This window comes from Aythya ferina (genome assembly GCF_964211825.1).
Source record: "Aythya ferina genome assembly, chromosome: 8".
Lineage (NCBI taxonomy): Eukaryota > Metazoa > Chordata > Aves > Anseriformes > Anatidae > Aythya > Aythya ferina.
The window spans coordinates 8,225,666-8,784,216 of record NC_140304.1 but is presented as its reverse complement, the minus strand read 5'-3'; the positions used below and the strand labels follow the sequence as shown (position 1 = coordinate 8,784,216).

Sequence of the window (558,551 nt, the reverse complement as noted above, 5' to 3'; positions counted from 1 at the left end):
TTAAGTGATACGTAATGTTATGAATTGGAGTTCTCTACCACTGGGAGAGACGAACAGTTGTTGACAATGAAAAGATAATCTCACTATTAAGATAGTAAGATAGGACTCCTTTCTGAAGATTTTTGAGCAAAACTGACTGTTTCTAGAATGCTACAAGCTGTATTGGTATTGTTAGAATCAGGTGTGACAGCAAGCATGCTGTCAGAACATGCTGTAATTATACCAGTCAGAGGTGCTATTCCAGCAGAGACTAGCTGAACTGCTATTACTAGGCATCACAAATTCCTTGCTGGAAGACAGTGGCTTTATCAGCGACTTTCATTGTGCTTCCATAGACCTTGTATAATAGGTCCATATTTTTCTTGTACTGGGGACCCCAGAACTGGATACAGTATTCCAGGTGGGCTCTCATGAGAGCAGAGGGGGAGAATCACCTCCCTCAACCTACTACCGTGCTGCTTTTTATGTAGTCCAGGATACAACTGGCTTTCTGGGCTGCAAGCCTATGTTGCTAGCTCATATCCATTTTTACATCAACCAACAAGCCCAAATTCTCCACTGCAGGGCTGCTCTCAATCAATTCATCACCCAGTCTGTAGTGATGTTGAGGATTGCTCTGACCCAGGTGCAGGATTTTTCACCTGGCCTTGCTGAACTTCACAAGGTTCACCTGGGCCCACTTTTCAAGCCCATCAAGGTCCCTCTGGATGTCATCCCTTCCCTGCAGCATTATCAAGAGCACCAACCAGCTTGGTGTGGTCTGCAAATTTGCTGAGGGTGCACTCAATCCCACTATCCATATTATTAAAAAAGATATTAAACAGTACTAGTTCCAGTAGGGACCCCTGAGGGACATCATTTGTTACTGGTTCCCATTTGGACACTGAGCCATTGACTGTAACTCTCTGGATGTGGCCATCCAGCCAATTCCTTATCTATCTAACATGCCATTCATCAAGTCCATATGTCTCCTATTTAGAGGCAAGAATGTTCTGGGGGACTATATTAGAGGCCTTACAGGAAGTCCAGATAGATGCCATCAGTTGCTCTTCCCTCTCTGCTGATGCAGTAACTCAATCAGAGAAGGCTACTGGATTAGCCAGGCACTATTTGCCTTTGGGGAAGCTATGCTGGCTCAGAATCACCTCTATGTCTTCCATATACTTCAGCATAGTGTCCAGAAGAATCTCTTCCATGACCCTACTGGACAGTGAGGTGAGGCTGACTGGTGAGTAGCTCCTTCCTGCTGTAAGGAAACTTGCTTTTGGACTCAACAGCTCACTCGTACAGAAACATGTAAATGCATGCAGTGAGATTGATGCAGAGAAGACAAACGATGCTATCCTGGTGCAGATAAGAGCACTGTTGTATGCAGAAGCACATTGTTCTGTACCACAGAATGAAAAGAATTAAAGATTTTTACAGTGCTGTTCTGTGAGAAGGTGTTTTTTAGAACTCAGCTTAGACAGGTGAAAAAAATAAAATAAAATAATCTTTATCGATCAGGTATGCACCAGTACCTGCAAAATGGATGCAGGCCAATCATCACAAGGTCATGGAGCAGGGTGAGAGATCATTTTCCACTTATGAACCACTTGGCAATAGAAAGAGGGAGGGAAAGGAAGAGGTGTTTTACTGTCTGGCAGATTTCTTGTAGGTGAAACAACTGAATGCTAGTTTTCAGCAAGGCTATTCCTTTAAATGGATAACTGGAAACACAGTCTAGGTGTAAATAAATAAAAGACAAAAAAAAAAAAAAAAAAAAACCTCCAGCTGTATTTTGAGAAGGAAAAAAAAAATTCACTGCTTTGGAATTCAGGCTTGATTTGGAATCTCTCTTCTAAACACTCTCTTAACCTATACCAGTAGGCTACCTAAGCCAGTTATCATGAGGATATGTTATGTGTCTTTTTGGAAGCACATATCTATGTATTCTCCATGCTAGTCAGACACCACCACATACCAGTGTGTGGTTGTGGTGGTTTTACTCAAAGGGAAAGAGGAGAGAAAATACAATGAAAAGGTCTCAAGGGTAGAGATAAGAACAGGGAGATCACTCAACAATTATTGTCAAGGATAAAAGACAACACAGGGAGATTAATGTAATTTATTACCTATTACTAACAAGCTAGAGCAGTGAGAAACTCAAACTATAAACACCTTCCCCCCATTACCCTCTTCTACGTCCTCCCCCAAGCGGCTAAGGGGAACAGGGAATGGGGGCTGCAGTCAGTCTGTAACACTTCATCTCTGCCACTCCCTCATGGTCACTCTCTGCCCCTGCTCTAGTATGGCGTCCCTCCCACAGGATGCCATCCTTCCTAAACTGATTCTGCATGTGCTTCCCACAGGCAGCAGCTCTAAAAGAGCTGCTCCAACTGTGGGTCTGTACTATGGGGTCCATCCTCCAAGAGCAAACTGCTCCAGCATGGGTCCCCCATGGGTAGCAGCTCCCCCCAGGGCCCCTGATCCTTTGTGGGCTCCTCTCCATGGGCTGCAGCTCTGGCCCGGGGCCTACTCCTGCGGGGGTCTCCATGGGCTGCAGCTTCGTCCAGGCCACATCCACCTGCTCCACTGGGGGCTCCTCCATGGGCTGCAGCATGGAGATCTGCTCCATGTGGGACCCCCAGGCTGCAGGGGGACAGCCTGCTCCACTAGGGACCTCATTGCAAGAGAAATTCTGCTCTGTGCCAGGAGCACCTCCTGCGCTGACCCTGGGGGCTGCAGGGCTGCTTCTCACCCATCTCTCTCCCAGCTGCTGTTGTACAGTAGTTTCTTTCCCTTTCTTAAATCTGCTCTCACAGAGGTGCAAGCAACTTCTTTTATTGTCGGCTCTGGCCAGCGGTGGGGCCCTTTGGAGCTGGCTGCAACTGGCCCTTATCTAACATGAGGCAGCTTCTGGACTCTTCTCACAGAAGCCACCCCTGAAGCCCCCGGCTACCAAAACCTTGCCACATAAACCCAATACAGAGGTCAGCACCTGTCTTTTCATCTGTCTCCTGAGAATGCTTTGTAAACTTAGATTTTTTTTTTTTTCCAAATTCTCAATGTCAAGTAACTCCCCTTCTATGTGGAGTGCACTTCTTCTAAAGCCAAGACATTTAGGGAAAGTATTAATAAGACTGTTGCTAACATGAATCCACAAAGAGTTCCTCCATTAGTTCAGTTTACCATGTGGTTCATCTTTTTGTGCGATCCATATCATTTTTCTTTGGACAGTTCGTTATCCATGTTATAGTTATTACACTAATTCACATCTTCTCCATCTTGGAATTTCTCATGTGATACTGAAACAAATTCTTCAGCATCACCAAGGGTTATGTGATGAAATATATTACCTCTGATCTAAGTAGTGGGCTATCTTATGCAAGAACTAAGGGTTAGTAAATCACTTTGTATTTTTGTCTGCTTTGTATTTCAGTTATTTTCAACATAGGTCTTAAATGTATGTAGCAAAGATGTTCATTTTTACACACATTTAATATTCATTATTGTTTTTTAAACATATAAGAACATAAAAAAAATAATATGTACTTTTTTATTTTTTTTGGGGGGGAGGGGGCGGAGGTATGATGTAAAAACAAGCACACCGCAGGGAGGGACAGTGTCATCCAAAATTGACAGGCATTTATTTATTTATTTATTTAGCAACATTTGGAGAGGAAAAAAAATAAACCCTTGTGTGTTGCAAGAGGGTTAGGGGAAGTGACTGCTGAAATCACTCACAGTATAAATGGTTTGCAAGGTCAGTCCCTGAAGTCACTCAGTGAGTGAAATAGGAGTGCATAAAGTAATCAAAAAAAGTTGGCTACAGTACTAAATGCCTTTTCTGAGTCACTAGAATGTCATTCCTGGGCTATACAGCTCTCCTCCTATGTTGGGTGTATTGTACTGCAGAAAGAGGTAAGCTTTAATATGAAAAAAAAAATGCTTAAAGTGTGTAGGAAGATTGTTGCTAAAACAATTTGTAAATAAAATGTTCAAATTGAAGCCTATTTTAATGAAGTTCTGTCAACAGTAATTGAGATTTCTTCTGGTAATATTTAACACAGGATTCAGTATCTTGTCACGAGTATTATTTCACCTGTTTATTGGATAACTACTGCTGTTACTAAACTGTTGCACATTTTTTTAAATGGTTATCATCTCTATAAACTACAAACGGACAAATCATTTGTTATTTGTTATATTTTTAATTATTCTAACATCTAAAACTTGTAAATAGTTGGTAGATTAAAATAGAGAATATTCAATTAATGTGTATTTTTTTTCTATGAGATAATCTGAGAAAAATAAATGTTTAGTGACTGACTTAGCATACAAAATAGCTGTTGAATGACAACTTGTTCTGTGGTATATTCATCAATTAAATGAGATAAATATATACAGATATGCTTTTGTATATATTTAAAGAGGTAGCTAGTATTCTGGGTGTTTTTCCAGAAGGCTCTACTGATGTTTTCTGCTTCACTGTTAAATTTATTTTCCTTGATATTGTGTTTATGTTGTTTAGTGCCCGTTTAATTATTTAATTGCTTTGCTTTCTGTATGGGTTTTTAGTTTTTGTTTTGTTTTGGGGGAGGGGGTTTGTTTGTTTTCTTAAACTGTTGGAGAAAGGGCACTGCCTGTTTTGGAGCTAATGTGTCTGTGCTCAGTTCAGGTTGTTTTAATTTTAGGTGAAGATTATGAATACCTTATTAATCAAAGCGATCTGATAGATTTTACTTTTTTTTTTTTTTTTTTTTTTTTTAAAAAAAGTGAAAAATATTGATATTAATGAATGGTATCATCTTTTTTTTATATGTACTTACAGTAAATGCTGCTTCAATGCAACTACTAATCATTAATTTGTTTTCAAAGTAGTCTAGAAAGGTCCTGGAATTTGAAAAGAGAGTTTGCCTGAATTTGTGTTTTCTTTTCACAATGCTTTCTTTAGATTAAAGAGATAACAAAGGAATGCAAATGTAGCAATATTTGATCCATCTGGGACAACTACTACCATGGGCCATGCTGGATTCTTAGTTCAAGCTTCATATTGGAAGTCTGTGTGAGTTGTTTGAGAGCTAGGTTGTTGCACAAGTGCTGAAATATACTTCTACTTAAATTCATAGTTTGTGCTTAGCTTTCAGGAAATTGCTATTGGCATTATGGTGAGAAAGCAGTTTGAGCTATTTCTAACCAAGTCGCATATATGTACTAAATCATTAATTCCAGCTGTCCACAAAGGGATTTGAAGCATTTAAGCCGTTCTTTATAATATAAAAATGCAAAAAATCTCAATTTTACTAGGTACCCAGATCAAAGTACATAATACAATTAATACAATTTTGAAGTACATTCTGTAAGCAGAGTTATTTTTCTCAAACTACTAAGAAACTGCATTAAAAAAAAAAAAAAAAAAAAGAGAGAGAGAATAATTAACTGTAGTCTGAAATACATACACATACTGTGGCGCTTCAGAGTAACACTTGCCATGGCATAGTCTGACATCAGGGCAGTAGTGGTGAAGAACAATCAGAGAGCTGAAATTAAATCCAGAAGCAAATATGTCTTAGTAATGGTGAAGAGACTTAAGAGTCCCTAGCCTGCACAAGGGTCAATAAAAGTGTAACAACTCAGATGTAAGAGAAGCTATCCCTCTACTGAATAGCCTGTGGCTTTCCAGCCATCACCCAAGTGCACTGTTGCAGATTTCCATCATTGCAGAAGCCAATTCAGTCTGGACATCCAACATTGCTCTGTATTACCGTCGACTTAAGCTTTACTTACTTGCTGCCATATGAAAATTTTTTAGCAGTTTGGAGAAATCATAGCATACTCAATGTCAATCTCATTGAAATTTAATAGACCAAGGCACACTATGTCATGATAAACATGTGGGTTTTTTTGTTTGTTTTGTTTGTTTGTTTTTTGAGGTGGGGGATTCTTTAAGCAATTTACTCATATGTACAATAGGAATATTTTGTATTAAAATGTGAATGTGTCTTAATGAATTTTGTTAATAAAAGTAAGTCTCTCTCTTTTGATAGTAGGGTAATAATACCCTCTGGTGGACAGAGCAATCTTATATACTCAAGATAGAACGATTGGTTAGAAGGAACATGCTTGTTATTAGAATAGCTAAAAGAGTTGGAAAAAATGTGAACTTTTGAGCAAACTGAAACTCTTCTTTTATCACTTCAGCAGTATCCTCAAGTCTTGTCTACCTTTCCTGGGTATTTAAGCCAGTCAAAAGAAAGTTTAGATCTCACAATGAGCATTATTTTCTTCATACTTTCAAAATATCATAGCTACAGAATACTTAAAAATATACTTAATTATACTTTTTTTTTTTTTTTTTTTTTCCCCAAAGCTTTAAAGAATTTTCCAAAAATTTGCCTGATTTGGTTGGCATTTCACAAACTGAAATAGAAACAGTGAATGTTCAGGGGTATGTCTTACCTAAAGTAAAATTCACTTTGCACACTTTGATAAGGAAGAGTAAGGATTTATTTTGCTCACTTTGGATTAGAAATCCAGTTTAGTTCAGCAAGCTATAACCCTACATCCCTTGCATGAGGAAAGATCCTAAATATTTTTGCTGTAGATCCACTTTCACAGCACTTAGACATGTAGGAAAGTACCAGTGATAGTACTGATGGTTTTTCAGACCTGTGGCCTGACAACTAAACTGGTGAGAGGATTTTGGTGCCAGCTCTGTACTGAGTAATGAATCTTACTCACCAAGAAATATCTTTGCCTAGTGAACATTTATTCTCCCATTTCTTTTCTACATGGAGGTTTCATTTCTTTTCTAAGGCTTAATTTCTCAGAGATTGCTTTATTTTTTCTTGATGAATTCTCACCTTTGACATTCAGATATAAAACAGACTACTTGTATCTAATCAGCTAGACTGTCTAGACTCTTCTATGGGTAAAGTTTCAGCCTTTAAAATAAACACATTTCAGTCACTCAGGCATAGAGAATTAGTCACTGAAATCAGGTCAATGATTATAAACAAATAAAACATTTGTTAACCTTCTTAACATTAGATTGTTGTCTTTCTTAACATCTTCCCAGCATTTGTTTCTTTCCCCTTCAGTCTGACTATTCTCATTCTCAAACTGTTGAGAATCTTCTATTAAGAAGTTCAGAAATTTCTATTAAGACATTGAGAAACGATTAAGAAACTGCTATTACCCTAATTCAGGTTCATTTTTTTAAATTTACGTTGGCTGTAAATTTCTTCAACACTGAAGAAGGCCCAGTAAGGAACTTTTGGGGAAGACTGTATGATATTGAGCTAATGAGAAATATCAGACAGCCATCACCCCCCAAACTGAGTTGAAATGCTTTGAAGCTTACAAAGGTCAAAGTGAATACCCAGAATTGATTACATCATGTAACATGTCATAAGAAGTAATCTCATGGACAGGGGGAAATGTTTTGGAATATCGGATAACTTTAGCCTGACAGAAATTTTAGGGAATGTAAAGGCAAAGGGAGATTTGACTGAACTTGATCAAGTGGCACATGAGTTAATGTCAGTAAGGATGGCGGTGGCATCTGGAGAAAATAACTGGAAAGGAAATCTACAGAGTGCACTAAGTTGTTCTCTGTGGCAATGAAAGGACTGCTCCCCCATCAGCTCCCTCTGATGGAAGGGTAAGAGATGTTTGTGTTTTGAGCTGGGGCACTAATATCTGGTCCCAGTCTTTGCAACTAAAATATATTAATGAACTGTGACTGTACAGTATGTAGTTTTTGTCCCTACAACATATGGGTTCTTGGCAGTGACTCTTTATACTGATTAAGTAGAAAAGATATGCTCATTTAATTACAAATATTACCAGGATTTCTTGCTACATTTTCTATTGTAAAAATATTTTGGAGTTTGTAGCATGTTCCTCAGTCACCAATATTTTTATTTATAATTTTTAGCTTGTGAACAATCTCCTCCTAGGAGAGTTAAAGAAGTGCCTACTGAAGCATGGAACAACCCCCCCTATCAACATGGTACTCAAGTAACATACAGGTGTCGGCCTGGATATATAAAATATGGACGAATTTTGTTTGAGTGTGATGATGGAGAATGGAAGCAACGCCACCCACTGACAGAATGCAGAAGTAAGTATTTATGCAAAATACATACAAACATTTGACCTGGCGTGTCACATACCTTACCAACAAAGTTAATGTGAAATTTCAATTGCACCTTTACCTGTACATTATTTATTTCAGCATCCTTTGAAATATCATCTTAAAAGGCATTTAGGCAAAAGGAAACATTTGGGGAATTTCCTTTTCTCCAGGTCAAAGGATTTTTATTTTTTTTGCTTTACAGAAGATTTATGCTAGGCCAGCCTTACCAACCCAATCTGTGTATCTGCTATCAGAATAGAAATTGCTTTTAAGAATATCCAAGACACTTTTAATTCTAGCACCATTCTATGTATGTCTGTGCAGCTGTGTTTCTGGTTTTGGTTAAGTGATACAATTATAGTATATCTGGGACACAAGCTAAGGTACCGCAACAAAGAGGTCCATTAAACAGTTGATATAGACCTTTCTGCATTTAAATTAAATAAAAATAACAAGTCACTGTACATTGCCTATAAATGGCAGGCTATGGAAGAATTGTATTTTAGCATGTTAAAAATAAAAAAAAAAGTTCTGTTATTTTTTTCTGGCATCTTGCAGTCAGAATTTTATCTTTCCTGTGCTAAATTATGTTAATTACTTCTTATTTTTACATGTGTTTATATAAGTACTTAGTGCACACAAATCTTTTCAATTATACAAAAATTGCTGTAGCTTTTTAGTTACATATTTTAGGAAATACTGCCACCAAGTGAACAGATGCTGATATTGGCAAGGTGTGGGTGGAAGGTAAAAAGTGGTGGTTTGGCACAGATTAAGTGATAACATCCCCTTTCTATGAGAGGCCACACTAAACAGTGAAATTGGTCATGGGGTTGTCCATTTCCTCTGTGTCACACTGGAGAAAGTCTAGGGCCTACTCAAGCACCTCTTCCTTGGAAAAAACAAGGATGTTGATATGATCCAAGAAATGAAAATGCCTAGTTTGACAGGGATCATGAAGGATTTCTTCTGAGGCCTAATAAAGTTTAGCCATGTAGTTTATTTTACAGTCCTTTGAGCAGAAAGGGCTGAGGACCACAGGACTCCTGTGGCCTCATCTAATCTCTCTTTACTCAACACAATCCCCATCAGGTTGAGGAAATTTCATTTCCAGTCATGGATTGCTTCTGTGGTGGAAGATTTGAACCAGTTTATGTCAGAAAGTATATGAAAAACTGAAATTACATCCTGCCATTAAACGTATCATAAAACTTAAGATGAGATCTGCTGTTTTTTTAAAGGAATGAAAGCTCCTAATTTGTTGTTTACTTTAAAAATAAATAAATAAAACCAATTCTCACTCTAATATGTTCTCATTGAAAACAGTGATTCATTAAAGGAGGTTAATTAAGCTAAAGCTGAGTATTTTTGAACATATACTCTGCATGAAATACACTCTACTAATTAATACAAAATTGCTGTCTTTCAAATTTTGACTCTATGTATGGTGTAAGTACTTTTTTTTCTTTCTCTCTTTCTTACCAGATAAGCCCTGTGGACATCCCGGAGATACTGAGTTTGGTTCCTTTCAACTTACCAGTGGAAATGAGTTTGTCTTTGGTGCTAGAGTGGAGTACAGATGTAATGATGGGTAATATTATTTAATTCAGTATATGGGACTTAATTTAAGGCTTTAATGATAAGAGAAGTGTCAGTAATAGATTTGTTATCTGTAAAGCAGCTGCAATTTACTAATATTTAAGAACATTTAGTTAATGTTTAATTTAAAATAATGAGATTACAGTAATACTAAACATAACTATTTCTCATGTCTGGTGGTATTGAATTAACTGTACTTCACATACATGAAGCTGTCATCCAGACTGTCTGAAACAAATAAGGTTGTAGCTCATTTGAAATCATGGTTGTCCAAGTAGAAAGCAAAACTAATGGTCTGCATGTAAAGCTGCCTCATGACTTGACCAGATAGCTGATGAAAACACAACTGCTCATGCTGGAATCTTTGCTCTCAGCAGGCAGTCACTATGCAGTTATCTGGAGAAGTCATTAGGCAGTACAATGGAATCACCTATTCAGAACCACAACCGTTAAGTCCTGCTTAAATCGTTTCTGTGAGTTATGAAACAAAATGCTTTGTAAAAAATGTTTGAAGGAAGAAATTTTTGTTGGACTGGATAACATCTCTTCACTTACTGCTTGAAAGAAATTCTCTCTTCTCCCTCTATTCATCTTCTCCAATGAAAACTGTAGCAAGGCAAATATATAGTATTGTACTTAAGTAAACATGCTAATAACAACATTCTGTCCTCATGAAATGCAAATCAGCCATAAACACAATACAGTGGTTTAGCCATGCTTTTGCACACTTTGAGGTGCTGAAATGTATTATTGAATCTAGTCTAGTACAAATATGAGTTGCAAAATCAATATTCCTCTTAATTCCTTAAATGCTTGTCATTTCAGACTAACTGTAATCCCTCTCGGAGCTCATTCCAGACTAAGCAGAAGCAATGTTGTTGTGGCTATGATGCCCTCAAACCTAAGAGAATTCTAACTCAGCAAAGCATGGAATACGTATGGCTGTCCCATGGCTTTCACTCATACTGAAGCATAGACAGCATGAGATTTACTCTGCTAGCTAATGATTGTGTGTATCACCCTTAGGTCATTTATTTTCTAGGCAAAGCTTGGTGTATCTATAATGAAGAATATACCTTACTAATTACTTCCTACTTTATGATTTTTTTTCTTTTTGGTTTTATATTTTTGCCATATGCATGTAAAAGAAACAAAATAGGGGAGACAAGCAGAAAAATACTGTTTTCTTTTGTTATATTTTGGTTAGTCTGTAATTGAATATCTGAAACCTACTTCCTGTGCTTCAAAAACAGAAGCACTGCTGTTTCTGTCATGAGACTGTAATTTATTGTTTACTTTTTTTCTTGTAAGATACCAGATGCTTAGCCAAAAAAATTACCGTGAGTGCCTGGCAGATGGATGGAGCAATGATATCCCGCACTGTGAAGGTAAGTGGAGTTTGACGTTTAATTCTTTATCAAAGTTATTTTTTTTTATCTGTCTGATACTATCTAGAACTTGCTTATGATCTTGCTACTCTCTGTGGGGCTACTTTTGTCTATTGTGACTATATTATGACTTCTCATGGTGTTAATAACAACTCAACTATATTCACTGATTAAACCTCTAGTATTAATTCACATAGATATATAAATGTCTAAACTCAAGTTATACAATAATGAAACTCTTACAATGCCTGCTCAGACATTTTAATCCAGTAAACACTCAAGCTTTTATCAAAAAGCACTCTCAAAACTAAGTCTTGTCACCCGCAGACAGGCTTAAAGCTTTGCCTTACATAAAGACCCCAAATGTGTAGGTATCTGTGAAACACAGTTATAAAAGACAGTTGGGATAAGACATTTCACAGGTACGTGAAAGTCTGTTGTTTGTAGCTTGTTTCCTTTTCTGCCATTGTGAATATCTTAGCTATTAAGGTTTTGTTTACAGTTCTTCTCCCTATTAGCATACAGTGGAACAATCTTAGTAGGAGAGAATGAGAACAAAAGACAGCCAGTCCCCAGAACCAAATAAACTGGATAGTTTAGATACTTCCCTGAATTTGGAAACCTTTTTATCAGTTTCAAACCTGTGTGATTATAAAAATTTCCTTTATTAAAAAGTTTCCTTTCTTCCCAGAGATGATTACTTTTAAAAGTTAAAAATTTGTAATGTTAGATTTATTTTTTTTTTATTTATTAAGATTTCCTAATAGCTGTTCTCGGGTATTCCACGTTCAATTGACTGAATTTTGAGTGTCCTCAATTTTAGGCATACAGCTTGTTCCCTGCACAATGCAGAGCAATGTTTTCCAACTTTTTTTTTTTTTTTTTTTTTTTTTGTGTCACATCAATAAGATACTGCAGTTTCAAAGTCCTTATGTAATTTTCCTTTCATGCCTGAGGAGTTTTCATTAGGTTGAAATGTCTGTTATAAATGGCATCAGAATACCTAGCAAGTTTATATATATTTTAAAATGTTTAAGGTAATTTCAGTGGTTTATCTGTATTGTAACTTTTGTGCATCAATATATTTCAGAGAATAGCCATCAAAATAGCTATCTTTTTGCTTTTGTTTTGTTTTGCTTTACTTTATTTTGTTTTCCAGTGGCAAAATGCTTACCTGTAAAAGCACCAGAAAATGGAAGAATAGTTATGACTGGTGCATTTGAGCTAAACCAAGAATATTCCTTTGGCCAGGTTGTAGAGTTTGAATGTAATAAAAAATACAGGCTTGTTGGATCTAAAGAAATACATTGCTCTTCTGATGGAAGATGGGATAGCGATGTACCTCAGTGCCAAGGTAAACGGAACACTATTATCTGCAATAAGCTTTATTCTCACATACTTCTAGGGACTGGTTACCACCTAGGAAACTACAAAGCTTTCACTTTATTGCACAGCAATTAAGCATAGCTTGTCTGTGAACAATGTCTATTACATATTTGCAAAAGTAGGATTAGAAAGAGAAATCAGAGAATATTGTATGATAACATAGTCAAAATGGACCACCTGTTTGTTCTGCATTTTAACTACAAGCTAAATGGTTTGCCAGGCTGCACTCAATTCTTTGAAACTAGATTCAGTACCTACATAAGATTCAATCACTTCAGTGTTTATTTAACCAGAGTAATGATATATTATTTTGAATCTATATGAACCTAGTTTAAAAAATAAGTATGATTCTAATTCATTCATGTTTGTAAGCTACATAAAATGCAAAGAAATCATGATGGATTTTTCTTTCTTCAAACTACTTACTGTGTTTTGACAAGTTAGAAGGTTAAATCATGTTCAGTTTCTACAGAATCACAGAATAGGTGAGGTCCCTCAAAATGGAGTCAGCTAGGGCAAATTTCCCAGGATCATGTCCAGTAGGCTTTTGAACATCCACAAGGATGAAGACTTCACAGCGTCTCTGGGCAACCCAGTCCATTGTTTGACCACCCTCAAGTAAAAATTATTTTCCTATTTTAAGTGGTATTTTCTGTACCTCTGTGTGCCTGTGGCTTCTCATCTTGTCACTTCCTGCCAGTGAGAAGGCATGGTTCCATCATCTTTTCTTCCACGTCACCAATTACAGTCAGAAATTTATATAGAATAGAGTAGAATAGTTTAGTTGGAAGGGACCTACAAGGATCATCACGTCTAACTGCCTGTCCACTTCAGGGCTAAACAAAAGTTTAAGCATATTTTTAAGGGCATCATCCAAATGCACCTTTCCCATCAATGTCCAAGAGGCATCAACCACTCACTAGGAAGTCTGTTCTGGTGTTTGACTGCTCTCACAGTAAAGAAGTTTTTCGTAATGTCCAGTCTGAACCTCCCCAGCACAGCTTTGTGCATTCCCATGCAATTAATAAGATCCCCAAAAAACCTTCTCTTCTGTAGACTCCCTAAACCTCTCTTTATCTGTCAGTTCCCTTAATTATCTTTGTGACTTTCACTAGACCTGCTCCAAAATGTCCATCTCTTTCTTGTTTTCGGGAGCTCAGACCTGGACGTAGTGCTCCAGATGTGGTCTTACCAGTGCTGAGTAGAGAGCAAAGACCACGTCTTTGGACCTGCTGAGAATGCTTGTCTAAATCCAGCCCAGGATGCTGGCTCCTGTTCAACTTGTTGTCCTCTAGGACTGTGAAGTCTTTTTCTATGAAGCTGCTTTTCAGTCAGTTGACCCCCAGCCTGTCATGGTGAATGGTGTTATTCCTCCCATTTTCCAAATTTGAATTGTATGCGATTGGCTTGTCAGTACATAATGAACCACAGGAAGTAACAATCTCTGTCAAATATTTGGTCCAACAAGTTTCTTAGATTATTTATATGTTATCTCATATGAAAGTATATGTTCGTAAGACCAGGTGTGTTTGCTAGGATGTCAGATACATGTACGGTCTGTTCACAATGTCAGAGTTAAATTTTGCCACTTTGAAACACCCATTTATTTCAATTTGAACAACATAAATGGTATTAAACGCAAGTCCTTGCACCATTCGTAGAATATAGTGAATTTTATTAAACAAAGACATCTATGATGAAATATATTTCAGGGTAAGTATAAAATACATCCAGCAGACGAATCCAGGATAACCTTTTGGTGTCCTTATCTATAGCCTAGGAAACAAAGCCATAAATATTATCTCACTTCAGGAATTCAGATTTTGGAAACTGCAAGATCTCAGTAGTTTTACTGGTTTGTCAAGGAGCTGGAGATGCTGGGGTTCTTTTATAGATAGCTAGGTATTCTAATGTCAATTTGCCAGATTGTTTATTGCTTTTTTTTTCTGTTGATGCTATAATTTTACTAATCATCTACTGAACATGAGAGAGCTTCAAGCTTTCCTTACAAGAAAATGAAATTATCTGAAAAATGAAAAAATCATAAATTTCAGCTAGCCTAGTTGCTTATTTTAGAATGTCCCATACTGTATCTGCTCAAGGGTAGGAAGGCTCTGAAGGAGGATCTGGATAGGCTGGACCAATGGGCTGAGGTCAACTGTATGAAGTTCAACAAGGCCAAGTGCTGGGTCCTGTACCTGGGGCACAATAACCCCAAGCAGAGATGCAGGCTGGGAGATGAGTGGTTGGAGAGCTGCCAGGCAGACAAGGACCTGGGAGTATTGGTTAATAGTCAGCTGAATATGAGCCAGCAGCGTGCGCAGGTGGCCAAGAAGGCCAACAGCATCCTGGCTTGTATAAGAAGCAGTGTGGCCAGCAGGTCTAGGGAAGTGATTGTCCCCCTATACTCAGCTCTGGTGAGGCCGCACCTCGAGTACTGTGTTCAGTTTTGGGCCCCTTGCTACGAGAAGGACATCGAGGTGCTCGAGCGAGTCCAGAGAAGGGCGACGAAGCTGGTAAGGGGTCTGGAGAACAAGTCTTATGAGGAGCAGCTGAAGGAGCTGGGCTTGTTCAGCCTGGAGAAGAGGAGGCTCAGGGGCGACCTTATCGCTCTTTATACGTACATTAAAGGAGGCTGTAGTGAGGTAGGAGTTGGTCTATTCTCCCACATGCATGGTGACAGGACGAGGGGGAACAGGCTAAAGTTGCGCCAGGGGTGTTTTAGGTTGAATATTAGGAAGCCCTCTTTACTGAAAGGGTTGTTAGGCATTGGAACAGGCTGTCCAGGGAAGTGGTGGAGTCACCATCCCTGGAGGTCTTTAAAAGACATTTAGATGTTGAACTTAGTGATATGGTTTAGTGGAGGACTTGTTAGTGTTAGGTCAGAGGTTGGACTCGATGATCTTGAGGTCTCTTCCAACCTAGACAATTCTGCGATTCTGTATATACTGATTCTGAAAGCCATTAAAAACAAAGCATAGCCCTGAAAGCTGTCTTTTGACTCAGTTTCCTACTGTAGCTGTACTACACTGTACTTTCTACTTGGCACCTACAATTGGGTCATTGAAGAGATCTCAAATAAGTTCCAAATGGTTTCCAAATGAAAGCATTTATGAGGACAAAATTTCTGTGAAGTTACGTGGAAAATATACGTGTATATATATATTCCAATAAAGATTTATTTTTGGCAAATAAAAGTTGATAAACATATATGCGTTTTGTCTTTCTCAACTTCAGATATTATCTGTAATGTACCAGCAATTCCTCATGGATTTGTGCGTAACTCAAAGTCATCTTACAAGGAGTCTGAACAACTACACTTTGGTTGTGAAGAAGGATACACATTTGGTGAAAGAGCAGATGCACTATGTACTGAATCTGGATGGCATCCTACCCCCTACTGCACTGGTCTGCCTTTTCCTAAAGTTATTTTGGGCACTGGTTGTATTTGGAAGTAATTTCAGTATTATCATAATCATTATCATTAGTTTATTGATTTTTAAAAAAAATAATCATCCACATCTTGCCAATACACCATGAAAATCGTGACAAAACAACTGAATATGAGTTTTCCATGAGAGGCCATAGCAAAAAATGGTTAGTTCAGCCTTTCTTGAGTATATACTCAAGCATATACTTGAGTATAGTTGGATGGGCCTATGAAGATAGAATTGCTCACATATACTGCCTAAATGAGATGGATGATGAAATACTTTAGCATTAGAAGCTGCTTAATTTTATCCTGTGCCTTTTTTATTCTGTGACTCTGAATTAGTGGGGATAACATAGCAAAAATACTCTTGGTTTATAAATAATTCTTAATTTGCATAGGAAGGATAAAGTTGAATCTCTTTATCTTCTACAAAATACAGTGAAAATGCTTTAGTGAAGGGATGGAAAAAAAAATCAGACATTAAAAAGATTATTGAAGCAAGCAGAAAAACCACTAATACTGGAGAAATTATAACTATAGAAAGAATCTGAAATTTTTAATGGCACAGAAAAATTAACATTTGAAACCAACTTAGAGAAGCGATATGATTTCTGAAGTCCTGTTGTCTTCAAATCAAGACATGATACTTTTTAAAGTGAAATTCAAGTATACTGTTTTTAACTTGAATATTACTGGTGAAAGTCAGTGGCTGTTCTGAAAATAAAAAGAGGGGGTTAAATACCGGATACCATATGAATTGCAGCAGTATGGATAAAACTGGCTCTCAGCTTGATGACCTACTTGCTTATGAATCACAAACAGTTCTTTGAGGTGGAGCTACAAATGTATGCATCTTCAAGTCTTCCACGTTCAGTAGCTGAGATGCTGTGGCACTGTAGCCACCACTCTGCTACTTGTAATTTTAAGAGAGTAAAATGCCACTCAGCATCTCACCCTGTACGACCCTGTGAAACAACAGAAGGCTTGAAGACAATAGAATAGTAGGTTTTCCTGACCTACTGAACTCATTTCTGCATTTTTCTTGAGTGTTCCTGAGTCTTACCATAGTTTGAGTAGACTGAGCACCTGTTTGCTCATTGTTACATTAGCTTTTGAAATTTCTGAGCTACTAGTTCTGAGAAACTAGTTCCAATGAAAGAGGAACAATTCAAAAATGATCTCTGTTTCACTGATAGACCTTCAGTAAGAAATTGTTAGTGTTCTGTGCACCTTTTTAAAAAAATGAGTGGAAATTACAAAAAGTACCTTTCAAATTTAAATCCTCACTTAAGGTTGAGAAATAGTAAGACAGGGTTGTAGGGAGAACAGTCTGAAGTGGTTATGGCCGTTTCCATAGGAATAAGAGCAAATTTGAAGTAGTCCAGTCTCGGAAGGGTAAGTTGTCCATTGATGGCCACGAGTGTCTAGGCTGAAAAATACAGTGGAATTGTAGTGTTGCAATATACACAAAGCTAGCTGAAATGTGCTCTCTACACAGACATTATGCCAAGAATTAGGTACAATATGTCTGACATTCACTAACCTAAAGAACCAATCTGGCCCTGAAGTGATGTATAATCAGAGACTAAAGTAACATGGTTTGCGTGAATCCTGCCGCTGTCCATGACTCTTAGCCTACGATGAAGACAGCAGTTTGTTTACTATTACCGGAACTGTAATTGTGCAACCACATTATTCATGATGTTCAGAGTTCCCATCAGAAATTGTCTAAGGATCTCTACAAATTCATACATTTACAGTGATGAAACTCCCTTATGCTTTCTAACTCCCAAACGCCGTCTGTGCAGTTCAGATGACAAATCCATGATTTCTGACATCAGTCCTGTTGGACATCTGCAATCTGGGTCACAGATTTTGATTTAGTTTCACTCAGCTACAGTACTTAAAGACTTCAGTTAGAACTCCAAATCCCACAAGCAGACATATGTGCATGATGTCCTAGCTGAAATAATTTGATATACATTTTGGAGAAATCTTTATACTGTATCAAATCATGTTCAAGAAATTGCCAAAGAACACTTGAAACTGGAAAAAAAAAATGTTTGCAAAAGGGCAGTGTTACAGGATGTTATGTGCCACCCACCTTCCTGGGACCTCTTCCAGAAAGACTCCTTTAGAAACAAAGAGTAGTCAGTCCTAGTGCCCACTCAGTCCTTGAACTTTCTGCTTCAAGATTAGTAATGATACTAATGAATATGCATTGCCTATGGTTTAGCAGCATACTGCTTTTGAGAAGTGACAAACAAAGCCTTCTTCCAGACATGGATATACTGGGCTCTGATACTTGGGCTGTATGCAATTATAAATCCTCTCCAAGGTCATTCTATAGTAGGAAAATATAAAATAATTTCTGTCCTCCTTCATTCCTGTAGCTTTATGCTACCATGAAGTTGTTCTAGATCTTATTTGACTTACCAGGAGCCTAGATGACTAAGCAGCACATGTATGCAGCTGATTCATCCACCTTCACTCCACAGGAGGACCAACTTGTGGTGACTGTATAATCATCCCCTCCCAGCCCGGAGTGTGTTGGTGTGATTTTCTGAATTGCAAGTGGAAAAAAAAAAAAAAAAAAAAAAAAGCTCCAGTTTATAAAGAATGTGTTTGCCTCACTCCCTAAGACATCTCTATTTGAAAGTTATTTTATGCAATTTTGGTCAATAGACTGTGAAGATAAAAACTTCTGCAATTAATATAAAGGCATTCTTCAAATTAGCACTGCATTTTTCTCTTTCCATTTAGAAATTCTATGCTCTCCTCCAAGAGTTCCCAATGGGATCTTTAGACCTCAAGAAAACAGCTACAGAGAAGGGGCTATGATCACAATAGACTGTAATCCTGGATATCATTTGAGAACACTGTCTGGCAAAAACACAGCTCAATGCACCAGCAGAGGCTGGGTGCCTGCTCCAGATTGTGTTGGTAAGTAGCTCTTGTGAGTGAAGGCACAATATACACGATTGTTATTTTGGAAATATCTCAAGAGGAAAACCTCAGCACCATAGGAAATAAAAAATGCTTATTCATTGTGTTTCCTGGTGTTATAAAACTTAATGTGAATGGCTTAGAAAACAAACAGCTAAGAAGCAAAGGTATAATGTAAATGTACATTATGTTTATAAACATGGGCATTATCTGTTACTATATTTGTGAAATTATATAGTAAAGTCTGCAATAGTCAGCTCCCTGACAGGAAGGTTTGTAGTCCAACTGAGGAGTAGCATGCCAGTCAAGATAAGAGGACACAGTGAGTGTTGAAATATCCAAACCAATGCGTAGGTGATGGTTGGAAGGTGTGTTTCATCATGTTAACCAGAACTTTAGATTTTTGCTTGCAGTTTTGTGTTGATATGTTATGAACAATTGCAGCTTTATTATACTCTGTCAAATGGCAAAACAAAATACTCTTGATTGATTGGTAATGAGTTCTTTTTTGGCTTAAACTTCCATTAATTACAATTATAGTTTTTCCCATTATATGCAGTAGAAAAACAAAAGTCAGCAATTTCATTATTTATTGGTCTTTGATCTTTGATTACTGAAAATGAAAGAAAAACATACAAAACAGAAGGAGGTGAAAGAAACCCTGACAAAATCAGTCTTGTAAATGAACCTTTGGGTAAAATTATGTGATCTATCCAAGAAAAGTACATTGTTAACAAGTGGATTAAGCATTTATCTATTTGTAGATTCTGAAATTGAGGAATCTTTTGGAGACCACCTCTCTCATTATTAAATGGTCCGTTCAGTGGCTGATCCCTCCTCCCCATCCTCCTCACCCCCAGCATGTGGGCTTTGGTTCAGGGCACGTCAGGAGGAACCTAGCTGCCTTGGCCAAGCAGGACACCCTGGGTAATCTTTGAGTGACAGCTGCTGCTAAGCCTGACTTGTTCCTGAAAAGCGCTTTTGAGGAACTGAGAAAACAAAAGAAATATCACATTTTAAAATGAAAAAGAGTAAAGCTAGAAAGAGCTTTTGGTGTAAGATCTCGGAAGTGACAAATAAAAATGGTGACAGCTGTTACAACAATTGCTAGACTCTGCACTTTAGTGTCTAGATCTGAGCTAGCTGCCTGGGTTCCCATCAGTGTCAGTATAGTACACTTAGCTGAGACCCTGTGAAGAAACTGTGTTATCTCGCCATAGAATTAATACTTACATTTGGTTGCATGAATCAGCCTCTAGTGTCCACCAAGAAGATGGACTGGATTTCTGTTGATTGCAATGAAAACAGGCAACCAGCATAGCTGTAGACATCGATTGAACACAGCCTAGTTGATCCTGCACTCCTTGAGATCTGCCAAAGTGTGCAGTTCTGATTCTGTCAGTTCCAGGAAACACTCAAATAATGAAGTGGTATCTGAATTAATATTTAGGACTTTGTGTGCTGAGCTTTTTGCCATGCATGTGTTGATACTGTTGCTGTTAAATTCTATTTCAAGAGAAACCCTGTGACTACCCAGTGATAGAAAATGGCAAGATAAATGAAAGAATGCCACACTCTTACTTTCCAATGAGGATTGGACAGTATGTTGATTACCACTGTCGTAATGGCTACTTAGCCCCAAATGGAGAAAGAGTCGTTCGAATATACTGTTCAAAAGGGGGCTGGAATCCAGAGCCAAAATGCCTCAGTAAGTGCACTTCTACTATATGCTCAATTTTGTTATGATTATTGATGATCTGTGCAGCAGAACTCGTGCTGGTGGAATGCAAGTAGCAGCAACGTACAGTTTGTTAAAGTATAACTGGTTGAGTTGAACCCTGGAACTTCACCCAGACTGTTATCCTGTCTGCAGAGCTCAGTCACTTGATAAGTGACACTCTGAAGTGAGCAAGGCTGAAATGATAAATCTGGGTTTGGGACGTTCTTTGTTCCTTTACCTATCCCCGAGATTAAAAAAAAAAATAAAAAATAAGAGAAATAAGATTTAGGAAATGTTTTTCATCTCTGGCTTCTAGGTCCCATGCATGTATCTGCTTTCACCTGCACACGCAGCAAGACATTCCAAGAACATCTTCTCTGTGTAAATGTATTATTCCTGCAGTGGCTTGGGCACTTTGTCTAGAGGTTGCTGTCTGGGATTCACTGCCCAGTCTTTTTGGATAACGTTTGGGACTGGCCAGGTGGCACACTCTCACAATAAGCTGAGAGTGAGTATTGCTGCAGCAAGAGATCCAGATACACTGGCTTAATCTTTCAGCGATAGAAAATATTTAAACCAGTGAGCCGAGGCCTTCTCTCATATCCCCCATCTTCAGTCAGATTACAGTTCCTACCTATCGATAGGACCTGAAAGATCAACAAAAGGTCGGTCTTTCTCCAGTTGCCCTGAGCGTAGTGGAGGTCAGTGCAGGGGAGAAGTGGAGTCCCACCCAGAGGAAAGGAGCAGTTACTCCAATAATGGAGCCACAGCATTCCTTCATCCATCCGTAGGGCCAGCATGCTTAGCAGTTGGTAAAATCTCTACAGCTGATTTGAGACGCATTTGCATAGAGATGGTAAAATCTCCTGAGGGGAAATGCCAAAAATTGTCTCAGCACAGGCATCAACATATGAGAGACTCAGCAGACCGTACCAGAGCTAGTGCTCATGACACTAGATGCAATGCAGTTAGCCAGCCTTGCTTATGAACTATGGTAAGGACTAATGTTTACCAGATCACTTCTTACTGCATTATGGGGTCATTTGAACTCCCGCTCCTGTGATACGTTAACCTCAGGGCAGTGAAGGAAAGCATACTTTAATTCAGATTTGAGCATGGACGTCTTTGGGGAATAGAATGATAAAGAAAGGTGCTAGGAGGCCCCTTTTTTGGTAACGGTCTTCCTAAGCATTATTGTACCTGAGTTTTAGCTGTTCAGATTACTGTGGTTAAATGTACTTACCTTTCTTCTTTAGAAACATGCTCTGTAACACGCCTGGAAAATGGTTATTTCAGATATAATCGTTATATTTACACGGAAGGTGAAAGAAGTCAATATGTCTGCAACCAAGACTATCATACTGAAAGTGAAGGTGGTGAAGTTACATGCACAAAGAATGGCTGGTCACCTTTCCCAAGATGTATCCGTAAGAGTGAGTGTGCTTACATTTTGTCACAATTTCTAGCTAAAAAACAATAAATCCATCGTCACATCACCCGCATTAATCCATCACTGCTGCTTGGGGTAACTCTAAGTATAGGTGCTTTACATGTGAAACACAGTGCCATGATTCCCTCAGCTGTCTCATGCAGCTCTTGAGTCCCTGCGTGCTACTGAGGTCAGTAGCTATAAAAACATGCAGAATGATGCCCTGTAAAATGGCCACACCAGGCTCATTCAGTTCTCCTGGACTGTAAGCTCTGGGGTGGGAGTCAGACCCTCTTGGTCTTTGGTAGTGAAATTTTCTATAACCCAGCAGTACAGTAATGTAATAAATAGTAATCACTCCCTTTGAACAGCCTGTAATTTCTTCTCTCCTTAGAGCCTCCATGAAGGAGCAAGGAACAGGAAGGTTCTCTCTCCTAATGCCCTTTCCAGCTTTTGAACCTGACTTGCAGCAAGCCTAAAATTGCTATGATGTCACACCTAAACTTTAGATAACTTTATATAATGACTAGATACTTTATATAACAATTTTATATGGAAAAAAGTAATTCAAACTAACCTCCTTATTTTAGACTGTCAAAACATTTTTTAATGAAACAATTCCAGCATGAAAGTGACACCTACCATAGAATGTTTTGGACAGCCACTTGCTGATATTTTCACATAGCTATGAGCAAGCAAAACAAAATTTGATAATTCTTAGTATTAGCCAATAGTGAGCATCATGACTGTAAATACAAAAAAATATATATATATAAATACCAGTTAGTAACACTGAGTTTCGACTTTTCACATTCTGGTTGTACCTGAGGAAGGGAGCTTAACACAGAAGCAGAAAATAATGTGCTCTTAAAATTGTTCTCAATCCTTTTGCTGTTTTCATTTGTCCTCCATCTTCTGGGTATCATAAGTATGTAGTTTAGCGGCATTTTACTGGAAAGGAATTTTGTCTTTCAGAAACATGCAAGAATATTGTGCTGGACAATGCTTCTTTCCTCTCGGCAAGGGGTACGTTTGGCTTACAGGCAAAAGTCACCTATACGTGTCATGATGGCTTTGTAACTCCAGAAGGAAAAGACAGAGGAGAGACATGGTGTCAAGAGAATGGCTGGACTCCAACTCCAAAGTGCATCAGTGAGTAGTACAACTTCAGAGCTCCCTGTTGCAACCACTAGTACAAACAAGATGCCCTATGTACTCTGATTTTCTTCATCTATATTGGTAGAGGTTTCTTACAGAGCAGAGGGAGAGTCAAACAGAGGACTGAGCCTTCAGAGATGAACTTTTCTGGGGCTCCAAGAATGAAAGACAGAAAGCAAAATTGAAGTGAGTATGCAGGGAAAATATCTTCTGTCTTCTAGGTGAGCTATTTTTTTTCGAACCTCAGTGTTATGAAGTAGATGATCACTGCCCTCTCCAGTGATTTTAGGTGATACAATGTGCATATACCCAATCTTACTCCCAGTTTCTCCAATATTTTTGATAAGAGGGTGAGAACCTTTCACACTTGTGAAGGACAATTTATGAAGAAATGCCTGTGAGCCAAAGAATTATGTCAATAACTTTCTTTAAAAGTGACCAAATAAGAAACGTGATTCATTATTTGGAAAGATGTTATGACTGTGCATAGAAGATTAGGCTGTGCTTTCTGCCCTGGGGCTAGAAAGCACATTTTTGAAAAAGACCAGAGTGTTCTTTTCTGAGAAATACTTCCATACTGTTGTTGCCTTTCTCCTGTTAGAAGTCCTTTCCTCTCCTGTACGGGGGTATAGGACACTAAAAGAGGAAATTTGATCTTCCGGTGTTATAAGGCCAAGGTCTGTAATACTGACCAACATTAGCTAGCACTTTCTCCTGTCCTTTTGGTTCAGACTGAATTTACACAGATGTTTTTTTCTGATCAGCTCACAAAAGGCCACGGGGAACAGGAGTACAAACGGTGTGATATGACACTTATAATAAAAATAAATAGTGGAAGGAAAGGAACTGAATCCAAGGAATTTGTGCCAGATTCTACTCCTCCTTCTTTCTAGAATGCAGAATGCAATAGATACTACGTGAATGTATTACATATAATATTCTAAATTCATATGCTGGCAATGCAGAATTTTTAATGTTTTAAATATCCTGAATTGTCCACTAACCTAGCACACACTAAAGTACCTACAGCAATGATGCTTCCAACAGGCAATGTTTCTGGATTGCAAAATGCTCTAATATTATTTTATTCTACAGGATCATGTAGAAAACCTGATGTTCACATTTTGGATGACCATGTAGATAAAAGCGTGTTCCTTCCTGGAGATACAATTGCATATTCATGTTCAGAGGGATTTCAAACTGCAGATAATATGGCAACTGGTACTACAAGTTGTGAAATAAATGGTGAATGGAAACCAGCACCCAGGTGTCTTGGTAAATATTTTTCTGCTTGCTGACCAGTGTAACTGTATGAACTTTGTGAAGTTTTATTCTTTCATTTGGTTTTGTTATAATCAGTGCTAAATGATGATAAGAGCATGACTGCCTCCTCTACCTGCTCTGGCCCAGAATCGCTCCTGCCTGGCTGCTGGAATCCAGGCCAGTGCCACAGGGATCTGGGACCTCTGCTAAGGCCAAGGGATGCAGCTGCCACTTTCCCCTTTGCAGGTTCAACCAGTAACAAAGCTGAGCACATATCCAAGACTCACAGACACAGGACACTGACACAGCCACATGAATTGCCACAGGCAAGGCTTGCGCTCAACAACACGTGCATACAGCACTCAGATAAAACATAAATATGGACAGCTACGTCCCCTTCCTCCTCTTCAGCTGGTAAAGATAGAGTTTCACTAGTCCAGGTGCACACACAGCACTTTCTAGGTTCACAGGCACATGCATTCATGGAGCCCTCAAGGCCTTTGCTTGCCTCACTCACACCAGTGTCCACCCCGTAGCTGTTTTTTGGGACATACTGTTCCCACTCCAGTGGCTGGAAGGTAAAGACCCCCACAGGCTCCAGTAGCTGCACTGGAACCCCACCTACTTAACTGGCACCATTTTTTTTTTACTCACACACATACAGTAGTTCTCACCAGTAGCTAGCACCTAAACCTTGCTACATACAGGGGGATAGAGAGTGACATTACACAGTGAGAGAGTTAAGAACAGATTTAATAAAATGCAGATGATAGGACAGACTGCAGTGATCAGGTGCAGGGCTCAGCCAGGCAAACATACTGACTGGCACAATGTTACATGACTGGTCCCTTTTATCTCTTTTCTGCCTATCCCGATCTTTGTTCTCCTTGCGCTCACTTGCCCCTCCATGTCCCCTCATGGGTTTGTATGGTTGTGTCAATTCCCACACTGTTTCCCTTCCAGGTTCTCCCTGGTTTAGTCTTAGTTGCAAAGACTAGATTGATTATCTTGAAAGTGGTGCCTGTAGTTTTTTGATAGCTAACCAATTAGTGTGACTGGGAAGTTTGTTTCTTGTCATTGCCTCCATGTTGTTTTTTTTCAGGGCTGTGCGTCTGTGTATTTTGTTTTTTGGTTTCCCCTGTTTCCATTAGTAGTATCTCATGTACTTTTTGTAGGTCTTACAGTATATGTTAAAATATTTTGTCTTTGTAGAAATAGAATGTGAAATACCAATAGTGCCCAATGGATATATTTCTCCCAGGGAGGATAAATATAGCAATGGAGATGTTGTGAATTTTTTCTGTAAAAAAAAATACAAAAGAGTGGGACCTGCCTCTGCTCAGTGCTATTACTTTGGATGGTCTCCATCACCACCAACATGTAAAGGTAAATCTTTTGTTGACTTTATTGTGGGAGGAAATGTATGAAAATGCCTGGGTCCTGAAGACTTTTGTGGTCACCTTGTCTCTAAAAGGGCAGGTACTGGTCTACATGTGGTATTATTCTGCTATTTCTCGTGAAAGAGTCTGAGCAGTTGGATTTTCAATGATGTTCACTTTTCTGTGCGTAAAAACATTGAACATGTCTAGAACATTTTTCTGGTCATCAGCCCAAATATTTTTCTTGTTGCCTTATTCTTTTATCTTCAGTTATGCCAACTGGAGTTCTGCAATAACTGAAAGTGAGCTGGTAAATGACTTGCAAAAAATTTCACTGCAATGTATGAAAAAAATATTATTTATTTGAAAAGACATAAATAGGCTGCAATATGGCAGCCAGGAATTATTTATTTGAGCAATGCCCTCTCTTACTCTATCCTGTTTTTATATTTAAAAAAAAATGTTTTTGGAGATGATACATAGCTGAAATCAAGGCAAAAAAAAAAAAAAAATTCAGTGAAGGCTTTTTACTATGAAATTCCTCAGTTGCATCCTGTAGGATTAACAACGTCATGCAGAAGGGAAGACATATTCCCCTATTCTTCTTCTGAAGGAAGCTCAAGATGGCAAGAGCATCTCATATTTCTCACATTTCTTTCCTGCTTGATCAGTTATGTTGTTGTCTTTCTTTTTGCTCACTCTCTTTTGCATTTGAAAACAAGTATATTTTATGTTGTTAGCTCTTCAGCTCAAAAGCATGTTAAGCTCCCTTGGCAAGAGTTCATTCCTTTAGAGGTACATATTACTTTCTGGGTGATTTGCATAACATGCCATTGTTTCTTGTAGGTTTTTTTTTTTTGTTTTTTTTTTTTTGTGAAATGCATGTCCATGTAACACTTTTCTTCTCTTAAAAATGGTTTTGTTTCATCAACTGTTTCTTTTATCATGGCAGGAAATTGACAGCACATGGAAGTAAGAGAGTAGACTGAGCCAGGGTCATTCATCTCAGACTATGGGCTGCAGCCCAACATGAATCCAAATAGTCAAAGCCTGTTTAACCTGTTCTGTGGATTTTTCTGAACTTTAAGCAAGAATCTCAGTTTATTTTGTGCTGCACTTAATATGTAAGTGTGCTGATAGTACTGAGTAAAGAGCATAAAATTAATCTTTTGATTTCAGAGAATCCCAGAGGCTGTGGACCTCCACCTGAGATTACCAATGGAAGTATTGCTGCTGGCTCTCTGCAACAGTATCAGCATGGGAGTAGAACAGAATATGAATGTGACACCATATTTAAATTGGTTGGATCAAAGGAAATAGAATGTGTTGATGGACAGTGGTCACCTCCTCCTTCTTGCATTGGTATCCTACATAATTCTATATATAAAAAGCTGTGGTGTTGCCATACAAAGATAACCAGAAGTAAAGTAAAGGAGCTAATGCCAACTGATCACTAGGAAAAAAAAAAATGCTGTTACAGTAAAAGCAAGTAAAACTAAGTCTCCAGGTAGGTCAGGACATGTTCTGACAAAGTAAGCCGGATATGCCTCCATCCTGAGGCTTTATAAACTCAGTACAAATGCCACGGCCTGTTTCCAGCAATGACAATACTGTATGTTGCAGGGGCTCAGGGCTGCAAATGTGATGACTGTATATGCATTGTGTTGCTGTCTTCCCTAGGCTAGAGTTAGATGCACCACATTTTTTTTATAGTGCTGACATTGAAATGGTGAATGGTTCTACAGTCAGGTGTTCAGCCTCGACACAAGCACCCACTCTCTGTGCATGTCATTAGATGGTGTACCTCAGACCACAGAGTATGGATGTCAATTGCAGGAGTGCAAAAGTACCATTCACTTGTTAAGACAGTGTCTCAGAATTGAAGCGAGAATATGCAGATATAGAAAATAATTAGGAGTGTCCTTAAGGAAGAGAACCAATAAACATTGTGTTTTCATGGACTAGTTTACTTTGTCCTACAAATCATCTTCTGTATCAACTGCAGTGCTCATCTAAGTGCCATACAAATTCCTTTATTCTCCCCATAATATGTCTTAATATGCAGAAATACCCACTCACTCAAGATACTTCTCTCCTCAAGCTCTGATCCTTGTGTAGTTTGTGTACAGAGAGATCAAATGGAAATATCTTCAACAGGTGGCTCTTCTGCTACAGCTGCCCCTCATTTTCACAGGGCTCTTGAGAACTTTCTTTTGCAAATATCTATCATCTTCCATGTTTTATTCAACTGTTCAGAAGATTCTAAAACTACTTTTTTTTTTTTTTTTTTTTTTTTTGCACGCGCGCGGGGGGGAGGGGTTCTGGGAACAGGCAGAAAGGGATATGCAATCATGTGGGTCTCCTTCCTTAGAAACCAGGCTAAAATCCATTAGCAACAAAATCTTCTGCACTGACAGAGGTCCAAAAGACTTGTGATTCCCTTGGAAAGTCTGGTGGTCTGTTTGAATTCTGACACATCTTCCAAGAGCAACACTGATGTTTTAAAAATGTATAGCATGGAGAAGAATGATTGCTCACATCTTTTTGATATTTGTTCCACAGAGAACAGTTTCTGTGCACAAGTTGGAAAAAAAGAGTGGTTCAAGATTGAGCGCAAAGTTGTTCAAATCCAGTTTCTGAGATTAACATGGGTCTTTCCTCTTCCCTGTTCAAAATCGGCTGTATGCCCCTACCCTGATACATCCCTTTTTCCTCCCTCAAAATAAATACCCTCATACTGCACTCAACTGTGCAAACCATTAACCTTTACTTTCACTACCACAGCAACAGTGGCAGCCCACAGCAGGAACCACAGTTAGCACATAGAGATGACAGCCCTGCAGCTCTCTAAGTGATGTTACAGTGGGTTTCAGCTCTTGTAGTAACACTAATTGAGAGTGCACATTACAAATGTGTAGGTGGGTTACTGAATATAATTTTGATTGATCAGAATCAGGATCCAGATGAGCTGGATTAATTGAAGGTTTTCTTACACTTTAGGATTCATGTATCTTTGAAAAACAGAATTTTGGGAATTAACCTTAGCTGAAACTACTTGGGGAGTATGCTGTGGAGTTATTGCAGTGATGGAAAAAGAAGGAAAAGGTCTGGAAAGGGATTTAGTAAACTGACTAAATTACATACATACCTCAGCTCTATAGAAGGTATTGTTAGTTAATAGGAGTAGGTTTGACTTACCAAGTGCAAATGTAATTCTTTTCATTTAATCCTTTCAGATACTCAAATGTGATTCCTGTAAAATTGTGGAATATTTCTGCTCTTTTCCACAGAAGACAAAACACCATGTGGATCACCTTCCTCTATCCCGAATATTGTTCTTCACCAGCAAGACCAGCTCGAGTTTTCTCATGGTGATGAAATATTATATGGATGTGAAAACGGCGATGCTGGAAGTATGAGGACAAAATGTCTTAATGGGGAATGGAAGCCTTTACCTCTTTGTGATGGTAATCTGTTTCCATAATATTTCAGATATGAGTTTAACATTGTATTCAATATTTCAAGATCTTCAGGAATCAATAAGTAGCCAGAGATACTATAGTTTTATGCATCTTAACTAAGTGCTTTTTTATTTACTCCTTTTAAGCGTGAACATGTCCTTCATCCTGGAAAGACTCCAAAGGTACAAATTAGTAAATACTCTGAGTCAGTCTGGGGAAAGAAATGGACAGTTTCACAGTGGGTAACATCAAATATGATGACACATCAATTATGGCACTGCACACCTTTGGTGTGCAATGACCTTATGACATGAGTATTTTTTACCTGTTTTCCAGTGTTCCTCACCAACAAAGACCCTTCAGAAGCCTTGGGACATACAAGCAATAAAGTCACATGCCTATTGTATTACTTACATGGAGATTTGTGTCTCTACATACTACTTTGATTTTTTAAAATCCTAATAGAAATTAGAAATAGTAGTAATAGCCATGATGTGCTGGTCTTATCTTATCCTTGCCATTTTTATGTAGATTATTCCTTTTCATTTCTGATCAGTAGTTTTCTTTTTCTTTTTTTCTTTTTTTTTCTAACCTTCCCATTTAGTTTCACAGTGCATAAACTGTTGAAAGTAGTCATTTTAAAAGATGTGAAATAAACCCTTTGCCTAAGTCACAAAAAAAAACAATGTATTGGACTCAGTAGGTTTAACAAAAAAAAAAAAAAAAAAGTGACAAGTATTGTATGAGAAGGTGTTTTGGCTGGAATAAATTTGACTGGAGTATATAGGCTTTTATTTATCTTTAGTGAAATACAGTTTATTATATTCAGTTCTTAGTTTCCCTTTCTACAGAAGTGATTTTGTATTTCTCAGGGATTTGGATACGCTGTACCTGTATTTGCAGTTGAGGACTGAATCTGGAACAAAATACAATCCGCTTAGCTTTCGCATTAGCTTGTCTTCTCACACTCAGAATCACCAGTCAAGGACACAAAATGTGGTTATGACTTACATACACTTTCCCTGGAGACTGGTACCTGGTATATATTTAGTGTGGAATACTACTACCTCCATGCTCCTGTTTCTGCAAGCAAAAGAAGGGTTCTATTCTTGTTTGTCGGTTTTGAGGAAGAAATGAATGCTTAGTTTTTCAGTTAATGGACTCAGCAGAAGGGATCCTGTTAAAATAAAATAATTTTGTGAGCAATACCAGTCTGTGCTTTAGATAGCAAGAACAAAATTTTGTTTCTGTAATCTAGGAATCTTAGGAGTTACTTCAAACTACTGTAAATGAAAAAACATCTTCACATGGACATGCATTAGGAAACCAATGACCTCTTCATCAGTGAATGCACATGTACATCTTATCTGAATCAAATCTGCTCTTTAGCTGTTTGTGTTGATTTTATTCAGCTCCATCTCATCCCTGCGTGACTCCAGTGGATGTTGACGTTGTACAACTTAGCTATTTTTCCGAGCCAAAAAAGGAGACTGAGCCACATGGAGTTATACGGTATAAATGTACATCAGCTGACAACAATATTAAAGAGGCAACTTGTGTGTCTGGAAAATGGTCACCGGAGATTAATTGTACAGGTGTGGTTTTACTATGCATACAATTTCTTCTTTTTATATTGGAATGATAAATGCTCATTATTAAAGCTTATTAGTATCTCTGTGCCACTAGTCTGAAACAGAAATGCTAACACGCTTATATATGTGTGTGTAATCAACTATATGCTAAGGGATAGTCATGGGAACTAATGATGGGAATGATTTGAACAGTGAACAAGGTTCAGAGACACTATTTTAGTGAAGCAGACCTAATAATACCTACTATGACAATTGGAACAGTTGTGACAGTTGGCCCTGTCACTTCTGCTGTGAGAAAAGATGCAAAGATAAATTTAAGCTTTTTTTCTTCCAAAAGGGCTGTACCCTGGTAGAAATGGGAGTAGCACATAGCTCAAGTTCCAGCCAAAGTTACTTTATTTTCTTTAAAGTTCAAAGCTCTTCTTTTGCTATTTTTTATTCTTTTTTTTTTTTTTTCCCAGTCATTTCTTATCAAAACAACAGGAAAAAAGCTGAATTGGCCAGACTGCCCCAATCTAATGCACACCAAAGGTCAGATGCCTGCAGGATTGCCTTCAAGAGTCATAGGTAGAGCAGGATATTGCCTGTAAAAGAGTAAAAACAATCATGGCCTCATTGCCTGCTTTGATTGTGCGATATTGATGGGAAAGGATGTGTGGAAGTGGAAGAAGTGCATAGGGTGGCATTCTCTTTCAAAAACAGTTCCTACCTTCCCAGTGTTCTGAGACCATGAGAAGCAACAAACCAAACTTCTGAGGTTTTCTCCTGCTCAGATCTACCTCTTTCCCTCCTTTTTCCTTTCCTATGACAGGAGCTGACCCTTATTCCTTGAGCGGCAAAATTCGTATTTATTTTTTTGTTTCCTTTCATGGTTCTCATTTAACTCCACTATTAGCTATGCCTGGGAAAAACAATAACAACAACAAAGCAAACAATCAGAAAAGCTGGCAAAACCAACCACACAAACTGTAAACAACCGAGAGAATTGGTCCACAAGCTGGACCAGTTTTCCTGAAATACCTCACCATACAGAGAGAGTCAGGGAAAGTACACAAGCTTGTGCAGCTGTGTAAGGGAAAGAGGGGACTACCAGCTTACATTACTGAAGACAATTTTGATGTAGAAAAATATATTGATGGTGTATTTTTCTGACCATGTGTTCTGTGAATACATGTTGAAAACATGAGCATCTAAAGGCAGCTCTGGTGTTTCTGAGGCAGAACAAAATTATTATGATACTAGTTGAAGCTTCAGGTAGCTACTGAAGACTTATCTAATGCCAGTGTTTTCTTGGTTGTTAGTATTGTAATCTGTGGTGAACTGTTACGCTTTATCTTATGTTCTGTTATGATGTGCATATGTGTCTTCAGGTGAAAGCACTTGCCCACCTCCGCCTCAGCTGCACGGTGCTAAACAGATACCAGCTGAAAGAAATTACAAGAATGGGAGTAAAATAATTTTTTCGTGTCTTGAGAGTTTCCAGCTCATTGGTGGGAATGAAATAACATGTATAAATGGGAGATGGCAGTCACCACCACGCTGTGTCGGTCAGTAGTGGATTTTTTTTTTCTATTTGTTTTATTATGAACTTCTGTGTTATGTACTTGCACTCATAATTAGCAGAAGGATGATGTTATTCTTGTTAAGACTGCCCCAAACAGGTAATTGTGCAGAAAAGCAATAGAATGTAAGTTGCTAAAGAAGGTGCAGTTCACCAATTGTCATGTAATAAGTTTGTGGGGTGTTTTGGTTGGTTGTTTTTTTTTTTTTTTTTATTTAGACAAACTCATCTGAGATGGAGCATAAAACCTTCAGGCAGCTCCTCAGGAGCCGTGTGTTTATTTATGTTGCTTGGATGTAGTTTTAGCAGTCTTTGTTTGTTTGTTTGTTTGTTTTTGTTTTGTTTTGTTTGTTTGTTTGTTTTCTGTCTTTATTCTTACTTGATTTTTCTCCTTTCCTTTGTGTGACTTCTTCCTGTAATACAAATGTGAACGATATGGCATAACTTTGGCCATCTGTTCTAAGGAATCATAGAACCACAGAATGGTTTGGATTGGAATGCACCTTAAAGATCACCCAGTTCCAACCCCCTGCCATGGGAGGGACACCTCCCACCAGACCAAGTTGCCGAAAAGCCTCATCTAGCCTGGCCATAGGCACTGCCAGGAATGGAGCATCCACAGCTTCTCTGGGATGTTCCTGTGCCTCACCACCCTTTGAGTGAGGAATTTCTTCCTAGTATCTAATCTAAATCTACCCTGCTTTAGTTTAAATCCATTACCCCCTGTCCTATCTCTACACTCCCTGACAAAGAGTCCCTCCCCAGCTTTCCTGTAGGTCCCCTTTAGGTACTGGAAGGCCACTGTAAAGTCTTCCCAGAGCCTTCTCTTCTCCAGGCTGAACCACCCTAACCCCAACAGCTTGACTCCATAGGAGAGGTGCTCCAGCCCTCTGGTCATCCCCATGGCATTCCTCTGGACTCATTTGAATATGTCCATGCTCTTCTTGTACTGGGTGCCCCAGGTGGGGTCTCACAAGAGCAGAGTAGAGGGGGAGAATCACCTCCCTCGACCTGCTGGCCATGCTTCTTTAGTTGCAGCCCAGCATACAGTTGGTTTTCTCAGCTGCAAGAACACACTGCTGGCTCATACTGAGTTCTTCATCAACCAACACTTCCAAGTTCTTCTCCTGAAGGTTCTTCTCAATACATTCTATGCTCAGCCTGTATTTGTGCTTGGAATGCTGAGGAATGCACAAGCTGACTGTTCAAACATTGCTGATGCAGATGATATCTTGTAAGCAGAAGTTCATTAAGAAGTAGAAGAAAGTGTTTTCAGAAATGGGTAGGAGATAGATGAGCGCAGGACAAACGGGGTGCGAGCTGGTGACTGATATGCACAACATGCCAAGCAAGCCTGTATTTTTAAGCTACAAAATTCTAATGCCCTGTGGTTTCTTTCTTCTTTTGTTGCTTGGGAGACTCTGTTTCCACTGATATGGCAGAGATAGAGAAGAATAATGGAAAAAGTGCTTGAGCTGTTCATAAAATAAGCTATACTGCAATAAAATTCTCAGTCACAGTTACTAAACAAGAAGTTTGATTGTAATTAGATCTTTTGTCTTGTGGAATTCAGAAGAAACATATGCTTTCAACTTGTGTCAGTTGATGAATCCTAATTCACTAGTAACCAAAAATGTACATGAAACATAAATTATATGTTCACCCCCTCTACAGTCATGTAAGAGAATAGCATAGTGGGACAACCCCAACTCAAGAGGAGTTTGTAGAGGTTTAATCCACTCTATGTCTGGGGAGGTAGGTTATAGTTCTTAAGCTCTGCTGCACTCTGGTATTGTCCTTATGTCATCAGGAAACCCCCCATGACATTGGTATAATTTTATTAGTGGTGGACAAGCTTAATTTAGTTACAATTCTAGAAACTCACTTTCACCAGGACAAAATAATGTCTCTTCTGATTCTCTGTCTATGATTTTTATAATTTTCTTTTTATTAAGTTGTAACTATATCTCCTTGTCAAGATGTGGGAAATGGCTCTAATTTGGTTCAAAGTGAAATGAAACAAATCCTTTGGGGATTTTCTTTGAGGGAGAGAGGAAAGGAGTTTTGTTTTGTGAATCTCACATACTTCATCTTACTTTCAAGCCACATAACTTTTGTTTGGATTTTTTTTTTCTTTTCCTTTTCTGTTTTAGACTGCATATGTCTTTGGAATATTAATTGTCTTGTAATACTATTTGTCTCTGTGCTTCATATTTTAAAGAAAATCCTTGTTTGCCACCGCAACCTGTAGAATATGTAGATGATCTTAGGCTGGAAAATCAAAACTTAAAAATGGAAAAAGAAGGGAAAACAATTTATCTGGCTGGTGCTACACTGGATGTGGTTTGTCGTCCTGGATATATGTTAGATGGACCATCAAAGATAACTTGTTCTATGGGAAACTGGACTTCAGCTCCTACATGCTCTGGTAATGTTAAACAAGACTTTTCCTGAGGTGTACTTAGCAATGAATCTGAAATTTTTTAAACTGGAGCTTGAACTGTAGCAACAGACAGTAATTCCATATTTTGCTATAGAATGTTATTTTTCCTCATGAATGTCTTCAAAGCAATCCTGGTGGGGGGCAAGGCTGATACAGTAGAACACAGTTTATTTTTTTATATATTCCCGTGGTATATTTGCAATCTATGTTCAGAGTCAGTCTCTGCCAGATGAGTCATGGGCACATCCTTACCATCCAAGGATCTGTTTTCTACAGAGTCCACTAGTGAGTAGAAATTGCTTTGGTACTTCAATGATAGACATCACTTCTGTATAGTAAAGGACAGAAGCCTTTACCAAAGTTTTCTGGCAGGGCTAGAAACATAATCTAAATCTTTGCATTGCCTGAAGTTCATGTCTATTTAGAGTACTAACATTTAAGTTTCTGAATGCTACCTTTTATATAAAATCCACAGGCAGTGATTGACTATGCTGATGGAATAAAAGGCATCTTTGGTAGGAGCAATACAGTCATTCTACGTGTATCACATTACCAAAAGTTTCAAGTTTGCATATCTTTTCAGAAAGACCATGTGAAAGTATTCCAACAGTGGCCAATGCTGCTTTTGAAGGCAGGAGCAAGAAGAAGTATGAGCCTGGTGAAACAGTTCGCTACCAGTGTCATGAAGGATTTCAGGTCACTGGTCCCCCTGAAATTTTTTGCAGAAGGGGAAATTGGTCAACACCACCAATCTGTGAAGGTATAGGTTGTACTTCTAAGTAGTCTATGATCCTTCTTAGTCTTCCAGGAACAGTAGTTAATGTAACGCCAACCGATATGTGCAAGTGAGTCAGACCAGTAGAGCTGATCATTGAGTTGCTTTTAATAGATTGCTACAACACCTGTTTTTCTGGTCCCTGAGAAGCACCAAGCAGAACTGATCAGCAAAGAAATCTTTTCCCCTTCTGGACTGAAGCCAGTAGCCACAGCTTCGCTCACTGCTTAGATCAAGCAGTCAGCGGGTTATGGAGGAAAGTGTGCTGGCTGCAAAGAGTGACATAGCTGGTAGCCTTACATATTTTAATTGCTTATCACTAGAAATTTCACTCTATGAAAGTTACCTTTGAATAGTAAACAAACCACTTTGTTCTCCATGGCTTTGGCACACAATTCTGGATGGCATCAGTCTGCACATTCAGCTGGTCTCTGCAGCTCCTTTCCTCTTTTTAAGTCACTATAGGCAAAAAAAAAAAAAAATATATATATATATATATAAAATAATTGCCTGGTGAAGCATTGCAGAATGAAAACCATAGTATCTTCCTTTCCTATTTGTAGAAAATGACCTACCATATGCAAACCATCTCTCCTCATCAGGAATAATGGTTCTTCTGAATGCGCTATTCTGTGATAGCCATATTCCTGTCCTACGATTCTTAAACGCACATCTCTTTTCAGATGTTCGCTGTGGACCCCCACCTGAAATTTTCAGTGCTCATATTACCAGCCCTCAGCAGCAGAAGTATCTGCCTGGTGCCAAAGTGCATTATGAATGTGAAAGTAATTCACAAATTATGGGTGTAAATTATGTCACTTGTTCAGATGGACACTGGACAAAAGTGCCAAGCTGCAGAGGTAGGAATTTGTGCTTTCATTATGCCTGTTTGCTTCGTGGGGACTGTTTGGATTACCTTAATACTAGAAAGACATTACCTTTTTTAGTTTTGTCTTCTTTGTGTACTGCAGCTTTGTACCTACTACTGCTTTCTTGCACAGAACTTTAATTTAGCTTAATGCTTCTAGAAATACTATGGGTATTTTCATCAAGAGCAAAAATATCTTGAAGAAAAAACACCTAGAGTATGCTGACTTGCTATTCTTCTCTGCAATACAAGTAATTTCCAGACTACACCATTTTACTGAGCTTCACTAGAAAGATGTGTAAGGGCTCCTCTGTTGTGTTCAACGCTGTCAGAGAGTATCGGAATGGCAGAAGCACTAGAGGAGAGAAACAGGTGCTCTTCTCTGAGGCTCCACTATGACAGAGATCCCAGCAGAGCCTCAGGAACTAAAACATGCAGATCGGCTGGGTTCTGCAATGGCAAGAAGGTTCCTCTGAAGAGGAGCTGTGCCGTCCTCCTAGTCCCTGCCCAAATCTGTGGCTTGAGGCTGAACAAGTGCAACGTGGCAGTCATACACCTCCATGGAGTCAACTTTACTTACCTGTCCCATGAGTAGTACAGGCTGATAATGTCTTCCAGAGCTCTGCAGTTCAGCAGAGAGCCAGCTTGGCTGCTACATCTGTGATTTTGGGAAGCGCTGGGGATCTCAGCAGAGGGCCATGGCCTTGCAAGGAGGCTTTTTGTGGCATGTGGTGTAGCTACAGAAACGTTGCCTTTTTCTAGAAGCTCTCACTGTCCCGGTCATCTCCTGAGAATCTGGAAGGTGTTCTGCTGCCATTGTCATGTTAATTTACATTCCTGGGGCTCACAGTGCCCCAGAAAGCCAAGGAAAAAAGAGCGGGAAAATCAAGTCATATTAGTAAGGCAGTATTGTCTCTTGCGCTTAAGAACATCATCTGGGAAGTAACACAATGATTCTCTTAACTGTAGTTTGTGTAGGGGAACACGTGAGTGCCTACAAATTGAGTGGAGAAATGTCTCTTTTCAGATGTGACGTGTGAACCTCCTCCAGAAATTGCTGGTGGAAAAGTTCAAGGTGTTAAAAAGCCAAGGTATTTGCCTGGGGAGACAGCTCACTATCAGTGCTGGCAAGGTTTTCAGATGATGGGGGCTTCCACCGTAACATGTCAGAATGGGACCTGGACAGAGCCACCCCAGTGCAAAGGTGAGTTCTCTCTCTCTCCATGCAGTAGACTGTCAGTGAAGACTGCCCTCAAGCTAGCTCAGTGGCATTTAGGTCTCCAAATTTCAGTCTCAGGCTTGTGAGCAAGTGCAGCAATATCTGTCAGACTCAGGAAAAAGGGATTTTCCGTGGTATCCCTCCATTTGTAGTGGCAGGATGTGTTTAATGGAAGTCTACCAGATGGCTTCACTCAAGGGGTGCCACATTTGGAAAAGTACCCTGAGGCTGAGAGGAACTGCTGGCCAGGTCTGATTTTGAGACTGCAACTTTTCACTTCTGCAAATCTACTTTCTGAGAATGCCTAATGTGAGGAGAGTGAGAAATTGTGCTGTCTGTGCTGGAGAACAGAGCTCACAGTTCTCCTGCTCGCTGACATCCAGAAAATTCAAGTGGTGCATTGCCTTCGTGAATGCCGTGCAATTGAGTCAACTATTAAATTACCTGTGGGCCGTAGCTGATGGGTGAGCTAACAGCTGGTACCACGTTGGTGCCCAGCATTTCACGAACACGTTGAATAATCTCATTTGATTTCATGAGGCATGTGCTAGGTTTCAGCACATGAACAAATGCAGCATTTGGTGTCAAAGCGAGTTTTCTCTCTGCTTTCCTCCAAGTCTCTCAAAGTGCTGCCTACATGGTCTTCTGAAGAATTTGTGGCTAGGCCTCTCTTGCAACTAGAGTGGTTTTCTTTCTAATCTTCTTTCAGGGAAGGGTAGAAAATGTGGCCCACCTCCAGATATTGAAAACGGAGACATCCTTTCCTTCCCATTACCAGAATATGACCAGGGTCAGACTGTGAAATACAAATGCCCAAGTTTCTACATCCTGAAAGGACCTGAGCAAATCACCTGCATTGACGGGCAGTGGACAAATCCCCCAGTTTGCTTGGGTAGGTGGAAGCTGGTGCTGTGTGGCCCAGAGCTGTGTGAGCTGCTCGTTGTCTTTTTCTCAGGCCCTGCAGGCCCTGCACTTGTGAAGCTGTGCTTGTGCTGGGGCTGCGATGCTGACAGGGCAGAAGAGCAGCTGGTGTTTCTCCTGTGCAGAAGGAATTTCCTCTGGAGGTCAGCTCCTGTAGCTGCCTCTGCTGCCTGCTGTCCCTCCCTGCCCCCAGTCACCAGCAGATCCAGGAGGGTGGGTTGGTCTGAGTGCAAGGAAATCCAGGGCCACGAGGGAATGAATTTGAGAAGTTCTGGGACGAGGGCAAGGAGAGAGCCCAAAAAAGACACAGGGAGGTTCATAGCTGAGTGCCCCCAGCCCAGGCTGTGCTTCCCCCTTGCCCTGTGAGACTGTCAGAGGGCAAAGGCCTCTCCACAGCGGTGTGTGGCGATTCAGCCATCATTGTTTTTCCATTTTGCCTTCTTAAGAATGTCTTCCCTGTTGGAAAACTCATAGGGTGAGAGCTCATTGCTGGAAGAGTTTTGTGAAGTACACCTGTAGGCTCGGAGAGGGGAAGAAAATGTATGTATGGTACATTTGTATGAATTTATTACATCCTTCTCTTGCCTTTTCCAAGCGGCTTGTACGGCCTCTGAAGAAGATATGGACAGAAACAATATTGAGCTGAGATGGAGAGGAGAAAGAAAGCTGTACTCGACATCAGGCGATTTTATTGAATTTGATTGTAAAATAGGACATGTGCAGGACCCGGCATCTTCCCCATTCAGAGTGCAGTGCATGGACGGGACATTAGAATACCCATGGTGCAAGCCAGGAAGTAAGTCACCTCCACTCTGTCACTGCTTGGCCGCTGCCTTGGTGTATTTTTAGTGCAGAAGCTGAGGGGAAAGCCCCTAGCAAGTGTGCCTGGGGAAGAAATAGCGGGGCACCAAGGTGGGAGAGCACCCTGCAAAGCTGCAGGCCATGAGGGGAGGCTCCCCCAGGAAGCCACCGACTGGAGAAGCTGAGCTGGAAAGGCTCCTGGGGAACAGGCTCGCTGGGGCTCATCAGGGTTACTGGTGCTGGGCCTGCCCGGCTGGTTCCAGGCAGGATGGAAGGGCTGGTAAGTTCCCTGCAAGTGGCTTCCCTGAAATTGGAAGGTGCCATTTCCCTGACTGTGGCAAGGCTGAAGGGAGGGAGACCATTTCCTTGCAGGCTCTTCGAAGCCTGCCTGTTCAGGCAGGGCTTTGTCCCAGCAAGCTTCTCTCCTGCTTCTCTCTTGCAGCCACAGCTGTGCCCCCTTTGCACCCATGGCCTTCCCGGCTCCTCTCTGGTTGTGCCCTGCTCTGGTGTGTGTGGAGGCAGGGGTCAATGCCCATTGCACGCCTTCACAGGCTTCTCCAGCAGGAAACCTGTGCTTGCCTCCTCCTACAGTTTCCCCAAGCCGCAATTACTGTGACATTGCTGAAGGGTATGAAATGGGCTTTTGCCTTTCATCATCGGCAATTTGCATTGATACAGGTGGGGTCAGATGCAGCAGGGATGCAGCACAGGAGAATAAGTAGTGTCAGTCACTCAGCTGGTACCAACAGCTTCACACTGTTGACAACAAGGTCTACAGGCAACTGATGAAAGTACTTTCTCTTGTGGTGGTGGCTGTTCTTTAATTTTTCTAGTTTTTCTCTAACTTATTTTTTCTTCCCAAGGGAACTGTAGTTTGAGTGAGATGGCTATGAAGAGGAACAATATAAAACTAGGAGATTCGAGGAGAAGACCTAACATATATCGCTCCAAGGAGACTATTTTGTTTGAATGCAAATTTTGGTTCCGGGAAGTCTCAAACCCAGAGGATTTTGAGGCACAGTGCCACGATGGAGTGATTAACTACCCGCGATGTGAATGTAAGTGCTCTGTGTGGAGGGCACAATGCTCTGTAGAATTGTGGAGAAGAAGGGAGAGTCAGCTTTAGGGGCCTTCACTTAACCCTCTACCAGTTTGTGACTGTCGTGGGGCTGCTCCTGTTCCAAGGGGCCTGGGGAATCAAACTGAAGCAATGGGAATGCTAGGCAACTTTGCTGTCCACTGCTCTCAAGAAACATGGCTATGTGCCAGCCTTGGTGTTCATTCCTTTTCTATTTTCTCTCTTTACATTGCAGCGTATTTTGGATAAATGGAAAAGGCATGAAGGAACCCAGCTGGAGAAATGAAAGATCCTTTGACCAACCCAGTGATTTGAGCTCAATTTTCCCTGGAGTTTGCTGTTTCATTGTGCTGTGTTTGCAGCTTAGCCAATGTTCTGTGTTGGAATTTGCCTTTCTTTTTTCCCTTTGAATTGTTGGATGATTGTTTTGATATGTTACCATTTTTGTAAAAGTATTTACATTTTATCCATTCAAATGACTGTACTTCCTTCTTACTCTTGTTCTGTATTGATCTCACTGTTATTTTATTAACATTTGCTTCCTGAAGTAGGCTGGCTTTGGTGGCATACTGAGACATCAATTAAAGTGTGCAGCTAATTTGCAGATCAGCAAGTAGTGTGTGTGTAGTCTTGTGTGCTCCTAGCTTCTTCTCCGTGTACTTTCCTGGGAGTTTAGCCTGGGGTCATGGCAGAGATGAGTGTCCTCACAGCCTCATCATGATGTGAAGGCGAGTGCTCTCCTTTAAACAACTCAGGAAAGTCTGTGGATCATAGACCCCAATTCTTATGCACAACTTGAACCTCTGCACTATTTCATGAAAGGGCAAGATTTTGGATTGAAAGCAACTTTGATTCCTTGGGAGGAAGGCTTGACTTCTTGGCCTTGTGCCAGATTCAACGAGGCCAGATGGGATCCACGTAGGGGTAATGTGGGAGCTGTTGGAAATGCTCACCAAGCAGCTTTCTATCATTTATCAGCAGTCCTGGCTATCGGGGGAAGTCCCAGGTGACTAGCAGCTAGCAAATGTGATTTCCATCTCAAAAAATGCTGGAAGGAGGACCCAGGGAACTACAAGCTTATCAGTCTGACTTTGGTGCCAGAGAAGGTTTGGAGCAGATCATCTTGAGTGCCATCCCTTGGCAGATACAGGACAACCACATATTCCAGCCCAGTCAGCTTGGGTTTATGGAAGGCTGGACCTACTCAGCTAATCTGATCTCCTCTTAATAACAAGGTGACATGCTTACTGGATGAGGTAAAGGCTGTGGATTTTGTCTATTTAGACTTTACTAAATATTTTAGCACCATTTCCCACAGCATTCTTCTGGAGTAACTGGCTTCTCGTGGCTTGGACGGGCATACACTTCACTAGGTAAAAAGCTTGCTGGTGGCCAGGCCAAAAGAGTCGTGGGAAATGGAGTTAAATCCAGCTGAAGGCCAGTCACAAGTGGAGTCCCACAAGGCTCAGTGCTGGGGCCAGTTCTCTTCAGTATCTTTATCAATGATCTGGAGGAGGGGATCGAGTGCACTCTCAGTAAGATTGCAGATGACACCAAGTTAGGTGCAAGTGTTGATCTGCTCAAGGGCTCTGGATAGGCTTGACTGATGTGCCAAGGCCAACTGTATGAGGTTCAACAAGGTTAAGTGCCAGGTTAAGCACTTGGGACACAACAACCCCATGCAATGATACAGGCTGTCCACCCTCAGCAAGTATGCTAAAGATACAAAGCTGGGGGGAGTGGCCGACATGCCAGAAGGTTGTGCTGCCATTCAGCGAGACCTGGACAGGCTGGAGATATGGGCAGGAAGAAATCAAATGAAGTTTAACAAGAGCAAGTGTAGAGTCCTGCACCTGGGAAGGAACAACCCGAAGTATCAGTACAGGCTGGGGGACGACCTGCTGGAGAGGAGCTCTGAGGAGAAGGACCTGGGGGTCCTGGTGGACGACAGGTTGACCATGAGCCAGCACTGTGCCCTCGTGGCCAAGAAGGCCAATGGGATCCTGGCGTGCATTAAAAGGAGCGTGGCCATCAGGTCAAGGGAGGTGATCTTCTCCCTCTACTCTGCCCTGGTCAGGCCTCACCTGGAGTACTGTGTCCAGCTCTGGGCTCCCCAGTACAAAAAAGACAGGGATCAGCTGGAAAGAGTCCAGAGGAGGGCCACAAAGATGATATGGGGCCTGAAGCATCTTTCCTGTGAAGAAAGGCCGTTCAGCCTGGAGAAAAGGAGACTGAGAGGGTATCTTATTAAAGTTTAAAAATATCTGAAGTGTAGGAGACAGAGGGATTTAGCCAACCTCTTTTCAGTGGTTTGTGGGGACAAGACAAGTGGCCAAAAAATAGATTACAAGAAGTTCCGCACCAACATGCAAAAGAGCTTCTTCATGGTAAGGGTGACGGAACACTGGAGCAGACTGCCCAGGGAGGTTGGGGGGGGGGGTCTCCTTCTCTGGAGAAATTCAAGGGCCATCTGGAGGCCTCCATGGGCAACATGCTCTACGGAACCTGCTTTGGCGGGGGGCTGGGTCCGATAATCTCCTGAGGTCCCTTCTAACCCCTTCAATTCTGTGATTCTGTGAAGAGTGTCTGGAAAGCTGCCCAGTGGAAAGGGACCTGGGAGTATTGGTCAACACCTGGCTGAATATGAGCCAAAAGTGTGCTCTGGTGGCCAAGGCCAAGAGCATCCTGACTTGTATCAGAAATAGCATGGTCAGCAAGATTAGAGAAGTGATTGTCTCAGTTCTGGTACTGGGCTCTGGTGAGGCTACACCTCAAGTAATGTGTTCAGTTTTGGGCCCCTCTCTACAAGAAGGACATTGAGGTGCTAGAGCATGCCCAAAGAAGGACAACAAAACTGGTGAAGGATCTAGAGACCAAACCTTATGAGGAACAGTTGAGGCAGCTGGGCTTATTTAGCCTAGCAAAAAGAATGCCCAGGGGAGACCTCATCACTCTTTACAGCTACAGCAAATAAGGTTGTAGCAGGGTGCAGCAACAGGACAAGAGGAAATGGCCTCAAGCTGTGCCAGGAAAGTTTTAGGTTGGTTTTCATTGCAAGGACTGTGAAGCATTGGACCAGGCTGCCCAGGGATGTAGTTGAGTCACCATCCCTGAAGGTATTCAAAAGATGCATAGACATGTTGCTTAGGGACCTGGATAAGTGATACATGTGACAGCTCTAGGTTAACAGTTGGACTTGATGATCTTAGAGGTCTTTTCCAACCTAAATGATTCTATGATTCTGTGTTTGTGTGCCACTGATGTATTGCTGAGTGTGTGTGTGTGGGGGGGGGGGGGTATAGAGGTGTCTTACTGCCATTATCCACAGGTATCAGATGGTTACTGTCTTTTATGAGATCTGCCTCTTCCCCCTCCTGTTCTTGTGATGGCCCTGTTTTGCAGTAGCCTGCCTCATCCACTTCTTCCTCCTTCCCCTTCCTAGTAGAAGTTTATTCTTTTCCTAAACAAACTGGCTTCCTCTTCCATTGTTTCTTCTTAAATATAAGAGCAATTGATACAAGAACAGGTCGGTTCTCTAGTTCAGCTACAGTGTCTGTTGTGAGAGTTGCAGTAGACGTAGTGCTTTGGATCGGATCCAGAGGCATTCTCTTCTTTAAGGTGTTGATTTTTGTTTGATAGGTAGAGTCCAGGCCCCAGCACAATGCAGAGAGCTATAAACCTCTGGCTAGGGACATACTTTTCTAAAAAAAAAAAAAAAAAAACTATCCTTTTTTAGGATTCTGCATTTGTTCAGGGATGAAGTCCAAAACCATTGGAAAGTGACAATTGTGATAGATACTCGCCTATATCCTCCCATACACCCTGCCACCTGTAACCATCCTGCCTCAGGGCAGATCTCTGGGTGATAATGTTAAATAGTCATTTAACCTTAGCCAAAGCCAGAAACACATGCAGGAGATATAGCAATAGGATTGTACTAGTTGGAACATCCCAAGAATATATAAGATTTTCAGGAACCATTGTAATTAGCCTGAAGGAGAAAAGGTAAAGACTGTACATGATAATAGTTCCCATAAGAAGGTTCCTGAGGTGCAAGAATGATGGCAATACTGAGTACAAATACCAGATTACATTAACAGTCAGTGAAACACGAGCACATGCTCTATACAAACTGATAAAAATGTTAACTTTGGCGAGCCTCACACAACCTTGACAACAAATAAATTGACATTATAAACAAATATATCAACATTGTGACTGGCAATTATTACACAGTTATAATGCTTATTAAAAAAAATTGTTCTAAAATGCTCTGGTCAGATCTGTCATTTTCTCAAGCCTTCATGCCCTGCTTTGGGTGTCAAAAGGACTGTTGTGGTTAAACCTGACATGCAGGCAGCTAAACATCATGCAGCTGTAAACTCACCATTCTCTCTCCTGCTGGCAGGATGGGAAGAAAACTGAAAAGTGCAAGAACTCATGGGTTGAGATAAGGACAGTTTCATAAGAAATAAAATGAAAATGAAAGAAAATAACCCCCCTTCCCAAATCCAACAATAAAAAGAATAAATAAAGCAGGTGAGGCACAGTAGAATTGCTCATCATCAGCTGGCCAGTGCTCAGCCAGTCCCTAACCAAGGGCTGCCCCCTGCCCCTCTGCCCCAGTTTTATTGTTCAGTATCAATTTAAATGGTATGGAATGGTCCCACATATATGGTCCCTTTGGCCAGTTGGGGTCAGCTGTCCTGGTTCTGTCCCCAGCTCCTGCTGCACCCCCAGCCTTCCAGCTGGCAGGGCACCACAAGAAGCTGAAAAGTCCTTGGCCCCGTGTAAGCACTGCTCAGCACAACTAAAACATCGGTGTGTTATGAGCATTATTCTCACCCTCTATCCAAAGTACGACACCATACCAGCTACTAGAACTACTATCCCAATCAAAACCAGGCACATATTGGTCTAGCAAACAGTCTCTCTGCTTTTAATGGGAGTTCTAGGTAGATGGCAGTTCACAGACTTGAAGTGGTTTTGTCCCATCATTATTCTCAGAAATTTCATTTGCTTTCTACTGGATCTTAAAGTAAGAACTACAGTCTTCTCATTTCTGATCTTAGAGGCACATGAAAGTATTCCAACCTTAAACCAAAAGGAGAAAAAAGGAATATTTGGAATTCCAATTTGGACCAGAAAAGAATGAATGAAACACTCCTTTTTCCAATGTGACTGGCGTGCAGCTAAATCCATCTAAATGCACAAAGTCTGCAACCAAGTGAGAGCAACAATAGTATCTGAAGTGCGACATAGCATCCATCTGTATACATCAATGAAGTGATTCCAGTGATAATGAAATATTATTTCAAACATACCTGAAATATGCTGATATACATGTAATTTACCTGCTCTGGTCCTGAATAAAAATCCAGGTCAAGGTGATCACACAGTAAAGAGCTCCTTGCTGGCATCAGTACTCCTGTCAGATGGCCAGTGTAAGTAACAATCAAGAAAAGAAAGTCAAATCTGCTATCAAATAATCAGATGGAAATATTACCTCTAAAAAAAGAAAATTATTTTCCTTATTTATCCTGACTGTTAAAAATGACAGCCACTATTCAACAAGAATGATGCAGACTTTCTTGAAAATAGATGTCTTTCCATCATCTGTTCCCCAAAACAAAACATTGGTATCATGATTTACATGAATATTGCCTAATTCAAGGAATTTTCAGTATAATCTGTAATTCTGATGACTGGTACTTATTCCCCATTTCAATGCTTCATTGCAGGGCTGACAGGAACAGGAGACCTTCACCTTCTTCTGGTAAGGGGAATAAATGTCACTATCTTCTTGAAAGAATATACACAAGCTTCAACAATGAAATATGGATATATATATTTATAAAATTAAGGAAAAATAATCTTGCCGGATAAAATTCTGGCAGATGGAGACATGTGCTAGTTTGTTAAGTTGTTGTTAAGTTGTGTATTCTATAAAATAAGACACAAAGAGAAGTACAAATACAGTAGAACTCGAAAGACACAGAGTTCATGATACATTTTTTAACAAAAAGTACCTTTCTATGGTAGTTATCCAACACCAACAAACCATCAAGGAAAGAGTTATACCATTTTATACAAAGAGCAGTTCTGTGTCAAGCTCTGATCAATATTTTAAGTGAGCAAGCATGTGAAGAAAAAGATACTTGTTTGATACTTCCCAGCTAAATAAAAAATACAAAAATCATTACTGACAACGAAGGATATTAAATCCATGCTTCCTATCAAGCCATTAATATTTCATTCCATTATCAAAACTCACACTATCTTCACATATTAAAAGATATAATCAAAAGTGATCTGCAGTGAAAAAGTATACTAAACAAGGAAATAATTCTATTACATACTGAGGTAAAAACATTGAGACACATTAATCATGAATTGCTTAGTTCCAATACAATAAATGAAGGAATAAGAGCCTATATTTTTCTCCATTGATTTGAAATGCATCCTCAAAAGATACAGAGAGAAACAACAAGAAAAAAATTCAAAGAATGAAAATCCTTTCTTTGAAATGTGGCCCCATGATGTGGGCCACAAGGGGCCTTTCAGTTAAGAGTGTCACATCCCCAGTAGTACATAATCAAAGGTACTGCCACAGCAAAATATCAGCAGGAGGTCTCAATGAGTGACCACATCACTAGAGAGTTCTTTGTTGCCATGACCCCTGACGAAATTCCAGGCAAGCACATGGAGAAGAAGCTAGAGCAAACACGACCACGCACACATACACACTACTTGCTGATGAGCAAATTAGCTGCACAATTTAATTCATGTCTCAGTATGCCACCAAAGCCAGCCTACTTCAGGAAGCAAATGTTAATAAAATAACAGTGAGATGAATACAGAACAGAAGTAAGAAGGAAGTACAGTCAAATTTACATTTGAATTGATAAAATGTAAATACTTTTACAAAAATGGTAACATATCAAAACAATCATCCAACAATTCAAAGGGAAAAAAAAAAAAAACGCAAATTCCAACACAGAACATTGGCTAAGCTGCAAACACAGCACAATGAAACAGCAAACTCCAGGGAAAATTATGCTCAAATCACTGGGCTGGTCAAAGGATCTTTCATTTCTCCAGCTGGGTTCCTTCATGCCCTTTCCATTTCTCCAAAATACGCTGCAATGTAAAGAGAGAAAATAGAAAAGGAATGAACACCAAGGCTGGCACATAGCCATGTTTCTTGAGAGCAGTGGACAGCAAAGTTGCCTAGCATTCCCATTGCTTCAGTTTGATTCCCCAGGCCCCTTGGAACAGGAGCAGCCCCACGACAGTCACAAACTGGTAGAGGGTTAAGTGAAGGCCCCTAAAGCTGACCCTCCCTTCTTCTCCACAGTTCTACAGAGCACTGCGCCCTCCACACAGAGCACTTACATTCACATCGCGGGTAGTTAATCACTCCATCGTGGCACTGTGCCTCAAAATCCTCTGGGTTTGAGACTTCCCAGAACCAAAATTTGCATTCAAACAAAATAGTCTCCTTAGAGCGATATATGTTAGATCTTTTCCTTGACCATCTTAGTTTAATATTGTTCCTCTCCATAGCCATCTCACTCAATCTACAGTTCCCTTTGGAAGAAAAAAAAAATAAAAATAAAAAAAGAGAGAGAAATAATGAGACGAGGAGAGGAGAGGAGAGGAGAGGAGAGGAGAGGAGAGGAGAGGAGAGGAGAGGAGAGGAGAGGAGAGGAGAGGAGAGGAGAGGAGAGGAGAGGAGAGGAGAGGAGAGGAGAGGAGAGGAGAGGAGAGGAGAGGAGAGGAGAGGAGAGGAGAGGAGAGGAGAGGAGAGGAGAGGAGAGGAGAGGAGAGGAGAGGAGAGGAGACTTGCTATGGGCTTTCCTCTCAGCTTCTGCACTAAAAATGCACCAAGTCAGTGGTCAAGCAGTGACAGAGTGGAGGTGACTTACTTCCTGGCTTGCACCGTGGGTATTCTAATGTCCCGTCCATGCACTGCACTCTGAATGGGGAAGATGCTGGGTCCTGCACATATCCAATTTTACAATCAAATTCAATAAAATTTCTTGATGTTATGGACAGATTTCTTTGTACAACCCATTTCAGCTCGATGTTGTTTCTGTTCATATCTTCTTTTGATGTCATACAAAATGCTTGGCAAAGGCAAGGGAAGAATGTCATTAGTTCATACAGAGGCAACAGATAATTTTTCCCCCCAAAGCCTATACATGTACTTCACATCACAAACCTCTTTTAGCAATGTGCTCTCTCCCTCTGAGTTTTCCAACAGGACAGACATTCTCAACAAAGCTACATGGAAAAAAGATGATGGTCTTACACATAGAGACCTGAATGCCACTGAGCTAGCTTGAGGGCAGTCTTCACTGACAGTCTACTACATGGAGAGAGAGAGAGAACTCACCTTTGCACTGGGGCCGCCCTGTCCAGGTCCCATTCTGACATGTTACGGTGGAAGCCCCCATCATCTGAAAACCTTGCCAGCACTGATAGTGAGCTGTCTCCCCAGGCAAATACCTTGGCTTTTTAACACCTTGAACTTTTCCACCAGCAATTTCTGGAGGAGGTTCACACGTCACATCTGAAAAGAGACATTTCTCCACTCAATTTGTAGGCACTCACGTGTTCCCCTACACAAACTACAGTTAAGAGAATCATTGTGTTACTTCCCAGATGATGTTCTTAAGCGCAAGAGACAATATTGCCTTACCAATGTGACTTGATTCCTTTCCCCATCTCTTTTCCTTGACCATGGGTGTTTCTAAACACTGTGAACCCCAGGAATATCGCTTAATGGCAGCAGAACACCTTCCAGATTCTCAGGAGATGACTGGAATGGTGAGAGCTTCTAGAAAAAGCCAGCATTTCTGTAGCTACACCACATGCCACAAAAAGCCTCCTTGCAAGGCCATGGCCCTCTGCTGAGAACCCGAGCGCTTCTCAGAATCACAGATGTAGCAGCCAAGCTGGCTCTCTGCTGAACTGTAGAGCTCTGGAAGAAGTTATCAGCCTGCACTGCTGCGTTGTTATCTGTTGCGAAGCACAGCCGAAAGCACGACAGACACCAGTTGAGTCAGATCATGCTGCTCCATTTTATTGCCCGAATAGCCTAACTTTCATAGTGAACTTAACAGGGGCGGACAGTGTTTCACACAAGATTATTGGTCAAGAGCACTCAGATGAACAACTATAAGAAAACAACCCCACCTGCAAGAAAAGAACCCCCCTTTTGATTAGCAGTCAGAAAACAACCCCCTTTGTGATTAGCGGTCACGTAGACCTAGTCCTTGAGGCCAGCTGCTGGTAACAATATTTTCTGAGTTCCTTAATTGGGCGATGTGGGAGTCATTGCCGTGGGAGCTTCTCACAGTTACTCTGGCAGCTTGGTTTGCTCAGCTACAGCAGGCCCTGAGATTTCTAAGGCCTACCCCTGGTTGCTTAAAGCAAGCTCAAATGGAACAATTGTTCCACGAGTACATGTCCACGTCCTGTATGCTAATTCCCAACAATTCCCCCGTTTTCTTTTTGTACAAGCAGTACTTGGTTTTACATCAGATGTCGAATACACAACATAACACAACTATACAACTTAAGCCTAATAACACTATAATTACTGTAAGCACTTAATGGTAACACAATTTAATAGTAAGTAACACAACTTAATAGTAACACACTTAAGCCTAATCACTTGATGGTGATCGAAGGCTGTTCTTGACAGTCCTTGAGGTGTCACAGCCCACGTCATTGTCAGAATGATTATCAGGAACCTCTTCATGGTCGTCTTTGGCGTGTGCAGATTCTAAAACTGCTTCAGTCCATTTTGCAGTGATCCACTGGGTACCTGTTCCTGGCACCACTTCAAAATCCCTATAACATTTTTGCTAGTAACCCTTTAACCACATTTATCACAATACTACGTGTAATGATGATTGACACCACAATGAACAGAATCCTTAATCCCCCTTTGACTAATCCTAGTAACCATCTATGCATTGTTTCAAACAAATCAGTGAACCATTGACTGAAAGGATTGATACCATATTGACTCTTTCTCACGTGCTCTTTCAGGAAAGTAATTAATTTGTGAGTTAACTCATTATGATCAAAAAGGTCTAAACAGTACATTCCCTTAAATTTCTCCAAGTGGCTACTTCAAACAATGACTCCGTACTTGTGAAACTTGATTTTGCTCGACCGATTGCAACTAGCCCTGCTAGTTGCTTACAATCGACTGCCCGTTTTTCTAAAAAGCGCTGTAATAAATCCATTTTCCTATGATTTTTGCCGGCACCAATTTCCTATGCTTTTAGCCTGCACTATGGTTATATCCCGGGATCCTGCACTGTGGCAACAATAACCTATACTATGGCTATATTCCGGAATCCTGCACTATGGCAACGATAACCTGTACTATGGCTAAAATGCGCTCTCACTCACACAGTACACAGTACAATCACACATACAGAGCACACCCAGAGGCCTCTGGCACATCTCACCCTCAATCATACCACAACCTCAATCATACCACAAGAATATAATTCAGAATGATAAGCAAACAAACAAGTATTGTCTCTCATTGTGTTCCTCGTGAAGTGACTTGCAACACTTTGTTTTAAAACCTTACCCTTACACAAATACTTTCAACACAAAATACCTGGACATTTACACATACAATTATTAACACTCCAGTTAGTATCCCTCCAGCAGCTGAAAACATACTGTTTGTCTGCAGCTACAGGAGATCTTTGTCTGCTCCTGCGGCAAGCAGTTGAGAGTGGAGTCCCCTCCAAACAAAATGCTCAGGGTGCACCTAGGGGCGTCCACACTGCAGCTGATCCCTGCAGCCGAGCAGTTGTTACGTGCGGCCACAGATGCCACTCCAAGCACTAAAATTGCCAATGCTGCTCTAGCTGCAACCCCGCACAATTCAACATTATCATTGCAATCCGGTGCAAGCAATGCCCATTTATGTTTGGTGATTTCATGCAACTGCAACAGGCTAGAAGCAAATACAATGAGTTTATCTAAGTAACATGGACTTCTGATAGCGTTTGCAGCAATACCTTGCCAGGCCCTATCCCCACAAATCAGAAAAACATCAGGAGGTAAGGCCAAAGCTGTACAATTGTTCCAAACACTGTAGTTGTTACCCCTTGTCTCCGTGCCATAAACCCCTAAACCCTGCTTAGCAGTGTCATTGTAATCACAGGTGTTATTTGTATTTCTATACCCATATGGCCCTTTCCAGGTTCCTGTAGCAGGATTCATTTGATAGCCACAGCTACATTCACATTTGTAGCCACCTTTCAGGTTGATACAGATTTGACTACAGATACCAGGGTTTTGGCATTCATCGATATCTCCACAGTTTCTCTTGTCTACAAACTCAAACCCAGCTGGACAGTCACATTCATTTATGATGCATTCCTTCAGGGGCTCATCACCCCAGTCCTTGCAGTCTCTCTGCTGGTTACACACTTTATTGATATCTATGCATTCTCCACTTCTGCACTTGAATTTACCAGGTCCAGAGCACTGAATAACATTGTTAGAGTTTGCTTCATCAGTGCCATACAGACAGTCTCTCACACCACTGCACTGCCTACTCCTATGGACACAGTTCCCATCTTCACACCTGAACTGGTCTGGCCTGCAGGTCCAAGAAGGGCAGTTAATTTCATCACTTCCATCCTTGTAATCAGGATCTCTGTCACATCGCCACTTCTTGTGGATACATTCACCTGAGCCGCACTGCACCTTACTCGCAGAACACTTCACCGGAGGTGCAGGCTGGCGGCCACACTGCTCCAAAGATTCATCCGAGTGATCGGAGCAGTCACCTTGACCATTGCAGACAAAGCTTTTGGAAATACATTGCCCACTACTGCATGTAAATTCTGCTGCACTACAAGTCACAATGCCACAATTCTCTTCATCTTCTGCACTGTCACAGTCCTTTTCACCATCACATCTCCAGGACACTGGCGCCCGCCGCCGCCCCGCACCTGTGTCACTTATACTACTGCTATTACCCATGCCGTCAGTGTCAGTGGCATCCTCCTGGTACCGTTTCTGTCTTTGCCGCCCCTTACTCTCCCCCTTTTCTTTTTGCCACTGGCCATTCACCACAAATGGATGAGATACATGATTACTAGTTAGGAAAGAGAGTGTAACGTCTGCTATACGGCTGCAGGCGATCTGCTGGTTTTGGTAATACTCTAGCTGCCTCTCCACCAGGTCCACGCACTGCAGCAGGTTCTCAATGAAGCGCTGGAGCCTGGCTTTTCCCCACAATTCTTTTTCTGCCGCTTCTTCGAGGAAGTGGTTGAAAGTAACAACTTCTTCCTCTTTCCTGTGCAGCTCCCCCTCGGACTCGCTGAGGCGCTGTTTCAATGCCGCGATCATCTCCACTGCCACGTCCACCTGCCTGCTGAGCGCCCGCTCCCTCCGCTGCACCTCCTGCTTCTTCTGCGGGAGCTGCACGAAGGCCGCCCGCACCTCCAGCAGCTCCGCCGTCTTCTGGGCCAGCTCCCCGGTCAGCCTGTCGAGCCGCTTCTCCATCGTCTTGTCCACGGCCTCCACCATCTTGCTGAACTTCGCCCTGACATGCGCCTCCAACGAGGCTTTGGGGTCGGCGGCGGGCAGGTAGCCGACGAGGCGGGGACCCAGCCCGGCCGCCTCTGGCTCCGGCTCCGGCCGCCCCTCTCCGGAGGCGTCGCAGAAGGCGGCGAGGGGCGCCCCGCGGCTGGAGGCGCTGCCCCGGCCGCAGGGCTCCGGCGGCGAGCCCGGCGCCGCGTCCCGCAGCGGGAGGAGCGGGCGGCCCCCGGCCGGCGCCCGTCGCTCGCCGCGGCCGTGGCCGTGCTGCAGGTGCGCCCGCAGGGCCGCCAGGCTGTCGAACCGGCCGCGCTCCCCGCAGCGCGGGCAGCGGAACGGCAGCGCCGGGCCGGCCACGGGCAGCGGCTCCGGCCACGGGAAGCCGCCCTGCTCCGCGCCGTCCTGCTGCATCCTCCGCCTTGGCGGGGCGGGCTTGGGAAACTTCGGGCACAGGGACCGGGACCGGCCCCAGCCGAGAGGTGGCCGCCCGCGGCCGCGCTGCCCCGGCCGGTGCCGGCGCCGGAGCCGAGAGCGGAGCGGCTGCGGGAGGCGTTTGCGACTCTTCCTGCTGTTCTGGCCGTTTCCCGGCACGTTGCGTCGACACGCCGCTTCATTGTGATTGTTCGACTGACAATTTGAGCACCATACTGCCCCAGCTTTGCAGTATCGTCTCACGTGTCCAAAAGCACCACAACGATAACATCGGCAGCGGTGTGGTAATTGGCTACTAGGGGGTGGTACTTGACCACCAGAGCGTGAACCGGCGGTTTGCAAAGGAGCAAGAGCTGCAAGGACCTGGCTCTGTGTAGACTGAACATGCTCTGTCACAGCCTGTGCCTGTTCTCGCATGCTGTCACCTAATTGCTTTACTGCCTCTACTAACATAGCCTGTGGGCCTACTGGTACCTGAGCCATTCTTTCCAACCCTTCCTCGATTGTCCATGTCCCAGGTAAGGAAGCTAATATAGTGCGGGTAGAGGGGTTGCTATTCTGAATTGTGCACTGTTTTAATATCATGCCCTTGAGGTAATCGGGCACCCCTGCCGCCTGTATGGCATTTGCTACGCGATCAATAAAAAGCCCAAATGGTTCCTCTCTACCCTGTTTGATTCCCATGTAGGAAGGTATTCCCCCTGGCCCCTTTATCCGATCCAATGCTCTTCTGGCCATTCTCATTGATTCCTTGGCTTTATCAGGTCTCAGCAGTGCCTGTGCTTCTGTCCTAAAATACGGTCCTATCCCCATCAACTCTTCCAGCGTGACCCCATGTAAAGGGTCCCCCGGTGCTCTTATCACTGCGACTGCTTCTTGACAAGCAGCGTGCCAATGGGCATTAAATAAGAGCTGCTGGTGTTGGGTCAAAATTAACTTCATTATGCTGCGTATGTCTCCTGGAAGCAAAATATTTGTTCCCCAAATGTAGTCCAGCATCTGTCTCGTAGGTTCACCTTTCAGACCTGAGTCATTTACTGTGGACCGCAGCTGAGTTAACAATTTCCAGTCCAAATTCAGTAGATTAACCGTAACATTACCCTGGGCCTCCGGTGGTGATTATATTACCGGGAAGGCCTCTGGAACCAATTATGCAGCTATCTCGTGTTCACCCTCACGTAGGGCCTCATTTGCTATTTGGTTCCACACCCTCTGCCTCTGTTGAACACCGTCTATAAACGGGCTTGTGTTTTTTCTGTCTGGTTTTTGCTCTCTTATTTCCTCGTCCATCTCCCCACTTTCGGGAGTAGGAGTCGGTAGTGCTGCTGATGATGGCGGGAGCACCAGTGACAACTCTGAGGATGGCAGCGTTATCGTTCTCACTGAAGGCGGCAATGGGCAATCCCCAGCTCCCTCCATCTCTCCCTGTTGAGGGTTAACACTAGCAGTTCTTCCTGGCAATCCCAGTCGCTCTGTAGCGGCAGCAGCAATTCTCTGCTCAGCCTGATGTATAGCTAAGGCGTTAGTGACTGCTTTCCAAGGCTTCGATAATTTTTTAGCAGTCTTATTGTCATTAATAACTTCATCAAACAATTTGTCCCCAAATTTGCGCCACTCTGCTTGTTCAAAAACTGTATCCGGATTGATAAAACAACCCTGTGCTACTCCATATGCTAATAATCCTGGTAAATCCTTTTTGCAGTCTATACCCTGCGTGCTCCGCTTTTCTAAAAAGCATTTGAGCAAATCATACGCCGCTTGTCTCTCCATGCCTTTATTTATGCTGTTGCAGCCTTTATTTATGCTGTTGCAGCCTTTGCGGGACACGTGACTGGCAGGGACCCTCTATAGGTGCTCCCGGGTGCGGGGATTCCGCGTTTATGTCCCGTTATGTCCCGTTCACCTGTCAGACTGCGGGTACGGGGATTATCGTCCCTTTCACCTCCACCGCGATTACTTCAATTTCCTGCATGGTTCCGTTTCCCACGTCTCTCACCGTGAGTCCCCACGTCCCTGCGTCCCACCGTTTCCCGCGTCTCTCACTGTGAGTGCCACGTCACACCGTGAGTCCTGTGTAGAGTGCTCCCGGGTCGGTGTCTGGCGTCCGGCAGGTCTGTCCGTGTCTCTCGTAAGTGGCAGCCCTGCAGCGACGGTCAGTACGTGTACCTCGGGTCTTCCAGCGCCGGTCCGATGTCTACTCTGATGTCCCGGCTGTCCCGGCTCCCGGCAGCGCTCCGATGTCCCGGCGGCGCTACGATGCCTCAGTCTCGGCGCTGTGATGTCGCGGCGCCGCTGGTCCCCGGCGCCACTGGTCCCGGCGCCACGCCGATGTCCCGGTGCCGCTGGTCCCAACGCCGCTGGTCTCCTGGTGTCCCTGCGTTCCGATGTGCCGGCGCCACTGGTGTCCCTCTGCGATGTCTGTTCCTGTGCCGCTGCGATGTCCTTTTCAGGTTCTGTTCAGGTCTCAGCCTGTTCGTGCGCCATTTGTTGCGAAGCACAGCCGAAAGCACGACAGACACCAGTTGAGTCAGATCATGCTGCTCCATTTTATTGCCCGAATAGCCTAACTTTCATAGTGAACTTAACAGGGGCGGACAGTGTTTCACACAAGATTATTGGTCAAGAGCACTCAGACGAACAACTATAAGAAAACAACCCCACCTGCAAGAAAAGAACCCCCCTTTTGATTAGCAGTCAGAAAACAACCCCCTTTGTGATTAGCGGTCACGTAGACCTAGTCCTTGAGGCCAGCTGCTGGTAACAATATTTTCTGAGTTCCTTAATTGGGCGATGTGGGAGTCATTGCCGTGGGAGCTTCTCACAGTTACTCTGGCAGCTTGGTTTGCTCAGCTACAGCAAGCCCTGAGATTTCTAAGGCCTACCCCTGGTTGCTTAAAGCAAGCCCAAATGGAACAATTGTTCCACGAGTACATGTCCACGTCCTGTATGCTAATTCCCAACAGTTATCCACAGTTCTACAGAGCACTGCGCCCTCCACACAGAGCACTTACATTCACATCGCGGGTAGTTAATCACTCCATCGTGGCACTGTGCCTCAAAATCCTCTGGGTTTGAAACTTCCTGGTAGGGAGAATTGCATTCAAACAAAATAGTCTCCTTAGAGCGATATATGTTAGATCTTTTCCTTGACCATCTTAGTTTAATATTGTTCCTCTCCATAGCCATCTCACTCAATCTACAGTTCCCTTTGGAAGAAAAAAAAAATAAAAATAAAAAAAGAGAGAGAAATAATGAGACGAGGAGAGGAGAGGAGAGGAGAGGAGAGGAGAGGAGAGGAGAGGAGAGGAGAGGAGAGGAGAGGAGAGGAGAGGAGAGGAGAGGAGAGGAGAGGAGAGGAGAGGAGAGGAGAGGAGAGGAGAGGAGAGGAGAGGAGAGGAGAGGAGAGGAGAGGAGAGGAGAGGAGAGGAGACTTGCTATGGGCTTTCCTCTCAGCTTCTGCACTAAAAATGCACCAAGTCAGTGGTCAAGCAGTGACAGAGTGGAGGTGACTTACTTCCTGGCTTGCACCGTGGGTATTCTAATGTCCCGTCCATGCACTGCACTCTGAATGGGGAAGATGCTGGGTCCTGCACATATCCAATTTTACAATCAAATTCAATAAAATTTCTTGATGTTATGGACAGATTTCTTTGTACAACCCATTTCAGCTCGATGTTGTTTCTGTTCATATCTTCTTTTGATGTCATACAAAATGCTTGGCAAAGGCAAGGGAAGAATGTCATTAGTTCATACAGAGGCAACAGATACATTTTTCCCCCCAAAGCCTATAGATGTACTTCACATCACAAACCTCTTTTAGCAATGTGCTCTCTCCCTCTGAGTTTTCCAACAGGACAGACATTCTCAACAAAGCTACATGGAAAAAAGATGATGGTCTTACACATAGAGACCTGAATGCCACTGAGCTAGCTTGAGGGCAGTCTTCACTGACAGTCTACTACATGGAGAGAGAGAGAGAACTCACCTTTGCACTGGGGCCGCTCTGTCCAGGTCCCATTCTGACATGTTACAGTGGAAGCCCCCATCATCTGAAAACCTTGCCAGCACTGATAGTGAGCTGTCTCCCCAGGCAAATACCTTGGCTTTTTAACACCTTGAACTTTTCCACCAGCAATTTCTGGAGGAGGTTCACACGTCACATCTGAAAAGAGACATTTCTCCGCTCAATTTGTAGGCACTCACATGTTCCCCTACACAAAATACAGTTAAGAGAATCATTGTGTTACTTCCCAGATGATGTTCTTAAGCGCAAGAGACAATATTGCCTTACCAATGTGACTTGATTCCTTTCCCCATCTCTTTTCCTTGACCATGGGTGTTTCTAAACACTGTGAACCCCAGGAATATCGCTTAATGGCAGCAGAACACCTTCCAGATTCTCAGGAGATGACTGGAATGGTGAGAGCTTCTAGAAAAAGCCAACGTTTCTGTAGCTACACCACATGCCACAAAAAGCCTCCTTGCAAGGCCATGGCCCTCTGCTGAGAACCGAAGCGCTTCTCAGAATCACAGATGTAGCAGCCAAGTTGGCTCTCTGCTGAACTGTAGAGCTCTGGAAGAAGTTATCAGCCTGCACTGCTGGGTTGTTATCCACAGTTTTACAGAGCACTGCGCCCTCCACACAGAGCACTTACATTCACATCGGGGGTAGTTAATTACTCCGTCCTGACACTGGGTATTAAAATCCTCTGGGTTTGAAACTTCATGGTAGGAATCCTTGCATGTAAACAAAATATACTCCTCAGAACGATACATGTAAGATCTTCTCCTTGGCTGTCTTAGTTTAATATTGTTGCTCTCCATAGCTGTCTCAAGCACTGTACAGTCCTCTGGGGAAGATAAAAAAAAAAAAAAAAAAAAAAAAAAAAAAAAAGTAAAATATTGCATCCAGTTCAGGTCCCCAGTTCAAGAAGGACAGGGAACTGCTTGACAGAGTCCAGCACAGAGCCACGAGGATGATTAAGGGAGGGGAGCTTCTTCCTTACAAGGACAGGCTGAGGGAGTTGGGTCTCTTTACCTTGAAAAGAAGAGAATGAGTTGTGACCTTATTAATTACTATAAATTTATAAAGGGCAAGCGTCAGGAGGATGGAGCGAGACTCTTCTAAGTGACACCCAACGACAGATAAAGAGGAAAAGGGTGCAAGCCAGAACATTGAAGATTACGCTTAAATGTGAGAAAAAAAACTCTTTTTTACAGTGAGGATGAAAGAATAATGCAACAGGCTGCCCAGGGGAGTTGTGGAGTGTCCATCAGTGGAGACTTTCAAAACCCACCTGGACGCGTTCCTCTGCTACCCGATTTATGTGTTCCAGCTCAGGAAGGGGATTGGGCTAGATGATTCTTCAAGATCCTTTTCTATCCCTAAGGCTGTGACAAAGCCCTGCCTGAACAGGCAGGCTTGGGAGAGCCTGCAAGGAAATGATCTCCCTCTCTTCAGACCTGCCACAGTCCATGGCACCCTCCAATTTCAGGGAAGCCACTTGCAAGGAACTTACCAGCCCTTCCGTCCTGCCTGGAACCAGCCGGGCAGTACCAGCACCAGTAACCCTGATGAGCCCCAGCGAGCCTGTTCCCCAGGAGCCTTTCCAGCTCTGATACACCAGTCAGCGGCTTCTTGGGGGAACCTCCCCTCATGGCCTGCAGCTTTGCAGGGTGCTCTCCCACCTTGGTGCCCCGCTATTTCTTCCCCAGGCACATTTGCTAGGGGTTTTCCTCTCAGCTTCTGCACTAAAAACGCACCAAGGCAGCGGCCAAGCAGTGACAGAGTGGAGGTGACTTACTTCCTGGCTTGCACCGTGGGTATTCTAATGTCCCGTCCATGCACTGCACTCTGAAGGGGGAAGATGCTGGGTCCTGCACATATCCAATTTTACAATCAAATTCAACAAAATCGCCAGATTTTAAATACAGCTTTCTTTCTCCACTCCATTTCAGCTCAATGTTGTTTCTGTCCATATCTTCTTCAGATGTCGTACAAGCCACTTGGAAAAGGCAAGAGAAGAACGTCATTAGTTCATGCAGACACATCATGCATCCAACAAAGCAAAATGGAAAAACAATGATGGCTGAGTCGCCACACACCGCTGTGGAGAGGCCTTTGCCCTCTGACAGTCTCACAGGGCAAGGGGGAAGCACAGCCTGGGGTGGGGGCACTCAGCAATGAACCTCCCTGTGTCTTTTTTGGGCTCTCTCCTTGCCCTTGTCCCATCACTTCTCAAATTCATTCCCTTGTGGCCCTGGATTTCCTTGCACTCAGACCAACCCACCTTCCTGGATCTGCTGGTGACTGGGGACAGGGAGGGACAGCAGGCAGCAGAGGCAGCTACACGAGCTGACCTCCAGAGGAAATTCCTTCTGCACAGGAGAAGCATCAGCTGCTCTTCTGCCCTGTCAGCATCGCAGCCCCAGCACAAGTTCTGCTACAAAAATGCAGCGCACACAGGGCCTGAGAAAAAGACAACGAGCAGCTCACACAGCTCTGGGCCACACAGCACCAGCTTCCACCTACCCAAGCAAACTGGGGGATTTGTCCACTGCCCGTCAATGCAGGTGATTTGCTCAGGTCCTTTCAGGATGTAGAAACTTGCACATTTGTATTTCAGCGTTGCACCTTGGGGGTATTGTTTCAACTGGAAGGAAAGGATGTCCCCGTTTTCAATATCTGGAGGTGGGCCGCATTTTCCACCTTCCCCTGGAAGACCAACAACTGTTAGAAAGCTAGCCATCAGAGTTTAGTAGAAACAGAGGCCTAGTCACAAATTCTTCAGAAGACCTTGTAGGCAGCACTTCCAGAGACTTGGAGGAAAGCAGAGAGAAAACTGTCACCTTGACACCAAATGCCTGGTAAATGGAAAAGCTTCTCATTCATCTGCTGCCAGGACTCATAACTACCAGTTCATCCATTTTTCCTTGCTGGAATATTTATATCTTTCTGCAGGACTTGCACTGGTCCTACGTAATGGGGTAGTGTTTTTGGCACAGCTCTTGCTGCAGAAGAGCCTGACTCTCCCCCGCTCCCTGTGCTGCCTGACCAGGGACAAGAACGGATCAGTTTGCAAACCAGAACAAATGTCGATGGGCTGTACCATTTTGGTTCCTAATGAGATGATAGCTTTTTGCCTCTGTGGAGCACTTACAGCCACTGAGGAGACTACGCAAGCCAGCATGAATGCATCATGCCTGATTTCTTACTGACTTTTAAAAGTCGTGCCCTGCAGCTTCTTGGATTTTTATACCTGTTGAAGCACCACCCTGCTCTGAAGCCTGGCATTCTAATGGGCGTTGCTTTGAGAAGATCCTGCACTGGGTCACTGGCACCAGTAATGCTGCTCTTTGCACTTGGCATTGTGCTCAGCAACCACAATAGGGAGCCTGGTCTTAATTCATCTGGTATGTCTGCACCCCATTCACCTGACAGTTGGGCAGTGTCCGAGTCAAATGACACTGTATTTGTTCATGTGCTGAAACCTAGCACATGCCTCATGAAATCAAATGAGATTATTCAATGTGCTTGTGAAATCCTAGGCACCAACATGGTACCAGGTGTTAGCTCACCCATCAGCTATGTCCCACAGGTAATTTAACAGTTGACTCAATTACACGGCATTCACAAAAGCAATGCACCACTTGAATTTCCTGGATGTCAGTAAGCAGGAGAGCTGTGAGCTCTGTTCCCCAGCACAGACAGCACAATTTCTCACTCTCTTCACATTAGGCATTCTCAGAAAGTAGATTTGCAGAAGTGAAAGGTTGCAGTCTCAAAATCAGACCTGGCCAGCAGTTGCTCTCAGCCTCGGTGTGCTTTTCCAGATGTGGCTCCCCTTGAGTTAAACCATCTGGTAGACTTCCATTAAACACATCCTGCCCACACAAATGGAGGGATACCACGGAAAATCCCTTTTTCCTGAGTTTGTGTCGTGGTTCCGCTCGCGTGGGCACGCCGAGCTCCACCACAGCCGCTCTCTCACTCCCCCTCCTCAAAGAGGAATGGGGAGAAAATATGTGAAAAGGACTCAAGGATTGAGATAAGGACGAGAAAATCATGCAATAATTATTGTAACGGGCAAAACAGACTCGGCATAAGGAGATAGTAAGATTTATTGCCTACAACTAACAAGCGAGAGAAGTGAGAAAACAAAGGAAAAAAAAAAAAACCAAAAGCACCTTCCCCCCCCATCCACCCTCTTCCACCTCCTCCCCCCGAGCGGCGCAGGGGAACGGCGAATGGGGGTTATGGTCAGTCTACAGCACTTCTTCTCTGCCGCTCCTTCTCGGTCACTCTCGTCCCCTGTGCTGTGGGGTCCCACCCACGGGATGCAGTCCTTGATGAACTGATCCAGTGTGGGCTTCCCACAGGCAGCAGCTCTTTCAGAACTGCTCCAGATATGGGTCCGTACCACGGGGTCCATCCCTCAGGAGAAAACTGCTCCAACCTGGCTCCCCTACGGGCAGCAGCTCCTGCCAGGTCACCTGCTCCTGCGTGGGCTCCTCTCCACGGGCTACAGGTCCGGCCCGGAATCTGCTCCGGCAGGGGTCTTCCACAGGCGGCAGCCTCCGTCGGTGCAGGGCCACCTGCTCCACCGTGGTCTCTTCCACGGGCTGCAGCGTGGAACCCTGCTCCACCGTGGTACTCCATGGGCTGCAGGGGGACATCCTGCTTCACCATGGTCCTCACCACAGGCTGCAGGGGACTTCTGCTCCGGCGCCTGGAGCACCTCTCCCCCTCCCTCTACACTGACCTTGGTGCAAGGTTGTTCTCTCACTCCCTTGACTCTCCCGGCTGCTGTGTGGCGCAGCGTTTTTTCCCTGTCTTAAATATGCTCTCACAGAGGCGCAAAACAACATCGCTTATTGGCTCGGATCTGGAAAACAATGGGGCCCTTCCCAAACATGGGGCAGCTTCTAGATCTTTCTCACAGAAACCACCCCTATGGCTCCCTGCTACCAAAACCTTGCCACATAAACCCACTACAGTTTGACAGATATTGTTGCACTTGCCCACAGTCCTGAGACTTAAATTTGGAGATCTAAATGTCACACAATTTGTACACCCTCACGTATTCCCCTATACAAAGTACAGTTAAGAGAATCATTGTGTTATTCCCCAGATGATGTTATTAAGTGCAAGAGATAATATTGCCTTACCAACATCACTTGATTTTTCCCCCATTTTTTCCTTGGATTTCAGGGGCACTGTGAGCCCCAGGAATGTAAATTAACATGACAATGGCAGCAGAACACCTTCCAGATTCTCAGGAGATGACCGGGACAGTGAGAGCTTCTAGAAAAAGCCAACATTTCTGTAGCTACACCACATGTCACAAAAAGCCTCCTTGCAAGGCCATGGCCCTCTGCTGAGATCCCCAGCGCTTCTCAAAATCACAGATGTTGCAGCCAAGCTGGCTCTCTGCTGAACTGCAGAGCTCTGGAAGACATTATCAGCCTGTACTACTCATGGGACAGGTAAGTAAAGTTGACTCCATGGAAGTGTATGACTGCCACGTTGCACTTGTTCAGCCCCAAGCCACAGATTTGGGCAGGGACTAGGAGGATGGCACAGCTCCTCTTCAGATGAACCTTCTTGCCATTGCAGAACCCAGCCGATCTGCATGTTTTAGTTCCTGAGGCTCTGCTGGGATCTCTGTCATAGTGGAGCCTCAGAGAAGAGCTCCTGTTTCTCTCCTCTAGTGCTTCTGCCATTCTGATACTCTCTGACAGCGTTGAACACAACATAGGAGCCCTTACACATCTTTCTAGTGAAGCTCAGTAAAATGGTGTAATCTGGAAATTACTTGTATCACAGAGAAGAATAGCAAGTCAGCATACTCTAGGTGTTTTTTCTTCAAGATATTTTTGCTCTTGATGAAAATACCCATAGTATTTCTAGAAGCATTAAGCTAAATTAAAGTTCTGTGCAAGAAAGCAGTAGTAGGTACAAAGCTGCAGTACACAAAGAAAACAAAACTAAAAAAGGTAATGTCTTTCTAGTATTAAGGTAATCCAAACAGTCCCCACGAAGCAAACAGCCATAATGAAAGCACAAATTCCTACCTCTGCAACTTGGCACTTTTGTCCAGTGTCCATCTGAACAAATGACATAATTTACACCCATAATTTGTGAATTACTTTCACATTCATAATGCACTTTGGCACCAGGAAGATACCTCTGCTGCTGAGGGCTGGTAATATGAGCATTGGGAATTTCAGGTGGGGGTCCACAGCTAACATCTGAAAAGAGATGTGCGTTTAAGAATTGTAGGACAGGAATATGGCTATCACAGAATAGCACATTCAGAAGCACCATTATTCCTGATGAGGACAGATGGTTTGCATATGGTAGGTTATTTTCTACAAGTTGGAAAGGAAGATACTATGGGTTTCATTCTGCAATGCTGCATCAGGCAATTATTATTTATTATTTTATTTTTGTTTAAAGTGACTTAAAAAGAGGAAAGGAGCTGCAGAGACTAGCTGCATGTGCAGGCTGATGCCATACAGCATTGTGTGCCAAAGCGCTGGAGAACAAAATGGTTTATTTACTATTCGAAGGTAACTTTCATAGACTGAAATTTAAAATATGTAAGGCTACCAGCTATGTCACTCTTTGCAGCCAGCACCCTTTCCTCCATGATCATCTAACTGCTAATCTAAGCAGTGAGCAAAGCTGTGGCTACTGGCTTCAGTCCAGAAAGGGAAAAGATTTCTTTGCTGATCAGTTCTGCTTGGTGCTTTTCAGGGACCAGAAAAACAGGTGTTGTAGCAATCTATTAAAAGCAACTCAATGATCAGCTCTACTGGTCTGACTCACTTGCACATATCGGTTGGCGTTACATTAACTACTGTTCCTGGAAGACTAAGAAGGATCATAGACTACTTAGAAGTACAACCTATACCTTCACAGATTGGTGGTGTTGACCAATTTCCCCTTCTGCAAAAAATTTCAGGGGCACCAGTGACCTGAAATCCTTCATGACACTGGTAGCGAACTGTTTCACCAGGCTCATACTTCTCCTTGCTCCTGCCTTCAAATGCAGCATTGGCCACTGCTGGAATACTTCCACATGGTCTTTCTGAAAAGATATGCAAACTTGAAACTTTGGGTAATGCGATGCACATAGAATGACTGTATTGTTCCCACCAAAAAAGATGCCTTTTATAGCATCAGGACATACCACTGTCTAGGGGAATTTAACTAACCACGCAGCCACTAGATAACATACACAGATCAAGTGAGATGAAACCTTTATTATTGTTGACGTGCAGTAGACTACTGCAGGGTCCAAAAAAGTCAGACTCCAAGAAGAAGCATCTTGAAACAGATGGGTGAAAACAGGAGCACCTGCAGGACTCTTCCTGCTGTCTGTTTACCACAGACATTCAATGCAACTCAAAACAGGGTCACGGACAGCTGCAGGACACGGGAGTTACCACGGTACATGGTAATGGTACATGGTGCAAGAGAATGAGAAATGTCCACCGTTGCCAAGTCAAACAGCAAAAAAAATTACCCTTACCCAAACACTGAGGTGGTCCAGGCATCCAGACTTTTCCATGGCATGTTACCCATTCTGATCCTGATAAAGCATATCCAGGGTCGCATGTGTATTGCACTCTGTCATTTTCCTCATATTCGGATTTAACGCCACTAACAATTTTGCCAAACTCAATGAGAGGTTGGTCTTCACATGCTGCTCCTGCAGAAGCTGTGCACAGGTTTCTGTTATTTGGCTGCATGCTGCTGTTTATATCCTGATTTATTCCTACCACCAATTTCTTCAAAATGAATGACAAGTCGGTGTTTGCATGCTGTTCCACCAGAAAATATAAAAAAAATCTTCTCATCTGATAGATACTGCAGAGTAATCAGATCTCCAAAGAATGGTGCTACACGGGAGTTGAATAATATTCAGATAACCTGCATCCCTGCATTTGGGAATAGACTGTACTAATAAATCTCCTTGCTCTAAGAAAATGTGTACTTCTGTACTATTTTGACAGTCTTCACATAAGATGGAGTTACTAAAGTAAAAATACTTGAACTGAACAGATGAATAAACTTCTGAATTTCTCAGATTACGGCTCTTGTTTTCCAGGGTTATACTAAACTAGTGATTTACACTTACAGCCATGATGCTCAATTGTCTTTAGTTCCTTCATCAAATCAGTTTGTCTCAAATTACAGAAATTAGTTCCATCACTTTGAAATGAAAGGATCGTTCTTTCAAAGTATAAGGTATGTGCATGGAAAGCACTTCTAAGATGTGCCTGTGTGGAGGGAGAAGAGTTTTGATATGCTGAAGACTATGAAATGGATCAATAATAGAGTTTAAAACCAGTCATTTTAGTAAAGGTACATATTCAGTGAAGAGCTTCTTCAGGCTGCATTCGTCACAGAACTTACTGAAATGACAAAATACCCTAAGAGTTGTGCAATATTTTAAAATCAAATCAGAATTCTGCATTTAAATAGCATGTTTTCAGAATAACAGCAGTTCAAATGAAATACAAAGGAATTTATATGCATGTATGTTGAGGGGGTTATGTCTAGTTATAAGTCAGATTTGCCATGTGAGCCGTTAAGTTCAGGCACAAAGCAAAGAAGAGAACACAAACCAAAAAAAAAAAAAAAAAAAAAAAAAAAAAAGGCATGTATTCTCAAATATGACATTCTAAAACATAATTCTCATTTAGAACTTCTGAAACAGGTTCCATTAAAAGTGACAAATAATTTATTTTTCAGTTCCTTATTCTTGATTGTCACCGGTCGCTACACATCACTTAAAGCGTGAATTTCCATTTAAAGACTTACCTTTATGTGTAGCAAAACACATCCACAGCAGAAACCCTGTCGTGAGGCACAGCAGTGTCATTTCCACACTTTAGAAATTAAAGATGTCCCCTGCAAAAGAGTTGCTGTTTCCCCTACTCCAAATTGCATATACTTGTATTCCACTCCCACCATTCCGAGGGTTGCCCTTGCAAACTCCTCCCCTAATTATCTTGCAACACAGTAGACATTCCGCACAGACGATAAACAAGCAGTTGTTGCAAGAATTCTTCAGTAATTTTTCACAAAACATTTCAGACTGAACTTGACACAGCACACTTATGAAACCCATCACCAAATAGTCAGTGTCTTTATAAAACACAATATAGAACACATCTCTTTTTTGCAGTGACTGTTTTGTTCCCAAAAAAACACTAAAGCTTACTACGTTAATACTAGTTTAATACTTGAATTACTAGCCCAAGACGACCCTAAGCACTGTTGCTTATGGAGTCCTGGAGTTTTGTCATACCACAGAATGCTTTGGGTTGGAAGCGACCTTAAAGATCATCCAGTTACAACCCCCTGCCATGGGCAGGGACACCTCCCAGCAGACCAGGATGCTCAAAGCCCCATCCCAGCTGCCCTTCTCAAAGGCCATATGAAGCAAAGAACCCCACAAACAGCATATGACAAAGCTTTTCAGATACCACCGTGGGCCATCTCTGTCTCACTTCCTCACCTTCTTATCCTCCTGGGCTTCACAAAGATCAGGCTCTCCACTCAGGAGCTTTTGTGTTTAGTATTGCACCAAGAGGCCCTGCTCCTACGGTCCGCTTTCAACTGGCACCATGGTCACCCAGGAGAACAGGCCACTCCTGTCTGTGCTCTATTATCTGCCACCATTCCTGCCAGTGAATAGATCATTAACTTCAGCTGTCATTTGTAACTCGGTTCCTGGAACACACTGAATTACCTTCCTAAAACAGCAACTGTTGATCCAGCAGCCATTTCCAGTCAGCTCTAATAAGCTTGCATCATTTTCATTATAAGGCATGTAGATAGGATTTTTTTTTACAAAACAAGAAAAGCACAAGCGTTCTGCCTATGCAGGATCATGCTTTCTTCTTTTTGGTTGAGAAAATATAGGCAGATTTTAAAAGATCTGATCTCCACACCCACTGTTCCTAGCAGAAGATGTGTTTGATCCCTTTACTTTGACTCGCTACAGGAGGATGCTTGGCAAGATCAGCCTGCTGCACTGATGACATGGGCTGAAGACTGCCTGAAGGTATGGCTCAGGAAAGAGAGAACATGGCTGTATTTACCCAGCTGTGAAAAGATGAACCTGCTACGAGCAGGGTAGCAAGGCTGCAGTGGACAAATTTGCTCTTTGACATTTGCCAGCTTATGCTGACAGCCTACAGTGGAAACAATAGGACAGAGGAAGAGGAACTCCATGTACAGATGTCCAACACTGCGGAGGAGCCTGAGCCCACTACGTGCAGGAGCAGCCAGAATCCAGCACCTGACAATGGGCTGGAGTGGCTGTTCTCATGGGGCCAAGGTGTCGCTTTGACACAGGATCGGTGGAATGGGGTCGTAGATCTGCATGTGCTCTAGAACAGAAAGGTCAGAGTAGAAAATACTATCCTCCTGTTCTGTCCAAGCCATGGAAATTACTGTCCTGTAATCATCCAAGGCCCACGAGAACTGACTGACTTCTAAAATCCATCAATTCTGTATCATGACTTCAGAAACCAAATCACCATCTCTTCAAACGTGGGAAATCGCTTCAAATGTTACTCTCAAGAAATATTCCAGAGACAGACTTGAATCCTTTTCCCTCCTTTTCCAGTAGGTCTGCTCTTTAAGGAGAAGAGTCTTCTGATATTTCCCAAATATTCACTTGATTCATTCAGAGTTCCTCAAAGGAGGAGGCAAGAACTTAACTGGAATACAGAAATGACAGTGTATAAATATATCCAAATGGCTTTTTGCTGAAGTTGGCAGAAATCTTGCATAAACACAAGGTCGTTATGCAAGCAGAAAAGTTAACCAATACAAGACCAATCTTGAAAACATTTGCATGTGCCAAACTCAGTGAAGAAACATCATCGTTTCATCTGCCTGCTCCCAAACTAGCACCTTTGCCATGAAATAACAGAACTGAGATACATGGCGATTCTGATGCTATTAGAAGGCTCTGCTATGTGAGGAAAGGCACTAACAGAAACACAAAATAGTTATTCTTATCGTGCCTTTCACAAACAAACCAACCCCCCCTTTCTTTGCTGAATGTTTAAGATGACAAAGCTGGGAGGAGACCTTCCTTCTGGTTTTGGCTTCCTGTTGGGAGAGTACAGAGAAAGAGAAACAGACTCTTCTCAGACACAGAGTGACAGGAGATCACTGTGCATTTTTATGTTTATTTTACAAAATTGACGTGAGGCAAGCATGTTCTGTATTCCTGAATTTTCATTGGATCTGCAGCCGTGCAACATTCTCACAGGCCAGAGTCCCAGGAGTACAAACGTGCAAATGTCAAAGCAATCCTACAAAGTAGTTACAGCAGATCATTTGAATAGCTGGAATGTTCTCAAATAGCAAATACAACTGTTTGCTTTACTTTTATTTTAAGATTAATAATTAACTACTGAGTGGAACTCACATATTTCTGTATTTTAAATATTTTCATCCTTTACAGACATTCTCTTAAAATGCTCTCTCCTTTTCTTGTCCCTTGCTCAAGTTCTCCAGATTGTTATGCATTCTCAAGTTTAGCATTATAAGCCTCAAAGAACTACTACTTCCTAAAATTTCCATACATAGTGTGTCAACATTGCATTGTTGTGGTGCTTTCCCAGTCCTCGTGCCACATACCACTTCCCCACTTCCCTCCCATAGTTGGCTCACAGCCAACTATGCCACTGAACAGCCATTTCTGAAAGTCAACTACAGTCATCTTGAAATATGAAGCAGAAATATGCACCTTTTAATACCAGATAAACAATATACTTTTCTGATGAAATTTCCTGAAGTTCACACTTATTTTCCTGGAACAAATGTTTCCAAATAGGCTCGACACTGATGAATTCAAAAGGACAAGCAACAAAATATTGCTTTACCTTTAACGACACATTTTGGGTATTTCAGTCTCCCATGGTTACACTGCGTCCTCCCAGGAGATGGAAGGGTAGTCTGGGGAAAATCATATCCCTCTTTACATTCAAACTCTATGAGGTCACCATGTAGGAACATTAATTCTTCCTGTCTCCATTTTAACTCTAGGTTGTTATTGTTTAGAGCAGTTGCATTAAGAACGCAAGGATCTAGGAAATAAAAGCATAGTTCAATAAAAGCAATCAACTTTGGACAATGCTCTCAGATACATGATCTGATTTTTCTGGGTGATCCTTTAGTGACCCAGGCGTTGGACTTGATGATCCTTGTGGGTCCCTTCCAACTCAGATGTTCTGTGTTTGTATGAAATGATTTTTTAATTGCCTTTTGCAAGAGTTGAAAAAAAGAAATTTAAATCAGTAGTTATAAATAGTTTTGGAATCTTGCAAGAAATAGCACTAAAAGCACATTTAGAAAGAAAGCAGAAAGAAATAGGCTGAAGTAACAAATAGAACATGCAAAAATAAATATCTCAAAAAGCTCAATTCAGATACAATCGGGACTCTACAAATATTTGCAAACATACAGCAGTCAGGGTACACCACTGAGTAAGAACAGAACTTGTTGAATGTAACTTGAAAAGTCTTTGAAGTACTTATGGAATATTAATCCATCCAAACCAACCTGTCACGCTTCGAAAGCCCTTCTGGAACAGTAGGAGCTCATACATAAGAAATTTAAGCTATTAACCTATCAAGGTGTTTTGACAATTCGTTTGCTTCCCCCACACACACAATGTTTTGTCACTGTATAAAATATTTACACATCTTCCTCTTTATTTTATTTTTTTTCCCCTGAAGTGTGTGGTTTTCTTTAGGCTTTTTCAGATTCTTCAAGGTCAGTATTATTTCGGTTGCTTTCTGACAGACTTCTTAGTGCCAGGATCAAATTGGGTAAGCTAGCTTTCTGTCCGACAATTAACCTCTAACTTTTGAATCCACTGCTCCACTTAATAATGCCTGACAAAGGGGCAGTTGAAAAAACAAATTTCTGCAAGTCTCAATAGAATCAGTGCTTGACAGAGGCCCTTATTAACGATTTTCTGAAGGAAAGGCAAGGAGAGATTACCTATTGAACATTCTAACAACAGCACTGTAACAAAATATTGGCATGGATATTTCCCCAAACTACCTACAGTACAGGCTATTTCACAGCTGATTGGGTGGGGACAAATCTCAGAAGACATGAATAGGATAATGCAGTTAACGGGATGCTTAGAACATACACAGTATTCATACCTGAGGAGTTTTCATTATTTCAAAGAATTTGTTAAATCTCATTATTGAGATCCAAGAATGCAGACCTGGGCCTTTCAATCCTGAGTTGGTACGTTTTATTCACTTAGAAATAAATAATTTAAACTGAATCAGTTATTTATTTGCATTTTCACAGTAGATTAAAAACTTAAAGTGAATACATTCAGCAATGGATGCAGGCTGAGGGGAGGCGTGGTGTAGAAATCATTTCATTAGAGGAAGGAAAGAAGGATTGTGGTGGTTTTACTGTACTGGGCAGCTAAACCCCACAACCGTGGCATCCCTCCCCAGATATCCTGGTGGTTCATGGGCCCATCAAGCTACAAACAGCTCACCCTTACGTTCCCAGTCTAGGTCCACCTGAGCCACTTCAATTTTCAAAGCTCGATCCACTTCTTTGTTGTTCTGATGTTCTTCAGTAGTGCAACTCTTGGGCATGTGGGCATCTACATGACGTACTTTAACATCCAGGTTTTCTACCCGGGCAGCAATATCTTGCCAAAGGGTAGCAGCCCAGATAGGTTTACCTCTGCGCTGCCAGTTGCTCTCTTTCCATTGCTGCAGCCACCCCCACAGAGCATTTGCCACCATCCATGAGTCAGTATAAAGATACAATACTGGCCAATTTTCTCTTTCGGCGATATCTAGGGCTAGTTGTATGGCTGTTACTTCTGCATACTGACTCGACTCACCTTCCCCTTCCATGGCTTCCACAACTCATCGTATGGGATTCCACACAGCAGCTTTCCATTTCCGATGGCTCCCTATCACACGGCAGGATCCGTCAGTAAACAACGCTTACTGCTTTCTGTCTTCTGGCAACTCATTGTATGGTGGTGCCTCTTCAGCATGGGTTACCTCTTCTGTTGGCACTCCGAAATCTCTGCCTTCTGGCCAATCCATAATCTCTTCCAGAATTCCTGGGCGATTGGGTTTTCCCATTCGAGCCCGCTGTGTAATTAACGCTATCCACTTACTCCATGTAGCATCAGTTGCATGGTGTGTAGTGGGAATTTTCTCTTTGAACATCCAATGTAACACAGGTAGCCGCGGTGCCAAGAGGAGCTGTGCCTCCGTACCCACAACTTCTGAAGCAGCTCGAACACCCTCATATGCTGTGAGTATTTCTTTTTCAGTTGGTGTGTAATTGGCTTCTGATCGTCGATAGCCCCGACTCCAGAAGCCCAGAGGTCGACCTCGAGTTTCTTCTGGGGTTTTCTGCCAAAGGCTCCAGGTGAGGCCATGCTCCCCAGCTGCAGTGTACAGTATATTTTGCACAGCTGGTCCAGTACGGACAGGCCCAAGGGCTACTGCACGAGCTATTTCTTGTTTGATTTGTTCAAATGCCTGTTGTTGCTCAGGGCCCCACTCAAAATAGTTTCTCTTTCGAGTCACTCGATACAGAGGACTCACAAGCTGACTATAGCCTGGCACATGCATTCTCCAGAATCCCACGAGGCCTAGGAAAGCTTGCGTTTCCTTTTTGCTAGTTGGCGGAGACATTGCTGTTATTTTATTGATCACATTCATTGGAATATAGCGACGTCCATCCTGCCATTTTACCCCCAAGAACTGGATTTCCTGTGTAGGCCCCTTGACCTTGCTCTTTTTAATGGCAAAACCAGCTTTCAGGAGAATTTGGATTATTTTCTTCCCTTTCTCAAAAACTTCTTCTGCTGTGTTGCCCCATATGAGGATGTCGTCAATGTACTGAAGGTGCTCAGGAGCTCCCCCTTGCTCCAGTGCAGACTGGATCAGTCCATGGCAAATGGTAGGGCTGTGTTTCCACCCCTGGGGCAGCCGATTCCAGGTGTATTGGATGCCCCTCCAAGTGAAAGCAAACTGTGGCCTGCATGCTGCTGCCAAAGGGATAGAGAAAAATGCATTAGCAGTATCAATTGTGGCATACCACTTGGCTGCCTTTGACTCTAGTTCGTACTGAAGTTCTAGCATGTCCAGCACTGCAGCACTCAGTGGTGGCGTGACTTCATTCAGGCCTCGATAGTCCACTGTTAGCCTCCACTCACCATTAGACTTTTGTACTGGCCATATAGGACTATTAAAGGGTGAGCGAGTCTTGCTGATTACTCCCTGACTCTCCAGTCGGTGAACCAACTCATGGATGGGAATCAGGGAGTCTTGGTTGGTGCGATATTGATGTCAGTGCACCATTGTAGTAGCAATTGGTACCTGTTGTTCTTCAACCTTCAGCAATCCTACAACAGAAGGGTCTTCTGAAAGGTCAGGCAGGGTAGACAGCTGCCTAATCTTCTCTGTGCTCAAAGCAGCTATGCCAAAAGCCCACCGGTATCTTTTTGGATCCATGAAGTACCCTCTCTTGAGACAGTCTATGCCAAGGATACACGGAGCCTCTGGGCCAGTCACAATGGGATGCTTTTGCCACTCATTCCCAGTTAGACTCACTTCAGCTTCCAGTACAGATAGTTGTTGGGATCCCCCTGTCACTCCAGAGATACAGGTGAGTTCTGTCCCTTGGTAGCCTGATGGCATTAAGGTACATTGTGCACCAGTGTCCACTAAAGCTTTGTATTCTTGTGGTTCTGATGTGCCAGGCCATTGGATCCACACAGTCCGATAAATCCGGTTATCCCTCTCCTCTACCTGGCCAGAGGCAGGGCCCCTCTAGTCCTGGCTGGAGCGTCTGCCACTTAATTCTTGCAAATGAGAGGTAGAGGTCCCTTCATCAGGGTCAAGAATAACATCAGCTCTTCTACTGCCTCTGGGGTACTGCCCAATAGAAACTGGAGCAGCATTTCTCTTAGGAGCCCCTCTTCTTGCTGCTGTATTTCCTTTCAGTTCACATACCCAAGCAGCTAGGGTTGAAGTAGGTACACCATCCCATTTCCTCATATCTTCCCCATGGTCACGCAGATAAAACCACAAGGTGCCACGTGGTGTATGTCTTGGGTACTCTCTCTCTTGAGCAGGCGAATGCGGATTCTTGGTGGCTGAAGTATCACTCTGTCTAAATGAGGGGGAATATACTTGTTCCACGAGCTTGTCAAGTCCTTTAGACAGTTTCTCCACAGCTGAGACACAGGACTGTAGCGGAGCAGAGAGATTGTCTTCATATTGTTGAAGCTGGCAGGACACATCATACATTGTTGGTCCCATCCCCTCATCCCAGCGAATTGCTGCCAGGGTACTGGCATGTGCTGATGGTGCACTCCGCACAAATTTACGCCACATGGATGTTGTGCACTGGACTTCATCGGGGTCTTGAGGTGTCTGGGCATTGTCCAAATCACTATAAATCATCTCCCGCACAGCTAATTCCCACAGATGCTGGAGACCTTTATCCACAGTGGTCCACTTGCCTATGTGATATACAATATCTTCCTTATGGGGATATCTTTCTTTGATAGCTGCCAGGAGTCGTCTCCAGAGGCTGAGGGCCTGTGCTCCTCTCCCGATTACTTTGTTGATTACCCTTTCTCTAGAGAGGGATCCCAGCTGCTTGGCTTCATTGCCTTCTAATTGTAGGCTATTGGCCCCAGCATCCCAGCATGAAGCAGCCAGGTGAGGATGTGTTCACCTGGGCGTCGACCATAATCCTTTCATACTTCTCGCAACTCACTCAGGGATAAGGATCGAGTGATTTCTGATTCCTTTATGATTTCTGACTCTTCTTCCTGCTGCTTTTGTGATAGCTCTGCTTTAGAGGTGCCTGCCATTTCCCCTTCTCCTTCTTAGGAGAGCTTTCTTCCCTTACTAAACGAGCTGACCTCCGTTTCCATTGTTTTGACTTGACTATGGGGGCGACTGATACCATAGTTGGTTGGTCCTCTGGGTCAGCCACAGCATGTGTTACTTAGTCATCAGATTCAGAGACTTCCTCCCTCTCTTCAAGATGCTGGATGATGTTAAACAGTGTTTAATAGGAATAAGCCAGGACCCAGCACAATGCTGCAAGCTGTCGTTCTCCGGCATTATCAGGGTCAGGACATACAACTCTCAAAAATTCTACCAAGTTTTTAGGATTTAGCACTTGCTTAGGGGTGAAGTTCAAAACTATTGGAGGAGACACTCGTGACAGGTATCTGCCAACATCATCCCACACACCTTGCCACTCACCACAAGACTGTTTCGGGACAGATTCCCAAGTAAGTTTTTTAAACAATCGACTAATCTTAGAGAGAAAATGAAACCTGTTATTCAGAACTAGAAATAGCAATACATGGGTTACAGATGGATCTTCAAAATACTCCCAAACTGTTGTAATTAGCCCACTGTGAAAGAAGGGAAAGGTACCATTCCTAATATTATTAATAAACTGGTGTCCAGATGAGAAAAGGAAGGCAGCGTAATTCTGAATATTCTCTGAAAGATAGTTTCCACGGGACACAAATGATAACAGCACAGAGCCTGAATTCCAGATTAAAACCAAGGTCAGTGCTTGGCAGCACAGCGAATTAAAAAAAGTGAACACAGATTGTAGCACTTTGTCAGATCGGATATATAGGAGAAAGGAGAATATGACACGGATTGCATGACATATGAACAAAGCTATTTTTATTAACAGGGCAATGGACATGGTTACTAGCAAGTGTGTTAGTCGTATGTGTTTAATCAATTCTATTGTTACCTCAACCCTTCGAGCCGCACGTTGGGCGCCAAAAAGGACTGTGGTGGTTTTACTGTGCTGGGCAGCTAAACCCCACAACCGCTCTCTCACTCCCCCTCCTTTAGATGAGGAGGGGGAGAAGTAAAGCAAAGAACAACTCACGGGTTGAGATAAGGATAATTTAATTAAAGGGAAATAATTATAATAATTAAATAAAGACTACCATGAACTAAACAATTTAACTAAGGGGAAATAAAAAGGGAAAGGGGAAAAGGGAGGGGAAAAGGAAAAATAAAAAGAAGGGAGGAAAACAAACAAATAAAATAAATGAAGGCTATATGGAAGTGCAGAGGAAAGAAATTACTCTCTACTTCCCACAAATGAGCCATGATTGACCACGTCCTTGAAGCAAGGCCTCAACGCACGCAGCCGGTGTTCGAGAGGAGGACCGACGTTTTCACAACGAGAGCCCACCCCTCCCCTCTTCTTCCTGTTCCCACCTTTTATTGCTGAGTGTGACATCACATGGTATGGAATATCCCTTTGATTGGTTTAGGTCAGCTGCCCTAGTGATGTTTCTCTCCTCACTTTTTGCCCACCCCCTAGGAGGGTTAAAGAAAGGCCCAATGCTGTGCCACTGCTGCTCAGCAGTAGACACAACACTGGTGTGATAACACTGCTGTTCCAGCTACAAGTACAGAGTATGGCACTGTACGGGCTGCTGCCGGGAAAGTTAACATTCCAGCCAGACACAGTACAAGGATAAACGAAGAACTCTTGTAAGTCATCAGAAGTAGTATTCCTGCCTACATTTGTATACTCCTAGTGGGAGTTCTATAGGGTGTTTCGAGCACAATACATGGGAGCAACATGGAACAATTAGGAAGTCCGGAATTAAGAGGTGGATAGAAGGACCTAAAAAAAAAAAATCCTAAAAAAAAAAAACAAAAAACTATTTAGGCAAGGACTGCAGTCATTTCTTCTAAACATCTTTCGATAGACAGGAAGAAATCCACTGAATGGAGGATGTGGAAGATAAAGAAATTAGAAAACGTTCCAAAATAATGAGGCCAGCTGAGTTCTAGAACTCTTTACTCAGGAAAACAGAGGAACTAAGAACAGGCCAGAAGACACTTAGCAGCAGTGGGCTAGGTATAGTCGATAATGGTTCAGCCTCGTGTTTCTGAAATCTGTTAGCTCAAATGAAAGAGAAGTGGGAGTCATTACAAGATTATGTAGAGGTCCTTTCCAGATTTTCCTTTCTACATTACATGTCACTATTTTTTTTTATTCTTTCACAAACCTTACCTAAGCAAGTAGTTTGTTCTGTCCAGTTTTCTTCTTTGCAGTAAACAGTGCTATGTCCATCCAAAAAATGGTAAAACTGGCAACCATATTCTAAGAAGAACACCGTTTTTAATCACCGGTGCAGAGGTACAGCTCTGCTGTATTTCTAATACAAGGAAGGGAGAGATGCAATTAGATCTTTAAAATAATATTAACACTGCTGAAAGCATCAGCATACCAAATGACTTTGGTCCAAAATTTTCATACCAAAAATGTGTACATAAGTGAACTTCTTTTAGAAGTTTCAGTTTCAGATGCTCTAGATTTATTTTACTGATGTTCAGACTATTTCTGTTCCTTCTACACTCCTCACTTATGTCCACACTTGACTCCTGCTGGGTTACAGTCAATACGGATTGGTTGCTTTTCTGTGCTGAGATTGTCTTTTATTTGTTGCTTGAAATGTTAAACCCATATGGAGTTCAGAATAAACCTCAGTGAGTTACTAAACAAAGGATCTAAATACTCTTGAATCTGCATGTTCAGAGATTATCAGCAGAAGAGGTACAAAATGACTAAAGGTAAACGCTAACACATGAAATAAAATTACATGTATGGGACAGACTTATAAGTGTTGTTTAAAGTCACAGAAAACAAAGATCATTCACTCAGCTGCTGCTATATGAAGCATATGCAATAGACTTTGGTCAAAAAAAATACAAAAAAAAAAAAAAGTGTATATAAGTTTACATATTTCTAATCCCTCTACACTCCTCACCTATGTCCACACTTGATAACTCCCCCCTCCAAATATCACAGAGGCTCAAGTCATGCATAAGAATTGGGGTCTATGATCCGCAGACTTCCCTGAGTTGTTTAAAGGAGAGCACTCGCCTTTACATCATGATGAGGCTGTGAGGACACTCATCTCTGCCATGACCCCAGGCTAAATTCCCAGGCAAGTACATGAACCACACAAGACCACACACACACTACTTGCTGATCAGCAAATTAGCTGCACACTTTAATTGATGTCTCAGTATACTACCAAAGCCAGCCTGCTTCAGGATGCAAATGTTAATAAAATAACAGTGAGATCAATACAGAACAAAAGTAAGAAGTACAGTCATTGGAATGGGTAAAATGTAAATACTTTTACAAAAATGGTTACATATCAAAACAATCATCCAACAATTCAAAGGGAAAAAAGAAAGGCAAATTCCAACACAGAACATTGGCTAAGCTGCAAACACAGCACAATGAAACAGCAAACTCCAGGAAAAATTGTGCTCAAATCTCTGGGCTGGTCAAAGGATCTTTCATTTCTCCAGCTGGGTTCCTTCATGCCTTTTCCATTTATGCAAAATACGCTGCAGTGTAAAGAGAGGAAGTAGAAAAGGAATGAACACCAAGGCTGGCACATAGCCATGTTTCTCGAGAGCAGTGGACAGCAAAGTTGCCTAGCATTCCCATTGCTTCAGTTTGATTCCCCAGGCCCTTTGGAACAGGAGCAACCCCACGACAGACACAAACTGGTAGAGGGTTAAGTGAAGGCCCCTAAAGCTGACTCTCCCTTCTTCTCCACAATTCTACAGAGCATTGTGCCCTCCACACAGAGCACTTACATTCACATCGCGGGTAGTTAATCACTCCATCGTGGCACTGTGCCTCAAAATCCTCTGGGTTTGAGACTTCCCGGAACCAAAATTTGCATTCAAACAAAATAGTCTCCTTAGAGCGATATATGTTAGGTCTTCTCCTCGAATGTCCTAGTTTTATATTGTTCCTCTTCATAGCCATCTCACTCAAACTACAGTTCCCTAGGGAAGAAAAAAAAAAATTAGAGAAAAACAATAGAAAAAGAAAAGAACAGCCACCACCACAAGAGAAAGTACTTTCATCAGTTGCCTGTAGACCTCGTTGTCAACAGTGTGAAGCTGTTGGTACCAGCTGAGTGACTGACACTACTTATTCTCCTGTGCTGCATCCCTGCTGCATCTGACCCCACCTATATCAACACACATTGCCGATGATGAAAGGCAAAAGCCCATTTCATACCCTTCAGCAATGTCACAGTAATTGTGGCTTGGGGAAACTGTAGGAGGAGGCAAGCACAGGTTTCCTGCTGGAGAAGCCTGTGAAGGCGTGCAATGGGCATTGACCCCTGCCTCCACACACACCAGAGCAGGGCACAACCAGAGAGGAGCCGGGAAGGCCATGGGTGCAAAGGGGGCACAGCTGTGGCTGCAAGAGAGAAGCAGGAGAGAAGCTTGCTGGGACAAAGCTCTACCTGAACAGGCAGGCTTCGAAGAGCCTGCAACGAAATGGTCTCCCTCCCTTCAGCCTTGCCACAGTCAGGGAAATGGCACCTTCCACTTTCAGGGTAGCCACTTGCAGGGAACTTACCAGTCCTTCCATCCTGCCTGGAAGCGGATGGGCAGGCCCAGCACCAGTAACCCTGATGAGCCCCAGCGAGCCTGTTCCCCAGGAGCCTTTCCAGCTCAGCTTCTCCAGTCGGTGGCTTCCTGGGGGAGCCTCCCCTCATGGCCTGCAGCTTTGCAGGGTGCTCTCCCATCTTGGTGCCCCACTATTTCTTCCCCAGGCACACTTGCTAGGGGCTTTCCTCTCAGCTTCTGCACTAAAAATGCACCAAGGCAGCGGCCAAGCAGTGACAGAGTGGAGGTGACTTACTTCCTGGCTTGCACCGCGGGTATTCTAATGTCCCGTCCATGCACTGCACTCTGAAGGGGGAAGATGCTGGGTCCTGCACGTATCCTATTTTACAATCAAATTCAATAAAATCGCCTGATGTCGAGTACAGCTTTCTTTCCCCTCTCCATCTCTGCTCAATATGGTTTCTGTCCATATCTTCTTCAGAGGCCGTACAAGCCGCTTGGAAGAGGCAAGAGAAGGATGTGATAAGTTCATACAGATGCATCACACATACATTTTCTTCCCCCCTCCGAGCCTAGAGTTGTACTTTACATCACAAAACTCTTCCAGCAATGAGCCCGTACCCTCTGAGTTTTCCAACAGGAAAGACATTCTTAAGAAGGCAAAAGGGAAAAACAATGATGGCTGAGTCACCACACACCGCTGTGGAGAGGCTTTTTCCCCCGGACAGTCTCACAGGGCAAGGGGGAAGCACAGCCTGGAGCAGGGGCACCCAGAAGGCAGCAATGAACTTCCCTGTGTCTTTTTTGAGGCTTTCTCCTTCCCTTCATTTCAGCACTTCTCAAATTCATTCCCTCATGGCCCTGGATTTCCTTGCACTCAGACCAACCCAGTTTCCTGGATCTGCTGGTGACTGGGGACAGGGAGGGACAGCAGGCAGCAGAGGCAGCTACAGGAGCTGACCTCCAGAGGAAATTCCTTCTGCACAGGAGAAGCACCAGCTGCTCTTCTGCCCTGTCAGCATTGCAGCCCCAGCACAAGCGCTGCTTCACAAGTACAGGGCCTGCAGGGCCTGAGAAAAAGACAACGAGCAGCTCACACAGCTCTGGGCCACACAGCACCAGCTTCCACCTACCCAAGCAAACTGGGGGATTTGTCCACTGCCCTTCAGTACAGGTGATCTGCTCAGGTCCTTTCAGGATGTAGAAACTTGGGCATCTGTATTTCACAGTCTGACCCTGGTCATATTCTGGTAATGGGAAGGAAAGGATGTCCCCATTTTCAATATCTGGAGGTGGGCCACATTTACTACGCTTCCCTGAAAGAAGATTAAAAAGAAAACCATCCAAGTTTAGTTGCAACAGAGGCCTAGTCACAAATTCTTCAAAAGCACTTTGAGAGACTTGGAGGAAAGCAGAGAGAAAACTGTCACTTTGACACCAAATGCTGCATTTGTTCATTTGCTGAAACCTAGCACATGCCTCACGAAATCAAATGAGATTATTCAATGTGCTTGTGAAATCCTAGGCACCAACGTGGTACCAGGTGATAGCTCACCCATCAGCTACGGCCCGCAGGTAATTTAACAGTTGACTCAATTACACGGCATTCACAAAGGCAATGCACCACTTGAATTTCCTGGATGTCAGTGAGCTCTGTGAGCTCTGTTCTCCAGCACAGACAGCACAATTTCTCGCTCTCTTCACATTAGGCATTCTCAGAAAGTAGATTTGCAGAAGTGAAAGGCTGGAGTCTGAAAATCAGAGCTGGCCAGCAGTTGCTCTAAACCTCAGGGTACTTTTCCAAATGTGGCACCCCTTGAGTGAAGCCATCCGATAGACTTCCATTAAACACATCCTGCCACCACAAATGAAGGGATACCATGGAAAATCCCTTTTTCCTGAGTATGACAGATATTGCTGCACTTGCTCACAAGCCTGAGACTGAAATTTGGAGACCTAAATGCCACTGAGCTAGCTTGAGGGCAGTCTTCACTGACAGTCTACTGCATGGAGAGAGAGAGAGAACTCACCTTTGCACTGGGGCCGCCCTGTCCAGGTCCCATTCTGACATGTTACGGTGGAAGCCCCCATCATCTGAAAACCGTGCCAGCACTGATAGTGAGCTGTCTCCCCAGGCAAATACCTTGGCTTTTTAACACCTTGAACTTTTCCACCAGCAATTTCTGGAGGAGGTTCACACGTCACATCTGAAAAGAGACATTTCTCCACTCAATTTGTAAGCATTCATATGTTGTTACACAAACTGCAGTTAAGAAAACTATCTTGTAACTCCCCAGATGATGTTCTTAAGTGCAAGAGACAATATTGCCTTACCAACCTGATTTGATTTGCCCCCCATTTTTTCCTTGGCTTTCTGGGGCACTGTGAGCCCCAGGAATGTAAATTAACATGACAATGGCAGCAGAACACCTTCCAGATTCTCAGGGGATGACAGGGACAGTGAGAGCTTCTAGAAAAAGCCAACATTTCTGTAGCTACACTGCCACAATATTTCCCCACTCAATTTGTAAGAACTCACATGTTCCCCTACACAAACTACAGTTAGGAGAATCATTGTGTTACTCCCCAGATGATGTGCTTAAGTGCAAGAGACAATATTGCCTTACCAATATCACTTGATTCTTTCCCCCCTTTTTTTTCCTTGACCATGAATGTTTCTAAACACTGTGAACCCCAGGAATGTCACTTAATGGCAGCAGAACACCTTCCAGATTCTCAGGAGATGACCGGGACAGTGAGAGCTTCTAGAAAAGGCAACATTGCTGTAGCTGCAACACATGCCACAAAAAGCCTCATTGCAAGGCCATGGCCCTCTGCTGAGAACCCAAGCGCTTCCCAAAATCACAGATGTAGCAGCCAAGCTGGCTCTCTGCTGAACTGCAGAGCTCTGGAAGACATTATCAGCCTGTACTACTCATGGGACAGGTAAGTAAAGTTGACTCCATGGAGGTGTATGACTGCCACGTTGCACTTGTTCAGCCCCAAGCCACAGATTTGGGCAGGAACTAGGAGGACGGCACAGCTCCTCTTCAGAGGAACCTTCTTGCCATTGCAGAACCCAGCCGATCTGCATGTTTTAGTTCCTGAGGCTCTGCTGGGATCTCTGTCATAGTGGAGCCTCAGAGAAGAGCACCTGTTTCTCTCCTCTAGTGCTTCTGCCATTCTGATACTCTCTGACAGCGTTGAACACAACATAGGAGCCCTTACATATCTTTCTAGTGAAGCTCAGTAAAATGGTGTACTCTGGAAATTACTTGTATTGCAGAGAAGAATAGCAAGTCAGCATACTCTAGGCCTTTTTTCTTCAAGATATTTTTGCTCTTGATGAAAATACCCATAGTATTTCTAGAAGCATTAAGCTAAATTAAAGTTCTGTGCAAGAAAGCAGTAGTAGGTACAAAGCTGCAGTACACAAAGAAGACAAAACTAAAAATGGTAATGTCTTTCTAGTTTTAAGGTAATCCAAACAGTCCCCACAAAGCAAACAGCCATTATGAAAGCACAAATTCCTACCTCTGCAGCTTGGCACTTTTGTCCAGTGTCCATCTGAACAAGTGACATAATTTACACCCATAATTTGTGAATTACTTTCACATTCATAATGCACTTTGGCACCAGGCAGATACCTCTGCTGCTGAGTGCTAATAATATGAGCATTGAGAATTTCAGGAGGGGCTCCACAGCGAACATCTGAAAAGAGAGGTGCGTTTCAGGATCGTAGGACAGGAAAATGGCTATCATAGAACAGCGCATTCAGAAGCACTATTATTGATGAGGACAGGTGGTTTGCATAAGGCAGGTTATTTTCTACAAGTCGGAAAGGAATATACTGTGGTTTTCATTCTGCAATGCTTCACCAGGCAATTATTATTTATTTATTTATTTTTGCCTAAAGAGACTTAAAAAGTGGAAAGGAGCTTAAGAGACCAGCTGAATGTGCACGCTGATGCCATACAGCATTCTGTGCCAAAGTGCTGGATAACAAAATGGTTTATTTACTATTCAAAGGTAACTTTCATAGACTGAAATTTAAAATACGTAAGGCTACCATCTATGTCACTCTTCGCAGCCAGCACCCTTTCTCCATAATCCACTGACTGCTAGTCTAAGCAGTGCACATGTCCTATTTTACAATCAAATTCAATAAAATCGCCTGATGTCAAGTACAGCTTTCTTTCTCCTCTCCATCTTAGCTCAATATTGTTTCTGTCCATGTCTTCTTCAGAGGTCGTACAAGCCACTTGGAAGAGGCAAGAAAAGGATATGATCAGGTTATACAGATGCAAAAAAAAAAACATTTCAAAACACACACCCCCATATCCTCCTTGGGCCCACAGATGTTCTTCACATCACAAAACTCTCAACAAAAGAAAAGGGAAAAAAGATGATGGCTAGGATGCTGGCCGCACACCACTGTGGAGAGGCCTTTGCCCTCTGACAGGGCAAGAAGGAAGCACAGCCTGGGGTGCGGGCACTCATCCAATAGACTTCCATTAAACACATCCTGCCACCACAAATGGAGAGACACCATGGAAAATCCCTTTTTCCTGAGTCTGACAGATATTGCTGCACTTGCTCACAGTCCTGAGACTGAAAGTTGGAGACCTAGATGCCACTGAGCTAGCTTGAGGGCAGTCTTCACTGACAGTCTACTGCATGGAGAGAGAGAGAGAACTCACCTTTGCACTGGGGCCGCCCTGTCCAGGTCCCATTCTGACATGTTACGGTGGAAGCCCCCATCATCTGAAAACCTTGCCAGCACTGATAGTGAGCTGTCTCCCCAGGCAAATACCTTGGCTTTTTAACACCTTGAACTTTTCCACCAGCAATTTCTGGAGGAGGTTCACACGTCACATCTGAAAAGAGACATTTCTCCACTCAATTTGTAGGCACTCACATGTTCCCCTACACAAAATACAGTTAAGAGAATCATCATGTTACTCCCCAGATGTTGTTCTTAAGCGCAAGAGGCTATACTGCCTTACCAACATGACTTGATTTTTTTCCCCCTCTTTTTTCCTTGACCATGAGTGTTTCTAAACACTGTGAACCCCAGGAATGTCACTTAATGGCAGCAGAACACCTTCCAAATTCTCAGGAGTTGACAGGGACAGTGAGAGCTTCTAGAAAAAGCCAACGTTTCTGCAGCTACACCACATGCCACAAAAAGCCTCCTTGCAAGGCCATGGCCCTCTGCTGAGAACCGAAGCGCTTCTCAGAATCACAGATGTAGCAGCCAAGTTGGCTCTCTGCTGAACTGTAGAGCTCTGGAACAAGTTATCAGCCTGCACTGCTGGGTTGTTATCCACAGTTCTACTGAGCAGTGTATCTTCCACACAGAGCACTTACTTTCACATCGGGGGTAGTTTATCACTCCATCCTGACACTGGGCGTTAAAATCCTCTGGGTTCGAAACTTCATGGTAGGAATCCTTGCATGTAAACAAAATATACTCCTCAGAACGATACGTGTAAGATCTTCTCCTCGGCTGTCTTAGTTTAATATTGTTGCTCTCCATAGCTGTCTCAAGCACTGTACAGTCCTCTGGGGAAGATAAAAAAAAAAAAAAAAAAAGTAAAATATTGCATCCAGTTCAGGTCCCCAGTTCAAGAAGGACAGGGAACTGCTTGACAGAGTCCAGCGCAGAGCCACGAGGATGATTAAGGGAGGGGAGCTTCTTCCTTACAAGGACAGGCTGAGGGAGTTGGGTCTCTTTACCTTGAGGAAGAGGAGACTGAGTTGTGACTTTATTAATTTCTATAAATTTATAAAGGGCAAGTGTCAGGAGGATGGAGCGAGACTCTTCTAAGTGACACCCAACGACAGATAAAGAGGAAAAGGGTGCAAGCCAGAACATTGAAGATTACGCTTAAATGTGAGAAAATAACTATTTTTTACAGTGAGGATGAAAGAATACTGCAACAGGCTGCCCAGGGGAGTTGTGGAGTGTACATCTGTGGAGACTTTCATAACCCACCTGGACACATTCCTGTGCGACCCGATTTAGGTGCTCCTGCTCAAGAAGAGGATTGGGCTAGATGATTCTTCAAGATCCCTTTCAATCCCTAAGGCTGTGACAAAGCCCTGCCTGAACAGGCAGGCTTGGGAGAGCCTGCAACGAAATGGTCTCCCTCTCTTCAGCCCTGCCACAGTCCATGGCACCCTCCAATTTCAGGGAAGCCACTTGCAGGGAACTTAGCAGCCCTTCCGTCCTGCCTGGAACCAGCCGGGCAGGCCCAGCACCAGTAACCCTGATGAGCCCCAGTGAGCCCATTTCCCACGAGCCTTTCCAGCTCTGGTACGCCAGTCAGTGGCTTCTTGGGGGAACCTCCCCTCATGGCCTGCAGCTTTGCAGGGTGCTCTGCCATCTTGGTGCCCCACTATTTCTTCCCCAGGCACACTTGCTAGGGGCTTTCCTCTCAGCTTCTGCGCTAAAAATGCACCACGGTAGTGGCCAAGCAGTGACAGAGTGGAGGTGACTTACTTCCTGGCTTGCACCGTGGGTATTCTAATGTCCCGTCCATGCACTGCACTCTGAAGGGGGAAGATGCTGGGTCCTGCACATATCCAATTTTACAGTCAAATTCAACAAAATCGCCAGATTTTAAATACAGCTTTCTTTCTCCACTCCATTTCAACTCAATGTTGTTTCTGTCCAGATCTTCTTCAGATGTCGTACAAGCCGCTTGGAAAAGGCAAGAGAAGAACGTCATTAGTTCATGCAGACACATCATGCATCCAACAAAGCAAAATGGAAAAACAATGATGGCTGAGTCGCCACACACCGCTGTGGAGAGGCCTTTGCCCTCTGACAGTCTCACAGGGCAAGGGGGAAGCACAGCCTGGGCTGGGGGCACTCAGCAATGAACCTCCCTGTGTCTTTTATGGGCTCTCTCCTTGCACTCGTCCCAGCACTTCTCAAATTCATTCCCTCGTGGCCCTGGATTTCCTTGCACTCAGACCAACCCACCTTCCTGGATCTGCTGGTGACTGGGGACAGGGAGGGACAGCAGGCAGCAGAGGCAGCTACACGAGCTGACCTCCAGAGGAAATTCCTTCTGCACAGGAGAAGCATCAGCTGCTCTTCTGCCCTGTCAGCATCGCAGCCCCAGCACAAGTGCTGCTACAAAAATGCAGCGCACACAGGGCCTGACAGAAAGACAAAGAGCAGCTCACACAGCTCTGGGCCACGCAGCACCAGCTTCCACCTACCCAAGCAAACTGGGGGATTTGTCCACCGCCCGTCAATGCAGGTGATTTGCTCAGGTCCTTTCAGGATGTAGAAACTTGCACATTTGTATTTCAGCGTTGCACCTTGGGGGTATTGTTTCAACTGGAAGGAAAGGATGTCCCCGTTTTCAATATCTGGAGGTGGGCCGCATTTTCCACCTTCCCCTGGAAGACCAACAACTGTTAGAAAGCAAGCCATCTGAGTTTAGTAGAAACAGAGGCCTAGTCACAAATTCTTCAGAAGACCTTGTAGGCAGCACTTCCAGAGACTTGGAGGAAAGCAGAGAGGAAACTGTCACCTTGAAACCAAATGCCTGGAAAATGGAAAAGCTTCTCATTCTTCTACTGCCAGTTCATCCATTTTTCCTTGCATGAATATTTACATCTTTCTGCAGGACTTGCACTTGTCCTGCAAAATGGGGTAGTGTTTTTGGCACAGCTCTTGCTGCAGAAGATCCTGACTCTCCCCCGCTCCCTGTGCTGCCTGACCAGGGACAAGAGCGGATCAGTTTGCAAACCAGAATAAATGTCACTGGGCTGTACCATTTTGGTTCCTAATGTGATGATAGCTTTTTGCCTCTGTGGAGCACTTACAGCCACTGAGGAGGCTATGCAAGCCAGCATGAATGCATCATGACTGATTTCTTACTCACTTTTAAAAGTCGTGCCCTGCAGCTTCTTGGATTTTTATACCTGTTGAAGCACCACCCTGCTCTGAAGCCTGGCATTCTAACGGGCGTCGTTTTGAGAAGATCCTGCACTGGGTCACTGGCACCAGTAATGCTGCTCTTTGCACTTGGCATTGTGCTCAGCAACCACAATAAGGAGCCCGGTCTTAATTCATCTGGTATGTCTGCACCCCATTCACCTGCCAGTTGGGCAGTGTCCGAGTCAACGGCAGTCTGAGACACTGCATTTGTTCATGTGCTGAAACCTAGCACATGCCTCATGAAATCAAATGAGATTATTCAATGTGCTTGTGAAATCCTAGGCACCAACGTGGTACCAGGTGATAGCTCACCCATCAGCTACGGCCCGCAGGTAATTTAACAGTTGACTCAATTACACGGCATTCACAAAGGCAATGCACCACTTGAATTTCCTGGATGTCAGTAAGCAGGAGAGCTGTGAGCTCTGTTCTCCAGCACAGACAGCACAATTTCTCACTCTCCTCACATTAGGCATTCTCAGAAAGTAGATTTGCAGAAGTGAAAGGTTGGAGTCTGAAAATCAGAGCTGGCCAGCAGTTGCTCTCAGCCTCAGGGTACTTTTCCAGATGTGGCACCCCTTGAGTGAAGCCATCCGATAGACTTCCATTAAACACATCCTGCCACCACAAATGAAGGGATACCATGGAAAATCCCTTTTTCCTGAGTATGACAGATATTGCTGCACTTGCTCACAAGCCTGAGACTGAAATTTGGAGACCTAAATGCCACTGAGCTAGCTTGAGGGCAGTCTTCACTGACAGTCTACTGCATGGAGAGAGAAAGCACATTTGCACTGGGGCCGCTCTATCCAGATCCCATTCTGACATGTTACGGTGGAAGCCCCCATCATCTGAAAACCGTGCCAGCACTGATAGTGAGCTGTCTCCCCAGGCAAATACCTTGGCTTTTTAAAACCTTGAACTTTTCCACCAGCAAATTCTGGAGGAGGTTCACACGTCACATCTGAAAAGAGACATTTCTCCACTCAATTTGTAAGCATTCATATGTTGTTACACAAACTGCAGTTAAGAAAACTATCTTGTAACTTCCCAGATGATGTTCTTAAGTGCAAGAGACAATATTGCCTTACCAACCTGATTTGATTTGCCCCCCATTTTTTCCTTGGCTTTCTGGGGCACTGTGAGCCCCAGGAATGTAAATTAACATGACAATGGCAGCAGAACACCTTCCAGATTCTCAGGGGATGACAGGGACAGGGAGAGCTTCTAGAAAAAGCCAACATTTCTGTAGCTACACTGCCACAATATTTCCCCACTCAATTTGTAAGAACTCACATGTTCCCCTACACAAACTACAGTTAGGAGAATCATTGTGTTACTCCCCAGATGATGTGCTTAAGTGCAAGAGACAATATTGCCTTACCAATATCACTTGATTCTTTCCCCCCTTTTTTTCCTTGACCATGAATGTTTCTAAACACTGTGAACCCCAGGAATGTCACTTAATGGCAGCAGAACACCTTCCAGATTCTCAGGAGATGACCGGGACAGTGAGAGCTTCTAGAAAAAGCCAACGTTTCTGTAGCTGCAACACATGCCACAAAAAGCCTCATTGCAAGGCCATGGCCCTCTGCTGAGATCCCCAGCGCTTCTCAAAATCACAGATTTAGCAGCCAAGCTGGCTCTCTTATGAACTGCAGAGCTCTGGAAGACATTATCAGCCTGTACTACTCATGGGACAGGTAAGTAAAGTTGACTCCATGGAGGTGTATGACTGCCACGTTGCACTTGTTCAGCCCCAAGCCACAGATTTGGGCAGGGACTAGGAGGATGGCACAGCTCCTCTTCAGAGGAAACTTCTTGCCATTGCAGAACCCAGCCGATCTGCATGTTTTAGTTCCTGAGGCTCTGCTGGGATCTCTGTCATAGTGGAGCCTCCGAGAAGAGCTCCTGTTTCTCTCCTCTAGTGCTTCTGCCATTCCGATACTCTCTGACAGCGCTGAACACAACATAGGAGCCCTTACATATCTTTCTAGTGAAGCTCAGTAAAATGGTGTACTCTGGAAATTACTTGTATTGCAGAGAAGAATAGCAAGTCAGCATACTCTAGGTGTTTTTTCTTCAAGATATTTTTGCTCTTGATGAAAATACCCATAGTATTTCTAGAAGCATTAAGCTAAATTAAAGTTCTGTGCAAGAAAGCAGTAGTAGGTACAAAGCTGCAGTACACAAAGAAAACAAAACTAAAAAAGGTAATGTCTTTCTAGTATTAAGGTAATCCAAACAGTCCCCATGAAGTGAACAGCCATAATGAAAGCACAAATTCCTACCTCTGCAGCTTGGCACTTTTGTCCAGTGTCCATCTGAACAAATGACATAATTTACACCCATAATTTGTGAATTGCTTACACATTCATAATGCACTTTGGCACCAGGCAGATACCTCTGCTGCTGAGGGCTGGTAATATGAGCATTGAGAATTTCAGGAGGGGGTCCACAGCTAACATCTGAAAAGAGAGGTGCGTTTAAGGATCGTACGACAGGAATATGGCTATCATAGAATAGTGAATTCAGAAGCACCATTATTCCTGATGAGGACAGATGATTTGCATATGGTACGTCATGTTCTACAAGTAGGAAATGAAGATACTATATTTTCGTTCTGCAAAGCTTCACTAGGCAATTTTTTTATTATTATTTATTTATTTATTGCCTAAAGTTACTTGTCACTATGTCACTCTTTGCAGCCAACAAACTTTCCTCCATAACCGCTGACTGCTTGATCTATGCAGTGAGCGAAGCTATGGCTACTGGCTTCAGTCCAGAAGGGGAAAAGATTTCTTTGCTGATCAGTTCTGCTTGGTGCTTCTCAGGGACCAGAAAAACAGGTGTTGTAGCAATCTATTAAAAGCAACTCAATGATCAGCTCTGCTGGTCTGACTCACTTGCACATATCGGTTGGCGTTACATTAATTACTGTTCCTGGAAGACTAAGAAGGATCATAGACTACTTAGAAGTACAACCTATACCTTCACAGGTTGGTGGTGTTGACCAATTTCCCCTTCTGCAAAAAATTTCAGGGGGACCAGTGACCTGAAATCCTTCATGACACTGGTAGCGAACTGTTTCACCAGGCTCATACTTCTCCTTGCTCCTGCCTTCAAAAGCAGCATTGGCCACTGCTGGAATACTTCCACATGGTCTTTCTGAAAAGATATGCAAACTTGAAACTTTGGGTAATGCGATGCACATAGAATGACTGTATTGTTCCCACCAAAAAAAGATGCCTTTTATAGCATCAGCACATGCCACTGCCTAGGGGAATTTAACTAACCACGCAGCCACTAGATAACATACACAGATCAAGTGAGATGAAACCTTTATTATTGTTGACGTGCAGTAGACTACTGCAGGGTCCAAAAAAGTCAGACTCCAAGAAGAAGCATCTTGAAACAGATGGGTGAAAACAGGAGCACCTGCAGGACTCTTCCTGCTGTCTGTTTACCACAGACGTTCAATGCAACTGAAATAAGGCTCACGGACTGCTGCAGGACAAGGGAGCTACCATTCAGGAGGAGTTAGGAAATCCAGAGCCTGCGTTCCAACCTTCTTCCCTTTCTAGGCAAAGGATCCCTCAGCCAGAGGTGCAGGAGATGAAGAACAAAAAGCTGTCAGCCTTCCTTTCCACATGCATAGGACATGTCCTCCCAAGGGGTTGTGCTTGTGCAGATTTGGCTCAAAAAGGTTTTCACCACAGGACTGTGCAAGACCATGGCAGTTACAGACTTCGATTTTTGCTCTAACCTTCCAACTTATCCACTGTTCTCAACGGATATGGAAAAGGACTTTCCCTGTAGGGTGCCTATGTTATACATAAACTCTTTACTGTCATCACCCTTGTGATTTCTGCTTGCATGGGTCACAGCTACTACAGTTCTGCATAGAGAAAGCAATGAGGCGTGAACATGAATGGCAACAGAACAGTCTTTGGGGTAGCACATTTTGGCTCCCAGTTGCTGTTTCGTAATGGTACATGGTGCAAGAGAATGAGAAATGTCCACCGTTGCCAAGTCAAACAGCAAAAAAAATTACCCTTACCCAAACACTGAGGTGGTCCAGGCATCCAGACTTTTCCATGGCATGTTACCCATTCTGATCCTGATAAAGCATATCCAGGGTCGCATGTGTATTGCACTCTGTCATTTTCCTCATATTCGGATTTAACGCCACTAACAATTTTGCCAAACTCAATGAGAGGTGGGTCTTCACATGCTGCTCCTGCAGAAGCTGTGCACAGGTTTCTGTTATTTGGCTGCACGTTGCTGTTTATATCCTGATTTATTCCTACCACCAATTTCTTCAAAATGAATGACAAGTCGGTGTTTGCATGCTGTTCACCAGAAAATATAAAAAAAAATTCTTCTCATCTGATAGATACTGCAGAGTAATCAGATCTCCAAAGAATGGTGCTACACAGGAGTTGAATAATATTCAGATAACCTGCATCCCTGCATTTGGGAATAGACTGTGCTAATAAATCTCCTAAAGCACTTCTAAGATGTGCCTGTGTAGAGGGAGAAGAGTTTTGATATTCTGAAGACTATATAATGGATCAATTATAGAGTTTAAAACTGGTCATTTTAGTAAAGAAGTCTTCAGTGAAGACTTTCTTCAGGCTACATTCGTCATAGAACTTACTGGAATAACAAAATACCCTAAGATTTGTGCAATATTTTAAAATCCAATCAGAATTCTGCATTGAACTGAATAACAGCAATAACAGCAGCTCAACTGAAATACCAAGGATTTTATATGTATGTATATTGAGGGGGTTATGTCTAGTTATAAGTCAGGTTCGCTATGTGAGCCATTAAGTTCAGGCACAAAGCAAAGAAGAGAACTCAGACAAAATAATATTCTCAAATATGACATTCTAAAATATAATTCTCATTTAGAACTTCTGAAACAGGTTCCATTAAAAGTGACAAATAATTTATTTTTCAGTTCCTTATTCTTGATTGTCACTGGTCACTACACATCACTTAAAGCAAGAATTTCCATTTAAAGACTTACCTTTATGTGTAGCACAACACATCCACAGCAGAAACCCTGTCGTGAGGCGCAGCAGTGTCATTTCCACACTTTAGAAATTAAAGATGTCCTCTGCAAAAGAGTTGCTGTTTCCTCTACTCCAAATTGCATATACTTGTATTCAACTCCCACCTTTCCGAGGGTTGCCCTTGAAAACTCCTCCCCTAATTTTCTTGCGACACAGTAGTCATTTCACACAGATATTAAACAAGCGATTGTTGCAAAAATTCTTCAGTAATTTCTCACAAAACCTTTCAGACTGAACTTGACACAGCACACATGAAACCCATCAGCAAAGACTCAGTGTGTTTATAAAGCACAATATAGCACACATCTCATTTTTCCAGTGTCATCACGTAAAATTTTCTTATGGGCAGAAACTACCATCTATGTGGAGCCAAGAATTTATCAACAGCCTTATTGAAACCTTAACAGCCTAACGAATACACTAACACGTACTACGTTAATACTAGTCTAATACTTGAATTACTAGCCCAAGACGACCCTAAGCATTGCTGTTTATGGAGTCCTGGAGTTTTGCCATACCACAGAATGCTTTGGGTTGGAAGCGACCTTAAAGATCATCCAGTTACAACCCCCTGCCATGGGCAGGGACACCTCCCAGCAGACCAGGATGCTCAAAGCCCCATCCCAGCTGCCCTTCTCAAAGGCCATATGAAGCAAAGAACCCCACAAACAGCATACAACAAAGCTTTTCAGATACCACTGTGGGCCATCTCTGTCTCACTTCCTCACTTTCTTATCCTCCCAGGCTTCACAAAGATCAGGCTCTCCACTCAGGAGCTTTTGTGTTTAGTATTGCACCAAGAGGCCCTGCTCCTGCGGTCCGCTTTCAACTGGCACCATGGTCACCCAGGAGAACAGGCCACTCCTGTCTGTGCTCTATTATCTGCCACCATTCCTGCCAGTGAATAGATCATTAACTTCAGCTGTCATTTGTAACTCGGTTCCTGGAACACACTGAATTACCTTCCTAAAACAGCAACTGTTGATCCAGCAGCCATTTCCAGTCAGCTCTAATAAGCTTGCATCATTTTCATTATAAGGCATGTAGATAGGTTTATTTTTGTACAAAGCAAGAAAAGCACAAGCGTTCTGCCTATGCAGGATCATGCTTTCTTACTATTGCCTGAGAAAATATAGGCAGATTTTAACAGATCTGATCTCCACACCCAAGCAGAAGACGACTGTTCCTAGCAGAGGATGTGTTTGATCCCTTTACTTTGACTCGCTACAGGAGGATGCTCAGCAAGATCAGCCTGCTGCACTGATGACATGGGCTGAAGACTGCCTGAAGGTATGGCTCAGGAAAGAGAGAACATGGCTGTATTTACCCAGCTCTGAAAAGATGAACCTGCTACGAGCAGGGTAGCAAGGCTGCAGTGGACAAATTTGCTCTTTGACTTTTGCCAGCAACCCATGTCACAATTTCTGTAGTACACTGGGGTGGGGAGACCAGAGGGTTGTAGAGATTCTGGTGACAATCTTTAACTGGACACACATACAGATAAAACCAATGATTAGAGTCTACATGATTAGAAAGGTCTCTAGCAGCTTATGCTGACAGCCTACAGTGGAAACAATAGGACAGAGGAAGAGGAACTCCATGTACAGATGTCCAACACCACAGAGGAGCCTGAGCCCACTACGTGCAGGAGCAGCCAGAATCCAGCACCTGACAATGGGTTGGAGTGGCTGTTCTCATGGGGCCAAGGTGTCGCTTTGACGCAGGAGCGGTGGAGCGAGGTCTTAGTTCTCATGGGCCTTGGATGATTACTGGACAGTAATTTCCATGGCTTGGACAGAACAGGAGGATAGTATTTTCTACTGTGACCTTTCTGTTCCACAGCACATGCAGAAGTGACCGACTTCTAAAATCCAGCAATTCTGTATCATGACTTCAGAAAGCAAATCACCATCTCTTCAAACGTGGGAAATCGCTTCAAATGTTACTCTCAAGAAATATTCCAGAGACAGACTTGAATCTTTTTCACTCCTTTCCTACTAGGTCTGCTCTTTAAGGAGAAAGGTCTTCTGATATTTCCCAAATATTCACTTGCTTCATTCAGAGTTCCTCAAAGGAGGAGGCAAGAACTTAACTGGAATACAGAAATGACAGTGTATAAATACATCCGAATGGCTTTTTGCTGAAGTTGGCAGAAATCTTGCATAAACACAAGGTCGTTATGCAAGCAGAAAAGTTAACAAATACAAGACCAATCTTGAAAACATTTGCATGTGCCAAACTCACTGAAGAAACATCATCGTGTCATCTGCCTGCTCCCGAACTAGCACCTTTGCCATGAAACAACAGAACTGAGATACATGGCGATTCTGATGCTATTAGAAGGCTCTGCTAAGTGAGGAAAGGCACTAACAGAAACACAAAATAGTTATTCTTATCGTGCCTTTCACAAAAAAAACAACCCCCCTGTTTCTTTGCTGAATGATTAAGATAACAAAGCTGGGAGGAGACCTTCCTTCTGGTTTTGGCTTCCTGTTGGGAGAGTACAGAGAAAGAGAAACAGACTCTTCTCAGACACAGAGTGACAGGAGATCACTGTGCATTTTTGTGTTTATTTTACAAAATTGACGTGAGGCAAGCATGTTCTGTATTCCTGAATTTTCATTGGATCTTCAGCCATGCTACATTCTCACAGGCCAGAGTCCCAGGAGTACAAACGTGCACGTGTCAAAGCAATCCTACAAAGTAGTTACAGCAGATCATTTGAATAGCTGGAATGTTCTCAAATAGCAAATACAACTGTTTGCTTCACTTTTCATTTAAGATTAATAATTAACTACTGAGTGGAACTCACATATTTCTATATTTTAAATATTTTCATCCTTTACAGACATTCTCTTAAAATGCTTTCTCCTTTTCTTGTCCCTCACTCAGGTTCTCCAGATTGTTATGCATTCTCAAGTTTAGCATTATAAGCCTCAAAGAACTACTACTTCCTAAAATTTCCACACATAGTGTGTCAACATTGCATTGTTCTGGTGCTTTCCCAGTCCTCGTGCCACATACCACTTCCCCGCTTCCCTCCCATAGTTGGCTCACAGCCAACTATGCCACTGAACACCCATTTCTGAAAGTTGACTGCAGTCATCTTGAAATATGAAGCAGTATTCATGCAACTTTTAATACCAGATAAACAACATACATTTCCTATGAAATTTCCTGAAGTTCACACTTTTTTTCCTCTTTCGACACATCTTGGATACGCTAGCTGGCCTCTCTTACACTGCACTTGAAATAAAGTTGTACCAGATTCTTCTCCAAAATGGTTCCGTTTGCAGTAAAATCCAACATAGTCCCCATGGTAGAAGTAAACTCGGTTCTCATAAAACCCTTCCAGCAGAACATTATTTTTCTCCATTTCGTTTTTTGACAAAGTGCATGGCTCTAAAGAATAGAGACATATTCAGTGTCAATAAATTATTTTTGAAATCATGTCATTGTGACTGCAATGGACACGGAGAATGCAGGCTATTATTCCCCATTCTCTTAATATACTATATGTGACATCACTGTACTTTTGGACTCTGCAGGCACGTCAGACTTATGTAATAGAAAAGCCAAAAACTCTTCCTCTTGCATCTGTTAAAGCTGTCATCTCAAAATGAAAAAGAGATGAGGTTAAGATCTTAATGTTCCAGCTGACAACACCCAAGTTACAAATGCAAAGCATCTGAGTAGGAGAAATAAAAGCTTATGTATCTTCTCATGCCTACCTATACAAACTGGTGGTGAGGTCCACTGGCCTGCAGAACAGTAGATTCTCTCAGATCCTTGCAAGAAATGATAGTCATAGCAACTATACTGAACTGAAGAACCACTCTCATACTGGGCCAGGGGTGGGAGTTTAAGAGCTCCATTTGCAATAGGAGGTGGAGAGTCACATTTTTCCATCGGAGCTGCAATAACGTCAAAAATCTTTGTGAAACGTTCAACATGAGAAACTAAAAAAGCACCAGCTTTAAACTGACAACACTAGGTAACTATCAGCTCTCAGTGTCTGCTCATTACTACTGCATTATGTCTCAAACCCGAACGCAACCTCCCATCTACTTCTAAACACAAGAAAACCCTTGCGTGCATTTCATTGTTTACAGGTGTCTTTCTACAGAGCTTTGAGTTCCCCATGCTTGGAGAACAGCTCCTTGCTCCCTTCTACAGCCTTCCCATCCAAGGAAGTTGTATTGTTTTTGCTATGCTCACATATATTTATCACTGTACCTGTATTGCTTAGGGATATGTGTGTGCACCTGTATCGTCCGACACTAAACATTTATTTTTATTGACAATAAATTCCAGGCCTCCACCGCTGGAGCAAATGTTTCCAAATAGGCTCGACACTGATGAATTCAAAAGGACAAGCAACAAAATATTGCTTTACCTTTAACGACACATTTTGGGTATTTCAGTCTCCCATGGTTACACTGCGTCCTCCCAGGAGATGGAAGGGTAGTCTGGGGAAAATCATATCCCTCTTTACATTCAAACTCTATGAGGTCACCATGTAGGAACATTAATTCTTCCTGTCTCCATTTTAACTCTAGGTTGTTATTGTTTAGAGCAGTTGCATTAAGAACGCATGGATCTAGGAAATAAAAGCATAGTTCAATAAAAGCAATCAACTTTGGACAATGCTCCCAGATAGATGATCTGATTTTTCTGGGTGATCCTTTAGCAACCCAGGTGTTGGACTTGATGATCCTTGTGGGTCCTTTCCAACCTGGATATTCTATGATTCTATGAAGTGATTTTTTAACTGCCTTTTGCAGGAGTTGAGTTTCTACAAATATTTGCAAACATACAGCAGCCAGGGTAAACCACTGAGTTATAAGAGAACATATTTCATAAACTTTTCAAGTTACGGTAAACAATTATGGAATATTATTCCATCCAAAGCAAACTGTCATGCTTGGTAAGCCTTTCTGGGACAGTAGGAGCTCGTACATAAGAAATTTAAGCTATTAACCTAAGTGTTTTGACAATTCGTTTGCTTTTTTTTTCCCCCCATCTTCCTTCTTTTTTTTTTTTTTTTTTTCTTCCTGAAGTTTGTGGTTTTCTTTAGGCTTTTTCAGGTTCTTCAAGGTCAGTATCATTTTGGTTGCTTTCTGACAGACTTCTTAGTGCTAGGATCAAATTGGTTAACCTAGCTTTCTGTCCAACAATTAACCTCTAACTTTTGAATCCACTGCTCCACTTCAATAAAGCCTGACAAAGGGGCAGTTGAAAAAACAAATTCCTGCAAGTCTCAAGAAAATCAGTGCTTGACAGAGGCCCTGATTAATGATTTTCTGAAGGAAAGGCAAGGAGAGATTACCTATTGCACATTCTAACAACAGCACTTTAACAAAATATTGGCATGGATATTTCCCCAAACTGCCTACAGTGCAGGCTATTTCACAGGTGATTGGGTGGGGACAAATCTCAGAAGACATGAATAGGATAATGCAGTTAACGGGATGCTTAGAACATACACAGTATTCATACCTGAGGAGTTTTCATTATTTCACAGAATTTGATAATCTCATTATTAAGATGCAAGAACGCAGACCGGGGCCTTTCAATCCTGAGTAGGTATGTTTTACTCACTTAGAAGTAAATAATTTAAACTGAATCAGTTATTTATTTGCATTTTCACAGGAGATTAAAAACTTAAAGTGAATACATTCCGCAACGGATGCTGGCCGAGTCGAAGCGTGGTGTAGAAATCATTTCATTAGAGGAAGGAAAGAAGGAAGGATAAACTAAGAACTCTTGTAAGTCATCAGAAGTATTATTCCTGCCTACATTTGTTAACTCCTAGTGGGAGTTCTATAGGTTGTTTTGAGCAGCATACATGGGAGCAACATGGAACAATTAGGAAGTCCGGAATTAAGAGGTGGATACAAGGACACAACAAACACAAAGGCTGAAAGTTTAAAAATGAGAGTCAGAGTCACGTTCCTTGCTAATCCAAAAAAAAAAAAAAAAAAAAAAAAATATTTAGGCATTGCCTAAATGACTGCAGTCATTTCTTCTAAACATCTTTCGATAGACAGGAAGAAATCCACTGAATGGAGGACGTGGAAGATAAAGAAATTAGAAAACGTTCCAAAATAATGAGGCCAGCTGAGTTCTAGAACTCTCCACTAAGGAAAACAGAGGAACTAAGAACAGGCCAGAAGACACTTAGCAGCAGTGGGCTAGGTATAGTTGATAATGGTTCAGCCTCGTGTTTCTGAAATCTGTTAGCTCTAATGAAAGAGAAGTGGCAGTCAATAAAAGATTATGTAGAGGTCCTTTCCAGATTTTCCTTTCTACATTACATGTCACTTTGTTTTGTTTTGTTTTTTTTTCGCTCACAAACCTCACCTAAGCAAGTCGGTTGTTCTGTCCAGTTTCCTTCTTTGCAGTAAACAGTGCTAGGTCCAATCAAAAAATGGTAAAGCTGGCAACCATATTCTACTGAAGAACCATTTTTATAGCTAAGCAATAGGGGGCTAAGAAGAACACCGTTTTTAATCAACGGTGCAGAGGTACAGCTCTGCTGCATTTCTAATACAAGGGAGGGAGAGATGCAATTAGATCTTTAAAATAATATTAATACTATTGAAAGCATCAGCATTCCAACTGACTTTGGTCCAAAATTTTCATACCAAAAATGTGTACATAAGTGAACTTCTTTTTAGAAGTTTCAGTTTCAGATGCTCTAGATTTATTTTACTGATGTTCAGACTATTTCTGTTCCTTCTACACTCCTCACTTATGTCCACACTTGACTCCTGCTGGGTTACAGATTGGTTGCTTTTCTGTGCTGAGATTGTCTTTATTTGTTCCTTGAAATGTTAAACCCATATGGAGTTCAGAATAAACCTCAGTGAGTTACTAAACAAAGGATCTAAATACTCTTGAATCTGCATGTTCAGAGATTATCAACAGAAGAGGTACAAAATGACTGAAGGTAAACACTAACACATGAAATAAAATTACATATACGGGACAGACTTATAAGTGTTGTTTACAATCACAGAAAACAAAGATCATTCACTCAGCTGCTGCTATATGAAGCATATGCAATAGACTTTGGTCAAAAAAAATACAAAAAAAAAAAAGTGTATATAAGTTTATATATTTCTAATCCCTCTACACTCCTCACCTATGTCCACACTTGATAACTCCCCCCTCCAAATATCACAGAGGCTCAAGTCATGCATAAGAATTGGGGTCTATGATCCGCAGACTTCCCTGAGTTGTTTAAAGGAGAGCACTCACCTTCACATCATGATGAGGCTGTGAGGACACTCATCTCTGCCATGACCCCAGGCTAAACTCCCAGGCAAGCACATGGAGAAGAAGCTAGGAGCACACAAGACCCCACACACACTACTTGCTGATCAGCAAACTAACTGCACACTTTAATTGATGTCTCAGTATACCACCAAAGCCAGCCTACTTCAGGATGCAAATGTTAGTAATATAACAGTGAGATCAATACAGAACAAAAGTAAGAAGGAAGTACAGTCATTTGAATGGATAAATGTAAATACCTTTACAAAAATGGTTACATATCAAAACAATCATCCGACAATTTAAAGGGAAAAAAAAAAAAAAAGGCATATTCCAACACAGAACATTGGCTAAGCTGCAAACACAGCACAATGAAACAGCAAACTCCAGGGAAAATTGACCTCAAATCACTGGTTTGATCAAAGGATCTTCCATTTCTCCAGCTGGGTTCCTTCATGCCCTTTCCATTTATCCAAAAGTCCCTGCATTGTAAAGAGGAAAAAGTAGAAAAGGAATGAACACCAAGGCTGGCACATAGCCATGTTTCTTGAGAGCAGTGGACAGCAAAGTTGCCTAGAATTCCCATTGCTTCAGTTTGATTCCCCCGGCCCCTTGGAACAGGAGCAGCCCCACAACAGACACAAACTGGTAGAGGGTTAAGTGAAGGCCCCTAAAGCTCACCCTCCCTTCTTGTTATTGGAGTAACTCTGGGCGGGACTCCACTTGTCCCCTGCACTGACCGCCACTCCACTCAGGGCAACTGGATAAAGACCAACCTTTTGTTGATCTTTCAGGTCCTATTGATAGGTAGGCTTGTACTCTGACTGAAGATGGGGGTTATGAGAGAAGACCTCGGCTCGCTGGTTTAAATATTTTCTATCGCTGAAAGATTAAGCCAGTGTATCTGGATCTCTTGCTGTAGCAATACTGAAGCTTAGTTTATTTTATGAACAGCTCAAGCACTTTTTTCATTATTCTTCTCTATCTCTGCCATATCAGTGGAAACAGAGTCTCCCAAGCAACAAAAGAGGAAAGAAACCACAGGGCATTAGAATTTTGTAGCTTAAAAATACAGGCTTGCTTGGCATGTTGTGCATATCAGTCACCAGCTTGCACCTCGTTTGTCCTGCGCTCATCTATCTCCTACCCATTTCTGAAAACACTTTCTTCTACTTCTTAATGAACTTCTGCTTACAAGATATCATCTGCATCAGCAATGTTTGAACAGTCAGCTTGTGGATTCCTCAGCATTCCAAGCACAAATACAGGCTGAGCATAGAATGTATTGAGAAGAACCTTCAGGAGAAGAACTTGGAAGTGTTGGTTGATGAAGAACTCAGTATGAGCCAGCAGTGTGTTCTTGCAGCTGAGAAAACCAACTGTATGCTGGGCTGCATCTAAAGAAGCATGGCCAGCAGGTCGAGGGAGGTGATTCTCCCCCTCTACTCTGCTCTTGTGAGACTCCACCTGGGGCACCCAGTACAAGAAGAGCATGGACATATTCAAATGAGTCCAGAGGAATGCCATGGGGATGACCAGAGGGCTGGAGCACCTCTCCTATGGAGTCAAGCTGTTGGGGTTAGGGTGGTTCAGCCTGGAGAAGAGAAGGCTCTGGGAAGACTTTACAGTGGCCTTCCAGTACCTAAAGGGGACCTACAGGAAAGCTGGGGAGGGACTCTTTGTCAGGGAGTGTAGAGATAGGACAGGGGGTAATGGATTTAAACTAAAGCAGGGTAGATTTAGATTAGATACTAGGAAGAAATTCCTCACTCAAAGGGTGGTGAGGCACAGGAACATCCCAGAGAAGCTGTGGATGCTCCATTCCTGGCAGTGCCTATGGCCAGGCTAGATGAGGCTTTTCGGCAACTTGGTCTGGTGGGAGGTGTCCCTCCCATGGCAGGGGGTTGGAACTGGGTGATCTTTAAGGTGCATTCCAATCCAAACCATTCTGTGGTTCTATGATTCCTTAGAACAGATGGCCAAAGTTATGCCATATCATTCACATTTGTATTACAGGAAGAAGTCACAAAAAGGAAAGGAGGAAAATCAAGTAAGAATAAAGACAGAAAACAAACAAACAAACAAACAAAACAAAAACAAACAAACAAAGACTGCTAAAACTACATCCAAGCAACATAAATAAACATACGGCTCCTGAGGAGCTGCCTGAAGGTTTTATGCTCCATCTCAGATGAGTTTGTCTAAATAAAAAAAAACAACCAACCAACCAAAACACCCCACAAACTTATTACATGACAATTGGTGAACTGCACCTTCTTTAGCAACTTACATTCTATTGCTTTTCTGCACAATTACCTGTTTGGGGCAGTCTTAACAAGAATAACATCATCCTTCTGCTAATTATGAGTGCAAGTACATAACACAGAAGTTCATAATAAAACAAATAGAAAAAAAAAATCCACTACTGACCGACACAGCGTGGTGGTGACTGCCATCTCCCATTTATACATGTTATTTCATTCCCACCAATGAGCTGGAAACTCTCAAGACACAAAAAAATTATTTTACTCCCATTCTTGTAATTTCTTTCAGCTGGTATCTGTTTAGCACCGTGCAGCTGAGGCGGAGGTGGGCAAGTGCTTTCACCTAAGGACACATATGCACATCATAACAGAACATAAGATAAAGCGTAACAGTTCACCACAGATTACAATACTAACAACCAAGAAAACACTGGCATTAGATAAGTCTTCAGTAGCTACCTGAAGCTTCAACTAGTATCATAATAATGAAACACCAGAGCTGCCTTTAGATGCTCATGTTTTCAACATGTATTCACAGAACACATGGTCAGAAAAAAACACCATCAATATATTTTTCTACATCAAAATTGTCTTCAGTAATGTAAGCTGGTAGTCCCCTCTTTCCCTTACACAGCTGCACAAGCTTGTGTACTTTCCCTGACTCTCTCTGTATGGTGAGGTATTTCAGGAAAACTGGTCCAGCTTTTGGACCAATTCTCTCGGTTGTTTACAGTTTGTGTGGTTGGTTTTGCCAGCTTTTCTGATTGTTTGCTTTGTTGTTGTTATTGTTTTTCCCAGGCATAGCTAATAGTAGAGTTAAATGAGAACCATGAAAGGAAACAAAAAAATAAATACGAATTTTGCTGCTCAAGGAATAAGGGTCAGCTCCTGTCATAGGAAAGGAAAAAGGAGGGAAAGAGGTAGATCTGAGCAGGAGAAAACCTCAGAAGCTTGGTTTGTTGCTTCTCATGGTCTCAGAACACTGGGAAGGTAGGAACTGTTTTTGAAAGAGAATGCCACCCTATGCACTTCTTCCACTTCCACACATCCTTTCCCATCAATATCGCACAATCAAAGCAGGCAATGAGACCATGATTGTTTTTACTCTTTTACAGGCAATATCCTGCTCTACCTATGACTCTTGAAGGCAATCCTGCAGGCATCTGACCTTTGGTGTGCATTAGGTTGGGGCAGTCTGGCCAATTCAGCTTTTTTCCTGTTGTTTTGATAAGAAATGACTGGGAAAAAAAAAATAGAATAAAAAATAGCAAAAGAAGAGCTTTGAACTTTAAAGAAAATAAAGTAACTTTGGCTGGAACTTGAGCTATGTGCTACTCCCATTTCTACCAGGGTACAGCCCTTTTGGAAGAAAAAAAGCTTAAATTTATCTTTGCATCTTTTCTCACAGCAGAAGTGACAGGGCCAACTGTTCCAATTGTCATAGTAGGTATTATTAGGTCTGCTTCACTAAAATAGTGTCTCTGAACCTAGTTCACTGTTCAAATCATTCCCATCATTAGTTCCCATGACTATCCCTTAGCATATAGTTGATTACACACACATATATAAGCGTGTTAGCATTTCTGTTTCAGACTAGTGGCACAGATACTAATAAGCTTTAATAATGAGCATTTATCATTCCAATATAAAAAGAAGAAATTGTATGCATAGTAAAACCACACCTGTACAATTAATCTCCGGTGACCATTTTCCAGACACACAAGTTGCCTCTTTAATATTGTTGTCAGCTGATGTACATTTATACCGTATAACTCCATGTGGCTCAGTCTCCTTTTTTGGCTTGGAAAAATAGCTAGGTTGTACAACCTCAACATCCACTGGAGTCACGCAGCGATGAGATGGAGCTGAATAAAATCAACACAAACAGCTAAAGAACAGATTTGATTCAGATAAGATGTACATGTGCATTCACTGATGAAGAGGTCATTGGTTTCCTAATGCATGTCCATGTGAAGATGTTTTTTCATTTACAGTAGTTTGAAGTAACTCCTAAGATTCCTAGATTACAGAAACAAAATTTTGTTCTTGCTGTCTAAAGCACAGACTGGTATTGCTAACAAAATTATTTTATTTTAACAGGATCCCTTCTGCTGAGTCCATTAACTGAAAAACTAAGCATTCATTTCTTCCTCAAAACCGACAAACAAGAATAGAACCCTTCTTTTGCTTGCAGAAACAGGAGCATGGAGGTAGTAGTATTCCACACTAAATATATACCAGGTATCAGTCTCCAGGGAAAGTGTATGTAAGTCATAACCACATTTTGTGTCCTTGACTGGTGATTCTGAGTGTGAGAAGACAAGCTAATGCGAAAGCTAAGCGGATTGTATTTTGTTCCAGATTCAGTCCTCAACTGCAAATACAGGTACAGCGTATCCAAATCCCTGAGAAATACAAAATCACTTCTGTAGAAAGGGAAACTAAGAATTGAATATAATAAACTGTATTTCACTAAAGATAAATAAAAGCCTATATACTCCAGTCAAATTTATTCCAGCCAAAACACCTTCTCATACAATACTTGTAACTTTTTTTTTTTTTTTTGTTAAACCTACTGAGTCCAATACATTGTTTTTTTGTGACTTAGGCAAAGGGTTTATTTCACATCTTTTAAAATGACCACTTTCAACAGTTTATGCACTGTGAAACTAAATGGGAAGGATAGAAAAAAGAAAAAAGAAAACTACTGATCAGAAATGAAAAGGAATAATCTACATAAAAATGGCAAGGATAAGATAAGACCAGCACATCATGGCTATTACTACTATTTCTAATTTCTATTAGGATTTTAAAAAATCAAAGTAGTATGTAGAGACACAAATCTCCATGTAAGTAATACAATAGGCATGTGACTTTATTGCTTGTATGTCCCAAGGCTTCTGAAGGGTCTTTGTTGGTGAGGAACACTGGAAAACAGGTAAAAAATACTCATGTCATAAGGTCATTGCACACCAAAGGTGTGCAGTGCCATAATTGATGTGTCATCATATTTGATGTTACCCACTGTGAAACTGTCCATTTCTTTCCCCAGACTGACTCAGAGTATTTACTAATTTGTACCTTCAGAGTCATTCCAGGATGAACGACATGTTCACACTTAAGAGGAGTAAATAAAAAAGCACTTAGTTAAGATGCATAAAACTATAGTATCTCTGGCTACTTATTGATTCCTGAAGATCTTGAAATATTGAATACAATGTTAAACTCATATCTGAAATATTATGGAAACAGATTACCATCACAAAGAGGTAAAGGCTTCCATTCCCCATTAAGACATTTTGTCCTCATACTTCCAGCATCGCCGTTTTCACATCCATATAATATTTCATCACCATGAGAAAACTCGAGCTGGTCTTGCTGGTGAAGAACAATATTCGGGATAGAGGAAGGTGATCCACATGGTGTTTTGTCTTCTGTGGAAAAGAGCAGAAATATACCACAATTTTACAGGAATCACATTTGAGTATCTGAAAGGATTAAATGAAAAGAATTACATTTGCACTTGGTAAGTCAAACCTACTCCTATTAACTAACAATACCTTCTATAGAGCTGAGGTTTGTATGTAATTTAGTCAGTTTACTAAATCCCTTTCCAGACCTTTTCCTTCTTTTTCCATCACTGCAATAACTCCACAGCATACTCCCCAAGTAGTTTCAGCTAAGGTTAATTCCCCAAATTCTGTTTTTCAAAGATACATGAATCCTAAAGTGTAAGAAAACCTTCAATTAATCCAGTTCATCTGGATCCTGATTCTGATCAATCAAAATTATATTCAGTAACCCACCTACACATTTGTAATGTGCACCCTCAATTAGTGTTACTACAAGAGCTGAAACCCACTGTAACATCACTTAGAGAGCTGCAGGGCTGTCATCTCTATGTGCTAACTGTGGTTTCTGCTGTGGGCTGCCACTGTTGCTGTGGTAGTGAAAGTAAAGGTTAATGGTTTGCACAGTTGAGTGCAGTACGAGGGTATTTATTTTGAGGGAGGAAAAAGGGATGTATCAGAGTAGGGGCATACAGCCGGTTTTGAACAGGGAAGAGGAAAGACCCATGTTAATCTCAGAAATTGGATTTGAACAACTTTGCGCTCAATCTTGAACCACTCTTTTTTTCCAACTTGTGCACAGAAACTGTTCTCTGTGGAACAAATATCAAAAAGATGTGAGCAATCATTCTTCTCCATGCTATACATTTTTAAAACATCAGTGTTGCTTTTGGAAGATGTGTAAGAATTCAAACAGACCACCAGACTTTCCAAGGGAATCACAAGTCTTTTGGGACCTCTGTCAGTGCAGAAGATTTTGTTGCTAATGGATTTTAGCCTGGTTTCTAAAGAAGGAGACCCACATGATTGCATATCCCTTTCTGCCTGTTCCTAGAGCCCTTCCCACCCGCGCGTGCGCGCAAAAAAAAAAAAAAAAAAAAAAAAAAAAAAAGTAGTTTTAGAATCTTCTGAACAGTTGAATAAAACATGGAAGATGATAGATATTTGCAAAAGAAAGTTCTCAAGAGCCCTGTGAAAATGAGGGGCAGCTGTAGCAGAAGAGCCACCTGTTGAAGATATTTCCATTTGATCTCTCTGTACACAAACTACACAAGGATCAGAGCTTGAAGAGAGAAGTATCTTGAGTGGGTGGATTTTTCTGCATATTAAGACATATTATGGGGAGAATAAGGGAATTTGTATGGCACTTAGATGAGCACTGCAGTTGATACAGAAGATGATTTGTAGGACAAAGTAAACTAGTCCATGAAAACACAATGTTTATTGGTTCTCTTCCTTAAGGACACTCCTAATTATTTTCTATATCTGCATATTCTCGCTTCAATTCTGAGACACTGTCTTAACAAGTGAATGGTAGTTTTGCACTCCTGCAATTGACATCCATACTCTGTGGTCTGAGGTACACCATCTAATGACATGCACAGAGAGTGGGTGCTTGTGTCGAGGCTGAACATCTGACTGTAGAACCATTCACCATTTCAATGTCAGCACTATAAAAAAATGTGGTGCATCTAACTCTAGCCTAGGGAAGACAGCAACACAATGCATATACAGTCATCACATTTGCAGCCCTGAGCCCCTGCAACATACAGTATTGTCATTGCTGGAAACAGGCCATGGCATTTGTACTGAGTTTACAAAGCCTCAGGATGGAGGCATATCCGGCTTACTTTGTCAGAACATGTCCTGACCTACCTGAAGACTTAGTTTTACTTGCTTTTACTGTAACAGCATTTTTTTTTTCCTAGTGATCAGTTGGCATTAGCTCTTTTACTTTACTTCTGGTTATCTTTGTATGGCAACACCACAGCTTTTTATATATAGAATTATGTAGGATACCAATGCAAGAAGGAGGAGGTGACCACTGTCCATCAACACATTCTATTTCCTTTGATCCAACCAATTTAAATATGGTGTCACATTCATATTCTGTTCTACTCCCATGCTGATACTGTTGCAGAGAGCCAGCGGCAATACTTCCATTGGTAATCTCAGGTGGAGGTCCACAGCCTCTGGGATTCTCTGAAATCAAGAGATTAATTTTATGCTCTTTACTCAGTACTATCAGCACACTTACATATTAAGTGCAGCACAAAATAAACTGAGATTCTTGTTTAAAGTTAAGAAAAATCCACAGAACAGGTTAAACAGGCTTTGACTATTTGGATTCATGTTGGGCTGCAGCCCATAGTCTGAGATGAATGACCCTGGCTCAGTCTACTCTCTTACTTCCATGTGCTGTCAATTTCCTGCCATGATAAAAGAAACAGTTGATGAAACAAAACCATTTTTAAGAGAAGAAAAGTGTTACATGGACATGCATTTCACAAAAAAAAAAAAAAAAAACCTACAAGAAACAATGGCATGTTATGCAAATCACCCAGAAAGTAATATGTACCTCTAAAGGAATGAACTCCTGCCAAGGGAGCTTAACATGCTTTTGAGCTGAAGAGCTAACAACATAAAATATACTTGTTTTCAAATGCAAAAGAGAGTGAGCAAAAAGAAAGACAACAACATAACTGATCAAGCAGGAAAGAAATGTGAGAAATATGAGATGCTCTTGCCATCTTGAGCTTCCTTCAGAAGAAGAATAGGGGAATATGTCTTCCCTTCTGCATGACATTGTTAATCCTACAGGATGCAACTGAGGAATTTCATAGTAAAAAGCCTTCACTGAGTTTTTTTTTTTTTTTTGCCTGGAGTTCAGCTATGTATCATCTCCAAAAACATTTTTTTTTTTAAATATAAAAACAGGATAGAGTAAGAGAGGGCATTGCTCAAATAAATAATTCCTGGCTGCCATATTGCAGCCTATTTATGTCTTTTCGAATAAATAATATTTTTTTCATACATTGCAGTGAAATTTTTTGCAAGCCATTTACCAGCTCACTTTCAGTTATTGCAGAACTCCAGTTGGCATAACTGAAGATAAAAGAATAAGGCAACAAGAAAAATATTTGGGCTGATGACCAGAAAAATGTTCTAGACATGTTCAATGTTTTTACGCACAGAAAAGTGAACATCATTGAAAATCCAACTGCTCAGACTCTTTCACGAGAAATAGCAGAATAATACCACATGTAGACCAGTACCTGCCCTTTTAGAGACAAGGTGACCACAAAAGTCTTCAGGACCCAGGCATTTTCATACATTTCCTCCCACAATAAAGTCAACAAAAGATTTACCTTTACATGTTGGTGGTGATGGAGACCATCCAAAGTAATAGCACTGAGCAGAGGCAGGTCCCACTCTTTTGTATTTTTTTTTACAGAAAAAATTCACAACATCTCCATTGCTATATTTATCCGCCCTGGGAGAAATATATCCATTGGGCACTATTGGTATTTCACATTCTATTTCTACAAAGACAAAATATTTTAACATATACTGTAAGACCTACAAAAAATACATGAGATACTACTAATGGAAACAGGGGAAACCAAAAACTAAATACACAGACACACAGCCCTGAAAAAACAACATGGAGGCAATGACAAGAAACAAACTTCCCAGTCACACTAATTGGTTAGCTATCAAAAAACTACAGGCACCACTTTCAAGATAATCAATCTAGTCTTTGCAACTAAGACTAAACCAGGGAGAACCTGGAAGGGAAACAGTGTGGGAATTGACACAACCATACAAACCCATGAGGGGACATGGAGGGGCAAGTGAGCGCAAGGAGAACAAAGATCGGGATAGGCAGAAAAGAGATAAAAGGGACCAGTCATGTAACATTGTGCCAGTCAGTATGTTTGCCTGGCTGAGCCCTGCACCTGATCACTGCAGTCTGTCCTATCATCTGCATTTTATTAAATCTGTTCTTAACTCTCTCACTGTGTAATGTCACTCTCTATCCCCCTATGTGTAGCAAGGTTTAGGTGCTAGCTACTGGTGAGAACTACTGTATGTGTGTGAGTAAAAAAAAAAATGGTGCCAGTTAAGTAGGTGGGGTTAAGTAGGTGGGCTGGTCCAGTGCAGCTACTGGAGCCTGTGGGGGCCTTTACCTTCCAGCCACTGGAGTGGGAACAGTATGTCCCAAAAAACAGCTACGGGGTGGACACTGGTGTGAGTGAGGCAAGCAAAGGCCTTGAGGGCTCCATGAATGCATGTGCCTGTGAACCTAGAAAGTGCTGTGTGTGCACCTGGACTAGTGAAACTCTATCTTTACCAGCTGAAGAGGAGGAAGGGGACGTAGCTGTCCATATTTATGTTTTATCTGAGTGCTGTATGCACGTGTTGTTGAGCGCAAGCCTTGCCTGTGGCAATTCATGTGGCTGTGTCAGTGTCCTGTGTCTGTGAGTCTTGGATATGTGCTCAGCTTTGTTACTGGTTGAACCTGCAAAGGAGAAAGTGGCAGCTGCATCCCTTGGCCTTAGCAGAGGTCCCAGATCCCTGTGGCACCGGCCTGGATTCCAGCAGCCAGGCAGGAGCGATTCTGGGCCAGAGCAGGTAGAGGAGGCAGTCATGCTCTTATCATCACTTAGCACTGATTAGAACAAAACCAAATGAAAGAATAAAGCTTCACAAAGTTCATACAGTTACACTGGTCAGCAAGCAGAAAAATATTTACCAAGACACCTGGGTGCTGGTTTCCATTCACCATTTATTTCACAACTTGTAGTACCAGTTGCCATATTATCTGCAGTTTGAAATCCCTCTGAGCATGAATATGCAATTGTATCTCCAGGAAGGAACACGCTTTTATCTACATGGTCATCCAAAATGTGAACATCAGGTTTTCTACATGATCCTGTAGAATAAAATAATGTTAGAGCATTTTGCAATCCAGAAACATTGCCTGTTGGAAGCATCATTGCTGTAGGTACTTTAGTGTGTGCTAGGTTAGTGGACAATTCAGGATATTTAAAACATTAAAAATTCTGCATTGCCAGCATATGAATTTAGAATATTATATGTAATACATTCACGTAGTATCTATTGCATTCTGCATTCTAGAAAGAAGGAGGAGTAGAATCTGGCACAAATTCATTGGATTCAATTCCTTTCCTTCCACTATTTATTTTTATTATAAGTGTCATATCACACCGTTTGTACTCCTGTTCCCCGTGGCCTTTTGTGAGCTGATCAGAAAAAAACATCTGTGTAAATTCAGTCTGAACCAAAAGGACAGGAGAAAGTGCTAGCTAATGTTGGTCAGTATTACAGACCTTGGCCTTACAACACTGGAAGATCTAAGTTCCTCTTTTAGTGTCCTATACCCCTGTACAGGAGAGGAAAGGACTTCTAACAGGAGAAAGGCAACAACAGTATGGAAGTATTTCTCAGAAAAGAACACTCTGGTCTTTTTCAAAAATGTGCTTTCTAGCCCCAGGGTAGAAAGCACAGCCTAATCTTTTATGCACAGTCATAACATCTGTCCAAATAATGAATCACTTTTCTTATTTGGTCACTTTTAAAGAAAGTTATTGACATAATTCTTTGGCTCACAGGCATTTCTTCATAAATTGTCCTTCACAAGTGTGAAAGGTTCTCACCCTCTTATCAAAAATATTGGAGAAACTGGGAGTAAGATTGGGTATATGCACCTATATATATATATATCACCTAAAATCACTGGAGAGGGCAGTGATCATCTACTTCATAACACTGAGGTTCGAAAAAAAATAGCTCACCTAGAAGACAGAAGATATTTTCCCTGCATACTCGCTTCAATTTTGCTTTCTGTCTTTCATTCTTGGAGCCCCAGAAAAGTTCATCTCTGGAGGCTCAGTCCTCTGTTTGACTCTCCCTCTGCTCTGTAAGAAACCTCTACCAATATAGATGAAGAAAATCAGAGTACATAGGGCATCTTGTTTGTACTAGTGGTTGCAACAGGGAGCTCTGAAGTTGTACTACTCACTGATGCACTTTGGAGTTGGAGTCCAGCCATTCTCTTGACACCATGTCTCTCCTCTGTCTTTTCCTTCTGGAGTTACAAAGCCATCATGACACGTATAGGTGACTTTTGCCTGTAAGCCAAACGTACCCCTTGCCGAGAGGAAAGAAGCATTGTCCAGCACAGTATTCTTGCATGTTTCTGAAAGACAAAATTCCTTTCCAGTAAAATGCCGCTAAACTACATACTTATGATACCCAGAAGATGGAGGACAAATGAAAACAGCAAAAGGATTGAGAACAATTTTAAGAGCACATTATTTTCTGCTTCTGTGTTAAGCTCCCTTCCTCAGGTACAACCAGAATGTGAAAAGTCAAAACTCAGTGTTACTAACTGGTATTTATATATATATTTTTTTGGTATTTACAGTCATGATGCTCACTATTGGCTAACACTAAGAATTATCAAATTTTGTTTTGCTTGCTCATAGCTATGTGAAAATATCAGCAAGTGGCTGTCCAAAACATTCTATGGTAGGTGTCTCTTTCATGCTGGAATTGTTTCATTACTTCTTTTGTCCATATAAAATCGTTATATAAAGTATCTAGTCATTATATAAAGTTATCTAAAGTTTAGGTGTGACATCATAGCAATTTTAGGCTTGCTGCAAGTCAGGTTCAAAAGCTGGAAAGGGTATTAGGAGAGAGAACCTTCCTGTTCCTCCCTCCTTCCAGTATGATGCCAGCTGGAAGGCAAGCAAAAGTGGCATAGATGGAGGCTCTAAGGAGAGAAGAAATTACAGGCTGTTCAAAGGGAGTGATTACTATTTATTACATTACTGTACTGCTGGGTTATAGAAAATTTCACTACCAAAGACCAAGAGGGTCTGACTCCCACCCTAGAGCTTACAGTCCAGGAGAACTGAATGAGCCTGGTGTGGCCATTTTACAGGGCATCATTCTGCATGTTTTTATAGCTACTGACCTCAGTAGCACACAGGGACTCAAGAGCTGCATGAGACAGCTGAGGGAATCACGGCACTGTGTTTCACATGTAAAGCACCTAGACTTAGAGTTACCCCAAGCAGCAGTGATGGATTAATGCGGGTGATGTGACGATGGATTTATTGTTTTTTAGCTAGAAATTGTGACAAAATGTAAGCACACTCACTCTTACGGATACATCTTGGGAAAGGTGACCAGCCATTCTTTGTGCATGTAACTTCACCACCTTCACTTTCAGTACGATAGTCTTCGTTGCAGACATATTGACTTCTTTCACCTTCCGTGTAAATATAACGATTATATCTGAAATAACCATTTTCCAGGTGTGTTACAGAGCATGTTTCTAAAGAAGAAAGGTAAGTACATTTAACCACAGTAATCTGAACAGCTAAAACTCAGGTACAATAATGCTTAGGAAGACCGTTACCAAAAAAGGGGCCTCCTAGCACCTTTCTTTATCATTCTATTCCCCAAAGACGTCCATGCTCAAATCTGAATTAAAGTATGCTTTCCTTCACTGCCCTGAGGTTAACGTATCACAGGAACGGGAGTTCAAACGACCCCGTAATGCAGTAAGAAGTGATCTGGTAAACATTAGTCCTTACCATAGTTCATAAGCAAGGCTGGCTAACTGCATTGCATCTAGTGTCATGAGCACTAGCTCTGGTACGGTCTGCTGAGTCTCTCATATGTTGATGCCTGTGCTGAGACAATTTTTGGCATTTCCCCTCAGGAGATTTTACCATCTCTATGCAAATGCGTCTCAAACCAGCTGTAGAGATTTTACCAACTGCTAAGCATGCTGGCCCTACGGATGGATGAAGGAATGCTGTGGCTCCGTTATTGGAGTAACTGCTCCTTTCCTCTAGGCGGGACTCCACTTCTCCCCTGTACTGACTTCCACTCTGCTCAGGGCAACTGGAGAAAGACCAACCTTTTGTTGATCTTTCAGGTCCTATCGATAGGTAGGAACTGTAATCTGACTGAAGATGGGGGATATGAGAGAAGGCCTCAGCTTACTGGTTTAAATATTTTCTATCGCTGAAAGATTAAGCCAGTGTATCTGGATCTCTTGCTGCAGCAATACTCACTCTCAGCTTATTGTGAGAGCGTGCCACCTGGCCAGTCCCAAACGTTATCCAAAAAGACTGGGCAGTGAATCCCAGACAGCAACCTCTAGACAAAGTGCCCAAGCCGCTGCAGGAATAATACATTTACACAGAGAAGATGTTCTTGGAATGTCTTGCTGCGTGTGCAGGTGAAAGCAGATACATGCATAGGACCCAGAAGCCAGAGATGAAAAACATTTCCTAAATCTTATTTCTCTTATTTATTTTTTTTTAATCTCGGGGATAGGTGCAGGAGTAAAGAACATCCCAAATCCAGATTTATCATTTCAGCCTTGCTCACTTCAGAGTATCACTTATCAAGTGGCTGAGCTCTGCAGACAGGATAACAGTCTGGGTGAAGTTCCAGGGTTCAACTCAACCAGTTATACTTTAACAAACTGTACGTTGCTGCTACTTGCATTCCACCAGCACGAGTTCTGCTGCACAGATCATCAATAATCATAATAAAATTGAGCATATAGTAGAAGTGCACTTACTGAGGCATTTTGGCTCTGGATTCCAGCCCCCTTTCGAACAGTATATTCGAACGACTCTTTCTCCATTTGGGGCTAAGTAGCCATTACGACAGTGGTAATCAACATACTGTCCAATCCTCATTGGAAAGTAAGAGTGTGGCATTCTTTCATTTATCTTGCCATTTTCTATCACTGGGTAGTCACAGGGTTTCTCTTGAAATAGAATTTAACAGCAACAGTATCAACACATGCATGGCAAAAAGCTCAGCACACAAAGTCCTAAATATTAATTCAGATACCACTTCATTATTTGAGTGTTTCCTGGAACTGACAGAATCAGAACTGCACACTTTGGCAGATCTCAAGGAGTGCAGGATCAACTAGGCTGTGTTCAATCGATGTCTACAGCTATGCTGGTTGCCTGTTTTCATTGCAATCAACAGAAATCCAGTCCATCTTCTTGGTGGACACTAGAGGCTGATTCATGCAACCAAATGTAAGTATTAATTCTATGGCGAGATAACACAGTTTCTTCACAGGGTCTCAGCTAAGTGTACTATACTGACACTGATGGGAACCCAGGCAGCTAGCTCAGATCTAGACACTAAAGTGCAGAGTCTAGCAATTGTTGTAACAGCTGTCACCATTTTTATTTGTCACTTCCGAGATCTTACACCAAAAGCTCTTTCTAGCTTTACTCTTTTTCATTTTAAAATGTGATATTTCTTTTGTTTTCTCAGTTCCTCAAAAGCGCTTTTCAGGAACAAGTCAGGCTTAGCAGCAGCTGTCACTCAAAGATTACCCAGGGTGTCCTGCTTGGCCAAGGCAGCTAGGTTCCTCCTGACGTGCCCTGAACCAAAGCCCACATGCTGGGGGTGAGGAGGATGGGGAGGAGGGATCAGCCACTGAACGGACCATTTAATAATGAGAGAGGTGGTCTCCAAAAGATTCCTCAATTTCAGAATCTACAAATAGATAAATGCTTAATCCACTTGTTAACAATGTACTTTTCTTGGATAGATCACATAATTTTACCCAAAGGTTCATTTACAAGACTGATTTTGTCAGGGTTTCTTTCACCTCCTTCTGTTTTGTATGTTTTTCTTTCATTTTCAGTAATCAAAGATCAAAGACCAATAAATAATGAAATTGCTGACTTTTGTTTTTCTACTGCATATAATGGGAAAAACTATAATTGTAATTAATGGAAGTTTAAGCCAAAAAAGAACTCATTACCAATCAATCAAGAGTATTTTGTTTTGCCATTTGACAGAGTATAATAAAGCTGCAATTGTTCATAACATATCAACACAAAACTGCAAGCAAAAATCTAAAGTTCTGGTTAACATGATGAAACACACCTTCCAACCATCACCTACGCATTGGTTTGGATATTTCAACACTCACTGTGTCCTCTTATCTTGACTGGCATGCTACTCCTCAGTTGGACCACAAACCTTCCTGTCAGGGAGCTGACTATTGCAGACTTCACTATATAATTTCACAAATATAGTAACAGATAATGCCCATGTTTATAAACATAATGTACATTTACATTATACCCTTGCTTCTTAGCTGTTTGTTTTTTTGTTTTTTTTTTTTTTTTTTTTTTCCAAGCCATTCACATTAAGTTTTATAACACCAGGAAACACAATGAATAAGCATTTTTTATTTCCTATGGTGCTGAGGTTTTCCTCTTGAGATATTTCCAAAATAACAATTGTGTATATTGTGCCTTCACTCACAAGAGCTACTTACCAACACAATCTGGAGCAGGCACCCAGCCTCTGCTGGTGCATTGAGCTGTGTTTTTGCCAGACAGTGTTCTCAAATGATATCCAGGATTACAGTCTATTGTGATCATAGCCCCTTCTCTGTAGCTGTCTTCTTGAGGTCTAAAGTTCCCATTGGGAACTCTTGGAGGAGAGCATAGAATTTCTAAATGGAAAGAGAAAAATGCAGTGCTAATTTGAAGAATGCCTTTATATTAGTTGCAGAAGTTTTTATCTTCACAGTCTATTGACCAAAATTGCATAAAATAACTTTCAAATAGAGATGTCTTAGGGAGTGAGGCAAACACGTTCTTTATAAACTGGAGCCTTTTTTTTTTTTTTTTTTTTTTTTTTTTACTTGCAATTCAGAAAATCACACCAGCACACTCCGGGCTGGGAGGGGATGATTATACAGTCACCACAAGTTGGTCCTCCTGTGGAGTGAAGGTGGATGAATCAGCTGCATACATGTGCTGCTTAGTCATCTAGGCTCCTGGTAAGTCAAATAAGATCTAGAACAACTTCATGGTAGCATAAAGCTACAGGAATGAAGGAGGACAGAAATTATTTTATATTTTCCTACTATAGAATGACCTTGGAGAGGATTTATAATTGCATACAGCCCAAGTATCAGAGCCCAGTATATCCATGTCTGGAAGAAGGCTTTGTTTGTCACTTCTCAAAAGCAGTATGCTGCTAAACCATAGGCAATGCATATTAATTAGTATCATTACTAATCTTGAAGCAGAAAGTTCAAGGACTGAGTGGGCACTAGGGCTGACTACTCTTTATTTCTAAAGGAGTCTTTCTGGAAGAGGTCCCAGGAAGGTGGGTGGCACATAACATCCTGTAACACTGCCCTTTTGCAAACATTTTTTTTTTCCAGTTTCAAGTGTTCTTTGGCAATTTCTTGAAGATGATTTGATACAGTATAAAGATTTCTCCAAAATGTATATCAAATTATTTCAGCTAGACATCATGCACATATGTCTGCTTGTGGGATTTGGAGTTCTAACTGAAGTCTTTAAGTACTGTAGCTGAGTGAAACTAAATCAAAATCAGTGACCCAGAGTGCAGATGTCCAACAGGACTGATGTCAGAAATCATGGATTTGTCATCTGAACTGCACAGACGGCGTTTGGGAGTTAGAAAGCATAAGGGAGTTTCATCACTGTAAATGTATGAATTTGTAGAGATCCTTAGACAATTTCTGATGGGAACTCTGAACATCATGAATAATGTGGTTGCACAATTACAGTTCCGGTAATATTAAATAAACTGCTGTCTTCATCGTAGGCTAAGAGTCATGGACAGCGGCAGGATTCACGCAAACCATGTTACTTTAGTCTCTGATTATACATCACTTCAGGGCCAGATTGGTTCTTTAGGTTAGTGAATGTCAGACATACTGTACCTAATTCTTGACATAATGTCTGTGTAGAGAGCACGTTTCAGCTAGCTTTGTGTATATTGCAACACTACAATTCCACTGTATTTTTCAGCCTAGACACTCGTGGCCATCAATGGACAACTTACCCTTCCGAGACTGGACTACTTCAAATTTGCTCTTATTCCTATGGAAACAGCCATAACCACTTCAGACTGTTCTCCCTACAACCCTGTCTTACTATTTCTTGACCTTAAGTGAGGATTTAAATTTGAAAGGTATTTTGAAAGGTACTTTTTGTAATTTCCACTCATTTTTTTTAAAAAGGTGCACAGAACACTAACAATTTCTTACTGAAGGTCTATCAGTGAAACAGAGATCATTTTTGAATTGTTCCTCTTTCATTGGAACTAGTTTCTCAGAACTAGTAGCTCAGAAATTTCAAAAGCTAATGTAACAATGAGCAAACAGGTGCTCAGTCTTCTCAAACTATGGTAAGACTCAGGAACACTCAAGAAAAATGCAGAAATGAGTTCAGTAGGTCAGGAAAACCTACTATTCTATTGTCTTCAAGCCTTCTGTTGTTTCACAGGGTCATACAGGGTGAGATGCTGAGTGGCATTTTACTCTCTTAAAATTACAAGTAGCAGAGTGGTGGCTACGGTGCCACAGCATCTCAGCTACTGAACGTGGAAGATTTGAAGATGCATAAATTTGTAGCTCCACCTCAAAGAACTGCTTGTGATTCATAAGCAAGTAGGTCATCAAGCTGAGAGCCAGTTTTATCCATACTGCTGCAATTCATATGGTATCCAGTATTTAACCCCCTCTTTTTATTTTCAGAACATCCACTGACTTTCACCAGTAATATTCAAATTAAAAACAGTATACTTGAATTTCACTTAAAAAAGTATCATGTCTTGATTTGAAGACAACAGGACTTCAGAAATCATATCACTTCTCTAAGTTGGTTTCAAATGTTAATTTTTCTGTGCCATTAAAAATTTCAGATTCTTTCTATAGTTTTAATTTCTCCAGTATTAGTGGTTTTTCTGCTTGCTTCAATAATCTTTTTAATGTCTGATTTTTTTTTCCATCCCTTCACTAAAGCATTTTCACTGTATTTTGTAGAAGATAAAGAGATTCAACTTTATCCTTCCTATGCAAATTAAGAATTATTTATAAACCAAGAGTATTTTTGCTATGTTATCCCCACTAATTCAGAATCACAGAATAAAAAAGGCACAGGATAAAATTAAGCAGCTTCTAATGCTAAAGTATTTCATCATCCATCTCATTTAGGCAGTATATGTGAGCAATTCTATCTTCATAGGCCCATCCAACTATACTCAAGTATATGCTTGAGTATATACTCAAGAAAGGCTGAACTAACCATTTTTTGCTATGGCCTCTCATGGAAAACTCATATTCAGTTGGTTTGTCCCTCAATTCCCTAGTCCTTCCAGATTTTCATGGTGTATCTGCAAGATGTGGATGATTTTTTTATTTTTTTTTAATCAACAAACTAATGATAATGATTATGATAATACTGAAATTACTTCCAAATACAACCAGTGTCCAAAATAACTTTAGGAAAAGGCAGCCCAGTGCAGTAGGGGGTTGGATGCCATCCAGATTCAGTACATAATGCATTTGCTCTTTCACCAAATGTGTATCCTTTTTCACAACCAAAGTGTAGTTGTTCAGACTGCTTGTAAGATGACTTTGAGTTACGCACAAATCCAAGTTTTAGTTCAGATACTACTTCATCATTTGAGTGTTTCCTAGAACTGACAGAATCACAACTGCACACCTTGGCAGATCTCAAGTTTAGAGATCTCATGTGCTGGCCACGCAGTATATGCTTCCACCTACACAAGCGAACTGGGGGATTTGTCCACTGCCCATCAGTACAAGTGATTTGCTCAGATCCTTGAGAATGTAGGAACTTGGGCATTTCAATTTCACAGTTGCACCTTGGGGGTATTGTTTCAACTGGAAGGAAAGGATGTCTCCGTTTTCAGTATCTCGAGGTGGGCCACATTTTCCACCTAACCCTGGAAGACCAATAACCATTACAAAGAAGGCCATCAGAGTTTAGATGCAAAAGAGGCCTAGGCACAAATTCTTCAGAAGACCATGTAGGCAGCACTTTGAAAGACTTGCAGGAAAGCAGAGAGAAAACTGTCACCTTGACACCAAATACCTAGCAAAGGGAAAATTGCAAGTTTCTCATTCCTCTGCTGTCAGGACTCACAAGTACCTTTGTGAGAGCATATTTAAGGCAAAAAAAAAAAAAAAAAAAAATTTCCTCACAGTCTCGAGACTGAAATTTGGAGACAAAAATGCCGCTAAGCTAGCTTGAGGGCAGTCTTCACTGACAGTCTATTGCATGAAGAGAGAGGGAACTCACATTTGCCATTTGCACTGGGGTGGCTCTGTCCAGGTCCCATTCTGACACGTTACAGTGGAAGCCCCGATCATCTGAAAACCTTGCCAGCACTGATAGTGAGCTGTCTCCCCAGGCAAATACCTTGGCTTTTTAATACTTTGAACTTTTCCACCAACAATTTCTGGAGGAGGTTCACACGTCACATCAGAAAAGAGACATTTCTCCACTCAGTTTGTAGGCACTCACATGTTCCCCTACACAAACTACCGTTAAGAGAATCATCATGTTACTCCCCAGATGATGTTCTTAAGTGCAAGAGACAATATTGCCTTACCAATGCGACTTGATGTCTTTCCCCCTTTTTTTGCCTTGACCATGAATGTTTCTAAACACTGTGAACCCCAGGAATGTCACTTAATGGCAGCAGAACACCTTCCAAATTCTCAGGAGATGACCGGGACAGTGAGAGCTTCTAGAAAAAGGCAACGTTTCTGTAGCTACACCACATGCCACCAAAAACCTCCCTGCAAGGCCATGGCCCTCTGCTGAGAACCGAAGCGCTTCTCAGAATCACAGATGTAGCAGCCAAGTTGGCTCTCTGCTGAACTGTAGAGCTCTGAAGTAGTTATCAGCCTGCACTGCTGGGTTGTTATCCACAGTTCTACAGAGAAGTGTATCTTCCACACAGAGCACTTACTTTCACATTGGGGGTAGTTTATCACTCCATCCTGACACTGGGCGTTAAAATCCTCTGGGTTTGAAACTTCATGGTAGGAATCCTTGCATGTAAACAAAATATACTCCTCAGAACGATACGTGTAAGATCTTCTCCTTGGCTGTCTTAGTTTAATATTGTTGCTCTCCATAGCTGTCTCAAGCACTGTACAGTCCTCTGGGGAAGATAAAAAATTAAAAAATAATAAATAAATAAATTAAAAGTAAAATATTGCATCCAGTTCAGGTCCCCAGTTCAAGAAGGACAGGGAACTACTTGACAGAGTCCAGCACAGAGCCACGAGAAAGATTAAGGGAGTGGAGCTTCTTCCTTACAAGGACAGGCTAAGGGAGTTGGGTCTCTTTACCTTGAGGAAGAGGAGACTGAGTTGTGACTTTATTAATTTCTATAAATTTATAAAGGGCAAGTGTCAGGAGGATGGAGCGAGACTCTTCTCAGTGACACCCAACGACAGATAAAAAGGAAAAGGGTGCAAGCCAGAACATTGAAGATTACGCTTAAATGTGAGAAAATAACTATTTTTTACAGTGAGGGTGACAGAATAATGCAACAGGCTGCCCAGAGGAGGTGTGGAGTGTCCATCAGTGGAGACTTTCAAAACCCACCTGGACGCATTCCTGTGTGACCACATTTAGGTGCTCCTGCTCAAGAAGGGGATTGGGCTAGATGATTCTTCAAGATCCCTTTCAATCGCTAATGTTGGGACAAATCCCTGCCTACACAGGCAGGCTTGGGAGAGCCTGCAAGGAAATGGTCTCCCTCTCTTCAGCCCTGCCACAGTCCATGGCACCCTCCAATTTCAGAGAAGCCACTTGCAGGGAACTTACCAGCCCTTCCGTCCTGCCTGGAACCGGCCGGGCAGGCCCAGCACCAGTAACCCTGATGAGCCCCAGCGAGCCTGTTCCCCAGGAGCCTTTCCAGCTCAGCTTCGCCAGTCGGTGGCTTCTTGGGGCACCTCCCCTCATGGCCTGCAGCTTTGCAGGGTGCTCTCCCACCTTGGTGCCCCTCTATTTCTTCCCCAGGCACACTTGCTAGGGGCTTTCCTCTCAGCTTCTGCGCTAAAAATGCACCAAGGCAGCGGCCAAGCAGTGACAGAGTGGAGGTGACTTACTTCCTGGCTTGCACCGTGGGTATTCTAATGTCCCGTCCATGCACTGCACTCTGAAGGGGGAAGATGCTGGGTCCTGCACATATCCAATTTTACAGTCAAATTCAACAAAATCACCAGATTTTAAATACAGCTTTCTTTCTCCACTCCGTTTCAGCTCAATGTTGTTTCTGTCCATATCTTCTTCAGATGTCGTACAAGCCGCTTGGAAAAGGCAAGAGAAGAACGTCATAAGTTCATGCAGACACATCATGCATCCAACAAAGCAAAATGGAAAAACAATGATGGCTGAGTCACCACACACCGCCTTGGAGAGGCTTTTGCCCTCTAACAGTCTCACAGGGCAAGGGGGAAGCACAGCCTGGGGTGGGGGCACTCAGCAATGAACCTCCCTGTGTCTTTTTTGGGCTCTCTCCTTGCCCTCGTCCCATCACTTCTCAAATTCATTCCCTCGTGGCCCTGGATTTCCTTGCACTCAGACCAACCCAGTTTCCTGGATCTGCTGGTGACTGGGGGCAGGGAGGGACAGCAGGCAGCAGAGGCAGCTACACGAGCTGACCTCCAGAGGAAATTCCTTCTGCACAGGAGAAGCATCAGCTGCTCTTCTGCCCTGTCAGCATCGCAGCCCGAGCACAGGTGCTGCTTCAAAAATGCAGCGCACAGAGGGCCTGAGAAAAAGACAACGAGAAGCTCACACAGCTCTGGGCCACACAGCACCAGCTTTCACCTACCCAAGCAAACTGGGGGATTTGTCCACTGCCCGTCAATGCAGGTGATTTGCTCAGGTCCTTTCAGGATGTAGAAACTTGCACATTTGTATTTCAGCGTTGCACCTTGGGGGTATTGTTTCAACTGGAAGGAAAGGATGTCTCCGTTTTCAATATCTGGAGGTGGGCCACATTTTCCACCTTCCCCTGGAAGACCAACAACTGTTAGAAAGCAAGCCATCAGAGTTTAGCAGAAACAGAAGCCTAGTTATAAATTCTTCAGAAGACCAGCTAGGCAGCACTTCGAGAGACTTGGAGGAAAGCAGAGAGGAAACTGTCACCTTGACACCAAATGCCTGGTAAATGGAAAAGCTTCTCATTCATCTGCTGCCAGGACTCATAACTACCAGTTCATCCATTTTTCCTTGCATGAATATTTACATCTTTCTGCAGGACTTGCACTGGTCCTGCACAATGGGGTAGTGTTTTTGGCACAGCTCTTGCTGCAGAAGATCCTGACTCTCCCCCACTCCCTGTGCTGCCTGAACAGGGACAAGAGTGGATCAGTTTGCAAACCAGAACAAATGTCACTGGGCTGTACCATTTTGGTTCCTAATGAGATGATAGCTTTTTGCCTCTGTGGAGCACTTACAGCCACTGAAGAGACTACGCAAGCCAGCATGAATGCATCATGCCTGATTTCTTACTGACTTTTAAAAGTCGGGCCCTGCAGCTTCTTGGATTTTTATACCTGTTGAAGCACCACCCTGCTCTGAAGCCTGGCATTCTAACGGGCGTCGTTTTGAGAAGATCCTGCACTGGGTCACTGGCACCAGTAATGCTGCTCTTTGCACTTGGCATTGTGCTCAGCAACCACAATAGGGAGCCTGGTCTTAATTCATCTGGTATGTCTGCACCCCATTTAACTGCCAGCTGGGCAGTGTCCGAGTCAAATGACACTGTATTTGTTCATGTGCTGAAACCTAGCACATGCCTCATGAAATCAAATGAGATTATTCAATGTGCTTGTGAAATCCTGGGCACCAACGTGGTACCAGGAGTTAGCTCACCCATCAGCTACGGCCCGCAGGTAATTTAACAGTTGACTCAATTACACGGCATTCACAAAGGCAATGCACCACTTGAATTTTCAGGATGTCAGAGAGCAGGAGAGCTGTGAGCTCTGTTCTCCAGCACACACAGCACATTTCTCACTCTCTTCACATTAGGCATTCTCAGAAAGTAGATTTGCAGAAGTGAAAGGTTGGAGTCTGAAAATCAGAGCTGGCCAGCAGTTGCTCTCAGCCTCACGGTACTTTTCCAGTTGTGGCACCACTTGTGTGAAGCCATCTGGTAGACTTCCATTAAACACATCCTGCCACCACGAATGGAGAGATACCATGGAAAATCCCTTTTTCCTGAGTCTGACAGATATTGTTACACTTGCTCACAGTCCTGAGACTGAAATTTGGAGACCTAAATGTCACACAATTTGTACACCCTCACGTATTCCCCTATACAAAGTACAGTTAAGAGAATCATTGTGTTATTCCCCAGATGATGTTATTAAGTGCAAGAGACAATATTGCCTTACCAATGCGACTTGATTTTTCCCCCCTTTTTTCCTTGGATTTCAGGGGCACTGTGAGCCCCAGGAATGTAAATTAACATGACAATGGCAGCAGAACACCTTCCAGATTCTCAGGAGATGACCGGGACAGTGAGAGCTTCTAGAAAAAGGCAATGTTTCTGTAGATACACCACATACCACAAAAAGCCTCCTTGCAAGGCCATGGCCCTCTGCTGAGAACCGAAGCGCTTCTCAGAATCACAGATGTAGCAGCCAAGCTGGCTCTCTGCTGAACTGCAGAGCTCTGGAAGACATTATCAGCCTGTACTACTCATGGGACAGGTAAGTAAAGTTGACTCCATGGAGGTGTATGACTGCCACGTTGCACTTGTTCAGCCCCCAGCCACAGATTTGGGCAGGGACTAGGAGGACAGCACAGCTCCTCTTCAGAGGAACCTTCTTGCCATTGCAGAACCCAGCCGATCTGCATGTTTTAGTTCCTGAGGCTCTGCTGGGATTTCTGTCATAGTGGAGCCTCAGAGAAGAGCACCTGTTTCTCTCCTCTAGTGCTTCTGCCATTCCGATACTCTCTGACAGCGTTGAACACAACAGAGGAGCCCTTACACATCTTTCTAGTGAAGCTCAGTAAAATGGTGTAGTCTGGAAATTACTTGTATTGCAGAGAAGAATAGCAAGTCAGCATACTCTAGGCCTTTTTTCTTCAAGATATTTTTGCTCTTGATGAAAATACCCATAGTATTTCTAGAAGCATTAAGCTAAATTAATCACAGAATCACAGAATTTCTAGGTTGGAAGAGACCTCAAGATCATCGAGTCCAACCTCTGACCTAACGCTAACAGTCCCCACTAAACCATATCCCTAAGCTCTACATCTAAACGTCTTTTAAAGACTTCCAGGGATGGTGACTCCACCACTTCCCTGGGCAGCCTTTTCCAATGTCTAACAACCCTTTCGGTAAAGAAGTTCTTCCTAACATCCAACCTAAAACTCCCCTGGCGCAACTTAAGCCCATTCCCCCTCATCCTGTCACCAGGCACGTGGGAGAACAAACCAACCCCCACCTCGCTACAGCCTCCTTTGAGGTACCTATAGAGAGCGATAAGGTCGCCCCTGAGCCTCCTCTTCTCCAGGCTGAACAAGCCCAGCTCCCTCAGCCGCTCCTCGTAGGACTTGTTCTCCAGGCCCCTCACCAGCTTCGTCGCCCTTCTCTGGACTCGCTCAAGCACCTCGGTGTCCTTCTTGTAGCGAGGGGCCCAAAACTGAACACAGTACTCGAGGTGCGGCCTCACCAGAGCCGAGTACAGGGGGACGATCACCTCCCTAGCCCTGCTGGCCACGCTGTTTCTTATGCAAGCCAGGATGCTGTTGGCCTTCTTGGCCACCTGAGCACACTGCTGGCTCATATTCAGCCGACTATCCACCATCACTGCCAGGTCCTTCTCTGCCTGGCAGCTCTCCAACCACTCATCTCCCAGGCTGTAGCTCTGCTTGGGGTTATTGCACCCCAGGTGCAGGACCCTGCACTTGGCCTTGTTGAACTTCATGGAGTTGACCTCAGCCCATCGGTGCAGCCTATCCAGATCCTCCTGCAGAGCCGTCCTACCCTCGAGCAGATCGACACACGCACCTAGCTTGGTGTCATCTGCAAACTTACTGAGGGTGCACTCAATGCCCTCATCCAGATCATCGATGAAGATATTAGAGAGGACCGGCTGCAGCACCGAGCCTTGGGGAACACGACTAGTGACTGGCCTCCAACTGGACTTGGCTCCATTCACCACAACTCTTTGGGCCCGGCTATCCAAGCCAGTTTCTAACCCAACGAAGTGTGCGCCAGTCCAAGCCTAGGGCAGCCAGTTTCTTGAGGAGAATGCTGTGGGAGACGGTGTCAAAAGCCTTGCTGAAGTCAAGGTAGACCACATCCACAGCCTTTCCCTCATCCACCCAACGCGTCACTTCGTCATAGAAGGAGATCAGGTTCGTCAAGCAGGATCTGCCTTTCATAAACCCATGCTGACTGGGCCTGATCGTCTGCTGGCCCTGCAAGTGCTGCGTGATGACTCTCAAAATAATCTGCTCCATGAGCTTCCCTGGCACTGAGGTCAAACTGACAGGCCTGTAGTTTCCCAGGTCTGCCCTCCGGCCCTTCTTGTAGATGGGCGTCACATTTGCTAGCCGCCAGTCAACTGGGACCACCCCCGATAGCCAGGACTGCTGATAAATGATGGATAGTGGCTTGGCCAGCTCCTCTGCCAGTTCTCTCAGTACCCTTGGGTGGATCCCATCTGGCCCCATCGACTTGTGCACATCCAAGTGCCGTACCAGGTCACCAACCATTTTTTCATGGATAATGAGGGCCACATCCTGCTCCCCATCCCCTTCCACCAGCTCAGGGTACTGGGTATCCAGAGAACAACTGGTATTGCCACTAAAGACTGAGGTGAAGAAGGCATTGAGCACCTCCGCCTTTTCCTCATCTCTTGTAACTAAGTTTCCCCCCGCATCCAGTAAAGGATGGAGATTCTCCTTAGTCCTCCTTTTTGTGTTGATGTATTTACAAAAACATTTTTTGTTATCTTTAACGGCAGTAGCCAGATTGAGCTCCAGATGAGCCTTTGGCCTTTCTAATTTTGTCCCTGCACAGCCTCACAACATCCTTATAGTCCTCCCTAGTGGCCTGTCCACTTTTCCAAAGCTTATAAACCCTCTTTTTCCTCCTAAGCTCAAGCCACAATTCTCTGTTCAGCCAGGCTGGTCTTCTTCCCCGCCAGCTCGTCTTTGGGCACATGGGGACAGACTATTCCTGCGCCATCAAGATTTCCCTCTTGAAGAGCGCTGAGCCTTCCTGGATTCCTCTGCCCATCAGAACCGCCTCCCAAGGGACTCTACCAACCAGTATCCTCAGCAGCATAAAGTCAGCCCTCCAGAAGTCCAATACAGCGGTTTTACTGGTCCCAAAGTTCTGTGGAAGAAAGAAGTAGTAGGTACAAAGCTGCAGTACACAAAGAAAACAAAACTAAAAAAGGTAATGTCTTTCTAGTATTAAGGTAATCCAAACAGTCCCCACGAAGCAAACACCCATAATGAAAGCACAAATTCCTACCTCTGCAGCTTGGCACTTTTGTCCAGTGTCCATCTGAACAAATGACATAATTTACACCCATAATTTGTGAATTGCTTTCACATTCATAATGCACTTTGGCACCAGGCAGATACCTCTGCTGCTGAGGGCTGGTAATATGAGCATTGGGAATTTCAGGAGGGGGTCCACAGCTAACATCTGAAAAGAGGGGTGCGTTTAAGAATTGTAGGACAGGAATATGGCTATCACAGAATAGCACATTCAGAAGCACCATTATTCCTGATGAGGACAGATGGTTTGCATATGGTAGGTTATTTTCTACAAGTCGGAAAGGAAGATACTGTGGGTTTCATTCTGCAATGCTTCATCAGGCAATTATTATTTATTATTTTATTTTTGCTTAAAGTGACTTAAAAAGAGGAAAGGAGCTGCAGAGACTAGCTGCATGTGCCGGCTGATGCCATACAGCATTGTGTGCCAAAGCACTGGAGAAGAAAATGGTTTATTTACTATTCGAAGGTAACTTTCATAGACTGAAATTTAAAATATGTAAGGCTACCAGCTATGTCACTCTTTGCAGCCAACACACTTTCCTCCATGATCATCTAACTGCTAATCTAAGCAGTGAGCAAAGCTGTGGCTACTGGCTTCAGTCCAGAAAGGGAAAAGATTTCTTTGCTGATCAGTTCTGCTTGGTGCTTTTCAGGGACCAGAAAAACAGGTGTTGTAGCAATCTATTAAAAGCAACTCAATGATCAGCTCTACTGGTCTGACTCACTTGCACATATCGGTTGGCGTTACATTAATTACTGTTCCTGGAAGACTAAGAAGGATCATAGACTACTTAGAAGTACAACCTATACCTTCACAGATTGGTGGTGTTGACCAATTTCCCCTTCTGCAAAAAATTTCAGGGGGACCAGTGACCTGAAATCCTTCATGACACTGGTAGCGAACTGTTTCACCAGGCTCATACTTCTCCTTGCTCCTGCCTTCAAATGCAGCATTGGCCACTGCTGGAATACTTCCACATGGTCTTTCTGAAAAGATATGCAAACTTGAAACTTTGGGTAATGCGATGCACATAGAATGACTGTATTGTTCCCACCAAAAAAAGATGCCTTTTATAGCATCAGCACATGCCACTGCCTAGGGGAATTTAACTAACCACGCAGCCACTAGATAACATACATAGATCAAGTGAGATGAAACCTCTCTTTTGGACTACTGCAGGGTCCAAAAAAGTAAGACTCCGAGAAGAAGTATCCTGAAAAAGATGAGTGAAAACGGGAGCACCTGCAGGACTCTTCCTGCTGTCTGTTTACCACAGACGTTCAATGCAACTCAAAACAGGGTCACGGACAGCTGCAGGACACAGGAGTTACCACAGTACATGGTAATGGTACATGGTGCAAGAGAATGAGAAATGTCCACCGTTGCCAAGTCAAACAGCAAAATCAATTACCCTTACCCAAACACTGAGGTGGTCCAGGCATCCAGACTTTTCCATGGCACGTTACCCATTCTGATCCTGATAAAGCATATCCAGGGTCGCATGTGTATTGCACTCTGTCATTTTCCTCATATTCGGATTTAACGCCACTAACAATTTTGCCAAACTCAATGAGAGGTGGGTCTTCACATGCTGCTCCTGCAGAAGCTGTGCACAGGTTTCTGTTATTTGGCTGCATGCTGCTGTTTATATCCTGATTTATTCCAACATCCAATTTCTTCAAAATGAATGACAAGTGGGTGTTTGCATGTTGTTCCACCAGAAAATATATAAAATTTCTTCTCATCTGATAGATACTGCAGAGTAATCAGATCGCCAAAGAATGGTGCTACATGGGAATTGAATAATATTCAGATAACCTATATCCCTGCATTTGGGAATAGACTGTACTAATAAATCTCTTTGCTCTACGAAAATGTGTACTTCTATACTATTTTTACAGTCTTCCCATAAGATGGAGTTACTAAAGTAAAAACACTTGAACTGAACAGATGAATAAACTTCTGAATTTCTCAGATTACGGCTCTTGTTTTCCAGTGTTATACTAAACTAGTGATTTACACTTACAGCCATGATGCTCAATTGTCTTTAATTCCTTGATCAAATCAGTTTGTCTCAAATTACCAAAATTAGTTCCATCACTTTCAAGTGAAAGAACTTGGATCGTTCTTTCAAAGTATAAGGTATGTGCATGGAAAGCACTTCTAAGATGTGCCTGTGTGGAGGGAGAAGAGTTTTGATATGCTGAAGACTATGAAATGGATCAATAATAGAGTTTAAAACCAGTCATTTTAGTAAAGGTACATGTTCAGTGAAGAGCTTCTTCAGGCTTCATTTGTCACAGAACTTACTGAAATGACAAAATACCCTAAGAGTTGTGCAATATTTTAAAATCAAGTCAGAATTCTGCATTTAAATAGCATGTTTTCAGAATAACAGCAGTTCAACTGAAATACAAAGAAATTTATATGCATGTATGTTGAGGGGGTTATGTCTAGTTATAAGTCAGGTTTGCCATGTGAGCCGTTAAGTTCAGGCACAAAGCAAAGAAGAGAACTCAGACAAAAAAAAAAAAAAAAAAAAAAAGGCAAGTATTCTCAAGCATCACATTCTAAAATGTAATTCTCATTCAGAACTTCTGAAACAGGTTCCATTAAAAATGACAAATAATTTATTTTTCAGTTCCTTATTCTTGATTGTCACCAGTCACTAAACATCACTTAAAGCGTGAATTTCCATTTAAAGACTTACCTTTATGTGTAGCACAACACATCCACAGCAGAAACCCTGCCGTGAGGTGCAGCAGTGTCATTTCCACGTTTTAGAAATTAAAGATGTCCTCTGCAAAAGAGTTGCTGTTTTCTCTATTCCAAATTGCATATACTTGTATTCAACTCCCACCTTTCCGAGAGTTGCCCTTGCAAACTCCTCCCCTAATTTTCTTGCGACACAGTAGTCATTCCGCACAGATATTAAACAAGCGATTGTTGCAAAAATTCTTCAGTAATTTCTCACAAAACCTTTCAGACTGAACTTGACACAGCACACTTATGAAACCCATCACCAAATACTCACAGTGTCTTTATAAAACACAATATAGAACACATCTCTTTTTTGCAGTGACTGTATTGTTCCCAAAAAAACACTAAAGGTTACTACGTTAATACTAGTTTAATACTTGAATTACTAGCCCAACATGACCCTAAGCACTGTTGCTTATGGAGTCCTGGAGTTTTGCCATACCACAGTATGCTTTGGGTTGGAAGCGACCTTAAAGATCATCCAGTTACAACCCCCTGCCATGGGCAGGGACACCTCCCAGCAGACCAGGATGCTCAAAGCCCCATCCCAGCTGCCCTTCTCAAAGGCCATATGAAGCAAAGAACCCCACAAACAGCATATGACAAAGCTTTTCAGATACCACTGTGGGCCATCTCTGTCTCACTTCCTCACTTTCTAATCCCCCCATGCTTCACAAAGATCGGGCTCTCCACTCAGGAGCTTTTGTGTTTAGTATTGCACCAAGAGGCCCTGCTCCTGCGGTCCGCTTTCAACTGGCACCATGGTCACCCAGGAGAACAGGCCACTCCTGTCTGTGCTCTGTTATCTGCCACCATTCCTGACAGTGAATAGATCATTAACTTCAGCTGTCATTTGTAACTCGGTTCCTGGAACACACTGAATTATCTTCCTAAAACAGCAACTGTTGATCCAGCAGCCATTTCCAGTCAGCTCTAATATGCTTGCATCATTTTCATTATAAGGCATGTAGATAGGTTTATTTTTGTACAAAGCAAGAAAAGCACAAGCATTCTGCCTATGCAGGATCATGCTTTCTTATTCTTGCCTGAGAAAATATAGGCAGATTTTAAAAGATCTGATCTCCACACCCAAGTAGAAGAGGACTGTTCCTAGCAGAGGATGTGTTTGATCCCTTTCGTTTTGACTCGCTACAGGAGGGTGCTCAGCAAGATGAGCCTGCTGCACTGATGCCACGGGCTGAAGACTGCCTGAAGGTATGGCTCAGGAAAGAGAGAACATGGCTGTATTTACCCAGCTGTGAAAAGATGAACCTGCTACGAGCAGGGTAGCAAGGATGCTCTTTGATATTTGTCAGCCACCACTGTCAAAATTTCTGTAAAACACTGGGGTGGGGAGACCAGAGGGTTGTAGAGATTCTGGTGACAATCTTTAACTGGACACACATACAGATAAAACCAAGTGGTTAGAGTCTACGTGATTAGAAAGGTCTCTAGCAGCTTATGCTGACAGCCTACAGTGGAAACAATAGGACAGAGGAAGAGGAACTCCATGTACAGATGTCCAACACCACGGACGAGCCTTAACCCACTACGTGCAAGAGCAGCCAGAATCCAGCACCTGACAATGGGCTGGAGTGGCTGTTCTCATGGGGCCAAGGTGTCGCTTTGATGCAGGATTGGTGGAGCGGGGTCTTAGTTCTGCATGTACTATGGAACAGAAAGGTCAGAGTAGAAAATACTATCCTCCTGTTCTGTCCAAGCCATGGAAATTACTATCCTGTAATCATCCAAGGCCCACGAGAACTGATTTACTTCTAAAATCCAGCAATTCTGTATCATGACTTCAGAAAGCAAATCACCATCTCTTCAAACGTGGGAAATTGCTTCAAATGTTACTCTCAAGAAATATTCCAGAGACAGACTTGAATCCTTTTCCATCCTTTTCCAGTTGGTTTGCTCTTTAGGAGAAGGGTCTTCTGATATTTCCCAAATATTCACTTGCTTCATTCAGAGTTCCTCAAAGGAGGAGGCAAGAACTTAACTGGAATACAGAAATGACAGTGTATAAATACATCCAAATGGCTTTTTGCTGAAGTTGGCAGAAATCTTGCATAAACACGAGGTTGTTATGCAAGCAGAAAAGTTAACAAATACAAGACCAATCTTGAAAACATTTGCATGTGCCAAACTCACTGAAGAAACATCATCGTGTCATCTGCCTGCTCCCGAACTAGCACCTTTGCCATGAAACAACAGAACTGAGATACATGGCAATTCTGATGCTATTAGAAGGCTCTGCTATGTGAGGAAAGGCACTAACAGAAACACAAAATAGTTATTCTTATCGTGCCTTTCACAAACAAACCAACCTCCCCTTTCTTTGCTGAATATTTAAGATGACAAAGCTGGGAGGAGACCTTCCTTCTGGTTTTGGCTTCCTGTTGGGAGAGTACAGAGAAAGGGAAAGAGACTCTTCTCAGACACAGAGTGACAGGAGATCACTGTGCATTTTTGTGTTTATTTTACAAAATAGACGTGAGGCAAGCATGTTCTGTCTTCCTGAATTTTCATTGGATCTTCAGCCGTTCTACATTCTCACAGGCCAGAGTCCCAGGAGTACAAATGTGCAAGTGTCAAAGCAATCCTACAAAGTAGTTACAGCAGATCATTTGAATAGCTGGAATGTTCTCAAATAGCAAATACAACTGTTTGCTTTACTTTTATTTTAAGATTAATAATTAACTACTGAGTGGAACTCACATATTTCTATATTTTAAATATTTTCATCCTTTACAGACATTCTCTTAAAATGCTTTCTCCTTTTCTTGTCCCTCACTCAGGTTCTCCAGATTGTTATGCATTCTCAAGTTTAGCATTATAAGCCTCAAAGAACTACTACTTCCTAAAATTTCCACACATGGTGTGTCAACATTTCATTGTTCTGGTGCTTTCCCAGTCCTCGTGCCACATACCACTTCCCCACTTCCATCCCACTTTGGCTCAGAGACAACTGTGCCACTGAACACCCATTTCTGAAAGTTGACTGCAGTCATCTTGAAATATGAAGCAGTATTCATGCACCTTTTAATACCAGATAAACAATATACTTTTCTGATGAAATTTTCTGAAGTCCACAGTTATTTTCCTGGAACAAACATTTCCAAATAGGTCTGACACTGATGAATTCAAAAGGACAAGCGACAAAATATTGCTTTACCTTTAACGACACATTTTGGGTATTTCAGTCTCCCATGGTTACACTGCATCCTCCCAGGAGATGGAAGGGTAGTCTGGGGAAAATCATATCCCTCTTTACATTCAAACTCTATGAGGTCACCATGTAGGAACATTAGTTCTTCCTGACTCCATTTTAACTCTAGGTTGTTATTGTTTAGAGCAGTTGCATTAAGAACGCAAGGATCTAGGAAATAAAAGCATAGTTCAATAAAAGCAATCAACTTTGGACAATGCTCCCAGATACATGATCTGATTTTTCTGGGTGATCCTTTAGCGACCCAGGCGTTGGACTTGATGATCCTTGTGGGTCCCTTCCAACTCAGATATTCTGCATTTCTATGAAGTGATTTTTTAACTGCCTTTTGCAGGAGTTGAACAGGAGAAATCTAAATCAGTACTTATAAATTGTTTTGGAATCTTGCAAGAAATAGAACTAAAAGCACATTTAGAAAGAAAGCAGAAGCAAAGAAATAGTCTGAAGTAACAAAAAGAATATGCAAAAATAATAAGCTCAGAAATCACACTTCAGATACAATCGGGACTCTACAAATATTTGCAAACATACAGCAGCCAGGATATATAAAGTATTTAGACATCATCTTTTTTTTCTTTTTGGCCTGAAGTTTGTGGTTTTCTTTAGTCTTTTTCAGGTACTTCAAGGTCAGTATTATTTCGGTTGCTTTCTGACAGACTTCTTAGTGCCAGGATCAAATTGGGTAACCTAGCTTTCTGTCCAACAATTAACCTCTAACTTTTGAATCCACTGCTCCACTTCAATAAAGCCTGACAAAGGGGCAGTTGAAAAAACAAATTCCTGCAAGTCTCAAGAGTGCTTGACAGCGGCCCTTATTAATGATTTTCTGAAGGAAAGGCAAGGAGAGATTACCTATTGCACATTCTAACAACAGCACTTTAACAAAATATTGGCATGGATATTTCCCCAAACTACCTACAGTACAGGCTATTTCCCAACTGATTGGGTGGGGACAAATCTCAGAAGACATGAATAGGATAATGCAGTTAACGGGATGCTTGGAACATACACAATATTCATACCTGAGGAGATTTCATTATTTCACAGAAATTTGTTAAAATTGTTGTATGTTTTATTCACTTAGAAATAAATCATTTAAACTGAATCGGTTATTTATTTGCATTTTCACAGTAGATTAAAAACTTAAAGTGAATATATTCAGCAATGGATGCAGGCTGAGGGGAGGCGTGGTGTAGAAATCATTTCATTAGAGGAAGGAAGGAAGGAAGGATAAACTAAGAACTCTTGTAAGTCATCAGAAGTAGTATTCCTGCCTACATTTGTATACTCCTAGTGGGAGATCTATAGGGTGTTTCGAGCAGAATTCATGGGAGCAACATGGAACAATTAGAAGTCCAGAATTAAGTGGTGGATACAAGGACACAACAAACACAAAGGCTGAAAGTTTAAAAATGAAAGTCCGAGTCACAATACTTGCTAACCCTAACCAAAAAAAAAACTATTTAGGCAAGGACTGCAGTCATTTCTTCTAAACATCTTTCAAACGACGGGAAGAAATCCACTGAATGGAGGTCATGGAAGGTAAAGAAATTAGAAAACATTCCAAAATAATGAGGCTAGCTAAGTTCTAGACCTCTTCACTAAGGAAAACAGAGGAACTAAGAACAGGCCAGAAGACACTTAGCAGCAGTGGGCTAGGTATAGTTGATAATGGTTCAGCCTCGTGTTTCTGAAATCTGTTAGCTCTAATGAAAGAGAAGAGGGAGTCATTAAAAGATTATGTAGAGGTCCTTTCCAGATTTTCCTTTCTACATTACATGTCATTTTTTTTTTTTTATTCCCTCACAAACCTCACCTAAGCAAGTCGGTTGTTCTGTCCAGTTTCCTTCTTTGCAGTAAACAGTCCATCCAAAAAATGTTAAAGCTGGCAACCATATTCTACTGAAGAACCATTTTTGAAGCTAAGCAATAGAGGGCTAAGAAGAACATCGTTTTTAATCACCGGTGGAGAGGTACAGCTCTGCTGCATTTCTAATACATGGAAGGGAGAGATGCAATTAGATCTTTAAAATAATATTAATACTATTGAAAGCATCAGAATACCAACTGACTTTGGTCCAAAATTTTCATACCAAAAACGTGTATGTAAGTGAACTTCTTTTTAGAAGTTTCAGTTTCAGATACTCTACATTTATTTTACTGATGTTCAGACTATTTCTGTTCCTTCTACACTCCTCACTTATGTCCACACTTGACTCCTGCTGGGTTACAGTCAATACGGATTGGTTGCTGTACTGTGCTGAGATTGTCTTTATTTGTTGCTTGAAATGTTAAACCCATATGGAGTTCAGAATAAACCTCAGTGAGTTACTAAACAAAGGATCCAAATACTCCTGAATCTGCATGTTCAGAGATTATCAACAGAAGAGGTACAAAATGACTAAAGGTAAACGCTAACACATGAAATAAAATTACATATACAGGACAGACTTATAAGTGTTGTTTACAGTCACAGAAGACAAAGATCATTCACTCAGCTATTGCTATATGAAGCATATGCAATAGACTTTGGTCAAAAAAATACAAAAAAAAAAAAGTGTATATAAGTTTATATATTTCTAATCCCTTTACACTCCTCACCTATGTCCACACTTGAAAACTCCTCCCTCCAAATATCACAGAGGCTCAAGTCATGCATAAGAATTGGGGTCTATGATCCACAGACTTCCCTGAGTTGTTTAAAGGAGAGCACTCGCCTTCACATCATGATGAGGCTGTGAGGACACTCATCTCTGCCATGACCCCAGGCTAAATTCCCAGGCAAGTACATGGACCACACAAGACCACACACACACTACTTGCTGATCTGCAAATTAGCTGCACACTTTAATTGATGTCTCAGTATACTACCAAAGCCAGCCTGCTTCAGGATGCAAATGTTAATAAAATAACAGTGAGATCAATACAGAACAAAAGTAAGAAGGAAGTACAGTCATTTCAATGGATAAAATGTAAATACTTTTACAAAAATGGTTAAGTGTAAAAACAGCTGCAAACACAGCACAATGAAATAGCAAACTCCAGGGAAAATTGTGCTCAAATCACTGGGTTGATCAAAGGATCTTCCATTTCTCCAGCTGGGCTCCTTCATGCCCTTTCCATTTATCCAAAAGCCCCTGCAGTGTAAAGAGAGGAAGTGGAAAAGGAATGAACACCAAGGCTGGCACATAGCCATGGTTCTTGAGAGCAGTGGACAGCAAAGTTGCCTAGCATTCCCATTGCTTCAGTTTGATTCCCCAGGCCCCTTGGAACAGGAGCAGCCCCACGACAGACACAAACTGGTAGAGGGTTAAGTGAAGGCCCCTAAAGCTGACCCTCCCTTCTTCTCCACAATTCTACAGAGCACTGCGCCCTCCACACAGAGCACTTACGTTGACATCGGGGGTAGTTAATCACTCCATCCTGACACTGTTCCTCAAAATCCTCTGGGTTTGAGACTTCCCGGTAGGGAAAATAGCATTCAAACAAAATAGTCTCCTTAGAGCGATATATATTAGATCTTCTCCTCGAGTGTCTTAGTTTTATATTGTTCCTCTTCATAGCCATCTCACTCAAACTACAGTTCCCTCGGGAAGAAAAAAAAAGTTAGAGAAAAACTAGAAAAAGAAAAGAACAGCCACCACCACAAGAGAAAGTACTTTCATCAGTTGCCTGTAGACCTCGTTGTCAACTGTCTGAACCTTTTGGTACCTGCTGAGTGACTGACACTACTTATTCTCCTGTGCTGCATCCCTGCTGCATCTGACCCCACCTGTATCAACACACATTGCCGATGATGAAAGGCAAAAGCCCATTTCATACCCTTCAGCAATGTCGCAGTAATTGTGGCTTGGGGAAATTGTAGGAGGAGGCAAGCACAGGTTTCCTGCTGGAGAAGCCTGTAAAGGCGTGCAATGGGCATTGACCCCTGGCTCCACACACACCAGAGCAGGGCACAACCAGAGAGGACTTGGGAAGGCCATGGGTGCAAAGGGGGCACAGCTGTGGCTGCAAGAGAGAAGCAGAAGAGAAGCTCACTGGGACAAAGCCCTGCCTGAACAGGCAGGCCTGGGAGAGCCTACAAGGTAATGGTCTCCCTCTCTTCAGTCAGAGAAATGGCACCTTCTCATTTAAGAGAAGCCACTTGCAGGGAACTTACCAGCCCTTCCATCCTGCCTGGAAGCGGATGGGCAGGCCCAGCACCAGTAACCCAGATAAGCCCCAGCAACCCCATTATTTTTTCCCCAGGCACACTTCCTAGGGGCTTTCCTCTCAGCTTCTGCACTAAAAATGCACCAAGGCAGCGGCCAAGCAGTGACAGAGTGGAGGTGACTTACTTCCTGGCTTGCACCGTGGGTATTCTAATGTCCCGTCCATGCACTGCACTCTGAAGGGGGAAGATGCTGGGTCCTGCACATATCCTATTTTACAATCAAATTGTACAAAATCGCCTGATGTTGAGTACAGCTTTCTTTCTCCTCTCCATCTCAGCTCAATATTGTTTCTGTCCATATCTTCTTCAGAGGCCGTACAAGCCACTTGGAAAAGGTAAGAAAAGGATGCGATAAGTTCATACAAATACACCACACATACATTTTCTTCTCCTCTCTGAGCCTGCAGGTGTACTTTATATCAAAAACTCTTCCAGCAATGAGCCCTCACCCTTTTCTGCCCTATCAGCGTCGCAGCCCCAGCACAAGCACAGCTTCACAAGTGCAGGGCCTGCAGGGCCTGAGAGAAAGACAACGAGCAGCTCACACAGCTCTGGGCCACACAGCACCAGCTTCCACGTACCCAAACAAACTGGGGGATTTGTCCACTGCCCGTCAATGCAGGTGATTTGCTCAGGTCCTTTCAGGATGTAGAAACTTGCACATTTGTATTTCAGCGTTGCACCTTGGGAGTATTGTTTCAACTGGAAGGAAAGGATGTCTCCGTTTTCAATATCTGGAGGTGGGCCACATTTTCCACCTTCCCCTGGAAGACCAGTAACTGTTCGAAAGAAAGCCATCAGAGTTTAGCTGCAACAGAGGCTTAGTCACAAATTCTTCAGAAGACCAGCTAGGCAGCACTTTGAGACTTGGAGGAAAGCAGAGAGAAAACTGTCACCTTGACACCAAATGCCTGGTAAATGGAAAAGCTTCTCATTCATCTGCTGCCAGGACTCATAACTACCAGTTTATCCATTTTTTCTTTACTGGAGTGTTTGCATCTTTCTGCAGGACTTGCACTGGTCCTGCACAATGGGGTAGTGTTTTTGGCACAGCTCTTGCTGCAGAAGATCCTGACTCTCCCCCACTCCCTGTGCTGCCTGAACAGGGACAAGAGTGGATCAGTTTGCAAACCAGAACAAATGTCACTGGGCTGTACCATTTTGGTTCCTAATGAGATGATAGCTTTTTGCCTCTGTGGAGCACTTACAGCCACTGAGGAGGCTACACAAGCTAGCATGAATGCATCATGCCTGATTTCTTACTGACTTTTAAAAGTCGGGCCCTGCAGCTTCTTGGATTTTTATACCTGTTGAAGCACCACCCTGCTCTGAAGCCTGGCATTCTAATGGGCGTTGCTTTGAGAAGATCCTGCACTGGGTCACTGGCACCAGTAATGCTGCTCTTTGCACTTGGCATTGTGCTCAGCAACCACAATAAGGAGCCCGGTCTTAATTCATCTGGTATGTCTGCACCCCATTTAACTGGCAGTTGGGCAGTGTCCGAGTCAAATGACAAAGCATATGTTCATGTACTGAAACCTAGCACATGCCTCATGAAATCAAATCAGGGTGTTATCCCACCTTGGTGCCCCGCTATTTTTTCCCCAGGCACATTTGCTAGGGGTTTTCCTCTCAGCTTCTGCACTAAAAATGCACCAAGGTAGCAGCCAAGCAGTGACAGAGTGGAGGTGACTTACTTCCTGGCTTGCACCGTGGGTATTCTAATGTCCCGTCCATGCACTGCACTCTGAAGGGGGAAGATGCTGGGTCCTGCACGTATCCTATTTTACAATCAAATTCAATAAAATCGCCTGATGTTGAGTACAGCTTTCTTTCTCCTCTCCATCTCAGCTCAATATTGTTTCTGTCCATGTCTTCTTCAGAGGCCGTACAAGCCGCTTGTTTAAAGGCAAGAGAAGGATGTGATAAGTTCATACAGATGTACCACACATGCAATTTCTTCTCCTCTCTCATCTTACAGCTGTACTTCACAAAACTCTTCCAGCAATGAGCTCTCACCCTCTGAGTTTTCCAACAGGAAAGACATTCTTAAGAAGGCAAAAGGGAAAAACAATGATGGCTGAGTCGCCACACACCGCTGTGGAGAGGCCTTTGCCCTCTGACAGTCTCACAGCGCAAGGGGGAAGCACAGCCTGGGCTGGGGGCACTCAGCAATGAACTTCCCTGTGTCTTTTTTGGGCTCTCTCCTTGCCCTCGTCCCAACACTTCTCAAATTCATTGCCTTGTGGCCCTGGATTTCCTTGCACACAGACCAACCCACCCTCCTGGATCTGCTGGTGACTGGGGGCAGGGAGGGACAGCAGGCAGCAGAGGCAGCTACAGGAGCTGACCTCCAGAGGAAATTCCTTCTGCACAGGAGAAGCACCAGCTGCTCTTCTGCCCTGTCAGCATCGCAGCCCCAGCACAAGTGCTGCTTAACAAGTGCAAAGCCTGCAGGGCCTGAGAAAAAGACAACGAGCAGCTCACACAGCTCTGGGCAACGCAGCACCAGCTTCCACCTACCCAAGCAAACTGGGGGATTTGTCCACTGCCCGTCAATGCAGGTGATTTGCTCAGGTCCTTTCAGAATGTAGAAACTTGCACATTTGTATTTCAGCATTGCACCTTGGGGGTATTGTTTCAACTGGAAGGAAAGGATGTCTCCGTTTTCAATATCTGGAGGTGGGCCGCATTTTCCACCTTCCCCTGGAAGACCAGTAACTGTTCGAAAGAAAGCCATCAGAGTTTAGCTGCAACAAAGGCCTAGTCACAAATTCTTCAGAAGACCAGCTAGGCAGTACTTCAGGAGACTTTAAGGAAAGCAGAGAGAAAACTGTCACTTTGACACCAAATGCTGCATTTTTTCATTTGCTGAAACCTAGCACATGCCTCATGAAATCAAATGAGATTATTCAATGTGCTTGTGAAATCCTGGGCACCAACGTGGTACCAGGTGATAGCTCACCCATCAGCTACGGCCCGCAGGTAATTTAACAGTTGACTCAATTACACGGCATTCACAAAGGCAATGCACCACTTGAATTTCCTGGATGTCAGCGAGCAGAAGAGCTGTGAGCTCTGTTCTCCAGCACAGACAGCACAATTTCTCACTCTCCTCACATTAGGCATTCTCAGAAAGTAGATTTGCAGAAGTGAAAGGTTGCAGTCTCAAAATCAGAGCTGGCCAGCAGTTGCTCTCAGCCTCAGTGTGCTTTTCCAAATGTGGCACCCCTTGAGTGAAGCCATCTGGTAGACTTCCATTAAACACATCCTGCCCACACAAATGGAAGGATACCACGGAAAATCCCTTTTTCCTGAGTATGACAGATATTGTTACACTTGCTCACAGTCCTGAGACTGAAATTTGGAGACCTAAATGCCACTGAGCTAGCTTGAGGGCAGTCTTCACTGACAGTGTACTGCATGGAGAGAGAGAGAGAACTCACCTTTGCACTGGGGCCGCTCTGTCCAGGTCCCATTCTGACATGTTACAGTGGAAGCCCCCATCATCTGAAAACCTTGCCAGCACTGATAGTGAGCTGTCTCCCCAGGCAGATACCTTGGCTTTTTAACACCTTGAACTTTTCCACCAGCAATTTCTGGAGGAGGTTCACACGTCACATCTGAAAAGAGACATTTCTCCACTCAGTTTGTAGGCACTCACATGTTCCCCTACACAAAATACAGTTAAGAGAATCATCATGTTACTCCCCAGATGATGTTCTTAAGTGCAAGAGACAATATTGCCTTACCAATGCGACTTGATTTTTTTCCCCCTCTTTTTTCCTTGACCATGAGTGTTTCTAAACACTGTGAACCCCAGGAATGTCACTTAATGGCAGCAGAACACCTTCCAAATTCTCAGGAGATGACCGGGACAGTGAGAGCTTCTAGAAAAAGGCAACGTTTCTGTAGATACACCACATGCCACAAAAAGCCTCCTTGCAAGGCCATGGCCGTCTGCTGAGAACCGAAGCACTTCTCAGAATCACAGATGTAGCAGCCAAGCTGGCTCTCTGCTGAACTGCAGAGCTCTGGAAGACATTATCAGCCTGTACTACTCATGGGACAGGTAAGTAAAGTTGACTCCATGGAGGTGTATGACTGCCACGTTGCACTTGTTCAGCCCCCAGCCACAGATTTGGGCAGGGACTAGGAGGATGGCACAGCTCCTCTTCAGAGGAACCTTCTTGCCATTGCAGAACCCAGCCGATCTGCATGTTTTAGTTCCTGAGGCTCTGCTGGGATTTCTGTCATAGTGGAGCTTCAGAGAAGAGCACCCGTTTCTCTCCTCTAGTGCTTCTGCCATTCCGATACTCTCTGACAGCGTTGAACACAACAGAGGAGCCCTTACATATCTTTCTAGTGAAGCTCAGTAAAATGGTGTAGTCTGGAAATTACTTGTATTGCAGAGAAGAATAGCAAGTCAGCATACTCTAGGCCTTTTTTCTTCAAGATATTTTTGCTCTTGATGAAAATACCCATAGTGTTTCTAGAAGCATTAAGCTGAATTAAAGTTCTGTGCAAGAAAGCAATAGTGGGTACTGTGTTGGGTCTGTCTGAGCTGGAGTCACCTTTTCTCTGCAGCAGCCCAGACAATGCTGTACTCTGCACTCATAGCTGGAACAGCACTGATATCACTCCAGTGTTGTGTCTATTGCTGCGTAGTGCTGGCACAGCATCAGGACTCCTTCCAAGCCCCCAAGAGCCAGCAGTCTGGGGGTGAGTAAGTGATGGGGAGGGGACATTGCCGGGGCAGCTGACCTAAACCAACCAAAGAGATATTCCATAACACCTGATGTCACACTCAGCAATAAAAGGGGGGGCACTCGTGGGGGAGGGGGCTGTTCCTCCTGAACAACCACTACGCATTTGAGGCCCTGCTTCCCAGGACGTGGCCAAACACCGCTCGTTGATGGGAAGTAGAGAATAATTTTTTTTCCCTTCTCTCTATGCTTCTGCGCGGACTGATTGTTCCTTTTGTTTCTTTTTTTTCCTCCCCATTCCCTTTCCTTTTAATTAAACCTTTCTCATCTCAAACCTCGAGTTCTCTGTGTTGTATTTTCTCCCCCTTCCTCTTTGAGGAGAGGGGCAGTGAGAGAGCAGTTGTGGTGGAGCTCGGCTGCCGACATGAGTAAAACTACCACAGGTACAGAGCTGCAGTACACAAAGAAAACAAAACTAAAAAAGGTAATGTCTTTCTAATTTTAAGGTAATCCAAACATTTTTTTCTAGTATTAAGGTAATCCAAACAAAGCAAACAGCCATAATGAAAGCACAAAGTCCTACCTCTGCAGCTTGGCACTTTTGTCCAGTGTCCATCTGAACAAATGACATAATTTACACCCATAATTTGTGAATTGCTTACACATTCATAATGCACCTTGGCACCAGGCAGATACCTCTGCTGCTGAGGGCTGGTAATATGAGCATTGGGAATTTCAGGTGGGGGTCCACAGCTAACATCTGAAAAGAGAGGTGCATTTAAGAATCGTAGGACAGGAATATGGCTATCACAGAATAGCACATTCAGAAGCACCATTATTCCTGATGAGGACAGATGGTTGGCATATGGTAGGTCATTTTCTACAAGTCGGAAAGGAAGATACTATGGGTTTCATTCTGCAATGCTTCATCAGGCAATTCTTTATTTACTTATTTATTTTTGCCTACAGTGACTTAAAAAGAGAAAAGGAGCTGCAGAGACCAGCTGCATGTGCAGGCTGATGCCATACAGCATTGTGTGCCAAAGCACTGGAGAACAAAGTGGTTTATTTACTATTCGAAGGTAACTTTCATAGATTGAAATTTCTAGTGATAAGAAAGTGAGATATGTAAGGCTACCAGCTGTGTCACTCTTTGCAGCCAGCACACTTTCCTCCATAATCCGCTGCCTGCTTATCTAAGCAGTGAGCAAAGCTGTGGCTACTGGCTTCAGTCCAGAAAGGGAAAAGATTTCTTTGCTGATCAGTTCTGCTTGGTGCTTTTCAGGGACCAGAAAAACAGGTGTTGTAGCAATCTATTAAAAGCAACTCAATGATCAGCTCTACTGGTCTGACTCACTTGCACATATCGGTTGGCGTTACATTAATTACTGTTCCTGGAAGACTAAGAAGGATCATAGACTACTTAGAAGTACAACCTATACCTTCACAGATTGGTGGTGTTGACCAATTTCCCCTTCTGCAAAAAATTTCAGGGGGACCAGTGACCTGAAATCCTTCATGACACTGGTAGCGAACTGTTTCACCAGGCTCATACTTCTCCTTGCTCCTGCCTTCAAATGCAGCATTGGCCACTGCTGGAATACTTCCACATGGTCTTTCTGAAAAGATATGCAAACTTGAAACTTTGGGTAATGCGATGCACATAGAATGACTGTATTGTTCCCACCAAAAAAGATGCCTTTTATAGCATCAGCACATGCCACGGCCCAGGGGAATTTAACTAACCACGCAGCCACTAGATAACATACATAGATCAAGTGAGATGAAACCTTTATTACTGTTGACGTGCAGTAGACTACAGCAGGGTCCAAAAAAGTCAGACTCCGAGAAGAAGTATCCTGAAACAGATGAGTGAAAACGGGAGCACCTGCAGGACTCTTCCTGCTGTCTGTTTACCACAGACGTTCAATGCAACTCAAAACAGGGTCATGGACAGCTGCAGGACAAGGGAGCTACCATTCAGGAGGAGTTAGGAAATCCAAAGCCTGTGTTCCAACCTTCATCCCTTTCTAGGCAAAGGATCCCTCAGCCACAGGTACAGGAGATGAAGAACAGAAAGCTGTCAGCCTTCCTTTCCACATGCATAGGACATGTCCTCCCAAGGGGTTGTGCTTGTGCAGATTTGGCTCAAAAAGGTTTTCACCACAGGACTGTGCAAGACCATGGCAGTTACAGACTTCGATTTTTGCTCTAACCTTCCAACTTATCCACTGTTCTCAATGGATATGGAAAAGGACCTTCCCTGTAGGGTGCCTATGTTATAAACAACATCTTTACTGTCATCACCCTTGTGATTTCTGCTTGCATGGGTCACAGCTACTACAGTTCTGCATAGAGAAAGCAATGAGGCGTGAAAACAAATGGCAACAGAACAGTCTTTGGGGTAGCACATTTTGGCTCCCAGTTGCTGTTTCGTAGTGGTACATGGTGCAAGAGAATGAGAAATGTCCACCGTTGCCAAGTCAAACAGCAAAATCAATTACCCTTACCCAAACACTGAGGTGGTCCAGGCATCCAGACTTTTCCATGGCACGTTACCCATTCTGATCCTGATAAAGCATATCCAGGGTCGCATGTGTATTGCACTCTGTCATTTTCCTCATATTCGGATTTAACGCCACTAACAATTTTGCCAAACTCAATGAGAGGTGGGTCTTCACATGCTGCTCCTGCAGAAGCTGTGCACAGGTTTCTGTTATTTGGCTGCATGCTGCTGTTTATATCCTGATTTATTCCAACATCCAATTTCTTCAAAATGAATGACAAGTGGGTGTTTGCATGCTGTTCACCAGAAAATATAAAAAAAAATTCTTCTCATCTGATAGATACTGCAGAGTAATCAGATCTCCAAAGAATGGTGCTACACAGGAGTTGAATAATATTCAGATAACCTACATGCCTGCATTTGGGAATAGACTGTACTAATAAATCTCCTAAAGCACTTCTAAGATGTGCCTGTGTGGAGGGAGAAGAGTTGTGATATTCTGAAGACTATATAATGGATCAATTATAGAGTTTGAAATCGGTCATTTTAGTAAAGGTACATATTCAGTGAAGACTTTCTTCAGGCTACATTCGTCATAGAACTTACTGGAATAACAAAATACCCTAAGATTTGTGCAATATTTTAAAATCCAATCAGAATTCTGCATTGAACTGAATAACAGCAATAACAGCAGCTCAACTGAAATACCAAGGATTTTATATGTATGTATATTGAGGGGGTTATGTCTAGTTATAAGTCAGGGTCTCTATGTGAGCCATTAAGTTCAGGCACAATGCAAAGAAGAGAACTCAGACAAAATAATATTCTCAAATATGAAATTCTAAAATATAATTCTCATTCAGAACTTCTGAAACAGGTTCCATTAAAAGTGACAAATAATTTATTTTTCAGTTCCTTATTCTTGATTATCACTGGTCACTACACATCACTTAAAGCGTGAATTTCCATTTAAAGACTTACCTTTATGTGTAGCACAACACATCCACAGCAGAAACCCTGTCATGAGGCGCAGCAGTGTCATTTCCACACTTTAGAAATTGAAGATGTCCTCTGCAAAAGAGTTGCTGTTTCCTCTACTCCAAATTGCATATACTTGTATTCAACTCCCACCTTTCCGAGGGTTGCCCTTGCAAACTCCTCCCCTAATTTTCTTGCGACACAGTAGTCATTCTGCACAGATATTAAACAAGCGATTGTTGCAAAAATTCTTCAGTAATTTCTCACAAAACCTTTCAGACTGAACATGACACAGCACACATGAAACCCATCAGCAAAGACTCAGTGTGTTTATAAAGCACAATATAGCACACATCTCGTTTTTCCAGTGTCATCACGTAAAATTTTCTTATGGGCAGAAACTACCATCTATGTGGAGCCAAGAATTTATCAACAGCCTTATTGAAACCTTAACAGCCTAACGAATACACTAACACGTACTACGTTAATACTAGTCTAATACTTGAATTACTAGCCCAACACGACCCTAAGCATTGTTGTTTATGGAGTCCTGGAGTTTTGCCATACCACAGAATGCTTTGGGTTGGAAGCGACCTTAAAGATCATCCAGTTACAACCCCCTGCCATGGGCAGGGACACCTCCCAGCAGACCAGGATGCTCAAAGCCCCATCCCAGCTGCCCTTCTCAAAGGCCATATGAAGCAAAGAACCCCACAAACAGCATATGACAAAGCTTTTCAGATACCACTGTGGGCCATCTCTGTCTCACTTCCTCACTTTCTAATCCCCCCATGCTTCACAAAGATCGGGCTCTCCACTCAGGAGCTTTTGTGTTTAGTATTGCACCAAGAGGCCCTGCTCCTGCGGTCCGCTTTCAACTGGCACCATGGTCACCCAGGAGAACAGGCCACTCCTGTCTGTGCTCTGTTATCTGCCACCATTCCTGACAGTGAATAGATCATTAACTTCAGCTGTCATTTGTAACTCGGTTCCTGGAACACACTGAATTACCTTCCTAAAACAGCAACTGTTGATCCAGCGGCCATTTCCAGTCAGCTCTAATATGCTTGCATCATTTTCATTATAAGGCATGTAGATAGGTTTATTTTTGTACAAAGCAAGAAAAGCACAAGCGTTCTGCCTATGCAGGATCATGCTTTCTTATTTTTGCCTGAGAAAATATAGGCAGATTTAAAAGATCTGATCTCCACACCCAAGTAGAAGACAACTGTTCCTAGCAGAGGATGTGTTTGATCACTTTGCTTTGACTCGCTACAGGAGGATGCTCAGCAAGATCAGCCTGCTGCACTGATGACATGGGCTGAAGACTGCCTGAAGGTATGGCTCAGGAAAGAGAGAACATGGCTGTATTTACCCAGCTGTGAAAAGATGAACCTGCTACGAGCAGGGTAGCAAGGCTGCAGTGGACAAATTTGCTCTTTGATATTTGCCAGCCACCACTGTCACAATTTCTGTAGTACACTGGGGTGGGGAGACCAGAGGGTTGTAGAGATTCTGGTGACAATCTTTAACTAGACTCACATACGCATAAAACCAAGTGGTTAGAGTCTACGTGATTAGAAAGGTCTCTAGCAGCTTATGCTGACAGCCTACAGTGGAAACAATAGGACAGAGGAAGAGGAACTCCATGTACAGATGTCCAACACCGTGGAGGAGCCTGAGCGCACTACATGCAGGAGCAGCCAGAATCCAGCACCTGACAATGGGCTGGAGTGGCTGTTCTCATGGGGCAAAGGTGTCTCTTTGATGCAGGATCGGTGAAGCGGGGTCTTAGTACTGCATGTGCTTTGGAACAGAAAGGTCAGAGTAGAAAATACTATCCTCCTGTTCTGTCCAAGCCATGGAAATTACTATCCTGTAATCATCCAAGGCCCATGAAAACTGACTGAATTTTAAAATCCAGGAATTTTGTGTTTATTTTAGATGATCCTTGTGGGTCCTTTCCAACTTGGATATTCTATGATTCTATGAAGTGATTTCTTAACTGCCTTTTGCAGGAGTTGAACAGGAGAAATCTAAAACAGTACTTATAAATTGTTTTGGAATCATGCAAGAAATAGAACTAAAAGCACATTTAGAAAGAAAGCAGAAGCAAAGAAATAGTCTGAGGTAACAAAAAGAACATGCAAAGATAATAAGCTCAGAAATCACACTTCAGATACAATCGGGATTCTACAAATATTTGCAAACATACAACAGCCAGGATATACGACTGAAGAAGAACAGAACAGAAGAAACAGAAAATTTAAGCTATTAACTTAACAAAGTGTTTTGACAATTCATTTGCTTCCTCCCTCTTTCTCCCCATGTTTTGTCAATATATAAAGTATTTAGACATTTTCCTTTTTTTTTATTGGCTTTTTTTTTTTTTTTTTCTTCCTGAAGTTTGTGGTTTTCTTTAGGCTTTTTCAGGTTCTTCAAGGTCAGTATTATTTCGGTTGCTTTCTGACAGACTTCTTAGTGCCAGGATCAAATTGGGTAACCTAGCTTTCTGTCCAACAATTAACCTCTAACTTTTAAATCCACTGCTCCACTTCAATAAAGCCTGACAAAGGGGCAGTTGAAAAAACAAATTCCTGCAAGTCTCAAGAGAATCAGTGCTTGACAGAGGCCCTTATTAATGATTTTATGAAGGAAAGTCAAGGAGAGATTACCTGTTGCACAATCTAACGAATGTGCAAAGCATGGTGTAGAAATCATTTAATTAGAGGAAGGAAAGAAGGATAAACTAAGAACTCTTGTAAATCATCAGAAGTAGTATTCCTGCCTACATTTGTAAACTCCTAGTGGGAGATCTATAGGTTGTTTCAAGCAGCATACATGGGAGCATCATGGAACACTTAGGAAGTCCAGAATTAAGAGGTGGATACAAGGACACAACAAACACAAAGGCTGAAAGTTTAAAAATGAAAGTCCAAGTCACAATACTTGCTAACCCTAACCAAAAAAACTATTTAGGCAAGGACTGCAGTCATTTCTTCTAAACATCTTTCAAAAGACAGGAAGAAATCCACTGAATGGAGGATGTGGAAGATAAAGAAATTAGAAAACGTTCCAAAATAATGAGGCCAGCTGAGTTCTAGAACTCTTCACTCATGAAAACAGAGGAACTAAGAACAGGCCAGAAGACACTTAGCAGCAGTGGGCTAGGTATAGTCGATAATGGTTCAGCCTCGTGTTTCTGAAATCTGTTAGCTCTAATGAAAGAGAAGAGGGAGTCAACAAAAGATTATCTAGAGGTCCTTTCCAGATTTTTCTTTCTACATTACGTGTCACAGTTTTTCACTTTTTTTCTCACAAACCTTACCTAAGCAAGTCGGTTGTTCTGTCCAGTTTCCTTCTTTGCAGTAAACAGTGCTAGGTCCATCCAAAAAATGGTAAAGCTCAGAAAACTTACTTCAGATACAGTCAGGATTCTACAAATATTTGCAAACATACAGCAGCTAGGGTATACTACTGAAGAAGAACAGAACTTGTTTAATGTATCTTGAAAAGTTTATGAAATAATTATGAAATATTAATCCATCCAAACAGACCTGTCACTCTTGGCAAGCCCTTCAGTGACAGTGGGAGATCATACATAGGAAATTTAAGCTATTAACCTAATGAAGTGTTTTGGCAATCCGTTGCTTCCCCCCCCCTATGTTTTGTCACTGTGGAAAGTATTTACACACTTTTTTTTTTTTTCCCCTGAAATAGAGGGCTAAGAAGAACACGTGTTTAATCACCGGTGGAGAGGTACAGCTCTGCTGCATTTCTAATACAAGGAAGGGAGAGATGCAATTAGATCTTTAAAATAATATTAACACTGTTGAAAGCATCAGCATAGCAACAGACTTTGGTCCAAAATTTTCATACCATAAAAGTGCATGTAAGTGAACTTCTATTTAGAAGTTTCAGTTTCAGATGCTCTAGATTTATTTTCCTGATGTTCAGACTATTTCTGTGCCTTCTACACACCTCACCTATGTCCACACTTGATAACTCTCTCCTCCAAATATCACAGAGGCTGAAGTCTCCTTATTTAAAGGAGAGCACTCACCTTCACATCATGATGAGGCTGTGAGGACACTCATCTCTGCCATGACCCCAGGCTAAACTCCCAGGCAAGCACATGGAGCAGAAGCTAGGAGCACACGAGACCACACACACACTACTTGCTGATCTGCAAATTAGCTGCACACTTTAATTGATCTCTTAATATGCCATCAAAGCCAGCCTACTTCAGGATGCAAATGTTAATAAAATAACAGTGAGATCGATACAGAACAAAAGTAAGAAGGAAGTACAGTCATTTCAATGGATAAAATGTAAATACTCTTACAAAAATGGTTAAGTGTAAAAACAATCATACAAAAATTCAAATAAAACAAACAAAAAAAAAAAGGCAAATTCCAACAGAGAACATTGGCTAAGCTGCAAACACAGCACAATGAAACAGCAAACTCCAAGGAAAATTGTGCTCAAATCACTGGGTTGATCAACGGTCTTTCATTTCTCCAGCTGGGCTCCTTCATGTCCTTTCCATTTATCCAAAAATCCCTGCAGTGTAAAGAGAGGAAGTGGAAAAGGAATGAACACCAAGGCTGGCACATAGCCATGATTCTTGAGGGCAGTGGACAGCAAAGTTGCCTAGCATTCCCATTGCTTCAGTTTGATTCCCCAGGCCCCTTGGAACAGGAGCAGCCCCACAACAGTCACAAACTGGTAGAGGGTTAAGTGAAGGCCCCTAAAGCTGACCCTCCCTTCTTGTCCACAATTCTACAGAGCGCTGTGCCCTCCACACAGAGCACTTACATTCACATCGGGGGTAGTTAATCACTCCATCCTGGCACTGTGCCTCAAAATCCTCTGGGTTTGAGACTTTCCGGAACCAAAAATAGCATGTAAATGAAATAGTCTCCTTAGAGCGATATATGTTAGACCTTCTCCTCAAGTGTCTTAGTTTAATCTTGTTCCAGTCCATAGCCGTCTCACTCAAACTACAGTTCCCTTGGGAAGAAAAAAAAAAAAAAAAAAAAAAAAAAAAAAAAAAAAAAAAGACGAGAAAAACAATAGAAAAAGAAAAGAACAGCCACCACCACAACAGAAAGTACTTTCATCAGTTGCCTGTAGACCTCGTATTGCCAACTGATCCTCTGAACCTGTTGGTACCTGCTGAGTGACTGACACTACTTATTCTCCTGTGCTGCATCCCTGCTGCATCTGACCCCACCTGTATCAATGCACAGTGTCAATGATGAAAGGCAAAAGCCCATTTCATACCCTTCAGCAATGTCGCAGTAATTGTAGCTTGGGGAAATTGTAGGAGGAGGCAAGCACAGGTTTCCTGCTGGAGAAGCCTGTGAAGGCGTGCAATGGGCATTGACCCCTGCCTCCACACACACCAGAGCAGGGCACAACCAGAGAGGAGCTGGGAAAGCCACGGGTGCAAAGGGGGCACAGCTGTGGCTGCAAGAGAGAAGCAGGAGAGAAGCTTGCTGGGACAAAGCCCTACCTGAACAGGCAGGCCTGGGAGAGCCTGCAAGGAAATGGTCTCCTTCTCTTCAGCCCTGCCACAGTCAGGGAAATGGCACCTTCTTATTTCAGAGAAGCCACTTGCAGAGAACTTACCAGCCCTTCTGTCCTGCCTGGAAGCGGATGGGCAGGCCCAGCACCAGGAACCCAGATAAGCCCCAGCAAACCCATTATTTCTTCCCCAGGCACACTTGCTAGGGGCTTTCCTCTCAGCTTCTGCACTAAAAATGCACCAAGGCAGCGGCCAAGCAGTGACAGAGTGGAGGTGACTTACTTCCTGGCTTGCACCGTGGGTATTCTAATGTCCCGTCCATGCACTGCACTCTGAAGGGGGAAGATGCTGGGTCCTGCACGTATCCTATTTTACAATCAAATTCAATAAAATCGCCAGATTTTAAATACAGCTTTCCTTCTCCACTCCATTTCAGCTCAATGTTGTTTCTGTCCATATCTTCTTCAGATGTCGTACAAGCCGCTTGGAAAAGGCAAGAGAAGAACGCCATAAGTTCATGCAGACACATCATGCATCCAACAAAGCAAAATGGAAAAACAATGATGGCTGAGTCGCCACACACCGCTGTGGAGAGGCCTTTGCCCTCTGACAGTCTCACAGGGCAAGGGGGAAGCACAGCCTGGGGCAGGGGCACCCAGAAGGCAGCAATGAACTTCCCTGTGTCTTTTTTGGGCTCTCTCCTTGCCCTCGTCCCAGCACTTCTCAAATTCATTCCCCCGTGGCCCTGGATTTCCTTGCACTCAGACCAAACCACTCTCCTGGATCTGCTGGTGACTGGGGGCAGGGAGGGACAGCAGGCAGCAGAGGCAGCTACACGAGCTGACCTCCAGAGGAAATTCCTTCTGCACAGGAGAAGCACCAGCTGCTCTTCTGCCCTGTCAGCATCGCAGCCCCAGCACAAGTGCTGCTACAAAAATGCAGCGCACAGAGGGCCTGAGAAAAAGACAACGAACAGCTCACACAGCTCTGGGCCACGCAGCACCAGCTTCCACCTACCCAAGCAAACTGGGGGATTTGTCCACTGCCCATAAATGCAGGTGATTTGCTCAGGTCCTTTCAGGATGTAAAAACTTGGGCATTTGTATTTCACAGTTTTTCCATGGTCATATTCTGGTAATGGGAAGGAAAGGGTGTCTCCGTATTCAATATCTGGAGGTGGGCCACATTTTCTATCCTTCTCTGAAAAAAGATTAAAAAGAAAAACATCCAAGTTTAGTTGCAAAAGAGGCCTAGCCACAAATTCTTCAGAAGACCATGTATGCAGTACTTCGAGAGACTTGGAGGAAAGCAGAGAGGAAACTGTCAGTTGGCGTTACATTAACTACTGTTCCTGGAAGACTAAGAAGGATCATAGACTACTTAGAAGTACAACCTATACCTTCACAGGTTGGTGGTGTTGACCAATTTCCCCTTCTGCAAAAAATTTCAGGGGGACCAGTGACCTGAAATCCTTCATGACACTGGTAGCGAACTGTTTCACCAGGCTCATACTTCTCCTTGCTCCTGCCTTCAAATGCAGCATTGGCCACTGCTGGAATACTTCCACATGGTCTTTCTGAAAAGATATGCAAACTTGAAACTTTGGGTAATGCGATGCACATAGAATGACTGTATTGTTCCCACCAAAAAAGATGCCTTTTATAGCATCAGCACATACCACTGTCTAGGGGAATTTAAGTAACCACGCAGCCACTAGATAACATACATAGATCAAGTGAGATGAAACCTCTCTTTCGGACTACTGCAGGGTCCAAAAAAGTAAGACTCCAAGAAGAAGCATCCTGAAACAGATGAGTGAAAACAGGAGCACCTGCAGGACTCTTCCTGCTGTCTGTTTACCACAGACATTCAATGCAACTGAAATAAGGCTCACAGACAGCTGCAGGACAAGGGAGTTACCACAGTACATGGTAATGGTACATGGTGCAAGAGAATGAGAAATGTCCACCGTTGCCAAGTCAAACAGCAAAATCAATTACCCTTACCCAAACACTGAGGTGGTCCAGGCATCCAGACTTTTCCATGGCATGTTACCCATTCTGATCCTGATAAAGCATATCCAGGGTCACATGTGTATTGCACTCTGTCATTTTCCTCATATTCGGATTTAACGCCACTAACAATTTTGCCAAACTCAATGAGAGGTTGGTCTTCACATGCTGCTCCTGCAGAAGCTGTGCACAGGTTTCTGTTATTTGGCTGCACGTTGCTGTTTATATCCTGATTTATTCCAACATCCAGTTTCTTCAAAATGAATGACAAGTGGGTGTTTGCATGCTGTTCCACCAGAAAATATCTAAAATTTCTTCTCATCTGATAGATACCGCAGAGTAATCAAATCTCCAAAGAATGGTGCTACACGGGAGTTGAATAATATTCAGATAACCTGCATCCCTGCATTTGGGAATAGACTGTACTAATAAATCTCCTTGCTCTAAGAAATTTTGTGCCTCTATACTATTTTTACAGTCTTCCCATAAGATGGAGTTACTAAAGTAAAAACACTTGAACTGAACAGATGAATAAACTTCTGAATTTCTCAGATTACGGCTCTTGTTTTCCAGTGTTATACTAAACTAGTGATTTACACTTACAGCCATGATGCTCAATTGTCTTTAGTTCCTTGATCAAATCAGTTTGTCTCAAATTACCAAAATTAGTTCCATCACTTTCAAGTGAAAGAACTTGGATCGTTCTTTCAAAGTATAAGGTATGTGCATGGAAAGCACTTCTAAGATGTGCCTGTGTGGAGGGAGAAGAGTTTTGATACGCTGAAGACTATGAAATGGATCAATTATAGAGTTTAAAACCAGTCATTTTAGTAACAGTACATGTTCAGTGAAGAGCTTCTTCAGGCTGCATTCGTCACAAAACTTACTGAAATGACAAAATACCCTAAGAGTTGTGCAATATTTTAAAATCAAATCAGAATTCTGCATTTAAATAGCATGTTTTCAGAATAACAGCAGTTCAACTGAAATACAAAGAAATTTATATGCATGTATGTTGAGGGGGTTATGTCTAGTTATAAGTCAGGTTTGCCATGTGAGCCATTAATTTCAGGCACAAAGCAAAGAAGAGAACTCAGACAAAAAAAAAAAAAAAAAAAAAAAAAAAAAAGGCAAGTATTTTCAAGCATCACATTCTAAAATGTAATTCTCATTTAGAACTTCTGAAACAGGTTCCATTAAAAGTGACAAATAATTTATTTTTCAGTTCCTTATTCTTGATTGTCACCGGTCCCTACACATCAGTTAAAGCATGGAATTCCATTTAAAGACTTACCTTTATGTGTAGCACAACACATCCACAGCAGAAACCCTGTGGTGAGGCGCAGCAGTGTCATTTCCACACTTTAGAAATTGAAGATGTCCTCTGCAAAAGACTTGCTGTTTCCCCTACTCCAAATTGCATATACTTGTATTCAACTCCCACCTTTCCGAGCGTTGCCCTTGAAAACTCCTCCCCTAATTTTCTTGTGACACAGTAGTCATTCCGCAGAGATATAAAACAAGCGATTGTTGCAAAAATTCTTCAGTATTTTCTCACAAAACCTTTCAGACTGAACTTGACACAGCACACATGAAACACACCAGCAAAGACTCCCGGTGTGTTTATAAAACACATCTTGTTTTTCCAATGTCGTCACGTAAAATTTTCTTATGGGCAAAAACTACCTTATATGTGGAGCCAAAAATTTATCAACAACCTTACTGAAACCTTGAGAGCCTAACAAAAACACATTTGCTAGCCACCAACTTCACAATTTCTGTAAAACACTGGGGTGGGGAGACCAGAGGGTTGTAGAGATTCTGGTGACAATCTTTAACTGGACTCACATACGCATAAAACCAAGTGGTTAGAGTCTACGTGATTAGAAAGGTCTCTAGCAGCTTATGCTGACAGTGTACAGTAGAATCAATAGGACAGAGGAACTCCATGTACAGATGTCCAACACCACGGACGAGCCTTAACCCACTACGTGCAGGAGCAGCCAGAATCCAGCACCTGACAATGGGCTGGAGTGGCTGTTCTCATGGGGCCAAGGTGTCGCTTTGATGCAAGATTGGTGGAGTGGGGTCTTAGTTCTGCATGTACTGTGGAACAGAAAGGTCAGAGTAGAAAATACTATCCTCCTGTTCTGTCCAAGCCATGGAAATTACTATCCTGTAATTATCCAAGGCCCACGAGAACTGACTGACTTCTAAAATCCATCAATTCTGTATCATGACTTCAGAAAGCAAATCACCATCTCTTCAAATGTGGGAAATCACTTCAAATGTTACTCTCAAGAAATATTCCAGAGACAGACTTGAATCCTTTCCCCTCCTTTTCCAGTAGGTTTGCTCTTTAAGGAGAAGGGTCTTCTGATATTTCCCAAATATTCACTTGCTTCATTCAGAGTTCCTCAAAGGAGGAGGCAAGAACTTAACTGGAATACAGAAATGACAGTGTATAAATATATCCAAATGGCTTTTTGCTGAAGTTGGCAGAAATCTTGCATAAACACGAGGTTGTTATACAAGCAGAAAAGTTAACAAATACAAGACCAATCTTGAAAACATTTGCATGTGCCAAACTCACTGAAGAAACATCATCGTGTCATCTGCCTGCTCCCGAACTAGCACCTTTGCCATGAAATAACAGAACTGAGATACATGGCAATTCTGATGCTATTAGAAGGCTCTGCTATGTGAGGAAAGGCACTAACAGAAACACAAAATAGTTATTCTTATCGTGCCTTTCACAAACAAACCAACCCCCCCTTTCTTTGCTGAATGTTTAAGATGACAAAGCTGGGAGGAGACCTTCCTTCTGGTTTTGGCTTCCTGTTGGGAGAGTACAGAGAAAGGGAAAGAGACTCTTCTCAGACACAGAGTGACAGGAGATCACTGTGCATTTTTGTGTTTATTTTACAAAATTGACGTGAGGCAAGCATGTTCTGTCTTCCTGATTTTTCCTTGGATCTTCAGCCGTGCAACATTCTCACAGGCCAGAGTCCCAGGAGTACAAACGTGCAAGTGTCAAAGCAATCCTACAAAGTAGTTACAGCAGATCATTTGAATAGCTGGAATGTTCTCAAATAGCAAATACAACTGTTTGCTTCTCTTTTCATTTAAGATTAATAAACAACTACTTAGTGGAATTCACATATTTCTATATTTTAAATATTTTCATCCTTTACAGATATTCTCTTAAAATGCTTTCTCCTTTTCTTGTCCCTTGCTCAAGTTCTCCAGATTGTTATGCATTCTCAAGTTTAGCATTATAAGCCTCAAAGAACTACTATTTCCTAAAATTTCCACACATGGTGTGTCAACATTGCATTGTTCTGGTGCTTTCCCAGTCCTCGTGCCACATACCACTTCCCCGCTTCCCTCCCATAGTTGGCTCACAGCCAACTATGCCACTGAACACCCATTTCTGAAAGTTGACTGCAGTCATCTTGAAGTATGAAGCAGTATTCATGCATCTTTTAATACCAGATAAACAACATACCTTTCCTATAAAATTTCCTGAAGTTCACACTTATTTTCCTCTTTCGACACATCTTGGATACGCTAGCTGGCCTCTCTTACACTGCACTTGAAATAAAGTTGTACCAGATTCTTCTCCAAAATGGTTCCGTTTGCAGTAAAATCCAACATAGTCCCCATGGTAGAAGTAAACTCGGTTCTCATAAAACCCTTCCAGCAGAACATTATTTTTCTCCATTTCCTTTTTTGACAAAGTGCATGGCTCTAAAGAATAGAGACATATTCAGTGTCAATAAATTATTTTTGAAATCATGTCATTGTGAGTGCAATGGACACAGAGAATGCAGGCTATTATTCCCCATTCTCTTAATATACTATACGTGACATCACTGTATTTTTGGACTCTGCAGGCACGTCAGACTTATGTAATAGAAAAGCCAAAAACTCTTCCTCTTGCATCTGTTAAAGCTGTCATCTCAAAATGAAAAAGAGATGAGGTTAAGATCTTAATGTTCCAGCTGACAACACCCAAGTTACAAATGCAAAGCATCTGAGTAGGAGAAATAAAAGCTTATGTATCTTCTCATGCCTACCTATACAAACTGGTGGTGAGGTCCACTGGCCTGCAGAACAGTAGATTCTCTCAGATCCTTGCAAGAAATGATAGTCATAGCAACTATACTGAACTGAAGAACCACTCTCATACTGGGCCAGGGGTGGGAGTTTAAGAGCTCCATTTGCAATAGGAGGTGGAGAGTCACATTTTTCCATCGGAGCTGCAATAACGTCAAAAATCTTTGTGAAACGTTCAACATGAGAAACTAAAAAAGCACCAGCTTTAAACTGACAACACTAGGTAACTATCAGCTCTCAGTGTCTGCTCATTACTACTGCATTATGTCTCAAACCCGAACGCAACCTCCCATCTACTTCTAAACACAAGAAAACCCTTGCGTGCATTTCATTGTTTACAGGTGTCTTTCTACAGAGCTTTGAGTTCCCCATGCTTGGAGAACAGCTTCTTCCTCCCTTCTACAGCCTTTCCATCCAAGGAAGTTGTATTGCTTTTGCTATGCTCACATATATTTATCAATGTACCTGTATTGCTTAGGGATATGTGTGTGCACCTGTATCGTCCGACACTAAACATTGATTTTTATTGACAATAAATTCCAGGCTTCCACCGCTGGAGCAAATGTTTCTAAATAGGCTCGACACTGATGAATTCAAAAGGACAAGCGACAAAATATTGCTTTACCTTTAACGACACATTTTGGGTATTTCAGTCTCCCATGGTTACACTGCGTCCTCCCAGGAGATGGAAGGGTAGTCTGGGGAAAATCATATCCCTCTTTACATTCAAACTCTATGAGGTCACCATGTAGGAACATTAATTCTTCCTGTCTCCATTTTAACTCTAGGTTGTTATTGTTTAGAACAGTTGCATTAAGAACGCATGGATCTAGGAAATAAAAGCATAGTTCAATAAAAGCAATCAACTTTGGACAATGCTCCCAGATACATGATCTGATTTTTCTGGGTGATCCTTTAGCGACCCAGGCGTTGGACTAGATGATCCTTGTGGGTCCTTTCCAACTTGGATATTCTATGATTCTATGAAGTGATTTCTTAACTGCCTTTTGCAGGAGTTGAACAGGAGAAATCTAAAACAGTACTTATAAATTGTTTTGGAATCATGCAAGAAATAGAACTAAAAGCACATTTAGAAAGAAAGCAGAAGCAAAGAAATAGTCTGAGGTAACAAAAAGAACATGCAAAGATAATAAGCTCAGAAATCACACTTCAGATACAATCGGGATTCTACAAATATTTGCAAACATACAACAGCCAGGATATACGACTGAAGAAGAACAGAACAGAAGAAACAGAAAATTTAAGCTATTAACTTAACAAAGTGTTTTGACAATTCATTTGCTTCCTCCCTCTTTTTCCCCATGTTTTGTCAATATATAAAGTATTTAGACATTTTCCTTTTTTTTTATTGGCTTTTTTTTTTTTTTTTTTTCTTCCTGAAGTTTGTGGTTTTCTTTAGGCTTTTTCAGGTTCTTCAAGGTCAGTATTATTTCGGTTGTTTTCTGACAGACTTCTTAGTGCCAGGATCAAATTGGGTTACCTAGCTTTCTGTCCAACAATTAACCTCTAACTTTTGAATCCACTGCTCCACTTCAATAAAGCCTGACAAAGGGGCAGTTGAAAAAACAAATTTCTGCAAGTCTCAAGAGACTTGACAGAGGCCCTTATTAATGATTTTATGAAGGAAAGTCAAGGAGAGATTACCTGTTGCACAATCTAACGAATGTGCAAAGCATGGTGTAGAAATCATTTAATTAGAGGAAGGAAAGAAGGATAAACTAAGAACTCTTGTAAATCATCAAAAGTAGTATTCCTGCCTACATTTGTAAACTCCTAGTGGGAGATCTATAGGTTGTTTCGAGCAGCATACACAGGAGCATCATGGAACAATTAGGAAATCAGGAATTAAGAGGTGGATACAAGGACACAACAAACACAAAGGCTGAAAGTTTAAAAATGAAAGTCCAAGTCACAATACTTGCTAACCCTAACCAAAAAAAACTATTTAGGCAAGGACTGCAGTCATTTCTTCTAAACATCTTTCAAAAGACAGGAAGAAATCCACTGAATGGAGGACGTGGAAGATAAAGAAATTAGAAAACGTTCCAAAATAATGAGGCCAGCTGAGTTCTAGAACTCTTCACTCATGAAAACAGAGGAACTAAGAACAGGCCAGAAGACACTTAGCAGCAGTGGGCTAGGTATAGTTGATAATGGTTCAGCCTCGTGTTTCTGAAATCTGTTAGCTCTAATGAAAGAGAAGAGGGAGTCAACAAAAGATTATGTAGAGGTCCTTTCCAGATTTTTCTTTCTACATTACATGTCTTTTTTTTTTTTATTCCCTCACAAACCTCACCTAAGCAAGTCGGTTGTTCTGTCCAGTTTCCTTCTTTGCAGTAAACAGTGCTAGGTCCATTCAAAAAATGGTAAAGCTGGCAACCATATTCTACTGAAGTACCATTTTTGTAGCTCAGCAGTAGAGGACTTAGAATAACACCATTTTTAATCACCGGTGGAGAGGTACAGCTCTGCTGCATTTCTAATACAAGGGAGGGAGAGATGCAATTAGATCTTTAAAATAATATTAACGCTGCTGAAAGCATCAGCATACGAACTGACTTTGGTCCAAAATTTTCATACCAAAAATGTGTACGTAAGTGAACTTCTTTTTAGAAGTTTCAGTTTCAGATGCTCTAGATTTATTTTACTGATGTTCAGACTATTTCTGTTCCTTCTACACTCCTCACTTATGTCCACACTTGACTCCTGCTGGGTTACAGTCAATACGGATTGGTTGCTGTACTGTGCTGAGATTGTCTTTATTTGTTGCTTGAAATGTTAAACCCATATGGAGTTCAGAATAAACCTCAGTGAGTTACTAAACAAAGGATCCAATACTCTTGAATCTGCATGTTCAGAGATTATCAACAGAAAAGGTACAAAATGACTGAAGGTAAATGCTAACACTAAATAATGTAATAGCTAACGCTAAATAAAATTACATATACGGGACAGACTTATAAGTGTTGTTTACAGTCACAGAAGACAATGATCATTCACTCAGCTTCTTATACAAAGAACATATGCAAACATTTTAAAGAGTAAGGAATTGTGATATAGCAAAGAAGTGGTAAGGTTAGTCATAAAAATGCCTATAACATTATTGGTGATCACTGCATTCTCTATTAAATTAACAAATAAATCAAGGTTCACCTACCCATTTCTTCACTGTGATACGTTTTGCTTGTCCTTATTGCTGCATCTAGCTGAAGTGATGTTGGCTCAGATTCCTGTTTATTTATAGATCCTAAAACCACAGCAGAAACTTAGAATCAGCTTGTTCAAAAATAATTCATTTTCAAATACACACACACACACAAATACCACAAAACACCGATGTTTTATAAGATGTAATAGAAATCAGTATTCTAAAGGAGAGCTATACAACATGGATTCCAGTTCAATCCATCTAGCTCACCCCTTCTCTTAATCTGTGAACGATTGATTGGCTGCAAAATAATATAGCATTTTAACTCTCGCATATTTAACAAAGGAGAACAAACAGATTTGCAGACATTTAAACTGAGGCTTTATCAGGAAAATCAAGGCATTGTTTGAAGATCCATTTCTGCTTTGGCACTGGAAGTACTAACCGATACAAATAGGAGGGGATGTCCATTTTCCTTTTTCACACTGAATTTCCTCATATCCTCTTATTTCAAATTTACTTTGACACTGTATACGAACTTTGTCACCATTATGATATGTTCTGCTAACTGTGGTGACATGGGCATGAGGAGGAAGTGGTGGTGGAGGACATTTATTTCTTACATCTGAAAATTAAAGAACACAATGTTTGCTCACTAAGCAAAACAGTAAGCAAAACAATTCATTTTACTATACAGTGCATAAGCCAATTGTTTAGGTGATGTTTCTGGTTAATCCAGAGCAACATCTTACCCCTCATTTTCTCCCTGAAAGAAAATCCAGAACAGAACAGTGATTTTACTTTCAACAAGTGTATAAAAGAGAGGAATTATGCAGTTGCACCATTCTAAACAAACCCATAATTTCTCAGCATAAACTCAGGAAAACGTTCCTTAAAGGTCTTCACAAAATAGACATTTCCCATGCTACCTGTTGCTATAATATTTACCACAGTGTATGTATCAATTCTAATGCTACAGAAGCAGCAATACTGGCAGCCCATTCCTATCCCCAGATGAAGCTTGAGATCGGTATATCCTCAAAACTAGATTTAGGCCATGTACTCACTTCTCCTGAGTGCTACCCCTTCTTTGCACTCACCTAGGGAAAAAGTCCTGAACAAACATAGGCCTGGGGGACATGCTAACAAGCCATTTACCTGGGAGGCCCCAGTGCATTTTAAACTCTAGGATATCTCCTAGGAAAGGAACAAGAATTTCATCTTTGTACCAATCCCATTATTTCTACGAGATCAGCTAACAAAGGCTTTTGCTGTGTTGAGTTTTGGGCCTCTCATTACAAGAAGGGTACTGAGTTACTTGAGTGTGTGCAAAGAAAAGCAACCAAGCTGGTGAAGGGACTAGAAAGTGAGACATATGAGGAACAGCTGAGGGAACTGGGGCTGTTTAGTCTGGAGAAAAGAAAGCTGAGGGGAGACCTCATTGTTCTCTGTAACTACCTGAAAGGAGGTCGCAGCAAGGGAAGCATCAGTTTCTTTTATTGGGTCAGAAGTGGTAGAACATGAGGCAATGCCCTCATGTTGCACAAGAGGTTTAGATTGGATATCAGGAAGAATTTCTTCACGCAAGAGGTTTGAAACATAACATCAGCGTATGTTCTTTCAGTAATATTAAAAATTCTCAGCTAGTTCATTTTCTCTGTTTTCTGCTGTACGCTGTAGCTCACAGTTCTGCATCACTAGGCCTTTCATTCTTCTGAAAGGACTTTTTCTTTTTTTTTTTTTTTGTTTTTTTTTGGGGGGGGAGGAATTTCCAGTATCCCCCAAAGACTATGGAAGCAATAATAATTGCCAAAAGCATGTTTCTTTCCTCAGGATGACCCTTCTAGTTAATTCCATCCAAAAGATACAGTTTGGTGAGGCTGCAAAACTCTGAAAAGTGCTGAATAACACAAACTAGGAAAAAGTTGTAAATAAATAAAATAATTCTTACACCTCAAGAGGTATGTTTCCACCTCATGAAGCTCCTACACATGCTTGATTAATCCTTCACATAATCTCAACATGGTTTACCTTGAATTTTAAGGGCTGAGCATCTTCCCTGTAATTGTTTCTTTGTACTTTTCCAGGAAACAACACACAGAGAAGTAAGAGAAGAGAACAGTATCTGCTCTATTTTTAGATTCCACTGAAAACAGGCAGAAGCAGCCTAATTCCAGTTATCATTGCCTCCTCCCTTCTACTTTGGCTCCATGCTTTTCTGCTAACTCTTCATTTCTATTTAGGTTGTCAACTGGTATAAAAGCATATTTTTATTTTGCATTCATAAAGCATTTCATTTCATGAAAGAAAGTGCTAGTGAAAGACTATATACTACAAATGTAAAAATACGCTACCTTCACACACTGGAGGATCTGGATACCATCCAAAATAATAACATTGAATTAGGTCAAATTCACGGAAAGAATAATTTGCCTCACAGAAAAAATGAACAACATCTCCCTCTTCATAGATTTTCTTCACAGGATAGAAACCTCCATGTTCTATTCTACTCAAAGGGTGGCAAGTTATTTCTAGGAAGAAAACACAAAGCAGGGAAAAACAGTTGATAGAGGCTAGAAGGCTTCCTTAAAAACAAACAAACAAACAAACAAAAACCTTTAACAGTTTAAAAAATAAACCTGTTTGTAAATTTTTATTCAGTTGTAGAATAAGTCACATTTCAAACAGAATTATTTCCGTGCCCACTACATACTAGTGCAGTTTGGAGTAAGGGACCACCCATGTGCTAGGCACCTTGCTTCTTCTGTAGTGTTTCCTCCTGCAGTGTGATATCCCTCATCACATTCATATAGCAGTGTTTCATTCACTCGAAGCTCTTGCTGGGTTGTGAAGTAATAGCCATGATGTAAATCAGGTACTTGGCATGACTCTTAAATAGAACATACACATAATGTTAATTGCTCTTTTCATTTAAAGTTACTCATCTAAAATTTTAGTTAAAAGTGATCATATCTGAGGAAAAGACTTTGCAGGTAATGAATAATTAAAAATGCATTATTTTACACAGGTTCTCCAGTCTTTGTTTTGGAACAAAGTTTGGTTGGAAATAGATTTATTTGAAACAATATCATTTCATCTATATTGAATCCATCTACATATAACTTTATCTATGCCAATTGACTAAACAACCAATGTGTGAATTCTGAGAACTTAATTGCACGACGTACAGCTGAGAACTTGCTTGAGGAGCATCCAAGTGTCATAACATTGGCAATTTGACAACACAGGCACAGCAAGGACAGCAGAATTTTATATATATAAAAATTGTAAGGAGGGAAATGCACAATCCTACCAAAATTTTTAGTACAGCTTGGCTGTGAGGACCATCCATCCGCTTGACATTGTACTGTATCCTCGGTACCACCATTTGGAGTGTGGTAGCCTAGATTACATTTGTACTGCAGTTTCTCATGTATTTTGAAGGACATTTCTGTACCATAAAAAAAGCCATTTTCCAAAAGAGGCTTCTTACATTTTTCTAAATGAAAAGAGATAGCTTGGTTAGAAGAAAGAATTAATGGAATGTGTTGTTCTCCAATAAGCAAGGGAAAAGGGCTTTTAATTATCTCCATCTGATTTTATTTTCTTGATCTGTTGAAGCAACTCTGCCACAATCACAAGATACAAACATATGTTAATATCATGGAACATGAGAACCAAAGAATCTAGAGCTATGGAGGCTGATACATATCAGGGACAAAACTGTCAATTAATTTTCCAGAAATAAGGTAGACTGGCAACTTTCTTGAAACTCTTATAAAAGCATATATTTTAAGGGCTCTTACCATATGTATTATTGTAAAAATATTCCATATATCAAAATGTAGTTTGTATACATAATGTATTTAACCTTGTCCTAACACGGATTTTATCCCTTCTGTTCTGCAGCTTCTGACCCTGTATGCTTAAGGAAATTGAGCTAGAAAAGTTTCCCACTAGAAACAATAACGAACTTAATAAAGCTAACTCACTGTAGCACTGTGGCACTGGAGACCATCCTTTTGCTGTACAAGTTATTCTTCCTTCTTGAGTCCCAGTTTCAGTTGTATAACCAGCAACACAAGAATAGGAAATTTTTTTGTCTTTACGCATAGGAAAATAGTAACCTTTGAAATTATAATAGTATGGGGCAATCTTTCCATTTTCTATATGTGGCAAATCACAAAATTTATCTGCAAAGAGATGATAAACATTTCTCACTAAAAACCTCATCCCATACAAGATTTTTTTTGCATTAATTTGTTTAAAGTCAGTTGGATTGATTCAGGCTTTCAAACAAGATGAATGAAATTGTGAATACTAACAAGGTCACAGCTAATTTCTTTGGCAGTCATTATTAAATCAAAAATGATTCATCTAAGTATCCATACTTGTTCTATTTACTTATTTATTAAATCTCATCTTAAGCGTGAAAGTTTTTATAAGACTCACTGAAATTAATATATATCGGAATTATATCTGCTTTTGATTTTAAGGTGTACAGAAATATCACCTACAGAATGAAACTTGCTCACATCAGCTGTACAAAACTGATGCAGAATACATTTGATGCTTTTTAGCCTGGAAGATGTAAATAAGGGCACCCTCTACTGAATAACTGTATTGAGGCATGCTCTAAAATACAGTGCCAAGACTTTGCTATGCCATAGCCACATGGTATAAGAATGACAAATTGAATAAGAATAAGCATGACAAACTGCCAGGAGGTAATATAAGAATTAAACTTGCTGATGGAAGGGTGTTAAAGAACAGTTGTAAGGGAAGAAAATAAAAAGAAGAAATAGAGGTTAAGCAAACAAAAAGCAGAACAGCAAATAATTACAAGGAAAAAAAAAAAAAGAAAGAAAAAAGCAGTAGTAAGAAAATATTTCAAATTAGTGCTGAATGTGACGCTTCAGTATGAAAACAAAAACAAACAAAAAGAACTCTCCTAGCTGAGATGACATAGGCCTAAGGAGGAAGTGGTGGTGGAGGACATTTATTTCTTACATCTGAAAACTAAAAATACATAATGTTTGCTCAACTAAGCAAAACAGTAAGCAAAGCAATTCATTTTACTATACAGTGCATAAGCCAATTGTTCAGGTGATTCTGACTGATCTAGAATGGCTTCTTACCCCTCGTTTTCTCACCAAAATGAAAATCCAGATCAAAAAAAGCGATTTTACTTTCAACAAGTGTATAAAAGAGAGGAATTATGCAGTTGCACCATTCTAAACAAACCCATAATTTCTCAGCATAAACTCAGGAAAACGTTCCTTAAAGGTCTTCACAAAATAGACATTTCCCATGCTACCTGTTGCTATAATATTTACCACAGTGTATGTATCAATTCTAATGCTACAGAAGCAGCAATACTGGCAGCCCATTCCTATCCCCAGATGAAGCTTGAGATCGGTATATCCTCAAAACTAGATTTAGGCCATGTACTCACTTCTCCTGAGTGCTACCCCTTCTTTGCACTCACCTAGGGAAAAAGTCCTGAACAAACATAGGCCTGGGGGACATGCTAACAAGCCATTTACCTGGGAGGCCCCAGTGCATTTTAAACTCTAGGATATCTCCTAGGAAAGGAACAAGAATTTCATCTTTGTACCAATCCCATTATTTCTACGAGATCAGCTAACAAAGGCTTTTGCTGTGTTGAGTTTTGGGCCTCTCATTACAAGAAGGGTATTGAGTTACTTGAGTAACTCAATGAGGAAAACTGAAACAAACAAAAAGAACAAACAATATTTATGTTTGGATTTCTTTTACAATTATTCCTTGGGTCTTAAAATCTCTCGATGGCATGGTAAGGCAATCTAATTTGAAGAATCTAATTTGAACCTTGATAAATTATTGCACCTTTCCTCAAACAAGTCACCAGAATTTGCTGCAGAATTTTTTTAATAAATTACCCAGATAATCTCATTGCTTGTATTTCCCTTCCCCACACTGCTACTGCATCACACCTAAATTAAATGAGAAAAAAAAAAAATAACAACAACAACAACAAAAAACTTGTCTATTAAGATTTTAGAGCAGTTTTAAGTCAGAAGTGGTTGCTACCTACATACCTTTTGTTTGACTTTCAAAAACATACCAGTGTAATTTCAACCGCTTTGCATAAGAACAAAACTGGTGAAGACAGAAGTAGTAGCAACAAATACGTTGGACTGAAATACATATTAGTAGATTTAAAAGAAAATGAAAAAGAGAGAGATCCTTTTACTTAATGGAGATGTACCCCAATGAACAGTCTATAGCATTGCGACGTTGCAGTTCAGGTGCCATGCGACCTATATAAACCCAGGAATTTAAAACAGTACTGCAAATAGGGATAAGAAATGTGAAACATTTCCCCAATCTAGTTACTGCAGGCTCTATTTAACTTCTGCTCTTTTGCTCAGTGGTCAGACAAGACATTCCAATTACACGTCATTATATATAATGCTTAGGGGTGTAAAATTCAATTTGTATAAGTGCCTCAAAATGGCTCAAATACGTTTCAAACAGAAAACTTTTCTGAAAAAGTCTGAACCTTTCTATTTTACAGCTTCACAGCTTAGACATGAATCTGTAGATCCGATAAGAAGCAACAACTGAATCATAATCATCAGCCATCTCACAAAACTGTATTTAAAAAGCAGTGTTTATTCTTGGTAAAGATATGAAAGACACTGCACTTAAGGCAGCTAAACTGCATGTTTTGAACTCGATGTATACTTATTAACAACAGAATTCAGTGTTCTTACCTTCTGCAAAGAGTTTGCCTGAATTCATCATAACTAGGAAGAAAAAACAGCCTTTAAATCTCATCTTCATTGCCATCTCCATCAATGGTTTTCACCATCTGAGAAGACTCCAAGTATTGCTTCTGTAAATTATTAACTGAATTTTCAAAGGTATTCACAAATACTCTAGTGTCCATAGTATGTTGTAACACGAGTTACTTTGCTGAAAACATTATTTTTATTTAATTCTCCAAATACCCTAATCAGACTTGCAGAACTCTTCTTCCATTCGGCATGCTTTATATGAGCAAAGATAGAATTTATCATTTTACAGTGAAAACAGGCCACAAACTTAAACTAACTGAACACTGTTCCCCTCAAAACCTCTTGAGTTCGAAGTCTAAAGGGCATTCTGTTATCAGGATATTTACCTTGGCTACAGTAAGAGGGAAAATAAATAAATAAACCTCCCCTTCTCCCCCCACACTTTCTCTTTCCCCATATAACCATTCTGTTTTATCCTTTATATTATTCATTCTGGAGGCTCTTACATTAAGGAGAACTGTTATTACCTATCCTTACATTCTGTAGCATACAGCTATCTCCTTAAGGTCTTTTTTTTTTTTTTTTTAAAACCAAAGAAAGACAGAACCTTATTATTCCCTAAGGAAGTGAGATTAATTTCTTAACAATAGCGTGTTTGGACCAGATAACCTTGGAGGTCTTTTCCAACCTTAATGATTCTATGATTTTATTGGGAGTGTTTAAGGAAAGGTTGGATGTGGTGCTTAGGTGCATGATTTAGTGGGTGATATCGGGGGTAGGAGGACCGTTGGACCAACTGATCTTGGAGGTCTTTTTCAGACCTAATGATTCTATGATTCTCTGAACAGATTGACTTATGGCTACAAGTTGATTTAGCATCAAATTCTGCCCTTAGGAGACATAATCTCCAAACCTTGTGGGAAGATTTGCTCTAAGAAAACACAGATCCAAGGCACAATAGAACTCAATTTAAGGGAGATTCTGTGATGAATACTCTTCAGCTGTGATGAATACCCTTCAGCTGGATGAGAAGCATGCTTATATGTATTGCTGGCTTCAAAGAAAGAAAGCACTCCCAGAATAACCTCCTCTTAAAGTAACAGGTGAGTTCCTGAATTCGCCCTTATAACACCCCTTTGTTCTATCATAACCTTGTAGCATTAAAAAAATGTTCCCATGGTCACTCATGACCTCTGAAAGTTCACTAGAAAGTGAACCCAAGCCCCTGGAATCACTAGCCAGTTTCAAAATCAGACTACTTGTCCTTATCTATAGCTCTCCATGTCAGACAAGCCAATATAACTGTCCCACACAAACAACTATGAAATACTTTAATCAGATGAGGAATACATTGCTATTGGTAAGACTTACAGTTGCATAAGAACAATTGCATTACTGCACTAGGAAAATTGTCAAGAACGTATGATTTTATTGTACAATTCTTTTTGGTAGTAGTACAAAATAGGATTTCAAAAGCTGTATACAATACAAAAAAGTTGCAAAAAAGTAATATACAATTTGAAAAAAAAAAAAAAAACAATCTCAAGGGTAGATAACACATTTATTTTATTTCAAAATAATTTTGCTGCCTCCCACATACATACTGTACAAAAATGCTTTCATATATCTTATTTACTTTTCATAACTTTTTTTCATAACTGATTTAATTTTCATAACAGGTAATGCCAAGTGTATCCATCACCATCAGAATTGCTTGGAGAGGATCTACAATTTCTTGAATGTTATCCTTCCTCAAAACCCAGTCTGGTTTAATTCTGTTGAAATAATAGTGGTTTATTAAAATAGCATATTGCTGCTGCAAAAACTGCAGACTAATTTTTAAGTTCTTACCTTGAAACTGTTGTCGTCCTCAGAGGAATTACTGGAATAAAGGAAGTTCCATTAATTAAAGGGTTTGTCTTCTGTTTCACAAGTGTTCTCTCTGCATCCATTTTGCATTTATGAGCTGTAAGTTTATAGAGGCTTTGAATGCAAGCCACAGCTCTTGGCAAGCTTCGGATTTCCTGAGAAAAGACGAAAACAATACATAATTAATACTACAAACTTGAAATCAATTTAGATCAAGAAATCTACTTTATTCAATGAAAACTCGACATTTTTACTGTAAGCTGAACTTCTATCCACACGTACAGTGAAACTGTTTCAAAACCAGCACACCTACTACAAATCAGTGATCTATTGCTATCAAAATATGTCACTGTAACGCCACTTGAGACCTCAGAAAAATAAAAAAGCGCAGGTCATATTTTACTAATTTCTCACTTTAACCATTTTAATATGTCACTGGCATATGTCTGCAACAAGTGATACAGAGACAAATTAATGTTTATGTGCATCTTCCTATCAATGAAAGATTAACACAGTTGTCAGAGGTGACTGGATGACTTAAGTGCTCCTATCTGATGGATAAACAGATGATGCCTATTTGTAGCATAGAACCCAGATTATCCTGATAACCTTGTTGAAGATTCTATCAATAAGCACGAGCAAAGGAAATGTCTTTCAAAAACAGGCTATGTCTCTGTTACAATAGAATGTATCAACACAAAGTCATGAGCAATTATATTGCGATTATATTGCCTGTTTTTATTGACTTATCTTTTATTTACTTTATCCTGTTTTTATCTTAACTTTATCTGAAAAGCAAAAGTAAACTTGCAGAAATGGGGGGAGGGGGAGAGTTAATTAAAAAACAAATAAACTGTATCCAGTGCTAAGTAACTTGGTCCTGAGCAACTTGATCTAGACGATGGCATCCCTGTCTATGGCAGGGGGGTTGGAACTAAATGATCTTTAAGGTCCTTTCCAACCCGAGCCATTCTATGATTACAGAAACTATTAAAAACCGTGGAAAAAAAGTGATTGCAATAACAATCTTGCAAGGATTGCAGGATCAAAAAGTCAGCGACATATTGATTAGCTCTGAGTAATGAGGGCATACAAAACTCTAAGTAATAACTGTTTTCACCATCCTGGAACTGCATTTTCCCATCAACAGAGTTTAGTTATAATTAACATTACAGCTGTAATTGGTATTAGTACAGAATAAAAAACACAACACCAAAACATAAATGAAGAGCAAAATACCATTAAATCAAACTATTAAAAACAAGACACTAAGTCTTACCAAAGCTCTTTTTGAGTCCTTTGAAAGGATAGCCAACAAACAACAAGTCTTTGTGAAAATACTTCCTCCTTTCTCTGAAATTTTGTCCCCAGCTTTTGCTCTGTACATTTGCAGTAGGTTTAGTAACGTATCTATGGAATTTTCTACTTCATAAACTGCTTGAGTAGTTCTTTCATACTGTTGTAAAAGAAAGAGACAAGAAGTCTTATATAGACAGATCCTCAACATAACTTTCAGATTAGATGATAAAGCAATATCCACATTCTTCCCTTGATCAAATTTGCCACTTGTCTGGCATCCAAGTAGTAAAAATCGCTTTTGCATGTTATGCCATTGTAATGGGTTACAAAAAGCTACCCTTTTGCTCCCAACCCTCATTTAAAAATCCCCAGAAATGGATTTTACATTTAAAATAGAATAACAAATTACAATAGGTTTAGAAAAAAATAGGAACAGATGTAGCCTGAATGTTCTTCTTATTTTCCTGAAATAAGAAAAATGTATTTGAATATAAATGTCTGTAAGTTGGATATAAGACCAAAAAATTACGTTAACAAGTTTTATAAATTTCAGAATAAGAACTCTAGATCAATCAATCCAGAGTCAATATCTACAGTACTACTACAACTTTAAGTATTTATGAAAATGATCAGCTCTGTAAGAAGTGATCTATTCTCTGACATGAATTTGGAAAAGTATCCTATCTTCTTCAACATATATGTTTTTACTTTAAGAACTTTGACAGTTCTTTACTACAGTTACCTGTTTCTACACAATACTTGGGATATCCTAATAATGTAAACAGTTACAAAAAATCACTACTTTATGCCCATGGAAGCATTTTCTTTTATCAAATGTAGTAATTATTTAATTTTCTTAAGAAATAACCTAATTAAAACTCAGATTTATTTTTGCTCTTCAAAATTGTTCAATTTGGTTTAAATTCATTCAGCAATTTTGTGGATAAATAATAACTGCAATAAAGTAGCCTACAGCTCATAGCCCTGCAAAAGGAAATATTAACATTACCTTTGAAACATTAAGTAGAACTTGAATTGAGTATCTGATCACATCCATGCATGGAACACTCCGGTTGCAACTTCGAATCAGAACAAAAATACTGAAGATTGCTCTGCTCTGGACCATATTTTCGCAACAGAGTGGGGAGAGTCTGGTAACTACCTCTATAACATAGAACATTTAAATAAGATCCTTAAGCTCAAGCAATTTATTTTCAAAATTACAGATCTTCCTCTTAAATTTAAATAGACCTTGTAAAGAAGTAAAAAATATTTTTGATATAATATGATTCCATACTAAAATAAAACACTGACCTAGATGCTTTAATGCTGCAAGAACGTACGAAAGATGTTTGTATTTTAGAAGGTGTTCAATAGCAATTGCGGTTCTGTTGCACAATTTTTCTTCTTCTTTGCTCTTTTCATTAGCCTTTTCCAAACAGCGCCTTAAAGCTCTAGTTTTTGCTGTGTCATTACTCTTCCTCCAAGAATATCCTCTCCACAATGCCTATAGAAAAGGAATTTCATAAAGCCCCCAAAAAAGTTGTGAACAGAAGAGACAATAGAACAGAATTGCATTAGCTTTCTAAATCAACATTATATAAGTCTGATTAACTATTTAAACACTTCAGTTATTCGTTTTTAAGTAAGTACCTGTCGTGATTTAACCCGGCTGGCAGCTAAACACCACGCAGCCGTTCGCTCACCCTCCCCCCTCCCTCTCTGGGATGGGGGAGAGAAATGGAAAGTGAAGCCCGTGAGTTGAGATAAAGACAGTTTAATAAGACAGGAAAATAATAATAATAATAATAATAATACAATGATGATAATAGTACTACTAATAGTAATATGTACAAACAAGTGATGCACAATGCAATTGCTCACCACCCGCTGACCGATGCCCAGCCTAACCCCGAGCAGTCCGGCCCCCTCCCCCCGGCTAGCCACCCCTATATATTGTTTAGCATGACGTCAGATGGTATGGAATACCCCTTTGGCTAGTTCGGGTCACCTGTCCTGGGTCTGTCCCCTCCCAGCTCTTACTGCACCCCCAGCCTGCCTGTTGGCAGGACAGAGCAAAAGTCTGAGGTGTCCTTGGCTTGGTATAAGCACTGCTCTGCAACAATTAAAACATCGGGGTGTTATCAGCACTCTTCTCATCCTAAGCCAAAACACAGCATTCCACCAGCTACTAGGAAGAAAAGTAATTCTGTGCTAACTGAAACCAGGACAGTACCCAATAATCACATTCAGTGTTTAATTTCCCAAATAGCGCATTTGCAAAACAAAAGAACAAAACAAACACGAATGTATACATATCCCCACACACTTCCCAAAAGTCACCTAAAACAGTATCTGCTTAATATTACTTCATGTTTGCGCTTAATTTTGAATTGAAATTGGCTTGTCTTGTAATTTAACTGATAAATTCAACAACCAATGTAAACATTTACATTTGTCCTCTCTCCAAAAGCCCATGAAACAAAAACTGAGAAAACTGCAGTTTTAGCAGGTATTTACCTGAAATTTAATTATTCCATTGGCAAATTTTCTGTTACGTCTGCAGGCAAGAAATCTTCGTATGCTTCGTTGGATTATGGTTGCTGCATCATTTCTGCGATTTAGCCAGCCTCGAATCATACGTTGCAATTGAATGATTCTTTGATAATCTCTTAGAAATCTTTTCTGTTGCATTTTTGCTCGAAACCATCTCTGTTTAAATTAAAGTAGATTTCTATTTATTTACTTAAGACTTCTCCCTAAATTCTTACTTCCCTTCCTAAACAAGCATTCGTAAAAAAAAACAAAAAAACAAAGCACTATTTTAACATGAGTTTTGACATACAGGCACTAAATATCCCTAGCATTCACCTGACCACCATGACTCAGCTCTGATCTGCCTAGTGGCTGTAATGAATGACTGCAAAATCAACTCAACTGCAGAACTCTTCCTCAGCTAGGAACAGGTAGGCACGGAATTCTGTTTTTTTTTCTCAGCTGTCTTTTAGGAAGAACCACTATTCCACTTCCTGTTTCCCTGGTCTGTTTCTTCCCCTCTATAGGGAGGGGAAATAGTGTTCTGTATGCCAAATCTTACCAAACGCTTATCTAATTGTTTACTATTACCTCTCAACTTATCTAATACTGAACTCCTTCCATCAATGGGACTAAGCTAGTGACCACTCTGGAAACCTCCAGAGCCTACTGAGATCCACTTTATTACATTTAGCTGGCTATAAGCAGCATTACTTGCTAAACTGTAGTCTCTGTGTTTTAGCTTTATTTTCACGTACGAAGGAACTACCGTACCTTAGTGCTACAGTTCAGCTGACAAAATAGGTACACAAAAGGATTCATCCTTAATTAGACTAACCTGTATTATAAGAACAGATGAGATATGGTTTTGTGCAAGCTTTAAGGTGAGATGCATCCTATAGGCCCTTTGAATTTTAATTGCAGAGACATGATGATATGCAGCTGCTATAAAGTAAAGCAGTTTCTTCTGTTTCTGTTCTGAAATCTGTCAAGGAAAACAGAAGAACGAACATCATTAATTTTCATACCCAGAGATAACTGGTCATCTATGCGAAGACCAAAGCATACAGCAAAAGTATACTTCAGCAAGATGCTGAATAATGACCGCTGAATTCATTAGCTCAGAACTAAGATACCTTTCCTCATTCCTAGGTCTCTCTAATCTGAACAGTAACACATAGAAATGATTGTAAGTAACAACTTTCACAGATAGAAGAAAACAGTTTCATTGTAAGCATGCATGGGTGTAAAGGATCAGTTTATGGGTAAGCCAAAAAGATTTCACAAGCATTTAAAAAAAAGTTCTTCTTCTTTGGCAGCTAGAATTAATGCTAAAATTGCTATGGAGATATTTTACATCAAAAGTAGTTATAACGTTAAGTATACCAACCTTTTTTTCTGACTAAATAACCCCATATAAATGCTTGCAGTTCAATGATAGCTCTTCTAGTTCTGTTGTATTTCATAAATTAAAGCCTGCCTTCCTGCCAAGATCTCAGATGTTTTTGGATGATCACAACAGCAGCTTTTTGTTGAATAAATTTTCTTCTCTCCTTAAAACATCTGTATGTATGTTTTATTCAGAAAAATAGCTAATAGGCTGCCATTTCACTCCCAACCCTCCAAAGAATAGAAGTGAGGAAGGCACACTTGTTTTATTATCTGCCAAAAGAAAATTGTGCTCTCCAACAGGATAGTAACAGCAACCTGAACAATTATGAGAGATTATTTCCCTTTCCTTCCTGATCTGGAGAAAAAAGCTCTCTTTTCAGGTAATGTCCTGAAGACAAACCTATTTCCTTTTACCTTAGGGTATAATAATTAAGAACAACACAGGAAGTCTCCCAAAACTTCTCCCAGAAGGAACGACAGAACATTAATTTAAAATAAAAATGACTCCCAGTACAAAACATAATTAATATAAATAACAGGCAGAAATATCTTCTCTCCTTTACCCACCAAAAAAAAAAAAAAAAAAAAGGCAAAATCACAACAGAGGAACAGGTCTCCTGGACTTTAACTAGACAGATATTTAGCTTGCTACAGGGAGATAGAGCAACTCCCATTACTTCTTGCCAACCACACTAATATGTTATCCCATCAGTGAGGGAAGGAAAAGAGTGTTTAATCACTTTTCCCTAAGAATGAAATATGTCTCCTCAAATTCTTTGTCAAAACATTAGCTAGGCACCGAAATTATTCTGGGTCTATTTAATGTCTTAAAAACAAGGAAAAAAAAAAACACCATACTTTGGTTATTTAAGAAGACATGAAAATATCAGAAAGTCTTAAAGAATGCAGCAATTGTACTTCTTCCATTTACTTCACTTTACACTTAGTACCTGTGCCAACTAATGTCAACACATCAAAACAGCTTTCATTTGCATTCCAATAAAAAAAAAAAAAATTAAGCTGTTACTATTTAAGTAGGTGGAAGCTAGTCAGGCCAAAGAAGTAGCGGAAAGAAATGAAGGAAGAGAATATCACTTTTGAAATGAATGCTTCAGCAAGGAAAACCAAAACAAGAGACAGACTCATTTCTGTGCTCTGCAATACTAAAAGCTACAAACCTGAAATACTGTACTTCAGAACTTAATTCTGTTTTAACATATACATGGTCTGTTCTGAAAGTAGTAGGACTCATTTAAAAAATATATATATTCATGAGAATAGAACAAACGATTAGAATTTTTCAAGGTAGCACCCTTCCGCATCTACACACTGCTGCCAACGAGTCAACCAGTTTTCGTATGCCTACAGGAACGCCTGGACCAGAATGCTGTTTAGCTCCCTCGTCATGGCCTCTTGAAGCGCCTCTACCAATGCGTGATGCTTCCCCTTGAGCGTCGATTTTATACTCGGGAATAGAAAAAAGTCTGGCAGGGCCAAGTCGGGCCTGTAGGGGGGCTGAGGCAGTGTTGCCACCTTGTGCTGGGCAAGATACTCCACTATGCGGAAAGCTGTGTGGCTCGGCGCGTTGTCATGGTGCAGCCGCCAATTATTGACGATGGCTGGGTGGACACGAGCAATGTGTTTTCGCAGTCTTGTGAGCACTTCCACGTGCTCACAAGACTGTGACCACGTGGTACAGATGTACAAACTCTTTGTGGATGACTCCATGTCGATCAAAAAAGCAAATGAGCGGTCGTCATCTTCCACTCTTTCCCTACCGTCTCAGAACAGCTTGTGCCACTCAAAAACACCCGATCTACCCAAGGCAGCATCACCGTAGGCCTCCTTAATCGTGTCGTGAGTCTCTTTGCCCGTTTTACCAAGCTTTACACAAAATTTGATCACGTATCACTGCTCCAGTAAATGCTCCATTATTCTTCATGACGAGGCGTTTCGACATGTGTTCACAGTACAAGCGACCTGCTCTCTTCAATGGCCGACAGCCGACTGCCAATTTTTCCCAGCGTTCCCAATATCCCCCTCCACCGATCCTGCGTGCGCAGACCGCCTCTTGTCTGCCCATTCACCCAGGAAAAAGCCAGTCCTACTACTTTCAGAACAGACCATGTATGTTTGAAATAGTAGCACTAATCTAAAACAAACAAAACCATTATTGTACATTTTAAATTACCTGAATTTTTATTGCGCTTTCTTTCATTTTGTGAAACCTCTTCCTTTCGATGAATCCCTTGACTCTTGCCTGCACAATGATGATTTTCTTCCGGGTTTGTAAGTAAGTCGTTCTTTGGCATTTTACAATCAAACGGGATTTGTACCATCTCTGTAAGACAACTGCTGCTTTTTTATAGCTTGCATACTGTGATTTAGCTTTATACATTAAGTAATAGGCTTCTATTGTAATTGCTGCTGTTTTAAGTTGAATAAATTTTCTGCGATGCACGGCCATCCAAAGAAAAGACTGAATCTTCCTTGCGGCTCGTATTTGTCTTGCTGTTTTTCTTGCTTTCATTCCACGACAGGCAGACTGAATAATTACTATTGCTTGCTTTTGAGCAGAGTATTCTGCTTTCTGTAAACGAGCCCTGTGGCATGCCCTGTACCACCTCTGAATAGCAACTATTGAATTCTGAATCAATTTATAGCGAGTCCTTGTTCTTTGGCATCGGAACGCAGACTGGATCGTTATCGCTGCTGCTTTTTTTGCAAGAAAATGCTTCCTTTCTACATACATTCGGAAAAATGATTGTATGCGTAGTGCAGCAAGATTGGTTTTATACAACTGCCTTGCTTTTTTAGCACAAAAAGAGGACTGTAGGCAAATGACGGCCTTTTTTGTTTTTGCATAGTTCTCCATGTCAGCTTCTTTTGCTACTTTGGCTCTGAACCTCTGTTGTATAACTCTGGCTGCCCAGCGCAACTGTTTATAATACCTATGCTGTACATGCATTCGATAACTAGATTGTATTACAGTTGCTGAAGCATGCATAAGTTTCAGTTTCTGTCGTTCCTTAATGCCTCTATAATATGCTTGAATAAGAAGAGCAGATTTCTTCATTGTCAGATATTCCTTCTGTTGATTCTTTTGTTTAATGTAGGATCGATAGTAGTTTTGTATAGCAATAGCTGCAACTCTCATATTTTGATAGGACCTTCTATTCCTGTGCATTTTGTAGGCTGACTGTATTGTAGTAGCTGCTAAATGCATACACTCAATACTCTTCCGCACTCTAATACCTCTGTACACAGCCTGTATAAGAATAGTTGCTCTGCGAAGACAAAGATACTCCTGAGCATGCTGCCTTGACAGAATCAAAGCTCTGTATCTTCTCTGAAAGACAAGAGTAGCTGCTTTAAGAGAGAGATACCTTTGACGTTCTCTAAAAGCTTTAAAATTTTTCTGAACAACAATAGCAGCACAGCGCTTTTCTTGAAGTAGTTTTTTTAAACGCATGTCTCGAAAAGCTTTCTGAATACAAATTACTGCTTTCTTTAATGAAGAGTAGCGCTGTACTGCAATATTCCTTAGGTTATTCGCTCGGTATCTCTTCTGTATTAGCTGAGTTGCCCACTGAACTTTTCTGTAGTGGTGGTACTGCCTGTACATTCGGTAGTTTCTCTGTATTATAAGTGCTGCCTCATGCCTTTTCTTCAAGAAGCATCTTGTTTTCATTCCTCTATAGGCAGCCTGAAGAACTAAAACAGAATTGTACTGTTGTAAATATATTTCTCTGACACGCTTCCCTTCCCTGTAAGCACGGTAACGTTGTTGTATGATTATCGAAGCAAGCCTTAGAGCTTGGTAAGAAATGTAAATTTTATGCATTTTTAATGTTGCTTGGATGACCGCAGCAGCTTGATGCATCTGCTGTATTTTTTGCCTTACCACAAAGCCTCTGTAGGCAGACTGTATGGTAACAGCAGCATTAAGGAATGAGAGGTATTTTTGACGTTGAATTTTTGCTAGTTTTGTTGCTCGGTATTTTCTCTGAATTACAATAGCAGCTGTCCTAAGGGAAATAAAATGTTTTCTTTTGAGAAAAGTTCTAAATCTTCTCTGAATAACTTCAGCAGATTCAGTCATGGTTCTTAAAAGTCTTCTTGTTTTCATGCCACGGAATGCAGCCTGGAGACGAAGCGTAGCACTTCTCACGGTCATATAGTTATGAACTTGTGCATTTCTCTCCTTACAAGCACGGAACCACTGTTGAATCCGTCTAGTTGCCAGCAACAAGTTTCTGAAATCCCTTTGTTGTTTGTGCATTCGATAATAGGACTGTATCATTGCTGCTGACTGGTGCATAGTTTTTAAGTCTCGTCGAACTTTCATGCCTCTATAGGCAGCCTGAAGGATAATGGCGGATTTCTTAAGCTCCAAGTACTTCTGACGCTGTACTTTACCTAAACAAAATGCTCTACGTTGTCTTTGAATTATAATTGCTGCCATTCTCATTGCCCGATATCTAATGTTTATGCGATGCATCTTAAACGTGGCTTGAATACAAATAGCTGCTTGGTGCATACAGTGAATTTGTCGTCTGACTTTCATACCTCTGTAAATTGCTTGCATTTTGACTACAGCTGTTTTTAAAGATAAGTATTTTTGCTTTTGCCATTTAGCATGAATAACTGCGCGATAGTGCCTTTGAACTATTATAGCTGCAGATCTAAGTGTTACATAGTCCTTTTTCACCACATATGATCTGAAGGCTGTTTGTATGGTTGTAGCAGCTTTTCTTTTTTTCCTCAGTTGTTTCCTCACAGTCATCCCACGGTAAGCAGACTGCAAGACTAATGCAGCTGCCTTTGTTTTTAGATAAAGTGCACGTTGTTGTTTTTTCATATAGTAAGCTCTAAAGTATCTCTGAATCACTAAAGTCGAATGTCTTATTTTTTTAAATTGTAGTTGATTTACATGCATTCTGTAATAGGACTGAATAATAGTTGCGAGATGGTGTTCCTTTTGAATTTTTTTTCTCACCATTTTCCCCCTCCATATGGCCTGAAGACGTACTACACAGTTACGCAGCTCAATATACTCTTGCCGTTGCTTTCGGCCTATGACACTGGCTCTGTAATGTTTTTGGATAATTAGTACAGCGTGGTTCATAAGTCTGAATCTTTTCAGAGCGATGAATTTTCTGAAGGCAGCCTGTATTACTGTTGCAGCAGCACATTGTCTTCGAATCTGCTTTCGTACCTGCCAGGCATGAAATGCTGCTTGTAAAGAAAGCACAGCTGCTCTTGTCATTAAGAAGGTCAATCTTTGCCTGCTTCTAGTCTTGCAAGCTCTGTACCATCTCTGAATCACAATGGAGGCCTGAATCATGGCCTGATACTTCATTCTTGCAGCATGAGCTCGAAAAGCAGTCTGAATTTTAACAGCAGCTCTATATTCAAGTTTAAGCATTTTGCGTGCTTTATAACCCCTGTAGGCTGCCTGTAAGCACACGGTTGCTTTTTTAGCTTGTAAGAACTCCTGCCTCTGGCAGAGCTGTTTTTGGTATGCACGATAGTGTTTTTGAATGACAACAGCAGCTCTGTAGATGATTAAATAACGTGTCCTGTCCCTTCTCATTCGGTATCGTGCCTGAAGAAATACTGCAGCATCTGTCCACTTCTGTATTTGTTTCCTGACAAGATAGCCTCGAACTACAGCTTGAATTCTTATGCAAGCATCCTTCAATTTTCTATAATCTTCTCTAAGTTGAAGAGCATATCTATGAGACCGATACCTTTGCTGGACATAAAGCGTTGCCTCCAGTAACGCACAATAATACCTACGTGCTTGTCTCATCTTTACAAAAGCTTGTATTTTCACTGTTGCATCTCTTAAGTCTTTAAATCTCTTCCGGACAATATAAGCACGATAACTTGACTGAATTTTTATCACAGATCTCAATATGTGCGCCTCTTTCCTAGCTTTCCTTCCTCTGTAGGCAGACTGTAGGACAATAGTAGCCAGACGCATCCTCTGGAAAGACAAGGCTGCTTTTTTAGAATCCACACATGCCCTATACCAAGCTTGAATTACAGAAGCAGCATTTTTCATCTCTTTGTATCTTTTTACCTGTTGGTATTTTCTCACATGTGACTGCAAGATAGTAATGTGTTTTTTTAATTGTAAAAATCTTTGTTTCTCTTGTCTCATTCTCCATAGGGACTGAATAAGACAAGCTGCTTTGGTTTGCCTGTATAGTATACGTGCATTCATGCCTCTAAAAGCAGCTTGGAGAACTACTACAGCTGCACGCTTTCGCAAGTAGTTCTCTCTCTCATTTTTTCCTAATATATAAGCTCTGTAATACTGCTGAATGATCACTATTTGTGCCCTATGCTGCTGGTAAATATGCCTAGCTATCTGACACCTGTACCAAGCCTGAATCTTGATAACGCTTTGCTTAATATGTAGATAACGCTTCAGATCTCTGTTCATCCTGTACCAAGACTGCAAGACAAGGGCAGCTCTCCTTCTTTTAGCCAGTTTTGAAGATTGCCATTTTCGGAAATAAGTCTGGAGCACTAAAGTAGCTCTAATTTTCTGCTGCATTTTGCGTTTTCTCCATCTTCTGAATGCAGACTGAATAGTAAGTGCTGAAGACTTTAAGATTTCATATCTTTGTCGATCTTCTTTTGCCAACTTAGTTGCCCGCAGATGTCTCTGAATTGTAACAGTAGCCCAAACAATTTGTTTATATGCAGAAACAGCCATTACCATCCTTCTCTTTGCTTGTACAAAGATAACATAGTATCTTAGCTGCAAATACTTTTTCCTAGCAGAGTATCTCCTCCAATAAGCCTGCAAAAAAAAAAATTAGTATTTTATTTATGATAGCTTAAGTCTAATCTTGACAACTACTGCCCTCAGACTTATTAAGATTTGTGTACTTCTACTTAACCTCCATAACCTACATAAAAAACAACGTCCAAATGCTTGAAACCTTGTTTTTTTAGCACTTTAAATTCCAGAAAAAAAGCACTAAATTTGCCCTGGCAACAAAAGATTCCCTGTTAAACTATGTGATAAATCAGTGAACCTTTAAAATCCATTACAAAAAGTCCTAAGAATGTAATATATGGCTTTGGGTAACAGCTGGGAAAAGTATCTTGAGAAACTACATTAACTATCAATTACTAACTACCAGCTGGTAACTAATTTTTGGCATTCTGAAAGTGCTTAATGCAGGTATCATAACATTAGGTGGCCAATTATTGTCTGGCTTCTTTAATGGTGTTCAGCAGCTGTAAAGAAGCAAGCCAGAACAATCTGATTGGTCCTTACATTGCCTTGGTTATGGTCCAGTGTTTTAATATTTATGGCATATCAGCACAAAATATATACTAAGAAGGAACAAGTATAGACTTAAAAGCATATTACCATTTCTCTCTGGAGAGAGAAAATTACCAAAACATGTCAAAAAAGGAAAAAAGTGTATTACACGGTCTGTTCTGAAAGTAGTAGGACTCATTTAAAAAATATATATATTCATGAGAATAGAACAAACGATTAGAATTTTTCAAGGTAGCACCCTTCCGCATCTACACACTGCTGCCAACGAGTCAACCAGTTTTCGTATGCCTACAGGAACGCCTGGACCAGAATGCTGTTTAGCTCCCTCGTCACGGCCTCTTGAAGCACCTCTACCAATGCGTGATGCTTCCCCTTGAGCGTCGATTTTATTCTCGGGAATAGAAAAAAGTCTGGCAGGGCCAAGTCGGGCCTGTAGGGGGGCTGAGGCAGCGTTGCCACCTTGTGCTGGGCAAGATACTCCACTACGCGGAACGCTGTGTGGCTCGGCGCGTTGTCATGTTGCAGCTGCCAATTGTTGACGATGGCTGGGCGGACACGAGCAATGCGTTTTCGCAGTCTTGTGAGCACTTCCACGTAAAAAAATGCATTAACTGTTTGTCCGGGTGGTACAAATTCTTTGTGGATGCCTCCATGTCGATCAAAAAAGCAAATGAGCACGGACTTTTCCTTGGATTTGCTCATTCGTGCTTTCTTGGGACGTGGGGAAGCAGGGGTATGCCATTCTGTGCTCTGCCGCTTACTCTCCGGGTCGTATTCAAACACCCACGTCTCGTCACCGGACACTAGGTTGTCCAAAAAGTCAGGCTCCTCATTCACATGATGAATAAGATTCTGGCAGATCACTTTCCGGTTGGCCTTTTGCTCCTCTGACAACACTCGCGGCACAAACTTCACGCACACTTTCCTCATGGCTAAATTTTCTTTCACCATCTCGAAAACTTGGGTTTGAGGAATGCTCAAGTCATCAGCAATCATTCTGATACTCATCCTGCGGTCACGGTTCAGTAAGTTTTTCACTCGCGACACATTTTTGTTGGTCTTGCTGGTCGAAGGGCGTCCGGAGCGGTCGTCATCTTCCACTCTTTCCCTACCGTCTCAGAACAGCTTGTGCCACTCAAAAACACCCGATCTACACATGGCAGCATCACCGTAGGCCTCCTTAATCATGTCGTGAGTCTCTTTGCCCGTTTTACCAAGCTTTACACAAAATTTGATCACGTATCACTGCTCCAGTAAACGCTCCATGATTCTCCATGACAAGGCGTTTCGACAGGTGTTCACAGTACAAGCGACCTGCTCTCTTCAACAGCCGACAGGCGATTTTTCCCAGCGTTCCCAATATACTCCTCCACCGATCCTGCGTGCGCAGACCGCCTCTCGTCTGCCCATTTGCCCAGGAAAAAGCCAGTCCTACTACTTTCAGAACAGACCATGTACGTTCTCGTGAAAACATCTGCTGCTGTAAGCAGAACAAATGACCCTGAGCCGTCCTTTTTCTTATAGGTTTCAGAGAGTTTTCCTTGAATCTCACTTTATATCGTATTACCTTGATGTGCAATCTCATTTTATATCATATTACCTTAATTACTGTGGCAGATTTACTTCTGATTTCCTCCAGTTTTGTGTTTTTTAGTTTTAAAAACTTCATCCTGGCTAAGTATCTTCTCCAGTGCTTCTGGATTAACACTGCTGCATTGTTTTTCCTCAAGATACGTCGATGAGACAAGAAGTTTACTGCATGTTTTTGAATTATCCGAGCAGCTCTGTCTCTTTCCTACAAAGAGTCAATTTCCACTGAACAGTTAGGATTTGCAATTTCCACCCATATTTTGATGTATTAGAATGACTATCTAAAGCAATCTTATAAAAATTAGGCTTGTTGATAACACAGCTTTTCTTTATTCTATGGCAAGAACTTTTCTTAAACAGAAAACGTTTAATTCAGCATTAAGTTTTTTGTAAAAGTGTGGTATCACCTAAATCTGCATCTTCCCACCTTGATAGTTCTTGTTGCTCTATTTTTTTTTAGCACTCCTAAGTAAACCTTTTTTAAAGCTCAATTTTAGTTCTCATTCATAAGAGTTTAAGATATCCATATTAACTGACGTACCAGTGTTTTCCAGCTATACTGAAATAACCCGAGTACAAAGACAGTCACACTGGATCATGTCCATCCAGCCCAGATTTTTGTTTACATCTATCCGTGTTTTCGTAATAACCAAAAGGTCATAGTTACAGACTGATAAACATCAGGGCAACAGGAAAAAGCAACTTACAGAGGTAATACTTCAGTAAGTAGCTCGTCTTGTCAGATCCCTACTAGTAGACTATCCACATGGTAACATGGCAGAGCATACTTGAGCACATTGCAAGATTAAATTCAAAATAATGTCTGCAAAGCTTATGTGTTTTCTTTGACATCTCCCTCAAGCACCTTTGCTATTCACTATTGAAAAACAGTTATAAAGGAAATGTTTTATCATTAAGGCTGTACACTTTTAATAAAAAAAAAAAAAAAGAAATTTGAGATAAAAAATCCCCCCTTTATTCCACAGATTCTCAAAATATTTCACTTGAACACTGCTTGAGTTTCTAAAACATCTCAGATACAGTGATGGTGTTTATCAGCCTTAATGGTGTCATAGTTTTAAAGCCATCACAAGATCTGACATAACTACCAAAAAAAGTAAGAAAGAAAATACCATGCAACTTGACTCAAAACACTTTGGTGAAGTTCAGCATCTACACAAAAATATTAAATCCATGTGCAGGTTTAATTTTACAAACTACAAAGAGATATTAATAGGAATCAAAAAAGAACAACTCTTTGTTTCAAGGAAGCAGTGCAACAGTTTCATATTTGACTTGGAAAAAGGGTTTGAGGGGTGCCACACTTTAGTTAGAAACTAAAGACTATTGTACTTCAGGGTTTCTTTTAAAGAATAATCCCCTTTAAACAAAAGTAACTACCTTAGAGTAGTCTTAAATTTAGTAATTACCAAGAAGCCTATACATGTACATTTGGATAATAGTGGTGCTAAAATTAAATGTCAATATTATTCTAATAAACTTGTATACTCCAAACAATGAAGTTATATTCTTTATTTAGTTTTTCTCAAAGTAGGAGCCACGAGATTGCAGAAGCAAAGAGTACCTGAGAAAGTTTCAGTTCCTTTTTCAGCCTGTATTTCCTCCAAGCAGACTGAATTAATCGAGCAGCTCGAGTTTCTTGCCGAAGATCTAGAAGCCTCGAACACAGAAATGATAGGTAGGTAATAACAACCTATTTAAACACAGAAAGCAGCAAGTTAAGGACTACACACAGGACAGCAGGACACATTTACTTCAACTCTAAAGGCATCTATCTCACCTTCTCATCAGGAATTGTATTTGACATGTCTGAGTGATGAATCATTGCTGGTATGCCACCTAGGTCAGAAACTGCAGTACTGATCAGCTGAAAGTTCTTCTTTTCATTGTCCAACAATTCCTTGTACATGACTGAGGCTTTGCAAAGAGAAAATATTTGTCAGATCAGATTGGATACAAGAGAAATAGATTTAACATGAGTTTTCGTGTATTAAATAACTTACTTTGGTCAAATGTTCCTTCCATAACATTTAGAGAAGTATCAGACTCTGAGGATGAGGAGGATAAGTTTAGTCCCACCATATGAGTTCTTGAGCACTCTACTGTTTGAGTTGTACGTTGACACACAGCTTCCAAAGGCACGTAACATGGATGATAATGATGAATTAAATGACACAGTACTCTACCATCTGAGAAACAGACTGTGAAATTCTCCACCTGTTTAATAAAATACAGTAAGTTACAAGTTCCTTGAATTTTTGGTACCAGTTAATCAGTATAAACTGGATATAGAATTTTTCATCTTGCACCTTTGAAAATGACCAAGTATGAATTCTGCAAATTTATTTTAGACAAAGAGAAAAAGTTACAAAATCAGTGCTTCCTTTGAACATTCACTGTACATTGGCACGTAGCTGTAAGAAATCTGCAACACAGGTGTGAACCACTATACAGTGAATCGTCAAGAGAGAGACTTAAGAAACCCAACAGAAAGCGGTATTTCTATTGAAGGATCCCCAGGAAACTTCTAGAGATAGCTTTTAAGGTCTTCAGTGCAGAAATAAGGTCTGAACTTGCATTAGTTTCAAATGTTCTATTTTGCCCTTCAGGAAAAACTATCAAGTGTGACAGTACTCTGATCAGAGTCAAGTCTGAACAGGGCCTCTCTTCTTAAGAGGGAACAACCAACAACACAACCCTTTTGAATAAACACCTCTGATGAAAAGAATCCTCCTTAGCCTAAACATTAGTTTGATGCTCACAGTTCCTACTAATGGTGAAAATTTTATGTGCAAATCTGTTTAGGATGAATACCAATTGAAAAAAAAAAAAAAAAAAAACCACTATAAACCACCTCCAACTAGAACTCCAACTATATTTTTAAAAGGCAATTTTATACATGAGACTAGCTAGAAGGGGAAATCCTTTTACTCAAATTTGTCTTCTGCAGGTACATCCACAGTAAGATGATTAATCCAAATCAGATTAAATAAAGTTGAGAAGAATGTAGGAATGTTTAAAACTAATTACCATTGGCTGTTAATACACATGAAAGAATTTGAAATTGAAGAATTGTGCTCTTTAAAGAGTAAGCATTTTACCTTTATATTGTAAAATCCACAAACAGCGTTAACCCATGCCATCAGCAGCTTCACGTTTTCACTGTAATTCTGAGGTAAGGAGTTACGACTGTTATCTTCTTGTATTCTACAATTTGAAAAAAATTTGAGAGTGCCCAGTTGTGTTTTTGTCTTATGTGCATTCCTTAAAAACATGATTTCTTCTTTTAACTGTTCCACGTTAAGAAGAACATCCACCTATTAGGAAGAAAAAAAAAAGATTTTATTTTGCTATGCATTGTAGCAGATGAATGTATAAGTTTTATATATAGCATTTTAAAGAGAAACCACTCTCACTATCTGCCACACTGAATCAGTAGTGGTAATCTAGATTTGCCAGCATAGGTGGCAGTGGCAGCTACCAACTGCTTGAAATAAAGAACTTAAACCCACACTCTCACTGTTTTGTGGGAAACTGTTAAAGACCAGCTTACCGAACATTTATTCAAATTTACTGTTTTGAGATAATTGGAAAAAAGTTAAAAAGATACAGCTTCAGTATAGATAAAACAAAAAGATATAGTAAAAAAGATGGACCTTACTCTATATTTGTCTGTCAGAGTGACCTCACAAGCTGATTCGAAATCTGATTTCCCACATTCCCTTTTCAGTTAGTAAGAACTTAGCATTTAGAGACCAACATTATTTTAGTCTAATTGTCAGTTCTGGTAGCATTAAGAACAGAAGCTCAAAAATAGTGGTTTTTTTTGTTTGTTTGTTTTCCCCCTCCAAAAGCTTTTATGAAGGTATACAAAAAAGAGCATAATTAAAAGGTTAAGATGTACTGTTAAGAATGTCATGTAATGTTTGCACTGCACTTCAAACATACAAAGTAGATTGTTCCACAATTTAAAATTAGATTAGTAGAAGCCTTCACAGACAACAAATAATTGCTGAAGCGCTAATGTTTTCCATTATCTTTCACTTGTAATTGGTAAGAAATGGAAAAAAAAAAGTAATCGAGTAGTACCTGGAAAGCAAAGACAATTTTCCACAGCAGTGCTAATGTTCGTTCTCTGTGTCTGTCCACAATATCCCTACAGTCAATTGAAGCGCCTATTAAATAAAACAAAGAAATGAAATGTGTGCTAGTCCTACAATGGGCTTAGAATAACTCCGATTTCTAGGCCTTACCACTCTCATCCTCCAAGTGAATTCCTCGCTCTTTAAGGACATTAAGAACAATATCAACATTATGCATCTTCTGTAGACGACTTATTGCAGGAACTCTCAACTGTTTTGAAAGACTCCAGTCTTTGGTGAGAAGTTCCATTGCTCTCCTAAAAAAGGGAACGTCACAGTTTAATAGCTTAGCTAAGCTCGTATTAAGTATTATATAAAAGAAAATGAATAGTTCAAAATAATTCTTTATCAACGCACACAAGACGAATACCACATTGTAAGTCCACAGCCAGATTTGTTACAGCAAAATCAAATTCATCAAGTGGAGTTTGAATATGGCTGACACGTAGTCCCAGGAAACCAAGATGACGGGAAAGGTCACCTTCACCACTCAGGAAGCCTCGAGAAATTGCCAGCAGAATGCCTTTACTTGTCTTAAAACAAACAAACAAACACACACCTTAAATACTAATATTTAAAAAAAAAATAATCACAGTCTGTCTACACAGTATATAATGAACTAAAGGAAATTTTATTTCAGCATAGCAAAGATTTGTTAATCAAAGAGTTTCTATGACAGATGTTGCATCATCTCTTATTACAGCAGAACAAGAGAAGACAAGAAAAAAGCCTGGACTTACTTGGAGTTTAAGATCAGCTGCAGTATGCTACAGTGATATTTAAAAATATTGCAGAAGCTTAACTTCAGAGAGGAAAGCAAGTTAATGCAACATAACGGAGTCCTTTCTACAGAACCAACACCTCAAAGATTTCTTGGGAAATTTTTTCGTAACCATGAGACCATACACTGAGAATGTTCACATAAAAACATCAACAGCCAATACTTGTTAAAGAAATGCACCTAAAGGCATAAAAAACATGCGTCCTACATTCAGTCACAGAATATTCATATTACATAGAACAATATTGGACAAAGACTTCAAATCACAGCTCTCTTACCTTGAACTCTGCATCCTTGCAAAAGAGGCAAGGGTCATGGTCAATCAGTCTGGACTGTTTGGCACAATCCAGAAAGCAAACTAACAGCAGCATTTTTTTCAGTGTAAATTTAGACAAAGCTTCTTCATGGCCTAAAAAGATAGAACCCATTAAATGTCAGTTTAAAAATTAAGTGCTACAAATAGTCTATCTTTGGAAATACCCATTACCTTCTTGATAAAGGTGAGGCACAGTGGGATGTCTATATTCTGCTGCAATATCAGGGTTCCAGAGCAAGCGATTAAGAATAAATATTGCCAAGCCCGTAACATCACTATTGCTCTCCAAAGGTATCAGTTCCCCATAAACAGTCTAATATGAAGGAAAAGGGAAAAAAGCATAACCATTAAAAATGACCCTAAACAATGTATGTATTTGTGAACATCATTTAATACTGAAATTTTGTGATAGCAAATGTTTATTAGCCTCTAAAAATCAATTTGTTCAAAATATTGACTAAAGGATAGAACCAAAGGAAATTTTAGAATATTCTGTCTCATATAAAAACATTTGATCATCTATATCTCAGGAATCAATCAATCAGTAGTTCTCTTAAGAAAGACACATTTTCCTCTAAGAGTCAAACTGTGAACTGCTCTTCTGTTATTGGTCGGGGAGTTAATTCTCACTTTCCTTGATTGAATATTTTCTTTTTTTTAATAAGGTAAATGTTTTTAAAGCAAGTCTGTTATAATAAAGAAAAAGACACATAAACTCACTATAATTAAATTGAACTTACTTGGATTAATAAAACAGAAAATATAAAGAAACCCAAAACGCTCCCTACTAGAAAGGGTGTTAGATCTCTCTAAAACTTTGATTATAGACCACATATTCTGCACTTACCTCCAGACCTATACGCAGCCACAAAGGGTTATAAGATAAGAGCCAGTTAAGGACTTTTTGTCTCTCTCCTGCAAGAGAACATCTTATAATATTATATCTAGCAAAAATTTCATGTTATAGATAATATTACTAACAATCTATTTTAGACTAAATCAACTAAGCGTATGAGTAAACTTTTTTCTACTTGCAAGTAAAGAAAGTATGCAAATTTTTATCATTCTTACCTACATCTTTCCAGAGGTGTCTGTCTCGACGAACTATCAAACGTCGAGTTTCAATCTCAACTTCCAGCTTCTTAATAGCTTTAACCATTTCTTCAGATGTAAATAAACGGCAAGCATCACGTCGTAACTTATTCAATCTACGATGGGCAGTATAGGCTTTTAGAGATGCTTCCTCTTTTGTTGGTGCTTTAGGAACACTGGTTTTATGATGGTTCTCTTCTCCCAAGATAAGAGCAGCTGCATTTACTGTTTAAATGCACACACAAAAAGTATGCCCTTAGATCTCAAACAAAAGTAGTTTTGCCCCTTCTATGCTCACAATGTTATTTTACTTCTGCGTAACAATTTTGTTCCTTGTTGAGGGATTTTTTGAAACAGCAAAAATCCCATGGCTTGCTGCAGCTGAGCAAACCAAGCTACCAGGGCAACTATGAGAAGTTCCCATGACAGTGTTCCTACATTGCCCAATTGAGGAATTTAGAGAAATATTGTTGCCAGCAGCTGGCTTTGAGGACAAAGTCTATGTGACTGCTAATCACAAGGGGGTTGTTTTCTTGCAGGTGGGGTTGTTTTCTTGTAGTTGTTTGTCTGAGTGCTTTGGACCAATACAATAATCTTGTGTGGTGTGAAACACTATCCAACCCCTGTTAAGTTCACTATAAAAGTTAGGCTATTCGGGCAATAAGATGGAGCATGATCTGACTCTACTGGTGTCTGTCGTGCTTTCGGCTGTGCTTCCTGCAACAGTTCCTCAGGAAGCTTGTCATTATATTCCTGTACCTGGCAAGACATATATTAGCCACATATTTGTTATAAAACACTTATTTCCTAAAGTAATGGGCTAATAACGGCTGGGCTGGAAATTTAGTTCTAAAATGAATTTGACAACCTTCAGAATTTTAGGTTGAAAATAGAGAGAGAAGTATATTATCATCATTTTAATATAGCAGCAACTATAATGTTTCTCAGCAGGTGGGGATTCCCCACTCAACACCCACGGAGAGGTACTGCAGCCACAAGTTCCAGTGTGTATTCCTTGTTCCAATGCATCTTGCACAGCACCATCTCCAACATTAGAATTGCCTTTGGTTTAGTATACTCCATATTTTTTAGCCCAACTGCCACTGAAACCCATCACCAAATATTTGCTTTAAGCTTATCACAGTATTAAGTCAAAGGTTGAAAATGCATATAATATACAAAAAATTGAAAAAAAAAAGGATGTACTCTTACAGAAAAGCATAATGCTACACAAAGTAAAATGATGAGTTGGGGTTACTGTTAAACAAGGACCCCTATTCACTAATATGAATAAGGCACCTTATGTAACATTTAAGAATATTAAAAGATAAAGTGAAAATTCTTGTCTCTACCTTGTGAGGTGTTTGTTCTTACACTGAAGTCATCAGGGGTAAGTACAAAATTTAACCACCATGTAAAACCTCGTTGTTGCTTCTCCTTCCAACGTTCATCGTAAAACATATTTTTAGCTGCAAAAGGCATTGGATGCCTAGGAATGACTTAAAATAAATAAATAAATAAGTCTCTCTTTCTTTGATTGCTATTTAAAGATATAAGCATTATATCATGACATGATATATTATAACATGATAAGCATTATATGCCTTATTGTGGTAAATATTAAAGTTTGATACTCTATTTAGCACTATAGCAGAAAAAAAAAACAGGTCAGCTGTTGTTAAATAAATTTTAGCCACAAATCCTGCATTAAGTTATTAAAGCACTAGATCAAATACAAGAACCCATATTCTTATTATTTTTAATATCTAATATGTGTGTTTTTAATATCTAAAAATATATTTTTAAAATATGTTTTAATGCATATCTTGGATCAAAACCAAGTATTACTGCCAGGAACAACCATTTTATAAATATATTTTTCTGATCAGATCAACTTAGTATTAATACGAGTTGCAAAATAAGTATCATTTTGGCAGGTAGTTTTCTATTCTTAGGTATTCTGTCACAGTAAAATTACCAGATGTGGAAGAAGCATTTCACTGATATCCATCAGTCCCCTGGGAACACACCTGTAGTTTTTTACACTTACATGCAAAAACGGAGGAAAGGAACATTTACATTCAGCTGACTAAGTATGGCAACCAATTTTCTTATGATGCAGACACATTATGAAAGGTATATAAATTTTTCTACTAACTGTTTTTCACTGTGGGTACAACCTTCTATTTCATACTCTACTCAGTTGGGTCTCAACAGCAGTACAGCAGTTGTGATATTCAGTTCAGTGGATATTGTTCTACTAAATACCAGAAGTCTGCCTACCTGTTTTCAATGGTTTCAAAAACGTCAGGTGAGACTGAGCCAATCCAGCAACGGGTTTATTAATTTTGTTGGCAGTTTTTGATGCTCCCTGACGGGAAGAACCTACAAGTATTAAAACACATCAGTGATGCAGATGTCAGTGAAAGTTAACATATTAAGGTTCATATCACTTGTACAGCAAAGAACTGGAGTGATTCCCTATAAACCCCCTTCAACATACTTGCGATCCCTTGATGATGGAAAAATTTAAGCAGTTTGTCTACAATACACATGGGGAAAAACAGTTAAGAGCAAATAAGGACTATTGTATTCCCTGGTTCTTCCACTACACGTACTCAAATACTGCATCCTGGTCTCAGCCAAACAAGCAACAGAACATGTTAATACACAACATGCGTAAAATTTTCTGTATCCTCCAGATAGTCATAGGGTAGCCTTAGAGATAAATTGCTTACCTTAAAAAAAAAAAAAAAAAAAAAAAGAAGCGGTCCCCTTCATTTTGAGGTTTTTAGATTTATTATCATATCCTAGAACACAAAGCTAATATAATTGGTAGAAATATTTATTAGGATATGTGAAATTGGGTATTCTGTGAACATCTGGGTAAAATGCATGGCTTTTTGGAGCTTGATTGACCTCTTCCTCCAGTTAGATTGCATGCTACATTGATGTTCATTTTATAGCAGCCTGAGTGTATTACCTTAGGCATCAAGGTATTAGCTGATAAGTTTTATCTACCACCTAGTGGTAGAAGGACTTAAAACACAGGTAAAAAATAGATACACACTTTCTAATTCTCAACACATGAAAACATATACTTAATGCAAACACTTTATGCTGACATCAAATGAAGACTAAAAAATGCATGCTTTTACAAATGGTCAGTGGTTGCTGTCTGATACCCACTAACAAGATGCTATTTCAGATTAAAAAAATATAAGAGATCATAAATTACAGGTTGCACTCATGCTTAGCTTTTTTCATGCTTATTCCAGTCTCTCACACAAATCTAATAGCTTTTTAATAATGTTTTGATTGCTTTTAAGTTGGATTTCAGGTGGATTACCCTAACGATGGATATTTCAAAGCTAACTTTCAGGCTTCACAAAGAAAAATCACATTCCACTACTACAAGCAGCACCTACTGCATTGTCTCCAAAAGCAATTGAAATACCAAGACATTTTTTGAAGAAAAATTGCTACAAATAGAGTATAATTCAAAGCTGTTATCATTTTTGCATTTTACAGCCAGGATCAAGAGACACCTAAGAAATGTTAGGCTCTCAGAATACTTTCCTGTCCAGTCCACATACCTTTATGCAAATGGAGGAACAGAAATAATCTGGTATATAATACCGCTTTTCCTGGTGGACACAGACCTAGTGAGTTTTTATGTACACTGTCTTAAAAAGCCTGAACTCAAGGCTGAAAATCAAATCTAGATAGAATACATCATCTGAAGAACTGAAGAAAGCAGCACATGCTATTTTAATCTGAAAGCTGTAATAATTTTTCCTGGTAGTTATATTGCAGGGATTGCATGAAGATTCAGCAAACAGAGTGCTTCCTTCAGTTAGTGACACACATTCTTCTTGTATTCCAAAGCACAATTGGGAGTGGAACATTTTGAAACCCAAAGAATGTTGAAATACAAGAAGTCAACTTACTTTGTTGCTTGAAGGTCAAAACATCAGCAAACTGTAAAGACAGAAAGATCTACACAAGGCTGATACCAGACTAATTATTAAAAAAAAAAACAAAAAAAAAACAGGCAGCATGAATGAGACTCAGAAACAACATATTTGAAAATACACAACAACAGCTATGAATTCAAATATGCACAATGGTAAATGTACACATGACAGAAATCACTTGTAAAGTGATCAAGTTTCCTGCAAATTTGAATTACTCTGCCCAGGAACTGACAGATACTTTTCCTGTTGCTGTCATTGCCAAGGTTTACAAAAGAATCGAATAAATTTTAAGCCAATTACATAACCAAAACTCTGATCTAGTTTTCAACCTTGTAAAATGCAGGTAATATCTAAAAAAGAAAATGCAAAAACCCCTATTTCAGTGAGATGAAATATCCTTGACTGCTGCTAGACAGTTCAGTTTGCTATACAAATTTCATAATCAAAAGCATGTTTCCAAAAGGTGTAAATGAAGATACTACTCACCAGCTTTCTTTTTCAGCCCTACTCTCCCTTGGTTTGTAGGTTTGAAGGCCGATGTTGTCACAGCAGTATGTGTTTTATTTTTATTGTACATGCTAGTTAGAGTTCTTTTTCTTTCCACTTCTTCCACATACACTGGGCCTGTAACTCTATTTTTTTCTATATTTATTTCGCTTTTCCTCTTACGACACAAAGAAGTTGATCCAGTAGTAGGCTGTGAACTTATTTTTTCATTGTGACACTTATTTCCAGCTGAAACTGGATCTGTAACTGGAAGGTGTTTCGATATTTCTACCTTTGTATATACAGGCACCACATTTTCACAATCCTTTATTGCTCTATTAAGGCATTTTTTAGATTTTGGCTGGAGAGTTTCCATTCTTCTTCCTTCACCAGCATCAGGCTTCTTTTTGATGACTGTGACAGAAAGAACTGATCGCTTTTTTGTTTGCTCTGCCTGAGAATTGGGTGTCTGGAGCTCCTCTGTAGAAGGAAATTTTGACTGATTTTCTTTGGGTTTGCTATAATGAAGTACCTCTGATTCTACATTGTGTGTCTCAAAGGCTTCATTTAACATGTAGTTTACGTGGACTTGTGTTTTTGTCTCTCTGTCTCCATTTTTTTTCCATTTTGGGGGCAAAAATCTCTTCACGACATAAGTTCCCATAGCAGAAGATATTAAAGCCGTCTCAGGTTTAGGAGTCTTTGGTTGTACATGTGCTAAGCTGTCTTTCACAAACTGATCAGGTGACAGAATTGGAACACACTGCTCTATTGTATCTACATCAACATGATGATAGTCATTCACAAAAGAATCTGGACTTAAAATTCTCCTTGTACTTAAAATGGGCACAGATGCCGAATGTTCTGGAATGCAAACATGTGAGATTTTACAATTAAGAATTGCTTCATTATTTGAATTTAGTGGTTTTTCTAATCCAGTAAAATTGTATGCACTTTCAGATTTCAATTCATCATGGTTATCAACAGATTTCTTGATATTATAGAAGTCTATTTCGGGCAGTAACTCCTCACGTACAGCAGAAGCAATATCTGAGAAAGTAGTAGATCTTCTCATTGAAAGTGGCGTGTAAGCAGTATTAGGACATGGCTGTAGCACAGGTGAAATCGGAGATAAAGGCAATTTATTTTCTGAGCCAGCAAGAGAGTCATTTCCCGGGGATGTACTGTTTTCCACTATGTTCTGATTTTCACATGACTGAAGTGGGCTCCTTAGTCTCTCTACCTTCTGAGAAACTTCAAAGGTTTCATTAACATGTTTAACTTCTGAATTTCTTTTTTTAACTTTTATTGACGCCGATGTTTCTGCAATGTTGTTCCTTTTCATAGTTTCCCAGAGACTCTTCTGAAAAGGACCCATAAAGAAAGTTTAGTATGCTGACTTTCTACATACATTTGTGTAGAAGCAAACATTATATATAGGATTATATAATAATATTAAATATATATAATAATATTATACATATTGTATTATACACTATATACAATAATATATATAGGAATATTATTACATATATAAGAATACATTCCTATATACATATATAGGAATAGGATGTCCACAGAAGCTGTGAAATCTCCCTCATTGCGAACACTCAAGGCTTGACTGGGCAATGCCTTGGATGAGGTAGTCTAAAGTTCTTCTTTCAGCAGAAGGCTGGATAAGACAATTTCCAGACACCACTTCAAATCAAAAGCTTTCTGTGATTGCCATAAACTGGAACAAATATCAAAACACATCACAGGACTAAGCATCACAATAAAATTAATACCTAGTATATCAAGAAAAGAAGGTAAAACCAATATACCTAGTCCAAAACTCACTATAACTTATTTCCATGACTGATTGTTTTTGTGTGTGTATCAAGTTTTATTCTCTAAGCAATATAATGCACCAGTATCTATTTTCCCAGCCTGCTGGAAAAAAGTTTAAATGTAACGGACTCTCCCACAAACAACATTTATCCATTTTTAATTCTCCTACACTGATCTTTTTAACCAATAAAAACAGTATGTTTCAACTATGCCAAAATAATAAAATTAGTTCAGACAATAAAAACATACTCACTTTTTTCTTCACAGGCTGTTCAGCAACACCTAAGAGCACAGCTTGATGCTTTATGATGCCATTAATAACAAAAGTTATCAGTTCTCTGACCTTGCCCTCTTCTAATGGTGTCCATGTTACAGAAATAGAGATGCTTTGTCCTGACTAATGGAGAGAAATAAACGTTTAATACATAGCACTTACGTAAGTTTTTCTAACATCCAAGATAGAGTATTCAAATCAAATGAAAACCAGTACACAGAAGGAATGCATATTTTGACATCATGAAGTGACAAATGATTACTAAACGTCAGCTTTACCCCAGCATATGTAAATACAAGCAGACTTAAAATAAATAAATAAATAAACAGGGAAGCCGTGGAGCCCTATCCAGATCTGTGTTACAGTTCTTCATCCAGTGACCTACCAGATCACTTCAGCACCCTGCTGATCTCAGTACTAACAGACCAGCTGTTGTATTTGTGGTCACACCACAGACAAATTCAAGGAGCGTGACAGCGACCTGTCTTTTGAGCATCTGAATGAGGAGTTCCGCCTCTGTGCAAGTCCATTTCACGATGACATAATCCAGCGTGTGCTTTGGCAAGTTCTACCGCATACAACACCTAATATTTATTAATTACCACGGGAAGTAGCTACCCAAACACCACAGGCTGAGGGTCCAGCCTGCTTTTTAAGCCCCGCGTTGCGAGCAACCTGCGGGGAGCCCCCCGAGCTCCCAGGTCCCAGCCCGTCACAACTGCCCACCACAAGTCAGCACGGGCTCGATCAGCCGTGCCTAAGATTTCCTTATCCGAACCGCAAGCATTTATTCCTAATTTTCGCCCCCCTTCCCCTCCTTTTTACGACGAGCCCCTCGGCTTTCCCGTCGGGGGAGGGGACCCCGAAGCCGCCTCGCTTCGCCTCGCCTCACGCCCGGTACCTGCAGTGAGAAGCGGCGGCAGCCGAGGCTGAAGCCGCGGGCGGGCGGCGGGACGCGCTCCACCACCACCTCGACATCTTCCGCGTTGGGGTTATGGATGCCCAGCAGCCGCGTGCGGGAGGCGCCGACACGCAGGCTGCCGAAACTCAGGTGGGGCGGCCGGGAGAAGTGGCTGAGCACCAGCACGGCGGGGTCCTCCTCATCTTCGGACCAGCGCCGCCTGCGAGGCTTGGCCGCGCAGTTCAGGTCCCAGGCGGCCATGGCCGGAGCCCCCCGCGGCAGCAGGAGCAGCAGCAGCGCCCTGAGCGCCAACGGCCGCGCCTCCGCCCCCGCTTCAAACCCGGCGCCTCCGCCCCCGCCTGGCTGCGCCGCCAATGGGCGCGGGGCGTTTGGTTCAAACCGCCCGGCACCGCCCTGAGGCGGTGGCGGCGGCAGGGCACGGCCCTGCTCAAAAAAAAATAAAAATAAATAAGCGTACAAATAAAGGTGGGCTCAGCTCGGTGCTGCCACCTCTTCCCCATCTCAAAGAAAAAAAAAATAAGAAAATCACTTGGAGCTGTGAGATATCTTCATCTGATTCGTGTCAGTATGGCCTTCTGTCTTACGTACCCTTGTATAACCACAAGTCTAAGAAAAACAGAGTGGATAATGTGCATAATTCTTGTAGAGAGCTTGAAGGGAAATGTATTTGTAGGCTTTTTCTTGAAGTCTCTGATATCTGGGGGGTTTCAGAATAACTGTTAACTATTATGACTATTGCATGGGACACAATGCAAGTCTCTGATATCTGGCCAGGAGATTAAGGAGACGGGGAGAGATGAAAACCAACTAAAAGACAAAGCTTGCAGGGGATGCTGCACAAGTCTCTGACATACAGCCAAGTTGGACAAAGGAGAAGGACAAGAGGGAGGAAGACTATGAGCCTTCAGCACAAGAGACCCCCAGAGGGACCACCAGAGACTGATACACATGCTCCAGTAGGAAACTAATTATAATAACCCTGTTTTTTTTAGAAGTAGTAATGAATATGTATTAGCCTAGGAGCATAAAAATCAGCTGCTTGATGTAACTGGTGTGCATCTTGGTGGAGCAGAGACTCCCGGCGCACCCAGTGCTGTTTGCTTACCTCTATTCCTTTAATAAATTGTGAACTTTGATTATAGTCCTATTTTGAAGACTGAGCCATTTATTACAAAGCGAAGTGTATTTTAAAATAAATTTAATTTACGAAATATTTTATAAAGTAAAATGAGACGCGCACAAACGTGACCAAGTTGCCTCATCTGTTTATCTTTCCAAGAGCATTAAAAGTTAAAGATGTACAGGCCATGGCGTTTCCACACTGTTCAAACAAAAAAAGGCAGAAATCAAAACTTTTATCAAGTAACACTGCAAGAAATCCTGTGAAGCAAGCAGTGTTAAGACAAAAGAACTTCACTTTTCCCATAACAGAATTACACATTGGACTGAGTACTTCTACATTTACAGTACACTTCCTAACTTTTCCTTACAGCAAAGAATTTCTCCTAAAAAGACAACTGTACTTAGAGTCTTCCATCTAAAATATCAACCTATACAGACCACATTTAAAACACAGTATTTCATATACCAGTGACAAAATATGAAGTTTATTTCACCTTATTGTTTCATTAAAAAGGACCAACATTTAAACATGATCAAAAAGGTAATGGAGGATTCAAAAAAAAAAATGCCATTATTACCATCTTTAATGCTTCAAATCCTTTTAAGCCAAAACATTTCTTATGAACTATGAAAAAGATCCTCATGGGCTTAAACACTGACTGCCGTGCACTATATTCTGCAAGTATTATTATTCAATGCATACAATGAAACAACTGATTTACTGGGAGATGATACTGGAAAAAAAGCGACTTCTTACAGTTCCTATAGTCATATGAAGAACATGCAGCCTGGAATCTAGCAGGCATGTATGCTCAGTATAGAAAAAGAGGAAAAAAAAAATCTTTCTGGTTAAGGGGGAAAAATAATAATTCATCTGCTGTTGAGGGATTTTTGAAACAGCAAAGATCCCATGGCTTGCTGCAGCTGAGCAAACCAAGTTACCAGGATGACTATGAGAAGTTCCAGTGACAGTGTTCCCATATTGCCCAATTGAGGAATTTAGAAAAACATTGTTACCAGCAGCTGGCTTTGAGGACAAGGTCTATGTGACTGCTAATCACAAGGGGGTTGTTTTCTTGCAGGTGGGGTTGTTTTCTTGTAGTTGTTTGTCTGAGTGCTTTGGACCAATAATCTTGTGTGAGACACTATCCACCCCTGTTAAGTTCACTATAAAAGTTAGGCTATTCGGGCAATAAAATGAAGCATGATCTGACCATACTGCTGTCTGTCGTGCTTTCAGCCGTGCTTCCTGCAACAATCTGCAACATCCTTCTCAGAATTGTAATCTTTCTTTCCATGAGTTTTTACAAATAAATTATTATTCTTATTGTAGAAACAAACTTCAGGGTCATTTATTCCTTATCACTCAACAACATTCAGCATTTGATTAAGCATGTTACACAATGTAACTCCTTTGAAGCATTCTTCAGTATTCTGAATACTTTCATATCTGTTACTATGAAAATAAACTTAGTACATTGTTGACAGCAAATAAATCTTCTTTGTGTTTTGACCTGACCCATCTTCAAAAATAATTACCCAAATCACAATCCAGACTAAAGTAACACTATATGTTTTAAGGAAACCCTAACCTTACAAAAGATATATCATCACCATTACAATTACTGATGCTCAGAATAAAAAGAATCCATTACAGCCATACCTCTGTAGAAAAGTGTCAGTGCTCAAGGAGGAAATTCCAGTATAAATAAATAAAACGGAATATAAAATCCATTTAAAGAAATAAGGGCAGTAATCCAGTCAACAACCAGAAATTACTAATATTGTTTAGCAAAACCCAAGGAATTCAATGTTTACAGAATGAGTGCAGGAAGTTCTCAGAACTATGCAGTAGTTTACAGTACCAATACAGACTTTCTATGCCTCTCCCCAAAGGTCAGCACGTGGAAAAGACCAACATTTTACAATGTGCCACTGTTCAATCTTTAGAGACATTTTGAGAGACACATCTTTGGCAAAAAACAGCCAGCTGAGTCAATTACTGCCAAAAACAACACAGCTGTTATTGTAAAAATGCCCCCCAGGTTAACAGGACATGCACTATTGAATGAGTATACACATATTAAAATAGAGGTACGAGACACCTAAGGAGTTTCGACCCATGCAGCTGTGAGGTTCAGATCTGTCCTTCAACACCAGTACACCTAAGAGGAACCGTCCTCCATCAAGCAGAGATTAGCTACTTCCACCTACCAAATGAAGTACCAGTCCATGAAAATGCGCTTAGCTCATACATTAATTTAAATAGATGCAAAGCCATAAATTATGGCTCACGGTATTAAAACAAAAAATAGACCAAAAAAAAAAAAAAAAAAAAAAAAAAAAAAAAAAAAAACTACATATCTAGTACATAAGCTTCCCTATTTTCTTTCATTGTCAATGGGCAATGATCCAGCCTGACCAGCAGGTAAAAACACAGATCTGTTATCTGCAAATAAAAGATTGCCACAGAAATAGCAGGTAATTTTTTTCAGGAATGACTAGTAAATCTGGTCACCCAAACAGCAAAGATTAGAGCTTTTTTTTTTTTTTTTTTTTTTCTTTTTCTGAAAAACAAGTCCTTTTAAAGTCTATTTCTTGCTGGGCACCCAAAAACATGAAGCCCTCTGGAAGATATTGACCTTAACTCTTTCTGAATTATCAACTGAACTAGACAAAAAGCCACTATTCAGAATATACGTAAAAGGCACAGTCATGAAAGAATTTTTAAAAGGACATTATCAAGTAAATGTGCTCTAAATTCTGTTTTAGTATTTTACTAGACTGCCTTGCAAAAGGACTTGACCTTACAAGAAAAAGTAGTTACCAACTACTTTAAGCCACTGTTTTATCAAAATCCTGCAATACTTACTTCTATTGTAGGACAGAACAGACAAGAAATAACAAAGGCTTTGTAGTCTGAGAACTGCACTGACCCCATTGATGAGTTTTAGTTGTACTGTTACAGACGTTGGAAATAATGTTTCACATCCTCATAATAATATGGATATGATACATACATGTTAACTTGAAAACTACACATAAAACAGCAATTTTCAAGCCATGGAGTGTAAAGATGACAGAAACGGTTTTATTTTTGAAATGAGATAAAGGTGGAGTTCGAAAGCAGGAAGGATAGTACTTGATAGTGTCCTTTTGGAAGGTGGCATTCAAAGGCCTCATTATTGCTGTGTAATCGCTAGTATTCAGCTTCTTACCAGACGTATTTACAGCATGTCAGTCTGAACATTCCCAAAGCACAGCTCTAAATTTTACTTTAGAGATACAAACACAGAACAGTTAAACATATACAGTCCTGTTTCAGAAACTGAACTTTTAAAGTTTAGGACTTCTATGTGCTTCTTTGGCTAAGTCCTATTTAAATATTGATAACACTTAAAATTCTATAACTCTGCCACTATTTAACAGCTAACAGAAATCTTTGGTGTGTCAAGAATCCAACAGGGCACAAGCTTCAAAGTATGAAGATTGGGACAGCTCTGGCCCCTCTCCTGCAAACCACTGAACAGCGAAGTAGATGAGGATTAAAAGAATCTAACGACAAAGTATTTGAATAGTATTTAACATGTTCAGTGTTATTTAGAGTTTACAGAACTGGGATGATAGAAGAGCTTTTCATGACAGATCAGTGGTGTTCAGGTCAGTGGATAAACTCAATAGTTACAATAATATACATACATCCAGTTTCCCATTTTAAAGTTTCTTTAAAATAATAATTTAAGAATAGCAGATTTCTAGGAAAAAATGAAGAAAATTTTGCGTTAGAATGTAATTCTTGTGAGGAATAATAAAGATTATAAAATGACTTCAGATACCTTCTTTGGCATAATCTTCACAAAATAAACATGGAAGTGTAATTTTTAAATTAGATTTAAAATAGCCTGATGAGCTTAAATTATATTACATTTCATGGTAAATTACACTAGACTTGTAGTTCAAAAAGGATTTTTGAACCTTATTTCTAGTAAATAAAAAAAATAACTAAAGACATAGAACACTCTCAAGAGCTTGACTTCAGTTTATAAACAGTACAAGTGAAAAAACAATTTTGTTAGCAACTCACAAGAGGTTTATAATTACTGATTATTTCTTTTTTAAATAAAGGTTGAGTGCTGTTCTAGAAATAATTGCCTTTAAATTTCTTCTTCATCACAGACAGCTTGAAAACAAGCATGCTAATGGTGGACACTAGTACACTTTATGCACTAACGAGGATAAACCATGCCAATTGTATATGACTGATCATAGGTTAACATTTCTTTCAGAGTTAGAGTGTGGGACACACTTTAGAAGACAAATATGTATAAAAAGGCAAGAAAAAATGCATACTACATTATACAGGACTAACTGTAGAAAATTAGACAATAGCATTGTCTAAATCTTCCCTAAATCTTCCCACATAATTCAGTATTAAAGACCAAGAAAGAAGTATGATGCCTTAATTAGGTAGCCTAATTATTCTTAGGGGAGTTCTCTACAGTTCCCCCTTTTGTGTGTTAATTGAATAAATGAATTGCTTTTCAGAGTTATCTCGTTCCCATATCCATCAACATGGCTCCAGACTCTTTAAAACCAGAGATTTGAAAATCCTCCAAAAATGCCTGAGGGTTCAATCTTAATTTATACGTGAAACATAATTTGAAGTTTGTGTTTTGTACTCCTGTCTTCCCTTACCACTTCTAATGAATCTGATATAGTCCTTGTTCTTCCAGTATGATTTCTATTACACATTAAATATTAACTCATCGTGAGATACAAAAAGGCAAACAATTTTTTAAATTAATAGCCAGATAAGTAATTAAATTTCTTCAGCAACCATCCTTAAAAGGTATTTCAGAGCATAATTTTTAAAAGACCATCTATAAGATTTTTATAAACTCTTAAAATCACAAGAAACACTCTCTCAGTATACATCAGTGTGCCTAAATGTTCAAATATTATGTAAACAAACCTGTTTTTCCAAAAACTATGCAGAAGACTCATGAGTCCAAATAAAATATAAAATATAAATCTTAGTTGCCATATCAGCCTTCTGTTGGCTAATGGCTTAGTAAATTAGGTGGAATGTTATGCTCTGATCATGAATGTTCATTATTTGAAATATTCTGTACAGTAGGAGCTGTATCCAGCCCCAGTAAAGTTCCAAGATATGACTGGTCTCTAGGATCCAACATTTGCTCAGGCCTTACAGGATGAACAATATTTGCAGGTTGTGGAGTAAGAGTATATTTCTCTAGAAATGACAGATCTGCTGCTCGTTGATAATCTGCCTGCTCAGGCTGTGGAGGAAGAATTCCGTGTGACTGAGTCGTATGCTGTACTAGGTCAGCTTGAGGATCAGACATCTGAACTGGTACCAGAGTCACTGGCACACATACTTCTGCAGGTACATTCTGTAACAAAGTTTTGGCTTCCGACTGATATGTTTTGGACTGTTCCACATACTGTTTAGCCTCAGTTTGATAAACTTTGTCATCAGAGGTGTATTGTACTGGTAAGGAGACAAGCTTTTCCTCTGAAGAAGATGTCAATGCCTCTTCTGCAGCCTTTGTTCCATGAACATGATCAATATGATATTTCAGCTTGTCTTTTCGTTTAAATGTTGCATTGCAGTGTTGGCAATTAAAAGGTCGAGCATCTGAGTGAATAACCATGTGTTTTGTTAATGTCTTCTTTATTCTAAAAGACTGATTACAGATTTGACACTTGTATGGTTTCTCACCTAGAAAGATGCAAAAGAGATTTAAGGTTATTCTGAGTAACACCATTTCACACACAAACTTGCAAATAGATGCATGGATTATGGCATAGAAACCTAGTGTAAAATGAGTGCACTGAAAACAAAGAGCATATGCTTAGCAATAATTTAGGAATTAAGAGAGCCATCAGAAGTTTAGAAATTATATCGGCAAACCCTTCTCCTTACCAATAATTATCCCAATACATCGGTTTTCCATACATGTAAAAATAATCAGATATAAACCAAATTAAAAAAAAAAAAAAAAAAAAAAAACAAACTTTCAACTGTTATAGTACTGTTATTAAATAAGCTTAATTTGCACTTCACATTTTGAAAGGACAACAAATTTCTTTAACATAAAGCCAAACATATAGACATAAACCTTTCCAAATGGCTTTCAAATCCTTGTTCAGATTACCAGTTGAAATGTAGTCTTCTCTGGACAACAAAACTGATTCGGTGATCTGGGTAAGTTTGGCAATAATATATAACAGTAAATAAAAGGAATAGGTATAGAAAGTATACCATAAGCCAAGGATTGCTAAGGATTCTCAGTACTTCAACTTACACACCCAGAAGGTAGTATTCAGGAAGGGCCAGCATACATAGACAAGAATAAAAAGGCTTGCCATATCCTGCTACTCTTACCCTGAATGCTCAACCATAATAGATTAAATAATAGCATCAAGTTTGATGCAAAAGGATATATTCATGTGCATTATTTTTTTTTTACCTGAATGTGTCCTAAAATGCATTTCCAAACTTGATTTCCCTTTAAAAACTTTCTTACAGACTTCACACTGGTGAAATGTTGCTTTATATCTTTAAAGAAGAAAACACATTTCATATTAGAGTGTTTTTTTTTCTAAAACAACAAGCTACATACATAATCCTTTTTGAAATCTTTAACTGCAAAATAATGGAGCATCAAACTTTCCAAATTTCCTCACTTACATTCATGCTTCCCATCATCTACATAACAATAAAACCAATTGGATTCTTCTCTATACTAGAACTTATTCTCTTATTCTCTGCAGGGACTGACAATTAGAGCAAACACCACTAAAATTTCTTTTCTGACTCCAAATGTATCCTTCCCCAAAACATTTTTGACCAACATCCACAAGGTAATTTCATTCTGGTTGAAGTATGCCATAAACTAAGTACCAAGGATAGTTTAAACTACTGGCTACCAAGAAAACAACAAAAAACAAACATACAATGAACAGACATTGCATTGTACTTCCAACACAGACAAGTTTATAACGGCTTCTACACAAGTGCTGAGTACAAACAGTTGAAGTATATTGTTTGAAAAACAATTAGGTCTCAGTTTATTTGCAAATCTCTGAAAGGCTCATTTTTAGAACTCAGTAATTAAAAACTTACTGTATTTTCAATTTTTAGACGTACCTAGGTTTTTAAAAGTTTTTATCTCCTTTCAAAGCTACTAATCTACTATCAGCTTCCAAAACTACGTAAGTGTGGGAGAGTTCTCACAATGCTTAAATGATGTCTTAATAATTGTCTTAATTAGTATGCAATGACAGTTAGAAATATTACAATAAACCACCCATTTAGAACAACACTGAGACAGCTACTAACTGATAGACTTCTATAGGATTAAAATTGGATCTTATTTCATCTTGTTTTTAACTTTATTATGCTACAAAGAAAACATCTTGCTTAAATTGTGTAGGCAATTTTCTGACATCCATTTCAAACCAACACAATGGTATGTCTACAAAGGACTAAGGTAACAAACACGACAAACACCAAGACTACTAGAACTCCGCATGAAAGTGCAAGTCTTAACAAAAACAGTTATAGTACAAACATGTTTTATGCAGTAAAAAAAAAACAAAAAAAAAAAAAACAAAAAAAAAAAAAACACGACACCCATACTTACTTCTGCCAAACTTTTTCTCCTAGATGAACACTTTTATAGTGAACAGTGAGGTGATCTCTACGGCCAAAACATTTTCCACATTCTTCACACTGATGTGCTTTTTCACCTTTAAAGGCAAAATTCAATACATTTTGGTTAACTCTTCTAGAACTTACTAGGTGAATGTTTGATTCGGAATCACGCTATGATTTTATGTTTAAGAGTTGTAATTGTAACACAGACTAGATCCACGTTTAGAAACAAAGTCCAGCCAATCAAGCTCTTCTGTAGCTTACGCAATGCTTATACCAAAGGATTTTCTGTTATCAAAGAACAAAATTCAAGAAGTAGGGTGGTCCTGCCAGAGTAAAGGTTTTAACCACTTGTTATTTGTGACTATAACTGACCTCTTCATCGTTCCTATGCATGAATTCATTTTAATGAGTTAAAGGACACTTCCCCAGACACCCACTGCATGAGAGGTACTAATTAATGACTTAGGAATCTATGCTTTTCTTTACAGCCTGAAACATGGTAACATTCAATAACTGAGAGGCTTAAAAGAAAAGCTTATTTAAACATACCAATTATTTCCAGTAATTTACTTTTTAGAATTAAAATTGCATCATATTACTTTTTTTTTTTTTAAATTATTACCCTGATTTACATAGTTACCTTTTCCTTTTATGCTGCTGCTTAAAATAATCTTGATTCTTTTTTAGTCATCTTGACATCTTCCACAAAGTGGCAGAATGTTTCTTCTCATGTAAGTAGGAGGAGTGTGGACAGTCAAAGAATGTAACTTTCTAGAGGGGGGAAAAAGCAAATAGAGTAGAAAAGAGGATTTTTTTTTTTTAACTTGAGTTTTCAAAAAAGATTTCTTTATTTTATAGCAGACATTATGATTTCAAACACTAAGAAAGAAGCTGTCCTTCAAAATGAAGGCTCAGGAAGTTTAGACTCTGATCACTTTCATATTTTTATACTGCCTAGAAAGAATTTTTCCTCCTAGAAGGTCACGTTCTCTTTGGATCCTGTTCTGAAAAAGTCCCTAGTGAATCTTCACTCTTCCTATACATTTCATAACCTTTCCACTCTCAGTGCAACGCAAAGATATTTTTATGATTTTTTTTCTTCCTCCTGATCATCTCCATCTGGCCGTTCTTAGGGTTGACTCCCACCACCCTCCTTTCTTCCCCTTTCCCCATACCAGAGAACTTCAAAAACACCTTTTTGATACTTTTACATTAAAGTGATCAGTGTACAAACTTTGACAGAGACTGTGACAGCTTCTTCTGTGTTGTAGCATTAATGTTTCACGCAATTGCTATTAAAAAAAGAAATCTGAACTCATTAAAAAAAATCCTCCTTTTTCACTTTTGCTTTTTTTTTTAAAAAAAAATTTTATTTTAAAGCAATTCACTGTTACATGTTTTTGACTGTCCCTCAGCTTTCTAGGTTAACATGGAGGAAACATTTAGCATTTAAACCTTGAAAACATATAAGATTAACCCTACTGAAGCAGACCCTAAAAACAGTGAGAGAGACATCACATACATATACAGTGAAAAAAATCTGTAATTGTTTGATCTTATTTCAAATCAGTTATTGCTGAGCCTATTTTCAAAGAAAATACCTACCTGAGTGTATTTTTTTGTGTTTTGTCAGATGGTCATGCCGAATAAATGTTTTCCCACATTCTTCACATTCATATCTCTTGTCATCATGGTGGACTCTTAGATGAAGTCTGCGTTAGAATGGAGAAAAGTTTACTTCCATACCACTGTTCAAGATTAGCAACTTTGTAGTCATAAACATAACCATAAATGGCAATTTTCTTAACATAATCTGTATGGCAAATTTAATGCAAAATACCAGAAAATGCTTCTCACAAATCTCAGGAAATAATGTTTAGTTGAGATATTCTTAACTGCTTTTAAAAAGCAACAAATGATAGAGCTAAACTCTCATATCTGAAATTAATTTATCATATTTTAGTCCTCCACTTAATTTCCCACTGATTAACAACTGATTAACAACTATGCAGAAGTTTTTATGAGTGCAAGAAATTCAACTTTGATACAAAATTTGTACGGGATTCTGTCTGTGTTGAAATCACAAATACACCTTGAATTAAAAAATGAATGATTGCTCACATATGAATATATTTTCAATATTTAATCGTGTTTAAAGCATTTACTAATGTTCCCAGAGTTACAATAAATCAAAATCCACATACATTATGAATAATTATGTTCATTGAGTGGATATATATATCACCAAATAAGTGAGACACTTCAGCATTGTATATAATACCAATCTGTACCTGTAAGAGCTTCCATGACGAAAACTCTGCCCACAAATACTGCAAAGATGAGGCTTCTCTCCACTGTGAATTCTCAGATGTTCTTTCAAAGTTGTTCTGTTTAACAAAGGCAGTAAAATTTAATTTTAAGCGCACAGTGTCACTGACATTTGGAAGTGAAATACGCCATCATTTTCTGCATCTTTAGTTCTGAGGGGTCTAAATAACTGATGAATCCAAGTAACTGCCTCAATTTATGCAGATATAAACACATACATGTACACTCAATGGTAGTACCACAACCTATGTACTTAACCAGCTGGGTCTTTAATATATCTGTTCCTAGATATGTTAAAGGGGATTTAACATATCTGGGACCTTCAACATAGCTGGGTTCCCAGATATGTTTAATATATCTGTTCCCAGATACGTTAAAGAAAACACCAATTTTGATGGTATTTTCTATGTAATAATCTCTTTGTTACTATATATATATAAACCAGACTTTAATGTCAAAACAGAAGGAAATCCAAATCATGGAAGTCTATTTAATTAATTCTTCACAGAGCATATTTATTTATATAGAGCTATATATATGCACATGTATATACGTATACAAATTAAGTCTACATTTACGATGGGGGAGAATAAATAAAGAAAAAATACAGTATGCATAAACCTTTTCAACAGATTCTACAAGTAGAATTTCAGTCTTTTATTGAAATGGCTTTTGGCAAATACAAGTATCTTTTGTCCAAAGAAAAAAAATAAGAATTATTGTTTCAGAACACAAATAGAAGTCACTTTTGGGAAAACTTTAAAGATATCCCTCCCTTTACAGAGCAGCACAATACACCTGCATTAAAGCTATATTAATAACCATTTAGAATTCGTATTTTTTTCTTTATATACCTAGAATAGAAATGGGTGTGTCTGATTTCTACATTTTTTTCTGCTCTAGCTACCAATGGTCTGAACTGTATTTAGAAGTTTATTTCGTATTTACATGTTATTTCTATTTTATGTATACTACATTATATTTGTGGAAAAAATAGTACAGAATTTATTAGCAAACATTTAGAATTTCCATTGTTCAAAATGTTAGGTTAACAGTATTCTCAATTCAGAGAAGCAGCAGCAAAGTATTATTCCATCTTCCATTCAGGGAAGCAGCAAAGCGTTATTCCATCTTCCATGAAATTCTGTTTGTAAAAGTCCAATTCCTTCTTAGTCATTCTCACTCACCAGTGTTCCTCATATTCCTATCTTCAACAGTGCATTTACCAAAACATCTACAGGAGAAAGCTCTTTCTCAAATAAACGCAACATGTTCTGGCACAACACACGAACCCCAACTAGAGTGAATTAGAGGTAGGATATTTTTAATATAATTCTATCTCATAACTAATTACTTACAGTTGTTACTCTTGCATTTAAAGGACCTTCAAAAAATTGCATGTTACCTGTGGCTCTGACACTACTTTTTGATACACTAGCCCTCTGAATTTTTTTCCTGTATGTTAAAAACTCAAAGCTAAAACATATTCAGAATCAAGCAAAACATGCAAAGTATTTCTCTGTTATACTGAAGTTTAAGCTGTCGCGAAATTTCTTACCGTTCCCTAACAGACTTTCCACAGATGAAACACGTCCATTTTCTCTTTCCTCCATGAGTACATTCTATATGGCGTTTCAGATTTCCTGTATCATTAAATTGGCGGCCACAAATGTCACAGGGAAAAGGCCCTACAAGGAAACAGATATGCGCAGACTGTCAGTTAAACCAAGTAAGATGCACAAATTACTGACCTATGGAAAAAAAATGATCATTTTGCAAAACAAACAAACAAAAACCTTTGCCTAACCAATGATAAATGTTTAGTACAGTCAGTATACTTTAATTTCCTTCAATTTCTCCTTAATTTGTAATGCCAGGTATTTTGTCAAGTGTCATGACCGCAAAACAAAACTTTTGCATTAGTAGTCAAAATATTTAAGCCCACTTAGACTGTTCCAAAAAACAAATTTCCATTATTATCAACAATCTGTTCCCTAGCTCCTAAGTGCCAGAAATACTTGGTAGTAAGGAAAAGGTCTTTGGAAAACTTCAGGTAGAATTTGACTTTACAGTTGAGAACAATTTATACAAAACAATTTTAAAATTAAACTACATGTAATTTCCTCCCTCCCAACTTTTCATTTATGTAGACATGATACAGTGCCTCAAAAAGACAGCTGAAGAGAAAATTACAAAAAAAAAATCCAAAAGAGAAAGAATTGGAAGAGTAGGAGTGTATTAAATAGAAACCAAACTGATCAGGACATACAATGAGGGGGGAAGGTTTTACTTTAAATCTATTGTTTACATGTCAGAAGGAGGTTTCTATACCGAGATGGAATTTTTCTTGATGTTTCAGTCTTGCAAATCGGGATTTAAAGTGCTCTTCGCAGTAGGTACACTTAAAGGGTTTATCCTGAGAATGAAGGATCATATGCTCTTCTAAATGAGGTCTGCGAGTGAAGGACTTCTTACAAATCTAAAACGATAACAAAATATGTCAAAGATACTTCAGTTACAAAGTGGTTTTTATTTATAAATTTTACCAGTTTTGCATTGCTGCAGTGAGCAGGTGAACTAAATTAAAATTAAATTCACTCCTCAAAGCCATACTTCATCCAAACTTGTAAAGCCTTACAGTCAACATCAGAAAAACCTGTGTTCTACATGTACCCTAGTGGACTGTACTATATAAATCAGGATGCAGATCCACAGCAGCCTAAATCAAACTAACTACTGGTACCTGCTCTGTACTGCCACATGTTCCGCTCTCCCTACTTTCTACTGACTCCAACACTTAAGAGACTTTTCCTAGGGTGTTTCAAAATGGTAATACAAGAGAAAATAAATCTTCAAAAGCAAGTCATTTTGGATCAGTTTTATATGCCGAAACAGGCCTGTGGGACAGGGTGAGGCACTGGAATAGGTTGTCCAGAGAAGTTACAGATGCCCCATCCCTGGATGCGTTCAGGGCCAGGTTGGATGGGGCCTTGGCCAACCTGATCTGGTGGGTGGCATCCCTGCTTATGGCAGGAGGGTTGGAACCAGATGATCATGGTCTCCTTTGACCCAAGCGATTCTATGATTCTATGACAGTGGTAAAAGTTCTGTAGAACTGGAATTATACTTGTCACTTATTTCCACTGGGAAATCTTCTGATAGCATGTATTTAAAAAGAAAATGCAAATACCAGCAAAGCAATCCAACCCTAAAACATATATTAGGGATATAGAACTTTAGCAACTTTAAAATAACATGACTCTTTAGGATTGTTTTCTAATTAGTCAAAGCCTATAAGAATAAGCATTATTAGTTGTCATTAAAGTAAGCATGCTGTTCATTTACAGAATTGTTGTCACATCTCAAATTCAAGCATTTAAACTAGGTATTATACAATCTATCACCAGGGTCCTACACTCAAACATAAATCAACATGGTGCTTACAGATTTCCCCGTGCACCTGTTGCCATTGTTTATGACAACAGCTGATTTTAGCCTTACCCAACTCTCATTATGTTACATTGCACAATCAATTTTTGAGAGCATACCTGAATAACACTTTTAGTCTCAGAAAATCCAATGCAATGGCTTTGTTTGTTAAAAAAAATATTGTTAAATACAAGTGTAAGAAAATCCCATAGCTGTGAAAAGCGTAATAGCCTTCTTGCCTTTCTTTATTATCAATACCCAACTGCTTCTTTGAATTTGTTCATACTCCTCAAGGATTAAAATAAAGTGTAGGCAGCAATTCCTGATGTTCTTACGTGGATCACAGCATAAACCAACAAGCTAAAGAAATCGTGGAGCTTACATCTGTGACATCTCAGCCCTCAGAACATGTTAGACAACCTGAAAACAAAGTCACAACTTCAAAGGCTTTGGAACAGCCTCTAACTGCAATAAGTCAAAATCCTACCTCTACTTTCCAATTCTCTAAGCACACAAAGAAAGGTGCAAGAGCAGCAGCCTGCTTTTTAAAAATTTCTACTTAACATGAACTTAAAATTTTCAAGTAAGAACAAATAAGAAACCTCATACATCAGAGTTGACCAAATCTGCTAAGAATGTATTCCAAGAAAGGAATGTCTATGGTGCATGATTAATTCCTGCTCTTAAAGTGTTCCTTACTTAGTAGCAAATGGAATCTGTAATATGTTCATTCAACATAACTTGTGGAAGATAACAGAAGTTGACCAACTACACAGTGCCTCCAACCATGGTGCAATCACCAGCAGAATGAACACCACTAATTCCTGCAGTTGATATCTCCCAGCTTCCTCATGCACGTTTATAAACCGAAGCTCATAAACAAAGCAAGACTTATTACATCATGTTATAGCACTTAATGTTTCACACTCTAATGCAACAGACTTATGCCTGTAACATAATAGGGGCATACAGCATTTAGCATAAAGAAAACAGCTGCCTTGGAAAAAAAAAACAAAAAAACAAAAAAACAGCCCCCTTTTTAAAAACAACAACAAAAATACATTTTAAACCTTAAAACATTATTTGGCAGCAGACTGATAATGAGTGGGAGTTCTACACACTTCTTTTTACAGTAGATGTAATTTCACACATAAGCCTCTCCTACGAAAAATGAGGAAAGGATGCTACAATTTTACATCTAGAGATAAATTTAGTACAAATTTACAACTCTGTTGACACACGTGTGCAGCTAAATAAGAAAATGTCTCATATTTAACATACATCTTCAAAGCCTTCCTAAAATATACACTTTATGGTCATTGTTTGAGGTGTGTAATTAACAGAAGAGCAAGTACTCTGTTTTTAAAGTATTCATAAGATTCAAGTTAGGACACTCACTGGAAATGGGTGTATTTTGATAAAAGTAACAGCTAATCACACAATATATTAGGGCCTTCAAAATATTTCAGAATTCAACTTGGTACTGTCTACTTAGTCACAAGCTGTACCTAAAAAATTAAATTCAGCCTATGAAATTTATACTGAACCTGCAAAGCTTACTGAGATTTCATAGAAACACATACATTATTTTCACTTAGGTATTCGGGTCACAAAACAAAATAGTATCTATATAAACAACATAAAAGTACTGAAGTAATACTTACATCACATTTCCAACCTTCACTCTTTGTCTTTTTAATAGAAAGAAATTCTTGTACATTCTCTGGATGAAATCTACAAGAAAGACAGAGGCTGAAAGTATTCTTAATTTTTGTGAAGATCACTCAAATACTATATACCCATTTCCCAACTTTGTGTGTCATGAAAGCTGATCATCGAAACAGCAGAACAAAACACTGATAATTAAACAATTCTAAAGGCACAAGTAACTGAAAAACAATGTTGACTATAGACTCCTGTAGAACTTCATCTGATAGTTGCTAAGAAAAAGGACAGTTTCAATTATAATGCTTTACGGATGTTTACAAACAAAGAGAGAAAAGTGATATGTAAATATTTATATTTTATAATTACAAATGTCACAGACAATTCATTCACCTAAATCCACAGAGAAATGGTTTACCTATCTATCATCATCAACAGGATAGCATTAGCATCTAAAACCAAAAATCTTTCATTCTTCCCTCAAATTAAAAAAACGTAGGTAATTATTAAGACTGTTATGTTCTGATCGACTGCAATAGCTAATGTGAGCATTCTAAAATTGATAGCAAAAACCTGCGGCACAACTACTACAGAACTGCTCTACAACTGCTATTTAGTCAACTCCCATATTCTCTATATGGCAAGTTAGTTCACACTGCTAACCCTAGGTCTTTTGAAAAGATACTTAAAACTAGTTATAGAAATAAAGCAAAAACATGCTGTTCACATACACATGGTGTATGTATTTATCGTAGCTTTTGACATACAAAAAATAGTTCAGAAAGTAAGTCAAATTTGCCCATACTTGCCTCTTTACGTGTTTCGCTAACGTCTTCTTGCTTGCATGCAGCTTATTGCAGTAAGGACATTTGTGTTCCTTTTTATGAAAGTCTGTGTCACTAGAATGTTTCTTTCTGTGCACTGTCAGGTTGGACTTTGTTGAATAGCGCTGATGACATATATCACATTCAAAAGGCTTCTCACCCGTGTGTACACGTGTATGGCTCTCATATTTGCCTACGCAACATAAAAAAAATTTGTTAGTATAAACTATAACAGATTATCACCTATGCTATGCATGCTTGGGGTTTTATTCGGTAACCTCTCTCTCAAATGTCACCAAGGGCTGGGTGCTTTCCATATGGATCTTCAGATTTTTACTGGCTTACACTGAAAACTGAAAGCTGCATGGTGAACTGTAGAATGTGGTTAATACTACATTCAAAACTGCTGATAAACTCAACTAATTAATGTTTATAAAGTATATTTAAAATGAAAAGATGTACATAAAAACTAAACCAATTCAGAACTACATTTTAATGTTATAATAAAGTTGTTGTTGTGTTTGTTTTTTTTTGCAAAAGTCAGGAAAGCAAAACAGTTCTGAGGGTCATATCAAACAACTTTTTGAACAAGAGCAAACACACTGCTTATGGAGGAACCAAGACATGCACCATCAACCTTATCCCATTTTTTAAACCTTTATATTTCAAAACAATAAAAGACGCAATGCAGCTATTAAAAGGAAAAAAAAAAAAAAGAATCCTAATACTATATATATATATGCACTATAATACTATATATAAAATATGTATATAATAATATGTATATAATGTATGTATGTGTAATATAATATATATATGTATATATAATATGTATATAATGTATATAATACTATAATACTATATATATATATATATACACTAATACTATAAGGAACTGGTTTTTTTCCCAGTACATGTGATCTAAAGACTGTTACCACCTTATATGACCATAATTCAACTTTGTAATAAATATACTGTAATAAATTAACAGCCTCGTTACTTGAAGTTACTTAGCTGAAAATACAGTACAGGTTTCACACTTCATGCAACTTATCTTTTAATGTCTTGTTACACTTCTCTCCCTTTTCAGAGCTGCTTGCATATAGCATGCTAACAACTAAAATCCAGAGCAGTGAAAGAAAAAAACAAATTTAGCATTTGCAGATTTTTCAAATAGTGCCCTCAGTTCATTTCCTGAAATTGGTTGGCATCACAAATAACAACTTAATACATTTTAAAAAGTTAGCAGATGACTGGATTGACAGGACAATCCAGAAATTCTGATCCTCACATTCAGAAAGAGAAACCATCACCTCAGTTTATTTCCCATACAAATAGCACCACCATATGGTAAAAAGGAAAGAACTACCTAACTGGCTCTTACCTATTCGATCAAATTTTTTGTCACACTTGGGACACTGCAGTAGTTTTTTGCTACTGCTTTGAATGACAACTGGAGCTAAGCCTTCAGGAATATTTCCCACCGAATCAACCGTCTCAGAACCCTCTTCAGTATCATGTTCCTTTTCACTTTGCTCTTCAGTGTCTGAATCTTCACCTGACATTTCTTCCTCCTGCCCTTCTTCATCAACATTGCTTTCACTTCCACTGTCTTCAAACTCACTTCTATCAGATGTTTCCTTGTCAGAACTAACTTTCTCCAAATTGCTGTCAGATGCATCACCACTTTCACTGTCACTGTTCTCAAATTTAGCTGGACATTTGCGGTTTCTTGTAGATCGCCTAGTAGAAAAGCCTGCTTTCTCAACCATTTTTAAGCCATGTTTTCTTTCCAGCGAAAGGGATCTGTGGGCTCTAGCCAAATGATTTTCTAAGGACTTCTTGTAACAGAAGTTTCGACCACAAAAAGTGCACTGATGACTATTTAACAGTTTACCAGTCAGTTCATTGAGTGTTTCTACTGGTGTAGGTACATCACTTACCACATCAGACTGTACGCTAGAAACACTTTCATTATTTAGTAACTTCACTGCATCTATAATATCCAAAAATTTCGCTGCTTCCAGCACCAGTGGAATTTCATTTTTATACACAAAGAACTCAGAGGTGTACAGAAACTCAAGCAAGTGCTGAAAGACAGAATGAGTTACATGATCTAGTGTGACAACATCGGTGCTTGGATTTTTGCTCAAACAGGCATGAAAATAACTACTCCCAACAGCAACTACAACTTTGTGAGCACTAAATTCTTTTCCTTCTACAATGATGAGCAAATCACAAAATGATGGACGCTTCTGTCTATCATCGTTTAGATATTTAAGTAGATTTTTGTTATACTGTAAGGAGCTCAGTAGCTTCCTTTGTTCCGACGATGGTGAAAGTTCTTGGGAAGATTCGAGCCGATCTGCAGGGGCGATTTCTGCAGACTTTGAGACAATTTCTTGAGCACAGTCAACTACAAGAATCTGATCTGAAGTATCTTTCTCATGGCCAAGATGAACCTTTTCATTAAGATTTGCAGCGAGCCGTCTCCTTTTCTTCATTGCAGAAACGCAACCTTAAAATCAGGAGCTTCATAGGTGATTGAAAAAAGATTCTCGTGAGGACTCGCTTCTGCTCCAGACCTCCTCGAGAAAACACTGAACAGTAATTTCATAATCTACAAAAAAATGACGACAATAACGGCATTTAGCACTTAACTACACATTTTTCTGGGTTGGGTGCTCTTTGCATGCCACTTCAGTTTTATCTACGCTGCGTACCTTAAGCACTTACTGAACTTTTAAAATCTCATCGCTTCCCGCTCCAGGCCAGCACGTAACGCTACGAGCGAGGGAACCGCCGCCGACTATTAGTAGCTCTAAAGCGGCGACAGAGGCTGCTGTCGCTCTCCTCCCCGCCACAGACAGCGTGGAGAAGGGGGCGCGATGGCACTCAGCGCCCCGAGCGGCTTCACCTCGCCTTTCGCTCCCCGGGGGCCTCCCTCAGGCCTGCCAGGCCGGCTGGGGGCTGTGTGGGCCGGCCCAGCCCGCTCCCCGCGCCTGTCACCGCCCCGTGTCAAGCCGGCCGCGGGCTCCCCGCCTCACTGGGCCTTTGTTCCCGTGCCAACAAACCCACCGCCGAGCGCGGAGCCCGGGCTCGGCCCGGAGGGGCCCTCCCCGCTCCGCAGCGCCGAGCTCGGGGGGGGCAAAGAGGGCGCCCCAGGCCCGCCGAGCGGGGCACAAAATGGCCGCGCCCCACCCCGGGCGCGCCCCCTCCCCCTGACGGGGCGGCCCCGCGCGGCCACCACGCACCTGCGCGGCGCCGGGCGCTCCCCGGGCCCGCTGGGCCGCTGCAGGCCGCTGCGCCCCGCGCCCCCGCGGCCGCTTCCGCCGCTTCCGGGTCCCGGCGCCGCGCGCAGCCGCGCTCCCTGCGCCGGAGGGCGGGCGGGAGGCAGCGGCGGGGCAGCCTCTGAGCATGCGCCCGCGCGGGCTCGGGGCCGCCTCAGGCAGCTGCGCACACACGCGGCGTGTTCCAGAAGGCTGTGGAGGAGCTGGGGCAGCTGTCCTCGCGCAGCGCCGGGCGCCCAGCCCACCGGCAGCCGCCCTCCAAACGTTGTTTTGGCGTTTGCAGCGTCTCCTACTCGGAGCCCTCGCGTACTGCGCCGGCTCCGCGTTTCTCCTCTCGCCAGGGCGCTGAGGAGCGGCGGGGCTGCGGCTCGCGACCGCCGGGGGATGCAGCGGCCCCTGGAACGGGCTTCAGGGAGGGTGCAGGATCAAATCCGGTGCCACAGCGAGTTCCCTGTACTTAGAGATTTGAGAAGGAACGAAATCGTCATTTCGCACAAGCAGTGCATGACTTTCACATATTATTTTTTTTTCTCAATACAAGTTCTGAAAATTCTCAAAGCATATGTCACTTCATGATTGTTATTACACAAGTACTCAAAATCCCCACACATTTTATTTACAGTCTACCATTATTTAACTAAATTTCTCACTGTAAGTACATTAAAAATACTATTTTAAATGTTTCAAGTACCCTAAATTGTCAGTTCTTCCAGTTACTACTCCTGAAGAAAAAAAAAAAAAAAAAAAAAGGCATAATTAATTAATAATAGAACAGCAAACACTACTATGATTTTGCTTTCACTGAAGGCAAAACTCTAATTAAGCCAGGTAAATTGCGTTCTTGGCTCTGTTTCCATAGCAAATACATATATTTATAGTTCCAAACTGAGTGTGAGTTTTTTATGAGTGAAGTATATGATGAAAGTACAACCTTGGTGAACACTACTTTGCCAGCAGGACTAACTAGAACAGGTTTGAGATGTGCACAGTTACAGAATCATAGAGTCATTAAGGTTGGAAAAGACCTCCAAGGTCATCTGGTCCAACCATCACCCTACTAGTACTGTCATACACTAAACCATGTCCCTAAACATAGAATCATAGAAACATAAGGTTGGAAAGATCATTTAGTCCAACCATCCTCCTATCACCAATAATATCTACTAAATTACTAAATCATATCTTGTAGCACCTCATCCAGGTGCTTCTTGAACACCATGAGGGACAGTGACTCCACCACCTACCTGGGCAGGCCGTTCCAGTGCCTGACCACTCTTTGAGAAAAAAAGTTTTTCCTGGTACCAAATCTAAATCTTCCCAGGCCCAACTTGTGGCCATTTCCTTGAGTGTTATCATTAGTTATCTGGGAGAAGAGACCAACCCCCTCCTTATCACAAACCTCCCTTCAGGAAGTTGTAGAGTACAGTGAGGTCTCCCCTGAGAGAGGGGAGCCTCCTCTTCTCCAGACTAAACAATCCCAGTTGTCTCAGCCACTCCTCATAAGACTTGTGCTCCAGACCCCTCACCAGTTTTGTTGCCCTTCTCTGGACATGCATGGGGGCCTCAATGTCTTTCTTGTAGTGAGGGGCCCAAAACTGAACACAGCACTTGAGGTGTGGCTTCACCAGAGCTAAGTACAGGGCGATGATTGCCTCCCTGCTCCTGCTGGCTACACTATTCCTGATACAAGTCAGGATGCCATTGGCTTTCTTGGCCACCTGGGCACACTGTCAGCTCACGTTCAGCAAGCATCAGTGAACACTCCCAGATCCCTTTCCTCTTCATAGTCTTCTAGTCACTCTGCCCCAAGCCTATAGCGTTGCATGGGGTTGTGGTGGCCAAAGTGCACGACCAGGCACTTGGCCTTGTTGAACATGATCCCATTTGCCTCAGCCCAGCAGTCCAGCCTATCCAGATCCCTCTGAAGGGCCACCGTATCCTCAGGCAGATCAACACTACCTCCCAACTTGGTGTCATCTGCAAGCTTCCTGAGGGTACACTCAATCCTCTCATCCAGGTTGTCACTAAAGATTTTAAACAAAATAGGCCCCATTACCGACCCCTGGGGGACACCACTTGTAACGGGATGCCAGCTGGACTTAACTCCATTAACCACAGCCCTCAAGCCAGTTCTTTACCCAGAGCAGACTATACCTGTCCAGGCCACGGGTAGCCAGTTTCCCCAGGAGAATACTGTGGGAGTCCGTGTCAAAGGCTTTGCTGAAGTCTAAGTAGGCTACATAAACAGTCATCTGCCAGTCTGGTCACACAGTCATAGAAGGATATGAGGTTGGACAAGCATGATCTGCCTTTCGTGAACTCATGCTAGCTGGGCCTGATCCCTTGGATGCTACACACGTGTTGTGTGATCTCACCCAAAATGATTTGCTCCATAACGTTCCTTGGAACCGAGGTCAGGCTGACAGGCCTGTCGTTCTCTGGGTCCTCCTTATGGCCCTTCTTGTAGATGGGAGTCACATCGGCAAGCCTCCAATCCTTTGGGACCAGGTAATCCTAAGTACCAGGTCCAACCTTTCTTTGAACACCTCCAGGAACAGTGACAGCACCACTTCCCTGGGCAACCTGTTCCAATGCCTGACTACTCTCTGAGAATAACTGTCTCCTAATTTATAACCTAAACCTCCCCTGATGCAACTTGAGGCCATTCCCTCTAGTCCTATTGACAGTTACTGGTGAGAAGAGGCCGACCCCCATCTCCTCACACCTTCCATTCAGGGAGTTGTGGAGAGCAATAAGGCCTTCCCTGAGCCTCCTTTTCTCCAGACTAAACACCCCCAGTTCCCTCAGCCGCCCCTCACAGGACTTGTGCTCCAGGCCCTTCACCAGCTTCATAGCCCTACTCTGAACACGCTCCATGGCCTCAATGTACTTCTTGTATTGAGGGGCCCAGAACTGACACAGCACTCGAGGTGCAGCCTCACCAGAGCAGAGTACAGGGGAACGATCACCTCCCTGGCCCTGCTGGCTGCACTGTCCCTGATAAAAGCCAGTATGCCATTGGCCTTCTTGGCCACCTGGGCACACTGCCGGCTCATGTTCAGGTGAGCATTGATTAGCACCCTCAGATGCTTTTCCTCTGCACAGCTTTCCAGCCACTCTGCCCCAAGCCTGTAGTGTTGGCGTCATCTGTAAACTTACTGAGGGTGCACTCAATTCCCTCAACCAAATCATCAGTAAAGATATTAAAGAGGATGGGCCCCAACACCAACCCCTGGGGAACACCACTGGTGACTGGTCGCCAGCTGGATTTCACTCCATTCACCACCACTCTCTGGGCCTGGCCATCTAGAGAGTTTTTAACCCAGCAAAGAGTGTACCTGTCCAAGTCATGGGCTACCAGCTTCTCCGGGAGAATACCATGGGAGACCATGTCAAAGGCAACTAGATTTGCTAAAGTCTAGGTAGACTACGTCAACAGCCTCATCCAGGACTTGCATTTTGTGAATCCATGTTGACTGGGTCTGATCACGCTGGTGGTCCTACGTATGCTGTGTGATTGCATTCAAGATGACCTGCTCCATCACCCTTCCTGTCACCGAGGTCAGGCTGACAGGCCAGTAGTTCCCTGGGTCCTCTTTATGATCCTTCTGACAGATCGGTGTCACATTAGCAAGTCTCCAGTCATCTGGAACCTCTCCAGATGACCATGACCATGGATGATGGAAAGCAGCCCAGCAATCACATCCACCAACTTCCTCAGCACTCTTGGATGGATCCCATGTGGCCCCATGGACTTGTGACAGTTCAGGTGGAGCAGGAGGTCTGTAACCGTTTCTACCTGAATTGCGGGGCGGTTCTTCTACTCCTCGTCCCAGACTTCCAGGTCAGGCGGATGAGTACCCTGAAGATAAGTGTGCCCAGTAGCAGGATTCAGTTATTTTTCAGTGTATAACTACTATATTTTGATAGACCAGAATTTTCCATACCTGTTGACTGGCAAATTTTGTTTTTCTTTCTTAGATTTAATCTTTCTGTACATACTAGGGAGATGCTTCAAGGACATAAAGTTGAATCGTTAGTGGAAACCCTTTACATTAGTATTGCCATTTAAAAACAAAAGCTTAGAGGTAAATATGAAGAATTATGGCCAAATAAAAATATTCTGGGCATAATTTCTTCCAAGAGCAGCATCCAGAGTTGACTTCCAATGTCCACTTCAAAAAAAAGTAGAAGTTAGACCTCAGCTTTACAGCATGGACTTTGGCCCACAGTTAAAATTTTCTTCCCATTCCACTTTGAGAATTAAATTCAACCTCTTTGACCACATCATTCATTTCTCTGTTGCTATCCTCTAGATTTGTTTTTGTTCTTAGTTCTCTAGCTAATTACCTTTTCAGTTGTTTGTTGCTAATATCATTTACTCTGTGATGAGCATGGCAGTCTGCAAAGCATCCACATTTGTCCTCACTGTTGAAGTCTACAAGTTCAATGGGCATTTTGACTCTGCAAAATGCTACACAACACTTCTTCCCCCCTCCCCCATCCCTCCTTTTGCTGTTTTATGTTACATGAAGGATTTAGTTCAAAGAAAATTATGCAATGCTAAGTGATCCATTACCATGACTGGCATCACTACAATACGATAATTATCCTCCAGAAACAAAATGTCCTTGAACTCTTGGGTCATTATGGCTCTTTCAGCATTAATTCTTTTATAGTTAAAATGGTACAGGCAAAATTTAACAGTATTAATCCTTGTTGTTCCAAGATTTATGCACGCTGAACTTTCTTGCTCATTAATAGAATATCTGTCAGATAAAAAGGCTGACTTTTATGTTAACTAAACGGAAGTAGCATCAAAGAATAAGCACATGCTTATCTCCATGAGTCTGTGTAATTTGCAAATACATCTGTTTAGGTTTTTCCAAGACAGTATATTTATCACAAATATTCTTGAAATATTGGAAATTAGTAAGTGGCTTTTTGCAAGAGGGTTTGATGTCAGAGGAAGAAGTCCGTTTTGAAATACTTGTTCTTCAGCTCAAAATCTTCACTTCTAAGACATAGTGAAACTGTGACAAATATTTGTATATTTGAATCAACAGTTTAAACAACAAGTACATAGGGTATAATCTCTGATCTTAAGCATGTAGCTGACAAAATAAAATTAAAGAGAGCATTCAAGTTTTAAGACCTAAGTAATCCCAATAAATTCCCCATATATTATTTAACACCTGTTGACTGTGAGTACCCAGTTGTACATCTAGTAGCATAAACAGTCTAAACTGCTGCTTTCACTTTGACCTAAGGCAAGTGCGTATTTCTGTAGGAAATTTAGCACTATTTTCTCTAGGTTCACTGCCTATGACACTGCTGAAACATGATCCACACTGTCATTCAGAGTTTTTGTATCCCAGATGTGTTTGCTCCCTTCATTTCAGCAGTAATGTGTGGGGGTACTGGGAACCCACAAAGCCTGTATTTCCTCTAGTCCAAGACTTTTCTGTATTTTATTGCCAGTCATCACATATACACAAATGTTTTAAATTAGTCTGTGAAGTGAAAGGGTTATAAGATTGTCTAGAGACTGCAACAAGTTTTGTAGCCAACAGTGCTGAATAAAGCTGGAACCACTGCCAAGAAATTCTTTCAAGTAGGCCATGAAAAGACCACCCCAGACTCTCAATCCAGGCCTCTGTGGAGCACTAATCAACCAGAGGCTTGTCATACTGTTATATATGTTTGGCATGTGAATCCTGTTCATCAGGCTTCTCCTCTTGTCTCTGCCTTAAATTACAGCAACTAAAATATGTAGAGAAGAAGGTCAGATTCATTCTTACTCTATCCGCCCGCCTCACTCCATCCAAGGAGCTTAACCCAGGGACGGGCAAGCACAGTACCTCTGCTTGGGCTCTCTCCAGTTTCTGCAGAGGAGAGGGACTTCATTCTCTATCAGCGGGTATGGATTGAATAACAATGATGTTTGCCATTGCTGCCTTTTTTTCTGGGGAATTAAGCCAGCATGAACATTGCACATAGCTATACAGACCCCACAAAGCAGATTTGCTCCTGGAACTTCAATCCGACACAGACCTTAGGTGAAATTAGAATTGGCAAGGGCAAGGAACAAGAAGCCCAGAGGGGTCTGAATAAACAGAAGGTTTATTAGATCTGTACCAAAATGTTCATCGGTACTAGGCTTGGTCTCAGCTTCCATTCAGAGCTCTGCTGTGGAAGAATGGTAACAGTGCAGATTGTTGCTTGACTAGGACTCACCATCATCACTGTTGTGAAGTCCTGTAGCTCCACTGTCATTCACATGTAAGATTTGCATGAGGAGCCATGGAACTGAGAATATCCAATGTCAACTCCCCGGAAAACTAAGCAGCAAACGACTGGATTCTAAGTCTACAAGAAGATTCATTGGTGTGCTATATTCCTTTTGCACTTTGAAAATACACCAGCTGGAGAAGTCCTGAGAGAAACTGCCTGTGTATATTGCTGCCAATGCTTGTGGCACTGCCATTTCTGCTTGCTCCACTAGTTCTCAACAGCCTAAGGGAAGGGAGGAGAGTGGAAGCTGAGTGAAAGAAAACAGTGGGAGAAATACCCATTGTTCTCCTCTTCTGATAGAGAAGCTCAAACATTGTTACAAAAATCAATATAAATGAAAGCATCTTTCTGATGCTGTGCAAAAAAAAAAAAAAAAAAAAAGTATCAAGATTTATATCAATTGCTTTGGACTGTGCTTTCAACAGAATGAATTAGACCTTTTGTGATAATACACTACTAGCATCAGAGGTATTTTCCTATAAGCAAGGCAAGAACTGGAGAGAAATGTAATGCTTTTAATATTTCAGATGGTGTATGTGACCATGTGAACTAAAAACAGACCAGCTTTGGGTACATGACCTCAAGAAAGGTTCATGTGCCCAAAATTACCTTTACTTTTTCCAGTCACATCAGCTGGATTAATGGAAGGCATTGCTTCTGCGTATAAACCTTGCCTTGCTTATAGCTCTAGACTGTCACATCTGTAACAGTCCTATCAAATTTCCAGTGAAACAAGCAAAACCAGACTTTCCTGTACAGAAATAATCTTGGCTCTCAAAAGTCCTTGTGTTATGAAAATGTATGTGGTAAACAGCTCGAAATGTTTTCTGTGTGTCTTACTTTGCTGCATTTCCATTGCCCTGCAAAACGAGAGACTTGTAAATGCCGCAGGAGCGCCCTGTGTGCTGAGGCCCTGTTAGGATACAAGAATTTAAATAATAAAGGGTAACAGAGAGCTGATGTCACTGTCACTTTTTTCAGTCAACCAGAAACTAATTATCCCTAGCTGACAGCCCAATTAAATCATCGGACAGAGGGAAATGCCAGCTATCCTCCCCTAGAGTTTGGTAATTGGAGTATTATTGCAGTCAGGCCTGGTGCTGTTTGTTGGGCCACAGAATACAAGTCAGGGCCTTTCTAGACTCTCTCTCTCTCCATCCTGTTCATAAACATTGTTCTTCATCCCTAAGAACAATAGCTGCATTTTGCTTTCAAAACGTTAATGTATATTCTCTGTCATCATAGACACCTGAAGATCATTCTAGCAGTTCACATTTACAGAGAGCGTTAAGTTCAGAGTTCTGTCATGAAGGGCCTCAGGTGAAGGCCTTGTACTGATTTACCCTTAAGATCCTAGGTCTTTTATCTAGTACCCTTGCAAGGGCAGAGGGATTTTTCAATTCTTACATTACTTTGAAACTTGAGGGCGTATTTGACTGTGTATTAGACTGATGTACTGAGGGGTTGAATAGTTTACTGTAAGGATTCAGCAGTGCAGAATGAATGAGGCATTGAGCGTGCCAAGGTCCATTCTTGTTCAGGTTAGCTCTGAGTCGTTGCTCTCCAAGGGCCTAAGGAATGCATTGCTTCTAATGCCACAAAGAGGTACAGAACTTGTTCGTTTTGAATTACCAAGTCTATAATAAACTTAATCTAGGGCCTTTTAAAATATTATAAGCAGTCCAATTGTGTTAATATAAAGTTCGACATGAGCTAAACACCCTGCATCTGTTACTCGATATCTGTTTTGCAGCAACATATACAGATTATTTATGCCTGGACATAAATACCTTGTTGAATTACTTATAAAATACTTCTTTCCACAAAACAGCTATTTCACACAACTCTCCATACCATTAGAACAGAATTCCTTTGCTATATGTGTAACACAGCACTTCTGTTACACTATGAGAGCCAACTTACGGTGGCTTGATCTGGATGCAAGACACTTTGTGGCATTTGAACCACGCAGTCACACAGTTGCACCACACTTAAACGATGCCCGTCAGAAAACAGAACTTCACACACAGGTCAAAATACATACAGATATAGACACATATGTAGAAATATATGTGTTCCATGTGCTCGGTATTTCTTCTTTAAGAGGAAAAAACCCTTCACTACTGAAGATGTTTTCAGCAATAAATTATAATGTATAGAAGTTCCTGAATGGGGTAAAAAAAAAAAAAAAAAAACAAAAAAAAAAAAACAGAGGAATGACAATAGCATTTTGTTAGAAGTTTAACATATGAAACCAACAAATTACCAACAGTATTCAAGGCTTTGCATCCTCTGATAATTCCCATTATGCAATTAAAATGATGACTAGGAGTAAAATGCAGTCCAATAGGCCTACCAGCTCAGTGTTTATCAAGGCTTTTCAGAGCTCTTCTCCTTTCCTTTGTGTTGAACCTTCACATGGTTACAATTGTCAGGCAATCTGGACTCATCTCTGTTATAGAGGCATGGTGTTTCAAGGTGTAGAAGGAGATTAAAATGCTCTTCTGTGCTCTCCTTAATCACTATCCATGTAATTTGTAAGTGCTATTTGTTTTGAATTATAAAGCTAAATGTATAATCTACAAAATATATTCCCCCACCCCCCACAACACACAGTTCTAAAACCAGAAGGATATTTTAGGGTTATATGAGCGTTTTATCTGTGCTTGATCATTTGTCTGAGTCCATCTTACATATTCTATGATGTGTTGCCCATTTACTTACAGTCAGGATGAAAGGATGTCGTTATGAAGCTTACAGCTTATATTACTCTGCTCACTATAAGAAAAAAACATCACATAATGAACACGTTACATCTATTTCTGAAGCACCACTATGGTATAAATTTCAGGACCACCTTTTATTTTAGGTAGTGCATATTATATGATTTCTTAATATATTTGAACAGTAATTACAATCTTTTTTTTTTTCTTTTTCTAAGAAAATATAATTCTGATATCAAGAGGCAGAACACAAATAAATTAATCATGCTTTGAGGCTGGCTGCTGCTAAAAACCTGAAGCAAGACAAGCCTGCTTTCAGTCAAATAAAGCAGTAGTTACCATATATATTGTGCAAGCATGCATCATAGAAGAAAACCGTTTAACTAAAAATAACTGGAAATACAGAATTAATTCTGCTCAGCTAGTGATCCAATACGTATCAATAGCCAAAGAAGCTTGTACAAGAAATTGCTACAGGTAAGGTATTAAAAAAAAAAATCATAATAACCAAAATAAAAACTAAAATAAATGACAACTGAATTAGTAAAACACTAGTATAAATGCAACAGCAGGATGTCTTCCTGTAGTCATTCCAAAGTAAGTGCAACACTTAAAATAATCCTGAAATAATCAACTTGAAAAAATGACCTTAAAAATTAAAGTCATTGTTACAAGGTGATTATTACGGGATTATTACTTTTTTATATAAAAGATATATATATATAAAATAAACAATGACCAACACAGCAAAGCAAGCAAGCAAACAAAAAAAACACCACCACCAACAACAAAAAAAATCAACTTGCTGCCTGGGGTATTGCTGGACCTAAAATCATTTCAGTAAATTCTTGCATTCAGGGTAGTTGTACATGTCTCTTTTGCTATGGCTACCTATTTTCCCAAGATTGATGTTATTTCATTTTAGCAAGTATACTTTTTCAGGAAAAATAGCTGAAGGGGAGAACCAGTTCTTAGTTTTATTTTATTAGACAAAATTCAGAGCCCCTGTAGCACTTCTAAACCAAAGGCTAGCAGAGTTTCTTCTGGAGGAGTCACATTCTCTCAGATCCTTTTCTACTGCAGAACTTTTTGTGACATCTGTTAAGCGCAGTGCAGTTTCACTGGTCTCACCCACAATGACTGTGGATGCTCTGTTGTGAATGGTGGTGAAAGGGCTGACATATCTGGATGCCTTTCATAAAGGCCCACAGGCAGTGCCTTTCCTCTTAGGAGCATTTTTGAAATTCTGCTTACACTAGTGCCCTTTATTTGAATCAAGACAGGTAGAAGAGACTTCAAAGGAATCTGGGAGTGAGAATGCTTTTCTTTCTTACTGAAACTATTTTCCTGTTGCCAACCTAAACCAAAGATTGAAATCTTTAATATTTATTACCTTGAAAATATATATAAGAAGTGGCTTGGATTAGTTGAAAGGTTTGGCTGAAGGAATCTTAATATAGTTTTCAAACTTTTGAAAAAACTTCAGAAGTTATTTTACTTGTCCATGGGGGAAAAATGAGCAAGAAGGTTATACATTTTTAAATTGTGAAAACATTTTTTCTCAGCAATTTTTAAATAAATGGCCATTTGAAAACGAAACAACCAAAGCAAAACAAAAAAACCCCACACCTCTTCCATCTAAAAGACTCCAGAAATTCAAAGACTGACGTGTTAAGAGAAATGACCATCTGTGTTCATATTCCTTCGCAGTGCTTGGAAAACACCTCTCACATTTGCAGTGACATACAGTCCAAAACACTTGTGCTTATTTTTCCGCATGATAAATGTGAGTGGATACATTTTTCTAATTGTTAAGGAACTTGCAAGACTTCCATCAAGTTTGCCCAGATAAAAAGGTTTTCTTCCTGTCTTGAATTACAAGTGCAACACCTACTGTCAAAATCAGCAGGGACTTCCAACAGGTAGAAGGGTATGGCCCTAAATAAATGCCAAACTGTTACAGAATCAGAGTAAGTGGCCAAAAATGGTGCAGTTTGTTAGACTAATGGTCTTCATAACTGCTAATGTAATGTATAGCAAGTACAGTAACTTCTGCCTGCATAGTCCTCAAAAAGTTAATTCCATTTCCTGGCCAGTTAGCCAGTTCTGATTATCGTATCAAAATGAAAGTTGGGGTAATAATATAAGTTACTGGTTTCCTGACTTTTTTTAAAGAGTATGTTACATTAGGACGTTTTTAATAATCTACTTTGTTAACTTAATTCTGAAGTCTGACTTCACTGCTGTAGGAACGGGCACAGTCAAGGTTTGCATGGGTTGAGTAGATTAGCTGAGGACCTGTAGCAAAAGTCCTTCCAAAGTCCTGATGGGGATGGGAAGTTTCACTCCACACTCTGCAACTTGTGGGTTGGTCAAGTCCTTTACTCTGTGTGGCTGAATGCTAGGAGGAAGTCTTACCCTACTGGCATGAGGAATATGCATGGACAGTGGCCACTGTGAGGAATTCTTGTTTCCTGCTGCTAGCATGTCTGTTCCCATAGGTGCTTCTATATCGAACAAAACATCTAGTGTATAGTCAAGGTATTAGATGCAGTTTCTAATGGCACAATGGTATTTCTGTGATAGCACTAACTACCTTAGAACTGCGGGCTTAGAAACACTTGTACCCCAGTATCTCAGGGGCCCAGATTTAGAAGTCCAAGTCCCACAAAACAGCACCTGAGGAATATAGTTGCTAAAGTTCAAATTTGGGTGCTAAGACAAAATGAAATCTCAGCAGCTGCCTGTGCACAACCACAGTCACCAAGGTTTTCACTGTATTGGAGGAAGATGCTATAAAAATATCTTATTTTACCAAAAGAAATCTTGATACCTTGGAAAATAGAAAGGGCTTTCTGAAATTCAACATGTGCAAAGATCTCCGCATACCCACACGCAGAATCTAAGATGCAGTTAAGCAGTCAAATTCGGCAACAAACCACCTGATGATTTAAGGGGGCCCCTGGATACTACCAGAACACAAATGAATTATAACTGCAAGGACCATTCTTTCGTCCTCTCACACCCAACGTGATGCTTAGAGATACTGTGCCATCTCCATCCAGGGGACATTTCACTGGCATGGGAACAGGGTGACAGCACGTCACATGGATGTCATTGTCACTGAAGTCAGTATCACTCCCAGTGAATAAAATAGGTGTGAAATATTCTAAATCAACACAAGTTTGGAAGCCAGAATATTTCATTTTACCTTGTGAACAATATAATTCAAACTGACAATCTTTCAGGACGTAGTTTGATACAAAACTGCAGCCTATAAGAAATGCACTGGCATTAAGATGAATGCTGTCTTAACCGATACTTAGTGGGAACTTGATATCCCTTTGGGGCACTTACTATTACCTATTGTTCCCATAATATTATCTAATACTGTAGCACAGAGACCAACATTTCCAAGAGGAATTTAATACTTGCCAAGACCCATGCTGAGACACTTCAGAGATGCCTGCAGGGAATTTTTGCTTTGCACTTCCTGGAAGTCACATCCTTCAACTGGAAACCTGTAAATTAAAGAGCCCCAGATCATCAGATGCTTTTCAAAACCTTGTCACAAGTAGTCAATACAATGACTGAATTAAAAATAATAAATAAATAAATAAGTGGTATTAGATATAAGGAAAAAAATTAGAAAATTCTCTATTTACCTTTTACAAATATTACTCTTTAATGAGTACTATGAGTACTGTGTTCTGCATTTTCATGGCAAATTACAATACCTTAATGATTTACTACTGCCAACAAATGTGGTTTGCCTCACCTGTCAGCGTGGTGTTGACAGGCTGAACTGGGGAGAGAATTGGTTTCCTGGCCCCCAGCCCAGTGCTCTGCTCATGAAGGAAGGAGGATGCCAGTTTTCTCAATGCGGGATATTTCCTAAGATCAAAATTTCTATTACAGTTTTAGTTACATCTCCTACTTCTCAGCCTCACCATACAATTGTAGTTCTCATCCACAGCATTTACCTGATGTACGGTGTTTACATGTCCAATGTGCATTAAAATCAAGGCATCTTAATCGGTCATCATGGCTTCTTGATTCTCACTTTTTCTCCTCCTCTCCACCACTACCTGGTGGAGTTTTGAGGTCTGAATTCCTTCAGGAGCAGCTTAGTATTGATCAGGGGAAGCAATGCAGCACACTAGCTCAAATTATCTTCTAAACACGTTTGAAAATGTTTCTTGCCTGTACAATTATCCCTTCTGACACAGACAGGTTTTTCAATTTAATTCCAATTCTTACAGTATGAATTATCTCACTCCGAAGGAAAGGAAAAAAAAAAAAAAGAATTAGAATAGGATTTGTAAGTCTGTTATTGTGTATATTCTGCTGAAGCGGAAAGCATAGAAGTAAAACCTAAATTTACAATCCATTTAGCACTTAATGTATCAGTGCTGTTGTAAAAACCCTACGTGTCTCATTTTATCAAGCACTCGTATGACCTTGACACTCACGGGAAGATTATTGGTACACAGAAACTTCCTGATTAGATGGTTCGTTAGCAGCCAGGTACAGAATACTAATTGCAAATTTTCATCTACATTGACAAGGCCTGACCTATAATTCATCTGGCAGTGGAATTGCTTCGTTGGTGTTATCAACCACACGCTATACAATAAAAAGATGTTATTTTCCAAATTTCAGAGATAATGATCAGGTAATTAAATCACACGCTGCTGAGTTCTGCAAGTCCCAGAGGAATCCTGCAGTACCTCACAGAGGCAGTTTGTTTGGCTAAACATAAATACTCAGGAGAGACTTTGTATGAAAAAAAAAAAAACAAAAAACAAAAAACAAAACAAAACAAACAAACAAAAAAAAAAACCCACAGTTCAAACACCTTTCCATAAATACAATGATTGAACAGCGTGCACCTGAAGAAGTGGCTGACCACAAGCACGTACCGGCTGCTATCAACTGTGGCCTGAAATTCTTGTAGTCGAACACATTGTTGGAAGCAGTGCCTGGATCATCGTTCCTGCCGTTTCTGTTACACCCAAAAGAAGATACATTTGGGTGAATAAAAAGAAAATACATTTGGGTGAATAAAAAGAAGATACATTTGAGTGAATAAACTTGATGCTTCTGTAATCATACATTTTAAAATACAACCCTTTAGTTTCATAAATCCATTTATAATCTGCAGATTGATAAAACTGAAAGCCCATGCTCTATCTATGTCTTTCGCAAGAGCGTGTTCTACTTTGAATTGCTACTCAGACCAAAGGAGGGAAAAAAGATCAAAGCAAGAATTCAAAGGGAGAAGACAAAAATAATTGTATATATTAATAGCAAAGAAAAGTAAGCTTAAACATAATATTTGCAGACTAACAATATAATAAAATATTTATCAGTGCATAAGCACAGACCAAGTGAATTTCTTATTATCTCTTAAAGGCAGTTAACTTTGCAAGTGTGGTATGAAATCAAAGTACATACAGTTGATCTTGTTGCAAGGTGCCTAGTTAAAATGCAAATAGATTATAGCAGTTCTGTTAATGAAATAAACAATTTGCTGTTACAAAACAATTCTCTATCCACAATACCATTTACGTGTTGGTTTGTCCATTCATAATTATCCAAAGGACTCCAACCAAAAATAATGCTATGTATATTAAAAAGGGCATGAGTATCATGAACAGGAAGATGATCTGGTCAAATCCTTTGTTTTTGCAAGCTCCATCATCTGGAGTTTCCAATAAATACTTCAGAAATGTATTCTAACACCCCACACAAGATGACAATATAGATATGTGCTCTTAAGTTCATGCAGAGAGCACCTGCATTTCACTGGGGATAAGTAAAGTATCTTTCTACTGCTGTTCTCTTAAAATGTATGGTTTAGAATTAACCTGCTGTGACGTACTTTAGCTGCAGCTACAATTATACAGATCAAATCCTCCTCATCTTTCTGATACGAGCTTCAAAGCAGCTTTCCAGATGTGTTTATCTGACTTCAACGGGACAGTTTGCATGAGTGAACCAGCACACATCTCCAGAACGTGCAGGATGAGATGTCTCCTAGTGGTTAGAAGGCCCAAGGGTGGCATGGCTGAGTGACTCCATGCCCTCATGTTCCATAGGCTTTTCATAAAATGAAATTCTACTAACGGTGAATAGTGGCACATAACCATTATGAAATTTGGCAAGCACCTAACAGAAGATAAAAAGAAAAAAAATAAAAGAGCATGGCTGAATGCTAGCAAGAAAAAAAAAAAAAAGTCAGAAAAACAAGCAGTGTATAATAAAGCCAGAAGTTTTCTGCATTAGGAATGCAAAGTTAGGGATTGATCTAAAATAGGCTGGAGCTCGTACAGAAAACAAACAAACAAACAAAAAAACTAACGCTATATTTAAAGAACAGAAAATCACAGGATTATATAGGTGGGAAGAGACTTCAGAGGTCCCTAGTACAACCACCTGCTCAAAGCAGGTCCAGCTTGAGCACACTGCCCAGGACCTTATCCAGCTGAGTTTTGCATATTCACAACCTCTCTAGGCAGTATCAATATCTTCATGACTGCTCCACACTTCCATGAAATCACCCACCTGCTTCCAACCAGTGTTTTAACTATCAGAGACAAAACAAAACATCTTTTTAATAAAAGTTTCAGGTTAGTCAGCAACAAACCATTTGTAAACTGTGTAAACACATTGCCTACTTTCAAGGGAATTATACACTTAATGTGGGTTATTTAACTGCAGTAGTTTCTGTTTATTTTACAATCTAGATTAAAAACATTGTAGCATTTTACAGACTAGAAGAGAGGTCAATTACTTAAGAAAATCACCTATAGTTCTATTTGACCTAGAAGGCACAGAATGGCGTTAGTAAAAATTGCACTTTAAATTGGAGCAACACCAGTCTCACTGCCTATAGCTGGCAGCAAAAGATTTTGGGTTATGAAGTTGGCTGGCCAGAGATGCAGTAAAATATTTTGGAGGACATTACACTGACCAGTATAGTCTGATACCATACCACATTGTAATTATTGCAAAGAAGCAATAGGAACAGAAAGGGCAGCACTTAGGTGAAAGAAAATGGCAACACCAGCCCTTTTCCCTGAGAAAGTGACATAGCCTCTTATTTGTATGACTGCAGAATTTCATCAAAGCTAAACTGTACTGAGAAAGAAATTGAAAGAATTGAAATTACATTCAGATGTTATGTTTCACTGTGTACAGATGATGTTCAGAATATCAGTACTGTGGAAATTCAAACCCTCTCCTGTCGAGGAAACTTCGAGGAATTGGAGCAATGATAAATTAATTTAGTTTGCTCACCATTAAATTCTGGGATATGCATAGTGCATGAGGAAGAAGAAACATTTGAAATAGGTATTGTGAAACACAGAGTTAAGTTTCAAAAAGGATGAAAAAGCAGCTCTTCTGGGCGTCTCGTTTGGCTATCCTATAAGCAACCCAATTTTAAGAACTTTCAGAAGACCTGGGATTTGTTCATATGCTTTGGTCTGGAAAGATGTGGCACGAGGTTACTGAGCAGCAACTGTGCATGAACAACATGGGAATGAAAGAAGGGTCTTGAAACAGGGAAAGTTTTAAAACTATTCAGTTCACTGAGCTGAAAGAGTGGATGTGTAAGTACCTACCCATTACAAACAACTGCCATAAACTGTCTGAGCATTGTGTGTTTCACGGTATGATATCACAGCAAAGGCAAAGCAGATTTTTGGGGGGCTTGGAAATGCCTGGTCTCTGCACAGTGGCAAGGAGAGCAAGCAGGAAGCACTGAGGGCCAAAGGCCAGAAAGGCATGTAGAAGTGAAGATGGTAGAAAGAGGAGAGGAAAGTCATCTCTTGGCCTGAATGATGCTACTGCGGTGGTTTTCATGGCATAATATATGGTAAACATACATGCTGAACAACACATGGGCTTGTAGGGTACCAGAAGACTAAAGTTTGTATTAGGGTTGTAGCATCTGAAAGTGGCTGCTAGGGCTGTCATCATCTTCCTTCCCCTCCTCTTCTGCTTGGCTAGGACAAGGATTTAAGATCTGTAAACAAAGGTGCAATCTTTGCTCCTTGCAAAGATTGCAAGATGAGTCTGAATCTGCAAATGAAAGGTCCTCCCAGCTTCAAAGTTACAACTAATGGACCTGTCCTGATGAAGGGCCTGTACCAGCTCCCAGTTGCTATCCCCTTAAAAAAATAAAAATGGCAAAAGTAAATAAAACCAGTGGGGGAAAAAAAAAAAAAAAAAAAAAAAACCAACAAAATCCCAAACCAACAAAACAAAATGATTCTGGCAGAGAATCAGCTAATATCTTACTGGGGGGGGGGGGGGGGGAAAAAAAAAAAAAAAAAAAAAAAGAGACTGAATATGGGATAGTTTAATCTTCAAGTACTAATGGGGTTATGATACAGAAAAATGCAAAAAGCATGAGGTGTTTATTAGCTGGCTTTATGCAAAAAAAGCATAAAGTGTTTACACTATGAATCAGAAGACGTAATGGAGCTGTAATAAAAGATAATGCATGCTGAAAGATTAAAAGAGCCCTGTGCATCATCTGCTGTGCTGTGTCAGCCAGACGCGCTGCACCGTTCATGACACTCCGGCAGCAGAAAGCTGGGGAAAGACTCCAGTCCAGTTCACAGACAAATCTGCACCAGGTTTGAAAAATCACTCAGACCTGCTGAAGTAAAACCTTAACAACAACTGCCTTCTGAAGCAAAGTCCGTAGGTTTGCAGGGAACGGACTGACGAGGGTCACAGGCAAAGATGGGTTACAGTGGGCTCAGTGCCTTTGGTAGTACCTTGCTTTCAGCGATGAGGAGAAAGCAGTGAGGATCAGCATCAGCCCTCTGGAGAACAGACAACTCGGTGGAGGATGTCCTATCAAGATGAATATGGCTCATTCAAGAATTAACTCTCTACTATTCTTCTACCTCAGTTTTTTGCTGCTCATCCATTTAAAAAGTAAGATTTGTTCTTTTTCTTACTGTTCTGACATGTCCTCTGGGTAGATTTGCTAGACATGCACTTCCAGCAGGAAGCTTGTGTTGTCAGAAGGCTTTAAAAATTTGATGGAGATGCCAAAAAAGATTTGGTCCAAGAAACTAAGTTGTATAAACTCATTGCGTGATAGCTTTCCTGATGTTCACACTTAAACTTTTTTCTTAAATGAAGAATGAAAACATTTTAAATACTTTGCTTCACATATTGAAAGTACAGCAATAAAGCGTTTCGATAAAATTCTAGCATGTTGATACCATTCATCCAGTAAATTCAAACTTAACTCTTTAAAATAAAAGTATTTTGCTAAAACTGTACAAGCTATGTGTTTTAGCAGCACCCATTGCTTTATTATATAACCTCTTAGCTTTTTAATTAAAATGTCTCCAGAAATTAAACAACTGATATTTGGGGTACTAAATATGTCCATTATAAGAGAGTATAAAAGTCCAACTATTTTTAATAGAAAAAAATATTTACAGCAAACTTTCACATAAACAGAGGTATTCAAAGTGTTGGAAGTCACAATGGGTTTCCTTGACAATTTTGTCAGATGGCTGAGAGTAAATCCAAGCCAAGGAGGCTAAGTGGCCTCAGCTGGCGAGGCTGATGTATGTTTATGAAAAGCAGTAGCTCTTAAACATGCTTAAAATGAAGACAGGCAGGATGTGTGTCTGTCAGAGGAGGCTGTTTGATTTGCGTATGTTGAATGTGAATTGCAGTAAGACAAAGCTTTGAGCAGCTGCCATTAAACAACAAGACTTGGCATTAGCGTGTGGTGTTGTGTAATCTGGGTCACCTTCTGTTGCTGCATCACTCAAATTGTTACTTGGACAGTTTACATCCCAAACTAAATTAAAGACTGAAAAGCAAACAGATGCAGTTAGATCAACTGGCACTGAAAAAATACCTACTTTGAAATGCAGGAAAAATGACATACAGGATGTAAAAAATCCAGTTTTATCCTTGCAGTTTTCTTTGTCAGGGATCTATTGATGTGAATCAGCAAAGCCAAAATGTTCTGAATTATCTCACAACAGGACTTTCTAGGAAAAGAGAGAACAAACCTTCCACTTTCAAAAAGTGGTTTTTAAAATCTGCGCACAGGAGGATGAACAACCAGAAAGTCTGAGACAGAATCTGCTGTCTAATTAAAAGGAAGTAACAGGAATGGCAATAATTAAGAAAACTCATTTATAAACCAGGCATGCAATTTAGAACAAACCACAAATGCTGCAGGAATCGAGGTAACAAATCAGCTGTTTATAAAATTGAAACAGTCACACTGAAAACATCACACACAAAGAAAGCATTGCTGGGATGTAAATGAGAAAAAAGCCTCCCAAAAATCAGTTTAAAAAAAAAAAAAAAAAAAAAAAAAGATTAACTACAGGTTTTGGCTTGGACTTTGGCTGAGCTTTGCTTAGCATAGGATATCAAAGGAAAGAAAACTAATCATATGTCATCTTGTGTCTTTTCCTTAACATAGAAGCTGGCTAGGGTGACATTTCAGATGTGGCATGAGTTTTTTTTCTCTGTGATATGGCCATATGGCCGGTCTCAGGCTAGAGGCTTTTCAGTCGTGGAGGACTTGCTTTTCCCCAGGTAGATTTGTGGTAGTTACAAATTGATATAATACAAATTGATATACCAGTGTGCAAAACCTACAGCAGGAGCCAGAATCAGGCTCAGGAGCATCTATCTGTGCACTGTACATGATAATCGTGGGGGTATTTTCTCTCAAGAAAGTCTGTATGCCGCATGAAACTGCTGAGAACTTCTGTTAATAAAAACTGAACTGTGAACAGGTAAAGCAGGTCGATGCAGAAGAACTGACAGCAATTACCGACTGACTTCCTTATTTAAAAATTAAAGCTGAGAATGACCAAGAGCAAAAAGCAGAGAATAAAGCAGAACAGAGATGATTTCCAATGTGTGTAAACATATCAACCAGGGTTGTTTTTAAGTCAACTGAGTAGATTTGTCTTTCCCCAAAATATTCTAATCATAGATACTACTTAAAGTCTATCATAATTATTTACTCTAAACAACTCGGGAAATACATAGTATTTAGAAGACAAGTTTTCCTGAAGCATACCTGCTTATAATGTTTCTTCCTGCTCATCCTTTCTCCTGAGGTGCACAGTGGTATGCTTGATTGAGAAGTGGGGGACATACACATGGGACACTACGGGATAAAGTGAGACATAGATGGTACACCACAGAACAGTAGATCCTTTAAGAAAAGTTGCAGTTAAATTAAAGCATTTTTCAGGAAAATTGTTCCATAAATATTCTAATATAGCATAAAAGTAATAGGTTGAACTAAAGAAACTTAAACAAATTGTTCAAAAATAATTGTGTTCCCTCCTATTTGTAGAATAGTTAGTTCTTATGTACTTGGGGGAGATTATGAAATACTATTCTTTAATTTCTGTACCATACTAAGAATTAAACTGGTGGTAAGATTTATTAAAAATCTTCTGGCTGTACAGAAAGCTTCTATAAAGGTGGAAGTATTATAGAACAGTCCTGTCACTTGTGGCTCCTTTTGAAAACACAGGATGTGTAAAACTGAGCCTTTACATTTTTTGTAACTATTAACACCACTTAACATCAGACTGTACAGTGACAGGACAACAGCCTGTAAATCACAATAACAACAATTTCAACAAACAATACTTTTATTTTTATTTTTAACTTTAATTTTAATTATATAGTTCTGAGTGCAATTATGCTTCAAAAAACATTTTAGTGTACTCTACCAGGGGCCCAACACCTGCACAAGTACAAGCATGGATGCTCATAAATGCATACACTTGATTAAAATAAATAAATAAATAAATTACCTATAGTTCCACCCCTGCAAAGTTCTGTTTCCAAACCCATTCCTCCAAGTGACATTATCAGAAACAGAGGGAACTCTGTCCTAGGAAACATGTAAAGGAAAAAAAAAAAAAAAAAGATTTTGGCATTACTTGTTCCTGTTTTATTGTAGTAGAAGTTTGAAGGATGCATGGTTCTCTTAAAATCCAATATTTAATTCAGATCTGGATGTAGGCTTTTATGACTGTCACCTGTGCCGAATACACCCCAAGAGATGATCAAATAGAATTGATTAGCTGATGTGGGCAGTAATCAGTTTCTTGCTGCAAAAACCTTTCTATTAGGGACACTGGTTTTCTTGGATCTTAAGGATGGTGGAACAATTAAAAAATGCACTTTTAGTTGGTGTTTCAAGGGAAATGTGAGACCTCAATCACAATGGTATTGAAGAGCAGTAGAAATTAATGTCAGATATTTTATATAATTAGGACAAAAGGAAGAATTAAATTGTGATGCAGAATTGCTCTACTGAAATACTAGCCCAATTTTTAATGTATCACCAAGATTACCATTTATTGGCACGTTAAAAATAATGGATTTTGGCAGTCTTAAAGTTTACTTTGTTTGCTTCTGGGAAGTGAATTTGCACCAGATAGAATTCCTGCTGCCTGACGTGCCATAGAATGGATTGCGTTTTACCTCTTTTCTCAACTATTATTTGTATTCATTTGTGACAATCAATTAAACCAGATTTGTTAAGGAAGTAATGGACAGCTTTAAAGCAGGAACTCTTTAAAGAAAAGTTTAACTCTTTCAAATTACAGATTTAAAAGAGTTTAAAGGTCAACTCTAACAGAACACTACAAGGCTACTTTTATCTCTGAGAAAATTGGTTAAAGAATCTTTTAGTGGATGACTTGTCTTCCTGGAATACACCACTTTTCATGGTGTATTGATTAATGCAATACCTGGAAAGACTTAACTTTGAGGTGATATCTAAAACAACCATCATAGAAAACCCTATAAGTGAAATAGGTTTTCCAGTTCCCTTAATGTGAAGATGGTGCTCATGGTTATGATTGTTGTAGCTCTGTGTGTAAGCCCTCAACATAAACTGGGTTTATATGCTGCATTAATTGCAAACAATTTGTTTCCAAAAATTACACTAAAACTATGGAAAATTAATCTGTGGTGGATGCAGAGAGTCAGTTCTGCATGAGAAGAGACCGTGAATCATTAGATGCGATAGTTGACAGGAAGCACATCCCAGATCCAGAACAGCATTGATAAATAAATGCTTGTCTAACAACATTTTCCAGCATATAGCTCTGGGAAGAAAGTTGCCTTAAAAAAAAAAAAAAAAAAAAAAAAAAAAGTGTGGGGAATTATGACAAACAGAGGTATAAGTTAAGCATTGATTTTGGAGGTGATTCTGTCTAGGGTCAAGTGCACATTCACTTTTTTTTTTAATCTTAATCCAGTTAATGCACTTTTAGTTGGTGTTTCAAGGGAAATGTGAGACCTCAATCACAATGGTATTGAAGAGCAGTAGAAATTAATGTATTAATTTATTAATTAATGTATTAATATTAATAATGTATTAATATTAATTAATGTATTAATACAAGATGTATTTTCCTGTTATATTTCTGTTTTCAACAAACTTTGTAATGGATAATCTACCCATAATGCAGCATTAGCATATTTTTCTTTTGGCAAAAGTAATTTCAAAACTATATGTAATTTTTTAACCTTTCAAGTGACTTTATGACCTTTCAGCTGAGTTGAGAAAATCCCTATTGATTTTGTAATTATTCCCCCAAATGTTTATAAATTAGGAATGGAATTTCCTTTGAGATTGCTATCAGCGTGCACAAAATATCCAAGCTTTATTTGCACCCCTTTTCTGCCCCTCTGAGACACTGAGGCTATGCAATTTTTCCCTGTGAAGAAGCTCTTTTAGTTTCCTGCAACTACTCCCATTACCAAACTTCCAATTAATGCTTAATTAGTGTTTTAGGAATAAAGCTCTACCTATAACAACATTTGTGGTTTTGCTCATACTGCCCATCCCTCACTCACACTCAGACAATGCAAGTAGCTTCCTAGCAGAGCACTGTTCAGATGAGCATCTGACACATTCATAGCAGAGGCCGTCCTTCAGCAGGTCCTCATTAGCTTGCTGAGGAGCACAGTACCTGTTGGGGCTGCAGCCACCAATGCTGGAGCACAAGCACCAGGAGCCAGAGGCTTTTCCCTCTGTCCTCATTGCTCTATATTGCACCCGTACTGTATCAAAAATGAAATGTTTTTCAGATGCTTGCCATCATCCTAAAAGAGATTAAAGCAACAGCTTCCTGACCCAATTACAAGGTTTTGGTTTTTCCTCTTTTCATTCATGTATCTCATTACAGATCACACCTCTGTCTCTGGAGTCAAACAAAATCCTGAGAAGGTAGTGTAGTAGCCCTATAATTTTTGAACAAGGAAGTAACTTGGTCAATCTTGTTCCACTTGCATAAAAGTGACATTAAGAACATCCCAACCACATTTGTATTGAATTTGTTTTTAATATACACATAAACCATTCAAAGATGTGTCCATCCAAAGCTTAAAACTAGCTAGTCACGGGTGCATTGGGGGGATTTGGTGGCCTTTGTTTCCTTTTTTTTTTTTTAAAAAAAAAAATAAAAAAAAAAATTTGTTTTTTAAAAACAAATTTGTTTTTTTTTAAAAAAAAAAAAAAAAAACAATTTGGAAAGTTCATTATGAATGGCTCTGGTGTTTTTTGTTGTTGTTTGTTTGTTTTTCTCTCTCTCTTTTAAAAATTTGTTTATAAGTGACTTAGGGCTCTCCATAACCATTTCATAAATTTTCCGTGGACACATTAGAACAGATCTGTGCTGCAGACTGAGAGGAGTTAGTGAAGCACGTCTAGTTCTGCAGTGGGGCAAAACCCATTTAGAGGAAGCAGGAGGATCCCTGTTGGCCACCTGAGCAAAGCTCTGCTGCCATGGTGCCTGGTTTTAGCCCCAACCAGAGCATAGCTCTGCTGACTTCTCTTTTATCTCACCAGAAGTCAGACTGGGCCAACAACAGTGCGAAAGCACTTTTTTTTCTTGGAAGTGCAAGTACTGAGCATAATTTTGACAGTTTTTGGATTAAAGTGCGTATTTCTGGTAAGCATGGGTTGTTTCTTTCCTCCTTGTAACCTTGTCTCAGTTAACAGAGTTGCAAGACAGGAATCTGGAGTTGTTAATTTTTGTTAGACTTCATAAACTTCTGTATAACTGCAGTGATATTAGTTCCTTCAAAATACTACAAAACTGAATTGTCAGAAGAAACAGACCAGTTCATAGCAGGCATACATAGATGGCCAAATTAAATATGCCCCTATCAAAAAGCTATACAAAAAGGCAAGTACTTTTCTGTTAATACATGTAAGACATCAGTGCACTCTTCAGTACAGACAATATCCCATTTTGTGAGAAAGGCAATTAGGGAAATGCTGAAGAGGGACAGAAGAAATAGGAATACATTTAAAGAGATGTGACCTATGAGAAAGGGTCACAGGAGAGAAGCCTGGGGAAGAACACGATTACAATCTTTCCTACTTAAAAGGGAACGGCAATCAAGAAAAACCATGCTAACAGTTGCATGCCGTAAATTCCACATGCAGCAGGCAAGACTGAAGTGAACTTTCCCAATTGCAGGCTAATCAAATCTCTAAATCAGAACATTTTAATGAACAGATGAGATAAATAACTGCTAGAGCATGCCCAGACTGCTGTTTCACAGCTGGTGTTACACAGTCAGAGGGCAGCCAGCACCACCACCTATGGGGTACCTGTGGAGACCTCGGGTGATGGGGACGCAGGGGTCCCAGCCCACACTGGGGCTGGGGGCAGGCAGGGCACAGCTCCTGGCCGAGGCAAGCAGATGGCACCACAGCTGGGGATTATCTGCTGCTCAAAACAAAGGCAGCCAGGCACCCAGCCCCATTTGGTGCACGATCAACAATGCTGTCTACATTTCAGCTAGAAAATAGTTTATGCTCATTCTTTGAGATACCAAGCATCCACTCGATGCTCTGGTACTTACATGAGCATTTATTATTATGCTATTGAAGGCACTCATTCCTATAGGGATAGACAGCCCCCATACTAGAAATCATGTCTTGATTGTATACATAGCCATAGTTTGACTACCAGATTTTGGAGTCAAATCACTTTTTTTTTTTTTTTAAACTTTAATTGAAGTATACTTAATATATTGGCAGTACAATGCAAGGAAATAGTAAAAATTGATAATTAATAATATCATTTTTGTAGTAAAAGGGCTGAAGAAAAATAAAAAATGGGTTGCCTGCTGAACCCAGATTTTACAGCCAACTTCCCACTTCCCATAAAAGCACAGTGCAAGACAGGAACCTACTGCAGCAAAAGAGATACCACAAAAAGTCCTAGAAAACTCTTTCAACTTTATCTTTCCTGACATACTACAACAAATAATGATTAAATTATTCTACAATTCTTCACCTTGATGTTCATCTAGGAGAAACTTAACTTTTTATGACAATAAACTCACATTTAAAAAATGTCAAGTTTTAAAATATATATATGTAAGTGTCAACTACCAAGCAACATGCATTAGTCCATTCCCCGCAACACTTAATATACAACATATTCCTTCTAATAAATAACTTTGAGCAACAGCAGCTTAAGCGCCTTTGATCCTGCTACAGGGGGTTTCAGTTCACAAACCTCTCAATGATGCTTCTTTGTTTTCTTTATAATTCACATCTCAGCATTAAAAGCAAAAAAAAAAAAAAAAAAAAAAAGCTGTTTAGACAATGCCTCAATCTCTAAGCAACACTGATTATTCCTTTTACTCTATGGTGGCCCAAAAAGGGAAGAAAGGCCCTGATATTTACATTTTCTACAGGAAGCCTCTAAACCTAATTGACTCATCTGGAGTCACAGGCAGTAGGTAGCAAACAGATAAGTGATGCATATCACTTTCTAGATTGATATTACAGATTAATTTGTTGTTTTTCCAAGACTAACGTGTTTCAATCAGTCCTCACTGTTGTTTTCTCAGCCACTCACAGAGCCATAACTCGTGAAAGCCCTCTCAGAGCAGCAAACAGTGAAACACCCAGCTAAGCCTTTTCCCAATGAGATTCTTCTGTTTACTTTATATTGATTATATTTTAGTCACCCATAAAATGGGTCAACAGAAAATTTGCTTCTGCCTTTTGACAAAAACGACAATAGACAAGGCTTCTCTGTGGGCAGCCTGGCAGGCGGTGACGTGCTCCACGCAGCTGCCACTCAAGCTCCAAAGGGCTCCTTCGGGCTGCAGCAGCACGATGCTCTCCAGGCATCAACAAAGCAAGCCTGCAGCTGCTGCTGCTGCAACTTCAGGGCTAGAGCAGTGCCTGCCTGCCTGAAATCTCATCAACGGGGACAGAAATCAAAATATTTCTCAGGCTAAATAATTCTGTGGGTAGAAAAGGGGCATGGGCTGGGGCTGCTAACCCACTGTGCGTAATGTCCTCGCTCCAGCGGCTAAGGCTCAGAGGCAGAGCCCAGGCAGGGCACTTGCCTGGTACGATCTTCTCTGCTGGGAAGTACTGTGCTTGAATAATTGTGGCCTGGGTGGATGCTAAGGGGAGAAGCTCCTTGCTTCTTTCTGCTCTTGCTTCCCTTCCCAAGGCTGAGCATACTGGAATCCTATTCCCTTAACCTTTCCTGGAATAAAGGGACAGACAAAGCATCTTTAATTGCATTAGTCAGAGTCTGAAAACAAGATGCATTCCTTCACAGTGCACTCACAGTGCCTGAGAGCAAGGCTTTGGGCAAGCACACTAACCAGCCCAGCCCATGCATGCAACCGTGGACACGATGGCTTGAGATTTCCTTTGCCTCTGGTTTCTAAGAGGTACCATCGTGTTCCTGCGTTGTGGGAATACCAAAGGCTGGCTGCTCACTGAAGTAGTTAAGCTCAGAGCTGCTCTAATTCAGATTCAGGCTGCCGGAGAGCTACAGGAGGAGACAAAAGGCAGCATACATTGGTCACACTCTTCCCTTGACAGCTCTTGTTCTCCCTTGTTGGGGTTTCTAGCAGGGATGGTAGAGCACTTCATTAGCTCTTTGTTCCACAAGGAGGGCCCAGAATTTGACTGTAACACTTTACCTCCTTTCTTTCACTGTGAGCTAGAAGACATTGAAAACAACATCATTTGGCAGGGAGTCAGAGCAAGGACATAGAAAGATAGACAGTCATCAGCCTGCGAGGCTGCAAGCAACTGTAATTTAAGTAACCTGCACTGATGAATTAATCACAGTATGGAATCCAAAACTCTCACTGTAATAATCTAGCCTTGAGAAAACATCTGTATGCAGCAATAGCTTCAAGTGTGTCTTGCTAAGCTTTGTGACAACTCAGAGGTGCTTAAGCAGCCAAGTACTGCCCCTGCTGTGGCTAACCACCCTTGAACCTGAACAAAGTTAAGTGCCCATGCTGCAGAAAAAAGAAAGCAGGGTCTGTTATCAGCAAAAAGTCTGGGGTCTAACTCACCAACCTCCTAAAAGCTGGAAAATGAACCTCAGAGCAGGTCTGGAGTTATGCACATCACCATGCTGCTGCTTGGACATCAGCCAGGTCTGGTGCAGCAGTGGTGCAGCTGTGTTAGCACTGTGCTGAATCTCTCAGCATGAGCTCTTGCAGAACACATTAGCTGAGGCTCTGGGTCACGTTAACACAGCTGAATGACACCTGGATTAGAGCTGGCTCAAAGCATGAAAAAGGAGTTCTGTCTGTACCTACCCATGTACATCTTGTTATTTATGCAGGCATTTTTCCAGGGTCTCTCTGAAATGCAGTGCTAAATATCCCATAACAATCCACTGATGATCCCATTTTGGTGGGGTGGAAGAGGAAAGTGGAGCTCAGGATTACATGCACAGTTCTGGAAATGTTGATTATGTGCCACCAAAGGTGTAATTCAGTTGCAGTGGCCAAGATATGGAGTCTGCAGGCCATGTAGCATGCAGTTCCTCTTTGAATCTGCTGACTCCAAGAGCTTTGAGATGGGCAAAAACACTGCTGAGGTCTGATACAGTGTACAGCAGCCCTAACTGTAGCTGCTCCTCTCCAGCAGCCCCTTACCTTCCTTTGACAGCCTAATGTATATTGTACAGAGAGAAGATGCACCAAGTCTCCTAAGCTAAGAAAACAAACATTGCATAACAAGATAGCAATGACACGAGGGAAGAAGCCAGAGAATGGCATCAATATATCAGAAATTACATTAGAAATATTGAATGGAAAAATGATACATATGGCCCTTGTAGGCTCTGTTCCAAATCAGCCTACAAAACCATAGTTAAAATAAAGTTGAAAGTAAAGCTATCCTCAAACATAGGAAAATAAGAAGAATGTGTTGGTGGGAATGATAAACCAAAACTCTTTGCTGTCTACTCGTATACTTATTTGGAGCAGAACAGAAACTCATGAGAACAGAAACAAAATAGTTGCCTCTACAATACAATGGCAAAAAGTAAATCTGGACAACATTTTGTAGGACCCACCAATTCAAACTTTCTATCTAAACGCATTCTTTCTCTCACATTAAAGACTGCTGACATTTGTATGTCTTTATTCACTAATGGTACTGAACGTTTTGCAAGCCTCTAACTGTGTAAAAACGCCCTCTGCTTGATGTAACAAGAACTATCTGTACTGTTCTCTCTTGAGCATGTCTTAAATGTCTGATTCAATTTAGTCTAACATCCAGGCATTCTGGAGCTCATGGCAAAGTGCAAGAAGAGCAAGGTGACTAAAATCAATTGCTATTTCTGCATTCAAATGACTGATTCCAAAGAACACTGAAGAACAAGTAGACATCCCAGAACTTCTGCCATTGTCTATGCTAGCGACAAGTGAAAAGACAGAGTATTTAGGTGAAAAACTTAATGCAATTAAACAGCAGAAAAGATTGACACTAAACACCTTTGGGGAATCTTTCCGGCAGACTACCCTAATAACTCAACCAGCAATGGAAAGAAGGAAGAGGCTGCAGTTCTGCACACATAGCAGAACAAAAACAGATGTATCACTGTAGTTAAGTTCTGGCCTGAAAACCATAAGAGCTCCTTCAGATACTGCACTTCGTTGGGGAAAAATGCACATTTACTCAAATTCATACAGACATTTCCTGTTCTTGAAGATCTCTGTAAGCATTCTCACAGTCCAGTGACTTATGAAAACTGCCCAGAGTGGACCTCATGCATTCCCGAGCTCCCAATTGTTTTGCTGCAGTAAGTGATCCGTATGTTGTAGGTACTTTCAGTATTCCATGTATAGCATTCAACAGAGGTGATTTCAGTTTTACTTAATCTGGTTCACCTTTAAAAGTCCACTGGTTTCAGTGAAGATGCTGCTGTGCTGTCCAGTTCGGGCCAGCATGGCTTTTCTTTACATAACAGGAAATTTGTGGTTGCAATCAGGAGTGGCTTCTTTTCAAGCAGATGGATAATGATGTTCTTTGAGATACTCAATGAATCAGAAATAGGACTACACATATTAATCTTCACTAAAGAATTTTTCTGGCTGGCAATGTTGCTCTCTGCTCATTGTATCTAAGCTCTTAAATTAAGCTTTTAGTAATCTTCATTACTACTAAAACCAAATGGATGCTGTTATTGGACTTCACAGGAATTTCTGTATAGCATACATGGCAACCAGTTAGAAACTTTTGCATTCTGAATTGTATCTTTATTTCTTCAGGCTTGCATAGAAATATACTGCTCTAGCAGAAAGCTACACGATGACCTGCCAATGCTATTTAGTTATGCCTCAGTGAGAGGCATAACTCGGTGTCACCTTCCTATGGACAGAGGAAGCCTCTTCTTACTTTTATTAACATAACTACAAATACTTGGATAACAGAGATTGATTTTCCTGTCTTCTTTTAGCCTTGCACATCTTTTACGCCATGGCCCTGAATCAGCCCAAGGAATGTTGGGTGCTCACGGATGACTGTGTCTTTTCTACAGTCACCGATGAGCACCAGCATTTCTGTTAACCATAGGCACGAGGTTACACATGCTTACAGTGAGCCTGGTTTCTAGGATATAGGTGATTTTTAAGCAAATCATTATGGACAGTTATGAGGAATTAATATACCATCAGTAATAGGTGCTAAGCTTTCTGCCCTAGTTGACACTGCTTTGAGCGATGGGTTGGACTGGATCACCTCCAGGAGCCCCCTCTAACCTCATCTGTTCCATGATTCTTTCCTGTGAGCCACTTCAAGCTGAGATGAGGCCATTACTGTGGTGCTGGTATAGCAGTTACTTCAGGGCCTATATCAGAAAAGCCGTCCAACAGACCCTGGAACATTTATTAACATTCAGTAACAAAGAGATCATTATAGCTTGCAGGAAGCTGGTTAGTGACAGAAAAAATTGGGGATGGAAAATAAGATGGGAAATAAGATTCTGAAGTATATTTCAGACTCCATTTGAAAAAAAAAAAAAAAAAAAAAAAAAAAAAAAAAAAAAGTGCAAGAAAAACCAGTTACTAGCTCCATACAGAAATTCAGGATCCCCACTCCATTACCACCTTAGTGCAGACTTGGTACAAAACCTCTTCAGTCCCCCTGCAGAGCAGTACAAATGCAAACACAGTCCCCCCAAGTTCAGAAATGTATCCTGACATCAAGGCTGACAGTCTTGAAACGGGGAAAGCTCCTGCAGAACAAAGTAATGAATACTCAGCTGCCCCAGGAACATCTGCAAAATTCGCCACTTGCCTTTTAAAAAAATTCGAGTGTTTTTAAGATCTTGACCTTGATGAGAGGTCCAGTGATTCAGCTTTTCATACTGCAGTCATGCCCTATTCCAGCTATTACATGCCTCATTTCTGTTAATCTTCTCTAATTAGTTCTGCTTCTCAAGTGAAGTCTTTGAATCTAACATTTTCCTGTGCTAATAGTGAGGGCTTTGCTTTCATGTTCAAGGTCAGACTGGTGTTTCACCCTGTAAAACTCATTTGTCCTTCCAGCACTTACACCTAAATACTGAGTTTAATTTTAGTCTCTCTCAAAGAATTTTACTGACTTTCAAGTTATTGTTAAAGTTGTGAATGTACTAAAAGCCAGCAGAGCCATGCAAGTGTAGAGGAATAGGCTCTTTTTGGATTATTTCTCCTTGCAAATACGCAGATTTTTTTCCCATAGAAGTATCTTCATTATTTGTTTTCCCCTCAAGAAGAATTTGTTTTTACAAAACATAACTAGATTGAGCGTCAGTCTGTAAGTAGGCAGCATCTCAGTTTTACAGGTGAGAATCCTGAGTTCGAGAAGGGTGAGGTGAATACCTTTCATTCAGTGGGAGAGTTGTGAATACAATCCAAAATTATCTCCCTGTTCCATGTTCGAGCTACTAAATTTAGACCTTACATTTCTCACTTCATATGTTACAAACACATGCATATATATATACACTTACATAGGAAGGGAGACACTTTTCCAGTTTTGTAATGAGTCTGAAAGAAACTTGAGACCTATAATATAGCAACCTTTCTTTTTTATACAATTATTATTTATTTGTTCTTGCAATAAGTACAGCCAATCCTTGTGTGCTGTTTCCATTGTGAGCTGGAATAATTTCCTTTGCACATCACTTTGATAACTCTTAGCCTTCTTTTAGGAAGGGATCAATGCACCCTCTGTAGTCACTTACACGCCATCCTACAGACTTCCCTTTCTGAAGACTGGTGAGATGCAGCAATTTCAGGAGGCACACAATGGCTGAGGTGTGAACACTAATGGGAGGAGGCATCTGAGGCACTCTTCTCCAGCTGATGCTCGACTCAAAATGGCAGATTATTTTCAGGTTAAAAAGAAGTCCAGGCAAGGGGGAAATTCAACATTCAGAAATGACTTAGGCTACAATAAGTTTAAGCAGCTTACTTAGAGCACTGCTGCGGCAGCTATGGACAAAATTTGTAGTTCACCTTAAAATCATCACCCAAGTTTGATGCTTTTAGATTTAACGTGGTCATACACAGCAAATAGACGTAATACAGGAATAGGATGACATTAAACTATCAAGTGTTTTAAATGGTTACTTTCAGTTATTTCATAGGCAACAGGTCAGAAAACCTGCTAACTATTCAACCTTCTTCCTTTCAATAAAATAATAATAAATATATAAATGAGATATTTAGGAAATACTTAGCAGTTTCACCTTTAAATAGCTCACTACCAATTCTCATATCTGAAAATACTACCTGTGAAGCATTTTGAGAGGCTTATGGTAATGTAACCCTAGAAACTATAGGAGTGTTGTTTGTTTGTTTGTTTGTTTTTTAAAAAAAAAAAGCTCTTCAGTGGGATTTATAAAGACATTCAGAAATCACTAAAAATGTTTTTTTCCCTCCAGAGCTGAAATGAGAAAAAGCACCATACACATGCATAAAGAAAAAAAAATTAATCATAGACTCACTGCGAGATCAGCGTTTCATTTTAAAACCTGGAAACTATTCTAAAAGTGAGCTGCACCTCACTCTGAAAGAGCCTTTTTGAATCCCTGTTCTTTGACTTTTGAGAAAGCTTTCTTGTTACAAACTTGAAGCTTAAATCAGAATGGTGTCCAATTGATAGGGAACAGTCTAGAAAATATGGGACTGGATTTAGGTAGGAAAGCACACTTGCAAATTGTTTTTTTTCAGTCAAACTCCAAGTTGTCACTCAGACATGTTCACGCAATAACCTAGATATCCCCACTTTCTTCTCTCCTGCTTATGGTGACAATGATTTTATCATAGAAATATTTTCTCTATGGAGTGCTGAGTACTGACAGTTTTCTCTTTCCCTACTTCAAAGCATCACCCTTATATATTTGCCTTGACACTGTCTTCACATCATCTTGACATTGTTCTGACATTTCCAAAGACTCAATCACTGTAGCAAGCAGCCAGGGCAATGCAGAGAAGGAAATTTTTATGAAAATTGTTAGGGAACTGTGAAGAATTGTATACTAGCAAAAATAAGATTTTGCTTTTTTAAAATCAGATTCCAAGCAGATTTTAATAAAAGCTGCTTTATGAAAGCTTCAGCCAAGGCTGGCAAAAAAACAGCTCAAAGAACTCTGTTGGCAGTTGTGGATTCTGGACCTGACATTCAGATGTTGAAGTGACAGCCACTCTCATTGCTCTGAATTCAGGTCCTTTATGAAAGCAACATCAGCTCACCTCCTGCGGCACGCAGCCTGCTAGAATAGTATGAGGTGTTGACTTGAGGAACTCCTCAGCAAGTAATCTGCAGTCCTCTTCAGGGCAGCCAGGAAAAAAAAAAAAGATGAAAACGGAAAAAGAGTGGCTGGAGCGTTACTGCCTTTTGCTAATGATAAAACACAACTTATAGAAGTAGCCTGGAAAGAGAGTATTGCCTATCAATCGATCTAACAACTGTTCAGTGTTGTGGTAGGAGGCCAAAAAATCAGCACATGTGATGTAACTTTCGGAAGTTTTACGTACCAAATAATCTAGGAGAGGGGGAAAACAAAGCAAACTACATTTAGTGAAACTCTGCTCAAAGAATCTGCTCAAAGAAAAGGAAGAAAAAAGTATTGAAGGGCAAATGTACAAGTCTGAAAGAATCTTGGTATCCAGTGCATCAGCATCACTTGTACATGCAGATAAAGCCCTCAACACTCCTGAAAGGCATTGCTTAGCCAGGCACTTAGAAATAAAATCAGGTCACTATATCAACTCCAAACGTACAAACATTAACATTTGGCATCTTTTAGATGCCAAAGCACAATAAACACACTGAAAAGACTGACATTTGAAAAATTGTCAACATGCCTGAGATTTTCAGTATTTGAAGAAGTTGGGAACAAACTTTTAGTTCTGTGTTTGTACAACAGCTAGGACAACAGATTTCAGGAAATTCACTGATGTCAATAAGCTAGCAGGTAAAGAATAGACCCAAACCTGGAAATCTGGAGCTACTCTGAGGATATCAGTCACGTTCTTAGTGAAGCTCATGGTGACCAATTTCTTAACTATTTTTTTTTTTTTTGGGGGGTGGGTACAGACACAATGAAGTGCTTAGAGACGACATACGTTTCTGACAAGTCAAGCTTTAGTTATTTTGTCAAATGGCTGAAACACACCAATTTGAATAAGAATTCTGATCATGAAGAATCACATTATTCCCCACACACATGCACACAAGAAATCTCTGCACATAGGCAGCTTTGATACTAATCCAAAAGACTGAGTACTTAAAAGAACACCTAGGTAATACAACAACAATTCCTTTATAGAACTATATGATACTTGCATGCAACCCACATCTTACCTGAAAAGCCCTGTGAAAGCACATCCACTACAAAGCAGAGCAGAGCCCATCAGCATGGCAGACTGCATCACCCGGTAGGCGACACGCAGTGGTTCCTGGGAGTCAGACAAGCATGAGTCCTCCAGGACAAGCATAGGTCTCCCTCTCCTGCTCCGCTGAAGCAACTTACTTTCTTGCCCCTAAGGTAACTAGGGAGGGGAGGTGATCTGACACTTGGTTCCCTTTGCTGCAGAGCCCCAGGCCTTTATCAGAGAAGCCCTATGCCTCGTGATCCAGGTGAACAAGTAGCTCTGTGTAGAGCCAATACCAAATTACCTGGGTAGGGCTGGCTACCTCAGTGCTCAGGACAGTAGAGCTGGCAGCTGGGCACTAACTTCTCCTTACAGAGCACAGGTTCTTCACTAAAACCTCCCAGACTGCAGGACTAGCCTGTCAATGGATGCCTGAATAACCAGACAGAGGCTCAGGCTCCAGAGCTACAAGAAACCTCGGTCACCTCCCACCACCCACCCCATTAGCACCCTAATGAGGCAAGGAGGGGCAAGGGAGCAAAAGTGCTAATTTGTAATCTGCTGACTGACCTGCAGCTGGCTCTGCATAGCTGCCCCAACAGGTATCTGCCCCAAATTGCTGATAAAGTTAACGTTTTGGTTTCTCGAATGTAAGCCATACATGCTATACATGGAAAATATAGTGATTTGTGCATCTAAGCAGGTGTATTTATCACAGCAAGGTGAAGAAAATGTTAGTAAAAATTTCTTGCTACAACAGAATATACAGAAATAAACCTCTCCTAGTCAACAAATGTAATTTCTGGTGATAATAGATGACAAAAATAAATCAAAATATGTAATTATGGACATACAATACTGAGAGTAATCTGGGCATGCACAACTACAAATGGATGCTTATCAGTTTATTGCTATTTGCCACAGTTGCCATCAATTTTGTGGCTAATTTCATATGTTCAAACATATTTTGTTCCTTTTAAACGAGACACTGTTTTAGGGACACAGTGGCAGTGCCTTGTTCTGTCCAAGAATCTCCATAATTAATAATCCCAACAATCAAAGGAAATGTGATCCTAAGAGAAAATGTCTTTTGAGAATCCCCAGGTGCTAAGTACCGCGAATTGCTTCCCAATCTGTTCTGCAGCCTCTCAGCACAGTATGCTGCGTGGTGCCCTTTGGGATCATCAAACAAGCTCCATCATGGAGCTCTCAGCCAAAAGACCCCCAGTGAGACAATCATTTGATATTTATCATATATTTATTATTGCCATCAAATCTTTCTTATTTTTTTTTTCTGGTCAGCCCTTTATTGTTACACAGATCTCATTTATTAGCATAATTTAATACAAAATTTATAGCATAATTTAATACAAAGTAGGGGCAGGATCCTACCCTATAATGTCTGTACTGGTAAGTCAGGACGGGTGTCACTGTGAGAAAGGGCTCTGCACCCAAAATACAGTATTCTTTCTCCCTGCGTCCTGTGAGAGTATTTGTGTGACACAAGGCTCCCCTGTCACTGTGTGAGCATTTCAGCACAGCTCTGGAAGCATCTGGGTTATGCTGCCAGACTGGTGCCTGGTGACCCTGTGTCTTGGGGCTACAGCTACTGCAGTCACTTCCACCACGTTCCTGTAACTTCCCACTGCTGCCAGGCAAACCCCAGTTTGCTTTGGCTCAGGTCTCAGAGGAAGAGAAGAGGAATGCCTGGAAAAGATCTGCGGTAAGAAAGGGAATTGGGAAAGGAAAGAGAGGAGTCAGATCTGTCGCTTACATAAATAAAATAGAGGAATTAAAGGAGATTATGAACAGAGAAAGTAAAAACTCCCCCCCAAAAATGACAGCACTATACTGATTGCTACTATATAGTGTTTAGTCAAGGTTTAAAATTTTATATCCTTTTACTGGCAAAATCCTTGCTGCTCTAATTTTGATGAGGCCTTGCTGGGTATTATTCATTTATAACAGGTATTTAATGCCCTGGTGGCAGGAGTTTTTTATGCTAAAACACACACCCTCATTATGCTTATTGAAACAATTTGCCTTTTAGTGATATTCCTCTAATGAGAGAGGAATTATTCCTTACTGTTCCCCACAGAAGGCTCCCGGGCTCCCTGACACTGGTGAATCTTGTTTTTCTGCACCTCTACAATAAACACCTCACAAAGGTTTCAGAGAAAACCCTAATGGCAGAGGGGATTTTCAGTTCCCATTCTTGCTGTTCCTGTGGGCTGGGTGACTCCTGTGAGCGTCAGCCCTGAGCCCTGGCAGCCAGATGCCCAGGGAGGGAATGTGCTCTGGGCCTGACAGGCAACAAGTTGCAGAAAACATCCTGCACTCGAGCTGTGGGCAACCACACAAAACCGAAGACGAGCTTGTGATCTGTCACCTCGAGGAAACTTCAGGATAAAAGGCCAGTCTGACATCCCACTTCTCTGTGAGGACAGGTTCCTGGTGCTTTGAGTTAGAATAGAGAGATATTAGTGCTGTAAAGAAATCAGCTGCCTTGGAAAACAGCTTTGGCTATGGCTGTACTGCTAAATGGTCTGGCACTTCTAGAGATGATACATCACAATACTGAAGTTTACAACCAGGCATAAAGACCTCAGCCTCCTCCTTTCGAGGCTGAACAGCCCAGTGACCTCAGCCAGTCCTCATACGTGTTCCCCTCTAGGCCCTTCACCATCTTTGTAGCCCTCCTCTGGACACTCCCCAACAGTTTTTTGAATTTTCCTAGCAGCCTTCAGAAGATCACAAGTATCTCTCTGTGGAAAAAGAGTTTCTGTCATCCCTCAAACTCAGTTCAAGACAAGTCCTCCTATGACAGAAAACGATATTAATTTTATTTTTTCTCTCAGCTTTTTGTTTCATTTGATTACACTGCATTGCAATCAGGTGCAATTGAGTCCTAGGGTGTCATCAAGCAAGAGTTTGGCCAGTCCTCTCTAGGACTGTACTATGGGCAAGGAAAGGGTGGTGTCTGTTAGGGAAAGCTGGAATGACAGCCCTGAAGGTTATACAGTGTGTTGGGGGTCAAAATATGGTTTGGCATTAATGAGCAAACAGTTCTTGAAAAAAGAGGACAGGAAATCATGATGGTCTGCAGACTAAGACTAGTCTGAAATTTAATTTCATGTGGCTTAGAGTCTTCTTAGGATCTGTTTCTGAACTTACTCTAGAAATAAGACATTTTCTCCTCATGTAAAGCCATGAACTAAATCTTTCATCTGTTTCAAGTTAGAATATTTTTAGGAGGCCACAATATAAATATACCATCTACTACTCTTGGAGGTGAGGGAAGCTACCCCAGAGGTCACCTTGTAGCAGTGACCATGGTGGAGCTTCACTCTTACCTGAAACTGTAGCACTCTCTCCTACTGGAAAACCCCACACTGCCACATCCTTCTCTCAGGTCTATGACTGATTTTTACCTGTGGGAGGTCAGTAAGAGCAACTGGTACAGATCACGACCATATTATAATTCTCCACCAATCTCAAGGTGATGGTTTTGGCCTCACTGGTAGCAGCTGTAAGCATCAGAGCTCAGCAGGTGGAGTTTTTGGTTGCGCCAGTCTCCCCATTCAACTCTAGCCTGTCCTGAAATACAGGAGCTGCAACTTTCTTCAAGCAGTTTCTAAATCCTAATTCATGATTAGCTCATGTAAGGAAGAAATCATAACTGATTTCTACACAAAATGATTTAGTAAATAACAGAAAGGGCTACGATGTGAACTCCCCTACGAAGGTTACTACTCTGCAGAAGACTGATTCCTCCGTACTCTGTGCATTGTAGCTGCACTGAGGCTTTCTTCTGACTCATATAGCATTTAAATCACTGCACTCTGTGTATCCAGCAAAATAATGCTAATCTGCCACAGGGCTGATTGTTTTTTAAAGTCTAGAGAGACTAGAGAAGCAGCATCATGATTTTGATACAAGAGTGCTGTTACATTGCATGAAACTGAAATTGTGTGAGAAAAGGACTACACATCCAGCAAGCCTGGAGGGACAACATGCGCTCCGGTGGCTGTGTCATCAGTGCGACGCTAGTCAAAAGTTGGAGCTGATCTTGTTGTTCTGCTGCATTTTGTTGACTTCAGCAAAGTTTAGTCCCCAGCTGTGTTACTGAGAACCTACTGGAGGCAATCCCCACATCTGCACATATCAGTACACAGCTCTGCACTTAGAAACTTTAAAACATTTGCTTCTTTACAGACTTCAAAGCAAGCACAGCAAGCCAGCTGGAGGACGAAATAGATCTATAAAACCCTTATGCACTTTGTCATGGTTTTCGCCCCTGTTCTAGTATATGTTAAAAAACATCATTTTCTAAATGTACGTTTTGTTGCTAGAGGTTTGGCTGTGCAGAAAGGACACGGCATGTCTGACACAATATGCCTCAATGGCATCCTCTGGTTATCCAGATGCTATAAAAAGAAGTGCTCATGCAGACAACGTTGAACTGGAAGTCATCAAAACCTGGCTGTCAACATATACTTGTTTGTGCACCTGACCGAATCTGTGACTAACAAAGTGGATGTGAAAATATCCCTCACCTGAGGAGAAATTCTTGCCCTACATTACAGATTTTGATGCATTTCTAATGCGGAGGCCTTTAAGCATATCCAATTTTGACTTGGAAAAAGAAATCACACCTGAATGGGTGTTACAAACATTTGCAGCTATGTACCTTTATGTGCTAGTGTATGCCTTCTCATATTAAGAACAATATTAAGAGACAATATTAAGAAGGCCACCCAGCTGAGCCCCCAGCAGCAGGAGCCAGGAGCCCAGCAGCAGCCGGAGCCACAAACCGCTTCTGGACACCAGAGGAGCTGTGAGGCCTGCTGTCTCTCAAGGCGAGATCAGGCCTCTTGGCAACAGCTCCTTCACTTCCCAGTTTGCATTATTTGGAATTCAGATAGAACCAGGAGTAACTGGATTTCACCCAAATTCACAAACTGACAGTTTATGCTGTTACTCACCATGTTTCAGAAAAGCTCTTTGTTGATGCAGAGAAGCGAGACCATGTTTTCATCTTTCTGCAGCCCCTCTGGGCTCTGGCACCATTTCTCTTGTTAGTTTGCTATGTGCTTGCTTCCAAGGTGTGTGTTTTCCCCCTCCTTTTTATCAAAACTGTGAATGCAGGTGGTACCCATCTAGCTGCAAGCACTGCTCTCATTTTTCCAGTTCCTCAGCACCACATGCACCTATCCCTGGATTCACACGACAGGTTTGGAAATGCCAGACTGTGCTTCCACTAAATTTAAAAGGCGTGATGCTCCCATCTTTTAACTCTTGAGAGCAAGGCAGGAGCAACACCTTTCACAAAAGAATTCCAAACCCACCCATCCTAACAAGGTGTGCCAAAAAAAAATTGTTAGTGGTAGGCAATACACGATAACATTCTGAAGAGATGATTCTGACAATATTCACAGCCCTAAATAAATCACCTAGTATTTACATCTTTTTTCTACAAAACATTTTCTCTCACAGATGAGACCTTTACACACATGGCTCTGTGTCCTGAGTTGCATGTCGAAGATGTCCCTAGTTTTACTGAAGATCTAGAAGCAGTGCAGGCAAGAAAGGCATTGACTGAACTCTTAATACCTAATTAAAATTGTTTTAGATTCTTAGCATAATTGATTATCCATGTTCTTTGCCTCTGAAGAACTGATAGAAAAGCTGATTTGAAGCTGTCCCCCAGATTCCCTCCACCACATATTGCAGCTGTTGGTCACCTGCCCATTGATCTCCTATGTCCCTGTGTAGATGAATCCTGCTGTGTAGCATTAAGAATAAATTCTGCTGCATTAATACAACTGATAATGATCATCATTACACTCCTGTCTTTACTCCTGTCCAGACTTAGAAGATAAGAACATACCATGAAACTATAAAAGAGGAATGTTATATTCCAATAGAGTGGATACAGTAGCAGGGATTGCATAGCAGAAACAGGTTCAGTTTCTAATAAATGTTTATGCCACTTATTGCAACTGGTAACAGCTACCTTCTGGGCTTGCATCTTATATAAACTAAAATCTCTGCACACAGTAAAAGCACAATGATGGCTATGCACTATCAAATTAAACTGCAGTGGTATACTAGGTGTAAAGGTAAAAGAAAATAGTGGATGAACTCATTTATTTGTATAAGAAACCGGTGTTCTTGCCCTTGACTATGGCTTTGCTAGTAGTACCATGCCTTGATGGCCAATTGGACCAAAAATCTTCCAAAGTCAGTCTGCAGGATGCCTGATGAGCTCACGGGCCTGATTTTCCTTCTGTTCCCAGCATAGACACTGCAGTATGATACAAAATAAAGTGAGAGCCAGAAAGTATTTAGTGCGCTGAAGCAAAGGATAAAAGTGAGCGGGGACTGTGAGAAGAAAACATTTACCTCATTTTGGAGATGTTTGCTTCATTTGCCCACTGCTGACAACACAACCCACGAGCTAATGAGCTGCACTCACTCCTCTCTTTTTATCACTTGCACCAACTGGAAAGAGTGCCAAGCAAGCGCCTTTGAACGAGCACACCTCACTGCGGCTCACTGGGTAGCCTCCACACTGCTGTTTTGTAGGAAAGCCTGTCAAATTTTTGCTGTGCTTGGCATAGTCAGTAGGTGTGGCTGTAAGGACTGCTGCTGAAGTGCTCGTAGGAGAAGGCTGGGATGGCACAGAGATAAAAAGACAGCAAAGGAAAATGACAGCAAGCAGTAGCATCCTTCATTCTTGCAGAGCAGCACCAAGTTAGTGTGAGCTTGCAGAAATGAGAGGAGAAGGACGACAGGGAGACACTGATTTAATAACCAGTTCTGTAATTTGAATGACAAATAGCTTTGATCTTAAAGTGTTTCCTAAACAACATTCAACAATTTTAATGCTATTCAGTCGTTATTCTTATGCTAATATAATACTTCTGCCTCAGGTATGTTGTTAATTTACTTTGCTTTTGCTGATACAAATGCATTTGAAAAGAAAACTGTCTTTCTCAATAGTAATGGAATATTTTGTGTAACCGCCTTTTTTCTTTTGTGCCTGTGTGTAACGGCGGTTACTATGGTAATATTCGTGATTCAAGATTTAAAGCCTGAAAGTGGTTTCTATAACAACATGCTAGGACATTTTGGACACACAACTGAAGTTAGGAATTCAAGATTAACCCTTTATGACCACAGGATTTGCAGCCCCAATGACAAACTCTTGTTAGTTTGTCAGAAGTTTGCTCATACCTTCCCAAGGTACACCTCCTCACTGAGCAGACGGAGTAGTAATTCCAGCTGTGGACAGAGTAGGTCAGGTGCTTCCATCCCAGGTGAAGTTTGTAAAGGAGAAATAATACCACAGTATCTACAGGCTGCTCATTACATTAAGTAATTAGGACAGTAGACAAACATATTTGGTGATGGACTGAGTAGGGATGAAATAGTGTTAGTGCGATGTTTAGGAAGTTTGAGCTTTCAGTCTGGAAATCAGAACTGTGGGAGAAAAAAAAAAAAAAAAAAAGTGATCTATTCTCAGACAATCTTAATGGAAAAGCTATTTTGAGGGCTCAGAGAGCCCCTTACCTGACTCCATTTTATCCAGCATGGCATGTTTTTCTGTCCTTCCCCCTCTGCCAAATGCTGATCCATGAATGGCATTTCTGCCTTTCAGTTCACGGCAAAAGTATCCGATCCCATCTCTGTCACTGGAGATTATGCAGCTGTACTCATCGCTTATCTAGTTCTTCAAGATATATAAGATTGGATATATATGCACACCCACAACTTTCTAAGGTTGTCTTCGCAAGGAAGTTATTGTCATAGTGATGAACTATATTTTCCATGTCACGATGCACTGCAGAGAAAACAAGATATGCCTAGTTATACCAAAGCTATGTGCTCTTCAATGCAGCACTAAATGCCTTGGGATATATTTGAATATTTCCAGTTAAATGCTAATTATTTCAAGATCTCACTAAAACTGCAGAGCTTGATATTTCAGTAACACATTCACACGCTTGTTTTAAAATCTCAGGGACAAATTTTAAATAAGAAAAAAATGTAAGCATCAAAGATTCTTATTTCTCACTCAAGACATCAGACTACCTAAGCCCTCACTACCCTCAAGTTATCCAATGATTTCTTTATTCAGTTTATTTGATCACAGGGTAAACCCTCCATTGTGAACAAATGCTATATGCTGTTGTTGCGTCAATGGGAGACACTGAAATAACAACACTAAGGAAAGCAACTGTTGCTTTGTTTGTCCCAAGAAAAATTTCTCTCTCTCAGTGACCACAACCAAGGTATCAATAGTATAAGGTATTTTGGGAAACTAAGAACAAAAAACAAACAACTACAACAAAAAAAAAAAACACCCTAACTCAACACACATTCCCTAGGTTGCTTTTCTGTTGTTGTTTTGGTTTTATAACTTTTTTAAAAAAAAAAAAAAAAAAAAAAAAAAAAAAAAAAAACAGAACTGCAGACCTATAATACCTTAATATTCATGTCTTTAACAATGTTTAGGTGTTAGAAGACAGTATCTGGCCTTAGTTTCCCTCTGCTGGATCACAGATGGTTTCCCAGTACCCATTCCTTTCCAAAATGTATGTGTTTCAAACAAAAAGTCATATTTTGCTGTGATTTACTTAATCTGTTTTAGCTGGTATGGCTTCCTCATTTTAATTCAAAATTTAGTTCAAAACTTTGAAGTAATAGCTGTTAAAAAAAATAAAAAACTACTCCCCAAAGCACTGTAAACTCATCATTGTTGATGACTATGGGCATCAAGAAGATAGCTATCTCCTCATAGTATTCTTGTTTGTTCGTTTTTCTCCCTAGAAAATTGACTGCCTCCGTTAAGAAGGAAAAATCTGCAGCATATGTAAAAAGACCCTGAAGCTGTTAGTGTTGAGAACCTCTGTAAAGCTAAGAGTCCTCCTTTCGGGAAAAAAGGGAAAAAAGACACATTTGAAGAATAGCATTGCGAATTACAAGGAGCCTCCAGGCATGATGAGGTGATTAGCAAAGTGCAGGCAGGACCACATTCAAGTGAACTCAAGTTCATAACAACATGATTAGCAGTGATGGAAATTTGATTTTAAATTCTGTTGCTGATTAAAATATTTCACCAACTTGTGTGAAGAGCCACAGACAGAAAGAATAAATTTTTACTGAAAGAAATTTCTACCAAAAACAACCCAACACAGCTTGATAGGTTTTGTCTGTGGACTTTGAATGGCTGAGACTGCAAATCAGATTCTCAGAACTGGGGAACTGGCAATTTACTTTTTATTTTATCAATTTAATATTATATATTTTGAAAAGCACACAGGAATGCTCTAACTCTGATTCAAACAGAATCTAGAAAAAAAAAAAAAAAAACACAACACTTCACATTCTCAGGAAAGATTTGAGATCAGGCTCGTCAACATTACCTGCATAACTGAAGAACACTGGTTTCTTTGAGAGGATTCAGAAGATCTGTGCCAAATTGTCTCCGCTTGTTCAGAACTCCCACCCTGTTTCCTTTCCCACTAATTTAATTTTGCCCTGTTATATTTTCGTTTATTTCCAGCCTCCCAAACCATATTGTATTGCTTCATTGCAGCAGTTTCTGACCACTGAGATGTCTGTACCACAGCAAAATCATGTGTTTTTTTTTTTAATTACCAATTAGTATATGAATAATCAAGATTTTGTAATGAACAGCAGCACTTTAACTTAATCTTGTGTATGAGGAAAAATAATTACTGTCTCTCAGCATTTCTTACGTTTAGTAGTGCCAGCTCTTGTAAAAGATAGAGAATACTGACGTTTTTGGCAATACTGACGATTTTCCAGTAGATGGCAAGCTTTACTGCAAGGAATTTTCCTGCCAAATATCTCAACTGCATGAAAAGGACTTAACCATGGGGTAAAATGCTTGGCACAAATTCCTCTAGTAATTAATGTATCAATGTTTATAAAGAGACAGATAATTACCTCAAGTGTCAGTCAGTGTAAATAAAAGTGATCAGCATTTTGTTTCTATTTTTCTGATGTTACATATAAGTTTTAAGAATCTGTCAGAACAAGTCACTGCTGTAGTGATCCTGAGTGGGTAAGCATGAAAATGACTCCCCTGCCTACCAGAGCTACTACACAAGGCCTTTCCAGATTATCCTTGTGCAACATTACCAAAAATAAAGCCTCCAAATACATCAAAACACTTATTTCCCATATAACTCTTTCTGTAAATGTAGTAGAAAATATTATTTAATCATTATCTCAAACTGAGCCAGCCTTTTCATCAGACACGATCACACTGCCACATCACATCCTATAGCATGGGTGTGTTCAGCTCCCACATGCTCTGATCTTCCTCTGCTGTTTCCATGCAGCTCCCAATGGCATTAGGTTTCCAATTCCATCCTTCCACATGGCTCCAGAGCTGCAGGAAAGCTGAATGGTGACAGGGGAGGAAGAGACGTACTGCAAATAACTTGTTTAACATAGGTGGGAAAGTAAGTGGAAAAATGGATCCTCTAACTATGAAGACTCCAAGGATTTTCTGAAGCACTTATATGATTTAGAAATATGACTTCTGTCAAAAAATCATGGGGTGCACTGGTAAACTGCATACCATTTGATAACCACAGTTTGATAAATTACCCTTTGATGATCACCTCTTTAAAGTGTAGTTGTGCTGAATCTTATTACCCCTAACAAAATCTCTTGGTCCTAGTTTTTAAATCACAAGAAGCTAAAACTCAGCAGTGATTACATCTCTGCTAAGCCCATCAGAATCCTCGTATTCATCAATAACTATATACATAATAATAATAATAATAAAAACCAAAAAACAACAACAACATGAGAATGAAGATAAAACTCCAAAAATTGTATTTCTTTGCTGTAAGCTTTATGTACAAATCAGACAAAAACATCCCTGAGGAATACTGGTTATATTGTATTGTCTGTTGGCAATTTCTGCATAAGAAACTTGTTTTTATAAAAGCCAGAGATGTTCAACTTAAAATGCTTGTTAAAAAAATACAGAACAGGTTTACCTTTCTATATTTTTCCCATTGCAGTGTCACCTTGGAGACAAATTGATTGCTTTCACTACTGACTGTGCTTTTAGGGCTTCCTTTTCTCTTCCCTCAGTTTTCATCCACTGTTAACATCTCAGTGAAGTATGCAGATTTGTAATCTCTGCTCAAAGCTAATATGTTGTTATCAAAACTGCAAACTGGCAAATTCTTCATTTTCTCTCATATACAGTAATTACAACAAATTGAGATATTGCATGCATATCATCTCTGGAAAAGCAGTAGTAATTAACTGAATTGCTTCTCAAGTCACAGTAGTCCTACTTAAGAAATACTTCAGTGGTTGACCTTACCTCTTGCAGTTTACGTAGTATAATAGTTAGATAATGCTGCAAATTAATCACAGTTAATTTCTTCAAATTTGCAACATATCTTCAAACATGCAATTTTAATTAATTTTAAGTAGACAGACTGAAAAGAAAGCTCTGTGAAGTTGGACAGTCCCAATAAAAATGTGGATTGCAAAAGTTCCATTTGGGTCTTACCCTCTCCACAGCCTGGAGTCATTATATCCCCAAGTAACGAGATTCCTAAGTGTTGCAGAATGCAGACTGATGATTAACACCATTTCCGTTGGCCCATACCAAACCAGTGAAGCTGTGATTGCAGAGTATTCAGCCCAGGTCAGCAAACCCACCTCAACCACTCAGCATTAGCCATCCTCACTATTATTCAGTATAACTAGCACTCAGTTAAAGGTGGTATACCTGCTTAGCCAAACGTGGACATTCATTTTGTTACAGAGACAATTAATCAGGATTAAAACAATTACACATTTTCATAGCAAAATTCTTTTATTTTACTGGAAAGAACGCCCTTCACTGCTCTCACTCTATTAGTGTTTCTCAGTCGTGTTTCATGAACAATGTTGGTAGCAGCTCACTCTTCCTTGATTGGGAAGTGAGAAAATAGCTATTGTTATTACCTGTTAGTCTTTACAGCAGCAGCAACTATAAGTTGTGTTTAATTGACGCCAGGAGTTCAGCTCCTGGTGGATAAGGGAGATATTTATACCATGTCCACTAAATATTTATGCTATGTCCCCCATGTCATTCCAGCCTCAGAGGCTGAAAGGCTCTCAGAGTACTATTTTGAATCTTAGGTATCTGGGAGATACCTGAGATATGGTGAAAGTGCTATACAGATGTCAAATTAGTAGTATTTATAACTGGGAAGTCAAAACCAACTCAAAGTGTATAATGGTTTGAGTCAGTCATGAGAGACTAAAGCATACCCAAGTCATTTAGCTTTGTTGAACTCCAATACAAAAAAAAACTTTCACTACAAAAGAATCCAAAATGGTATTGTACTGAAAAATGTTGTTCAGTTCCTCATTCTAGTAAAACAAACAAACAAAAACACAAAACAAAACCAACACCACCTGTTTTAAACATATGTAAATGCATTCCATGTTGCTGGTCATCTCTGTTGACAGTCACAAATATTGTTGCAACAATATCGTTGTTAGTGTTAAATAATGTATTCCAAGTCCTGGCACTAGAGCCATGGCTGCTGGAAGAGGTGAGAATTCTGCTCATATTTCCAGAACTGTTTTCACTTTACATTTATTAGTCTACCAATATGTGCTGCACATTTACTGGGCCTGTTTTCTTCTCAAAATCCAGCAATTGGAGCTATTAAATTTGAAACAATGTGGTAATAATTGCACCTATTTGACTCTGGTTTACTCCAAATGTGGTAGAAGTCCTCAGGATCTTTTTTGTTTCCTTCCTAGAGTCACTTTGCATGAGAAACGATTCCAGGTGCCTGTCAAATTTCTGCCAAAAGAACTCTACGTGCGCTGCTGGTCACAGGGAGGACACTTGCCATTGTGCAGATGTACCACAGGACACTATGGAGGAACGCTGCAATAAAACCTCTGACCCTTGCTCCTCAAACCCTTGTCTTCAAAATGCTACCTGTTTAAGCTCTCCTGGAAACCTCAGCTTCACTTGTGAGTGCCCCACTGGGTATAATGGGTCTACTTGTGAAAGAGCCGTCAGCGTGTGTGACACAAACCCCTGTGAACATGGAGGCACCTGCCAAAATGGCCTGGCTGGGCCCACCTGCCTTTGTAGCGCAGGTTACACAGGTATGCTCTGTGAAACGGATTTTGATGAATGCATTTCTGAACCATGCCACAACGGAGCTGTGTGCAGGGATGGGGTCGATGAATACTCCTGCTACTGCGTCCCAGGCTATCAAGGCAAGCACTGTGACCTGGAAGTGAATGAATGTGTGTCAGATCCATGCCTGAATGGGGCAACGTGTCTCAACCAGATAGGAAAGTACGATTGCATCTGCCCACTTGGGTATACAGGTGAGTGCCATTTTAAACAATCTTTGTATCATGGAGAATTGCCATACTTGTGTTCTAAGATCTACCACCACACACACCTATTTAGTCATACCTGTATTACCACATTGCCTTCAGTCTCTGCAGCTGTTGGTATATTATGGGTTTTCTTATCACCTATCCTATCACCTGCAACTTGTGATACTAGATGGAGAAAGACTGAAGAAATCTCTCATTTTCCAGAAACTACAGAGCAGTTTCATGAACATCAAGTTGTGTCACAGGTCCAGGTTAACTTTCCTTTAAACAAAATATTCTCAGAACACATGTCCTCAGAGTGCTATACATAGTTTTTAGCTAACAGACAAAACCTATGTTTGGCAGTGATAAAAATTAGATCTACTTTGACTTGGTTGATTTGCTAATCACTACAAAGAGTACTCTTAAATCTAGACAATTGATTTGCAGGAGTCTTTTCCTTTAAAACACTTTTCTTTCATTTTTTCCCTTTTCTGAGCAAAAGCATCTTGTTCAGAAATTTTCAAAACACCCTATTCAAATGTTTTCCTTTATGTACACTCGCTAATAGGCCTCTTTCTCCTCCTCTACTTTACCGAACCTCAAGACCAAAAAAATTAATCTATCACTTTTCCTCAACACCAATTCTCAGGATGGCTATGCCTTTCTGGTTTAATTCTGCAAATTTTTCTAAGCTGTATACCCTACTGATGTCATATAATATAACTGTTTTTTTCCCTTTTATTATTTTTCTGATCCACTCCATGATTCAGTCTGGCTGAGGCCACAGTTAAATTTCTTTTGCTGTGGCAAAAAGAATACTTTCCAAAACTCATTCCTGGCTTCTTTTCTGGGAAACAAAAGACCAATGTTCCAGTGGTTTCCAGGCATTCAAAAGAGTGTCTCTCCCTCTGTAGGGCATGTAGGTTGGTTATTTCATAATAGCCACATAGGTTGGTTATTTCATAAAATATTAGAAATTACAGCTGGACGTTCTAGAAGAACATACATGTACATTTGTCAAGAATGGAGATAAACTGTTCATATCATCAAGAGAAAATATCCTTACGCTCAATTCTTATTCTGCAGGTTTTTAGCAGTTCAAAGTTGACAGCATTGTACTTCACCATATACTGGCCTTCCAGTTGAATTGGAAGGTTTAGTATCAATGCAAACTATAAACTCTGATACAAAAAAAAAAAAAAAAAAAAAAGAGTAAGTGTAGTATAAAAGCCACAAAAGAAACATTTTCAGAACCAGGAAAGGGTAAGACAACAAGGACTAAGGAAAAAAATGTATCCTGCTGACAGGAAAAAAAAAAAAAAAAAAAAAAAAAAAAAAAAAAAAAAAAAAAGACATTTTACAGCCAAGTTTTTAGCTTTCCAAGCAGAAACGATAAAATCAAAAACATGCCACTGCATCTGCAAAAGCCATCCTCCCCCTGCCTACAGGCCATGCATATTCTGAATTCACTGCTTAGCCTGTGTAAACTTAACTTTGACTAACCTTGTTGGCTTCCTTTCCTCTGTCCAACCAGAAATAGAGGATTCACGTGGAACTAGAACATTACCTAAGTCATATAGTAGGAAAAGTACTATCAGGTTCCAAAACTACCCATGTTTTGATAAATTTCCATTTCATCTGGACCCATTTTAAAGAAAAATCACACCCATACCTTGTCTACTTTCTCTACTGGAGAACATATAATGGCTGTAGGAGACAGTTCCCTTCAAATTTCAAAGCTGTATTCAGGGACAGGACAGAAGGAGAGAGCACGTTGAATCATTAAAAAGAGAAAAGGGGATGCATTTTAGTGATAGATTGCCAGTCAGGTAAGCAAAGAAAAAAGCATCTTACAGCACAAGAAGGGAAAAAAATAACAGCTATTGCTTCAAGTGATTCAAATGAATAAGAGATGTGGTTTACAGCTCCATCCCAAAATCCCCATGCAGGAGGGGAAGTCAGAGGTAAAAAGCAGCTTTCCAGTGTCTGACGCAGCTCTTGTTGGAAGCCAGCCCTCAGTTAGCGTCCCTCATGAGCAGGGGGAATGTTGTTTGAAGGAAGCTTGTTACCTTCCTGCCACCCCGCTGCTAGCAGCGGGTGTCCGAGCCCGGGCCAAGCGAGGGGAAAACTACACAACCCGGGGAAAGCTGAAGAGCAGAAGGAAGGAAAAGCCTATTAACAAGCAGCATGGCTACTCTGCAATGATCAGACTCAGCCCAGACCTCCTGTGGTATTCAGGAAACTGTATTTGTTTAACCTGCGCTGTCAGTAAGGTCCAGGCCTGGATCTGTAGCTCACAAACTCAGCTTGAAAGACAGAATATACACCTTAGAGGCAGAGGGAGAAAACATAATAAAATAATAAAGCCCAGACAAAGAGAAATGAAGATTTAGATCAACACAAACTGCTGGAGGGAGCTCACCCTGCTGGAGTCACCCTGCTTTTATCATGCAGTTCTGCTGTTTTCCAGGCAGATGCTGTTTGGTCTCACCAAAAAATAAGCAGCAACACTCGGAGTGCTCTGCACTCAGCACAAGCAGAGTTAAGAAATGAAGGAGCCAATGAAGGAAAAGAAGCCTAAAACAAAGCAGAAGGGGCTGCAGAGCTTTAATGTACAGCTCTGATACTGCTCCCAGCAGTAGAGACTAATCATCATAATTCTGTAAAGGAGTAGCTGGCTGTTCCTTCAGCAGTAAAACACCAGCTTTTAAAGGCTACTTAACCAAATGATTTATCAGAAGCATTCTTTTTTGTTGTTTTCTGCACCTTGCTGTGAGTTGTGCTAAATGCACAAGCCAGGGGGATTACTGGATGAAAGCCCTGAGGTGTCCCCACTGGTAATAAAAATCCTCATTTACTCTGTCGGGGGATCTTGCCAACCATTATTATCCTGGCCTGACACCATGAATTACTGTGGGAAGTCATCCAGCCTCATCTCATTTCCCTAAGATGTTAAAAAGGTTACATCTCCTGATATGGAGGTAGAGAATGCACAGTAAATCTGCAGCAGTAATGTTAACCAAATGCTTGAGTTACTGGCTGCAGTTGCTACTTGTTTCATGGGCTATGACTGCTATTTTGTATGATTGGTATGCTGCAGTACTTCTCAAAATAGCTGAGAAATGTCACACATAATTCTTACACAAATGGAAGAGGTTAGAACGCACTGAGAGCCAAAGACTGGAAAATTTAGCATGAAATTTGCAGTTTCTATGATAATGCTCTGCATGTGTGAAATTATTTACAAGACATGTGTCACGCAGCTGTTAAATAATGAAGCTCAACTGCCTCACCGAAGTTTTGCTGGCTACCTTAATCAAATGCATTTTTTTCTTCCATTGGCCTAATTGCACTTGCTTTTAATTCACCCCAGCAGGGCCTAGTGCCACAGCCTGTTAGCTACCCACAGCTAGGTACGATAATTACCTTGCTGGGCTCAGCTGAAGCCAGTCCTCCACTGCCAGAGAACAGCTTAGTAGGAACTACCAGGGGCAAGGGGCAGTTCCTAAAACCAGTCTGACTCCAAGACAACAGCAGGCCTTTTACACAGGGAAAAACATTTCAGCATCAGATGAAATAGGTACAGTGGGCGAGATCCATTCTTTGTGCAATACCTTTTACTATGATGTAACTGTGATGAATTCTGTACAATATAAGGAAATTATTACCTGATGAATCTTAGTTCTCACACAGAATCCTTATCAGTACCGTAGATGCCATTTAGAGTAGATACATCATAAGTCTTAGGCACTAAGATGAAAAATCCCACAGACTTCAGGTACCCAGATGTCAAACTACCAAGCACAGAAACGTCTATTCCATGAACTAGTCATAGGTATAAATTGTTGCATTGAAATTCAAAATAGGTGCTATGCCAAAGCTCTATCAAAATCACCAAGTGGCAAAAGCTGCTGCTGAATCAAAGCGTTACTGCTGCTGTCCTCATGCCTGCCTTTCCACTCAGCCTCTTCGTGCTTCTGCCTCCACCTCACACCATCTGCCTGCCCAGAAGTGGGGCAGCAGTCCCTGCCCCAGCAGTCCCTGCCCTGGTGCCCTGCCTGTGCTCCTCCTCCCTTCTTTCATCAGCAGCACTCCTGTGCCTCCTCAGTGAAGCACCGAAGTGGGTCAATACAGGTCTGTACTCAGAGAAAGGATGAGGGAGTCCCCTTGCCCTCCCCACAGAGGCACTGCAGCCTCTATCATGGGGTGAGGTACCTCAAGTACACGCTTCCCTTCCCAGCGAGCTCGTGGTAGTGTTGCACCAGTAGCAAATGGCACTGTCCAGCCAACAGTGATTGTCTGCTGCTTCCTGCAGTGCTGTGCACAAGTGCTCAATAGGACTTATTTGAAAAGCAAGTGGTAAAGGTAATAATAATCTTAGTTCTTCAAAGAAACCAAAGAAGTTACAAATATCCCTTCTCAGTCTTTCAACTCAATGCACTCTTGGGGCTTGGTTTATGCTGAAACTGCCTGCACAAGGAGGGAATGCCTCTGCTCTTAATGGCTTAGCCCCACGCAGTAACAGCGGAAGGGCTTGGTGGCGCCTTACCCCCCCTTTCTGGCATATGATATTTGGCATACAGCATATTCATGACAGAATGTTAGGCTGAGGTGCAAATACAGATCTAATCTTTTCATCTTGCTTCCTCACATCTAAGAAAATCTGACAGCAGACTCACTAAAGGCTAGGGAGGAATTCCCCCTGTTTGCATGGCATATCACATTGGCTAGATGCATTATAAAGAGAGAAGTTTTCTTCTGAGGCAGCATTGCCGAAGGCAGGTTACTGGGCTTGATAGATGAAAGACGTGAACCAAAACAACAACGCTATGGTCTCATGTTAATCATCAGGCTGTTCTCAGGCCTGTAGTCTTAAATTTGGTTGAACTGAGGATCAGTTGAGCAGGGCTTGTTTTGTCACATGATTTTTAGTGTTCACAGTAAGCTGTTAACAAGCTCTGGCAGATTTACGGTCACTAGACATACTTCTGCAAACACATTGTTTACAATTACAGTGAATTCACAGGGCAATGACCACAGAGGGACTGCTCACTATGTCTGGATGTAATGTACATTACCATAAAGCTATAAGGGATCATTCCTGTGCTGGGATCTCACACAGGCTCCCACTGAAAGCCATGGCTAGCCAGATCCACAAGCCAGAAGCCCAGGACCAGTGACTTTACCCACTGAATGTTTTATATGCAGAGGAAGCTGTAAGAATATATTCTCTAAGTTCACAGTAATAATGTTTCATAACTACTAGAAAGATGAAAAAGTGCATGTATTTTAATGAGATTTAAGATTAAATACAATTAAAGTTATGAGCTAACATCTTCAAATAATATGGATTATGGATTTTTATTCTTTTTTATTATTTTTAACAAGGGTGCTACATTCAAAAGGGTCAAAATAAATTAGTGATCAAGGAACAGTGCTAGATATTAGTAATGTGTAAAAAAAGTTAGTGTTTTCTGAAAAAATGCTCTTAGAAGGCACGAATTTCACAGCAGGACGGAGCTGGATAAGCAGCATAAAGAATTACAGGTGAGCTCCTAAACAGACTACTAAGATAATACCAATAATTACAATGTGGCCATTCCCATCTTTTGAAAGCCTGTGCCATCTTGGACTGCAAATTTCACCTAAAAATAAAGATAAAATAAAAAATACCTGCAAAATCTTCTTCTGCTGCAGATTCTCTCTCAAGTAAGAAATGTCCCTGAAAACTTCTTACAGTCCTATTGCTGCTTTGGTTAGCCAAACCAAGACAGTGAAATCTGCTTAAAAGTGGCTTCTAAATTAAAATTTGCCAGCCTGTTTTGTGGCTGATACCTTAGCTGGTAAAACAAGTTGATTTGGCAGATATTTTCTTTTTTAATAAATCACTGTTTCTTACCCAAAGTAAGAAATAATTAAACATACAGTACCCTGGAATAATCAGAGCAGGAGCTGCTAGGTATAATGAGATCTTTTTTAGAGTCTCCTAGACTGGATTAGAGACAAGAAAAGGGACTGTGTACGTAACTTGCCAACTATCAAGCATAGCTGTGAAGTACCATTAGAACGGATGGAGCTTCATCAGTTACCTCTGAAGAGCAGCTTCGAGAGTCTGACCTGTTGCAAGCACAGCATCGTAGGCTGGTTTAGTTACACATTGCTAAATCTTTAAACAAACAGACACAACTAAGCAGCAAAAGAGAGGGAAACCGACAGCTTCCCAATGGATTCAATTAACTGTGCAGCTTTAAATGGGCTCTTCTGAGGTCATTAAATTACTAATCACGTCTGTATTATATAAATACGATGGTGGCACAGTTTGAGTGATCTGAAAGCTAGTTCATTCTGCTCCAGTGGTCAAGCTGACAAAAAAGTTGTTGTACCTACTGTCATGAATAACACCCGAGCTCTTTGGTGAAGCATCCCAAGCCTTAACAGCAAGCATCTCGCTAAGTGCGGGGCTTGCCTGCTTTCTTTGCCTCCGCAGGTAAGAACTGCGAGCTGGAGATCGACGAGTGCCTGTCGCAGCCCTGCCTGAACGGCGCGACCTGTCGCGATGCCCCGGGCGCCTTCTCCTGCTCCTGCGCTCCGGGCTTCCAGGGCCACCTCTGCCAGCACGACGTGGACGAGTGCGCCAGCCTGCCCTGCCGGCACGGGGGGCGCTGCCACGACCGAGCCGCAGGGTGAGTCCGGGGCCGGCCCGGGGCTCTCCCGGGTCCCTCCCGCTCCGACCGGGGCCGTCCCGGTCCGCCCGGGTGCGCGTCGGAGGCGGGCGCGCAGCGGGAGCGCAGCGAAGCGCGCAGCAGCTCCTGCCTCCAAACCACCCGCAACTCTCAGGGTAACCACAGGGAAGGTAGGGAGGCTGAAAAGTTCCTCCACCCGATGTTAAAAGCTCTATGCATTGGTCCAAGCGCAGCCTGGTAGACGGAGCTCTTGCGTTCACTCACTAGCATCGACTCTGCATGCTCAGCATGAGATTTTAGAAACTGAAAACGTTTGTAAGCTCAACTTTGTATCACAGAAAAAAAGCTAGAAGTCAGTAAGTGTTATTGATGGAGGCTCTACCCTTTCCAGTGTAAGATTTGTCCTCTATCGTCTGCTTTCCAGTTTTTGCAAATCTGTTTTGAAGATACTCATGTCCCAGAATCAGCCCCAAAGTCACATCAGCAAAAGGCAGGCTTGCCTTGAGCAAGAGGGGAAGAAATCCTGTTCTAGGAACGCTAGCAATGTGGTGACATGACACCAACCTTGTGGAGCTGCTTTGTGGCAGCCCTGAATAACTGATCAAGATAAAAAAATTTCCTGTTCTCCAGTGTAGCCAAAGTGCAACAGCAGGACAGGGAGGTCACCTTGCTCCAGACTGGTTCACAGCAGAGCCAGCAAGTAACCTGCAAAGCTTTTGAGGATATGCATGTGAGGTGAGCAACTGTGGTGCTCATGCAGGCCAGGCTTAATCACTGTCCTCTTCCTCTGAGCTTTTTAAAGCAGAGGTGCACGTAAGAGCAATTTTAATTGGCTTGTAATACTGCAGGACATCTGCAGAACTACTGGAGCTTCTTTACACAATGAAAAGGGTTGGACAACAAAGCAGTTCAAAGCAGAAGGGTAACTAGCCATTTTATGGTATTTTTTTCAGGAGGGGGTGTTAAAGGGAGAATTGTAGACTTGAAACAAGTTTTTTTCTTTTCTGACCAATGATGCAGTACAATCAAGACGTGTGTGTTTGCCACCAGCTTTCACAGCATTGCTCAAGGGGACAGGTTTAGCATTTAAAGCTATAAATACAAATACCAAACTAAGTTCCCTCCCAAAATTCAAACCAATTCTTCCAGTGAGGTTTCAGGAATGCTGCAAAGGAGGATTTGACCTTTTCTAAAACCAGTTGCACATCATTAAACATTTATATTGTTTGGCAAGATTCCCCCACAATTTCAATTGTGCAACAGCCAGTATATCATTTTAATATAAAATAAAGCAAAATAATTAAATATATTTTTGTTTCTTATAATTACTAAAAAGGTCATCTGAGCATGTGCATTTATCAGTTGTTTTACAAAAGTCTGTCTTTGCTTATGACATGTACAAGTTGACCTTAATTCCTACACTTAGGCCATAAGATACATGTATTTTATAATAATTAGGTAATTTTTTAAAAGTTCAGACAATAGAGATTACTTTCACTTTGTTCAGCATTTCTTATATTTGTGTTTATACATTAGTTTGTTTACTTCTAAACCCATAGCAGTAGCATTGCTGTCAAAAGGAAGCTATCTGTACTGAACTGTAACTATCAGAACTGCACGAGTAATTGACATCTCTGTATTGAAACCCAACAACAACAGTGTTTTCCAACAAAGACAAATTATCACTTAGTGGTATTTTAGGATCAATTACAATCTTATTTTTTGGTCATTTTTAAAAGAAAGGGATAACTCACTTTCTCTCCCGTTTTCATTTTGTGAATAATATTAAGCCTACAAAAATTGCATTGGAAAGGGCAGAAATATTTTTGAAATTAAAAAAGAAGAAAAAAGTCAATAATTCTAGAAAAAAATGATCTGTCAAAACCAATTTGAATTCACAAGCAGTCCCCTCTTGGGCCAAGCCACCTATTTCAGGAAAATGCTCGACCTTCATTCCTGGTTTCTGGGTTTTCTCCTGTAACACTGGAGGACGTCTCAGGCCCGGACTCTGCCGTGTGAGCTGTTAGCTGAGGCAGCACAGCAGGTCTGTGCCCCTTTGGGATCAAAGCTCAGGTCTGCTGACTTCCAGCTAGACTGAATATTTTATTCTGTGTTGCAGGTACAGCTGCAACTGTACTGGTACTGGATTTATGGGCCTGCACTGCGAGACCCTAATTCCCTTGTGTTGGTCACAACCCTGCTACAATAATGCCACTTGCGAGGACAGCGCTGACAGTTACACATGCCACTGCTGGCCAGGTAAGCTCCAAGTTCTCCTATAAACATCCTCTCTCCTTGTGTAATAGATAAGTCATCATCATTTGCTGATGCAAAACTTGAAATTGTGTGGCCTTAAAAATGCTCTAAGACCTTGGTGCTAGATGGGCTTCATTCCCCATTATGAGACAGAGCACTGTGGGTATATTGCTCACTTTCCCCAGCTAAGGATTGGTTTCCTACACAGCAGAAATTAGGAGAAAAAAAAAAAAATAGACTTTCTTCTTCAGAGCAAGGACCAATATCACCAAGTCAAAACGGGAGACTCAGCTGGAGCTGGGATCCACCTCCCAGTCTGATGTGTAATCCATCAACCCACATGGTACACACATCACTGCTGTGGCTGACCTTCTTTTACTCTTCACTAAATGGACATTTAAATCAGTCTTGAAAACATACTTTTCGGTGCAAAATATTAGTTGTCTGTTCATAGATAAAAATCAAACTAGGCATTACATTGGCAAAGTACTTCATATCACCGATGCATGCTCATATGTCCTGTAGCGTGGGGTGAAAACACACTGGGCTGTGTTTTTTGTTGTTGTTGTTTTGTTTTGTTTGTTTTTGTTTTGTTTTGGTGTTTTCCTCTACCAGCAAGGCTTGGTTTGGGAAAGTGCTCCCGCACACCAGTGGGAACACAGGCACTAATCTCTCCAAGAGACTTTGCAAATCTTTCAGCACGTGAATGAACTACAAAGGCCAACTCCCTGCACTCCCATCTTTGGGAGCCAGTGCAGAAGACAAGGAAAGCTTTGCACAACCAGAGAGCAGCACAGCACAGCGCTCCATTACTCACACAGGTGTCCATGTTACTTCCTAAAAAGAAGCCAAGTCCATACAGCACAGCAAAGCTCAGCTAGCTTACACAGAACAGCCATAGCAACATGCAGCTACTGAGCTTCAAGAGGCACTTTTAGCACATGACAGACTCTGAACCCAAGCGCATCGCAGCATATACTCACAATAACACTTTCAGGTCAGGAATGAATTGGCAGGCCAACAATTAAACCCCTTCTTCCGCTTGTTCTTCCCAGGCTATACTGGTGCCCGCTGCGAGACCGACATCAGCGAGTGCAGCAGCAACCCGTGCCCAGCCAAGGCACAGTGCGTGGAGCGCTCGTGGGCGCACTGGTACGGCAGCATCCCCACGCTGCCCTCCCACTTTAGCTACGACGAGGCAGAGGGCTACGTCTGTAGCTGTAAACCGGGATTTACCGGTAAGGATCTTTTGGTAAACGTAGGAAGTAACGTCCTGCAGTGTTCCGTGGTACAGGCGTGCTGTAAATCAATCTGTAAAGTAAGTTTGGGGTGTTAAGGCGTCATAGTGCAGAGGGTCCCTCTGGTGGTCACGATACACATGTTCCGGTCGTAATTTGGGATGGAGGGTTTGTTGCACAAGTTGTGAAGCTGGCAAGAGAGCAGCAGGCTCCAGAGATGACCCCCAAGCCAAGTCCATACAGCAAGAGAGATGCAGTCTCTCCCACAGTCCTGCCTGCTAAGCCTCATTATTCAGTCACATTTGCTTGAATTATACCATAAATATCATAAACTTGTGTTAGCAGGTTTCATCATGAGTTTGAAATGCACAGCATACAGGTATTGTATTAATAATAATAATAATAATAATAATAATAATAATAATAATAATAATAATAATAGAGTGTCTTCATGAAGCAGCCATGAAGTACAACTCCCAGTCTTTCGGCATTTGTCTCTACACTACTCCTGTACTTCTACACAGTAGCACTGGGGACTGCCAGGAGCACTCCTCCGTGTGAGCATAATACCAGATTTATAAAAGATGTTGCAATCTAACGTGTTGGTGATGTTCCACAGCTTAAATGAAAAAAAAAAAAAAAAGAAAAAAAAAAAAAAAACACTCTGTAAACACTCTGTATGCACCTATGTTCTTAGGAAGAGAAAAAAAAAAAAAAAAAAAAAAAAATTGCAGACAATCATAATCCTAAAAAGACGTGCTAAGTTTTGTGTTTTGTGTTTAACATACCCTGTATTATTTTGCACAGACACTAACAAGCTGGCTTTGGATTGCATGGTTCTGGGTGTAGAGTCTCCATTCTGTTATTCCTTCTGAAGAGAACATAATTAGTAGCTAGATTAATTTAACCAGTCCACTTTCTCCTTCCATTCATCTCCTGCACAGCTGCTAAACTTCCCCTGTGTCTCCCACCGGGCTGCATGACTGATCTCTGCAACTTAACAGATACAAAAGCATACAGAGAGTACAACTTGTGCTCTGAATTCCCAATTGATTTTTCTTCAAAGGTGCGGTGAGACCTGTTTGCTTTTGTTCTGCTCCGTCCCCGTAACTGTCCTTCCCTATCCTGTCACTAAGCGTTGCTGTTGTACTTTTGTTCTGCCTAAGAGAGCATAACATCAGGCTTCTGCTCAGGCTTGTTATGTCCTCTGGTTATGACCCTTACCTCTTCCAACTTCTCTTCAAATGCTACTTCTTTCTCTTTGCTTCCTTCTAGCAGTGTCCAGCTGTCAGGTTTCTTTTCCTTCCCCTCTTGCTCTATTTTAAAACCTCCCATGCTCTGCATGACGACTCAGAAGGTGGTTCCTTGTTTAGTCATCACCATTCTTTATCCTCCCACTTCTTCTATTGCCTACACCTGCCTTGTTTGCCTGATTTGGGTCAGGATTCTGCTGGTTTTAGTCACACAGGGGGGCTCCCTTACTCCCCCAGGGGTCAGTGGACCCATGTGCAGGCATACTCTAAATGATTGAGATCGGTGATCTAATGAAAAAAAAAGTGTCAGAATCTATTAAATCTATTAATCTTAAATCATTTTTTTTTTCACTAGATAGCTTCTAAATAAAATTCAAAGCTCTCCAGAGATAGCATGGCTGACAATTCTAAGAGACTCTGCAATTCCTACTAATATATGCAAATAACTTTACATAAAGCCTTTATATAAGTTCAGTTATCTGGATGCCTGCTGGATGCTATATATAAATGTCATTAGCAAAAACAAACAAACAAAAAACACACACAAAACAACCCCTCCCTCCCTCCCAGAAAATAAATAAATAAATAAAACAGTAAAAAACAAACAAACAATTTTTAGCAAACAGTGTGCTTAGACAGTTGGAAGCAAGAAGAATCACCTTTAACAGGGATGGTTGTAAAAGCTGCTGGTGAAATGCCTTTCAGCCATGGGATGCAAACTAATGTCAGGACAAGGTTAATCTTGCCACTCTTGTCAGCTCATTTGCTGCCTGTGTTTTTCAGTCTAAATTTTAAATTGTTTTCTTCCTGGCCTGTGTGAAAAGCAGGGTAGTCAGGTAACTTGCATATTTGTAGAGAAAACAGCAGCATTGGTCTAACTGGCAGCGAGCATCCCTGGGGTCCTAGGCTGTGCTCTAACAGCTGAAGGAGACCTGGCTGGTGGAGATTGAGCTAATGTGAGGAAACTGATTTGCATGGGAATAACACCATTGCTAAAGGTCGGGAATTCAGCAATGCCCTTAAGTACAATACATCCAGCCTCCCCAGTCCTCCTAGTAGCACTGAGCATTTCTCTCTGGCCTTTCTCCTTCCCCCACGTAATCTGGGAATGGAAAGTGCTCAAAAGGAGCCCCAGCCTCCTCGCATGTCAGAAGAGCTGAAGGCATGTCCTACAAGAAGAGGCTGAGGAAACTGTTTGTGAAATTTGATTCTAAATAATAAAAAGTAGTAATCCTGGTGTGGCAAATTTATCCTAGCCGGGATTTTTTTGAGTTCATTAGATAGATGCCTTATCCCACATCAAAGACAGAAAATTCTTGAGGCGCTTCTACAAAGGGTTAAACTTCTCCAGCTCCCTTCTAAGTCAAAGGGCCTGGGGATACTCAGATTTCAAGAGGTTTCAGTACTTCTGCAGTAGCAAGCCCTAGATTTTTGATATTACCTTGGTCTGCTGGCCCCCAAGCACAAAAGTACTTTTAATAGACTGCGCTTTCTTTTAAAGGTCTTGTGATTTGTTACTGCTAGCTGAAGGCAGCAGTTATCCTAGAACTTTATCCTTTCATATCGCGGATATATTGTATTGCTCTAGCACTGCACGTTTTTTAAACAGAGTGTGATTTGAAAGGTTCAGCTTCTCACTTTCCTCATGAAAACACGTGGGAAAGGAGGAAAGCAGAGCTATGGCTTTGGTAGTGACTCATTTCACCAGGTTGTAATAAACTTAACACCATGTCAGAATTAAAGACTCCCTGAACCTGCAAGCTCTGTCAAGTGACACATTCCAGTGCTGAGCTGAGCCTGAGGAGAGGTGAGTGTGCGAGGCAGGTGGTCCTGCTCCCTGCGCCCTGACAGTGGGACAGTGCCACCAACAGGGCTGAAGATCATCCCTTTGGCTTCAGCAGGAGTATCAGAGGAGCAGAGCCCACTAACTCCTTTGTAGGCAGGGTGCCTGCTGCCTGCCAACATGCAAACGAGCACTGGCTGATGAGGACCTTACCGCTTCTAGTGTCTGGTTATCTGCCGTGTGCCAGCTGCGCCACCAGCACTGCTGCTTGCTTTGGCGTGAAGAGTTCCCGAGCATTTCTTTGCCCTTTTTGTTTGTTTGTCTTGTTTCCTGTTTTTCCCTTTTAAATCTCCTTGGCCCCTTTCCCAGTCTGTTGGACTGCTGCAAGAGAAAATGATACGATCAGACTGGTGTCGTATGTGTGTTGAATTTCTGGCATATGCATGGGGGAAAGAAACTGTCTCCTGGAGCCAGAAGATGAGGCAGATAAATGGCCAGTATGGGAGAGTACTGAGCACTCAGCTAACTAAAGAGAACCTCAACTCAAATACTGAACTGTGAACGTCATGGGACCAGTGCTTAAAAACTGATTCATTTGGACTCTCGTTTTGCACTTCAGCCAGGGTGAAAGAAACACAGGCACACAAAGCATTGGGCTTCCATTTTTCTGCACATCTTTAGATGCTGCTACAGGCAGACCAATTGGCAGATGTTGTGGCAGACTGTCTCCGCCAGCCATAGCTCTCTTCTCTAGCCTCCTTTTTGTGTGTGACAGTATTATACAGAACATAAATATTATTTACTAACAACGGGTAGGATGCTAGGTACATTGTTGCTAACGTGGGAAGCTTAAACACACACATATATGTAAGGTTTCTTTTTTTTTTAAAAAAAGATCCCATTCTGAACCATTAGTACAACCATCACAGAGCTGCCAACTATCTTAGATGTATAAAATGATGTGAGTCTTACATAAATGAAATCAGACGAATAGCAGAGTTCTCATCTAGTCCCCAAATTCCAAAATTTTTATTTCCTCATCTGTCCTTCAGCTGTTCACACCACAGCAGTCAATCTTTCCTCTATCACAGCAGGTTAATTAACTTAATTTGATGGGCCATCATCACAGTTTAAAAGGTTGTTTTATCTTGATTCTGAAGACTTATAAGACAAGGCTATTCAAGGGGCATTCACCTGCTTTCCTTTTCTTTGCCCAAGGAAGGGATCAGGAGAAAAAAGGAGATACAGAGAAAAAACATGACGTTTTTCATTGCAGGCAGACAAAAGAAGAGAGAAGCTGGGCTGGCTTGAGCTGGTAGGCTTTTTCTGCTCCCTTCCCAATCCTCCTTTGTGAAAATAATTTTTTAGATCCCTCCTGATATTAAATTCTTCAAGGTCCCAGGGGAAAAGAGGTGGTCCTTCCTGATTATTGTAGCAGTTTATTGTCTCTGGGAGGGCTTTTCTACTGACAAAGGAGGAAAACAGAGAGCTGCACTTTCTCCCGGTCTTTTATAGGCCAAAAATATATAACAACGGGTAGCCAAGCTTGACAAGCTATAGCAAGTTAGGTCAAAGAGACCCATCTGTGCTATGATCAGTATGCCTGGTCATGCCAGGTTCCCTTTGTGGCTTGTCAGACAAAGAAATGGCCCAGGAGGTCAAGGTGGCACTTCACTGAAGTGATTGTGAAAATGGCTTGGCAGTGAATTTGACAAAGAAAGCAGTAGGGTAGGTCGACAAGAATGCTGAGGGAGCTTATGGCTGTGCAACCACACATCTTAACAGATGAATGTGGCAGGGTGGATCATGGCAGCACCTAGTTGTTCCAGAGGGAGAAAGAAAGAGATGACGAGCACATGGATTCTGCATAATAATTTCATGATCCTACCTCCAGTCCAAGTTAGGGAGGTGTCCCCAGCACCTCCTACCTTTTCAGTGGGACTCAGGCTGCCCCTGCAGGCAAAGTGAGCATTCAGGTTCAAAACCAAAAGGTCAGGAGGTGCTGCTAGCTTGTGGTTATTCCTATACAATCAAAGGTTTAAAAAGGAAAATGCTGCTACTATCAAGCAGTCATTCAGGGTGAGCTAGTTTAAGGAGAAATGATTATTAAGGAGAAATACAGTAAGGAGAAATACAAGTAAAACATGGGAAACAAACAAAAAGAATTAGAGTTTGATGGATACATAGGTTTCTTACCAGTTTGGAAACTCTAGAGGGGCTGTAAAGGCATATATCTTTTCCCCCCAAATCCAATTCATAATCAATAGAGATAATAATCAACCCTTCACACTGTTAGACTGCTGTGAAAGGATCCCTTAAAAAAATCAGACTCTTCAAGTGGCCTGCTGGCACCGGGAAGTTGTGCAGAGAAACATGGAAAGGTGTTGCCATTTTCTGAACATGGGGAAAAAGTTCCTATTTTCCTAGAGCTATTTCTACAGCACTGCCCTGTCTGTCTGCGTTCACAACATTGTGAAGTGAACTCCTTCATACATTCATGTGTTCAAAACCACAGGGTGCAAGGAGGGGGAGGACCTTGTCTTACTGCTCCCAGCCAGCTCCTGGCAGCTCCAGCACTACAAGACCAGCCTAGCAAGCACTGTACCAACACAGGGTGCCCTCAGGGCCTGGCAGGCACTTGCTGCCTGTAAAAACCCTACACACACACACACAAAAAAAAAAAAAAAAAAAGACAATTAGCACTTTAAAGTACTTTTTCAATCTCTCCTAAAGCCTCTGATCTTGAAAGAACATTTGGACAGGCTTTAACGATCCTATTCTCTAATACTTTTTAACCTTTCTTCAATCTGCAGCATTCTGGTAAGGAGTTGTTCATGTTGTCATCAGAATTGATTCCTTTTGAGTTTTCCCTCTCCTCCTCTACTTTTGTCATTGAGTTCTTCCATCTCCTCTTTTTTTCTTAGTTTTTGGAACTGTTCAGGATGTTCTCTTTGAATCACAGTGCATGTCCTTTAGCCATGGCCTGTGCACAACTCCAGGGAAAGAGGCAGACAGCTTTGCAAACGGTTTCAGTATCCAGGAGCACAGCATACTCGCCAGTTTCTTGCCTGCCTCTTTATTCACTATTCATCAGGCTGTTTTCTTTGCAATAAGCACTAATCACTTCTCATGTGCTTAACTTCCAGACCAAACTCATTATGAACTTAGTGTGATTAGCCTGTCTCTGGATAGCCCCCCTGGAAGGAAAGCTGAGGTTGCACTTGCAGTTTGCATGCTCTGCACCATAAAGGATTCATACCTCTTACAACATGGATAGCAGCACTGGAAGTTTGGTTATATCTGAAGAAAGTTATGACTTGTTCTGTATTTACCTCAATATTCTGCAAACTGGATTTAAACTCACTGAAATCAGAACAGTTCATGAACACAAGCAAATCCATATATACCATTACTGTGAAGTACATAAGTATTAGTCCCACTTTAGAAATATGGAAAAAAAAGATTACAGTCCATTATGTTCACAAGCTATGATGTTACCTAATGAACAGTGGAGCTTCACAAGAATGTATTTAAAATACAGGTACATCATTATCAGATCCAGTTACTATATCTGATGTGCTCTAAGTTGAGACTGAAATAGTTTCAGATCCTAGAAAGAAAGGAGCTCTGGAACTCTTCATGACAAAAATTTCCAGAATTAGCCCCAAGACTTGACAATTTGTTTGCTACTCTGAGAATCGTATTTAGAGCCCTAATATAGCTATGTATGTTTTGTCATGAGGAATATGTATTATTTGAGAAATAACTCTCTTTGTTGCAAGTTGCATTGGAAATATAAATAGATCACAGCCTTCACGTCTGCATTATTCAGCACCGAAAGAATGCACAAAAATCAAGGGTTTATTTATTTTGTTTCTTTTGAGTTAGAAATACAGGAAATTAAAAATGCTAGGAAGCATCTACCAATATTATTTTCAGAACAAGTATAGGGTTTTATTCTTTAAAATTTCACAGCTGACCCTTCATTACTATGATTTATTTTCTCTAGTTACACTGATATGCAAAGTTGTATAATGTAGTCCGACGTGATTGACAGAGCCTGCAAGCAGTGGATATTTTGAAATCTGGCACATCTCTCTGTGTTAAACACTGTTGCACATAAACACTTTCTAGCATGAAAAGCTTTCTTCCCTGAACAAGAGAAGGAAGGGATGAATGGATTTTCAGCCACAAGCAGTCAGGTCTTGCAATACACAGACAGAAAACATCCTTAGATGTATGCAATCCTAAGTCCAGTACTTGCAGAAAGTGCTCTTAGAGAAAAGAAAAAAAAAGAAAAAAAAAGAAAAAAAAAAGTTGTATATTACTTGGCAGCAGGAATAATGCTTTTCAAGCACTCATTATTTCCAAGACAGTCCTTCCTAGTGGGTCATTCGATTATATGACTGACTATTTGCTAAAAATAGTCCAAATATTCAGTAAGAATTTTCCTCCTGGGGGCTTATTCAGGCTGTGCCTACTTATCTTTTTTATTTCTTTCTGAATACTGTGAATAAACCTTTCCTAGCCTTTTTAATTGGTATATCTGTGATATTTATAGTCTCCTATAATCGAGTTTAGCCACCTTTTGGCTGAGCTTATGAACCCGCTCAGTTCCACCTTTCCCTATTGAACAGTCTCTCTCGCCTTTTCATTTCTTGTTTGCTTTGCCTGAGCATAACAGTTCAGCGAGGTGTTATGCAGCCTGGAACCAAACACAGGACTCACTTTGCTGTACCCTTTTTGTTACTGAAAAAATAGTAGCCATCGTTTCCCTAATATAAACAGAAACTGCTGTGTATCTTCTGGTCTGTGCGCTGATGCTAGTTCTACATGTCTCCCGCACCCTGGCATTACAGATAATCCTGTATGCTTCCTCAGGAGAGGTGTTTCCCACACATTTTTTGCACATACACAGAGCCGCACTGTGGATGCACACAAACTGAAAACAAGGACAACTGCTAATGAAAGCAAAGTTTAAAGTGTGGTTGAAGTTATAACCGTACACAAACCGAAGGCATTGCACATACTGAATTGACAGCAGAACTTTGCTGATCCTCCCAAGAATTTATATTCTCCATCTCAGTATCTACTTTATAGCACATGCTTTGCAGTGTTGCATCCTATAAAGCTGCATCATTCTGGTCAAATTGCAGTCAACTTGCAAAGTCAAGCAGATGCACAACTTGCTCTTCAAACCAAAACAAACTTTAAATCTACATGTTGTACAGTTTCCACTTATCTGTAGAAAGTGCTTAATGAGTAGACAGTAAATACAAGACCTGTGCTATGGGACTAATATATTTTACTTCCTCAATATGTTCTAATTAAAAGAGTATTTAAGGTCAAATGTCAAGTGATAAACAAAATGACCCAATTTAAGAGTTCTATGTTTTACTTAATAGATGATTTTGAAAACAGCCTTAATTATCTCACCATTGTGAAGCCTATTAAAATCTAGTTTATTGGAAATACAGTAAATTATACAGCCAAACATTTAAAAGGAATTACTTCTCTTTCCCCTCATAACAGCGGAAATAAGGAGTGACATTAGAGAAGCTGAAGGAGTTAATTCAAAAAAAAAACACACGGACAAGTAGTTCTGAATCATATGCTCATACATGTAAGAATACATGTGTACATATGCACATATATACTAATATGTCTGTATTTATACACATATATGTAGTTACGTACATAATATCTGCTTCAGAGTACTTTGTTGTTCTGCTCATAGAAAGCCTTTCTTTGATCACTAATTAAAAAGGTCCAAAACTTTCGTTTCTATTTTGAAGTGTACAGGTTTCTGGCTGGATTGTTTTGTGGTAAGAATGAAAGATTTGTCTTCATTCGTTTCTTCAATATTTGAAGCATGCAATGTGTATGTTTATTAATAAGCAGTGTTTATGTTGATCTTCATTACTAATTAATTATTTTAACTGCATGGCTTCTGACAGTGGGAAATGTGTAACATTTGCATGCCAAACCTGTATATATTTGTTATGCCAGCAGTATTGGCCAATATTCAGAAAAAAAAAGTCAAGATGTGTGAGTAAAATTATTTATGATTAAAGTATCCAGGCTGCTGTTACCTGGCTGTGGCATTAAAAAAAAAAAAAAAAAAGTGTAAAACCATTCATCATTTAGTTATGGTATAGTTCACAGGCTTTATACAGCTTAACTACTCTGTTTTCATGCTCATAGATTTTTTACATACCTTTGAAATACCACTTCTTACATATTAACCTCTCCAAATAACCCACAGCTGTGGGATGGCATTCTGATTCAGCTCAGTGAAGGGCTTTACTTAGTAAACCGCTATCTGTATTACCCACAAAATAGTATAAACTGACCTAATATGTGAAAATATGCAATTTATTTAAACTAGCATCAGCATTTTAGTACCAGCAGAGCTAAGGTCTCTGTACTCTTCCTGTAGCTCTCAGCCGGTAGAGGGAGCATGAAATACTGTGCATTTGTAGCATCTGCTACACATTAGCAAAAATCTAGTTTAAGTTGATATTTCATCGCAGTCATTAGAGCCTAATCCGGTAGGTGCTATTGCTCAAAGTGTTTGTGATGATCCCTATTTACTAGTCCAAATTCTTACTATTAATTTTCAGCTTTCACCCTGCACAGTTTGAGTAGCAGAGCCTTTTGCAAGGACTTCAGTGATATAGGTCTTCGGCCCATCATGCAAAGTCCACTCAGAGCTACAAAAGATACGGAAAAAACAAGCACGAGGGTTTTAAGTTCAGAAGAATAATCTGATGATCCAGATCAGGGGTACTCTTAGTTAAAAATTGTTAGCAACTTGGAGGCTTGGCTTTTGCACAATAACAACAACATAATTTTAATCCCAAAGTATTGGGCTTTGCTGGTTATGCTAGTAATCCTGTTGATGGAGCTATTTGGGTGAAAGAAGGCAGAGGAGTTCCAGTCCTGCTAAAGGCTAAACACCCACCATGAATTTTGCACTCTCCCTTGACAAAAATATTCACGTTTTCTTTTTGGTCCTTAAAATACCAGCAAAGGACTATTTTAAACCCTTACATAAGTTTCCCATAATGCCAGTGGCATAAATGAAATCAGTTTTTAAAGCATAAAAGGCACCTCATCTAGGCTCAGAAATGTCAGTAGTAATTACAAACTTTGTTTTCAAGTATAATCAATTCTTTATTTATGGTGTGAAACTTTTTTTACCCTTTTGAACTTTCTCTATTCTAAGCCAAGCAATATTGTTGGCATGTTCCTTTAAAAGTAATTGCTTCTGGACTGAGAAATTGAATGTCAAGTTCCAACTTGATGTAAATTAAATGGGTTACATTAATAGTCTGGCCTGTGGTAGAAGTGAGTGTTTCGATTCTGGGTTTGACTTCAGGACACGACCTCTTGATCGCACAGGTCAGCACAGACGGGAAATATTGAAGAGGTACCCTAGGATGACGTGGGAAAGAAAGTGCCTTGTACTGATGTATCACAAACTGTCTGATCCATTAAACAGAAGCAATGTCAGACTCTACGGAGAATAAAGCTTGGTTGTCATAGGTCATTACGCTCTTCAAAAAAAAGAGTTGGAAGGAAAATCACAATGATGGAAATCCTCAGGGCTGTCATGCACACATAATCTTCTAAACCTTCTTGAATTAACACTGCCAAGCCTACATATAGGGTGAAGGGATTCAAGAATCCAAATATTCTTATTTTTTACAGTACAACCATGTCTCAGATTTCCCACTGTTCCTATTGTAAACAATTATTTGACAACATAGAGCATTTTAAATATAAAAGCAGGTTATCACCACAACTGGGACTCACAGTCATGTGATTAGGTCTTAAGTAGACTTGTATCCATGATAGCAATCATGTGAGCAAGCCCAAGCAAAATATAGATGTTCAAAGAGAATAAACAGGTGAAGGTTAGGAGAAGTTTTAATCGCCATTATTATTATTATTTTTTGCTTTGGAAAACTATTTCATGCCTTTAAAATTTAATTTCTCTTCAATTGTCCGCAGTGATGGTGCAGACCAGTAATACCATCCTTTCTTGAACAGATAAGTTTGTATGTGTATATAGAGAGTTATATCACAGAATCATATGACTGTTGAAATCAGAAGACATCTCTTGAAATCATTTAGTGCAAACCCCTTGCTCTAAGCAGGGTAAGCTAGGGCAGTTTGTGCCTTCCCTGGGTTCTATACTGTGAAGAGTTTTCTTTTCTCCCTCCCCTGCAGGTATTTACATGCACTGAGAAGACTTCCCCCAAGCCTTCTCGTCCCCAGGCTGAACAACCCTGTCTCCCTCAGCCTTTCCTCACAGACAGATTTTCCCATCTCCTAATCACCTTCATGGCCCTTTGCTGGACCTGCTGCAGGACAGCCACTTGTTTCTTGTAGCTGGGGAGCCCAGAGCTAGACTTGACGTGGTCTCATCAGTGCTGAGAGAGGCAAAGGGTCACCTCCCTTGACCTCCTGGCAGCACTTGTCCTAATACAGCCCAGAAGCTGTTGGACTTCTTTGCTGCAAGGGCACATTGGGGTCATGTTCAACTTTTTCACCAGCATTGCAGCCAGTCAGCCTGATGCACCTCCTGGTGCATGGGATTGCGCCTCTCCAAGTGCAGGGCTTTGCAGTTCCCTTCACTGAACTTCATCAGGGTCTGAAGATTGCTCGTTTCTCCAGTCTAAGGTCTCTCTGAATGGTAGCACAGCCATCTGGTGTATCCACTGCTCTTCACAATTTTGTGTACATTGTAAATTTCCCATTTAAATCCACAATCAACAAAAGAATGATAAGAATGATCACTAATGCACTAATGCTTTTTTTTTTTTTTTTTTTTTTTTTTGGATTGGACTTGCAAGGTTTATACTTTGCTGGCAATTAGCTATCACTGATGAGTCCCAGATCTACGGTCTTCTCAAGGAAGAACAAAACTGGCTCTATGTGATGCACTAAGTAAAAGCTCGTTTACATGAATTTTTCCCTGTAGCATCTAGCTTTTAATTATTCAAGGTTTGCCAACAAGAGGAACAGAAATGATAAGACCTAATGTTCTTGTGTCTGCTCATTTGGACTCTTTGAAATAAACCCAGGTGGCTATAAGGAATAACCCATCTCCGTTCAGGCATCCTGATTGATTTCTTCAGGTGTAAGGAGAAGTTCAAAGAAGTTAATCAAGCCTGTTACTGACCATCTGGGTGCTGTTACCTTTAAAAAAATAATTAAATTTCCTTAGAAAAGTACTTCTGCTGATTGTTTGAGAGAAATGGAGTAAGGAAAGCACTCTTTCCCTGGTTGACACTGAATTTTGCACTTTCCAAAAACTGTCTCATAAAAGAAAAGAAGGCTATTATAGACAGCTCCTTTGTGCTGATAATTAACTGCTAGAAATAGATTTGGTGGATCTGATTCAGATTGCTCTCCCACTGCTGTAATTCTTGGAGTCTAGCTGTGGTAACAACATGACACTATTACAGTGTATAATAATGATCAATACTGTTATGGCTGTGGGCACTATATTTTCTTAACAAAGAGGATTAAGAATTGTTAGTAGGCCTGTGTGTGAGGCCAGAACATTGCATTCAATACAACCTATAGTAACAAATAGAGAAAACTATTTAAATACTATGTTGTAAGTAGGTCTGCACAGCAGTATGAAGTCATTTGTAGCATCTGAAGACAAACAAAAGCTGGATATAATCTAGCTAAATTGCACACCTGTAATATGACCCAGGTAATCCCTGAAAATGATGGTCACAAGTCTATGGCACGCACATAAAATATTAGCTGAAGTCCATGTTATCACTTTGCCAGTGGGATGGTTATGTGATCTACTGAAAACTAAGCTAGTTTGGGTGTCACACTTCACAGCTTCAAGACATGTTAAGCCTACAAAACCTTGGATAAACACCACCATTGTTCAGGTGAGTTTTCACACTGCAAAAGAACTCATGTTGAAGGGAATGAGAGAAATGAAAAAGTCAAGAGAGTATGATCTACTACTCCCACTGCTATTGAATTTGACTGAAAGATGGCAGTCCACAATTCAAGGTCTTTTGCATCTCCATCTAGTCTATAGCAAGCAAAAGCTTATTTACACAGGAAAGAAAACCCATCAGGTAGAGTAACAGCCTTATAAAAACTTAGTTTGGTGTAAAAGACTAGATTTTCTGCCTATAAAGTGACAAGAAAGGACGTTCAAATACATCAAGCAAGAACAGAGAAATGTAACTGTACAAGCCATAAATAGAGAAATCTTCATGCAATTTATACAGCTGTACTATGCACTGCTTAAAATACGCACAGCATGCACATGCATGCTATGTATGTTCACTTGTACATATTTAATGTTTTTTCTATTCTCAGGTCTCCATTCTCAGTTAAGTTCTATAGGCCCAATTAGAACTATGATTTTCTAGCCTGATGGCTTTTTCAGATTCTTTTAATATCAACCAACAGTGAAGTTATGTAAATGCAGTCCTTTTGTGGGCTGTGGATGCTCACACTGGTTTTAGCAAAATGAAAAATCTTGCAAATGACTGAATATTTTCAAAGCCCTGTTTCCTGGGCAGAGGCCGTTCCACGCCAAGCAGCGCAGTGGCTGTGCTTGCCCACCTCAGTTAAAACAAACAGGAAGCAGTCAACAAGAGACAAGGTAAAGAAATCCCTCTTAGGGGAGACTAGATGCAGCCTACATTTCTCAATGGATGTGTTCATCAACAGCGAGCACTCTTTTAAAGCCCTTAAGTGTTTGTAGGAGCGAAAATTAATTTGTTTTCCAATTCCAAAGTGAATCATATGCTCCAAACAGATTTTTAAGTCAATGAAACATGACCTTGTACAATCTAATTAAACAACTCAAAGGTGTTGGTTGTTTTAAGATCCCTCTGGATACACTTCAGTTCAAATGCACACACATCATCTGTATGTACAAGCTCATAAATCTACAAAAAATGCAAATCAGATCATTAATGCTTTGAATTCAGCAGTCTTACCAGAGTCTTTTGAAAGGTAAAACATGAAAAATACCTGAATTATCTATACTCTTTTTTTTCAGCTTAAAGAACACACAAAAAATGATCTGGAAGCAGAATACAAAATAACTGTCTTTGGCTTCCTAATACCCAATGCATAACCAGGTATAAATACATCAAATTATCTGAAACCCAGTAATCATTCCAGTTTCTTCTCTGGATGGTGTCTTGACCCTGCTTTGAGTGGAAGTTTGGACCAGGTGACCAGACTTCTCTGCTCCATTGCACGTGACTACCTTAATTTTATTACATAAATGCAAGGACTGATTTATTTTTATAATACTTTTTTTTTTTTTTTTTTTTTTTTTTCCAGTCATTTGTCTTTGGCATTGCTCCTGTTGTCTCCTTTCTGCACTTCTATATTTTAGGTCCGATCACTGTATAGACCCCATACATGATCTGCAGTCTTTTTAAGCATTCCTTTACATTTCCTATATATATATCTGTGGTTATACACATACACTCTTGCTCCTCTTACTACCCATGCGTCCCTGTGTGTGGCTATCTCAAATGCCAACATAAGTACCTTTGGGGGTACCACTGATTCTTTTATTTCCTTTTCCTTTATATTGAGATCCTTGTCACTTTTTTCTCTATTTTTTCATCAGTTTAATCTCCAAAATTTTACATGCTAAGTAAGAAATCTCTTCTATCTTAATGGTATCATCTTCCTCCACTTAAATTTGTCTTATTTCTTTTATTCTTCCTTCCTTTTAATCTATCTAACACATTTCTCCATTTTAACCTGCCACACCCCATGCTCATGGTCTCCCCATCACAGCTTTTCCTTTCTCTCATCAGCCCTTCCTAGCTCCTGTCAGTGACATGGCCGTAGCTGCACGCACATTACTGCAACCAGAAAACCCACTCAGGAAGGATGTTGCCTGGGAAAACTGGGCTGCCACTGCTCAGTTTTCATTCCTACCTCCATCACTCATCCACAACAGCAGCTGCTTCTTTTACCTATATATAAAGCTGACTCTAGAAGTAGGGAAATGAAAGGAAAATGAGTGCCATGCAGGGACATATTTCTTCACCACGCTTCTCTTTACTCCAGATTCAGACCCTAATCCCACAATTGGATCCACATGGCCAGCTGTGTTAATCGAAATATGGGATGAAGGTGTAGGCTACAAGCAACAGTTTTGCCATGCTGCCCTTCTAGGACATGGCCCCTTGCCATTCACAGCCTATATGTTTCTGACCTCTGGCTGCGCCACTCACACAACCTTGCAGAAGGAGCCCTACAAAGCAGGATCATGCAAAAGGCTGGCTGAGCTACCCAGAAACTGAAGCCAATGCTTAAATCAGTCGGCTGTTTCCAATATTTATAAAATAAAATAAACACACCAGATCTCACTAAACAACTAATCACCTACATGGCTTTTTTTTTTTTTTTTAAATGAAAACTGTTTTAGGTGTGACAAAACATGTGAAACAAGTGGAAAAACATTTCCAAGTACTTTTGCTCTCAAAAACCCTTTAATGATTGAAGAGATTAAGGGATTGGGGTTTTTTACTGCTTTAAAAAAAGAAAACTATTTTTACTGAAAATTCAAACTAGTCTATGAAGCTTCAGGCCTGCAAAATTTGAAAAGATTAAGTTACAGCATGCCATACTGACCATGGCACATTATGAATTCCATATTCCTCAGCTAGAGTGACATATTTAATGAATAAGCCAAGTCACTCAGCTCTATTTCTATTTCAATATTTTTTCCTAACCAGTATTAACTTTATATGTACATTTCAAATGTCAAGAGGAAAAATAGCAGAATAGTGAATTTGTCTGCAATAAAGGAATAACTAGCAAGGTCTTACAACTTTACAAAACTAGAATTCTGCGTGAAAGGTATCGTGTGCAAATTATCCCAATGTTAGCAAATGCTTATTATCCTCCTATTTTAAAGTATCCAATTTTCCATATGCTCCAGCTCAGCCTTGTATTCTTTCATTTCACATGAGTTTTTCCTCCTAAAACAGTGACAAAAAATTGCCATACTAGATCAGATCACTGCTCACATTAAGTTCAATATCCAACATAGGCCAGTTCTTTACTGAAGGAAAATAGGAGAATAAAATCCATTTAAATACCCCTTACTTGATCTACACTGATGTACATAAGAGAAAAACCTCCTTCCTGACCTCCATGACAACTGATTTATGCCCAGAAGCATGAATTTTAATTATGATGACATAGAGATGGTCAATTTATTTCCTTGCGCTTACTTACTCATGAACGTGCATTTCCTCCTTCCAGCAAAGAGTAATTATCTCTTTGCAATTATCAGCACAGATGTGGCAAAGTTAGAATTTTCATGATTGTCTGCTAAGACCTGGAGGCCTGAAGAATATATGCGCTGCCAGATCTTTCCGCTGGGCTCAGGATTAATGAGTCCCTTGGAAAAAAAAAAAAAAAAGAAAAAAAAAAAAAAAAAAAAAGGTTCTTTCTGCCTAAAGTAGGATTTTGTAACAGACACTTCCAAAACTGTAAAATATAGGCGGAGGAAGTGTTATTGCAGGCTCTTTGTCTTCATCTTCTATAAAGCATATACTAAATGGTTTGTTACAGTTTAAATTTCTCCAACATTTACTCCTATTTGCATTCCTTTATATGTATACATAAATATATGTTTATATAGTTTGATACATCTGCAGCTCAGTTGCTGGTAATTATTTTATTCAAGGAAATCACAGAATCATGGAAAACATAGACTTGACAGAATAAACATGCAGACATTGTTTTGCCTATCTGACTTGAATGGGATCAGCTGAGCCGTGTCACACTTTGTACTTCTGTTATCTGACCCATTTTTAAGGAACCAAAGAAAAATGCTATGGCCAGGACTGGGCATCCTGTGCCAAGGCTTTGTTGCCTTACCTTCATGGAAAATACTTCCCTCAAGTCTGGCTTGAATCTTCCTTACTGCAGTACAACTCCACAAATTCTTTACTTGTTGACTATGGTCTCAGGGAACAGTGTTTTCCTGTGCTGAAAGACTGTTACCAGGTCTCCTTTCCTCCTCCGGTCTTTAGACTGAATAGCATGACGCTTTTAGTCTCTCCTCACAAGTTATATTTTCTAGACCCCTGATTGTTCCCATTACTCTTCTCTGAATCCTTCCCAATTGATCCAAACCTTCTTTGAAGTGCAGAACTAAAAGTGTACTCAATATTCCTGCTAAGGTGTGACCAAGGCTTTGTAAGCTCATGTGATTATTCCACCTGATTGATGACTATTCTGGCCTGAGACTATACAAACTTAATTAGCCCTTCCTTTTTCAGACCATTGCTCCAGTTTCTTAAACTCATCCAAAAAGCTAATTTCTAACACAGACAAAGTTGCTCTTAACCCTGCATTAACATACAACTTAATAAGCAAACTTTCTATTCCATCACCCACGTCTTTTATGAAAACGCCAGCTACAGCAAACACAGGACGATCCCAAACCTTACTTAGCAGAGCCTCCCAGTTCAACAGTGAACTCCTGATAATTTCTGTGCAGGATTTTGAAAGTTTTAAACCCAGGTTTATAGTGGTTTCATATAGATTATTTTCCTCATTTTGTATATGAAAATATTATCAAAGACAATACCGTATTTATTACTGTTACTGTATAGACCTTACAATAATTAGCATAAACACCATCTTCTATAACTCACTTTTTCTTGACACTTGTTAAAAACAAAACAAAACAAAACAACAAAAAACAAACAAACAAACAAAACAAAACAAACAAACAAACAAAAAACTTCTGATGGTTCTGACATGGCTTCAAGCAGTTAGCTAAATATCCTGGTGTGATGTTCTTCAGTCTTGGAGTGTCATCAGCTCAGTGCTTTCCCTGAGCTGTGTTAACGTACGTTTATCCCAACTTGCTGACAATGCATATGTTCGTAATCTTACCTCAAAACATTTGTCAGGATCATGTTGTAAAAGGAGGCTGAGAACCTCCAACTTTTTCTTGTTATTTTCAAAATAAAAATGCATTTTTAGTGCTACAGCTGTAGCATCAGACATCTGACAAGTACATGCATAATACCTTACCAACACTAACTTTCTTTTGTTTAAAACTTACTTACCTACCTTTCAAGGAGTCTGGATGACATTCTTACACTGTGGTACTTGTGTTCATAATAGAAATAATCACTCTATGTCTGTATCTTAGGCTGGAAGGAAAAGCAGATTTCTGAGCACCACGATGGAAGTAACTGCACTGTAGATTAACTGAATCCGGAATTGTATCTTGTGTACAGGTCTTTTGGTAAACCTAAAAACACATTTCAAACAAGGTCAGGAATTTCCTAATTAATGAATAAATGATCTGAGGGAGGGGGAGAAATTGAAAAATATCTGCTTGCAAAAAAAAACAACATTTATTTCTCAGGGCCAGGCTGCAGTTCCTGGATGAAAACAGAGAATGATACCAGAGGTCCAGAGAGCACTCAGGACTTCCCAAGAGGAGATGAACATCACGTCCTGCACTGCCCGCAAGATCCTTCACAACTTACAGCATAGGGAGCAAAAACAAAAAAATATATAGGAATACAACCTCACATAGTCCTGGACTACAGAGATAATTTCCCATTCAGTGATAAATTTATTTATATAATATTTATAATGTGGAGGAAATAAGGTAGTCTGAGAGAGACTTCAGGATCCATCATTCAGGTTTTAAAATGGCTAACTACAAAAAAAAAAAAAAAAAAATCTGAAAGATCTGAGTGCATAGTTTGTCATACACCGGATGTATGGTATAAACAGCAACCCAGGGAAAGATGCTCTCACTTTATAAGTATTTCAGAGATATCACAAAGATACTGCTCTAGCAATATTTTATGCAAATCATAAATTTACCAGGTAAATAAAGTGTAACGAAAGGAAAAAAAATTGCTGTTTGCATTGTCACAGACATAAATACTTCAGTCTATGGAACTCTATAATTATACTTTTTCATTAAATTAGGGCCAAATCAAAAATGTCTTGCTCAAGAGCTGAAGAAGAAAAATCTTTCAATATTTTTTTTTTCCGTCTTTAGCACACTCAAAAATCTACAGACATAAATTTTCAGCAAGCAGAACAATGAATGCCAGTGGAACAAAAAAAAAAAAAAACAAAGGCAGACACAACTGTAGGTCTTTTCTTTCTGCTTACTGACATATACAGTTTTTTGAATGACAGTGACTATAAAAAGGTTGATCTTGGTAAATAAACCTCTTGAAAATGAAAACAATATTTATTGGTTCTTAAAAGAAAAACAATATAAAACAGTAAAAAGTGACAAATCAGTTTTGAAGAGATCTTAGAAATATGCCTTTTGTCAAACATCGCCAAAGTTCAGTTTGAGCACACTGGGACTGAACACTCTGAAGAAGCATGTAAGTAGAATACATATCTGTTACGTAAGCAGTTTAATGAGTCTTACTTTAAGCCTTGTTGATCTGGCTTGGACAAAATACACCATCAGACTACATCAGCAGGTACAGAAGTGGAGCAAGCTAATCCTGGAAAAGAAGCCTTTATACCAAGAACTGCTTTGAATTTTGCAGAAATTTACTTTGTGGACTGCGTAAATGCTAAACAATCTTTTTACTTCAGAAAAGGATGGTTGCAACTAGGATACAGGTTTACATCATTTTAATGACAATGTTGACAGGTAAATATTTTCTTTTTGGGAAATGTTATGGATACTTAGGTAGTACGGAGTATGTCACGTCTATCCAGACTGCTTGCTTGTACTTGCATGATGATTTATAAAGTGTCAAGGAATGGGAAAGTAGAGAGATTTCTGACTAAAGGTGTGTGTAAAAAGTGTAATTTGGGTAACACATATATTTGTTTAATCAAAATGAAAGTTAGTGGCATTTAGCAGAAGTATGCTTGAATAATTGCTTTTGTCATTCTGCTTCTGTAAGAAAAACTTTTCTGCTAAATATGAAACATAGTTTAATTAAGAGGTTAATGGGTAGACAATAGCTACGCTCTAATGGTAGTGTGTAAGTGAAAAAAGGAGATGAAGGTATGAGTGGGGTTGTCAAACAGAGTCAAAGGAGCTGTTTCATCTCTGTTTTGAATAAAAATTTACAGGAGGAAAAATTAACTATTATCTATCAAAATATAATAAAAAATAAAATATCTTTATCTGAAATTTTAGGTAGGCATATAATATATTTAGAAGATAAAATGGTTTCAATTCCAAAACACAAACATGTTTAGCTGAGCTGATGCATGTAACCACAGAAAAAAAAAAAAAAAAAAAAAAGAAAAAAAAAGTTCCCCTTGCACTTGCTTTTGGTATATCTTTTCAGAATCCTTTTTTTTTTTTTTTTTTTAAATGCTAACTTCTCTTCTAACCTGAGCTATTTGAACTGCTTATACAGTTCTATAAATATTGACTAATCCTTTTATCTAGAGTGCTTTTATCTTGAGTGACAGTGGTCTTTGCATAGCAGTTGGCAGATAACAAGCAATATCAACCACCACTTGTAAGAACAGCTGATTTATTTATTCCTTCTATGAAGAAAAATGTTTTCTTGCTTGTCTTTTGGTGTGACCTATATTTATGTTTGTGCTAATCTTATTATGAAATAGACATTGAATCTGTATTTATATGTATACATAAACAAATATTTATAGAGGTATCCACAAAATCATTATTTTTCAACATATTAATACCATTACTTAGAAAATAAGCATTTGTATTCAGTCACTGAAATGCTTATGAAATTATATATAGAGAGAGAGAGAGGTCTCTCTGTGGTAGTCACTTTGCATTTAGTAACTGATATTATTCACTATGGGCAAAGAATGCACTACCAATTTGTTTATTTTCATAAAACAAATTTAATTTCTTCCTTAGACACTGATGCTTGTGTTATTAGTGTGTTATCTAAACTTATAGACAGAAACATATATGATTTCCAAATAAGTTTAGCATGTTCATGAAACCATCTCATTAATTTTCCTTTCAATTTTATGAGGTAGAGAACAACACAGACACTGAACGTAACTGTGAAGTTGGGTTCAGTTCATGCGTCTATTTCACCCTTTCAGAGGACAACAACACTACTGCAACACTGACCACAAGCTGCAAGGCAAAGATGATGCCTTGCAGGTGCTGTGGGATAATAAACAAACATACTCAGAGCTGAACATGCAGCAGCTAAGCACCTAGACAGTCTCTGTAGCATGCCATTCACTTGTCTGATGTTTTCTATGAAAGGTTTAATAGGAGCTCCCGGTCTGTAAATCCTTATGTTTGCCCTGACCACCCTAACACTTTATGGCAAGGCATACATACCCGATCCTACTGCTTTTAGGCTGTATTAATTTTTCTCTCTGACACAAAAACCCAATGAGACCAATATTTCTACAGCTGTCATAGTAAAACTGAGTAGTACACAAGACCCGTGGTCACATTGCTGTGTATGTCAAAGCAGGAGATGTACTAAAACATTGACTGAAACAGGAAACAGCTCACGGTAACTTCACTTTTCATATACTAGAACAGTAAAAGCAGGACAAGTCGCTAACACAGAAATTGCCACAAACTGGGTAAAGCAGGCATTGTTCTGGCCCCCAGTCAGTAAAGGTTTGGGAAGTGCATGTCACTTTGAGAAAGTCAGGCCTAATGATTCATATTTCTGCCAGATGCCACTACACATTAAGGTATACACAGACATCTCACATCGGAATAAATATAAGCCTGGCTCGAAAAGAGAGGCTGCTGCGGTAAAACCCCACTGTCAGACCAGAAAGAGCACCACGGTGCTTGATAGTTTCTGCTTCAAGCTTCAGATCATGTGCTGTAATTGAAGGAGGGCACTGCGGTGAGGAAGATCACTGCTAAGAGGGCCTTTTGCATGCATGCTATGACCACTTCACTCTGTCCAATCTTTAAAACAAATCTTGGCCAACTCCCAGGTCCCTTCTGGCTCTCAGAACTTACCGTTCCCTGAGACGGGTCTAGTTACAATTGTGATTGAATAAAACAGACAGGCGGGGAATTAGCCTGAGTAGATATATTTATCTGCTGCTGTTTGAAGCTATTCGTTGTGGCTGAATGCTGCTCTGTGATTTTCCATGGAAGACGACTGCATTTTGCTATAAAAATAAAGCTCTGTGTGAATTTGCATGTAAAACTAGGTGTGGTGCCTTGTACCTCTCTGCAACTGTGAGAGTTCCAGCATACCTCAGGATCTAATTTACAGGCACCTAACACGATAAGCCAGTGACGAGCTGCTTGAGGCAATGCTGCTGCAGGGACAGGCATAATTATGTCTATTAATTACTTTGTGCAGACAATACTTTGCGGTTAGTTCCAAACTAGCATTTCATATTCTTCTCCAGAACAGGGGAAATACTAAGAGCTGTATTTTGCATGAGTCTTCAAAAAAACATTTGGATATTTTGAATGCTTCCAAGCGGGATAAGAAACAGATTTTCCCTGATCCATTTCATACTTATCAGTCATTTAAATGTTCAAGGGAGAATTACTATAATTACAATTTTATAGATAAAACAACACTGCAGAGGGATAAACAGATAAGTTTTACAAGGCAAACAGATTTGTCTTTGTGCAGCCTGACCCACTATGCATACTTGGTTTACATCTATCAAATTCCAGTCAAGTTGAGATGAGGAGCTCTCCTTTACACAATACACAAGAAACCATGCACTACATGGAAGAAAAGCAACTATGACTCACTATCACCCATGCTTTAATCATCAGGCTCTGGGATGTTTGGGAAGACACTCTGTTCCTCTTTTCTTTATAGTTTGCAAATAGGACAAGTAAAGGATGTTTCCCTGTAGATATACAGTACCAGTAACATTTTTCTGGGCCACATGGGTTCAAACCCTTCCAACAGCTTTTCTCACATCCTCATGTCCCACGACAATTCTCCTCTTAGTATGAGATATAGCTGATGGACCAGAAATCACCTCTGCTTCCATCTGTGAAGACCTGCAACATGCAACTGCTCCTGAAATGTGCAACTGCACGTTTACTGTGGTTAAGGTGCATCCCACTGTACCTCACCCCAATTTTGATAGGATTCAGGGATGCTCTTTGCATTTCTCACTGTTACACTGCACAGTTCCCTGCTTACTCTGAGAATTTTATTCTTAAATTAAAGATAATTTAAGAAAGTACAAGTTCTTAAAAACACAATTCTGGGCTCTAGTTGTTCACTCCAAAATGTCTAATTCTTTGTTCTTCAGGTATTCACTGTGATGAAGACATCAATGAATGTTACATGAACCCTTGCCAAAATGGTGGAATTTGTGAGAATTTTCCTGGGAATTACACTTGCCATTGCCCACCTGCAGACAAAGAAGGGATTTATTACGGCGGCTGGAACTGCACAGAAATTCTCCATGGCTGTACTGATCAGCAATGCCAAAATAATGGAATTTGTATCCCACATTTAAAAAATGGCCAACATGGATTCAGCTGCATATGCTCACCTGGATATACTGGAATACACTGTGAAACCATAACTACATTTTCTTTTCAAGGAAACAGTTTCCTTTGGTTGAAGAATCCCACAACCCCTAAAAAGGAATCTTTCTATAATATAAACCTGAGGTTTCAGACTGTGCAACCCACAACCCTTCTGTTTCATCGAGGGGAGAAAGACACATTCGTGAAGCTGGAGTTACTGAATGGCTACTTACACTTGTCTGTGCAAGTCAAAAACCAGCCACAGGCTCTTTTGCATATTTCACATAATGTCAGTGATGGAGAATGGCATTCAGTGGAGGTAACCTTGGCAAGAGCTGTTACTCTTAATTTACTTGACAGCTCTTGTGCAGAATCATGTGTCAATAAAACTTCTGCTGTGATAGATAATGATCACGTGAGGCTTGCATTTCAGAGCACATTTTTGGGCAGCTTACCAGTGGGGAACATTAGCAGCAGCTCTCTGCTTAACATCAATAATATACATTCTACACCTTCATTTGTAGGCTGTCTTCAGGATATTGAAATAGACTTGAATGTTATTACTCCAGAGAATGCATCACCTGAATCGTCTTTAAATGTCAAGACAGGATGTACTAAAAAGGACTGGTGTGAAAACCACCCCTGTCAGAATAGGGGACGCTGCACCAACCTGTGGCTGAGTTACCACTGCGATTGCTACCGGCCTTACACAGGGCCCCACTGCTCAGCAGGTAAGATCACGCTGTTGGCATTAGTGGTTGTTCAAAACATACTGGCCTGCTTATCTCAGTGATGAACCAGTGTGTGCCTTAGGATCTCTGGAACTTATTGCCCACTGGTAAGAAACCACAAGAGGTTAGTAGCAGCACATGTTCATTATTTTCTAGTTATTTTCCCAGGAAGGCTGCTTTTCAGCCTGACAAAAAAAAAAAAAAAAAAAAAAAAAAAAAAAAAAAAGTCAGGCTAAACTGGTGGATTCTGCTCATCCAGCAGTTTTAAAATCTTCTTAGCACTCTTAGCACTCCATAAACTCTGGAAAACTGTAGTTCACTGGAGTAAAATTTAGAAAGCAACCAAGTCACTTGGAGTTGAAGTCTTATTTTCAAAGCATTCTTTCAAAATTTTATCCTCAAGCTCTCTAGGCTTTTATAAAGAAACTCATTTAAGGCAATAATAAGCCAGCAAAAGTACTGCATGTTAAAATAAAATAAAAATAAATAAATAAAAATAAAAAAAATAAAAGAGAAAGAGAGAGAGGGAGAGATTCCAATTTTACAAAATGAATGGGATTATGCTATTAACTTAATCTGATTAGCCTGAGGAGAAGCCAGGGCTTCAGAGACTGGGACCGAGGCCCATTCATCTCAGCCGAGTCCAACACAACTCTGGGCAGCAGCTGGCAGAGGCTGTTGCTGCCAGATCACTGTTTGGTGACCAGAGGAAGATGTGTCCCTGTCTCAGTGAACAGAAGACCACATCTCAGAAAACAGCCCTTTTGGCAGCGACAACCAGGGATTCAAAAGCTGGCAATGCCTGTAGCACGTTCCCTGCTAGAAGTCATCTTTCCAAGTGCAGTCCGAGGCCAAGTGGGAGGACATGAGCAGGTCCCTGCACAGCTCCCTGCTGTACCACATCTGGTGCGGGAACGGCAGTGAGTAACTCTGGAGCTGTAAATAAGCACCCCTCAGGAATGTCTTGGGGTGGGCTCTGCAATCCTTCCTCGGCAAACATTTTAGGGGTTTTGAAAAATGCACAGGACTGAGTCCTCCCTGCAGTGCCTTGCCCCTGCTTCCCCATCTGTCCTCTTACTAACCACGCACACATGTTCAACCACAGCAAATGCTTAGGGAAGAAGAATACATACAATAACGTGTAGATACACAGATAAATAAATAAATATATACATATATATATATATATATATATATACATTTACCAAGAAATCTAAAAAATGAAGTGCCACAGCAGTGTTGTGGTCAGGTGAGAATGGACAGACTAACCTGGTGTAGGCTGGCAGGGCAGCACCGCGGCCAGGGAAGCCACACTGACCTGTACCAGCTGAACGACTGGCCCCAAGGGCCTATTGGATGTATCGCTGCAGAAAGCTGCAGCTTGAAACGCATTTCAAAATGTTCGAATACAAGTTCATTTTGTATGCTATACTTAACAGTTATCAATACTTTTCAATATTGTTTTTTTTCCCTTATTGCAAAATGACAGAGTCTGAGAGGTAATTGTAACAGACTGCTTTGAAGTCTAGCTGTAATTTATCCAAATGTTTGGAAAGCAACTTTGGAGTATAGGACAACATCTGGTAAATATGTTTGCCTCCTTATATGAAGCAAAATTAAAACCAGTCAGGGCCAGGAAAGGCTTATACTGGCATTAGAACTGTTGAGAATGATTAGAAAGTGTGCTTTTTTTTTTTTTTTTTTTCTTCTGCTGACCACAATATTCCTTGCAAATCATGGCACCATGCCATTTTGATACATAGGTTCTAGATATATGCCATATTTAAAAGGCTGTGACAGGTTTCTTAAAAGGCAGAGTGGGGGAGACTTGTGGTAAAGGATAACGTAAGAAATGCTAGTGTCTTTTTGAAGAAAAGTTGCTGCCAAGTATTTAATTGACAAGAAGCAATATTTTCTCTACATACACAAAATAACAAACAGATGTTGACTCATTTTGATCAACATCCACATGTTGTGACCCAAGAGGTTAATATTGACCAAGGTGATGCTAGCCATCTCATCAAACAGATCAGACTGATGATATATATGTATATGTATGTATTTATAAATAGAGGGAAATACAACAAAGTAATTGTAAACATGAAATACCTCTTTGAAGACTAATGATTCATAACTCTAGCTGAAATTTTCTTTTTCCTGACATGAAAAAATATTTCAGTCTCTAGTACCAATATTACAGAAGAGGTATTGGCTAAAGAGATATCATGCCTCAAAACACCCATTCCAACAAGCACATATTTCTACATACCAGATTTTTAACAGTCATCTAAAAATAAAGGTAATCTTATGCAAAGAACTATTTATTTTTTTTTAATTAATTTATGAAATCATTTAGGAACAAGCAAGGGATTTTTTCCTGTCGCTAAATAATACTACTTTGCCACATAGTAGTGCAGTGTGATTATTAAGGGTCTGTTAGGGGCTTCACAGTCAGTACCCTATTTTCATTGCTTATTTTAATGTAGTCATAAAAAAAGAGTAGTGCTGCAGGCAGGAACTTGGCCTACGAGGTCTCACTCTAAGAGTTTTACTGCGCAAAAGGGGACTGACTGTTCAGCTATGTGAGCATTAAAAAAAAAAAAGGCTTGGTTTGTTCTTTCTATGAATTTGATATATTAAAAAATAGCTCTTGAAAGTGTTTAGGCAGGAAGTCTATAATGCTGAGGACAAGATCATGAAACTTGAAGTGTAAAAATAGAAACACTTTGTTGTGCTTTAACGAGATGATTCATCAGAATAAAATACGGTTTGGACTACATATTTGGTATCCTTACAAGTCTGAAAATCATTACTGAAAATAGAGAGTAAGGCAGGGAGACAGATGTTTTTGGTTTAATCATTTTAATTGATAAGCAGAAAAAAATAAAAAGGCTTACTCAGTCCTGGATCATTTTTCCCCATGACACAGTAGTGTTATGAGCACTCAGGAATGAGCAGGACTCAAATGAGCACGTACTGAGCTCCAGCAACAGAAAGTCTGTTGAAGAACTGGGGAGCCTATGCAGGACAAAATGGGTGTGCTATTTGGAAGTTGTACACAAGAGATATTTGCTGAGCAGCTTTTGACTATTTCTGTGATTGAAACCAATGCAAAATAGAAAATCACATAGATCCAGAATTATATTAACTTCCATGGTCATCAAAGGATCAAACCAGTTAGTTTCTTTCAAAATTATCTTTCTGATGACCAATCCAGGAAAATGGAGAAATCTGTCCTTATTTAACTGTTTGAAAACACAGCATTACACAGAGCATGATAAAGGGGAAAAATATGCACAATAATATAACATCTGGTCCTGTACTGTGGCCTAATGTTACAGCCATGGAAACCTACAGAAGTTTGGGAATAGAAGCCCTTTATGGCTGGATCAAGTCCTTATACATCCATTAATACCAGCACATCTTACTACCATAAGTAAATATTACCAAAAGTAGCTATTTGATCATTGTATTGGCTTCTTTGTCATTTAGCCTTAACTATTTTGTTTTTCTCCATTCTCTTTCTTTCTTTTTTCCCCTATCGCTAATCCCAAGAGTATATTCCGGGCCGGTTTGGATCTGAGGACTCCTCAGGCTATGCTGCTTTTTCTGTTGATGCCACTCAGAATGAAAATCTGAATATATCAATGTTTGTCCGAACACGCAAATCTTCTGGCTTGTTACTGGCTTTGAGAAACAGTACCTCTGTCTACCTAATAGTCTACTTAGAAGGTGGGAAACTCACAGTGTTAGCTCTAAATTCCATAAAATTATTAGGGAAACACTCTATGAATGATGGAAACTTCTACTTAATAATGTTAAAAGTAGAACCAAATAAGATTGAACTGTTCCAGTCCTCCCGATACCTAGGCTTTATTTCTACTCCAGTACTATCCACCCAGAGCAAGAAAATTCTTTATATCGGAGGCCTACCAGATAACAGAGAAACTAATAGAAATGGCAGGTATTTCAAAGGCTGCATCCAAGATGTAAGAGTGAATAACCAGCCACTGGAATTCTTCCCCATCACCAACTCCCAGAATTCTTTTGTCAACCGAACCCTGATCAATGTCACCCGAGGCTGCATGGGTGACAACCTCTGCAAGGTAAGAAGGACATTTTTTTGTAACATCTTCACAAGTTCGTCATGGGTAATTAAAAAATAATATTTATTACCCTTCCATACAATATTTGATAATAATGATATCTTAGGAAAATGTGTAGAAATGCTAGAAAAAAGCAGATTCTGTTACATTACATATGATGGATTTCAGCAGCAAGAGCTATTGGCATAGTAGAGAATGAAAATATTTTAAGGTTACAATACTGTTGTTCACCAATTAATTACTCTATGCAGTCTTAGCACTGGTCTTTGCTTTCCACCTGAAATAAACAGAATTATCCTTCTTGCCAAACAGTCCCATATCCTTAGAGTTGTGAGTCCAACAAGATTTACTCATACTTAGGTTGTCTCTTCTCTTTCCCCATAGTCCAACCCTTGCCATAACGGTGGTGTATGCTATTCACTCTGGGATGACTTCACTTGCACATGTCCCCCTAATACAGCAGGGAAAGCATGCGAGGAAGTTAAGTGGTGTGAGCTTGGGCCCTGTCCTCAAGAAGCACAATGCCAGCTGGTGCACCAAGGATTTGAATGTAGGTACATTTCAGTTATTCCTGTCATCTCTTGAGGTTAGAAACAATTGAAATTGTCATCAGCATTTCCATAAAACTCAATATTCACTTTTTTCAAGGTTCATTCAAATGCTATTTCTATATTATAATAATAATCATGTTAATTGTAAGTAGAGTCAAGTTAATTGGAAAATTCTGCCCTACCAAACACAGGTATTTTCAGACAGACCCCATGACACTGACACTGATGTTTGCACGACCTTCACATTTGACTTTTTCAACATAACTTGTCAAGGTTGCAGAACAGATCACTACACCACCAGAGTGCAAGTGCACCCCACATCCCTGTACTGCAAAGAGATAAGAGGATATCTAGTGTTGGATTAACCTTAGGATGTTCTCTATCCTCTTGAAAACACAAGCTACATGACATACTTTGTATAACTTGATTTTTCTTTAATGTTAAAGAAAGATGATAAAGAAATGTTTGAAGGAAGTCACCCTAATGTCAGCAGTACAGCTATTAAACCAGTATCTTTGTAAGAAGCACTTGCATTACAGGCAGTATATTAGTTTGAAAAGTGATGGCCATTGGCTGTCTTAAGAACATTAGCCACCCTAAATACCTTCATTTGCCACCCTGAACTGAAGCAGAATTTAAAAGGCAAGAAAGGATTAGGAAGAAATATTTTGTCCTTTTTGTCCTTTTTGATTTATTTTCTTTATATATATATATACATAGTTTTTTACTATTAAAGGAAGTCTTAATGATACTGTGAAGGAAGACAAATACACAAAGTCTGATGGAAGCTGTTAAAATGTCTGACATTCTTCATGTCATGACTCTTAGGAATGAGAAGGTTGGTCAGCAAAAGATTTATACCATAGACAATTAAGAAGCAGATCAGTATCATGCTATTTTCATTGAGATTGTTAGAATCAGCACTGCATCACTTGTTAAAATTAACAGCTGAAATTAAAATAATTACTGAAATTAAAATAATAGCACCTTCTATAACAGACATATTTAATGACAACATCAAATATGTTCTCTCATAAAATTCACTATTGCATTTTAATAAAACATGAACTCCAACTATGGAAAAAAAAAAAAAAAAAAAAAAAAAAAAAAAAGAGAAGCTAGATAGAAGAAGCTGAAGTGGGGAGCATCAAGTAACCGCAAAACCTTATGCCCAGTGGCACAACTAAGAGTAAAAGCACATCCAGATGCCTAGCTGTGGTCAGGATTTAAAAGGATTTCAGCAGGAGTATTTTAGCTTTTAAGCTTAAAAACAGCTAAAACAGCTTTGTGAAATGTTTAAAAAAGTCAGAAATAATTTCTGAAAAAAATCTGAGTTTCATTTTTGGTATGGTTTCCTTAGGGGAAACCTCTCTTGTGAGAAAGACTGCATTAGTATTGGGATAGACAGTCACTGAGCAGTACAATAATTCATGGTGCTTATTGCCTGCATCGTTGGGAGGTTTCAGGTAAATTGCTTTAGCATTTACTCTGCAGTGAATGGCAAGTTCTCATCTGCTGCTGCTCCCCAGCCATAATCTTGCACTGGGGTTCCCCGGGGTTCTTTTTCCTGAGATTTACTGAGCCCAGAGAAAGCTCAGAATTCCACCTTACCTCAGTGCTGGGATCTTGCAGAGCTAAATTTGTCTTAAGTACAAGCAGAAGACATTCCTCCTGTCTTTCCTCCCTGTCTATAATCCTCATAAATCTCAGAATGTGCAAATTTATAGTCCACTGAGTTAGTGCATTTTAGTAGAAACCATGTTAATGAAAGATGTCAAATACCTTTGTGAAGACGTCCATAAAACTGCCATAATGCTGCCCATCAATTTTCACTCACAGCAGTATAAACCGAGTCCTCTGCTGCCCTCCCAGTCCCGCCAGCGCAGGCTCAGTGCCGGCAGCGAGGCTGCGGCAGCCTGCACACAGCGGGAGAAGCTGGCTTTAAGCACAACAGGCACGACTTCCCACATCGATTTTGAAGTGGCTTTTTGCCAACTGACTTCAATGAGAGTCATCCTTTTTGCATCAGTGAGAATAGATTGGGATCCAACCAAATACTTTCTAAAACCTCTTAATGCCTTATCTAAGAAAAGAGGCATTGAGAACAAAGGTTCACCCAATGCTGGTCCCTCATGGGTTAAAACTAGTTGTCGATGCATAGGGAACAAATACAGACAAACACGTCTCCTTTGGAAAAACTCTCTCAGCCTCAGGTCTGAGCTGTATACAGTCATGGTCAACTCCCCTGCCTAAGGAAGAACAAGAGATAACACCAATGAAGCAGAGAAGTGCAAGTAAATAGTACCTATCATTTCCTACCTATTGACTACAAATGTGAATACAGGAACTGATATTGTAGACAAGTACTACAATGAGAAGAGATACCTAATAGCTAAATACTTTTTCAATCTTAATATATTCATGCAACTAACATAATCATTTAACCTCTTCCCAAAATACCATTTAAAATAGTATCATTATGGTTACATCAGTCAGATTTGGCTATGTCCATAAAAGCCTATAAAAAGCTATTGAGCCCCATCAGCCTTGCTGGCCTGGTCTTTTGCTATTATTTCTTTGCTAAGTGCCCAAGATGGGCTCCCCTCGTAAGAAGAAGCAGGGCCCAACTAGTATCTATGGTTATGTACTTCCATAGTTTTTTTTTACTACTGATACTTCTGATTTACATTACAGTAAATAGGGCCAGTCCCCCTTCTCAAGTCACAGAGAAAACGCACTCAAAGCTCCAGAAATAGAGCTTCAGGTGACACAAAGCCACGCAACTCCCGTGACACCAGGGACATTGGTGCTGGCACTGCCCTGTAACCTCTGTGGCTGCAAGAGGCAAGCAAGGATCACTGAAACTCTGGTGGAATTTGGTTGTTTTTCAGCAGATACAAAAGGAATTCAATGACAGGGAGCATGGGGACACTGAAGAGATACTGTCCACACATATTGTTTTAAAGCTGGCCTGGTTTTTCAATTATTATCTTTGCACAGGTCTTGCTAATGCAGTGTTTAGCGGCCGAAGCAGCGCGATATTTTACAGAAGCAATGGAAAAATCAGCAGAGACCTCACCAATATCATATTTGGCTTTCGAACTAGGGACACAGATGTGATACTGCTGTATGCAGAGAAGGAGCCAGAGTTTGTTACCATCAGTATTCACAACTCCAAACTACTCTTCCAGCTGCAAAGCGGCAACAGCTTTTATAAGCTGACCCTCGCTAGTTCACTGCCTGTGAGCGATGGGAAGTGGCATCAGGTGATGGTCTCTATGGTGGAGCCCCTGTCCCAGTTTTCGAGGTGGCACATTGATATAGATGACAAGAAAGACACTGCAACTAGCGCAACTGCCACAGGAAGCCTCAACTTTTTAAGAGAAGAGACTGACATCTATGTGGCTGACAAGGCTTTTGACAGTCTGGATGGCCTGCGAGGATGTATGAGCACCATAGAAATCAGTGGCATTTATCTCTCCTACTTTGAAAATGCTGCTGTCCACACTAAAAAACCTCAGGAGGAACAATTTCTCAAAATATCTGCAAACCCTACTCTTACTGGCTGTTTGCAGGTAGATGTCTGCAGCTCAGATCCCTGTATGCACGAGGGGACATGCGAAGACTTCTACACCTCCTACCGCTGCGTGTGTGCCCAGGGATGGACAGGCACCCACTGCGAGACCAACATCGATGAATGCTTTTCCAACCCCTGTGTTCATGGAAACTGCACGGACAGGATTGCCTCGTACGAGTGCATTTGTGAACCTGGCTACACAGGGTTAAACTGTGAAGAGGACATAGACAACTGTCGTGGCCACCAGTGTGCTAACGGGGCCACTTGCATAGATGGGGTTAATGGATACTCGTGCCTGTGTGCTAGCAACTTCACTGGAAAACTTTGCAGGTAATATAAACTAGGCAGGTCCAAATGATTTTTTAAGGTGTCATCTGAGGGATTACTACACCACTGATGCTCCCATTTCAATGCACATCAAATACAGACTTGTATTTTATACTATGCATCAATTTACATATTAATTGTGGCTGCAGAATTGATATATAAAGAATCTGCAGTACAGAAAGCTTTAGAGATCAGTTAGATGTGGATCAGTTGGAAGATGCCTTATATTGGCCCAATATGCTCTATCTTGTATGTTAGATCCCTCTTTTGAGTTCTTCTAAGATATTTGGGTGTCACACAGATCCAAGCCACTAACCCAGGCAGAGCACTGCCCCTTTTTTTGTTTTTCCTAAAAAGCAATGAATCATTAACTTGCCAGAAAATCCTTGAGAAGGCAAACCCTAATTCAGGTAGTTAAGTATGAGTAACACACACACTATGTGAGCCTCAGGCTCCAGCTCCTGCTGTCCATCCACAGACAGTGCAGCACTGCTTCCACCCCAGCCTCACAGCACAGGCAGCGGCCAGCCCCCAGCACCAGCCTGCAACCACACAGCCATGGGGTTTCCTTGCCAGGGGAAGAACCAAGGAGGCACCAGGTGTGTGCACCTCCATGGCTGGGTGGTCACCCCATTTGCATTGGGCAGTATTTGCCAGCAGGAGCACTGTGCTTTCTGGGAGACTCACAGTGCTAGGTTCTGCATGCAGACAACAAATCTGCAAGGTAGATCTCAATATTTTCCAGTAAAGCAATGGCATAGACTCAAAGGAGAAGATGAGCACAAGCACAAGACATGCAGAAGTGGACAAGCAAATAACAACTGCCATTGCCTTCTTATTTATCTAGGTACAGAAAGTTACCGCATACGGTTTGTGGGAATGAAGACAGAAATCTTACCTGTTTCAATTACGGCAACTGTACTGATCTCAGCGGTGAGCTGGCGTGTGTGTGCCTGCCGGGATTTGCTGGAGAACGGTGAGATGCTTCACTGTGTGGAGCAATTCCTCCAAAAGCTGTTCCAGAAGGGTCTAGAGTGTACCATCTACTGGGGAATCACCCTCCTGCAGAAATACAGACAAAGTTGGTTTTCAAATGCAGCAGTTCCTTGGTGCACTGCCTTTGAGGTCCCAAAAGTATAGCACTCAGACAAGAATCACAAATTAATGCAGGAAGGGTCATTCCCACACAGCACCACCAATTCCAGGACAAGCCATTATTCCTTAGCTGGCATCTTACACTTTCTTCCACGTGCCTGTTCTTTGGATCCCATGCCAATTTTGTATATGGCAAAGAAGAATATTACCTTTTCATGTATGGACACACATAAATGCACATATCCTGCTCATATATAAAAATCAGCTACAGTATAGTGATACAAGAATATGCAAAGCTGTTTGTTTTTCACACATATCCACTGTGAATATACAATCTATTCTACAGGGATGGCATGACATGAAATACTTGCTGGTATTGCAGCTTTTTTATTTTTTTATTGTTTATTTATTTATTTTTATTTATTTTTATTTTTTATTTTATTTTATTTTTTACTGAATGCCAAAATACAAAAACAGGATTATTATATTAATAATTATTATTAATACAGGATTATTATTAATAGTCAAGCTGAGAAGTACTTTTTATATCTTATAGGGTAGTCTGAAACAGAGAGCCTTTCCCACAGCAAAATTTGTGTCATATAGCAGATTGCCACAATTCACTCTTAACCCCTTGTTTGTTGTCTACAAAAGGCTTGGGAATAAGGAAGCTTGATGGTCTCAGTGCATCAGGTGCTGTAAAAACATAGAAGGACATTGTCCCAGTCATAATATAGCCTCAGGTAACAGCACCTTTCTGTGTAGTAAGAAAGGGAATGCAGAACAGAAACAGAAAATGAATGGCTTTCGCTCTTAGTGAAATTAGCATTACATTTTAGTACAATATCCAAAGCTTCAATAGCACCAAGCTATGCTGGCTATGAAAGCACAAAGCAATTTTCAACAAAAGGTTTTAATTCTCTCAAAACTTATTAATCCATGGACTTTGTGGAAACAGTACAGTAAGCCATAAAGGACGGATGAAATGAAAGTTTCCACCCACTCAATGCTCTGTGTGGTTGGCAGACATGTCTGTGCTGTGCTGTTTAACTCAGCCAGAAGGTCTGTGTGCCATGCCACAACAGTTAAAAAAAGGTTAAAAAATAAAATAATAGTAAAAAAAAATAATAAAAGCATATTCTCAGGCAATTCTTTGGTGTGTATTTTTCTCAGGACTTTGAGGTAGAGGGAAAGTGTTTTTTCCTTTTTCCTTTCCCTGCCAGACAACGTGCTAACTACAGCTTTGGGAATGAGCCTTGCTTACATCCATCCCACTGGCTGGCAATAATCTCTATTTTATAGTTCCCATGATCCTCATATTGAGCAGCAGCCTTGTACCAAGCACACTGCACTATAACTGACTATCACAGCAAGGCATTCTTCTCCAATGTCTAAAATCGACTATTTGTCCTCTTTACCTCCAGGCTGCCGCACCATAAACCAGAAGTATTTCTGCATTTGCAGAAGTTAGTACACCAAATGAGAAAATTTCACCTCAAACACAAGACTTCTTTTTTTCAGAACAACTTCAAATATGTCTGTTAATAAGAAAATTCAAAGCAAAACCCTTTGGTATATTTATTGATTAGACTGATAAAGCAGGCACATTCCTTTAAAGACAATATTTCATCCCTAAGAAAGCCACTGATGTACAATATAGAGAAAACAGTGTCTTTCCATATCAATCGATTGGGGATCACAAGTTAACAAAAAAAAAAAAAAAAAAAAAAAAAAAAAAAAAAAAAAAAGAATAAACTTAATAATATGTGGAAAGGGAAATGTGAAAAGATTACTCTTCCTTAAGGGAGCTATTGCTGTCTCTTGAAAACAGTTTATTCCTTGAATCCAGGCCAGGATTATCAAAATTATCTAATTACCTACTTCACATCTTCCAGAAGTTCAGTTGAATTCAGGCATCTCATGCCCTGGACTATTTTGTTTTCTAGCCGTTTTTCAGTTTTGCATAGGTTAATTTCATAGCCATACAATTTTTACATATTGAATTAATACTTTAATTTCAGCTTTTTAAAGAATGTGAATGTAATTTGTCATTGGAAGAAGTGGTGGAAACTTTTTCATGTATTAACTAAGAAAACGAGCTAAGCACATTTAATATAAAGAACAGCTCTTCTCTAATGTAACACAGTTTATTGGGTGGTTATAAATATGACTGAACAAAGCAATTCCTTATAATTTCACGCATTCTACTTCAAGGGTGAACATAACTCTTTATCCGGAAAAAATAGGAGTGACCATTACCATTATTTTAAGAAAATGAGGTAGGGAATTAAGGGGGAAGCTTTGCCGGAGCAGAAAGACACCAACTCATTACTTGTTTCCAAAAAGTCTCACACATTTTTCATTAATGTTCAATTAGTTGCTTTAAGAAATTAAGAGCTCGGGCTTCCTTTCTCATCAAAATTAACTCAAAAGCATGCAATGATACATATTTAAGCTTCTAAAACATTACTCTGCATCTCCTTTTCTTACCATTTTTGATGCCCATGTCCTCAGAGAGACTGGGTAGGAGATTGCGCCGGGCATCTAATGGCATTTCTAATTGAGAAAAAAAAAAAAGCAAGTGAGTATTCCCAGAGGCACTCTGTTGTGAAAAAAAATATGCACGTGTTTGACGTAGGTCCAAATTACTGATAAGGAAAACGTGCCCTCATCTCGCAGTAAGAATGAGAATGGACAAGCAAGCTTTTAGCAGGGCCGTGCTGGATCCAGCTCTAAAATCACACAGCAACATACATTTCATGTTGCTAAGCACCATTAACCAGGAAATACTCTACAGAAAAGGCATTTCCAGCTTATCTATCTGTGTTTTAATATAACACAGGAAGTTCAAGATTTAAGCATGGCTAATAATAAGACCATAAACACATGTGGAAGTATACTATGTATTTCAAAAAGAGCACCCTCCCACCAAAAAGCTTCTGAATTAAAAATGTGCCAGTTTTATGCATTTTGTATGTGATTTCAGAGGATCACTGTTTCCTCTCTTACCTCTAGGTGTGAAAAGGACATTGATGAGTGCAGTTCTGACCCGTGCCTGAACGGGGGCCTCTGCCAGAATTTGCTCAACAAATTCCACTGCCTCTGCGACGTGAACTATGCTGGGGACCGCTGTGAGATCGATGTAAGCGACCTCTCCTTTTTTGTCTCTTTACTGTTGTGGCAGAATCTCTTTCAGCTTCTCTCCTATCTTATTCTGCGAATGGATGATGATCCAGCAGTCGAGTGGGGTGACCAGGAAGACTATTAGCAGCCTTTTAACTCTTGGTTTAGTGCAACAGAAGATGCCTTTTCCAAACAGCTTAGCAAAGCAATGCAAGCATCTGAATTTTAAAAATCATTTTATATTTGTTGAACTTACATGAAATGTTCAGTTTTATATAATTATTCTTCAACTTTGGTTGCAACGTGGAAACAAACCTCTTAGGTAACATCATGTTCCTTTTAATATAATCTAACAAAGTGAATGATGAGAACTTTGTGGTGCAAATGCTCAGGACCAAGTTCTTGCCTGTTTCATGAACCACTGTGGATCCATGTTAGTGCTCTCACTTTGTTTTAGATCAAATGCTAGCAGATCTTAAAAAGTGTCTCATTCCACCTCCACCCAAGCATTTCACCATGTGCACACTGCCAGCATGAGCAGTGGGGCACACCAAGAAGCAATGCACAATAAAGGGAACTGTAAGATACAATGATGGTGGCATTCAGGCCCCTGCTGCAATGGGTGGCAAAGATCCATTGCCTTCAGTGAGGTTAATTTTACCATAAAAATCTTGCTGATGCCACTATCTCTGTATCACATACCATGTTCACTGCTATTTCTTTGACAGTTTAGTCTCCTACCTGTGAAATCGTCTATAGGATTTTTGGATAATTAGATACTGGTTTGGATTAGCAGTTGGCAACACACTGAGCCCACTTGTACATCCATTTGGATTAGTGCAGTACTGCACTGGTAACTCTAATCCTGCACCTCTGCTCCAGTAGCCTCTACACCTCCAATGCATTATACTGAGATAAGCTGCAGCTGTCTCAATCTTCATTTAGATTCTTCTTTCAAGAAAACCTTAGTAAATACATTAGGTTTTAAAATCATTTGCCTTTTTTTTTTTTCCAAAGACTTCTACAACTTTAACTAAATCTATGTAATCCATTAATAGATATGAGTGTCATCAGACAAAAAATCATTCTTTTATTCCTTCTGAGGAAGAAATCAGGGTAGTACAGTTGATCAGTTGTACATGGATTCTTTAAATAATGAAAATTAGGGACATGAAAATTATGAATACTGAGAGGTTTAGCAAATATATGTAAAAATGTAAAATATCTGAATCTGTAAATGCCTTTGTGAGAGTAGACAGTACTGACATAAATTGTTACATGTAAAAACAGCAGTAAAAAGTGAGTTTTTCATTTTCTAAACAATGCTTTAATGTAAAAGCCATTCATGAACTGTGCAAACATTTCTTCAGGCATTTACGATCATGTCATGTTTGTATAGGTTCTGTACTCGTTTTAGTCATTTAAAATAGTGTCCTTGAGTGATGATGGCAGGTAGCAGAGTTACAGAAAGAACTAACTAATGCTATACAATGAGATTTTATGAATCCAGAGAGTCCTAAATGAGATATTGAGGTTCCTGGTTTGCCACAGCAGGATACAACAGAAATTACTGCCTGAGAATCAAGTCTCTGCCTTTTATCTCCCACTTTTCAGAAGTGTCCCCAAATTTGTTATTTTTTCTGAATGCCGTTCAAAGCATAATTTCAGCAACAATAGTATTATTGAAAATATGACTCGTATTTTCAGAAAAAAATATAAAACACATTCCTTTACACATTGGTGGAAAATACCATGATTTATCCCTGTGATGTCACATATCCCTGTATCAAGCACCTGCCTTAGCATGAAAACTTAAGCACAATACATTTACTTATAACAATTGTATTACACAAGGATAACCTCTTTGTTATCAATATCTCACCGAAAATTGGTTGGCGTAATTTTATCTTTGATCTCTTGTGGAAAAAAAAAATATTATGCAGCTAAAATTTCCTTTCCTCTTTGTAAGCAAGCAATAAATAGGTGATGGGAATGTATTTTCCATCACTGGGGATGAAATTAATGTGTCAGAGTCAAAAACAGAACTGTTTTCTATCAGTTGTAGGGCTCAGTTACCTTTCTTGGTGGGAATGATTTGTAAAATTTTGAAAAATGTAACACAGGCAAAGACAACAAACCAAAATCAAACTGTATTTTGGATTTTTTTTTCTTCAATGAAAATACAATTTTGAATAACTGTGGTGGTTTTTTTTTTTTTTGGTTGATTGTTTGTTTTTTTTCCCCCCTTCTGGGGGGAAAAAAAAAAAAGTAGCATGATCGATCTTACAATTTCAGAGGAAAATATATACATTTTTTAAAATGAAATCAATACTTCAGTGTGACATGTTTGCATTTTGGCTTAAAATACCAAGGTAAAACAAACCAAAATGAAAGCATTCCCATTGTTCTGAGTTAAAATAAAACAATGCAGTATTGGTGATAGGAGGATGGTTGGATTAGATGATTTTGTAGGTCCTTTCCAACCTTGTGTTTCTATGATTCTATGAATGTATTGTGCTGGAAATTTTACTGCAGACCATAGTTTTCATTTCATCCTGGCTTAAAATGTTTCTTGGTATAGTATTATTGAAACAAAAAATTTAGACGGCATCAGAAATAATTTGAAATTAAAGCTATCACATCTTTTTCAAATACTAAATAAAAGCAAGAAAATCTGAATTCTGAAAATTCTTATGATGAAAATGATGCTTATAACCAAAGGTTTCCAAACCAATCTTTAAAAAAAAAAATCTAAATTAAAAAAAATCACAATAAAATTTTTGGTTTTATCTCAAATCCCAGATAAAAAAATTGAGATGTTATGTGCTTTACATAGTATGGATAACCTACAGTTAGTAAAAATTTCATCCTGGTATTAACATTGAAGAAATCTAGAAACCAGTACGTGTATTAATAGTATGTCTGACATACCGCAGCTGTAAGCACAGTATGCAAACCAACAAATGTATCTGTATAGAAATTCCAAAACTCTCGTCAACACTAGAAGTTTGATGTGAGAGTATATCCAGTATTACATACAGGCTTTATATGGATTTAAAGGAATATGGAAGTTACTCATCTAGAATATACTACGTGCAGAGCAGCAGTTCAGTCTCTGCGTACACACTGCGAAAATGTTCTCCGTTCCTGCACTCGAATTCTTTCCTTCCTCTCATGCCTTGTCATCACGAAGCATCTCTCGACTTCAGCTACGCTGCTCTTTTCCTCTCTGTACTTCTGTATGCTCTACTACATTGTACATGTGTACAGGACTTTCCTACCTTTGTGCACAAAATAAACCCTGTGTCTTTGTCTCTCTGTCTGCTCCTCATTTTCTGCTATCGGCTCTGTCCATTTGCATCAGGTGTACCATGCTTTGCCCACCAGCAGTGGTTCCATCTCCAAGTTGCTCTCAGGTGTGCTGGCAGCACCCAGGGCAGTCCCTGTCCTGGGCAGCCCCCGGTGCCTCGTGTAGCACAGCTGAACAACCGATCAGCCCCAAACCAACAGCTCAGAGAGGAAGGGCTTATGAAAGGTCCACATGGCTCAAAGTGACTTTTACCACTTGGTTCCTCCCTCCAATACTTACAAAAAAAGTCAATACTTACTAAACCGTTGGGTGTTAGGAGGTGCATTCCGACAGGTCAGCCCTTCCCTTTGAGTTGTCACAGCCTGTAGGCTGGGTCTCCCCCGTGCACAGATCTCCAGTGGAGAACAGACTTCACAGGTCTAGTATAAAAGGTTAAGGGGAAAAAAAAAAAAAAAATTAAAAAAAAAATCCAGATTAATTAAAATAACATTATCAACAATATTATTTAAATGAAAAGTAAGTTTAGGACATTTTAAAGGAAAGTTTTAGAAACAAACATGAAAAAATAGTTGGATGAATAAGGATGCTAAGCACTGGTTTTTGTATGATTTTTAGATGATAGCTCCTACTTCTGAACCTTAAAATCCAGGTTCCGAGGGACCTTCCTCTGGAGCTGCTGTAATGCAATTCAGGCTCTGCCTATCACAGTTTTAGCTGCAAAGAGCCCATGTGTTTGTGAATTTGAAAGTATCCTCAATGCCGAATGTTATTTGAATTCTCTTAATCTCATTTCATTTAATTTTTAAGAAACTAGATCCCATAATCAGTTTACTAAATGCATGTGACTACAGTATGTCGGTGAAACTAAAAATGGCAAAAAATCTGCTTCAGACTCATAGTGATTAAATCAAGTTTCCTTTTCTTCATTGCAAATATTTTTCCTGGCCTAACACCCAAAGGTTCAGCTGGGAGGGCACTTTATCCGTATGTCAGCTTTTAGCACTTGAACTGGAATTTTTATAACTTGATTTAGTGATTTTCTCTAAAAATGGCATAGCCTTTGTTTGCAATGAAAAATTCTACACCATTTCTACCTCAAAAACTGCAAGCTATACAGTAGCCTAAAAAATAGCCACAAAAACAAACAAACAAAAAACCTCCAGCAAGTGTTCAGTTTGTGATACTTGGACAACTATTACCTGAAGAACACCTCCAGAGAATTAAAAAAAAAAAAAAAAAAAAAAAAGCAGAATTTGGTTGTTCCTTTTACTTTGTGTTTCAAGAGTGCCCTGAGGCCCCATTAGGCTCCAGAGCCCATTCTGCCTGTGCTGTGCATAGCAAAAGGCAAATGTGGTCCCCGCGCTGACTGGTGAACAGCTCAGGCTGTGCTTTGAAATGGTTTCTCGAGCGTTATCATCTGCTACACCTTCGGGACAGCACTTCCTCACAAAGCATACTCTCTCCTATTGTACGCGTGAATATACATGAAACTTGAAAGTGGTGGTGGATTTCACATCCCAGAATTAAAGTTCTGCTTAAGGTAGCTACTGCTGTGCTCTGATGTGCACGGCTGTTGCTTTCATACCTGCTTCCAGCTGGTACCATTCGATCCTCCTGGGCACAAGGACAAGCATCATGCACTGAAGGTTATGATTCACATTTAGTGTCATTAAAAATACACCGATAAGCATGTAAGATTTGTTCAATATTGAATCTAAATTCAGTAAAACTCTCCCAGGCTTCCATAGCACAGGCACACGGAATTTTGATTGAATATGCACTACAGCGATTAGCTAATGTATTCATTAACTGCAAAGGTTAGTAATATGAACGTAGCAAATGATACTTAATTACAATAATTAATGCCTGGTGATTCATGAATAATGCATTCCCTAACTATTTACATATTCATACTTTTGAAGCTATTAATGCATAATGATCATTCAACTAGAAGATGTGGACAACAGGAATGTAACGATGACACCCAGTCTCACCACAGCTTTACCTGTTTGTCTTGCTCTTATATACATCTGTCTTTCTAGTAGGCAAAAAGATGGAAAGCATTCTTTTCAACAACTATAGAGCAATACAGTTACAAATACAGCCATGCCAGTTACTTTTCACATTGCATCAGTTCTGAGCCAGTATTTTCATCAGTTTATGTCCTGAGGTTACAAAAATGTAGAAGAATTTTATATTCTTTGAAACAAGACAAACAAACAAAATATTTCACCTTCTCTTTCCAGCAGAGAACTTTTCAAATTTTAGGAGATGAAGTGCGAGAGAAGTATTTATGTTCTGCTTCTTCAAATCTGAGAAATAGAAACAAAAAATCCCAAAGGAGAAATGTACACATTTGTGTAAAAGTATTTGCTGAAAGAACTTTTTTCTCCTTGTGATCATTTTAGGTTTGATCCTGTCCTGGAATTTCTTTCCTACTGCAGATGTTTAGGGCATTTCCATACTTAGAGTTTGTTCATTTGTGAAACAAGGATAGTAATACTGTCGACACCTTTAATCTGAACAAATGATTCTGCTGTAGATATCTCTCGTTTATGCTCCAACACACAGATTTCAGACTCTGTGATACAAGACAAGTTGATAGGCCTTCCTAACTGGAAGAAAGTCCAAAGAGCCACAGAAAGTCAGAAATAGAACACAGATTTATTTATTTTTTTAAACATACTGAAATACGATTATTTTAAGGCAATGTAATCATTTTTCTTCTTAGCCTAAGTTTAAATGCTCAATGTTGGCAACACTAAGAGAGCAATATTCAGCAGCCAGCCCCAGGAGTGTGGTAAAATGACGAAGTAAAGCTGGGTAAGTCAACCAAAACTGAGAAGTGCTACTGCCCTGATTTAAGACAAACCTGCTGTTCCTCCTCAGCACCTGCTGCAGAGCTGGGTGTGCCCTGGCTCACCGAAAAGCTCATCCCAGCTGTTGTACCCCACAGGGAGCAAACAGAGGGCCTTGCCGTACATGCACCTCAGCTCCAGGCTCCAGTGAGGTGGAGCAAGGCGATGGAGCATTGGGCTGAGAGCTTAGCAAATGAGCACGTGTTTCTGCTGTGCTTTTTGTCTTCTCTGGTGCTCTTGCAGCCTATTGAGAAAGGATAATACATACAGTAAAATATTTCCAAAATAAGTACTAATTTTCTGGACATCACATTATATGTAGCTAACTCACCGCATTTGAGGTCTTTACCTCCCAATAAAATAACCTCATGAAATTGGAGATGCCTAAGACCGCTCTTGTTTACATGGCCCCAAGTCCTACTGAAGCCAGTGGTACTTGAGGACCAAAGCACTGAGGACTGAACCCTTGTTCAAAATGGATGCTCTCATCCTCCGACGACCACAGCAGCACATCCAGCTCCTGGCACACTCCTGCTCTCTGTCTGTCCAAGCTGGGAGCAAACCATGGGGTAGGAGAACAGCCAGGGAGCAGAATTCCCCTCTTACCTGTCAGCTTTCCTGATGCTCCTCAGCTCTGGACTGGAGCAGGGTGCTGGTTCCATCAGGCGGTGGCTGCAGGCACGAGGGGCCTTCTCCAGTACTGTGGGGTTACTCCCTGCAGTGCCTCGCTTACAGAAAAGCCCCAGCATGCCAGCTCTTTGGAGAAAAACACAGGCAGTACAGGTAAACTCATTGCAGTCTGATGACAGGTTATTGAAATAATATTAGTTTGTGACAGAAGTAAGCTTTTCATATTTCTATTAGCCTAGCAGGGTCAGTGCAACTGAGCGGGGAAAAAGCTGGAATTTATTTGTTTTCATGTCATTCGCATGGCTGTAGATCACCCATCGTGGCAGACTCTTTACCGTTGATGGTATGAGCGGAGAGAACCCAGCTTTATTCCTGTGCCAGGTCAAATGCGCAGTAAGAAGAAACATCTTTAGATTTGTAAAATGAGCAGTTCTGCTCTGGAAGTCATTGCAAATGTCACAATGCTGTTTTTACAATTGTTTCTCAGAGCAGAACAGCCCCTTAATATCCTTTGCTATTTTTCTATTAGTCTGTATTCAAAACACAGGATTTAACTAAATTTTCTAAAAGGATATTGCAAGAAACATATTTAATATGTGTCATAACATAAGGTACAAAAACATTAGGATGCAAAGACAGTAAGGTTATCTGATGCATCTTAGCTGGAAAAGACAAGAGAGCTCCTCATAAGGCCAGCATTACTGCACGCATCACTGAAAAGCAGTTGAATATTTAATGTGCATGGTAAATATAAGCAGAAAAGGGAGCCCAGATGACATATGACAGCATAACACTCTGCAGTATAGGAGGAATCAGCTCAAGTAGGGTATTCACATAACACATTTAGTATTCAGACTAACACATTTTGTCTGTACACCATCCTTACGTTGCAATGGCATTGTTTTCCTTTTTCTCACCTTCTGATGTTTTCCCTGTAGACTCACATTCACATCACATGGGCATTTACTTCAGTCATTGCTCACTTTATAACACATTCGTGCACTCCATGCCTGCATTGTTCAGATACTAAATTTTACGTGTTTTTTCTCATGTGGTTCATGAGAATTAATGTTCTTTTTTTCTTTTATCTATTTCTTCTGGCTTCCAATAATGAAGCAGACTTAGTAACAAGGGTATACTGGAAGTGGCTTTAAAGCAATTAACTCAAATATAAAACCAGATTTTTTAATTTTTTTTTTTTTTTTTTTAAAGCAGGAACAAATACCCCAAGAGCAGGCAGTAGTAACCTATGGGCTATTTTACACAATAAGACGCTTTATATTGCTAGGCAAATTGGCCAAACACCGACTGAAATCAGACCATAAATCTGTTTTAATTCCATGAATCCCAAAGTAGCACAGTTGACCAAAAGTTTTTAAAGAAGAGAAAAATCCATCCTCACCTTCAAGCTGAAAAATATAGCCTGACTTTTCCCTGAATGCTTATGAAATGAAAAAGAAATTAACTAAAATTAACAGAATTGAAACGTATGCAAGGCATTACATGAAATTTATTACCGGATTACAAGTTGACTTCAGAGGAAGTATGTTCACCACTGTTACAATTAGAAAGACCAGAAGATACCTGCATCTAAGATATATTTATATATAAAGGATGCCAGCTAAAGAACAAATAGGGACATTTTTCAGGTACAACACATTAAATGCTTTAGAAAATCTATCCCCTTTTGTTCAGGTTTCTAAATGGGAACCATGGTCCTCGGCTTCAACCACTACGTTATATAGACAGTGGTAGTCCTGTAGTCATCGATACTATCTATATGCTAGCTCAGAATAAAAAATACTTTTGGTAGAATAGTTTTAATGCCTCAGAAACTAATCATATGCTTATAATTACTATCAAAAGGTCTAGAAATTATGATGCTTCCAGATAGAGCAGGGGTGGCATATTCATCTGCCCATGTATCTCTTGGTGCACTGCCTGTGAAGTATATTCTTGTGCAGAGTACTTTTCAGTTCTTGTTATGAAACTCCATTCCTAATAGTGTCTGAAAATATATTTGCACACTTTACTAGGCTTCTAGAATGTATGTCCACTAAAAAGCAATAAAACAAATCCTTGTTCTCGAGGACTTGAAAAATATTTGGTTTTCAAATGATCAGAAACACTTATCTGCTTTGATCCAGAGTCACTTACATAAGAGGCAGAGCTTGTTACTTAAATATCTGAGATTCTTTGTACCAAACTGTACAGCAAAAACAGCAGTCCTCAAATTTATTCAAACATTATTTGGTAAAACAGATTATTCTCAAGAACACCAATGTGATATTGCTGTAATTCAGTGCAAAGAACAGAAGACTCAGCAACTGTGTCCTTTACAAACATTTGTAATTATTTAGCTGAAGCAGATTTTTCACTGCTGCAGACAGCTTTGGTTATTGGTAGACCCTGTGAAATGCTACAGTAGGAATATTGGAGATTCTCAAGCAAGTAAGCAGTTTGGAGTCTACTGTATCTATTAATGAAATGAAAATATAAACTAACCGTTATTTGTATAACCTGCTATGAAGCAATACTCTCTGAAAAGGCGAACTTCTCTACATGGAAATAGCATGAAAATATTTCCATTCAGTACCCAGCTACCTCCACTCCTCTGGAGAAACATTCAGGCCTGATGCACTTGCTGGCCAGAGCACATCTAACCTAGACCCAGCATCTTGAAACTACATATTTCAGCTTGAGAACGTTTTGAGTTGAAAATCCCTAGCTCATGATAACATTTTTCATCCTCTCCCCAAATCACTGATGGAAAAAAAAAAAAAAAAAAGACACAGAAGTATTCTTCCAAACAAAAACGCTAACATATGACACTTCTGCCAAAATTATATATAAATCGCTTGATTTCACAGCTCATGGGTATCTCCAATCCTGATGACTGTGGCATTCTCATAGATGAAGGAATTTAAGTGACCTGTGTTCTCCATACAGATACATTTCAACCCATGGCCCACACCAAGAACCACACGGTTCTTGTTTGCCTTGTCCTGTTGGCCAAGGTTCTCCACATTCAGCCCTTTTGTGCCTTATTCAGCTCCTGACTAAGGCAACGTTATATGGCTCTTTATAAATAAAAAGATCATTTTAGATGGGAAAAAAAGTTAACTTGACTTGGAGCCAGTAAGAAAACATCTATAATTACTAGAGATCCTCTACAGCAGACTGAAGTGCTACCTTTCTTGTTCTGGAATCTGGCCTTAGGTTCACAAAGTGTACTGAATAGTGAAATAATAGGGGAGAAATGCTAGTGTTAAGATGAGGATCCCATAAGCACTGTATAAGAAAGATAACCAACTGCCTGTTTGGCAATTGCTTTTCTCATGTAAAATATATTTTTAAAATAAGATTACTGTATTATCTTTTTATAGCTACTCAGCATTATTAAGCTTAACTTAACTTAAGCTTAGTTTCAGCATCCTGGCCCTCATAAACTATGAATTGTAGTTTAAAGATTAACTAATTCTATACAATTAAACTCCAAATGAGAAAGAATTTGACAGCCATTTTATCTGAGTATAGATTAAATTACAACAGATTTTATTCATGCAATATTTTAACATGGAAAGGTAACTTCCTTGTTTGAATAAAGCATGTAAAAATCATTCCCTTAAGATGGTTGCTCGAGTACTTAACAGGCTTCTTATTGGCATTCATCACAATATTTAGGAATGGACTCCTGAGTATCCCATTTATACAAACCGCTGGTTATTCTAACACCCAAGACAAAACCAATAATGTCTATAAGAAAGCTGTACTAAAGTCTGAGGAAGCCCTTAGTTTAATTTTACAACTGCAGCTTGCTCGCTGTCAGATGTCTTTTGTTTATATCTGAGCATGGATAATTCCCTGCCTTAAAATAAAAATATTGGAGCATTCAGAACAAGCTCAGGTGTATGAGGATGGACAGTGGCACTTGTTTTGTCCCTGATGCCTGAGAAACTGAAAATAGCCATGTGCTGACTTAAAAGAAATGTGTCATCATTGCTTTGAAGCAGTTATAGATAACAAGAGAGATCAAGCCAAAACCTTTCAGTTTCTCTGAGTATTTCAAGTCTCAGAAAGACCCTTTGGCACTCCACAATATCCCCCAGGGGTGCGGAGCTGAGCCCGCAGGCAGCAGCACAGGGAGTGAGGGCCTGGCTGGCCCGCTTGGGAAGGAGCAACGACCCAGTGCTTGGACAACAGATAACAGGTCAGCTCACGTGGAAATGGGAGTTGAGTTCATCCTTTAAGTCCATAATATATACTTATGAATTACTTATTACCAGTGAAAGTGCAATGTGCTTGCAGTTTAAGCAACAGAGAATGTCATACTCCCCTCCAAAAAGAAATCTTATATAGGGAAAATGCTCGCTCTGCAACAGCTCTGTGATATCCATTATGTGGGCTATCAAACTTAATCCTTCTTGCTCATAATTTCTTGCCTCCATATTCTAGCAGCTGTACAAACACCAAGCAAATGACAGACTGCCAAAGGAGGCTGGGGATAAGTGCTAAGCGAGACCTCCCTAGATCTCCTTAGATCTCCTTCTTGATGGGAGCGTTAGAGCTGGGTCAGGGTGAGACAGCCCTGGTACAACTACTACAGCAAGGGGCTGTTGCACTGGTCACAGCTTGTGGAAGGCAAAGGTGGTTTTGGACCTGACTCTACAGACTGTACAAAATGCTTACTTTCAGCCAGTATTGAGGAGCCCACAGATCCAAAATAATCACCTGGCTAGAAACAGAGCTGAGTTGCACTCACACTCAATATGACTTGCCTTGGAGGAGCAGAGATAAATTCATTTAGCTGAGCCAGCAGACTATTTTCTGGTCTAAGAAGTATGAGCATCAAGAAAACCTTCTGAAAGTGTAGGAAGTCTTCTTAAAAGACAGACATTGACAAGGCCCCCATTACTTCCTAGAGTGTTAGAGTAAATTGCTCTGATCTGAACTCCAATGTATTTTCTGTTAGTTATCTTTAGGTGGCAGTAAGGTAAAAGCATGGAGTAGAAATGTAAGAGTAATCTGATGTATTTCTTGAGACCTTTTTCTCATGTACTGTGCTGGCTGTAACATGTAAAGAGACTTCATAAACCACTTGTGTCTTCAGCAGATATCCAAAGAAACACACAATTATTAGATTTGGCTTTATCCAAATCCTGTTCAAATGCAAACCTGTTGAACACTGACACTATTAGTAAAATGGCTGGATATTATACTCGGTGTGCAGTACTTGATCCAAGAATCCCTGAGAGCAGAGTTAAGGTTCTTGGGTAGAGACAGACTCATACACTCCCATCAAGAAGATGGAAGTACACTAAAAAGAAAAAAAGCTACAAGGAGCAGCAAGTTCACTGATAAATCCAACATCTGAATCAAGAGTAAAATTGAGTAGTTCTTGATGTAGATAACAGATTTTGATGAAGTTGTTAATGTAGTCTACAGATTTTTATAATAATTTAATTTACACTTTCCCTGTGTGCATCCCTTCCAAAGTCTTTCCTCAATCTAAAATGTAACGATGATAGTTCTCTGTAATCAACGTTCTACTAGAGAAACAAACAAACAAACAAAAAACCACTCTAGTAGGATAAAAACATACTCCAAATTTTTATCTAGGAATATAATTAGCTAAGTAACGTGACAGTGTCATGTAACATGCTAAGGCAAGTATTATGTAGCCAATAAAGGTCTAACTTATATCATTAATATTTACAGTTGGAAGCAGGAGATGGCTGCAATCTAAGTGCTGCACCCAACAAAGGCTCACTGTTGACTTGATACCTTGTTGTCTGACAGTGTGAAACAGTCAAGTAGCTACTTACTTCATCACCACTTGACAGCATAATATTAATTCTAGGTAGCAACACATGGCTGTTTCGCAGAAGCTTAGCACCAAATCATAGAATCATAGAATGGCTCGGGTTGGAAGGGACCTTAAAGATCATCTCTTTCCGCCACCATCCCCGCCCCACCCCCACCATGGGCAGGGATACCACAAATAGGACAACAAATGTCATAGAACATGTTGGAGATTGTAGGCTTCATTGCTTCACAGAGTAGGGATGGAAAGTATTTGGCAATTTTGGACTAGAACAGGAATCCTAATTCTGTTTCTGCTTTACTGTACACTACTGCCCCCTTGCTTATTGCCCCTCCCCTCCCACCTTACTGCCAATCTCAGAGGTCTGATTTCAGAAATAAAAGATCATCTACTACTACCTTTGCTCACTGAAGAAGAAATCTTTTACCTCAGCTGCTGTGAGCTGTGAAGCGGAGTTCTGAGCAACCAGTTCGGTGCCCTCAGTTCAGATTTGAAAATCCATTAAAGTTAACTGAAATTGATAACAGAACATAACTGAATCACGCATAGTGAAAACAATGGGCATTGATACATATTGGGGTGAAGAAACAATGTACAGGTATTCGCCTAAATTGGGTTTGTGCTGCCAGACTGAAAATACCTAAGCAAAATATTTCATAATGTTACCTAATACAGAGGAAAAAAAAAAAGAAAGAAAGAAAAAAAAAAAAAAAGAAAAAAAAAAAAGAGAGAGAGAGAGAATCTAGAATCAAAGAGAAAGAGAGAAAAAACATGCAAATTTCAGAAAATCAGAAGTTTTCATTAGAAAGGGGTTAGTTCCACTCTTGGGATAGCTGCTGATAGTATGTTGTCATTTCCCGCCCTGTTCTCTTATCCCAACGCTGTCGTTCTCATCAGCCCCATCTTCAATGTTTCAATATCATCCTTCACATGCTGGTCTGCTCCACACCTACACAATCAATGAAGAAAACCACTGTGAAATTCATTCCTCTTTCTCGTCATTTCACTTAATCCATTCTGCCTGCTGAATCTCTCTTCACCTCTTTTCTTCAGGAACTGTCCTGCCCTCATCTTCAGCACTGTAGCATCTTCTCCTATTCTTCTCCTCCTGCTTTTGGGTTTAACCTACTGACTTCCTCCACCTACTTCACTCTCCTATGACAACAGACACAGATGTCCTCAAAAGGCCACTACTGTGCATTCTTCCAAATCCCTTTTCAGGAGTAATTTTTACTGTGGCAACTATGTGGATGCAGTAAACTCAAACCAACTAGATGCCAGATAATGACAGAAAGTTACTGTTTTCAGCAATAGTCTTTTGATTTTAAATATTATCCATTCCTTCCTGTGAGAAGCTTGCCTGGCAAGGCTTTAATCCATCACCAAGATTTATTCATATAGAATCTGCTGTCTGAAAGCTGTAATGCAAATATCCCCGACACAGAAACAACACCTGATGTACTGCTCTGTTGCCATGTACAAAAATAATTATATATGATACCCCAAAGCATTTCCCAAGCTGGAAAGGGATGTTGCACCCCAGAGACTGACACCTTTACTAAAACACTGTCATACTATTTGTCTAGTCTGCAATTTAGCAGCTATGGGACAAACTCCTCAGCATGATTTGCCTGGATTTAAACCAGCTATAGATTTTCTCTCTTACCCTTTCAAATTGCAGCAGATGGTTAAGTTTCTACACCAGAGGCTGTCAATAGAATTTTAAAAGGCATCTCATAACAACACATTGGAGCTGCACATTTAATCTGTGCCGCACCAGCAAGATGATCTTAAAAAGAGCTGGAGCACTCTTACAAAAATTAGCTCTGGCAGTTGCTGCAGAAATGCTATCAAGGAGTCTTCTGAAAGCTCGCAGCTTAACGACAGCTTACCTCCCAAACTGCCAGCCAAATCACTTCTCTGTGTGTAACCAACACTCAGTTGCCTGAGAGAAAAGGCATTTAATACTCTGTTCTGCAAGACACTGATCCACCAAAATATGTAATGGAGATTTTAAGGCACTACTTAGGCACTTAAGGGCTTTCTTGGGTCCATGGATGAGCTCACAAAGTATAGTGCTGAAAAAAGAAGTATTATTTCTTCTACCTAAGACAGACCATCCCAGACCTATTAAATACCATCATTATTTTTGACTGTGACACTTCCATTAAATACTTAATACACACCAGGCATCAATACTCCAAGTATTAAAGACATAATAATTACCTTATACTGTCTGTTCATTAGAGATGAGTTCATAAAAGTAGGCTTTTGAGTTTGAAAAGCTACATCTAAAAAGCTAATATTGTAAATAGGAGGCTACATAAGATCAAGGCCAACGTGGATAACACCCATGCTTTAACCAAAGTCTGCTTTGGAATTAGCTGGAACATTTTGGAGAGCCACCTACCACCTTTACTTTCCAATTTCTTGCTCCACTATAAAACAAACTATAGAACAAACTTCCTCACTAGCTTCTGAAGTGTCACAACAGTGGGACTTCACATGACAGGAGGGAGGTTGTCAGAATTTCTTACAATGAACTTAAATCCTTGCAAGCCCAGCTAAATCATAAATATCAATTGTTTCTGACTTCTTCATTTTCTCACAGGGCACTAGAGATATAATTCTTCCTTGATAAAACAGATTGCATTTTTCTAATTTATAACTGGTCAATCCAGATGATCAATTTATAGCTGCTAAAATGAATCCTCTCTATATTTCTGCTTTGATTTCATGAAGAATTGTCAGACAACTAAAAGTTGACGTTTTCCAGGAAGGAACTCACTCAAACTGTCATATTGCAGTGAAGACAAACTATTCAAACTACATTTTTTAAACAAATGTATACTAGATGGAGTTTTTGTTTTGTTTTGTTTTAAGAAAACATTCAGACCAAAAAAGGGAAAAAAAGGTTACTTACCTACAAACATTCTTCTTCAAGGTGTGCTGTCTACATTGTGGCTGTTCTCCACATATCAAAGTGGTTTTGTCTTCAGCAATGTCCATGCAGATATAAACAAGCCATGGGGGGTCTCATTCAGGTACTCCAGCAATGGGATTGCATTTTCCTGCGGATGGCAGGAAGATATCTCAGAGGCTGATGGAAGAAACAACAATGGCAATCAAAATTCAAGACTATTTACAACTCTATACACAGTACAGATAGATTTTCAGAGAAGTAAAGAGAGAGGTGTGGGATGACAAGACAGCCTCTTCTCAAGGGACATGGTGTCAGAGGGAGAAGATTCCTCCCTTTTTTATCTAAAAAATAATTTGTCATTTCCAATTGCCAGTGTGGGGTTTGTCTCAACTGGACATGAATCTGCTCTGTTTAAGAGTCCGAAATAGTGCACAAGTGGTTCAAATCTGCAGCCTAACAACTCAGTCACACAGCTCCTGGAACCTGGTGGCTGGTGTTTAGCACAGGCTGAGCAGCTACTTTTTACAGATGGTACAAGGCAGAGCAGTAGGTGCTTGGTTGTGAAGGTGGAAAAAATATCATGTGCCACTAATTTAAAGGACTTATATTGAAACAAAGTCAGTCCATAGATTTATGGCCACTTTGCTGCTGTTGAAAATAAACTGTAGTCCCACAGGCTGGGGTTATCAGTGCATCTCATTAGAATTGATTTGCGTATTATTTACTGGATTTCTTCTAGAACCACTGGGATTCTTACTTGAAATCAGCTTTTAATGGGATAATTTGCTGATAAGATGGTTATAAATCCTCAATGAAATAAACTCAGCATATCTATGGGCTTTCTAATCATGCTAACGGCTTTTCTTTGGCTGCTCATTATTATCCCTATATGCCCCCAAACCTTTCAAAGTAACTCTGATGTGGATTAGTACCACTCAAGCCAATCACCCCTCATTACTTTAGCAAATGGTTTTGATTTGGGAGCAGTAAATCTGGATGGCATGGATCAGACTTTCTTACCGGGAATGAAGTGATAACCTCGTGAGTGGTGTCAGGACTCCAGATCTGGAGACTTCACCAGCGAAAGCTCTAGTGCACACGAGCAGCTGCAGAATTCCCAGAAAGCACTGCACATGACAGAGAAGGGAATTCTCCAGGGCTGGGCAATTCCTGTATTTTAAAGCTTACGTTGATGTCTCTGTCTTGCAAAGCATCCAGAATCCAGCATATTTCTATGTGAGTGCTGAAATGAAGGATGATTAAATCTTAATGCCCAGCAATAGAGGTATGCATCTGCTTTCAGAGAGTGTTATGCCATTGCTTTCACATCCTAAAGACTGTGGCCCAAGCCATGCTTCCCATGCAAATCTCATGCCCAGGTAGCAGTGTCCTGAGCAGCTCGTGCTACTTCTCTCCCATGCAGCAATTGCTGCTCCGGCACCACAGCTCTCTCCTCTCTCCCTGGCTCTGGCTCAGGACTTCATGTCTGGTGCCATAATTCTCATCCCCCATACTGACATAAAGCAGGATTAGATCAGCTAAGTCATGCTGATGTAAAACACACAAGAGGAAGAGGCCCTCTGTATTCTGCTGGCTCCCTTGTGCTGTTCCACTTGACTTTGACATTTGGCACACATGGAAACATTCATAGATAGCAAAACTCTAATGTTCTCCTCATAAAATAACTGTTTGGAAGACATCTTGTTTAAAGATAACCATACATAAAGGAGACTGCTATATGCTACCAAGCTTTGACTCGTGACCTGGGCATTCATGACCCAAACCATTCATTTACAGAGCAGATCAAGGAACCAAGGCTGAACAACCAAATGAAATAACCAAATGAAAGGAAAAACTTCTATTCATAGTTTTATCTAAATATTTGAAATAATTTTACTTAACAGTCTAAAAACTTTAAAAAAAAAAAAAAAAGGAATCGAGTTTAAAATAAAATCAAAAGTGAAAAGTCGAAAGACCTTGTTTCCACAAAAAAAAAAAAAAAAAAAAAAATCCTGCACTTCTGTCTTTGCAGATAAAACTATTCACTACATGAAAACATAATTCAAGAATATTTTCCTTTTAATTCTTACTATTTTTTATTTTTTATTTCAATTTTGCCCAAATAATTTTGGGCAGTATAACCAAATAACCTTGCTCTGGCTGACATCCAAAGACACGTAAATAGAACATGCTATGTAAAACATCTTAGAGAGAAGCAGTTTGACCTTCTAATTTTAGCCGACTTCATTTTGTTTGTATTACCATAACACACGCCATCATCTCACCATCAGCACCCATTACCAGTAAGAACACAGCTTTTAACAACAGCTACTGTGTTTTAGGGGCAGGGGAACTCTCACAACTGGTCCCTTACTGGTTACCTTCTAGCAAGGCTTGTAGGATCATTCAGGTCAGAAGAGCCCTCAGGTGGTCTTGTTTTGGCAGCAATATGTTTCTGAAAATGCTGCTCAGTGCTTTTTTCAATTTGGGATCACCAGTTACGATTAGTTCAATATCATCACCACCAAGTATTGTGAGGAAAAGACACAGAGATTATCAGGGACAGAACTTTTCTGATGCTTTTTTCAGATCAGCCAGTTCATTTTCCAAATTAATTGAACTGTTCAGCCATCAGTTACAAAAGAAGCAGTTGATTTTGATGGGACCAGACTGCAGAGCCTTCTGGCAATTCTGCTATCAATTCACTGCTTCTGCTAAGGGGGCTACCTACATCATAAAACTTGGGCAGTGATCTGTGGGCTGATGAAGCAAGAGACAGTACAAGGGATGGTAGATTTTTTGGGTTAATACAAAATTCACCCAAATGAATGCATAAAGACCAATTTTTTCATATTTAGAAATTAGAAACAATATAAAAGCAGAATTAAAGTTAGACTATGTGTCATCTGATCATGGGGGAAAAAAAGAAAAAAGTGCTCAATAGATTTTAATCGGTGAGGTAACTTATTTTTTTAAACATACTGGCTCAAGAGGAAGTATTTTGTCCAACCCAGATACAGGCAATATGTGCAATTTTCAGTATTTTTTGAAGTTCAGGTCACTGGTAGACCAAACCAAATGCAATGATCTTCTCTCACCATAAATGTTATTAAACAGAAATTAGAATTGCAGCAAAATGTCTAGTGGATTGCTGTAACGTGCTATGAATAAGGTTTCTCTAATAAGCAGCTACTGGAAAAAAAAAAAATCCTTTTATAAATATTTCAACCTGAGGATGAGGTTTAGATATTTGGCCACATTTTAACAATTTACCGTTGTTTTTTCTCCCCAACTCCTCTGCATTAAACTTACCCTTAAGAAAGTGCAATTTGAAAGATATCATAAATAAAAAATGTCTCCATAGATGCAGACATACTTACACCAGAAAGTAAAAAAGTATGAACAAGAAAATGGAAAAATAATTTCAGGAAGTTCACATATCGAATACAACATAATACCATCCATCAGCTTATGGTAGTATTTCTCTTTCACCACCATCAGGTTCAACCCCAGGATGAGAGTTCGTGTAGACTACCTTGTTCCTCAATTTCCCAGAGCAGAAAATGAAAATAATAAACAGCTTTTGAGAACAAAAATTGCATTAAAAATTTGCAGTCTTTCTAAGACATCATCCTTGAGTCTAAAAGTGCAGAGAAAAACTCAGATCTCAAACACATCTCTAACACATCTCCAGACGAAATGACCTTCCCAATCCTACAATTTAAAAGACCAACATGTTTCATGTCACCTTATTTTAGGGTTGGCCTGTCACTTGCACTGGATTATTTCTATTGGAAAAAATAATAATAAAAAAAAAGCTTTTAAAATCATAGGAATTGTACAGAGGCATCAAAGAAGGAAGAAAATAATACCCCAGCAGGTTATGCATCCTCTAAAGAGAGTGCCCGAGCCCAACTTGCTTTTATTATTATAGCAGGACCTTTTACAACAGCATGGAGGTGCAGAGAAAAAAGAGGCAGGATTGTTTTATCATTCTTCCCCTGGCACTGCCAACCTGAGCAGTGTGAGTCCAAGCATGGCAGTGCACTGCCGCAGAAACAACACATTGCATCCATTGTTGAATGCACAGTCATTCTCAGAACCATAATTGCACTTCCTTAGAAATGACGAGTAAGCGGGTCACTAAAATATCCTGTAACATGCAGTATCTAACTGGGAAACCTAGCTTTGACCTGCTATTTTTTATTTCTAAATATTTTGGGATTTGAAAGTTCACCCTCGAGCACACAGTCATGTATGGCAGTTCAGCTGCCACTTGTAATATAAATCAAAAAATGACGGATGGCAGAATCTGCCCAGAAGTTCAGTTCCTTCCAGGGTCATTCTGTCCGCAGTGACCACTTTTCCACAGCGTCCACATCACTTCATCGGCTACCCTCACAACATTTTAAAAAAATGTAAATACAAAAAAAAAAAAACATATGTAGATGTGTATAAAACATTCAACTACTCTAAAATTTCCCTGGTCTAAAGCTTTTTAACTGGCAGATTTGTTTATGCGCACTGTGCCTTCTGACATTACCACGTTTTCTACTGCTGCATGAAAACAGAAAGGAAGTCATAGCCTCCTTACATTCATCCCATACTGTACTGGTTGTGTTTCTATGTATTAAGCTTATGTGTAGAAGAGATGGATGAATATTTTAAAGCATTTGTGAGATATACTGATACTCTTTCCTCACTGAATAGATGGCAGTTATGTTCATGTGCAGTCTCTATATGCTTATTTCATGCAAACATGCTGGTAGAAAAAAAATACTGGCAGGAATGTCTGTAGAATAGTTACAAATATTTACAGTAAGCAAATTTTCTATATGCAAGTATTCACAGAAACTTGACTTCTCCAGCAAGAGAAACAGAAATGTGACTGACTATACAGCCAGTCAAAATAGCTAGTGTTTAACTCATGGCAGCAAAGACTAGCAATAACATGTTCACAACAAAATTAAAGAAAATGAATTATTATTAAAGTGATTAAGCAAATAATTGCTGAATTACCACCGCAGTCCAAGAAGCATTAGCTGACAGACTATTTTCAAGCAGAAAGGAAGTTGCCAAATTAAAAGGGTCATTACATGAAATGCATCCAGCTCTGCCTTGTGTGTTAATACCCAGCAGCGAGTGTGCAATTTTCTAAAGAGTCCAATGAACAAACTCTGGAGGGAGTAATTTACTTCTCTTCCAAAATAATGGCGCTTCAGCAGTGTGTCCTTTCTGCAAAGTCCTGTCCATAGAAGGATTTTTTGTTTTCCTTCCATGGTAGCTCAAGTGTATCTCTGTATTCTCTTGACATAAATTATATTGCAATTATTTCGATCCTTCCAGTTGACAACTGACTTGATCTCGAACATATTCACCTCCATTGGCTCAGTAATGCTGGCCTTGTTATTGATCCTCTTCTTGGCAGTTGTGGTTTCAGTCATTGCTGCCAATAAACGGGCGACACAAGGGACCTACAGCCCCAGCCGGCAGGAGAAGGAGGGCTCCCGCGTAGAGATGTGGAACATGGTGCAGCCACCGCCGATGGAAAGACTGATTTAGAGGAAGGCTCTCCTCCATTCTGCAAGACGGCTGAATGGGGACAGTGTACATATGTTAGATATGTTCATTTGCATTCTGATACTGGGAACACCTGCTACGAAGATTACAATGACTTTGGGCTTTCAATATTTTCTTTTTAATTTCAATAATACTAAACATCTCCTAGCATTTACGTGAACCACTACTATTTATCACCGTTTTGGACCAACCTGTCCAAGGACAATTTTTATTTGCACTGGAAACTTCAGCCTTGGTAATCAGCAGTAGGCATTACAGACAGTAATGGTTTCTGGGATACTTCTAAGTGCCTGTCTCAGACACAACGCGAGTAAAAAAAACACATCTCGTTTGTGTTTTCCTTTGCCTGCCTAGCAATCACTGCTGCAGAAGGCAATGCAGACAAATCAAATAACCCTGCAACATAGACTTCTAATTCTGTTATCAAAGGGTTTAGTACTAGAGCTGTGTCTCAGCATATCTACTTTCATCTGTTAATCAGGGATTAAAAGGAAGTTGTGCAAAAACTCTCCAAAATAAATGTTTCAAATGTAATTGGTTTTCTTTCCTCCAGTTCTCTCATTTTCTCTGAAGTCTCTCCATTTTCTACCAAAAAGAATTTCACTTTCCACCCCCAACAAATGCATGCATTTCTCTAAATATAAATGACTATGTCCTGAAATATCCAGCAGACACAACCTGACCTTTTAGCAGACATGAAAATAAAACACCCTAAACAAATTCTGCATATCCATACTAACACCATTTTCTCATTAGGATTGTATCCAATGGTACAAACTATTGCCTTTCCCATTGCCAACATGTATTGGTTGCCAAAAAAGCAAGCACGCTTAAAAATGTTTCTCAGTGCTCATGGAAAATACCAGGAAGGCAGGAGCACTGGCTTGGAAATAATGAAAGAGCATGTCAACAGTCCTGAAGTTCAGACATCCATATAGGCACGGGAAAATTATGTTTTGTATCTGCATTTTCCTCTTTTGAAACAGGGATGGTATCACTGTATTCCTCAGTAGCAAAATTATTGCAACTATTTGTTGAAAAAAAAAAAAAAAAACACAAAACACAAAACAAAGAAACAAAACAACAAAAAAAAAAAAAAACACAAATGTGTAGAAGGGAATGGAATAACTGGAAAAGTTTGGAAACTACTGTAATGAAAGACACATTTGAAAATCTTCAAGTCCATTTAGTGATCTTTCTTAGAGAAGGAAAAGATATTCCAAAAATAGACCCAGGTCAAGGTTTTTTTTTGCTTGTTTGTTTTTTTGAACTTTTGAGGCAAATTTTAGCACTAACTCATCCAGCTGATTTTCACACATAGTGAAGAAATTAAAGCACAAACTCACTGTTCCCACACAAATTGAGCCTACAATAAAGAGGCATCATGGAAAGTTCATGATGGTGTTTTCTTTTTCTTGCAGCTCAGATGATCTGTTCCTGTGGTTGTGAAATACCCCAGATAGACGCATTCAACTTCCCATGATTATTCCAGGAGTTGTATTATAGAGTGCACACACTCGGTATCCAAGTGTTTGAGTGATCATTTTAACTAATGATCAATACAGAATTTATTTTCAGTGATTCCCTTAAGGGATTGCTGAAGATTGATGTCACTCATGTCACTCACACTTATTTCCTTGTTAGATGATTAGCAGTAATTCTGATAGCAAGCACATTCTCTTTATTTTTGAAGTCCTTACAGATATTTTTCAAAACAAGGCACTACAGTAGATGGGAGTGGATGGTAGGATTCAAACTGAGTTGAAAGAGCAGAATTTTAGATGAGCATAATGCAGTAACAACACAAATACACAACAGATTTTATTCTAGCCCAGTTTACTACTGAAGCTTATGAATTTAAATGCAATCATTGCAATGCTGCAGTTTAAATCCAGAGTTCAAGTGGCAATAAGGAAAGAAAGAAAGAAAGAAAAAAGCTACCAAAAACATGGCAGTAAGAGATAGAGATTCAGGGAAGATCTTTTTGAATTATGGCCTTATGTAATAAGTGAAACTCTTAGTTCAGCCCAGCACTTGCCCTGTGAGACACTGCCAAGTCATAATAAAGAATATTATAAAGTTTGTTTGGCATGATCACTACTTGAACACATGCATGCCTGAAGAAAAGAAGAGGTTGATTTTCAGAGTAGACAGTCTGAGGTAGATAATGCTCAGCAAATGAGACTGCAAAGAACAGTGTGTGAGGGTGAGCCATGACAGAGGTGTGCTTTGTGCAGATTCCTTCACACGTGGCTTATGGCTCACTGAAAAAAATGAGACCCAAAGAAGAGGCAGCTCTCTAGGCAGAGGTGGCAAAGGTGGTAACGTGTGAGAACAAGAGGGCAAGCAAGAGGTAAGTGGACAAGAAGAGCTGGAAGGTTGCAGGTGGGGAAGGACTTGGGGACAGAGAGCTTTGAAAATGAGGGGGAATCTAGAAGCGGGAATTGGAACTGGGAGCAAGGAGCAGCAGTGGCTTTGAACTAGTAAAGCAGATGCAGAGAAGATTCTTCCACACACCTACTTTATGTTCCTGCGTTTCTGCTCAGTGATAATGGTTGTATAAGCTAAAAGGAGAAGAAAGAGGAAAGAAAAAAAAGTTAAGATCCCATTGAATAACGTAGAAGGAGAAAGAAAAATAGAAATAAATTCAGAGAAAGCACCAGAAGGAGGTAATATAGATCTAACTTTGAAGTCAACCCTTCTTTGAGCAGGAGGTTGGAGTAGATGACCTCAAGAGGCTCCTTCCAGCCTAAATTGTTATATGATTCAAAGAAAAGGGACAAAAGAGAGAAAGCACCTGAAGATGGAGGTCAGTTTGCATGGAGAAGTAACCTGAAGGAAAGCGTTATTGTTCACAGTGAAAGACACAGCAAGAATAAGGAAGTGGCTGGAAACTCATTTTCTGTTCTGCTCAGTGGTTCGACTTTCTGGACAAAATTTTGGAGACAGTGGGAAAACAATCTGTAATAAAACATCCAAGAAAGTGTTGTCACGCAGAGAATCTATAGGGCTGAGAAAGATACCCAGCAATGGGTACATTGAAAGGAAGAGACAGGCGATGAAAACCTGAAGAGTTTTCACACAGACCAAACAGAGCTCTGGAGGAATATGCTACTAAAGCATTAAAAAGACACCCATAAAAGCACAAGAAAGGGAAAATTCTCATGGTGAAACGTGTGGTTTGTAGAAGGTAAGTCAGGGAGACAGAAGGCAGGGGAAAAGCCTTTAAACTAGGATTAGAATAAATCATAAGTGACTGCTGTCTGTCTCAGCAGAGAGGGAATGATGAAAATAGGAGTGGTGAAAATTCACACAAACGTAAGGGGAGAAAAGGGAATGAAAGCAGATGACTCTTGAGGAAGGTGGAGGTAACAGCTGGATTACAACCTTTCAAACACAGTGAGGGTGAAGTGGGGTGTTCGTAACAGCGAAGCCATGGAAAAGAGGACAGGGGTGAGTCAGGGCATGGGAATTGCCTACTGAGGCAGGTTGGTGTAGGGTAACTTAGAGGGAGGAAGTTCTATTGCAAATAGAGATTAAAATGTGAAATATTTAAAATCCTACTTGCAATTTTATAAGAAATAAACAAGAAAAGGACCAAAGCTGAATTAACAAAATAACATCTAAAGAAGGCAGGGAGTCAGACTCTGCAGCCAGAAAAGCTCAACAGCAGCCTGGAGAAGCATAAAAAAGCCCAAAGCTGTGGCTATTTAACATGCTGTAGCAACCATGGTGAGGAAGCCTGACCCTTTCAGGCCATATCTCAGCCAAGGAACAACAGTTAAAAGAAAGGGGAATACATTATACAGAGTGAAATACCATCTTTACTAAAATTTAAGCCAAGGATTAGGACTGATAGAGCAAATGCCAAGCCATTTACTGCTTCTCAGCTCAGGGATATAACAGAATATGTAGAGAAGCACGGGCATTCAGGGAAGAACAATAATATAACAGTTGTGGAGAGAATGTTTGTCTCCACACAGAAGACCTAAAATATTTTGAAAATATATTGCTATCTCCTCATTTGACTTTAAAGCCAAAAGTAAAATAATTTGTTCACAATCACTTGCAGCCTACCCATTCAAGGAACAAACACGTAATATGCTCTCAGCCTTACACATTTGAACTTTCTTGTTCACTTCTAACAGTCTTGTGCAAAGGAGAAGGTGCTAAGGTAGAGCACACGACCTGCTCTGTCTGATCCCTCTGAAGATGCACAGAAGCATGGGAAGGATGAAACAGCTTACTCCCCTTTCGCTGCCCACTCCCTTTTCCCATTGAAAGAGGTGATATCCAGCTTGCGAAGCACAAGGAGAGCCTTCTGACGGTTATAGGAGAATTTACATTAGCCAAAATATAAATATCGTGGCCAGAATTCTGCCAGCTCAAAGTGGTCGTGGTGTATCATCGCATAATGTGCCTTCTCCACCTTATGTAAAATTAACCACCCCTTCTCTGTATATACACACACTGTTTATAGCCTAGTTGGTGTATTCATGTTACTATTTTGCTGTATAAATATCAAAATGACCAATAAATAAGGATTATATTGAGCCACATGCAACTTATATTTGTTGCTTTATGAGACTGTTTCATTATTTCCTTTACAAAGGAAATTATCCTCATGCCAGAACTACATATGCAGTTTAAAAAGTCAGACTTGCTGTTCAGAATCGAGGAATGGAGGAACATTTTCCACATGTGGAAATAAGATGGAAGTGCTTTGTGCACAGCAACTGCACAGTAACCTGCTGCATCCTCTGATGTCTGCACCCATTGATGGTACTGTGCTCATCCAAGGGAGAGGTCCTGTGCCACATCCCACGGTGACAAGAATCAATACAGCTTCAGTGCAGCTAGTTTATACAAGCCAAGAATCTCATGCTCTGCTTTTCACATTACTGCACACCTTCCAGCACTGCGGACAAAAATGGCAGAGCAGCAAGAATTTTCTTGACTTAATGCAAGTCCCATTTTCACAAGGTGCATTCTGCTCACTCCAACAGTTTCTCTGATACATTTTCAATAAAGATCAATAACCTCAGAAACCAAGGTTTTTATTGCCCCAAAGACAGCAACTAGCTGCAACTGAAAGGATCCCCTTGGACATATCCAGCGACTGTAATGCTCCTTGTTGCACTGCAAACTTCCCTCCAGCCAGGCTGGTGATGGCTGCAACCCTTCCATTCTGTTTCAGGGCTACATGAAGCACTGCTAGTTGTTCCTAACTAAATGACTGAACAATTTTGTATTTTTCAGAAATTTAAGCGAAGGTGAATTTGTTGTTCAAATGCATGAGTTACTGTAGGAGTATTCAAGTTCGCCAAGGGTCTCTAGGAAGTTTAAATCAGTAGCAACCCTTAAAGAATATCAAAAAAAAAAAAAAAAAAAAAAAAAAAAAAGAAAAAGTTTTGCCATTACTTTAGTAACTGGACACTAAAACACTTTTCTCTGCCAAGCAATTAACACTATCATCATAACATAGCCTTGAGGGTTTGAAATGGAAAGCATTGCTTTTCTGTCTTCTCCAGTAGATGAACACAGTGATGGTGAAGTCTGGCTACTGATTATTGTTCAAGAAAATGCTAACTGATAACGAACATCCCCCGTGTTACAACTTTAAATAAAGAACATAGCTGATACGCTTCTTAAAACAACCTTAATAAATACAGGCTCATAACAGAAAGCGTGTCCCCTCATAGGAGACAGCAAATTCTTTTTTCCAGTCAAAATTGTCTCAGCTGTTTCATACAACTTAAGCCCGGAGTCTCCTGCAAGTCTCACTGCAGGACAAACCTCACATTTGTAATGTCACACAATGTCAGTAATCATCGATCGGAGAATTTTGGCAAAGCTCCTTTTCCTATTCTGTTCAGTCACCTCACAGATGAAGAAAACTGACACCTCTGAAAACAACTCGAAACCTGAGCATCAGATTAGACATTGTAAGTCAATAAAGTTGAACGGGGAGTAGCTGACAACACGAAAATTTTGCCTATTGCAAAACGTCACAGTTGAATGAGTGGATGGGCTTTCATGCCCCAATGAAGCACGTACAGGCTTCAAACTACTGGCATGTGTCAAGATGCTGCAAAACCTAACATTTATAAAAGATACATCTGGTGCATATTTATGGGGAGCAGAGTAAGGTCTTGTTTAAATTGCACACATGAATTTGATGTGGAGAACAGGCGATACCCCATGCCTCACGGTAAAAGCATGTTTTAACCTAAACTGCCTCCATCTATAATGCATGCCATGAGGTGTGAAGGCCTCTTGCACATCGAAAAGTCAGAGTATTAATTATGAATCAAGGCACAGGTGGAGTCCTGAAGGCCAAACAGAATTCTCATTTCAGTGGTGGTTTTTCTGGGTTTAGGCTCCTTCAAATCATATTTATGGAATAAAAACATATTGAGATTTCATACTCTAACCAGCTTGAGCAACTTTTGTTAATACTTTCATTTGGTTTCACAAAAGTTGCTTTTCAGTTCTGCTTTCATTAGGCTGAGATTTTTCTTTCCCCAGAGTTGTTTGGCAATGCAATTTACCAGCAATTCATCTAATGGTGTAAAACACCAGGAAGACTGCGATGTCCAAATCAGGACTTAAAATCATCTTTTTGATCAGAGAAAAACTTCACGGGCCTTCATCTGTTTTTATGCTCTTCGTGGTGTGGTTTAAAGCATGACATTTTTCTTAGCTCAATATTGTGCATGACCTTTCCGATTTCCCCTGTAGTTTCAGCAAAACTGCAATTTTCATTGGCATGTATTGTAATAAATAGCGATGACAAAAATGTGTGTTTCCAATTTAAAGCCACTTAGTTTCATTTGGCACCTGTGCTCAGCAGAGATTCAAACCCAATGACAGCAAGGTAGGCATCGGAGGAGTGAGAGCAAACCAACAGGGCAGCTCTGCACGGCAATCCTAACTCCACACAGCCGCTGGGGCTGAGCTTTTCTCACCCGTGCCAGCTGTTATTTGCACTGCAGCACGTTTGCAACACGCAGGCAGTTGCAGCACAGAGCAGCCTCAGGTTAAATAGCTGCTTTCCATCCCACAAAACAAATAATGTCTTCCATGCAACTGGCACAACGCATTAACAGCGTTTCATGTGCTACACCTAAGCAATTCCCCAATCTTAAATGCATGATCTTAGAAAGGCCAAAATCTCTGGGGAAGTTGTACGTAGTATTTTTTGCTCCAAGTGTAAAACAGCTTGAAGAAGTAATGCAGTTTTAGCCTCTTCCAATCATCCCCTCAAGAAGCAGGAAAACACGGGGAAATGAAAGTGGGTGTGCACCCAGCGGTGACAGGACAGACCTCTGCAGGGCTTAGAGCGTAAGGCACAAGCCCCCCTTTCAGGCTGCCTGCAGTACTGCCCAGTGCTGCTTCATGAAGCAATGCCCAGGTGAGACCCCCAGAGTGACTCACCTCCACTCAGAGCCAAGTGACAGCAGAACAAAACTTACCACAAAACAGAAAAGCAACCAAAAGCGTGTCGTTTCTTCCTCAGTTTCTGGTAGTGCACTCCCATGTCTTGCCGACCCCAGCGACTCCAGATGCTAAAATGCTTTGTTAGGCACACAGTTAGGTCCAGTAAGGACTCTTTAAAGTAAATTGGCAACTTGACACTTTGGTTCCTAAAAGTATAAGCCCTCGATGTACAGCTTGAACTCACTGGATTCCCAAGCATTTTCTTTCAGAGCGAGCTGCCCAAGGACTACCTACAAAACGTTCAACAAGACCCCAGCGAGAGGGAGGCTCTATCAGCTTTTTTTCCTTCAGAAGTCAGCCCAAGAGAGATGCAGGTCTGCCCTGTGGCTAGATTGCACTCTCTGCATTGTGGCCTATTGCTGGCAAAAATGATTAAACCAGCTCACAAAAACATCTTCCCAGTTCAAAACTGTCAGCAGTGGTGACTACTGGCCAGGAAAATGTGTGGCTGTGCCCAAGACCTGCACTGACTAGATCAGACCCTGTTTGTCACTCAGTCCTGAGATAGATTTTTCTCGTGTAGCCTGCTTGAGACGTAGAAATTGTTTGTCAAATTTTCTGACACTGGGGAGAAAAGAAATAAGAAGGAAAAAAACCTAAACACAATTACACAAGCACTGGTCTGTTGACATTTAAAAAGAGACAATGATGAGCATAAAAAAAATGGTTAAATAAAATCCTTGGCCAGCAACCCAAAGGACCAAAGACAAATCACAAAATAGGATGCAACTAATTAGGCTGAAATGCCAACAGTGTTCAGGATATCGTTCAAAGTATCCACAGTGTCAGACTGCTACCGTGACCCCCAGTTCGAATATGCCAAGGGGAAATGTAGAAAGGGACTGAATCAGATAAGTTAAATACAAATATTTTAAAATGACATTTTAATTTCTACCTCGCCATTTTAACATTTTCAAAATTGTTAAATAAGCATGTCGCCTATTCTCAGATCAGGCCAAATGTCAGATGTTTGTATGTATTATTCAGCTGAACATTTTAAGTACATAATCCTTCTCATTGCTAAACAGGTGGTATTATATTAACAGGTTATTTTCTTAAAAAGAGCAGTGAATAGAAAATTGCCGATGCTATAAAATGTTGCATTAATAAATGTGGAGCCAGGGCTAGCACAGAACTGAACAAAGGGTTGCAGGGAGGACAGGGAGAGCAGTGAGCCACAATTTTCTGCGGTATCTATGATTTTCAAGGCACATTCCAAGTAATTTCTACCCAGAGACTCAGCAGTGATCTAACACAATTTAAACTAAGTCACCAAACCTGAAATGCTCTCTAAACGAGCTAGGCTCTGGAGGTTTTAATAAGGGCATGTCCAAGCTAAAACCAGAATGTCAAACATCTCATTTCTTGGCCTTTGAACCATCCAGCTTGACAAAAGCACCCCCTGCCCATTGTGATGCATGCAACCAAGCTTCAGCATTGTACCTTTCGTGTTCATAGTCCAGGAGAGTTTAAATGTGCGCTGCCGTCACTTCTTAATTTCTCTAACATTGCCCTCATCAGCACACCTCCCTACCCGCTCAGTCGGGATCACACTTTGCCCTGCAGAGCATGCGGCTGGAACACGCATAGCACACGTCCCTCCTCCTCCCTGCGTAGTGTTTGCCCGTGTTCATGGCCCTGCAGTGGACTCCCTTGCCTGGCATAGCAGATCTCAGCACACGTTGCCCTACTCCTCCTCACCATCTTCTCTCCACTCCCTTGCTGTGCTGGTGTCTGTTCTCGGCACTGCCTCCGCTGGAGCAGTTGCTCGCTCTGGTACTCCACACTCATTCCTCAGTCCTGTCCACCTCACGTTTTCTCTTCTGCTGTCTAAGACACTGAAGAAGCCAACTGGCCTCCCTGATCATTACTTGACTTGTCTACATAAGTTTTGTTTTAATAAATGAATGTGTGAATTTAAATCAATAGTCTCGTACCCACAGATGAATATGAACACAGACAAATGTTCCTCTTTACCATTTAGGAAGTGCATAAAGACAAACTAAATGAAGTGATTTTATACCACTATTAAAAAAGAAAAAAAAAAAAAGACTCACCTTGGAAAGCACATTAGTTGAGCTATTCATGGAACTGGACACACCTGAAAAACAAACTCCTATAGACAAATGCATTGGTATTTGGGCTTTACACAGAAGAGCACATTTTCCATTATATCTCATCCATGATACTGAATACTTTGCAGAGCTTAACAATTAAAAATAGATAATGAGGCTGAAAGGAAAAGGCCTTAGTTTAATGGATTCATTGTAGCTCATGTCTTTCATTTGGTTTTCAGCACTGCTTGGTAGGTTTTGCTGTTGTCCTGTTGTGTTGTTTGCAGCGCTTCAGTGACAATTATCTGCAGGAAGAAGTAGACCTGAAAGAGAGAATGTGTGGAGCAGTATGCCATCAGGACTCGGCCCTTCAACTTCCAGGAGAAATGTGAAATAGGAGCAACGGAAAGGAAATGATATATGGCCCATAGCATATTCCAAATGTAGTTCACAAACTTTGCTTTTAGAACTAGTACTTGTTTATGTTTCATACAGAATTTGTAGCAGGATTGACAACCTCTGGGGTTTTAAAGCTTAAGAAGCTGCTAGCATTTTTTTTATTTTTGTTTTCTGATTGATGAAAATCTGCAGTCTGACTGCTTTGTTTTATCTGAATACCAGCAACCCCCCAACATAACTTCAGGCATTGCTTAGGTTTTTGTTGTTGTTATCACTTGTCACATCAAATAAAAATCTAAATCTGTGAATTTGATAAAGTTATTTTTCCTTTTACGAACATGAGTTAACACACAGTGAGTTCTGGAAATAAAATGAAATGTTTTGTCTATCATCCAGGTATGGCTGCAGCTGCATTGTGTAGAAGTATCTTGCAAAAGCAACATTCTCAGCTGCTTTTGCGGCACAAGCAGCTGATGAGCACTAATGAAGAGGAACGTTTATGATTTCTCCTCCTAAACAAGTCCCAAACATGACAGTACTTGGGAGCTGCCTTTTTCCCCCAAATGGCCACAACTCTTCATAATGTGCCAGTGTTCATACTCAGGGTCTTACTGTGACTGTTAGAGCAAAGCCCTCTGAAATAATTCTTTTCATAGACAGACATTTGCTATCATTTTATTGACAGGAACAGAGTCCTGCTGCACCACCTGTGTAAAATTTGCCAACTTAAGTTAGACTAACTTGTCTTATTACCTGCTCTTTTTCGATCCTTTGCTGTGCTCAAGTTTGGAAGAATTTAATGAACTGAAATGCCTGTAGACAGCAAGTTGCAAGTGCATTCTCAGTGCACTGAGATAGCAAGCTAAGGAAAGTGGGCAAACTTAACCTGAGACATAATGATTTATTGTCTTCATACATGCTCACTCATTCTGCTTACTTATTTTTCTCGAGAAAGATTGAAGGCTTCTCCTTGTTCCTAATGCCCTCCATTGGCTCATAAGCTGGACCTACAAGAAATTCATTGTCACAGCCATCTGTTTTCAGAGCTGAATAAATATGTGGGCACATCTACTGGCAACATGAAGAAATAACTGCAAGATGCTTTATCAAGCAGCCAAGATCCCTGTGCTACCAGCATTCACAGCTGGTATCATTCTGCTAGCTGGAGTAAGCTACTAGGAGTCTATTAGCACGTGTTAATATCACACGCCTCATTGTTTTCTATAACTGTAATTTGTAATTCTTTCATCAGTTGTGGATTGAGTGTACCAATACTGAAATCACAGCCTCCATAGTTGGCCTGCATAAGATATCAAAATGCTTTTAATTCAGTAGAGTGAATCACAGACCAGATTTTTAAAAGATGCTAATATACTGTTGGAATTACAAAGGACGTAAGTATTTTACTTTTGTATTGTATAAACTGCAATTAATAAGCAAACAGTCAGTTTTCTCTATATTTGAGAAACTGAAATCAACATTCAATGGATAAAAACTTCCCATTACTATAGTATTTTTGTATTATTTTAATCCATATGCCTGATATGTATGAAAATTCATGTCAACCCATCAAACAAGAACCTGCATCACCCAAGGAGTTTTGATATTATTAAGTTTTATTTTATAATACAGTGTTGGGCACTTTATGGTAACGTGGAGTTCACCAAAAACTTCTATGGACACCACAAACTCGGAAATGAACAAAACAAGAAACACTGCTCATTTACTACATATACACAGTGCACTACCAATAGTAGTCTAAGGTCTGAATTACAATTCTTGAGATGACTTTGAACAGTAGTCCAGAGTGTGCAAAAGGAAGGATTAAATTTTTAGATTTGGTTCCAGTTTTATTACAAGTCAGTGATTAACTAAATTTCTAATTTTCTAAACCTGTTATAGCACAGTGCTGGTTAGGTTACTTTGTTTCCAAAATTAATAAAATGATCAATAAAATATCAAAGTGTCCTGTATTTTATGCCTTTCCTGCAGGTGTTAAAGGACACAAGAATATTAACAGGTTGTTTTCAAAGGCCACTAATGAAATGTTCTGAAAAAAAAAAAAAGAAATTGTTGGATATGTAATGTGTCTGTTCCATGTTGAGGCATTTCTCATCATATCTGACACATATCTAAAGAAAACAAACAAATTGTCAGTTTGCTAACCATGTAAGCATTTTAAATTTTTCTTCTCACTCAAAAATCATGAATTAACAGACGTGATGTGCTCGTGCATAGGCTGCAAAAAACTAGCTGTTCCACAATGCTTTATTGCCTCATTCAAGTAAATTAATTTAAAGAAGTTCTCAAGAAAAAACAAAGGTAAAAACAAAATGTACATCAATATACAAAGAAATTAATTTATAGAAGTTAAAAGTATACTGGCAACATTAGTAGATCTTTTAAGTAATGACTTATGATAATTAGGGATGTCACAAACTAAATTCTTCTTAACAATACGGTCATCACCCTGAACAGTCACCTCGGTGGTGGTAACGAAAAGTGATGCTTAACTCCTTGCCTATTTTTACCAACATTAAACAAATGATCAAATGATAAATTAAACATTATAAATTCTAGTATTTAATCTTCAATTTAAAATCACTTTTATGTGAACATTGGCTTAGGCTTTATTATTTCTGTAGAATGTGACATCCATAATCATGCCTGGTCATTGGAAATATACATTTGCCTCATTAGAATATATTCTTTGTGTTTTTATCATACAAGCATATTTTCAATGCTACATGTAATTTTACACATTTCTGAAAAATACCATTTCAAAGATTTGCTTGAAAAGCAGACGTGCACATTTATAACTACTAAATTACTTTGAAACAAGGAGAAATATTGCACAAAATTCACTGAAGATTTGAAAGTCAACACATTCCCCTCCTAAAACAAGTAGCTCCCTTATTTTTAACAGAAACAGGATGTCAATTCACAAAGAACCATAAAAAACTTGAACTCAACTTAGTTTTCAAATGCTAATACTGTTACTGGATTCTAAATACAAATGTTGTTAGTATTGACCTAAGGAATAGTACAAATAAATTTGAGTACCCTTTACTACAGTAAACCTTGAAATAACTTGCAACTGTGTTACCTTCTTCATACTCCAACCCAGGAAAAACGCTGACAGCCCTACACTGGCAGTGGGTGACCCTCAGACTAAGCTGGCTGTGGCCTCCTCAGACATCTCTACTTAGAAGTTCAGTAGCCTCCAGGAAAGTTGTATCAAGTACTTTCATCTGGTCACCAGCTGAAACCATGCAACAGACAACACAAAGGTAATCAAGGCAGGTTTAACTTGTACAAAACCATACCATCCCTTTTGTGTTCCTTTATTCTCATCTGGCCCAAAGACCATGACATGTCCCACCCCCCTGTGTGGGGACAAGGACATGTTCTAGACCAGATGTGGCCCATGCCCTTGGGCTGAGAACGAGGACACATTCTGTTCAGCCCAGATTCTGTTAGCAGGTAAACAACGCTTGGCAAAGACAAAACATCTAATAGCAGCAAAGAAGAGGTTACTGAAGACAAGTCACATTTCCATCCACACGGCTTTTGCTGGTGAATTTCTACATTCACACTCCAAAGGTTCACTGTGGGAACAGACTGCATTTACCAACCCAAGCTTTGCAATAAAGAAGCTGCTTGCCTTGGACTCAATTTTTAGTAGCCACATTTGCTTAGGCTGAAATTCCAGTCTGTTGGGAGCAAACCGGCTGGAGCCTCACGGCACCTGGACTGAGGCCTGGCACCAAGAGACAAGGTACCAACTCCCTTGGAAATGAAGGCCACCCTTGACCTCTCCCTGCAGCGCCAGGGAGGTCAGCATTACGAGGCTCCTTTCTGCTGGACAGGGTATTACAGGCAGTATTTCATAGGGGATGCATTTAAAAGGGCCTCATGCTGGCACTTTGTTTATTGCATGAAATGTTTCTTCAGATTACATGCATAGAGAAAAGATCTGAGATGCCCCTAGCAATTTGATCAGACAGCTGCACCAAAGAAAGATTGTTCAGTAGGACTGAATATAACCGATTGCAGGTGGAAAAACAGAAGCTGTTCGAAAAACCTGGCTTACCTTTTCTTTTGCCTAAGACTTTACATAGTTTACAAGAACACGAGTTATAACAAGCTCATTCTAAAACTCGAAAAGACATCTACAAAACATTTCTCTAACAGATTGGGTGGGATTTTGAAAAGCACCCAGCACGTGTCTAAAACTCCCACTGAAGTCTGCATTACAGTGCCTGAGAGGGGACTTCAGCTAGTGCCGGGTATTTCTGACGATCCCACCCCTCACCAAACAGCAGCAGTATCTCTGAAATGCTAAATGACAATGAAGGTTTCAGTCAAAATGGTACATGAGAACTTCTACAACTACATTTTTCCCTCAGAACAAGTCTATTTTTAGGAGTTAGGTGACCCCGCAAATATGCAGGATGGAAGAGCAAACCATTGCCTTCACTACAAAGACTGCCCTCTGCATGCATAGAGGGTAGGGATCACCTTTGTGTCCCAGGTCCTTCCTTCTTTTGTTCTTCCCTGAATATATGTGCCATTTTTCACAATGGTGCAACTCTATACGGATGGATGGGAAGGCTTTGACTGGGACAACGTATCCATTCCAGGCATCCCATAGGAGATTAATCACACAGACAATAGTCCTTTTACCTATATGGTTGGGTTGGAATCACTACAACCAAGCTAGAATGTTAAACAATGTCCTAAAACCTGGATTTCCTCGAAGTTATCATCCTTCTTGGGGACTCTCGGGTTCTGCTTCACTGCCTCATTGGAACAATCCAGGAATCTTTCTACTGCCCCTAATTTCTTCCTCCAAACCAAATAAGAACTACAGCTCATTTCAGGCAGACATATGTGAAATGAACTTGATGATACTAAATTCAAGTCCTAGTTTGTCTATGTCAGAAATCTGTTTCTAAATGTAAGTAAGAGATTCCAAAGCTTAATCGAATAACCTGGTATCTCTCCCTTGAACAGGAGGAACGGGAATATTTTTGAGATCTTGATGCAATAGAAAAGAAGAGATGCCTCTGAAGACCACCACAGGAGCCCTGACTGAGCAGGAATCAGTTCTCACCCACAGCTGGTGACAAATGCTGATGATTTTCAAAGACATTAGAAGAATTTCCACAAATAAGAGAGATACAAGTATCAAACTTGGAAAAAGTACTGGACCTGGACAATTTATCTTAATATAGAACCCGACGTAGTAATAAAAATACTGCATATGTAGCCAATAGACAGTTGGACAGAGGAGAACAGTGTTGAACCAGAAATACCATTTTGGACTTTTATCTATTTGGTAACTGGTACTGATGTTTAAGTAAGGCACAAATATTAGCCTTTTTAAAGGATCACTGATAGTAAGTGGAAAAGACTGTAAAATTACATGCTTAAAAGGTACCTACATTTAAATTCAACAGAGGTATAAGACCAAGTGATTTTTGAACATATACAAGGCTCAAAACCAAAAAGACATACTATTTAATGACTGTAAACACACTATGGGCTTTATAAATAGTAAGGAAAATGCAGCAGAAGCACAGTAAATAACATTTTAATGGCAACTGAATTAAAGAATAACTGTAAGCTGAATTTTATCTCCCATCTTTAACTCACCTATTTTCTTTTTTTTTTTTCAGCCTGCATTTTCACTCAAGGAAACAGTGAATTATTACCATGATGCATCAATTTTGAGAGATTTCGGTATCAAACTTTCAATTTCATGTTCCTTATAATAACTATATGAATATTAGCAGCCTCATAAGGCTCCCATATTTTTTGCACAGAGGTGAGAATGGGACCATCTATGTGAAAACAGGAATTCAGTGTCTAACTCTCATGTAAAGGCAGTAGGATTTATTCTATCAGATGGATATTTTTAATACCACTTTCTGGCAGCAATCCTGGACTTACACGTTTGATAGACTTGAAGGGGATGATGGCCATAATTTCTGAAATTGTTCTATTTTCTGGATAAGACATCGATACTGCTTATTATCTTTAATAAATCAAGACAACAACATGATCTTAGAGAGATCTGTGGCGAGAAACAGTGTCAGATGTAGATGAAAAGAAGTGGCAAACTTTGAAATTCCTGTCAGCTTTTGCAAGGACATGAATGAGAACAAAAGAGAAGTGCTACAAGAACACAGACCTTTGTGTCTTCTATCTTCCCTTAGACACACTTCGAAGAATTAAATTTGGTAATATTTAGTATCAGCAAATAGAAGAATGCACTCTACTGGGACATTAACACCATCTCCCGACAAGCATTTGTGAAGTTGCCCTGTCACTGTCTCACAACAGCACCTGAGATATCCAGTTTGACCCACCTGGAAAGGTTACAGCTAAGATATTAAATAATTTTTATGTTATTTTTGATTTTTGATAGTGTAAAATCTTTTGCCAGATAACATTTTTACATTAATAAAAAAGTCCCCTTCCACCTTATATAGCATGTTGATACACATTACAGGAAAACATGGGATAGAGTACAGACCTCAGGACATAAAATCTCTGACTCAGGAATGCTAAGATCCTCCAGCAGTAGATTGCAGACACCCTCAGGAACATTCATGTCCTAATCAGACACAGACCCTTCCCTAAGATTTCCACTGTTACAACTTTAACTTTCTAACACTGATTTAAAAAGTTAATTCTGGAGGCTCACCTTCAATGACAAGTACCGGCCCTTCGCTTGTCTGCAGATACACCAATATTTTGGAATGCAGAGCTGAACCTTTTTGCAGAGCTGTCTTTGCATCTCTTCAGTAAAGCATCAAACATTGCCTAATGATATTGATCCTTTCCCTTAAGTCAGCTGACTTGTAAGAAAGCACCAAAAAAAAAAAAAACCAAACAATCCAAAACAAAAAAACAACAACAGAAAAACCCTCTCAATTTTTGCTAGCTAGGAGGAAAAATAATTCATAAATCTCATCATGGCAATTGATATTAACTTTGCTACAAACAACCAAAAATAAATATACTAAAGCACAATCTGATCCAACTCCTGACTTTGTTAATTTGCTCACTCAGGCTGACACTGAGGGTAAGACTCAACATTCATACCAAAAGGGGAAAGAAAATGAAAAAATAGAATCTAGCATCAGTTTAGAAGAGCATTACATTATTCTCAGGCACAGTTCATTTTATACCCATTTCTTACTTCTACTAACTGCATCACAAAAGATCCTTCTAAGCTGACAACTATAATCTACTGAAACTTACTTCACACCTTTACTACCCTGAGATAGTTTGGAGAAAGGAATGTATGCATGGTAAGGTGGAGATACAGAAAAAGGAAAGGTGTGTGGGAGGAATTAAAAGAAAAAAAGCAGGGGAACAGAAAGAGTTGCTCTACATATGCAAATTGTTCAGGAATGCTGCCAGAAGGAGGACAAATGCTTGTTCTAAATAAATACAATGTACAAGTCCATATATTCTCCTTCACTGCCTTTGGAAAGAGATTTTAGAAGTTCAACTTGGCTAAAATGAGAATTGGATATATACTGTCTCAAGCTCAATCAGTAATTTCAGTTTTCTAGTGTTACAAATAATTCCCAGTCATTAATCCTTAATAATTTAACTAAATATGACTTCTAAGTAACAGTAATTCATACTACCTTCAAATGGTAGCTTCTAAGAATCAAAAGAAAATAGTTCCGAACAGGCACAAATAATTTTTCAAATACTATCAGACTGTAGAAAATAAAAATAAAAAATAGAAATCTATAAATTCCACTTACACGTTCCTTTCTGAAAATTTTTAGATGAAATAGTCTACCTAGAGAAACTGGATAACATGTCTTTAAAGTGTCTTAGTTGTAAACAGAAGTTCATAAACTTCACATTATAATTCAGCACTTCATGTACTTTACAGAAGAGAGAAAAGCATGCGCTACCTTTTTGAAGTCTGGAAGACAGGGCCACAGTTTTAGTTTGCAGTAAGTTCCAAGTTATATTCACAAGCAATTCCTTAATCTAAAAAGACTTCCTCCCCCCAACCCCCTGCCTTTGCTGAAGCAAATTCTTGCCATGGAAAATCATTATTGCTGTTTTGTACATTTGCATTCATCTTCTAAGATAAATCTTTTCTCAAAAGATTAAGGCAATTATTACTTGTTAAAAGTATTAACATTTGTACATTTCAAACAAGTCTAGATTGTTTGGTTCATTTCCTGCTTAATGGGATTAATACAGTACCTTCAAAACCTGGTTACCTATTAGGTGATACCTTTCCTGCTGCTTAGAGGAAGTAAATGCTACGAAGCACCATCCACCTGCTGTATTTTTAGCACAGAGACTAACTAGTACCTGATTCAAGAGTGCGTTTATATATTTAGTTCCATTTTGTGGACCTAACTACAGCCAACAAACGAACTGGGTAAACATAGAAGCAAATATTCCAGTAGCAGAAGATGCATATTCAGCTGAAGAGATTTTTTTTTTTTCTGTAATTGAAATCTCTTATTCCTTTTTCATATTTTGGTTAAAATGTTACATGGAGTTATATGGAGTCCTGAGTAGCCTCCCTTCAAACTTCTTCTGGGAGTCAAGTTTATCTTCTAATAGTTTTCTTACGTTTTATTCCCACTGCTATTGCTGGATAAGCTATCCTTCGAAATATTTAAACCATAGTGAAAAGCAGAACTCAGTTTACATAAAGATATCACTTCTTGAAAAAGCCCACCCTCATCTGGAGTTTCATTTCCTTCTTTCCTATCTTTCTCCCAAGGGACCAGAATGGATGGATGTTGAGCAAGACTTGCTGGGAGCTGATCTTCTGAGGTATTGCTTAGTGTTTCATTCTGCTTTGCATACGTATAGGAAGAATAGCCTTCCGTGCAACTTTCTAGAGAATCAAACTGGGCACTTGATTGTACAGGAGATGGGGATGTTATGCAACCACCAGAGGTGTCCATCTTGTCAGTAGTAAAGGTTTTCTCACTACTTTCTTCTTCCAGTCTTGAGAGAGATTCTCTATGTCCAACAGAAGAAGCTTGCTTCCTTGGTGATGGAGGGAGCTGCTTCCCATGGAGAACACTATCATCCTGACCAAGATTCCAGTCTGCTTGATCATTAGCATTGCCGCAGAGCAGGGTAAGGTTGCTCTCACTAGGTGCATTTGACTTGTTCTGAAAGAAAGAATATGTTTATGCTTAATGTCACAAGAAAAAATGGCAGTTTTGAAACACGAATACTGTAATGGATTTTGTGTGTTCCTAAATCGTGCATATACCCTTTGGGTTTCAATGTTACAAATCAAGGTGTTTTTTTGTTTTGTTTTGTTTTTGTGTTTTGTTCTGTTTTGTTTTAACTTCCTTGCCAGAATATTTTGTTTCTTATCCTGGGGATCACCTTTTGCACAAAGGAAAGAGTCTGGCTCCCCTGTCCGTTCAGTCTTTGCACAAGCACTTTTGACAGTGAACAAAGACATACTTTGCTGCTTTGTACCATAATATGAGGAGTTGGACTAAAACAGAAACCAGATGGCATTTCCTCTTTGCTTCAGTAATTAATTATACCAACTTTCAATATTAAATCTTTTAGCCAAACAAACAAAAATGGGCAGTTTATTAATGTGACCCCTATGTGACATTCATAATATCAAAATTTACAAGCTTTTTAAACATTTATGTCAGAATTTGTTGTTCCAGTGACAAATCTTTGACCATAGGATTCCGTTCAGCAACAGTAAATGTTGGACAGCTGATATAAGCCTGAATTCAAAAACACCAACTTCTTTTTACCTAATGTCACAGCAGGTGAGGGTTTTTAAAGTTGTATGCAAGAGTTCTGACCCATAAAGAAATTCGCTTACACTCTGGGTCCCAAGCAACTCTATCTAAAGTTGCACAGGATCAAGGTACCCTTTTACAAATCTTTAGAGTACTATTCTAGCAGTGTTTCAGGTGCAGTGGATGCCATAAATTAAGACGGAAACGTTACTGTATCACTGTGACTAGTTTAATGATGCAAGGTAAAAATTGAAATACCTTGCAAACTATATCACAGACACTATAACTAGATCAAGGAATACAAGACTGAACAGTTAAATATAGTATTAAACTATCTGATTCAGTATATTATTACTTTATTCACAACTCTGTATACGGTTAATGCTGTAAGGGAAAAATACTGTGCCCCAGATGACTTGTGTGACACGAGTGTTATCGATCCCTTGGCTAGTGAAAATATATCATGAAGTTGCCAGCATGGGCGTGCTATTTTGTAGCAGCAGAATTACAAACTCGCAATTCTAAAGACTATTCCGTAGTATCTATCCTCATGCTGTCGATTCCACAATTGCAGGATTCCACTGTAAAGGGAATGGGACTATTTTTCGAATGAAAGCTGGACACTAACCGTAGCCTTGTAACCAATGTCATCCAGTGACCTAAAGAAATCCAGGCTCTTTGCTCCTGAGAGTTTTCCTTGATCTGAACTGTGTGTGCTCAGCGTGTCCAGAATCTCTCCAAGCAAATCCATTTCTCCTTGATGCTGTGCAGTTACTCCAGTTTCACCAGAATCATCACTATCATAAAAATAAGCAGAAGCCTCCTCACTGTCTTCTGATGATAACCTGAAGGCAAAAACTTGCATCAGATGGGAACATAAAAGCCATTTCATTACAGATACTTCTGAAAGTAAGTAGCAGAATACATTTGAAGGCTTAAAAATGAACCCCACTTTTCTTCTTGCTCAACAATTTTACCTAAAGGTATATGTACAGTACCTATGCAGATGTAATAGCTATTAGCTAATATTCCTGCTTCTTTGCTCTACCCCAACCAGTACAACTATTATTTCAAGTCACCCTTAATATGACTTCCCATATCTTCCCTCCAAATTTTAGTCATTCCAAACTTGGCTCCTCTTTTCCCTTGTCTACACCCTCTATCTAGGCCAGTATTTATAGAACTTTCCAGCAGACCTAGCCATGTATTTTTTTTCTCATACCGCAACTCTTCCTCTGCCACATGAGCAGATTTACCCAAGTACTGCCTATCTACAAAGAAAATAGGCGCTTTTGTCTCGTATCATTTTCTCTTTCACTTATAGCAATAATCTTACCTCTGGCCCCCACCCTACAACAGTCTATCTGTATCTGATCAGAATACTACTATAAAGTCTGTTTCAATAGCTCACTGTTTTGATCTCATCCTTTGAACTCTTCTGTAGCTCCCATTTTCCTCCTGCATCAGGCTGCTTGACTTTGCTTTCAATGGCCTTCATGCTTTGTAGCCATATATTCATTATCAAATATCATCTACTGAATTCAGAGAATGCCTCAACAAAAAGTTAAGTCTCAATTTCAGATTTCCTTTTAATCCACACATAGTAGGACCTTCACATAAAATTCACAAGGCAATCATTCTTTTTCAGACCCTTGAGAAAACTTTCCATTGTGATGACCACAACAGCGGACTAAAGACCAGATTAGCTGAGGTCGCTGCCCACCATGTTGATGAATATTATTTAATTGTTTCTTTGTGTATGGAGCTTATCATTTTATCTCGAGTCTGTGAAGACTGAGGATTACATCAAACTCTCCTAGCCACTAATAGTAATTAAAACACATAATAGCCTGCCCCACTTTTAAACGAGGATCTAATCCTACACTACTTGACATCTTACAGATTCAGAATCAAGCTAGCAGCCTGGACAGGAGAAAGATTTGTCACTTGAACTCAAGTTTGCTAAATAATGCTAGTTATTTTTCCTTTCTCCCATACATATACATATATCCTAAAAGACTTCTTACTTGCTTGTTCTCTCCATTTCATCATCATCATCTTCATCCAAGGCAAAATCCTGGTTACTGAGACGCTGGTTGAAACGCGTCTGGAGGATAGAAAACTCACGTTATTCTTTGGTTTTGTTTTGTTTTTAAGAAAGCCAACCAACAAACAAAAAAGAACAACAACAACAACAAACTACTTCTACATTAATTATTTGGAACCTAGCTGCTACTATACTCATTAAGACTTTCTGAACACCTGATGAGGAAAGCCACATATCGATCAAGTCTTCTAAAGGTTGTTAGAAAAGGACATGAAATGCTCAAGCATCACCAATTAGGGCTAGAAAACCATTTTTCCTCATGGCCTATAGAGTGCATTATTATTTATGCAAAGCCTTGGTTAGCAGAAGGCTGGCTATATGAGCAGCGCTGAAGTCTACTGCCTCCCCTTTCCTGCAATGACAAAACACTATGTTTTACTATTTTCTGATAGAAATATTTGCAAAGTTCTGAGGTTAATGTGGTCTACTGAGCACAGTATGGATTTTTGAAGCAGTAAATACAAAAGAAGCCTAAAGCCTCTTTACATAGCTGCATTTATAGTAGGCTGTTAAACAGAAGGGCAGAGTAAATAGTATGCCAGCTTGAAAACTGTGCACTAAGAATGCCTTTGTGCAGGATAATTTACTGTAAATTACAGTTAACTCAACGTTAGCATACATTCAGAGCTTCCCAAGGGAGCTCGCACAGAGACTCTTTTTCAAGTATAGTAAAAGTCTTCAGCCTGGTTTTGTTTGCTAAATAACAATTTGATCAAACAGGTTAGTGAGTACTCGTGATAGCATGTGAATTTGCAGCACACCAACTGCTCTGCCTCAACCAGAACACTTAAGTCAGAAATTTTAGCCATTTGTGCTTCACAAATGACTGTCTCAAGGTCTGTGCATCTCTTTGTATCAACAAAACCGCACCCCAAAACAAAATAAAAATAAAATAATTACAAAACAACAACAACAAAAATCTGTAGATGCAATTAATCACATAAGAGATTTCAAGCGTTGGAAAACTGGCTGTAATTTAAAGACATGTGCATAGAATTTGTGCAAAGGGAAAACAGCATTAGCTAAGAAAATCATATGCAAATATAAAGTGTTACTGCCCACATCTCATCATGCAGTTCACCAAATGCTTAAGTCTACAACAAGCCCCTGATGGGGCAGAAATACGACCTTAACTTCAGACTACAAGAAGCTTCGAAACCTTGTACTGTGAGGATTTCAATATGCCACATGTTACAGGTGTTGTCAGTGTTCTACATGTACCAGGACACACACAGTCATTTTTTTCCCCATTAATATCAGGAATGTCCCGATATGCATTCTTTATAGGTTGGCACGTTATTCTCATTCAACAAGACATGTTTTACTTAAAGCACCAAGTTTTGATAACACTTTCTATATCTCTTGTAGACAAAGATGAAACATGGTTCTTAATGTGTTAAACCAAATAAAAACTGATAAAAATAAAAAACAAAACAGAAAGCAAGAGAATTATTACAGCATTAAAAAATAGGGGAAAAAAAAAAAGTAAGCTTTACACTGAGCAGAAGTTATAGGATAAAACACAGAGAAACAAGTATGCTATTGATACTTCTCACGTATTTTAGAGAGAAATATGTTTTAGAACATACTTTCTGCATGGTCTGATCTTAGTGGAATAGACAAATAGTACCCCAATGGAACTGGAGTAGTTTGGACCGATTTATGATGCACTATTCACTGAATATAAAACTAGGAAGGTTTAGGAAATATTACAGACAAATGAAATAAAACAACTTTGAATAAATATGTCATTGCAAGATATGACTTACTTGACATGTAACAAAATAATATTTTGTAATTTGTTAGTACCAAACAAGAATAACTTTTAACCTTTGAACAGAAATGGTTTGACTATGATTACTTTATTGCAAAGAATCAACTTATGTAATAAACATTTAGAAACATTTAATGGAATCAAACACCAAAAACGCAGAACTTAAATCCCAAGTGCAAGTAACAGTAGAAATTATAAAACCATAACATTATGAAAAGAACAAACGACATTAAAAAGACTGACCTCAATCACACTGACCCAATTATTAGGAGACTCTTAGTGAATATAATACAGCTATATTAAGTATAACATAAACTGGCAAGAAGAAAAATTATTAGAAGATGGCTCACTGGCCATTTTGGTGGCTACACCTCTCACGCCAGGGTAGTTATCTGGTGATCAGACCACACCAAGATAAGTAAAAGCATTTTAGCTATTCCTTTCAGTAGCTGTAGTCAAGTTAAATTTCCTTTGCAAACTCAAGCTCTTTCCCAGTTTTGTGAGTTCTCTGAGCGATTCCCATCATTCTTGTAATCAATCACACCACTGCGTGTAACTAAAGGGAAGGTTAACCGTTTTGCCTTAATTGATGTTATTAATCGGTTATCTTAGTGATTACTGCCACCAGGGCAGTATTTAAATTTTAGTATTTGTCTTCACTAGGCAATTAAAATACTTTATTTCTGTAAGACTGGTAATTCACTACCTCCTCTGGAAAATTCTGACTGACGCGACACTCATTTATATTAAAGCTCTAATCCTGACTGACTCTTGGAGGGCAAAACTCTGTCTCACTTTCTTGGAATATGCATCTGAATTAGATGCTGCCATCACTTTTACTTCTATTAATGTAAAGACAAGATTTTGCAGGACAGAAGGTTCTTTAAAAATATGGAGAAATTTCAGAAAACAAAAACAAAAGAGATGCTTGTCTATCTGGAGATGGGTTAACACTGCCGATGGAATAAATTCTCACAAGGTAACTCCATGATTTTTTAACATAATAAATAATGTTTCAAAGAGCATAGACAGAAAATTGGGTTTGTGAGAAACAGAAACTGAATAAAATTAAAGTCAGTAAACACCACAGGAATAACAGTTACCATATTTGGCCCCTTGGAGCACCTACAGCAAGCATGTTGTGAAAGCAAGAATAACATCATACAAAGGAGCATAACTTAGCATATGTCATAAAAAAAAATCACAGAACTTCTAGTTGCTGATGGTCAGTCTTCTCTTCGAGAAACTATTTTTGCTACCAATTTAAATGTTCAGGGGTGCAAAATTACGCAAGACAAATTTCAAGAACTAAATCAAATAAAATGGTATTTTACACCAAAAGGGGGAGGGGGAAAGGAAAATATCTGGCTGTAAATAACAACATTCTCCAGAGTTTACAGCTCTGCAAGTTAGCCACTGAGACAACAAGCAACACATGTTTTTGAATAGGTGACTTTCCTCTAGGAGCTGTAATAAAAATGACTGCAAGGGAGGGGTATGTCCAGACTACTTTGCAAAGAAAGAAAAACAAAGAAAGAAACTCTTAATAAATTGCAAAAGGAGAACCATAAATCTTTTTCAGTGCTCCACCAAGCAAAGTGACATAGTACATGCACCTGCAAAAGCTGTCAAAGTCATTTAAGAAGTCCTTCCATTACTGACGTATCCTGCTGTTTGCAGTTATTTAAGCTTTTAATTTCTGTCTTTTCTGCATTTTGAAGTGTGTAACCTTCTTTTATACCATTTTATGAAAAAAGGACAGACTTCTGCTTCCTTCCTGATCAATGTTCTAATAACAACCAGACCATTTATTACCGCAAGAAATGATATTGTAATACTCCTTTCTTGTTGCACCAGAACTTTATAAAGTCTTAATAGACTGCTGTCATGTTTTTTTTCTATAAGCTAAAACAACAAACTTCTTAAAAACTACTGAACTGTTTTGCTTCTTTCAACTAGTCTGGCTTACATAATATAGGCAATCCAAAATCAGGCATTTCATATTTTTCTTATCTTCAGGCACACTGCACCACAAGAACCCATCTCTCATCTTGCTCAGAATATTGAAGGGTTCCACATACTTATCACACAATGAGCTTATGCTCAACACACGCCACTGTTGAACCACTCTTTTATGCTGTTGTGTAAAACACAGCAGATGAACAACCACAGTCAGAGCAAGGATGTGTTCAGACATCCCAGCTCCCCAGACTGTGAGGGTTCTTGGTACTGTTTTGCTTTGGAAGTGGCACTCATATGTTCTGGGGGAATTGTACGGCTGCAGCTGATAAGCTCGTGACTTACTGCATTGTTACTGCAATCTTCTGTTTTCCACTGGTTGCAAGCAAACTGCCTTGAATCCTGAATGTTATTTCAATAATAAAGGTGATGCAGTTGACTGAGGAGTCATGCCTGTCCTCTTTGGTTTCTGCCTGACTTCAAAATCTTTCTGCAACTGGTCTGTTAAAATTGTGGCAAATTCTCATCACTGAAACCAAGAAAAAAAAAAAGGTGCTGACACTATAAATACGGGTAGAATGAAACAAAGTGAGAGTAAGTCCTGAAACTGCTCTATTCTGCTCATTGGTAGCCTCACAAAATGTACTTCTTTGGCATAAAAATGCAGACAAAACACATGAATACTAAAGGATTTAAATGTAAGATGGTTACACTCTTGATTGGGCATGAAAGTCAATCTTTGAAATGTCAGCTTTTTATTTAACACCAGACCTTTCAGAAGCATAACTTCCTGGAATGAGTGCTTATTGATCAGCAGTAAGGCAGGAAGTTTAATAAGGCTGCTGCCATTAATTGTCCTCAATGTGAGAAACAAATAATCTTTTGATAAATGGCAGCACATATATAATTTCACATTTACTGGCTACTCAATATATCAACACATATAGAGTTTCAAGTAAAGAAAAATATCTACTGTGGTTTAAATATATGAAGTACTGCTTGTTTTTTCTTAACAATTTAAAGATAATTCATTCAGTATGAGAAAAAAAAAAAAAAAAAAAAAAAAAAAACACAAATCCACTATTACTTACGTTTTGCTATTTTATTTCATCTATCCTCTGCAACGCAATCACAGACCTAATTACAATTTCACCTCCAGTAGGGAGGCAAAAGATCTCAGATTGTCAAACTTTCTAGTTAACCACAACCCACTGCCTTTCCTTCCAGTTAAGGACTGAAAACTAAAGCCATGGATAATGAGATCACAGGAAAAGCACTTCACCTAACACTCCACAAGAGACAAGACTGATGGGGGAAAGAGAGGAAGAACAGAGATAAAACAGAAGTACAGTTACCAAACTTTCTCTTCTTCAATGCCTTTCCTTTTTCAAGGATATGGCACAAACAAAACAACTTCTATCCTTGCTAGTACAGAAGCCTTCGCTGCTTTAACAAATTCAGACGCACACGGTGCATTTGAAAGAGCACGGGGCAGCTGGAAATACGCACAACTATATGCCATGAGACAAAAGCATCATTGATTCTGAGATCCTGATAACAAAAATGATGCAGAAAAATAAATCCACAAAGTAGGTCCCCAACAAGAGAAAGAAATCCTTTTCTGTGGCAATAAAGAGCCTACAAGAGCATGAAATCCCCCAAATCTGTTTAAAGACACAGTCAACCAGAAATTTATAGATAAGAGTGTGGGTTACATACTCTTACATACTAAAGTTAGAAGTAAGCTGTGACATAATAGAGACCTCCACTGCTTCTATAAAGTTAAATGAAACATTAATATCAGTGCTGAGGTAGGATTTGTTATAGGACTGATAAATCTGTTGAGGTACCTAGTCACAGAAGGCATACTCCAGTTCTTTCTGTTCTGAATTAGTGTGGTAGAAAATTAACAAACTCTAAGCCTTCTACATTTATACTCCTGCACACAGATGATACTTGAGAATATTGTAATACTGCTTTTGATTTTTATGGATTAATCATGCTTCTGCTCATATTTTTTTCGGAAATAGTTCCTTTTCCCCAAAACAGCAAATAAAGTTTCATTTTCTCTGAAGAATCACAGAGCAGTTTTTCTCAGGAAGCCTGCACCGTCTCCTACCCCTCTGAAACAGACCGAGGCCCCACTCTGCCTAAAGCTAGGTCTCACTCCCAACTATCCAGCTTAGTCTCATTCTTCTTTGTGGCACAGCAGTTATTCTTAGCAAAAATGGTCATTTTCAGCTGGCACACTGTGGCATCATGCCACGCAGCATCCTTGCTGTGGAGAGTGCAGCATCCAAAGGCTGCCTGGCTTTCCTTTTATTGGTGACAAGCAGAAGCATTAGTCCTTTAAAACATGACACCCGAGATTTCCAGTGTAAGAAGATGAAGATAAGAGAAAAACAAACAGAAAGGAAAAACTAATTGATGTCCATATGCACAAAGGCATGTGAAAGACAGGAAAGGGAGCATGTTTCTGAGGTAACATGCAAGTCCAGAGACCGGGATGTAGCTCGGGAGCACAGAGCGACTTCAGTGATTCAGAGGAGTTGTAAACCCTGCTTACATGGCTGGAATACGCTATCTATTTGATACCATTCCTAAACAGGTAAAAAAACAAGATTGCTGGTTAAATCAATATTTCCATTAAAATGTGCATCGTATCCTTGCACCAGCAGAAGCATCACATGGCAAGATCCCTGCTGGAATTGCTGATGACAGATCACGTGTGACTTTCCTGGAAGGAAGAACTATCAAAACACAAACATGGTAAATGAACAATACGAATGACTGAAGGTAAAATGTAGGAAGCAGATACGATCATAAACACAAACATCATATATCTTCGAACTTCAAAATTTAATCGGCAGACCAAGTATCACAAAATTTACAGAAGGTAAAACCTGAGCAGTGCTGAACTCTGTCCATCAAAGCTACGGACGAGCCTCTGGAAGGAAGCTCTGTACGAAGCATGACGACAGACTAGTCACTTTTGCAAAGAAAAAGTGATTGTGCCTTAGGAACAGAAAGGTTGCCTCTAAATAAATTTCTGTCCAAGGCTTGCAGCCAGAGGAATCGGGCAGTGAAGGAGTCCCTCCACCTGTTTGATGCCATGAGGGGTATTCTGTTCGACAAAGAGGGCCTTGCTCTACAAGGCACCTGGGAACACGGATGGGACTCAGATATGCATACTCTTCACTCATTTCAGATGCTTTATTGACAAATGAGACAATAAGCATCAAAGAAGGGCAGCACTGGGATTTAATCCAGATGCTAGGTGGGCTGAAATGCCCTTTGGTCCTGCCTCTGTCTTTCTACTTACTGTGGAAAAAGCGCTGCTACTAACTTGGGCATTTCAGTGTCTAAAATTAGGTGGGTTTAATCTGAGCTTTCATATTCAGGGACACTGAGATCCCTGCAGGAAAGTCTCTTTCTGTTCCTTCCACTTCTTCCTCTTTTTGCCCCCAGGGCAAACTTTATTTTTTAATTGAACTTCTTTATTCTTTTTTTTTTTTTTTCTTCCTACTCAGTTACAGGATTAGAGAGGGAAAGAAAAGGTTAGGGAATAGACAGTACCAGAGCTGAAGCTTTGGACATAAGGTTGTGCTCTCCAAACTTTGAGGCCAAAAGGCAAAAGCAATATGGAAGGGACACAGGTGGATTGACCCTTTGGTTCCCTGCTTTGCTAGGTGGAGCCAGAATGCTACCCATGATTGCTCTTCAGGAATATGGAAGGAACACAGCAAACTAAGCAGAAGACAGCACTGTCACACGAAGATGTCTATAAATTCTCCTGTTTGTCAAGCAGCCTTTTTCTGCCAGACCTTCTTGCTTGTAGAAGAAAGGCCCTCAGAAAGGCTTCCCTTCTGTTAGTTAAAGAACTAAAATCTAATAATGAGATCTAATAACCAGAAAAAAGCATCTGCAAACTTTCTGATTGTCTAAATATCTCTCTTGGATAGATCATAGGTAGATGGGCTGGTGATTTTGCCCTGAAAAAAAGCAAGTGTTACATTAAATACCACAAATGGAAACAAAAAAATCCAGACCAATTTCCTGACCATTACCTTAGCTTTCCACATTTCTTTAAAAGAAAACAAAAAAAAAGGAACCAGTAATTAGAGGAGAGATATCTCAGGTGATGCTTATTGCAAAACTTGAAGAAGCACAGGCAAGGTTTATTTCACTTTACAGGTATAAAATGAATGGCAGGATCCTGCCAGAGACTTGCAATACTCCACTTAAACCCATGGTGAGATTGGGGCAGAGAACAGGAAAAAAACCTCATACTATAAAAACACCAAAATACACTTTACAAAGCTCTATTGCTTCTTTTTGTTTAAATGTGCTCCCTGACTAAATGAAAATCAGTCACTGTCACTGCTCAGAGGCAGTATCTACTATCATCTGGCGAGGGGGAAGCTTTGAGCAACGTGGTAATTATAGCTCTACTTGGCAGGGTGCATTCCTGAAAATAAAATCATGCATGATACATGAAAGCAACTAAATAGTTAGGTTACATTAAATCCTGCTAATCTTCTAGTTTAAAAAATATATATAATAATAATAATGTGAGGATGTAGTGCTTGATTTCTAAATGGTCTGCTGTCATAAAAAGCAAGGTTTGTACATGGCAGAGGATACATGTGCCACTGAGGAAAGGTGTTAGAGCCACGAGAGGGCACTCTCGTAATCTACAATTTGAATTTTTGCTGCCTAGGTTTTTCATTTTTAATTAAAAGGAAATCTGACTGTTTTGCAGAATGAAGAGATCTTACTTGACACACCAAGACAAAAGATTTTTCTCCAACTTAAGGGAAGCTAAATGATATTTACAGTATTTTCAAATTATATAATATTAGCTGAAGAAACCGAATGTACTGATCAACTGAAGCTTACTTCAAATTTATTTTTCACTTAAACAAAATGTATTTTACATTAAAACTAGCTGTTCCTATTTATGAAATCTGTCAGTTTGTAGAATTATAGTCAATGAGAGCTAAAGATACCTCCAGCTATGCAAGCAATATTTTCTATGGACTTTAGGCATAAATATTGTCAAGCACATTGTCTGACTCCAAATATAGATACAGGTCCTTAACCAGAGCTATTATATTTCTGAAATTATTTTTTTTGTGTGTGTTTTTTTTCCTTCTTTTTTTTTTTTTCTTACTTTCTTAAAGGGATTCAGTCTCCTGATATAAAATATGTATATTCAGTACTGCGTTATCACAAGCATTTTCTCTCCTCTTTTATGTTTGAGGGAAAAAAAATATCTTCAGAATAGCTCACTCTCGCTATCTTTTTTCAGGTTAGGAGGTAATCAGTTACTCGAGGCCCTCTGTAGCTAATGATTATGTCACTTATTCTGCTGGCCATTGTAGGGGTATTGATAAATGTGGCACTCCTGAAGGTAAGGTTATTCTGAAAACATCTTCCTCCCTGACACTTGCTCTCTTTGTTGAAGAGAAGCCAAGTACACCTACTGCAAGCAGAATTATTTTCTAGTTAATGACATACTACAATAAAACTGGAAGAGCTATATTTGTGTGGGTTTGTTTGTTTAAGAAAGGTAATTCTGCTCAGGAATACTACGGAAAAAGTTCAGACAAACTTTTTTTTTATTACTTTATACGAAAGTGTTTTTCAAACCTTTTTAGAGACTATATTTAAATCTTGCAGAGTCATGGAAAGTAGCTCACTTGGCTTCTTCAATATACAAGCATTTAAAGTAGCAGTGACACACAGAAATTCCTGGTAAATCCACACTTGGAATCCAAATGCCCAAGTTTCCACTGCGTCTGCAGACTAGTGCATGCCTAAAGGTACAGGTATTACATACCTCTCCTGAGAGACAAGGGAGCATTGCTAACTTACTCATTATAAAATGAACTCGTACTTGTTACTTGGCATTCTGCAAATCTGCAAGGATATTTTATTAGCCACTAAATACATTAGTACTATTTACATCCCTAAATGCTCCATTTTTAATAAGCTACCCTATCACCTGATGTAACAGTAAAATTACAAAGATCTTATTCATGAAATCAAACAGATCTTCCTGGCATTCTAACCAGGTTCATAATAGACACATTCTCTTTTCAATTATTTATTTTGAGCAATTTTGTAGAGCTCCTGCTGCATTTAGGTCCTTGTCTACCTCGAAATCATTACCTGGGTGTATGTAACAAAACAGAATTAAAATGGATTATGCAAAAACTGAATGCTCAGTAGTCTAATACATGCACTACCATCTCTCTCTCATCAATAGTTAAAGGAACTCAGCAATATTGTTGGCAAGATACTGCAAAAAGAGTTCAAGCAACCTCATGCTTGCATTAATTTTTATTTCAAAAATGTATAGATGGTAATTTCTCATATATCATATCCTCTCTATCTAATTAAACTAGAAGATAAAATATATCAGTCTTGTTATTAGATCTAGACATGAAACAGTTAACAGCAGTGCACATGCCAAGGTTTTAATAAGGCTTAACAATAAAAAGCTTCAATCCTCCACTTTCACTAGATTTTGTTGTTGTGGTTTTCCCTTGCTTAGGGCAATCCATCTGTTAATGTTGACTTGCAATATAGTTAAGCTCACACACGTATAAAAAGCCTAGAATAGCTAACCTAAGCAAGAGTAAGCTCAAAAGAATATTACAGAGATAGAACAATTCATCTTAGGTAAAGATTAATTGTGTGTATGTGAGTGTGCATGCACACAGGCACGAGTGTGCTCATGTTATTTTTACTTTATTTTTTTTTAGGAAAGATTTTCAAAATGCAAATTATAGGAGGGCAAGCTGACCACTACAGTTTGCAATAACACATTGAATTATTTATCCTCCAATTAGATTTTGACAGCTATTTTACATGCTACGATTTGTTTTCATTTACCGTTTTGTTGTTGTTGTTGTTTTGTTTTTTAAAGTCTACTGCCGATCTGGCAAAAAAAAAATAATATAATAAAACCACTATGACAGAAGTGATAAAGCTTAGTAAATATTCATTGTTAAAAACTGCTCTGCACTGTGACCAGTGCTGGTATTCTCCCTGGGCCAAACTGGCCTTGTTTTCAATAAAACCAGAGAAGTATCCTTTCCCTTGAGCCCTGTTAGGCTGAGGCTGCAGTTGGAACTGTCATCTTCACACAAAAGCAAAGGGGCTGGGTTTTACAAACGCAAAGCCTAATTGGGAGATCTTCATGGCTGTACCCTTGACATTTATTAAAGCCTCATCAACAAAACAGGAAATAACCGTACTAATTAGCAGACCCACATACAAACTACTATTTATCGGGGTAAAAGCAGATTCACTTTCTATTGTAAAGCAAACATCCCCAGCCCCCCAAATCCCGTTATAAACCAACCTTTAAAATGGTCTTTTAGAGTGAAGGAAACTTTTGTATCATATACAATGTTTCATATGAAATACTCTTTACAGTATCTCAGATAACTATTAGTTGGTATTTAATTGTTTCCAAGCACTGGAAAATGAATAGCTCAACATACACATCTAACATGACACAAAATGTAGTAACAAATTCCTTATATTTACAAGTTTTAAAATAATATGAAAGAGAGAGAAAGTGCAGAGGTGCCTCTAGATTGGAACAACAAAATTATTAAAAAGCACTCTCTTCTGTTTGTTGTTTGTTTAGGTTTTGAGGGGATATTCAAATACATTGATGTTGCAATGTAATCAATACCCAGTCCCTATTTTAGATATCTGTCAAAGTGCATGAACTGCCAGGTTAGCACTACTACTGCTACTGACACTCAAGGGTACTGTTTCAGAAATCTGGGGGGAAAGGTTCATCTGCAGCAAGAGACGGTTACAAAAAAAATATTAAATCTTAGAATAGTAGCAAACAATGAGATTCACTTGTTTTATGCTACAGATTCAGAACTAAATCAAACATAGTCTCTCTTATGCACTTGTGAATATCTACGTATATTTTTTATTTGGATGTAAAGTTTAAAATTAGCACCTAACTATAAAATAAATTGCATTGATTTTATCTTATTCAAACACTTAAAGTGAAAAAAACAAAAAACAAAAACAAAACAAACAAAAAAAAAACATAAGAGAAGCAATGGCAGACTTATTTGGGGGAAATCTTTGCTTTGTTTGCTTTGGGGGAGGAGGAAAACAGTGTAAACGAGAGGGGAAGGCAATGGTGTAAGACCAGAGTTCCAGGGAGAGACCACCCTGCTCCTTCCCCCAGCATGGGCTCAGGTGGCATCTGGGAAGAGAGCTTAGAGGACCTGGGACATGCTGGATGCAGCACGGCTAGACTGTGAGCCATTGGTTGCACTGCTTTGCCCGTAAACAAACCCTATACATGTACATACCTGTATGTGTGTGTATACATACATGCATGTGTAATATGTATAAATGCATACAGAGCTATGGAATTACATGCACTGTTTATGTCTTGTTTTCAAAATGACTGACACAAACAGCAATAATATTGGGATTTAGCACTATACAAACAAGCATACAGAAATTTAATTGTTGTGCCAGAACAAGGCTTCAAGAGAAATGCTAAATTGCATGGAGGTAAATCATATTCTTTTGTAACCCTAGACTCCTGTACTTAGCAGCAGGCAGGACTACTACCATACTAGTAAAACACTGCTTTTATTTCCTTAATAAAAGCAGCCTATAGAAATTCACTGACTGTAAGAGTACATTTGTGTTACATGTTTACACAGATACATACAATTGTAGATCGACCACACTAATCTGCCTATTTTGGTGTGGTGTGCTATATATTAAAATAAGTTATCAATTAGAAGTAATATTATAAGAACCCATTCCTGTTATTAACATTACAGTTCTAGAGTCATACACATAGCAAAGGATATCTTCTGTTCTGATACCCAGTGAAGAAAACGTGCTGTACAGAAGTTCCTGAAAGAACAGAGGCACCACAGTTGCCTATGCATAAAAATACACTGAGGGCACATAGCTTAACACTTTATCACTGGCTTTAAAGGGATCATGAAAACATGTACAAACTAAACACTGCCTAAATAATTAAAGCAGAAAATCCTTTTGTTGTTTATAATACTACAAAAAATAATGACTTAACCCTAATGTACAATTTCAACATTATTTAGCAATAATCTGTATCAATTCTACACTACATTTCAAAAATTTTAGGGATAAGACTGAACTAATTCAGAACTAAATTGATTACATGCACAATTCAGTGTTATCATTGTGCTATCTAAAGTTTTAAAAAATGCTACTACATCAGCTGGACTGCATTTCTATATTTTGTATCTGATGAAAATATATGCAGTAAAAATCCATATATAAAAATTCATTACAGGCATTAAAAGTATGTAATAACAATATAGCATAAAATCTATACCCACACATTAAAATTCACACATTCACAGGCATTTGTTGAGTAAAACAGTATTACAAAACCTATTTTATAGATATCTTTGAGATAAAACCGTCAAAATGAATGCAGAGATATTAAAACACTTTCCAAAGTTGAAACATTACACCTGTTACTGCAATTCAAGACTAGAACGGATTAGAGAACAAAAGGGTAAGAGATTGACGCCGTATTAACTAGATGACTTAGTAAACTAGTAAGTTGTAACTATCTGAACAAGGCTAACAGCCATGCAACTGCCAAATCGATTTATTATAAATGCAATATTGATGAGTCCAACTATAAGAAACTTATTAAAAAAGCTTAACACAGATCTGTGAATAGAGCAGAAGGTATTTTTTTTGTGAGAAGCCTTTATCAAAAACAGCATTTAAGTCTAAATTAAATCTCAGATCTATACTGATAAATCTCCTGTTTCCCCCCCCACCTCAACAGGGATGAAGCATTAATAGCATTTTTTTTTTCTACTTTTGAGCAGTATACAATGACAGAAGTATTGCTATAAACATAGCCTTTCAATCACACTATTTAAACACAGACAGTAATCTTAAACAGATTCACTGGTGCATTACAATAGCTGGAAAAAAATTTACTCATAATCATATGAATAAGGACAGAAGTTTCAGGAGCCTTACCTGTGCAAGTCTTCGTTTTTCTGAGTTTCCTCTTTTCTCATTATGCGATGTGTAGACTGAAGCACTCTGTACTGCACCAGTGCTGCAAGTTCCATACTCTTCCTCACTCTCCTATGCAACAAAACAGATTTAAATTTCTTTATTTATAATCATTATCTGCAAATGTACCCTTTACATTATGCATGCAGAAAGCATTCAGAATTATCTTGCCACAATCCATTACTGTCATGAAAATACCATCTGTAGTAAGAAAATCAAATTTAGCCTTTCGAGAAGCCAAATTATCAACATTGTCATTTAAAAGATGAATTGTTCGAATGTCTAGGAAGTATTTTTGAAAGCTTTCTTAAAATAGCATAAAAATATTTTTAAAATGCTTCTTTCTTCCTAAAGAAAAATCTCAAGTGGAAACAAAATGTTCAGGAGATGCAGCTACAAAACATGTAAAATGCCTTTTCTGATATTTCTGCAATGTCCCTTTTGCAAAATGAAACTATGTCTTCATTTTTGAATACTTCAATTGTTCACATACCTTACAAAACCAAACCAGACAACTACACCTTCTGAAATACATTGCACTGTAAGATTTCCATCTCAAATTCTCAGCTTGAAGCAAAGGCTTCAATTGTGATATCAAAGCAATCAACTTTATGAAAACATACATGCTGTTAATGTATCTTTGAAGACCTCTGTTGTTTTATGATAAAATATGCAAACAATAAAGAGATTATTCAGTGGATGCATTGAATGACAGATAGTTGCCAGAGGGCTCGTTATGAAAAATGTATCGTTGAACAAAGGGCTAAGCACATTTCAAAAGTCATTAAAAACACAAATCTCATGCGATTTGTAAAGTATAAGCTTCAAACATACATGAAGCAAGGTAAGAAAGTAAAAAATGTACTACATACCTTGTGTTTCAACTTACTCCTCACTTCTTGTATTCCTTGCCTTGCGTGATTTTTTGCCTAGAAAATTAAAAGACTTAGGTAGCTCTGTAAGACACTGGCTGTAGTCATGGAACATGCCTTAAGATACCATACTTATTTTACTTATTTTTTCTTTACTTATTTTTTACTTATCGTTTTTACATACCAGGTGCTATGAAAAGAAGGACAATGATCTATCACAAATTTCATATGTGCTTTGTCAGTATGTTTTATGTATTTATGTGCTTTATCAGTATATTTAAGGTGTTTTTTCAGTACATGCATGCCAGTGTTGTAAAAACATATATGCTAAAAAAATCTCTGATATTACTGAAGATGAGCTAAAAATGGTCTTTAACATCAGTTCTTTATTGCAAGTGGTCCTTTAAATTTGAAAGGCTATTTTAGCAGCAAGGCATGTTGGAAAAATGTTAAGATTTTCAAGATGACTGTTACAGTGTTCCAGTCTGGCAACTTGCAGGGCAACATCAATCTTAAGAGAAATGAAGTGATTTCATATGCAGATGGAGATTTTGCCCAGTGTTGCTGAACAGAATAGTGCTGCTATTTAGGGGAGAATTCTGTATGTATTAAAATAGTCAGCTAAGGATCACTGTTGCATAGAAAACAGCCAAGAATGTTCTTCAATAGAGAAATGAATTATCAGTACAGGATACCTTGTACATGTGAAAAAAAAGAAAGAATGAGGGAGGGAGAGAGGGAGAGAGAGAGGAAAAAACAAGTATATATTGTGGTGAAGGGAACAAAAACAAACAAACAAAAAAACCCTAAGCCTAACAGAAGGGGTATTTTGCCTATATGAATACGGTTAATATAGCAAAGAGCTAGAAAAGTTTTCAAGATTGCCTTAAAAATAGGATGTTTTAAAATATGGTTGGGGGCATAAATCTGTGGAAACCACCTATTTTAGTACATTTTTCTGTACCTGAAAATTCAGAAAAAGAAAATCATTTTCTTGATTCAAGAGGTCAGAGAGTCTTTTTGATTCTTAAATCATACATCTATAAGCTCAATAACAGCACAATGGGGTGCCATGTAGCAGATGCTAAACTGAGAGCCACTTTTAACTTTGCAGTTCACACTCACTGCATTTGGATGCACTTAGGAGTGCTTTGTTCTAACACTGAGGGATGGTATCAATCACATTATTTACTCAAGGCTACCAAATAGTTATGTAGCAACTATGAAATGCATATTTCATTTCTCTAGTAGTAGGCTAGAGAAGGGCAACAGTATGAGAAATTAAATGAGAATACCGTGAACAGACAGATCCTTAAAAAATTTACCAGTGTTCCTTAGCATAAACAGCAGTTCACTTAGAAGAATCTTGATTATCAAAGACAATTACCAAAATTGAGTGCTGGGAGATCATGTAACCACTGCCTAAGCTAATATAAACCAAAGAATAATAATTTCCAAATAACCCATTAATGAATAATTTTTTGAATTATAAATGAGTACATGAATATGATTTATATTTAATTTATTTACCTGTTTTTCTCTTCATGACTGCTGTGTTTTGCAATTGATATAAAATTAAAAATTCTCTTTGAAAACTTTACTTGAAGTATACTAGCTTAGACTGATGTTCTGATTTATTCAGGACTACTTATTATGCATCCAACTATTGAAACAGTTGGAAAAGCAAAAAGGAAGCTAAAAGTCTTTTCTCATATATCTAAAAATCTAACCTTAAAATACTTCCCATTTCATTTTAATCTCTTGCCTTTTTTTTCTTTCCATACCAGATAGTACCTTTTAATTTAACATGCTTTATTGGTTAGGCAGTATTTTAGACCAAGATATTAAAAGTTTAAAGGTATAAGCATTATATCTAGACAAACATGAGTATTCTGATATGATTTTTAAAACATAAAAAGACAAAAAAGACTGCTGCATGCATTTTTGATGCTCTACCACCTCTTTACAGGAGAGTAACACTTAGGGCCAAAGAGAAATTCCATCTATGTAAGCCAGGAGTCCATTTGTCCTGCACCATCTTCTGAATAGAGACGATTCTCTGCATATGTTAATACTATACATGCTATAAATACATACTGTAACACTATATTTATAATTTAAAGTAAATTTACAGAATGTTTTAGATTCATGTTAACTTTCCAATGCATGAGTTGCTACCAGACCTTAGTGTAAATGAGAATTTCTATTTTCAGAGTCCATATTCTGATCATGTTGTCATCATGTTAGGATTAATTTACAACCATGTATCAACCACCTAAATGATATTCAAATAAGCTCCCAGTGTGTATTATGATTGAAACAATAACAGTGCATTGACACTTAGAAAATATCTATTGTTATGTACAAGTTATCTGTAAGACACTGAACCAATTCTAAACCCTGGTGCTCTATGAGAAAACAAATGAAGCCAAAAGCATTCTGCAGGCAGAAGTGTTTTTCTGCAAAACTTTTGTAAAATACTTCAGTTTTTCAGTATTCAGGAAGAATCAGAGGTGGTAGGTAGTTATGACATTTTTACGTAATACTTATTTGATATAGATATCTTACAAATTTATATGCTGTTTTCACAGCCGGAGTGGCTTTGGTCATCGCTGTGTTGATCATTGCACCACCTTTCTGCAATGTACAAAACATTGTATATTAGTAAGATTTATAACATAAGTCAAAAGTTAAGACAACATCAAGGAAATCAACAGTGTGCCATAAAGAAATAACAATCTTAAATTAGTAAGAATAACCACAGCTGTGTTTCCTCCACAACCTACTTTCTGCAGATACAGAAGGGTTACAGTATGTCATTATCATAGCTGACACATTTATCAATGCATTCTAACAGAATGATGTATCTTCATTCTTCATTCACTGTTACCATTTCAAAATCAATTCAGAAGTTCTGGCTATTCTTCATGTGCTCCTATCTTATATTATGTAACTCTGAAATACTTTGACCTGAAAGAAATAACTAATCACACAAGAATTCTGTTAATCTAAAATAATATATTTTCCTAATCCTGAAGAATAACAAGGTTACACCAAGGGTCTTCTGCTAGTCAAACTATACAAATCCATATTAACTATATTGCTGTTTACTAGAAGTGATAAACTTCATATCAAATTGTGTTGTCACAACTAATTCACAGTTACGGAATGCAGTATGATAGGGAATGGACTGAAACTCTTCTGTATATTTTCAGAAGCACCTTGTGTGTTTCTGCATTTGTTTTAAGGATGGGACTTCTTTTTCACCAAGAAAATAAACAACATATAATTCTTGCATATACCAAAGATATGTTGTTTACTATAGAATATTCTTATACTTTCTTTCCAAATGAACAAATACTTACCATTACATATATACATATAATGAAAAGGACAAAGACTTAAAGAAAAGGCAGCCCAGGATATAGGTTGTTTGTTTGTTTTTTGTTTTCTTTTTCTTCAAAAATCAACTATTTAACCAACAAAATATTTATACCTTCACTGTATGCATCCACTGCTGATAAGATCTTGAATTTCCTGAAATTAAAATGGAACATAAATCAAAATCAAACATACATTCAATATTTTAAGTTTCAACTCTCCTTACAATCTGCATAAAAAGTTCTGTTAGAGGATTATTCATTAATTTGATTCTTCACAGATAGACATGATATTTAAAGATAAGAACATATGTACACTAAGAAGAAAAACAGTTCTCTTATTTAATGTTTTCTGTTTTATTTGTAAAAGTTTCTCTTCACCACACACATTTTTTTTTCTTTTTAACTCCAATTGAGGTACAAAGCAAAATCAAAAGTACAGTAATATAATGCTAAAAATTCTAAAAAAAATAAATACACCAGCATGAAGAAAAAAACATATAAATGAACTTCATTCAAGCATAATGATCCCCCTGGGTAAACTTTCAAGTAAGACAATGATATGGACTGCAGATGGTACCCAAGGAAAGATATCCCAGAGAAAAAAAAAAAAAGCAGAGAAAAGCCCAGGGATTATGCCATCACCATGTCCTCGTGTAGGAGAAATTATTGTAAAACATTAACTGTATCTACTTTCCTTTTTTTTTTTTTTATTTAATATTCACATATCATCTGGCCCATGCTGTCACTCTTTCCATGTCTGAGCTGTATCTTTCATGGACCGTGACTTAAACAATTACTAGAGATAGTACAAGAGACCACAGAAAATCACCAAGTTTTAACTGTCTAGTACTTGGGTAGAGACTTAAGAGAAGTCAATAAAAACAAAACCACCACAACAAAAAATCAGTATATATTCATTTACAGAAAGGCAATGCTAACACTGCATACCCTGAGCCAGAGTTGAAACTCCTGACAAGAAAATGCAGACCCTTGAAATAAACAATTATGAGAACAGAGGTTCGAAGGCTTTAACTTTTTCACTGTTTTCCTGTACTACTAGCAATGACACTAGTACCATTTAGGGAAATAAATCTTGACCAGGTAACTGAAACAAAAATGATTTATAAAACATAATGGAATCAACATTTTATTTTCCAATTTCCAGTTTGATTTTCTCAACTGGTTTAGTTATGATTGCATATGTGGGAAAATGTGAATTTAAAAAGATATTACTTAAAAAACATTTTCCATTTGATTTTGTACCTTTTAAATTATACTCTCTATACCACAGAATACATTCACTTGTTCATTTCACAGCTTATAGCTCGCTAACTTTCTGTGATGTTTCCAAATGCTAGGTTCCACCTACGGTATTTTGGTTTTTTAATTTTGGACCACCTGATCAAGTGGATGGGATTCCGCTCTGCAAAGAGATCATAGTTCTACTTCTGTAGTGTCACGAAACACCACCTTCCATTGCATGCATATTGTTAGCCCTGCACTTCATAACGATAATGAGAAGGCAGTTAGGTAAATGTTGAATATATGCTCTAAGCAATTTGTCCACAACTTGGCAATATACAGCTTGTCTGACTTGAAAAGTAAGCACACAGTGCAATCTAAGCAAGAATGGCTCCTGAAGCCGAGCAATGGCTCCCTTGCAAGCATGACCAGGTGAGATGTGGTTCACAAGCTGCCAGCGCATGGCCCAAAAGCAAACTTTATCTCAGTTTTAATGCAGTTTTATTGCAGCCTCTTGACCCCCTGACTGCAGTGAGCAAACGGACTCCAAATACTGACATCACCTATCTAAGTAATGGATGCTCAATGCCTACAATCTGTTTACAGAGCAGCATAAGTTACACCATAATGGCAGAAAAGAAGCAAATCTCTGTTTAACTTAACTGCACTTTAATCAAGGAAAAAAAAAAACAAACACAAATTACGTGCCATTATGTGCCAGATCATAGCACAAGACACAGAGGGCAGGAGAAGGCACTGAAAATCTTTAACAGAAGGACTGATGTACTCTGAGTATAACAAAGGTGTTCTGCAGAAGGTAAAGATGATTCTGCACCACTCCATGATTCCTCTGTGTGTGCCAAGTTATCTCCTCTATGAATATGCCCACATAGGGCAGCTTTGTGAAGGATTTCCTTCCAAACCTGCCATGTGCAACTTGGTGGATTTGTTCAAATCACAGAACTTCCATTTATTAAGGACACTTTTACTCTACTTTCAAGATTGACCATAAAATAGTACTTGTGCTGTGTCATGCATGTTGTAATCTAACACTTCAATAGCAAATATGGTACCTTAAAAAGCAATATAGCAGATAGAGCATATAAATGTTTAACAGGAAACTATTCAATAATCCTGTAATAATCAGAAAGGGATTCAGTACACACTCTTCTATATGGGTTAACTTTTAAGCTAACTAATGTAAGAAGTGTTAAAAAAACTGGCAGTGAATACAACCAAGGGAAACAGCGCAAGGAATAATACTTTGTTTTTCTTTTTAATGTAGAGGGTATAATTTTCAATATAATTTTCAATGTTCCTCCTCAGATGATAGATGAATTTATTTATTTATTTATGAGTAACACACTTGCTAGAGTTAGTATTCATCTAAACAGTCAGGAAATCACTATTTTCTGCACCGCAGAAATAATTAGATGTAAAAAAAAGAAGTTAGGAGTGTTTTTGAAAAATGTTAACTATCTAGAAAAAAATCGGCAGGACAAATTTTGAGATTATTTTTAAATAGTCTGCATAGAATTTATCAAGCAATATAAACATGCAGATAACATGCAATTAGTGACATCCATAGTGACATTTCATCCCTTCTTGAAATCTAAGTATTATTTTACTGGATTAAAACAACATATCTTCATTTAATATACTGACATAACTATATTCATACTAATACATGTCCTAGCAGTGATTTGTTAAAGGCTAAAACCTTTCCAAGAATGAATGGAAACACCGAGAGAGTAAAAAGACGACTTCTAAAATTTATAGGATATCATAAGGACATCACCATGTTGAACAGCTCTCAGAGTAAAAGAACCAATGAGTATACTATACGCAAATTAGAACGGTACCTCCACAAAAGCCTCCTGCTGTGATTTCTTCTTCAAAAACATCGGAGAATCCCCTTCCTGCATTTAATTTTGATAGTCGACCATCAATAAACTGAAAAAAAAAGTCACACTTTGTTGGCCCTTCTATTTTTTTAGAGTGTTAGAAGTTTAAGTGTATATGTTACAAGGGAATTTGTACTTTCAAGATAACGTATGGCTTCAGGATACTGTATTGCTTTTAGATGGATTTTGCAGCTACAAGCATCAGAAATGTCTGAATATCAGACAAAAATATCACTGTACTTACTTACAGAGTTTCTGCACTTTTTATGCATATTGAGTAAATTATATGTATTGTGCAAAATTTACTAATAAATTTGTAAAATTTTATAGCCAATGAACTTTCAAATCAGTTTGTTCAGAGTACTTTTGATGGCTTTCAAGTTTTTCTTCCTTTTCTCATTGCATAAAAATATTTTATTTCCTTACAAATGCTAGCTCTGCATAATCATAATCAATAAAAGACAGCTGAGAAATCCTTGATGTTCTGCTCCAAAGTCCAAAGGTTACTCCTTATCGTAAACAGAAAGCTATAAACAGACCTCCTTTTCTGTAGACACATCAATGGGTCCAAAGTAAAACTTGTTGAAGTGCACAGAACAGTTCCAGAACAGCTAGAAACATTTCACCCCGTGCAGTTCAAAGACACAAAAGGCTACGATGTCTAATCAATTCCCATTAAAAGTTCAATATATATGTTTTACATTAGAAGTGACCCTATATGGACAGTTAAGTGAGGGGAAATTGGAGCAAAACAGTCTATACTGAAACACCAGAGGATTGCTGTAGCTTGGTTTCAGAAATGGTGGCAGCAGCGACTTGATTTTGATTGCCAGCACGTAAGCTAACTTGAAGGACCTTCCACTCCTGTGTATGGGAATATGACACACAAAATATCAAAACAAATTAAGGCATGATGCCAAGGCAGACACCTAAGATTCTCTCCACCCTACTGAGCACAGTTCAGGGTTTCCTCTGTTGTATTTCTGAAGTTCTAACACATCTGTTTGCCATTTTTTAACCAGTAATTTAGTTGCATCTACAGGTGCATATTAAAATAGTCATGCTTATGCACAGGTTGCAGCTGCATTAGTATTCAGATTTACATCCAAATAATGTGCGTATATAAAGACTGAAATTATTCAGAAAGGCTAGAAAGAGTCAAAATAAGATAGCTAATGATTAAACCTCTCGGAAGAAATGCAAACATTCTTTTCAAGATTTAACAGGGTTCAAAGAATTACAAGCACATTTTTAAAGGTTTAAAATCCTTTCAAGAAGCAATCTCTCCTTTTTTATTTTGAAAAGGCTAACTCAAGTCTGAGAGATAAGTGTGAAAGCACTTTTCCAATTATACACAGTTCATCTTGCAGCAAGAAATATGAGTTATTCACTGGTACTAAACAGTACATAGGAACTGCCCAAAATTAATTATTTGGTTATGTCATATATTACTACAGATTATCCAAACAATGTCAGTGACAATCTGATGCTTGTCAATGAGCAGACTAGTGACATGAAACAAATTACATTCTAAGAATACAAAAATTCCAGCAGCAATAATAAGGCAAGCACAAAGATAACCAGTCCTTTCTCTTTCTTGTCTAAATTCCTTTTTTTTTTTTTCTCTTCATTTTCCTCCAAGTTGGCTTTTTTCCAAATATGCTGGGTTCATGGTCACACACACTATGGGATCACTGGATTATTTCACAGTAAGAAGAGAGATAAGAGCATCTTTAGCTACTGCTGAGGGAAGGAGAGAAAAGAAGGAGAGGAAAGAAGGAGAGAAAGCCTTGGAACAGAAAGGTGTTGTTTCTTTGGGGAATGTTATGAATTCATTCCATACTATAAACTAACATAAGATTTATGGATACTCAACATTTGGTAAAATTCTATCAACAGCAGGCTGAGACACTGACTGAATTTTAGTTTTTAGAGGATTAATCCAATTGAATATTTAATGTAAATACTGACAAACAGATCTGCTACCAAAAATATATTTGAATTATTTAAAGAAAGAGATAGTGCTACTAGCTGTATTAGTAATTACTACTTTTCAGTAAATTACAGTTATGAGTTGCATTTTAATCACTGCATGAAACAAACAACGGCACTTGCAGTCATACATACACTGTATGGTTTTCTCTTCCTATTTTTCAAAGCCATACACCCTTGGAAAATCAGGGCCTGTTAGTTCAAGTAGTTCATTTTCTTATTTTTAGATCCAGAGACCCCCTGCTGAACTACCACTTAATTGAAAAACAGTAACTCCAATGCTACTCTTGGTTTCTAGCTGACTAAAGATAGAACTACCATACTTAAATAATTTTGAATTCTGAAAATAAAATATAAACCTTGTTGCATAGCTGCTAAAAAGTGGGGGTGATGGAGGAGAGATGATGTTTTGTGAGCTAAACCCAATCCTTTATTTAGGCAGCAGTGAAAGTTACAAGTAAATTCACCAGTTATTAAGGACAAGAATTTGGTAGAAGCAATGAAAACATCTTACTTTCCACACAACAGCAGCTCAACACATTTGGAAAAAGAAAGCTCTCTCAGGAAGCTTGCAAATGAAAATTGAAATTACTAGTGTTAATAATTTGCTTGAGTCACAAGACTTGTGACTCTTCATGTCCTAATCACATAATCATTATTTATTTTTCTAGATAGCATTCCCTGGCATCTTAGAAACAAGTGCCAAAAACTGTTGTGGATTATTTTAATGCAATTATATTGCTTAATGAAATAGTTTAACATCAGTTTTCATTGTAATTCCATAAATTAAGTAATATTATCCCCGGACATTCAAAAGAACTATTTGACATGTGGGATGCTATTATTAATTGCTTATATTTGAAGTTTGATTTAAAGATCATCTACCATCAATGTTACCCTCATTAAAGACGGGGGGTGGAAGGAAAAGATGTAACGAAAGTATACAGAATGTTAAACCTGGAACTAAGAATATTTATTCTACAAAATATAGTTATTTACTTTATATGAAAAAATAGAATATGATTAAATATCCCTTATGTAAGAATAAATATAACCTTATTATGATTATGATTATTATTAAATCTTTCTAGGGCAGAAGACAGCTTAAAAAACTACCAGGAAAATATGATAAAAAAAGAAATTCAGATGTCCCTATAGTTTTGATTCATATCAGGGTATTTATTATAAATGACTTCTATAGATTCCTAGCATATGTATGTTTTGTATAAACACTTTGGTGTGTTCAGTTTCAGAGCAATGAAACAGTCCTTTTCAGCTTCCAACAATGCAAATGCTTCGACATCATTTAAAAGACATCTCTAAATTATGAGTCAGAGAATGGTTTGAGAAAAAGATCTCATTTAAGCTTCATAAAAGAGGCTAGGCATGCCCCCTGCCAAAATACTCTGCTTCAATTCAGTAAAAACTATGATGCTGGAAAATGAAACAAATATAAAAGGGCTAATGAGAATGAGATATAGAAATGGACATTCTAACAACTTACAAACAACACTAAAGTTAAAAAAATAAACAATACCTCTGTCATATGATTATAAAGATACCAATACAGACAAAAAATGTTAATCTATTAAGGTAAAGGAAGCACAGTAGAAGCAACAGGACCATTACTTAAAAAACAAAGATTGTGATAAGTGCTGGTTTGTCAGTTTGCTCTTAACAGTTTGATTAGGCTATCAAACATGTTTGGAAGTGGAAAAATGGTAAATCGGAAAGTGGAATGTTATACCACATCGGTTATCAAAACACAGGTTCTCACAGATTCTTTGACAATTAATTTTCTAGATAAAGGAAATGCATGTTATCTGTATGAAAGAAAAGCTTTGTGCCTCTACCTTAAAATATTAGTTAAGATCAATTAAAAGCTAAATACTTGAACAGTACCTGAACTTTAAGTCAGGTGAAGACTTTCTCAAAAAGAAGATAACAGCTTATAATAAAAGGGAAAGCATCAGACTGGAAGCATCACCAGTAATGGTATTTAAGGACAAGTGTTGGACTGATCCTATTTACAGGGTAATTAATGATTTTCATACAAAAGACTGGTATGTGCTAATGCATGGACATCCTTGACAGAAAGCACATCAAAATAATAATAGAAGGTAAAAATGGATGATGTTGAAAGTGAAATTAGCCTGAATGGGAAGAACATACAAATAATTACACATTTTATTCCCACAGTGATTTCCTAGTATTTTGGTGAAGAGATACTGCCAACATCCAAAATGAAAAAGAGTGGTTAAATAAGAGGAACCAACAAGTTTTAAGGGGGGGGGGGGAGGGAGGGGAATTGGGGAGGGGAGATGAAAAACCTACAAAGTAAAAAAGAGGACAGAGCAAAAAATTTTATAAAATGGCATAAAAGTGTATTTAAAATACCAATTTTCTGCTTCTATGAACTATTTTTTACTTAAACAACTACTCATTTTCAAGAACAGAATAAAATACAGTTTATTCTGTTGAACAAAACCTTGAAAACAGCTCATTTGTCACTGGGAAGAGCTGGAAAAGATGCAGCTGGGCTGAGCATTAGCTGAAGTAGGAGTAACATTTCACAACAAACTAGAGAAATGAAAAAATGTTTATTACCAAACCACCACATCATCAAAATTGTTAGTATTTCCTAATCCTCTGTAATATATTATTTCCTTTAGTGGGAATAAAATTAAAAACAAGCTATAAACAATCTATAAACTGATTCTTTTTAATTGAACACACTAAAATGTAATGGGTAAGTTCAGAGCCATACTGACAAGCCCATTTATTTCAGTGGAGTTAAACCTTTTTGTTACAGTTTAAGATAGCGCTACAGTAGTTTGACAATGATTTGCAAACTTCCCTTGTAAGCAGCTTTCTGTTAAGAAAGTTTCATGCTAGCTTACAGTCCTAAAATATGCAAAGTGTAAACACACTTTACTACTTCTTCCCATTTCAGTCATATGTACTAGATATTAGAAAAGGTTTCAGATTTTTCACGGTAAAGGAGCCCACTTCTATGATCTGTATTTCCTTAACTTTTATACAAGTAGAAAAAGCATTTTCACAGGACTTCTACAAATTATCATCCTTACATAAATCTTTTCTTTAGACATTAGTCTCTGATTAACACCAAATGTTTTTTGAAAATTAGAAGATTCTTTATACTATGAATTTCCCTTATCTATTATGGCAGTATATCTTCTTCAAAGAAGTCCACCAGATTACTTAAACACAAACTCCCATGCCTCAATCATTCCAGATACTTGCAAATAAATAACTACTCTGAGGCTTTCAGATTTCCCTCGATTTTTCATAAACCTAATAATAGGTTTCTTGATAGCTTTTTGATGCAATGAGGTCATGTAATGAAAAGGAAGAAAAAGATTTACAAAATAAAATGAAATGAAAATTATTTCAAAGACTGTGATCAAACTGTTACTGAGCTGTGCAAGGCATTCAACAACTTGTTCTCTGTTAGTTCAAAATCTGTATTAACAGATTAGCTAGAATATTCTTCAGGCTGCCCCTGTGGCTCAGGTTTGTAACATTCTCTGTGTGCATACTTAAGAAGTCCTAGCAATGAAAACTACTATTACAGTATGAATCCAGTTTTTAAATAAAATGCCACTGAAGTCCAATTTAAGCAAGCACTGTGTTGTTTAGGTTTTTTGGTCATGATCCAAGAGAGATGAAAATGAAGTTCCCCCATCAAGCTGGAAGATCCATGATTTTTCTTGTTTAGATGAATTGCTGACTGGCACTGCAGAGATGTTGCACTGACTGTGCACCCTGGAGTTATTTTTTTTTTCTTTTTTTCCCCCCAACTCTTTTTCATTATAACTGAATTTTTAAAAATAGAATAACAGACAGATGACTGGCTGTATACAAATACTTGTATTTTACCTCAGAGTTTCATAAGCTGACAGAAAGGAAAATGTATTTAAATATAGTTAGGTTTCAAAAGAAACTAATTAAATATAGGTCATTCACCCTTTCATACCTGTTTAAACAGTTGAAGATTAACAGCAGTTTCCAGGAACTTTTTAGTATTACTGGAACGATGCTTCACAAAACTCTTCTCACAGAAAGTTATAGGCTCTCCCTAAAACAATTTGAATGGAAAAAAGTTAGTTAGTAACTACAGGATAAAAAAGTGTTAATTTATTTAACCTTCCCCATTATAAATTTCTAAATAGCCAATACATACAAAAATTCCCTTTTGAGCAATCTTGATAATATAAACACAGACAGTATCAACAACAAAAAAATCATACATTTTAAATAGTTCTCAAAATACATGTTGCAGTTGAACCTCTGGTTTATGAAGCTTTAACATCAGTCTACAAAAAACACGTTGCAAGGAAAAAGTAAGTAGTTTACAGATGGTTCATGTTACCTTTATAGCACTCTTCATTAAACATTTGGAGGAAGTGGTTCAAAGTTTAAGGGATAGCAGGTCCTCTACTTCAAATAATTCAACATGCATTACTTTGATTCAGTGGCACACAAAATAATCAACACTAACCAAAAAATCTAATTCAATCAAAAATAGGAATCTGTCAAATAATTTTTAAATTCTACCACAACCTGAGAAGATTGACAAATATGCTACTGATTTAACAATAAATTATTGAAATAAACGTATATTTTGACATTTTTTTCCACAACACCAAAAACTACAAATGTTATGGAGAAAGTCTGAACAGATCAGATTAGCATTTATTGCAATAATATATTTGCCCAATACGGCAAAAGCACACAGCTTATAGTTTATCAAAAACCCACATCAAAACATTTGGGTGATGAAAAAATGAAACAAGATGAACAAAATGAAATGAACAAAAAAAGGAAGAAGATGAAACAACGGAAAATTAAATCTGTTGAAAATCTTACTACTGAAAACAACACTCATTTAAAAACATAAAGATTTATAAACCATCAAATCAGATTCTATGTTATCCATTGGTTTCTTTTATAATTTGCTGTATTCAGTGTGCACATACCACTGGAAATTACTGATGGGCATTCTCTCAAATTGTTATTCTTATCATTACTTTGTGATAAATATTTGAAGCTGTTAGATTTAACTGAATAAGTAATACGTACATTAAAATGTTTGTGTAGTTCCTGACAGACATGAACTGATTCCATTATAAAGCCAAAAGGCCTCCCATCCAAGTATACAAAACAGAGTTATCAGGTTAGAAACAATTACCAAATGTCTTTAAGACAGAAAAACTGGAATCCAGCTGAATTCCACATCTAAATCTACCTCTAGGATATTTTACTGCCCAAAAGCTAAACACCCACAACAGAGTAAGACACCTCAGCCACTCAAAAGAAAGATCAAAGACACCTCCTATATTGATCTTCATGATAATGAAACAGGAGTCTTGTCAGACTCCAACTGTTAGCCACTTTGAAGACAAATTTATTCGTGCCCATTGACCACCATTGCTTTCCACTCTATACCCTGGTTAACTTTAACCGCACATGCATTTTCCCGTCTTTCTGGCATACTGTGCCCTTCTAGAATATGCTTCTAGTATATCACTAAGTATTTTCTGCATGTGACCTATGTGAGTTTGGTGGGATAGCTCTAAATCACTTTCTACTGCTTTTTACACTTTGCATTGTGTTTTTAATTGGTTCAAGTAAGATCCAATGAAATGTCAAGGCAAAACCACTGTCATGCCATTTTAAAATCCTATTCTGATATTATCAAAAGCTTCACTCTAATTTTTCATAGGCATCTCCACGTATCAAAAATTTGATTTCAGCTATCTTACCACAATACTAAATTCAAAGTACCTAAAATGAAAATAGAAGTCTAATCCTACTCAACAAAGCACTTAAGCTCCTGCTTAACTTGTTTTTAAGTTTTATGGTCTGACTTTTTTTTTATGGAATCCCTGGTTTTAGAAAAGAATTCCCCTGGTTTTAGAAAAGAGTTAAAAGCTTTACATTTACGTAACACAACCCTTCCCCTTTCGCAGGGTTGCTGGAATGCTGTGATATGCAAAACCATCTCAATACAGTATATGGATCAAGTCTCCAGGACAAGCATACAAGTTTTTCCACTTACTGCTTATCCAGAGATAACTGGTGAACACTGTACACATGCAGGACATGCTGCATCTGCCAAAGAGCTTGAAATGTTTGTGGTACTTTAAATAGCACTGCCTTCCTGACCCACTTTGCATTAGCTGATCTTGAGCTCCTAAAGACTCTTGTCTTAAGAAGATGACCTCAAGCTACTTAGCAAATTCAAAGTGCATCAAAACAAATGAAATAGTCTCCAGTGAAATATGGTGGTACGAGACATGGTGTTCCTGAGGGCAGACTCTCTTCTCAGTTCAGTCGTTCTTCCAAAAAAATTTCAAGACAACAAATGAGAAAAAAAATCCATATTTATATATTTATTTACCACAACAAACGATTTCTGAAAATACAGAGGCTATGTGGGAGTACAAAACTGACTAGATGATGGCTCACAACACACTATGAAACCTTAAATTTAGGGCCAAAGATTGAAAATAATATCATTATCAAGATACACTCCATAGAATAATAAAAACTAAGCAAAGCCTCCACTGTCACTTTCCAAAATGTCTTGGGAAAGATGAAAGACAGAAAGGAGAGGTTATCTCCCAGTAAAAGAGCAAACAGCGACTCTTGCTCTCCCTTTCACAACAGCCTAGGAAGAGAGCACAATCGGCCAGCTCGTCTTGATGGCACCGCTCCTGCCTGAGCCATGGAGCAGAATGCCAGGAAATGGTAGTTCACCACACATTTTTAGTTCATGGCTGTATTATTTTCCCAAATACTTTTCTTTATTACTGGGTGCTTCAGATATTTAATAAGTACACATACATTGGTGCATCTGTTGCCTTATCAGCAAAGTTCAGAAACAGAATAACCAAAGCTATTCTGCAATTGAAAATGTATTTTAATCTATAAAGGGTTCACATCCCAAAGCCATCCATGTTATTTTAGTTTCCTTAAAAAAAAATTGAGTGAGCCTAAAGCTTCTACCTATTCAGCATATGAAAGTTAGAAAAAACATCAAAACTTGTAGAAATTCCAGACTGTTTTCTGAGTATCTGCTGTAACTACTGAAATTCCATTAAATAACACAGTTAACTTCTCTCTCTTTAATTTGCTCCATACTCAATGAAATTGCTTTCCAAATAAAACGTTAACAAATCTTCAAGATGATTACTGCAAACATTAGGCATTTTGGAGTGTTATTTTAAAATGAAAATATTTATTCAAATAAACAAAAATAAGTTTTGGACATAAAGCTTGTAACATTCTTGTTTCTGCAAATACAGCTGGGTACCTTTAGAAACGCTGAGTTTTGGAGGAATCCTCCACTGATATTTAACTACTACACCATCAAATGGCCCTTTCCGTATTGATCTACAATGTACTTTCAAAACAAGTTCGATCAAAACCCAGTAGGGACTCTATACTGAAAAGTAGACAGCTAATACTCAGACCAAACAATCCATGCCCAAACAAGATATCTGTCCTTTTAACAACAGTTGCTATAGAATTTTCCTCCCCTTTCATAGCTTGCCACACGCAGCAGGCATTTTTCACTCTAAGCTACATTCACAGTTTAAGCAAGCTATTTATGCGGACCTCAATGGAACAGGAAAACAGAGAGCTAAAACTGTGCTGTATTTTTAAAAGAAAAAGTAATCTTGATTAGAAGGTATGCTTAACTTTAAAAAGGAGAGTGAATATTTTAATTATTTCAGAAAACATATCTTTCCAGCATGAAATGACTGGCATTAACTATTTGTATTATTGCTATAATTAGTACAGTTTCATATGGTAGTTCTTGCTTATTACAAAAAAAGAGCATAAGGTAGGTATAACTTCCTTTGTATTGCATCATTTATCAAAAAAGCTTTAATCTCCATGACTGATTTATATTAATATTCTTATTTTTACATGGAAATTCCTCTGTTTAAAAGCAAGAAAGTAAAAAGATGAAATTTCAGCTGTTGGCCTGAAATACAAAGATAAACGTCCAGGGAATAACAGAGTATGACTTCAATACTACTTCTACTTAGAAAGGTCCCATTTACAATTGCAAACAAATTACTCCAAAATTTGCACATTTCTTGCTATCTACCTAATCAACAATTCAGACGAGCTGATACTTTTTGCAGTCACAATTAAACCCTACTAACACTGCTATTAACTTCTATATTCAATAACAGACCAATACAGTCCTTAATGCAAATTTGGCTTTTAACACGTAAAATAAAGTTCTTATGGAAATAACAATAAAGAGGCATAATACATGTAGATATTACAAAGGAGGGCTATGTATTTAAACTCAAACTGGGTTCTGGCATTTTAATACTCTTTCTTCTGTTTCTGCACCCTACTGCACTTTTTATGCCTAACTCTTGCAGAATAGACAAACAAATCTCATCCATTTCAAGACACTTGTCCTCAAAAGGTTTTGTTCTGAAAGTTACAAGCAATCATTGCTTACACATTTCCAGGCATTCAGGTACATTCTGAACCTTAAAATATCTTTTTTTTTTTTTCCCCCCTATAATATAACATTTAATTGCATTATTTTGCTTTCTTGAATTTCGAATACAATACCTGGATCTGTTGGAGCACTGATGTCATTAGTTTAAAAAGTGTCCGTATTGGCCCAAAGCACTCCAGTTAGCATTCAATTAAAGTGAGGTCTGACAGGTTGTGCTATCTCCAAGGTGGAAGCTTACCCATCCCCCTGGTGTGCTGATCAGCCTATGAACTCCTGCTGCCGAGAATTCCAAACCATGCCATTAGCCTTTGCTCTTCATTTCTTAATTTCTGATGATTGATGTTACAATTATCATAACTTAAACCAAAGTTATCCTGGTTTATTTCTTTTGGTTCAACATCAGTAACATCAAGAGCTTTCATGATTTTTTCCCCAGAAGAGGAGGTGATTTTTTTTTCCAATGACTATTTTTTTGCTAGCAAATTCTTAAAGACAGTTCCTCAAAAGTAGAAAATAACTTACTGTTTCTGATATTCTACAGTCTTTCAATAGATATGTCTTAAAAAAATAAGATTTGTTTATTTGAAATACATTCGAAACGTATTTGTCTTGTCATGATGGATTTTATTTTAATTTTTAATCAGACCTACATTTCCTCCTGGTGTCTGCTACCACCTTTCCTGCTTTGTTCATTTTCCCAGTGTTGTTAAAACTAATCTCTATTATGGTGAATACTTCTACACTCATAATTATTTTTTTCTCCTTCCCCAATCTCTCACCTACCCTTCCATCTCTAGACATAGATTGTCAGTGGAATATTGTCTGTTTAAGAATTTCTATACCACACTGTGCTTAATTATTTGACCATACGGTACATATTTAATAGAAAAAAAAAATCTAGTCTTCTCTGTCACCTGCAAGGTTTCCACGAGTTCATTTATAAGACCAACTTTCATTAGCCATCATAGCGTTGCTAAAATGTTTGACTGTCATGGCATGTGATACAAAGGTGCCTGAAAACCACCTACAAAGAATGTGCAAAGTAAAAAAAAGCTAGAAAAAAAAAAAACAAACACAATATTGCCCATACATTGGATTGCCAAAATGACACAAGCTGCGCAATTATGAACTTTGTATTTAACTCCCACCTCTGCCTGCATTTATGAAACATGCAATATGATAATAATAAATCATAATGATAAATTCCCAAATGCTGGACTACTTAAAAACAGGAGCAACAAAAAGTTCAAGGCTAAGCTGTGACTACTCAAGCTAAATATAATTATGATTTGTATACGCATCTCTACAGTATAAGGAGCACTTATGTCACAATACTCTGATCATTGCACTGTCTCAGCAGGGACAGACTCGAGATCAGAACTCTTCATGATCACTGACATTGCAAATCACACAATGGCTCCTACTGCAGCTGCTAGCTAGGCTAATACAACAACATACTGATATTCCACTGAGAAAATTTCCTTCTGAATACACGGATTATTTTTTGTCCATTCATCACATGTAAGTGACGTCAACAAAGATGAAAATCTGTTTAATTTTCTTTTTCTTTTCCCTATCAAAATCTTGTAATGGTGATCAGATAGTAAAACAGGCTATGAAAATAATTTTACCAGTCATCCTGATCTATCATGCATGAACTAGATTCCTTCTGTATTAAAGTAAACCAGAAAATGAGCTTCAGCTAGTGTGGGGATTCAGCAGTCAACACTAAAATAAGAACCACAATAAAGCTAGGAATGCACACTGTGTGGATGTCAGATCCTTAGCACCAACTGTACTGATTTACTCTACAGATCCACTATTATTATGCAATAGTTTCTAATGTAAAATGCAACTTCTTATAAAAATATTTTTGGCAGTTATATCAAATTTGATTTCTCTTTTTTAATTCAGTATTGTGATTAAATTGTACAAAACAACTGTTTCTGCTTTTCTTGGAAACTTTTACTGCATTAGGATTTTTATTACCATTTATTACACAAAAAAATATTATCACCTATATGTATCGTGTGTCACAATTCCTGCCTGAATTAGTCAAATTTTCCATATGGTCTTTTGGAGTCCCATGAACTCCTTTCAAGACCCCCGAAGCTTCCCATTTTCTCTTTCACCAATCACATTATTTTCAATAATTGCTAGACGTTTGTTCAAGACATATTGCTATACCAGGGAGAATCTGTCCTATGCTGAAAACAAACAGTTGCACAGAATGAGTGTTCAGTGTGATGAACAGCGTTTGGAGGGAAGAGAAGTGTTGGATGAGTACAGACACTATCAAAGCTGTTCTTTACTCAAAGTGAATATTAATGACAGTTGTTTCATGTTTCAAGTTAAAATCATACAGAACACTCTGTTGCAAGGAAAATAGTTCACATAAACATATTTTTCAACTTACAAGCAAGCAATAACTATCCAAACATAATTTTATTTTTCATTAGGATGTTTGTGACCCTAAAAATGGTAGACCAAAACCTCTCAGGTCTTGATTTTGAAAATATGACAAGTTTATTTATAGCAAAAGTATTTCAAAACTCTATAGAAAATATTCTCATTCAGGTATACCTCTTACATAGTTTCCGCGTGAATGCTTGAGCTCCAGAAAGAATGTAAATGAAGTCTTTGGAAACTTTGGTTTAGATTTTCACTATTAGATCTAGCATCATGGACTCCAAGAAAAAGATTGTATTTTCCTTGCAATACCAATTCACATGTCCTAAGATTCCTGACAAAGTCCCAATACAGGCAAACATGATTGGATTTTTTGAACCTCCCCATTCTTCACAAGGCATTGAACTTAGTTCAAAAGGATCATGGAAAATGAGTCAAACAACCAAGAGACAATTCCTCTTAGTGTCTATTAATCTGGATTTTTTTCTATCACAACAAAAATTCCGTAAAATACTATTAGTTAACACAATATGAACACAGCTCAAAAAAACTTAGACTTTTTTTTTTTTTTTAATAAATATACACACTCTTTGTCTTTGGACAAGTTGATGCCAATCCAAGATATACTGGTATTTGCCAGCAGACAGTATTCTGAAATAACACATGAAAAACAAAACAAAACAAAACACCACCACCAAAGGCCACAACAGTTTCATAAATACCTTCTCTTATATGTAATAAGTGGAGCCAAAAAAAAGAAAAAAAAAAGCAAAAGAGAATAACATAGAAAGAAAGGCTGTAGAGTTCACTTTGACAAATATTTGCCAGCTGAAATGATACATGGTGCACTACTTCCAACACAATGCAAATGTACATCTTTCAAATATGGCAGCAGAAACTAAAATAAAATGGAAAGCAGAGCTGAATTCAAGAGATGCTAACCAGAAAACTAAAGAATTTGCATTCAGTTCAACAAACTTACCATCACATAAAGCACTGTCTCCAGCCTATTTCTGATCAGAACAGAGGTTAAGGCCATCAGACAGACTGACATCATTCTGTTTGCGTACACTGAACGTAGACTAAGGTACCTTTTGATGTAACTGCTTGTAATGCGAACTGCCATGAGTTGACACTGACCAGCGTCTTCATCTTTAGACTAAGGGAACAATTATACAAGCCCTTCCAAAGCAGTGTCAGGTAATGCCAGTATAGAATAAACTACAACTGTTTTGTTGAAATGAACGATTTTAATGAAACTCATACTGTGTTGAACTCATGACTTTGAAAACAGGTACAGTTGTTTCAATATACTATGCAAACTGATTTTCCGTATCAAAAGAAAACTGTAACAAATGTCAAACATATATACTTGGACTAAACCCTTAAACATTACTTCATTTCTACACAGGTTACCTTTTTATCTCAATAGTTTTCTAATGCTTGTTAGTGGCATAGATACATAGACAGCTAGGGTGTAAAATGCTTGTGTCAAAAAAAAAAGAACAAAACACCTCTAAGAGAACCACTTGCATAGAAAGAAGACCCTGCCATGCTGTTATTTCAGTATGTTTCCTCCAGAAACTTATCTCATCTGGAATTAATGACCATTCTATCCATTTCCATCAAGGAACACTGCACAGTTCCCTGCCCAAGGGATTCAGCCAACAGCATCTCAATGCATTTTTATCAAATGAAACTGCTATCAGTAGTTTGCAAATATCATACAAAAGTAATTTGAAATTAACCTCCGTGTTGTTTCTGATGAATTTTTTTTGTCATCTAGTAGGCTCAGTATGTGCCACCCTCAAAAACCAGAAAGGATGACACATTAACCTAACACATTAACCTACTGAGCACCAGCAAAACCTCAGGCATACAAGTTCTGATGGGATGGATTGGGTTTTCATTTCTCCTATCTTCTCAGTAGAATCAAGGTAAGTGTATAAAAGTAGAGATGTGCGTTTGACTCATCATATCTGGCTTCTGCTAGGAAATAATAATAATAAAAAAACTTCTGGCCTCAAACACAGCAAAGCCTCTGTATGAAGTGCAGAGGAAACTGAGTCTCTGTAAGGCACAACCTCTTCAGTTCTTCAGCACATTGGACAAGGTAAACTGTACGTATTTTCATGAATGCAATCCAATTTTATACTAAATAAATTCTAGAAGTGATACAAATAAAAAAAATGGCTGACTTTGGACAACTATTCATTTTTCAGTACAACTCACCATCAGGAGGTATTAGTGTCTTCTAAATTGCCAGCATATCTTTTACTCAGAGTAAGATTTAAAACATTTTCAGATTGGGATAATACATCATATTTTTCCTGCAAAAGAATGAGCCTGTGCTCTTGTAAATTAAGGAAAACAGTTGTCTTACTGGTTTGTATCTTAGTGCATCTCTGTAGGATCCAAACAGTGCTGCCTGTGCCCGAAGAAAGGCCTTGGCTACTCCGTCACCCGTAGCTGTAGACTGCTTTTTCAGTTTATTTTTCAAGGCCGAGACCTGCATGACAGAGTGGAACAGTTAAATTAACACCTCAGAAATTGGTACAGCGAGGTATGAACCCAATCAGCAGGCAAACCATGGTGTCTACAGGTCAGCCAAAAATTCATCCTCCTCCTTGATAGCTTATCTTTTTAACTGCAAAGAGCACCTGCTGGTCTGTTAATTGAAATGAAGGCAGGGGATGATGGTAGAGTGCTAATGCAAATTGGTTTATGCTCTCTTTTTTTCCCAAGGCCTCTTGACATAAATAAGCTTAATTATTTTACAGTAAACTGCATGTGAGCCACTTTTCTGCATATCTTTTTCTGATCATAAAATTTACCTTTTCATTTTGAATGAAGACAGTTGGATATTTTCTATTGATATTAAGGCCGCTTATTTTTAAGGATTTCTAATGCTAACTTATGATTCAGTTTTAGGGATTTTTTTTGTTTGTTTTTTTAATATCAAATTACTATCTTACATCATTTCTCATGCATCATGGGTGTAGCTGCTACTGCTGTCAAACAGTTGAGAAAAGTTTGTGTAAACTCAGTAGTACATTACTGTTAGAATTGTCCTTGAAGATAAAACACATGAAAGGGAAAAAAAAAAAAAAAAAAAAAGGAGAATAATGTTCTGATTAGGCACCTGTAGTTAAAACAAACAAAACCAAAAAAAAGCTATTCTTATTTTAGTGCTTGACATTTCTTTGGAAGGAGGTCTCTTCTGTTTTCCTTTTTCTTGGCATAGATGGCTATTACTTGGAGATTTTGGAGAAAGATCTTATAATTCTGGAATTATTAGAGTATTTGATTTGAAGATATGTGGAATTACACCCAGATATAGTTTCATTCAACTAATTACCATCATGAGGGATATCTGGAGAAATAAGCCAGCTCCAATTATGTTGAATACAAGTTTCTACCTCCCTTTGTATTGCAATATAACCATGAAAGCAATATTTTTGTCATTAAATTCTATACAAAGTACCATTTAGAGTTACTCTTTAAACAGAACATTATACGCACAAACTATCAGCAAAACAGCTTTCACTCTTTTAGAAATGTATGCAAGAATGAATATCTTTTTATTTCTTTATGCAAGCAGTCATGACTGTTCTTGTAGATGATGATTGTAATTGAAGTGTCAACCTAATTAACAACTAAACTTTGAATAATGCTAATGAGAACTGAACATGGCATCAGAGAAAAGACCAGCTCTACAGGTGATAAACCTTCACAGTAGTGACATTTTCCAGTGTAAAGTCACAGTTACTGTGATCTGATCAAAGAGAGAGACCCCCATTGGGTCCAATTATAACTATAGTTTTGAAAAAAAAATTATTGAGTTATGATGTTCATAATCTATGCAGAAAGGCCTTTACAGTATAGGTCTTTTCCCCATAGCTGTGATCTTTTCAATTTATATCCAAGCTCCATAGATCTAGATAAAAGTTTAGAGCCTGATTCGTTTAGCCCATGGATAGCATACACCAAGGCTCATTTACGTTTTTCCCTTATACCTCAGAAGAAAAAAGAAGAAAAAAAAAAGTACAACTCTGAGTACAAAAAGCAGTTAAGGAGTTCAAGGTTGAAAAAACAAATGCATGTTATTTTATTTTCTTTGTTCTGTATGGTATGATTATTTTAAGGTTCTTAAAAATTAGGTTTATTTAATTTTGAGGGCAATAAATGGGGGAATACACTTTGTATAAGGGAAATCTGCCCATCAGTATTAGCTCAGTTTCACTACAAGAAAAACAGAAACATGAGGTCAAAAAATGAATTCTCAACCTTAGAAAGTAGTCTCTGTCATGATGAACAAAGCAGCTTAAACATGAAAGAATTTCCTTTTCCCTCTACTTTCTTGCAAATCTACACTCTTCTACGTTATATTTAATGATGTGAAAAAAAGACAATTTTTATACTCATAATCTTACACTAGGAGTTTGTTTCATAAAAAAAACAAACAAAAAATCTCGTGCATATTCTATTTGAAAATATAACTGGTATATTTACATTAAATCATTTTTGTAAAGTGATTTTTAGAATTCAGTAGCTTTTTTTTAAAAAAGGGTTCATTGTTTTTTCTTTAAAGCAGAAAAATTGTTCAATGCTATCTGTTCAAAACTGTAATAACAACTAGAACTCTGAAATTTAACTTGCAAAATGTATTTGAAAATCCTTTAAGCTAACAGGTCATGTATTTCCTGAAGACATGTGTCAAATGGTGTGACATGATCAAATGAGATTTGAAAATTTTGAAAAATACTTCTAAAAGAATGTGGATACTTATCTTGAATTTAAGCTACTTCATATTAGTAATGGTAATGTTCTAGATCTAAGGTAATCATGGGCTTATATGTTGTGTTGGTCAGAGGCTGACTATCAGTATTTTTTAGGACTGTTTTCAAATTAAGTGAAAAGTAATTGCTTCCTCATACAGACCCACAATGAATTGGAAACACATGACCTTTCTTATCATTCAGCTACAGGGACACTCAAACAAAAGAGGAACAAATGTCCTCTTCACCTGAAATCATTTTACAGCAACACATTGCAATTGAGTTTCAGTTTCTCAGTTTCAACAGTGATAAAATCAGATCTCCCTGTAAATCGACATTTAGACGATTCTTCTAACCCCAGCACAGGCTCTACTTATATATACAAATGTAAAGAGGGAGTAGGCTTCATACTGCTGGTTGGTGATACAGTGTCGGTAAAGAAGCTTCTGGTGGATCGGTATTAATGGAAATAGCAAAAATAAAACAGAGAGAAAGGAGGATCACAACTTGGCTGCAATCGCTTGTTTCTAGGATAATCAATATTTACTGTCTTTCCTTACGGATGGATAAAGAGTTGATTGAATACTCCTCCCTGTGTCATTCTTGGAGGTAGGGGGACAATGCACGTAACTAGTAAAACCAAAGAGCAGAAGTGGATGTATTTTAACTGAAAGAAAAAAGATGTTACGCTGGGCACTGAAAGTTTGGGGAAATTATGGCAGATGATAAAAGAAGGTAAGAGAGAACAGTGAAAAAGAAGGTGTAGAGCAGCAGAATTACAGGACAAAGCAAGGGAAAAGGATTTTCTGATTTTTTTCAGTTCTCTTGGGCCCTATACACCCTACCATAAATCAGTATCAGGATGCTTTAGACAAATATATATTAAAAACAACAACAGAAACGAAAAAAATCTCCCAGTTTACTGCAGTACTGGTACATTATTATTTCAACAACATTAAGAAAATCCCAATGGACTGTCAGCTTGAAGGCAGGAGGTTCCAGCACAAACTTGCAGGAACGCTACCCGGTCAGGAGCTGCAATACCAGGCTGCTATCCTGGAGCAAATTCTAGCCTCAGAAAGATTGTGCCGGAGTTCAAAAAGTTTCTCCAGCCTTGATTTCCCAGTCACCAGAGCTGGAGCCCCTGCTGAAGGACCCTTGAAGCACACCCTTGCTGCCAGCCTGCCTGCCCGGGTTCCTTCAACCTGAAGTCAGCAAACGCGGACGTGCTTAGCAAACCACCGAGGGACAGCAAAGCCAAGCTGCCTGGCTGGGTAGGCTGCCTGCAAAGCCTCCACACTTTAACCAGAGTGATAAGCAGTTACTGCAGCCAACACAGTAGGGACAGATAAGAATGGGTGCTTTGAACTACTTATGAGGACCTGGTGCACAGCAGGAGTATGATCACTTGAACCTAAAGCCAAGGGAGTGTAAGCCCCCTTTAGGTGATGCCATGGTGGCAGAATAAATCGTTCTTAAAATTTCAAAGAAAATACACAGTACTGACATGAAGCCAAAAAACACCCAAGAGGCATCCTTACTGCAGTATTTTCCTTATATATGTTTTAATCCATCTACCTATTTATGATTAGGAACGCCTGACTCTTTTTCTCCCTTTCTGTGACTTAAGCAGAAATAGCCTTCTGAAAAGTTTAAAAATACAGAACTAGAAACAAACAAACAACAGGGGTTAGAACTCTTTTATTTCTTTTCCTGTGAGGCACTAATGATCTGTTTCAGAAATGGTATTATTAATTTACACTAGGAGCAAAGTGTTTTTGTCTTCTCCTAGCAACTGCTTGTCATAGGAAGGTGACTTCATTGGACTGTTAAACACTACCAATGAAGAGCAATCAGAGCTTTGGGAAGGATTAAATCAATAGAATAGTCTTTCGGAGATTTAGGAAGTCATGTGGTTTGCATGTGGCTTTGCTTTCATACATACAAAGTATATGAAAAATGTCAAAACATATTGTATCGGGCATTGAAAAAAGAAGCATAATTTTTTAAAATAGTCACCCTATATCCTTTTCAAGTTTCCAAAATACAATTACCCGATCGGAAACAAGACATGACTAATACCTCTTCAATATTCATGTGAGTAGAATAATAGAAGGACCCACAAAAGTTAAAAAAAACAATTCATAAAATGATGTAACTATTAATCAAAGCCTTTCTTCCTGCAAAAGCTTAAGCACAGGTATAAATTTAAGCCTGTACAGAAACATTCAAAAGATTTGTGCCCTAAGGAATGCAGAACCATGCTCTGTGATTCCCAACAACTATCGCATCTCTGAAAAAAAATATACCCAGGTATTTCTCTCATATCAGTGGCAGTTATTATGTTTTACATTATTTTCCAGTGTTCCCCATCAGATCAGGTCACTGTAAAAGTAAAAGCACACTCTCAATAGCAAAAAGTAGTAAGTGGCAGAGAAGAGAAACAAAACAAGACCGTACAATAAAATGGAATCTGAGTTGATTTAAATCGATGTTGTTAATGAAAGAGCTTCTACATACTTGATATTATCTATACACACAGGATTTAGGCATCTCAGCTAGCCCTCCAGCATCTAATCAAAAATACTCATTATCTACCTAAATGCAAATGTTTTCAAAACTAGTTGCATTTTTCAATCTGATGGTCTAGTTTCTAAAATTATATCGAGGTTCAACAGAATCTCAAACAACTTGTCTGAGATTCAGCATAAATAGCTGTTTCATAACATTGCAAACATTTCTGCCTGCTTTGAGCTTCTAATATATATAAGTAATATTTTGGGTATCTTCTAATGGAAAAACTAACTAAATTATGGTATTTAAATTTTGCAAAAAAATAATTAGTTGCAATGTTACATGCTGCTAGTTATTTCTGAAAATACAATGATTAATGGTATTGTAAAAAAAATTACAAAAAAAATCCCAATAATTATTTTGTAAAGTAGCTGGTTAATTTTCAACATGAATTACAGCCTATTTCGCAGTATTACCATTAAAACAGTGACGTTCCATCACCCAATTTATGTTGTTAAAATACTTTGACTTTTGGAATCTCAGAAGAAAAACTCAAAAAAATCTTTGAATTTTGTCCTGTATCAGTGTATATGTGCAACATGCTATAAAGGCAATGCATCTTTCAACAGCTCTGTAGATTTCACAGTTAACATTTAACAAACACAGAAGATGCTAACATGCTATAAAGCCCACTGTTTTCCGAAGATCATATTTATAAAAGTTCTGCTTAAAGTGTACTGTGAATTGAGTAAGATTTGGTTGCTAAATGTGATAACTGTGATAACCTCAGTTCTCCGAGATTTTTCTGAAAGGGTTCAAATTGTGGAAAGGACTGATCTTTTTGTCAGAGCTAATTGCAAGCAGGTATTGCAGAATCAGGCCCAAGGTTTATAGTTGTGTAAGCGTCTATAGTCTTCCCTAATTTATATACATCACAAATGTTCTTTTTCTACTGTCTTACTCTATTAAAGTGGTGATCTGTGTATTATTGCATTAGGAAAATTATTCCCACAGAAGCAGCTACTTATTTTCATTTTTTTAATTAAAAAATAATAGACAAATTCACAGTGAAATGATTAAATTTAAAAACAAGTGTTCTTGTCAGAAGAGAGGGGAAAAGAGGGTTTTCCCCCCTCTGAGAAAACAAAGGATTCCTGAAAGTCTTGCACTGATTTATTTTTCCAATTTTAAATACCTTAGGAGTAGCGGAACTGCTACTGGCATGGTAGTATTTCTAACAGTCAATAAATCTAAAATATTATGTGTGAATATTGGAATGAAGCCATTAAGAAGATTACAGCATGCAACGCAGCAGAGGGTCCACATGAAAAAAGGACTGGTAATTCAGGACAACTGTGACCACTGACCTTTGCACAGTCAAGACCACTGGTCAGTCTGACAGAATAATAGAGTTCACATGCATAGAAAGTCATCTAGCCTGTAACTATAATTTAAATACTTAAGTGAATGATTTAAAAATGCCTTTAAATCTCAGTTAATTTATTACGCAGTTTATTAGATAATGCTATATAGTAATGTTTTTCAATCTTGAATTTATCTTGAAAAAATTCACAATGGGAACATTTTCATAGACACATTACTTATACATGGGTAAACTATTAAATACCTATGCAGTGAGGACGTCATCAGGCATACTGATCAAGGAAAGAATTTACTCAGTTTCCTTCAGACAGAAGAAACAGTTTTAGAGAAGTCTTTGAAAAATATTGCATTTCTTTTGTTAGGCTGTTAATCTATCTGGAATCAATTTTTCAAAGGGATGAGAGCTTCTTTTATATTTTCAGTTCTTCATCCTATTTTAACACCCTTCATTGGTACTCCTGCTTATTACATTTTTCATCAGAAGTTTTACCACCTTTGTACGTATGCTTACAAGTCCTATTTATATAAGCTAAAATATTTCACGTATGTAAGCATCTGACATCTGCTCTAATGCTTTAAGTTTAACTTACCATTTTGATTCTACAGCCTTACATCTTATACATTTTAACCCAGATGTTAGCAGTTGCATTGTCCCTGCTGAATGCAGAAGGACAAGCATGCTGTCATTTTATGAGCCGAAACCCAGACACTGTCTTTGTTTCTAGGTTTTCCAACTACAAGATTATTTGTTTTCCGTTATTTTTTTATTTACCGATTGAAGTAGAGAAATAAATGGGTCTATTTAAATTAAAAGCTTCACTGTAAAAACAAGTTCTGCAAGTATATTTTACATAAAGCACAGTTGTTCTGTTTTGTTCAATATTAGATATCAAATGAAATATTTTAAGTCTACTGCATAATCCTCACTCTTAGATAACTTTCATTAACATTAATAATAGTAACATCTACACATCATAGGGAAAAACATACTCCTAAAATTACGAAGAACTGCCGCCCCTATTTTTTCATGCTAGCCTATTCATTTAGAGATCATTTTGACATGCAGCTGTAAAATACATGAGGTCCCCCTCATTGCACAAACATCCTTTTTTTTTTTTTTTTTTTTTTTTACTGTTCAAAGGACCTCCAGCTACAACTCTAGTGAAGATGATGCTTAATTCTCAATTCTACATCTAGCTATTATTTGACAAGAGGTACGTACCTCCATGACATTATAACCTCAACCTTTTACACTTAGTGCAAAGTCAGTTAAAATTAACAACACACCAGAAAATACCTATTTTTTTTACTTCAGTTATTATTTACTTCAGCTGTATATGTGTACTTCAGAGTACACTCAGAATTATTGTACATGTGTATATACTTTTTCATAGATCAGTGTAAAATCACAGAACAGCAGAATATTTTTTATATGATCAAAGTAAATTTCTTTCACATTTCTGAACTACAGTTGATAGTGAATTGAGAGGAAGACTGACCAGACAATATATAAAAAAAAAATCTAGGTTTTAATACTATTATAATCAAAGAGGACTGATATTAATATCATCATCAAGAGTTTGATTTCTGTTTTTCCATATACATACAAATTATCAATACAAGACATAGTATTTCAGTCCAATGCCTCACTTTGATTAAGACAGATTGTTTTAATGATTCACAATTTCAGAAAATGTAGCTCTGATTTCACATTTTGATATAAAATTATTTGTTCTGACAATTTCTGATAGCTTGAGCATCTATAGCTAAACAATCAGAACAGTGATTTCACACTGATATTCTTTTAGAGCTGTATTGGGAAAACCAAGGTAAGTGAATTTTACGACTATTTAAAATGATATACAGAACATGTTCCCCTATAGGCAATAGGAAAAAAAAAAAAAAAAAAAAGGAGGGGGGGACCCTCTGCAAGATCAAAGTCCAGAAAGAACTGGCACTTAATTTATCATCCTTTACAGACAAAAGACAGTTTTCGTCATTTCAAAAGGATCAGATGTCTTTTATGACAAACTGGGTTTGCAGTTTAATTTACAAATAGAATTCTAAGTAAGCAGTCTTTGCTCTGCCAAAGCAAATGACAAACAGTATAGGTTTTCATTCACGCAGCCCTCAGCAGGATAGAAGAGATTAAAATAAAACTGAAATAATTTAGAGAAAACAAATAAATGTTTCAGAAAGTTGAAGAAGATCAAAGCCTGAATTTTCTGACCCCAACTGTACAAGCATTTCTTATTATATTGACCAGTGCCATCAGATCATTAATTAAAAGGAAAGCGCTGGCAGGTGGCAGGGAAGCAGAAGCCGATAATTGGCCCCCTTCTTCTTTTTGCCTTCAAAAACTCTCTCGTTCTTTTGCAAGACATGCCACTAGGCAGACAGAAATGCCTACTTTGTAATATAATGATTAAGATGAGATGAAGAGACTCTTGCGTTTAAAGCAGCTATGCCTAATGAATGCAGCTAGCTTTATAATTATGATCCTACTTCTACAATAAGGAATATGATGTTCCATTCAACATCTCCTCAACTGTCAGAAATGTAAAATCTCAAATATAGGGGTCTATAGTTGCTGCTTTTTACCCCCTTATTCTTTTTACAGCAGTTAGCAAAAACAGGCAAAAATAGCTACTGGTAATCCAAGCATCCATTTAAGAAGGGAAAAAAAAAAGAAAAAAAAAAAAAGAAAGAAATATCTGTAAGACTCACCACTACAGCAGGTAGGTTGTTCAGGTCATTAAAAGGATTTTCTAGAGTGTTTGTGTCAACATTTAGCAAAACCACATCCTCCAGCGACCTATTTTTTACTCTCTGTAGAAGGAAAAAATAGTGGAAAAGCATTTTACTATGGCATTCTCCTGCATCCTCCTTTTTATTATAATGGCTAGATTAAAAATCTTGATTTTACAAAGGATAATAGTAGCACAGGCAAGATTTTGAGCTTTATTTGTAGGATCTGAATTAGACAGAAGAGTAAAAATAGATTTTAAAAACACTTCCTTTTCATCAAACATAAGGTTATACTAATAGCCTCTGAAATACATGCATGTTCATGAAACTAATTCTTGAAAACCAAGAATTACATATAACAGTTAAGTATACTGTGTGTGTGTATATGTTGTTATATGAACATTTTATTCTTTCATATTTGTGAAAATCAGTTATTAATCATATAATCATATTTAAAGCAGAGCAAACTAAGTAATTATTTGTATATTTATCCAAGTTACAGGTATGTGATGTCTACAAGTATTAAAGAAGAATGGATGAAACAATCATCAATGGACTAGCAGGTAAGAACTACACCATTTCTTCCTTTCAGGGGAAAAAAAAAAAAAAGATAAAACTCTTTTCTATATGGTCCTACAGTAAAACACACTATTATGGTCCAGAAAATAATTTCAGAAAGAATCATCTGAAAATGAAATCACTGAATTCTTTTCAGGTTTGTTATTTCCTGACAGAATATAGAAAAGGATCCTAGTCAAGATATTACAATCAATGTATATAGATCATAAGAACTAGGTTTGAGAGAACAGAAGGTTATGCCTAGTTAAGAGGTATACGTGATAGAAGGCTCTTTTTTGGAAACACAAAAGTGCTAGGGGCTCAGTCTAGGGGAGAACCTACTTCATTGGTTTAGCAAATGGGAATTCATCCTCAGAAGTTGCTTTAGCAGAAGTATGAAACACAGCTCCTGAATGAATTATCTCTTCTGCATTATAATCAGACTACACATGCAGGCCTAACTGTCATTCAACGGTTATGGAGAGACAAAGCTATTTATTTATTTATTTATTTTATGACCCTACTACTAGTTAGCACTCAGATGGGATTTATTATTTTGTTGTATGTTTAGATCTGGAAAGGCTACCTCTTGTTTTTTGATAAAAATTACTGTTTTCTAAATGAATAGTTATGAATGTTATGGGATTAATGCTAGACTCAAATTTTCAAAGGAGAGGAATACAAGTTAGCTGGGAAATCAGAATGATGATGGCCCCAGAAGAAGTTTTTATTACTATTATAGGAAAAATCTGATATGTTGTTGTACCACTAAGAAAGCTACAAAAAAATCCTATAACTGAGCTATTAAATAGACATAGAAATAAATCATGAGGTAGAGCTTGTATATCTCAATAAAGCACTTCAAAAGTATTTCAAAGAGAGCCAATTTTATTTTTTAAAGCATCTGAAACTTAACTTTTGTAATTTTGATTGTAAAAAACAGGGATTTTTTTTCTGTAGCATTTCCATTAAAATTATCAATTAGAGCACAAACACCTCATGCATATCCGTACTCAGAAGTATACAGTAAACTTACCTCTATTAAGCTTAAGTGGACGCCAATTAGATAAGGCATTGGTGCACTGAAGAAAAAAGACAAAACAATCAAATTATCTTTTAACTACAGCCATTTGTAAACCAAAACATATTTAAAACCTTGGCTTGTACGGTGTCTAGTTAACATCCACTGTGTAAGCTTGTATTAACTGTATACAGGTGCTCTTGAAATTATTACTAGCTGAAAGAAGATATCTTTTTTACTGTGTAATAAATTTCTCATTTCCAATTTGAATAAGACAAGGCATCATATTCTCAAAATAAAACAATTATCCACACAGACTCTGGAATGAGACCTCCTGCAGTATGCAAGCAGGAAAGTGAAGTAGTCAGGCGTATTTATCATGGTTTTCTATAATCTTCTCTTTCTTCCACTAAACTGATAAAGAATATATTCACTATCCAGTGTTGGAAGGAAAAAAGCATCCAAGAATCATCATCACATTATTTGGTGCTGTGAGATTACTAAAAATATTCCCTCCAGAGAAGTGAGCAATGGACAGACCGGTTCAAGCAACTCAGCAGGAAATGAAATATTAAGGGAGCAGAGAGAAAAACTAAATAAAAGTAAGGCCTAAAAACTAAATTGAAGGCAAGATCGCTTATATGAACAGTTAAACACATCAGCTCATGTTGCATCTATTTGACCACATCTCTGAGCCTTAACGAGCACTGACTGCTTCGAGATTGACTTCCTGAGGCCCAGGGAGAGGCTTTGCTGGGCTAGTTCCTGGGGCCTCACCAGTGCAGCCCCAACTCCGTAAAGGAAAGCAGCAATTCTCACCTGCCTATGGCTGCAGGCATTTTTAGAAAAAAATTACACTCACTATGGATTATCCATTTGCTTACATTAGCAATGTCCAACAGGAAGGTACTGATTAAAACAAAACAAAAAAGAAAAACAAATGACAGATCAAACCAAGTTTTCATTATGTTTACATTATCAAAAATCAAAGGTTTGTTGAGACTGCAAACACTGATGGCTTCAAGGCATGGGATGTAGACATTCAAAAAGGGAAAATGGAGACCCCTACATCTTCTCATGTCTTGTTCTTAGCCCAGTGTTGAAAAATTTCAGTACCTCATGACCACTTCAGCTAGGCTAGGGCCTTATACCTTTGTGGTCTAAAAACAAATGGGTGTCCCTCCTTTATATGCAGTGAGGAATTAGCCTGAAAACACTCTATAATTTCAAGAACGTCTAACTCTAGGCAGTATGTATAAGCAAACAAATCTGAACAACTGTGGCTGACATATCAGAGAGGATTCTTTTGCTGAATATTGAGCAAAACAGATCCTCCTCTCGTTCATCACATCAGAATATCTTGGTGTTACAAGTAACATGAACTGGAGAAACTATGGTGAAAAGAAGTGCTATATCACCTACGTATTTTATGCACGCTGCTCTAGCAGCTTCACCAGGCCTGTACTGACTTGTAATAGCTGATGATTTGTTCCATTAATAAATCTGTCATTAAAAAGGGCAGTGTGTAGCTCTTTTCTGTAGAACAAAGCAACAGCTACATCATTCCAATTTTAAAATATTTACAGAATGAATGTACCAAGCTAATTAGATAAACACATCTTGAAAATGCATGAAATAAAAACTGCAGGTATGGAAAGTCAATTTGATAATTTTCAGCAAACAATGAATTGTATTACTGCTGAACTCTGAAGCCCTAACAACAGAGGTTTGTAAAATGTACATAAAATTGCTTACTGTGATACTACTGGGAGCTGCTATATAGATTTTCTCTTGCTTATGCATGTTATTACCAAAAATGTTATTAATCCACAGCATCATTTCCTAAAATAATTACTATGCTATGCAAGTTAATTGGAAAATAATTGTCCTATTCTCATGAAAACAGGCTTGCATATATCCCAATTCAGGAGAGACCAAATCACATAAAAAGGCATGCTACCATCGTAACTTGAATTTTCTAATTGCGTTATATTCTTAACAGAGCAGCAGCAGAACAGATGCTTTACCATCTACAGACAAAACTGTCATACACTCATATCAGTGACTAAGTGTGCCAAGAAATTACACTGAAATTTGGTGAAATTAGCTTTTTCCTTTACAAAAATTGATTTTATTCAAATATAATTACTATAAGAATGCACAGACTTAATTTCTGTAAGTTTCCTTGAAAGCAAGCCACCTAATGGGATGCAACCAATGGCAAGCAACAATCTCTTTGCTTGCTGAAATGTGCAGAAGAAATCAATTCTTAAAAAAAAAAATCTTAAAAAAATATTCAGAAAAATGTATTTTTGAGAAACTGCTGTTCAAGAATACATTGTAGGAAACTTATTTCTGTGTGTTCTCTTCTACTAGAACAAAATGAGCAGTCCTTTCACTGTCTAATATTTTGCTGTCCTTTAGAAAAAGGAATTGCTATCTTATTTTTTGTATGGTTGTTCCAATTTTCACATTGGAGTTCTCATAGCAGAATTTAAGGCCAAGTAAGTTATGTGAAGGAAAAAATGCTCTGAACACAGGATGTTCACACACAGGACTTTGCACGTATTCATAACCTAGCAAATCCTGGCATCTGGAGATCCATCCATGAGAATCCGGGCACTACAATCCACACTGGTGCTCAGTGCTAGTGGGTTTGCATTAGTTAAAGAATATTTTTTTGGTTATCTAAAACTTGTCTGTACATACAGTTGCCTGACAGAACCACAAGATCCTTTTTGGTTACAAAGTAAATTGGAAGAATTTAAATGATTTTTTAATACAGATATAGCTGTTTTGCTCAACGTTGTAGTTTGCTTATTTTCAAGCCCAGAAAATGTACCCCCATTTATCAATTTCTAAACCCCATTGAATTGTATCATTTATCTTTACCATATGTTAAAGATTTATAGTTAAACTCATTTTAAAAAGCGTATTTCTCACAAAACATGTTTGGTTATTAAAAAGCAAAATAATTTGCAGGATCAGGATCTATACTTAAGCAGTAAATTTAGATGCATTTTATCTTTATTTAGAATTATCCATACTCCCTTAGAATGCCTAACATTAAAGGAAAGAATTAGCAGTTTGATATTTATTTAACGATTTAACTAATTCGGAATGTATTATTTCAACTGAGAGTAAACATGAGCTATCGCAACAATGTTTAAGTTAAACAAAGATAATGTAGTTTCTAAACATGAAAATTTACATTAAAAAGAAAAAAAAAAGATTACATTAAAAAGAAAAAAAAGAAAAGGCACTTAAAAAAAATAACTTCAGTCTGTCAAAATAATACATGAAAAATTAAAATATATAAAAACATTTAGAAAATTATTTCATTCATTTTGAATTTAGAAGATCCTCTAGGACTGCACATGAAGTAAAGTAACATACATTTTGATCCTGTAAATTCATCAAGCTTTTCTAATTTGATATATTATATACCTAACTGGAAAACATTTACTCATTGTTAATGTATCAAAACATGAGGAAAGTATTGTATGCTTTTATTACACTATTCCAATTTATCTCACAAAAGAACCATTCAAACCAACATGATCAGACAGAGAAACATAAACGCAGACAACTTCAGTAAAAAAAAGTCTGAATTATAGTTACTGTGGTAAATTCATTAATTGGGCATTTCCTTTTGTGAACTTTTATGTCTCCATTTGAACATCTCTAAATAAAGGAAACTTTCTTCCCCCTTCTATTGTAATACAGTAAAAGAGAAAAAGGGATATAAATGAGTTGCACAAGTTTAAGAAACTCCATGCTTCTTTTTAATGAGTAAAGAATATTCTCAGGTCATGCCATAATGACCTAGAATCTCAAGTATTATCATCATCAGAAGGAGCTGTGTACAGCATCTAACATTATTATTTCTGAAAACATTATGTGTGCTTAGGAGGGGAAATAAAAAATCTTCTAGTATTCAGGATGCACTCTGCAGGGTACAGCTTGAGTAAAGGTGTTGATCTACCTTCTGAGAACCGCATTTATGGGTGATACTGAAGAAAATAAAAAGCTTCTGGCAGTAACTTCAAGTAATACGAAAACTAAACAAATACATCCAAGCTATATCCCCATCTTGGTGCATTTTATCAAAGCTAGGAGGAAAAACAAGTAGGACAGAGTTTCTCCAGAAGAAAACTATCATTAAAGATGAAAGGCTTCGCTACTGTTGAAAGCAAAGGGAGAAGGGCTATTTTTGAAGACAACAAACAATATACAGATGAAGCATAGGAACTATCCTAGATGAAGACATACCATATCTATTACATATATACCATATATAATAAATCTTGATCTGTAAAAATGTTTTAAATGGATCATTTCTCCATCACAGATCCATAGGGTCTATTTAGAGAGAAAGCCTCCAGGGACAGATACTCCTGTATTAGTTCCTTAATGGAAGTTAATTTGGTATCTCCGGCACTACTACGAGTAGAAGAAAGTAAATCTTTTCTTAGCTTGAAATCGTAAAACCCAGGCATTTGGAACAGAAAATTTCCTCAAACTAGCCTGGTATAAGACGTAACGACCATCACAAAGGAAACAGCATCCCTTGAAGGACCAGAAGTGACTCAAAAAGTGACCATTTCTTTCCCAATTTAAGAATTTACCAAAAACATGAAGCCTGTCATGTGAACAGAAACACATCAGGAGAAGTATTTGTGAGAAGAGTTCTTACAATAAAAAAATATCTGGAATTATCAAAAGGAGATTGTAAGCAATTCGTGCAAGGTGTTGGATATAATCCTGAACCTGTCTTGGCCTAAAGTACAAGCATTAAATCTTTCTTTGGACTTAAGAGAAACAGAGATGTTTACTAAGGCTTGATTCCAGAAACATCCATCAGTATTTTCTGAATGCTTGTACCAGAATCATCTCCCTCAATTTAAAGTAAACATCAAATAAATGAAAACTTTAAGACACTTGCATTTAAATTACTGAACATAGCAATAAAACATGACCAGTTACTATAAACAGGATTCTAAATGCTCTGTTGATAGTAATCAGCACTGTAATTGAAGGTACCAGTTCAAAACCAATGTAAAGGCATGCTGAAATATCTCTGTTCACATAATCATTTAAGCATTGACTTAAGTGCTTTCATAAACTGGAACCTGCACGTTCAGTCACATCAGTAGCTTCTGTTTTCGTGAGTTACTTAGAACTATAAGACAGGTACAAATCTCAGAAGTGAGGATAACGGGTTAGTTATCTTACCAGCAGTAGTCCAGAAGATGTGGAGGAAGCACTGGGATGTAAATGTGTTGCCAATACATTGGATACAACAATGCAGCTGACGCATGAACACAAGCAGTTAACTAAAAACAAAAATGCACACACAGAATTGGCAACAAAAGTAATACGAAAAATAAAAATACAGAATCTTAAATTAACTTTTAGACATGTCAGAACCTTAACATCCCCAAACTGCCTATTATACCATTTGAATTACTTTTAATTACTTAAATGCATCTATGAAAAAAACAATATATGCATACAAGTACAACATCTGCAAAAAGTCAGACGGACAAGTCAGTTAAAAGTCAGCCCTGCTGACTCTTCTGAAGAAGAAAATAAGCATGCACTTGTTGATGTTTATCACGGCCAACAAGCCCAGGTATTGTCACAAACGTTCAGAACTTGAGCATGCCCCTGCAGCCCAGGTCTGCTGAGCAGGAAGGGCAGGGGAAGGGACCCACATTTCCAGTGTTCAGAACAAATTGAATTGATTTGGTCTTGCACGAAGCCACTCCAGTGGGATTAAGTTCTATTTCTGTCACTATCTTTATTTCCAAACCACCTTTAAAAAAAAATCTAAGTGAATATTCCCTGTGACAGCAAAACAACTTTATTACAAGTTTCCAAAATTGCCCATCCCCCTCTTCTCAGTTCCCCAAAACAGAAACCGGCAACAAAACTGGCACTAACATCACCAGAAAATGAAGACTCCTTGATCAAGAGAAAAAGTGTTACAATTTGCTCACCACTCCAAAAGGACATGTGGACATGGCTGGTTTGTTTTCAAATAAATAAATTAAAACAGAAAACGAAAAAGCACTACTACGGAACTGATTAGTAACTAGGTCTTCTTCAGTTCTTGAGCGAACGAAATAATTTGCAATACACAGAGAATTCAGATTTGATCTCTCAAACACTGTGTTACTGTTAGGAGTTGCTCAATGTTGTTTATGTTACTAAGCAGCCACAGAGCCCATGGAATGAGAAAATACCAAGACCCATGTTCAAAACAAGATAGCCTATATCCAGCACATAAAACACTGGAAACCTCACACACACGAAAAAAAAAAAAATAAATAAAATAAAAAAATAAATAAAAAAAATAAATAAAAAAAAATAAAAAAACAAGCAAATCAAACACACCACCACCACCAAAAACAAAAACAACAAAAAAAAAAACTTGGACCTATTGGGACGAGAAGTGTGTTCAAAACAGCGTTTATGAAACCCAACCATAAGGCTTAACACAATCTCTTCAGGGCACAACAGGTCATACCCAGGGAACAATTTGTGCTATTGATGCTATATTGTCCTTCTGCTTTACTTACCTCCGTCATCTAATTCAGTCTGTGAATAGCAGTACACACAAAGGGAATGCCCCATGCAGAAGACTCCAAGCTTATGGAAGAAGACAAGTCTGTCCTAATGCTTTATATCACAACAAAATTACTATCTGAGATTAACTTGATTATTACTGCTCTTTATTGGACATGTACTTTTATTGCAGCAAAACGAAGAGCTAAAAATAAAATGTAAATCCTATCCATACAGCAAGTGCTAAAATATTATGGATTTTACAGAAAGAAAAAAAAATCCCTGTTGGTGGAACAGATCAGCAGTTAAAGCTTTCACACCCAGGCTGTCTTGTAAATAAAAATTATGCTGTAATTTTGTATATATATTTTTACACTAAAAAGGAAAAAAATAATTATAAGAGCACTGCAACAGAAAGCACAGACAATTACAATTTGTGCGGCATAGTTTGCTCAGCACTCAGATTAATATAACACGATTAAATATGGAAAAGAAGAGGGTCTGAAAGCTCCTGAGGGATATCATTAGGGCAAATTGCCAAAGAATGAAACATGAGCCAGTCAGGAGAGCCTGGAAGCTGCAGTAGTACCAGGGGACCTGAATGTTCGACAGTTGGAGCTTCAGCAATGTGTGAACTGCAGGTTAAGGCATCAGGAGAGGCTGCTCACTGACACGCAGAATGTCACTATTGACCAGCGCGCTGCCCGAGCCTGACAGCTCTGCTACAGAAAGCCAAGGATATCATAATTCCGTACTTAAACTGCTCATTTCAGCTTAACATTTTGTTTCCTAGCTTTACGTCAAACAGCTGCAATTACTCTCACTTTAGACTTAACAAAAAAAGGCTATTTTAATAGTTAGTGTTTTGTTACTAAGAATTAATTGAATTGGGGGATGAAATAAATGAACACTTACCCCTCTTCTACACAGTGGGATTTATGAGTTTTATTTCCATATCCTCTTTCTCTGTAGTTTAGCTCTTATAACTGATAGCACAAATCAAGCTCAATATTATGGCTTTTGGTCTGTTAGTAATTCCATAACCATTCTGAGAAATTTGTGTGTCCACATACTGCTCTTTAGAGTATATAAATTTCAAACCACAATACAAAAATTAGCATGTATTTCAATCACAAACTGCCATAAAGCTGAGCGCAGAGTTATATGGGAGATCCCCCAATGTATATATCCTCCTCCTCCTATTAATAGGCATTCATAAATTATGAATTAACATGACAATACTTTTTGCATAAAGAAATATTTTTCTCTCTTATGCATATGTCCACGTTATATTTTAGCTCTCATTTTAACAGAGGAAGCAGGTAAGTCCATTCAAAACATTTGAAGTTTTCTTAACTGTTGTTTTAGAATCTGTATTTTGGTACGGCATTCAGACTGGCATTTATGTAACATTAAAAATATATATATATATATTAAATTTTAGCATTTCTAGGAGGTAAGGTAAAGAGTTGATTACTTAATCGTCAAATATTTCCATCTACACTACTTTGGTAGGTGTCCAACCATTTTAATTTGACATTAATATGTTTTATAGTTTCCTGGTGTATACAGCTTGTAACAGAAGCAGCTAAGGAATACTGCTACTCTTCAAACTGTGACATTTTTAATACCGTGCCAACTCTGCCTTTAAGCAGATACTGATATGATAATTGTAGATTTCATATAAAAATATTTCACACTTTCTGGTAAATTTTCTTTTTGCGTTTTTTAGTGTTTCAACAGTGACTGCATTTCTCCAAGGCATTAGCTATTTTAATAACGTACTTTTTAATTGTCATACTTACTTGCAGTTATAAATAGAAGAAAAGGGGGAATACTAAAAATCTCTGAATAGTGCTGCAAGTCCTAAGTATTTAGTATTTAGTATCCAGTTTAAGTGAACTGAAAAGCATGCAGGAGCAGGTAGAGCCCGACTGCTTGCATGGGCTCTCAGGGGTCTATAAAGGCAGCCACTAGATTTGGGGAGGGGATGTCTGACAGCAGCTGCACTTGGGAGCAGAGCCAGCGAGAGCATGAGCAGGCACCCTGCGGGAAGCTGGAGGAGGAGAGGGAAAGGCAGACAGCGCTGCACAAGCTCCAAGGTGCAGAAATGAGCATCTGTTGCTTGACCAAGTGTTGAGAAGTCTGACTGGTGAGATCTTTATGCTACTTAGAGAAAAAGGCATTTGTCTGGAGCCTGTGTGTTGACAATCCACCTTTAAGCACATTTTTAAGAGAAATGGCATAGATTAGAAAAATCTCTTTTTGAAGACAAATAGTTGTTATCCTAAATAATGTCATCTTCAAGGCGGTGTACAACCTTACCTATTATGCCAGCTACTACTGGAGATCAGATAAGCTTGCATATACAAAGCATTTCTCCAATACAATTTGCTAAATTTTTAGGTATTCACAGAAACATAACATTGCCAAAGTCTGCGGTTTGTTAAAAAATCTTAATTTTTTAAGAATGCAGCAGAACATTTCTGCATGGACTAGTTACTGCATATTTGATAGCTCACTACACAACTTGGGTATGCAGCGACTGATGTTGAGATACGCTTCAACAGTCCACTGCACTGGAAAGTAAACACGTAGCAATGCTGTGTTTTAAACCATAATAAAATGGGCTGGCAATTTTTAAATAAAGCTTTTGTCTCTTGAAAACCATTTGTCAACATTGAACAGATTTTTTTAATGTTTCCAATATTTTTAATTTTTTTAGACTGTTTTTCTTCATTTCAAACAATTTCTTCTAGATTAAAACTTTTATTTAATATAATTAAGGCTTTAAAAATTGGTTGAAATAGGCAGGGGTAAAAAATTGTCTTAAACAAAGGGATTTTAAATTACGTAACTCAAGTCAGTGGATCTCAGCTAGCTTAGAAACAACTTTTAACAAAACTTCTCAGTGTTCAACACATCTTCTAATAAAAAATACAAATTTAAAACCTTGCATTTTGATAGGACACACACACACACAAAAAAAAAATCTTTCCCATTCTACTAGTTAATGAATTTACTGACATTGAGTACAACAAAGTTCCAGCTTGTTTCTGATCTATTCTACTAAGACGCTCTAGTCAGCATAACCATATAAGCTTTCATCACCCTGCAAGAAAAGCATGTGGTGTTTTATCTGGAGCTCTGCAGTGATTCCAGCACAATAATTTTATCTTTCTCTCCTGAAAAAAACATGTGAGAACTATGTGCCGGCAGATAATACTGTCTCTCCAAACAGTGGAAGAACACATTACAAAGTCTGTTTGCAAAATTCATTACTGAGTGAAAGTAAATTGATTACTATGAACTTGCAGCAAGACTAAAACAAGGAGCTCCTTTCCACCTTATGGCAGTAAGCAGCTGCTCAGGAACAATTGTTGTTCCAAATCTACACTCTGCTGAACAGGAGCAGTCTGAACAGTTAGTTCAAGCTTTGAACTAAAGCAGCTTTATCTGCTCCTGGAAACACGGAGACTGCAGCTTCTCCAGCTACATCTCTCATGTAGCTGTAATAATTCTGATGCATGTATCTGCTGCACACAATATTCAATATTCAATTTAGCAATGAAGCTTTCGGCTGTAGATTTTAAAATGAGTAGTCTTTTTTTTTGCTAAGAACCCTACAGCATGTCCAGAACAGAAAGATTTTCTGCAGACTTGCTTATTATGTCTACTTGTTACCTATTATTTACAAAATTTCAACAAGTAACATGAAAACAATTATTCAATATCTTGCATAAGATATTTTCTTTTGCCTGACACTTACTTTCTATCTATAAAAATCATTTTATTTGAAGCAGTTTCTGTAACCAAAGGTAGAAAGAGAAGCAGAGCACAGGTGACCAGATTTGCACATGCCGCAGTGCAAAAGCTAGAAACGCAGAATCTGATTAGCAGAATCTTGTCTGAAAGCCAAAAATGGCAGCAGAAGTTCGACAAAACGCTAAAGTAAAATTAACCTGTGATACCATACAGCCCTTCAAAATCTACTGTAAGTAACTGAAGAATTACTGTGATAAAACCACTTCCTGAAAGCCCCTCAAACACTGTCAATCTCTGTCAACACCATGTCCAGAAATGGGTACTGGTACGCTCCTTCCCTCCTCCCTCACAGAGCCATTGGGCTAAAGAACTGCTTGCCTCCCACTGTCTTGACCACACATATGTTGAAAGATGCCAAAGATACTGTTTAATTAACTCATCTACTTAGCAGTACCTATAGCAATAAATCATAGAGGGTCACCATCCCTATTCCAGTAGCTACCATCAGCCTTGCCCAGCATTTACTGCTGCTATCCCAGTACTCCCAGTGTATGAGAATTACTGTGAAACCACTCAGAGGAACGGCCGTAGTGGTGAAAGGAAGCCTCTCCTCTACATTATTACAACTCTAAGATTATCAGCTTTGTCACAGGGGACTTCCGTATCTAAATCTTGTTTGGTCAAGAACAAAATCAGGCCCCAAACCTGTAACAGATGCTTCTGCTAAAAGTCATTTTCTCATCCGTTTCTTGAATGGGTAGGTGAAGACTGCTGGAAATTAATAGTGGGAAGGGAGCCCTTGCTTTGACCATTTTATAACAGAGCATAAATCCCTTTCCAGCTTTAAAGAATAAATAGTTGGACTAAATCATCACGTTCATCTATTCTGCTGTCCTTGGAAGAGGACAGAAATCACCGATTAAAAAAAAAAAAAAAAGCAACAAAAGAGACCAGAATATACTATCCAAGCCATGAGAACCAAAGGCATTTCTCAGGCATTTTTTTAATTTAGCTTCTGGCTAACAGTTTCCCATCTGCCATCCCCATAACCTCTAAGAAGAAAAAAGGGAAGACCTTAAATGAGCCATAATGCATTTTCTTCCTGTTGGCAAGATGAAGCCCCCAGTGCTCCTTAATCACATAAGGGAGAGAGGTAAAGGGAAATGTATTTCCAGTCCACAGATGAAAATTTTCACTTTATCCATTGTGAAACCAAAATATGGGAAAGAAACATTCATTTAAAAAACTGCATATATCTTGTTTTTTGGTTTTGTTTTAATATTAATTCACTTCTTTTTTATCCTTATTCTGGAGGAAGGAAAGGGAAGAGAAAGAAGAGTGTTGTTCACGAATTTGACAGCACTTCATATGCAATCAATTTCATTCTTTTCTTGCTATTCTTCATTCACAAAGCAGCATTATGGCATCATTCTTGTGCACTAGTTTGGAAGGGAAAAGAAAAGACCTCAGACACGGTTTGTTCCTTGCCTATGGCTCCAGGAATGACATGCTTCTCAATAATGGAAGCTGAACAGAAAATAAAATTGAAGTGGTAGTAGACAGGTGAGGACTCCGTGACAAATACCACTGGCATCCTGTGCCTACACTAAGGACCTACGTGTGCTTTTATGGATTATCTGAGGTATGTACATACCCAAGCAGGTGTGCTTGGCATAGATAAAGCCACTTAACTTGATTCAGTTACTCAATTTCATCATCTCACAAAGGCTTTTAGTAATATTTTTTTTAGGTTAAAAATGAAACATCTGAAACTTGGTCAAGTCAGTTTTTATTCCTAACACATTGCAGATTAGGTTAACATATCTCCTATTGATATTCATTTATCTTATAACTAATTATGCTTCTTTACATCATGTTGAATAATTTCAGTTTCCTCATTCTTTCATTTCATCTTGTATATTCTTGATGATTTGTTTATTCTTACTTTGTCATTTATTTATTTGCTAACTGCTTTATCTCCTCGTCTCTCACAAAAACACAGACAGAAGAACATGAACCTATACATCTTTATGTCTCTCTTTTCTGACCATCTTGTAACTCCCCCCCTCTTTCCTCCTCTATTATGACTCTGTCTCTGTGGAGGAAGAGCTACTCTCCTGTAAAATAAGGGAGTTCTGCAAATGTTTCTTGGTTCTGAAAGGAAAGTTTCCAGGAAAATAATTTTTATTAATGTTTCCTCCCCCAGAGTAACTCCGTGGTATGTTCTTCTGCCATACACTAATTAAGAAGCAGCAGGGAACAGCTTCCTTGTGAATAGCTGACAGACAACTTATTTACTGCAAGCAAGACTAGAGATAACCACTGACTATGTTATCATTCATCTCACCATTGGTGAATTTGCGTGGGAGACGGGGGAATAAAGCAGCAGTTAGTGAAAAAGGAGAAACCTTGCCATAATGGCACACCAGACCAGAGAGCTGGTATTACACTCAAATACTCTTTAGTAACTCATCTTCACATCTTTCACTTCACACAATCACGATGACATCTGCAGTTTTCTGTTTGTTTGTTTAGGGGATTGAGACTGTTCTTGCCATCCACAACAGCCTGCAGACCCTTTCACTTCCCATTCCCATGCAGCCCAACCACAAAGGGCCTCTCTTGGAGGGTCAATGCCCACAGCAGGGCCTGCTCCAGCCCTGCATGGCATTCGGGTTTGGCAGTTTTTACTGAATTGCCAAAGATTACATGAATCAGAAGAAGCAACTCTTGCCTCATATCTTCATCTTGGATTTGTTCCTTTTTGTGAAAGTGCTAATGAGTTAAAAACTTTAAAACTTTATTTTGAAATCAATGTGTAAATCAGTCTGTATGCCAGTCTGTATGCTTTCCTGTTACAGTATTTGTTTTCATTGAAATGAAACCCAGTGATACAATTCTGCACACAGGTGGCAACAGCAATCAGCAGGTATTCTGAACTTCTGGACTGGGAGAGCTTTCCAGTTCCTGAGCTTGGCTCAGTTTTGATGCCTCCCTTCCCTGCTCCCTTCACTTCACTGCTAGAAGCAGGCGGCAGGCCCGTGTCCTAGCAGGGCCTCAGCTGCACCCACAGCACACACCCTGTCCAGCTGACCTCACCTTACCTCCGGACAAGGTATCTTAGACTCCTTACACCTGAACTTTTAAAAATTAAGGGACACCACTCTTCATCTACTCAAATGATCTGTGTGACCTATTATTCCAAAATGAATTCTAACAGTGCTTCCAGGAGCTGAGTATCAGCAGAATAACTGCAGCTTTGCAAGTTAATGACACATTCCTACCCACTTTTTGTTTTCCAAGAACTACATTTAGCCCTTGCATATTTCTGCCCAATATGTACTACCTCAAAGGAATTCGAGATAATAATTTAATTTCAAATTTATAATTTTTGCATTACTGGGACAGTAGTATTTAAAAAGAATCAAACACTTCACAAATACATTTTTAGATAAAATTGCAACCACACTGCAGTGTACAATGAAAAAATGGATGCTATGGTTTGGTTCAGTCAGAACTGGGAATATAACCCCAGCACAAGGCAACGTGATGCTGTCACTAAGATATATGACAGCACCTAATACCATTGTTTTCCCCAACCTGAGAGCTTGTATGGAGCCAATTTTTCCACTGTTTTGGCCTTTTAGCTTACGCCAGAGAAACAGCTCCACAAATAGCCAGCTTTGAACTCAAATAAAAAATACAAAAGAGCTTTCTGTCTTTCCAAGCTTCACACTAACATACACTGCACTCCAAAACCACACAGCGATCTGGCCTGGCCACAAAGCACTGCTTGGCTGATTTTCTAAGTATATCCAGCAATCTGCAACATATACACCACAGAGAGATTTAAATGAAGTGCAAGAAATAGACAAACCCAAGAGTTGTTTTCTGTTTCAGTTGATGATATTACTGCCTTGGGACATATGGATTTTGGAATAAACTTAAGAATCTTGGACTTCAGGTCAGATGCAGAAGGAGCAAAGCAAGGCACAAAGATAATGTGTCAGAATAAGGAGGGTGTTGCCCTCCCTCGCAGCTGTTCAGCTGTATTACATTCTCCAAGGAGCCTCCTCAACCTCCCAGTCCCCAAGTGAGCACAGATAGCGTGACAGTACCCCAGCAAGACTACAGAGGCAAGGAATATGCAGCTACTGTTCAGACCAACTAACTATTGCAACCAAGTGGAACTGCAGAAAGCTCTCTTTCAATATAAGCAGCAGTAAAAATAATTCCACAAATGTATGTTGTGGGCAAATTTTTTTCAGTGCTCTTTCACCACACACACAAAAAAAAAGGTCTGCATCTTTTATTGATGTATATGTTCCTTTTTACAAGGAGCCCCAGTAAAGCCTACAGCCAGCACAAAGCAGAACTTTGCAGCCACAGTGCTCTCAAACACATCAGACTCATATTACCTAAAACAAATATTGGTCAAAAAGGAGATAACGTTTAGACATTTGCTTTAAAGTGTAGCATCCTTTCCACCTGCCACTGCAGGCCGCAGAAGATACATTCTAGTTAACATACTACTGACAGGATGACGAGAAAGCTCCTGTCAGACACTGGCCAGCCGGGTGTTTGAGACAAAACGCGCAGCCCCAGCTGACTAGTTAGAGAAAGGCTGGTGAGGTACAATTACAGAGGCATATGACAAGCTTTCATGCTTGAGTGACTTGAGAACCGATGACATGGCTTTAAACAGCAATCCTTCCTACCTCCGGTCACAAAACAGCAATAAGTCAACTGATGCACTGTTGTAAAATCATGATTTATTCCTTTGCTTTGAATACATGAGAGTATGGTATGATGTTCTGGTAGACTACCACAGCAGGTGCACTTGGGGCCTCAACATCTAGGGCCTGCCTCCAGCATGCATAAAATCAATGCTGTAGTTCAGCCTTCCTGCAAAAGCCTTCCCCGGCACTTTAATAATTGATAGTAGATTGAATTAAAAAATTATTTGTACTGAAACTCTTACAGCTCCATGCAACTAACAAGAATACATGCAGATGTTGTGATGGGTGCTGTGTAAGAATATATAGTATGACATTTACAAAGGTCTTCCTTTTACAGTTGAAGTGAAACAATGAACAGCCACCTCTGTGAATAAATCAATTCCTTTGTTTCATTCATTTATTCCAAAGTCATACGATTTGTTTCTCTATTATAGTTTACTGTTCAAAAGCAGAAATGGTAATTTTTGCTACAAACAGATCTTACAGAACATAGTCCTCAGGCTAGCTGAATCTATCTCACTGTAACATTAAGCCTCTAGCAAGCTGTGAGGTTGGTGATAATCACATTATTAAAGTGGTTGGAAAGTCAAGCTAATAAAAGAATCAACAGTTAGGGCAAATAATGACCCAGAAGCTATGACAGAAAGGAGCAGTGGAAAGTTTCCACTTATATCTTTGTAGTAATTGGTATGGCAAGTAGACCAAGATGTCCACCAAAGGAGTTTTTAAGTGGGGTATAAACATAGAAAATCAGTTCAAAGAAAGATGTAAAGAATACATAGTGATTGTAAATGTGAGAAGATGCATGCTTGGCTGAAATAAAATATAAGCTGAAAATTGAATCAGAGCACCTCTAGATAAATTGATAAATTGATTATCTTTTGTTTTAATTAAAAACACTGTACAACAGCTGAAAATGGTAAATTATTTCTGTTTCTCCTTCTTCCAATAAAGTAAACCTTTTTAAATATAGCATTCATTTTCTCCCTGCACTGATATACTTCAATATAATGAAAGCATGAAATTCATAAGACAGAGATGTCAGACTTAAATATGGTTTTCTACTCTTCCCCTCCCTGCCCACCCCACTCCCTCAAGAACAGTGAGGAGAAACTAAGCAAGGCCTTGAATTATGCCTTTTTTCTTTCTTTTCTTTTTTTTTGTTATCAGTCACTGCCCTGAGATAGTGAACCGAAACAGAGCTGATAACTGGAAGGTGACATCACAGCCCAGTCTTCGTGAACTGACATAAACACTTGGTATTCAGTTAGCCCCAAAGATAAGGCACAACTCCCTTAACAGAAACTTGTACTTGAGAGCACCGTTTTTGAAATAATTATCTTTCTAAGTATCAAGCTGCAATTTAGGAATATTAAATTGCATCTCTTGCAACACAGAGTACCAGCCTGCTGTGTTTTGTACCCACAATAGCAAAACAGCATAAAGCTAGCACACATCAATGTTCACATATACTCCATTTGCTTATTTGTATTATATTAAGCATTCCAACATTTTGAAGAAGAAATATCTTGTGACAAAAAACCATATTTAATCCTTCTTGGCTATTTAATTGAATTCTTCACTAAGAAGAGATTAATTTGCTTTTTAAATTATATTGTTCTGTAAAGAGGCAAGCCTAGCATAGTTCTTGGTCTGTGTATGAAAGAGTTTAGTACCTTCTCACTGAAGCTCCTGACAAGCCAGCTATACTCTTGTTTGACCATACCTCACTAGTGTAAGGGAAAATTTACCAAGTGCTATGTGGAAAAATGCTACATGACACAGCAGTAACTTCATTTAACTATACCTTACGTAATGTTAGCACACTAAAAACAGAAGGAAGTGAAATCGATGTGCTCTCTGTATTCAGACTTGGTCTGCTGTCTACTACTCACACTTAGAGCTTGGTGACATCTCTCAGGACATCCAAATGGTATTATGGAAGTCTGTTATCACTACCTGCCCTTGTCCAGGAGATTAATATAAATTATTTTCAGTGATGACTATTACTTCATGAAAAGATTTGGAATAAACAGCTGAATTCTAAACGAAATGAAAGTTTCTCACAAAGATTGTATTACATCTGTTAATCTGTAATTGTTTCTAAATAGTTTGGAATCTGACCATGGAAATAAGGTAGTCTGCATCAGCACAGTGTAATTCTGTCTCTCCTCTTGTCATATCATAGCAACAGAGACCAGCTGAGATGCTGAGCCTAACAAAAACAAGTCTTAAGAGGATCCAAATGTAGGCTGAGAATATGATTGCAAATCCTGTGAGGCAGACTGACGCATGCCCACCTACAGAACCAATCTTCCACAGGCACAGACCTGCCATCGCGATTCCTATTTCCTCACTACCGGAGCAGTAAAAGAGGTTTGACTGGGGCATCATTACAGTTGAAGGTTTTTTACGGGGTATTTTGTCTTTCATTTTTTTAATACCAAGCTGTGTCCCAAACTGGCAAACTGGGAAAAAAATTCAATTCCATGCTTTTGCCACATTGCCACAAGTTCTCCTAAGGGCTTTTCCTTGAAATTGTCTTTGCCCACTGGATATTATTGTATTGTAAAGCCTAAATTTTCCACTAGACGGTTCCACAGAAAAAAAAAGAAAAAGAATATGGAAATTTCATAAAATAGAGTAAAATCTTTGGTGCCTAATAAAATACATCATAGCCCAGTAATTTGAAGACTGATTATATTCATTCACGCGCTGCTTTTTAGGTTTTATAGTTGATCATTTGGCCTCTGCTTATATGACCCAGGTTTCCTTCATTCTCTAATTATCACAGACTTACTTAGTTCCATATTCTGCAAATCACCACATGGTGAGGTACTGGCCTTGTGCATCCCCTCACTACAACAGTGATTACAGATTGAGGGACCTAACATTGTGGTGTTTTGGAAAAAATAATAAAATAATAAAATAAAATAAAATAAAATAAAATAAAATAAAATAAAATAAAATAAAATAAAATAAAATAAAATAAAATAAAATAAAATAAAATAAAATAAAATAAAATAAAATAGTTATACAACTCAAAAGAATTTAAAGTGATTTTATCTACTATAAGTAGTCCAAAAATTTTCACTCCTTATATACACACACACCACACATATATATTGGAAATTAGCACCTGCAAGTTTTTGAAAATGTTAGTTTTTAGTACTATATCCAACCTTGTCCCTGTGTATTGAAAATAACTGTTCATTTATTTGGTAGAAGAATGAGCCATGTTCAGGAAAAGAACATTGACTTTCCACAACAGAAACAGTATTAAACAACATGTTTTATGAGATACTTTTGAAAGATATAAATTACAGTATTTTTAACGACTGAGCACAACAGGTTAAGGATTGTGTACCAGTATACTCTATGACAAAAGTTGGTTATAAAGTGACAGTCTCATAGTAATGCAAAGTATATTCTTGTGAATATATTCAAAATACAGGGTATTTTAAAGCCACATAAGACTCTGCAAATAGTAAAACAGAATAATGCCTGAATATTTAGATATACTTTCAAAATGAAATGCAACACTCTTATTAAGCCTAAAGCAGGCATTAAAAAAAAAATGTGGACAGTACCCTCAAACCTTTAATAAAAAAAAAAAAAAAAAAAAAAAAAAGCAGCAGCAGTTATTTCGAGTTGTACGCTATTATAAGTCTGAAGAGCTGCTCCAAATCAGAGCTATTACAGTATGCACTCCCAAACCACTCTAACAAAGATGAATCCACCTATTACCAGGTTAGGATAGCAGCTATTATTATGCCCCCTTGATTTCTTTCAAGTAGCTCCAATGGAATAAGCCACAAGTGAATAATAAAGATCTTATAATAGCCCTTAAGAATTCTTTTTAGGTTAGAAGGCACAGAAATGAACTCAGGAGAGTTAAAGAACTCTCATCTCCTGATAAGAAAAATAATTAACCTGACTTAATGTATCTGAGTAGGTCTTATATAAATCAGACTTTTGTACTTCAAGAGCCAGACTAAAACCATATATCAGAAAAGTATGTAGATATTGTCTTATAAGTACACATGGAACATATCTAAAACCACAAAGGTCTGTAGGTCATTTTGTGAAATGTTCAATATATTCTACTTAAAAGGAGATGTGTGAAGTACTTACAGTGCTTAGTTTGCTAGAGGTAATAATGATTCTTCTCTCATGCAACATACTGGCATAAAGTTGCAGCATGTTGTTCACATCCACAGCAACAAAATATTCAGTAAGGTTTCTCTGTTAAAATAAAGAAGATGTTAACAATATAGCAACACTGTTGGCTAAGTGGAACATTCACATGTTATTTACAAAAATTTTGACCAATTAGTAGAATTAGTAGGTTTAAATAAAACCATATATATATATATATTAAAAATATGACTTTGCATTAAAATTTAAATGCTCTAAAAATAATTGACTGAGTGTTAAAACCAATGGAAAACTAACTTTGGTGTAAGTTATTATTATTTTGCTTATTTGATTATGCTTCTGTATTACAATTTATATTATTTCTGAATCTGAAGAAATAAGAAATACATATCAGTAGCCACATATGCTATTAAGATAACCATTACTTCAACCCAGGAAGAGATCCCCCACCACAGCAATAACTGTTCTATCATAGTTATGAGAATAAAACTGTAGTATTTTTGCCTGCTCTCCTGAAGTCAACACATTTTATTCTACTTCAAGTCCAGCAAACCAGCTTGCTGGGAGGGGAAAAAAAAATGGCAACAACAACCCAAAGCCCTGTTAGAAGGTATTGGGTCTACCTCTATGGGGTTTAATGAAAAGTAAAGCCACCAGCACCTCTTATTCACAGTTCAAACACAGAGGTGGTGTCGACACAGGGCAGCACGGGATTACAGCCCCAAAAACCAGCGTGGGTACGATGAGCAGGGTCAAGGCAAGAGGGGAGAGTGAGCACTCCTGTGCCACAGGGCCGGGAGGCGGCTGTGGCCTGCAGCACCCCCGGCTCGCTGCCCTCCACGGTCGGGATTGCAGCGTGGATCTGAGCTGCTGCTGAGCAGCTGCCCTGCTGGATCCATACAAAGAGGGACTGAGGCAAAACCTAGCCTTAGTGAAAGGCTGGGTGATGATCAGAACATTGACCTCCTTTCTGGATGCATTTCAATATTAAGTGAAAAAGTTACTGAAAAGAAATGACAGAAGATCCAATGACTGAACCGGTTTCACATAAATTCACAAATGGATTATTAATTCAAAGCCATGGAGTACAGAGTTATTCTTGGTCCGTGCCGCATAAACTTTTGGAAGAGATGAAAGCGAGAGCTTTAACGCTACAAACACAGCATTTAGAAAGAAACTGTGGTCCTTCAAGTGCTACCTTTAACTGATTGTCAGCGGCTGATGCACCACAATAATTTGAGTCCAACTTATCTAGGACACCTTTTAACATTTTAGTTGATAATGATATGCTGATTCTGTGTTGCAAAAGCTGTGGTAAAAAAGTCTGCAATCTTGTACGGACCAATGTGGCTTTGGGAGGCAGTCAGTTAGTTATTTCTGCATTACAGCTGTAAAGTTACTGCTCCTCAAGTTTGTGAAACTTACAACAAAGAACAAGGAAAAGCCATTTTACTACTGATTTACTATAATTACCACATCTCAACTGCCTACTTGTCCTACCCTCCGTTAGTATCAATTAATTTTGATCATTCTGGAAGGATGGGACTTCCATAAGCAGAGTACAAAATAAGTATAGGAAAGCAGCTTGATATTTACTTTTCCTTTCTCCCACAGAATCAGCAGAATAAATCCACAGCAACACCATTGTAATATCTTCGATCAGCCAGAGACTCAAAGTGAAACTTTCCCCCATTTTCTTCAAGATGAACATATAAAACAACTCCTAATCCCCAAAGCTATGCTTTAGTAGAAGCCCACATAATGAGTTTGAATAAGAGATTTTTTACACATAGAAGAATTCAGTCTATGGGGTGAAACCAATGAAAATAAACAGCTGCAAATGAATCCCTGTCCTGCCCCAAGAGCCCTTGCAATATGGGTCCTCTCTTCTCAATCCAGCACCTTCCTGTAGTTGTCTGGGTTGCAACAGAGGCCACGCATCTCCACTCAGCCCAAGCCTGAGCTGCCCCCTCCTCGCTGCTAGGTGCAGCCTCATGCTCCTCTCGGGTTTGGGTTTTCCCAGCCTGTCCTCACGTGGCTCCTCTGCTGCCCTTCCCTGCCTGTCCCACCTGCACCCCAGGGACAGTGTGGTGCTGTACCACGGCGACCCCATCACAGCTACCGAACCATTTAGCTTTTGGGAGGAAGTCACTGCGTCCAAGTGTAAAAATGCAAATCTAGATAACCATATTCAATTCCAGACAATGCAAAACTGGAAAAGCAGAAAGTTGGATAACACCTAATTAAGTAGCTTCTACCTAAACACACTATAGAGGACAGGGTTTGACATTTTGCATTTGGAATCTGCTGGCAGCACCATCGAGGATTTATCAGCCACCGAATGCAAATCTTCATTAAAAAAGTAACAATAATACCTGTGACTGGTGTATGGTTACCACCCAAATGCAAGCAGGTACAGTGTGTTTTCAGAAAGCCAGAAACCATGCCTTCTTACACAAAAAAAATAAACTGCATGTCTTGATAGATGAATTTGCAGCTTAGTAATGCACTGTTTAAAGGGCAGGTATTCAAACAACACTAGCTGCAGAATATGTTTTAGTAGTAGAATATGTTTTGCATATATAATCCTCATAAATGCAAACAAACAGTAGCTATGAACAAAAGGCAGACATAGTGGTGCTCTAAAATACCCTGTATAATGCTTTCATATTGGTTAACAATGAATGAAACAGTAACCTTACTAGCTAAAGGTTATAATAATATACATTAATCATATTCTGAAAACAGTCCTAGAAAAAAAATAAATCTCCTATTGATAAAAGCAGAGTTCAGCCCTATCCACAGAATGAGATTTATACTTCTCCTAAATATTTAAAAAAGAAACTGCATACTTACGCTTTCAGGGATTGTTGGCAATCCAGTTATATCAGGAGTAATGAAATACGAGTGCTAATCAATGGGGAAAAATAATTAATAATTTATGTACACAGCAAACAAAAAAATATTTCTTTAAAAATCCAGCATTCCAGCATTTAGGATTTCCAACCCCATCATTGTTTAAGCAAATAGCCATTTTTCCAACAGTATTCTTACCACTACTAGACAAAGAATTAAGCAGACCAGAACATGAAATGACAATCTCTAGGTTAGCATAGCAGACAAACCAAGGGAACAAATCACTGTGCTGCAGTTTTGAAATAACACTAAAATTAAAACAGCTTTAAATGTTAAGTCAAGCCTGAGAACAGCATTGATTAGCTTAAGCATTGATTTTAAAGTTGCAAATACAAAAAAAAAATGTTAACGGACAAAATGTAAATTTAGAATGGGTAAGAAAAAATCATTTACATAAAAATTAAATAGAATAGAAATATTATTACTAAATATATGTTCTTATCTCTTTCCAAACATCTTTGAATCAAAAATGTGCTAACAGAAATCCAAGGTCTGACAGCTTGACATTCCACAATCTTTTATGAAATACATTAGTAATTTTAGAATCTTAGTTTGAGGCCATTCAGAATGTAAATATAAAATAGATTAAACTGAAAACAGATGTAATTTAAATTATTCTCATTAATCCAGTGCTCTTAGTAGCTATCAAACATGGATTTAGTTCAGTAATTTTAAGACGTTTTTGCATAATTAGTCTAAATCTTGAAGGACAAAAAACCTTAAGTGCATACTAAGCAAATGTGATAATTATTGAATTTTTATCTTCTGTTACTTTTAATGTTTTTTTTTCATTTTTCTTGATCTGTTTTCCTTAAGCTGTGCACTGCTGTATGACGATTTTTAACACAAACAGTCCATTTTCAAGTCAAACTTGAAAAGCATACACTAAAACATTAAGTAAGATATTGTGTCTTTTGTTCAAGCAAGAAAAAAATGTATTTATTAATTCTATCAACTCTGTGTAGGAGGCTCTTATTAAACCAGCTTGATGCATTTAATCTAAAACTTTCTCCACAGGAAAAAAAAAAAAAAGTCTTCTGGCAAGAGTTAAATAAAAAGTAATAGTAAAAAAAATAAAAAAGACTGGTTTAAAAAAGGCATCCCATAAACATCATAGCATTTGCACAATTAATATTCCAATATATTGTTTTGCTTCAACAGAGAAAAAACATTTATGACTTTTTTCTCTAGTCAGGAATAGGAGAATATTCAGATTAATGCAATGCTTACATTCTTAATAAGTCTGGTGAAAACAGAAAATTATTTCCTATATATAATAAGGTCACAGAAAATTTAACAAAAGATTTTCTGAGTAATTAATTTAATAACTTTGAAAAGCAATTACTTATAATTAACAAAGTAGTAATATTTCACTCATTAAACAGAAAAGGAAGTTAGAACTATGAGAGGCAAAGAGGCATTACTGCAGTCATTAAGAGTCATAAAGCAGCAAAAATAACGTGGTATGGAGTCCTTGCACATCTTTGTGAACTCCCTTAGGAAGTATGACTTTGGAAGAGATACTGTATTAACAGCTGCTGTCCTGTAAAAAGTTTTCTGAAAAAGGGACACTAGAAAATTCAAGTTTTGTTCATCAGTTTAAGAGTTTGATGTTGGCTGTGGGTTTTTTGATGAAAGGATTACGACACACACATAGCTCTGAAATTAGACTGATTTAAACAGAATAGGTACGTTAATATTAGGTACGTTAATAATAGGTACGTTAATATACTGCTTTTCTAGGCTATAGACAACAGCAAAATTTCCCAAAGGACAGGTATAAATAAGCCTGAAATCAAAAGAGATACCCTATAGCAAGTAATTATTTCTTTAATTGCAATAGGTTTTAGATAGCGCCTTTTAAACTCACCGATACAAGACAAGGCTGTTTTTTCAAAACTTGCTGACTTGCAAAAATCATCTCTTGGTTCTTAGGCAACATGAGAGAAACATTGAACAATTGACTTTTTAGCTTTTCAACAAATAGACCAAAGCTGACTCTACTGTTTTCCAAGTTGAAAATATTGGCTGAAAATATGTTTTATTTTTTATATTTCTCCCCTATTTGAATTCAGACTTGACTTAGCTAGCTTTTCCAACAAAAGAAAAAGCACTTGTACTGGCCCTCCATGGGTAAAATAAAAGTGAACCAAATGATATTTAAGCTCTGGTTTCATTGCAAATCTCAGCTGCAGAGTATTTGTTACTAAGAATGCACAGTGAGAAGAGAACATGGTCCTCAACTGGACCAAGTCATTTTGGTGTCCTCCTTAGCAAGAATTACTGGGAAATACCATGTATCCAGATACCGGTACAATCATGCATAACTTATGCATGACTATATACACGTAATCGTAACTACTATTGTGGTCTGCTATTTAAACCCCACTTCAATGTCCAGGAGCCTTACCCTGCATATCTGAGTAAATGGGAAGGAATAATCTTTTTAATTCTGCGTCATGAAATTTGAACTAGACTCATCCCAGCACAATGAAAGGCAACCTCATGGTGTCATTTCTACAATTATTTTTCAGACCAGAGCTTCTTTTTAAGTCTATTACCACTGACTGTTCCAGTCTACCCTATTTATCCAATATACAAGGAGACAGATAGGGACGTCAATATAAAAAGTAGACACAGAAAGTTAGAATTGCCAGTGGCCATAAAGATTTCCCTACTCCCTGCAGCACTGAGCATTATGAAAACACAGATGCCTGTAGATCAAAAAAAAAACCATTCTGTTTCAGGGTAATCTACTCCTTCCTGCTCTTCCCTGTCTGAACCTACGGTATTTGCTCAACTGTACCTGCAGCCAAGTATTTGGCAAAGGGCCTGCATTTAGATGATCATTGTTCAGTTAAAAAGATTACAAAAGTCTTTAATGGAACAAACTACTGGGAACAAGAGACAGGTGAGAGAAAAAAATAAAAATCAAACATTACATAATATAGATACAACCAGCAAGCACGAACTCTACTGCAAGCAATTTGTCATCCCAGCATTGCCAGCTGTATCCACCACAACCTCCAAGGCTCACCACAACATTCATTCTGAGGTAGGCAAGCTCTATGCAAGATGAAACGCACACTGACAGTAGTAGGCAGCAACACTTTGCAAGAAATGAAAGAAAAATAATCTTTAAAATTTCTCTATGTCAAACCAGAACACAGGAGAATTTTCAAAGCATGTTATAAAATATTTCAGGGTTGCCAAATTAGAATTGGTTATAACACAGCAATTAACAATGGCAAAATAGTATTTGGTATACTGAAGGGCGCTATAGACTAGTATAAAATGATATTTTGTAGTTCTGAAAACAAAAAATTAATTTCTGTTACTTTCTGAAAATTAACCTAAAAACAGTATGACAGCAACAACAACAACAACAACAACAACAAAAAAATAATCTGTAGCTTTAAAACCAAGTATATTGTTTTGGTGAAAGACAGCACACAAGACTGGAAGGACTTCTAAATACAAATATTGGATTAGTACTGGTCAAGGAAGAAAAATACAGACTCTACAGACTAGAAAAAATGGAATAGCAAGGAAACTTAAATCTGAAAGATTAAAATAAAAGCAGCACTGTTTTAAGCAGCAAGGGTAAGCAACTACTGGCAGTGGAAGCCTCTCCATTTCATATATGCCCTCCTAAGAGGGCCAAACAGCTTTCTAAAGTCTGCTCCTACTTAAGTACAGGGCTCAATTCTAAATTAAATGGATTACAAGTAACAGGAAATGTCAAAATAAATAATCTAATGATCTTTCAGTATGTAAGGGAAGACTTTATAAAAATCACTTCTGTGTCTTGCAACTTGATAGCTCAAATGAGTCGTAGTTATTTGTGCACATTTACTTGTGTGTGCAGTCATTCTGGAAGATGGGAAAGAAGCCAGCTTGCATAGATTTGTGTCCAGTCTTATAAGTCTACCTACTCAGACATGGGAAGCAACAACACAAATTCTGTTTTTTTATGATTCACTGCAAGAGAAACCAAAATTATCTACATGAAACAGCTGGAAGCACAAAAAGTAGTTCCAGCACTGCCAGACCCCGCTGCTATTTACTTTCTCTTCCATAGAGCAAAACTCAATTTTTTGCTTCTTTATGACTGACTTTAAGAGAACTACTTCAGACAGAGACAAATTCTACTCTGCATAGGACAGATGAAAGGTTAAAAAGGCTGTCCAAGCCAGTCAACTATAGGAAGCAATATAAGTTTACTGTTTACAAAGGTGGTTTTTTTTTGTTTCAACCATAGCTATTACTTTGTAGCAGACAACAGAAGTAGGAATAATACAGAGAATACTTACCACACTTAGACTGACTAAAGCATTTGCCTTTGGCACAGGATGGCTATACAGTGATTTCAACAAATCATTTGAGTCATTTTCCTATAGGGAATATTTTTTAAAGGTGATTAATTGTCATATAATACAGAATAATTACCATTTACAGTACATCAAGCTATATATAGATGAGAATATATATATTTATTTAATGAATTTACATTACAACAAAAATACTTCCGTACACCACTAAAGCTTTCTGACTCATCAAAACAATTTCCTCAGCATATAGCACAACAAACTTAACCTGGCATCTTAAATTGGTTGTAGTAATAACTGCAATGCCAGAACTACTGATCACGAAGCACAGGAGAAAATGATTCCTACCCCAAAATTCTGCCAAATACAACCTTAATAACCATTTTACTGTTAGGGCCAAAGATAAAAGTTCCATTTAAAGATTCAGTAAACCATTCATGAAACCATAAATAGAGAATACATTTAACTAACCCAACTAACACCTAACTTTCCTACTGCATTTTCATTTTACATAAAAAAGTCATCATATAGTGCATTTGCTATAATGCACCATAATTGCTTAATGTACAGTTCATCTATTCTTGAAACGTCATCTTTTCCAATCTACAGCATAAAGTCAACTACTGATGCCCCCCTCTCCTCCTCCCGAATTACAATCTATTACTTTAATATAGTTAAGGTAGAAAGGTATGGGTTTAATGTTCTCAGTGAAACAGATGCCAATGTTTCCCTTCCCGTGTAATCCTGGAATATGTCTAATTGCTCATGAATATGCAAACTAAACTATCAGGATTCTTCACCAAATGTTGCAAGCAATTTTGTCTTGCTAGTTGAGATGACAGAATTACGAGAGGTAGTTCTTAGTGAATATGAAGGGTGAAACAGTACATCATATTTTATGCAGTTCTGAAAAAAAGTGTTTGTAACTGATAATCAGATAGTTCTGGAGATCTACAGTTTACAATCAATACATCATACAGTTCTCCAGTGATGTGACACTTTGCTCACACTTCATCCAGGACTTGTTTATGCTAAGACTGACACTTTATAAAGGTAGATTCTCAGCAGCTTTTTAAGATTAATGTGGTATTCAAGCGATAGGGGTGGTTGTACATTCAGATTGTTTGAATTTCAATACAATGAATTTAACGACCTGCTTCTGAATGTTACTAAAAAGATTTAAAGAGTGTAGAATCCCTTTATAGCACTTGAAATAGTGACTATTATTACAAGGAAAATCTTTAACACAAAGAATCAGAATATGCAAAATTACCTGTTCTTTAGCCAAATAATCTGCCAGGGTATTTAAGAGTTTATAGTATACTTCAAACCAGGGCAGGAAACTAAAAGAGGAAGAAAAAAAAAAAAACATTTGAGTAAATTATTGGTGTATTTTTCCAGTGCTTATGAAATACTACTATAATTAACGTGACTTGTACTTTTTTTCTTTTATTTCTACATACAAATAAAATGCATATAAAACTTTTCTCCGTGAATTTCAATTTGATGGTGCATCACTGACAGACAGTACTGCTAAGCTATATTCTTTACACTGTATCTATTAAACATACACTATTTTGCAAGTCTCTGGTTTTGCTTTGTTTGTTATAAAGCTGATGTCTGAATACTTCAAATGCATTAAGTACACCACTTCACTTTGCACAATAAACTGTACAGCAATTTGAAGTTCCACATAAATGTAGACTACTGGCTCATATTTTTGCTTCTTGTTATTCTAAATGCATAAGAGCTCACTTTAAGCATTGTCAGACAGTTTCAAATCACATTCCCACTACCTTTTAATGTTACAAGTTTCAGTAGCTTTGTTTGCAACTTTATTTGCAGTTTTGAGATGCTGCACTCTGTTGTACCTGGCCAGACTGCCCCAACTGCTGCTTCCTTGAAGACTGAAAACCTTTTTACCTGGGCTGAGCCAGTACCCCATACTTGACAAGTTGTGCACTGCTAAAGAATACCACAGATGTCACATCATAGACAAGAAGATTGGTCTCCCAATAAAGTCATTCCTATACATAGAAGCAAATTCTAAAACTGTGAGCCTTCACCAACAGCTCACAGCACACCAACACATGAGTAATTACCAGACTTCACACAAGTCCACAGCCCATATATGCGCAACATTCCCAATCAGTTAAGCAGAATCCAAGATAAATATAACATAACTGAAGAGCATGAGAAGAGAAACCTAAACACAGTGCCATCATTTCTATTTTTTGTAATCTATTTACAGAATGGTTACCTTTAGCTGAGACATCAACAGAGACAGCATGCTACAGAACCACATAATAACTACTCAAGCATTTGATCCAGAAGTAATAAGACTTTTTTTTTTTTTTTTTTTTTCTCTAAGAATTTTATCACAAATACAAAGGACATTACCATGAATAGTATAATACTAGTTGTTCATGATTTGGCAGGGGTGAATTTTTTTTTATTACATTTTATACCCATACGTAACAATACTACATATTTGGTTGTTGTTCAGCACAGTGTAAATCCATGGACATAATTCCGGTGCATTTTTAAAAACTGTAACGCATGCTGTGGGTATACCTTGAAATGACAAAAATGTACTTCAGGAAACATTAGGCTAATTGCAACTGAGGAGCCCAGTATGCACAACCTAAACGCTTTCCCCTACAGGAAAGGGAAAGCTGCTAGGGGTTGGTTCAGAAGCCAAGGCTACTCCTGCCCAGTGAGCAGAGTGAAGAGTGAAGAGCAGAGTGTTTTTTTCTAACAGCTCTGTTCTCAGTAAGCAGATGCCCAGGCTTTAGAAATAGACTCCAGTTCTTACAGCAGAGAAAGAGAACAGCAGAAATCTGATTTGGCAACATGGTTATAGTTAAGCATTTTATAGCAGTCTGACTCTGCTATCTTTATAAATGCCTAACTCCTGGTTCTTTAAAAATATATATAATAATCACCATCATCAGAACCATCACAAATTTACTCTTGCAAATGCAAACGAACACAGAGGCAACATCTTTAAGCCAGTGCATTAATATCTTTATCACACATTACCATACACTGTACTGGCTAATTATTGAAAGTTGATCAATCTCTTTAAGCTCACAGACATTTCTAATACTTGGTATTGTTGACAGGAGTTCAAGTGTGACATTACTGCATCTGCTTTTCAGAATATTTGTATATAATCATAACATTTACTTCACGTGGCCACTTACTGCTTATGGGCCTGCTACACACCCCTGTGAAATACTCACTGCAACAGCTCCTAAATCAACTCATCTTGGAGTTATACTCCAGCTCAGACTCCTGTTCTATTACCTTCCGGAATCACATTAACTTTATCTTGGACAGGAAAATAAAACTGCAGAAGTCAGATCCACCAAACAATTCTATCAGTTTCGAACTGCAGCAGAGGTCAGGACACAGTTCAAGCGTTTTGTCCAAGGTACAAGGTTTAAATTGCAAAATACTTTCATAACACTGGACACAAGTAGTTGACGTTATCTAAAAACTTTCCAGTGTTTTGCCATGACCTCAGCAGTAGCAGTCTATATTACCCAAGCATATTTCTTTCTGCTGTAGAATATTGTAAAATCTTATCTGATCATTCATTTTTCATAATGAGCATTTATGAACAGCATGCTATAAAAATAAATGCTCCTACTTCGATAAAACATTAACCATATTTCTTTCTTATATCTATGATCTCAGCTCCCCTCTTACTTTGAAAAGAAAAATTAAATGCAAGTTTTAGAATATATGCCCAACAAGGTCAAATTCATTATTTGAAATTAATAAACCTGAGCACAAAGCCAGGGAAGATTTTTCTTTCATACGGTTACACCATGCTGACCAGAGTACTCAATACAAGAACTCTTTCCCTTGGCAAAATCAGGTTGATGATGCACTTCCATGTCTCCATGTAACAAAACCACAAAGAAATACATTGTAAAAACAGACTACTTGAACATCCTTTAAAAATGCCAGTTTCCTTTTTGAGCTGAAAGACTGGGAAAAGAATTGCTTTCAGCCTTATAACCACAGATATGAGGTTAATATAATTTCAACATGCCATTTAAACCTGAAAAATTAAGACCAATCAAAACAAGTGCTCCATTACATTCTATGGCATGAAACCAAAGACCACCAAAATATGTCCTGTTTTTTTCTCCCACGTCTTCAGCTCTTCAAGCATAGTTCAACTGCAAAAGTTTATGCCAATGATTTCAATTATATTGTTTATACTGTAAAAAAAATTATGAAGACCTAATGCAAAGCAAATAAGTTCTTCATATTTTTCTTTTAAGTATTTACTAATTGCTATTATTTCAGTACAACAAAGAATTGCTACATTTGTTGTTTGCAAACAATAAAGCGTGTGTTTGTATGTGTGTACACAATGCATCTCTGCTTTTAAAAGTAAACAAACACAGATTGTGTTTGTTCATAATTCAGACAGCTATCAGTCAGGAGGGATTTCAGATTCTCGACGCAAAGACCAAATATAAGCTCGTTTCATTTTGAAACATCTTCATGGCTGTCAAGCAACATTCTTTTCCTGTTATATCACAGGCTGGTTTTGCAAGCACTTGTATTAATAATCCCATTAACTTATTTGGACTACTCTAGTAAATAGATTTATTCATAGATGAGCATTCCCATGATTTAAGCTTTACATCTTTATCCAGTAAGTATATAGCATTGGATAAAATGCTGTATACGGGACTTGTGTGCGTGACAGAACAGAAGCATTACGGGTAAAGGAATCTTCTCAGCTTGTTGTGTTGGCAAAACTTGCAAAAATTAGTTAATCTTTATTTAGCACAGTAGAACAAGCCTATGTACGGAAAAGTCAAAATATCCAGTGACATCTGTTAAGTTGAGCAACTATTTTTTTCAAGCACGTCAGTACAGAAATGCACTCTCTGCAAAAATGGCTTTAGAATTGCTGAAGTTAATAGAGGAGACCTGTAATATATTACTGCTAACTCAGAACTGTCACACTAACATGTACCTTAACAGTGGATAAAATCAAAATTAAAGTCTGTTTCTAGTAAGACATTACTGTCGCACACATTCATAAAATTATTTGTGATTGTTCTATTTTATAATGAATTAGCTGTCTTAAAAAATGTCAAAAGGTTATCAGTGAAGCCCCTTTGCAGTCGATAAAACTGAGGAACAACAGGGCTTTAATGTATTTGGAAGTGCAAGCTTCAAATAAAAATAATTTAGTTTCTTAAACTACGAAACCATCATTGGTTTATTGAGTGTTGTTTGTTTTTTTTTTTAATTGCACACATTGTCTTTGCAGACTGCATGTTACAACCAGTACTCTTTTGAGAAACAAACATATAAGACAAACATATATCAACTTCATATTCTTATGAAGTTGCCACAAAAGATTATTCCCACAATAAGATAAAATATCAAGACATAAGCCGTATTGTTTTAAAAGACATGTATTTCCTGGTTTAGAATACAGTGGTCTTTATTTAAGAGTACAGCCACTGCCTGTCATGAGAACACGAGCACAAGATATTTCATGGCTAATTAGAAACATACTTAGCATTTTCTTTTAATCCAAATGAGCCACAAGGCAGGAGCTCAGACTTTTATTCAAAGTCACGCATAACCCTTGTTGCAGTAAGTAGACTTCCACCTCACTTGTGCTTCTACTATAGCTCTGATAAAACTTTTACATTCATGAGTCAAAGGTTAAATAAAGGAAAGGAAATGTTTTCTGTCAAATAGTCAGGTAACCACTAACAGTCCTGAACTATCAGCAGGAATCTAACTTCTAGTAATCAAATAAAACTAAGGAAACTGCCTTTCCGTAGCTAAATGTCTAATGTCTAGGGGCTACTTTTCTGTCTGGAAAATTGACACAAAATGTGTAAAATTGAAACATTCTGCTTCTAAGGGATTTGCCTAAAGGAAGAGTGAGAAACCTTCAAGCGTGGTCTGAACTGAAGAACTACAAAGGCTTACCACATAAACCTGTCTTCCTTATTAGAGCATTTCATTTGGAAACGTAGGTGACAATTTTACAGTCGTAAAATTAATGAAACCTAAGACTGAAAATTTTAATGATGCATTTTCCATTTCTCTAGATACATAAGGGCAACCTCAAGATTCCAACAACAGTTTCAAGATTTTAACAAAACAAATTTGAGTCAAATTATCTGAACTTTGTTCTAAAAACATACAAGATAATTCAAAAACAGCTTAACGTAAATTCAGAAAGTATTATTGCTGCTACAAACAGCAGAGATATACAGAAACAATACCCAAAAGATTTAAGTCTCCTCATATTATTCAAAAATGAACATCAATGTTTCTACTGCACCACTTGAAATGTGAGCTGCCAAAATTATTATTTAAATTAGCATATAAAAAGTAAAATTAGAAAAAAAGATCCTGTGTAGTATACGAGTATATTACAATATTCCTGCTGTGGTGCCTCTTGTTCTTAAGGGGCTACACGAGTTCAATAGTTTGTGGAGATGGAAGAGCTGACACAGCGGGATTCACACCGAGAGCTTCACAAAGCAGCCGTGCAGTTTGAGAAAGAAAAACAAACTAACAAAAAGACTTTCAAGGAATCACACACAACTTCTGGAGAAGAATCTGGAGAATGATCCAGAATGTGTTTTCTCATCTTAGTGTGATTTTGCACTCATTTGCACTTTGAATTTGGCAACTGCTGTCAAGTTCTGCACGACCAGTTTAGAAAATACTGTACCATGATTAAATTCTTCAACTAAAAATGCCGGGGATAGCTACATTGGAGCATTTTTATTTAACTGTGTTCTTGCTTACAGAGAACTTGAATAGAACATTCTGATTTGGGAGACAATTCTTTCCACATTGGTCTTATACATGTGTAGATAAAATGTACATATGAAATTTCTCTGTATGTTTTATAAGATGGGTGTGTATTCTGATTTAAATTCTCCAGTTTGAAGTACAACTACATTTCCAAGTTGATTTCCTTAAATTAGTGTTTCAGATAAAGAATGAATTTTAGAGAGAGAAACTACAAGACTTAACCTCACCAGCAGCTTTACATTGGTGGTGTAAAATCTGAGGACAAGCAGCCTTCTCTTCCCTTTACAGTTGAGAATCCCACTAACCAGTTCAAATCCCAGTAAACAGGCCGGGCACAGGTTAGCATATGACATGGTACCATTCGCAAAAGACATTCACAAGAAGGAAGCCTGTTCCCTACTCATCAGTCTGCCACAGTTTTTATGGATTTCTTTCTCATCACTGTGATTGGCTTGTTCCTGTTCTCTTTTCAGAGATTCTTATCTAGATTTCAGTTACCTACTGCCATTTAGTTAAGTCTCTTATACTTGACTTTCTCTAATTTGTTAAAGCCCCAGCCACCAGTGTGAAAGTATTCCTCTTCTTAGTGCAGATACACAAATACGTGCATATGGAGATGTGCAGGTGTGCAATAGTTTGACATGGTATTTTTGTATGCCTGCATCTGTGTGTTTATATGATAAAGACAGCAACTCTTTGTTAAACTTTCTTTGATATTGGTTAGTTTAAGATAAATTAACATTTTCAAGGGAGAGTCAGATGAAATGGTGAAAGAAATCTGCTAGCAAGTCTCCTTTCATTTGGTCATTCCTAACAAATCTTGGATTCAGAGCAGAAATCAGACCAAGTACTAAAATGCATCAAAGGAAAATACTGATACATTCTTTCCGTCTGAGCAAAACACTATTTCAAACTGGCAAACAAATTGGAGAGCAAAGAGCTACCAATCTAGAAGTACAATTTCATGAAGTTAGTGCTGTTATGCATTCAGCTATGCATTGTAAATTTGAAATTGTCACAATAAAAGCAATAAAGGCAATGTTTTGATCACAGTTTGGTGAAAAATTATAGCTTGCCACTTTTCATATTCCTAGTTATTCTGCCAAGTAACAGGTCATTGGCTAATCTTTAACTGATGTATGTTTCTGTGGAAATGTTAACAGAAATACCCCAGTTTACACCAACTGACAATCTGTATCCTTTGCTTTGCAGCACAACATACAGTATTGAAATGTACATACTTGAGTGTAATTGATTAAAGAATTGTTACTGCAACATTAGAAACTACCCAGACAACATTAGGAGTACAAGTTAAAAAAAAATGTTTGTTTTTAGCCTGATGAGGGAAGAAAAGGCTAGCTCACAAAAAACTGCTAAGAGCATACATTTATATTCTCCCTGGGCATTAACAAGACTTAGCAACGAAAGCTAGCACAGTGAAAACAGCTATTATATGCTCCAAAATCCTGACTTAAATTCTTCCACAGTAGTATTAAGGAAGTATTGTCAGGATCACAGAAAACCAATTAATTTTCAAAATAAGATATTTTCCATTTGCTATTTTTATTATATGGCAGTGAATTTTTACAGAATTTATAGCAAATACTTATTTTTGAATTACCTGCCCCAAAAAAGTCCATTGCACAGGCTCTCAAAATTAGTTTAGAACCTGTTTAAAATCACAGATTTTGGGGGGCTCCTAATGTGCTTCCAAAATTGATGTCCCCATTTTTCCTATGGGCATTACAGACTGGTAGGCTATTAATTGACTGGCAATTTGGCCTTATAATAAAGCACAGTACAGAAAGGCTTTAGCTAAACAATTTGTGTGTGTGTGTGTGTGTTTGTTTTTCCCACTATCAAAGCTATTCTCTTCAAGGAGAACAAAGAATAACCAGAAGGAAAAACAAAATATTTTGCTGGTGTAAATTTCTTCTTCTTCAGTGTCTGTTCTGCACCAAAGTGGTGTGCCGACCGTTGACAATTAATTTGGCTCTGGAGTTTCATATAAGATAAATAGTCTGGCTAAAGATGATGGAAGACACACCCAAGAATCATATTTCCAATGACAGGAATACAGAATAGCACAGTTCATTGTTAAATTGACTGGATACTTGTCAAAGATTACCTTAGAAAGTAAAAATATACAGATAACATTCAAAGCCTGCAAAGCTTTTAAGCAGAAATTGAATCATTTAGCCTCACTCAAGAACACACTTACGTGGGGCTTGAAACTGTTCTTCAGCTGAAATCAATGGTAACACTATTGTACAGAAATGGAATACTGACAGATAAGCAAAAAATATTACCAGAAGGTTTTCAAAAGATAATTTTTCTTTATATTTTTCCTATATTCACTTCTATACTCAATTTTTTCTTGTTCCAACTTACCTCAGAATACAGAGGCAGACCTTGCCTCCTGACGTCAAACGGCAAAATCCAAACCTTTGCTTACTTTCAATGTCGGTGAGTACAAAGGTAAAATGCTGTCCTACTTGGTTTTGGGAGACCCTGAAAAATTAGACACAGAATGTAAGAACACCAAATCATGAAAAACACTAACATGTAAGTCACTAGTCTCAAACATTTCCACGTTCAAACCTCATTATCCTTCTCAGAAAACCCTTTTCTCCTTTCCTTCCCTCCAGGTAGCCTCCTCCACCCCACACCTTCCCATGGACACCAGAGCTCAGTTCTCTTGTTCATCCATGCCTCCTGCTGCCATCCCAGCCCCATCCACTGGATCTGGCCACCTCCACCTCGGTGAGCCCCCAGCTTGAGGGCTCTCTGTGAGGTTCAAACCCCATATCACAAAAAGAAGGCACGGGAGTTACAGAAAATATAGAGTAGGGTAGAGAAAGGATGAGAGGAAGGAGCTGCTGTGTAAGGAGAGACTGGAACGTTCCTGCCTGCACTGCAGGAGACAGGACACTGCCCCGGACTGCCCTGAGCTCAGCAGGCAGACCACTTCCTAAAGTCTTTTCCTAAGTAAGGCCTAAGCAGGAGCAGCACAAGTTTGCTGCAGCTTACTGGCTCTGGGCACACCTCAACAGTGAAAAATGCCAACCAAAACAAAGGGCTGAAGTTCTACAAATACTTTATTTAATTTCATAGCACAGGCTTGACTTAAGACATGCATTAGAAAACTAGCTTTTTTTTTCTTGTGTAGACCTGTAGCTTTCCCATGCACACCTACACTTTTTCCTCCTTTTTTTCCTTTACGTATTGCCCAATAGAAAACCTTTTTAAGCCTTTTTTCAAGTGCAAGCTTTTCTATTCTGCAAATGAAAAAGACAGAAAATAATCAAAAACAAATAGCACAAGAACTAAAATAATAAGCAATAGCATCTTCGAGACTATACCAAAACACATACCACTTGGGACAGAATAAGTTTACACATTTCCCTGTGTGGTCTTCCATTTCCTCTTATCCCCAAGCGCCCCGCTCAACCAGCACAGGGTAATGTGGTTTGTTCTCAGCATCACCTCTGATTCCTCAAACCCTCCAGTTCCTAGTCCTAACCTCCATTCCTTACCCCCACTTTCTGTTTGACAGCATAGACCTTTTCCCAATTTCCTTCTACAATCAGGGCACCTCCTCTGTGGCTCCTGTCTCCTTTTGCTTTTGAGCCAGACACCTTTCCCTCCTGTGCAACCTGTCAGTTCCAGCCAGAGGACAGCAGAGGACAGAGCAGCTCTCAGCTATGCCATCCTGTGCCATGACAACAACTTTAGGCAAGTCCACCCAGTTCTGAAGCAAGAACTACAATGTATGCCTCAGATGAATACTGGTCAGTAAACATCATTACTAAATTCTAAAACTGGAATGCTTTCAAAGGCTTCTCAACATGGTCAAATTTTGATTATTTTCACAGAATTTAGTGTAAATTCAGAACACAATTGCATCTTCAGTTTACTCACAGAAATACATATTGTACTTTTCCAACATCTTCCAAAGAAAACAAGTGGTAGAGTCTTGTCATTTTCAACCATGAAAGATAACGTATGGCATAGTTAAAAGCATATAAAAGCAAAGTTGTAATGGGAAGTGCAGGGAGATTTGAAAATGTAAAATGCAGTAGTTCTGTCTGTAACCCTATTTTCCTCTGTTATTTTCTCATTCTTAATTTACCTTCTTCAGCAGAATACCAATGTGGCTGCTAGTGAGTGATATGGTTAACATATGTCAGGCATGGTTCATTCTTACATACCAAGCTGAAAATGAATTCCTGCAGAAGCTGAGAACAAATCTCACCATCATCCACTAAGTGCATCTTTTTTTTTTTAATTTATCCCCTGAAATTTTTGCAAAAAGCTCCAACAAATAAAATATAAAAATTTTCCCTTCAGAAAGAAGAAAGTGGAAGGAAATTAAAGAAATGAAGAAATTATGTGGGACACGCACACTATACTGCTTGATGATATATGACAACAACTTAAATATTAGCCAAGTGATGCTACTACCCAGACTGCAGAATCTCCCACTTGTTTCCATTTGGTCTTGTCCCTTCAGAACATACATGTATGGTGATCAGGCCGAAATAAAAGCCTGTGCTGAATATAAACAGCAGTACAAGTTATCTTCATCCTGGTCCAGTAGAACCACTGGAGATCCATTATAGTAAACGGACATTTTTACATTAGGTAATTACACAAGTCATTACAAGTATTTTCCTCGATTGTCTTCAATAAACTGGAACAACCCAGTGTGCTTTTAAGACACAGTAAATGCTTAGTGGCTCTCTCAGTGCTTCATCTTTCAGACTCTTTTACATACCTTGCATGCTGCGTGTATATTATGTTGGACACATCAGAGAACCATCGATAACAGCATGTTATTACTCCCTTGCCAATGATCCAATTTGCTATTTCACATCTTTGCACCTGTCTCTTTATTCCTGCAAGCACATCTCCATAGAAATCTGCAGCCTGGTGCCTCGCTGGGTGCTTACAATGCCCAACAGCAGCAGTGCTGGCAGCCACACCGTGCACAGTGCCCTTGGTGCCTCCTGCCCTCACCTGTGCCCTGCCCTGCTGTGGCCTCACCTGGGCCTGGGCCTGGTGGTCACCCGCTAGCCTGGCATGGGCAGGCCACGGGCCCCTAACCCAAGCAGATGATCAATGATTTACAAAAATCTATTCTTAACAGATGCCCATCTATGCAGGCTTTGGTTTTTCTGTACTGTGTATATGTATGTCAGGCAAATGACTCTTCTTCATTGCTGCTTAAAAACAATTCCTTAGCCACAGAAAAACCTCACACCAGTATGGGTCCCTTGCTTAAAGTTATTTGCCTCCTCCCTTGCCAACACTGGTAGATGACACGGGAGGATATCCAGTATTGCAATTAAAGCATATATAGAAGTGTTGTTACACAAGACCACTTTAAAAATAAGATTTAAATTTTGATATTCTCTTTCTATTAAAAATAGCTCAGCCAAGTTCTGGCAGTCCAGTGGGAGGCAATCCCAGTGCCATCTCACTGCCTCCAACTCAACATCTTCCCTTTGCTTCTCTAGGAGATACAACTCTGTGTTTTGACAGTCAGTGTGAAAACAGCTCAGCTTGAAAACTGCATCCTGCAGACTTAAAAAAGAGTGTAAGCAACTTGTTCCGGATGTTCAAACTGAGGAAAACTCCAAAGCTGAATCTCCACAAACAACCAAAAGTTTGCATTTGGTTCCATTTGCTTCAAGGAACAGCTAGCAGAACCTAGCGACCGTCCATCTGCACCACATTTTTTGATTAGAGTTTAAAATGCTGAATTAACCCTGGGTTGCTAATTCGAGAGCTCCACATAAGAGCTGGGGGCAGCAAGGATGCCTGTTTTTTTAATCCTCTTCAGCAGAAGAAAAACTGACTATACATAAGCCTTATAGTAACAACCTAATGATGACCAGAGATCTCTGTAAAACAATAGACAACCGAAATGTATAAACCTGACACATAAAACATTCAAGAAGTGCTACCACTACAGATTTAATGTATCTATTGCACGTATCATACATAATGTGGGCAAATTTTGGCTATGGGACTTATGTCTCTGAGGTGAAGTTTTGACTTTGGTGGCACATAACAGCTCCTGTAACTGCTACCAACTCACAGCAAAGGTGCTTCTAGCAGTTTTCCTTAGCATTAACGTTATGTGTAAAACACAATTGTTACCCAGTGAAATCGCCTGTAGAAAGCATTACCTATACTTTCTGACAGAGCACAGGATCAGCTGACCCAACTTCAAAATGGCGGCCGAGTGGGTTACGTCAGAACACGGGATCTGCTCTCGTGCAGGGAGACAGCAGGCACAAGGTGCCACAAACTGTCACCAAACTCATTCTTCTGCATTGCTTTTTACTTCCTTTCAGTTCCTGCATTGCATGCTTACATTTAATCTTAGTTCAACAACAATAAATCACCAACAGCAAAGGATGTGTGTAAACACTTATTAACTCTGGAGACTATAATGGGCTCTTTCAAGGTTATTACAGGTCACTATATGAATAAAAATAGTTGTTAAAATTTCCCTAAGTATCTACAGAATGCAGAAAAGATTCTTTGATACGCAAGGAGCAGATAAACAATCATTTGAAAGATTTTTGTTTATACTATTGCTATTGTGCATGCTGCATTTTAAGGCTGCCTTGAGAGAACTGATTCAGGCAGAAATTAAATCTCTTCTTTCAACGAAAAACAGCATGTCTGACCATTACATTTATCTCTTCTTCTCAGTTAGAGTTGCTCTTCTTCCAAATCAATCTGTTTAGGAAACAAAGTATGTTTGAAATGAGTTGTTCTTCAAATTTTAGAATTTCTAAAGGGCTTTGAATTTCAGGGAACCAGTAACCATAGGTTGAGACTTCTTCCATTTATTACTATTCCCAAATCAGAGACTACTGTCTCCACTTCGAAGCCTGCTCTGTGACCCATGACTCCACTACCTGGGTTTCTCCTGTCCTTACACAGACTTCTCGCAACTTAGGACTGGATTTGAAGCGGGGCCAACTAGAACAAGGGGAGCATTGGCATGCTTACGCCATCACCCAGCTACACGGATAGAGCTAGAGATCAAGGTACGGGCTCTGCGAAGTTACACACAGGTTTTAGGTTGAGAGAGAAAATACAGAAGACTGATAGTGGAAAGAAGTCAACATCATCGTGCAGAGTTTGCATAAAGGATGCAAGGAACAAGAGAAAAGAAGTATGATTTCTCTAATGTAAAAAAAAATAGCTTAACAAACATTACAAGGAAATGAAAAATCTCTTTGTCTTCAAATGGTACCATTCCATATGAATAGAAGCAGAGAAAGGAAGTGTGTAGCAGAAGAAAAAGGAACATATTTGTAAATATCTACAAATGAACTGTTAAAATGGTATACAATTGTGCTATTTATTAAGTCTAAAATAATTTAGTCCCCCCCCCAAAAAAAAACAAAAAAAAAAACATTGGTTCTTGGGATAAATGCTTAAGAACTTCTATTACAATTCCTTTCTTAATCCCTTCAACATAAAAGGTAAGCCATACCAGGCAGCAAAAAATTATATGCTCGCTTTCGATAATAAATAAATAAATAAATATATATATATATATATATATATATAAAATCAAAGTTTAAGTCATGGTCAACAATACACCATTTATTGTGCCTTCTTTGGCTTGACTTTCAGGTTAAATTTAACAGGAGTACCTACAGATTTTAATCACCATTCACAGTATGCAATTTTGATAATTAGAACAAATAGCGTACAGCTATTTACTACATGCACATAAAAGATAAAGTCAGTATGTCTGGTGAGATGAAGTAAGCGCTATGACAGAATCAAATCTGGATCTCAGTCTGTGATCATTGCATCACAGCGAATAAACAAAATCAAATACATTTTCTTTCATTTACTTCTCAATTCATTCATAATCGCAGGTGAGGTGGAGTTGAATACATGATGATGGACTTACCACCGTGCTTTAGCAGGGCTTTAATTTTGCTACTTCCATAATTTAAAGAATAGAGCTTTACTACTTTGAGTTGTATTTACCTATTTAATAAAAAGAACACTCAAACTGCACGGTAGGAGAAAGCCCAGAAGCAATCTATGGAACAAAGCCATGTTCTTTATTCCAGCTATCTTGATCAGCAGCATCAGTGGAAGTTCCACTTTTGCACTGGTAATTCCTAGCTCTTAGGAGGATCAGAAGGTGCTCTAAGCGGTTTATATATGGATAGTACACATAATACAGTTTGAGAAACTATGTTCCCTAGAGTACAACATGCTCAATCAATGAAACAGAAACTTTGTGTTACACTTCAATCAAAGACTTCTGTACAGAACTTGTCATTGAAACTGCCTGTAAAACACGTGGGGGGCACTCAGTGTATAGTCTATCATGGTCCTCAATACAAGAAAATAAATAAGCATTCACCAAACAAGGGAAAAGCACGTTTATGGCTAGAAGAAAAGCTAAGTGTTTGTCACATCTTCAACATCCATCAAAAAGAAAACCACATGAAAAGGAGTTATAGCAATGTTTTTCTCAATACTTGTCTGTATCAGTCCCATTCCCCCACACACACACAAAAAAAAAAAAAAATGGAGAAAACAAGACACCTGAACAGTTTTTTTTTTTTACAAAAAAAGGAAGTGGCAATATATGTCTACACTATAAAAATGCCTGAACTGAGTAGCATAAACACTACACAGCCATAAGTTGTCCCACACATAGCTGCCAGTAAACATTCAGCCCGCATTCTTGAATGGGCTTCCAACATTTCTATCCTGTTCCCCACAATAGCTCTGCCCCTCCTCCCTGTCCATGCTCTTTCACTCTCTCGTGACCCCACATTGCCTTTAGTTCTCTCACAAATCCCCTACAACTCAGCTCCCAGCGGCTGACTTGAAAGACAGCAGTGCTCTGCCGGAGCAGCCGGCAGGCCAGACAGAACGAGCCAGGTTTGTGCTCTGTCAGTGTAACTCAGCTTCCAAGACTCTCTCCTTCTTCTGTCCAACTGCCAAGTTTTATGGATTTTGTAGGAATTTCATCTCTGTCAGACCACTGCTCTTCAATCAAATACGAGCCAAATATACGCCAAGAGTCAACAAGTATTGGGGAATGGGACAAAGGGCATTAAAACCATTAACACACAAACAACAAACATCTCTTAATTGTTATTCTCAACCCCTCCCACCACTTTGGATACTTAGTTAAAATAAATTAATATATTCCCACAGTTCTCTGATTAAGCTCATCAGTCTCATACAAGCAACTAAGTGTCTTCTGAATGGCTTAACAGAAACAGTTAACACAAGATAAGTTGTTGAAAATAATTATTTGCTGCCACTGATAATGTTCTTGCCACTGGATGGCAGCAACAGAACCTCACCTTTTTCTGTTATCCTCAAAATTTATTTCCATTATTCATCTTCATTACCAATTTTAAACAGAATTCTGTATATATCTTAAGCACATTAAAGACTTGAATGCTTTAAAGCCAACACTGACAATTGTATTAGTTAGGGCATTAAAACAGCTTAAAAGACAGTGAGCTTAACCAGATCAAAAATGAAACAACTTAATTAAATTCAACTATAAAAGACTAAATGAACATAGTTTACTTCTGAAAACTTGTGTTTGTGACAATCTTTATTTTGCCAGTGTGTTTTCCTTCCTTCCTCTATCCATACACCATCTTTTACTGCACTAATGGTAGCTTCTTGCAGGGCTCTCATACACAACTGATGCCAATGTTGTGCTGAAACCAGCTGAACCTACACACTACCTGGGTGTATCTTTCATTAATTATGCAAATTAAGCTTTTAACTCAATCTTTGTTGAGTTGGACAATATGAGTTTCAGAAATTGAGTATGATTGATTAAATTAATTACCATTAATCATTTTGACAAACACAAATATTTTAATTAGTAAAATTGTTTCATATGAACCATTTAAATGACTGGCATCATTACATGGAAGCCACATTATAACTGATCCCAGAAAGGTAAGAGCTAATTAATTATAAATAATGGTCTTGAATCTACTCTGAGAAAAATCAATTGCATATTCAGTTAATTCCAAGCAATTGAAGTCTTAATTTCTTTGAACTCAAACAACATGTTCTCAGTACTGGTCAGTGAGTTTCTATATACCAGTGTACTATAACATTCCTTTTTTTTTTTTTTTTTTCTTTAATGCTTGCTGTTTGAAGGAAACTATGTTATATCCTTATATCAAGGCAGATGGTGTTTACAATTATAATGGACAAAGCTGGAAGCCAGAATATTGCTCTATCCTGATGAACATATCCCTAAAATTCTGCATTTTGCTGTGACAATTTCCTCCTAAGGATTTAATACACACTTGAATAACAAAGAACATGTTCTTCTCATCTACAGGTGCAAGCTTATGAAGTATAATGTATTTTCCTGTTCCTTATGTCTTTCCTTGCAACTACGCTAAATATAATTTTGTATAAAACATCTTTCAATAAATAATAACTGTACCACATACCTTTCAATGTCAAAAGGAAAGCAGAACTTTGGAACGCTGTTCAGCACTTCCTGTAAATACAAGTAAAAGGAATAAAGTTAGGATTTTGAAAAGCCTTTTATCTGTATTTGCTAGCATCTGCCCTACAGCTTGCTTTTAAAAAATAACCCAAAATGCTTATATCAAATAATAAACTCAAGGAATATAAGATTGCATAAAATACAGCACACGTTCCTGGACTGAAATAATTGATTATTAAAAAGGAATTAAGTTTGTGCTTCGGCAGATTGCAAAGACAATGCCATAGAAGCCCCAGGAGGGAAAGGCCTGGCCTGAAGGGTATTAACACCCTTCACATCCCCGCTGGGATTCCCTTCAACAAGGCCATATGGATTTTACAAGAAGCACCACACCATATGGGTAAGCCACGTCTGCTGCTACTTGTACCACAGACTAGCCACAGGGACTTCTGACAGATCCTGGCTCAAAAATACAAATGTTGTTTCAATTAAAATGCAGGCAGAGAAAAGGGAATGAAGTTGGCAGCAGAATGAATTACAGAGAGGTATAACAACTCTATACATCCTTCATGGTCAAATGCTGAAAATGATGGAAATCTTCTGCTGGTCCAAAGGAGAAATTTATATGATTAACCCTTTGGTTTTCACAAGCAAGCCTCACTATTCATAAAAAAAAAGGGGGTGACAGATCTACCAGAGCTACACATTTATACCATGATATAAAAGGATAATGCCGCTCTTTCTCACAGAATTTTATTTAAGAAGTTGTTTAGTGGCAAATAAAATGTGTTAATTAAAATATAAAAATGCTGTCAAGCTAGTCAATGATTTTCTCTTAAAAAAGAAAAAAAGAAAAAAAGTGAATTGCCAGATCTGTTAGCTGAAAGTATTAAACAGTGATCTTACAGGAACCCAGAAAAAGAAAAAAAAAAAAAAAAAAAAAACAGTTATTTCCTTGCTCCCAACTGGGCAAACAAACCTTCCGTGACACGTCAGCTAAGAAGGGACAATTGATGACATTGCAGTTGGTCAGCAAAGCTACAGTTCTCCTTTTGTACCAGACCAACAAAGAGACAAATACACCGGGGTACACAAGTCATCCTGCGAGGTGTGTGTCTTCAGAAAAATGCACACTGAGTGCAGATTTCCAGGGCTGCTGGTGGGGGCTTAAGAACTGGATCTGAGATGTTCGCACTCTCCTGCCTGAGCACTCTGTTTACTGTGTGCTGCAGTTATCTCCCATTAGGGGAAATTATGTATTTAAATTCCTGCACACCACAATGACTATTTACTACAAACATTTGCATGGCTCAGTCGAAAGTGTAAAACACGAAGAACCCATGCAAGTTAATCACAGCAAGGGATGAATAATTTAGGAGAAAAAGAAAGCCTCTCAATAAACATGCCCATGTTAGTTGTAATATTTTAAAGATATATCATGTGCCCCACTAGGCTGTAAGGAAGTCAATTTTCCTAGAGTTTCTAAGACACATAAGAGAGTTCAAGAAAGCCTTCAGACTTCATCTTTCTCAGCACAGATAAAGAAGGGTACGAAAGCAAGGCGCTGTGCTTTGGAAAGGAGTATTTATGAACTCAATTGCAAAAAACAGGTTCTAAGGAGCAGGACATGGAGAGTGCTCCGGCACCACCCGGCTGCTGAGTGCCCGCTCTGGCAGCACAAGGAGCAGCGAACAGAGCGCAACATCCGAATTTCTGCAGGCAGGAAACAAGCCTACGTGATGCTGGTAGCGGTAATAATAAACTGGCAGAGGAAAGCAGAACAGACTAATCAAAACTTCTGACTCAGAAATTTCCTAAACACTTCCAGTTTCTTATTTCAGGCTCACAAGGAGTGTTTCTCCCATTCCAAAGAAATAATATGTTCTGCTCTGTTTAAACTCTCCCCAAATCCGCACCTGTTGTGACACTAGGAAGTCATTTGCTCCTTACTACTGAGGATTTGAATTGCTGCCTGATGAGCTTAGATTTAGAATCGGGTACGGAAATGGATTCATTCAAGTTCCCCGCTGTATCCTCTCAGCATAAATTATCAGGCAGGAAGAACAAAACCAAAACCAAAGGTAGTAGCTCAGCATTTCGACCGAGCAACCCGAGGACGACGTGTGAGTTTTCCGGCCGCAGGACGGCGAGGTGCCCCCGCTCTGCCCGGCCCCCCCGGCAGCACACGTGCACACAACTTCTGCAGAGCAGCCTCCGCTCGCTTCCCAACTGGCAGGAGCATCCCTCGGGGGACAAGTCTTTAAAGCTCCGCACTCTTTAAAATTCAACCAGCCAGCAGGTCTATAGACTGGTGTATAAACAGTATAGACAAAAAAAAAAAAATCCTCTCTCAGCTTATGTCAGTGACAAAGCAGCTCAGCAGTTGACTGCTTTTCCCCTGACAGTGTAAGCCGGGTTTACACAGATCAATGGATGGAAGTCCTACCTCGCTTCCAGGGCTCCGTTTTCTCCCTTAATTACAGGTGCTATTTAGATTTTTTAAAATGGAAGAAAACAAGATGTCCCCAAGATGCTTCTAGACAAGTTTAAAATGCGAGTGATTGTTATATACACATCCACATACACAGCCACTAATAGTGTGCAATTAAAGTCAATATTTTCGGTAACCTCTTTATTGAATAAAATTTGAGCTCTGCTTCCTAATGGGTCACCCCTTTCACAGATCCATAGCCTGGCCAGGACTTCCACTTGAGTCAAAGCACACATCCTCAGAAAAAGAATAATGCATTTATTGTCTTTCATATTAAAAGCTTCATAAAAGCATGTGTTTATTCCCGAAAACAAAAGGTTGTACAAGTCTCCAGAAAGCAAACCATCCTGCATTCACATGTCTCATGATTGTTTCCACTTTTGGCTCACACAGAATTAGAGCATTCAGAAAAAAAAAATGGTCACTGTTTCAGAAAGGAAAGAAATTATGTACAGGACAAAAACGAGAAAGATGCTGGAAAAAAAGCAAGTTAAAGAATATATATTTGCTTTGAAACTCTGAATAAACACATGCAGTTGCATATACAATTGCATTTAATTGCCAAGTCACAGGATAACCATCTCGTTCCGTACACAAACTCCAGTGGAAAATAAAATCACAAAATTATTATCATATGAACTACAGCATGCTGTTTCCCTCATGCAAAGCTTAAACAAAAATGGAAATAGCATTTAAGAAAAATATTTCTTCTATATCTATAGCATAGCAGTAGAAAATTGCCCTCTCACAGGTTCATGGCCCAGTGGTTTAATTAATTCACTTGGACCAATTGCACTACACAGCTCCAGCCTGGCCTGGTCACGCTCACTGGTTCTGCGCAGAGATAATATTACAGATGCTTAAAAAGTAAGAATTATTTAGCATTCCTTGATCATTTCTATATCCACACAACTAATTCTTACCAGCTTTGACATATATTATGGAGTCAGCATATTTAAAGCATCTCCACATAGGTATAAGGGTTTTTTCACTTTAACTTACACCCCTCAACAGGTTACTTTTTTCTTTTAAGGTAGATAAAGGCTGATGACTTGATGAATCCACAGACGTTAATTGATCACTTGATACTAAGTAGCATAAGTTTAACCTGATTAATTTCCAAGGTTAGAAGGACGTGGAACCATTCCCCCTAGTATTTTTTTTTCTTACAGTGTTCTGCAGTTTACATTTAAGTGAACAGGAAAAAGAACCCTGATTTTTTTCAAGTGCATCCCTGTAAAAGGATTGAAAATATTCTCCAATAGGAATATTTTAAGGTACCCAGAGTGCTGAACCACTTTATAAACAGCACTTTAGACACTGTCGCTAAGAAAGAGTCCTGTAACCTTCCAACTATTTCCGTGTTTATCTGTGCCATAAGACTGATGCCCAAGCAAGCAGGTAAATTCGCACCTAGGTCAGCTCTACCTAGGAACCAGCATCTCTCGGGAAATGAACAGCCTCACCCTAAGACACAGTCACACCGCATCCATTCCAGAGACGTGTCAGCACACCCAGGAAGACATGGCCTAAATGGAACAGGTGGCAAGCAAGATAATTTGCATTATTTAACTACGTTATCCTGACCAGGTTACCAAAATCATTCATATAACTAGTGGCCAAATGACTATTTATTTATCATTATCTCTTCATTCTGTTTTGAGGCTGAAATTTGCCAAGGAAATATGAACTATAAGACAAATGAATAGTCATCCACCCAGACAGAAAACGTTTTGCAACTTTTCTGCAGTATCTTTATTTCTTCAACCTTTTTGTTCCTAGGTTTTTTTAATCTCTTTTTTACTTCTCTACCTAATTTTTGTGAAGACACTTCTACACCCTCACTGAAAGGGGAAATTCTCTTTTTTGCCAGTTTTATCTTTCTTCTACTCACGTTAATAAATATTTTCTTCTTTTCCATCTTGTTGACAAAAGCTACTTGCTATTCTACTTTACTATTTCATCTAATCATCCTTCAAAACTCATTTTCTTCTTCCCAGAACTTCCTCTCCCTACTCACCTCTCTAAATGTCTTCTGTTGAAACACAAGAATGAAGGTCTCTCTTTTGGCTCTCTCACCAGTTTCCTACACTCAAATCCACGTCCAGCTCCTAGTGTCCTCCTTGTCTTCATTCAACCTAACTTACTCTTCTCTGGGACTTTTTTTCACCATTTCGTACCACAGTTTTCAGTTACCTTACTTCAGTTTAAACATGCAAACAAGAGATCTACTTGAGATTTATGATTGTCATGACAGGTATTTCTGACTGAAAGCAGTCACTTAAGTGGGTATATTTAAATGCTTTAAGTTAAGCACAGATTTAGATTGATTCTTAAATCAAAGCCAGACCGCTTAGCATCTTGCAGCGTTGAGCCCTTCATCATTATGGCTCTACTACGGTGAAATTCTAATGCTGCTCCATAAAACAGTCCATGAAAAGGCAAGCTGCTCTGTCCTCACCACTGACTTTTCCTTTTCCTTTCTCTGAAGCTGCACACACCCACAGCAGGGACCCCTGTGAAGCTAGCAGCAGCAGTTATATTTCAAAGACTTAGCTGTTACCTCTGGTAAAAATCTCATCAGAAAATTGTAGCTATGATAAAGAAAGGCCCAAATGGTTTGAATAACCAAAAAAAAAAATTAATCTTAGATTACATTCACAGAAATCCAAAGGTCTAAAGTATGGAAGTCATTATCAGGTCTCCATAACTATTTTTAACCTCTATGTGCCTTTCTCCGAAGTGCATCATTCTGCAATTATCCAGTAATTCTGTAGGGTTAAAAAAAAATCATCAGCTGCTTTCTGAACACTTCTTACTCACATAAGCAAAGAATATACAAATCAAATGCAAATGGTTTAGGGTAGAGATGCAGTTCTTTTGAGAAATAAATGAAAGATGTACCTTAAGGCTACAGCACTTCATTGTTGCAAGAAATTACATGGCTTTGTTTTTTGTTTTGTTTTGTTTGAAACCATAATACTATAAAGCTCAGAAATAGCCAGTTTGAAGCAATTTAGTTACCATTTTCACATTTCTAGTCACCTAACTCAATCCCAACACATTTGACCTGTATGAGACTTGACTGGTTTTGGAGTATCCCTCACTTTAAGAGAAAAGAGCACATGTACTAATTAACCCCAGGTACTTCAAACGGCATTATCAAGCTCATTATCCTGAAAGATTGAAGAATAAGGCTTCCTAAACAAACTGAAGTGAGTTTAAAAATTCAGAGATTTTTACTAAGTTACAAAATCTTGGACTCTCCATTTGTCTAAGTGCTCCTGAATCTCATCCCATAACCAGTTAAAAATAAATCATATTTCACTGTCCACTGTAGCATCCGGAGACCCCAAGTTCACTTCAAACAACAAGCTCAATTAAATATAACAGGATAGTCAAGAAAATAAGAACTTCAGCCCAGGTTAACTTACTCACTAAAGAAAACCCTTAACTCTCCCAGAACTCAGAATAAAAACACAAAAACGGACAATATTATTCTTCTCAAAGGAAGTTCCTATCAGAATAAGCAAGATTGAAATGTTACCATGTACCCCTCTTACTTGTGAAGCATACAGAGCAAGAGAAATAATACTTCTCCATCCAGACCTAGCAAGCATATAATATTTGTATGTCACGCATCAATAAACACTATCCACTTACTTCCCGTATTCGTGTCAGAGAGACTGTTATTCCCTAGGCAATATCAGAGAGCTGGGAGAAAGAGGAAATATGCTCTTCCATCTCTACTCTTGAGATTCCTATGGGGGCAGTATTTAACTTTCCAGATAGCAGATCTTAAAGTTAGTTCACTGCATTTTGTATGAAAAAGACAAGAGGATGACAGAAAATTTTCTATCATCATGTGGCATGGAAAATGAAGAGTGACTTTTTATTAATATACACTTTCAATTACAGCACCTCAAACATTATCTGGAAACTCAATGGAGAAGTTGTCTTATCCAGAAGTAATGTAGACATTACTTTCAAAATCCAAACATAAGGTACAAGTCTTTGAAGACCATGTCACCAGCCATCTGTATTTCCATGCAGAGGACAGCAACATGTTTGACTCAATTTGTCTTAAGATCCACCACTGCTTACACCACCAGTTAAGATGCATTTTTGTCAGCGACACTGAGAACCTCCTGCACATCCTGTTCAGATGCTGTTTTCTCCAGTGGTGAAAAAGTAACCACCATAGAATAAATCACACAGTAAAATTATTTATGTTTTCTATACCCATTAGGTTTTTTTTATTTCATCTTGGAATACTCTGACATCTCAGGCTAAAAATCAACCTAATTTCTACATATCCAATCCTACCTATTCAATACATCACTTTAAAGTTTGCAGTCTCAAAAATGTCTGCAAAACAGTATCAAGCATACTTCACTCCCAGGACAAAAGACTGCTATTTCCAAGATTTTCTTCTCATTCACCAAGGAAACAAAACAAAACAAAAACTCCATGAGTACGCTACAATAGCACCTACATGTCCATAAAAATAAAATATACTGAATAAATCATAAGGTTTCAAGTGTGACACACAGTATTTGTGACACTTGATACATTTCAGATTCATTTCAATTCCAAACATTTTTTCCAAACTTAAATATATTTTTTCCTCCATAATTTCTAGTTTTTCACTGGAGACTTCAAACTATATGTGGTACTAGATGTAGAAGAAACAAACAAAAAACAACTGCCTTTTTGATGGGAATTAGTAAGGCAGAAGATAGGAAACCTGAATGAAGAGTCAGATATGGGAAAAGATGCTTCTTTTTGAAGCAAAAGGGAGAAAATATAAAAGAGTTTACTTTATAAATTAGATAATACTTTCTATATGTGCATGGCACCATGCTGTTTTCTTAATACAGATGATCAGTGGCTGCCAAACTTTTGGATTAACAACCAACAAACAATTTTGGTAACTACCCGCATTCTTTCAAGTCTCCTCTTAGCATCTTCAGTAAAAAGTTTGGATTCTTCCATAAAACATCTGTTTTTTGCAGGTTCATAGGTTAAAAACAAAAACAAAACCATCTTGTTTGAAATACCACTTTATGCTTTTAGAGTCCTTCACTTTTCTAACCATGTAATGTAAATCTTCACCAAGGAACATTTCATAAGGAAGCAAACGTTATGACTGCAACAGGCAAATTGGGCATGGCAGCCTGAATGTGACATACTAAATTGCTCTTTTTTTCTGAACTAAATCCAAACTATAATAAGCACTGTGTTAGTTACCTAAAGGACAAAATGAGTCTTGAGGCAGAAAGAAGGAGAGCAGTAATCTCTGTAGGCAGTAAGGTATCATTCCTTGCCTAGACTAGAAAGCTTCTACTGAAAGTCTGGTCTGCCCAAGTAGCTACCTACTGCTGATGTGCACAGAGGGGTCTGCACCAGAGCTGCAGATGGGCAATATGCAAGAACTGGCCTGCTGAGGCTGGGGAGTGAAACTATCTTACAATACCAGGTGATGTTCTTCCAGAATCAAAAAACCTTCCACAATTTTTTATTTTCATAAAAAATACTCGTGCTGTGATGAAATCCTGAGTTTGCAGGCAACTCAGAAACTTACAAGTTGTTAATATAAATGAAGCATTACACAACTTAATGAACAATTTGGGTGTCACACCATGAGAAAATATCTGTAGTAGAGCGACATACATAGATAAATGAGGTGAGATGGTCCAAAAGCTAACACTTGAGTGGGCTCCCCACCTCTAAATTTATAGCACGATGGGGGAGCGCACTGGCTTGCACGCCTGTGTCAGTAGCAGGGGAAGTAGGTGAACCACATTACAGTGTAAAGGGTAGTGAAACCAATTACGTACGTGGGCTGCATTTGTTGAGCTAAATGAATCTACAGACAAAAGAAAAGGAACTGAGAAAGGAAATCAGTTTCTAAGGAACCTGCTGCAATTATAGTTTCATAATTACAATTATTTGCAACGTTTTTATAAAGGAAACCTATGCCTCATTTTACAGGCAGCACAGGCCAAATTCTAAGATTTACTATAAAACAGCTCAACGAGAATCACTTATAGCAATACAATATGACTGGAATAAAAAGCGTTATTCAGTTATATCTGAAGTCAAAAACTCAGATATTATTGACAGGACTGAAACACAGAAAAGAGATGGAACAACTGCAAGACCACCAAAGAGCAAGAGGGAAGAAGCAAACAAGTATAGTTTTAAAACTGCGCCTTGTCCCTTGTAGCACCAGATACAGATAGACATCTACCACACAGAAATAAAGGCAACAGACACACAATTACATTTTTCCTCAAGGAAATAGGCAACACACATTCACTTCACCTATGGCTGAGCCTGTCAGGACCATTTGGCCCCCTACAAGTGCATCTCCACTAGAGATTATTTTGCAACAATTTCAGGTTGGTATTTTGGTGTGTGCATGCCCGTCAGCCACTTCAGCACCAAGTGATCAGATCAACCAAGACCTGCTGCAGCAGAAGCCAGCCCCGGGCAGCTTGGAGGAGAGGGAGGCAGTCCCAGCAGCAGGCCAGGACGCACAGGCCACCATGTGCAGCCACGCCGTCAGCTGCCTCCCTTACGTCCCAAATGAAACTGCCCAAGAGCAGGGAACAAACTCACTAGCAAAACACAAATATTCACCACACAGAAATTAACCAAGACCTCGTTTCTACTGCAGGATCTCTCTATAAATTGAAAGAGGCCTTCCCTCTTCCTTACTTTACCTAATCTGACGCTTGAGAACTGGGCCTGCACCGGCGCAGTGTGTTCTCTTGAGGAGTGGCCATCAGCAGGTACTGCAGGACAAGGGGCAGAGCTAAGCACGCGCTGCAACTTCAGAGACATGACTGCTTCTCAGATGTGGATCTTCAGTTACCGACTGTACTTCTACTACTCATTGTAGTTACAGACTGACTCACAAAACACAGAAATTCAGCCAAGAAGAAAATAAAGATTTTACTGTTCTAGGTGCAGTAGTTCGCAAAGCCTTGAAAATGTATACAGAAGTAACGAGTGCCAGAAACTATTGTATTCTGATGGATTACTCCTATATTTAAATATCCTGTCCTGATCACCTGCCTGGAGCTGCTTCAACTTCACTTATTCCTTGCCTGAGGTCCCAGACCACACAGTCTGGGCCCCTGCAGCTGCTGCCCTCTGACCACTCTCCCCTTGATCCTGCTGCAGGCAAAGCCCGCTGCCTCTGCAGCTCCCGATGTGTCTGACCAGCAGCTTTCTTTGGGACCAGAGTGCCCTAGAATCTCATCATGCTTAGGTTGTGATCTTTGACCCCAGACACTTACCTAATGTAAGAACTATGTAAACGGAAGTTATTTCATTTAACAAAAATATAAACCAATTATTTGAGGTGACACTTTGAGAGTCAAGAACCAAACACCGGATTCAAGAATATTATATCCGGTACCTAAAATAAAAAAGAAACCGAGCTTGCTAGGATATTCCTCAAAGAACAGCAGTAAGCTTGAGACAAAAAAGCAATGCTGCATGTAAAACAAAGGCAACATAAGGATAGCTAAAATGGATTGGGGGAGCTAAGCAAGTAAATGGGAAAGTATAAGGAGGCACAGAATACAGAATAAGGTGACGTTAGACTGGAATATTCTGAGGGCAACTGAGGTCAATCAACAACGGCATCACACATGACAATTTGGCAGTCTTTCTGGAAGATGTTCCAAATGATTGTCATCACTGTTTCAATCATCAATTAATTTTTTCTTCTTTGGTTTGGCACATCACTGAAGACTGCAAGAATAAGCCAAATCCCTAACAGTTATTTTCGGTGGGCCGATACAGTATATCCAAAGGACAGTCAAATATTAATAATGTACTTATTTGAACAAACAGAGAAAACATTTTTATGTTTTCTTAACGCAGTCCCCCAAAATCACAGCTGTATGACAAAAAAAAAAAATGGCTAACATGCATACAGTCTATTAAAATGCACATAATTTGACTCAAAATGAAAACATATCTAACAAGTAATTCCATTCATCTGGCCCTTTTTCACCCAGCCTTAAGATATACAAATGCATGCCTTTTCACCAGAACACAGCAGCTGGGAATGAAAAGGAAAGCATTCAAATGATCATTTTCACATCATATTCCATCGTCTTTTCACCAGCTTCTCTCCAGTCTTTCTTTGAGTCCCATTCTGTTACAAGAGAGCTGCTTTTTAGATCAATTCATATTTCCATAATCCACACTGCTGTTTCTCCCTCTCCTCCCCAGGGTGGACTAACCCCTGCATCCAGAACTATAGCTTACAACTGTCATTAAGACCTATAACAATAACAAGATAACAAAAGAGCTGGTAGAGGTGCAGCTAGCCAGTACCATATGCTGATCAACATTTTTAACTTAAAAGCACTATAAAACAAAACTGCTGCAATCCTGAAAACAAGTATAATTGAAGTTGCCACCTGTTCTCCGAATTTCAAGAAAGTTCAAGTTTTCAGTATTGGGTTTTTACGCTTCTAAAAATGAAAGTGTCAAAGTAAAGATTTATTCTATCTGTTGGGACGAATAAAAAAGTCACTGAGAATGCATCTTGGAGCATTTACCTCTTGAGAGATGTTGGAGTCTCAGCAATCCCAGCATGTCTAGGTGAGTAGTTATTCCATAGAATATTTACCAGAACAGGATAGATCACCTCTGTTCGAACAGTGCAGTTTAGTAACTCACTTGTATTTATAACTACACCTTAAAACGTTTTTCTGCTGGTAGTCTATCAACTGCGATTTGCATATATGGAAAGCGTTGCTACCATACAGACACAATATTCTTCAATAAGAACAAGGCACATTTCAAACATAAAAAGCCCTGAAGATTCAGGAAATCACAGGAAACTATCTTAGCCTGACAGAGCTTACTAGCAATGCACAGAGTTGCCATCAGCTCAGCTCAGTTAATCATTTTCCTGAAAGTTACACAGGGATTCAAGTTCCTAAATATCCTTAAATAAACAATAGCATGTAACATTTAGACCAAAATACTTTTGAAAAGAAGCAATTGATTAGATTGATTAGCATTTGGATACACTGGCAGGAGAAAGGCGGAATCAAACTTATTAATACACAGACAACAAAATCCTAAAACCCTTTTTAGGATTTACTAATAACAAAATAAAAATAAATTGAATTTTAAAAGAAGAAAGCAGCAAGTACCTATCTAATTAACATAAACATTTGAAACATGTATTTAATGCCTCATCAGAATAACAGAACAAAGCCATCAAATGCAGAAAGACGGTGAGCTGCATCCCCTAACAGCATGCCTGCAGCCTTGAAAAGAATGTAAACAGCCTCGTACCTTCTGGGTTCATGCTGTTCTCTTAGGAGACCACAGAGGAACACAAAATCATTACAACTGGCTTCCAAACATTATTTTGACCCAGACAAGAGATTTTAGCAGGCTTCTTGATTTTTTATTTTTATTTTTTTAATAAAACCTATGGTATTCTTTAAATCTTTAAAAGAAGTATATAATCTCATTCATATTGACCTTATTTATATAATTGCTGCTATCTTCCGTGCAATTAAGAACTCAGTCCTGCAAGGAATTTAGCACTTGGGCTCCCATCAGCCATTCATTTAAACTAGGCTTAGCTTTCAGTAGTTAATGCGTACATTCAAAGTAAAGTGTGAGACCAGTGCTCTGCTGGGGGAAGGCTAACATTTTGTTACTACACAAGATTTAACCTTAAACAACTGGTATCTACAGCCATGCATGTATATACATTTGTATATAAATATAATTTGTGTATGAAACTGATAGATTTGCATGTGTATAAACTTAAATATCTGGCTTCAGTAGTTGGCTTACCACAGATTAAGGACTGAGGTTTATTGCTCCCAGTTCAGCAGTGACTTTTTAACTTTGTAGCACATCATGTACTACATTGAAAATAAAACCCAGAAAACATGATATAAAATATGAGATAACAACATGAGAAATGTTAGTGTAACTTCATGGAGAAGAAGAGATGCCACACATGGGATGCCATATTCCTTATGCGTTACTCATTTGCAGGGTATGAGAAAAGCCTGACAAAAAGGCAGGTTTAGTCTGCATACCTAAGAAAGCAGAAAGTGAGAGAAGACAGGATAAAATCTGCAATGCAATCAACAGTCTAATGCAGCCACTCAATTCTTTTTTAATCCGTAATTTTAGTCCACCAGCCCTAGTCATATCTCCTATTACTAAGGTGGGTTCTGGTTTCCTGCCATATTAGCTGTTTGCATCATCTTTCTAGGTGTGATGTTTTTCACTAGCAGAGAAGCAGCAGACCAAGGGAAGAAACTGTGTGACTATAAAGACAGAAGAATAAAAACCCATCCAGTGAATCAGTTTCTCAGTACATCATATACTGATTCTAGGACTTACTGCAGGTGGAAATAAATTTTGGCCAGTAACTAGCCAGATTAAAAAGCTACTGAATTCTTACACAGCTATAATAATATCCAGAATAGCCACTGCTGTTAAGAAATATCAGACTTCAAATGCCTCAAAGGTTAAGGCAACACAGGGGTTAGGATGAAGCCTAGTGTAGAGGGAAGAAAAACCCTGGTATACAGACTTCCCTCAATCCTTGTCCCATCTCCCATCTTTCACAAATATAAACATAAAAAATAAATAAATAAATAAAGCTTGAAAAATCTCGCATGTGTCATATACGATATCAGATATCTCACAATCTCACATGGTAATAGTGAACTGAATTTGTGATTACAGTGCAATGCATACACACACAAACTGCCCTTGTAAAGGATCAGTCCCTGCTGATGGCTGCAGCCCCAGCTGCACACGCGTTACCTACCAGAAACCTGCACTGCCCCTGGAAGAGACACTGGCACCTTCTGGCACTGCCAGCACCCTCCTGCCATCCTTTCCTCGTGCCAGAACTAGCTCCTTTCCCAGGAACACTTCAGCTTGATGAAGTTACTGGGATACTGAACACTTTTATTTGAAGAAGAGCTACAAACAGAGGACTGCAGGTGTCTAGACACATCTGCCATCAACAGGGCTTCTGCCATCGCCTCCACTGCCATAGCCAAGAGAACACAGCCAGCATTTTTAGATGTTGGGTGGGATTGAGAAGTTACACTGTTTTAAAAACACATTCTGTTTTTAAACATCATGAAGTATTTCATTTTGGAAGCAAAGGTTTTGTTTGTTTGTTTCAATTTGCTTTGCTTCTCTAAAGCACTTGAAAATACTTGATTTCTAAGAACTACTAGATTTTTTCTTCCATAAATTACAGGGTTATAATTTTCACTATATTGGGTTTCTTCTGGAAATCAGCTTGCAAGGCTGAAACTAAACTCCAATGTAACCAGTCTGAATAAACAAAAGAGGAATTTCAAGATGAATACACACATCTTATCATAAAAATTTCATTGAGCCCAAGGGGAGTTCTGAATACACTACAAGATAGAGCCTGTAGGCATACATATTCAAAATATATTTTAAATATAAAATATTCCATTAAATGGCTGCAACCAACTCCTCATCCCGATGTGTGCTTCTGAGGATAACTGTTCAAACTGAAGACTTGTATATGCTTAAATCCAGAACCCTCAAATTCTTCCTGCAGTGATTGCTCAGAATTGCTTCAACATTGCCAAAGTTGTGCTCACAGCCTTAATGCCAGTATAACAGCAACTTGTGACTCTATGGTTCTTTCAGCTGTTCGAGTACAATTTGTCAAGATGTACTACACACTGGCTGCAAGAATAAGACAGAGGTATAGGAGTAAGCAAGCACTGGAAACTTCAGGCATACTGAGAGGAAGAACGTGAGAAAGAGAAGGAATATATCAAAATAGCCTAGACAAGTTTTCTTTGCATTGTGAAAGCAACAAAAAGGTGACATGATAAACTGCAGAAAAATTCAGGAAGAGAGGAAAATATTTTGCCCGCTGTTATCACATCACTGTGAAAACAGACAGCCCTTGGATTTTAGGAAAGATGATTCCTTGGGATACATCCAAAAACTAACTCACACGTTTTACATTTAAAATAGAAATGACTAGAAAATAGGATAGAGGAAAACAGGATAGAGAACATTTAAAATAATAATAATAATAATTTCCCCAACAGACTTTCATTTAAAATAACCTTGGTAGTTTTTGCGAGAGCTCACTGGAAAAAAAAAAAGAAAAAAAAAAGGTGGATCTGGTAGATATACAGATCTTCAGCCCAAACCTACAGAGTTCAACATGCATACACATACACATGTGCACAGAAGGCTTCCACAGCCTGCACTCAAGCATTTGGCTCAAAAGTTTGCTGTAGAAGCTGCTATATATTCTGCTCAAATCCAGTGACCCCAACAGGAAAATTTCCTTTGCAAGGAAGAGGATTAAAACATACTGTTTTCCAGGAACAGAAGCAATTTACCTGAAATATTAGATTCCCTATACCACCGAGATAAGTGCAGGTTTTTCAGAGCCTGAAGGCAGATCACTGCCTGAGGACTCTAGTTGTTTCTTTTTTTTTTTTTTTAGATTAGGTATGTCTATTGCATCTTTATATGAATCCCTTCCAGTCTTCAGTGGGCTTCACCTTCTAATCATGTTTCTACACCAGCTGTTCTTTGAATAACCTTCGACTCACTGCATAAGCTCCCATTTTTCTTCATACATAATTTCTCTTTTTCTTTTTTCCTTTTTTTAAGATCAAGTCTTATGAAGTCTTATGAAAAAGAAAAAGAACAAAACAAACCAGCAAAGAAGAATTTAAATCATAATGAAGATGATCATCTTGCAGCTTAGAAAATTATCAAAACTTGCTGGATGTTGAGCTAAGAACATATAACAGCATCCTTTCCTCATATTCCATTTATCACCATCTTATAAGTTGCATGTTTGACTGATGTTATTCCCTAACCAGACATTCTACCTTCTATGTTTGTATATTTATTCCTTTCATCATGAATCACCTTACTGCTGTCTTTATAGAATCTTGTATTATTGATTTTAAAAGAAAAAAAAATCAGGATCTAGTGTACAAAACTATTTCTAGATCATCTACTGTGAGGATATTACCAATGTATGTTGGACTCATTATTGGTCTAAAAAGAAGAGCAAAGACAGAAACATTTATTCTGCAAAGTGTTTTTATGTGTTTTCTTTATAAAAATTAAAATCTTTCAATTGAAGAAACTCATCCACAAGTTGCTGAAACAATAATACCTAAGTTTCATTGTTTTTATTATTAATAATTTAGTAGAAGTAGTTTAAGAAAAAAATACTACAAAAATAACAATTAACAGCTCCGCCGTTACTGTAAGCAGTGAAATAATCTGTCAGCCTTGTATGTGTAAACTTTCCTTTGAGGATTAATTATAGATTAAAAACTAAGGTTTTCACGATATCAAATTCAGTAAGTTTGGGCATTATCTCTTATGAGTGTCTGACGATTTTTTTTTGCCCCAAGCAAATAACTAGAGTAGCTCTAGAATAATATTAAAGAAATACACAAAATTGTGCATTGTAAAAGACCAAAGGAATGGAATGCAAAGTTTCTGACATTAAAAGGACATATAAAACCTTGCAAAGCTCTTCATCTTTTTTGATTTTTTTTGATACAATTTATAACATTCGGCTTCCTGAGATGAATAGCAAAGTTTTGTTTACAAATTTGCCATGTTTTCAATTCTGAAACAGATAAAACCCCAACACTTTCAACAGAAACAACTTATAAAACAAGCAATTTACAAAACAGGGTGATACAGTGAATCAGTATTATATATAATGCTCAGAATCTACTATTGCATATTCCTGTCACAAATGCATCTAATCACCAAGCCACCAGTTGGGTGAAGACTTCCTTACTGCTATCATTAGCATCTGCCTTTCTATAGCTGAATAGGGGAACACTTTTTTTTTTTTTTTTTAATCATTATTCTAACATAAAAAAAAGTTCAATCTCATGTTTCCAACCTGGTCTCCAAAGTCCTCCGGGAACTTCCACAGTACCACTGGATCTGTAAATAATTGACAGACAGCATTAATCAGAGCCAAAGGAACAGAGTATTACAGTCAGAGTACATTAATATTAAAGAGAGGGTCAGCTCAGCTTCAAGCTTTGAGGCAAGTACAAAAATGTATCTAAAAAAACTGAGGAAGATACTGGATTATTAAAAAGACATTTCATATTTATGAAACCATGTTTATTGTTTTACATACCATAGGTTATAATGTAATGAACTATTTTCATATTTAACTCTTCTTTTTGACCTGAGTACTTAATTTCTTAAACATGTACTCAATTTTCACATTTTAATTAAGAAATAATAAAATATAAAACCTCTTTTCATTTGAGGAAAAAAAAATATTGCAATATGAACTGATACAAAGGGGAAAACAAAAAAACAGATCTCTATGAGGTAGAGAAGAGGGTCGTTTGTAATTTTAAAAAGAGTACCAATATAACCAATACTCCCAAGGAAGAGATTGAAGAGATAAATTGGAATATTTTTCTGTTTGGAGCCATTTAAAGTCAGCATTTTCATTATATCTGAAAGCTTTCATTAGCCTATTATATTTTGAATATTCCTTGTTATTATTATCAAATACCAATAAATATCAATCAGATTATCAAACCAATCTGTTGTTATTTAGGCTATGCATTAATCTACAAATAATATTATTGTGAATGTATCTAATACAATGATCTGAACCACAACATCTCAACAAAAACTGATTTATATTCTTTATCCTCCCAAAGCATTTAGTATCATACAACACAATATATTCCCTGGGTTATCTTGTTTAATCTGCATCAAAAATACTCACAAATTCACATGATTTTGATCAGCAGAACTGTTTGCTCACATGCTAAGAGTGACATTACCTGTCTTCCTAAAAGTGAAACCCAAGTCATGTCAAAACCTGGACAAGAGCGTGAGTTCCCCAGTTCCCAGGCATGCCCTAGCCCGAGCCAGGCAAGCACTCCGGGCACTCACTACACTGCAGAGGACAGCTCCGGGTGCCCGGGGGCAGGAAAACTGATGAAGCTGCTTGTAAGAGCCAGGGGAAGCTGCCTGATGAGAACTGCAACCTTTTGGCTACCTCAGGAGTTGCTGGGATTCCTGTCTTCGGAAGAGCCAAGGTCTGTGAAACATTTGGATTTCCATTTCTCACATCTAGAGCTAGCACTGCCTGATAAATCAGAAACGTCCTTCCTATTGCTGTGCTGTACATCAGAACTGGAGACTCCTCCACTTTTGGCAAAGCACAGAGGTTTCTACCCTTCTTCATCTTCCCACATATGGTTGCTGCTGCAAATTGAAGCTTTCAAGGAGAAATATCCTTGATGGTATTTTCATTCCCAGTTGCTGATCTCAAATTCTCCTATCCTACACGCAGCTGCTGTGCCTGCGTTTGCCACTGGACAGCTCACAAGAAGCTGAAGACTGAAGCAAGCATCCCTCCTTCACCCTGGTCCAGGTATTAAACAAATGGTCAAAAATGTTCTTTGAACATGCTGCAAAGCTTAATTTGACAATCAACTCAACCTAATTTAGACTGAATTTTGATTAAATTTAATTTATTTTGGAAAAAAAAAAAAAAAACATTTGTAATAAATAAACAAATAACCCTATTTTTGCTCCTAAGAACATCTGGGGGGGCTTCCACAGCTGTTTGGGTTTTTTTATGAAAATTTATATATTTTGCACAAAGAATCTTCCTCCACCTACCATGGGGAATGAGAACTTCTGGAAGCAGATAGAAAAGGAGAGAAGTGAGAAGAGCACTCAGGCTAAAAGTATACTAAAGGACCTCCTAAGTACAGTTATCACTTAAAGCAGAAAAGCTTTTTCCCTACTTTTTGTGTACGTAAGTCACAGACATGTCTGTGTAGTGAGCAGACTGAAGGTCTCAGTGCCTGTGCTGTTAGTGATCTCATTTTTATCCTGATTTAGCATCATGCAACAGGAAGGTATTACAGGTAAACAGTGATCCCCAATAAACTCAAGGAACAGCAAACGCCTTCACAGATAAATTCTGCACAGTAAGTAATTCAGAAAATACTTGCTAAGAAGCTGTTCTACAGCATCAAAAATAACATATTTAAAATGCTTGCAAATCCAAGGCCATACATCCACGAACAGTTCAATACTGAATTTCTCTGCAGATGAGCCATCCCACAGCACTCCTCCCACCAGCTCTTTGCAAACCACACCAGGGAACCCACCAAGTTCACACCAGCCATTTGGGCTTTTTCAGGTCTGCATCAACTAGACCGGTTCCCCAAAAACCTTGGTTTGGGACCAGAAGGAGGAAGGAAAAGTGGGGGACAGGGCATTACAGAGGGAAGAGAGCAGGCCAGCTTCACCAGGCAGCAGCACTGCCTCACACCTTTGCAACCCAAGCTGGTTATTAGCGAGTCCCATTCCTTACTGCTCATCCCTTCTGCCCCGTTCTTGCTCTAGCACCTACAGGTTCTTCTGTCGAAGAGCTCAGAGCTATTTTCTGTCAATAGGTGAGCTGATCATCTCGCAGTAAGCACGACTGACGATGTCAGTCTCAAGCTCTCATTTTCCCAGACATGAAACAGATCGGCTTGGCAGATGTTAACTGCATTTACATAATGAACAGTTAGTTATTGAATAGTTTAGCGACATGTAACAAAATCAAAGGGGGTTGTGTGGGTTTTTTGATGCTTTCAATTTGTAAAATAGTTATTGCATAAACTTCTAAATCTACAATAAATTTTCCAATTACTTTCTTTCATTGTTCTTCGTGGAAGTGTAACATCAGTCTTCAGAAAAGGAAGTCAATTGCAAAAGCGAAACCTCTAAGGTTAATTTTAAAATATCACAGTAAGGAACAAAGCACAATCTCAGAATTAAGCAAAACTTGGATCTAAGTACCTTTTCTTTTTTTGGTCAGAAAATGAATAATGCCTTGGAATAAATCGACCAGCATCTCACAGGAGCACCCTCTACCTACTGGCAATGACATACATACCTCCCGTTAACTTCTTTCAGTGCCCTACCTTGCTAGCAGACACAAAACCTGCAGCCAGAACCTTCTCCTTTTACTATCTACACTGCATATAAGGTACTGCTCTCTGGTACTGCCTTGGTCTCACCTAAAATAATAAAAACAAGAACCTTGAAGGAAATTCCAGTTCACTGAACTGCAGGTGTAATATTTGTTTTCATTCTCTTTGTTTTTCTTTAGCTTTAAGGCAAGAAGGCATCATACATTATGAGAAAGCAATTAAATTCATGTAACCTAAACCAGGGAGAACGATGCTCTGAATACTCCCTCCTGAAAGCCCAAAATAGTCAACAATCAAGCAAATATTCCTAACTAAAATCAAGAAGGCACTCAGTGCTACACATACAGGGAAAAAATATACTCTAAGACTTTACCAGCTGCCCTGAGCAGGGTTTTGCTGTTGTTATTAGTGGATTCTTAAAGTAGTTATTTTAGTAGGTACTTGCAACACTTATATTAAGTAAAAAAATTGGATGCCACTTGTGCCTCAAAAAGAAAGTTACTATATTCTTCCTATTCCTTCGCTCTCTGAAACTCTAACACCTCTAAAAGGCCTTAGGATTTTATGATAATTATCCTAGTCAGGGACTGGGCTTTTTTCAAAAGATTATGTTTGTTTCTGCTTTTGGAGCTGGACTCAGACAGCATCTGACATCTTTGTGGCAACTCCACACAAGTGCTGCAGAGGAAGGAACAAAAGGGTGCTGATTTAGAAATAAAAAGAGAAAGTATAATCCGATTCTGCAACTTTATGCACTTTATCTTCAGATTTACAAAGACTGAATTTTCTTTTCCCTGAGGATTACTTTGCAGATACCCCATCTGATCTGGCAATGTTAGGTCAATTTTATGCTGATTTTATGGGTGAGAGGACGAGAATTGATCAGAAATAGCTGTTGTTATAGCCGGCTGAGGGTCTACGAGGTTTCTCCTTGTTTTTCACTCCTAACAGGCTTTACAGGACAAGTGCTTTGCACCATTTCAGGGTAAATGTGCTAGTAAGAGGGAAGTAACATGCTAGTAAAACATGTTCGCATTGCACATGTAAATATGCACGTGTGTGTACACACAGCGCTTATTCCTAGGCCTGCTGCATCCATGACAGACATTTCTGCTGAAAATGCACACTGTGCACGTGCCAGAAACACCTGCAAGTCCCTCAGTTCGGTGTCACACGGCACTGGCAAGCACACCTCCCTGGGGGGCTCTCCCAGCACGCTGCCAGCACGTGAAGCGGTCACACAGTGCATCAGGCCAGCGCTACCTACAGAGTGCCTGCGTGCTATTTGCTGATGCCCTGTGACCTCCCAGACCGTACCCATCTCACACAACCCTTAAATGTATGCGTGTGCTGAGAGGAGCATGCCAGCCCTCCTTCCCTTAACAAGGAGGAAGATCGCTGCAGCTGCTGCAAGGCTGCAGGAAGTGACATGACAGATTCTAATTTCTAAAAGGGAGCTTTTAATTAAAGGTCATGAGTTTAATTAAAATTTTGCTATAATGACATTTCTAATTTAGCAATGCCAGAGTGATATCGCATATAGTCATTATCTAAGTTTGAAAGGAGAATAGGAAGAAATGCTGGCACAATGCTTTGGCTTCTGAAAAAGCATTTCGTTTGAAAACTTATTTCACATATGTGCCTTAACTCCAGGTTGGCTTTAAAAATGGGAGGGGGGTAATCAATTTAGAACAGATAACCTAAAATCATTACAAAATCAGGAACAAAAAAATGCAAGATACCGTGTCTATACCAAGCTTCAGAAAAGCCTTTGGCCTCATAGAACTGGAAGGCACTAATGCAGCAGGGTACAAGGTAAGTGCTTTAACAATCACCAAAGGAGGCTGCAATCAATTAAAGTACACAGGCTGAATAACAACCTCGGAACAACCTTCCTCCACAAGCACCTAAAAGTACAAAGATATAGTTGTAAATTTGGGTTATATCTTTAGAAGTAAACCAAAAGTCGATTAATTCCCACCTTAGAAGCAGCTTAACAGAAGGCATTTAGCTGAAAGACAGAAGTAACATGAGAAATCTCTCATCTATTGGGAGTTCATGAATTACATGAATGGGCACGGAGGAGAAGGGTACTGCCGGAGTAAGAAGAGGCGGTGTTTGGGAAGTGGGGCAGAGGGGGAGTACAAGGGATAAACACTAGCTGGGGTCGCGCAAGGACAGGTTGGTTAGAGTGGCATGAAGAGAGAAGGGTTCAGGGAGGAGAGGCGTGGGCAGGGAATGCCCAGCTCAGGAGGGAAGAGCAGGAGCACGGGACGGAGGGCAGGAGGATGGGACAGAGAGCAGGAGGAGGGCAGCGGTGCTGGGCTCCCACAGGCCCCTTTGCACCAGCAGGGCCCTGCTGCAGGGCTCTCCAAAGCTCGAGGATTTGTCTGCCTTTAACCGAGGCCCCGCTCTGGGGGTAAGGGAGCATGCTTAGCACTCTCTCACACAGCATTACCGTTCCCAACAGAGCCTGGGAGAGAAGAGGGGGAACCCTTCTGAAAAAGAGCAGGTTCAGCTTCGGAAGCCTCCAGAGAGAGCCCTTTCTAAACCTCTCACAAATGGCCATAACTTAGCAATATCTGTTAAAATACGTGGTTTTTCGGTCTCCACAAGCACATTATTCAGGAGGAGTGGTCCACAGCCTGGCAGCAATATGAAAAGCAGCAGCTGCCACAGGCTGTAAGGGTGCCAAGAGGGGAGGCAGCGCGAGCGCCCGCCGGCCTCCTGCGCGGGGAGGGCAAGGCAGGTCCCCACAGGCTCACCCACGCTGCCTCTCCGCCAGCAGAAGTGGACGTGTAAAGTCGTGCACTCCCACATTTAAAACTTTTACACTTCCCTCATACATTGTTTTTTTTTCTTAGGCTATCACCCTTGCACTTCTCTGAACCACTTCCAAATGGCCTACATCTATCCAGAAGCATTTCACCCAAAGTTTTATCAGCACTGAACAGAACAGCAGGATTCCTTCACAGCTATGTTGCTTTTCTTCCCTCACCCCCCACTTTTTTGTTGTTAATTTAAATGAATTTCAGCATCACGTTAATGTTTTTTAAAAAGCATGATATTCCTCATTTGTGGTCAGCTGTAATTCATTACATTTCCTTACTGAGAACTGCTACATGTTGTCAGTTGTTCTGCTTCTCCTACTCATTATTTCTGTTGCAGAGCAGTACCTTATATTTGTCCCAACTGAGCAGCATTACGTCCTAAGCACAGTCCCCAATTTCTCTGTCATTTTGAATTTTAAATACACTCTCCAACATCGCTGTAATCTCCAGCAAGTTTTAATGTTACAGGAGGAAATACAATACTGGTCGAATCACCGGTCTGTTCCTCTACAACATTTATGCTGAAGTGCAGAAAGGCTCTTCTGAGCGCTGGCAGGCAGAACAACACAAGGCACCTGGGCAGGAGCGACGGGAGGGAAGAGTGAGCTCGCCAAACACCACGGAACTAGTTACAGTACCTAACGCCCAGCCCTGACAACAAACATCTTTAGATAAAGCCAACTAAAAGTCAGCATTTTGGGTGTCCAGAAAGGAATTACACATAAATTTTCAAAACAAATTGGTATGCTGCACCTCCAGTGTCCCTTTCCAAAACCACTGCTTAAGCAATGGGGCAAGTTACAGACGACGTGATGCAGATTCTGTGAGGTGCTTCGTTTTACAGCACTGCTGGATCACAGAATGGATACCTGCAGCTGAGCTGGAACGATCCTGTGTGACTACAAAGAAGCCCAAGAGAAGATAGACACAGCAATTAATACAGACCATCCTTGTAAATAACCACGCACAGGCCAAATGAAGAGTATGAGGACTGACTTGCCTACTTCCCGACCAGCAAAGCCATCTCTCTCTTATCATTTCTGGGATGATAATAGGAAAAGCAAGCAATGTTCTACCTGCTTTTTCTCCACCAATGTGAAGCCACAGGTCACGTACACATTACTAGACATAGCTGCAATCTATCATGTATATCCTATCTATACACATTTTTAAAAAATACTTTTTGTAACATGATTCAGAAGAGATTTGTTTAAGCTCCTGAGGACCACATTTAGGAATAGATGCCACTTCTACTGCTGCAGATTCTTGGTAAAAGTCAAAGGCAGACCAGCATGGAAAGGAATGTTGAGGGACCAAAAATCAGAGTACTCAACATAAACAGAAAAAAAAAAAAAAAAAAAAGAGGCACATTAAAAAAAAAAAAAAAAAAAAAAAAGGTTACTTATTAAAAGAAGTGGAAAACATAGCATATCCTCAAGGTAATGTAATTCCTCTTCAAAAATCTGCTCTCACGGAGGTAACTTCCTATAGGATGTCGTCCATATTTTTAGGAAAACCACTTCTAACACATTTTCATTTCTGTAACAAGGCTAAGAAAATACAGAAGTAATATATCTCATGACAAATTAAATTAGAAAAGTAGTGCATTCGGAACTATGATAGATAATAAGAGGAAAAGCTTACCGAATGGTAATTTTCCCAAGATTTGAGTGGTTAAATATAAACTAAAGAATGCTCTTCAGTATCATTAAGCTTGCAGATTATAAGCATCATCCAAAAATACAACAGGATGAGCTAATTAGCTCACATTCTGTTTGGTAATGAAAGAGAAACTACAAACACATGCTGAGAAACATCATCTCAGGTAATTCTCTTGATAGCAACACAGAATAATTTGAGACAGAAAAACACAGTTAAGGTAAAATGAAACAGATTAATTAGGTAGTTCAATATTCTGCCTGGAGAGGTGGAATCCTCATCCCTGTGGGTTTTACAGAGCAGGATAGACGAAAACTGCCAAGCAGGGTTGGTCATGTCTTGGGACAGAGGTATGGGCTAGATGGCCGCTCAGTACCCCTTCAGCTATATTTTCTCTGATGCTGTAAAGATATTCTTTGGAAAAAAGCCATTGGTGCAGAAAAGAAGAGATGGGGTCGAGAGATGTGGGGGTGGAGAAAAAAACTCAGGGAGGTAAAAGCAGGCAGCAAAGCTAAACTTACTGCAGACTTAATGCAGTTCATTTTCATCTGAAAAAGAAGTTCCAGGCTGCTGTTCTTACATGAACGAAAGAATGCGATTAATAAAGCTGAAATGGCTTATCATTACCTCAGGGAACTGCTTTATAAACATACATTTAAGTTACAAGCAGAATTGATTTTCACAGAATAAGTAGTTCTCAGTAATAAAAAGTTCTCTACATTTATATTACTGCTATCGTTCAAAGTCAAAAGTCTGCTATGTGCTGAGAACAAGTTGACAGAAAACTGAAGCAGTACTAAGATGCTTTTGTATTGATATGGTATTTCATGAGTTATTCAGAAACAAAGTAAGAGATGAACATAACGTGCAATGCAAGTCTTGGCTCTTTTTTCATCAGATTTCATCTCTGCATTCACATTGATGACTTCCTGCAAAAAAAGACTTCCGTATTATCAGTTTAAAATCCGCTGGCGAACAGTTTCGTACATGAAGTGCCAGAGGTGCAGCAGGAGTGCGAGGTGCTGCTGTCAGGAAGATCTGAGGGCAGCGGTGGTCCTCAGCTACTGGGTGCTGGGGATCAAAGCGGAGCACGCTCCAGCAGCCGGAGCGGCACCGAAATGCTGCGGAAACATAGGAAGGGAGCTACAGTATTTTCCAAGCTTCAGTAATCAAAAGAAAGAACAAGGACAAAATATATTGAGGAAACTTCATAAAAAGGTGGAAGTAAGGAACAGTCGCTAACTTCTCCGGCACTTAGAACCTGACAGATTAAAGATGACATGCAAATGAGGGTGCCACTAGAAAATACTTGAAAGTGCACTTTTATGCAAATCACGTAGTCCAGGTATTTTTTTGCTCAAAGGAATATTGGGGGAAAAAAATATATATATAAGAATATTGAGTTTGTTTGAACTTTACCTATACCACAGAAAACTTGCTACAGAATGCAACCATAATTTTGAGTCTTTTCATAAATTAAAATGTATTTACAAAGTTGTATCAAATGTTAAGGATCAGCCATTTTCTTTCTTTCTTCACACTTGACCTTTACTTTTTTTCCCTGATACTTTATCAGCATTCCAAAACTCTGTAGTTGCCCCCAGCGAGCGGACACAGAGGCAACGAGTGCCCCACCGCAGAGCAGCACGCTCTGTACCTAGGCCCACTGAGAGCACTGTGTAAGCACTTAAAAGCCCAGAAAAATCTGGGTGTATTAATGTATGGCTATATAAGATGGTAAGCTCTCTAAGCTCTCTTGTAAGGGAGCTGAGTGCCTCATCTGCTCTCAGTAGCATGTTGTAGCGAGGTGCTGAACTTTGAGTTGCCTTCAAAACCAAGCTCCAGCCTGGCCAAACGCAGGAGTCTTGGGTCTCCTTTCACCAGTGACCTCTTCCTTGCCCTCTGCTGACTGCAAATCCTACATCCCATTCTGAGAAGCTGCTCAGGCAGCACAGGTTACCTAACTCTCACTGGAACCAAAGGAGAAATTTGGAACGTACGACTTTTGACATTTTTACTTTTAACTTTTCTAATGCAAACTAAGGTGTGGACTAAATGACAGAAGCATCAACAAGCAAACACTAAGCTCCGTAAGCAAAGCAGCACAGAAAAAGGACATTTTAGCAGCCTGCTGCAGTTACGGGCCCAGCAGTTGTCTCTTGTAAGCCTTTGCAAACACACAACGATGAAACAGAAATGTGGTTTTTGTGTCAATGACTTCTCAGTCAGGTTCAGACACATAATTACAAAGACTGGATAAGATGAAAATCCCTTCCTCCCAGTAGGGAGCTTTTCCTAAGGAAAATGCTTTTAACTGTAGCTAAGCACAAGTTGGGTAGGCTTTCAAGTAAGCTGAAAACTGTACCATGACTTAAAATAGTTTCTCTAGGACTCATGCTTGCAAAGTACCCGAGACTACAAGTAAACCAAATTACTCACAGATTTAACAAACGCCTCAGGATTTAACTGCAGCTTTTCACAGGCACAGAACTTACTAAATGGCTTCAGGATACCAGTGGTCACGTCTGTGGGAATTCAGCATTTTGTTTCTACTAGACGGGAAAACAAAGAAGCCACCCACAGCCGTGGCAGCCGCTGGTCAGACGCAAACTCTCCCCCACGTTCCTCTCGGCACTGCACTGACACAACCCACTCCCCAAGGCACAGGTCCAGCTCAGGCACTGCTTACAGCGCCACGACCCCACAGCGACACCACAGCTTCAAAACACGTGTCCTTTCTACCCCCGAAATCTATTTATATTTCACAATCCGTATGCAAGTGCGTGAATCTAATGCGTGTCCATCACACAGCAAAGCCACACAACAGATTTGCCAGTCACAGAATCTATCAGAGAATTATTTTTGGGTATTTCCACTTCTGACTTCCTTTATAACATTTCCTCAGGGTACTCAGAAAATTAAGGATGTGAAAACAATGTGCAAATATTGAACAAGCTGCTCCATCTATCAGCTGACAAGGCTCGGCCTACTGCGCTGCGGAGAGGCCCCACAGGCACTTGACCTGTAGGCCCCTCAGCGTTTTCACAGTGCTTCCGTTCGTAACAGACACTCAGACTAGGAAATAACTGTGTGATTTCCCTTTTATGAGCAGAGAGATGGTCAAAACTTCTAGCCACAACTCGCATTTCCTTCAGAGCTGCAGGTCAATCCCTTTTGGCCAAGAATTTGTTACCCCAGAAGGACAGAGCACAAAGTCATTTCAGCTAGCCAGGGACAGAAAAAAAAAACAAAGGGTCCTTCTGGCTGCAATGCTATTAGCCATGCTTCAGGATAAAACCTTAAGCAGGGTGAGAGTTCACTGCACAGACAGCGCACAGATGAAATGAGTATGTCCAGCCTTCATTTGACCTTTTTGCAAGATAAGCAGGACTTTATTTTACCTGTTAAGTCTTCTGAATAATCTTGTAAAATGTGGCAAGAAATGTATGCCTTTTGGAGCTACAGTGTTATTTTTTAATTTTCTTGTTTTTCACTTGTAATCATGAGTGAATTACAGCTCATGACAACGAATATCTCAGAGCTCACTGAAGAAGCAGCAAAAGACCAAGCAGGTGAGCACCAGCTATGCCTTCAGTCAGTACTACTGTTCAAGGAAAGCTTATAAAACAAAGTATTTCTGCTCTTCCATCACCGAGTCTCTTGTTCAAAGACTTTTCAGTGAGAGTGGCTGTGCAGTGAGCTAATGTAGTGAACAGTAACTGAAAACAGTAAGACTCAGGACATTCATGTTTGCAACCAAACCTAAGTTTTGCATCCAGCTCTCTATATACCCCCTTAGAAATAGACACCTTATGCAGGGTCTTGCTTGTTTTAAATGAAGGTAAAGGACCTAGAGTTCTTTAAAAATACTGTGGGCTAAATGGCTTTTTCATATATTAATGCTAGCAAGATAGAGTTTGAGAAAGATCCAGAAAGGTTCCAGTACGTTATTGCCAAGCCATGAGTCCACTCGGTAAGTTAGGAAGAAGAAAGCCACCACACAGTCAAGGGGCTGGAGGGGGCCCTTTGCTCAGCCCTTCTACATCAGTGCTGGCTGACCAGAGAGAGAAAAAACTTCCTATCTCACGTTATCTCACATTTGCTGTGTGTACACCATGCAGAGTGCATAAAGAACAATCGAGAACAGTTCTGGAACACAACAGAGACTACATATCCATTAGCTTACGGATGCTTGAGTTACTACTTCCTAAATCCCTGGCAGAAAAACAGGTCAGCTTAGTACCAGCTTGGAGATGAAACTGAGGATATATGCAACCCTGCAAAGCAAGCTTCCTGGTTAGAGGAAATACCAAAAAATATTCAAGCCATTTTTAACAAACATTTTCCAGGAAGTCTCACAATACAGTTTACTTGCCTACAAAATTTAAAATAGAATTAAACAAGCAAAATATTCCACCAAGAACTCAATGCTTCCTTAGCTTCGTTTCAAAGCAGACGTTCGTCTGGTCCTCTTGTTTTTTCAAGAAAACAGTGTTGCTGGGGAACACCCCCAGGACTGGAGAAGGTATAATGAACATCCATTTCCAGCTATGTTCCTTCCACTTTCTGCTGGTGAGGGCCACATCCTGGTGACAGCCCAACTGTATAATATTTGAGGGCAGGGCTTCCCTACAAATTATAGCCTTTGACTTAAATACCAAGTAATGCAAGCAGTAAAACATGATGATAGATTTTTCAGGACAGAGAAATACTAGAACACATAACACAATGGAATAATGGAATGTGTAACGTAATTGTGGAATATATAACATCATTATCCAAATATGTATCAAGAGAAACGTCTTCTCTGAGGCTCTAAGCATGATGAGAGGCTGGTGCTGGGTTTGGGCACTGCACATGCAGCAGCAAGCAGCCTGGGCTGCCTTCTCTCCTGCTGCAGCTTGCAACATGGCACATCTTCCAGCATCAGAGGCTGGCCAATGTTTTGTCTCCTCTTCTCAGAGAGCCCTGCCTTCTCCAAGTGCAAGGTTGAAGGAAGATAAACTCATGCAACAGCCTCTGGCAGGCGCAGCAACCAAGGAAAGCTCTGCAGAGCCAACCTCACTGACCCTGTCGCTGCAAGCAAGGATGGATCTAAAGAGAACAGGTTAGATCCTCCATTCATTATTTTATTCTAAATTTATTCTAGAATCAGAGAGGTGGGGTGAATATATGATAAACTCAGAGACAAGGCTGGAGACTGTTTAGTAGTACTCAGCTTACATGCAGAAGAGACTGAACATAATTGCACATTACAAAAACAGTTTCAAATTCTCTACCCTTACCTTGCTTTCATTCTCCCATTACAATTAATATGAAACTCAGACCTTTCACTTCTTGCTTGCTAGCTGCGGTGGGACAGGATGGAAGCAGATAGCACTGACAGCTCAGACCTGGCCTGGTGATTTCATGCTCCTCAGGAGGTCTGCAGCACCATAATCCACACTGCATCTGATGTTGAAAGCTTCAACTACATCAGACAGTTTGTAATTCTCTAAGACAGTAATCTGCTCTAAACTAAATTAAAACAATCATAAACATTCTATGATTCTAAGCTACTAAAAGCTCTAAAACCATAAGAACATGTTGTTTAGCCACAGACTACATATAATGTCCTGTGTGTGAACATCTCATGGATTTAAAATAATTAAAATGTATTTTAATTACACATATATATTTGCTAGCCACTTCTGATTAAGTATTCATTTTTATCTTGATTATTCATGATATTTTAAACTGGAATAAAGACAAAGGAGCACTGATCAATAAGTACAAATCTTTATTTTTTGCCTTTGCTCTCAATCTTATACCAAATCCATTTTAATACTGTTGGGGGAAAAAAATAAACTCATCAGTCACCTGATGGAGTAATTCAAAACTTAACCAAACAGGGCTAATGGGTGAGAATTGAATTGAAAACACCTTGACAAAGAAAGCAATTTCTTTTCTTCGCACTCCTCAGAAGCTGTGGGTGATCGCTGTAATCGAACCATCAACAGCAAGGGGCCATCTGTCCCAAGGGCCCTCCATGCAAGCAAGAATCAACAACAAAAAATTTTAGAGGCTGGACCACATGCATTCAGCCCTGATCTGTCTATGACAGGCAGCATGCAGCTGAAAATCAATGTTTTGACGTTTTCCACATACCAATCTTTAGAAGTCAACACTGAACTTTTGAGAAGAACAAAACACGAAAAACAGGTTAAGAGGTTGCTTACAGAAAGATCAGTGTTACTCCAGCAGCTAATGGTCCTCTAATCAGCTGAGATTCTCACTCTATCATGAAGCATCCATGGCTTAGTATCCAGTAGCAATGTACAGGGAAAAAAATTCCCTAGCATTTAAGTTACAAGTCCCTTCTAGCTACTGAAGATACTCTAGTCATTTACTCATCCACTTACAAAGAATTATCCAACTTTGTTATTTTTCCCATAGAAAACATAGAAAATGTTAAGAAAGGGTCTCCACAGAAGTTTCCAGGGCAGTGGCAGGCAAGGGGCTTAGGCTCCCACATGAGCAGTGGCACCATGGCTATGGCACTTGGTGGCTCAGGGAACAGGGACCCTCTGGATCCCCTCCAAGGGGGCACAGATTCCACAGCCCTCCTGGGGATGTTCCCAAATTGGGGATTTTTCCCTTGCTAAGCCTTTCTCAAAGGTGAACAACACACGCAGTGGAAGGTTAATGCTATTTATTTCTTCGGTGTTTTCCTACAGGCAAATACATGATCTTTCAGTAACTGAAATAGCTGCACCTCTCCGTGCCTTTCCCTCTAACTAACACCAGGAGGGGGAAGACGTGCCCTCTGGTTCTCAGTCCTGCCAGGCACCTGCTGCATGACCTCCAGTAAGTCCTTTCCTCATTGATCCCTTTGCTTTAAATATGGAAACACATACCTTAGCATTCAGAATGCAAAGTACCTGTATCAAAGCAAAGAAAATCATTAGGATGCTTAACGCTCTGTAAGTTCCTATTACTACTCTCAGATCCAGGATTTTGTGTTTCCACCCAGGAATTCTAACAGGGAAATACAAACACAGATTACATAGGGTACACATCCAAGCTGATGCCCACAACTCAATGGATATAGGATGAAGGCAGAGAGATGATTTGCTTAGGTTTCCAAACATCATGAGATCTTGGAAAAAGCAATTGTTTTTGATTCAGAAGAACATTTAGAGGCATAAAAAAGGCTATTTCCATCCAGAGTTAGTTATTTTAAAGCAGGGGGCATTATTTATGTAGACAAGTAAATGCAAGTCAGAAAAAAAACAAGTCAAAGGGTTTTCTTGCAGGTGTTGAGTTACGCAGGTCAGAACTCCCTGCTAGGTGCCAGATGGGGCCAGGAAAACAGGGAATGGGAACGACATCCCAGCACATGTAAAGGGGCTGTAACCAGAATGGTTTGTGTCTTGCTGTCCTGGAGGCAGGAGATCTGAGCTCCAGTCTATACAAGCTACTAATCCCAAAGCACACTCGATAATTAGGAAACATCAGGACATTTCTTGGAATCATGTACTTCAGTGACAAAACAGAAGAGGTACATTGCCCTACTGATTTTTAAAGTAGTAAATTTTCACAATTTCACTTGATGTTCAGCTACAAAATTACTATGATGCATTTGCAGTGCAAAAAATACTTTATTTTATGAATAGCTCAATGTGTAATGCCTGCTTCATCCAGCAGAATCTCAAATCATGCAGAAAATACTGAAAATTAATTTAGCAGTGTGGTAACAGTGGACAATGTATTTCATCTAGAATACAAAAAGCTACAGTTCAAAGTAATACACGGCACTTGCATGTCCCACGTGGGCTCAGAACTCAGCAGGCGCTTTGTAAGCTGGGCTTTTCCAGAAGGCAGCATCACAAGCCCTCTCCTATTTCAGCAGCTTGCCTCCAAACAAGCTGCCCTACAACTACCAGGACGCACAGCAGAAGGAACTCCTTCGGTGAAGGCATCCCGCGAGGCATGCAGCTGCATGGCAGGTCCTTGCCAACCTGAAACATGAGCAGGGCAAGAGGCAGCCAGAAGGCCACAAGGAAGCAAGCGAGAGCTGCAGGCCCACTGGGTCGGGTGGAAAAGGCCTGCAGGAAGGCAGGCCGTGCTACAGAACCACGGGCTGCCCATCAGGCTGAACCAGGTCTGCCTCTTAACTAATGAGAAACTTAATTCTATTTTCCAAAAGAGCATTTCAGCAGAAAAAAAAATGATAAGAGGAAGCGGAAAACATACATACTGCATATATATGCACCAGATATCTACCAGTCAAAATTCCAGCAAGGTGGAAAAAATATTATTATTGACATGAAAGAATAAGCAATGACTTCTCAATAAATCAATAACAGCATGAATTAAGGTTATGTCTCATATAAAAACATCACTTTACCAAATGAATCTGATGCTAGTATTTCAGAACACAGCTGTAAACCTGCATAACAGCAACAACCATCAGCACAGAAGCTGAAATACAATACCCTGCACAGAGCGCTACACCAGTCATCTTTCACAAGGTACAGAAGAGGCTTAAATTGCTTTTAAAAATTCCAGAAGTAGTAATTACAGGAAAAAAAAGTCTGTATCCCTTGTTTTCCAAATTCAAATACAAAATAGTGGAAGGCCACCTCCTCTAAAATGCATGGGCTTCTGCGGCTTTGCACTAAAGAGAAAAAGGCAGTCATTTTGGTTGAAAACGCTTGATTCCATCAAATATGAAAAGCCTAGAAGGTCACAACAATTCATACTGAAAAAGTTACAAAACTAACCCATTAATAGCAAGCCAAATAGTGATGTATAATGGGTTCTTCATTTCATTTCCTAGCCATAGGAATCACCTGCAAAGGTAAGTCCAACAACAGCTGCAATCCCAAGTCTTTCATTTAAAGTTGATTTATTAAACAGCTCTGCAAGTTTGAAAAGCCCACCACTAAAGCACTGTAGTTTGACACTGGTGAACCCAAAGTGTTTCTGAAGAATTTAAAGAGAATTGCATCTCTTCTCCCTTATTTGAAGATGCGTCAGGTCACGGAAGTACATTTCGTAATACTTTTCTGAGACATTTATCCCTAATATTACTAAAAAGAGAGATGGATGTCTATGAAATTGAGAAACAAAGCATGGAGCTTCACCGAGGATCAGAGGTAGAATGAAGTCTGAAGCCGTGCTATGTCCAGGCACAAACAAAACCAAGTGTGTACCAAAATGCACCTCACTGAGCGCTGAGAAGGCTCGTCACTGACTGAGGAATGCCGGTGCTTTCTGATCACTTCTTTTAATGCCAGGGGCCTAAAGCTGTCCAGGTCATAAGCAAATGTTTGAAGATGTGACATGTGAAGAGGGTCAACAACAAAGCCTATCTTTAATCCCTTTGTGCGAAGCAGGAAGAGGAATTTACCTCATATATAAAACACATCTCTGGGCAGTGAAGTATAAAAGTTGCAGGAGCGAGGCATTATGTCTTCCTTGCTTTTTGGCATGCTGGGAGAGGCCCGGCGAGAGGAAAGCAGGGCTTCTCATGGGCTGGGCGTAGTGAAGCACAAGGATCGGCTGTGTTCCAGGCGGGGAGCTCTGAGGCACCAGCTGCATTAAGCACTCTTGGTATCTTCCGCCAGCAGCGTAACCAATTGGCCCAAACCGGTGGACCTGAGAATACGGGAGGCTTAACTATCAGTTAACACAACTCCCATCATTTCTAATTGGATTGTGACTAAAGTCCCAGCACTGATAATGCCAAAATGAGATCAGACGGGAAAGCCTCCATATTCCCTTTGCAGGGAGATTGGGAACAGCTCTCCCCTGCTGCTGTACAATAGCTCTGCCCACCCAGGTCCCGCGGCATTAACGGAGAGACCCACCCCACTGCACTGCCAGCACGTCAGGAGGTGAGAAATGCTACTCCTCTATCAGCTTCAAAAATAGCCCATCAACAGAGGAAACTGTTCAAAGGGCAAAAGGTAAATGACGTCAGTTTATGCAAAGGAAGGCTTAAAAAAAATAATAATCTGATCTGGGCTGGAGAGGAGGCGAGCAGAGTTAACTGTGGTTTTTAAGGTCTGCTGATGGCTTAGATTTTCACGTGGGGATGGATGTCTTTACCAGGAGTCTGAGAAAAGACACCAGCTACAAACTGCAGCAGCGTGCAGCCAAACTAGTGCACATCTTCACAATCACTTGTGTCCCATTAGAACTCATGTAACCATTCCTGACACTCATTTGCTTGACCCATTTTTGATAAACAAAGAATAGAGTACTTGAAGTATTTTTCCTTCTTGTTCATCCCATTCTTCACTAGTCTCTTATTTTATGGTCAGAGGTTAAACTGCTGACCTTTCACCTCCAAGGCAAGTTTTTCCCCCCTCCTATAAAAGGTTTTTCACAGTGTGCAGCGTTTGGATTAGCCCCTATCCCCTGGAACAAAAGCTATGCCTTTGTACGACTGGTTTGGGCACGGAGTCCGTACATCAGAGGAAGCTGCTCCTACTTACCATTCACAATAACTATATTGTGAGGCCCCTCTAACGCCTCGTCTCACAGTGTCTAGACTTTCACCCAACCAGCCAGCAAAAAGAAAATCCTGTAAAGCACTCAACTGAAAATTAACTATGGTATCCTGTTGTGAACCTGATGAAGACGTTATTTGAACATACGGTAAAACTTTCCATTGTTTAACACGAAGATAAGAGAAAAACTTTTAGAGACCTAAGCTTTAAATAGTCATAGGGATCAATTCACTCATGGGTCAGTAAATGCATTTTATTAGCAAGCAGCTATTGCTTATGTGTGTCTTTAAAATAATACACAGATTATTAAACTACACCCAAGTGTCTAGCATTGTGGTCATCGACATTCACTAACGACACACTAAGGCAAAACTGCAGGCATAGGAAAACAAGAACATCTTCTGGACCTAACTGAAAGTATTGCATCAGTTGTGTCCACTGACTGTTATCTTCAGCAGTTAAAACAACAGAAATATGGCAACAGAAGTATTTACTGGGTGGAATAAGACTGTGGAACAGACCGTGGAATAAGGCTGTGTGGAGCAAGACGTGCAAGTGCTCGGCATCAATTGCCATCAGAAAGGAGAACACTAGGCAAGAAAATGTATCTATAGCGTGTAAGTAAGCTATGGGATTTTCTGGGGAAATACACACTGTGATGATTTATCTTTTGTTTCTTTGTAACACTTTCGTTTCCAGAGCATAAGTAACACAGAGGCAAGAAAAGTTTACTGAGGTGAACTAAACAAATAAAAACATATCCTCTCCTATTGAGGAAAAAAAGATCCACAAAGCAGGTCAGGAAACAAACTAACAAACAAGAAAAAAAACAACTAGATCTGAATGGTATTTTAGCATCTGAATACACGCATGACAGCATGAATCACTGGAAAGAATTTATTATTGCAGACAAACTGATTTCTGCATCTTTGCGGAGCTTTTATAGCCTCTCTCAAATGTGTATTTTGGAAAGAGTTGCCTGGGCTTTGCTGGGAGAAGAAGCCACAGGGTGTGCATCTATTTCAGCAGTTTCAGCAAGCTACTTGAAAAGAGAGCCAGAGCATCCCACCATAAGAGGCATATGGATTTGGCATAGGTTGGTTGATGGGGGCAGCGTGAAGGTGTTTGCTTGTTTTATATATGGTTGTCTTTTAAAGCACGTTTTTGACGAAACAAGTAAAATAAATAATAGTAAGAGCAAAAAAAAAGTCATATTTACCCTTTACCAACCACCCCTTGGGGCCTGGTCATAGCAGCAGTATATGGGAAGCAACAGGACCAGAGAGCCTGGGAACAAAAGCTACAGTAACTGCACCGCCACAGGATGGGAATGCCAGGAACCTCAATTCTCTGAACAGGCAGAAAAGGCTGCATTTGGGAAGGAGGCAGAAATAAGGAGATAGCTTTCTCTGTCCTTCTGGAGTATCACTTCTCAGGCAGACGCCGCCACAACTCCCTGCCACACAGGACAGTCATGCTTTGGAAGCCCACCTATTTTAATGTTCCCTGCAACGACCTTTAAATAAAGGAGTCACACAGGATAGCTGCAGCCATACCTAGAGACTGCTAGGTGGGGCAGCTGCCAATACCTTTAGCTAGAAAAATATCCAAGTCAACCTTCGGTATGTTACAGGATCTGGGACCCTTCCCAAGCCTGAGAAGTGGGCCACTTCCCAAGGAGACAAGTACTGCACACCGCAGCCACCAGCAGCGACGCCTTCTGCACCGAAACAAGAGCATGAACACCCTCAGGCTTGTACTGAACTACTTTTACTTGGAGTTATCATACTTAAACCCCGTCATATTATCTTTAAACTCCAGAACTAATACACAGAATTACTAAAAAAGAATCATTTACTGTAATTAAATTAGGAAGGAAAACGCTTGCCTTCTACCCCACAGACTGGAAATGCCTTCTGCTCCGTGTCCTCTGCTTCTGGGCTTCTCCACTGAGAAGTATTTCTCAGTGCAAGATAGCAATAGATGCCCAACCTGACATATCAATATATGATTTACTTTTAAGTAGGCTGGTCAAATCAGCAACTAGAAGAGAGATTTCTCAAATGAAAACTTAAGGATGTTATATTTGAAACTATAAAAAACAAAAATCACTTTTCTCTGAAGCTATGCAGTACTACACGGGAGCTGTAGCTCCCCAAAACAACACAGCTGCCAGAAGAACAGCAACGGGGGATCTTATACTATAATCCTACTTTTGGTACTGAAGAACTTCCCCATGTATAGATATTATGTTCGTGACTCAACGAGATGCATATTTTCACACACACACAGGCTGAGAGGTTACGTGCAAACTGATTTCAGATAGACAAAATATCTGAGAAGAAACAGTCTGAGAAGGGGCAAATCTGGAGCATTAACCCAAAGTGTGATAATAGAAATGGATTCACTTGTGATTCATCACTATTTTTAGCTCTAAACAAGGTTACTGAGAGGGGAAAAAAATACTAACATGGTAGAAATTGAAACACTTTGAAGTTCTCCCTGCAGCTACAATTGAACATCAGAAATTCTTCATCCTGAACTGAAAATACACTTTGAGCCATTTTTATATTCTCTTCTCCCACCCCACCCCACATTTAGCACCACAGCATGACTCCAAACAGGCAAACGTCCTAACAGCCAGCACTACAGCCAATGAGATCAACTACTGATTTGAAGCTTTAAAAACAGACAGAACTAAAAATCTGTGGTTTGTGGGTGGTGGTGCTTGTTTTACAACTCTGTGCATTTACAAACTGGTTATGAGAAAGAGAGGTACCAATAAATAGTAGCTCCTTCACCCTGGCTAAGCCTGATGAAACGCTTGGTTCCAACTACAGGGTAAAAAGTTGCACATCAGCGTGCTGCTGCTACAGAAATCCATAACACAACACACGTCCCCTCCCCAAAACCCTAAAAAAGATTGAGAAAAGAATAGCAAAGAACAACACTGAGACAGAAAAGCATCTCTTCATGGTCAGGCTCAACAGACTACACACTTCGGTTTAGACAGGCAGATGTGGGAATAAAAATCAGTGGTGCAAATGAAGGTGAAAAGGAATTTTTTCCATATTTCTTGTAATACTAAACCTACAGAACAATTAAATCATCATTAGCAGGCTTAAAACAAGCAGAAGGGCACACTTCTCTCGACCTAGTGCAGCTCCAGAAGTGACTGCCACAGGATGCTGCAGAGGATGGGGGTGCACAGAGACACCCACGTATGGCGAAGGCGGCAGCAACCAGCCAGCCACGCAGTCCTTCCAGCCCTGCCCCAGCCAGGTCCTGCTTTATCCGCCGAGCAAGGGCACAGCAGTTCTCCTCCAGGCAGCCTGGTGTCTGAGCCGTGCCAGGAAAGCTGCAGACAGCAGGACAAGGTTTGTATTTTAGGCTGGGGATGCGGGTGTCCCGTCCCTAGCAGGCAGTCCCTTTCAGCGATAGCGCACTGGGCTCATTGCAGCATTATCAGCCCTGATATGTGCTGCCCCTTCTGGAAGGCAGTGCTCCACATGGCTCAGGAGTTAGCTGGATAATTCAGGTCACGCTGGCCAGCATCTCCAAAGCGCTGACCTGCAACACCTGCCTGGCTGCCTTAGCTGCTTTTATTCGCTGGTGTTTCAGCAGCTGCGTGAGTGGGAGCGCTCATTCACAGAGAGGCCGTGTACACATTAAAGAACAAGGAAGGCCCACGTGACTGATCTACATTAAAAAAAGAAAAAACTTTACTTGTTCTGATGATGTGAAGCAACATCTTTCTTCTGCACTGAAAGTTTATCTAACACAGAAGCTGAATTTAAGAATAAATTTCTGTTTTTCTTCAAATTACACAGCACCTCCAGTGAGCAGCGGCAGTCACAACTTCCTCCCACACACACTAGCACACAAAATTAAAACCAAAAACAAGAACACAGCGAAATGAGGAACCAACTGCACTATGATAAGGGGACATTCCATCAAACTGCTAAACAAAATGCTGAAATCTCATTTCAGATGTGGCAAGAAACATTTTTTCAACAGAAAGTTACAACCCCAACACACAAAACACCTACTTCAGAACCATTCCACACAGCTGATTTGGTTGACCTACTTTGTCCCCTTCATCTATGTGCTGTTCTTTATGGTCTTGTTTTCACATACACTTAGGGATAAAATTACTTAAATTGTTATTCATTCCTGATCTGTTGAGCATATAATCAAATTAATTTACAAACAATTATACATGTATCATGCTAGAAACACCACACGCACTGTTATGTGTAGTTTATTATGTTGTATCTAAAATCCTTCTTAACAGTGACAGATATACAAAGTACTACCTACCATCTTTTGGGGCCTCTTTAATCATTTTGATCTCTGTTAGTCAGTTACAGCCTGCTTCTAAAAACGGGAGTTAGAACTCTAAATATACAGCGGGGTAATTTTTTAAGCCACGGTACAATGCATGAGTCATTCCAAGCGCTGCAAAAACCTGTAGCTAAATTTAAAGAGAAAAAGGTTACTGAATACAATTCTCCAGTAATACCTGAAAACCCCTTAAGAAGCTTTTGACTTCAAACAGTTCAGTTTTTCCCAAAAAAGGTTCTAACGGAGGGTGAGTACATCACTTCATTGTTTTGCTTTTGGTGTGGAAGTCTACAGGCATTTGGAAGAACCTGCACTGTAGTGTTCCTTATTTCTTTGCTAAGTAGTCAGGAGGAAGGCTTTGATAATGAAGAGCAGAAATCTGATAAACACCCATCTTCACAGTTCTTTAAAATATGGGTCTACTTTAAAATGGCATATTTTACATAAAAGTAACACTGATCTGGTACAAAGCAACTATCAGATGGTCTGAAATATTATGAACATGTTACTAACACAACAGAAGTTTCCGTCTGAACTAAGAGGGCCTCATGACCTACCTCACAACTCCCAGCACATTAATCAAGCCTCCACTTAAAAAGAGACAGAAATCAAATAAACTCCGTTAACTGAAGTTTTTAATACGTCTGTGTGGTATGTCAAACTCTCAAAGAACCTAGATTTGGCCATGTTGTCCCCTCCGAGAACAAGGAAACGAAGAGGGATGCCAGGCACCAGGGTGCTCACTTGCCCTCTCACATCGTTGATTACTCTCTGGATTTCCATCACCAAAACCTGTGCCTGGCTGGCTTCCTTCGTCAGGAGAGGCTTAGAGGTGCACAGCAAGTAAGTGACCGCAGGAGAGGTGGCAGGAGTTCCTCAGCTTACCCTACCACAGCGAGGGCCCAGAGGCAGGAGTGCCACGTCGTGGAGCTTCCCACACAACGCGCCCTTGCCGTGTGGGCAGAAAGCAGAGCATCCTCCCTTCTCCCTGCTGCTGCTCCTTGGAGGACAGCAGGGCAGTAAGCACCTAAGGGCACGTTGGATGAGCTACGGGCAAACTCCATGAGCTGTTTAGCTGTGAATTTTCTGATTTCCTTCAATTACGAATGGCTTGAAATCTTGTAAACATGCCGAAGCACAGGGCAACATTAACCGTGTTTTAATGGTAAGTTTCACAGCTCGACAACGCCTTGAACACCTTTTTTCACATTACAGGTCAGCAGGAAATTATAACTTCCACAGAGACTTGCAGCTGAAGCGCTGCTGTGGTGCTAAAGCAGTGATAGCACATAGTCTGCCTTCGCCCTTTCAACAGTAAATATTGAAGCGCTTCACGGAGGACACAATTGTGGTTCCCTTTCTGAATGAAACAACAGCGTATGAAGCAGCAATTTCTTTTTGAAAAGGCTGCTTACTGCCTAAATATGTTTACAAGTTCATACAGCAAAAGCTCCCCGCTGCCTTTCCCAGCAGACAGCCCACATGAGGTGAGACGGCCGCTTGACCACAGGCATCACCCGCCTGGGCTCCTGCCTGAAGGGGAGCCCTGAAAGGCTCTTCAGCTACAGCCAAAGACGTTGCTCATTAAGGTTATACTGCTAATTAGGAGCTAGTCAACAAAATAAACAGTCTCAGGTCATTTTCAGATATTCTAAAAATCATCATTCCCAAATATTTACTCCAGGGATAAAGGAAAGCTAACAGGAAAATGATATTTTCGTTCCATTTGAGAAACTGAGGTGTTTCTTCCACAACTGAAGCAGAAAGCACAGATATCCCCATAACACATCTGCATCCTAACTTCCAGCACCGAGTACCTGCCCGTTCTGTAGGGCCAGATTCGGGAGCTCTCATCCCCTCAGCACGACCTCGCCTGCACCAGCACAAGGCCTGGGCAGCCAGGCAGTAGCTGAGCTAACGTTTGCTTTCTGTTAGCTCGCCAGGGAAGGAGAGGCTATAGGCCAGAATACAGCAACACTTGCAGCTGGCACAAGAGAATTACCACCGAGAAATACACTAGTGTCAGTCACTCGATTCAAACTTGAAGCAGCTATTTCCTGGAAAAAAATATTATTCAAAGAAAAGAGGGGGGAAAAAAAAGCTCCATCTTTTCTCTTTTCTTCAGAAAACACCTCCTGGGTGCGCATTAACAGCAACACTCGTTTTTTTAGCTCAGGCTTCCAGCGATGTGCTGCTGGCTTTCTTGGCTCCCCGTCTGGGGTGGGCGGTGCTCCCATCGCCTGCTAGCACGTAGCACGTATTTTACCTTTCTGCAACCATTTTTTTTTTCCACTTTGGCTGAAGCCCAACATCAGCAAAATTCAACAGAGATCTAGGATTACGTCTGGCCCTTACAATGAGTTTTCTTCATCCTTTTCCCTCAGTGTTGCTAAGCCAAATGAAAACATCCATCGTACACATGCAGAGGGGGAAACAAAAATGAACAATAACAGGACACTCAAAAGGAGGGGGAAAAAAAAAAAAAAAAAAAGCACAATCCATCAGAGGTAGCTCTATAAACATGTTCCAGAGCTGGAAGGTTTTATATCGTATTAATAACTACCAAGCCATCTAATCCCAAAAGTTAGGAAGATATTTCATTTATTGTTTATAAAACCCTCTTCTTTGTTTACTTCCTACCACCCAAACCCAGACATGGCTAATACTGCACATTACACGACCTGGCGTACCACCACGTCTCTGGCACGTATGGCCAGCTCTCAGCGCACAGCAATTACTTATTTCCCACAGCACGGGACCAGGGTTTATGATACATAAAACAGATTTCACCCATACCCCTCTGCATTACATCAATGTCCAGAACTTCTAACGTGGCTATTTATGCAAAAGCATTATTGTTTCACTGCCCACATAATTTATGAATCTAATTATTCTATCATATGATGTCTGAGAATTTCAAATTCAAAGATTCAATTGGTGGATCCCAACCAACTGCTGCTTTCCATCGCTGCTATACAGTAAACATTCCCTTTAGAAGAGGCTAATGAAGTTGAAAATAATGACTTCCAATTCATCTCTCAGTTACTGGTGTTCAAAGCAGATCTGAGACTAAAATCTGGCTTTCTGCCTAACCAAGCATATTTGCAACACGTACATTATTCCGGTACGTCTAGCTGATACACTGCAGAGTTAAACAAAAAACTCCAGAAATCTTGTTGAATAAAGCATGAATATTATGGGGTAATTAAACCTTAGAACTATCGATTTATAATTCAAACGTGGTTCCTTTGGTTTCCAAGATGTATTATGTTATTGTAATGGATCACTATTGTTCTGTCACAGGATTATTAATTTGGGATAACACACGGTATACGCTATCATTTCTTTTTGTTTTGCACGTATGACATGACTTCTAATATTCCCATCAAATAGATTAATCAAATATATACTGCTGGGACTTCAAAAAAAAAAAAAAAAAAAGGGGGGGGGGAGGTTCTGGAACATCAATCAGCAAAAGGCACTTTTACTCACTTCCCATAACACTTAACTGTTTCAGCCTTTATCTCAGATGAGGCTATCTGGAGCTGTTTCACAGTGTTCGCTGCCTTCTAACCCACAGGCACAGAGATCCTACAGTAACTGCTGCGATAAATAATAGACACTCTTTTACATTTCCCAAGCAACATTAACTAAACACAGGTCAAACAAGTATTACAAATTAAATAATGAGTTAAAACATCCAGAAGGTTTTGGTCTCGTTGCGTAAAAAGCACTTCAAAATATCTCTTTGCTTGCAACTATTGTTGGTGCTGCTCTGGCACGCTGTGTCCTGGCCAGGCCTCCTGTCCTGCCTGCCTGCAGACGTGCTGACAGTCCAAGCACACTGCTGATGCTCAGCTGAGGAACTACCAGGACTGATGCACGCAGAAGCAGCAGCACCCCAGCAGCATGCCTCCGTATCACATTTCCGTGTTTATGTTAAGATATAACGAGGACTGTAGGAGATGCAGTCTTGCTGGCTTATAAAAATCTCACTGTGATTTGAGGACACGTGAGCAGCCCTGACTGGGCCTGTGCACTGCTTGGTTTGTGTGCCCAGCAAGAAACCAGAACAACTGCATGTACCAGGGCTACACGCTCGCCTCACGTGGTTACAGCACTACCAAAACGACCCCAGGCCACATTTCACTGAAATGATGGCAGACAGAGGCAAGCTGAACACGTCTGTCTGCCTGCAAATGGACTGCGGAGCAGCGTACAGCTTGGATGGCACGTGAAGCACATCCACTGTTACATCAGAAAGCCAAAGCCTCTGCTGGGTGTTCCTGTGGAAGAGAGCACCTCACAACAAGAGGCCCCCATCTTTACACAGATGACCACACAGCATCTTCCTACAGCCCCAGAGCACGCTGCAGACTCAGATCTTCCTCACCTATTTAAAACACACGCGGCAGATCACGTACAAGGAGACCACCTTCACGCCCCCCACGGCCAGCACCAGCTTGCCCCCAGCTACCTCTCCTTCAGCCTCCTCCACTGGTAGCTGGGTTTATTTTTATTATTATTTTCTCTTTTTTTAGCCATTCCTCCATCATTACCCCCAATAATGGGAGCTGAAAGGATTTCTGTTTTGTTCACTGTTGAATAAATAATGCAAATTTCCCCCAAGGACCGCAAGGTCTGACAAGTATCGTAAAAGACAAAGAAGTCTGCTGGGTCTGCCAGCATCTAGCAGTGCCACACAACCCTCTGTATTTCAGAGCAAGAGAGTCACCACCGCTGGCTGCCGGAGAATTTAGGGCATGTTTTAAATTAATTTATTTATTTTTAATTGACAATGGAAAGTGTTTTCAGCCAGGCATTTAGAGGCAGTTCAACATTTGTTGTTTTTTTTTGTTTTGTCTCAAGCATCCACAGCACTGATTTCTAACATGATCACCAGAAAGCAAGTGAGTACCTTTCAAATTATTCTGTGTAAAACACAGCATATTATATCAAGACTGAGCAAGGTAATTCTAATTTTCAGCTGCTTCCTTATTAGGTACACACACCAGTCTGAGCTGACTTTCTCCCCAGCTGAGGCTTGTATCAGTTTCTTAGAGCAAACCTTGCAAGATGCTCCGGGGCTCTGACCACACGCCAAAGCAGATGTAAGCATGTGCTCACATTGCGTGGGACAGGCCCATTCCCAGACTAAAATGGCCTCACTCAGATGCACCAACTCAAAGTGCCTGACTGAATGCTCAGAACCTTCCCAAATGAAGTTTCCAGCATCAGAAAGCTTTACCTGTGCTGGCACACCACCACTTTTTCATCACAGCTACCTGTGACATGATGAAAAGCTCATTAATTTCAGCTGTAGTAGCAAGCAATTCATCTGCTTTAGGGAACTGAAGTCAGTTTTCATCCGGCAATGGTCTTAGCAGGAAGAAGATACCTAGAATATGAATACCAGCAAAACTCTTTCCTGCACAAAGTTTTTCAAAATTTCCATGTTGTGTCACAATACCATTAACTATTTTCAGTTCTATAAATTACTGCCTGACACCAATCTAGCGTAACCGTGCTTGTTAGACAGGGCTTTGTTTACACAAAATGAAAATTTAATCTACATCCAAACGTGCTATGCCTTAAAGTCACTGTGAATGACAGGGATATAACCTTGAGTATTTGTTTGTTCCTTAAGAGCTAAGCTTCACTGCATGAGCAGAAATTTGGAAAGCTCGAGCTAAGCTGTTGAAGCCGTATTGTCAAGTAATAGACAGGAGTTTAACATAACCTGGATGCAACAGCAGCACTCTGAAAGCAGCCAAGAAGTCCAAAAGCCATCACTGCAACATGCCACAGGAAGATGGCAGGAGAGAGGAAGAGCATCTCTAGCTTTTTTTTTTTTTTTCTTCAGATTCTGAATCTGGCAACGTATTTATTTAAAAACACACCACATCCAACAACTTCATATTAATGCCGGGAAGTGAAACAACAGTTTATGCTACACTGGAAGGCACAAAAATCCCACCGGTTCCTGCTTATCTGACTCATGTGAGAAATATTTCCTGGCAGCCCAACGGTGAGCACCGTGCAGCGCGAGGCTACCAGGAGGCAGCCGAGGCAGGAAGGATGCTCGCCCCACGCAGCACCCTCCAGTAGCACTTCTCTGCTCCTGGAAGTAGCTGCCTGAAAAAAGTTCCGCCTTCCTTTGCAACTCGTGGGGGTAGCAGTGCTGTGCTTGTAACAGTTATCATCACAGCCTCTCTGTGTCAAGCACAACCCTGCTCTTGTAACGCAGCTGAGTTAAATACCGGATGATAAATACTGAGGTTAATTGCAAAGACAGCAGACTTCTGCATTCAGCATGTCACATCACAGAGGAAAAGGTCTGCCTCCTCTCAACAGCAAAAGTTTGGCACCGTAATCTCACAATATTCAGAAGTGTTCTAACACAGGTTCAACCAATACAAGAAATAAAACCCTCGATGTGAACCGCATCTGAAGTCAGATGAATAGGAATTTCTTGCTCTCTGAATGCAAGCAGAAGCATTAATCACTCCGTGTCACTCCTTCCCATTCTGAGCTTCAGGAAAAATGCAACAGTTAATGGTTACATCTATGGCAAAATACCTTGGTTATGATAATTATACCTCTATGATGATTGAAACTTGACATTAACCAAGAAGATTTGTTAAATATACCCTAAATAAACACAAAAACCCTAAGCTATATTCTGTTCTCAGACACAAGCTTGTACTGTTAGCTAGATACAAATCTACCCGCCCAATTTTGAAAAAAATCAAACCCATGTTCAAGCTCCAACAAACATAACGTAATGGTGTTCTTCAAGCCTGATTTCTAGTTAAGGATTTAATTCTTGGACAGTATCTTTCAAATGACGACTCAGAACTTTGCAATGGACAACTGCCTGACTGAACTGCTGCCTTTGCTTTCCCAGTTCAGGAAGCACAGGCACCACACCCAAAATCTTGTTCAGACCTTTTTTCCCCTCACCACTTCTGCTTTTTCTCTTCTTCTTTCCAGATGAAGTTCATTATTTTTAATCTTTTCTCCTAAACCAGATTCATAGAATATAAGAAGCCTTCATCCACCCAAGTTACTTGGTTCCAAATGCAGAGCTACAGTTCCAAAACACAAGGAAAACATCAAAGGCAAATACAAGAAGTTGTCTCTTACAGCATTTCACTCTTTCCTCTGTCACTTAGGATCTTCCACTTCAAGTACATGTCTGTAAGTACCATGCTTTTACCCAGATCCTGGAGTTATCACAAGTCACCCTACTATAAAAACAGAGCTCCTGAACACACTGATTGCAAAGTGGTGCTGCATGCAAATTGCTCTTACTACACAAAGTTATTTTAAGGAATAAAACCAGCACCTTACTGTGAAAACTTGCTTTGGCTTTAGTGTTTCTGTTTGTCTGCAGCTGGGTTTTTTGTTTTGTTGTAAAGGCTTCCATTAACAGCCTAGGTAACAGTTGTCTTTGTAGCCCTGATCATGCTTCACTTTATTTACAAACAGAAGGATCGATTCCAAGCTACACGAGGAGCATGTCTACTGCATCCCCCACTCGTAGCACAAGTGGGTGAGGAAGAAAACCTACACAGCCCATTGCTGTGAATCAGAACAGAAACCCCACGCTTCAGCTTTTTCAGGTTGGTGCTAGAGAGACAGTGCCTTACGGCTTTGCAAAAAAACATTACAAACTTTGCAAACCTTTTTAAAGCTTTTTAAGCAGATTTTAAGTCCTCCACACAGAGAGGACAAGCCAGTTCGCTATATATGGAGAGCTATCAGCACAGCCTATCTCCTGAAAGAATGATAAACTTTTGTGTAAGATGGACTGCTCAGCGTGTGGGAGGGCAGAAGCATGCTGACATTAGCTTAGAAAAATTTGTGAACTCTTAACACTTCTGAATGCAAGCAATTTAAAAGCCCGCAAACTATCCCCCAGGCAGCCATCTCAAATAGTTAAGCACTAAAACGAAACTAAAATTAAATGAGAAATAAGCACAGGAGCTTCAGCTTTTATATTGATGGACTACGCTGCATAATGCAGTTTGTCATCTGGGGCTTCTGTTTGCTTATTTTAATACCAGTATGTCAGCTGTACTGAATTTTATACGAAGTACTTTTTACAAAAAAATTACATTTGTATTAGTTAAGTCGTTGGATTTTTTCCCTTTTCAATCCACTGTCCCCCAGCTGACCACACTGCTGAGCATGGCCTGTGGCACGAGGCAATAAAATGATGTGGCCAGGAGGAGGAATAACTCGCCCCAGGCACCCAGGGAGCTCACAGCCTGCTCCTGCACCCACGACTGCTGGAACCTCTGGAGCCAAGCGGGGCCGGACGCCCTCCCTGCCCTGTCCTCTGAGCACCGGGCCCACTGAGGTCTCCTCTCCTCTCCTGGGCCAAGAACGCAGGGGAGAGAGGAGGGACACGGTCTCCTTGACCTGTTTCTCCAGCAGCTCTCACCATTCCCCCTCCTACACACGCATATCTGCACCCGCCTCCAAATTACACATACATCCAAGAATCTCTGTAGGTTGGCAAAAAAATCTATAGGACATGCAGCACTGAAAAGCACCGACGCTTTCCTCCACGTTTTTGCATCTGTGGAGAGAAGCTGGAAGCTGGAATAACTAACCCTCCATTTCTGTAAGGCATAAAAATCAAAACAAACAAACAAAAAACACTTCAAATCTTAAACACAGATGCAAAACCATAGTCGCTTTAATTGTTTTTGTTCCTCATTCTACAACACCCACTCTTCGCTACTGACAGTCCGAGCATACAGGAAGACATTGTTCATACCCTGAAGAGCTTTCCAATTAAACGAAAATTTTCAATATAATGAATACATTCATTTAGATATGACTGGAGGGCTTTAAGTTATACAAGAGATTATAAATTATGAAGGCCTTATAGCACGTTTGGTGCTCATACATGAGACAGCTTCAGCCAAATTCTGCCTTACACTCCTCGGTTTGTCCAACTAGATGACAAAGATGCACTACCTCGTGCACTGTCTGCATTTGCCCTCAAAACATTGTTGTAATCCTACACAAACGACTGTGAAACATTCTGCTCCTAATCAATCGATAATCCTGTGCAGAAAACAGGCTGGGGCAAATATCCTCTTCCAAGCCTTTTAGGTACCAGACCACCATTTGAAAACATTATATGGAAGTAGCATTAACCTAAAATCCAACACATGAGGCTAACGAGTTGGGGGTGGGGGGCTAAATTTAATGAAATGTCAGAGGGGTCCAGAAAGAAGGTCTTTTAAAAAAAAAAAAAAAAAAAAAAGGTACAAAAACTGTATTGAAGACTATATTCAGATAGCCCAGGTTCAGAATGGCACTGCACAAATGTTATTCTAGACCAATAAAAAGTAAACGATGTTTTCTCACTCTCACATTGCAATTCAATATTTGAGACTGAAAATCTACAAATAAATATACGACTCATAAGAACGTTCAGCCAGTTCATAGCAATGTATAAATACTCTTCAGAGTCATCTGACAAACATAACAGCTTTAAAATATTGGACAAAGCTAACTTTCTGCAGGCCCTTCCAATTAAAACCAACAGTGAAATAAGGTTGGCAATTTAAAAAGATTATTTCAAAAATTTTAATTGCTCTTCAAAAAGATAATTCTATCAGCATAATGCATGAAGAAGTCTGCAGTATTTTATTTTTTCAAATCAGGTTCTAGTGATGCTCTGCAAAAAAAAAAAAAAAAAAAAAAGCAGCAGAGGAAAAGAGTTATCTGATCAGCATGTTACACCCACAGGCTCAGAGTGTTTGTGGTTCATGAACATCTCTCTACCGTGAAGAAAATAAATTCTAAAAAAAAAAAAAAAAAAAAAAAAAAAACACTTGCTCTGGCCACAATCCTGAAATCAGCTTTGGAAGATTCTTAATTGAAATCCTACCAAAGCAAGCTAGGTAGTTTCTGGAAGGTCCCAACTCCGGAAAAAAGTTGAATGCAGTTGATAATTCCTGTTCATGGGTAACCTATCTCATTAGTACCTTATAGATTATAATCAAAGCCCATACAAAGACTTTTAAACTTCTGGACTTAATTCATATAGTTCTTAACTCCACCAAGACAGCATTGTGCCAATTTTCATACCTTTTCCTTGAAAATTTAATGGTAGCAAGAACTTCTACTGAAGAACAATGTTATTGTCATTCTGGCATAGGCAAGAAAAGCTACAGGAGCTATTTATGCAACTCACCACAACCTAAAAACACCGTCTCTCTCTCCTTTCACCACAAACTTAAAAAATCTTCTCCAAAAATGGTGCATCTAGCCCTACAGCTGTAGGAGCAAAGCAAACAAATCTCAAACCTTGTTCAATCATCCTTTACGTGAAGACAAAGCAAACTGCTATTTCAAAGGGATTTTTAAGTAGAACTTGAAAAACTTCAGTCGGGACTAAAGCAGTCCTGGATACAAACCAAGACATCCAGTGGTTTAATTCCCTGGACTTAACAGGCACACTCACAGCGGAGCCTTTTCTAGCCTAGAGTTCTTTCTGTTGCTTTTTGTACGTGCTATAATCGAAGAAAATGAAGGTGCAGCAAACTGTACTCTCCACCACACAAACTGAAACCAGCTTGAGTCATCTTCTTGGGAAGCCGTAGAAAAAAAATGCAGAAGACCTCATGTTCACAGAAGTTGTTGCATGCAGCCACTTCTTGCTACTACACTTGTGTTGCCTTTTGCATTTGGCCTCTGCAACCCAGTTTTAATAAAATCGGTATACAGCGTGCAGTTTATAGAATGAGCTGAATTATCAACACTTCCTTTGCATATTTAACCAAAATCTGAAGTTCAGATGTATGCATGCATATACATACGTTCATGTATAAACAGTGAAAATATACAGTACTGTCCTGGTTTCAGTTAGAACAGAATTACTTTTCTTCCTAGTAGCTGGCAGAATGCTGCGTTTTGGCTTAGGATGAGAAGAGTGCTGATAACACCCCGATGTTTTAATTGTTGCAGAGCAGTGCTTATACATGTACTAAGCCAAGGATGTCTCAGCTTCTTGCTCTGTCCTGCCAGTGGGCAGGCTGGGGGTGGAAGAGCTGGGAGGGGACAGACCCAGGACAGGTGACCCAAACTAGCCAAAGGGGTATTCCATACCATCTGACGTCATGCTAAACAATATATAGGGGTGGCTAGCCGGGGGGAGGGGGCCGGACTGCTCGGGGTTAGGCTGGGCATCGGTCAGCGGGTGGTGAGCAATTGCATTGTGCATCACTTGCTTGTACATATTATTAGTAGTAGTACTATTATCATCATTGTTGTTATTATTATTATTGTTATTATTATTTTCCTGTCTTATTAAACTGTCTTTATCTCAACTCACGGGCTTCACTTTCCGTTTCTCTCCCCCATCCCAGAGAGGGAGGGGTGAGGATGAGCGAACGGCTGCGTGGTGTTTAGCTGCCGGCCGCGTTAAACCATGACAAGTATTTGTGAAGATAACACTGGAATCATTACTTTGGGCCTGTCCCGTGATCAGAATTCAGACACATTCAGAAATTCTTACATAATGTTAATTCAGAAAGGTCTTTAAGGTTAATTCAGGAAGTCTTACATAAGGTTACACACTCAGGAAGACCAAGGAGCACATTATTCCTGATATCTAGGAAGCACGACTCAGCCCAAAGAGCAAAGAACTTGTATCTTTTTACCCTAAAGAGCAATGCTAGACTTTAAAATAACATGACAGTTTCTATAATACCTGTTTCCAAGTTGTCCTTTGGCTCTGTGAGTGAAAATCTAACGCAGGCCAGCTGCTGATGTAAAAATGGGCATACATTTTTGCTGTTTCTTTTGTTTGTTGTTCCCGAAGGAGTAGCATAGGGGAGAATTAACGATAACTTGCAAGTGCCTGGGAGGCAACGTCAAACCTTTTGCACAAGATGCTATCGACACTGCAAGCCAAATTTATGACTGCAGCACTGGGCAGTTACAATAGCTCAGCACCATCTCCCAGTTGCTTATCAAACCATGGTGAACAGAAGTTAATTCATTCCAAATCTCTGTGAGAACCGTGCTATAAATTTTCCAAGGAAAAACCTGCCACACTCATCAATCACTCTGTTTCAGCATACAACATGAATCGAGGCTCACAATTTTGACCAGGCTGCAGAGGACTGGAAGTTTTGATATTGGCTACAATACTATGTTCCTGAAGTCTTTTCTCCCCCTCTTTGGAATAAATGCTTCAACTGTCTAATCAGATACAGCTGAAATGCAACTAACAAGGTAAAGCTGAGATGTGGTCTAACATCTGAAGTGTCGCTTACACTAAAATACAGTAGGCAACATTCTCAATCTGTAAGAGAACCGTATTCTGTTTTGTGCTAGCAGTAAGCATTAAGCCCTTCTAATAAATAGAAGATTTTTAATTTAACTCAAAGAACAAAGGTTATCAACAACAGCAAAAATGTTAAAATGCATGCTACTAGTTCAATGCAGTTCTCAAATACAAGAATATTTATTTAAGAAGTATCCCCTCTCTCTCTCTCCTGCCTCACAAACGAGGAAAGGTTACAAGTACAGTATTATAGTGCACTTCTGCAGTTTAAAAAAGAAAAGAACAAGAGAGAGCAGCCCAAAAACATCATTCACTCAATCAACAACACAGTATTAAGAAATTACTTATTCAAGTAAGCAAGCAACCCTTGCATGACAGAAAATAGCTACCCAATGGAAAACAAAATTTGGATCCAACTATAACTAGTGCCATGCTAGTCAACTGAGCCTAGAGCTAACTGAGGAGTTACGTGCCACACACAGAGTGATAAATTTATATTAACCTACGTGAGACCTCTCAAGTGCCTACATCAAATAGAAAACAATACTGTAAATCAGTAGTGGAAAGATTTAAGATGAAATTTCAGAAGACAAATAAACCCTGCCACATTTCATGTACATATGATCCTTCATAGCTGGAAGAGCCCTAGGACACTGTCAGGTCTGAAAAAAATAACTTCTTAATGATAGCATAGCTCTTGAGGAATGTTATCTAAAACTTCTTTTCCAAAAACACAGTAATTTTAACTGAAAATTTTTTCATCATGTCACATTGATGCAGGCATATAGTACCCTCATAAAAACCATCACCTGATTAATAGTTATGCATCCAGCAGGGCTACCTCAATTTTTATTTGTTACAACAGTTATACACTGGCAAAGGGAAATTAAAATTCAGGAGAATGCATGCTACAGCAAAGCCTGAACAGAAAAAGCTTCAAGATACACGGGTCACAGTAAGGTCTTCCTCTCTCCTGACTCTGCTTCTCCTGCTGCTCACTCATGCAGGGAGCTCAGAACGTGGTGGCTGTGATATTTCCACGGCAACACTGATGACAGTGATGTCACAGATTCAACCCTGACATAGCTTCAGGATCAAGTACACGGAGCAGATGGGATGCGAGGGAGAAAGCCCCTATTTAAACACAAATCTCTTTCATAAGAAAGAAAGGCGTGAGCAAAGAAACAGGTGAATGGATCACATTTTCAAGTATGATATATTCAAAAGATTATCCTAGCATGAAAATCTATTTAAAGGCAAGACCTACAATACAGGCTAACTGTCAAATTTGTTAGGCCTTATAATAAACCAACCTTGAAAGCTCCCTGTTTAGCATGACAAGCCTCGTGCTCTGTTTCTAAAGTGGCGGTGAAGACATCACATTTTTATCCCTCGTGAATTTCCCTTAAGTAACTTTAACATCCAGACATATTAATTGGATACCTTATTGCAGTCGTAGCACCGCAGGTAAATATAATGTCAGGCCCTCACTGGAAAGAGTTTGTTATCTGCATTAGGTATAACATGAAAGAACATGAGAAGGGGGACAGAAGAGGGTGCCCCCGCAGCACAACCACAGGTGCAGCCTCCACAGTAACTCTGCTCAGGGCTACGCACAGGTCTCCTAAAGGGGCTGCTCTCCACAGAAGGCAACTGGTGAACGGCACGCTGTGACCACCTAGGGAGGCAGGAAAAGGGACCAAGACCAGAATTCAGACCCAGGTGGTCAGTCAGGAGCCCCAGGTAACAAATAGCGGTTTCTTACAATGGTCATGATAGAATAAAGCCAAATAAAAGGCACAGGTCAAAAGGGAGATAAAAGAAACTAGAAGGCTACAGATCCACATCCTGATCACGGAAGGAAAAACACGTTGTTCCAGATTTCAAGACCAAGACCTGGCAGGATTATCAACAGTCTAGCTCTCAGGAGGGAAAGGATGAGAGGAGTTGAACAAGACCTGCTGCCTGATGCTGGGCCTGAGCTGAGATGCGAATGGGTCTCCAAGAAAGGGTGTCAGATGGAGGCAGAGACTGAAGCTGCAATACAAGGAGCAATCTATCAGAAGTAGAGTAGCTAAGCAGGATTCACAGTTGTCATCTATGAAATTAGCAAGGTAAAAACTGCAAGAGTGAGCAAACAGAAGACAAATGTACCATGACACAAAATAAAACACAGCAATGACCAAAGTGAGGAAAGCCAGTCTGATTCCCTAAACCACAACTGTACTGACAGCAAATCAAAAAGGCTGACAGTAAGTGGAAGGATGCTTGCTGGTCACAATATAATATATATATATATATATATATATCTTAAAATAACCAAGGACTGCAACAGGACCAAGATGTCATTCTACAACTAAATAAGCACAGCATTACCAGGAAGAAAAAAAAAGAAAAAAGAGCAGAGGAACCTGAGGTATCAATAACAGTACACAGTAGCGTAGGTACAGAAAAGTCTGTTGTGACTGTCAGTCAGTCACTGGAAAGAAAAGGAAGACCTAAATAGCTATGATTGTTTAGCTTCAACAAAAACTTGCTTTGTAGACACACTAGGCAGGTATGGTTTACACCACGAATGAAAATGTTGGCTAAAGAAACAAAATGAAATAGTCAGGGTTTATATACTTCCATAAGCTCTTCCGTAGGCTTCTAACTTACTAAAATAGTAAGCTCAAGAAACAGCAGCCATTAGCACAGCAGGATAAGAAATATGCTCAATTTTAAAGTGTAATTTATTGTACTTACAGTTGTGATTAAGACACAACTGTCACAGGCTAACATGGCTACATGACCCCAAGAAGATTTCTTCTCTCCCGGCATTTCTAGAAGGCCAGTAACCTTGGAGGATAACATGACCTGAGTTCCCCTAGTGGAAATTATAGAGGTTACTTTAATTTTAGCACTGGAAATCCCATCATCTTTTTACACCCAAGATGAAAAAAGCCTCTCTCAGGTAACTCTTGTAGTACTAGATCTCTTTACCACATGCTTGTAGAGCTGTGAAACCAAGAGCGAACACAAGTGCAAGTCAGAACTCATCGCTGTTTGTGTCATGTACCACACCAAAGCATCTGCCAAACACAAGCTAGAAATAATGTTTATTTTTGCTGTTTGGAAAAGAACTTTCTTCCTCCCTGTGACACTAACTGAAATGAATAGTCCACTGATAGGCAGAAGCCAATTGCTCTGCTAAAAGAAATCTTATACAAAAATCAACGTTTTCTTAGGATCTGTGGAAGCTACGCTTCAAGTCCAAGCTTTGCAAGTTTCTAGAGCAAAACTATTTTTACAACAACCAAAAGGAAAACATAACAATAGAAAAAGCATGACAGCTATGAATTAACACATTAATAGGTTTTAAAAGGCAATACAGTAACCACAGTCATTTTCTAATACAATCCCAATCTGAAAGCAGTTCATAACATTAGACAAAACTAGAGCAGGTTACAAACAAGGTTTTGTTTTTTTTTCCATCTCTTATTTCTATAAATACCAATAAGCACAGTACATTACCTTCATTTTTGGATGCTTGACATTTTACCTTCAGTACCAAATCAAAGGTACGTTCTGGATTTTCCCTAAGAGAAATAAACACAATTGATTAATCTTACAGATGTTTCAGACAGCGTAAATCATTTTCTACAGTGTTACACCTCTTCTGTTCTGTTTGTACAGAATAAATTAAAATAAATTAAAATTTCATTAAAATAAAATTAGAAATCAGATTGGTTCCTCCATGGAACTAAGGCACATTTTCCTGTACAGTGTTAAAAAAAGAACAAGGAAGTTAAATAAATCACATAATTTAGGTTGTTTGATACTGTCATTGCATCAAAAGAGCTTTCCAGTGGCTCCACCACGTTTAACAGTTGAGGAAAAAAAAAAGAAGTACTACTAAAACCTTTATCAAATGATCAATTTGAAACACACTAAAGGGAATCCCAGGCAGCCTTTTCTAAGGTTACCTCTTGTTTCTACTGAAGAGGAATAGCTTATCATTGAACTCCCATTTTAATGCCATGCTTTTGCCACTGTCCTTTGGATGTGCCTGATCACCACCGCAAGGCCGCAGATCACCGAGCTTCCTCTTTCACAAGGTATCGATCGTCAGTGTTACAGGCTGAATCGCAGGCACGATTCCACGACTGAGAAAACCCTGCGGCAGCGCCTGGGGACGGGCACGTTCCCGACCCTGCCAGCCACAGGGTGTGGGGAGATGGGGCCCCCACTTTTAACAGCCACCCCGGGCAGTGCTGCATCCTTTTGGTAAAGGCACACCTGATGGTAACGGAGGGCACATGCTAAAGCAGGTAGTGCTCGTCCTAATCCCAAACTACATTGTTATTAAAATAGTTCAAGTTGCCACTGCTATACCATCCAGCTCTCCCTGGCTACCAAGCACGCTGCTATTTATATTAAAAACAAGCGGTATAACCGCACCCATATCAATTATCTATTTAACCACATAAAAGGCTGGCACTTGAACTCCTTTCTTCAGGTAATGCTCCTCCTGGAGTTTTAGGTAGATTAAAAAAAAAAAAACCTGGACTTGGTTCCAAGTTTCTAGAACGCTTCAGACAAAGGGTGCAGCAAGTTAATGCTCCGTCGTTTCTTTAAAGGCAGCTCTGAATGAAATCCAAAGGCTGAGCTGGGGAAAATTTCAGCTGTCACAAATTAATTGATTCAGTTCGTGCTTTCAGTGACCTCAGCACCATCATCGCCTGACATATGCAATTACAGTCTAATTCAGGTTACCGAGACATAGCCCTCCCATATCACAATCTTCCCTTGCATTATAATTTCAAGCATTTAGCTGGAGAAAAAACGCAGGACCCACAGACCCTGCGCACAGGCAATGCAGCCCTGCTCGGTTACAGGCCTGGGGGCTGGAGGTGAGGCTGGGGCTCAGGTCAGTGCCTTGCTCCTGCAGCTGGGAGCGGGTTCAGAGTGAAACTGGAGAGGCTCGGCTTCACTCGGCCCACCAAGGTCCTTCCTTCACACCAAGTGCCACCTCCCCGTGACCTTGCCCAAGCTGAGCTCGTTTCACCCCTCCACGCGTCCCTGGGCTGTTTTTAAGATCAACCAGCCCCCCTGTGCCAAACACCCGGCCAGGGCTCCCCGCTCCACCACCACCGGGCACACTTAGTGGGGGAATCCCTCACCACCACCCCCTACATCTGCTCTTCCAGAAGACCCCTCCCAGGCTCCTTCCTCACACGCAGCAGTGTCAGAGCCCCGGAAGGGCTGCTCGGCAGCAGCCCTGTCCCTGTCCCTGTCCCTGCCCACCCGGGTCCCCCCGGCTGCACCTGCCGCAGGGGCAGGCTGCGGAGCGGCCCCGCAGCCCTACCCCGGCCCCGCCACCATTTTACCACCGAGCCCAGGGGCGCTGCCCCCCCCCCTCCGGTCCCCGGGGGCTGGCGGGCGGCGAGGGGCGGCCGCGGGGCTCCCCCCGCCGCCGGTCGCCCCCGTGCCCGGCCCCCGTGCCCGGCTGTCACTCAGCGGCCGGTGGGCGCCCCGCCGCCTCCCTCCCTCCCCTCTCTCCCTTCCCTTCCCTTCCCTTCCCCTCCTTTCCCCTCCTCTCCTCCCCCGCCGCGCCGGGCGGGCCCGGCAGGCCCCGAGGCCCCTCACTCACTTGATCCTGCTGTCCATGGCTGCATCGCGGGCCCCGGCCGGCACGCAGGGAGGGCGGCGGGGAGGGACGGGCGGGAGGGCAGCGCCGGCCCCGCTCCCCCCTTGGGCCCCGGGGGCGGCTCAGCGCGGCGGCGGGCGGCGGCCCATGGCTGCTCCCCTGCGCTGCGCTGCGCTGCGCTCCCCCGGCTCGGGCCGCGACTGCGGCGGGGAGCGGCGGCGCCGCCTCCTCCCCCCGGCTCGCAGTTCCTGTTGCGGCGGCTCCGGCACCTTCTGGCGGCCAGGAAGGGCCCGGCCACGGCGGCACCTGAGCCTCAGGGCCCGGGGGTGCTCCGCCGCCGGGCCCCGGAGTAGCCCGGGGGGGCGCCCAGCCGGCCCCGGGCAGCCGCTGCCCGCTGCGCTGTCGGCGACAGGAGTGTCGCGACAGGCTGGCAGCATCGCCCCAGCCGGGCAGTGCGTCTCGGTCGCGGCCCTTTTTAATATGTGGTGGAGAAGTGAGGGGTTTTCTTGTTAAAGGTCATAAACTCGGGGTTGACCCGCGGTGACTTGGCCGGGCTGCAGCAGCTCGGGGAGGTGCCGGAGTAAGCGCAAACACACCTAAAAACGCTTTGTGCCCTCCAGTATTTCCAGTCGGTTTGGAAAGGAGGAAGAAACAACACTGGCCTCGAGAGTCTGCCAAGTCTCAATCAGCTGAGGTGCGCTGAGCAGCCCAGTGCCCACCTACACCAAGCACCCTTCAGCAGGAACATAGCATGGGTGTAAGGGAAAGCACACACACACACACACACACACGTACACACACACACACACACACACACACATACACCTACTTCTGCAACACCAGGCCAAAGAGAAGGCTTCGCTCATTTCACCCCCAGAAATCAATCATCGTATCAACAGTTGAAAAGAAGGAAAAGATTCAGGCCAATTATATATTAAACACATAAAACAGCATTAATGCATTACCGAGGCTGAAAGAATCGAATATTCAAAAGCCAGGAAATTACGAAGACGGGCTTTTCCAAAGCAATATCGTTTTGGCTTCATTACACATCCTACACACCTCACAGGATATAGATTAAATAATAATAAAACGTAGAGAATGTGCAGTGAACCCAACTGGATGTTGCGGCAGAAACGTTAGCTTTGGGAGTTTCCTGGTTTTCAAGTACTTACTTTCCCAGCTTTCATTTTACAAAAAGTCTTGGCTGTGTTTAGCAGACTGCATTTGCAGCTCCCCCTGAAGTAAATGAAATTGTCTGGGACTCTGCATCCGTAACACATAGCCATGCACTTCACATAGCTCGGGGTTTGGCTTTTAGAGAAATCATGAAACCTGGATCGTACACCACGAGAGGCCCTGGAAGCAGGCAGCCTTAACACACTGCTGCTAAATTTAACTTCTCTGATAAGATCAACCTGGACTAAAGGGCAGGGAACGAGTGGGTGCGGTGCCTGCCCGTGCTCCACACCCAGAGATGGGCAGAGCAAAGCAGGGACAGATAGCCCAAGCAGATAGCCCAAGCCACTGGGCTGTGATGCCAGAGGCAGAGCGGCCGCATCCTGTACGCAGGGGAAGTGGCAGAAATAAAAGGGCTGCAGCAGCAGCAGCGAGTCGAGCTGGGTGCAGCTCACTGAGAGTGCACGTGGGGAGGGAGGTGAATCGTGCCTGTACGCCTCTCTCTGCCTCCCTTCCGCCCTCCGTCTCGGGCCCTATATGCCCTATAAAACACACGGATTTCGAAACTCGTTGCCGCAAAAAATGGCCCACAATCTCGCTGGATTGAATTTGGATTGGGTGATTGCCCAAACAGTGAGACACTTTATGCATGGAAAAAAAATCAATTTTGAAGCATACCAGAAGGAGGACAAAAAGCTGTGTTTCAGGATTTTGGTAAACCAGTATTTTGGATTATATTAAATATTTTATAAGGCTGCTGTGAGTTTCTTTCACTCTTGTCCTAAACTACTGGTGCTTACCACTTTTCCGGACAGAAGAGCCATCTGACAGCCTGTCAGGTACGTCTGCTGTGCAGCCCTGGCCTGGCTCCAGGACTGGTGCCTTTCTGGGCTGATATGACCATCAGGTCCTTCAGAATTTATTTTGCTATAATTGGAGGAAAAAAAAAAAAAAAACAGGCAGGGTTTCTTTCCCAGAGTACCTACATGCCTTGTCACTAAGAGTAAAATGATCGGATCTTCAGGTGATAGATACACTGCCTCACGCCTTGCCTGCCTGCAGGAGGAGCAGAGAAAGTTCACGTGCAAAATAGAGGCCACACAAGATAAAACCCTGATGAGACGAGCCTCACATCTCTCACAGCCATTATTCCCGTCTCTGTGAAAACTTAAGGAGACCTCTCTGCCTAGGTTACACTTAGTTCGTATTTTCAAGACTGCCTTATAACCACAGCAGCTGGAGGGTTACTTTATTGCTATTTTTTAATGAAACACAATGTTTTAGGAAAGGTTCTGGTGTTCAAAACCACTTCTTCCTGCCTTGTTTTAACCCTGGGAAAGGGTTAAGGCAGAAGGAGAAACTGAAAGAAAATTCTGATAGCTACGCAGAGAATGGATTGCTTCAGCGTACTCTGAAGCTGCAAACATCTAGTTTACTTTTCATTAATATTTCTTTTTCTTTTCCAAATTAGAACAACAAAACAAGTGATATTTGGACTTTTCAGAGTCGGCTATTCTATCAGGTAATCCAGAAGACAAAGCATTTTTATTTATGCTTTGTATAACTGTAAAATGGCTGAAGTCTGCCTAAGTTCTCCTTAAAAGGTTAGCGTAGGGACTAGTATAAGAGGATTTGCTGGAGGCGGGGGGACAGGGGAGAAGAACACTTATTTCATAAGTATAAGCAATTAAAAACTTTGTAATTTAAAGATGAAGATTCCTACTCAATCTTAATTGTAGCTAGCCAGCAGTAAATACTCATTACTCATCTTTTTACCACTGTAATAATGTGAAGGAACCCTAAAGCTCCTAGAGGTACGTGTACCCACTGTTCAGCCCATCTGTGCTATCAGTAAAGGAGAGCTTGCTGCAATTCCAATGGGACCTGCAAGGCTCCGTTTTCTCCCTGACTAATTAACGCATCGCAGTAAGTATGAGCTTGCATGAAAGACCCCCAAAAGCTTACTTCACCCGAATCAGATAAGGAGAGGACGGAAACACCGACAGGACAGCTCGAACTCAAGGATCAACGTACCAAAATATGTAGGATACATTGGAGTTTATAACCAAATTCAGTATGGAAACAACAGGAGACATAGTTGAGAAACACCAAACAAAAGTCAAAAACGAGCATCCACATCCCTTCTAATATGGAGCAATCTGCCATTCTCTGCCAAATCAAAACCATGTGGGTTTGGGTCTATAAAAGTTATGCAGAGTGCAGTTCAAATCTCAAAAAGGGATATGAGAAACAGACAAGGAATGGCCACACATCATGTCACTTGGGAACAGTGGAGCAAGCAAGAAAAGTTACGTGAGAATCCAATCACTTTTTTAAAGCTGAAACCATTACGTACACACAGTTGGTGATTTTCTTTTGGCAGGGAGAAGGTAGAGGGGACAGGGAGAAGGGAAGAGCACACAGCCTGTGGAAACAACAATCCCTCTGTTAAGCATTTAGCATGGGGTGAATTTGAATCCTCCCCATGTGAACTGCAAACAAGTATGCTTCATGTGAGGAACCCGCAGGGACTGCAGGATTTACCCTACAAACAAAGGCAATCCTAGGAAATTATGGAGGTTTTAGGAATTGCTGACTGAATCCACCTCTGCACAGGTCAAATCTCCCACTCCCACTCCAACTGACTCCACCAAAGTTTTTTTGTTTGTTTGTTTTGTTTTGTTTTTTCCCTGCTCAGTTCTGAGTTAGTAGAGAGTTTTTGCCACTCCTGTAAGGCAGAGCACAGCCCTAATGAATTAAGGGATCTTAAGTATCACAGAAGCGTTCCTTGGCCAGGTATATTTAATTCAATAGTAAAACATACTACAAATTAAAACCAGAGAAACAAAAAAAGTCTTCCTCTTAAATGCTACCGAAAGCAGTAAGGAGATTTCCTGCAGAACACTGTTAGCAGAGCTTGCGGAAAAAAGATGTTCCCTCCTGGGAATATCAACAGGTTTGTCAAAAATGGCAAAGTAGGAAGAGATGCAACTTCCTATTGTGTGGTTATAACAAAACATTTCCTGGAACATGTTTGTATGATCAGAAATATATACCTTGTACCAAGAATTACTTCTTTGTTTGCCAGAAACTCTGCCAATATGGGGATTGCTTTTAGTCCTTGTTCCTTCAAGTGACTTCAAGTCATTTTATGCTATCTCAGCTGCTACCAGTGCAGCTCCTAACAATGTAATCACCTAATCACACCTCACAGACTTGGAAAACATTTCTTAGAGCAAAATACTGACCTCACGGAGAATTTGCTGTTCATTTCAATGGGATTGGAGATGATTTTCTTACCCCCTTGTTTGTTATGCGTACTCATCACAAATTGTAAATGCAGAAACAATGTAATCTCCCTACACAAAATCCTCCAAATCTGCACATTCACAAACATCAATTTACTGATTAAACTTCTTGGCCATAATACTAACAGGAGACAATACTTAAGAGAAAATACTTAAGAAACACAAGATACCTACACCAAGTCATTTCATAACTCGGCTTCTTTAGGCAGTCATTGACTCAAAGTAGACCTCTTCTAAGAAGCCTGTGAAGATTAACTAAACATATATAGTAAATATGCCTGCAATGATTCTTTGCATTTATTGACTATTTGCACAATTCATCCAACCATCTTTTTCATCTTTCAACATTATTTATTCTAAACAAACAAAAAAGTAAGAAGCTTAAGTTTTCCTGCATAAGAACAGTTTCTGATTTGAGAAAAATGCAAAGTAAATGTGATACCTTGAAAAGGTAGAGATGTGACTGAGTAGGACTTCTGTGTGAAACTTTTGTTGTGGTACCATTAAAGTTCAGGGATGCAACAACCCAGTAGCTGCCAATGTCCCCTCAGTAATGCTGCGTGCAAAGGCTAATCTGCCCAAACATGCATGCCCAGGTAAACACGGTCATAAATTAATCAGTGAGCACCCAGGGAGAGATCACTACTTAGATAGGAATGATGATTTCCAGGCTTTGTAATCAATACATCCTACCAAGGAGCCTGAGAAAGCAGGTCTTCTTAATCAGGTCAGCTGGCGTAGCTGTCAAACTCATCAGCTTACATTAGTATGCCGATTTAAAATGAACATTTTTATCACGATCAGTAACAGGACAAGTCGTTGCGTAGAAACTACCTGACTTGAAAATACATGACCCAGTTTGTATAAGATAGAATCATGATACTTTTTTGTTCTTTTTAGCTGTTTTTGTTGCTATGTGGAAAAGGTTTTGAAATATTCCATGCATTTTCTATAAAGCAAGTGTCAAAATCTCTTTTGATTCTGAAATCAGACGCTTGTGCTACAAATGAAATTGTACTTAGTAAAACTTTAAATTGGAAGTTTAACAAAGAGGCCAGAGGAATTTATATGAATGCACATTCAGACTACAGAGTTTTAAGAGCTAAAATACTCAAAAGGTTAAATGTTTATGATATGACTATGTTAAGCATTTGTTTGTAGGTAGCATTTGCAAATCCTCACAATCTGATCTTTAGTACCTTTTGTTAGTTAGTGCCATAGCCTGCAGAAGATGTCAAGTACACAACTAGTAAATATTTACAAGCCTTCAGAAGGTTTAACCAGGCATTTGCTTTACCCATGTAGTCTTAATGTCTTACCAGGGGTCTGTATATAAATTTAGAAAAAAAAAAAAAGATAAATAATCTTTTCATGGATGCTGATCTCAGTTAATAGACAATTTCTGAAAAATCTTTATGTGAATTTCTCATTTATTCAGACAGGAGAGCTGACAATCTAACAGCAGAACAAACCACCCGGCAGCTCTACTGCCCAAATCCAGCTTCGGCCTGCGAATACCAAGCATTTCTCGGTGGACGTTGATTATTCACAGGAGTGTCTGAAAACAAGCAGTGGTCTTTGCCCAGCTTCTGCTCAGATACGAGTCAGGCACCTCCAGCTGCCCCCCTGCGAGCACGTTCAAAGAAATGAACTACTGACAAGAGAAACTGAACTGCTCTCTTCTGATTGTCAAAAAAAAAAAAAAACACTCCCACAAAGGTTCAAGAAACACTGATGGCCACGCCAAGGGAAAGTATCCAGCTCTTTCCCACAGTTAGTGATTACTGTGGAGATTTTTTCAGTCCAGCAGATAGTTTTCTAAGCATGAATGTTTTAGTGAGGCAGTGGGGTCAGCCGATACCTTTCCATATGCATGGCTTCTGTAGAAGTAAATCACTCATTCACATCATTTGCAAGTAAAAAACTCTTACCAGCTTGAACACATTCCTGCTGAGTAAATTCAGTTCATCTCTTAAAGCAAGGATATACTCTTCACACTTCTCATATATATATGTATTTTAAATGCTGTGGGTTGTTGGCTACCTGATGAATCTCGTACTCGTTATAATTACCATGGAGCAAGATTTCTTGCCATATTTGAAGGTTATTTTTAAAAAGTTCTACTCACGACAATAAGAAATTGTTTTCTATCAGCCAAAAACAAACAAAAAAAAGCCATACTGTTGTAATCTTCTGAATGTGGCTTCTTGCAGTGAGGCCAAATATACATAAAATTAGGAACTGAACTTTATTAACATGAAAGTGTGTTAGAAGTGTGCAAGCTGTTTTGGAAACTGTCTGCTGTGTCTACCAAAAAGATTCCAAACCAGTAAATCAGGCCATAGTAAGTATTAAAAGAACAGTTTCCAGCTGTTTATTTATCATGGATTTAGGCCCTCTGTATGCACTGGCAAAACTATGAAAAACTATACACTGACATATGTTTTGTATGGAAATCAGTTATAGCAAAAAGCCTATTTCTCAGATCTACAAACAGTATTGGACTTACGATTAGCCAATAGCAGTGGCAAATTCTCATATTTATTTGCATATAGAGTGAAAAGCACTGTAAGGTTTCCCCATCAGGATGTCCTGCAGTTTCTGTAGTCCACATGCTGGTATTGCGGCTGACAGAACATGAAGCCCACAGTGCCAGCGTCTTAGGCCACATATTTGTCCTTGTGTTTTACTCATCATTGCACCAGATAATTCAGCAATAGCATTTCTTCTTAGAAAAAGGCACCTTTCCTCTAATAACATAAAATTAATTGCTTAATACTGTTTCTCTAATGAAAAAATAGTGATGTTGCACAACATATGAATCATAATGTAGGTAGATATACAGCGAGCTTTCTGAAGATTTCCCACACCTCTGTTGCTATAACTGAGTCATGCAATTGGATCTCAGATAAATCACTGAAACATCACACACATCTTCTGCTGCTTTCTTCATATAAAGGTATAAGGACAATTGACCCCGTTATCTTTGTGTTAAATAGATATAAGCATTTCAGACAGATGGCTTTAGATCACTATATATATATATATTTGCCATCTCTGAGTCATCACTGGATCAGATATTGAAGGCACTAAACTGACTGAGAGATTCTAAGCACAGCAGATGTGAGCATAATCTCCAGTAATCAACTAATAAAGTAAACGACCATGACCAGTTGGATACTTACTGAAGATATTGAGTTTAATATCTGGCTATAATAAGATGGGCAGACGGGCATAACAGCTCAAGAAAAGCAAGACTGTCCTGGGGCAGTATGTGCACGCATTGTACAGCTGATGACATTAATTACTGGAGATAGTCCAGCTGCCTACTGCAACCACTGGAGCTGTAGAGCCAGTTTAAGAGCAGACAAACAGTAGGACTGCACGCTGCCTGGCATTTGAGAAGATGCACCTGAGAATTCAGAAAGACAGCAGCAGCTACCCCAGGGCAGCCAGCCACCTCACCTTTTGATTGCAGGACTTCAGCCCTCGCTGATGTAAATGGGAGTCAAGGGTACTCAGCAGTTCTCAAGCATCTCTGGAAGTCTGCCGCAGGATCAGGCCATTTTGTTCTTAGAGTGCCAGACAGGCACAGAAATTAAATCATATTGTTATTACTTATTTTGCACAGAATTCTCCATCTGCTGCTTTTCTCAATAGTTCCATTAGAAAGTCATTCTGCCTCGTACTCTATTATTAACAGATGTTGGAGCAGAATGATGTCTCTGTGTTCCTGGGACAGTTCGAAGTCTTGCTGAGTGCAAACCTCCGTGTGCTCCCCTAGCACCAAACTGACACTGCAGCAAAGCAGCTCCCTGCCACATGAAACCCCACAGGTGGGAAGGGACCTCCAGAGGTCACCTCATCCAGCCTCCTGCTCGGAGCAGGTTGTAGAGGAGCAGCTGCTCAGATGCTGTGGAAGCATCGCCTGCTCCAGCCACCCTCACTGGACTCGCTTCAGTGCGTCAGTGTCTTTCTTGGGATGGGAAGCCCAGAGCTGGATGCAGTGATCCAGCCCCACAAATCTTAAAGAGGGGACCAAAGACTTCCCCTCAGCAGCTGCCTGTCTTCTCACTGACAGACCCCAGAGCACGGTTGGCCTTTTTTGCTGGAAGGATGTGGCGCTGCCTCACATTCAGCACACTGCCCACCAGATTCCCCAGGTCTTGTTCTGCAGTACCGCTTTCTGGCCAGGGAACCCCCACCTGTACCTTGAGTGACCACCTCATTCTAGGATGCCAGCTGCTTCAGGAGCTCAGCTGACAGCTCCAGGCCAGCTGTTTTGCTGCTGTGACCAAAGCCAGTGGCAGCCCTGGTGAGGGCCTGCCTGCCCCTTCCCTGGGAGCTGCATGTGCCCTGGGGTTTCTGTGCCAGGCCCCGGTGGAGCTGCACTGTAGCAACACCAGCACCCCGTCTCCTACCTCCCCGTTTCTCACCCCTATCCTGCCCTGCTGACTCAATATCTGGTGGATTGGTTCCAGACCTAGCCCAGATCCTGTCACAGAGACTTCATGTCCTGACTTCTTGTCAGCAAGGCCGATGCCCTGCCTGCCTCAGTGCCACCTTACCCCTTGCTGCCCGTTCCCTGACACGCTGTCACAGGAGCATGGGGCTTGGTGTCTGCCACAATTGCCAAGCAGATTGCATTGGCCTTTGCTAACATCAGCCGGTGCTGTCAGCCCCTTGAATGTTCCCTCCTGGTCCCGCTGACCCATATACAACCAAGGGGCTGAAGCACTCCCCAGCTGCATTTGTCTCTGCCTGTGGGTGCTGCACGTCGCCACAGATTCTGCTAGCACACCTAGGGAGCCAGCAGATGAGAGGACTGCCTTCAACCTGCACCTTTTCAACCAGTTCTTCCTCATTTGTGAGTAACAAGTCCAGCAGAGCACCTCCCCTAGTCTCCTGTCAATCACCTGCTTCAGGAAAATGTCTTCAGCACGCTACAGAAACCGCCTGGATTGCTCGGGCACGGCCCTGTTCCCATTCAAGCAGATACCAGGTGCGTGAAGCTCTCTGTGAGCACCAGCGCCTGTCCTAAAGAGGCACTCAGATAAAACAGAACTGAACAGTAATTCATGTCTATACATGCAGCATGTTTAGACCTCTCATAACCCTGCACACACATTAGATGAGGATGAAACTCATCATGCACACCATAGCATCACCCAGCAGCACAGAGCAGGAAATGCAGCTAGAGCTGCGGTGCAACTGCAGCCAGCAGGACAATGCAGGCTGACACAGCACTGAGGCAAGACACTGAGACATCAAGCAAGACAGCATCCTTTTAAGTCCTCGATTTGATGTTGACTCTGAAGAAGTGGGGATCACCACATCCTGCTCATCACTACCACTCCTTGGAGCAGTTCTTCTCATGATACTTCTGCCCCAAGACAGCCTTAGCAGCACACGACAACTGATGGGCTACATTAAAGTATCATCTTGAAATGCTCATTTACAAGAGTAAAGTTTTTTATTTCTGTTGCAATGTCCTGAAAAACAAAGCAATGGTATCTCCCAAGGATCTTGGTGGTGTTAGCATGTAATTTCACTGCATCAGGTGGTCTAAAGGTGTGTTCCTACTGTTCTGCTAACTCCGTAGTTTCTTTGATGCCAGCTGTCAAACACAGTGGTTTGTGCTCAGGCTCTACCATGCTTCTATGGCAAAGATTATGAAGAGCACTGCAAAAAGCATTGTGAAAACTGTTATCATTCAGAGCTTCATAGTTTTCTCATCTCATCTGGTATTGATTATTAACATTCAATGTACGTAGGTTCATCAAGGCCAGGGCAGTTCCCCAGACCAGTTAGTCTGAAATTTGCCAAGTGAAAATATTTTGGATAGCTTAATAAATATTCCTGTTGCCATCATTTACACTTAATGTGAGTATATCTGTTAAAGACATGTGACCCCACAGTTTCAATCATTTGTTCCACATTTCCTATTAAATTACAAACCATTTTGAACTGTATTTTTCCCCTCAAATAACATAGTAAGCTTGGCAAGTGGGAAGACACAGGGAATAGTTTTACAAAACAATATGTCATTTTTCTTTCTCAAAGAACACGTCAGCCACTAGCAGACTCAGGAGATCTAACCCATATGAGCGTTCCTCGAATGTGTTACAAAACGCAGGCAGAATCTTGCAAAAGAAATTTCTTTCTCCAATTTATAAACTTGAGATTGGAATTAGGTCTAATCCATCATTCAATATAGTTAATGAAAAAAAAAAATCATAATAAAAAATGCCTTTCTCTGTTTTCCATAGTAAAACTATAGGATATTTCCAGGCACTGGTTAAGTGAATAAAACATGTTTTGAACTGTAGGACCTCCTTAACGAGCTCCTCGCTTATCCTGAAAACATGGTACACTGTAATTCTGATGTGACACAACTTATTTTCAGTTTTGTAATCTATAGAGTACATTAAAATTACATACAGTGCAAAGCATTCTGTTCCCAATCTGCTCATGTCATAGAGGCTGTTTCATACTAGACATGGCGAGAGGGGCTTTAGATGGTCTGTGGTGTTGGTAAACTGATCAAAATGCCTCAAGATGCTTTCTGCTGTTTTCACAAGACTACCCTTGTTATGCTATCAGTGAACAATTTGAATTTCTAATTATGTGGTCACCAACTTGCAACAACAGTAACCAAAAGAAATCATTTGTTAAAGTAATGACACATTCTTTCTTATTGTGTGATGATTTCTGGCCTGCTGAAGAAGTCAAGCAGTATTTCCAGCAAATCTGGGCATCAACCAACACGAACTACCTTTAACACACACAGCAAGGAGCATCCCCCCAGCCCATCTGCCGCGTCCTGCTGCACGAGCAATGCGTGTAGCTCAACAGAGCCGCTGAGATATCGCAGAGCAGGGTTCTGCTGCCACAGCTGCTCTGCTGGTGAACTCACCCTGGAGTTACAGAGCTGCCCATGCTAACACCCAGCCGATTAACTAGGGACAAGCGAGGGTCTTCAGACAACTCCCTCCCCCATTTCCTGGTGACTGTTTCCACAATTATGCATCCAAGAATGAGTACTTGCAGAACCAGGCCATGGAAATATCTGCCAGAGAATCTTTTTCTTGATACCATAAAACCAAATCTGCAATCCCCTCACTGCTTTAGAAGAAGCTATATTGAAAACATATGTCCTGCAGCTGTACTGCAAGGCAAATAGGAGGCTGAACGACTGGGACAGCACTGACTGACCTGCGACCTGCTCGGGAGTTTTCTCTCTGCTGCCTTTGCTGTTAATTTGCTGTCTTTTTCCTCAAACAGAGGGGATTTGCAGAAACATCACGGAACTAACAGGTGCTTGGGAACAAGACAGTGTCCTAAGGAATAAGACCTAGTGGTGAGAAACCTGCCAGTGTTCTTCGACAGAAAAGTTGCACTTTCTTTTCTAAATGGACCAGCATGCTTTTATATGACATGAAAAAACAATGATATATACACAAAAGTAGGAAAAAAAAAAAAAAAAAAAAAAACAGTACACTGTGATTAATTAACCTTTTTTTAAAATTTCTCTCCGTCCTTAGCATGTCTTCAGATTTCCCTGTCTAATCATTTGTACCTATGGAATACTTACAATTTGTAAATGTCCTGTCTGCCCGAGAATTACCCTGGGAATGTCAATTAGCATTTTGTGTTTCACAGAATATTTTCCTGATGCTCATAAGTTCTGCAATCATTTTTGGGTAAAAAGTTAATAGTACTAAACTACTTGTGCAATCTGAACATTCAGAGAATAAACCTTGACTTGACTACACTGAGTTCAACCTTGTCCGTTCTGATATTTTTCCAAATATTCTCAAAATTATTTTCCTCACTGTGTTTTTTCTCTTTCATATTCCTATGTCGGCAGATTCCTCCTCTCTGTAGGTAGTTCCTTGTCCTCAGTCTCCAGCGCTCTGTGCAGTTCTGCTGCCACTTATTGTTCAGATCCATCTTCTGTTCTCCTGCCACCAAACTCTTCCTGTGCCGAACTGAGGCACAGCCACCAGATAAAGCCTTTAGCACTGGGATGAAGTTGTGTTTCCCATTAAAAAAAAAAAAAAAAAAAAAAAAAAAACAAAAAAAAAAAAAAACTTTAATTCACTAGCTTATGTATAAATTGATCTTGAAATGCCTGGCTGAATATACAGCGTGCCTGAAACAAGAGCAGGAGAGGTCCCTCCGTCCCCTGCCACAGTTTGTGTGAACCTGTGTGGATCCAGCAGAAGACTGATTCAGTGTGGCAGGGGTGGGGGCTGAAGGAGACCAGTACTTTCACCCAAACAGAAACACAGGGTCCTCAGCAAATATGAGGGTGTTCTCTGGGCAGGGAGAAGAGTGTGATGATGCTAAACCAGAGGAGAGGAGAACACAAAGGTCTCTTTGTCAAGTTTCCAAGAGACAGTTGCCTTCACCCGTTCGTGGTGGCAGAATGCTCCCCCCGGCCCGCTAACAAAGCTCGCCAGACACCCGCCCGCAAATACTTCACGCATCACTTCACTGCACAGACCCTTCTGTCCTCAGCATTTGTCCTGTATCAGTTTTTATCCACTGTGTCCTTGCAGACTCCTCCTGGGGAACCAGTAACTTCACCTATGAGACTGCTGTCACAGAAAGCAGCGCTGCCATTCCCAGCGAGCCCAGTGAATTTGTAACTGGGACTTGGGACCATAAGCATTAATGTATGATCTTTTTCACGGGCAAAGCTGTCTGATCAGATTCTGTCAGCAGGGAATCACAGACCAAGTTCCTGTCGGGGATCATTACCGGTTTGTTTTCCAAGCGTCAGTACAAAAAGCCCCCAAACTAAGAGGTCAGCTGTTAAATTTGGCACCCCCCAAACTCAGCTGTTAGCAACAGAAATGCAGAGAGCACTCCGAATCAAGAAGTTGCACACAGTCACGCTGCTTCTGTCTACTGCACCTTTAGACACTGAAGGATGTTTGTGCAGCAACAGGAAATTCATTTTGTGCTCATTCAAACGCACTTCGTTACCAGATGAGTCACTGTGGTCTTCCTCTCCTGACACAAGTTTGTGTTTGTTTGCTTTTCCAGTTTTCACTTTGCATACGCGAACGCTCTCCTCCATCCACTTGTAAAGTTCACTGTTATCTTGGTAATGTTTTTCCATTTCTCAGAACAGCTTCATGCTTTTTAAAATCCTCCTAAGCCCAAAATAACAGCCTGCACTTAAACGCAGGAATAGAAATGTCAGAGGAGACAGATTTTGCCCCAGATCATTAACATCAGTCTATCTTCACAGAAGTTAGGTGATTTATGCCAGCTGATGTTTTGGCTCTGCATTTTAGGCTTCCAATAAGAAAGTATAGAAACAATACTGACAGGGATCTAGAGAGTTATAAAAAAATAGACTTGAAAATATTATTTTAAGATTTCATTTGCGCATTTTTGTATAAAACCCAAATGTTTACTAATCAGGTCAAAGCATGTGTCTATTCAGGAGCCATCACAGTATTGTTGAAGAATTTGGCAAAATTCTCAGCTCTACGCTAGTTTATAGCTCTTTTTGCCAGAATGCTCTGTCATTTTCCAAGAAATGTGTATTTCTTGGACTCATTGTCCCAGCTGGTTTATTGATTTCATGGTTTGCCTTTCCAAATCACTGTTCCAGCTCATTGATGATTCTATCCAGTGCTGGTTACACAAAATGTTGCTGAAAGTTATCTTTACTTTGAAAAGCCATGTGTTGACCAGTATTTTTAGTTGACAGATATACTTAGCCAAGCTGACAATCTCCAAATTTTCTACTTCTGTGTTTTTTCCGCAGAAGGCAATGAGCTGTTTTCTGCAATAAACTCTTCTGTTTTGCCCATACTTATGGCCACAATCCACACTCTAAATCACTGTCTGCATTATTTTAACATAAATCCCCTTTCAAATACCCTTCTAATTCAATGGCATGCTGTAAATCAAATGCACACTATTATAACTGCCTTGAGACTCTACTGGAGCTCTTCAAATATACTCTTTAAAAGCACTGAGTTTATGGCAAGCTTCAGGGTAAATTTACAGCATGATACACAAAGACTTAGTCACAGGATAAAATTCTGCATGCAGAGAAGCTTAATAGTTTGGTCTTCTCAAACACACAGGTGGTTCACTTTAGAAATATATATAGTCCCACTGAAGTTAATGGAATTACGTGTATGCTTAAGGTCAAGTATATGCCTAAGTATTTTCAGGAGTATCTCCGGTATTCCATTTATCTAAAGAGCTACACGTTTAAAATCTTACCTTTAGCAACCGGCTAGAATTTTTCTCTTCCAGAGTGCTTCATCGACTTTTGGGGTGGCTGCCAGATTCTGGTGCCTAGCAAAACTTGCTAAAAAGACTCCATTGGCTTAGATCATCAAGAGATTGGCTTCAGTTAGTCACACCGATTAAAACAATTTCTAACAAGTGGACCAGGGCAATACAGTCAGACACAAACTACCCCCAGGGGCATGTGTACGGCCATCTCAGCTCGTTCTTACAGTTTACAACAAGGAGGTACGCTACTGGTCTGCAGAGCTTTAGTAAGCAAAGGGGAACACAGGCAAAATGGCACTGCCTGTCTCACCCCCTGCAAGAAAAAAAAAAAAAAAAAAAAAAGGATATAAAACCTCAACACGATTCCCACCCACCCCTGGCCTGCCTCTTGTCCCTGCTCCCCAGGGACCATGGAGAAGCCCACCTCTGCCAGGCTGCCTCTGACTGCTTCTTTCTCTGCTTCGCATGCACGCCCCAGGCTGAAAGCATTTCTACCCAGCTGATTAGAAAGGATATCAAGATGACATCTGTGATGATGAAGACCACGAGCAGCATGAACAGTACTCCTCGTTGTTTGGTATAAATTAAGATATTAGACGTTTTCCAAGAGATTTCTACCAGAGCACAGCAGCTCCGCTGTAAACCTGCAGCAACAAACCAGGACTAACTCTGAAGAACAGCAATAAGGAACAAGCAGTCTACGCTTCAAAGCCCAACTTTCTGATCATCTTGTCAGCAGTAATAGGCTCCATTACAGACAGGACATGTTGAAAATGCTAAAAAAAATAATAATAAAAAAAAAAATAGACTGGCTAATAAACTGGTACAGCAGTTTTACTGTACCATAAGCCAAGAGAAAATGTCTCAATGTACTTGCCTTCCAAAGGAGTCCCAAAGGAGGAGTCCAGATTGCAATTTAAGTCTAGATTGCCTGATTTATTAAGCTCCTCTTCTGCTGAATTCAGCCGCCTACAGAAACTAATCCCAACATCATACCTTTTTGAGAAAGCTAAATATTATTCTCTATTCACCAGGCAGAGAACCTAAAACAGGAAGATTAAACAATTCACTGTACAGCACAGGGCAACTTATTGGCAACTGCAGACCACACAAATGCCACTTTCTGCTCCGGTGTTTCGGATCGGCACCAAACACTATGGTGAACAATTGCTTATTTTGTCTGAAAAACAGCTTCTCCCAATCCAACAGAACCCAGGTAACAAAGCATCCTTGTGCAGCCCCTCAGCTGTTTAGGAGGTCTTCCCACTAGGTCAGTGTCATAACATAGCTAATTAGCACAGATAGATTTATTAATTTACGGCCACTTCAGATCACACGATGAGGCTGTGGGTGCTAGCTGGAGGCCTGACGCAGTGCCTTCACTCACGTAGATGATTTCTTGCAGTGCATAACCACCTCGGTCAGTGACAATCCACATCAGACTTATCCACGAGCGTGTAAAGTCCTAGAACCACGGCCATCAAGCTTAGCTGCTCAACAGATATTAAAATTAAACATCCGATTATACATCATATTTCTGAGTGGCTTAAAATAGATGCCTGCCTTTACTATCATTTATACAATACCATAAACTTGAACAGAGAAATGAAGACACAAGCTCACTGATGTGTGACTGACCACGGATGATGTACAGATATTCAAAGCCTAGGGAATGTGTCACCCTAACCACCGGCCAGGTACCTACGGCTGGTGCTTAAGAAGATACTACAAAGAGGTAGAATTATCTCTCAGTGTTGTAATAAACTATACTAAAATAAGAAATGATAGCACAGACAAATATTTAAATTTTGTTTTAAGTAACGTGGAAGAAGTATGAGAAGTTCTAGAGAGGTCACCAAGACAACCTATTACTGAAACCCACTCTTATTAGAAAGCTGAATACAAACAGTTCTATCGTGAGCATTTTTAACTTTGCTTATATGAACCAGTGTCTTCTACTAATGATTTGTCAGAGTTATTCCTGAACGTGGCAGCTGACAGATTTCTTTATGAGATAATTATTGAACTGACAAACAAAGCTATTTTAGACTTCACATCAGAAATGATGTTATGGAAGACTTGCACATTCAAAATACATTTGAATTAAGTAATCAGAAGTGGATTCTAGTTAAATGGAAAAAGAAACAAATGTAGATCTAGAAGTATGATTTCTATTTCAAAAGGACATTTCCTTCTTTCTTCGGGAAGAGGAAACTAAGTAAACTGTCCTGAAGAAAGCAAAAATATGAGCACTAAGGAGCCTTGAAGTTTCCTTACATGAAGGAACTTGTAAGTTGGGAAAGCTTGGGAAGGGGCTCCAGGAGTAGCCAGGTCATAGCCATTTCCAAAAGAATTTTAGGAGTAAGCATGGAAGCTAATACAAGCCGATAAGGCTGGCACATCAGAGAAAAACAAAGCCAACAGCCACCACCTATGCCAGGTGAGGTATTTCCAGTAGAAACAAGCCAATGGTTCATCTAGTTTAGCAAAACAAATGCTGTGAGGGCAGCTGATCACAATTTCTCAACCGTCCTGGAAGCTGCTAGCACCAAACGCTATTAGCCTCAGTTATAACAATTGTGTTAAAAAAAAAAAAAAAAAAAAAAAAAAAAAAAAAAAAGGCTTTGTGGAGGGTTAGAGAGGAAATAAGGTTTCTTAGAAAAGTTTTGAAACAGCCTCCCAGTAGGGGCAGAGAGAGCAAACACCCAACTAGTTTTATAATACATTACGAAAGGACAAAGACTGTTGTTGCTTGGGTTAGACACGGAACCAGTGACCAAAAGGGTCCTTCCAGACCTCCACCCCAGGCCCTATCTTTAGCTTACTGCTCTCGCTTTTTCTAGATACCCTAATAAGTAAATGCACTTTCTTGCACTTTACTGAGTTGTACAATACGGCTTCAGGGAAAACAATAACCAAGCTCTTGTGCATGTTTTTCCCAGAGCCAGGGACTGGAGCCATGGCATTTGGACGAAAAAATCTTTATTCTTGCCCAGTTTTCTTCTGTGGAGCCAAAGTGTCTGATCCTGCTGGCATCCAGTTTCAGTTCTGATTTCAGTCCAGTAACCTGGTAACTCTGGACCGCGATCTTTTACGCTGCAGGGTTTTTGATGGTCTTTGTGGCCAAGTTTATCGTCACCACCCCTCACAGCACACTCTCTCTGCTGCCTGGGTTAGGTTGTTTGTCACTGTGCTTTCTGGCCTCTCTACCCTGAAGTTCACAGAACTGACATGTAAACTGCTTTTCTCCTTTACTCCTTTCTTTCCCTGATTGTACAAAATTGCTCTGAAGAATCACGTCATCTGTTTCAGTCATCTTTGCTTTTGGCAAGTGTGTTTCAATATCCATTTCCTGATCCTATTCCTAAATAATCATAAATAGAAAAATGTGAATATAAATATGCCAGTATGAAGCTAATGCCAGATGACTCTTATGTCCCCAATGTCCTATATAATACCAATGCAATCAACATTTCAAATCCTGCAAAAGGTTTTTGCATTTGCATTGTCACAGAGGGCTCCACGAAGCTGAGGCTACATACAGCGCTGGGGTTGTGTGGCACGCCAGCCAGCCCAGATGAAAGATCACAGCTTGGGATTTTAGGCTCAAAAACTAGAAGCAAGGATGACATTTTCTAGATAGCACCATACTGCAACGTAGGCAAGTAAATGCAAAACTCACTGGGATAAGCACTTCTCATCCCATGGTCTGACAGGAGAACAAGGAACAGCCTCTCCTCTGACTTGGAAAAGAAGTGATGGTTTGCAGGAGCACAGGGGCTCGTTGCTGCTATGACAGAGATGCAGATTTCCCTGTTATTTGAGATCTACATTCTCTTAATCTTTCTCTAAGTCTTCATTTACTTTCTCTTTTAACATTTCCCTGGCTGAGTGACTACTTCCTTTTGTTACCAGCCAGACAAAGCAGACTTCAGCATCTGCTTTCTCATCAGTTAAGAGGGAAAAAGGCACTGACCTAGCGTACGCAGCTTGGTGTTTCTCCAGGACACCAGAAAACAAGAAAATTAAAAATCTACACCAGCAAGTTGCGGTTAATTCCTATGAACTCAAGGTCTCAACAGCCTGGTGGTTTGATGGATGCCTCTCTGACTTTTACAGTGGAAGATCTGCATTGCATTCAGCAGTTTCCACTGATTTTAGAGAGGCCCAGGTTTCATCTTCCGTACTCCCAAGGATTTTTATTACACCTACACGTATATTGCAGACCAGCACTCTTACACAGAGTGGGTAAGGAGTCCTGTCTCGCTTTGGAGAACAAATGATTCTGATGAGTCCTGGTATATTCTCCAGCTAATCTTTTCCATTTAGCACAGAGGAAATTGAAACAACATTTTCAAAAGCCTTTCTATCTGCCAATCCATATCCCGAGGCAGGAGAAAGCTCAACACATCATGATTTGCTTTGCTTGCCCCCCATCCCATATGTTAGGCTTTGCTGAAGAGCAGAAGGGCAACAGGGAGGGAAGTTGCCCACCTGCCTGCTTCTGGCACCTGTGGTCTGGTCGGGCATCACCCTCCAGGGGTAAGGGGAAATCACACCTTTCTGCTAGGGACTGGACACAATCATCTGGAAGAAGCTTAGGAAAAAAAAATGAGGTTCTTTATTTCTTCTTTAAACTGAACCAGCCCCCAGCTGGCCAGGCATTGTGCAGGGCTGGCAGAGGAGGAGCAGGAAGGCCTCTGGCCAGGGGCCACTCCAGCAAGGAGAGTTTTCCACCGGAGCTCAACATCGCTGCTGAGAGCAGCAGGCTCAACAGCAAGGGGCAGTAGCTGGTAGTTTCTTTTAAAAGATTTAAATCATGGCTTGTCCAACCCAGTAGCTAACCTGTTTAAAGAAAACCTTATTTTGCGCTCTACTGAAATAGCCTGCAGGGACAGGAGCCTGCCCGGTGTGCTCACTCCAAGGACAAGGTTCAGCCGCGTCGCCCCAGTGCCCTACCAGACCTCTGCTCTCATTGCACGGTCGCTGAGCTGTGGTTTCCTGAGCAGTGCACGGGAGCACTGCTGCCCACGAGCAGGCAGCAAGGACACTGGCACAACCACCCCTTTCAGAGCTACGGCTTTCTTGGGAAGGCAAACGTCTTCCTCCCTCACCAACATCAGCATCAGATGAGACCATCTCGCAGCCCAGCACCAGGACCTCACTTCTGGCCTCAGAGGTATGTTGCCTTGCTTTGGCATCACCTTCCAAATTAATCTCCTGAGTCCCGATGAACTCGGAAGAAAGGCAGAGTGCTCCTGACCGCTGCCAGGGGGGACATGGAGCCGTGCCAGGCTCAGCCCCGGCCGTGGGAGGAACCCACGCCGGCCAAAGGGAGGAGGACAGACTTTGTGCGTAACACAGCGAAGCAGAAAATAACTCTTTCATGGGCAGGTTTGGAGCTTCTCTGTTTATTTTCATTCCAGTGCAGAAACGTTGCGGTCGGTTTCCGACAAACCAGCTGAGCGACCGAGCAGCTCCGAAGCACAGAGCTGCCCTGGGGCAGTGCCTGGCTGTCACCGGGTGCCAGCAGACTGTCACATCAGGCTGCAGGACTGACCCCCCACTGCCATTCCACCCAGGTGGCTGAAAAAAGGTGCTCGATACCACCTAGCTTGCAGTTATAAGTATAAAGGGCCCTATAAAACGTTGGGGGGGGTTAATAGCAATGTAAGTAGCAATGTTTTCCAAAGTGGAAAATACCGACAGAGCCGCTAATTTCACGTGGGATTTCTGTACAAGCTCTCAGTTCTGTTATGTTCTAATTAATTTTCCTTACCCGTGCCCTGAGCACACCAGCAGGCTGGGCAGCTCCCCCCGTGCCAAGGCTTCAGCTGCCCCTGCTGAAGCCAGCCTGTTCCTGATGCTCTGGGAAGCGCCACGGGACACCCCACTGCCCCGGCCCTCAGCTGGGAGCTGGCTTTGGGGTAAAAAAAAAAAAAAAAAAATTAAAAAGTTTCCCTCTAAAAATCAATTAGGGGCGTATCTAATTGCAAAGATAAGTTTAGCTCCCAAAATTCTTGTAGTCTGTCAAACACTGAATTTGTCTGAAGAGTCCCTGCAACCATTATTTTTAATAGTCCAGTTCTTAATAAAAATGCTTCAAGATTGTTGCTATGGGGTACCTAGATCACCTGCAGCTATAAGAATGAGCATCCAGTAATGTATAATGGATGCTGAGGCTGTACTTAGTTTTGCCCAGGGCTTGTTTTGCCTTAAAATGTTGAGTTTTGTTTTGGGCTTGCTTGTTGCAATAATATTTGTTGTAGTTTTCAAGGGCTTAGCCATAGTCCAGGGAGGATTGTAGTGCTGGGGTTTTATATTTACATATAGCAAGTACTAAACTTTGTCGAATAGTTGATCTTCAACTCACCCAAGAGGAGTTTTAGCAGAATATTGGTCCTGGCTTCACAGATGGACCACTGGCAGGCAGGATAACAGGGCAGGAGGCTGGTCTGCCCTTTCCATGGGACAGGGGAGAAAGGGAGAGGTTCCCTGTCCACCCCCCGTTCAGACGAGGTGCTAACCAAAAGCAGGGAGCCCTCTACACTCCCAAGTCTGTATTTCAAAGGAAGCAGAGGACTTCTATCTTTGTGAATAGTGCTGAGAGCCAGTGATATTGGATAGACATTCAGAATGATTCATGAAACTGCAGAACTGTAGCCCTTATTAATCCCAGATGGTATGGGAACATCACCTTTTACATGAATACTGATGTCTGAACCTTATTTACCTGTGACTGAAACAACCACAGCCCTCTGATATTTAGCTTTATCTTCCAACTTAAAATCAACTTAACCACTTCAAAAAGCTTGAGAGTTTGTCAGCTCCAGAACTGAACAGATTTTGTCAAGCTTCTAGCTACCTGATGACACCAGGTTATTTTCATCTTACTTGACAATGAAAGCAGTTGGTTTTTCAAGGCACTTATCCACCGCAACGTATGGGTAACTGCTCAGCACTTCTAGAAACAGGTGTGTGCTTCTTAAAGTACTCTTTTCCTTGATCACCTTTGTCAAAGACCACCTAGGTCATTTTTTATGTATTTATTTTTAAACAGCGGCAAAAGTTCCCCTGCCTTTGATCACTCCCAGGATAAGCTTCCAATGCAAACCCAGCTGCAGGTCCTGAATTTACCAGTCAAAATATTCCAAACCTTGCAGCGTTCAGTAATTTCCAATAGCTGCTACAGCTCTAAAGTTCACTGCAGGCTCTCACCTGTGTTTACTGAAGAAAATAAACATCCATAGAGGCCCACCAAAAAAAAAAAAATAGAAATCAGAGAAGGGGGTTAACTTTTTGATTCACTTTTTCCACCAGTGGCAATGATTCCCTGCAAGCACATTAGTGGGGACCGGGGAAACCTGAGTACCATTACCTCAGCCTGTGAAGCCAGCCAGAGCAAGTTAATTCTGGATGACTAACTGCTCCACAAAACCCCGGAGATCAATGACAGAATGGCTTGTGAGAGTCTATGGGATGAGGACTGAGACAGGCTGTAAATAAGCACAAACTCCCCAAATACATGATCCTGTTCGCTAGTGCTGCGTGTAGACACACAGATCTACCAGACAGCGCCTTTAAAAGGAGTCTGGAATTCAGCAGACAGGAGGTTCACCCCACAAACCATCCCACAGGCATTTTCTCCACACAATGTAATGACAAAGGTAACAGGTATTGTTAGAGGCCTTTCGCAGTTACAGCACCCTAGCCTGAGCTGTTTGCTGGATGCTAGGCGCCTTTACACTGCGCCATGCTGGAGAACCTGAAGGCTTTTTACAAAAACACCCTTCACAAACCTTCAGCTCCTGGCACATGGATGACTCTACAAGGATTTTTTTTTTTTTTTAAATCACCTCAGTTAGAAGAGCAGCGTGGCTCACGGACCTGCTCAAGCCACGGGACCACAGTGCTGAGATGAAGGGCAAAAAGGGCACAAGAAAGCTATCTGAAATCCCCATTTTCCTCTCTGTTTGTGGAAAAAGTAGAGAAATTGTTGGATCAGAACAGCATACCTTCTTACACAGAACACAAAAATCTTACCTTTTGTCCATTAGCTAGCAATGTATTCTGGTAAATACATTTTACATTACATATATATCTTAGACAAATTATTCCATCATGAAATGAAAGATTTTTAATGTGTCCTTTGCCATTTAAAATGTTCCTGTTCTTACAGGATTCAAGCAGCTGTCCCTTAAAGAATGACAGGGACACGTGAATGATAATGCAAACATTGGCAAGGGAGTCTGAAGAGGACCACAAAATTTCTCTTGAATTTCCCTCAACTTTTAAAATCACGAGTTTGTACCTGCCAGCATGTATATAACCTGCTGGTATTAAACCATCCAATAACCAAGAGTGAAGAAAAAGCATGATGCCAGCATGTATACATGTATAACCCTTTGGTATTAAACGATCCAATAATGAAGAAAAAGCATCAAAACAAAGTTACTTTTCACTTTTAAGAAGCACTATTTAGAATCTAAGTGCCAATGATAAGTCACATTTGTGGAATGAGATCCACGTACATGCTTGAAGGGCACAGCCAGGATTCAGCCCCCGGACTCCCAGGCCCCAGTCCTCTCTCTGGAGCCCTCCCAGGCCTGCCAGCCAAGCCGCAGCCTCCCATTGCCCTTCTCCCCAAGAATTTCACCCACAAGTGACCAAGAAAAAGCAAAATAGAGCAAGAGGGGTCCCTAGGACACTTTAAGAAGTCATAACACAGCAGCAAGCAAGGTAAGAAGTGGTATTTATGGATAGGGTAATCAGCCGATTGAGAACATTATACACAAAGTTTTCCATCTGCCTAAAGCCCAGCGATTCCTACTAACTACTTGCATGCACAAAGCTCACAAGCAGTATTCATAAGCTATTTCTATAGCTCTTAATTATTTTTAACATTCTTATAGTTCACACCCTATTTCCAACCCAGATTCTGCTCACTACCTACAAGGGATTTTCCTTCCCTCTGAGTTGCAGGCAGAGGCTGGAGCCACTGCGCAGGGGCTCTGGGTGCATTTCAGTTTGGGGCATTTCTCTGACGGTAACAGACGAGACAGAGCACAGACAATCCCTGGTCCTCCAATGAATTCATGTCAGATGACTTCGCACTGTGGCTGTGACAAGCAGTAATTTGAATCCAGACCATGTAGAAGGCCTAATTCTGTTCAGGCATAAATTGGAGCAGCTCCACTGAATCAAACCCAACTTGCTGCAGACCAGAGGGCCTGCATGCGGTGGTTCTGGGCATCGCTGCCCCCCACGAAGGGCCCTGTGAAGCTACGGCAATGTGTACAGACACACGGGCTGTGTTCTGTAGAAAGCCAGAAGCGATGGGAAGAAATTCACCAACATCACAAGGACGGGGCCCCCACAGACAAAGGCTGTCCCCACGCCTCTCTGAGCTCCTGCATTAAGACCATGGCTCCAGATCCACAAAAAAGCTGTGATGCTTCCCTTCAAGATGCTCGGTGTTGTTACAGATGTGCAGCCCCAGGTCAGGAGGACATCCCCCTGCATGTGTGGGAGCAGGGCCAGTTCCAGGCCACCACAGCCCCTGCCCACCTCGCCAGCCATGGCTGAAAGCAGCTTTGCTCCAGCTCTTTGAGGCCCATGTCTGCAGCCTCCTGTAGCTCAGGTAGAGTTGGGTGTAGCAGCAGCTCCAAGAATAGATGAAGAAAATGAGCACAGGAACCAAGAGGTTGACCAGCCAAGGGGGCAGCCTGCATATGGACCACAGCCCGGAGCTCCTCTGCCACCCTTCCTCATTCACTCCAGACATGAGGAGCTGAAGGCAGCTGCATTAACTCACCAGATCCAACAGGGCACATCTACATTCTGGCAAAAACTTGAAGGTGGTTGCATTGTCACCTATGTCTGCCATGGCTACAGAAATAATTGCACGCGTAATTTGCATATGCAAATCATCCCCAGCATTCATTAATCTGTCCCTAAAAGTGCTGCCAAGGAAGTGGGAGGTCTATTTAAGGATAGATTGAGGGATAAACTAATTGTTATTTAATAGAGCAATTCTCCCATTTTATTTAAGTCCTTTCTTAGCCACTGTGCACCATTAGCAGATGAAATAACATCTAATCAGGCTATCACATTATTGTATTTTTGCACAAGCCAACAAATGCTTAATGGTTTTTATTTTAGAAGCAAAAAGATTCATATTACAGGAGATTAATGCTGTGAAAAAATCTATATTAATATCTCTGCAATAAAGGGTATGAGTTAATGGATAGATGACCCAGTTACAAAAACGTGGAGGTTTTAAAAAATTCAATACGATGTATTTTTAAACCTCACACTGTTAAGTCTTTGAATATACTTCTACAAAGAAGCCTTCTGTTATGCAAAAATGTTGTACACCCTGGCACAGAAACACGAATTCAATTTTAATTGAAAGAAATCCTGACACCCTCTCACCTAGGAAGCAGGCTTATATTCCGTAATGAAGGCAGCATTCAGGCTTGATGGGCAATATCCTCTGCTGCCTGCCTGAGTTTTGATCCAGCAGCAAGCAGAGGCTCTGCGGTTATGGCCAAGAAGGCAAGAACTGCTTTCAACCACCCCAGCCCACATTCCCTTCGTCTCCGGGCCAGGCAGCCGAACAGCTGGTGCTGCCACCAAGAGCAGCAGCTTAACGGGCATCAAGGGGCACAGCGCTCCCGTCGCTCCACTGACAGCATCCTACAGAGGAAGCCTTGTGGAAGAGAACATCACCTGTCTCCAGCAGCCCTCACCCACTCTTAATGCACAGCAGCTATAGCTCCTGCACTGCATAGCTAAGCAGTTCTAGTTTTAGTTTGTTCTGAGAACAAACTAAGAATGCCTTAATGCATTAAAGACATTTCCAGGTCTTTAATGAACAGTATTTTTGCCTGCTCCACAAGTTCTGCTTGCTCACCCATTTTTTCCTCCCTTCTCCAGCCAGCTCCTACCACTCAGCTTCAAAGCAGCCCAGCATCAGTTACATTTTCTTCATTCCCTTGCCAGCTACTCCAACATCACCCAATGAAACTCTTGACTTTCACGTCTTCTGAGCAAGATGCTCCAGACGAGGCACTCAGCTCAAGCCTGAGCCTTGCAGGTTGTGGCAACAGTGCCTAGTGAGGCTGAAGGTCTGTAAATATTGTAATTTTTTCTTCGTTCACAGAAAAAAAAAAAAAAAGAAAAAAAAAAATCTGAGCAAGCTTGAAAGTATACAGAAAAAAATAAAATTACATTTTTTTAATCATTTTTTGTCATTTTTATGTCTTAACATGCCATCACAGGGAGTTGGTAGCTCAGAGGCTTGTAAATAATCACATCCCACTACATCTCTGGTTGTTACTCAGCTGAGCTTTTCTGAAATATTTAAGTAATCATTCTCTATCTCTATTAAAACAACAGATGGAATTACCAACCTTCAATTTTATGCTGGAATTCTGCAGCAATTTATTAACAGCTTGAACTCTGTTCTCTTGAGGGTTTAACCTGATGGTTGAACCCAATTACATTACAGTCCTTTATTCATCAAGGGACATATGTAATATGATATTAAATGTGAAAACTCATGCCTGAATAATGTAGTCTTTGTGATACAAATTGACAGAGTATGGAAGCCCAAATTTCAAGCACGAACCCTTCTTAGGTCTGATCTTACATCACAAAAATTCAGGATCAATTCCAATACTGCCAGCAGACTTATCAATGTAAAACTAGCATGTTAGTGCTGATTCATTGCCTTCGTCCCGTATGATTGTCAGACCACTCTGAAGTCCCAGGCATCCCCGAAATGAGTACATATTTATATCTGTACTCCTCCATCTGGTATCAGTCCCACCGCTACAACCTAGGGGAACCCCTGCGCACACACAGTACCCAGACTATCATTTCCAGCCTTTCAAAGCGTTCCAGCATAGCATGGAAGACTCCCATACATAGCAAGAAATCTTACACCTCGCTGTGGCAGCTGTATTTGCCATTGTATTTTAACATCGCTCCTTATAAGCTAACTTTGACAGGCTAACATATTGCTTTTTCCATTATGAATCTTCCCTTCCTACCCAGTTTCTCCTCCTTGCTGCATGCTGCTAGCCTTGAGCATTCATTACTGTGCTTCTCCCACAAATTGCCCCATCCTCCACGGGCAGCACACCCTTCCTGCAGCAGTCCGTCAGACTCCCCTGCTTTGTACCCATGCTCCAGATACATTTCCACTGCCAGGCTACAAACAAAAAAGCCAATTAAAGAGGCCAATGAACATCTAATAACCAAGCAACCTTATATGCAGAATATGTCACCTGCTAAGGAGCTGTTACTTATTTTGAGATAATTTACATTTTCATTCTAAGGCTCAAGTGTCCGGCTGAAACATAGCTGCTGAGCAGTAACCTGGAAACACAGGGAACAAAGCACTTTCATTTTTATGTTAAGCTATAATTACAGTGGCAAAGTGGTATATTTTGAAACATCCGGCGCACTTAAATTAGCAGGCTGTCAGCATGCTTGGCACACAAGAGGAGAGACAAGGTGGGTGGAAGCGCAACTCCTGAACCACAGATCTCAGGACCACAGCTATGTGGGCCAGAATCTGTCTACAGTCCGGGTAGAAAAAATAAGCACTTCAAAAGCATAAATAATGTCATTGCAAGTCAGATGTTTTAGAGAGATTAAATGTACTTGAAGAACACAATGACTTGACTGCAAGCAGAGTAGGTGGCAGCTCAGACACAGGTACCTGCAACGCAGGTGTCTCACAAGACTGAGTGCTTCCACACGCTACACTCAAGAGTACTTTTAATCTTTTAAGCTGTTTGTCTTTTAGATTCTTGAGGCCTGTCATATTCTTCAAGCACCATTCCCATATGACGTTAAAATCCAGTCCAAGCCCAACAAGTGACTCCCTCCAAACCTTTGACATAGCAGGGCTTTGACTGCAGTTTTCCAAGCAGCTCTGTGTACCAGAGGTTTTCCTTTGCCTGAAAAGGGAAGAGACTGCTTAGGAAGGTGATTCCCTTTCAGGTGAATCCCTAGAATACACAAAGACCAGACAAAGCAAGAAAAAGGGTGTTCTATTTCTCCTGCTCACATTCAGCTCTAACACTGATGTACACAGTAAGACCACCAGCCTTTTTCTCCTTCTGCAACATGAGCCCAACACTGCATTTTCAAGGAAAAGATATTTCACCTCTGAAAATATCGCCCAGGTGTTTTTCTTTCAATTCTTCAAGCAATTTGAATAAAACTGAGACTAAGACTACTGCTTTAGTTATTGCATTGTGCTTTTGGTGTATAAGCAATTTTCCTTTACTCTAGAGACAAGCGCAGCTCTAAGGTGCATCATAGGGTACATATCAATCTGCCACATGTTAAAGCAATAATCAGGTAAGATAATTAAGAGAAGCATTTCAAAGCCCTGCCCCAAATTTGAATGCCTTCTGCTGGGAAATGTTTTCCTGTTGTCACGAGCAGCATAGCGCAGGAACACTTTCCATGGTGTAAATGATAAAGATTGTTTTTGCATAGCCTTAGTAAGCAGCACAAGCCACAGGGCATTGGCTGTGCCATCATCCTACAGGCACGGACCAGTCACCGTACCAAGGAAGACAATGGAACAGCTCATTGACTCGTTTGCCTTAGTCACAGATAATATTTACAGCCATAATTATATGACAGACCAAACTTCCCACTTCAGAGTAGACTGTATTTACCTTTCACAAAGAGAGCACAAATAGAAACACCTGCATAATCCAGGGTTTTCTGTGAGCTCAGACTCAAATATTTAGGCCATGTGCAGAGTCAGGATTACTACAAACAACTTCAGTCTGCTAGCACTGGCCTATCATTAATAAACATGAAATAATTGTGCATATTGTTTTTTAAATGCTCCAGGGACTCTATTAAAGCACCCTCTCTGTATAACACAAAAATAAAACACCTGCCTCACCACTTTGGATCAGTCTTGCATTATCAAAACATTAACCACACAACAGTGCTCAGCTGTTAAAACTGTGTTTGGGAAGCCAAGACCATCTTCAAAAACTGAATTATTTGTAACTTGCTCACTATGTAAAAGTGCCATTGTCACAGGCAGAGAAGTAGAATCCAGAAGACAGGGAAGACATCCAAAATTCACATATGAAACCTTTAAAACTCCAGAGCAAAGCTGGGTGCCTCAGCACACTGCTGCGCCCTGAGCAGCACAGCCCTTCCTCCTGCAAACCCATTAACAGCAACAAGAGTGATGCCTTTGAGGAGCTGGAATCAAACCCTATAAGGGGAATTTTACAGAAGTCACACAGGGTAATAGAGGTTTTATTTATAATTAACTAGGAAAACAGAAGTAAACCAGAAGTAAACAGATATTTTAACCCTTACCAGTCTTTTCTTCTGCAACAGCATAAGAAATAATGTGATTAATTACTATTCAACTGATTCTTTTTTTTTTTTTTGTCAGAAAAAAGCAAAGCAGAAAGACCAGAGATTAGTTATAAATGCAATATTGCTCCTTGAATCAAACCAGATCTTAAACCTTTCCCTAGAGTCTAAGGTCTTTATTAAATAGTTACAATGTTAGTTACAGGCAGTTAGAAGGGTAGGTAAAGGAGATGCACTTTGTGCTCCTAAGCAAAACAATATTCACTTTGTAATTAGATTCCTCGTTTCTCTTCCATTGTTATACAATACTATTGCTACACAAAAATGTTGGTTATTTTTTCCATATATACAGACAGCAAGAGAGCTCATAATGCATACTACCCTGGAGCACTACCCCAAGGAAAAAAAAAAGTGCATCTGTATCAAGCAGGCAGTTTTCACATTAAATCCATACACCACTAGCACATATTGATCCCTCTGAGCGAGAACTAAGTGAATTTCACTGATCCAGGCAGGCAGGTGGCTTATCATCCTGTTGGCAACGAGGAAGGGGAGAAAAGCTCTCTGGAGACAAGGATCCAGAACAGAGGCTGAACGGGTTGTAAAGAAAAGGCTCTAGACTAACCAGGCTGAGCTTTTTTTTTTTTTTTTTTTTTAAACTATTAAATTGCTCTGAATAGCTCTTGCCAGACAAGGGTAGAATTCAGCAAAATGACAAGTTTTAGATGCTATGCTAGACCTCACAAGTTATATACAAGAGCAAATGGGAAAACATTACCAGCACTGCCAGAGAAATAGTAAAAGGAGCCTGTAGACCTCAAAAAAAAAAAAAAAAAAAAAAAAAAAAAAAAAAAAAAAAAAAAAAAAAAAAAAACCTTTCACACCAACAGTGGCTCAAGATCCCACAGTAAAACCAGTAAAACAAACCTCTAAAGTTTTCTTTTCAGTTTGAGGGGGAAAAAAAAAATCTATAAAAGCTCTACTTTCCTTTAGTAGACGATTACCAGGTGCAAGCAATAAAATTCTGTTTGTCAATGTTTACACTAATCATTTAGATCATATGAAGAGGATTGTTTACAGTGCTTGCAAAGCCATAACAAACAAGTGCTGAAAGGAAACTATTCCGCAGCAGACTACACAGAGGCATTGGACTGCTGTTTGTGCAGGGCTGAGCAAAGAAGTATGAGAAAGGCCCCACACCTATTTTCTTAATTCCTTTGGCTTTAGGAGTGACGTCCCCCTCAGAAGAAAGCTACGTATTTAATTATCATATCATCCACAAATATCTGATAATGATCTAGATGCAACCACTCTTAACTCTTCATGGTATTCAGGCACAGATATATTAGGGGAAGGATTCTCCAGGAGCAGACGCAGCCCTATTGGGGCCCAGCAGCTGTATCCCCATGCTGGGAAGGAGCAGCACAGGGATCCACTGGGCACAAGGCAGAGCCACCATGGCCCCCAGCACAGATTTGTGCTATCCAGTCAGCAGCAGCTCACACATAAGAGTTGGCCTGTTTTAACCATCTCCCCCCTATCTCCTTCCTACTGCCAGCAGAGATTGAACAAGGGCAACAAAGTATCATTAAGGGGAAAACAACCTTTTATGGTCTAAACACATTAAAGGAGAGCTAACTCCCTACAGTCAGTTAGGGCACTCATTTTCACAGCAGAAAGTTGTTTGTAGCACTGAAGAAATACACACAAACTGTGCTACCACACCTAAATCTACTGCTGGAGGCAGCAGCTGAGAAGTTTTAGGATTTTTTTCACTGAGATACCAAGTGCCACCCATAATGACTTCTGCCTGGGTTTAGCAGCTTCTGTTTAATCACCCAGCAGCCTCCTGGAAGTGGCAGGCAGCCATTCCACCTTCCCCAAGACAAAGCGGCACACAGTTTTAGTCATTTATATAAATGAACTGTAACTATGCAGTGCTTGGATCCCAAGTTCTTTCCTCCTGAAAAGGAGAAACAAGTAAACGTATCTTACTCCTCAAAATGATATCAATTCTTGTCATGAATAAGGGATGCCATGGCTTGGTGATGGAGCAGGCCCAAGGCCAAGACCTGGTGGTAGTAACAACAGGAGCCCCAGCCAGGCCCCAGAACAGCAGCAAGGACCCCCAGACCTACACATAGCTGGGATAGGGGCTAACAGCCCTGGGCTGAACTTAAATAGAGCCCTGGGCCCAGGGAAGGTGTGATGGGGGCCCAGGTGAGGCTGTTCGGAGCATTAAGGCTTGTTGGTGCCCTCAGGATCTGGACAATGGCTTCCAGTCTCCACAGCTGCCAACATACTATATTTGCTTCTTTGTTCAGGGGGAAGATGCATATCCCATACATGCACACAGAGAATAAAATCCTCCTGGCACCTTCTCCAGTGCATTCCCACTGTAGAGTTTATGAAATTGTTGTCTGCCTGCATTAGCACCTGTAGGGAAGTCTCCACCATCTTGCTCAGTCAGGGCCTTTATGCAACTAATTGGGAACTTCTGTCATACAGAAATCTGAAGTGGTTTGTGTTGTTGGTTTGGGTTATTCCCTCTTTTACTGCAGCATCCACCAGGAGCATTACTCCATGAACTCTGCTTCTGATAACAGTGTCTCAGGGTCCATAGGGTGCAACAGAAGGAAGGTATTAAAGCGTTTAGTCCAGAGGTGTGATAGACTATTTCTTCCCTCAGCTTCTGCAGGGACTAATCTGAGGACAAATATATACACTCTCCACAGACACCAAGAGAGTAGCTTCAGCCAACGGGAACTAGATTACATGGATTATCTCTCCGATATATGCACCACTATGTGTTATTTCCAGCTTGACCAGAGTTGGTGCTGTCAGAATGCCCTTAAATCATAAATACAATTGTATCATTCTTTATTTGCCCGTGTGTTAGATGAAAATTGGTTGGTGCTGACTGCTGCTTCAGGTCATGGATAAGGAGAATAAAAAGTTTAATGCTAATTTGAAGTAGGCCAAATTAACTGTTTAATAGCTTACTTTATTTTTTATTAGTTTAATTTATTAGTTTAGTTTATTTACGTATTTATTGTTCTAGAAAAGTTCTTGAAACCTATTAAGTGCTCCATCTTTTCCTTACTGGAATAAAAATTATGTGATAACTCTAAGTCTCCCACAAGCATTCCCAAATATTTAGTTTGTGTTTCTATCTACAATATTTTAAGAAATAGTCTTAGAAGATTATGTTATATATACATTTTTATTTTTTTTTCAGTTAGAGAACAGAATTTTCATTCAACTTGCAGAGGAAAGAGTCACTTTTCCCAAGTGGAGTCCTCTACATTCCTGTGATCCTTACACAAACAAATCTGCCAAGTCCTTGCTATGCTCATGCTAGCCCTTGCAAAGAAAAGGGCTGCAATGGAATCCCTCCATATGTTCTACAGAAAAAGCAATGAATCATAGTGGAAAACACGGGCTAAAGCAAGTCATCTTTCACATTAAATGCTACCATATACAGCATCTCAATTAGTTGGTATTGATACTATAATTTTGTATGTTGGTGACTGCACATGCAATACATAACAGCAAATTACTGCAGTCAGCAACTGTTGAATAAGTGTTTCTTATTCATTAGCTACTCTTTGATCTAAAAATGGTATTTGCCTATTAACAGCTAAGTACCATAAATGCACATTAATTTAAGTGACATGGGAGACTAGCTTACATAACACAAGAAAAAATAAGGAGAGCGAAAAAGAGCAGCAGTGAGTAAGCATGTACTCAGTGGCAGTCTCCCCGTTAAGTTCTTTCCTTTTCTTGTTTGCTGTCTGTAAATACCGCAGTGGTTGCTGCTGCTGGGGAGAGCTCGACACTGCAGTGACAATTCTTCAGCCCCCTGAGGTGTCCCAGACAGTGGCAAGTGCTGCAGACTGTGTCCCTTTCCCAGCTCTGCTCACCTCCAAATGTGCTGCTGGCGCTGGACAGGCTGCCTTTTGTAACGGTGTGCCCAAGGGTTACGCCCCTGCACTTAGACATCCTGATCTGATACTCTACTCCTGACCCTTGTTTTTGCCAAGGTTGCCTTCCTGTGCAACATCGGTGAGCATCATGCTCTCATAACTGTGTAACTGCCAGGATTTTCTCTGGATGAGAGTGCGATGGTAATGTCAGAAACACCAGCAGAGAAGACAGAGCCAGATAACAGCAGAGATAATCTTAAACAAGGCTAAAGTTTGCATCAGCTGATTGATATATATACTAATTAATAACTTTGCTGTTACTGTGCGTAGGTGCCCCAATAGCACCATGCTGTGCTGTGGTACGTGTACCAACATAGCTTCTTTATCAAAAGTAGATATGCTCCATTTAGCAGTATAATGTGCTTTTTATTATATAAACACATAGCAAGTGAAAGGCTATTTTCCTTCCTGGATTTAAAAAAAAAAAAAAAAAAAAAAAAAAAAAAAGTGTCCTTGCTCAGCTCAGAGCTGTACTACCTAGCACAGACAGCTAAGAACATGAGACAGTTCACTGAAAATCTTCACAAAACTTTCTCATTCTCTTCAAAGAAAGGTTAGTCTATACCAAAAAAACGGAGTCTATTAAAAGATGCTCAATACGATACATTGCATATTCTCCAAATGTCTGCCACAGATGGCATTCTGTCTGTAACCATGATTTGAAAAAATACTGATTTATGTTCCACAGAACACAGGGAAAAAATAAAAAATAAAATTAAAAAAAAAAATGGTGCCAGCCACTAGAAAGAAACAGGCTCCACTAAGCAAATTGCAAAGCCGTAGGAAACACTCCTATTACTCAGGGTTGAAACGCTCCTAACAACCCAAAGAAGAAGGCTGAACGATGTGAAACATGTCAACATGGCCTTATTTAGGGACTGCTGATCTGGAAGGGCTGCCAAACAAGGGGAAAGCAATGGGACCGCAAGAACAGTAGGTAAAAATGTTTAGTGCTACGGCTTGCAAGTCACGTGTAAGGGAAGCCCCCAAACAAGCACGAATGGCAGGATAACACTACACACCTCGTGAGTGCACAGCCCGCGCTGTCGGCACTGGGAAATAACGGCATCCCGGGGTACAAATCCAAAGACTTTACTAACCCCTTTCTAGCACTGCTTACTGATGGGGCATTCCCTCCTCCTAACTCCTCAGGGATTAGAGGGTCTGTGGACAAGCATGTACACACTCTGCGTTGTCTGGGAGGTTGTGTATGGAGGTACCAGGTAGCAAACCAAGATGTATTTCTATTAACATGCCCTAAAAGAGATTGTGCAGAAGACACTCACTATTCCTGACAGGTGGCGCTCATTCCCAGTCCCCCCAGAATGTGCTGTACAGACAGTGCATTCTGCAATGGATGTAAGCCCGGTATTTTTGTATATACCAAAGCTTTGAGGATTTAATTCCCCACAGTCTCCTCAAAATTTCCCATCATCTCAGAGGAATCATTAGACTGCAACGGAGAGTTTACGGCCTGACAATCTCCAGACACACAACAGCTAATATGACCTTTTGCATGGCCTTCTTTTCAATGTCCTCAACAACGTATCATCATGTGCAGCCACACAAAGCTAATGGGAGCTACTGCCAGGTGAGAATAAATTTCAGCAACATCGTGCCAGTGAAATAAATATTTCAAATTCTAGTTGTGACACTCCAGCTTGAATTCAGATTTCAAAACCCTTATCCTGGAAGCACTGTCGTACACGTGATTTTTCCAGCCAGAGGCTCACAGCCTCTGATAGGACTTTCTTTTTTCACATGCACCGGGCTGCGTGTCTGTAGCAACCAAAGTCGGCACTGCTCATTTGAAGCCTGCTCTGTTCTCAGGAAAGTCGTTACTAGCGATGCTGGGAGAGTAAAACAATTTGCTTCCACCTGCAGACATTTCTGGCCAAATGCACCAACGCAGGCCTTGCCTGCCAATCCCTTCTTCCTCATTCAGAAAGTAGGGGTTTGGTCATTTGGGATAAATGAACAAAACTGACTGCTCATTTTTAATTAAAAAATGTTGTGTTTTTTTTTTTTCTTTCACTGAAAAACGAGACTTTGTCAAACTGCTGCTGAAGTTAAATTGTACAAGGATTACAGAGCTGGAACCAACATCTGCAAATATGAGCCTAGTTTTATTGCATTTGGTTAACTGCAGTATACGGATCACCTGCCTGTGAAATCAGCTACTCAGCTGGGAAACCAACAGATCTTCAGTTTTTGACATTTTAGTAAATACAGATTTCCTTAAGTTATTGTTTTTATGGTCAGAACTGCTAAACTGCATAGTCCACCAACTCAGTCTGCAAGAACAAAATCTCTAGCTGTCATTCAGCACTCTATCTGTACTCCCTGAACCAGATGCCTTCTCAGTCATCATCCAAGCTCAGCTGAAATACCTATCCTGACTACCTCTTTTTTCTTTTTTTTTTTTTTTTTCTTTTCCCCATATAATTCAATGAATATGGTATGTAGGGTTTAGATTTTAAGTTGGTGGAGGGCCTATGTCTCCTTGGCCATCAGGAAGTGCCGGATTCCCAAAGGGCTGCTGTGGAGCTGCCCATGTCAGTGGTCTAGGTCCCTTCTCCATTGTGGGATGTCGGGATTGACTTCAGTGAGGTCGCTGGTACTTAGACACAGTGGTAGCTTACACATGAAGATGTAAACGCCAACTGAACTAAGGTTATACCATTGTTTTGGCTGCTGATTTCCTTCGTTGTTTTCCTTGAGCTGAGTGCTAAGGGAATTCTTGTATGGGGCATGACCACAGGTGGAAGGAGTATTTGTATGAAATATGATCTAGGCTGATGATGCCTACATCCAAAAAATAAAGGCAGTCCTAGGAATGAAAACAAGCTTCTGGGTTAAGTGCAATGTTTGTACACTCCTTTGGATTCTGGAAAGCACCACACAGAACATCATATGAACATATAGATAAAGTTAAATTTTTATTTAATGCAGTTACTCGATCCTAAAGAGAATTGCTTAGAATTACTGACTGCTGCTGAACAATGTGCTTTTCATAGAATCAGAGGTGGAGCTAGTATCTCACTGTCTTTAAAGCTGCCCTGCATGTCCTTTGTCTTCAGCTCCTTAGAACCGCACCACTTTTAACAAATTAAGTTTCTGTTTCCCAGGCTCCTTCTTGTTTGGGGGCAAATATTTTGCAAAATTTTAGCAAAGAAAGATATAGCCTTTATTTTGATAAGTAGATAAGGCTATGGAAAAAATAAAAATAAATAAATAAATAAATAAATAAATAAATAAATAAATAAATGGTTGTGTTCCTGTTAGTAGTTCCAGTAACTTCAAGAACCGCTTGTGTCCCCTGTCCTGCAGCAGCAACGCACTTGGTAAGGAGATAACACACGAAGAGCTCCACGTTGCCCCAGTAGGATTAGGCCACATAAGTGAAAACATACCTGAATTTGTCAAAGTTATAAAGTGCAACAAACCTGATTTTGCACGTATGCATATATCCTGCTATACCTGCTGATCGTGCGCTCAGTTCCCTGATGACTGCATTTCGGTAGGAAAGCACCCAAATGCAGGGTAAAACACGATTTTATCCGTGTTTCTTCTTCTAACTGCGCTACGTCAGGGTTCCCTGATGCAGCTTTGGGATGCCCAAAGACGAAAACGGAGCAAAGAGGCGAGCGCTGCCGCAGCTCCGGCCCGGGTAGGCCCTGCCCGGCCCCGCCGAGCCCGGGGCGGCCTCGGGTCGGTGTCCCCGGCTGGGGGGACCCCCGGGGCAGCCCGGCCCGGCCGAGGGGCGCCGTGGAGGCCCCGCTGCCTGCCGAGGAGCTGCCGCCCGGCCCCGCCGCGCAGCCACAGCGCGGCCCTGGAGGGGCGGAGGCGCTGCCGGAGGTGCCTGAGGGGGAGCGGGCGGGCGCCGAGGGAGCGCAGGGACGGAGACCAGAGCTCGTCCCCGGCTCTGTTCGTGAAATCCGTGCCATGCAGCAGCGTTGGGAGCGCCGCCGTGAACCAGCCATCCGGCCCGTTGCATTTAGGGTGAGTATTAGGAAGAGAACGGCGAGCCCGCAGCACGGAGCCGCAGAGAGACGGCGGCCCCGGAGAGCTGAGGCTGTGCTTTAAGGCCGGCCGGCGGACACATCGCCAGATCCAGCTCCTGGTTATTCCGTGCCCAGAGCAGCCGGCGGCTGGCAGAGAGGTCACAGTGTGGCTGTGTGTGCCCCGTGCCAGCAGGCAGCCTCCCCTCCGGGCACCGCCGTCCCTGCAGGGGCAGCGGGAGGTCGGCAGCACGCCCGGGGGCAACGCCACCCCCAGCGAGCCGGGGACATCGTAAGGTCAGGGGGGGCGGCTGGTGATTTTCTCAGAGTTAACAGAAAATGTGGCAGCATCGCCCGATAGCATGGTCTCTCCGAAACAGCACGAAGAGCTGCGGGGAGGTGTGTGGCTGACCGGCAGCTTGCAGGAGTTGCAGGGCAGCCTGCCTCCTGCAAGCGGCCCCTCGGAGCAGCGAGATGCGGGAACCACGGCAAGGGGGGGCTCAGAGGTGGCTCAGCTCTCCCGAACTGGGCTTAGAACCGTAAAAGTCGCGTGTTGGGATTGGATTGAGAAGTGGCAAAAGATGCCGGCTTTGGTGGACCAGTGGGTGAGTTTCATTAAGTGATAGGATCTGGCACTTCATCTAAGAAGAAGTAGGAGTTTGCATTTGATACGTCCAAGAAACAGTCCATCCACGGGAGTGAACAGCAAAGGCTTTGTTGCTTTCGGTGGAGACAAGGTCAAGGCCAGAGTAATCCAGTGACCGATCTCGTGTTACTCCTCCAGCTGGTGCCTGCATCGTCACAGGAGTGCCATGAAGGTGGTACATGTGGGGAGAGCACGGCGGATTGAACTTCAGGATCACACTTGAAAGCAGTGGAGCGAGGGGGTGAGAGCATGTGTTGCATAGTTCAAACATGCACAACTTAGTGCTGGGTCTGTTTTTAGCTTTTCCTTTTTAAAGTTTGTGTTGCTGCCTGAGTGGCAAAGGCTTTTTTTTTTTTTTTTTTTTTTTTTTTTTTTTAATGAAGTCTCTTTAGGTACATCTCTAAGGAGGCTGTCAGGAGGCATGGCTTTGGGGAAAAAAAAAAAAAAAAAAAAAAAAAGTTTCAAATGATCAGGACATATTTACAGGCGATACTGAGAGTGTGGGATCATATTGTCCCCCCTTCTGCTCTTAGTGCTGTGCTGTGCTCTGCGATGAGCTATTTTAGGAGCTCCGGTATGCAGAGCATTTTTGCAGTTACACACAAAATAAAAAAGTTTAAGAACAAAAGATTGTTCTGGACAGTCAAACTGGAATGAGTTGGAAGGATACATTTAGGAAGTGGTTTCTTGGACACTAATTAGGACCATTTGCTTGGGGTTGCCATTATTTTCCTTTTAGTCTGGAGGGCACAATAGATCAAATGATTTATATATCATTAACAATTCCTGTTAACCATAAGCAGGGTGGTTGGGCTTTTCCATACTGATTACTGCGTAACGCAATAACGGCTTGTTTCATTTCTTCTGCAGTGTCCGCATGAGCACGTTAACGTAAGAGACCAATCCAAAAAGAAGCTCTTCAACTCCTTTTTTATTATTATTTTTTTATTATTTTTTTTTCTGCGTGACTCCTAATGTCTTTGCATTCTGCAAGAGCTGCTGAGAAACCCAAGCACCTCAGTTCTTTGTACCTTCCACGGCCGGAACACTGGTGTTCGTTGTACCTGATGCTGGCTCCCAGTGAGCGCATTTTAATTGTAATAAAACACAAACTGAACCATATGTGCACGTGTGTTTTAGACGCAGCGTTATTGATCACCCTTTCCCTTTTGTGCTACAAGTAACGGGGTTTGTCAATTATCAGACTGTAATCTGGTAATACGATTCATTTATCTCTAAAAGAAGCCGAGAAAGTAGGCATGTGCCTCGGCCGTATTTAGCATCACTTGTATGCACCGCGGCGTTCACGAAATGCTGATTTGGGTAGGTCCGGGAGTTTGGGTTGTTTTGGCGAGGGAACAGGGGACGGCGACACTGTGCTGTGCGGTGCTGTGTGATGCTGTGTGACGATGCTGTGTGTTGTTTCGAGCTGCTGCGTGCTGTGCCCTCCGCTGGAGGCGGGCGGCGCCCGGGGAAATCCGCCCCCGGGGGCTGAGCCGCGCTCGGGGCTGGGGAGAGGGAGGCTCACCGGCTTCCCCCGGGGTCCGACTAATTTAGGTCCTCTGCAGCTGATTGCTCAGCGGGCCGTTTGGTGCCCGAGTCCCTAAAAGCCTCGGGACGACGCAGGAATTCCGTTTGCAAAGGCAGCACGAAGTGCACGGCGTGCTGCGGGGGTGCCGAGCACCCAGGAGGTGCCGAGCACCTCGGGGGGACCTCACCTGCGGCTCCTCCGCCCTCCTCTCGCTGGCAAGCCTCCCTCTGTCTCCCCCCGTCCCGAGTGTCCCCGGGGGGCTGCTAGGATCGGAAAGGCGTTTTTTTGTTTTTGTTTTTTCCCTTTTTTTTTTTTTTTTCCATGTGTGCATACTCCCACGTGGAGCAGCAGCCGGTTTCGCTTGGGCTGGCAGCTCCCGTCGGGCGCTCGCTGCTGTCCCGTTTCGATCCTCCCTCAGCTTTGGCTGACCGAAATGGCCCGAAGCCCGTTCCGAAAAGCTGCTGCTGCGGGCTCCCAGATGCTGAGGTTCGGATCGTTTGAACGTCAGCGCAGCCTTCTGGTAACAGAAAACATCCAGGCGGGTTTCGGTGGTGTGCTAACACCCCTCGGACAGGAGAGCTTCAGAGCCGGGGGCCGCTGCCGGCTCCGGTGCCCCGGGCGGCGGGGACTTGGTGGTGCCGGCTCCGGTCCCGTTCCCGGGGGGCAGCAGGGACGAAACGAGGCGTGAGGGCGGCGGGGGCCAGCAGCAGGTGGCTCACGACGAGCCCAGCACCTTCCTCCTCCTCTTCCTCCTCCTCCTCCTCCTCCTCCCGTTCCCCCCGCGGGGCCGGCGGCCGGGGGAAGCCGCCCCCGGAGAGCTCGGGGGGGAGAGAAGGAAGGGTCGGGGGCTGCTGCGAGACCCCGGGGGGCGGAGGTGAGCGGCTCCCCCTGTGCCCTTCGCCCCTCGCCGGCTCTCCGCTCCGTGGCCAGCTCCGAGGGCGCTGAGGAGCATCCCTCCCTCGCCTGCTTTGCCCTTTGCTCTGAGCGGGTCGCCAAGCCGGCCGCGCCGAGCCGACGGGCACAGGGCTCGGGGGGGAGATGCGGAGGTGCCGGGGGGCTGCAGAGCCCTGAGGGAACCCGGGCCCGGCGGGGCGGCGGCTGGTAGCCCCAGGGGCAGGGCGAGTCCGGCCCCGGCGGCGGCTCCCGAGCCCGCACCTCGGCGGTGCATCACTTGTCAGCAGCAGTGGCACCTCCCGAGCCGTGATTCCGATTCATCTTGGCACCGGGTTTTATTCTAATGGGTTAAATTGGGTTCCCTTTTTTCAATTATCCCAGGTTTGACTGCGTGGTGTTGCATGACAACTCGCAGTTTCATCGGGTTTGGCAAAGCGAGGTTGCTCCGTGAATCCGTATATCATATCACATCAGATCAGCCTCAAGTTTGCTGTTTAGCGACTCCGTTTGAGAGGCTTTTTATGAAAGTGGGAAGGGTTGATACAGTCCATGGCTGGTTCGGTACGATTTGAAAGAAAAAAAAAAAAAAAAAAAGAAAAAAAAAAAAAAGAAATGTGGAGAGATGGCAACAACACGGGGTTTGCTCTCAGCTGTGAATAATAACAGAACGAAAAAAACGACACGATGGGGAAAGGCTCCGCTCCCTGCAAGATTTTTAGCAGGCTCCCAGTCCTCGCCTTTTTTTAATTTCCTAATATGTTCTTTGCTTTATTAGTTTTATTTACAACCAGCTCCCCATTAACACCTCACCTGATTACTGAGGAGCTGAGACAGCTAATCAAGAGAATCCAGCGAGGCAGCCCAAACCGAGAGGTGGGATTTAGTCCTCTTTCTGCTCGTTCTCTCTCTTTTTTCGTTTGTTTGTTTGGTTTGTTTGGAGAAATATTTTGAAGCCAACAGAAAATAAAAGGCAGGTATAAGCGTACGCTGCCGAAGGGTCAGAGGTTAGAAATTCACGTCAATTCTGCATTAGAGGCTGTGTAGCGGGGGAGAGGGAGAGGGGAAAAACCTCCACCAAGCAGCTTGTTTATTTTAATTAACATAGGGATCCTCTGCTAGGAACAAGGAACAACCTCCATCTACTGGCTAGATCATCGCCTCTCTTCTCCATCCAAAAGCCATCCCTCATCACTCATTAAGGAGGGTACAATTTTGGAAGAAGCTTCTAAGGTCTCAAGGTAAGATCCTGCATGAGGCTGTGCTAGCAGAGCAGCTATTGCGACCTCACGGATGTCATTTGCGGGGTGTTTCTTCGGCGCGGTGCTTTTTTTTTTTTTTTTTTTTTTTTTTTTGTTCCCCTTTACACACCACGGAGTGGTCGTTTCCCCAGGTGTATTCGCAGACAACATTTGGTGCGTGTGTGTTTTAATCTAGAAAAATCGCAGCCTGGGAAGACTGAGCCATTCAGCTTAATAAAAAGGAGCCCGCGCCCTTTATTTTTATTTGCTTTTTCTTCTTTATATACCTTTTTTTCTTGCCGTGGAATGGCTCCTCTCACCTGGCTGCCAGGCTAGCCTTTACGGGTGCGCCCTCCAAAAGCGGCGCAGCACGCTCATTTCCAGCGGCTTAATGACAACCGGAGCACGACTGCGGCTGAGGTGAACACGAGAGAAGCGAGGAGCTCACGGTGCTGAGGTCCTGCTCGGTGCGCACAGTTCCGTGTCAGACAATAACCTGCCTCTCCTGCTTCCCCCCGGCGCTGCCATGGCTTCGGGTTACCCCATCGCCTGGCCGCGGGGATGCGCCTGGGCTTACCCTGCCAAGCGCCTCGTGGTTTCTCAGTTAAGCACCGTCTCGTTCAGAGGCTGAATGCGAGGCTTAATTTCCGCGCATTGCAGTTACGGGAGGTACAAATGCGCCGGGCTTTGCCTTTTTTCCGTTCGGTACCGGTTGTGCCGGGCTTTCCCTGCCCCGGCTGAGCAGCATTTGCTCGGCTCCGGGCTCCAGGCGAGGGGCGAGGGGCAGGAGAAAGGGGGAGATGGGAGAGGATGCTGCTGCGGACACCAAGGCGGAATTGTAAACAATACCGGGCTTTTTTAATTTTTATTCTTAGAAAACGCAACCATCTCAATGCTGAGAACATCGGCTAATTCCATACCGCCGCCGACGGATGTAACCCCACGAAAATTTTCTTTCTTTGTGTCTAGATTGGTTGGACTGGGCGCAGACTTCACAAAGCGAGGGGGCTGAGCGGGAACAGCACCGCACTCCACCGCCAGCCAGCAGAGCACGAAATAGCGTTAGGCTTTAGGAACAGCCCCGTCTTGCCCTCTCACCCCCCACTTTGCCCCCGGCCCAGGGTCGCGGTCCTGCCGCTGCCCTTCCCCCGACTTTGGCACCGGCGGCACGGCGCGACCCCAAGCAGCGCTGCCCGGCGCCCTCCCCTTCCTTTGCTAATTACCGCCGGTCGATAATTAATTTGCACGTAGCCGTTGCCCCGAACCCTGCCGACCAAGCGCAAGGTCGTTCACTCTGTAAGGGGCTTCAGCCCGTCACCCGTGGCCAGGAGGAGCGCGGTGCCGGTGACCCGGCTAATCGCCGGGGGCGAGCCCAGAGCCGGGCGAGGCCGCCCCGGGGCCACCGCGCTCAGCAGGCGCGGTCCCTGCGCGGGTCCCCGCGGCCACAAGTCCCCTGGCACCCTCGGCGGCCCGGGACACCCGTGCCAAGGTGTCCGGGAAGGGAGGAGAGCCCCCAGCCCTCCTGCCGGGGAGCTGGGGTGCTGTGGGCACGGCGCATCGCTCAGCATCCCCGGCGCGCTGCGGCGCAGGGAGAGAGGAAAGCGCCCCGCAAGGGGACACCGCGTCGAGGGCCCGAGTGCTAATGCAAACGGATCCATTGGGGATGAAGTGGTGGATTTGGGTTTTAGGTTCCCCGTTGTGCTCTTTGTGGGATTTTCTCTCCCCTTGCCGAGAGAAGCAGCCGGAGCCGGCGGCCTCCGCGCTGCAGCCTCCGGGCTCCGCGGTGCCAACCTGCAGCCGGGGCGCTGAAATATCTGTAGCGTGATGTCCCCCGGGCCTTTCGGACACGGAGAAGTCAGGTTTGATGCTAGCAACGAACTTTTCGGTGTCCTTTTAGGTAAGAAGCGCTCCGGCGGCATCAGCACGCCGAGAAGGGCACGCTTTAGGAAGGCCCGGCCTCCTCCTCCGGAGCGTGTCCCTGCCGCTAGCTGACGGCGCAGCCCTCGGTAATTAACCGTGCCCAGCCGGGGGGGGCTCGCTCACTCCCGACTTTTGGTACGAGCCTGCCCAATTATTCCTAGCGGCGCCGCGGGGCTCAGGTAGGGCTGCGCATCCACAGCCCGGCCTGCCGGGGTCCGGCAGCCCCTGCCCCTGCTCCGGGAGAGGGTTCGGGCCGGCTTTGGGGTGCCCCGGGCCGGCTTGGGGTGCCCGTGCCCTGCACACGCCGGAGCGGAGCCGCCCGAGGCTGCGGGGCAGGGGCAGGCAGCCCGGCAGGACGGCCGGGAGGGGATTTTCTGGCAACCTCTCGACCCAAAGCATCCCGAGGTGGGCTTTCTCGGCTCTGCGGGCAGCGGCAGGTAGCAGCGAGCAGCCGGCACACGCTCCTGCCCTGCCTGGGGGGTTACGGCCCCCCGAGGAGCCGGCCGGCCCCTGCCCGGCCCTGCCCGAGCCCCCTGCCCGAGCCCCCTGCCCGAGCCCCCTGCCCCTCCCGGCCGCGCCTGGGCTTAGCGGGGGCACCCGGCGAGGGGGGGCCCGGGCGAGCGGCCCCCGCAGCCCGGACGGAGCCACCCCGGGTATTTTTTCCTGACGCCTTGTTGTGCTAATTGACTTGTTTGCTCCAAGGAAAGCCTCTCTCTCCCTCCTCCTTCCCCACACGCAGGTTTTTCTTTTTCTTTTTTTCTTCCTTTCTTTCTCTTCCTTTCTTTCTTCCTTTCTGTCTTTCTCTCTCTCTCTTCTTTCCTTAATGTCTTTTTGTTTTTCATTTCTTTTTCTTCCCTTCTTTCTTCCCTTCTTTCTTCTCTTCTTTCTTCCCTTTCTTCCCTTCTTTTATTTCTTTCTTTCTTGCTTTCCTTCTTTCTTTCCCTTCTCTCCGTTCTTCCTTTCTCTTTCTTCCTCTCTCTTTCTTTCCTTTTTTTTTTTTTTCTTTTTTTTCTTTTTTTTCTTTTTGACCGTGAGCGCTCTGCAGGAGACTCGGGCTTGTGGCGGCATCTATCCGTTTTAAGGAGATTCCCTTACCCCTTTGAGTCTCGTCGGTTTTATAGCTATTACTCTCTTATTAAAACACACACACACATACAACACATTGATTTCCATCCAAAAGGGCTAATTACATTACTTACAGTAAATAGCAGCCCTGCTGTCCAGGGTCTAGTGTGCCAACAGAGAAAAAAAATCCCGGCTTATTTCACTTGATTGACTTCATCTTTGTGTGAAATTGTGTTTTATGAGCTGTATTCTGGCACTCGGAGGAATGTAGCAACATTCAATCTGCAAATAACATTAATTTTAGCTACTTAGGGGGAAAGAGAAGGGAGGAAACGGGCTGCCTGGATCTTGGGTTACATGGAAGAGGTGACTCGAGGAGCCCCTGAGGATGTCTCTGGGATGCTGTGGAAAGGAAGTGGGGGCTGGGGTACTTGTTTCACTAGTCGCGCTCGGGCTTGGTGTGGAGCGTCCCCCAGGGAGCGAGGAGCGCAGAGCTGCCGCCAGGAAGACCCTTCAGTGGGGATCGAGGTGTCAGGAAACAGCCGGCAGCTGTTCCAGAGAAAGGCAAGGAAGAGTGGTGTGAAAAGTAAGTAGGAAAAAGGGGAGAGGAGGGGAGGGGGAGCAGGGAGAGAGATTAGCCAGGGAGGAATGCATCGCCCGGACCCCTGCGCGCAACCAGCGCTCGCAGCCGGCGGCCGGGGAGCGGCCGAGGGACGAGACCGCAGCGGGGGTGGGGGCCTTCCCTTCCCTTCCCTTCCCTTCCCTTCCCTTCCCTTCCCTTCCCTTCCCTTCCCTTCCCTTCCCTTCCCTTCCCTTCCCTTCCCTTCCCTTCCCTTCCCTTCCCTTCCCTTCCCTTCCCTTCCCTTCCCTTCCCTTCCCTTCCCTTCCCTTCCCTTCCCTTCCCTTCCCTTCCCTTCCCTTCCCTTCCCTTCCCTTCCCTTCCCTTCCCTTCCCTTCCCCACCCCGGGCACAGAGCCGTACCCCTTTGCCCGGCCCGGCCCCTCCCGGGCGCCTCCAGCCCGCGGGGCTCCGGGTTTGGGGGAGGCGATAAAGCCCACCCCAGCCCACCCCAGCCCACCCCCAGCCCGGCCGCGGTGTTTGTCACGGCTTGCCCATCACTAGGGGTTGAGAGGAGTATGACAGGTCTTTGTTGTCTGAATAAAAATCAGTGGCAGCTCAAGGGAGAGAACTCCTCCTACTAAATTATCAAAAATGGGCTGGCTTTAGTCTCTTAACAAATTGGACAGAGCTCCGGAAAGCAGCAGTCCCAAATCCAACCTACAGGCACTGGGAACTTTAAAGCAACCAGGGACTGCTGAAAATAGCACTTCTTTTTGCTTTCTTTGTATTCAAAACTATAGCCTTTCCCGAGCGCTTCTACTGCCCCAGGTCCAAGTCTCTCCAGACAGGAGCCCCGGCTCTCCAGAACAGTAACAGATCCTTTAGCTCACTTTTGTTATTTTATTTTTTTTTTAATTAATTATTATCACATTTTCTCCCCCTTGTTTGTTTTCTGCACATCTTCAGGAAGCCCTCGGTGCTTGTGCAAAGAGAAGCTCCTATTGCAACCTCCCTCCCTGCGCTGTGCGCCTCGGTGTAAACCTTTTGGATGATCTAAAGACTCTGGGGTCTGTATATGGAAATAGTGGGGTGCAGAGCAGAAGAAAATACTTGTCCTTTCCGTCCCCCAGCCATGCTTTTCCACGGGATCTCCGGAGGCCATATCCAAGGAATCATGGAGGAGATGGAGAGGCGATCCAAGACCGAGTCCCGCCTGGCCAAAGGGGGACAGATGAACGGCCGAGAAACGGTAAGGAGGGAGCCGGCCCCGCTCGAGAGGGGTCCTGCGAGCCTGGGCCCCCACGGGACAGCCCCGGCTTGGGGGCAGCCAAAGGCGCTGCCCCCCCTGCCCCTTCCCCGCAACCCTGAGCTTGTAGAAAGTGTTCCCGGCCAGCCTCCCGCAAGGCCGGGTGCCGTGCCGGGCCGTGCCGGGCCGGGCTCACTTGCATTTGTCCCCCCCATGCTGCCGGGTGTGCTCTCCGGAGCACGGGGGGAGTATTTGGGGTCGCTGTTCGGGGCGCTGCGAGCAGCCCTGCGGTGGCCGTGCCCCGTCCGAGCGGGGCTGCGGTGTGTGCTCCGCTTTCCGCGCTGCTCGCACCTCCCAAACGAAATCCTGCATCCCCCGGCTGCTGCCTTTTCCTCACCGTTTCTGGCCCCGAGCGGGGGGCAGGCAGAGAGGGGGCTCTCCCCCAGCACCAAGCCCGCTTTGGGGCGGCAGCGGGGGGGTCCCGCAGCGCTCTGTGCCCCCCCTCGCCCACTTGTAGGGCTTCTGCGGCCCCGCAAGGGCCGGGCACAAAGTAACGGCCCGGAGCCTGCGCCGCCGCCTCGGGCCCTGGGGTCTCCCCCCCTCTCTCCTAAAAAAAAAAGCCCCCGCTTTGTTGCGGGAGGATTTGCAATGTAAATCCCCCTCGCCTTTCCCATCGCCGTAAGAAAGGGGCGCGCAGCACAACTTCGGGTCGGAAAATGACCGCGGAGCTGCCGCTTTCACACACTTGTGGCTGCACGGGGGGGGTGCTGGGGGCCCGTTTTCCCCGCTCCTTTCCCGGCGAGAGCAGCCCCGGGCTCCGCGGCGGAGCTTTTGTTGCGGCGGCCGCTCCGTGTGCCCCTTTGTGCGGATCCGGCTGCTCCGGGGGCGCCCGGCCCCGGCAACCAGCACGAGTTGCTTGCCCAAAAGATGCTGGTTTTCGGCGAAACCCGGCCCGGGGCTGAGCTCTCGCTGCTCTTTGCAGCATCACCTGTCTCCTCTTCCCCAGCTCCGCTCGTAAGCGGCCCGTTCGCCTGCAGAGAAGGGCTCGGGGCTGCTTGGAGCACGGGGGAAAATTGCCGGGAGCGCGCACCCGTGCCCCAAAGTCGCAGCGCAGCAGAGCGGTGCTGCCCTGCTCGGAAACGCCGTTCCCCCGGAGCGCCCCGATCCACGGGCAAGAGCGACGGGGAAGCTCCAGATGTAACTTGCCAAACCCGGAGAAGAACCGGCTCTGCTTCCCTTGCCGAGGCCTAAGCAGTCGCCTCCACATGTCCCAAAGCCGTGAGGCTGTTGGGGGGGCGGATAGCGGGGTGCAGCCGGCAGCCGAAGCCCGGTGGCGGTGCTGGGGGGTCGCGGGGAGCGTCCCAGCCCCGTGTGACCCGTGGTCGCGGTTGTCTTGCAGAACATGCCCCCCCTGAGCCCCGAGAAGCCCGCTCTGTGCGCCGGCTGCGGAGGGAAGATCTCCGACAGATATTACCTGCTGGCTGTGGACAAACAGTGGCACCTCAGGTGTCTTAAGTGCTGTGAATGTAAACTGGCTTTGGAGTCAGAGCTCACCTGCTTTGCCAAGGACGGCAGTATTTACTGCAAGGAGGATTACTACAGGTACAGCAAGCAAAACCGCAGCCCCTCACAAGGCATTGCCACGCGAAACGCGCTTTAATTCCACACGGGCTTGCAAGGGCGGCTTTTTGCGGCCGCCGGTTCCCTGACCGCATGTCCCTGTCCCCTCCCTGCAGCCTCCCCCGTGCCGACCCCAAACGGGTGGCCGGGGGGGTGGCTCGTGTGGGGCACACGAGCCCCACAGGAGCCGTGCCTCGGCTGTCCCGCTGCCCTGGGGTAGCCCCCGGCGAAGGCAGCCGGGAGCCAACCAAAGTTTCCCCCTGCCCGCTGCCTGCCGGTTTTTCCGCCGCTCGGGACCCGAGCAGCCCCTTCCTCGGCCCTAAAAGCAGGGGGAGCTTTCAGGGGTCCCACCCGCCCCTGTCTGCGCTCACTGGCGGCGGGGCAGCTTCTGCACGCCCAAGGGGACGGGGCCACCCGGCGGAAAATGTCCCCAGGCGCTGGTCCCAGCAGCCCGGGCCGGGGCCGGGGGCTCCCCGCCGCCCCCCCGGCCGGGAAGGAGGCGGGTGGGCAGCGGCGGGGGCGGCCTTCCCCTGCTTGCCTCGTTGATGCCCACTTCTCCGTTTCCCTCAGAAGGTTCTCCGTGCAGAGATGTGCCCGCTGCCACCTTGGGATCTCGGCCTCTGAAATGGTCATGAGAGCCAGGGAGTCGGTGTATCACCTGAGCTGCTTCACCTGCACCACCTGCAACAAGACTCTGACCACGGGCGATCACTTTGGCATGAAGGACAACCTGGTTTACTGCAGGGCCCACTTCGAGTCCCTTTTGCAAGGAGAATACCCCCCTCAGCTGAGCTACACCGAGCTGGCGGCCAAGAGCGGAGGGCTGGCGCTGCCTTACTTCAACGGCACCGGCACGGTCCAGAAGGGGAGGCCCAGGAAAAGAAAGAGCCCTGCCCTAGGAGTGGACATCGTCAACTACAACTCAGGTGGGAAACACACACGGAGCTCCCCTGCCCCTCCGCAGAGAGCTCGCTCGGGCTTCCCCTGGGCTAGGCAGTGCGTGAGGGACCCGGGCAGGCCAAATCTTGCTGCAGCACTGGGCAATCAGACAAGCAGCCCTCGGAGGGCTGCAGGGTTTGCGGGGAAGCTAGCAGCAGCCCTCCTCGAGGGCTGTCTTTGCCTATTAATGTCAAGCACCCAAACTTAGCCACTTCCCAGGGTAAAGACAAAACCAAACCAAAACAAATCCCTGACAAACACCGCGGAGTTCTTTCTCCATAGGAACTTCAGAGGTAGCGGTGCCGTTATCTGTATTTTACGAACAAAAACCACTTCTTCATTCAGACCTCAAATTAAAAGCACCCAAAAGGATCAGCAAAAAAAAATAATTGTAGAGAAAAGGCAGTGCACGGCTCCTACGGCGTCAATGGAGTATGCACGCACTCAATAAAGATAGGCAACCCGTAGCAATGAACTCTTCGGGCTAACAGTCCCGTTTTACTGGCACATAAACATCCGAGCTGCACAAGAGGCCAACGAATAAATGCTGTTCCCTGCAACTAAGCCTTAACAAATGTAATTAACGAGAACGGGCTCTGCTCTCTTAAGGGGAGGCAGGGAGCGGGTGGTGCTCTGCCTTAAATCCCCCTACCTCCAGCCACTTGAAGTCCCCAAGCCGTGTCTAGAGACAGTGCTGGCGGCCGGCGGCGGGGCGCTTCAGGCGGGGGTTCACCAGGCGGGAGAAGAAAGCGGCGAGGGTTAAGCCCCATTACCCAGCTCCCGACCCCAAAATGCTTGCAGAGAGCGCAGGGAGAGGGACGCGAGCGAGCTGCGGCCTCCCGGCCTCCTTCCCTGCCTCCTTCCCTGCCTCCTTCCCTGCCTCCCTCCGCCCCAAAGCCGCTCGCTGCCACTGGGGGCCCCTGCGCGGCTCCTCCTGGCGGGCCGGGAGCTGCTGCATCTCCTCCGAGCCGCGGGCCTCGGAGCCAGGGCAATCACGGCGCTAATTGTTCCTTGTTAATTGAAGATGACATCGGAATCCCTGGCTCCGGAGCGGTTTCCAATCAGTGCTGAAAGCTGCTAAAGAAAAGGGGACCTGTAGCACAGCCAGGGCTCGCTCAGTCCCGGCTGCTGAGGGGGTGGAGGGGCGCCTATGCCTCCGGTTCCCCCCCTCTCACCCACATCCCCTAAAAATCCCCCTTAAACAGAAATATTTAGGGACAGCTTCTCGTCAGGATTAGGTTGGGAAATTAGGGAAAAACGAAAAGCTGTGGATATGACGAAACAGCCCCTAAGCTTCGGGTCAGGACTCGCGAGAGGCACTATTTGCAGGCGCTGTCAGAGTTTTCGTGCGCCAGTCCTAAAAGTCTCCTGCGTTACACCAGCGGGGGATGTAAGTTGTTTCGCCGACTCCAAAATGGGATTAAAAACCACTGCTCACGATAAAAATGTAGCTCACTTCATCGAGATCTCGCAGAATTAAAAACAGAACAAACAAACAAACAAGCCGCTTTAATCTGATGCTTTGGACTCGCTCTAGCTGGCCGAGAACCGTGACCCGGTAGGGCCGTAACGCTTTTATTTAGTCGTTTAAGGCATTACCGAGCCATGTCCAGCGCTGACACACGCTCTCGACAAAACACAGCTTGCAGCCAAACCGCGCAACCGGCGCAAACGACTGCAGCCCACCGCCCCTCCGCGCTCCGGCTGCAGGGGGAGGAACAGGAGGCTCTGCCCGTCCCGAAACGAGCAGCGGGAGCCGAAACCGTTTCTCCCGAAACACGAAAGTCTCCCAACAATTGGCGGCCCCGGCCCCGCGGGGCCGAGCAGGGCACCGCTTCCAGCGGGCGGGCGGCCGCCGGGCACGGCCCCGCAGGGACAGGGGCTCAGCCCCGCACCCCGGGGTGCTGGGGGCGGCTCCTGCGTCCCCCGGCCCGGCTCGCAGCCCCCTATGGCCCGGCCCGACCCGGCCGAGCCCCCGCTCCCCGCAGCCCCCGGCGCGGCGCAGCCTCCCCGCGGCCGGGCGGGTCCCTAGGGGCGGCCACCAAAGGCTCGCTCCCGTCGCCCCCGGTTTGTTCAGAGCCCCCCCGCTAACACCCGGAGGGGAAGGGGAAGCCCGGGTTGTCCAGGGCGATGTGGAGAGAGTTTCCCATCGGGGGAGAGAGCCGGGCTCGGGTCAGTGCCACCGAGCCGCCGTCCCCAGCCGGCCGCGCGTAAAAACGCGTGTGTGTGCCAGCGCCCCCGGCCCCGAGCTCCTTTTGTCCCGGGGAGCGCAGCTCGGGGCCAGAAGGGACCGGATTCTGCCTCCGGAGCCACAGCAGCCTCCCTCTGCTCTGCTCTGCTCTGCTCTGCTCTGCTCTGCTCTGGTCAGCGCTTTGCTCGCTGCCTCGCAGCTCCCCGGCTGTAAAGTGGGAACGCAACGATAAATAACTCGAAATGATCCGAGGTAAAAGCCGTTCCTACCGGTGAAGTGCCTGGAAGCAACGTGAAAAAAATGGGAGAAAGTATTCAAAAGTACTTAAAACATTCAAAGCTTTCTCTATATTACCTCTTATATCACAGAATTAATATGTATTTTGAGGGAAACCGTGTTGACTTACAGCCCACAGGATATAGAAATGAGATGCTGAAGAAGATTTCCCTAGGAAAATATTTTACACAGCTGTTGCTGAAAGAGCTGTTTACTTTATTTCACAGTATACATGTGAAAAATTCTTGGCAATAAAAAGCAAACTGTTGTAGCTCTTTCCAAAGCAAAATTAAATTCACAGCCCCGTGATCCTGTGGCAATGAAATGAGCAACGACGTCTTGCCCGATTTTTCGCTTCCCCCTGCTTCCCGGGCAGCAGCGTAAAGCTCCGCACACAGCGCGGCAAAGCCACGCAGCGCTGCGCCACCCGTGGAAAACAGAGCCTGCTCTTATCACTGCATTAGCTAGGCTTGTCCGAGGATGCTGTGAGCCCCGTTCCCGTTTTCTGGTGAAAATGAAAGCCCAAGTCAATCAGGGACAAAAAGCAGCCCACAGAACCGAAGGCAGAGAGCAGGACAGAGGAGCCCGAGGAAGTTCGCTTTGCTGCTGCAAACGTGAGCGATCCGAGGGGAAGAACAGGAAAGCAAACAAACAAGCAGCTTGCAACTGTCTGAAGTGAAACTCAAGGATTGAATTCTGGTAATCAGATTTATGTCAGCGTGCGAGTTACTGCCCACACGCCTTGACTGAAGGCAGTGTGAATGCTTGTGAAAACAAGGAGTAAATACAATCCAAATCTGGTCTGAAATTGTTTCTGAGGCAAATTTCAACCCCTGATATTTTCAGAAGTGTCAGCTCACTTTGTTTGAAAGTGCTCATATACTTCCTACCAAGCCCAGAAGCAAACCTAGCTATAATTAACTATTCACCTGATTTTCTGTCAAAGTGTTGTCTTACCAGCATCTGTTCTTGTTGACTCCTCTTATAATTCAAAAGAGAAAGCACCTTCAAGAAGCTTTTTATTTTCTCCTGGTTTCAAGTTGTTTTGCCTCTGTTTTTAGCACTGTCAACATCAGCCTCTGTATTGTGCGATTTCTCTCCTTCTCTCCTCTCTTTTTGGAGAAACCGGGAGCTACTTGGCCTAGTAAATAATCCACTATTTGAGAGCAGTTCAGAAATTCAAATGAGCAACTAATGAAACTTGATCTAGTTTACACACATTCGGAAATATTTTTAATTAGCTGTTCTTTAAAGCTGTTCTTTAATTAATATGCTCTACCGTGATTACATCATCAATTCTCTCCTGTGTGACTGAGCTATCTTTACAAAATGGGATCCTGAAAGTAACCCAATTGCTTTTAAGCCAAAAAGAAAAATACAGGATGCCACGGTCCCTGAATAGCTGCAACTCTAGTGTGCAAGTCACACCCATAAAAGTGTAATCTGGAACAAAGTCACCTTTTAGAGACACTTTGAAAATCCTGAGTCAGAGAAATCAGGGAAACTCTTACGCTTTGGAGCCGCTGCTTGTTTGCTTGTAGAAATGTCACAGATCAGGACCAGCGAAGAGCTACTGCAGATCGGGACTGAGACCGAGGGCCTGAATCAAGCCCCAGTGCAGCCACTTTCTGGAGATGCTTTATGGAGCAAAGTCTCTGAGCAGTTCACATGAACTCCCAGGCAGAGCCCAAAAACATTCATTTTAGCAGCAAAAAAAGTCCAGATTTTATGCTTTCCTGATCAACTGTCATAACAAAGTTTCCCACTGCACATCTTTTTTTATAGGTGCTTGTGATTTGGGGGAAAGCTCAGGAACACTCAGAATGCTGGCTTGACCTTTATTCTCCTTGCGAGCTAAGAGTGTTTCAGTGAGTGAGATTTCAAAATCTGAATGAGATTTCAAATGACTCTGTGGATGCCCAAAGCAAAACCATCACCACAGGGAAAAGACTTGTTTGAAAATAAATGCCAAAGGAGAGAGAACTTCCTAAGTCTGCCCTTAGTAGGTAAAGGCCTGGGAGACATAGCGTGTTTTAAGAATAGGAAAAGGTCATCTTCTTGATCTTTTTTTTTTGTCTCATTTAATTATCACATCTGTACTTATTCTTGCACCACGATAGCTCTTCCTTCCTCTCTTTCTTGCTTGCTTCCTTCCTTCCAAATAGTACACGCGTGACGATTTTTGCCTTGTTTCATTTATCCTGCGTGGGGCATGGCCACTAACTCCTCGTTTCCTTTGTCCATTGCCCAGGTTGTAACGAGAATGAGGCAGATCACCTGGACAGAGACCAGCAGCCTTATCCCCCATCCCAGAAGACAAAGCGCATGCGCACCTCCTTCAAACACCACCAGCTTCGTACCATGAAGTCCTACTTTGCTATCAACCACAACCCAGATGCCAAGGACCTCAAGCAGCTTGCCCAGAAAACAGGCCTGACCAAGAGAGTTCTGCAGGTAAGCAGCCACCATCACAGGCTTGCCAGCATTTTCCCCTACCCCCGCCAGCCGATAGCATTTCCCGTATGCGTAACGAGAGCAATATATATACAAATACTTCTGTTAGCTGCGTCCCTAGTGGGTTTTCAGAGGGGTGAGGTGTTACACAGCAGGAGTGCCAAATACGTGCCTTATCACCCAAAGGCAGCCAAACACTGCAACGTCATTTGTAAGTAGTTGCATCCTCGAGATGAGGAAACAGCCTCCACAGCCTACCAACTCAGGAGATACCCTGGAATCTGTAGTCAATTTGTGGTGGCCTCACTAAGGATAGAGGTAGCGAACCTTCTTGTTTTACACACACTGGGTGAAGCCTTTGGGCTCCTGTGCCGCAGTGAATGTGGCCCCTCAGTGAGCCGATGCCCCGGTACACAGGAGGGAAGCTTTGACCGCTGTGATCTCCAGGACCAGCCTGTTCCCTGTAATCACTAAGGGCCTCTGTAGTAAAAAGTTACCTCTCTGCGAAAGCGCCCAGCAGACAACGTTAATAAAAATCCCCATAAAGGTGCGTGCTAGCTCAGCGAAGTTAAAGCGAGGGATGTGTTACATGCAGGGTGCCAAAGAAGGGCAGTGATCGAGGTAGAAGGAGAATCTATTAGCGGCGATTGCTCGTCTGTGTTACATACCACCTAAAGCATTTCCAGTGAACCTTACGGAACAGAAAGACTAGGTGACCCGTATCAACAACCTGTATGCAGGGATGGTGTAATCACCCCTCCCTCCCTTCCTCATCAGCCTTTTAAAAGGATCGAGATAAATTCCAAGCCTTGGCAAAAATCTGCTCATTCACCCTTTGCCTCGATCTCTGTTGTGAGTCTTGACCCCAAACCTTTCCAGCCCGAGGGAACACCATGTGGCCATCCAGAAGTCGCTCCCCTTGGGTGCGTGAGCGAGCAGGTTTTTTCCAAGGCTGCCCCTCGAGGTCTGCAGGCTGGGCCGCCGCGTTGCAGCGAGCGCCGTGGCGCCGGGCCCTCCCGCGTGTTGTAGTCAGGACCACCAGTAGCGAGCGAAGCTGTAGAGCGACTTGGGCGACTGGCCACACAAATCAATCGGCAGGACAATTGCGTAAAAGCAAGAACAAAGACAAACAAACACAAACAAGCATCGGTAAAGAAATCAATTGGGATTGGTTTGCAGGTTTGGTTTCAAAACGCGAGAGCCAAATTCAGAAGGAACCTTTTGCGGCAGGAGAATGGGGGTGTCGATAAAGCTGATGGCACCTCGCTTCCGGCACCGCCCTCAGCAGACAGCGGCGCACTCACTCCACCCGGCACTGCGACCACTTTAACAGACCTGACCAATCCCACTATCACTGTAGTGACATCAGTGACCTCTAACTTGGACAGCCACGAATCCGGGAGCCCCTCACAAACTACCTTAACAAACCTTTTCTAACATTTCCTTTTTTTTTTTTTTTTTTTTTATTTTAAATCTTACTCTTCTTCTTTATTATTATTATTATTATAATTATTATAATTTTTATTAATTTCAAGCCTTTTTTTTTTTTTAAAAAAAAATACAAAATAACAAACCCACAAAATATTTGGGAAAATAAACAGCTTGATGTGTAGCATCTGCAGCCACTTGGCAAATGAGTTTGAAGTAATATGTTGCTATAATAAATGAAGATTTATTGTTGATAAATTGTACTCAAATTTTTTTAATTCATCAGACAACTGAGGAGAAGGTTATGAATCATTCCAATAAGTGCCTCTTAAAATTGTATGTTACTTATTTCCAGAATCTTGAAAAAAAGATTACTACTACTACTACAGCAAAAACAAAAACAAACTAACAACAAAAACAGAAGTTTCTTTTCCCTCCTTGATAACCAGACAAAAATCAGTTTAATTATAGCCAAAAGAATGCTGCTTCAGGATTGTTTGTTCACTCCTGGCATTTAAGAACACAAAATTTCATTTTATTTTTATAATGCATCTACAAATTTTGTATGATTTCTTTTTTAAGTGTAGAGAAACAAATGCAAAACAAATTAAGTTAATCACTGGACTAGTCAGACCGCAAGTCCCAGTGCTTTTTGCTTACGCATCGGTCACAAGCCTGACCCCACTGAGCACTGGGGAGTCTCACTGGGACAGCCAAACACCGCTCCGACAGCTCTTCACCCAGCTGGGACGTCCTCGGACACCGCTGAAAGCTGGTGGGGGGCTGCAGAGCGAGCCCCAGCCCGCGCATGGGGGTGCCGCTGCGAGTCTCTGCCTTCGCCGTCTGTTCGGGCAGGAGGCAAGATGCGGGGAACACCCTCCAGAGTGAGCTCACTGCTCTAAGGGCAGTATTAAAGTAATAACAGCAGAGTGACAGCTCAGGCTGGGAGTCCCACTGATCTGAGGAATTGCACAGGGAGGGTTTTTTTTTTTATTATTTTTCTCTGCAATCGGTCACACAGCACTGATTTGGAATTAAAGAAAAAGAATGCAGTTTGCTACACGGCCTCGATGCCATGCTATTAAAGCAAACAGCCTCTTTAGTGAGCACAAAAATGATTTCCAAGGACGCATACGCACACGTACTGTTAAAACCAGTTTTTGATAAATCACACTTTTTCAGGGAAAATGGAAATAAGCAAAATATAATTTCTTAAGACGTTTAAGGAATATGATTTTAGTACAATTTACTCATTGCTATTTTGAATTTACTTT

At 40.3% G+C, this 558,551-nt stretch overlaps 12 protein-coding genes and 2 long non-coding RNA genes across 48 annotated transcripts in view; 4 read left to right on the top strand and 10 right to left on the bottom strand.

Annotated features, from left to right (window-relative positions):
- Window positions 1-3,743: 3,743 nt before the first annotated feature.
- CFH (complement factor H) lies at window positions 3,744-41,155 on the top strand. The gene is made up of 24 exons (XM_084528159.1): window positions 3,744-3,903; window positions 7,922-8,107; window positions 9,608-9,713; window positions 11,033-11,109; window positions 12,269-12,463; window positions 15,733-15,903; window positions 18,692-18,871; window positions 20,391-20,582; window positions 21,851-22,027; window positions 22,999-23,175; window positions 24,277-24,456; window positions 25,657-25,830; window positions 27,003-27,185; window positions 29,114-29,290; window positions 30,697-30,879; window positions 32,247-32,423; window positions 34,659-34,865; window positions 35,464-35,640; window positions 36,339-36,515; window positions 37,551-37,727; window positions 38,452-38,634; window positions 39,259-39,459; window positions 40,328-40,522; window positions 40,778-41,155. The coding sequence occupies exons 1-24, from the start codon at window positions 3,843-3,845 to the stop codon at window positions 40,789-40,791; spliced, it is 3,927 nt and encodes a 1,308-aa protein (XP_084384285.1). The 5' UTR covers window positions 3,744-3,842; the 3' UTR covers window positions 40,792-41,155.
- A 6,137-nt stretch (window positions 41,156-47,292) lies between these two features.
- Window positions 47,293-67,234, bottom strand: LOC311440801 (coagulation factor XIII B chain-like). Of its 9 annotated transcripts, XM_084528135.1 has the most exons (15): window positions 67,095-67,182; window positions 66,395-66,484; window positions 65,100-65,288; window positions 64,479-64,655; window positions 63,637-63,813; window positions 60,095-60,277; window positions 59,367-59,567; window positions 58,218-58,412; window positions 57,548-57,724; window positions 57,077-57,277; window positions 56,574-56,768; window positions 48,941-49,117; window positions 48,471-48,671; window positions 47,938-48,132; window positions 47,293-47,682 (listed from the first exon to the last, which is right to left on the bottom strand). In XM_084528135.1, the coding sequence occupies exons 2-15, from the start codon at window positions 66,453-66,455 to the stop codon at window positions 47,654-47,656; spliced, it is 2,358 nt and encodes a 785-aa protein (XP_084384261.1). In that variant the 5' UTR covers window positions 66,456-66,484; window positions 67,095-67,182; the 3' UTR covers window positions 47,293-47,653. The 9 variants fall into 9 exon arrangements, with proteins under 9 accessions (XP_084384261.1, XP_084384267.1, XP_084384266.1 ...); XM_084528141.1 differs by lacking the exon at window positions 66,395-66,484 and having other exon boundaries at window positions 63,750-63,813; window positions 67,095-67,234; XM_084528140.1 differs by lacking the exon at window positions 67,095-67,182 and having other exon boundaries at window positions 63,750-63,813; window positions 66,395-66,517.
- Window positions 49,276-54,561, bottom strand: LOC311440800 (uncharacterized protein; the record flags this gene model as incomplete). Its single annotated transcript, XM_084528134.1, has 1 exon — window positions 49,276-54,561. The coding sequence occupies one exon, from the start codon at window positions 54,559-54,561 to the stop codon at window positions 51,226-51,228; it is 3,336 nt and encodes a 1,111-aa protein (XP_084384260.1). The 3' UTR covers window positions 49,276-51,225.
- A 10,425-nt stretch (window positions 67,235-77,659) lies between the features above and the next one.
- On the bottom strand, window positions 77,660-129,972 carry LOC311440493 (complement factor H-like). Its single transcript, XM_084527494.1, has 31 exons — window positions 129,846-129,972; window positions 129,144-129,233; window positions 127,851-128,039; window positions 127,243-127,419; window positions 126,401-126,577; window positions 121,730-121,912; window positions 121,002-121,202; window positions 119,852-120,046; window positions 115,362-115,541; window positions 113,625-113,816; window positions 112,185-112,361; window positions 111,039-111,215; window positions 109,749-109,928; window positions 108,361-108,534; window positions 107,012-107,194; window positions 104,900-105,076; window positions 103,325-103,507; window positions 101,813-101,985; window positions 91,080-91,371; window positions 90,011-90,187; window positions 89,311-89,487; window positions 86,293-86,475; window positions 85,565-85,765; window positions 84,430-84,624; window positions 83,760-83,936; window positions 82,594-82,770; window positions 81,090-81,266; window positions 80,193-80,375; window positions 79,355-79,555; window positions 78,289-78,483; window positions 77,660-78,033 (listed from the first exon to the last, which is right to left on the bottom strand). The coding sequence occupies exons 2-31, from the start codon at window positions 129,202-129,204 to the stop codon at window positions 78,020-78,022; spliced, it is 5,328 nt and encodes a 1,775-aa protein (XP_084383620.1). The 5' UTR covers window positions 129,205-129,233; window positions 129,846-129,972; the 3' UTR covers window positions 77,660-78,019.
- Window positions 94,651-99,850, bottom strand: LOC311440805 (coagulation factor XIII B chain-like). The gene is made up of 5 exons (XM_084528158.1): window positions 99,639-99,850; window positions 98,464-98,646; window positions 96,497-96,700; window positions 95,832-96,014; window positions 94,651-95,502 (listed from the first exon to the last, which is right to left on the bottom strand). Exons 1-5 carry the CDS (start codon window positions 99,706-99,708, stop codon window positions 95,285-95,287), a joined length of 858 nt encoding a protein of 285 aa, XP_084384284.1. The 5' UTR covers window positions 99,709-99,850; the 3' UTR covers window positions 94,651-95,284.
- Window positions 129,973-130,121: 149 nt separating the features above from the next.
- Window positions 130,122-166,732, bottom strand: LOC311440804 (coagulation factor XIII B chain-like). 4 transcript variants are annotated; one of them, XM_084528156.1, is made up of 12 exons: window positions 166,417-166,732; window positions 163,651-163,851; window positions 162,972-163,157; window positions 162,372-162,548; window positions 162,013-162,189; window positions 160,104-160,283; window positions 159,668-159,757; window positions 158,807-158,989; window positions 157,115-157,318; window positions 156,450-156,632; window positions 155,879-156,120; window positions 130,122-131,195 (listed from the first exon to the last, which is right to left on the bottom strand). In XM_084528156.1, the coding sequence occupies exons 1-11, from the start codon at window positions 166,496-166,498 to the stop codon at window positions 155,909-155,911; spliced, it is 1,875 nt and encodes a 624-aa protein (XP_084384282.1). In that variant the 5' UTR covers window positions 166,499-166,732; the 3' UTR covers window positions 130,122-131,195; window positions 155,879-155,908. The 4 variants fall into 4 exon arrangements, with proteins under 4 accessions (XP_084384282.1, XP_084384281.1, XP_084384283.1 ...); XM_084528155.1 differs by lacking the exon at window positions 130,122-131,195 and adding an exon at window positions 154,680-154,811; XM_084528157.1 differs by lacking the exon at window positions 130,122-131,195 and adding an exon at window positions 154,835-155,208.
- On the bottom strand, window positions 135,249-153,802 carry LOC311440803 (coagulation factor XIII B chain-like). 7 transcript variants are annotated; one of them, XM_084528147.1, is made up of 13 exons: window positions 153,665-153,802; window positions 152,365-152,553; window positions 151,758-151,934; window positions 151,376-151,558; window positions 150,641-150,841; window positions 149,647-149,841; window positions 140,085-140,261; window positions 139,162-139,344; window positions 138,336-138,536; window positions 137,220-137,417; window positions 136,763-136,963; window positions 135,818-136,012; window positions 135,249-135,562 (listed from the first exon to the last, which is right to left on the bottom strand). In XM_084528147.1, the coding sequence occupies exons 1-13, from the start codon at window positions 153,723-153,725 to the stop codon at window positions 135,549-135,551; spliced, it is 2,175 nt and encodes a 724-aa protein (XP_084384273.1). In that variant the 5' UTR covers window positions 153,726-153,802; the 3' UTR covers window positions 135,249-135,548. The 7 variants fall into 7 exon arrangements, with proteins under 7 accessions (XP_084384273.1, XP_084384274.1, XP_084384276.1 ...); XM_084528148.1 differs by having other exon boundaries at window positions 137,220-137,402; XM_084528150.1 differs by lacking the exon at window positions 138,336-138,536.
- A 1,117-nt stretch (window positions 166,733-167,849) lies between the features above and the next one.
- On the bottom strand, window positions 167,850-196,546 carry ASPM (assembly factor for spindle microtubules). Of its 2 annotated transcripts, XM_084527518.1 has the most exons (25): window positions 196,255-196,546; window positions 195,333-195,476; window positions 193,250-194,612; window positions 191,070-191,171; window positions 190,139-190,285; window positions 188,766-189,011; window positions 188,542-188,609; window positions 187,866-188,007; window positions 187,657-187,787; window positions 186,955-187,130; window positions 186,709-186,854; window positions 186,545-186,630; window positions 185,557-185,772; window positions 184,459-184,672; window positions 184,236-184,372; window positions 184,020-184,148; window positions 182,445-182,639; window positions 175,727-180,352; window positions 172,982-173,128; window positions 172,129-172,320; window positions 170,923-171,115; window positions 170,618-170,772; window positions 169,589-169,765; window positions 168,292-168,464; window positions 167,850-168,215 (listed from the first exon to the last, which is right to left on the bottom strand). In XM_084527518.1, exons 1-25 carry the CDS (start codon window positions 196,513-196,515, stop codon window positions 168,104-168,106), a joined length of 9,678 nt encoding a protein of 3,225 aa, XP_084383644.1. In that variant the 5' UTR covers window positions 196,516-196,546; the 3' UTR covers window positions 167,850-168,103. The 2 variants fall into 2 exon arrangements, with proteins under 2 accessions (XP_084383644.1, XP_084383645.1); XM_084527519.1 differs by lacking the exon at window positions 196,255-196,546 and having other exon boundaries at window positions 193,250-194,609; window positions 195,329-195,436.
- A 974-nt stretch (window positions 196,547-197,520) lies between these two features.
- Window positions 197,521-216,700, bottom strand: ZBTB41 (zinc finger and BTB domain containing 41). Of its 3 annotated transcripts, none has more exons than XM_084527041.1 (11): window positions 216,582-216,700; window positions 214,712-215,947; window positions 213,313-213,520; window positions 212,503-212,572; window positions 209,741-209,888; window positions 208,968-209,097; window positions 207,373-207,468; window positions 206,687-206,793; window positions 205,068-205,173; window positions 203,892-203,980; window positions 197,521-203,140 (listed from the first exon to the last, which is right to left on the bottom strand). In XM_084527041.1, exons 2-11 carry the CDS (start codon window positions 215,829-215,831, stop codon window positions 202,497-202,499), a joined length of 2,718 nt encoding a protein of 905 aa, XP_084383167.1. In that variant the 5' UTR covers window positions 215,832-215,947; window positions 216,582-216,700; the 3' UTR covers window positions 197,521-202,496. The 3 variants fall into 3 exon arrangements, with proteins under 3 accessions (XP_084383167.1, XP_084383166.1, XP_084383168.1); XM_084527040.1 differs by lacking the exon at window positions 216,582-216,700 and adding an exon at window positions 216,051-216,575; XM_084527042.1 differs by lacking the exon at window positions 216,582-216,700 and adding an exon at window positions 216,064-216,575.
- An 8,418-nt stretch (window positions 216,701-225,118) lies between these two features.
- Window positions 225,119-305,349, bottom strand: LOC311440316. 4 transcript variants are annotated; one of them, XR_014695333.1, is made up of 10 exons: window positions 305,107-305,349; window positions 292,578-292,761; window positions 258,416-258,686; window positions 258,080-258,325; window positions 237,475-237,554; window positions 236,724-236,813; window positions 231,519-231,805; window positions 230,557-230,639; window positions 229,066-229,155; window positions 225,119-225,685 (listed from the first exon to the last, which is right to left on the bottom strand). It is a non-coding gene; the product is annotated as an uncharacterized lncRNA (long non-coding RNA). The 4 variants fall into 4 exon arrangements; XR_014695332.1 differs by having other exon boundaries at window positions 225,119-229,155; XR_014695334.1 differs by lacking the exon at window positions 231,519-231,805 and having other exon boundaries at window positions 225,119-229,155.
- Window positions 234,102-333,105, top strand: CRB1 (crumbs cell polarity complex component 1). 3 transcript variants are annotated; one of them, XM_084527039.1, is made up of 12 exons: window positions 234,102-234,589; window positions 263,663-264,247; window positions 270,732-270,927; window positions 273,047-273,186; window positions 274,239-274,421; window positions 297,714-298,667; window positions 302,556-302,773; window positions 303,158-303,323; window positions 306,325-307,231; window positions 308,076-308,204; window positions 311,339-311,465; window positions 332,338-333,105. In XM_084527039.1, exons 1-12 carry the CDS (start codon window positions 234,514-234,516, stop codon window positions 332,551-332,553), a joined length of 3,897 nt encoding a protein of 1,298 aa, XP_084383165.1. In that variant the 5' UTR covers window positions 234,102-234,513; the 3' UTR covers window positions 332,554-333,105. The 3 variants fall into 3 exon arrangements, with proteins under 3 accessions (XP_084383165.1, XP_084383164.1, XP_084383163.1); XM_084527038.1 differs by having other exon boundaries at window positions 234,103-234,589; window positions 302,223-302,773; window positions 332,420-333,105; XM_084527037.1 differs by having other exon boundaries at window positions 234,105-234,589; window positions 302,223-302,773.
- Window positions 333,106-344,122: 11,017 nt separating this feature from the next.
- On the bottom strand, window positions 344,123-507,161 carry DENND1B (DENN domain containing 1B). Of its 4 annotated transcripts, none has more exons than XM_084528130.1 (23): window positions 507,085-507,161; window positions 500,040-500,104; window positions 461,808-461,851; window positions 445,352-445,401; window positions 437,247-437,366; window positions 429,307-429,376; window positions 428,019-428,099; window positions 425,576-425,635; window positions 423,646-423,699; window positions 420,766-420,876; window positions 406,793-406,893; window positions 401,573-401,618; window positions 399,958-400,059; window positions 390,939-391,064; window positions 381,629-381,730; window positions 375,598-375,688; window positions 372,607-372,647; window positions 371,679-371,747; window positions 369,111-369,167; window positions 368,200-368,310; window positions 354,334-354,413; window positions 352,935-353,151; window positions 344,123-351,703 (listed from the first exon to the last, which is right to left on the bottom strand). In XM_084528130.1, the coding sequence occupies exons 1-23, from the start codon at window positions 507,144-507,146 to the stop codon at window positions 351,146-351,148; spliced, it is 2,418 nt and encodes an 805-aa protein (XP_084384256.1). In that variant the 5' UTR covers window positions 507,147-507,161; the 3' UTR covers window positions 344,123-351,145. The 4 variants fall into 4 exon arrangements, with proteins under 4 accessions (XP_084384256.1, XP_084384258.1, XP_084384257.1 ...); XM_084528132.1 differs by lacking the exon at window positions 507,085-507,161 and adding an exon at window positions 502,159-502,355; XM_084528131.1 differs by lacking the exon at window positions 507,085-507,161 and adding an exon at window positions 500,492-501,021.
- A 31,955-nt stretch (window positions 507,162-539,116) lies between these two features.
- LOC311440993 lies at window positions 539,117-541,031 on the top strand. The gene is made up of 3 exons (XR_014695707.1): window positions 539,117-539,269; window positions 540,053-540,155; window positions 540,785-541,031. It is a non-coding gene; the product is annotated as an uncharacterized lncRNA (long non-coding RNA).
- A 777-nt stretch (window positions 541,032-541,808) lies between these two features.
- LHX9 (LIM homeobox 9) overlaps window positions 541,809-558,551 on the top strand; it is a 19,247-nt gene continuing 2,504 nt past the window's right edge. The window contains exons 1-8 of one of the 7 annotated variants that reach the window (XM_084526975.1): window positions 541,809-541,931; window positions 543,115-543,212; window positions 543,459-543,577; window positions 548,254-548,372; window positions 549,769-549,971; window positions 550,560-550,915; window positions 555,647-555,849; window positions 557,029-558,551. The exon at window positions 557,029-558,551 is cut by the window's right edge and continues 1,324 nt beyond it. In XM_084526975.1, coding sequence (XP_084383101.1) covers window positions 548,256-548,372; window positions 549,769-549,971; window positions 550,560-550,915; window positions 555,647-555,849; window positions 557,029-557,286 — 1,137 coding nt within the window. In that variant the 5' untranslated portion in view covers window positions 541,809-541,931; window positions 543,115-543,212; window positions 543,459-543,577; window positions 548,254-548,255 and the 3' untranslated portion in view covers window positions 557,287-558,551. Of the gene's footprint in view, window positions 541,932-543,114; window positions 543,213-543,458; window positions 543,578-547,794; window positions 548,373-549,768; window positions 549,972-550,559; window positions 550,916-555,646; window positions 555,850-557,028 lie in introns of those variants that run through there. The other 6 variants (XM_084526976.1, XM_084526973.1, XM_084526974.1 and 3 more) reach the window with 6 other exon arrangements.

Coding starts and splice junctions, on each gene's coding strand:
- CFH (XM_084528159.1), top strand. CDS start 3,843: ATGTCATTCCTGGGCTATACAGCTCTCCTCCTATGTTGGGTGTATTGT. Junction 9,714..11,032: donor GAGTACAGATGTAATGATGG/GTAATATTATTT, acceptor TTTTCTTGTAAG/ATACCAGATGCTTAGCCAAA. Junction 27,186..29,113: donor ACCTCCTCCTTCTTGCATTG/GTATCCTACATA, acceptor TCTTTTCCACAG/AAGACAAAACACCATGTGGA.
- LOC311440801 (XM_084528135.1), bottom strand. CDS start 66,455: ATGACACTGCTGTGCCTCACGACAGGGTTTCTGCTGTGGATGTGTTTT. Junction 64,656..65,099: donor TGGACCACCTCAGTGTTTGG/GTAAGGGTAATT, acceptor ATATCTTTTCAG/AAAGACCATGTGGAAGTATT. Junction 58,413..59,366: donor CCCACGGTGCAAGCCAGGAA/GTAAGTCACCTC, acceptor TATCTTCCCCAG/AGGACTGTACAGTGCTTGAG.
- LOC311440805 (XM_084528158.1), bottom strand. CDS start 99,708: ATGCCTTTTTTTTTTTTTTTCCCTTTAAATTGTCGGATGATTGTTTTG. Junction 96,701..98,463: donor AGAACAACCGACTTGCTTAG/GTGAGGTTTGTG, acceptor TTTATTTCCTAG/ATCCATGCGTTCTTAATGCA. Junction 95,503..95,831: donor CTCACCACCAGTTTGTATAG/GTAGGCATGAGA, acceptor TCTATTCTTTAG/AGCCATGCACTTTGTCAAAA.
- LOC311440493 (XM_084527494.1), bottom strand. CDS start 129,204: ATGACACTGCTGCACCTCACGGCAGGGTTTCTGCTGTGGATGTGTTGT. Junction 90,188..91,079: donor TGGACCACCTCAGTGTTTGG/GTAAGGGTAATT, acceptor ATATCTTTTCAG/AAAGACCATGTGGAAGTATT. Junction 79,556..80,192: donor AAATCCCCCAGTTTGCTTGG/GTAGGTGGAAGC, acceptor GCCTCTTCCAAG/CGGCTTGTACGGCCTCTGAA.
- LOC311440803 (XM_084528147.1), bottom strand. CDS start 153,725: ATGACACTGCTGCGCCTCACCACAGGGTTTCTGCTGTGGATGTGTTGT. Junction 152,554..153,664: donor GTGTTGTGCTACACATAAAG/GTAAGTCTTTAA, acceptor ACCTGTGCACAG/CTTCTGCAGGAGCAGCATGT. Junction 140,262..149,646: donor TAACTACCCCCGATGTGAAT/GTAAGTGCTCTG, acceptor GTCTCTTTTCAG/ATGTGACGTGTGAACCTCCT.
- LOC311440804 (XM_084528156.1), bottom strand. CDS start 166,498: ATGGAGATGGCAATGAAGATGAGATTTAAAGGCTGTTTTTTCTTCCTA. Junction 162,190..162,371: donor CCTTACTCCAAACTGCACTA/GTATGTAGTGGG, acceptor TTTTCTTCCTAG/AAATAACTTGCCACCCTTTG. Junction 158,990..159,667: donor GTATCACAGTGAAGAAATGG/GTAGGTGAACCT, acceptor CCCTTGTATTAG/AAATGCAGCAGAGCTGTACC.
- ASPM (XM_084527518.1), bottom strand. CDS start 196,515: ATGGCCGCCTGGGACCTGAACTGCGCGGCCAAGCCTCGCAGGCGGCGC. Junction 187,131..187,656: donor GCAAGGATGCAGAGTTCAAG/GTAAGAGAGCTG, acceptor GTTTGTTTTAAG/ACAAGTAAAGGCATTCTGCT. Junction 182,640..184,019: donor AGGAACTGAAACTTTCTCAG/GTACTCTTTGCT, acceptor GACTCTTTGTAG/GAAAGAGACAGAGCTGCTCG.
- ZBTB41 (XM_084527041.1), bottom strand. CDS start 215,831: ATGAAGAAAAGGAGACGGCTCGCTGCAAATCTTAATGAAAAGGTTCAT. Junction 212,573..213,312: donor TTAGCGAAACACGTAAAGAG/GCAAGTATGGGC, acceptor TCTTTCTTGTAG/ATTTCATCCAGAGAATGTAC. Junction 206,794..207,372: donor CGTCATGGAAGCTCTTACAG/GTACAGATTGGT, acceptor ATTCTAACGCAG/ACTTCATCTAAGAGTCCACC.
- CRB1 (XM_084527037.1), top strand. CDS start 234,514: ATGAATATGGCTCATTCAAGAATTAACTCTCTACTATTCTTCTACCTC. Junction 270,928..273,046: donor TGCCACGACCGAGCCGCAGG/GTGAGTCCGGGG, acceptor TCTGTGTTGCAG/GTACAGCTGCAACTGTACTG. Junction 298,668..302,222: donor AGGGCCCCACTGCTCAGCAG/GTAAGATCACGC, acceptor GCTAATCCCAAG/AGTATATTCCGGGCCGGTTT.
- DENND1B (XM_084528130.1), bottom strand. CDS start 507,146: ATGGTACCACAACAAAAGTTTCACACAGAAGTCCTACTCAGTCACATC. Junction 500,105..507,084: donor CACATCTCTACCTTTTCAAG/GTATCACATTTA, acceptor TATTTCTCTTAG/GGAAAATCCAGAACGTACCT. Junction 445,402..461,807: donor CGGAGGACTTTGGAGACCAG/GTTGGAAACATG, acceptor TTGTATTTACAG/GAAGTGCTGAACAGCGTTCC.